The 572,937-nt window shown below is 39.4% G+C and overlaps 18 protein-coding genes and 1 long non-coding RNA gene across 31 annotated transcripts; 7 read left to right on the top strand and 12 right to left on the bottom strand.

Moving 5' to 3' along the window:
• Positions 1-3,216: 3,216 nt before the first annotated feature.
• Positions 3,217-30,301, top strand: tmem255b (transmembrane protein 255B). The gene is made up of 10 exons (XM_088913375.1): positions 3,217-3,281; positions 3,372-3,435; positions 4,894-5,036; positions 7,845-7,907; positions 14,824-14,913; positions 17,457-17,537; positions 20,393-20,478; positions 22,015-22,174; positions 28,293-28,436; positions 29,029-30,301. The coding sequence occupies exons 2-10, from the start codon at positions 3,387-3,389 to the stop codon at positions 29,203-29,205; spliced, it is 993 nt and encodes a 330-aa protein (XP_088769501.1). The 5' UTR covers positions 3,217-3,281; positions 3,372-3,386; the 3' UTR covers positions 29,206-30,301.
• Positions 30,302-31,245: 944 nt separating this feature from the next.
• Positions 31,246-53,300, bottom strand: gas6 (growth arrest-specific 6). 2 transcript variants are annotated; one of them, XM_088912461.1, is made up of 15 exons: positions 53,053-53,300; positions 52,574-52,734; positions 49,660-49,684; positions 48,601-48,663; positions 45,600-45,722; positions 44,963-45,082; positions 44,471-44,596; positions 43,148-43,269; positions 41,212-41,330; positions 40,363-40,552; positions 39,693-39,857; positions 37,819-37,987; positions 36,857-36,999; positions 35,263-35,491; positions 31,246-32,499 (listed from the first exon to the last, which is right to left on the bottom strand). In XM_088912461.1, the coding sequence occupies exons 1-15, from the start codon at positions 53,120-53,122 to the stop codon at positions 32,333-32,335; spliced, it is 1,992 nt and encodes a 663-aa protein (XP_088768587.1). In that variant the 5' UTR covers positions 53,123-53,300; the 3' UTR covers positions 31,246-32,332. The 2 variants fall into 2 exon arrangements, with proteins under 2 accessions (XP_088768587.1, XP_088768588.1); XM_088912462.1 differs by lacking the exon at positions 31,246-32,499 and having other exon boundaries at positions 35,344-35,453.
• Positions 53,301-55,108: 1,808 nt separating this feature from the next.
• On the bottom strand, positions 55,109-73,438 carry pros1 (protein S). The gene is made up of 15 exons (XM_088912460.1): positions 73,212-73,438; positions 71,888-72,045; positions 71,119-71,143; positions 69,990-70,076; positions 69,584-69,706; positions 68,969-69,097; positions 68,091-68,216; positions 66,218-66,339; positions 65,762-65,880; positions 64,729-64,915; positions 63,942-64,106; positions 63,648-63,816; positions 61,748-61,896; positions 60,699-60,930; positions 55,109-57,176 (listed from the first exon to the last, which is right to left on the bottom strand). The coding sequence occupies exons 1-15, from the start codon at positions 73,288-73,290 to the stop codon at positions 57,037-57,039; spliced, it is 2,010 nt and encodes a 669-aa protein (XP_088768586.1). The 5' UTR covers positions 73,291-73,438; the 3' UTR covers positions 55,109-57,036.
• A 3,372-nt stretch (positions 73,439-76,810) lies between these two features.
• On the bottom strand, positions 76,811-156,260 carry rasa3 (RAS p21 protein activator 3). 3 transcript variants are annotated; one of them, XM_088912457.1, is made up of 24 exons: positions 156,072-156,260; positions 126,805-126,922; positions 120,905-121,008; positions 114,047-114,141; positions 110,012-110,088; positions 102,780-102,860; positions 101,395-101,467; positions 97,443-97,519; positions 95,594-95,698; positions 94,606-94,762; positions 93,598-93,746; positions 93,224-93,338; positions 91,989-92,063; positions 91,311-91,434; positions 90,353-90,459; positions 89,304-89,381; positions 89,019-89,096; positions 88,147-88,220; positions 85,385-85,503; positions 82,891-82,973; positions 80,311-80,519; positions 79,710-79,813; positions 78,970-79,153; positions 76,811-78,733 (listed from the first exon to the last, which is right to left on the bottom strand). In XM_088912457.1, exons 1-24 carry the CDS (start codon positions 156,124-156,126, stop codon positions 78,658-78,660), a joined length of 2,517 nt encoding a protein of 838 aa, XP_088768583.1. In that variant the 5' UTR covers positions 156,127-156,260; the 3' UTR covers positions 76,811-78,657. The 3 variants fall into 3 exon arrangements, 2 of the variants coding, with proteins under 2 accessions (XP_088768583.1, XP_088768585.1); XM_088912459.1 differs by having other exon boundaries at positions 85,397-85,503; XR_016090911.1 differs by lacking the exon at positions 79,710-79,813.
• A 14,809-nt stretch (positions 156,261-171,069) lies between these two features.
• Positions 171,070-196,452, top strand: tpp2 (tripeptidyl peptidase 2). Of its 2 annotated transcripts, XM_088912768.1 has the most exons (30): positions 171,070-171,304; positions 172,747-172,875; positions 173,297-173,392; positions 173,887-173,991; positions 175,026-175,150; positions 176,675-176,838; positions 177,417-177,571; positions 178,207-178,283; positions 178,583-178,710; positions 179,186-179,285; positions 179,845-179,993; positions 180,917-181,032; positions 181,658-181,829; positions 182,316-182,473; positions 183,153-183,229; positions 183,639-183,745; positions 184,079-184,233; positions 184,466-184,582; positions 185,325-185,425; positions 185,684-185,780; positions 186,198-186,335; positions 187,159-187,403; positions 187,782-187,860; positions 189,255-189,293; positions 191,196-191,347; positions 191,712-191,808; positions 192,045-192,175; positions 192,516-192,723; positions 193,095-193,214; positions 194,693-196,452. In XM_088912768.1, the coding sequence occupies exons 1-30, from the start codon at positions 171,140-171,142 to the stop codon at positions 194,780-194,782; spliced, it is 3,792 nt and encodes a 1,263-aa protein (XP_088768894.1). In that variant the 5' UTR covers positions 171,070-171,139; the 3' UTR covers positions 194,783-196,452. The 2 variants fall into 2 exon arrangements, with proteins under 2 accessions (XP_088768894.1, XP_088768895.1); XM_088912769.1 differs by lacking the exon at positions 189,255-189,293.
• Positions 196,453-197,255: 803 nt separating this feature from the next.
• mettl21ca (methyltransferase 21C, AARS1 lysine a) lies at positions 197,256-204,261 on the bottom strand. Of its 2 annotated transcripts, none has more exons than XM_088912774.1 (5): positions 204,061-204,261; positions 200,329-200,470; positions 200,065-200,228; positions 199,034-199,151; positions 197,256-198,932 (listed from the first exon to the last, which is right to left on the bottom strand). In XM_088912774.1, exons 2-5 carry the CDS (start codon positions 200,435-200,437, stop codon positions 198,526-198,528), a joined length of 798 nt encoding a protein of 265 aa, XP_088768900.1. In that variant the 5' UTR covers positions 200,438-200,470; positions 204,061-204,261; the 3' UTR covers positions 197,256-198,525. The 2 variants fall into 2 exon arrangements, with proteins under 2 accessions (XP_088768900.1, XP_088768899.1); XM_088912773.1 differs by having other exon boundaries at positions 200,329-200,452.
• A 6-nt stretch (positions 204,262-204,267) lies between these two features.
• On the top strand, positions 204,268-232,592 carry LOC148835691 (uncharacterized). Its single transcript, XR_016090923.1, has 6 exons — positions 204,268-204,602; positions 205,779-205,861; positions 220,380-220,433; positions 228,808-228,862; positions 230,686-230,828; positions 232,455-232,592. It is a non-coding gene; the product is annotated as an uncharacterized LOC148835691 (long non-coding RNA).
• Positions 213,124-215,816, bottom strand: mettl21e (methyltransferase like 21e). Its single transcript, XM_088912775.1, has 5 exons — positions 215,590-215,816; positions 215,349-215,428; positions 214,415-214,572; positions 213,884-214,001; positions 213,124-213,579 (listed from the first exon to the last, which is right to left on the bottom strand). Exons 2-5 carry the CDS (start codon positions 215,425-215,427, stop codon positions 213,176-213,178), a joined length of 759 nt encoding a protein of 252 aa, XP_088768901.1. The 5' UTR covers position 215,428; positions 215,590-215,816; the 3' UTR covers positions 213,124-213,175.
• Positions 216,124-235,013, bottom strand: ercc5 (excision repair cross-complementation group 5). 3 transcript variants are annotated; one of them, XM_088912770.1, is made up of 16 exons: positions 234,603-235,013; positions 234,248-234,356; positions 233,608-233,783; positions 232,629-232,744; positions 232,432-232,524; positions 231,874-231,934; positions 230,117-230,260; positions 228,873-229,080; positions 226,923-227,762; positions 226,541-226,794; positions 224,938-225,057; positions 221,702-221,915; positions 220,778-220,922; positions 220,363-220,563; positions 219,833-219,917; positions 216,124-218,000 (listed from the first exon to the last, which is right to left on the bottom strand). In XM_088912770.1, exons 2-16 carry the CDS (start codon positions 234,333-234,335, stop codon positions 217,470-217,472), a joined length of 3,276 nt encoding a protein of 1,091 aa, XP_088768896.1. In that variant the 5' UTR covers positions 234,336-234,356; positions 234,603-235,013; the 3' UTR covers positions 216,124-217,469. The 3 variants fall into 3 exon arrangements, with proteins under 3 accessions (XP_088768896.1, XP_088768897.1, XP_088768898.1); XM_088912771.1 differs by having other exon boundaries at positions 234,881-234,968; XM_088912772.1 differs by lacking the exons at positions 231,874-231,934; positions 232,432-232,524; positions 232,629-232,744; ... (1 more) ...; positions 234,248-234,356; positions 234,603-235,013 and adding an exon at positions 230,639-230,756.
• A 130-nt stretch (positions 235,014-235,143) lies between these two features.
• On the top strand, positions 235,144-241,769 carry blzf1 (basic leucine zipper nuclear factor 1). Of its 4 annotated transcripts, none has more exons than XM_088913183.1 (7): positions 235,144-235,194; positions 236,374-236,447; positions 236,847-237,289; positions 237,726-237,925; positions 238,968-239,096; positions 239,599-239,818; positions 240,223-241,769. In XM_088913183.1, the coding sequence occupies exons 2-7, from the start codon at positions 236,423-236,425 to the stop codon at positions 240,409-240,411; spliced, it is 1,206 nt and encodes a 401-aa protein (XP_088769309.1). In that variant the 5' UTR covers positions 235,144-235,194; positions 236,374-236,422; the 3' UTR covers positions 240,412-241,769. The 4 variants fall into 4 exon arrangements, with proteins under 4 accessions (XP_088769309.1, XP_088769312.1, XP_088769311.1 ...); XM_088913185.1 differs by having other exon boundaries at positions 235,177-235,198; XM_088913184.1 differs by having other exon boundaries at positions 235,180-235,302.
• An 826-nt stretch (positions 241,770-242,595) lies between these two features.
• ccdc181 (coiled-coil domain containing 181) lies at positions 242,596-251,303 on the bottom strand. Its single transcript, XM_088913182.1, has 6 exons — positions 251,138-251,303; positions 247,183-247,310; positions 245,892-246,803; positions 245,346-245,519; positions 244,040-244,197; positions 242,596-243,330 (listed from the first exon to the last, which is right to left on the bottom strand). Exons 2-6 carry the CDS (start codon positions 247,288-247,290, stop codon positions 243,159-243,161), a joined length of 1,524 nt encoding a protein of 507 aa, XP_088769308.1. The 5' UTR covers positions 247,291-247,310; positions 251,138-251,303; the 3' UTR covers positions 242,596-243,158.
• Positions 251,304-255,221: 3,918 nt separating this feature from the next.
• Positions 255,222-260,862, bottom strand: LOC148835687 (oxygen-dependent coproporphyrinogen-III oxidase, mitochondrial-like). Its single transcript, XM_088914594.1, has 7 exons — positions 260,659-260,862; positions 259,585-259,731; positions 258,733-258,843; positions 257,373-257,514; positions 256,822-257,037; positions 256,465-256,569; positions 255,222-255,667 (listed from the first exon to the last, which is right to left on the bottom strand). Exons 1-7 carry the CDS (start codon positions 260,840-260,842, stop codon positions 255,583-255,585), a joined length of 990 nt encoding a protein of 329 aa, XP_088770720.1. The 5' UTR covers positions 260,843-260,862; the 3' UTR covers positions 255,222-255,582.
• A 5,302-nt stretch (positions 260,863-266,164) lies between these two features.
• Positions 266,165-271,847, bottom strand: LOC148835686 (oxygen-dependent coproporphyrinogen-III oxidase, mitochondrial-like). Its single transcript, XM_088914537.1, has 7 exons — positions 271,634-271,847; positions 270,560-270,706; positions 269,710-269,820; positions 268,351-268,492; positions 267,800-268,015; positions 267,443-267,547; positions 266,165-266,603 (listed from the first exon to the last, which is right to left on the bottom strand). Exons 1-7 carry the CDS (start codon positions 271,836-271,838, stop codon positions 266,519-266,521), a joined length of 1,011 nt encoding a protein of 336 aa, XP_088770663.1. The 5' UTR covers positions 271,839-271,847; the 3' UTR covers positions 266,165-266,518.
• A 2,909-nt stretch (positions 271,848-274,756) lies between these two features.
• Positions 274,757-280,462, bottom strand: LOC148835685 (oxygen-dependent coproporphyrinogen-III oxidase, mitochondrial-like). The gene is made up of 7 exons (XM_088913973.1): positions 280,233-280,462; positions 279,628-279,774; positions 278,713-278,823; positions 276,969-277,110; positions 276,589-276,804; positions 276,216-276,320; positions 274,757-275,216 (listed from the first exon to the last, which is right to left on the bottom strand). Exons 1-7 carry the CDS (start codon positions 280,435-280,437, stop codon positions 275,132-275,134), a joined length of 1,011 nt encoding a protein of 336 aa, XP_088770099.1. The 5' UTR covers positions 280,438-280,462; the 3' UTR covers positions 274,757-275,131.
• A 2,579-nt stretch (positions 280,463-283,041) lies between these two features.
• LOC148835684 (oxygen-dependent coproporphyrinogen-III oxidase, mitochondrial-like) lies at positions 283,042-290,031 on the bottom strand. Of its 2 annotated transcripts, XM_088914959.1 has the most exons (3): positions 289,943-290,031; positions 284,238-284,456; positions 283,042-283,150 (listed from the first exon to the last, which is right to left on the bottom strand). In XM_088914959.1, the coding sequence occupies exons 1-3, from the start codon at positions 290,029-290,031 to the stop codon at positions 283,042-283,044; spliced, it is 417 nt and encodes a 138-aa protein (XP_088771085.1). The 2 variants fall into 2 exon arrangements, 1 of the variants encoding a protein (XP_088771085.1); XR_016091013.1 differs by lacking the exons at positions 284,238-284,456; positions 289,943-290,031 and adding an exon at positions 283,276-283,626 and having other exon boundaries at positions 283,086-283,150.
• Positions 290,032-290,807: 776 nt separating this feature from the next.
• LOC148835683 (oxygen-dependent coproporphyrinogen-III oxidase, mitochondrial-like) lies at positions 290,808-307,481 on the top strand. Its single transcript, XM_088913202.1, has 7 exons — positions 290,808-291,471; positions 293,498-293,641; positions 294,959-295,069; positions 302,152-302,293; positions 304,402-304,620; positions 305,623-305,727; positions 306,577-307,481. Exons 1-7 carry the CDS (start codon positions 290,940-290,942, stop codon positions 306,662-306,664), a joined length of 1,341 nt encoding a protein of 446 aa, XP_088769328.1. The 5' UTR covers positions 290,808-290,939; the 3' UTR covers positions 306,665-307,481.
• A 5,430-nt stretch (positions 307,482-312,911) lies between these two features.
• LOC148835682 (oxygen-dependent coproporphyrinogen-III oxidase, mitochondrial-like) lies at positions 312,912-318,511 on the top strand. Its single transcript, XM_088913896.1, has 7 exons — positions 312,912-313,127; positions 313,662-313,808; positions 314,843-314,953; positions 316,251-316,392; positions 316,555-316,770; positions 316,982-317,086; positions 318,020-318,511. Exons 1-7 carry the CDS (start codon positions 312,944-312,946, stop codon positions 318,102-318,104), a joined length of 990 nt encoding a protein of 329 aa, XP_088770022.1. The 5' UTR covers positions 312,912-312,943; the 3' UTR covers positions 318,105-318,511.
• Positions 318,512-328,103: 9,592 nt separating this feature from the next.
• prrg1 (proline rich Gla (G-carboxyglutamic acid) 1) lies at positions 328,104-340,211 on the bottom strand. 2 transcript variants are annotated; one of them, XM_088913839.1, is made up of 4 exons: positions 340,139-340,211; positions 336,121-336,178; positions 334,008-334,168; positions 328,104-332,337 (listed from the first exon to the last, which is right to left on the bottom strand). In XM_088913839.1, the coding sequence occupies exons 2-4, from the start codon at positions 336,128-336,130 to the stop codon at positions 331,846-331,848; spliced, it is 663 nt and encodes a 220-aa protein (XP_088769965.1). In that variant the 5' UTR covers positions 336,131-336,178; positions 340,139-340,211; the 3' UTR covers positions 328,104-331,845. The 2 variants fall into 2 exon arrangements, with proteins under 2 accessions (XP_088769965.1, XP_088769966.1); XM_088913840.1 differs by lacking the exon at positions 340,139-340,211 and adding an exon at positions 336,888-337,069.
• Positions 340,212-345,482: 5,271 nt separating this feature from the next.
• On the top strand, positions 345,483-564,996 carry LOC148835680 (cilia- and flagella-associated protein 47-like). The gene is made up of 64 exons (XM_088913434.1): positions 345,483-345,638; positions 346,071-346,225; positions 346,377-346,492; positions 348,218-348,356; positions 349,059-349,287; positions 350,232-350,401; positions 352,253-352,383; positions 352,745-352,980; positions 354,403-354,598; positions 354,826-355,048; positions 355,145-355,297; positions 356,773-356,959; positions 357,328-357,424; positions 358,054-358,270; positions 358,846-359,090; positions 360,139-360,269; positions 361,064-361,186; positions 361,385-361,516; positions 362,156-362,233; positions 364,205-364,349; positions 365,480-365,565; positions 366,593-366,761; positions 369,481-369,581; positions 370,529-370,688; positions 374,142-374,340; positions 376,175-376,384; positions 381,486-381,586; positions 382,513-382,656; positions 383,259-383,478; positions 387,352-387,567; positions 389,064-389,145; positions 391,152-391,280; positions 391,733-391,937; positions 398,182-398,279; positions 399,340-399,456; positions 400,703-400,837; positions 401,315-401,427; positions 403,300-403,450; positions 403,723-403,811; positions 407,142-407,219; positions 426,603-426,685; positions 433,765-433,904; positions 434,750-434,855; positions 435,705-435,931; positions 436,927-437,083; positions 454,099-454,292; positions 457,289-457,432; positions 458,786-458,959; positions 472,454-472,565; positions 476,436-476,564; positions 483,527-483,624; positions 489,643-489,818; positions 499,661-499,768; positions 503,266-503,377; positions 504,480-504,584; positions 514,944-515,100; positions 523,930-524,028; positions 530,262-530,421; positions 533,616-533,713; positions 534,358-534,504; positions 549,405-549,576; positions 550,987-551,148; positions 555,720-555,888; positions 564,787-564,996. Exons 1-64 carry the CDS (start codon positions 345,483-345,485, stop codon positions 564,994-564,996), a joined length of 9,501 nt encoding a protein of 3,166 aa, XP_088769560.1.
• Positions 564,997-572,937: the final 7,941 nt, after the last annotated feature.

The raw sequence follows: 572,937 nt of genomic DNA, 5'->3' as shown, positions 1-572,937 counted from the left end.
CACCATCAAGGGTGCTAATGTTACCGTATCATTTTCAGCAGAAAAAAAAAGTCACACAGAATGTTACGATGAATTGCTGAAAGTGTAAAAGTAAGAGGTGTTATGTTTAAAATTGTACTGTACAATGTACTAGTTAGACGTCATCTAGAATACTGTGTGCAATTTAAGTCACCGTGCTACAATAAAAAGCCCCCTGGGATGGACTGGTGTCTCATCCAGGGTGTATCCCACTTTGCACCAAATGCTTCTTGGGATAGGCTCCAGGCCACCGTCACCCTGAATTGGATAAGCAGTTTCCGAAAGTGTGTTGTGCCAAAAAAGATGTTCATAGGAACATCCTCCTTTTTGCTTTTCACTTCACAGTGCCAATTCTTATAGTTTTCATTTTATAATGTGAACTTTCAAATATTTAACTTTAAAACAGTACAGTGGTTCAAAGATAACTTCGCAGAGAAAAGACAATAGGATTAAAAACAGGCCATTGCGGCAGCTGACATCTAACCTATGATGTTATGTTATTGAATCTGATAAGAACATAATTTATTTTTTATTGGGAATGGAAAGTAAAACCATTTAAAGCTTCAGCGCTGAAGGTTGTCTTGCTTTTAAGAAATCCCTAAGGAGATGGCTCTGAATTAACAGATATCTTTACTGCCATCAGTTGGCTCACAAAATACCATCCAGAGTCCAGTGATTGCTTATGAAACAAATGAGACAATATTTTATATAAATAACTGGGCGTAAATATGGAAACATTTAGGCAGACTTGCATGATGCCTTAGTGGGCTTAGGTCATATTTTCTCGTTTATTTTGAGGTATGCATGATCGATGCTGTACTACTTAAAGATCTGAATTTCATTCAGTGCAAAGTCATTGAGAAAGTCGACCCAGTATGCACCCTAGGAATAAACAGTGAAGCTTGAAGCCGGGGACACTAATGGAAACATACAGAAGTGTTTTAAAACCAAGAAAATAAGACACCCTTTTACACAAAGTGTTGCGAGAGTTTAATACAAGATATTCAGCACAGAACTGTATTAGTACTGGTAACATTATGTGTAAGCAGTGAATGGCTGATTTCAGTTTCTAAGTTTCTGAAGCATTATTGACTTCCTGTGTAGAAAACTGAGAAAGAAAACCAAGCTATGCTGTTGAAGGCGATTCCTAGGCTTCTTTCAAGAAAAGACTGGATGAGATCCTTGGATCTTCTTAAAAGGAGTATTGTACTGGATCAATTAGTCACTAAGTACCAACCAAACAGACTAAAAGGGCCATATGAAAGGTTTGTTACCTTTCACAGGTTCTTATGTTATTTGATGATAACTTGGAACTGTTCCAAGGACTGAATGCTTCTGCGTGGTTGGAATACCTGGTGAGAAAGGTTTGGCTCGGCCTGCTTGGTGTATGGGAAGCCTCCTGGCCACAGGACGAGGAGACCCGAGCCCCATTCAGACTGAGTGACCAAGGGGCAGCTGCACGTGCTTACTCTCTCACTACCATATTTACTCAGCATATTTATTTCACGCTAATTATTTTGTGGCTAAACCTTAAAGGTTGCACATTAAAGAGTCAACAGCCCCGTTGAAACATCAGACAACACACACTGCCTAACTCCTGCAACACCTAGTCCATTTCCAATGACAGTGAATGCTCCAGAGTTGAACATTATTTTTTTTCCAGGTTTTTCTGTTTCTGCTTTCTCCACTGGGACTGCCTCACCCTGTTACGAGGCAGAGAAGGAACAGAAAAGCAATGTGGGAGACGTTTAACCTGGAAGGACAATTTTTATCATCACAACACTGTCCATAAAGCTGTGACATTACTCTCACATGCTAGAGTGCTACAGTTCTTCCAGGAGTGTGGACATTGATGATTCAGTTGGTTGTTACAGAATCTCAGGGCACTGTTCGAAAGAGCATTTAGTCACCTCAGTGTCCTGGCTAAATTCACTCCGGGCTAGCCCCTTCTGGTCTCCCTAAATTCTACCGTTAATTCCTTCGGTGAAGCTAGATGATGGTTGTCCGCTGATGACGGTTGTACTTTGTGCAGTTTGGACGATGAGCTGCATGAAGAAACCTGTGCAGGAGAGCTTTTTGAAGTGGGAAAGCTGTTGCCCTAGGGCAGTGCCACTCTCTCGCCCTCAGAAGCCTGGGTCCAGCGGTAAGAGTAGTCGTCACGACTGCAGACTTCGTTCGTTGCAGTGGATGCCCGTTACGCCTCGTCATGCCCTTTAGCTCTCCACGGAGCATTGCAACAGTATAGCATCCCATCAATACTATACTGGGGCATTAGGACCCACACAGACCGCAGGGTGAGCGCCCCCTGCTGGCCCCACTAACACCTCTTCCAACAGCAACCTTAGAGTTTCCCAGGAGTCTCCCATCCAGGTACTGACCAGGCTCACACCTGCTGAGCTGCAGTCACAAAGCTAGATATTCTCTCAGTAATTGACCTCATCATCTCAGACAAGGGGCCGCCTTTGTGTAATGGCTGACACCCAGGGCATGGGTGCTGTATTACAGTGGCAAATGAAGTGGTTCCCCACCTATAACTGTATGTCAAGTGTTAAATCATTTTATTAACTTTTATCAGTAGTTTTAGTAGTATCCAATCCTAACTATAACACTTACTGCAAGCCTTCTCCTCCACAAAAAACAATCCTGAGCATTTACTGTATATCTAAGGAAAAGTTCAGAATTAACCGCTCAGATATAAAATGTTTATTTTAGTAACATTGTGTCTTTACAAATCTCAGATTTAAGGTGACACGGGTTGACTTTTTAAAAACGCAGCATCATGAAAAAGAAGTGTCTTTACAGGTCTCTTTTGTTTTCCGCAAATGTAAATGGTTTAGTTTTAACCGTCTCGGATCCGCACACACAGTACAGTGCCTAGTCATCAGTGAAAGTAATTCTAAAGGCAGGCGTTATCTATCCCGTGGTTCTGGACACAGAAACAGAACTTTACCAGAGAGGTACAATTACGAGCAGAGCACTGAGATGCTAACACGTGGTTTGTGTAACTGTGCTGCGTATGATATTAGGTAAGAAGACACCAGCAGAGGTGTCGAGTGCTCCTCAGTGCTTGGTCTTCGTTCGTAGTCCACGGCCGTGCTGGGTCACATTATCACCACTGAATACTGAGAGGAGAAAATCGTGCTGGAGTAAATCGGTTTCTTGGGACTTAATTGACTACAGTTGACTACATCCCACAAGCGCTGCTCGAAGTTCTGCACTCTTCGTGGTCTTCGACGTTGTAGAGGAAACAGCTACATTTTATGGTCGAGATACAGTATGTGCTAAAACTCTTTCATCATTACATGCCGGTTTTCTGGTGCCTCTTTTACTCTTTTTTTCGTTTTGTTACACAGCTGTGACTATAAAAAATGCAACAACCCTCGGTCACAGGAACCGCTGCTGTCCTGGATACTGCAGGTATTTTGTTTCTCATTTTTTAAGGTGCTTGAAGAATAAGATTATTTTAACCCTAGCTAGAAGGAATTCATTTTAGTTTGACGTATCCGAGGAAAGTATTATAAATGTTATATAATAATAATAATAATAATAATAATAATAATTTCAAATATAATTGTATACGACTAAAAAGGTGTTATTATAAGTCTCAGTAAATTTATACTTTAAGGAACATTTAATAAATAAAAATCGATCCGGATCTTCGGAACACAGAGAAAACAAGCAGTACGTGCTGTATAGTGTAGCTGATAATAACATATTTAAATTTTAAAATTTAAAATGTCTTGTGTTGATGTCTATCACAATTAAGTTTCTAGTTACAAAAAAGGACAATATTAAACTACTCCGGAAAGATTGTACGTATTGTCTCCATTATCTGCTGTGTTTGCCCGGACACAATCTGCAAAGAAACGGTGAGTCCTATTTGGAAAAGGCTGATTACACAGGGACTGCTGCCTGTGTGCTGCAGGTGCCCTTATTGTTCAGATGAGATAACTTGAAGGCGTGAATAGCGCTTAGCTCAGCCTCACAGTACTTAATGGGTAGCGAGTAAATATCGCTTGTTTTTTTTTGTGTTGTTTTGAAAAGTAAAATCATGCAAGTTATGTCTAAAACTTCAGTGGCTTATATTCGTATTAAAGTCAAGTTCGTCCGCTGTGGGCGATTAAAAAAAAAAGATGATTTCCGAAATTATTTACCTGGACCCTTAATTCAATTACTAATCTGATGTCTTTTTCTTGCACATCTTAAACATTTGGGAGCTTTCAGTAAAATCTTCTGTGATTTCATACTACTAACATTTTGATAATTGAGAAAAAAAGGGTGTGATACATTTAGTTCCAGCAGTTTTAATTTCACTGGAATTAATACCAATAGAAAAGGGGAGTACTACTGCTCCACCCCAAATGCAGAAACTCCCCGTTTTAAATAATGCTAATATCAGTACCCTGAAGTGAAGAGTGACTTAATGACATCTCTGCCTTTGAGCTCAGTAAAAGTGTCTACACAGGCAATAATCAGAATTTCGGTGCTCCTGAGCCAGACAACTCGCCAGACAATCCTGTTTGTCAACTTGTCTTAAGTACTGTACTTTTCAGGAATATTGTCTTTGGAGAATCTGCTTGGTCTCTTCAAGAGAGAAAGATACATTCATTCATTCATGAAGGGTGTACAACTTAAGGTTTAGAAAGCCATTATGCCTGTAGGTTTCCATTCCAGCTCTTAGCTGCTTAACCAGCCTTGTAATTGGCTTAAATTGTCCAATTCAACAGCTCTCCCTAGCTGGAGATTTAAGGAGTCATACAGCAGAAAGAGTTTGTGTACTATCATTGGAATACTGTACCATAAACCATCCTAAAGCAGCATCTATTGTATACAGTATCCATGCCTAGTAACTATTTCTCTTTTTTTCTCCTTTAGAACAGTTTGCAAAAAGACGGAGGACAGCTCTATGGTTCACAATCTCTCTTCTGGTCCTCTCCATCATCATCCTGGTGGTTGGACTGCTGTCGGCCACACGGACAGAAAACATTGCGGTTGCAAGCTATTATCCCGGAATCATTGTAAGAGACAATTCCATTCTCTAGTCCAATAGGTGGTGCTCTAAAATCTAAATGTAATGTGTCATTTGAATTCCCCAGCCAGCAGTTTTTATCCTGCTCCCCCCCCCCCCCAAAAAAAAAACAAGCCAGAAAGCAATAAAGCTTTTTAAAAGTTTGGATTTAAAAAAAATCAATTATACACTCTTCCGAGAAAAGACTGAACTGCAAAAAGTCTTTTCCAGAAAGGCCTTCTTGGGCTCGTCTGCTGGAAGAGAGAGTAATTAGGTCAGATGTAAAAGTGAAAAAGAATAGTTTTGGCGACGGGTTGCCCTGCTTGGGCAAGAAGGAGTGATGTCAGGTGTTCTCCTTCTTTCTGTTGAGTCCTCTGGGAAGTGGATTGTTGATTAGCTCAGGGATTCCTGAATCCTGGAGGCCCACGCACCAGCTGGTTTTTAATTGAACTGACAAATTTGATATAAATTGGAATATTGACTTCTGAAATTTGCAATTTTTTCCCCTTCTATTGCATTTTGAAGTACAACAGCCAAAAGGCACCCATCCTCTCACATGTTTAAGAGCTGAAAGCAGCTAAATGATTTTGACTGATATGATTAAGGTTCATCATATTATTAAGTCAACTGAGGGTTCAGTTTCGTAACTACTGTAAGAGGTTGGCTGGAAGAAAAAGCAGTTGTTATGCGTGAAGGGTCAGAGCTCCCAGTCCACAGTTTCCGTAGGGTCTGACAGTATTCTCAGGAGGAGCTCGACCCAGTATGGTAGGCTCTCTCTGCCACCGGCAGGTAAATACTGTAGCAATCAGCCACTCGCCACTGCCTCGGAGCCTTGTGATTTGAGCTACCCTGACTCGAAGGTGGGGCAAAGTGTTTGGAGATGCTTGTGCTGGAGGAGTACACTACATGGTCAAAGCTTCAGTCCCCTGAACACCAATCCTACATGCTTTTCAATAAATGATTAGCAGCCTAATTCCAATAAATTGTCTTAAATAGGCAAATGATTGTTCCAGAGAAGTAATTCGAACAGTAATGTTGACTCCTGATCCTGGTGGGCTGCAGTCTACCTAGTTATTAAGGTAACTTTTCATCTTCAATGAGCATAGACCTGGAAGCAGTGGTGATATAGACCAATTAAATGAACCATTGATTAAAATAAAGCCATTCATGGTCTGGGGTAGGGTGGAAATCAGGGAGTTATTCACCAGGAGTGAATATCAGGGCCATGGAAACTCATCAGGCCCCCTGGCCCTCAAGGAGCAGAGCTATGTCTCCTGATGACAGATTGACATTGAGGCAGGTGGGGATTGTATGATCAGGAGCGTTGGCTCCACTGAGCCCTGCCTGACGCATTTTTGATGCTCAAACTGCTTGTCGCATTTCCACTTGAGTCAGAAATAGGAGCTTGGCCTTTCAGTCCCCGAAGGCTGAGGATAGGAGAAAAATAAATTTACACATCAGTTTCTTTCACCGCCTGCTTGACACTGAAATTGCACCACAACGCAACTAGAATTTCTGAACAGAATCTCTGGACACAGAAGACGCGGGAAGGAATTTTCCTTGAGGTTTTATTACATTGGAACCCATCTTACCTTTGTGCTTGAGTTTACTGGAGCACATTAAATTGTCAAAGCAGCATTACACATCAGTGCAACATAAGAATTTACTTTCATTTTATTATTTCAAAAACTGGGACATATGCAGTAGATTCAGAGGTCAAATCTGAATTTGAAAAAAATGAATATAAATCAGATAGCGTAATTAACGTTTTAGTGTTTGGCATTAACTCACCTGGCTGAGGAAATGACAGCCCTGGCAATGAGGTCAAAACTACCAACCCCCTGCTCAATTGTGAGGAATGAGCCATGGAGGCCGCAGCAGGGGTGAAGATTGGGTCAAGGATGGGGCGTTAGAAAAGCCAAGCACAAACGGGGGCTCACCAGGCGAGTCTTTATGCATAAGCGAGTGGAAGCACGTGATTAAAAATTGATCTCATGGTGAACTTCAGTTTAATAACACCATTTAAAGCGGAATGAAAGGAGAGATTTGAATTGCATTGATTTATTGGCTTAACGTGCTGGGCTGAGGGAATGACAACCTGCCTCTAAGAACAAGGCTGCTGGAACAAGAGATAAGTCAGGGAGCTGCTATAAGGCCAATGACGAGAAGCCGAGAGACAGTGTCCCGGCATGTGCAGTAGATTCATGATGTTTATCAAGACATTTTGGCTAAAACTTAAAAAAAGCTGTTTTATGTCACAACCTTCAAGAATGGCATGCAGAAACTTGCTGCCCTTTGCAGAACTATAAATCTTCTAAAATTATAGGCTGCACATAATTTAAAGAGTTGGTTTTTAAATCATATTAATACTCTGCGTGCTGTAGTCTAAATTTAGCCATGCATGTTCAAATGTTGTTTTTTTTAAATTTGAGACCTTCAAAGTTTTCATAGAGCGGACATTTACTTATTTTTATTATTTTTGGATCCAGTTTTTGAATTGTAAAGTGTCATATGTTTGTCAGAATTAAAAGTATCTGGAAACACGATTCTCATGCTGCTGTTGTAGAATAGCAGAACAAAACTGCTTCACAAAATCGGAGATAGGAAAGGGAGATTATCTACTCCAACAACAGGAGCCAGAAGAAGGGAATTTGGTCTCCTTTGTTTTGTTTTGTATCCTTGCTATATAAGAAACAAGTCTGTGTTCTTATGGATTTCGTAAAAAAAAGTTAAACGTTGTGTGTGGCTGGGATTCATGTCACCACATCTAGCCAAGAAAGAAACCGGATTAATAAAGTTTCCTTCTTCCATTTCACAGCTTAGTTTTGGTGCCTTTCTGGGAATCGTTGGGATAAATCTTGTGGAGAACAGAAGACCAATGGTGAGTCAGCAGATGTCTTGGTTGATGTATTTCACTGTGTTGTTTTTACTGGTCAACAGGAACTATGTTACTAAGGTGGTTTCTTTCTGCAGCTCCATTTTGTGGATGTTTTACAGAATATGATGGTAGATATTCTTCTGGTACTGTATGCAATGACATAATCTGCTTAACTGTTTTACAGTGAGAATAAATAGGACACAGTACCATTTTGCAAGTGGCCAGGCACTGAGATATTGAATTAGCAAATATAGTGAGGAACACGCACTGCATCTAAAGTGAGAAACCTTCCTTGGCATCCCATGTTGGCAGAGATCCCATGTTGGCATACTATGCACATAAGATGGCTTTTTCATTATCAGCTTGTGCATAATCAATTACCAAGAACCAAACCACATTCTCAACATTAATCAGTTACAGTACTAACTCAAAGATTATGTTTAGTTCATTTAGCCTGAGTTTCCTGTCACTCCATCTCGTTTATTTATTTTTTTTTAATTGGAATCAAATCTGACCGGATAAAAATCTCCTTGGGCCCTTGTACTGTAACTCATTCCTTAACCAAAATACAGCCAAAACACATCTCAGTGCTGTATGTCCCTCTGCATTGGACAGCTGGGAACAAATTATAAGGAAAAATGCAAGCACTTGCAAAATGGAGCAGTGCATGTATTTATTTATATTGCGAAGTAAAAAGAAATTTTATTAGGAACATCTGCCTGCTCACATTAATGTGGCCATCAGTCACCGTGGCAGCCAAAACACGAGACAACACAGGCTTTTGCTAATAGAGGTACAGCTAAATATTAGATTATCATGCTTCACTGCTTCCAAAACTTGCTTTGTGTTGGGTTTCTGTGTTGCTATTTGAGGAAAAAATATTTTTCAGAGTACCCAATGATTGCTAAAATGTAATTTCTGCTGTAACATTATATTCTACAAACAGAAGACATTGGCACGTCTTTTTTGAGTACAAAAAAATTAAATTTGCAGGAACAAATCATCCAATTCCACAAGATGAGTATTCCCATGATTCTATTCCTGCACGGATTTTGTATCCCACTCCTGTGACATTGAACTCGGAAACAGTTGAGAGTGTCACTGTGTTCCATGAGAAGGACAGGGGCGATCTATGACTCTGGATAAAAATACAGATCTTTTTACTAGTCATTATTTTCACGGCTCTTTGTAGTGTTTGTGCATGTGCACAAAGCAGTTTATTTTGATAGATTTTAAAAAAAAAAGTATGTAAAGGAACCCATCTTCTTAATATATACAGACTATCACTGATAGTATCAGGTATACAGCAGGCAACAGTGCCACATAGTCTGAACATTGCAGCAGGGAAACGTGTCTAACATGAGATTCAAATGTTTTGCCATGGTTTGATGATTTTTGCTGTGCCGTGAAAAAATGTAGAATCATAAATTCCTCTTAATATGCTGCATATATAGCTGGTCAGCTGTGCAATTCTTACAATTGAATGCTGTATTAGATGAAAACCCTCCCCAGGCAGTAATTCCATTGGATGGAGAGAGCTGAATCAGGAATGCTTCTCTTTTCCGTTGTGCTATAGTCTAAAAAAAACAGGCGTTGCTCTATGGTATCTGAGGAGAACTTAGGCTAATTCTTTGTGGACACCATTCCTCTACCCCATACAGCTCATTCTTTTCTGAAACTGCTGTTACCTCCTGTGCCTTTTATCTCAATATAAACAAAACTGAGTAAACTGTTTCCTTCAGTAAGCATTAACATACTTTTCAAGATTCGATGAGGCACGTCATGTCTCCAGACAGCAGGAACAGAGTTGATTTCTGAAGCATTTATACATAATACATTTATCTGAAGAAGAAAAAAATCAAATACAAAACTGAAACTCAATTGAAAATATTGAAAAAATACAGAAATAAAAGACAGGGGGTCTCCAGAGTAGTTCAACCAGTAAAACAGCCCAGGTTAAGCTCTATGATCATAGATTCCGGCCTGGGCCTTATCTCTAGCCAGCTGCAACTGAGAATCTCCAGCTGTAGCACACAACTGGCTGAGTGTCGGATGAGTCCGGGAGGGCTCTCTCAGCCTAGTGACCCCTGTGTTCGTCTGGACCCCTGCAGGACTGCGGTGCTGTCAGTGGGGGGGTGCCTGTCTCCTTATTCTCCCTACACTTCCTCGTCCTTTCCCGTGTGTGACCATGTGGTTCTTAGCCGAGAGTTGCGACGTGAAGAGCAGTCAGTTATCTATTTCAAATCAATTATAAAAATGAATTGACCATTTTTTTTTAATAAATTGTTTTCCTGCTATAAGGACTTAATGTTCAAATCAGCAATTTCATTTTTTTCAAACAATACATCACATTAATGTTCCTCTTTTTACTGAGATAACAGGTTTCCTTGGGAAATACCCTACTGTGTAAGTTTAATGGTTTTCACCCTGAGATACAACCCTGTTTTGCTGACTGTACTGTGTGTTGTCACAATACAGTACATACTTCTTACACATCTCCCAGGCTACACTAATAGATGATCTGCTTTTTAGAATGTTGTATTAGGATCATTCCATTCTCACCTCCTGCTAATTTTTAATTGATCTCAACTCTTTACTTATTTACAACTCAGGCTTGCTCAAATTGCCCCAGCCCAATTACTTTGTAACTTTATCTCCTGCAGAATCCACCAGAGGTATTTCATTATTTAAGCCCAGGGTTCCCTAAGGCTGTTTTTCTGCTGAACTGACATTGTTGCTTTTCTAAAATTCTTTGCAATTTTTAAGTAAAATGTGTAAATGCCTTATATATTAAAGCCCTTTGACACATTAATTGTCACACCCAATGTGCAAAATCATTTTCATTCTGTAAATGATAGGATGAATTTTTGCAGTATGGGTCAGGTTTTCTTTTTGCAGTCTTCCTTTTTCACCTCCTGAGTTGGAAATTATTCAAATGTATGACAACACAAAAATGCTTAGAGCTGGTTGCTAGTGAGTTAGCACAGATAAAGGGCATAGAGGTTCATTGGTGTAAATCACATTTAAAAAGACGCCATGGGTCGCTGAAAGAGTGTATGTGCTTCTGCAGAGCTGTTGTCACATGGAATTGCTGGTGCATTCAGGTTTCATCCCTCCTCCTGAGACATACTGTAGCAGCACTGAAAGAAGTACCATTATTCTGTACCATTACCAGAATCGTCACTCTTTTCTTTTCCCCACTGAGAGCTGGTGTGTGGTGAGCGTACTGGTGTACTATGGCTGCCGTCGCATCATCCAGGTGGGGCTGCACACTGGTGGGGGTGGAGGGGAGTCCCCATTATCTGTAAAGCCCTTTGAGTGGAGTGTCCAGAAAAGTGCAATATTAGTGTAAATTTTCCAAATCTAGTCAATTGCACGTCATGAGAGGGTGACCAGATCATCAGATTCTGGGAAACAACCAAGGGATCCTTAGAACAGCTGCTGTATAGACACAATTGGGTGGCGAGGAAGACTCGTAAGCCTGCTCACATCCATCAGTTTTTTGGGAGCTACAGACATCCATTCCATGCATTGGCGTTGTCAGGACTTTACGTCACAGTGTGCAGGTCTCTGACGTCCCTGATGTTGGCAAAGGATCTTGTCTTCTGGTTGGTCCACTACCGCTGTCCCTTGTGCAGCTAGGAAAGCATGTGCAAGCTGGAGAATCCAGGAACTATGAGCTGAGGCTTTCGTAAGGGAATGACGGTTTCTTGTTGGCCATTTTATAGCTTAATGTAGGACAGTTAAATTGTACATTAGGAGGTGGCATGTTTTTGATTCTAGTCTTAACAAATATGTCCTCAATTTCATTTTGACAAGATCTGTGAGATCTGTGCTCCTTCTATTGTTACGGCTGGTAAGTGACACACATCAACAGTCACCGCTGCTAAACAACCTTCTTTATTTTGAGAAAAATGTCCTGACATGTGAGTGAAGTTAAAATAAAATGCTTTTTTGTTTAAGTGATGTTTTTACAAGAGTCTCATAAGCTCTGAAATGGATCAGACTGTTATCCAAAAGACATCAACGTTGTTTCCCTGCATAGCTTCAAAGTGCTGTGGTTCTATTGATTAACATGCTTGCAAAGAAGGGCACAATCCAGATGACAAGAAGAGAGAGGTGGAGAATGGCCTTGAGTCCTTTACTGCCTTTCATTTGGAGACATTCTGGTTGTCCTGTTTTCTGTGTTCAGTTTGTGTCAATAAGTTATCGCAAAGAGAAAACCCCATTGCAAGACCATGCACTCAATTACCTCAAAAATCTTGTTACATAAAAAAAAAACCTTCAAAGGAACCAAACTGGCCTCCCGCAAATTATAAGGTCACGGCAATCAGCAGTTTTAGAGACCTGCTGTTAGCAAGGAACATAGACTGTCGCACGTGGTGTCTAGAATGCAGCATTGTAATTGAAATGATGAGAGCCCAGGGTCAGAGGACTTTATAATAATCTACCAAATTAATTAACTGATTTATAAATGAAGTAGTTTTTAATCTGACAGTGTTTCATGACCTTTTCCAGATAGCACCAATGCAAGAAGTAATTCTTTCACTCTATTAGCTCCAAAGGCTATTAATCTGAAACTCTTGAATGGTTCCCATAGCAACAGAAGCAGTGGGTGTCTGTGGTTCGGCCTGATAGCAGAGGTGCCCGAGCTCTGCACACTGTGATTTAAGGCATGCGTTGTTTGCCCATCCCTGAGCTATTTGCTTTAGTTGGCTTTAAAGTTTAATGAACATTTTCCTGGCACATATCATGTCTGCCAATGGTGTCATTAAACGACCTTCAGTTTCTTATAATGCGTTGTAAGGCATCTGTAAAATTTTTGGCCAGGCGGGGATATGCATTGAGCACACACAGGTGTACAGCGGACATCTGCCCAATACTTAGGGTAAGGTTTCTCCAAAGTGGCAAATTTGTGTTGGATAAACTTAGCACCTTTTGACTAACTGAACTAAAAATGACAAAAACAGTCAAAAAACCTCCATCACGTCTTCATTGAACTTCTCACATAACAGTGTACAGTAGACATAGTGTGGTGGCGTGAGAATGTCGGAATCATTACTGTAGGATTCTAGAGAGCACAAAAAACAAACATTTCCAAAACCATATTCTCAATAAGGCCTGACTGGCCAAGAATCCAAGATAGGAGGAAGCTTCTGACTGCAGCCTTCAAGTCATTCCACAGATTTCCAGTTGGAAGGAGGTCAGGGCTCTTGAGGACGTTTTCAGTTTTTGTTCTTAAGCACCTCCCCTGTTGGTTTGGCTCTGAACTTAGGGTCATTGTCATGTCAAAAGGTGGATTTCCTTCCCCATTTCATCTTCCTTGCAAAGGGCAGAATCTGTCTCTGTTTTGCTCCGTCCGGTTTCCATGCAATCCTGACCAGTGCGCCAGTCCCTGCTGTAGAGCAACAATCCCAAAATGGAGTGTTGCCTCCACCATGCTTTACAGCGGGGAGAGAGTTCTGTGGGTGAAATAATTTGTAGGGATTCTGATGTCATGAAACTGGGATGTATGGAAGTGCTGGAACAAAGGGCCAATTAAACTTTTAGGAAGCCAGAGTCAAACTGTTTTGAGTATCCCGGAAGTGATCGTGAAAACACCTTCTGGATGTACATGCTACTGCTCGATAAATAAAATAGTAATAAAAAAATCGTATTCTGCTCAGGAGCTGACAATAAACGCTGTATGCAAAGGTTTCTCACAAAGGTGTCCTCTTCCTGTGGATTTCTTTGTTGATAATGTTCAGTCTCTAGACAAAGTAAAAAAGTAGTGATTGTCCACTTGAGGTGTTTGAGCTGGAAACAACATTTAGACAAAAGCTCTGCTCAGAACCTCAGCTGTTTGTCTGCCTTGATCAGTGAACCCTGTTAGGGTCAATAACATCCGTACATTCTTACAGATACAATTCTGCATTTTTTTTTGCAGGTTAAAGGTTAAACGTAAATAATGTAATTGGAAAAAGTGTTTGTCATAACTTTAATAATGCATTTAGAATTGGACTTACGCTATGGGAGAGGAAAATCAATAATTTGCTCAAGCATGAAATCCAAGCAGAGGATGGAGGTCATTTTTAATAACAACCCCTGGCCAACCATGTGCAAGCACTGTTGCTCTCTGGGAAATGACAAACCCAGTAGAGCAATGTGCTGGATGAGAGAGGAAAATGCTCATTCAGGAGAAGCAGACTCAGGTCACACTCTTCCCTCATTATAAAGTTACATATTGAAAGGAAAAATCGATTACTGTAGTTTCTTAAAAGAAACAGCTATCAAAACTGTGTAGGAGAGAGACCACTGAATTGTGCTTTATTTTTGAGATACAAGCTCTGTTCAACAAGGAACAGGGTCTGGAAGTCAGCCAGGTGAAATGTGCTTGGTTGTAGCTGAATGTTGTGTTGGTTCTTCATTTCTCAACAGTTGTAGAGTAATATTCTTATTTAATTTATTTTACTTGTTTCCTTGATGATGAATGAGATTGATGGCTTTTATTTACTGGTATGCATTTTCTGTATACCTATATCGTGTCTTTCTATGATTATTTATGAGGATGTTAATTAAGGTCCACCATGATGTTTAGTAATTTAAAGGTGATGAAAAACTGTATAGTGGGACTCCAGGTGTTTGTTTGTTTTTTACAGTTATGCTTCTGCATCTTACTTTAAATCATTCTTTGCCAGGATGGAGCACTGTTGAAATTATTTAAGTGAGGTGCCTTTTGATACCGTACCAGTTAATGATGAACCAATGTACTTTTTTACTTCATCACGTCTGAACGTGGCTTGGATCGAGAGGCGTGGTTTCCTTGATGACGGAGAGTTTGCTGTTAACTGAAATGATGTCAAAGACTGTCATGTGAAGCCAGTGAGCTTCTGTGTCTCTGTTAATAGACAGTGTGACATGCTCTGTGTCTGCTCAACAGCTGGTCGCATCCATCGTGTTTGTCAGCATTGGGGTCATCGCCACCTTCTTCTGCGCGATTGTGGATGGGGTCATCGCAGCGGAGTTCATTGTGAGTATCCCTGATGCCCTCTTATTGCAGCCCGAGGTCTGACTGTCCACTCATTACCACTCCATACTGACCTTTTGTATGACTTTTATAAGCAGCAAGACTTGAACAGCACCTCCTGGATGTGTTTTTGAAAATCTCTGAGATATGTATTCCTCAGTTCCGTTCCCATTTGTCATCTCATGTTAATCAGATTGTCTGAGAAATTAACTATACACGCAATCATTCATGGATAGTAGTCTCCATCAGCTACTGTGTGTGTGTCCAGTATGAACATGAAGTATAATAATCCATCATTAACCACAGCACAGGTACAGTACATAGTCATCTCATTGCTATGATTTTTTTGTATCATTAGCTTGCCTCATTAAGGACATTATTCTAAATTTGTGGCGCCACTAAAATAAAAATAAACTAATTAAAGGATCCATTATTGATACACAATAATCCAATGTCTAGGATAGGTTGTGCTGGTGGGTGCTCCCACTATGATCTGTGTCAATCATACAAATACATTTTTTATGGGATATACTGCCATAAACAAAATGGTAATAAAAGCTAACAAAATAACATACCATCATGTCATTGTGTTTAGTGTCACCCTGAAACCTCTAAGCAAGCTATACAAAGCATGGCCTCACAGATCAGTTTAATTGGCACCATCAATAAAATTGATTAGCTTATGTAAGTGAACACTACTGAACTTCTGTATCACATTCTGTTTTCACAGAGAACCTGTCAATAACAGGTCAGATTCCATTGGTGTGACATTATTAAATACCTATGAATGTCAGCATCAACACGTTTTAAACTTGAACCCCTTTGCTGACCATAAGAACTGATTTTGTTTGGAAGAAAATATTTTGTCTGATATTGAGGCAGATCTGTTTTAATTATTATTATAATTCTGAATGTCAACACACATTCTTAAAATATTTTATGCAAGCTGTTCCCTTCTTTTATTTTGTGCTGAAGCTGACAATTCATTATAGAGCAAATTGTGCTTAACGGAGATGGTAGCAATGCAGTGGCCCGGCCTCAGATTAGCGATGATTGTTAAATCCCCTCCACAGTGTCCAGCGTACAGGGGAGGTCAGGCCTGGTGGAGTGATGAATGAGACGCGTTCATTTCACAGTCTGAGCTCTCCTGCACGCTCCGCAGTTCTCCTGATTGCCTTGTTGGATGGTGCCGATTTATAGTGTATGCTTCCATGTCTTGGAGAAATCAGGGATAAAATGAGAGCAGGCGATATTTATGTCACTACTAGGAAAAATAAGGCCATCACAGCTTTAAAAAATAAGTTATTAAGCATTACAGTTTATGTAATCCAGGCATTTAGATACTATACTGATCAGGTACTAATCATAGATACTACACTTCAAGGAAATGGGAACTTAATATCAGGTTATGTTTGCAAAGACACTTCTTATGTGTCCCCACAATGACCTTGAGAGCCAACTGGCTCTTACTTTCAGAAAGAAAAACATTATTGTTGCTCTTAAATGAGCTACTACTGACAGGAGACAATTCCTGACAATTTAGTGAGATAATCCAAGACAAAGGTTTGCCTTTTTGAGCAGTAAAAACAGTACATTTGTACATTTAGTTAATAATTTTGTTACACGTCATGCATTACATTAGATTAGAATTAGATTTATGGAGGGAAAGAAAAGGCATATGATCCATCTGATCAGTACCTAATCTAATCAGTCTGACATATCACTCTTGTTATATCGTTTGGCTGTGTTGTTCGTTGAGTCTGCTTGTTGTTGTAGGATGATGCCCTCTGTGCATATGATCAGATGGATCATATACCTTTTCTTTCCCTTCATAAATCTAATTCTAATCTATAATCACCAGCAGGGGGAGTTGTAAGATTAATCATAAATGTCTGGGCTAGAAACCTCTCCCTCTTTCTGTTCACCGCTCCTGCCCCTATTATTTTTAAACCTGTAAGTGCCGCTACTAATACTAGACATTGTCTCTTGTCTTAGACAGGGACTTTTAAAGAGAGGAATAACTTTGGTTAACAGTATAACTTAATAGAACATTCCATTGACCTCACAATCACAATATTAATAATCTGCATTTTGATGAGGTTCTGTTGAACAGAAGTCTTTTTCTTCTGTTCTTGTTGACCGATCTTCTTCGGCTTCCTAGTAAACACGGTATGCAAGTTCTCTATCATGAGACGTCAGATTCAATTTCATACAACCAGCATATAGCACTTTGAGATAAGAAAGTTTGCAAGCAACAGAAGGCAAGTCATGGTCTACCCATTTGGTCACTTGTATTTTAGAATCTAATTGATTGGAGGACCAGCTGTTTGGAAGAAGCATTTGACAATGTGATTAGTGTTTCATACCTCCATAACACAAGAGTGTCCTCTTCTCTATTTTAAATGTGCTTGTACTTAAAATAATGCCAGGGAAATAACTTAAGCAAGCAGCATTGACACACAATATATTGAATATATTACTGTATATAACAGAATGTATTGAAAGTCACGTCACAGTGTCTTCCAGTTACTATCTTTCTGCCACAGGATAGAAGACCCTTGTCTGAGGGAAGGTGTGAGTTTTACACCAGTGGTTCTGGGTACGCCTATGACAACTACCACACCGAGGTAAGAATCCAGGCCAGCTTGTTCAGGAGCACCACCGCACTGTTAGTCTCACTGGTGACATGATGTTCAGAACTGAACACGGCCTTGAATAAGTATCCTCTGACTGGAATGGATTTGATCAAACTATGGCCTGACTTAACGGCATGACATCAGTGCGATTCCATCGTTCGGTCTTGAAATTGGAGAAAAGAAACAAAAAGCAGGTGAAAGTGGTGGGAAAAAAAGAACTGTCCGATGTTCTTTATGGTCATCCTGTTAATTGGTGAAGGCCCACAGGTATCCGATACTGTGGTACGGTTAGCTTTTCCAAATCTTGCAAATTAATTTCCTAATTTCCAGAGTGTGTTGTCAGATCCTAGTTTCAGTGTCAAATTTGGAAAATCCTGATCAGTTTTGCTGAGACCCGTAATTTCTATAGCTAAAAATAGCACTCCTTTTAAACTATCCACGGGCACACCTGTCAGGCATTACATACTTATTTTGACTAGTCCTTTCTATTTCCAGTACACAACTGCGCTTTCTGAACAAGGTGTAGCCAGCTTGCAGCCTCCCATTTAATGTCTTTATACAGTATATTAGGGAAAACCCAAGCAATGGCTTCCTTGAAAAAAAAGTCATTCCTACATTAAGCCCATTCTGTTGTCATCTGAGCACTTGCCGACCCCCTTGAGTTCAGTATAAAAACAGGTTTGATGGGTCCATTACAATGGAACAGTTGCAGAAGCATCCTACTCAAATGAGCAGTAAAGGGCATTAGGAGCTACAGCAGCCCAAGTAAGCCATCAAAATAGACATGTCGCCTCTTCTGTGGAATTGGAGTGGAATTGAATTCTGGACTTATGTTGTTAGTTGTTAACGGCATGCCTCAGCTCAAATAACCCAGCTCTGCCTTCAGCGCCTTCATCATTTCATGAGACATTAACATATCATTCATCTCTAAGGTGTTTCATAGGAAAATGATTCAAGGGAGAGGCACGTCTCGACATCCTTCTGTACCGTTCAGTTCAGTTTCCAAAAGGATTTTGTGTTACTGTACATAAACAGGGCCTCCTTTTCAAAATCTCCTTTTCAGTCCTCATTGCTTCATTCCTCATATGAGCAACGACAGAATTATAATAAAGACAAGCTGTGATTCCAAATAAAGAATCCAAGGATTTAGGACATTTTAGAAGGAAAAAATGTAATCCTGACTATCTGATGTGCCACCAATGCATATCCCTGCATATTTAAGAAACATTTACTTTAACATTTGCTATATAATTATACTACCAACATTTTTACATGAACTGCAGCAGAATTGTTCTTAGTTCTGTTTTTCTGTGTAAGATGTTCTATATAGGGAATAATTTTAGAAGTATTTTAATTTCAGATTTAAAGACCTAATGTTTAATTAATGTGCAGTTCCACTCCTAACATTGACAGAGGAAGCCGACTATCTTTTAAAAAGTTTGATATGCCTCAGTTCCTTAAGCGGTGGGTAAAGAGAAAATAGGTTCTTTCATTCTTTATATTTACAATGCAAATGTCATGATGCATATCTCACTGTCATATATTTCTTTTCTGATAACATTCCAAAGTATTAACATTCCTTAATTCCAAGAGCTGCCAGAGCATCTTATTTTTAGTTACATTTGCTGTTAGGGCTGTTATATTATTTGTACCAAACAGGAGCTCAAGCCCCTGACTTTTTCATTTTTCTCTGTTGGCATTTGTCAGCTGTATTCATTACCCGCTTCCCTCGTTAAATCTAATATATTCATTGATTTAATTTTTCTGCCAAATTAGTAGATTAAAGAACTGTAATAAAGTGAGTTATGCCCTTTCTGTAACCCTGGGGAAATGGGATTTGATGAATCTGGAAACCAGGATTTAATGTTGGTGTTTAATCTGTCCGTGTTGTTCATGAGATTCTCCCAGTATATTCCATGGGGAGATGCCTGGCCCCCTGCCCTGAATATTAACCACTCTTGGCAACTTGGTGAGATCTCAGCTCAACAGATGGCTCATGCTTATAGGAAAGGAATGAAGAGGAGTTGACAGAAAAACACTGGATAACCTGGCAGGAATAAATCCCACACAACACTCCTGAGAAGTGTAATACTGTACCTCTGAGAAACCCAGGGGTTGTGATTCAGGGGTTCCTTAATTCATTTGACTGAGTAACAAAGTTGTAACGTTATAAAAAGAAAAAATGAAGGCCAGTTCCAGGAAACACACGTTTTGAGAATCTCCATGTCCATCCCACATTTATTCAACTAGAAACTGCAGTTTGTGGCTTCGGTCTAATTGTAAATGGTTTGTCATTCCAAGCATTCTGTTAACTTGTCTTTCACGTACTTAAAAATCTACATACCATGCAGAAGAGGTTTTTTTGTGCTTTTATCCAAACAAAAACACTGATGTAATACAAAGTAATCTGCTGGTGCTTTATCACATCCAATTATAGCTTATCGTGGAGGTCTGAAACATGAACAGTTTGACAATTTGGCAGTTTGCAGCTGTAACATTTCACTTTTCCTCGAAATTGACTCCGCTCTTTTCACTGCTGAGAGCCCATCTTCTGTCAAGTACACCAGCATGGGTGGTGTAACACATTTCCACGAGACAAACATTTAATGTGAAAGACTCTAAAATGTGATGGGTTCTTGGCTGGGGGATACAAATTGAGGTAATATTTTTCAAAGTGAGACTGTTCTGAACTCTAGTGTATTTTTTTGTGGGGGGTGGGAGGGCTTTGTACCAACATGTTAACACATAGAGGTAAATTCCTAGGCTTAAGTTATTTAATATTGCATCGAGAGGCATATTTTACCTGAATAAATTCCTCTATAACATGTATCACTTCCATCTGCCAGGTGTCCTGCTTCACCTTTGGCAGTAAGTGTAAGATGAGGGTGAAAAGCAACACCTGCTACTGCTGTGATCTTTACAACTGCGAGAGGTAAGATGACGCCACCTGTCGCACAGTTGAGCTCCTTTCAGTTCTGTAGGATGCGTTTCTTACACACACAGATTTCAGCACCTCCACAACAGCAGGGCTCCACACTGTAATGGCAAAGCAAGACTGCTTCAAGGCCTTGTTTAACATGTACAGTCATGACATGGTTGTGAATACATTAGCAACTTTTAAACCTCCATGTCATTTATCTGTATTGCCAGTCCTATCTGTTTCTATATTTTGTGTTTTAATACGTAGGGCTTTGACCTAATTTGTAAGTGTTCATTTAGATTTTAAGTATTCAGTATAATTTCTGCATATCTTTCCACAGCCTGTAATACATTGGATTTCATACCGATTAGTCCTAAGCAGCAATAGCAGTTAAGGATTAAATATAGATTTTTTTAAATCTTTTTTTCTGCACTATAAAGAGACAGTTACGGCCTCAAAAATCCATTTACAAAGCTCATGTATAAACTGTTTAACAGCATATAACTCAGCAATCGCAAGATGCATGTCCCAGGCAGGGACAAGTGTTTGTCTAGAAACTAATTACACTGCAGCCCATGCAACATATACTTTATTGAAGTCTTCCAAAGACATTAAGCTTACAATTATGGACAAATCTAAAGAGGTTAATTATTTTTAATTTCATCAATTGGAGCTCATGTTTCTGAATGCAATGAAGATTTTATTACAATTCTAAAACAACTGGAGCAAACCCAAGGATGCAGAAAACTGAAAGCCCAAATAAAATCTGGTCCAACATGGCAGGCCCACAGGTGAGCTAAGTTAGTCGAACAGTTTTATGTGGGTTTTTGTAACCTCGGTTGGCATATTGGAACACTATAGTTTCTCCACTCATAAACAAGTTCATTCTTAGCAAGTGTGTCCCCACAGTAATTCAGATATTAGATTCATATAGATCTATAAGAAACTAATTTACAGAATTAAATTAATAATTTCTCCACACTATCAAAATACTGTACTGGATACAGTGGTTATCTTCTACTTTATTTATGACAGCTCACCTTTGCTCTTACCGTGACAACTGAAGTACTGTGTATGCAAGCCCATATACTGAGAGACATTAAACCCATCAAAAGGGCACTGATATCAATTGGATTGCAGCAGCATATTTAATCCTTCTCAGTTTTCAGTACACAGGCTGCGGTGGTACTTGCTGTAAAAACACAGGACTTGTGTTCTGGAGCATGGTGTGATATGGATAATGAAATGAGAAGTAAGGCAAAACGCTGTGTCTGCGCCTGTATGCGGCTCAGTTTTTCCACAGATCTGATGAGCTGTGTCAGAGATGACGTTTCACCCTTTGCAGTTTGCTCTGCGCATGCACCATCTGCCCTGGAAAGCACAGCACAAGAAAACGTGATCTGTTACACTGTCTGCATGAAGAACTATGAACTATGCCCGGCACACTACAAGCAAGATGTGCGGCTGTGTGACTTTGGGGCAGAGATGTATGTTTTGGGGGTTCATACCTGTTCTCTCTCAGCTGAAGGCCTCCCTGTTCCCTTCCAGCCCAGAGCACTTCTCCCAGTACTACGAGTACACAGGGGTCAGCAGCTGCACGGACGTGGTTCACCTCTACCGCCTGCTCTGGGCCTCCGTGGTCCTCAACATCCTGGGCCTGTTCCTGGGCATCGTCACCGCCGCCATCCTGGGTGCTTTCAAAGACATAGTAAGAAACACACACTGCTCTGATCCGATTTCAGCCTGGAGTTCTCCTAATCCTGTTACAAACCACGGGGAGCAGAGCATTTCTGCCTTTATCCATGCACTGCTCTTGTGTGTATCCAGTATCTATGTGTATCTCTTTATCCTGGAGTGTTCCCTTATGACTTTACACCCGCTGTGCTACACAGTATGTAGAGATGAAGGCAGAGTGATTTACTCTACCTCTGTTACGGAAGCTGCGACTGTTTCCTGACAATGGCCTCTTCAACTTACCCAGCAGAACACAGAAAAAATAGGGTGCTCCAAGAGTAATTGGAAAAATCTCCTTTCTTTCTGCCTGGGTTCAGTCCTGTTGACATTAAAAGGTCTATTTTCATTTAGCCAAGAAGGGCTGTGGCACTAGCACAGTATCCTGTGAGTTGTCTGGTTGCTGTAATCAGGTTTATGGGCCTCTAGTGAAGCCCAGCTATATCAGAAGCCCTGATTTCGGCAGTACCGATGTTCCCGAGATGGTCTTCACTTTCCAATCATAGCTGATTCCAGGGTGTGTAATAAAGCTGGAAGTGTTGTGATGACAGACCAGCAGAGGTCTGAACGCCTTAGTAATGCCCATTAAATTTCTCCCGTCTTCAACTTTCCTGAAGTGCATACCAACACCAAGCTACAGCATGCTGTCAGTATTGATAGTATTGTAGTTTCAGGATGATTAAAATGTGTGGCTGCCGAAAACTGGTTACTTCTGCCATGTCTTTCTAAGGAGGATGTATAGAAAAGGCAAGGCGAGCTTTAATGTTTTCCATAGACATCTACTGTAGCCACCACTGTAGTATATCATGCTTTGTAACATCATACTCAAACCCATCATAAGCTGATGGACAGTTAACAATTTGGTGTGAATGTCCATGTTGCTTTCTGAATTCTTGTTTGAAAATATGCAAGTTGCTTATATATCACTTCATAGACTTTTAGGATATTTCTCGGCAAGCTATTCAAATTATTTACCACACTGTGTAAAAAATGATCTCCTGGTATTTATCCTATATAAGTGTAAACTCTGCTTTTATTATATTCCCAACAAACTCCCCTTGTGTTGCTGGGGTGACCTAATTTCAGAAGCGGCATGAATAATTATTTAGCATGGAAAACCACACCGATTAAAAATAGTAACAGAGAGGCTTTTAAACCGTTCAGCCAGAAGAGGTTTTGTGAGGAGTGCAGATTGTGCCCCATGGTCCTGGCCTTACCAGTCTGAGTGCGGGCCGTGTCTTCATCAGACTGTGACCAGGAACTTGAAGCACGTCAAACGAAACAAAATAGATGAACCACTTTTAGGGATATTTCAAGTCTCTCAAGACAAGGGTAGCACCCATTACTGAGAAGACTGCTAATAAGAACATGAGAAATGTTACAAAGGAGGGAGTCATTCTGCCCATTTAACAACCTTAATACTGATCTGAGGATCTCATGTAATTCCAAAATGGAAAAAAAAACAATTATACACTAATTCGTTTTAGTTCTATCATGTGGAAGTGTATAGAGATGATCATCAAATTTAGCTTTAATCAATATCTGTATGGTAATAGCATTCTATAGGGTAGTAAACATGGATTTACAAAAGTCAGGCCTCACTTAATTAAATTAAGAGCTGTCTGAACAAGAGATAATGATAATGGGTACATACAGAGCATGTCATATTGTATGTAAAGACTTTTATAAAGTTTTCTCATGAAAGCTTATTTATTAAATTGATTACAGTTAAAATTAGGTTAATTAGATGATTTGTACCAGTGACTGAGATTATAGTTTGATAGATTCTAGTATAGTTAGTAAACTGGTCAGGTTTGCATTTAATACCAAACCAGGAAGATCAGGAAACACTTTCAAATTTCCTTTGCTGCTTCTACTAACATTTAGACGTGACTGGGAATTGCAGATGTCTTGCAGACACATCTACATCTTCTAGACAAAAGGTACACAGAATGTTAGGATATATAGTTAAAAGAGTAGATCTAAATAGATACTTTATTGTCCACTGCTATTGAAATATCGAAGTACAAACCACACAAGCAAATCACAAGAGTTACATAAAATCACAACAACAGTATGTGATTTATAAATAAATGGAAAAAATACATAGGTAGTGGGGGGGGACTATATTTACATATATTCATTACCAGTTTTATTGCAAATGGGAAAAAAGACTTCTTATAACGGTTTTTTAATTGAATTTGGTACCCTATACCGTCTTCCTGATGGGAATATCAAGGCATGTTGTATTTAAATTGTTCATGTAGTGATGGCAGCTGTAAGCAACATTCTAAATTAAAAAAAAAATGTTGCTGCTCTGAAGTCAGTCCATGCCAGATGCGCCCCTGGTCTTTCAAAAGACCGTCACACCCCCCTACCGGAAGTTCCGGACGCCGGCGTCTGTCCGGGGATTTAGCACGGTTACAACACCCTCAGACTTAGATTGCATCGTGATAAACAACAGAATTTGTAATTGTTTCACAAACTATTGCATATGCAAGTGATCTCTAATATCCTCTAAATAGAAACATTAAATTTATTTCACAGCAATTAATCTTTTTGTTTAATCTGACATATTAATAACGACCGACCTTAATTAGGCGAATTATGCAATCACAACTACAGCCCTATCTCACGTTTTTAAAAACTTCCAGCAGCAAAATCAAAACACATCACAACCATCTACATATTGTAAGAAACTAGACAACCTCTCTTTCAACACGCTGTATTTCAAATCGCAGTTCAGCAACACATTCAAGACGTAGAATAAAGTGCTACAGTATATTCAAAATCTGCATACTGTTATTTTCCATTTTTACAGAAAAATATAATTGCAAAAGCAAAACCTTGCTAAAATATAAGAAAGCCATCATACTTGGAAGATGCGAAGAAATATCTATTCATCCACTCAAACAAAAGATAACAAACCCAGAAAGACCAGAGAGAAACAGTTCCTCATACTAACTTCAGACTGAGCGCGTTTAACTTTTCGCTTCTCTGATAGGTGAAACTAGCTGTCAATCAGTGAAATCTGGCCAATGAGAGATTTAGGGCAGGGTTCATATATGTTTAGAGCAAAGGGCGGGTTTTAATTGGCTCTCCTTTGTCTGCCTGTGAATCAAGTGACGATCAAAGAAATTCTCTTTATCTTCTTGAATCCTGGAGCCTAGCATCAGTACTCATCTTGTACTGTAATTTGCGGTTAGCACTGCTATTCTTACAGGTACTCGGTTAAGTTACTAGCCCTTTTACTATTAAAGGAGGTGTCTGGTAAGTAAGTGAATGGTCCGCAAAACAATTTGCTTGAATACGAAATATACCTATTTTTAAATGTAGCATATTCTATGCAAACTAGAAATGTATTATGGTAGAATATACAGCATTAATATTTTTCTGTGCAAAGTATAACTTTGAAAAATAATTAAATAAATATATTTAAAATTCTATTTAATATGCCCTGTCTATGATATACTGTACAATACACACCCGAAGAAGGTTCCACAGCCGAAACGTTGTGTTTCCTTTTTTTTCTCTTTTCAGCACGGAATAAACCTTTACTTGTTCCTTTGCAGCCTACGCATGCTGACGCAGCTCCCTCCTTGAAGTGAGATGTACAATGTCAATAGACTGGGATATATACTGCGTCTCTGTAAAGGAACAGGGTGTCTGAATCCAGCTAGCTAGCCATGTGCCCTTCCCTCATGCTCCTGTCACCTCTCAGACAGCAGGACCCAGGGGCCTCTAGCTTGCTCAGGGCTTGTGAATGAGCAGTACGGTCTGTGAGTGTCAGGCCCCCTCTCCTCCGTTCTTCACAAAACTCCGCTTTAGGTGCCATGGAAAGAGGCAGATGGCCGGAGAGGACATGTTTCAGAGGAGCAGAGCCAAGTGTTTGCTTTGCATTCTGGTCCAAGGGGGGCTGAGCCACTGAGCCAGGGTGAGGGACAAACACAGGGGCTGAGCCACAGAGCCAGGGTGAGGGACAAACAGGGGCTGAGCCATTGAGCCAGGGTGAGGGACAAACACAGGGGCTGAGCCACAGAGCCAGGGTGAGGGACAAACAGGGGCTGAGCCATTGAGCCAGGGTGAGGGACAAACACAGGGGCTGAGCCATTGAGCCAGGGTGAGGGACAAACACAGGGGCTGAGCCACTGAGCCAGGGTGAGGGACAAACACAGGGGCTGAGCCACTGAGCCAGGGTGAGGGACAAACACAGGGGCTGAGCCACTGAGCCAGGGTGAGGGACAAACACAGGGGCTGAGCCACAGAGCCAGGGTGAGGGACAAACACAGGGGCTGAGCCACTGAGCCAGGGTGAGGGACAAACACAGGGGCTGAGCCATTGAGCCAGGGTGAGGGACAAACACAGGGGCTGAGCCATTGAGCCAGGGTGAGGGACAAACACAGGGGCTGAGCCATTGAGCCAGGGTGAGGGACAAACACAGGGGCTGAGCCACCGAGCCAGGGTGAGGGACAAACACAGGGGCTGAGCCACTGAGCCAGGGTGAGGGACAAACACAGGGGCTGAGCCACAGAGCCAGGGTGAGGGACAAACACAGGGGCTGAGCCACTGAGCCAGGGTGAGGGACAAACACAGGGGCTGAGTCCAGTTTTGTTTTCAAAAAGAGATGCTCGGAACAACAGAATTAGGGAAAAATCTAAAGAACATAGACAACATATCCCTCGTGAAACTGTTGCAAATTACAGTGGAAGTAAACCCCTCTGACAGTCAGGTCAGATCAAATAGATAAAAACGCGTACAGCAATAACAGCGATGGACTGACTACGAAGCTGACTGCTGTCTCTCCTAATCTTTAATGTAGCTCCTGGGACCTATATGTTTGTAAAATGAAACTGTGTTACATTGCCATTACTTTTTTAATTGTCACGCAAGAAAGTCCTAAGTGGCCCTCAATTGATTAGATGAGATTACTGTGTGCTAAATCACACCACACACTTTGGCACTTTATCGGGAAGTTATGGAATCACAGAGTTGGGGGGGGAGGAGGCATTTCATTTCTTTTCATGTTTCTTCCACAATGTTAAAAAGGAAAACAAAATCCCGAAGCTAATAAGAGACAACAAGTCAGAACACCCACACATTTTTGACTTACAGATAAGTTCGAACCAAGTAAGCAAGTTCTTTTTTTTGGCTCTGAGTGCAGTTCGGTTCCTGTATCAAGATTGCATCAGCTGTTAATCAGAGGTGCTCTAACAGCAGTGCAACATCATGACTGAAATAATATTTTCCAAACTGGCACTGATTAATTTAGAGGAACCCATTGGTGTGCCTCTAAGTTCATCTTATTAATGATAGGCTGAAGATTTATTAGAGTGGACAATAATTACTGTGCAGTTCAGTGGGTTCTCAAATCACCAAATCAACTATTTTACCATGGCAACTGAGCTGTGTCACTTATTTTGTTTCATGCTGTTGGTGAGATTAAAGATATTAAATAAAGATGCTTGATTTGGCTGTTATATCAGCTTCCCTTCACTGATGTTGTAAAAGTGAATGGAGAAATAGCTCAGGGAGGGCTTCTGAACTTCTTTTGTTGACAAAATATTATTTTGTGTGTGCTCATCTAGCAGAAATTGGACATTGTGTTGTAAACTACAGCACCAAAAAGCTTCTGAATGCACACTACAATTTCAATTTTTAATTACTAGACCAGGCAAAACACAAGTAACTAATAATCAGTAAGACCAGAGAAACACAGTTCCTCCTACTGACTTCAGTCACGTGCGTGTTTAACATTAACTTTTTCTGAAAGGCGGAACAAAGTTTAATGAAACATAATGAAACTAAGGTTAATGAAATTAACTTTCATTTACGGTATGCGTAATGCCAGTTGAATCTGCCTTAGCCCTGTAGAGGACCTTTCTCACAGTTTGTTCTATCAGCTACTGTATTTTAACAAACAGTCCCATTCCTGCGACATACTATATGATGTTATTCTGGCTCAGCTTTACAAGCCACATCACTTTTAAAAAGGACCTTGAGATAAAAGGACTCTTGGTTCCCACTAAGCGAATGCTTGGAAGAAAGAAATCCGCTTAGAGAGGGTTAATTGCTTATGCTTCTGGTTCATTTTACAGACCCCAGCTACCCAGGCCTCCCAGAGCTCGGCTCCTCCTCCTCACATCCTGTACAACCCCACCCAGCACGTCCTCACCTACGCTGGATTCTGCCCATCCGGACAGGCGCTGCCTGCCTACCCCAACTACCCACTGCCACTGCAGGTACCGCGCCACCTGCGTCGGCTGCTGGGCACAAACTGCGCCGTGGACCTCCAGGCCTGCCCCAGCCATTCACTTTGTTGTCGTTGTTATGATGGCGGAAGATCTCGTCCCACCTCCTGAAGAGATCGCTGCCAGAAACACTGAAGCGTGTTCGCTTCTCTGGCGATCACTCTGCGATACTGCGAGGCCATGGGAACTCAGTAAAACGGATGGGGGGGGAAGAGGATAATTACCTTCAGCTATAGCCTTATCTCAACTTCAACATGCCGACACGCGTTCCATAAATCTTACACTGCTTGTCTCATGCTTGGATTATTATTCCAGACTTATATTAAAACATGATGCGCATTACTCTTTCAGAAGTAAACTAATTCTGGGTGTCTCCAGGACAGTCCTTGGGGGCCTTGGCTAGACCGACTCATTTGATTTATTTCACACGCCCACACCCTGCTATTTTAGGGGATGACAGACACTTGGGGCCGTTTTGTTTTTCCATGTCCGGTTTTCATTGTATCACAGCCCCTGGAATGTTGGAAGTCTTGGTGACCATCGGCGACGGCCCTCTGATGTCTGTCTTTTCTCCTCCCTGTAGCACCACAGCAACTACCAGCCCCCGGCTTCCTCTGAGGCCTCCCTGCCCGAAGAGAGCCAGGCCCCGTCGCAGGCCCCGTCGCAGGCCTCGTCCGGCTACATGCTGACGCCCAACGCGCCGTCTCTGTACGCGCCCTCCTATAACCCTTTCGAGAAACCGCCTCCTTATGCCTCCTGAGCACCTCCGCCAACGTTTCTGAAGACTGGAGGGTAACTGTGTCCTGAACACACAGGTGGCCTGTGTAGTAACCATTTCACTTCTCATGTGAGCAGCCTAGCCCACTCGAAGCCTTCTCTCTTAGTGGGGGCTCTCAGACTCCTTCCCTGTCCCAGAGCCTGCATGCTGAAGACCCCGCGAGACGTCCCCTAAAGCACAGGGCTCTGTTGGCGCGGTAACCGACACAAGGTAGGCCCCGCTGGCCCACTCAGTTTACACTATACCTCCCATACAGAACGGTCCTAGATAACGTCACGAAAACCAGGATATTTCAGCTCAGTTAAATCTTGAAAATTAGGCTCCATCATGTTCAACACTTGCGGCCTTTCCGGGAATGCAACTGTCCCATAAAGAACAGCAGCAAAAGAAAAGCACCCTTTTCGAAATAGTAAATCTTTTAAAATCATAAACTTGAAACATCTGGTACATCTGGTCTCACTACCAACATTTCTTGAATCTAACCTGTGGTGTTTGGCTTCAAATTTGGTTTTAACTGTGAGATTGTTACATTTAAATCTACATTAAAGTGTATATTGGGACTGGGGGCTGTATTTTCTCATTTTAAGATATGCCACACGATGATTTGCTATGACTTGAATACCGTTAAGTGTAATGAACACACACAAAATAAGTAAATCTTGTGGATTAAACTCAAACTGTAAGTAAACCTCTTAAAATATTGAATGAAAATTTAATTTTTGCAATGTGTATTACAGAGCAAACAGGGAGTTGTTTAGCTAGGCCAAGACTAATTTGGGTGGCACCACATTAAATAAAGCAACTAAGAAAGCAGACTCGTTATGTCATAACTTTAACAGCTGCTTAAAATACCACAACATTGCATTGCAGACTAGGGGACCCATTCTGAGAACAGGCCCCAAGGTGCCCTTTAAAACTTTAACTGATGCAGAAACTGAGAAATCAAACAATAAAGATAAATCTGGAGGTTATTTCTAGAAGGCATCCCAATTCTACATTCCGACTGTTGTTTTTTAAATAAAGCACATTTCGATTTAACTTTTCTGTACTCTTAATGGAAAAATAAAGCAAAGAGATCTTAACCAGTTTCCAGAAAGCAATAATAAATCCTAAACTTCAAGACTCCATCTCTGATCATCATACCGCATGATTGAAATACGTCAGTGGTCACTGTGAACAGCGGTGCCATTTTACGCCCAAAGGAAATTACTGTATTTCACACTTCCAGTGTTTCTATTTAAGCATTGACCGATTTTCAGCTGATGGCTTTCATGACCTCAAGCAGATTTAAATTAAAGGTTTGCAAGACCTGCAATACTGAATCTTTGCCGCTACAGCAGTTCCCAGTGAATTCCTGTTGATCTTCCAGGTTTCAAATGTTGTCCAGAATTCTGACTGCTATAATAAAATTCAAGCTTTTATGTGGATTTCAGTAGTATTTTGCGGACTGTTAGATGTAACAAAGCAAATTATTGTAAACAGAACAAGGAGAATGGCTAAGAGCAGATAATGACTTTTTTCCCCGTAAAGGAAAGAAAGTAGCTACATCCTTTCTTCAGGTAAGTCGTTAATCATCTCCGTTATTAAGCTAGAACACACTGTTGCTACCATACTTTAAAAGTTTTGAAGAATCAAATGCTTGCAATTACCTAAACCTTGACATTTACTGTCAAACAAAGTTATATGCTTTGGGAACAGAAAAATCAGTGTGCCTCATCATGGGTGGGGGCTGACTGGCTGAATTGGCAGCCTTTTAAAAAAAAAAAGCAACTCACATCCTTTCCTGATGTGACAGAAGCCTAAGCCTTTCTCCTACCCAATCAATACTGATTGTGCTTTATTTTAAGTTTTGTGAAATGGTGTAAAAAAAAACCCACAGAAATATACAATCTCCTTAATGGCTCAGTTGTACGCTGGTTAGGGTAACAAGTGTAGAACCAGTTAAACATGAGAAAACTGCAATCAGCATGGAGCACCAAGCTCTCTCCTTGCCCCAGTGTGAACAAATGCACAATCATAACCTTTTGTTTATTTTCAATGCGGTTTCACTTACCAATGCTTTATGTTAAAAAAAAACAACATACAGTATCACTCACCCCGATGACAAAGATCATATCGGGTGTTCTACAGCAAGGAGATATAAAATAAACAATACAGATTTCTCAAAGGGAAATATCCGAGAGCCCACATACAAGGGAATCCCGAAGCAATCTGAATGGTAACAGTATGACTGCAGTAGTGAGTGGGAAGGACAAAACAGTTTCATGAGAGTGCAGGGAGCTACAGGAAACAGGAGAATGGTGAGCGCAGCAAGACCGCTTTCTTATTTCCTCTGGCCAAGGGCATCTCGTCCGCAGAACTCAGCAGGGTGGGAGGTTGTGACCAGCCAGTTCTGCCGTGAAATCCAGAGATATTACATTTGTAAACGCACAGTTAGAAAAGAAACACTCCCACCCACAATGCCGAAAAAGGTCTCCCACCTTTCAGGGCGTTTCGTTGTGGAATTCGGTCGGAGCCGCCCCCCCCCCGCCGGACTTGAAATAGTGAACCACAGAATGTTGAATAACTCTCAGAATACTTGAAAGGATGTGAGGATGTGAGGCCACAGCAGTGTTTGAAGGACCCTAGACTGGCGGCACCGCGGCACTGCTGAGACCCTCAAAATCACAAGATCAGTAAAATTATAGATGGCAGAAAATTATTTTTAAAAACAACCATGGAAAGGCTGAGGTTATACTGAGATAATGTAAACCTTTGTGGATTACCTAGCATTTATTTGAAAAAAACACAGTGCAACCCCCCCCCCCCCCCCGCCATTCTCATGATGCCACTGCAGAACCTCGTCTACAGAAGTCACTACAGCCCAAGCACAGCTGTTGGCTGCCCTGCATTAGGTGTATTAACTTATTAAAAGTAAGACCACGTGCTTAAAACCTTTCGATAAGAAATATTTACACATATATTACAGCAAAAATAGTCTTTCCTGCAGATAACCTTATCAGTAGCTCTTCAGAAATTGGTGCAGTGCTCTAGTAAATATTCTACTATAAATAAAATACATCAGTTTGAAGAATATGAACCACAAACACTGGGGGGAGAGGGGGTCTGGCTAAAGCTGGGAGAAGTGCGGTTCTAGTGCGTAAGGGCAGGAATGCGAACGAATGTCGCTGTGCTTGTAGAGAGCTTCATCCAGATCCACCGCGTGTCCATTGATGAGCATATCCATGCAGCCACTGAAGTAAGCAGAGACTGGGGTAGAGATCACGGGCACATCCACTGGAGAAAAAAAAAAACAAGAGGAAAGCACAGAAATGGACCTCCATTCCTCAAGCAGAACAACCTGCCTTCCCCTCCGTGTCATTCTGAGAACCCATCGTTTCAATGTCAAGCCTGCTTTTCAACTGCAAGTTTGAATTCTCAAAGGACAGAATGAAGACCTTGAGCCCTGCATGAAAATGCACCCAATAAACCAGCTGTTTCAAGCAAAAATGCATGAAAGACTCATACATGTGTGAAGAGCAGCTTTCTAAGTGAAATGGCTGCCTTTCATTTCTTACTTATTTTCATATGGTTTCTGTGTGTACTGGGCACAAGGCCAGTGTAAGTTGATAGCTTTTCAGCAGAAACTCATGGATTTTTTTAACTTGGTTTGTGTAGAGCTAAAAATCTTAAAATGTTCATCCTGCTGCAGTGAAACAGCTGAGATGTTAAAGTGGAATCTAAACATTGAACAGGGATGATTTAAGTTCAGGAGCTTCTCTGGTACACAGAATTTGTGAGTAAATTCTTATTTACTCAAATTCATTCAAATATTTCCTCCAACTACATTTCAGTAATCTCTCAGATAAAACTCATCGAGCAGATCCTCATCAAGTCTGTGAATTATATTTCTTAAAGCTGGCAATACACAGCAATAAACTGTCCTATCATCTGATTACAATTTACTGAGCTTTTGTCTTGTAGGATTAGGACTAGTCTTGATTTACTTACACATTCCCATTTACCAGACTTTGGAAGTTTGTGAAGAGAAATGACTTTGGCTTTTAAAACATAAATACTTCAACAATGCTTCTATGCACATATTTCTGAAAGTGAAAAAGGAGCATGTGGTCTTCCTGCTTTCAGTTTTCTCATGAAATTCAAGTCAATGCATACTTTCTAACCTGTGATTGGACAAAACCTAATCTTTCAAAACAAATGGTACACTTGCAGTTTTATGGTGTAGATTTTTAAAATTTCAGGTTATGTTTAGTCACATTGAAATTTAAAGGGGTAGTTAACTGGGACTTGAATCCTGGTCTCAAGCTCTGAAAACAAGCATGTTGCCTCGTCTCCAAAAGGTCCTATAGCTAGATATACCCCACATAAACATTGCACAACCCTTATCCCATCTGCTGCACGTTCTTGAGCTGTATGTGCAGGAAAATCACCTGGAGGCTACCGATGCACTTCTGAAAGCTCTTTAGTCAGGTCCCAAAAGGGATTCACATCCCAGACAGCAGCACCAAAGGCAAGCAAGCCAGCCTACTGTCACCAAATACTCTGGACCACACTGCCACCAATGGCAAAGAGTAGACTCACAAGCAAGAACTGGAACAGCTTCATTTTTTCCAGTTCCGCTTTACCTCACCTGCGGGTTTATCATTCCAATATTGATCGAGCCCAAGAAAAGCCCGTGTTACTCCGGGCACGAGAACTGGGATACTGGGATTGGAGCATGTGAAGAGATAGCAGCCTGACAGGAGAGGGGTGCATGGAGGATTCTGCTGCCACTGCTGTGGTCACCTTTCAGCGGAAGGACGTTGAGGAGGAGGACAATGATGACAGCTTGGAGCTAGCGTAGACTTCAGGAGTAAATCAGGCCAAACCTGAAAGAAGCCTTGAGCAAGAGCTGTGGAGCCCAGAGCAGCAGCAGCTCCAGGAAGGAGACCTGCCAGTTATAATCCCTTACTAAACCTCTTTACAGACCAGTCTTTCACATCTGGAAGAGTTCGAAGTGGGAGCCCCTGGTGAGTTTCAGCTTTGATCCCTTTTCTGATGTAGACATGTTGAACTACTTCATCAGTAATGAAGCTCCCAAAACTGAACACTTATAAAAGGCCTCTAGAGTTACCACTTGTAATTTAAAATAATCATGGCTGGGATGATGTGCTGGAGGCTTGTGCGATAGCCACGGGCGTGTCCTTCAGGCTAGTGGCTGTCTGGGGCAACCTGCCCAGAAACATCCTTCTCAATGGAGAAAGTACGGTGGAAGACTCTGGTTCTTACATCAGCATTACCAATCCCATCATAATTAAGCCTAACCAAAGGATACCTCTCCTCACGCCAGCAAACAGCAGTTTGTAGATGGTTACAAGGTAATGTACTTCAGTAAAGGAGAGAGGAAATCTGTCCTTTGGAGATGGTCTTTGATTTCCTAGTTGCAGATGCTCTCAGCAAGTGCCTGCTGAGACTGAACTTTCCAAAACCAAGGGGGACATGCTTGATTTTGAACAGACGAGATGCACCACTGAGGGAGCTGAAAGCTACCAAGGACCTGAAGAGTGACACTGCAAACTCAAGGGTGGACTAACAATCGTTTTAATTTCCATGACACCATCCAGGTCACACATGTGACTTCAGCTCAACCAGTCAGGTCCAGCTTACTGCGCCTGTAGTTGCTGGAGGGCTAGAGCGGACAACCCAGAATGTTGGAGGACAGTTCGCATGTTTTTCTGCAGGTCTCCTTAAGTCCTGCAGGGGGAGCCAGTCTGCAACCTGAGCCCAGCTTGACTATGAAAGTGAAGGAAGTGCCTGTTTGCAGTTTCCTTCAACACTTAGAAAACCTGTTGCAGTGCAACAGAAAAAGCTTTATCTCACAACAGTGGGAGCTGTGTAATATACTAAAGGCATTACACAGAGTGCGCAAAGGATGGAACTACACTGTCCTGCTGGGGTGCAGACTTGCTTTCCTTGAAAAGCGAAGAAGCTGCACTTGCTTGAACACCAAGAGGGCAGAATACTCTGTGTGTATACATGTATACAGGCAGTCCAGCTCACCTGGCAGGCCCCCTATGTAGGTGCTGACAGGACCTTGCATATCTCTGTCAAGGAGAGAGAGACGTTCCCCCAGCTGAACCGGGCTGACATCAGTTCGTCCTTTCCTTCTGTCCACCTCCAGGACTGCGACATTGTTTCCGACAGTGACGTTGATCGCGTGCGGCTGAGAGTCACACGTCCTCATCTGAACGCTGGAAACAATAACATCGGCCATCGACAGCAGCACATGCTGAAACATAAGAGGCGAAAAACTATCACGCGGGGAAAATCACCGACATTTCATCTCCTGTCACAATCACTTACAAGGGACAGACACCGAGACGCTACGCACACCATCAATCTGTGTGAAGCACACTGTAGAACTGCAAACGCTCCCAGTAATTGCACTCCTTAGCCAATCTGACCTTGGCCAAGACTCGTCAAAACTTTGCAGTGATTCTTTACTGTACTCAACTTGGCTCCAAAGCACAGATGTATAATAAATTCTAAAACTAAGACCTAAATCTCAAATGAGCAGCGAAAAACTACCCAGATTTTTCAGATATGAGATACCACCCACCTTTTTCAGACATTAAGCAGTCTGACCAAAGATACTATAGGTTGTACTGAAATTCTATACATTTATACTCTACAGCTGTTTGCATTCTTTGGCAGTGTTGTAGAATTCATCTGATCAATTGGTTAAATATTTTTCAATTCAATTTGATCAAATTTGATTTCCAAACTACAAATAAAAGGACTGGCATATTTCCAGCTCATAATAAACTTTCTCTTATGCTATGCCTTATACAAAAGGGTGATATTAAGATTTTTCCTTTGAATAAAAGATTTAGAGCAAAAAGTTTAATTTCGCCTGAATTTCTCCATTTAGGCCACTATCTGCTATCTGTTTTACGAGATGAATCTGTACACTCTATGAGCCAAAATGTCAGAATTCTTGTATTTCTTTTTCCTGCGTACCCAGACCCAAACCATGATTGATAATTACAAAATGTTACCCCAGGAATAACAAGACTTTTTAGTGAAAAACCACAAGGCTATTCAAGGAGGAAAAAGATACAGAAACTTACATTTGACAGTTTCACAACTTCTTTTTCCAAGAACACTTTGTTATAGCTGTAGTGCGGTGCATATCACATATGACATCATTAGTTATGGCCATTTCTGTACATCTCTCTAAATCTGAAATTCCCTAGATCTTACTCAAATAGCCCACTGCTAAGAACAAGTACAAGGGAGCAAATGAGCACATAACTGCTGCTGCTATCCGGCACACTGCAAGCTTCACAGCGTCCTACAGCAGAGCCAGCGCTGGCCTGAGGAGCAAGGTACACCTTGCCGAAAACATGGTGGATCAAAGGAGCCAATCCTGGTCATACAGCGAGACAAAAACATTGATCCGGGGAATCCTGACCACAGCTGGCTAACGAAGGACCCAGGGCTAAAGCCGCAGTAAGGCTCACCTGCACCCCACCATTCTGGCAGCCCCCTCCATGGAGGCTTGTCACCAGACAGGCGTATCTAACACAGCCAAGCACTGGCAGGAAGCCCACGGCACAGACGGGGGAAGGACAGTACCAAGGCCCTTGCTCACCTGCTGCCTGAGACCCGTTCCGGGGTGGTAGTCGGTCAGAGCCACGGACATGAGAACTCGGTCACCGCTGACGATGGCGACCAGCACTCCCGAACTGGAGGAGGGCAGGGCGGCCAACTCCAAACTCACAGACCAGTTTGCACCTAGGAGAGCACGCGACATTCAAAAACCAGTCAGCACTACAGAATGATACATAGGGCACAAAGTATCTCAACATGTAAAAAGTGTGTACAGTTCGCACAGCAATGCAATTTCATAATGCGCTTTGCAGAAAGCCTATTTTATTTCGAACCTGAAGTTTTACAAGTTGTTGGACATTGAACATTGACGACACAGACGAATAAAAACAAATATCTGTCTAGATGTACTACTTGATCCACCAATCCATTTTCAAACCGCTTCCTCCAATTCAGGGTTTGCGGGGGAGCTGAAGCCTATCCCAGCAAGCAACTGGCGCAGGGCAGGGTACACCCTGGACAGGACGCCAGTCCATCACAGGGCACACACAGACACGCTCCCACCTAGGGCCAATTCTCCCAGAAGCCAGTTAACCTAACTGTATGTTTTAGGGCTGTGGAGGGGGGGGGACAAACTATACAGATAGCACCCCATGAACCCTGGGCCCCTGCGCTATGAGGCAGCAATGCCACTCACGTGCCTGATATTCTGTATATAATACTTTCATTTCATATTGGCTTCTGAAGTCCTGCAAACCTAACGTCACTACAGAAATATGTCTTGGACGTTACAAACTCTTGGCAAAAATGGACAGGCCTTACTAATGATATTTATTTATTCAAGAACTTCAAAGTGGGGAGAAATAAAACTGGCAAAGGTTGAAGAATGCGTCATCTTTGCCAAGACTAGGAGGACGGGTCTCGCTGCCAAGTTCTGCACCCAGAGTCGGACAGAGAGAGACGGCCCCACTGTATCGACCACGAATCCACCGCAGAGACGCGTACCATAGCTGACGTTGAACAGTGCAAAGCCACTGCCGGGGAAGTAGGAGCCCCTGCCCTCCTGGGAGAAGCACTGCATTTTCTCGTTCATTCTGATGGTCTCCGCGATGGACGTGTCCTCTCCGGTCAGCCACTTCCAGTCCCTCATGCACCCGTCCAGACGCGGGTTGATCTGTAGCAAGGAGCGCCATTACTGCAGGGAGCAGCCGGACGGACATGCCTGCTCCAAATACTCTCGGACATCAGTTCTCGACCGCAGCACGTACGACAGCAGTAGCAAATTCACTTGAATTTGCAGGACAAATTCGTAAGCAACCTCACTCGCAAGCTGGGAACACGGTTCTATGAAAAAACTGCTTTGACCTTCAGCTCATGGAAGTATTGATGGAGCCACATTACCCTTGAAAGGCAGGCAGGTAACAAGAAGGTTAATATCATAGTTTCACTCACCTATGTTTTCCCCCCATGACTTGTCTGAGGATATAGATAGATAGATACTTTATTGATCCCGTGAGGGAAACTGCAGTGCAACAGCAGCTTAACACAGTCAACACAGCACAGTGTAACAAAATTATACAATAATACAATACATTCAATACAATCAGTGAGAAGTGCACTAAAAAGAGTTGCTCACATTACAGAATATACTAAATAAAACAGTACACAAAACGTTGTATTGCACATTATAAATATAAAAATATATTGCATCTGGAAGCACTAGGTAATCAACAGAGGAATGTGGAGCGTACTCTTGATTTTTGCTAACTAGCCTTTTCAAACGGTGCCGTGTCATATAGCTATTCGTTTAATTTTGAGAAAAGATCTTCAGGAATACACTATCGTTATTGCTTCCTATTATACATTCAGGACAGTAGGGAACATCAGTGTATACAATTATAATTTCCCAATGCCCCTTTTGTTCGTGTGGATAAACTCTTATTGTACGAGTGCCGTGAGGAAGCTCACAGAACCCTGCTGTGACTCAGGTTTCCTGGCACACTGGGGCTGTGGGTAGCTGTAAAGCTCGTTATGTCCGGACAGTACTGCAGGCTGATATCACATCGTTAAATTTATTTCCATTCACTGCTGTAAAACCAAAGGCTGGCAGAGAAACTGGCCCTGGGCTGGCATGAAAGGGTAGCTGCTTTTGCTATTAAGGGATTAAATGGGCTTTTTGTCTATGGAGTAAAATACGCTGTACCAGGGCTCAAACAACTGGTTTGAATCAGGAATGAGTTTTGATGGAGTCAGCAGATACATCATCATCAGTTGTCTTAGTGAATGGAACCAGACACACAATCTTGCTTTCTGCCAAAAGATTCAGACTCCCTGCAACCTATATGGAGGAATATCTTTCTTTACAATATGAATCCTCTCATGAATCCATGGTAGTTTAGAGGTCAGTGCCCATACTCACTTCTTTACAGAGCGCTCTACATTCACTATGTAATAAACAGGGGCTCTAGCCATAACTAGTGTAAAGCTACATTTAACTTGACTGCACAGACAAGGCAGGATCAAGATTTGAACTCCTTAGGCTTTACTCAACTAGGACAAATCAAAAAGTGAATTTCTATAAAGTGTTCACCAAATATAATGCAAATAATTTGATGGAGAGAGATCCAGAATTGCACAGCTCACTGTGCAACATGACTACATGTGCCCACTAACACAGACGGCTGCAATAAGGACCTCGGTTTGGAAAACCACATTCCCAATCCCACTTTAGAGTGAAACGTTGCACTGTAGCATTTACATCTGTCTGGCCAAATGGAAACCCGTAAAATGCATTTGGTGGATCATTCACTAATTCACTTATTGACTTATCCTCATATTACCTGACTAACCGTAGGCCTTGAACAAAAGTCCACACTTACCATCTCTGCAAGTTCTCCCTCTTTAAAAGGAACTCCGCCAACGGTGACATTGAGCTCATGCAAGCCTTTCTTTAGGGTGAAGAGGTTTCCATTCACCGCGATCTTCATCACTGCCTCCCTGTCCACTTTAATAATCAAGTTCTTGCCTTGCTCTTCCACAGAAATCTAGGGAGAAAATTGCAAGAATGTAATTGACAGAAATCAAAAGGCCCAATACACACACAATATTAAGAGTGGAAACAGATAATCATGTGGTTGTGTGCAAAAACACACACAGGAAAATTAACATCAGCACAGGAACAAGTGGTTGTCTACTGCGTTAGCAATGCCTTTGCATTGCATTTTTTGCCTCCTAGAACAGCCAGTCCAGAGTGAAAAAATAATCTGGAATTAGTAGAGTTTTGAATGCATATACAAGAAACCAGAGCTTTCTTCCTAAAGAGCAACTACAAGGACAGCAGGACGGCTGTGCTGCACTGATACGCAGTGGAGGGGATTTGGCATCAGGACAGCAGCAGGTGCTCTACTCCTGACATGTCCCAGACATGCTAAGGCCTGCAGTGGACTGGCTAAAGGGAGATACTTGATTAAAATGGAAAACAAAGCCAGATGGGAACCTCTCCCACACAGCACACTTATCCCACGGGTGGGATCTGAAAACCGTACTCACTTTGTGCCAAAGTCCATCATTCACCTTTGCCCCACTTCTAGTGACACGGCTGACCGGCCCATATTTGAGCTGCAGCTGCAGCTTCCCTTGGTGCAGCTCCAGAACGATCCATGAGCTGTTCAAGTGGCCACCAGCGAAGAAGATGACCCCCTCTGGATCGAACGTCCTCAAGTCAAACTCTGCTGTGAACCTAAAGGTAGGAGGTTTTTCTTGTGAGATCACTGGAGCTCACACCCCGTGATGTCCACAGAAATGCAGGTTACACACACACACACACCACACTAGAAATCTCTTCATTATCATGGACAGTTTTATGCTAAATGTAAATATTCTCAGTAGCACCTTGAAACCAGTGCAATGAGTATACTCCAGACTCCATATATTTCAAATAAAATTTGAATCCAGCTCAAAGTTGTTTTTCTTCCACAAACAATATGTTCCTGCCTTAGCAATTAATACAGTTTCAAAGAATCAATCAAAGAAGAGTCAACATCAAGGCACAAATTAGTCTGAAAGGAGTCTAAGGCCAAAGCCTTGTAAGTTCCTGAAATCAGTGTAAATAAAAATTGTTCAAGAAGTTGAAGTCTCCCCGGGTTTAGTTCACGCGTAACCCATGGATAAGGGGAAATGAACAGTATTAACAAAGATATTGCCTTGAAAACGAAAACTTTTTTGGGGAAAAAACATGCCCAAAATGAGAGGCAAAATTAATTTGCACATAACCTCAACACCACAGCTTTGAGAACCGAACACATTCATGGAGTGCTTTTCAATTCGGAAGGGAATGCAAGCACTCCGAGTGTCAGTGGGTCCAGTCCAGAGAAGAGAAACATTCTCCACATGACTCACCCAATCTTCACTCTCCTCCGGAAACGCAGCCTAATGACGGGGACAGCGCTGAACATCCTGCCTAGGTAGAGGGACTTCGAGTTTCTCTCGTTATTCAGGGGCACACATGGTTCAATGCTCTGAAAACAGACAGAAAAATGGTGACACTACCACGGGCAGAAACTAGTCATCTTTTTTTTTGTTTATTGGGTGCTATATAGATTTATGTTAGTGCTATTTTGAAAAATAAAGATTCCCTTTTCAGCTCAAAGGACCTTGGAATGGCTTAAGCAATAAAAGTTTACTGGTTGTAGTTGCAACATAATAAGCAGTTCAGTCCACAGAATGTGAAGAATGAGACATTAAACCACAGATTCACTTTCAGAAACACAGCTGCTCATCCACAAAACAGCTTTCATTTTGCACCAGCGTGTCATTAGGGACCACACTTTAACAGAGTGAGGTTAGCTCCATTTCTGTGTCCCGTGTCAGTGTAATCCCCCGAAACTGATGCTTTTGTTCTGATGTGAAGGACAATGCCTGGCAGGGCACGCTGCTGCGACAGCGGTTTCCACGCCGGCTGGAGCCGCAGCTTGTGGTCTGCAGAGCAGGGGTGGCTTTGCAGTGGTCAGCCTTCATGCTGCTGTAGTGTGTGACTGTGGGTCTCCAGGTCTGTAATCATCACATTCGTCAAGCTACTGAATGTGTTCCTTGATGTAGTCACGTGCCAGCACTGGGGTTAGAAAAACTCTAAAAAATAAAAACTGTCTGTTCATGCTGAATAGGTTTCGGAGACGCAGCACTCATTATAATACCACTGCAGGGCAGGAGCTTTGCTTGGTGAATTCCTATTGTCCTTCTGCACAATGAACCCTCACTAATGCTGATGATTCAAACTAAGTTAACAAGCACACAGAGACTTATTTTAGCTTTTGGAAGGAGGTATAATGAAAAGGAATATACAGTATGCGAGACATTTAAAAAAAACTTAAACGTGCCAGGTTCATTCATTAATGTAGTATCCAGATTATAATTACAATTCACTCATAATGCACAATGTTAAAATTACATAAACTCCAATGTTTGTTGCATTAAATTGGAAAGTAAACCAGTTTACAATAGTACAGTAGTTTTGACACTGTGCCAGTTACTGTGGTAATTAATTTGACAGGAGCCTTGTACCACCTGGTGGCAATTATCCATCACGCCCCCGTCTCAGGTGGTTCAAGACTACATCAGCCTTGAGCTGGCAGTTTGCTACATCTAAAGCTTCTCCTTGAGTTCCTAAGTTCTCACAGATTTCTTCCTGAATTCTGGGCCCTGCTTTGACCTTAATTTTCTTCACTGGGTTTACTTTCAGTCCTTTGGACTACATCTTTTCGTTTTGAACTTTGCTTGTCCGAGGTTACAGCTCCGGACTGTGTCTGCCCGACACGCTTGCCTCTGTGCCCACCTTGCCTGTACCAGCCCGTCTCTGGTGCTGTTGCTACAATCAGCCTGGTGTTTGCTCATACAGCTGCTCACCTGCCTGCCTCTGTTTATCTGCCTGCTGCTGGGTTTATTTCACAAAAATCTGTCGCTGCTTTATTATCTACTACACCAACAGAGAACACGCACACTTCATGTACTGTATGAACAACATGACTGTGCGTTTCACTGTGCCACTGTGAACGTGAATGGTATGTACCGTTAAATAATGTTTAATATGAGCAGTGAAAGTCGAAAAGGAACTCCATGCACTTTTTTACCATCAGACAAAATGTCAAAGAGGACCATTCTTGGACAGATTTTTAGGAGTAGTCCATGCAGTATACTGTGCCAAAATAGTTTAGTTGACATGGAATATAGAACACAAACTCCATACAACTGAGGAACACAGATGTGCTTTTCTAATACAGTATTTAAATGGAAACAGTACCGTCACTCAAAAAGCAAAAAATGTTTCAGATCAAGGTACCTCACAATTTGACAAATCTTGTGCTAACTTCAATCCCTTTCTTCCATCACAGTAGCACTGATAGGTCCCAGGTGTGTTTACACACATCTCTGAACAGACTCCTGTTGCACACTCGTCCACATCTGGAACAAAACAAGCAAATTTGACGAGGTATCTGAAACGTTAAATAAAACTTGCCACAAATAAGTCGTAGTCTTATGCCAGTGCTGGTACTGTACATACACTGGTGTCCTAAAGGTAAACACATGCAAAAGAAAAGTTTTCAAAATCCCTTAAAAGAATGTTATGACAGTTTACCTCCACTTTCATATTATTGATGGATACATATATAGAAAGAAAAAAATGGCTTTTTCCAGTTAAGAATTGATCATATCCTTTTTTAGGTGTTTTGATAATTAAGTTTACTGCTTGTTTTTAGGATTCTTTAACACGTCATGGTTGTAACTGATTCTTTGCAGTTTGTCTCTATTTTCAAAGGCTGTCCAATCTCCTGCTCCTCGATATTCACAACACTCCTTTAGGCTTTTCTGAGAAATCTGCCTTTTTCTGTTTTTCCTTTATGTTTTGGAGATCGCTGTAATGAATTTCAAAATGTAAGTCACTGAGCAATGTAGCACTTCCAATGATTTCAAACCCGTTTCCACTAAACTCAGAATTTACAGTATAAACAGGATAAAAAGAAACTGTCAATTGATAATTTGCAATTAACCTCTGTAATGCACATCAAGCTATGTGACCAATAAAATAATAATTCCAAATCAAGTATGAACTTTCAAGGGTATCGGTAACACAGAAACCCAACATGACACTAAATGCGAGAAGATTCATCTTTCTGTTCATAAATTTTAATTTCCTCACATGAGTGAAATGACTCCCAGTTGAAAGGACAACTTCTCCCCATTTACAAAAATAAAAAAACAGTGGTGTCAATGTTAAACTACGGTATGTAGCCTATTGAGAAATGCCAAGTCTAGACTGCCGTTTAGAGGAAGACGCAGCATATCCAATATGAAATTCCAGTTTATTCCTCAAACGCCTACATAAAACAAGGAGCTCCTGCTGCAGCTTGCAAAACAGACGCGTAGCTCTGTTTCTGTTACATGTTTATCAACCATCCACTATCACAACAAGGGGTTAGGCAAGAACCATCGTTTCTTTAAAAATAAAAAGCCAGCTCTTCTGAAAATGTAAAGTTCAGCACGACATTGTACAGTACCACAGTACCATCTAATAATCGGAGCGAACGCTCACCTATAAAGCAGTATTTACACTAGTCATTTTCTGCTATTCTTTGTTAGCATCAGATCAGAAGAAAAGGCGCACCTAGACAGGACTTTGTGACGTTGTCGTACGTGTATCCCTCATCGCAAAGGCACTGATAGGAGCCCTGCAGGTTTTTGCACCATGCCGTTCCACAGACACCTGGGATTTCTCTGCATTCATCCACATCTGGGAGAAAAAAAGGTGTTTTTGTTTTTTTAATATACCCACCTTGCAATTTGCTTCTCTTTAATGCAATCTAAAAGCTACCAGGTTAACTGTAAAGATCCTTGTTTATATTCTCAAGGACAGGACACCCCAACATAACATGATACACTAACACACGGTAGATAAATTTCATTGTTGATTGAAACACAGACAGACACATTTATTTATATTTAACTACTAAAAAACTTCAGTACGACTTTCTTCAAAGACAGAGATCTCTGTCATATCATTTGCATAAATGCACAGCATACCTACTTACTGTAGATACAATACCAATGCTATACCTACTCTTTAAATGTTGAGCAAAGATTTTTCAAAGGTTCTTACCAGCACATCTGTGCCTATCTGTAAGGGAATATCCAAGCTTACAGGAGCACTTATAGCTTCCAGGGGTGTTGGAACAAAGGTGCTCACAGTTCCCATTCCTGCGGTCACACTCATTTACATCTATTGAGAAAAGAAACATTCAATGCACAACAAAATAACACACAGACTGACCCTTCCATCTGACCTCGCCTTCGAACTGGACATTAGCAATGCAGTAATTATACCTGCTTATCAGCTTCCCTGAATCAGTTTATAAAAAATACCAGTAAAGTGCTCTTTCGGATTATATCAGCTGCTTCTTGTAATGATAAACGTTGTCCTGCTTAGCAGATGCACTTCACCACCTGCATTTGTCATATATAATATTTTCAAATAATCGTATTTAAGATCAACTCACAGTCACACTGCACTGTTCTTTGCCCAATCCTGTAAAGTAAATTGCACTACGCATATTGCACTGTATGTACCCTGTCAGAAATGTCTATATCTACACTGTCTATAGCATTGTCTTGTCAGTGTCTGTCTGTATTCGCACCGTAGACCTGGAGAACGAGATCTCTCTGCTCTGTATACTTGTATATGGCTGGACTGACAAACTTGAAATGAAATGAAGGTAGCGATTTGAGAGACAGGGTACCTCTCTCACACCGGGCTCCAGCCCAGCCTGTGAAACAGTGGCACAGGAACTCTCCCTTCTTGTCCTCACATCGTACTGTGCCCTTTGGGTTACATGGTGAAGGGGAGCATTGATCTGGAATATCTGGGAAAAAAAGAACAACAGAACAGGAGATGCCGGGACATATTCCCTTCACTTGAAGTACTGATCCAGATTTTCAACCCTGGTAGAGTGTTAATGTGCTCCTTCCATATGTGCATACAGGCTGTCCAGGTGTGGCTCCCTAAATGCCATACAACAAACTAATATAATTGCGGAAGAAGCAAGTAACTAAGCAAAAAAAACTGAAATAAAGTTACAATGTTATTGTTCCTTTACTTTGTGAAACTGGATTTTTAAATCATGCTTGCGTGTTGCTAATTTGGTTGATGCTTCGATCCAAAGCAACTTAGATTTGCGCCAGTGTATACAGCTGGCAACTGTACTAGAACCATTTGGGTCGATCGTCTTGCTCAAGGGTGCGACAGTAGTGTCACACCTGGGATCTGAACCCACACCCTTCCAGTATTGAGTCCAGACGCTTAACCGTTGCCACCCTGTGTTGTAATAGTCGATATCATAATAGTGAAACGAAAAAAATACTTTAAACTACAGTTAAAAAAAAGAGACAACTACTGAAAACACCTGGCATGGAAGTTGATCCCACAAGAGCCGGCCAGGTGTCTTTCAGTGGGACAAATAAAAGTAAAGCAAAGCAAATTTTGAGAAACCCCATTTTAGGGGTTTGTAAAAAACACTAACAAGTGCAGACTTGCATGTCAGAGGGCCAAAGCAACACACTCCTAAAACTCACTGAACAAGAAAGCAACCCAAAGAACTTCCAGATACCATCAGGAGGACAACAGCAGTCAAGTACCTGCTTGCTTGGAATGCTTTCTACTGTTACACACTGATTCAGATCCAAGCTTTAAATTTCGTCTTTGTGGCTTTATACTGTGAATCTGAAAACGAGAGCACCGAGACACTGACTCAAAAGCCCTAGAGATACAATCATTTCAGCTCTAGGATAGGGGTATTCACGGAATTCGGATTTGCATAGTTGACTTGCTTCATTTAGGGAAAGTCATGTGCTACATTTCAGGAAAACGGGCGAAAGTACAGCTTTTCATGAAGCTCCACAGCTGTTGGAGGTATCTAAAAAAAAAAACCAAGCCCACGTGTTTGTGCTGCACTCCTTACTCAATAGCTGAAGTAGATTTCATAACAAACCTTCACCACACTACGTATAGGCAGTAGGAAACCAAGAGCCAGAACAGAATACTGCAGAATAGATCAAATCACGTTTTCCAGGACGACAATAGAAAAAGAGTTAAATAAGGTGTACTGGAGATAAACTCGGACACAGGCTGATGTAAAACTAAATGAATATTCCACTCGGGTGTTTGAGACCAAGAAAATCATCAGGAAAGCAAAGTTCTATATGAAATAATATTAGCATCGAGGGGAGCTCTACATGTCCAGTACTATACAGTATGTTATGCTAATAAACGTACGTAAGTAAATGAGTGACTCATGAGCAATTAACAAAAACCTTCTCACAGCAATTCAAGACAGGAGTAGTACCCATGTACTGGAATACTGCTTGTTAACGTAAGTGATGAAAATACTTATTACTCGTTAAGTCTTTCTAAATAGAAGGTTATGGAACCAATTATTAGAACTAAGCTGGAGGATTATCTGTGCGGCAACAGGATCCTATGGGATAGTTAACATGGATTTAGAACAGGGAGCTTTGCTTTATGGATATCGTTACTTGAAGAGCAACACTAGAAAAAGATACAACCAGAGCACATGAATGAGTACGATAACCAAGTACTGCTGGAGGGGCGAATGCTGTTGTTGGAGTGATGTCATTAGCTACTGTAGTACCACAAGTGACATTCCAGGGCTGAAGGGAAATATTCTACAGTGACAAGCTACAAGAACCAAATCTTTTCAGTCTAAAAAGGAGAAAACTGCAAGGTATCCCATTTAAGTATTCAAACTCCTCGAAGGCACTGATGAAGTTAACTCTTTACACTTCTTTAGAATGAACAACGAACCACACAAGGACACAAATGGTATCTACAGTGAAGCGTATTAATAAAAAGGATAAGGGGAAAAACGTTGTTTTATACACAGGCTTGAAGGAGTCTTTAAGAGCTCCTTCCAGGAAATGACTTGATGAACTCTATTTTTCACCTTGAACTATTGTGTTTACATTTTAAGCTCACTTTCAATTAAATAAGCCCAGTAACTGCAGGACATGTTTAATCCATTTTCCTCCTGGGCTTAAAAGAACCTTCAGACTACAGTAACTGAAGCACAGGAAGAAAGGGATTTTTAATTACTGGATATCCACAGCTGTAACCTAACTTCTTTTTTAACACATAACCATATCTGTGCTCCCCAGTTAGTTCTACTGAATTTATTTTACATTTAGTGTAGTCTACCGCAAAGAATCACATTAATGAAGCAAGCAATATCAGTATACTGTAGTAGACATCTGTTGGCAGAAGGCAGGATTAGTAAAAATGTATAAGCTAAGACTGCTAGCACTGAACCTCAAGGGTTCCAAGTTGGTGTTGTACTATATGCATTGTAAATACAAATGTGGTCTACTGGGTGTTTTTGTCAGTCATTGTATTTTGTAAGACTCCCTGGATAAGGGAATCTGCTAAACAGATTAACAATAGCATTAGGCAGAACATTAGCTTATTTCTCACTCTCACAACAAAACAACTTTCACAAGGACACAGTCATGTCCATGAAGTCAATAACTTCTTCTCAGTGGGACAGTCTGCAGAATATGGATACATATTGAGAGGCATAAAAATGCAACCCGAGTACTGGGAGCAATAGCATTTGACAGGATTATAATGTCTCTCTGCACATATAGGTTTAAATTCAGGCCATCATAATCAATCATAAACACTTCCCATGATGTATTTGCAGAAAAAGGCTTTAATTCCAAGATACTCACTGTGTACACAAGTGATGAAATCCTGTGACTTGCTTTGTGAATTTCCAAACTTGTTAATGCAAGCTGAAGCACAGACAAAAAAAAAAAATCCAAATTCAAATATTAGTAAACTAAGTAGATTTCATTCTTGTTTTTGTAATAATAATTTCCTTCCATTTTTTCTAGCTTGGCAAGCCACCTAGCGAGACAGACATAGCCAAGATACCAGATTGGACAAGATCTTTAAGAATTGTGAATCATTTTAAATCCAGCCACCCAGGCTTTGACATGTGTGGTTTTGCAACAGATTTTTTTAATTTTAAAATTTCTGCATCATCAGTAAAATCACCGATACAGCGGATAAACATTGTGTCCTGCTCAATTGTGGTGCTCCTTCAGAGAATCAATTTCATCTCCATCACAGTTTAAAAAACCTAATGCTGTACAGTATGTATTGGTAACTCATCTTTTGCTTCTCATCTTCAGCCTAAAATCTACAATTCTGATTGTTAGGATTACATTGGCAGATAAAGCAGAAGAATCTCCTGAAGCTTACACCAAACATAATGGAATGCAACAGAATTGCAAAACCTGGTTCAGTTTAGCTACAGTTTAGCCAGACTGCACTGTTATCTAGTATTTACTAAAGCCCACCAGAGACAACAACAGTGACCTGCTAGACAGCACTGCAGGAAATGCCGCTGTGCTCCAAAAAGCTTTTAAGATCCAATCAGTATCATGGAATTGTTCAACTTGATTCAATCAATGAAATATTTTTGTACTTATATACTGTTTGTGAAATGGACAAGATTACAAAACCGAAAGTAGACTCAGACTTCAACAAACATGTCATGAAAAAAATAGGTCTAGTTTTCAAAGCACAGGCCCGCATTGGTCACCAAACAGTACAGCAGGCTAACACACCATGCACTATTTTAAAACTATATTGGTTGCCTCCATACTGAGGTCCAGAATAAAAAAACAGCACAGTGCCATCATTAAACCTAGCCTGCTGTTTCAAAGTGAGCAAGGGGATAAATGTTAAAATTACTAATGCATGACTAAAAGTAAAATACTTACCTAAGTACTTTGGAAAAAAGTATTCCTGTAAGGAAAAAAGGAAAAATTAAAGCAAGACCCAGACTAGTGACCTGTTTATTCTGTAATCATGTGCGAAGGAAATGAGTAATATACTCCTTCTTTAAAAGCCTCGTCAAAGTCCAGAAGTCAACATTTCATTTAGAGCAAACCGAACTCGGCGGGTGGAAACAGCCTGGTGTCTCTCACAAATCAATAAGAACACAAATTTAAACAGTTTTTAGCGCTGCAGACATGCAATTAAAAATGACTCTCACCAGGTTCTTACAAAGAGTGGAATTTATCAAAGCTGACATTCAAACCCATTAGAAATGTCCTGTCATGGGCTCTGATCTCATAATGCGGAAGGTGAAAGTCATATCCATTAACCAGCAAGATATCACGCACTTTTTAGCTTTCATAAATGCCTCATGAATCGTGTCAACTATCCTCCTTCAAAGAAAGGAGTTCAATTGGAACTGGCTGACAGACACATCCTCTTTAACATACTGCAATAACGTTTAGTCAGCTTTTCATTCCAAATAGAACCACTGTTGTCAGTGTCAGCCCTTCCACAAATACTTCCTTAATTTATGCACAGCACTACTATAAGAAAGCCTTGTTCTGTACCCCTGACTCGGTAAATGAAATGTTTAAGCCTAGGTCCATAGTTTAATATTCTAGGGAAAATGTACATATTCGCAGGTAATATAAATATACATATTTGCACTGTTCAAATATTTTTCCATGTTATTCTTAAAAACAACAACAACAACTGTATAACTGAAAATATATTATCCCAGTCCTTTTTGATCTTTACATGAAATCCCATTGGAGCACTGTCTGTTCATGGGGACTGTCTGTCTGTTTTTGTTCTTTAACAGTAAAAGATGACTAGCTATGTGAACTGTACATAAGAACGCTGTATTGCTCAGGAACTGCTGCAGTCTAACTGCATTAATGCCCAGAGGTTATCACCTGGAGATTTTCCAAATATTTCCCAGCAAGATCTCCTTGACCTCAGCAGACACTGAAAGAGAAAATACTGAGGCAAGCAATATCCTGGCTGCAATTTTTTTAAATCTTTATACATTCATTTATAATTTAGACAGTAAAAAAAAAGAAGGTACAGCATTTTAAACAATGCAGTACACATGCACATAGATCTTCTAGTATCTTTCTAAGCGATTCTTGTCAAAGAGAACTAAATATTTAAACATAAATATCAAAGTCCAACAGTAACAAATGTTCACACACCCCCCCCTCCCCCCATTCCTTTTGCTGTTGGCAAAATCCTGATTAGGTAAAGTTCGCCTTTTGGTGGGAAACAAAAATGTGGCGATAAATTATATTCCTCACCTTCTCCTCTGGGGATTAATAGCTCAACAACATTCCATGAGCAAAATCCACGACTCTAGCTCCTGCTCTTCCTTGAAATGACCCAGGAACGTGTGGTCACCCCCTTGGTAAAGCCCCCAGCTCGATGGTACAGTAACTGGAGTCTCCCAGATGCAATGTAATGCCATATATGCAGTTATGACACTCAGTTCATTTTTCTGATATCACAGTTAAAATCTGGAACAGTTCACGTACATCTACTTTGTTGTGATGATGTATTTTTAATTTCTGAACAAGTATATGATTGTTGCACTGACATGGGTAGGATTTTTTGCAATCAAAGTAAATAACGTCACTTCTTCTGACCTGCTTTCCTAGCCCTGGTTCACGTGAAAGTGTACCAGCCTTCGGTGATAAGAAAGCAATAGTCTGAGATAAGAAGTGCGAAGTCACAGAGTTTGCAATGTTAAACCCGGGTCTCTTTTTTATGGCACATGAAAAACAGGAGGCCACAGAGGTTAAGAGAATATTGTGTTTCTCAAGAGGATGCAGTAACCCTGTATAATGTGAGGAGGTCACAGCTTGCTGTAGAATCTGTAGGTCAGAGATGGACAATCCTGGTCCTAGAGAGAGACCATGTCAGTGTCCATGGGTTTGCATTAAAGATCAGCCCTTAAGAAACCCACTCAGCCTACTAGTGTCTTAATGGGACCAATTCAACAGCTTCTCCCCACTCAGCTCGGTGGCTGCTTTGGAGAGGAAAGAAGAACTACAGACACACCAGCCCTCCATGACCAAATGGAATGATTAATAGTACACAAAACATTGTGTATGATTACACAATAGCAATATTGCACTATTACACAGGGAGGGGAGTGCCCATCCTTGCTCTATATAGGCCAGATTAATGCCACTACATTTCTCCATACAGTATAAATGTTCACATCATTTAAACATTTAAACAAGACGGGCCATTAGGAAGCCAGGTGCCAGAAGTACTGTTACAGTTTTTGTGAACTATTAATCATTCCATTTGTCTTGCTGTTGTCAAGATAAAGTAAAATGAGATACAAAAGTGACCGAACAACACTTACAGGCATGTCAATAATTAATTTTGCCTTATAAATTAGTTTTGGAAGAAAAACCATACAAATCCATCTCGCCTTTTCACTCGTCTAAAGTTTGTTTGACGTGCACAAATTCGGCAGGAGCGGTTAGATACCAGCAGACATTAACCCAATCATAAATCACTGGGATCGAAAACTTGCAGGATCGCGGTTTATCCGTGGTGACACCGGCAATCGGGAACGCAGATGAATGAAAATTTACTCGAGCACAAGAAAACCCATCCTACCGCTTGGGCTGATGCTGCAGCGTGCAAATGAGAGCTGTACAAAACACCACCACAGAAATGACAGGTTTAAACCAAGCGGAATGAAAAGTGTTACTGGGTCCCAAACAAATCGCACTGACTGCCACTGATGCAAGATGCAGCTCTGCCAAACGACGTCCCGAGTGACGGGAACCGCAGCAGCACAGGACAGACACGCAGGCAATAACCCGGACTGTCAATACTTGCCGTCTCGGGGTCGTTTTCAAACACCTCTCGGGCTTCCTCCTTACTGCACGTCTCCTCCACGCATTCTCGCTCCAAGTGTCCTTGTTTCGTTTCTTCAAAAACGTGATTCGCTCGCCTGTGTCTGCTCAAGAACTGGTTAGCCTCTTCTGGAGACAACGCAACTGCGGTGGGGGGGGGGGGGGGAGATTGGAATCGGGTGGAAATCCATAAATCCATAAATTTCAATGCATTAATGCCCATACATTTCAAAAGCGCAGCTATTCCACATTTGTGCAACAAATCCAGGCAATCAGTGGCTAAATAACGTTTCGAATCGCTTCTCCTGTTATTATACAGACTGTAAAACTAACGATTTCCTTTAAAAAAAAAGATGCTCTGTACTGTAACGTATTTAATTTCAGCTGTACTGGGTCTGACTTGCGTTACATTAAAAAACGACACCTCGGCTGTTAAAATGCGGGTGCAGCTTGTTTACTTACACTGGGAAGACGCCGGGAAGAGGACGAACAGCAGGCAAACCGATAAAAGCTCAGCGGAGGTCGGCGGCATGTTTGTTTGTGACAGACTGGGAAAGTTTCCCTTTCGGCTGACTGTAGCAGCCAAGTCGCTGGGCAGGCTCAGATACAAACAGTGAGGACATTCACTGCCCCAGCGGGGGTGTCTGCTGCCGAAAATTCAGCGCACAGCCTTTCCCATCCACACGCCACAACAACACTGCATTCACTGCAGCGCACTTCCTATGCAATTGTGTTTTTACTCGTGTATTTCGCCTCAGCAACCCCACGACGGACCGAGGGTGTGAGGCTGGGAGCGAGAAACAGACATTCAGTGCACACACAGTACGTAGAGCTGCAAAGCAGTTTCTCTCACAACCTCCATTTTAGCTTAAATCGAATGCGTTCTGCTGGCTTCTGACTTAAAATACTGCGTGTAGCTCATTGCAAATGTCCCTTGTAAAACTGGTCGAAAGAATAACGCAGCCTGACAATTTGTTTGTTTGCGTCCGTTAACCAGTTCTTTAGTTGAGCTGAAAGGACTTAAGATGTATTTTTTAAAAAAAACAAATGTAATGTTTTGACTTGTCTAACGCCAAACTCATTTGACGCCTGGTTACACCTTTCTTGGTTTACCAATTTATTGATTCCCATTCCTGGTTCTGCGAAAACCCCATGACTGCTGGATTTTGTTTCAGCTGAGTTCTTAATGGCAGGATATATATATTTTAATTGTCATGTTTTAAATATGTTTTCATGACTTAAGTAATTTCTGAGTTTCTGCGTCTTTCCTTATTCCTTATTATTATTTCCTTATTGTGTGTCAATCACAGCTCTGGAGGAAGATCAAAGCCGTCTGATACATTCAAAAATGTTCATCTAATAAGAGCCATTTAGAAAGAAATAAGGGAGCAAACTACATTAAATAAACACGTTTTTGGAGAGATATTCTATGAAGTTCGGTATGCTGATGTCGCTGAAGCATACAGTACATACTGTAAGAGGACTTCGTGTCGCCTTTGTATTTTGTTGTGGGTCTTCCAGATATATATATTATTTAATGATGATTATTATATTAAGTTTTTAATAGGATTAATTAAATGAAATATCAAGAACAAAAGCACTAGAAAATGTCAACACAGAGCAATATTGTTTAAAGAACTGGGTATTTTCTACTAACAGCAAACAAGTGCATTTAGTAACATCTACAGTAAATGCACTTATTTACAGTTCGTTTTAATGGCAACTTTAAAATCCAATTGGATCTTATTGAAGGTACTGCCAAAACAGTCAGCCTTCATGGGTCTCAGACTCATGTGCTGGGGGATCTGGAGGGTCTTCCGATTTGTATTCTATCCGAGATCTCAAGTTACATACTGTAGTTGGTCTAATAATTTAATTGTAATAACTATAATACTTGTTTGCCAGGTCCTACTGGTAATACTGTAATAATTATATACTTAATTAAAATACTTGTTTACCAGGTTCGGAGCTTCTGCAACTTTAACGGAGTGAATGTTCTGAGCATTCAGCTGCAAGAAAAAAGAGCTCAAGTGACATATGTCAGATACTGTATGTCTAGCTCTAAACCAGAAGGCCCTAGACTGTTCAAGGGCTGAATTTGAGCCATTCTAACTTTCCATCCACCTTCTAACTACTTCCAAAGAGCCTTCATAAAGTTACTTGTTATCGTTTAGCAGTGAGCTGTGCAAGGGATAATGACTGATGTCATTTTGTGTGGCAGTGAACAGGCGGTTTAGATGGCAGATCAACCTTTTTTTCTTGTAGTTAAAATTTGAATGTGCTGGCAGTGCAGTAATGACACTCAGTCCAATGTCTGATATCACAGTGAAAATCTGGAACGGTTCACTTACATTGACTTTGTCGTGATGACGTATTTTTAATTTGTGTACAAGTACAGTATATGACTATTGCACTGACGGGGGTAGGATTTTTTGCAATCAAAGTAAATAACCCAGAATAAAGGCAGTATGTACTATGTATAGTTTAACTTCACGGTAAAAGGAACACAACCAACTCAGCGTCTTTGTCACTTTTATATACACAAAGGTATTACAAAACAATACTTGCAGCTTACAAGTACAGTATGCAATGCTAAAACAACAGATGCAAAGAAACAAATTGTGAAAAAAAACATTTTATTGGACTGAATTATGAATTATGAAATATACATTTATACAAACAAAATACCTCTGGAATTGCTCTAGACATGTGCGATATTTTATGTTACAAGTGATCTAGACTATTCATGGTGCAGTAAAGTTGAGCACCCTTAAGGACATAAGCTACAGTACTTTGGACTTATATGAACTCATTGCGTAATATGTCAACATGAATATACTGTATATATTCAGTGTTATGTCAAAGGCAGATTGAACGTCCCAGAAGCTGTACCCTCCTAACAAACTTTTGAAGATTCTTGATTTGATTATCTGGAGACTTCCTATATCAGTATATCATTGCAAGCTGCGAGAGATCCAGGGCACAGCAATCTATAGGCACCCTCTTTCATTAGTTGCAACATCTTTCAAGACTGACATATCCAGTCAAATTCAGAAAGGTGCAGGTAATCGCAACGTTACAGCTAATTTTCTATAAATCAAGGGTAGACCACAGCAATCAAATGACAGATCTTCCACTTGTGATTAAAACCCATGAATAAACAGGCAGAGAGACTCATGCCTGTAATACTGTGATCTTATTTTAACCACACTATGGTATGTACATTTAAAGTCATTTAAAGTTTGAAAATTGCAGATAGAAAATCACAGAATGTATCTTTCACTTATGTTTACCTTCTAGCTTTTTGTAAACATTTTATTCCTTGTTTATATGTCTCAGAATATTGCTTTGCCACTCCACCATGAGATGGGATTTTGGCAGTATTCTACATGAGTTATTTATTTTACAGTGTGATTTATTTCTCAGGTTCAAGCTTCATTTACAGTATTTATTTTCTATTTCTGGCTTTTGCAAAAGTCATGTGTAAGTAGCACAGATACGGATTTGTTATACAAGAGCTTTATATTTGCTCAGCATTGTAATGCGATTACTATTTGTAATGCAGGAGGGGTAAGAAGAGGAATATAAGCATTTTATATTTCCCCAAATCACAGTATGAGAATGTGGTTTAAACAATTCAATAACAAGTATAATTGTACCTATATGGATTTTTAAAAAATGTACAAAGGTTTTTATGCAGATTTGAACAAAGGTGCTAAAAAATACAGTTATAAGCAAAAACAACTTCTAAACATTTTCAAAAGCAGTATGTCTAGTTCACTCTTAAAATGCAGAAACAAATTTCCAAATGTTCTTCTGGCTAATTTTCCTTTAACACTGCTTTTGACCGTGTTTAAATCTTACAAAACTATACAAAATATTTGTGTTTTACAGTTTGATTTGCACATGACCAGCAGTGGGAATGTGAGGTGCTAGCTTCTAAATCATGGGTCTTCTAGTCAGAAATTGTTTTTTTTCCAGATCTATGACTGAAACGTCAATCAGAGCAAAGCCTAGAAAAGACATTTTACCATTAAATTCAGGTCTGCCTTAATTTTTAATACGTTGACTCAATGCGTTTGCTAAACCAAAGTACTGTACACAATACAGTTTTTTAAGCTTGATAAGAGCGTACAGTATGTACTATAGCACTGTGTATGAGAAGATGTATATTAATGTCTTGTATACATACAGTACAATGTAAACACCTACAGCAGGCAGGAGCATCTGTAATCTCTGTTGCATAGAACCTAGCCAAATTTATTAAAGGTATTTAAAAAATGGACCATTTCAGGAAATGTTCATTCTTCTTTTTACAACCACTGTACTTATTTAAACATGGGTATTCGGGGATATACAATATTTTACATCAGAAATCGAACACGGGTGGAATTTAAGAATTGACCTACAACGTAAAATGCAAAAGCAGAATCGCACCAGTATCCTTCAGACTGGAGGGCAGGAGTGGGACGTGATGCCGCTGTGTTTGCTGATGGCTTCATCAAAATCCAACTGTCTGTTGTTGACCGCTATCTCCATGCAGCCGTTATAAAAGGCAGTAACAGGTGTTGCTGAAAGTGGAACACCTGCAAAACAAAAACATACAGACGGTCCATTCACTTCTTTTCTGCTCAGTCTAGTGAATGTTTAGTCATCTGCAGAACTAAAAAAGGCAGAAACGCAATGCAACATATTCACAAGCGTTCGCATCAGAACCTTCCATGTCAAGAAAATAGGAATAAAAAGATACTTAAATTCTCATTTTTTTTAAATAACTAATAAAATTTGGCATACATTCTGCTAAATCTAACCCAGGAGGGGACAGTCAGCATTTTGAATTAAGAAATGTAGGTCTAGTCAGGCAGCAACAAGCAACAACGGTAATAGATACATTACAGTCACTGACAAACACAAAGCATACAATATGTTGTGTTTAGATTTTAAGAAGGCTTTTTGGTAAACTTCCTTATAAGAGATTGATTTAAAATTACAGGCAGTAGGCGTTGGGGGAGAAGTTTGTGTTTGGGTCTAACCATGTTTTGATATTAACCAACTCAGAAACAGGTTAATAAATGAAAAACCATGCACAGATGAAGGGTGAATTCTTAATCTGTAAACTTAACACAGATGATGTTAATTAAACTCAGGCAAGTGGAAAGTGTTATATGCAGTAGCATAAACTGTTAGAGATTGAAGAAAGACTTGCTTATGTTACACATTACTGGCATATTCCTCTGACACAGATTCAGGTGGCTTTAAAGTCTACAGCACAAAAAAATTGGTCCCTTCAAATCTAAATATTTGCCCTAATGAAATGTCCCTCTGTAATTCCCTTTATGTAATCCAATTATTTGAAATGACTCTTTTTGCAGTGTCAAATCTTTTCAAATAGATAAGACTAGGTTGAAAAATTATTTACAGAGTGACTGTTACAATTACCTGTTGACATCCCATGGTTATAAACCTATATGCTAACTGTTGCAGTAAGTGTAGAAACGGTTTTGAACAGCATGAAAAAAACAGTAAAAAGCAAAGAAAAGACCCATTCAGAATCTGAACATCCTGATAAAAAGAGAAAAGTACTATGGTATTTACATGTACAGTATATGTTATAGATATTATGATAGAAACATTTAGTTATCACCCAGCAGCCATGCCGTGCACATCAGTACTTTAAAACTTTCTTTAGCTGTGTTTTCATTCAAATTTTTATACATTCCCAAAATATCTCTTCGGCAGCTTAGTGTAAACACTCGAGACTGGTGGAACTACATAAACCTGGAACAGCAGGGGCAATAAATTCTTCTGAAAAATGTAACCAGTTTATACTTTCTGATGTTCTGTTTAAATTAGGACCAACAACTTTAAGCATGTCTGCATGAAATCATAAACACTTCTAACTTATATAGAATATACTTTCTTGTATTTTAAACTAGGAAGGAAGACCTTGCTGTGTTTTGATTCTTATATGAGACTGAGCTACAAACTAATTCTACGGGTAAATAGACCCCAAATTCCACTTCCAGTTTTACTGCCTTTTATACCAACTGTATCATTCAATTCAGAGCCCTGTGTGTGTTCTGGGAAGACAAATATGCGTCACTTCTAAATACATCCAAGAGGTGGCAGGTTTTCCCCCTTTGTTTTCAACAATTTTGCTTTGAAAAAGTTACTCTAGATATTCAGAAATATTGTGTTTCAGGGAGAGTCAGATCTTTTTCCTTGCCTTAGTCAAAGAGCCGTCAGGAACAAATACCGGGATAATCAATCCGGCAGCGGCTCAGAGGAGTTCGCAGGTTTTGTCAGGGATTCACAGGTCAATATTTTCATCCCCTCAACAAAGATGGAAATATCAAGCAATCTCAAACCACCAATAGCGGCACGCATGTCTTAGTTTTTTTAAATGTGCATTGACAGTAGACCATAGAATGTAAGATGTATTGCAATATTTTATAGACATACTGTATGATAAATAGATACTTTATTGCCATGTGAAAGACAATCGCCTCTAGTTAAACCTTTCGACAAAACAGCTTACTAATGTACCGCGAGCAGCTCTGTCTCTGTGGGAGTTTGATCACAGGCTCTCTAGACGGTAACGAACTCCACTCTGCCACTCTGGCAACGGCACAGAGGTTTACAGGATGTGACTGACCATCAATCGGTGAGATTCACACCGTCCGCTGTCACAGTAAAGCCCAATCCATCATTCAGGATCCCAAAGCCTCCCGGCCACAAACTGTGTGTTCTCCCCCCTGTGCTCTGGCCAGCAGTACCACACTGTTCAAGCACAGACCACTAGACTGAAGAACAGCTTCTACCCCACGGCACTGCGAATCCTTAACAGCTAACTGCAACGTCTCTGACTCTATGCGTACCTGCACTCTGCACCTTTTCTATGCTCTACCACCCTTTTTTTCTCACTACTACATATTTATTGTCCCACAACATATTTATTGTTCCTGGTGTTATTATTTATGATGTTTGTAATGTACTGTCTACATGGTGTGGTGTTGTCTGTTGTGCTGTGTGTGTCCCGAGAGATCAGCGCGGATAAGAATTCCACTGTACGTGTACGTATGGCAATAAACTCTTCTACTCTACTAGTATATGAGACGAATGTGGCTCCACTCTGCCCCTGCCAGGATACAACTGCAGCTGCTTGTGCACTTGGAGCCACAGGGCCTCAGTCCCTCCTCTGAGAATTCGACACCGCGCCTGTGACGACCGCAGCTCTGCTCTGCCCCTGTGGGTGTTTGATCACGGCAGTGCTGATGGCTCAGGGCAGACCCGGTGACACTCTCTAGACAGTAACAACCTCCGCCCTGCCACAAGACCGCGTCAGTCTGCTGCTTCAGAGCTCAACACTGGAGTGCACATTCCGCTTCTGTAACTTGCTCGGCGCACTGTTACACAACCGCTGCAGGCACTGGGATGCCCTCAGAAAGGTCATCTCAGGTGATTCCACAGCATTACTTAGAGAACGTGCAAGAGCTCATTTACAATATCATTTACAATCTTGATCACCACCTCACATAAAGGTTACAGATGCACCGGAATCAATCCAGAGAAAAGCAGCCATAAAGATATGTCCCACACTGGCAGGTTTTATGAGTCGAACCTTTTTTTTCTCACTTGAACAGATAGGACCTGGTTCATGTACGCAACACCCTCAAAGGTGCTGACGTAGAATTCTTCAGAATCGACAGGGAAACACAAATCAGGTGGATTAATTCACTCCTAACTGCTAGAAATGTTAGATAAACATTTCTAACCATTCCTAGGTCCTTAAATGGGGCTTCAAGTGGCTCTCATTTGTAATACAGTAATTCTTACTTTCCTACATTGGTTTAGTTGCAGAAACTCAACATGGAAAACAAAATCACCAACGTTATTTCAACGTTGATACATTTTTATTTTGAAATGATATTATGGATATTATGGGATATTATTCACAACCTGGATTTCTTAACAAAATCCAGCCCTTCAAATGATACACACTGTTAGCCTGGTGGTAAAATGACGGTTTTGAAAGACGTTCAAGATTGAAAGAATCCATTAAATGACACCAGCATAAGGCCCTTTGAGGAGCGCGTAGTTTACTGTACCTTGGACACCCCCGACGTAGGTGTCGACACGCCCCTGCAGGGCTGCGGACAGCACAGACAGCTGCTTCTGCAGGACGGCCTGCTCAGCGTAGTGCTCCGAGACGCTGGAATTCAAGGAGGCCCTCACCCCCCAGCTGGACAGCTCCACCTCCAGCGCCAGGCTGCTCCGGAAGCACAGCATACTGGGCCGCACGCTGGCCACCAGCACGTCCTCAATGAAGACGGATATGTCCTGGAGAGAGGAGCAGGTATGAAGGAAGGAACAAGTGAGAAAGATTTTTCTGACCACGATGTTGGAAGACATCTTTAAAAGTTCCTTAATCCGTGGAACCTTAGCACTTCCAATACGGACAAGACGACCACTCCAGCACAGGAATCAGGTGGGCAGATTTATTGGCTCGGGAAAAGTGGGACCTTAGTGTGTACCTACAGGCCTGCTCCACCCGGCAAAACATTGTTTCCCAACCCCTCCCTTATGAGCGGCTGATAAAGGCGTGCTCTGTTTTGTGACGTGGCCACTTAGAGAGAAGATCACCTGTACGTAAAAGCTGAAATGGGTAGGATGTTACCCGAGGCTGTTACAAGGGGCATTTTAAAATAGAACACTACGACGTTCATAACTTGAGCAAAATTTTTAATGCGACCTATCTAATTACTGAGGTACGCAGGGTGGAAAAATGTATGTAGATTTTTTAAAGGACATGGACTGACATGGAATATTAGTCAAAAAGCAGCGTAATTTCACCCAGCGGTTCTTTTGTCACATTAAACCTTACCCAGTACCTTTAATACAATCAGCAACGTGCATGTGTGTTCTACAGAAACTCATAGAAACGTAAGAATTTAGGGGCCGTGCGCAGTGTGTGATTAAAGATAAACACACTGTTAACTAAACTAGTTTAATAAGGCATTTAACTCACGTGTGGTATTTTGTACTAGAAAGCTTATGGAACACATACAGTCTAGCACACAATTACAGAGTTTGAGTATGAAATGTCGACGAAACGAGGCAATGAGAGGGCGTGGGAGGAAAGAGTGTGTGAGGTTACCTCGTCATCAGGAGAGGTGGACATCACCGCCACAGAGAGAGGCACGGTGTTGTTACTGACCAGGGAAAACAACACACCGGTGCTACTTGAAGGGCGGATGTTCAGACTCAAATTCAGCGTCCAGTTTGTTTTCATGTTCATGCCACTGCCTTAAAAAGAGGAGAATAATGGTTAACAGTTTCATATAGCAGTCAAGCTCAGACAACTGTCCGCTCATTAAAAGTCAATTGGAGCTACGTTGTCAGAGCACACAAATTTCTGACCCCCTGACCTGCCTGAAGTTTCCTTTTAAATAGCGGATTTGGAGTGTTGCTTCTTCATACCATCAATCTTCTATTTGCATTTCATGTTAATGAGATACTTGATCTCCTACTTGATTTATTTGAGTTTATATTGGCATACATGCCTTGCCGAGAGGCTTCCTCAGATGCTAGCTCAAGAATTAAATATGTCCGTTTCCCTGCAATGCAGAATAACAGCAAACCCTTCGCATCTGTTGCTGTGTTGGAAAACGCAATTTGACTCTCGGCCGCTTTCTCAAAACGAAATGATTTGTCATTTCAATATGTCTGTCATGAACACACAATCCATCAAAGAATTTTTGGTAGACAAGCCACTCTTCTTCCACCTTGTGAAACATTTATACCCCAGAACCACTTTTCTTTTGAGTAAACTTGAGAATCTCACGCCCTAACTTTATAGAAGCACGGGAAAACTACTTACAAGGGATTCTAATGACTTCATCGAAGATATATATTATAGAATGCCACAGTAAACACAGCAGACTCAGTGCAAAAAAACAGAAATATATTACACTGTGATCATGGATGTTCAAATCCTCCCAGCAGAACATAACACTAATTGATTCAATTGGAACACGTGTGGAAAATCTTCCATAACTGCCCATCTGCAACAACCTGAGCCAGCCAAAGGTCACACAGCACAACCTACCGTAATGATAATATTTGACTGTTCCCATATGCTTTGGCTACCTTTTACTGCTTGAACCACAACATGGGAAAAGAGTGCCCAGAAGACTGCAGTATGAGCTATTCTAACAACAACAACTGATGTCAAAATTTCTATTAACATTCCAAGGCAGTGCCAGGAACATTCCGAATTCTTCAGGCCGTATTTCTCAGAACCAAGTTTTGTTCTCAGCTTCAGTGTAATCTAGTGTAAAGTGTCCCCAGGGAGCTCCCAACCAAATTCTGCTTGTGGCAGATGGGTCGGCTCAACTCCACCTGTCTGTTCCTTAACTCGGGCTTCATCCAATACAGGAAAACTGATCGAGCAAATAATGGAAACATTTTTAATTTTAAAATGTTTTAAATGCTAGAGGCTGTCACTGCTGCAAACAGACAAAAGATCCATGTTCTACAGACTCACGACGCAGTTAGCAAGTAAACCTGTAAAACCAGTAATAAATGTGCAACTCAAGTATACTGTACCTTCAAGTCTAAGAAGTCCCCTAAAGTGCAAACTCTTGGCAATAACACATCTCATGAAATGTTGGACAGTAGTTAGAATTCTGCAGTCTCCTGAGTGGCTCAACGATTATGGGTGCTTCCTTGAGCTCAACACCTACGTGTTGCAGGGTTTAAAGCCATGAGCCAAGATGTGAAAACACACACAATCGGCCGTTCCCAAACATTTGGATGAGTAAAACAAAAAATAAATCGGTGTTTATCAGCCTTTAAAGAAGATAGAATTATTTTGCTGGTAAGCCAAAAAAGTGAAAAATCCACAATCCCCCAAAAAAAGAGGCTGAATTCTAATGCATGTTTTTCCGACTAACCTTGTGGTTCTCGGTAAGTGTCTGTCATTTACTAGCACTGACTGAAAAAAGATATGACAACATTCTTACGAACAAGTCCTCTTCCAGCTCATAGACACTTACTGTAGTCTATGTCAAGCTGAGCCAGCCCAGAGCCAGGGAAGTAGGAGCCTCTCTCCACCTCCACGAAGCAGTGTTTACTCCCCTTCTCCTGGATCACCTCTCTCACCCCCGATGCCCCCTGGTCCATGAAATTCCAGGCCCGGATACAACCATCCAGTCGAGGGTTAATCTACAACCGTGCAAACACACAAAAGGTCATGAGTGGAGAAGCTTGACGTCAAGGGGGTCTAGATCTTTAGGAAAGGTGACAACATCTGGGTGTGGCAAAAGACAAGAGTTTGGTACTGTACTTACTGGTCTGATGAGGCTGTCAGACTTCGAGGGCAGCCCTGCAATGTAAAATTTGGTCTCCAGAATCCCACTGACTGATGGGAAGAGACTCTGTGGGCTGTTGATGTTCATCACAGCTTCCTTGCTGATCTTCACAGTGATGCTCCTCTCCAGCTCTTCCAAGGAGATCTAAGAAAGAACCGCTCAATGTCATAAAAGTGCTCCGCTTTCTTAAAATAACACTTAACCATGTGATGATTCCCTGCTAATCGCATAAAAGGGACTATTTTGCTGTGTTTTTTATTTGTACAACATTACATTCGTTACTTTGGTTGAACAAGTATAAAGACACCTTCACAAAAAGGCAGTCACGTCAACATCTTCATCAGTGTCACACGTTGGTAGTAGGGGACGTTCCTGTGGCTACTGTCACATAATTCCTTACTACAGCACCATGGGGACACTCATGTTACCCGCAAGGCAACATGAAACTGACCAGTCTGCAGAGACATGTGCTTTTTTGCAGCAAACAAAGTAATGATGAGGCAGCTGTCAGGGACAAACACATTGTGTATTATACTGCAATTGGAATTGGGAAAAATATACATGAATTGTAGTTTAGAAATTTCTATTCCTAATTCTGAGTGTATGTACAGTATGTGTACCTATTGACATTTAACAAGAGAAACAACATAAACTACAGTATATCCAAGCAAAACATACTGGGAGACTTTTATTTTCCTATTACTAATTACTCATTTGTAAAAAGCTGCCATACTAAGGGAACGAGAAGGAGACCGTGCAGACTCACAATGTGCCACTCCCCATCGTTGACAGCCTTGCCTCCACTCGTGACTTTGGTCACATGTTCGTTCTTGAACTGGACCTCGATCTGACCGTTCCGCAGCCCCAGCATGAACCACGAGTTCTTGGATGACTCTGCATACAGGATCACTCCCTCAGGGTCAAAGGTCCTGAAGTCAAACTCTGCAGAAAACCTACGGCATCAGAGCACCAAGGTTTCATTAACACGTGACTCCACACGAGAGCTTTGTGGGAGGATTTTTCCCGTTCAAATAGCGAATGGAAAAACAGAAAAAAGTCACAAATCAAATATCGATGCCTCCTGAGAAATCCCTGAGTTCATGTCCTCACATTGGATGTCTGTGTTGACTGGTTCAGCACATACAAAAGATTAATGTATAATGAATAATTTATGCTAAATGCACCACAATCCCATTTCCTGGGCTAATGTTAAGTCTGAGATCCCCAGAGGTTTCTCTTCTCGCATTGGGAGTTTTTGTTTTTCACTCCTCTGTGCTCACATGGCCAAAGGTTATTATATCGTTAACAACTATAAAAACTTGTAGAGTGCTGTGTGAAAAACCGCTGTGAAAGAACTTATAGGAAATAAACGTTTGTTTGATTGATTGATTGACTGATTGATTGATAAACAGCACATAATCTGTTACTGATCTGAGAAGTAGAAAGGAAAGACCAGGAAACACACCTGTTAAGTTTCATGTAATTATCTAGTGTAAAAAGCAAAGAATGCTGGGACAGGTCAACTAAAAATCTGCATGTGCTGTGATTCCTTCTGAGTGAAAGGGTTCAGAGAGGAATGTGAAAAAGCCACTGGCATGCATTGACACAGCTAAAGCACTCTGGGGAGAAACAGATATAGCAATGTGTAAGGAACCAGATCTTAAAAACAAGCGCCATTCCAGCTAGGAAGAAAAAAACAGTATCAAGCTGCATTAAAGTTTTTCCAGGAATCTCCTCTGTAAAAGTCAAAATGTCCTTTACGAGCATGAAATGATTTTAGTAACCTCCAAACTACTTACTTTGTGTTTTCAGGCAGTCTGAAACGCAGATAAAGTACAGGTGAGCCCACAAACTGCTCCCCTAGATACAGCATCTCTGCGCTCTTGTAGTCATTCAGATTAAAACACCTGGTTATTTTCTAGTGAAAAGAAACAGAGTGACTACTGTGAACACTTTTTTCAACATGAAATTCAAACCTCCCCATTAAATGTGTTGAACGCTTATTTACATCTTCTCAATAAACATAGAAAAATGTAGAAAGACAGACAGGCGGGGTTTTTTTCCCCTGGATGGCTGAATGCAGTAAAAGAGAACAGAATTATCAGGGTGTCAAGGTTTTATAACCTCAGCAGCATTAAGCATTGAATGCTGACTGACAGCAAAAAAACAATACACTATCCTAAGTTTAAGGATTTGACGCAGATCCTGAGATCGGTCGGACCTTCTCCCCAGCACAACTTCGCTGTCTGCAGTACCTTACAGGACTTCTTGTCGGCAGACAGAACCAGCCCTGCTCGCCCATCACAGTAACAGGAGAAACTTCCCACAGTGTTCACACAGAGCCCTTCACACACGTGCTCTGTGCACTCATCCACATCTGAAAAGAGACGCACACAATATGAGAATAGGCATGAAAAAGTGCTAACTAAGAATCTAACTAAAGTGATCAAACAAACATGTCAATCAATGGCAGAAGTGCAGAAAAGCAAGCTTGTGGGTTATGTGTATCCACTGCCACTCTCTTAACATCAAAGCAAAGGTAACACATCCCACAGTGTCGTGCAGAACTACAGGTTTTGTTCAGAAATGTTGCCATTTGGACCATTTGGATCTCTGCAGGTTTTGGGGGGTAGCTTTGATCCCTCTTGGGGCTGGGGCCCTGGGTATAATTGTGGACCTGTGGTGCTGTCTGCTTGGAGTTTGTGTGTTGTCCCCCTGTTCACGTGGGTTTCCAAAGTCCGAAGACATGCTGGTAGGTTAACTGACGTCTGGGAAAAGTGACCCTGGTGTGAGTGTGCGAGTCCATCTGTCCTGCGATGGACTGACGTCCCATCCAGGGTGTACTCTGCTTTGTGCCTGTAAATAGGCTCTGGCTCTCCCAAGACTCTTAATTGGAAGAAGCGGTTAGAAAATGGATGGACGGGATTATTGCAGTTTTTATGCATAGACTACTTCTGACTAGACAATGCGAATCTGAGACAAGCAGTGACTTGCCTTTCTATGTGCAACAAACCTGGTTTGCTAGGTCCTGTCCTTCACAGCCTTCTGTCAGATGACAAGTACATCAACCCAGAAACATCTACATCTGTTGGGATTCTAACCAACACTGACCTCTGCTGTTCATTCAGACACAGTAGTACTTGTAATTTCAGCAATCTCCACCCTAGAATTTCAAGTCTCCTTAAAGCATAACTGCAACTCTATTTTTGTATTCGGAGTTAGAATGAATCAGCATTGATGAGTGCAATAAAAGTCAAATGTACACAGTAACTTGTAAATTGGAGGTTTCACATAATAAAATAGACAAAATGTCCATTTAATAACCGGCCTGAGAAATTGGGACTGCGGTTCCCCTTTAAATGGGAGTCAGATCCATAACTTGTCTTGCTTTATATTTATATCTGTATGATTTACAATTTTTTCATTACATTTTACATAAAGTACTGCCTGTGTCATCTAGGAGCAGACCACTAGATAAAGCAGGTATCATACTCTTCTGAATAAAGACATTATGTACAGTATGCTATGACATTACTGAATCATTAGCTAGAATGCCAGTTTAACAGTCCCACGGTAATATTTTACTGGACAACTGATTGTTTAAAATATTAAAATAAAATATTCACAGATGGTCTTGCATCCCATGTCCTATCAAGGCTACAATTTTCTTAGCTCACGGCTTCAGCAAAAAGAAAATGACAAACCCATTAGCAAAGAAACAAGTATTAGGTTTATTCCGTGCTGAAAAGAGAAGAGAGAAAACACAACGTTTTGGCCGTGGAGCCTTCTTCGGGCGTAAGACGGTGTTCTTCTCTTAAACCCGAAGAAGGCTCCACAGCCACAACGTTGTGTTTTCTCTCTTCCCTTTACAGCACGGAAAAAACCCGTTACCTGTTCCTTGGCAGCCTACACATGCTGACGCAGTTGCCCACCTGAACCCCATTAGCAAAGAGTCAACAAAGCTTTTATATGAGCTACAGGACTGGAGTTTGTGATGTTTATGAGGCCTTCTGGTGTTTTATTTTTGAAATCTGTAGAACACCACACTTCGGATACAAACAAAAGAATCCCCCCACTCACATCACCAACCCCATCCCTACAGTATTACCCCGAGGACTAGAATCTCACCAATGCAGGATTTTGACGAGTAGTTGTACTTGAATCCTTCAGGACATTTGCACTCGTATATTCCTGGTACGTTCACACACTGGGCTGGCCCGCAGATACTGGGGTACAGTATGCACTCGTTAATATCTGGGAGGAGAAGAAAGCTCACTGAAGTGGTTTGCTAGCAATCAAAGTCCCCATAAAACTTTATGACCATTGTGCTCTCAAAAGTTCAGCTGTATAACAAATGCATGCTCCTAGGTGAGTGATTCTTGTGATGGTCTTCCCCCAGAAAAGGTCTCAACAAGCAGATAAGTAAACATACGTCAGAATGCACATTTTGAAAAGGAATACCTCTCACAGCCCATCCGCCAACACTCCAGATTCTTTATCTTTATTCTGCACAGTAAGAGAACCATACTTGTGGACATACTAAGAACATCTTTTTACTTTCTCTATTGCAAAAAAAATGAGGCAAAAAACTGCTAAGATGGCACAGTCCGATAAAGAAAGAAGGTGATCACAGGCAGGGCAGCCTCACGTGGAATCAACACAGACTGTATGGGACACAGGCCACAAGAGGGAGCTATTGTGCAACTCTGTGAGCAAGAGGCTCCAGCTGCGCTCTCGCCAAAAAGCAAAATCCTTCAAATTCCATTAGTAACGCAGTTTTGAAACTGGCTTCTCCAAAAAAAAGTTTGATTATAAATTTAAGTTCTGAAAAAAGTAAACATAGCAATTTCATTAAATACAATAGTTTAGTGCTAACTATGAGATGACACACTGTTCTTGTGGTAAATATTCACCCTCCTGGACCTCAAATGCACTGCCATATAAAACTCTCAAATTAGTAGAAATGTATTCAATTAATGAGTATAATTAATGAGCCTGCCACTTACCCTTGCAAGTGATCTTGTCAGGTAACAGGATGTAGCCATCATCACAGAGGCAGCGGAAACTGCCGGGGAAATTGAAACATTTCTGGTTGCACCCAGCAAGGAAATCCGGGTCCTCACATTCATTGACATCTGATCGCAATACAACACAGCCGTTTTGGTTACAAACAAAATGGACAGGCACAAAACCTTAACGGAATGCTCCAATGCTTACTTGCTAGGTGCCTGAAGCATGTCAACTCATGCCACCAGTGGGCATGTTTAAGGAGTGTGTGTCAGGCAGCTGGTTCAGGGTTAATGATATCAACAGTGGGCATGTTTAAGGAGTGTGTGTCAGGCAGCTGGTTCAGGGTTAATGATATCAACAGTGGGCATGTTTAAGGAGTGTGTGTCAGGCAGCTGGTTCAGAGTTAATGATATCAACAGTGGGCATGTTTAAGGAGTGTGTGTCAGGCAGCTGGTTCAGAGTTAATGATATCAACAGTGGGCATGTTTAAGGAGTGTGTGTCAGGCAGCTGGTTCAGAGTTAATGATATCAACAGCGGGCATGTTTAAGGGTGTGTCAGGTAGGTAAAACAGGAAAATAGCTGGCATTTCCAATTAACAAAATACAAACACCTTCATCGCAGTTCTCTCCCATCCACCCCGGCTTGCAGACACAATGGTAGGAGGCCTTTCCATCAACGCACTTGTCATAGCCCTCCTTGTTACAGGGCAAGGGGCTGCACTGGTCACTGATCTCTGCGAGGAAGTAACAGCACATCAGTGCCAGCAAGAGCAACAGCGCAGCTGCTCTGCTGAACAAATCTGCACAAATGTCTAAAAAACTCCACCTGCAGCGAGAATCAAACAAGCTTTTCTGTTACAAAGAAAACCAGACTCTATAGAACCAGACAATACAGATGAAGGTGATAGATTTGTATCACACACACACACCTACAGCCGTAGGAAACTACAAGCATTCGCTACTTCAAGGCGATTCTCCTGTGTTTTTGTAACACTGGAAGAGCCTCCAAAGGCCTACCTTTCACGCACGTTCGGAGGTTAGACGGCGCCTCCACGCTGCCAGGGTGACTGCTGGGGACTCCTACACGGTACAAGCCCAGGCAGCCTGAAAAATGAGCAGGCACAATCCCGATGAGTTTCAACCACCTGCTGCTCGACAGTATCTGCCTACGGAACCTCCCCCAGCTCACACTGCTTCAGGGACTTGGAGTCTGGGAGACAGCGACTGGATCTTTACTGCTGTTCTGGAAATTCGGAATTTTTTTTAACAGCCGCCCAGTTTTGGAATAGCCACCCATCAGTTCACCTCAGACACTCGCATCAGCATCATACCAATGAAAACATAAAAAACACAAGCTTTCCCTCTGAAATACTGTATACACTATTGAGCATTTCTGTGTTCCACCTAACAAGTCCCCCAAAACCTACAGCATCAGATGAGGGACTGAAGACACCATGATGAAGGTTCAGGTAAGGCAGAAGGCACCTTACAGGCAGGAGACGATGCACTAGCGTTACAGCACCTCTACAGATAGTGTAGTCAATGCAGGTCCAATTAACACTGGTGCTGCTGGGATTCCTGGGCTCGGTTAGTTACAGCAAACTGTACTGTACTTGTCTACACAGTAGGTCTGTAATTAGGTGCTGCTACTTCTGATAGTACACGTAGCATATTACTATACTATTGTAATCTCTCCCTTACTTTTGTGCATTGGGATCATAGAAGTTATAACAATATGGATTATGACATAGCCAGTGAGCTTTCTGTCCCCTTAAACATGTACAAGCCAGTATCAGACCTACTGGGTGACTTCAGTACACCTCCAGAGCTATGCAGGTTGAGGGCTGCAGGTTATTTAGTGTGCTCTCCGAAACTATCCACCAATCACAGCTCTGTCACTGAGGCAGAAATGGTGCATGGGGTGGCCTAGAGGTCAGTTGAATTGGGCTTGGAGCAGAGAATTGATGCCGTAAGAGACCTCTGTGTAAGATGGCCAAACAAAGTAAAAAAAACACACTAGAGTTTTGCACTCAGAGGCGCAATAAGATGGGAAGAGTCTGAAACTTTATTATTGGCATATTTCTATGGCAAAAATGTCAAACATCGGTATTAAGCAATACTTGGACTCCTGGTTGACAGAACTTACCAACATATCGGGGAATAAAGTACTCCTGGAGACAAAAACAGAAAATATAACAGAATTAGGCATTGACAGTTCAATAATGCACGAACACATTCTCTGCATATTTTTTGACACAACACATTGTCACGGCACTATTATACTCCACTGATTCCATGTGTTTAGAGAGATCATTTGAAAGTTTTAGAACTGGTGTTAGAACTGTAGAGCAGGTATCAGCTGAGCCTGGATTGTGTTGCTTTTGCCCTACCATAAAACAGTTTCTTTATACGCATTATACTGGTCACCGTACTTTGTGATGGGTTTTGACGAACAGTTCAGCACTGTCATGAAGAGGGAAAGACGATCGCAGGCCGTGAAACAGAAGGTTTCTGACATACAGTATAACCCGTGCACGTTTATTTTTTAAACGTTTGTGTATCCACCTCTGTGGTGGTTTTGAAGGGAGGTCCAACACCTGCCTTGAACTGCTGTTTCATTTTGGAGCGCTCACAGTTCATCGTCTCTGCACAGGATGAGCTAATCTCCAGGTTCGACTGTCTCCATGAATGTTCATTTCTGTACCCTGCTGGACCTCTGCATCACACCAACGTCCTGAGAGTGGTTAACCCTTGCATAAATACGCAACGGTATTCACGTAATCCACACTCCAGGGTGAGTGACCCTGGAGGGTATGTTAACGAGTAATGATACTGACGCAAATAAATGCAAAACTCCCACCACACACACTGAACATCAGGGCTGTAGGTAAGTTACGACCTGTTCAAACACCTACTGTTTCAGGGTCATTTTCAAAGATTTCCCTGGCCTCTTCCCTGTCGCAGACCTCCTCGATGCACTCCCTCTCCAGATTCCCCTTCTTGCTTTCCTCAAGCATATAGTTGGCCCGCCGTTCTCGCGTCAGGAACTGGGAAGCCCTTCTCTGCGACAAGACTTCAGCGCGCAGACAAAATAAAGGTGAGCTTTAGCCCGGCGCCGAATGTGTGCACAAGCAGAAGAGCAGTGGACGCCCACAGCACCAGGATCAACTTTATTCGCCAACTACATTTCATAAGCACGGGATGTACTCTGTTATACTTCCACTTCGTGCTGCGGAAACATCGTACATATAACTTACATATTAACAAGACAAGCACATCCTAAGGACAGAGCAAATTGAACAACTAGACTCGTACCACTCCGCTTGAGAAGTTCCGAACAGCAGCCCAACAGATATGATCTACATTCATCATTGACATTAAAGTGATTCGGTTTCATCACATTCTCGATAGTGCTGGGCATGGACAGGAGGTGCCTGGGGGGGGAATCAGCTTTATTTTGTCCTCTCTACAGTTCCTTAAATAATAATTACACAATGCTTTAAAAAAAGTAACTTTCCATCTATAAAATGCTAAATTAACGATACAATCTTGCTGGCCAGATCAAAGCTGCCTCTGGAATAGATGAGGACATCATGTACCAAAACTAAACCGCAAGAAAGAAACGACTCTTAGTAAACAAGAAATTATCTAAATTCTCTGGATCACATCTCGCAAAACTTTTAAGACACCAACGAGGACCACCACCACACCATGATAGTAATCCGCTGAAAGCAACTTGCTTAATATCGTCGCTTTTCATTGTATTGGGTTTTTATCGGAAGAGCAAATCACAAAGAACAGTTCAGTGATCAACACTATGCTTACATGTGATCTAAACAGCACAGCAAAAAAATATTTTGACATAAGCAAAGACAATCCTACTGGCTTTTGTAGTCGTGCGTTTCTTATTTTCGAATGAACAGTCCACCCTTTTTGTAGGGGAAAAAAACTTTTCTTTTCCACAGAATTAATCTCCAACTACGAAAATAATGCGGGGGGAAACAAGATGAATGCTTTCATCCGCCTTGTTTCAATTCCTAAACCACTCGCAGCGACTGCCGAGAATAAACGCAGAGCCATAATAATCTTAGAAATTGTGTCCAAATATTTACAAGTAACCGCTACGGAACTAAAGTAAACACAATTAACTTCAAAGAACCCCCTTTAAAAAACGTGATACGTGAGCAAAAAGTGGCCAAACTAATCCGTTTAACTTTTCACATTTCATTATTTACTTACATTCCTGCGCATCGCAAAGCACAACCATGAAGAGAAGACAGCCCACAGACGCACGCCACTGCGTCTTTTTCCTCCCCATCTTAAAGCAAAGAGTAATAGGATTTGCAACTTAGTGTGCCGGTAAAATAGGCCGCAGGCTTACTTCTCTACGCTAAATTGTTGTTTGGCGTTCGCAGCGCCTTTTTTTTCCTCCCCGAAAATGTGTTTTTTCCCCCCTCCTTGGTGTCGGAAGATTGGGAAAGAGCCACGAACTTTATAGCAGAGTCTCAGCAGGGGGGGCGCTGAGCGGCGGACAGTTCGAGAGGGAAGCAGGGCCGCGCAGAGATTGGAAACTGCCCTGTTGCAGCTTTATGAAACGAAATGTGATTTAGTGATCAGCGCTTAGGTGGTATGTAACGGCTTTTGCGATAATCGGGGTGTATTATGTAATACGGCAATGGCAATATACGGATGCACCTGGGTTTCCTGGACCTTTGAGTTCCCAGAGACAGGTTCGTGATACTGAGAATGAAGCGCAGCTTCTATGGGTCATGTTAAAAATACAGTGCGGTTCGACACTTCGCTAATATGCTTATATGCAAACATACTGTAGGGTTGTGTTTTTGTCTTTGAAGGGAGAGTTATTTGCTTTTAGCACCTGCCAGGCAGAGCCTATAACTTTGGGATGCATTACCTGGTTTAGAGAAGGATCACAATTACTTGCAGTTTAGCTTAGTTAGTTATCTTACAGTTCAGCATCAGTTACAGAGTGCAGAGTGTCTTGTGGATAGTATTTTGTTGTGTAGACACCAACATTACTTTCCTAACCCACAGTGTCTCGGTTTCAAGTCGGTCTTCCAGTCTAGAGCTTGACTGTGACTGATGTTTCGGATTCCTCATCATGACTCCCTCGTGTCTCCTAGAGCGGCAGATATTTTTAACCTTTAACAATCGCTGTTTTGTAAGACGGCCGTTATGTCACTGATTTAAGATAGCAACTAGTAATAATAAACCACTTTCACAACAGCAGATGGCAGTGCTGTTTGTAAATCACTGAACCCAAGGTAGAATTGTAATGTGTAGGATTTCTCTCATTTTCCCTCTTAATCTCCAATTCACCATCTAAATGTATCAAGACAGGAAAACAGTCACTGGTGGATAGGACAGATTCCTTTATTCACATCATTTTCATTTAACATGGCTCTGAAGTTCATCCGCTGGGCCTGACTTGCTTTTTAATAATCTACGGTACCGAGATGGAACTCTCACGTCTGCAGGACAGACGTTGCTTTTGTCTTATCGCTGCTGGTTCAGGCCACTCTCATTTAGACCATGCAGTTTGTATCCTGAAGGACAATACTGTTGTAAAATTTACCCGTGTGCTTACATAATGCTACAGGATGCTTAAATATTACATTCAGAGAATTGAGACGGTGTTGGAAAAGAAAGTAAAATGATAATTATGTGATATTGTTTGTGGTCCTTTTTGTTTTTCTTTTGCCTGCAAAAGTCATCCCGGGGTTATAGTGAGAATAATATTTACTGTAGCATTTCACTGTTTAAAGAGGAGTACTGCTGTTTTGGAATTAACTCTTGAAAAAAATTCTTTACTCTTTCATTTTTGGTTTGTTTTTGCTGGTATTCCTGTAATGGTATATCCCAAGTGTTTCCTGAAAATGTAGATAAATATGATAGTAACATTTAATTTCATGTCTTCATATAACTGTCCATAAAGAGTCTATTAACGTGATTAATGTTGATGTTATGGTTATAAAAATATAGCATACCTCTAATCCAAGAATTTTGGACTACTGTCATCTTTTAGGACATTGTCATCAGATAGGACATCTTCTGTAACTTACAAGTAACATACATGGCGGAGTGGGGTTAGAATTCACACACCAGGTTGTCACGCAAGCAAATACTCTTGTATATGACCAAAGCATTATGTGAGCATGTGAATGTGAATTTCTACTCCTCTGTATAGTCAACAAGTCAACACTTCAGAAATTTGACGGGCTTACAAACATGTATACTGTATACTGCATATAAAATCCAGCCTGGGAGAATATTAAAGTTGCAGGGTGGTTGCCCAGTCCCACAGATTAATATTTTTTTCACATTTTGATTCATAGCCACATAATACATTTGAGGCCCTCACTTAAAGACAATAAATTTGGAATTGCCCACAGCTAAGAGATCTTTACACATTAAAGCACACAGATACCATCAAAGGAAAAACAGGAACGATTCTGATTTAATTATAGAGTATGGCGATCTTGGCAGACTTTCTCCTTAGGGTTGAACCACAATGTGTTAAGGGTTATGCATCCTCTCCTGAAGATACAATATGTTAGTTCACAGCTTTGCCAATTCCAGAATTGCTGGTCTGTACACAGAGAGAGAGGCTGATGGATGTGACTGGAGGTGTCAAACCACAAACCTCAGGGGTCTGAGAGCTGCAGACATTTTTTGGCAGCTTTAAATCAATAGACTGGTAATTACAGAATTTTTGTTTGTTTTTTTTCCCATTAGTTCAACGAATTGTGAGAGCAAGAGAACAGAACAGCACATCCAGCACACCCAGTGGGGCTCTCTGTGGTGCAGAATGATTGAGGTAAGCTATTCTCATTAAAACATTGTTCAGATGCATTTCAGCCCAGAGCCAGATCTTCTTTCAAAAAGGCTGGCTACTTTCAAAGATGCTGAGTACAAACAATGAATCTGTAGCAATGGTTAAAAGCCCTCATTGGACTAATGGCCAAAGGGTAAGTAAGCAGCCCCACCTGAATTCAGCCTGATCTTAGCGATCTGTTGGGAACTAATGTGTTTTGGATACTCAATGTCTCCACCCCCCAAGCTTGGGAAGACCTTTAATCACAAGGCCAGTCTCCTTCTTTAAATGTGAACCATGCAATGTTTAGGCAATATGTGCTTTGGTAAATCAGTGTGGTGGCATGAATGGTAAAATTTAGCTCAATTCATCACCAAAACTGACATTTTTTATTCAGGTTTAAGATTGCTGTTGGATGCCCCAGTTTTTAATTAATCCTGCAGAACTTGTGTTCATGTATTAAAGCCTGGAACTATACTGGAATAAGCACTAACAGAAATAACTGAGTTTGACTATAAGGACAGGAGGTGAGGGTGAGGGCTTTGTAACAGGAGGTAAAGTGATGACTGAGAGGACTGAGGTTTGGGTCAATCAACACTTCAGCACACACCTGGCTCGCCTGTACCTTTTATACTTCAGCATTCCAGCAATAACATTACGATCTGCAAATTCCCTAAGTTAAATTAATTAAATGTGAGGGGAGTAATACAAGTAAGATGAAGATTATGGTTTTGATTCTCCAGATTACAATTAGCTTAATTTTAATTAAACAACTTGTTTCCTATTTTAGACACAAACGCAAGGTCTGTAAAATTCGTTTTCTTATCTCCCAGATACAGCAAGAGGGTACTTGTATAACCCAGTCATAATTTAATCTCACTCACTAAAGAGAACTGGACTTCAAAGTATAATTCTTTCCCTTTATGTTATCAAACACAACAGAGCTGTTAACATACTATACTGTAATGCAAAGGAGAGTGCAATAAAACAGAGACCACACATACTGTTAATATAATTGCCTTCATTTGCATTGAAAATAACACATTTTTTCCACAATATTATTTCTGTACAAAATCAGAATTCTTTTAATACTTTTATATTGTATAAAATACAACACAAGAAGCCAGGAGTTGTCTTCCTTTTGGGGAAATAAAGCCATTCTTAACTGCTTTATAACAAGTGGTTAGTAAAGTACTCAAACATAGCCACATCCTTGTAAATGGATAAATAAATCTAATAAACCCCCAAATTAACTCTGCAGTCTTACGGAACTACAGGACTGTAGCATCACAAACCTTAAAGGCTTAGAGATGCTAGTAAAAAGGAATGTGTAAATTCAACAGTAGCAGCAAAGTGCTGCTTTTTGAACCAACTCTGGAAAAAATCAAATAGCAAATTGTAAGCCAAAAAAGAAACTGAATTATAACACATAGCACATGGCTTATTTTACAGTCCTCAAAAGGAAAACAGATCCCGAACAAAGCATTTTCTCTTTCTCAAAGTAAACCAAGATTTGTTAAAAGTCACCTTATGCTCTTCCTAACCATTCTGCTTTACTGTGATACAACAAACTGCTTTAGGGAGACCGACTGCTGTACTGTGTGTGAAACCTTGTGAGACCTTCCGATTTCCATAACTGCCCAGGTTCTTTTCTGGAATATTAAGAAGAGAAACAGTAGCACTATGCCACAATCCTGTTCTAACATGCCACAATTAACACTGATCTGACTTTACATCATGAGAAACACAGGTATGAAAATACCGCCATGATATTATGGCATCTATATAAACATGTTTAAAATTTGAAGCAAAGAAAGACTCAAAAATGAAACATTGTTAAAACCTACAACTCAAGTATAATAGCAGTCATACAAATGAATGCTTCTGGTGTCCTCAACTTTTATTTTAGAAACACTGGATTTGTTTCCTTACAAATTTCTAAAACAAATTGTTTTGTTCCAAACTCCTTGCTGTTGTATTCATCAAAGATATCTGAACGAAATGTGGAAAAACAGGAAGGTTTTTCACCTTGTAGCTTTGATTGATGAATCCTGTAGTTAAATATTTGTGTTAGGGTGAAAAAGGTCTCATGTCAAGACTCACTACCTGACTGCAGGCTAGTTTATGAAAGGAAAGCCCTTGAATGGCATGCTTACTTTGATCTGTGCAGAACCAAGTCTTCTGTATCTTGTGAACACTAACACACACAGCACTCATTATGTCTCATAACGCTCTCTTTAAATACCCAAGTAAGCTATGGCATATGATAATATCTGTACCTTTAATTCGCCATTGGTGTTTTCAGAAATAGGTGTTTCACATTAGAATTGTTTCAGAGAATACTGTGCAATGTTTAAGAACTGAGTCTTGGGGATACAAAATTCAGATAGTCTAAAATCAAAAACAGATCTTAAAAAAAGATGCCCGCTGTAGAAGAGATGCTTTTTTTCCAAACGACAGCTTTCTGTACAATACAGTCCCTTGGCGAACTGGGTATTGGTCCTCGAAAGGTAAGATACAGTGGAAATAACATTAAGAAACTGCAATTAAAAGGACAGTTTTTAGCGATCATTTAACTGATCCACAAACTGTTGCCGATAAAAAACAAATTAAAACATTTAAAAAAAACAATGCCAAAAGGCAGAGTTCCACCATCTGTGAAGCTCAGATGATTAAAGTGCATAGCTACTAAATGAACAGTTTGTGAAAAACAATAGTTTAGTACATCATACAAAAAACAACTTAGCTTGACACACTTGCCTTTTTTAAAAGCTGTACATTTATGCTACATATATTCCCTTTTATAGAGAGATGCTGCAGGTGTTGTTCCAGGCAGCTCCTGCACTCTCTTCTTCAGATGGAGTAAGTGGAGCACTCCGACTGCTGCCTGATGTAACACTGGAAGCTTTTATCCCCGATTGGATGTTCCCTAAAAAACAGGAACAATATACTTTTTTTCAGCTATAAAACATACAGTGTGAAAGTTATATGCAGTATTCTGCTTAATTCTCTTTGTTCCGAAAGTTGTGGAAATGAGTAAATCAGTGATTTGCATTTCATGCCAAAGGCCAAGATTCACTGCGCTGTTTTTTTTTAACCAGGGTAAGACCACAGCACTAAACGAAACGAGGGAAAAGAGAAACGAAGGGCTGGACAGACACTCACTGGCTCCCGTACTTGGTCTTCTTGAACTTGTCCCTCTTGTACTGCGCGTGCTCCTGCTCCAGTGTGTGCACGGCGCTGGTGATCAGCTTAAGAGTTTTGTACGTCTCCTGGGGGTCGTCGATCACGAAGCTGGAATACTCCTCCTGCTCCGGCCCGTCGTACACCGACTTGCTGCCGCACGCCTCTGGGGAGACAGAACGGGGAGAGCTGAGCATGCCTGTCACAGGCACTGTTGTTCCCCACTCGGGGCTGGCGCTGGGGCTCAGACCTGCCCTCGGAGACAGAAGCCACATGGCCTCCTGCACATGCTACAGCCTCAGACTGGTCTCTCGGTATCTCTTCCAGAGGGGCTACGACAGAGGCCTGAGCCACCAAAAGAAAGGAATGAAGTGCCCATGACGTGCCCCAGCAAGGAAGATATCATTGTGAGGGACAGACGCTGGGGGCTGGAGGAGAAGGGTCAGGTGATGTTAGGGATGTTATGTTAGGGATATTCCGAGGGCTTTCAAGAGGCAGGATGCATTGGCCATTGGAATCGGGCATACTGAGCATGCCCCGCGGGCAATGCCACAAGCTTATTGAGAATAAATGAATGAAGTCGCAATAAAATATCCGGTATTGCCAGTGGGACCTGAATCCTGCTTTAAATGGAGTCCAGATGGACATGACGGGCCGACTAACACCCTCTGATTCTCATGCACTGACACGAATGCACGATTAACCTGAATAAGGAACTTTACCTTGCATTTTCTCCACCTTACTCAAGTAAGTGATGAAGAGAGAATAGATGCGCTCTGTCTCTCGGTCCCCGTCTACATCCAGCTCAATGTTGGCCGGTAACCCTCTGCAAAGCCACAGAAGAGACCCACAAAAGCTTAGCATGCCGAAGGAAACATGCGCACAGAAACAGAATACCTTGCTACCATCCACCACACTCCTTCCCAGGCTGCAGAGCTCAGCTTGCCCCAAGGAAAAAAAGACCATCCTTACTCTTCAAGCAGCATGGGGCCTAGTAATGACACCGTGCAAATAAAGCTGATTGAGAATGAATTCTTACTAAATGTACATTTACTTCAGGTAAAAAACAAACATCCCATCAGAAATAACAGCTTCTACATTCAGCCGTGGAACTAGAATAATTATAAAGGGGCAGACATTGTACGTTTTAGACGATGAACAAGCAGGTATGACTCTTCAGACAAATAAACCAGAGGAAAAACCACCAGTGCTGAAGACAGAGAAGGTGGGAAGCCAGAATACTTCGTATTCTTTCTATCTTTTCTATCTAACTGACGAACGAGGAGGCTACCCTCTGCAGCTGTTGCTCGGCGATGGGCTTACCCAGTGCAAGGTGTGCAGCCTGGCGCAGATTCTGAGGACACTTTACAGCACAGCCAGTGCCCGTTGAGGTAAGCAGAGGGGTGATACATGGACAGGCGCGTCTTGTTGCACTGGCTGACTTTGGTGAGGATGTCTATCCAGTCCCGGGCTTCTACACAGTTATTGGCCTGTATATACAAAGCCCTTTCTGGCTGGATTACCTGGAACATCTTCAACAACAAGAACATTGCACAAAAATGTAAAATAAAGATCACTTTATTGGCCATATACAATTTCTTGCATTAGGGAATTTTTCTTTTCGCATACCCCAACTTGCTCTCCATGAGACACACAGACAGGGAGAGAGAAGCCTGGGGTCAGAGCGCTGGGTCAGCCATTTATACAGCACCCCTGGAGCAGCTGGGGCTAAGGGCCTTGCACAGGGGCCCATCGGAGTAGGATTCCTCTGCCCACCACGGGATTTGAACCGGCAACCTTCCAGCCACAGGTGCAGACCCTAAGCCACAGAGCCACCCCACCACCCCGTAAATAGCACGTAATTTGATTTACTAGTAATTTACTACAGTGGTTTCCATGATCTCATAACCACCGGATGTACGTCATTAGATAAGTAATAAGGAGATTAAGGAGATGGTTGCCGAGTTCTGAAAAAGAGTTTTGCCTATAATGGAGAATTAGTTAAAAGTTTTTCGTTCACAGGATGATGTGTGATGCACAGCTACTGTATGTTAAGCGTCACACAGTAAACATTGACTATCCATGCAGTTATGATAACGTTAATTTATAAAAACTCAAGAACAATACCAAGTTAAATCATGATAATAGGAGAACAAATTAAGAAATCTGTAAATGACAAACAAATCAATGTGGAAAAATGAATGGTTCTGTTAACAGGTGTTTCTGCTAAATAATTTAATTGCAATTTTAAAATTTAGGATCTTTTTACCATTATTGGGGCAGACATAAGAAGAAATTGATGGCATTTTTTAAGAAAAGCAATTAAAAATAAAAGCATTAGCCAAAACTTTGAAATAAATGAAATCATTAATAAGTACAAAGTACACAGGCATGTTCTGTTATTTGAAGAAAGAACAGAGCTGTCAGCTTCAGGTACACTGAGTTAGCCTGCTTTCTATAATCCACTCAAGCTGTGTTAATGTGTCCAGACTTTGGCATCGTACTGTAACCCACAGGAAGATCCGATAAAATGCACAAGAGCTGATGAAAAAGCCAGAGCACACAAACAACAGGAGATCAAGCCTCTGTTAGCCCTCAACATCAGGAAAGCATTACTACGAAACACAAGCTTATCTACTGCGTCCAAGCACAGGAGGGGGCTGATATCAGAACATCACATTGAAGGATAACCTGCCAAATAGTTACTCTATTATTTCCACATGAGGGCTGTTATACAGAATGTTATTGGTATGCGGTTAACTTTACGAAAATCACTTATGAAATTGTTACAGGAATGAACGCCTATGCTCCAAACATCAGATTTATGCTGAACCACACAAAAATATTTTTCACATGCGCTTTGAAGAACAATTTTAGAGAACTACTTAAAATGCCACACATTAAGAAGCATTATATTAATCATGAGAAAACACAAGCAGAAGTATAGCTTGGTGTCACATTTGTCTTTAATTCTAGGCCTCTTAGAAGTTAATTTCATCATCTCGTTTTTCACTACACATGCCCTGCCATCGGATTTTGCCAGATACAGTAAGAACAAAGCCAAAGACAAGATGACCAATTGTCTTACAACATTAATACAGAGGCTGTCAAATCATTTCAAACAGGAGATTTCCATTCTCCTGTAAAATCTCGTATCTTCAAACACAAAGAGAGGTGTTAAAAATAAAATGTTAAAAGCTACTTTGTTAATTCTTTACTATTGTCGTCACAGGACTCTACAGGATATTAAACATCTTTTCAGTTCCAAACCCTGAAGCTGGGAATGCTTTGTGAGATATGGTGACCCTCACCAGACTGGGATCTAGGGCCTGTGTGCGCAGATGGGAAGAGGACATGCAAAATAGTAAAAGCCAAGCGCAGAGTTATTTTTGAAAGGTCTTTTCTAGCCAGAAAGCAGCCCGAGCAAGCCCTTTTCATACCGAACCAAGACCAAACTACTCCCATATGTAAACGTGGAATCCCACACCCTTTACCAATTAACTAATGATTTACAAATTAACCCCTACTGCCACTGTCCACAAGCAGTTTGGGGGCTGTGTAGCGGCCTCTGCTGGCAGATCAGCTGCAATTACTGGCCTTTCCACAGCTGGCTAAGCCACACCTGGAATCTGTCTTATGAGACTGAAGAACAGCAACAAAAACTGAAAGCATTATGAGACGCCGTGTTTTGTAAGCCAAGCTATATTTAGCGACAGCAATTAGAAATGATGTGAATTATTTCTCTATTTACGTACATCATCTGACAGCATTTGCTCAAGGCAGCAGAAATGAGCAGTGAATTCCGCATACAGGAAGGACTGGGACAAGACACGGTATATTCACAGTGGGATTTGCTCAGGTGTGGCAGAGGGGTGAGCCATTGTATTAAACACGGTAGCTTACATTTTTCTTTTTGAAGGACTCCTCTTCCAGCCTCTCCACAGCCAGGATGTTGTCGATGGGGATGCTGCACAGCGGATGATCCCCTGCGATACGGTCAGACAACAGCGCCCAGTTAGTCAAACCGATGGCTGCAGGAAACTTTACTGAAAGACACTGACTTCTGCTTCAGTGAGGGCTTCATTTTCTTTTACTGTTGCGTGGAAATAGCCTCCATCTGAAGACGGGAGGGGGAAGCACTGCTGTCTCGTAGCACGGAGGCCCTGGGTGAAAGGGTGCCATCTACAATACGTGGAGTTTGTGTGACTTCCTGTGTTCAAGTGGGTTTCCTCCCGCAGTCTGGAGACCTGCTGCCAGGTTAATGGGCTCCTGGGAAAACTGGCCCTTGCGAGTGTGTGACTGTGTCTGCCCTGTGATCGAGCGGCACGGTGTACCCGTTAAATGTCTCTCCCCCACAACCCTGAATTGGATGGATACAAAAGGGATGGACCGATGAACGAAAATTGAAGAAATCCGCTATATCATATGATTTGCATATTTTAATTGAAATATGAACAGTTATTGGGATAGTTTAGAATTGGCTTCCCTGTTTCAAGCTGCACCCTGGTACAGACCTACCAGGATCTAAGAGACATGTGAGACATGTCTGTCACTATGAGACATTGATTATCAGTTAAATGAGGTTAAATCTCTTTTTTGGTTGCCGAGTTCCAGTAAAAAAGTTCAATTTCTCCTTTACTGGAAAAATACATAGGTTATATAGGGAATAGATCTCCATCCAATCTTACTGATGACAGCAGGAGAAACAATCCTCCATTTATTTTTTAAATTAACAGCTCTACTCTTCAAATACAAACAACCGAAAACCTTGCAAATATTCCACATCTCAGTCCTGCATACTGTATGTCCCCCTCTTTCTAAAAACTTCTGCGTTTATATCCCTTTCCACACTAAGCTGAATGACACAGTGTTGATTTTTTTTAAACAAAAGAAGAGATCTCAGTTCTACAAGTGAAAATGCGGATCAAATGCGTTCCTTATGGAATGCCAGCCTGGGTGAATTCCCAGCCATTGTCTTACGAGTTTTATTTCGCCTCTCGCTCTCAAGCAGAGAACAGCTGCAGACACTGAAAAATAAAGTCAGCAGATTTCCTGGCAGTGTTAATTACAAACATATGTGGAGTAGGTACACTGTGCCCAGATTATCCCTAATCACTCAAAAGTACAAAACAACAGAGGCCCTACATGTAAAACATTTAGGGATCTAAACCTCCAATGCTTCCCATAGAAAAGTAAGTGTTTTGAATATGCTGTAGAGTCCTAGGTTTTCAGCTTTTTGTGCTCTGTGTCTCTGCAGTTAGCTGAACATGTACAGTACACACTCTGATCACGTTAGACAGGAGGACATGGAAGCTTATTTAATTATGTCAGTCAAGCAAAATGCGATTATCCAGCAAAGTATTTTTTTCCAGCCATTTATTTTCATGGATATCATTAGATAACATTTAAGATTTTTTACTACATCAAATGTAAGAAAAATTTATGAGAACTATGTTGTATTGCATTTCTGATCCGTGCTTTCTTAACTTATACTTACACTTCTGTCTTTATATCTGCACGCGAAACGTCTGTCTATCCATTTTTTAATCATTTCTTCCAATTTAGTGTCTTGCAATGCCAGAGCTGATCCCGGCAAGCAATGGGCGCAAGGCAGAGTATACCCTAGATTGGACTCCAGTCCACTGTAGGACACAGACACACACACTAGGGCAAATTCTCCCAGAACACAGTTAACCTCCCAGCGTGTCTTTGGACTGTGGGAGGAAACCGGAGCACCCAGAGGAAACCCACGCACACAGGGAGAACATGCAAACTCCACACAGATAGCAACTCAGGTCACCTTAGAGTTGAACCCAGGGCCCCAGCACTGCAAAACAGCAATGCTGACCACTGTGTGCCACAGTGCTGCCCTGGGACACAAAACAATTAAGGCAAAATCAGCAGGTTTTTCTCTTTGCTTCAGCATTGACTGCTGGTGGAAAAATGCCAAATTGAAAATGAAGAGACGGGAACCCTGTTGCAACTATCATATTTCAAGTAAGTAATAATTTAAGGGGAATATTATGAAAATGGAATGTTGGCACAACCCTAATAATGAGTCAAAATTAGATCTTAAAAGGACGCATAGTCCATTGCTATAAACCTATAAAAGATATTATAGCCTTAATATCTCTAAAGATTTCTAAAGCTTAGCATGTCTTAGAGTGGGCAGTATAGAGTGTAAAATTCTGGAGGAAAGGCTTGTCCTGAAGAATACATTAACCATTCCTCTAGGAGTTTATACTTTCTATTTTTAGCTGATATTGGTCAAAAAGTTTGATTCCAGATTTAAGCTTAACTGCTTTGCAAATAAGATGATTTGTTAACATGTGAAGGAAGGGCACCTACAGTAGGTTTAGGGAAACTGGGGTAAAAGGTGTTAAGAGTCCAAACAAACCTTTTGAGTTACCTTTATTTTTGTGGTAGGTAAACTCCTGGTTGGTGAGACGAAACCACCTATTCTTGAAATTTTTCATGCCAAACCGATTCCTCCCTTGAGCCCTTTTAATCATGAATCTGGAAATAAAAAGACAAGCTGATGAGAAGTACATTCACTGTGCCTTGGTCTAGTAGGTCCAGTGATTTTCTCTAGACTGTCACTGAGGCACTAGTCAATGGGCAAGGAAATGCATGGGAACTGCAGCTGTGTCACAGGGAAGCAAGACGAATGAATGGAGTTAGTCCTTATTTCTGGGTAAAAATCTCACGCCAACCAGTGGATGTGAGAGATTAGACCAACACCATGCTCTTCAGTTCTGCTCCAGCAATCACCTCAAGTTTGCAAATAAACTCGTTCAACAACAAGGCGAAAATGTGAATTCTTCATTAAGTCCTAAATAAAAGGGTTTCTGTACCGCACCGAACCGAAACAGTATAAATCAAGGAACATTCCCTCATCACTAGAAAGCTGCAAGTTCGGCCTGCAAATCGGAGGCGATAAACTCTCTGTGAGTCCTGTTCCTTTCCGAGGACAGGGAGCAGTGGGAGAGGGCCTTTTCTTATTGAAAAGTCCACAAGGAGTCCACTCTCACCCAGCCCAGCGACATTACCGCACGAGGGAGAAGAGGTGAAGGCAGTGTTTCAGCTCTTACTCTACAAAAGCCATTAAAAGGCAATAAGCATCTCAGAATCTTTGGAGAAAAGATCGGGGAGAATGGAGGGGTGGGAGAGTAGGCAAAAGGAGAAAATGCCTCTCTTGAAACTGCGCCAAGCATGACCTTTCTCTCATGATTTCAGCTTGAAGGAAGTTGCCATAATCATAATAGCTGTTATTATTGCCACAAGGAACATGATGATACAACCCCTTTAATCCACAGAGGCTTCAGTAAGTATTAGCATGTGTGATTCTGTACTGTAAGTGGTTTAAAGGGAATTAACCTTAGTAATACATTGTTTCTTCTTTCTTACATTCCATGCATGCAGAAAATAAAAGTAGTATTGTCTAGATATAAATGTTTTTTCATCGTTCACATGACACAGTTTCCTCTGTTAAAGTGCATTCAAAGACATAATGTAATTTTAATAGTTCACATCAGTGTCCTTTCTAAAAGATCTCTCATTATAACTGGGCCTCTTAACAACGGCTGACTCGCCACAGCTGGCTGTACATTCTTCAATGCAGGAGTCTTTTTTTTTGCGGCAGACTAAACCAAGTCCTTGCAAACAAAAGCTCGCACCCCTGTGTTAGCTCTGCCAAATAAAGCAAAACCAAAGCTCCACACAGAAGGTTCTGGAGGATTCAAGGTGGTCATTCATCACTCATCCAACACATATGGGTTGCCTCTCATCCCACGCAATATATTATTACTAATTGATTTGGCCGACGCTTCTGTAAAAAATAAAATTGCATTTGCTTCCATTTAAACAGCTGGGCAATATACTGAGGTCATGTGAGTAAAACACTTTGCTCAAGGGTACAACAGCAGCACTCCAGCTGGGATCTGAACTCACAACTTTCCAGTTCTGAGAGCCCTAACCACTTCGCCACACTTAGGCGATGTGGACAACTCTGGTTTTCTGAACACGGTGCAGTCTGGTGTTCTTGGTAAACTTGTTGCCCTTCCCGCCATCTCACTAATAGATGAAAATCTGACTCAAACCTAGAAACACCTGCCAAATCCCTTACATTAAACCTAATATAGGATTATCTAGGGTATCAATATACTGTACATAAACAAGAATATAGATCTGTGTGTGGTGCATACAATAACCTGTTTCCTAACCTGGGTTTCCTATTGTATTGTCAATGTTAAGATAAGATCACTTTAGTGGCTATATACAATTTCTTGCATTGGGAATTTGTCTTTTCGCATACCCGAGCTTGCTCTCCATGAGACACACAGACAGGGAGAGAAGCTGGGGGTCAGAGCACAGGATCAGCCATTTATATGGCGCCCCTGGAGCAGTTGGGGTTAAGGGCCTTGCTCAGGGGCCCAACAGAGTAGGATTCCTCTGCCGGCTGGGGATACAAACCGGCAACCTTCCAGCCACAGGCGCAGATCCTTAGCCACAGAGCCACGGCACTGCCCCCAACCGAACACCAACTGGTTAACTGAACACCGTCAGCATGCCCAGTGTACAATGGCCGCTGCCCTACAGCTTACCTCCAGGTACCCTTTGAATAAACTCTCGTTACAGTAAGTTAAACAGTCCTTAACAACGCAGCCAGCAGGCCGAGCAAGAGAAGACAAAAGCAAGAGAGAGATATACAAATGCCGAATGCTGAGTTATTTATTATGAACTCTTATACAGCATGGTGATAAAAGAAAAGTTTTGTTTAAAAAAAGGCACTCAAATTGTAATAAACACGCTATACAGTGTACTTCAAAAAAGCCAAATTAATCAAATTCTGATATCAATATAATTTACTGTCACTATATCATTATAACACTTTTCAGTGTAACTGAACTGCACTGCATACACTGTATTTTGCTTATAACCCTGTTACTTATAATGCTGCTATTGCCTCTCACACCTTTCATTTTACTGTCGTCAGTCATGGCCATTGCATGACAGAGAGGCATAGAAATTGTGTTCAGAAACCCGGAATCAGTCCTATGCAATGAAGAGAACACTACGAAAACTACTGAAGATGCGAAAGTCTGATACTCCTGCTCTGGAAACTGTACTGCTGTGAAGTCATGGGTCTCTGAGTCTTACCCTTCCTTCAGCATGATGGGGGTCTCTATGCTCTTGTGGTCCCACCTCCCAGAAGACGAAATCAAGTCCAGAAACTAATGCGGAGACAGGAAGCAAAAAGATGAACGTGAAGTCTCTTTCAACTCACAGATGGAGTTTTTAATACAATTCAGATAAAATAAGGACCAAACTAACAGCTTCTGCATTTTTACAAAACAGATTCTTATGCTGTATATTAATGCTATGTAAATCCTAAAGCTGTAAAAATAATTTAGCCGGTATTCTAAAAGAGACATATTTTTATGACGATTTTTACAAATTTTTCATTGTGCCCATCTAATTTGGAGTCGTCAGTTAAGAGCCCCGAAAACAGGTTTTGAAAGCTTCTTTAAAGCTGCACTAAATCATATTTTATTCCCACAAATTATATTTTATTTTATTTATCAAGTACTGTAAATGTTTATAATTTACTGTATACATTTATAATTTAAAATGTATAATGTACAAATTATATTTTACTTTATTTAGGTGGGTAGCTGCGTCAGCATGCGTAGGCTGCAAAGGAACAAGTAATAGGTTTATTCCATGCTGAAAAAAAGAAGAAAGAGAACACAACGTTTCGGCCGTGGAGCCTTCTTCAGGTGTGGAAGAAGGCTCCACGGCCGAAACGTTGTGTTCTCTTTCTTCTTTTTTTCAGCATGGAATAAACCTATTACTTGTTCTTTTACTTTATTTATATATATTTTTTCTTTCTCATCATAAGTTTATGTCTCTTACTTGTTAATGCGCTCATGTTGTGTTAAATGTATTGTGCATTGTGATATATCGTTACCTGCCTGCAAAGCAACTTTCCCATCTGGGACAATAAAGTCAGTACTTTAGACAACACTCACGTTTTTTACAGCATCGGCATATTTCTGCTCGTTGAAGTAGTCGTAGAACTTGGCCATGTAGGTTTCCTTGAAGCTAGCCTGCAAAGGGACGCAGCGTCGTAAGCATTTATTTCAAAAGAGCCTTTTGTCCACGTCAGGTTTTAAATGCCCATATTTAAAATTGACCATAACCTTTCGCTGCAAAATGCCGCTCATGTTTAAAGGGGACCAGCGCTATATTTAATTAAAACAGAGATTCTAAAGAGTCTTTCAATGTCGGGCAGGGACGGTCTGGGAAAGACGTACGGATTTGGATTTGGACAAGCTTCCCAGTGTCTGGATGGTCTTGGAGATGAGCGTCAGGGTGCGGGATGTCTGTGGATCCTGTGGAGGGAGACAGCCGCTTGTGAGAGTCTCTTCAACACACAGCTCAAGGCTGGCCACAGTGTCTTGGTGCCACCTTGCGCTCATTTATTCACTGTTGGTGAATAACTGGAGGTTAACGGTATCTAGGACCAGCTACCACACTGCCACCACTGTCACTAAGGAGAAATTGGGTCCTCAATCCATACAGATCTGTGTACCTTTGCTACCAGTGCCTCAATTATGACAGCCCTTGGCACTCCTAGGTGCCCACGCTACTGTACACTGAAATCACCCCAAACTTTCAGGCAGATTTCACTCAAAAGCAGATTACGTCTCAAAAAACGCTGAAGCGTTTTAGAAACACAAAATGCATTATTATACAGTATGTTATACAACATGATCATAGCTCTAGAATTGCTTTAAGCCCACTGCTATAGCAGCACCAACATCAATATCCTTCCTTCATCTTTCAACGAGATGGTGCTTGTCTGCAGATGGTGAGGGTCAAGACTGACTGTGTGCTCCGGCCTGCCTTCAGCACTGCTGTGGTCCGCAGTACCACAGGTTGTCAACCCAATCGAGCACCTGTGACACCGACCGGATGACTGGGCACATCGGTGTCAGTCACTGCCAAAACAAGCCCATTGAACAGACGGACCAACGGTATCTGTGCCCGCGCAATGACTGACGGTATATGCAGTGCACTTCTAAGGTGCCGTTTAAGCCAATAGCACACAGACAAAGTAAAGATCACTTACAGTATGTAGTGGTAATGGATCAATTCACAATGTATTTTTCATTCATAATAACATACAGTACAACACACGACTTCAACAAAACTATACGGAGCAAAATCAATTCATTAATAGCATATCTGTATTGTTAATGGGTCTACAGGCATTAAAGTAGACAGAACTGAAAACGTGAAGTGTTCTAGCCTTTAAACGGCTTCTCGCGCGGCTCTGCACCAGCCCCATGGCCGGTCTTACCGGGTGATGTGGCCGGAGGTGGAACAGGTTGGGTGACAAGATGGCTGGAGCGAAGAACCTCAGGAAGATGAAGCTGCTGACAGCTGTGTACCTCACATCTGGATCCACTGAAAGGACAGCCCCCCGTAAAAACAATCACAGTCACCACACCGCTTCGTGTCCAGAGTGATAACTGTGTCAATACTATCTTCTATAACAAAAGCCCTTATTATTATATCTTCTTCTAAAAAGCAAAATGTTCGTTAAAGTGCAGATTGTCGCACTGACAAATGTATTTGCTCTTAAAGCGTGAGACAACTACAACGGAAGTACACAATGTAGAACTTTAGCCTGATGAATGCAATACAGTCTGACAAAAAAAACCCAAGATAAAACCCATTTAGTGCTGCTACATTATTTCTCTGCAAATAATATATAACGGTTGGAGTGGGTTCTTGTGTCTGTGAGTGAGCTGCAGAGGAACAAGTAGAGATTAATTCCACACTGAAACGTATAAAGAAAAAATGTTTGGTGTGTATAGTATTAAGACATGGATTGATAATTTGATGCAGTGCACCACGTACGCCAGCAGATGGCAGTATAAGAACAGCAGAGAGACTGCCAATGACCGCAACATTTTCAAATGCTTTAAGTGCTGCTCTCCAATGTAAACTACAATACTGTAGCTCCAGGTGGACGCTGCACGTTGGTGGTGGTGGAGGGGAGTCCCCATTACCTGTAAAGTGCTTTGAGTGGACTGCCCAGAAAAGCGCTATGTAAGTGTAAGCAATTATTATTATTGTTATCCCTGATTTCAAAAAAATTCTCAGACAGGTTAAAATACTCATTCACCACACAAGTTTCAAACCTCATTTCTATACTGAATAATGTTACACAGGCTTGGGTTTGGAGACACTGCCTTCTGCCTAGACTTTCCAAACGCCCTGTAGACCCAGTGCAGGGGAGAGCGTCTGGGTACCTTGAAAACGCTTGGCTGCTGACTCTCGCAGAGCAAAGAAGATATCGCACATGACCGTGGGGCAGCGGACCCCGGACTTGGTGATCACCGTGAAGATTTGGTCGACATACTGCCGCAGGTTCTCCTGGAGAGAAAACCCAAGAGCGCAAGCATGAAGACAATGCGACAATATGAGAAACCTGCACTGCTGTCTGTGGCAAAGGATTTCTATGCTTTAAGAGCATACGGCACAGGCTACTACAAACTGCTGTTCAGTGCTTTGAATAAATCATTACCCGTCTGCAGAATTAAAAATGCCTGCTCTTGGCGCTTAAATTGTAAAATGATCTTTCTCAGGGAGTTCAGGAAATGTTTTCAGCTGCAAACTGAGAAATGGGCTCAGAGAATGGAGGCCTTCCTTGTGCGCTTAGGGACAGTTTTTACAATAGTGAAATGGGACAGTGAGGAAGGCTCTTGGGCACATGTAACAGATGTGTGGGATATGTGTTCTGAAGTCCACCCACATTTCTTGCACTAAGCTTGCTATTTCAACCCAATGATAATTCTTTGTTCTTCAGCTTTCACAGCTCTGGCATCAACATGTCTGTGTTGCCAGGCCTTTCAGCCTAGGACAGGCTGGACAAGTGTGATACAAATTACAGAACAATTCACTGAGGCTGGAGTCAAAGACCACCGTACTCTGTTGGTGTCCATGTTTTCCGATTCCTTCAGCTTCACAGGGTCAATTTCACAGGGTTTGTGGTCTTCACAAATCTGTAGACAGAGGAGTTCACACACTTTCTGTGAGTTCTGGAGATCCGACAAGTTTATTCACTTCTGTTTTACACTTACTTTTTTTGTGGTGGTGAGAGATATCTTTTAAATCATTCATCCAGAGCAGAAAAAGGAAGAGCTACCTCCACTATTTGCCCGAGAACATCTGGACTCAATTCTTGAGAAAAGCTTATAAAGTTAGACTCAACCATAAACCACCAGGGTTAGAAGGCAAGAAAACCAGGGAACTGCATTACTGTGCTAACCACCTGGGACATTTTAGTATAAAGCTGCGTAAATTATTTGCAGAATTCCTTAAATTACAGTAATAATTCCTATTATGCCGACTAGCTAACAGAGTCCGAAACAGTGGTTAGATATATCTAACATATATAATAATCAAGCTTTTCTTAATCAGCTTAAGAGGTCTGAGAAGAATCAGAATTCCCTTCCCTTGATACTGATTTCGTTTAACTTTCAAAAACATGTTGTAGTTATTGCTTAACTTTCAGTTTTACGATGCCAGAAACGTAAACCACAGTAAAGCTCCTGAATGTTTCTCCCTTCCCTTTTTCACAGAAAGAGAGAGCGAGTGCTGAATTTCTGGCAGTGTGCGTATTCACAGTCTGACTATGTGACTCACAGGGAGTCTCTCGGCCTCTCAGGGAGGGGTGACACTTGAGGAGGAAACCTGTGGTCAAGTCAGTTACTTTGGAGAAAACAATGATATTTTGCTAATGCTAAGGCAAGAAAAGCTTTAAGATGTGAAGCCAGGAGATTCAATAATTGGTGTTGTGCATATTGGAACAAGAAGTAAACAGAAGTAGTGTTTCAGCTTGAAACATAAAAACAGCTTTTCATTTGCTAAAATACTAAAATAAACAACCCCAAAGCTAGAACTGACAGCATTCTTCATTCTGAGTTTAGTTGTCAATATAGTTTTAGCTTCCCAAGCTGCACAGTAATACTCAAGAGAGTGTAGTACTCCAGAAATTGTTCTCTTTAAGAGCAGGCAGAAAAGTATATTGTACTATTTCTCGTATAAATCTATACATCAACGTATTTGTAATTTGCAAAGAACTATTGACTTATTTCCCTGTAAACCCATGTACACAATAAAAAATAAAATCAAGCAAAAGACAGAAAGTGCATGCCCTCACTTCATCTATGATGGGCTTCAGTGTCACTTGGAGGTAATGCTTCCCAGCCAACTTCATTGTCTCATCAATGCACTTGGAAGTCAATGAATTTCCTCGGAAAATGGTGTTGGGATCCCTGCAAGGAAAAGGTTTTGGTTAGAAGGAACAGTGCCGTTTTCAGCCCTTTGATATGAAAGCAGCTTGTCTAGCGGAGGAGTGGAACATCAGTTTGCTCTGTCCTAACCAAGCAAAAAGGCAGACCACCAGCACTCCACTGTTTTTGAAAACTTTTCGATGAGTGGGAATACTGCATGTGATCAGGTAGGTCTGATCAGGTTGCTAACAGGGGAGAAATATGTAGCACTGTAAACAGTGTACGGAAAGCCCATACTCACAGGGTCCTGTTGACCTCAGCATTGGCGATGGCGCTGAGGAAAGGCACGATTTTCCCACAGTGCAGGAACAGCCGGACCAGAGGGATGGCAGCTTCCTGCTTCTCCCGGCAAACCTCTCCCAGCACGTGGGCCGCAGACGCTGACACAGGCTGCGGGGGGGGAGGGGGTTAACAAAGGGTTAACACGTTGCTAGGGTGCAGCATAGCACAGCACACAGAAACGATTTCTGCAAGGTCACCGGAGAACAGGAGTCTGCAAGGCTCAGCGCTTCGAGAAGCCTCCTTCTGAATCGGTGCCGTTTTGCTCAGAGGAAGGCTAGAGAGTCTAGAAGCCCTGAAGTCTGTTTTCTGTCTTAAAACTGCAGAAGCTGCCCATCCGAATACGAACACCCAAGCAGGACAATCAAGCACTCGGACTGGAAGCCTCTGTTATTTACTCAACAGGTCCCTCAGATTTCTTCTTTTTAGAAACCTCAGGGCCAACAATTTCTCACTTCCACACATCTACATTCCTAACCCCCCAAAAAACCTTGACATGTATTTCTGTATAATGTACAGGTACTTTGGTCCATTGCAACCTAAAGGATAGCGGTAGATTTAGTGATTTTCTTGGGGTTAGGCAGAATTTACACAGTAACATTTTTAGTCCTTGATAATATACAGTGCTATATCAGAAATGGAATCTGTAGATTGTGATTCTTCCAGCCCCAAATACCCTCAGACGTCTGGCCCTCTGAGATTTTTTGAGGCCTCAGTGCTGTTTGTTATGTGAATATAGAGTAGGCGAATAGCATGTAGGCAAACAGCAATAGGATGCTGCAGATTCAAGGTGATACTTTTGTCTTTTCTGCAATACAGTCCACACCCAATGTGAGGTTAACCCCATCCCTCCTCCGTTTAGGTGTCGGTTGAGCTGCTGGGACTTAAAAGTTCTGCACTGAGATGATCTGAGCAGATAACATGCCAAGCACATCTAAAATACTCATCAATAGGAAACAGGAAACCCCACCTCAACGTCTGCTGATTTCAGTAACAGGTCTCTGAGTGGACTGTAGTACTCTGATGGAAAGACGTGGTCCTCTGTGTAAACGATGTTCAACCTCAGGGAACCCAACTCATCTGGCTTGACTATCTTACTGCCATTGTCCCTGGGCTGCAAGAAGTACCTTCGAAAGAACCAAAAGGCATGGCTAGGCAGGCACAGTAGCTGATTTGCACCTTTTATCTCTAGGGGCATAGGGTGAAGTCCAGCTCAGGTCATGATTAATTGGTCACAGGGAACCACAAAGTTCAAACACATGACTGATCTGTGCAGCACGTGCACAGTAAGGCCAAGATATACAGGTACAGTATTTGCAGCTTTTGAGTTGGGTAAGTTCCTAACGGTACTTGTATGGCCAAACATGAAATTAATATGATTTCTCTCTCTCACAAAATTGTTTTCTTAAACAACGCCGCTTTTGTGGAGACTGATGAGGTCAAGCAGTAGACAAGCAACGTGTATTCATCAATGTGTATTCATCCTGGTCCTGTTTTCTCTGGGATCGCTTCCCAGTTTACAGAACCAATTCATTCTTTTCAAGTGAAGGTGTTTTTTCCAGCAGCTAATCTTCTGGTTTTTATTCATTGTGCCCTTCACTTTTCGTGCAGCTAGGCCTTGTGTCTTTCCCAGGGGGCTGGGCTGAGGTACCTGAGGTGTCTACACCTGGTCTCCTTTCCCCGCCGGACTTCCTGACTGCAGTAAAGCCCACCCCGATGTGGCTTCTAGCCCACCAACTTCTCAGGTGTGGAGAATGTGGAGCTCAAACGCAACATCACATGCCTCATGTCTGCACTGACAGGCCAACTGAGGCTGCATGTGAGTCTGGCATGACCAATCCTCAAACCAGCCTGTCTCGCACACAACATGTCCATGCTGTGGGATGTGTGCTGTCAGGGATCGACCCAGTGACATTCATTTAGTTCGCCGAGTTAAAACAAAAAGTAAGCTGTCTTACCATGCGTCGTGGAAGCCACACTGCCCGAGCACCTTAAGGGAGATTCGAATCTCCCCCAGAAACTCATCTCCAAACTTCAAGTTGCTGGCATTCCAAAGGTCAACACTGTGAACAACAATAACACAGACGTCACTCAGAGACTAGTTCCAGCCAGGTCATTCTGTTCCTCCCGTCAGCTGGACCACATTCTGAAATTCAGTGACCAAAGGAAACCCCAGAGAGGATTCCCATCCTTTGAACACATAGCCAACAGAAGACATTGCATTCGTGTTATCTCTAATGTTCGTATGCAGCTAAACATGTGCATCCAAAATTAAATAATAGAACTGCATAATATAAAATAATATAAATCACCATTTGCAAGGTTACCAGTGAGAGGAAGCCTGTGTGATTGTAAAAAAAATGTGGAAATGAAAATTGTGTTCCTTTATAAACTGGCTGATCAGCATTTCTTTGAATCTGTTGTCCATGCATGACCTGAACACTGACTCCTCCAGTATAAACACTTGTTTGGCCAATAGACTCCAAACATGGTACAGTAAGTACCATTTGTGCATATACCAAAATGCACAACCAACACTTTGTTCTGACAACTCAGTCACTGTCTTCAGAATAGCTGCAACAAGTTTAGAACAGGCAGCTTTCATGAACAACCGAAGCTGTTTCTGACAAACGCTAACCCTGATTCTGAGCTACAGCAGCGCATCAATGGCTTACACAAACTGCTCCTGTTTAAGTTTTAAGTATATTATTTATCAACGTGAAAATCGTCAGGTGTCATTACACCCAGACCTGCTTCAAACTTGCACAGCAGTTCAAATGCTTTATACGCCCACACTGAGACATCACCTGCTTGAGGAAACGTGCACCTCAAAAGAAGCTCTTTTTTTTTTCAAAAACTGGTTGGCCAGATTAACTCCAAACACCGTAGTTATCATTCTACAGACAATACAATTGCCAGATGGGAAAATTAAGATCCTGGAAATACCAAGATAACTCCTTGTCTGCCGATTTATACTTCTTGTCTTTCTGCATTCTGTGCTGCAAAATGATTGAGAAGTAATTCCAAAGTTGGTAAATATATGATTCCAGTCACAAAACTGTTTACATAGGGTGAAATGGGGTTTCTGTAAAAATCAAGATGACTGCCTAATTGCTATTTTGTTCTTAAGCCTTCAACTGCAGCTTAGCGTACAGTGTTATGAAAAAAGTTAGGTTTCATTTCCTTACTTCAGCTTTATGCTGCTTCAGACTGCAATGATAGCTTAAGCACACACCGCAGTTCATAAGGGCTTGGCGAAACACACCCTGTATCATAACTGCTCTTCTTCAAAAGCTGGTTGGCCAAAGAACCCAAACCTGTTACATCTGAATGTTCTCCTGTGTATACTAAAATGGCCATTTTTCACTCGTGTTGTTTAGCTGCCCTGGCTTTATTTTTGTGACACTTCAAACAAAATATTAGGATCCAAGGTGTTTGTGTGAACCAAAATAGCTTTTCTGAATACCATGGTTTTATTTTTATAATTCACACTGACTGATTTGAAATTCCTCAGACTTCATCAACACTAAAAGCTGGATTCAGATTTGCACCTCAAACATTGCAACAGTGCTTTTTAAAGCACCATATCATCACCTGCTTAGCGAAACACGGATCATAAATCAAACTGGTCCTGTTAACAGGCCAGTTTACATTAAACTGTTAAGACTGGGATTTGCTTTTAAGCCTTCAATCCAGCTTACAGTTCTCTAGCTGTAAAAGCTCGATTTCCTCAATTAACATAAGGATTTTGCACAGGTAAACTACACAGTTACAGGGTGTTCTGTAGTGAGGTGCGTCTTCATTCACCTAATGGCCATCTTGTCTACATCTTCCTCTTCAACATCAAAGTGAGATCTTCTTGTGTAGCTCAGAGGTCTGGTTACCTATTGAAAAAGTTAAATAACACAGTTAACCAAAAAAAGGCATCCTTAACCCACTTCCGCTATACTTCAGATTTGTCTTCATTAAAATAACAAACGTTGTATTGAATTATCTATACTAATCAAAAGCAGTGAGCGCACACAGAGCAAGGTCATTTCTTACTGCTTTCAAGCCAAGAAAAAAAATGAATTTCCAGAAATGGTAGGTATTCTGTGTGTGAATCTTCCAGTACAGATGCTGTTTTTCAGATACATTTACGTATATTTCCATGGATAAACAAGCGTATAAAGGGGATGGACAAAAAAATGGAAACACCAAACAATATTTATTAACTAATAAGGAGTTGGGCCAGCTTTTCTAATCCTACTGGGAATACTGTTACACTAGTTATGAACTGGTAGTAGTGGGATACTGGGCCACTCTTCATGCAGGAAAGCCTCCAGGTCTTGGAGAGATGAAGGAGGTGGAAGTCCACACTCCAGAGCTTCCCACCAAGGTTTAGTGATGTTGAGATCTGGAGACTGGGGAGGCGATGGGACGTGTCTGACTTCATCATGAAACCACTCGTGAAGGAGTTTAACAGTGTGTATGGGGGCGTGATCTTGAGGAAACAATGTTTGCGCCATAGGGAGCACCAGGTCATCTAAAATGGCTTCATATTCCTCGGCCATAATTCTAGCAGCAGAGTAATCAGACCCAATGACTCCCATTATACGGCTGCCCAGAACATTAATGTGCGATTTTCAACACTGTTCCCCTCGACACATTAAATAATTTTGAGGTTTCTGTGACTGACACATCTGCAGTTGGGTCACCAACTATTCAAAATAGTCTTTCAAAATCTGTTAGATCTCTCGTGTTGCATTAGAAACCGACATGTAAAAGTGCTGATTTTAGGACATCTTTGGTAATTAACATTGAAATTAACATAAAACACATGTGTAGAATCTTTTTTAATTGTATTTTAGTCCTTTTTGTTTAGGTGTTTCCATTATTTTGTCCATCCACCGTACTGTACATGCAGAATGTACAGCAGATGTAGATGTACTTTTTGTGAACTTCAGTATCCTAGGCTCTGCTTGCAGAAATGCTGTACAAAATCAACTTACCACCAAGGTAAGTGAGTTATTCAAACCAATGATCCTATTATGATGTAAATTATATATTGGGAATCATCTCCTTTTTATTTTGTATACCAGTAGTACACCTGTATTTGTGAAAAATGGTAACTCACCACTTCCTTCCTTCCTGTTATCTCAATTGCATCTTTTAAGTAGTCTCCAGTTGATTGTAATGTTTCTAATAAGGATGTTTTTTTTTTCAATAGACATCAAGGCATTCAAGTTATCAAGCAAAAATGTGATAAAAAGCTAATTTCATGTTCATACTCTGAGAATTTATTAATGGAATTTGTCAATTTTCTCTTGTGGCTACAAAATGAATCACTTTTCTTGTGAAAACAATTTAAAATATTGTAATGGTGCAAACAAACACATTACACTTTTGAAAATGATAGTAATAAAAAGTATATTAACACTCTCAGTAGTATCAAGCCTTATCTCGGTATTGTTGGTCTGCTCGGCAAAGATGAAGTGTGCGTAAGTGTTGATCATTTTAGATCTAAACCAGCTGGAGAAAAGATTACAATTTCTAAATGAGTGCACCCTTTCAAATGAAATTTCATTTGCATTTAATAAATGAAAAAAAGATTTAACTCTTATTCACCACAAATAGAAACTTACTGAAACATGTATGTAGCTATATTTATCATTCATGCAAGGACTTATCTAGAGAGATCAAAATTTGCATGGGCACAAGACCCTGTAGCTGGAACTGAGACAGGTACCTGGCTACCTGCTGTATGTTCTCTGGAGTGAGTTATCAAGATACACACTGGAATAGGCTCACATGCTTTGAGTGCAGTAGAAAAAAAATACCAATGTTAATGAGTTTCACAGGAAATCTGAGACAAACGTGAACTCCACCCAAAAACTAAACCACAGGATCCGATCAAAACACACTGACAAAAAACGTGCCTTTCTACAGCTGTGTATCTATCTGAACACGAACCACAGTCCAACTAAAAATAATCTGTGGTAAAACTTGTTTGTTTAATCTTCTTTTACTTCAGATCAAGAATGCGTGTGTAAAAGTCAAATAAATATGAAACTTCCTTGTTTCGTGAATTTTGAATAATAGATTTGAAAGACTAAGCCGTCAATAGTTTAAACAAAAAGTAAAGGAGAGTATGAAAGCAACTGTACAGCATTTAAGTTGTGCAATACTAAAAGTGGAAATAGTACTGAGTGAGTGGATCTGTGAACTGTCTTCATGGTCAGTGGAAAGCCAGAGTCTATCCATGAAAACAATGGGTGCAAATCAGGGCACAACCTGGATAGGACACCAGTCCATCACAGGGCACACACAATTAACAATTAACAATCAACCTACCACTGTTTCTGAGCAACCAGAGGAAACCCACAAGAACACAGGGAGAACATCCAAACTCCATGCCTGCAACTTGAAATGCTTACCACTGTACCACCTTCTTCTATAAACTAATAATAATGTAGTAAAAATAATAATGCAGAGGTCTTTCTCATACATTATCTGCATTTCTTAGTTTTGATGTTTTTTTTTCTCTGGAAGTAGGGTGAGCCTTCAAAATCAGAAATGTATGCCTATTCGTAATGTAAAGTTCTCTTCAAGACACTCCCCTGCAATTAAGCAAAGTTAGGAATCATGAAGTTAGGAATAATCATTATGCCAAACCAGGAAGAACTCTCCATTCACGCACCACTGATCACCATTAGAGTCTAAAAAAAATAACTCCCCTAATTTATCTGCTTCAGTAATTGTAAACTACAGATGAAGTGCCCCGAGTCTTTCCTTCTTCAACAAAAATCTGGAAATTTAGTCATTTGCTAAGAGCACAGTGCAATGATGAGTTTGTTCTAAACCTGACTTACAATGAAAATAACTCACTGGCTCTAACAGTAAGAAGCCCTGAGAGCAACAAAGACAAATAGCAAAACAAGGAACTCATTCTGAATAATGCCGACAGGCATGAAATGGTAGTTTAAAGCATGTCAAACTATGTAGCCTCATATAATTGAAAAAAAAACTATTATGAAGATACTGATGAACTGCAGCTCTTTGCAAACAATAAAAAATAATAAAAATATGATAGTAGAAAACAGAAAATTGTTGAAAAGCAATGGTGAAACAGAGCAATCAGAGGCTTGTGTTTCACATCAAATGCTTAGCATAACAATTGAGCAATTCCCAATTACAGTAAATGTTGAGCATGTTTCCCTATGGAACACAGACAGTGTATATAGTATTAGAGGCCTTAGTGCCTTCTGTGTCTTCAGAACAGAAACAAATGATGATGGGTCAGTTGAAAGGCTTGAAAAGACAGTTAAAAGGCTTGACTGTCCAGCTCGCTAATGAATAATGAACTGGGTTATTGTCTTATTTCCATTCTCACATTCAGACCATCTTGCTAGCAGCCTCCACCACTGAACTATTCTGGACTGGGGAAGTGAGCGAAGAAGGGAGGCATGATGACTAGCCTCTTTTATGAGAATATGTTGACTTTATGCAAATAGAATTCATTAGTTTTACTCTCTTTTAAGAGGAACTGAAACAGAACACAAAGGAGCTGCGAAGCTTCACTCCTCGATGAAACTCTCAATCTATCAATGCCACCGTTTATTAAGACTTTCAAAGACGCAGTAACTGAGCGAGAGCTCCAAACGTGAAAAAAAAACAGCCCCCACTTCCAGAGGATTGGTTAAATAAACAAGAAGGGGAAACATTTTTTTTTCCTTTCAATTGAAGCCACAGACTATAATAACCACTTAAAAGCCCAAACCTCAAAATAGAACACTTCATCAAACTGGGGATTGTTGGTTTTTCTTTTCACTTTAGTCTTCTTCGCCTCAGACCTGGTATCGGAGAAAGGGAAGAAGACATTGTCTCAGACTGCTGGAGCTTCAAATCTGAACATACTGTACATCACCACAAATGCTTCCAGAAAACCCAGGAAATGTTGCATTTTATTGTTTTCAGCCTTTTCAGTTTCAAATTGCGCCGGAAAATCACACCGACCTTTTATGAAGTTTGGAACGGGGAAATAATGTGTAATGTTAAGCGTATCTGCATTTACGCCATTACCTGCTGTAAAGGAGGATTAAAAGGGCTTTAAAAAAAATCCCAACTGGTGCTTTTGTTTTTTAAGGCGAGCCAGGTGTCTGACAGATTGCTGTCGCAATCCAAGTCGCGCGCATTTCGTAGTGCTGGCTGGGGACCAATGGGAAATGTCATAAAAACCACGGCAGTCTCAGGAGAACATGAGAAGATCGGCAGAAGAGGAGTGGCCTTGCACTGCCACTGCAGGCAACGCCAAGCAGCTGCCCTGAAATCCCACTGAGCCAAGTCTCTTGGCAGCACCTGCTAGTCAGTCCCACTTTACAGAGCATAACAGGGCGTGAAGTCTCCCGTTACCTTAAAAGCATGAGAAGATTCAAAGCACTAAGCAGCCACAGGAGGCGAAACACCTCTGAAAAACCACCACCCGATGGATTTGAGAAATAACAGCAAACTGAAAAGGCCAAACAGAGACCCAGGAGCGAGCAGGCTGACTCAGCGTTTCTGTTATTAGACTCGGGGAGGGGAAAACACTAACCAGAATGAGAAAGTATGAAAGCATTTGTTCAGTTTTACAGTACATGCTTATTTTGAACATGGAACAAGAACAACAACAACAAAAAAAAGATTTCTTCTAAAGCAATGCACAATCCAAACCACAGAACCAAAACAGCAAGCTCTTCCAAGCAGCACTGGCAGACAAATGTGAAGCAAGCAGTTTCAGGACTACAGGATGAAGATCTCCCAAAAATTACAGGCTGAAGCTGTGTAAGGGGAAGAAAAGAAGCCATGTTTAACAACGGCAAAAAAAAAAGACGCCACTCTGTCATCCACTCTCCCAGGCATGAGGGGGCAAAGAACCGTCTGAATGTCAAATAAGGAAGGAATATATTTTTTTTTAATTTCCTACTAGTCCAAGCTGAACAGCATGAGCAATCAGGCGCAGGCAAAGCAAAAAGCAATCTTCCTGACGGACGCAAATCGCTTTGTTTAACCCATGAATCAGGGCTAGGAAAGTCAAGGTATACTCCAAACCAGTCTGTTGCTGGTTAGGACTAGGCAGGACTGATGCACACATTGGATTAAAGTCTGCATTTCTACTTGTCTTACCTTGATGGCCCCAACAAGGAAACAGTGGCATAAGGGTCACACTGACCATTGACGATGGGCAAGCCTTGGCACTCCAGCACACTGAAGAAGGAAACAAGAAAAGGAGTGAGTTCAATGACAACCAACCAATACGTTCTTGAAGAGTGGCGGGAAGAAAAAGCAGAAAGCAATGACCTTTCTCCAGTTCTGCCCCAGAAATATAATCCTTTCACATCTCTTCTTTTGTGTCTACAAACCTACTCCCATGGCTACATTTCAATTTGTCAACATCTGTCAAGGAGAAATGGACAGTGAATGTCGACATGATACTGTTGTGCAGGACTTGCCGAAGACCTGCGATTTGGCATTTCCTCCTAGACTTATGGTGCATGCTGTGTGCATCTTGGGCGGCAGAGATCCTTGGTGAGGCTATGGGGTGCACTGTGAGGCGGCTGTAGTCTTCCTGACAGCCTGCCCACAGGTCACAAATCCCAGAGGTTTTTTTGGTAACTGGTGATTCTGCATTTGATATACTCCGGCCTTGCTTTGCTGTGCAAGAAACCGCATAGTATTTTTAAAGGAAGTAATTTGCTCTTTTGCTATCCTGTACATACAGTATTACCAACTTTTGCTGATGATCATGACAACGAACTCTGATCTCTTTCACTATATCTGCAGGAAAGACTGGCAGGAAGGAATTCGTCAATCTAACAGTCCTCTTGACTGAAATTATTTGGGTCTCAGCAGACTTCTACATATTTGAAATTATTAAACTAATATCTGCATTCAATTCCAAAGGCAACAATCAGTCGTCATTTACACCTTCTGGAGTTCACACAGGCAATAAAAAGGAGAAATGTAAATTCTTCTACAGGTCACTGTAATCCACTCCACATTATCAGATCACTGTACTCTGCCTCCTACATGCAGACTATCCTAATTAAAATGGCATTTGCCAAACCCTGCGCTTCACTTGAACTCTGAAACTCAGCTTGGTTTCCAGAGACCAATTACGGAGGATATATGCATGTCCAAGGGCTGAAATCCACTCCCCATTTCTGGTTCACTGGCCCTCCTCTGAACAAACTGGGTGGAAAAGGAGAGGGTTTAATACAACTGCTCTTGTTATTTTTTTGTTAGGAAAAGCAGAGTCTCTTTACAGAGGGTAGGAAAACGAGAATGCCATAATGTCAAGTCATCTTTTTTCATTTACAAAACAGTTTGAAAAGCTGTGGGTGTCTTTTATTAACCGAATTATACTGTGCCCGCGAAGCTTTGCTACAACCACAGAATGTGACCACAGGATCTGACACTCTGTAGTACTGACAAACTCCTCTCTCCTCCCAAATCTTATCTGGTTCGTTCAGGCTGCCAGTCTTTCCAGTTTACAGGTAACAGGAGGTATCTTTTACAGTATGTTACAGTATTTTTGTGGTGCAGAACACCATCTGTCTCTGTAATACTGCACTGTCAGCCAGGACAATTATGTTTTACACTATTACCCATTTACATTGCCACAAATAGTGATATATTTTATATATATATAAACTGCAATTATATAAACAGCAATTTAGGCTAACGTTCAAATAATAACATTCAAATAATCTGGTAATGCAGTTAAAGAAACCTTCAGATGTGTCAATGTCAGCATGTACAGTAACATCTGATCAGCCTGTGAAACCTCTTCTCCCAGCAGCCCCGGTACTCTGACCCCGTGCCACTGTGAAGTTCAAGAATACTTGCCCCTCCTGTCCGCCAGCATCTATCCAACGGTTCCAGCCTAACACGTCCTAAAATGGTATTAATGCCCCTGGGGTATTGTAGAACAGCTTTAAGACAATCCAGCTACAGATCCAACCACCAGCGTTCAAGCAGCTGTTGGTTCCAAGGCGGATCTCAGTGGTGAAAGGATGATGAAATGCACAATCTATCTGCCAAAAGCTGATATTTAACAAAGCTGCACTCCTGATCACATTCCTCTCTAGGTTTCAAACTCTCAACTAATAGCACACTGGTAAGATTTCACTGGTTCAGAATGCTCATTCTTGGTTCATCTGTCCCGTGTCAGGCAGAGGCTGCTGTGAACTCATTGAGCTGGCAAGCCTCTCTTGAGTTAAAATGACAAAAAACAACTTATCCATGCCCCATGCTGCCTCAGTCTGATTGTATAACACTAAAAGAGGAAATTAGCACAGAATGTGCAAGTCCAGTATGTGATGTACAATATCAACCTGCCTTTCAGTTTTTTCTTATACAGTTATTTTGTCTAAAACAAATTGCGTCTGCACAAATGACAACAAATTGAAAAGCTTAGCGAAAACCTCAGTAGCTGATCTCTTCCACAGACAGGAAATAGACAACACTCCATTGTTAATTATATAGCTTCCTGACAATGTGCCAGGGATACATTCAAGTGTCCACAAAGTTACTTATGCTGCCATTTAAGAAACACCTCAAAATCCGAGGCTGTATTTCACATCAAAGTGGCCAACACGTAGGCCTATGAAATGTTCCACGCACAAAAGAATTTAAAACATAGCAAACCAGAATTGTATGGATTAATATCTTGTTTCAAGAACACGCCTGAAATGTACATCCAGACTTTCCAAAATTAGTAGGTTAGAGCACCCCAAATTGTTATTTTTAGCCAGCAAAAGACTGACATCTGAAATTAATCTGTGCATCTCAACAGTCTATAATCTTTGGGTATTCCCAAAGTATAATGGTGCCTCTGAGATCATACCAGAGTAAAGTAAAGGGTATGTACTGTCTATTTCAGGTTCTATGGTTTTTATTACATTTCTGTTCCTGCACTAAAGCAAAATAGATTTTCAAAAAGCAAAGCCCAGTTCTTTTTGCTCCTTACAAGGATATCAGGGATATTGTGGGTGATACTATTTCTGCTCGGGCTGCACCAGAGACGGATTGAAAACCATTTGGAGATAATGTGTTAATTTCCTTTGCCTCTGCTCTGACGCAGAACTAAAGTCTCCGAACTTTCTGGTTCAATGTGAACAGCCTCTTGTTCGATTGAACTATTTTGAGATAGACAGCAACTAATCCACTCCTCTCCTTGCCCTCTCCTGAATTGCCCTCTCTCGAGCATTTTAAGACAGTGCTAACGTAAAATGAGTGAGATTATTCCATTGAGGAATCAGCAAAGGCCAATGTGGCCAACTCTCTCCACTGTGAAGGCACGATGACGGGTCATTAGCACTCTGGTGACGAAGGAAACATTCAGACCCCTCTTTACATCCCCATATCAGTGTCCTTTCACAGCACTTACATGTCCCCCCACTCCCACGCCACCCCCATAGACTTTCTTTGATAACAGATGCATGTTGGAGGCCCAGCTAATGTGCCATGCGGAGGTTATATAAAGGTGGATAGTTTAGAAGTGCTTTAATGCCAGGGCTAATCCTTTGGAAGCTTCCTGTCCCTCCAGTCTATTTATATAACTAACTCCAGTTTAGCCTACAAGACCTATCAAATAAATAACATCCTGCAGGCTTCAATGGTCAGTGAGACTTCGTAACAACACCCACATTCAAAATGAACGACTGGATAAATTAATGAACACACTGCTGTCTGGGATCATGGTGTGTTTGCGATATTATATTAATTTTACCTCAGAGTACCACAGAACATGATGCACTGCAGTCCTATGCAGAGGTTATATTGTAACACTGGACTAAGCTGAATGGTGTTAGGGAACCCGTGATGTCAGGAGCAGACCTCTCCGCAGGAGGAAAACGCCCATAAAAACAAGCAACCACATGTGTGTGCTGCTGACCTTGACCAGAGCGCTTCTGCAGAGAAAACTAAAAACCATTACACTGTCAGCAACTTCTACAAAAATCAGAGCCCGGACTGAACACAATCCACATATTGGTAAGCACTGTTACTGCTAAGTCAATCAAAGGGGGTGCTTTCTAAAAAGGGGTAGCTGCTTCTCAAACGGAGCATGCAACAAACCTATTTGATAGTCAGTGATGGGTTTTTTTTTATTTCTCCACTGATAAAAAATAATCTGATTTCATGACAGTCAGTTGGGATTTCAGTAGCCATGCAATAATGTAGCAGCTAGCTGACTGAACAATACCTAAGAGACAATATGTCCCAATGTGGCTGCTGAAAACCACAGAGTAAGAGACGAAGGAACAGTGCGAGCTGAATTTGGTTGGCAAACAGATAATCTTAAGAAAACTTTCACCATCGAAGCCACTCCAGAAAGAAAACTACTGCACATTTTAGGTTATTCATATACACTGTGCACATGTGGTAAAACATTATGTTATTTGTGAATGGTGACCATCTTTTCTCTCCATCTCTCCCTCTCTCACGCCGCAGTCGATAAGCCGATTACCCAGGCTGCCTTTCTGGTATTGCCCGGAAGATGCAGATGAAGTCCCAGCATGCCCTGGGGGGGTGGGGGGGGGGGCTCTGGGCAGGTTACCGTGTGTCTTCATTGAGAGAAAGGCTGAGACTCATATAAACAGGATCAATTATAGCCCAGCAGGAAGCTGGCAGATCCCAGCTCTCGCAGTGTGACTCATCCCCAATCCCCCTGTGCTCCCCTCCCCTCACTCTTAGCTGCTCGTGCAGAGTGCAGAGACGCCACTGTGTTTACGAGACAGAAATTCAAACACAGAACATCTGGTGAGTGCAAAGATGCATTCTTCCTAATGACCACTTAGGCCAGACAATTTGATTCTAAAATAAAATATTCAGGAGTTTTATTTAACCTTTAAGGGTAAATTTCCCTCTATATGTTCTAAAGAATCTCCAGAAGTCTATATAAGAATGTTTGTTGTGAAGTGGAGAAATGTGTGTTGCAGCCTGTACTTCCAAACTCGCCTACATAAAGAAAATAGCTCTGAATTTAGTCTGTAAGAGTTTTACTTTGATAAACTCATTCACTCCCATACCTAGTTTGGGCTCAGGGTTAAGTCTTGACTACACCAAGCAAATCAAAGGGTACTGCAGCTCCCAAAAAACAAAGTGTAGCAAGTTTTCTTACAAGGTGTTCTCTCAAGCTTTGTAGAAGAACAAAATGATAACCTTTGAAGCTTTCTCTAACACACAAAACAACAGCTGAAGCTAATAGAATCTCTAACCATGCATGACAAGGCCGGGTACACAGCACTAACTCTCTAAGTGCTAAACCATACCCAGGGGCAGGTAGTATACCGCTTTAGAAGGAAAGGCAAAAAACACGATCACCCATTTGTTTAAACACAAAACCGATTATAATGCATTCTGTGAAACTTGTGAAACAGCAGGTGATCATGAGGTTATTTAACGCAGGTTTCTAAAATTCTTGCTTCTGCTAATGGTTTCAATACTGCTCGAAAACACCCAACTCCGGAATAGAAGGAATATGACTGACTTTCATTCAAACTGAACACTGTGTTGTTAGTGTTTACAATACAGGTTATGCACTGAATGCCCACTGACACAGAACACATTGCAAAATTTCACACTTAACATTCATTTTAATTCATGCCCAGAAAATTGATAGGTAGGAGATCTCAAGCTCCTTTATCCCAAGGTTTTCTGGATAGCATGAATTATTTTTCTTTCAAGCCTTTTTTTCCAAACCATGTTTTTAATATATACATATGAGTGAACTTCATGTAACCTTGAAAGAGAGTGCTCAGGCAGATTGGCTTTGAGCTGTGTGGCACTATGAGTCATATCAGAAAAACACTGACTCACAGCTCACCCAAGGATATCTGACCATCAGAATGGCTGGGATCATTTCCGATCATTAAAAGGTCTCCCTTCAGGTTAATCAAATCTGTTACTGTTTCCTATGCGATGAAAAGAATACAATATTCCATTTTCAACATTTGTATTTGTATTAAAGCTTGTTACGGGTTTACATTGTAAGTTTTACTGTTTTCTTTTTATAAATATGCATAAACCTTATTACTAAGGACACGCTTGCAAAAAGAAATCTGCATTGGAATTTTTTCCTTCATAATGGAGATTCTCCTGCAGGCAGACACGAAGATAAAGGTAGCAGAACCTCAGGACTGTCTTCAGTGGGAGTGTTATTTTCATTAGTTATACTGTGATGCGTTTTAAGAGTATATGATGGATTGTCTTCTGGTTTGGCAAATTATACATCTGGTTTTCATTTATAGCTCTAAAAACCCAGCCATTTTTTTGCTTGCTTGCTGGAAGGAGGAAAAAATAAACCCATGTTCCAGAATATTAATGAATGAATAAAGTGATTTATATCCCCCTGTGATTTTGCCATTGAAGAAAATTAAAACAATAACAAACTGACACAGAACAAAACTGGGTGACATGATCTACGCTGTGCTACCCTGGTGTGGTTTGTGTCTGTGCCAGACTCTGTACGTTACCTGTTTGTAAAACATGTGCATTCACCGAGGTTCACAACTTGAGTCTTTCTGGGAGTGTACTTCAACCAGCAAAGTGTTGCTCCTGTTTCGCCTTTCTTCCTGCTTATTCCAGTTTGTGTTCTGTGTAATTCTCTCTTGGTTTTTTATGAGTTTGTTAACCACTGCGCTCAATATTTATTAACAGGGATCTGTGGTGAAGCACATTTAGCACCACTCAATGCTCTGAAGTGCTTGGAAAAAGCGTGCATACTAAAGACTGCACCACAACACCTTACACTGTACATACACACTCCGCTTGTTCTCATTCAGTCTTGAATAGTCTCTTCACAAGCAATTCCGCTTAAGAGTTTAAGATCAGAGAATGCACCAGCCCAAAGAAAACAACTTCCCAAACAACAACATTTAGTGAAGTGTTTGTCAGGAAAGTGCTAAATAAAAGCATGCTTGAGTGTTTTCTGGATTTAATGATATCAGTAAATAGCTAAACACAAAAGAAGCACTTGCCCGTTCAGTGCAAAACCAACACGGTCGCAAAGGCACATTTCTGCGTTCATAAACGAAGTTACTTTTCTGCACGTTCAGTATTTTAAACTGCTCACCCCACTGCTCTTTTTTACTGATCCCTGAACAACAAAGCTGAGCATGATAAATTAGTACTAAAGTAATAATAGTGATCGCAAGTAAGAATCTAATAGTGAGTAGGAGTGCTAAAAATTATGTTACTACATGTCACTAGCCTCTCTGAACCTGTCTTGTCTTTGACCACAGTCCAGTTCAGTTCTAGCCCGTTTATGGCCATGATCAGAAAGATACAGGGGCCTGGTGTGACTCCATGACAGGCGACAGGAGCGAGGGAAATTAAAAGCTTCACTGACTCACCGTGTTGCCAGCTTGTGGCATATGGCTCCGCTGTCTGTGATGACTTCGCTAAGACGCAGCTCCAGATGGACTTTTCCCTGCGAAGGAAGGAGACGGAGAGCATTTTTAGACCAAGGCCACAAATCACCTCACCATTAGAGGCATTTCTCAGTGCGTTTGCTTTCATAATCGCTACAAAGCAAAATTCAGAATTCTAAATCCTGAAATACGTATTTAGAACTGAATCTCAACAATGTTTTGAAGGACTGCTTCTTTAAAATATTTAATTTTATGCTTCGGAATTTGTATTTTTTAATACACTAAGTGGCAGCAAAATTAATTTCAGCATGCTGTTACTTCAGAATACTGTAGCTACACAAAGATGTGTCATCATCCAGATTGTGTGTGGTACTGGAGGTCTCAGGTCCATTCTCTCAGGTTCTCTCAGGTTCCCTGAACCGTAATCTCAGGCTGTTCTACCACGCTGCTACAGTCATGAGCAGCTCCTGATTCACAAGACAGGTCTTTAAATAACAGCCAGCTACACATTAAGTACCATATTACTCTTTTACAGACATACAGTACCATTTCTATACTTTTATTTGATTAACAAATTGTCCAATACAGCATTCTTCTATTAAGTCTTGTAGTAGAGTAGGGGCTGAACAGTTTGTATAGCTGCATTGTGTAAAGCTTAAACTGCTCAAACTATGTAGGTTTTATTTGAGCCTGAAGTCTATCTCTAAACTATCTCCGTGACTAACTTTACATTCTGGAATGTGCTGAAAAGAGTAAAGTGTGCACACACAAGGATATGGGAAAAACGTTTCTGTACAGGTATATAATCTGTCTCCTTCATTTACTGATTAAATGAGGATCTCGAGAACAAAATTCCAACAAAAAAGTACTGATTTCATTCTACATAATGCTTTACTGTTCTCAAAAATGAGAACTTGCAATCTTTCAGTTCCTTAGGAGATAATAATCTATATTGATGTCAAAAACCCAAACTGGACATAAAAATGAACTGAATTCTGCCAAGAAAAGGAGAAGTCTGTGACTGTACTGAAGTGTTCCGGAACAGAATAGCAGCTTGGACGTTCCAGTGACTTCATCTCTATACAAAAAGTAAAGTTGTGATGTAAAAATAGTCAGTCGGAGGAATTCACAAACCCTTACAGCGCTCTCTCTCTCAGTGTGGCAATATTCCGCCCTCTCTCGGGGACAGGAAAATGCCCTTTATTGGAAGCTTTTATCACTTGTTTCAATCTTTTGTTTCTTTCACATCCCCCTTTATAAAGAAGCATCTGTATGTTAGTAGTGCCTTCTTCCATTTCTGCTTTTGCTCTTGATATAGTAGATTCCCTCAGATAAGATCAGATGGAGTGTGCTGAGCTTTGGCTCTCTGAAAAGGCTGAAAGGTCTATGAGACAAAATAGAACTAAACAGGGCACTTAAACTGTGTGATGTTATAGGAAAGTCTCTTCGACACTTCACCCCAAGTTGTTGTTAGAGCAGGATAATTAATACCCTTTCCAATTATTTTACAGAGATCTGTTTTAAAATAATGGTATAGCTGTTACCTATCACATTTTAAGAGTTCTTTCTGACAGTGTTTCTCTGGTAGGTGCAAGTCTGTCTGAGTATTTGTGAAATTGTCACAACACAGAACTTGTGGCTTTTTTTTAATTTTCTTCCTTTACTTTAATGGCAGAGGGGATCTCTTGCAAAACAGTCCCTAGTACTCCAGCCACCAGCCCTTCAGCTCTGCATTAACAAGAGCAGATGAGCATTTACATTCATATCTATATGTGAAACTGGTGACACCCATACGTTTCCTATGTGGTGTACAGAAGTAATATCATCCTGGAAACAGAACTTCCTCAGTGTGGGTGGCTTCAAGAACTTCACACTGCCTCCTTTATTTATTGACATCTACTGTGTTTCTTCTAGCATCACCTCCAGCAATTTTAGCATGTATTCTTAAATACAGAGATGATTTTTTCTACAACATTTGAAGATGTTATTTTTTCGTTTAGCGCTTCATTACACTATTGTACTTTGTATTTTGGCCGTCACTACCTTACAGAAAATGCACTGTTTCTTGGAATCTGTCCTGAGAAAAGCAACCAGATGCATTCTTGGACTTCAAGAAATGTCCTACACCAACAGGCTAAAAGCACTCAACCTTTTCAGTCTTGAACAGAGGTGATTATTAGTGTCTATATAATACTTTCACAAGTGCACAGCTGCTTCACGACTCACAGTGGAATAAAGGAGTCCTTCCAGAAAATCAGCCCTTGGTATTATGGCTAAGAATGTCAGGTTTCAGTTCTCCCCTTGTCTTTCCGAAGTATCTTGAAAACACAGTAACTACTACATAATGAACAATAAATGAAACATAATCACATTTAGAAATGCATTCCTTAAGGAATGTTAAAAGGGTTAAAAGCCACTTTTTCCCCCTTTCTGTTCATAAACAGTCTCAAACTGAGAGGTACCAGAGCTGAGCTCCAGTGAAATTGGGGACAAACTAAGCAAACGTTGCAAGTTTTAACCACATCCAGTCAAAGGAGGTCACAACCAAGGCTTGATTCAGCCACACTACTGTTAAGGGCTAACCATGTGGTCCTCAGCACAAAAAAGGATGCAATTTTACAGTCACCTAATACTGTAACTGCATGTTACAGATTAGATAACCTCACGTTTTGCAATTGGTCAACAAATATCCTACTTGTTACTTATTGTTATGCACACATGTATGTATTTTGCTTCCTGTGACTGAGAATTTCCTGTGCTTCCACTGAGCTTATGTGCTTTGCACCTGCAAACAACTGTATTATGTAATATACAATATGTACGGCCACTGATGCTGGGTTAAACAGATCAGTCATATTTTTCTGTTTTTTAGGTTTCGCTTAAAGAAAAAAAAGCAAAGTCATGCTTCCTTAAAAGAGAATATTGCATCACAATAAACTGTCCAAACAGATTGCTCTTCGACATCTGTCGGCCTCCTGTAAGTCCAGAACAGCAGCTTCACCACAGCCTGACAACCATGAGCACCACAAAAGCATCATTTCAACAAAGCACGGGTACAGCAAGACTCTGAAAAACTCTATCAGAGATACGATTACACCAAACACCTAATTTATTATAGTCCTAATTCCGAATGTTATTTACTAATCTATTTGTCTGATGCTTTCATGCAAAGCAACTTACATTTCCATCACTGGGTACAACAGCAGTCTCTCACCTGGGATGTTTACCCACCGTTTGTAACCTTCCAGTTATGAGTAAAGAACCAGTTCACACCTCACCATTATCAAAATCACATCCATTTCCAGTTTACAAGGGTTACAGCACGTAACGGACATTTTTGATGAAATGTTTTAGGCTTTGGCTAATTCAGGCTGAGCCACAGGAGCTGCAAGAGACTCAAGCCAATGAGGATAACTATGCCTGGCTTCAGGGAAAGCTCCCCCACTGCAGATGACTGGGTATGAAACTCCCCAAGGTGTCATAGTAATGCATCACTGGTACTGAGGTGCGTCCAAGCTGTTTTGCGCTGAACCTTTCTTTAAAAAAAAAGTGAAACTGTCAATGTGCATCGTCTACCTTTCAAATCTGTTAAGCACCAGCTCTTAGTCGGCTTGGCTCTCTTCTACATCTCCTGTACTGGCACAGGGCCCCCGAAATGAGCAATGGTTAGAGCTGTTTCACTCCCCCAACGCCAAGGCCAGCTGGTTCACTAAACCCCACTCCACTGACTGACGGACGCCACGACCCAAGCCGAGGCTGAACCCGCCATGTCTCGACCTGGTTCAAGGTCCATCCGGAGAGGCTTGGGCTTAACTTTCCGAACCCAGATCACTGACCTGCTCTCTAGAGGAGCGCCTGAACTACTGGAGTCACTGGGAACCCCCGTCCCCCCAAAAAAGCATTCTTAAGACATGACTGTGTAGGGGCCAAGAACAAGTGGCACTCCGAGGAGGTGCTCGGCATGGCCTTATACATCTCTCATGTATCTCTCACCCGTATACAAACCAGTGGACCCACCTGCACTTCGGAGTCTGCATCGACATGCTGGAGCTGGAACCAGGTGTCCCGTCCATGGTACTTCTGCAGGTCCTCCTTCTTCACTGCCACCTTACCTGCAGGAAAAGTGTGCGGAATGCACAATGAATCATCTTATTCTAGTAGCCATGACTGGGAAAAACGCATAAGAGGAAAAAACAAACAAAGCTAAAGCCCTCTTCGAAGCATAGTTGTACACAGCTGGAGGCCTGAGAACTATCTTAATCACAGCGAAGCAAACAAAACCATAGATGATGACTCAGTGTCACCAGATACTGTACAGGGCAATAAGCAGCACCAATTATGTAGTTCTGAGATGGTCCTATATCATTGGTTTTAGCAGAGACAATGACCCATCAGTTACCCAACAGTGCCTAGTTACAATGAGCAAAGATTTCTACTAATTTAAGAAAAACCCAAGGCTAACAAAAAAAACACTGAATGTACTCGGCCTTCCCAGACCTATAATGAACCACAAAAACTGACTGACAAAAGCCCAAAAATCAAAAATATTTAGCATTGTGCTTAGGATCATTTTTTTAAAAAGGAACAGGCTGACCTATTGGTCTAATGGATTAGATGCAAACCCTGTGCCTCACAACCTTCTTTAATCTCTCCTCCTCATCTCTTTAACACAATCTTTTTGCACACTCCAATTCCCACCCCTCCGAAGATCTCTTCACTTTATTGGCACTCACAACACAGCCTCTAAAATTGCATTAACCTACCACACTACATGGAGCCCAGACCACTTGCTGTAATGTCAGTTAAGACAGAATTATCAGTTGTGACTCTCTTGGGCCATCTCTTCGTCACAGGAGACTCAAAGCTAATTTAATTAGCACTAGGACATTGCACATCAGCCCACACTATCACGATGTTACATTCGTGTCTTCCTCTCCGATCTCCGGGGAAGAGAATGGGGCTGTTCCTGCCTGCGGGACTGTGCTGTGAGCTCAGATTAATTCTTTCAGCATCTGCCTCATACAGAGGCCTGGGTGACAGAGACTTGAGCTTAACTTCCTTGTGATACAACAGTAAGGTCTCTCAGGAGTGGGTTAAAACAACACACATGAGATATACAGATAACCAGAGCAAAACACCTTAGAAAAACAAAACATTTTTTCATGATCAGTTCTAAAGCCTTAATCTGAAAATCTGCATGTTATGAGAGACTATGATATTTTTTGTATTACTCTCCTGGGTTATAAAATGACAAAAGGTGTGACAAGCGATTCGTGATATTCAATACGTGTTTATGAGTTTGCCGAAACAAGGGCAATAATTGCAATTTTAAAAGGGCACAAATGTAACAGTTCTAACCTTACAACAGTGGAATTTGTTAATAAAATTGCTTGACGACCCTGACCAGCACTGGGAGGAATGATGACCAGCGTCAGCCTTACTCTAGCATATCTACCACGTCCTGGCAGAAGGAGTGATGCAGCTCTCGGGGAAAACCCTGCTCAGCACAATGGTCATTGCTCAGCAGCAGGCTGAAGGTGTCCTCACGAACTCAGGACCAACCAAGCCCTATCAGAACCTTTCAGATCTTGTTAGGTTGCAAGAGGAACACTGAAGTGGAGAACCGGGGTGGTTGGTGCTGGGTTAGTGCTTTCACACTGCCCTCATGACACTGCAGAGGAAAACACAAAGCCCTTCAGATGCACAGTACTTGAAATCAAGAGTTCAAGGCGCTACCAAAAATGCTTCCTTTCTATGCATGAAGCCTTACGCTTCTCTAGCAAAACGCTTCCAGGAAGAACTGCTGCTTAAGAAAACGAGGCTCTCATTCTGAATCCTTTTATCATCGATGACAAACGCAACAGCAAGGTATCAAGGAATCTTCCCCCCCACACAAAAAAAAACAATGTTATAAAGGAAGATAACTTGCTTTAAAAGAAAAATTAAATCCACACAGAAGAGAACGTTTAAGCCTACACCGAGGTGCTAGTGAAAATGCAGCCTTGCAGTTTTCAAGACAGAGAAAGCAATCCTAGTCAATTAAGTTATACAGCAGGTACCTGAAGACCTTCAGGGTGTGTTCTTTCCGGTATATTTTCAGATTAAATTAAAGATTAGATTCAAGTGGAGATTAAATTGAACACAGTTTAGGAATGACAAAAATGTTTCACTAAAATAGTGAATTTCTGTTGTGCTACAAGGGTAAAAGTAATCAGTTACATTGGAGACATGTAATCACTTCAGTTCCATCTTTCTGGGGAGTTCGCAAAGGAGATCCTTGAATTCATTTTCTTAAGAGAGGTGGTCAACGCGGTAGCAGATTCAGAAGAGGTGTCTTGAGGTATTCCATAATGAGTCTTCCTCAGGACCACAGTCCCAGCCCCACAAACCACTGTGGTTACGCAGTTAAACTAAGTTCTAACCTCAAAGAGCTCAAAGTGAAACAGAAGGGAGAGCTGGAGGAGGAGGTATGTGTCATGAAAGTGACAAAGCATTGTAATTATGAAACCCAATCACTGCAAGTGTGCCATTCCCAGGCCACCCTCGTATGTGCTTGAGGCTTTTCCACGTTCAAAAGACAGAAGCCTGACGCAGGTCTCCCACGGAACTGGAGATGAGAGCTCAGAAAGACGGGTTCTGAATTCGGACTTGAATAAAGCTACGGAATATTAACCACACCTGGTAGCTTTGCTGCTGGCGCAGTTCACAGGAGCCGTTAAACATCCCGAACTCTACAACCAAAGTCAGAGGTACAGCAATGCCCTATTATCAGGGAGCACCCACCACTCTTTCAACACCTTACAGCGAATTCAGAATGCAGCAGCTATTATTGTTACTAGGAGCAAATAGTACGACCATATAACCCCCATACTTAGCTCTCTTCATTGGCTTCCTGTCAGGTTCAGGACTTCAAAATCCTTCTACTTACTTACAAGGCTCTCAGAGGTCAGGCACCTGTCTATCTAATGGAACTTATTAATGTTTACCATCCAAGTCGCCTGCTTAGATCACAGAATGCAGGTCTTCTTCATATTCCACGAATTAATAAAATAACAGCTGGCGGTAAAGCCTTTAGTTACAGGGCCCCTAGCTTATGGAACAGTCTCCCACCCCATATTCAGGATGCAGAGTCAATCTCTGTATTCAAATCCAGACTGAAAACCTATTACTTCAGCCTAGCCTACTCACACCTTACATTATAGCCTAATGCAACCATGGCTGCGGGTGCTGCTGTACATGCCATTGTGTGTCTCTATGTTGGCCCACCAGGTAGATACATCTGTTCTGACCAAACTATCCTATTCTCCTCCCCACATGTCCAGATGGTGCCCGGGCTGGGCACCATCTGAGTTGGATGCTGCATCACTGCCATGGATCCAAGAGGGACATTGTGTACATAGCTATCGTTTAGGATGAATTTACTGGTCTACAGAGATCTGCATGAAGTACTAACACACAGAAGACGTGATGGATGGATGGATTAATACTCTCATCATTTCCTTTTTTAAATTATAAAATGCTAGCATGCCCAAAGGGGTTGGGCAACCAGTTGACCTTGGATCCCTAGAGGTTTTTTCTCTCCTTACTAAGGAGTTTTTGGTTCCTCTCCTCCATTGTCTTCTGGTCTTCTGTTCTGTATTGACAAAATGTATTGTCAATCGTATTGTTAAGCGCCTTGGGGCAACCTTGTTGTGAAAGGCGCTATATAAAAATAAATCGAATTGAATTGAGAGGTGAGAAAAAAGAAAACTATGCTATGCCATGGTCCTGTTTTCCTCACATTACTTTCAAATGCAATTCAAGGCAAAAAAACAACCCAAGTATAACAGGGAAAAGGAGGTCTACTGTAAGAACATGAGTATGGCAAAGGCATGAAAAAGTACAAACAGAAATGCAATGTATTTTCAAATTTCTAATCCTTTATTTAACCAGTTCTGAGATCATCTGAGAACAACTCATTATTGACAATGACTACCCGAATTCCCATTTCATACTCCAGGACTTAATTTACTAATTGTCAGATTTTCAGTTTTTTTGAGACATGAGAACCCAAAGCTGGGTGATGGGCATCAAAGTCTATATTCCATTTTAAATCCTAAAACAATACCAATCACCCCTTTCTGGATATTTTGTGCAAGTGTGACACAGCCTGCTAACCTGAACTCCAAAACACACAGCACCTACCTCTTTAGACAGCAGTGAATTCTGAACACCAACACTAAAGGCCAGCCTAACACAACATGCAAAAAAACTGGATTTAGAACTTGCACAAACTTTTACTATTGATGCTTTAAATCTGTTCTTCAGAGACGAAAACCATTTTCATCTCTTTTTGCTGTCCTACACCTATACCAATCAGAGCATTGGGGAGCCATGCTGTCACAAGACCTAGCATGTGTTTTCCTGGGAATTTTAGAGCTGGTGAAAGCCAAAAGCCCAACTGCGCAGACATTAGCTCCCGTCACTTTCTGTCAGTAATATCTGAGGACCACCAACAGGCGTGTATGAAGGCTACTTATTTGGCACATTGCTAGTGTACAAGCAAGTATTTCTACTTTTTTTTTAAACAAACACATAGTATTCAAGTAAGTAGCTGCGTCAGCATGTGTAGGCTGCAAAGGAACAAGTACAGGTTTAGTCCATGCTGAAAAGAGAAGAAAAGAAACACAATGTTTCGGCTGTGGAGCCTTCTTCGGGTGAAACATCGTGTTTCTTTCCTTCTCTTTTCAGCATAGACTAAACCTGTACTTGTTCCTGTGCAATGAACAATCACCACCTGAAGAGCAAGAAAGCAAGAGAGCACTGTTTAAGTTTTAATTTCAATGCAGTCACTACGTGGACTTCAAACGACAGATTCTGAAAAAGCAACAGTGGAGGAGTCTGAAAGATTGTCACAATTATAAAAAACTGTAATTAAAATAAAGTGACAGAAAAATTCTTTCATTTAGTGAGAATATAAACACCTGGTGTATGCCTACGTTCTCCAGTTGAATAGTACTACATGCTGCTTACACCTCACTGAATACAATACATTACATTGAACGCGCTCCACTCAAAAAGGGAGAGGGAACTTTAGCTCTTGGTATCCAAATGCTCATGGAGGAAATGCAGCCCTTGATCTCCAACAGAGATGTCAGCCCACACAGCCCCCTTATGACTGTGCACTAATGTCCCATATCACCACAGTCCTCTGTGTTGCTGAATTATGGCAGACCATATTTAATTATCAACTCAGAGCGGCCAGGCAGTACTTATCTCACAGCCCTGCATTTCCTCATTAGCATCCCAGTGAATGACATTTAAACAAGGGGCACTGAGGGAAAGTAAAGTTGTTCTCCGGTCTGTAATGTGGGAAAATAAAAACTTTTATTTCCCCAATGATGCAGAAAGCCTCAACCACAGGTTCCAACTTAAAAGAAACCTGATGGCAGGATTCCATCTGGAAGAATTAAAAAACAAAACACCAAAATGACAAAGTTTCGAATTCACCTATATCAGGTTTAATATTTTTTAAATATAGTGGGTTGAAATTCTAATTCGATCTGTGCCCTTACCTGTCAGAAGACATTTTGACGTTTCTCCTTAGTACCACTCTACTTGAACGTTCCAAAAAAATTAAATTCAGCAGCACTCGTTACACAACACAAATGGATGTGTGAATATCTTTCCAGTTACATGCAGGATTTTTTTTAAACAACTGGAATTAATTGAACAGTTTCGACAAAAAAAAACTTTGCTTGCCTCAGTCCTGATAACCACAATGCCTCACATTGTTACAGACTGACATGTTTTGCCGATAGACGTGCAGCAGGCTGAGCTTGAGCGCCAGTGGAACAGTTTTGCAACCAGTCCCTTGCTTTAATGATGCAATCGTTACACATTACTAATCTGCAAGCACAACGCCATATTCATTTCTTTTTTTCTTGTTTCCATGCCAAATCCCAGACGGAAACATTCTCGCTGCTCAGTTTTGATCTCCCCCCAACAGCAGCAGAGGTTCCACCTCTTCAACAAGACTCTTAAGAGCACAGCTGCGAATATTTTGGAGATGACATGGCCATGTTCTCTGTACTTCTTCACCGCCGCGACAGGGAGCTCCACGCTCCTGCTCAGACTCTCTTTCTTGCAGTGTGATTCAAAACTATTTTTACTTCTTTAACCAAGACCCTGCCCTCTCTTAAAATTCCACTCCAGCTTAAGGAACAACCCCAGTTTTGTTCATTTTTGTTTTAACAAACTGAGTTAAGCTGGGGTGCTTCCAAAGAACTAGAGTGGTGCACATGGACAGCTCAGCAAAGATGAATATATTCTACGATAATTCAAGAGGTGAAAAGAGGTGGATCCTGTCCAGCATAAATGTTCAGCAAAAGCATCTTTCACACCTCTTTTGAATGCAAAATGGAAGTAAACACATCATCCAGCAGAAATCAAGAATTCTGGCTGCAAAATGTACTTAACCAACAGAGCTTTCCAGGGAAACTGGTCACGCTGGGGGAAAATTCATGCAAATCAGAAACGCTCAAAAGAGGAAGAGATCACAATCTACCCCTGAGGACACTTTGTGATGCTGAGATCAATAAGGTCAGGAAACATTTGTTAAGTGAAAAACTGGAACTAGCTGGTAGGTGAAGGTCATAACAAAGAAACACTTTGTTTGAGTTTAGCAAGGGAAAAGCTTTTGAAACAAGAGGCTGTTCTCAAGCTTGCTTATTCAGAAATTTGCTACACAGAAATATGCACTGCACAGTAAGAAAACTCACAGCCTTCCACAGATGAATTAGGTTCACTCTGGTGAATGTGGTTAAATGAATCAAACACAAGACACAGACTTCTAGAGGTATTACTGTAAGTCAAGCAGAGTTGGTCCTAACTTACCGATAATGGATTCCCTTCGGAAGACATCTCTATCGAAGATATAGAAGGACAGGTGGCGGAAACTCCTGGGGATTTCACAGTAAAAGTCTTCTCCATAAAATGGGCTGCAGGAGATGACAGGGAAAGAAAACGTCAGCACGCCTTTCAAGACTTTGGTCTTTGAAACACAGGTTGAAGTGATACACTCTGAGGATCTGGAATAAAAAAGTACTACTTGCTGTGGACATTCAGACACAACTTACTTTTCAGGGCTATGCCTGGGTAAGAAAATAAAGACACTAAAAGACTGAAAGACACTAATGTTGTATTATGTTAGAAATGATGTGTTTAAGCAGCTGCAGCCAACTGTGATATCACCTAGTCTAAGAGTAGTGTAACATGCTCTATGCCATGACTGAAGTGACACATCTTACACCAAATGGCTCCTGAATAGTGAATTCAGTTCATTAGTTCTCCATCTTGTACGCATCAATTGTATTTGTGAGTCTGTAAAGCTGTAAAATCACATGTCACCGTCTTGCACTCATGCCAGCGGCTGATGCTGTAAACACCGTCTCTCATTTCCCTCAAGTGGACGAAAGCGTTTCAGATCTTGGAGCTTTCCAGGCTTTGAAAGCGCTGAACTAATGCTTTGTGTCTATCTACTGCACTTTCACCTCCTCAGTGCAGTCTGGGCCGTTCCCACAGTCTAACGTGACGAGCAGAGTAGTTCAGTTTCCAGTGCTCATAAAAAATAAACCGCCACTGATTAAAGTAATCATTGTAACTATTTGGCATTAAGGAAAACTGTCCCGTAATCACCCCATCAATGCTGCTATATGTTTTAAAATGACAATTCTGTAACCTCTTCTGGAGCGTGTGGTTGTACTTCTGTCTCCTCTTGCTGTCCCCTGGAACACTCCCCACTTGCCATCTCAAAAAAAAAACTTTCCCTGTACAGTCATGCATGGGGTCCATTCCTGGGACTGGGAAAACAAAGGTTTGCCAGTGTTCCCCCTCAGCTGGTATTTGAATCCCAAAAATGTGCTCCTAACCGAGCAGGAGACCGTCCCTGCTCTCCACTTCAGGGACATCATGACACAGGCACGTCATCACCAACATGTCAGCTGACTGCTGCCATCCCTACCCCCACCTCAGTCAACTGCCTCAGTGCAGGTAAGCAAACGGAAGGTGTGATAAATTTAGAAGAGAGGGAAGGTGCACGTTCAGGTGGGCTCTTGTGACGTAGCTGCACCGCATGCAAATCAGAGGTTTAGCCCCGGGCCTGAGCTACCCTAGAGCGCTCCACCGCAGCCAGCCTGTCCTTGTGCACAGACATATTTGGCCAAACGCTATCGTCACAGGCGCACACCCCAGCAGCCAGAGGAGTGGATAAGAGATATCCATCCGTAAACAACAGCTGCGCCGGAGCTCAAAGAATTCCAGGGAAAGAGAAGGCCAGCGCTCTGAGAGAAGCCATCACCCTGACTTCTGTTCTGCAGTGTGCGCCCATTAACATGTTCAATTTCATCCACATAAAACAGCATCCAGGAGACGTACCGGATAACATAAGAGTAGAGTATATACAGTATCATATAAGGATTTGGTGTTTCTTTAAACAGAAGTTATTATCACTACCCCCCTAGATCACTGAATCAGCCCTCAAAACAAACTTCATTTCTGCAGCGGAGTCCAACTCATTCAACCTTTTTACAGTTCTACAATGCACACTCACACTGTTCAGTAGTGGCTCAAAACATCACAGTACTATGCTGAGAAAAATTAAGAAACCCAGCTGCAGACTTCCAAGTACTCCAAAATTAAAACATTTTCACTCACTCGTGACATAAGTCCAATATATCTTCACACGAACAGTGTCGTGTGGACAACAAATTGTGGTTTTCTTATGAATAAATCTGCAGCCTTTTCTCATAATTCAGTTACTCATTTAATTCCATAAAAGCTCTCTTTTTGAAATTACATAAATAAGTAGACACAATATTAATTCCATAAATACTAGCAATTTAAAATGAAAGATTTATTGCACATTGCTCTTGGGGTCATTGTGAATCAAGCACAAAATAAAAAAAAAAACATTCAGTTCATTAATTCTAATGCTAAGATACTAAAAGAAAGACATTTTTTATTAGCAAATATTAATACTGAAGCCAAAGATAGTTGTACCGTGTAATGAAATTAACAGCTCTGCGATAAGCTATATTTTCCCCACACATGACCATTTTTTCCTATTAAAGCCAATGACACTTAATTCCAATTAAATTCCACTAACACTCCCCTCCCCACCTCAGTCCCTGTGAGTTCTGATGCCACTCCACACAGTGAGGGGCAATTAACTCATCTCAGCTCCGTCACTGCCCCCAGCAGCTCAGCAACACGTGGGGCCCACTGTGTGAAATGCTGGGTTTAAAACTGACATCACTGCTGCTGACAATCGGGCAGGGGTCTTGAAACCATCAACTCAATTACAAATGAACTCAATGCGGGAGACAAGAAACTGGATTCTTGCAGAGCTGCATATTGTGTGACCTGTGTCTTGTCCAGCATTGTGTGTCACTGCTTGTGTAACTATAACTGTATACTGTATGACTACAGTCATTAGTCTGCTTTAGGTTTAAACAGCTATGTTAGAGTCTGGAATAATCCTTTGTCCACACAACCATTACTAGCTTTAAAAAGGAGACCTTCAGCCCTTGTCAGTTACTTAATAAGGTTGTTTTGTAAGACAGAGGTACAGTATGTGATTTGTCCTTAAAGGTGATTGTAATGTACACTAAGGAATCTGTTCTACATGCCATTAGGGTCAACCCAAGGACATCAGAGAGTGCCAGGGCTAAGGTAGAAATGTGTTATGACTTGGATTTGTAAGGTAAGCTTTGATATTGCTTAGTTTTTAGTTTGCTTAGTTTTTTTTTCTCATGAATATTTAAGGCTGTTCTATGTCAGAGGTGAGATTTATGGACCACATCCTCCCATGTTTTTGAACATGAGGCTACAGAAATGGGAAAAGTTTTCAAGGATTAGTCCACTATTCTCCAAAGACAGCAGCTTCCAGCTGTTAATTATTAACAAGACGCCCACCTCCACCCCCTGACCTTCCCCTCCCCCCAAAAACCTGCTTGTTACAGTAGCTACAACCTGGGATGGATGAAAAACACAAAAAAAACAAACCCAACTTTCCTTTAAAAGAAGCAGAGCCTGGCTTTAGCAGGGAGAATCTACATTCTACATGAATAATAGAAAGCTTTTAGAAAGCTGCGCAGACTTTTAAAAGGGTAGAAGATAACAACATGTGTAAACCAGCACAGCCCTGTGAAACTAGTAGGAATAATAAGAAGAAGAAATCTATTGCCGTTAGTGGTGTAAAAACAACTGGCATTCTATCCGGACAGTATTTTCTCCGATAGTTTTTCTATCTCCGTTGACCAGTGTAGATGACAGACCAGTGTTAATCACTGTACAGAAGTTGGGAGTCACAGAAAGGGGAAACCACAGTAAACCACTGTAAGGGCTTTTCCCTTAGGCAATATGGAATTTATGAATTTATTAATAAATCTTTTATTTATGAAAATAAAAATCTAGCTCAATTCGGTCCTTTAATTTTGGGAATTTATGATACTCAGCTAAATTGCAATAAATTGCAATGTCCCATAAAAACGTAATTGCTTTTCTTAAATCATGTGTCATCTAGCTCCAAGAGATGTAAAAACAGAACCCTGTGTGTTGTGGGAGAGACGATTAGTGAAGTCTATACGGTGAACAGGTTCAGTGGAAGCAGAGTATCCAAGACACGAGGCAAAAGAGAAGTCCAAAAGTCAAAGCCTCAAAAGAAGAATAGTTTAGGGCGCAGTGGTGAGCAGCTCTTCTTGAGAAGTTCTCCACAGCGAGCAAGGGCAAGATGTGAAGAGAGGGTTTAAGTAGGGTGTGAGAATAATGGGCTACGGATACACGCTGCTTGAATCAAATTCAAATGTGACTGAAACAGTCACATAGCATGGCATTTAAAAAAAATAAATCGGAGGAAAGATAAAGTTTTGAGTTTTGAGCTTTTTGAATAGCAAATCTTAATAGTCCAATCTAGTTTTGTATAGAGGCTGCGGTTATGATATGAAACATACAGCAACAACAAGAAGGTTTTGCATCTAACAGCATAACAGATGGCTGCAGATTTATTAAGTCACTACTAAAATGGTTGTTTACACCCACCGCCATCACATCCTCTACCAGCTCTCTCCCTCTCCTCACTCAGCCAGGTGTTGACCACGGTAATGAGGTGCCCTAACTTCAGTACTTTCGCACACAGAACCTCTTTCTAGCGAGAATGCAGCACAACATCAAAGACTCCGGGATTGTAGGGTGATGAGAGGATCTTAAACAATAATGCATGCGTGACTATAAAACACCCTGGAGCAACCAGCCTGTGGACTGGAGCCATTTTTTACTTGATTCCTGAGTGGGAGCAAAAGCTGTTAATGCTACCATGTGAAAGCACAGAGCGTAAAAATCAAAAGTGTTTCACAGTGAGACTGCAACTGAGAAACAGAAACCGTGCACACATCTGTGTAATCATTTTCTGAAAAGCAGCAATGCTCTGAAACTGCACGGCACAGCACTCCTGCCACATGAAGATGATGCTGACATAAAAGTGCCTGTTCATACTATGAACCTCAGTCTGAAAGGAACAGGCATACAACTCTAAAATCTCACTTTCTCATTTTAAATCAGCATTTTTATTTGTGTCATTCCAACTTGAATTGCCACTTACCATTCTGACTGCCCCTGTAAAAACCTGACTGCAAAAGGTTTGCTTTGTGCTGAATTGAGGAAACAAACTGATGGGGTATATTGGAGTGAGGTGGGATTCTGTGCTAAGATCTTTACCGTGGAATTTCTTTGGAGTTTACTGTGTATTGATGACCAATATCAACCAATCTGGATGAAACAACATCAAATTAATATCAGGGACAGAATCTTCAAGAATAATTGTTTTTTAATGTGAAGCAGAAAGAATTAAGAAATGACTGCAGTACAAAAACTAAATTCAAGTATTAAAGACATGAGACAAGATCTCTTCCTACTTTTGCCACATTTCAAATGCAGTACATACTGTAACAAGCAGACTCCCTTCGCCAAGCCCTCCACAAAACCCCCTTTTTAATCGCCATTGACCTCCTGATTTCCCTTCTTCGTATTGCAGGCAGAAGCTGTCATTCTTGCAAGGATGCCAAGCCGAGCTACACTGGGCAGCCATTAAAAGCCACACATCACAACTCCTTTGTGTCCAGACTTCATTAAGTCAGTTCTCACTGGAAAAGGCCATTTAAGAACCAATGGGGGGGCTGTTTATCTTCTGAGCTGCACATCAGTAAAGAAAAGGACATCATGGGAACTTTCTTCTCGGAGAGGTTTACATAGTGCATACTGTATCCAAGACTGACCCACCTCCCACTAAAAGAATGATCGAAAAAAGCCTGGTTTGCAGGAGCCAATGGCATTAATTGAAATTGTCTAGAAATTGAAATTAGGAAGGTTATGGTCCAGCATGCACAAAGCTTTCAAGGACAGCAGGTACACTTCTCACTCTCTCAACACAATCTGAAATTCTAGCTGTAGATGCAGAAGAACTCCAATCTTTCACCTTTCAGCTACAGTCATGTCATTTCGAATGCACTGCAAAACTAAAGAATGGACAGAACGCTTGTATTTCTGCACAATGTACAGAAAGATCATGTTTTTAAAGTTTCCTTCTCACCTTAGTTTCCTGTTTCTACACTAGTTTTTACATGCGCCTTTCACGTTAGAAGACACGGACTTGATGGGTGTCTGAAGTTATCAGTGACGTACTGCAAAATGTAAGAAGAACACAAAAATAACAAGGAGCAAGAAAATGAACGGTGTCCCACCATAGTGACTTCTCTACGACTTTGGTCCTGAACACCTCCTCTTGGTCCAGGTTGACTGTACAGTAGCAATCCCTCATCTTGTTGGGACCAGGGTATGGAGGTAGGTTTTTGGCTTCACCTATAGAACATGAAAACAGAAAGGTTGTGAGCAACCGCTTGGAACACTCAAAAGACGCCAGGCTCTGACTATCCAAAGGGCAATCTCCGGGAAAACCAGATGAAAAGTTATGGACTGCAAAGCAGGAAGACTGGGAACCAGAGTACTACAGTGCTGTGAAACAGTGAGAGAGCTGAGCTTCAGCCAGGAAGATGAATATGAGAGAGACAGAAGAGAGCATCCTTTCACTCCAGGTCAGGGCTCCAGACAAGCACTTCATTCACATCCTGATCCCAAAACCCCCTTCCAGCCAACACAGTGTCTCGGCCATTGACAGAAAAGGCACTTTGTGAGCTTGTCCAATAAAAAAGGCTGCCACACAATTCTTATTACTTTACATGCTTCTTGAAGCCAGGGAGATTGCTTTTAAAGGAAAACAACGTCTGTTAAAAAGAGTGAATAATAGCTTGATTTTGAAGATATCTTCTAATTATTTGGCTTTGAAGTAGCTTTAAGTCATTTAAATTAGTTCAAGAATAGATGTCATTCATTTGCAATTTCTAAATATTCTTCTGACATCTGAGCTCTGTACAGCATCCTTATTTTAATGAGACTTGTCTTTGGGATTTCTTATCTTACAGTTTGATTAATTCCACTCATTCCACTCACTTAAATTTTGATGAACATCATCTCTTTTTTTCTGACAATTTCTATATTCCTCCACTCTTGCAATAATGTAAAGCAATGTTTTGCTTGCAGGCATGCCTTATATAATGCAACATCAAAGTCTGCACCTAGGGGACAGGGGATACAGAGTGCTCCACCATAGCAGCCAGATTTACTTGTTAATGAAGAGATTTTCATTAGGTTTTATCTCAGCACCATCAACAGCCACATTAACGCAGCAACTTTGAACAACATAAGTGGGAGCCTACCACCATAGAGGCAGCCTTGTCACAGTTTTAAGAAAATTCTGTTTCAATACAGATATCTATCAGACAGTTCATATGGATATGTGACCCAGTAAGATATTGTGATCGACAGTATCAAAATCTGCTCTTATATGCAGACAGTGACCTAGAGTTATCACTTAAAGCCATTAGCAAATATGCCTATAATAAATATCTATAATTGGCAAATTGAGAAACAGGAACAAATCCAACTGTCCAACAATCTTAAATTAGTTGTTTTCAGTCATACAACCATAATAATACATAAAGTCAAATGTTATCAGTTAATTTAACCAGCTCAGCATGAGACATTACAGTTTTCTTAACTGCAGATGAACATGAGGGCTGCACCATGAGTCCCAAACTGTCCCAAAATGGACACAATGACAAACCAGAAAAATTGACATCACAGACTCAATTACAATTAAGAGGCAATTAACATTCCATTTATCTAATGACTCAAATCAATTCAATACATTATCATAGTTCAAGTTTATTACAGTTTCATATACAGTAGTGTGCTAAAGCCTGAGCAGGGGTTAGGATTAAAGTTAGTTTCCCTTTACTATCCAACCATTCAAGTGAATAAAACTGAATGGCCAACAAAAGTGAATTTGTTCTTCTTTTTTTGTGCTTAAGGGCTTAGCAGCATAAATGATAGGAAACCCTATGACTCCTGTGCCCGGTTAACACCAGGCTCTGCTGAACTCAAGGCATGATAAGGGGAAACTAGGGTCATAGTAACCTTTGTTGCTATTAGATGGTCTAACAGGGTTTTGCTGATAGCAATCGAAACTGTCAAGATCAAGGGCACAAGAGGACGTGGGGGGGGGGGGCTGTTGAAAGTAAAAACACACAGAACCACACCCTCCTGTTTCTGTCAATAACCCCTCCGTGCATCTATAAACACTGCTTTTTCAACAGAGGGCAGAAGGAAAGTCCTCCTTGTTTTGGCCATGCTGCATGCATGACGTATTGCAGAAAAGGCGTAAAACCCTGAGCCTGCTCATGAAAATATTTCACCGCTTTTTCTCTAGAGCCACAACACTGAAAGGACAACAACATGGCACAAAAGACAGTTTAAAACTAACACGACAGGTATATTCTGCGAAGCCTTCCATTTCCTCAAATTTGTTTGCGCAGTAGGATTCACATACTGCTGCATCTTTGCGATATTTTCGGGGGGGGGGGGGCAGAAATAAAGCTTTCTTTGAAAGGCAAAAAAAAACAACAACAACAACAACAACAACAACAGAGGTCAGGCTTACAGAATCGGCTCCATGAAATTATTTTCCGGTGCCATGGAAACAGCGCGGACTTTTTGCACTTGCATGATGTCACTACTGCTTATTCAGTGTATAAATAGCACTATTAATATGGATTGTGAGAAAACAGTGACGCAAATGCGGCATTAAAGCCTTGTTTTATTGTAATCCCTCCGTCGCTCTCATCATTCCTTGAGAAGCATTGGGGGGGGGGGGGGCACATTGCCGTGTGCCGCGCTTGCGAGCTGCCAGCTGTTCCGTGTCATCTCCCCGGAGGTCCGGCCATCAGGAAGGAAGTCGGGCTGGAGCCCGCAGGCCGAGGGCAGCCAGGCCGACCAGGGGCCTCTGCGCTCCCCCTTCCACCCATACGGAGGATGGCCCTCGCGGTGATCTGGGCTTCTCCGAATAATCGTATTAATTTGCAAACAGCTCTTGCAAACGAAAAAAAAAAACCCCACCAACAACATAAAGGCCGTTTATGTAAATAAAATCAAACCGGACAACTGTCCTGTTGTTTGAAGTTAGCAGGGGCTGCTCTGGTGGCCGATGAAAGGCATCATGTTTCACCCAGCCTACCCCAAAGTATTTTTTTTTTCCATATCTGGCTACGCGGTTTGTCAAACATGGGACAAGCTGTTACACTGAAAGCAAACAAGTTGAGTTCAGCGAGACGCTGTGTTTTATCGCAGTCTTGCCTGGCTGGTGCGGCGATCACATGAGTAAATAGTATGGGCTGCACACAAGCAGACACCGAGCTGGCCAATGTCTGTCCCCGCCGGTCTCTGCTTCAATCTATAGACCCATTGCTTGCACGAAGGTCCTTTTTTGAAAGTGTGGAGTAAATCGCCCCCATCTTTGCAAAAAGAGCGTTATATCACAGAAATGAATCCCAGCCCCTGCTACTCAACATTTTACACATCTATTGTCACATATACAGCAAAAAAAATGCCTCTTCCTTCGGAGCTTTCTCAATCCCAATCAACGTGAACGCTTAATTCTTGCAACCTGGTGCGCTCGACACGTGTTCCGCAGTTGAAACCCGACCAGACTTGTGTCCTCCGGTTGACTATTTGATCACGCAGCGAGACATCGTCTCCCCACCTGCAGGGCAGCGCAGGACAGCCGGCTGGCCGTTGGCGATTCTTTGTTTTTGTTATTACTCAAGATGAAACCGGAACGCCTTTCCAGTTACCCAACCAGCATTATGTAAACAGCGCAACTAGGTGACCTATGACCAAACAGAAACATAAATGTGGCCGAATTTGATGTGCACAGATTCTGAAAAAAAAAATAGTTGCGCTCTCAGGGGTGTTAACATATGTATATTCAATAATGAATTACCTTTTCAGTCTCTAGGATTTTGATTTATCTTGCCTGATTATGCACTGTGCAAATTAATCCCATTTATCCTCAAACTAATTTCATATGTCGATTAGCAGACATATCTGTGAGCCAAGAAATCTCACCAGTTGCAAAATGTAACGAGTACAGGGTAAAATGTCAGTAATAAATCACCCAAAAGCCCTCAGTAACATGCTGTTACTGACAGAACAAAATCTCCACATCACAGGAGCCAAACATCTGAAGACTCCATTCTCACCAAAACATCAGGGGGCAGACCTGTGAACAGCTGCAATCCTAATGTTGTAACTAATCAGTCTGTCAAAGCCTGTTGTTTAACAGGACAACTAATTACCCAGGAGCACTCAAAGGAAAAGGTTAATAAATAAAGAATAAAAGACAGTGGCTTTTAATCAACTCACCAATAAATAGCAAAAAAGGTCAGGATACAATGTTCGATTTTGGATCAAGGTCAATATTGCACATTTTATTTGGCTACAGAGCCTAATAAATCCCTTCTAGGAGTATTCTGACAGGAAGATCAACAAGTGGGATTCAGGAGTAGCTCTTTAAACATTGACGTGCTGACACTCCTCAGTCTGGTCGGAGGACTTCGGTGCTCGTGAGTACCATCTGAACTGTGGTTGCAGAGAGCTGTCCACGCAGAACAGTGTGACCTGGCACAGTTTCTTCTAAAAACCTGTATTCCAAAACCTATGTTTATTTTAAAATTGTAACTATAGGTTTTAACAGAACAGAACACAAAATGGCTGTGCAATTACTGTAATTGTTTTACGATTTGGTCAGGGCTTTTAATATCACCAGTGCTTTAACTATAACTATATAAATATCAAGCTGTAGCTTGAGAAAAAGACAACAGCACGACAAACCTTAAACCCTATGAGGCAGTTTTGAATCAGACCTTGATAAATGTGTATTGAAACAACAAACAGCTTTTTAATTAATCCTAAAGGAATTCTACTGAACATTTTCCTCCACTGTTTATGTTAGCATTGCATTGTTTTGGTTGCATAGTTGTGCTACACCTAATTTAATGAATTGTGTTTCTATTCTGTAAACGATAGGCCTAATTAACAGAAAGCAAGCAAAGAATGAAAACACCTTTATCACTTTAGCCTCAGGTGCTACACGCACTGCCCTAGGATAAAAACAATCACCATTTCATGTTTTATTGGAATGCAGTTCGTTCATCCTATCATTAACCACAGCCTAGGAACTCACTCAAGAAATAGGATTTACTTCATTACTACAATTATTGCAAAATGATTGATGACTACAAGGCTGGAAGATTAAACAGAAATTGAAGAAATTCAATTCAGAAGACCCATTTTATATATCCAGATCACATATATAAAAGCAAACCAAGAACAACAAAACAGATGTTTCCAAACAAATCGTATACAGTATATTTTCTATTAGATGAGCTAGACTTTAACTGGTAGATGTGAATTTTTCCTGGCTACAAGTTTAAAGATCTCTGCCTTCCAACACAGTTAATTCACAGTGATTTACCACGTGGAGAGCCTGTTCTTCCTCTTCTTCATCCCAATCATAAACCCCACGAGCCCAGTCGGCTGTTTCAACACTCGTGCTGTGAACAAGGCAGTCTGAACAGGCCACCGGCTCTCTCTGCACATAGGGCTGTGTGTGGCTGACCCTCTCATCGTGTTTTACCGCACCAAGTCTGTCTTAACCGCCTGCCTGGCCTCTCTTCCTTGATTTGCATTCTGAAACGTCTAGATTGAATGCAGCAGATAAGAGCAGCACGGACTTCTGACTTTGTGAGCAAACAAGTGTCATTCTCATCTCACTTCTGTTTCTGTTCTACACAGTGCGTGACAGTGTTCACAAAGCTGAAGACAACAAATCCTTGCGAGGCTCCTGACGAGTCGGGAGATTTTTAATTGCCCCCGCTGGGCACTATGTGTCCAAGACATTTCTTCCAACGCGGCTTTGGTAAGATCCTGGCACAGATCGTAGCTGAAAGCGGACAGTCAAGAGATGCTGGTCATTCTTTTTACCCTGACCACCGGGATGATTCCAGTGCCACACAAAGTCTTTGTTCAGCCAATCACTTCCCTGTTGTTTTGACACATACAGCTCCAGTGTGGTCAACTGCTCTCCCAGGATGGCCCACCTCAGTGCTTGACAAATCAATTCAGGCATATCCTGAGACACCTAGGATTTGTGTACATGACACTAAATGATCTATCAGGTTGTTTGAACAAATTCCAGAACGGGGAGGGCTCTCCGTAACATCTGGTGCTTTTCAGCCGCTGCTCTGACACAGGAAGGAGAACCGAATGCAGAGTGGCCCAGGGCGAATCCCTGGTTAGCCTTTGCCCTAGCTCCTGCGGCAGTGGGCTGTCTGACGGCTTCAAAACACACAGAGCTGCTTAAAAAAGAGCCAGACACGGAACAGACGAATAACGCACACCATTCCTGGACTGCTGTTTACCCTCCCTTCTCCACGATAAGACAGAACTGACTCACACTCTGAAAGCATCCTTTTGTTCAGCTCTCAGCTGAGCTTCCCTATCACTTTCAATAGAGTGACGTTCCCACTTATTATCTCTGTGGCTGCGAAGATACAGTAATACCACCATAGCACACATCCTGCACACTCGTTCAGAACACGATGTCAGCTAAAGATAAGGCTTTTCACACACAGCTGTGGATATAGCACTGGTGTAGCAATCCAATGCCACTCAAAGCCTGTTGCTCCGGTATCAAAAGTGGCATCACATTTTCTGGGCATGATTGTTAACTGCAAAAGTTAAGAAAGCTGGAAACTCCTTGAGTATGAGAAGGAGAAGAACGTGTCCTGTTTAATTTCAGAGTCATACACGTGCGAGGCTTGTATCAATCCAGAAGAAAACAAGTCCTACATTTTGCACCGAATAAAAAATATTTGAAAAACATTTTTATAAATGCTCACTGAATGAGTAAGAAAATGCAATATAATTATTTTTAAAAAAACAAGTCTATTCCTCAGATGTTCACCAATTCAAATCCTTATTGTCCCAGTCAAATTGCCTGAGACTTAAAGGTGCAAGGAAATGGAGATTTCAAACAGCTTTCATGTTTCTCCAAATAATAAGTGAGAAAAAAAGTCAGGAGATATTCAAGCCCATCCATTCCTGAAGTGAACGAGGCCCCATCTATTGGCCTCAGGTGAACAGGAAGCTAACTCACCAGTCTTTGATCATGAGAGCCTGGCTAAAACGTTATTTCACAAGGGAACAAGCAGCTGAGTGCTCTGCGACTATACCTTCAAGTTCAATTCTACACCACACACAACTGTGTCAGCTGGGCAGATGTGAAACAGGGCTGTAGCTCTGCCTGGAGATGAAACAACACCGAAGAGCTGGGAGGCTTAGGTGAGGACTAAGGCTAAAGCTGAAAAGAAAACAACCAATTTGTAAGGAGTGTCACAGATCTTCATCTCACATGAGAAATAACCTTACAGGTGACGTATGTGTTGGCCAGTCTTGAGAAACAGCCTAACTTTCTCTGCATTTCCTATTTCAAGAAGGGCTGGTTTCACTCGCTGTAATTTGGGATTCAATATAGACAGGGGCAGAAATCTCAGAAGCAACCCTTAAAATATCTACAGTAAAGAATAGCAGTAGTGTGTTAAAGGCCCTTTAGAATTGATTAACAGAGAATGAAAAGATGGATGACTCAATTCATCAGTGATTGGATCATCTGACTGAAGTATGTTTCATCTCAGTTAATACAATATTAGGATGTCCTTTCATTACATTTAAAGACTTGTACACACTGCTATTATAATATTTTATCTCACTTTAACCAAGACAAACAGGTTTTGAAGTAAACTTCCTGTACATTTTAAGTCTACCTAAATACTAATAGGCTAACAATCTTTGCTGCGCTGCATTAATTTGAATTATATGGAAGATATTTTGATCACCTAAAATAATTCAGAACTAAATCAAGCAGAATGAGTTCCAGTCGAGAACTTAATTTATCCAGGGGGGAAATTAGCATAAAGGCAAGACTATGCGACAATGCAGAGAGACCAGTGTGATAACAGTCACCACAAGGATAATATTCCTGAACACTCTACTACTTTTAACATGCTATAGAATAAAATTATCACTGAAATGGGGAAGTTTTTGCAAATGGCAACATTTTAAAAGTGAGTCGAATAAGAAAAGCAATCAAGTCAGAAGTGTACGTGTTTGTCAACCTTTCCAGTCAGTTTAGCTGTCTGCAGGAGCCACCGAATGCTTCTGGTCAGGCACAGACAAACAACTGCTGAAATACATTTCAGCTTCACAGAAATCTTAACCTCTGTTTTAGAACAGAACTGAGATCCATGGATTGTTCTGGCCTGGGAAGGTACTCATGCTATAAATCGTGGCTATCTCCAAACCATTGAGAACATGTGAGTGTGTCTGAAACATCGGGAAGAGCCATGATCCATGAATATACATTTTCTATCCCCTAATCGATAACATTTAACCCTACCCAGGTAGGATATACAGAACGTGTTCCAATATTTGCCAATGAAATTTAAAAACTTCATCTTCACTCAGCACAAGCTGTTGGGAAAGTTGCAAATGTATATGTTACTTAGAGAACAAGTCTGCTGGAAACCGCAGAGTCAATGAAAACTCTTGTCTGTATTATTAAACAATCGCTTTATCCTCTCAGTCCCGGGGTCCTAAATACAAATTCACAGCACATCGGCTTTCAGGGGAGATGTTCTGCTGAAGCGCCCGTTTTTCCAGCTTCATTAACGCTTCTCTCCCAGACGCACAGTTGCTGGCAGAGTCATTTGTCATGGTCCGTGAATGCCTATCACTGCACAGACTAAAAATAGACCGCTCACTAAAGCTGTCTATTCTGTTAGGCTAAACATCAAAGAAAATAAGGCAAAGAAAGACAGGAAAGGAAATAAAGAGGCGCTAGGCTGCTGGGCAGCGCAGAACCTGCTGACATGAAGTGACCCTCCTGACTACAACCCAGAGCAGGAAGTCAATCGAAGTTTGATCTTGAACCCCTGCTTTCCTGACAGCCGGCAGAGAAAAGAGAACACATGAATAAACACTGATCAGCAGGTTACAATCGTCCATGTTCTTGGATAATCAATTGGGTAAATTGACAAAGTATCGATAGTAAACACGAACGTAGGAGAGTACAGTTGTCTTTTTCGTCACACACTGGACACATACAGCACATGTACAGGTCTCACAGGCTATAGAGATTATTCAAGTGAACCTCTGGCAGACAGCAGGAGGAGCACAATACGTGCCAACAGTGAAATGTACTTAATTTTGTTTGCTTCGTTAACATTCAGACCTGTTGAAGTTGGCAACACTAAACCCTGAGAGAGTCTTCGTTTCTGAATATCGAGGATCAAGCTACCAGACGGTTGTAGTCATGAAACGCAGTGCTGCCGTGAATGGCCATTTCACCAGAAAGAATCCACAGTTCCCGAAGAGAACTGAAGAGGAAAAAAACAACAACCCAGAAACCACACAACGGATGTGAATGTGCTGTGAGGCTGGGCGCTCAAGGCAGGGGTCGGAACGGAACTGCGCTCCCTGCTCCCTGCGGCGCAGACGCGCCGGCGAGGTGTCATGACCACCGGGCCCACACAACGGGCAGCAGCCCCTTTTCTCCTGAACTGCCGTTTCCTCCGACCACAGATGCTGGAGGTGCAGAGTCTGTGCCTGAGCACAAGCAACAAAGAGGGGAGCTGGCACAACACAAGACGAATCGCTGGACAGAGCGCCCAGTTCATGAAACTTAGCATTCAGGCTGTGTCCGCGTCCTAGCGAGCGGTACCGTGTACGGCTTCCTTTGCAAAAACCGCATTAAGGAAAGCGAAGAGACTTTTCAGCCTGCACTCCACACTACGCAGGAAAGCAGAGCACTAAAATTGATAGAATTACCTACCCCGCACCCCACATAATGGTACGCAGAGAGTGTGAGCTCGCTTAGAGAGAGTACAGATAGAGTAATCCCTTTACGTTCATACCCCTCGACTGGGGCAAATCGTAATGCGCCACTGCCGACAAAACCACACCGTCTTTAAGAAAGGACGCAAGGGAGCATGTTTAGACTGGAAGACTGGGCCTTTTTTCAGAATGAAAAATCACCAGGCAAAGCAACCAACACCGTCTCGTCACTCTTCGTCCCTAACCAGCATGGCCTTAAGAAAAGATCAAAAACAAACGTCGCGCTTCTTGGATTCCACCACATGTTGTAGAATGTATATAACGGCAACAAAAAACTATCATTCTTATTTATATTTAACAGCCTATTTATATAAAGCCTTGTCATCTCAAAGACTGAAAGCTCCATACAGGAGTGGATCCACTGAAGTGCAGTTCCCATAGTGAGCTACGCCAGGCCCAGGTCACAGCACAGCAGGGAGAGCTGTGAGAAAATGCTTCATCAAATGGAAGCAGGAATTCAGGAAGGCCAGACCGTGCAGAACTACAATGTGAACACCTCTTCTGGATCCCACAAGCACACCTGCGAACAGTGCCAAAAACATTTTTTCGAGATTAAGTTAAGTCAAGATTCGGCTTAAATCCACCTTTTTATTCTTTCGGAATCATTATCCAGGAAAAAGTACACAATCTGGAAAGTGGTTTGTACATCTTGTCTGAACACACTGGGTCAAAGAAATGACTTCCTGGACTATAGGTACTCAGCTTTTCCCATAAAAGTGTCCTCCCACAGGGCAGGGCTGAGCCGTACAGTCGAGAAATCAGAGTGTGCAATCCCAGCTATACCACAAGCCATGTTTTACCAGCAGCTGCCTCTTGTGGCTGTGTGCCTCATGAAGAACAGACAGGAGAGCCCATCTTCCACCGAGCTCCAATGTGCACCCAGCCTGGTGGGAGCAGTGGGCAACTGGGTACTTCTGAGGTATCCTACAGGTTCACAATGGAAGCACTAAATAAATGCACCAACTAATTTTTCATGATAATCCTATAATGGGTAGCTTTCACATAACAGAACACACCACTACAAACATTTGCATTAGTAATGGATGCCCTAATTTAACGAACTATTAGCCAGCAGCCATCTCACCCTGCAACTCAAAACTGACAACCCACTGAAGCTCAGCAGGTGTGAGCCTGAGCAGTAGCTGGAAGGGAAACTTCCTGGGAAAAGCTAAGATTGGTGCTGGAACAAGGTATGAGAGGGGCTAGTAGGGGGAGCTCACCCTGCGGTCTGTGTGAGTCCTATTAGCCCAGTATAGTGACGGGGACACTATAATGTGAAAAGGCGCTGTCCTTCGGCTGAGACATAAAACTGAAGTCCTGACTCTCTGTGGTCATTAAAAATCCCAGGGTGTTTCACATGGCCTCCTAACAATCTCTGAATTGGCTTCATCACTTTGCTCTCCTCCCCACTAATAGCTGATGTGTGGTGATCATACTGGCGGACTACGCCTTTGGTGGTGGTGGAGGGGAGTCCCCCATTACCTGTAAAGCGTTTTTAGTGGGGTGTCCAGAAAAGCACTTTACTGTATAAGTGTTTATTATTAGTAGTAGTAGTAGTAGTTATTTTCTGCATTTGTAATCTTCATGCACAGGTGATCAAGTTCTATAGCCGTTTTTCCAGGGTTTGTGGAAGTAAATATATGAGGATATCTGACATCTTTAATATTGTGTGCATTTAATGTAATTTAATATCATTGCATGACCCGTCTGAATAAAAATAAGTTCTACTGCAAAGTTCCATCAGCATTGATTTTGGATTACAAAATTCTGTTATTAATGAAGCATAATCTCTCCAGTTGCAGCATGTCCTTTTATCCAACAATCAATAACCTCTGATTCGATTCCCAAGAGAAAAAAGAAGTCAGCAAAGTTGATTAACACTGTCTATTAAACATAATGGAGACTCGAAGTTGCTATGATTCATAACAAGGTAACTATAACAATAACACGTCATCTTTGATGCATTCAAACTGGGGCTTGAGATAATGGATTCTTGCCTCTCAAGGCTAGCCTCACTAGTACAGCATGGTGAGCTCGATGGGCCTTCATGAATCCGGTCTCAGAAAGCGATTCTGCAAGATCCGAACACAAATTTAGTCAAGCCAAGCTTTTGATCGAGCTGATTTCAAAAGAAATCCAAATGATCAGACATAGCATTAAGTGACAAAGAGGTTTGATTTGCATCATCAAGTCTCAACCAGAAATTAGGTTTAAGGCTGAGAAAAAGCCTTGAGAACTTCGGCTATTAAAACATTTTAGGACTCATCAGCAAAATAACATAACTACCTTAAAGTAAGATTATTGTAAAATTACTGTGACTTTGTAATAGTTGAAAAAATTACTCTATAAACAGGTCATTCGGATGTTAGATTTTTTGACATTTTTAATGGAACTAACTCTTCATTTTTTCATACTGGAATAGAACCACGTTTTTGTGCAACAGGCAATAGTACTGAAATTAAAATGAAAGTCAACAGTGTCACAGTGCAGAATGGGCACAAAGCAAGACAAAACCACTTTGTTAAAACGTCCCTACTCTGACAACATTAACACTGGCACGCTGCTTCATTAAAAAAAGTCTACAGTGCTGATGTACGAGATGGAGCAGGAGAAGGCTAGCTGCCCCAGGACTGTCAGGGAGACGTACTGTAGCTTGCCGAGTACTGGGGCAATGTTTGCAGCAACAACAGCAAAATCAGCCAGGTCAGGAGACAGAGGATGTCCACGGGGGGTCCTGCTACTATGCTGTTTTGCTACCTTTGTTATTGGAAATAATAACATCATGAAAAAGCATCCTCAGCTTACATTGCTCTTGAAGAGCAGAGCAGTATGGAGGAGTGGTTAGGGCTCTGCACGCAGAACTGGGAGGTTAGGCGTCCAAATCCCAGTTGAGAAATTGCTGTTATACCCTTGAGCAAACTACTTCAGCTGAATTCTTCCACTGAAATACCCTAAAAACATGTAGTATGTTGCTTCAGATAAAAGTGTCATCTATATGCATAAGGTAAACACAAGAACACAGGAGACGCATTTATTTCTTTGGTTCTCTGGAGACAGGAGCTCTGCACTGACTTCTAAACTATCCCACTACATCCACCAGTTCACAAAATCAAGTAACAGGAAGTCTGACCAAAAGCACCAAAAACAGGAAGTCTGACCCTCGAACTCTAGATTCTGTCCCTCCCCCCACCATCATTTTTTTTTCACAGCACAATAAAAACAAAACAGAATGAAGCAGATAAAGATGGAAGGAACAAGAGCAGGCATTGAGACCAAAACCCTTGAGAGAAGGACTTCCTCTTCTATTGACAGCGGTAGCAAATACAGAGCTGTGTATCAGACGCAAAAAGTGCAAATGGGCTCATCTTTATTGTATTATTGTTGCGTGGCTGGTGCTCAAACAACATGTTTAGTCAATTGTATTTGACTGTAAATGAGTGCACTCAATGTGTTCAAGGACAGCTTCTGACAGTTAACTGTCCTGTGCACAACGACTCAGTCTGAAACTGTCACAATCCATAAACTTCACGGTTTATTCATAATCATCTGTGGTTAACAGTGCATTTTCTCCGCCTAACATCTCCAGCCCACAAATGACAAGCAAACAGAGCCTTGCTCTCTTATTTGCAGAGTCCGTGACACATCAAGCCCCACACTGTTCCCCAGAGAAGACATGAACTAGGACTTCACATTCTCAGAAGAGCCAGAACACTGCACAGACAGAGCCATAAGGAGCATGATGTATGCTTGAATACTCAGAGTGACTAAAGGTCCAGACACAAGGAAAAGCAGTTTCCTGTCAGGGATGATAATACAGTTGTTTGGGCAGGAAATCAGTCCTTTCAGGCCAGCACTGTGTCAGAGTTGCCTGGACCTTCACTAACCCTTCTTCCTCTGCCTACTCCTTCAAAGAGAACTCTGTCAATTCTTACACAATTAACCCTTCTCTTCAGAGCCACAAAGCAGAGCCTTTCCCTTTCCCTGTTGTCCCATAGTAACCTTTTTTGCACAGCAGAAACGTCCTCCACGACAGTTATTGTTATTTAAAACCTCATGCACCCTGCAGCATGCTTACTACACACTGCTCAATAATTAAATTTACTTAAATCATGCCATCTTATTTTAATATCCAAGATATTTTACAGAATCGAAAAAGAATTTATTTTTAAACAGACTCAGTTACACAATGAAAAATGTGACACTCTGGGTTACAGACAAGCATGTTCTAGAAATTGAAGAAAATGTGAAAAGGCAGCCAAGAAAAGGCAGCCAATACTGGAGATTCTCTCTGCTACAAACCTGGACATTCACTGCACTGTCAGCCGTAATCACAGATGTTTCAGCAAAAAAAAAGCTTGTCCTGTCCAAGGAGCGGGAAAAGATATCCAGCGAAGCTTTTGGACACAAAGCCAATCACTAAGTCAGCACAGTATGGCCTGAACTGTCAAAACAGGTTTCAGGCACTGTATTTCTGAAAACCACATTATGCTCTCTTGAGGTGATCTGTAGTAAAGTAGTTTTTCCTCAAAAAGCTTAATCAGTGTAAAATGTTGATTCTCCTGCTGATTCTGCCTGATTTCCCTTTACAGAACAGAAACACCCTGAATAAATATGCTTATGGCCAAACTAATAATAGCCACTCGATATGATTCTGTTTCTCTTTGTCTCGTAAAACCTTTAATGGCATGTACATGTGTGTGAAGTTCCCAGTACTGAACATTTGGCTTGGGAGAGTTTCTGATTGAAGAAATGGAGTGTGGATTGTCAGTCACAAGCGTGACATACTGCGCCGCTAGATGTCTTCACATGATGCCTGCGGGGATCCCTGTGAATTCTTTCAAACACACTGTCTCTTTCTCTCTCTCTCTCACTCCAGGGGGCCAGGCTGAGTCATATTCCCTCCCTCTCTACAGCTGTACACCACAGCACAGAACAAGATCTGTACAGCACCACTGAAACAAAGGCAGTTTTAAAATGCTGTAGAAAGCTGTCTTCTACAAAACACGTTTAGAAAAGAATTGCTGGGCCAAGCTACAACCAAGCAATGATTAGCAATGTAAGAGAGCTCAAATTGATCTCCTTGTTTTTTTTTGTCTTACAAGATGAGACGGTAAAATATGGTATCATTGTGAAAAATACTGCAGTGCTCACATAATATTACATTTCTTAAATCGGGCCTTGTTTGGAAACACTCAGATGGAACAAACTCAGTGTCTTCCAAGCTTTCTGAGAAAGGACAACCCTGTCGAGCACTGACAATCCATCACTATCCAAAAACCCATCTGAACAAGCTGCTGACACCACGTTCCTCTGGAAAACCAACAAGTTCATCCTCTCGGGATAAACGGCCAACTAACACAAGCTGCAAAGCCCTTTCCTTCGGAGAGGCTGCATCTCTGAGGTGAGATTGTTAGAACCGGGGAAATTCACTTTGAATTGAATGTTGCAAGCCGAGCTGTGCCTAGAACAAAAGAAGACGAACAAGGGCCAGAAAGAAAATCAGTTCAAAGCGAAAGCTGTAGCATCAAAATCTGGGGGGTTTCAACACAGGATGTCACCTTGCTTTTGAGGTTTTTGTCAGCTACACCTCGCTAAAAAAAGAAACCCGAATCTCAAAAGATATTTAGCCCTTCGGCACAGCAAACAAAGAGAAGTAACAAGCAGAAACTGCCTCTTTTTCCAGTTTCTCTCGCTCTGTCAGGGCCACCCAGTATAAGAACATCATTTGCTCTTCCCAGTTCTCCTCTGTGTAAAGCAGTGCTCCCTCTTTCATGAAATGCCCTGATTTCCACACCTTCCCGTGTTTCTCCTTTGCTCCCCAGAACCTGCTATCCCAGGGCTTCACCGCCCCTAACAACCTCCTTGGACCCAAAACCTTTCACCAGCCGATCCTGCCGGTGTCAGATTCACCCTGTAACGGCTATAGCTTGTTTCACTGGCTCACTCCATGCTCTACCTTTTCTGCACCCTTCCTTCTTTTGCTTTCCTGTAAAACTGATAGTGTTGCAATCATCGCAAGTATCCTTGAATAAAAGGGTCAGCAAAATAAGTGAACAATACCGACAATATTTCTATACACCGTGTGCTATGTGTGTATTTGTGTGTCCTTGCATATAATGCTGTATGTATTCATAAAACCTGTATCCTTCCTGAATGGAAAGATTGAACAACATACCACAAAAGAAGACCATATTTGGAAGTGGCCCAGGACTAAATGACTGGAGTTTCCCATGTGTAAAGAGAAAGACTGTGGCTGACCGGACTAGGGGAAAAGATTTCACAGCCACTGCTGAGAGTGTCTTTGACTATCACTGACTCTCCTTGCTCTCCCCTTTAACAAGCACTTACTAAATTCATACAATGAAAACACACACTTTCAACTCTCAGCTAACCAGCTCTCTTCTAAAGCAAGACACTAGGCCCGAAGGGCACTCCGATGTACCAATACGTTAACACAGCGTTATGATTCCTGATACAATGAAGCACCTTAGAAACTGTCAACGTAAAGACTTTATACTGCAAAATCACACCATGTGGGTGAAACCGGAGACACGTGGGAAAAAGATGACACAAATTTCAGCCCAAAGCAGAAAAAAACAGGAATTGCAAGCAATTTCATATTACACAGTAAACAACTAAAAAGCTATTTGCGAGCTTAGAAATGGAATTTCATGAAAGCAAAATATCTAATCTTGAGTTTCACAATACGAGCAGCATTGGTTTCAGTAAAATACAAATGATTACTCCATGCTTAGCTGCCATTCCCAGGCCACTTGGGAATGTGCAAAACTGTGTGGTATGTGGTTGCACAGCTGGTAGCATTGTCTCCTGCTCTCTCAGTCAATGTTGCATCCTTTACAGGGAAACTACAGACTCTGAGCATCATTATAAAACATAAGAGATGCAACAATAAGAAACTAAATATCAAGAAAATGCAGATGGTCCTTAAATACCTCTGATACTGCAAGCTCTACATGATCCAAACAGAAATTCAGAAAGCAGAAAGCGGACATTTTAGGATTTCAATTAATTACTGTATTTTTTAGATATACACAACAGTAAAACGTCTCAAAAGCACCTTAAATTGTTCTGTTTTTTACAGGGAAGTAAAAAAGTCCATTTGAAAGATTTTTTTTTTTTTTGCTTTAGAAAAATAGTTTCACACTGACACAGAAGATGTCTAGTACACTACTGAAGGGATCAAGGCTACAGCAAGGGAAATGGCAAGGAGATGGCAGCGGGAACAGCCGGACTCCTGCTCAAGCGCTCCCAGTGGAAAGGAGCAGCTGGTATGGAAGACAGAGAGGGGCCTGCTTCTCCCTCCTTCCCGCCACAGGGCCTGGGAAATCCCAGCCCCTCCACTGCAGCGCAGAGACACGGAGAGGAGAGAGAAGAAGAAGAAAAAAAAAACTGAACAGGAAATGATAAAGAGCAAAAGGAATTTCAGCCACATCCCAGATGGTACGTATAAACCCGTTAGCTACAGCATCACAGAAGCACAGAAGATAAGTGTCAGAAATGAAATGGAGGGTCTCTTCTTGGCTTACTGACAGAATTCTTAGCACTCCGGCATACATATGAACGCTGCCTGCAGGGTTCCTTGTTAATCTACTGCTGCTCCCACCTTTAGTGTCACTGTACTGTAGCACTGCACTGTGCCTGTGAGGTACTATTGAGTTTAAAGTGCACCAGTGAAAAAAAAACCTGAATTAAGAGCCTCAGGACTGCGATTAAGCAAAGCAAACAGGTCTAAGGTTTAAATTTCCAGCTGCAGTGTTCAAGAGCCACAAGGGCCTATGGTATTCGATTAAAATGTGTCGAGACCCTTCCGGCCTTTGCTGTAAAGGTCCACTGCTTTGTCCTCTTTTTGAAGAATCAATGCACCTCCTGCGGTTTTTATTTCTTACAAGCACATGCAGCTGCTGCCTTTGTACTTCCGCCAGACAAATTACAGCAGAAATGGCGATTAAGCTCTTGTGATTGGCATTCCAGCATTAAGAACTAACATGAAGAAGCGATAAAGCATCAGGCGACAAGCGCTTATCATGCCTCCTAAAATTCACCACTCAAATTCCAATATATATTTGCGGCTCTTAGACCCCAACTCCTTTCTAAACTGAAAACAGATGTCTTTTAACTGCAAACAAGGCAGGATCTCGTTAACTTCAGGACCGGTAGCATTGAAGAACACAAGATCGAATTAGTTATGTCATTTTAGAAAAATAAATAAATTAATAGGACCCTCAAAATGATTCATGTGGTTCTTATGCAGCACTTTAAGACAACAACGGCACCAACTGCTAATCGCTCTTTGGCAATATCCTCAGTCTCAAGGTAAGCCCCGTAACTGGGACTGGGACCTCGTGGTCTTGGACAGCTCTGCAGAAGTACGAGGCAGGACAGAACATCTCGACACGTCCCGTCAGTCAGTGGGCTGGTAGTCATTAACCTCATGAGCACAATCCCACTCAGCAGCTCCTGCAAGGGCCCGGCGTCCCAGCGTCCCAGTCATAAGCATCAAGCAAAGATGACACTTCATGAAGGGCATGGCCCTTCTGCTTTTCCTCCGCCGACAGATGAATTCGTTCCTCCTACAGCTGTAGCAGTCCCAAGGCACTGTGGCATCAAGACAGTGGCAAGACAAACAGGTTAGGTCTAACACTTTAAAATGAGGTTCCACGAGGGTGTCCCGTTTCATAACTCTGCTGAAAGCGTCCCTGAACAAGTAAACACTGGACAATCCCATGTTATTACTTCAGAAATCTGTTATTATGGTTATGAAATTCCACCATAATTGACGTATTAATAATGGAAATAATGGGGGAGTGGACTCCCCATTACCTGTAAAGCACCTTTATTGGAGTGCAAAAAAAGATGATATCATTATTATTTTTTTGATGATGATGATGATGATGATGATGATGCCAGGATAACTTTAGGAAGAAAGACATATTCTCGGTAGGCTGAAAATATTCCTTTCTGTGCTTTTTTCCCCATATTGTGGAATGATTATGGTTGGCCTGAGCTCAGAAAAATTGACCGTTGATCGACCACTGAAAACCAAGCCACTCTTTCATGTAAGGTATGATATATTTTAAACAGGCTTAAGTTTATTTTCTAATCCATTATAGCAGCAATGAAAATTGTGTCTTAATAGATCAACATTCCTAACTGGCATCATACAAATGGAAAGCAGAAGCTGTGGTGAAAAAAATCATTTCCGAAACATTAGAAAACATTTATAATAGGTGAATTATTATTTTTATTAGATGGACCTTCCCAACCCTTTTTATTAAAGCTAATTAACTACTGCATTGTTGTCAGACTCTTCTAACGCTTTATGAAAGACTGAATGAAAATAACCACAGTGTCTCTGTTTTCGGAACAAGCCTTTCCTTCCTTCTTAAGGAAACTAAAAATACTGCGTGTGAAAACAATGGGAAACTGAAACCATATGGTGCAAACTGGAGGAAACATTGCCTCACTCAAGTGTATCAAGCACCCTTCAACAGTTACATCAGATTGCCCACAACAACGCAGCAAAGCCTAGGTCTTTCACGATACAGCGAAGGACAAGTTCTATACAGACTGCACCCTCACCCATGCTTCAAAACAGAAGGATCACTTCCCCTCTAAGTTTAAAAAGTACATAAAAACAAAACTTGCTGTTCTATATTTCAGTAAAAACCCTACCTTATCATAAACATAGCTATTAGCACAGGCCACAACATTACCTTTCCCACATTAATAGCCTTGTCTCAGAGGTTTGCTTTGTTGTGCTTCCAACTGGAATTGTAAATGCTTAATATAACAATAAAAAATTATTTCCACAGAAGTTGCATTCAATGACTTTTTCCCAACTTTGCATTATTTTATGATTTATTATACAACATCCCTGAAAGGAAACAAGCTGCATCCAGAATGTGACCTTGTGACCTCTAGTACAAACTCAACCGGTTTCGATATACAGCTGTTTAGAAAATTAGATCTGTTCCATAAAGAAATCGAGCAACAGCAGAAGATCATCGATCTGTAGAGAAAATATTTCTCATGTTTGCTTGCAGTCACAATTCTATGATGTAGTTTGGCCCTTTTTTGGAATAGCATGAGTCCACAGCCTCTGAAATGCTTACATTTAGAAAGTGTTTCAAGTCGCCCTCCAAAAGTCCAGACTTTTGCAAAATGTTTAAACCTCACTAAATGATCAGAAGATCCTGTCAGTAAGTACAGTACGGGCATTAAATATTATAGTATATCAATAAGTTCATGGGAATCTTTTAAGGTGAGAATGTGACAGCAACAACAAAATAAGTGAAAAGTACAGTAACTAATGTATTAGATGTGGTATATTCTTGGCCTCTCTTAACAGACACATGCTAAATCACCCTGTCCCCAGGTCTCTAGAAAGACCACCTACAGGAAACCAAGCTGTTTAGCACAGACCCCTCCCTACACAGCAGCCCAGAAAACCAAGACCTCTTTTTGAACTGAGGTTTCCACATTGCAGAGAGTTAACCAGCACGGGCAGAAGAGATGCAGCACAGATATCACAGAGACGTGATCAAGCCTGGCAGCTGAAACCCAGATGCATGCTGGTTCTGGCTAACAAAGGAAACGTCAACACCTGCACAGCTGTACCTGCTTCTGCTGGAGACTCTGAAAAGACTTTGACAGGCACTGAATCTCGAACATGGGCAGAACGCAGAACAAACCGGCATGATTCTTCTGAGTATTCTTGATAATTGAGTCGACATTCACGCAATCGTAACTTATCATACTGTATTGAACATCTCAGAATTTGAACATTAACATTGTGAGAACATAAACAGTACAAACTGTTTTAACACAAAAGGTGATAAAACAATAATTTTCAAGAAAATAAAAAAGAAGAAATTGTGACATGGGCATCAGTGTTTCATAGTCAACAGTCAAAGACCCATCATAGTCAATATTTTCGCAGGTATCTCAGAGATAAAGGTTATTACAGAAGGTTTTGTTCTCAATTCTAAAGTCAACAAATCTAAAAGCTGCAGCAAATATAATGTGAAGCAACTGTATTGTCTAGTCTTCATAAGGAATGCTTAAACTCTCTTTTCAAGCAGATGTCAAAAATAAAAATAAAAAATACCAGCATCAAAATGCACCAAAAAAAGAACCCCATTTTTGCAGAGATTGAATTCTGCTCTGGAATATAATTCAGTATGAAAACAAAAAAAAAATCTACTTTTGAGTTTTTATATTTAGTGTGAACATCTTGAGAAGAGAAAAGAAACCTTTTAAAGCTATTATGACATGACCTACACCTTGACACAGTCCTGAGGAACTGGCTTAAAGCACTTCAAACTTGCCTCACTTGGTAAAAACAAGTGATATTTGTTTAAAACAACACGTTTAAAATGTACTACATTACTAAGCCAGTATTTACAGTGAGATTTTGTGAGAAGGAGGCACAGGAGATTAAGAGGCTTGTTTACTGTTTAACATGTTTAGCTCTCTGGCGATATGGGCATAACATTGGCCTGCATTCACTGTATTCTGTCTGGAAGTCCAGTATGTGTATCTTGTTCTCTCTTCAGATTCTTCAGATACAAGAGCTTTTGTATCGTTTTGTATATTTCTCCATAAGTGGCTTCACCTCTAGGTCAATTTTTTTTACAGTTATCAAGAATCATCAGACCCATGTCACTGCAAGTGGAGGGCTGGGTAAATTCAGCTTTTTTACAACTGAGTACCAAGCCTCACCGTTGTGAAAATATTTCTTTTTCTTGACACAGTTTCTGTCAAGTCCTTTTAAGAGTTAAGCTATGGTAGAGAATCTTACGTTCATGCCTGAAAGTTTAAGCTGACAAAAATCTTAAATTGCCAACATCATAAAACAAACTTGGCAGATAGGATCATCATACCACACCTCTGCAAGACAGGTGTCCTCATTTTCTTTGGACATACGCCAGGAAGGAAAGAGTTAAAGTGCTTTTTTTTGGGGGGTTCTTCAAGGTTTTTTTTGTAATAACCACAGGACGTTTCTGAAACAGCTCTGGAAAACTGCCAAAGGGGCTGACAATAGTGTCAGTTAACTAAAACTGAAACGTTCCTTTCAGTCCCATACAGAGGCTGAAAGAAACTTTGCTGACAAACTCAAATTTAAGAGAATACAGCCCAATAGACAAAACAGATCACCATTTCCTCTGGAGCCCCTACTCCTCTAGAGTCGTACTAGAGCACTGCATTCTGGCACTTTATTCTCTCCAAACAAAGACAAACTAGGAACCTAAATGAAACACGGCACTTATGAAATGGCAAACCCGAGGACAGCAAGTCCTAAATTTACATAAATCTAACCACAAAATCTGGTTAGAATTAGCCTGTTGCTGAGCAAAACAAGGAACATTTCTTGTAGTCACTCCAGCCAATCAGGATATCGGCTATGGCTGTTTCCTGTATTCCAGACCAAGAGCCCTGACTCATGGAATTGTGGAAGAGAAACCCGGCACACAACTTCCTTCAAGCATGTGCCTTGTCCAGGAAAAATACAGGAAGGTCTTTGCAAGTATATAACAAAGGTGCCCTTTTAGGAAAGCTTTCAAAACATATTGGATAGTTACCAGAAAGAAGAGAAGTAAGCATTGCACTAAAGAAGAGATGAGTGGACAACAGAGACAAGAATGTACATTATGAAGAAAGCATTTCTTAGGGTTAGGGAGAGCGTGTTTTTAACATCCCCAAAGGGCAAGCTCTTATAGACTATATGAAACAGACTGTGTGAAAACCGACTTACATACAGGTACAAGCAAAACATTAGACCTCCAGCAGATTAAATGCCTAATTAATATGGCTGTGGAATACAAAGCCTAAAATGATTGACCCTTGTAAAATGACTATGCAATATAGGACATCACTGCACCATGAGACATTTAAAAATAAGGGCAAAGTAAAACGAGGTTTGATGTCACAATGTTTTGACAACAATGCCCACGAGTGACTAAGAAGGGTAGTTTCCGGCCAGCTAATCTGCGACAGTAAGTTTCTGTTCCTCTTTGACACGTAGAGATTGAACCCACAGACCTGCACCTACAGTAACAACGTGATTGACTCAATTTGGGGGTTCACAGCTCCCCACCAATCTGGAATTAAAGAAAAAAGGAGAAATTGATGGTGTAATTGCAAATAAATGGGGCTTATAAATCCACAGACCACTCTTTACGAGCTGATCTCCTTCTTAAAAGTGATTAGAGGAAAAATAAACTCAAATTTTCAAAACCAAAACTTTATCAGATTATTAGAAACAACCCATGAACTTGTTGGCCTCATGGGAAAAGACCAGTCGTACCAATGTCCAGTAGAAAAAAGTATTTTTTTTTCCTTCACAGTTGTGAGTAGGCAGGCTCATATAGATTCATAGAGCATAAAACACTGACATGCTCACCATCACGTGGTTTGAAGAGACAAGAGAAGTTTACAGCCTAGGGTGAAAAAAAAAACATCCAGTTGTTTGCTGCTATGCTGCTGTTTGTTGTTTTTACTTTTTTTTTTAAAAGCGGGGCTCAAAAGGATAAAGGCTTCAGGGTGATGCCCTGAAGCTTGTGTTGTTCTTGATCGTTAGCCCAGTGTTAAAAGGGTCTGAAGAGATACTATTAATATTAACCACTGTGAACTAAAAATGCAGAAAGTAACTGTAAAGCTAGTCTTGCTTTGCATAGTCAAGATAGTGTTTCCTTTCCGTAGTGAGATAACCAAAAGGGTCAGACGGTTTCTGCATAATGTCCATGTCAGGTTTGACAAGGGTATTGACTTTACTGAAGGCCAATAATTGTTCTCTGAATTGGCCTAGACTAATCTGTAGCTTGTCTAAACTACTGCCTTTGTACAAACAACCTAGATCTTAATGGATTTAAAAAAAACATGTCCTTGCATTCGGTTGATGTATAATTGAGTTATTTTTATTAACTAAGAAAAGAGTAGAGCTGAAGAAGGCTCCACGGCCGAAACGTTGTGTTCTCTTTCTTCTTTTTTTCAGCATGGAATAAACCTATTTCTTGTTCCTTTGTAGCCTACGCACGCTGACACAGCTGCCCACCTGAATTAGTATAGCTATGCCTCTCACACATTAAAAAGCAACAACAGAGAGCTGCGCACTTATACACAGGCAATCATTTCATTAAAAACAATCTGTTTTCTAAACAAATGTAAGTATCACAAAACAAACACCTGAGACGTGCCATACAGTGCTTCGATTTAATAGTCAAGTTCTATATGTTACATCTGTTTGCTTTTTTTAATCAAAAAAGCTTTTATATTATCTTGATATTCATTGTGTGAAGAATGCAGAAGTGGAATCAGACTTAACATTCCATTGAAATGTGACAGATTTTATATGTGATATACTGTACAGTAGCCCTATGTTGAATTTTGCAGCAAACTATGCAGAAACATATTTTAACATTTAAATCAAACTCCTTGCTAGATAGGGTAATTTGACCATAAACCATAAAAATTCCATTTTGAAACTAAATTGATGCTTAAGCTGAGGTCAGGATTTCAGCACACCTATGTTGTACATTCACAGGCAAGGCTCCAGGTCGATCAGTTAAATTACGAGGTAGTTCAGTTTTGAGACCCAGATCTTATTATGAGGTAGTGTCTCCAACCATTACTAAATATACACAGGCTGCAAATCAAACCAGAAAAGTGAACTACAACCACATCCTCTTTATCTTGTGATTATACAATTAGATTTCTGGTATAAAGGTCGGTGCTGTTGTGCTGTTGTGTGTGTGTGTTTCCTGGTCTGGGCCAGGAAACCCAGTAAAAACATCACTGAACGATAGATGATTAATATCCGAGTATCAGATCATTATCAGCGTATCAGATTCCTCTAGTATCAGATGACTCAAAAACTGACAAACATTCTTACTCAAATCCACAAACTCTCTATCCTATTTTTAATCCTGTAGAAAGAATACAGAAATTGCATTGATCATCTTCTTCTGCAAAATAAAAGGCAGATTTCTGTAAATCCCTGCTGTGACATTGAAACTTGGAGCCCAACTGAAAATACATGAATGGTGAGTCAAAAAACTAAGATGGATCCTTCTACCTGGTCATCAGGCAGTGGTTTTCACGGCAGAAGAAAATAGCTGAAATTCTGCAATCAATAGTTAGTTCATCTATTTATTACATGAAAGACAATCATTTCTTTAGTCATAGAAAACTGGAGCTATTACAAAAGCAGAGGAGTTAAGGTCCTACTACCTGGGTGGAAACAGTTAATTGCACAACATGTACACACATACAGAGAGCACACAGAGACACTCATCAACCCAGCAGCAGGCTGGAGCATGGGAGGAAACTGGAGGAACTCCTGAAACCCATGTATTCACAGGGAAGCATGCAAACTCCCCAGAGACATCAATGAAAAAAAAACATGTGGAATCATAGCAGCACACTGAAGCGCTTTTACAACAGCCACTATTAAATACTAACATAGAATTTATTCTTATTCTTGCTCACGGTGAAAAATTCCAGGTCAAGCGGGGACAATATCAATAACTCTTTTAAATCCCAGCTGGCCAGGTGTGATTGCTTAACACTGGCCTTCACTCCAGGCTCACGTTCAGGTCCACACTGCTCGTAATAATAAACCAAATCTGTACTCTAATGCAGATCAGGCAGTACTCCGAGAATCTCTGCACATCTGTACCCTTCACGCAGTTTAGCTAGGTATCCTGTAAATTAACAGCCACTGATCTCTGTACCGCAGTCTGCACTCCCTTCTCTCTCTAAGACTTGCTGCACAGATCTGTCAGTCACTTGAAAGTAAATCTCTTAACTGTGACTAATTACTTGAGTACAGCTGTTACTATAATTTAACAGAAACAAGGATAAAAAAGTCCCCGGGCTTCATTTTCATAGAGTGTCTTGTTGTGGTCCCTGTATGTCGGTTGCACTGATTCGATCGCTTATGATCACTGTGTTTTGCATATACTTCTCAGGAAAAAAATAACTACTAACGCAGAACTGTCAGCTTCATATTCAGTGTTTTTCCTCCCCAGGCATCGTTATCTGGAGAGGGCTGGTCCCCCTGCGTGAAATGATTGAAGTCATTTCCTGTGGTAATGTACAGTATCCAGACTCAACACTTCCTGTGAGAGGACTGCTACCATGAGCTGATGTTGTGCTGGCCAGCTACTGTAACTGTTGATGCGACAGTTTCTCCAGCCCCCCTTATTAAGACATCTTATCTTCCTTATGCAATAAGAGTCTCGGCCCGCAGTGTGATATATCAACTCTTGAGAAATCCAACCCACTAGAACTGCGTCCCCGAGCAATGAAGATGATGACTGTCCACTGTGCTCAGTAATGTCAGCCCACGATGTGTCTCTATCAGTTTGGACTGTGAGTTCTCATGTGGCTGTGAAGTCAGATTTTCCCCACACACAGGTCATCATATGCTTGGTTGACCCAGGGGTAGCAGTCTCCTTGATTTCCTGTGGGCTATCTGGATGAAATTTATTTCCAATTTGCCACGAACTCATTAATCATCTTTAGTCACTCCTCTCTGTCACAAGCGTCGTGCCTCAACATGACAGAGAATTAAGTATGCATTTAATACGCATTTAACACAGTCGTACATAATGGAAATGGGGGTGAGAGAAGGGCCCAGGAGATGTCTGGTCACTGTGTAAGCTGTGTGTACCTAATCCCAGGAGAGCTCCCAGCTGAATGAAAACCAGGACGCTCCACAACTCATTTGGAACACTAAAAACATCAGTGTCGTAATAAACCAAATCTGGACTCAAGGCAGCCCATGATAAAGGTAATTTTGACTTCATTAATGAATTTTCATTTTTGAACTTAACACGCATGAAACTTTAAAATATAATTACAATTACACAACCAGAATGAAATCTGAAGAACATCACCAGGTAGGACAGATAACGATGACCTTTTTTTCCAAACTGATTCTGTTCCTACCAGCAGAGCAACAGTTGTACCCCTGTCCTGACCTCACAATCCACGTTGTATCTTAAAAGGCGCATAAAGAAGCTAAGACACAGACTGACTGCCCCACACAGTTACACTAAGATGGTCATAACAGTCAGGTTCCTCTTCCAGTCAGTGGCCCAGCCTGAGAGGAAGCTGTGGCCTTTACAAAAACAAAAAGGCAACTTTGGTTGGTAGTCAAGTTGGTGTGAATAATATAGTATAGAGTACTGTACAAAAGAGAACCCCTTCTCAGGCACCCTTAAGAGGCGAGAGAGAGAGAGAGAGAGTATTTAATGAAATGCATCTTAACAGGCGAGGCCGCCACTATAATTTACTTGGGAGAGACGACAAAACAGACAGCATGTGGGGGTGGAAACTGAATGTCAAAATCAAGTTGTACATTACACAAAGGTCTCCTTCATAGACAACTGATCTGCAATCACGAACGTTACTCGATATTGGGTTCTCTACATACATCGTGCGATATACTGTGTCTAACGTATATGTATATATTTCCTACACTCTGATGAGGCCATAAAAAAACAGCAAACAAGATTCATAGTTTATAGCGGAGTCGAAAACGCAAATTACTTAGAAGCTAGCAGAGTACAAGGCTCCGGTACAAAGAGGTATGCTTCATTCGATGGAAGTTAAATCGACAATGCATTAACAATTCAACATGAATCAAATTTAAATCAAAGCGCAACAGCTGCTTCCCCTGCATCAGATGAGAGCCGTGCGGGCGTCTGTCACCTCCTCAGTTTCAGACACACGCACAAGAGAAGAAAAGGAGATTATTACCACACCAGCCACCCACCGTTGTCAAACGTCTGTCGCCCGCTCATTGCGTTCGTCGGGGAAAACAGATTTTTTTTCCCCCCATATAGCGATATATTTTTAGAATGTTTTTTTCGATAGCGAACTTAAATCATCCTATTTCATCTGAACACCTCATCGGCATTTCGCTTTCTCTAAACACACACACACACACCGTACAGAGGAAATAAAACATGCGCCACGTGCCGAACAGAGCGCCTTAAAAAGTATGGACGCGTGCTCCGCCAGCAGCAACTCGGACACTCCGGACAGCTGGCAGGATCACCGCGGGCCCCATCGTGCCGCACAGACCAGCTCTGACACCCAGACCCTACCGGGGAGAGTCCCAAGTCCCACATTTTAGTATCTCATGTCTAAAAAACCTCTGAACTGCCGCCTGGATCGCGCGTCTGAAGAAGCCAAGAGACCCAGCCGCTCTCGCATTTACCATACGACAGCAACAGCAAACGAGTTTCTCTGCCTAACAGGAAGGTGTGTGTTTTCCAAAACCAGAAACGCAACCACGGTAGTCAGTCAAATGAATGCACATAGCATAACGCAGAGTACCGTGATGCACAACGGAAATTCAATTTTCTCGCATCTCAAGGGAAAAAGACCCCAGCACACCTGGCACTGACTTGGAAACCTAACCCCACATATCCAGGGCACCGATAAAAAAAAACGACGTTTATATTTTATATCCAGCTACTCAGATTCCCGTCCCTAACAATGCACCGTCAGTCGTTTAAAGCAGCCAAAGTTCACACGGAAGTTTAAACACTTTTTAGGGACAGACGGTCCGAAGAACCGTTGGACATCTGTGGGGGTGGGAAAAAGCACGAAAATAGAAGACGTCAAGGCTACAGTATTGCAGACAACTGGTTCCCTCCGAAAACAAAGCGACACACAAAAAAATAAAAGCACGGAGCAGCTCTTAAATCCAAGCACAGGAGATGTTGGTTACGCTTGGGATACATGGGTACATGCACCAAACTGCCTCTCCGGACTCAATCGCTAGGCACTGTGCGCAGAAAGACACGCGTCACGCTCAAATGTCAGGGTTTCTGTCACTTGATCGGTGTTCCGCAGCGAAGAGCATCCTCATTACACCTCATTTTAAACAAAAGCCAATAATAAGACGCGACCTTCGCCAGGAAAGGATGGACGAAGCAGCAACGCTTCTATTCGTGATCATCCTGACATAACCCCACTTAATTCGTTCAACATCTCGCTTCTTCAAAGACTCCATGTCCGGCACATGAAGGGAAATGTTTCACTACAACGGAATGCCGCATCAATCGCTAAGAAGCTGTGCTGCGACAGCTCAGCCCCGCCGACCAACATCGCCTCACTGACCTAAAGCGAAGGAGAAAGTCGCCGGCCGTCTGCGGCTCCAGCAGCTGTCGTCTCAGAGAACGACAACTTTCCCCGACTTGTCAGATCTGTAACTGCATGCGTTAAACTCCGCACGGTCACAGCGCGGTTTCAGAAACACACGGCTGCCTCGACACGCTACATTCCTCTTCCCTGAAAAGAGCACCGCTGTCGTTCTTCAGTCCTCCAACCCTCTCAGAAATACTTCGCTAGCGCGTATTTTTAACCGAGGACGGACGGATCATAAACAGGACGATGTTCGCTTTTTGAAAACATGTATTTGTAGGAAATCTGTTTTTACTGGGGGGGGGCGGGTGGTGTTACACTACGAAGACAAAGCTCTAGCAAAAGCAGCAGCCGCTTAGACCATACAGCTGTGAATGCAGATGCCCAACTCAATGAGCTGCGCTATTAATGAATTCCGCCTTACCTATTTTGATTTTGACGCTCTGAAACACCCGTAACCCTTCTTCTTCGACCGCCATGCTCGCAGCCCCGACTTTCCCTTTTTGGTGCTGGACAAGAGCGGTGCCTTCGCGGTGCTCGGTTGTCTTGCCAGTGCAGCTGAGCTCAGTGCCAGGGCGGAGAGTTACTTTGTCCCGCACTCCGCGCACACAGCCAGCCTGACTGCTCCAACTCCCCTAACATGTCCCGGGGGGGGGGGGCGGGGCTCGGGGCTCCGGCACGCCCCCCTCCGCATCCGATTGGACACTGACGCGGCCGAGCTCTGCGGTGGGCGGGGTCATGAGAAAAGCTGGCTTTTTTTTTTGTGTGCCATTTTTACAAGTACAGTGTGGTGCTTTTTTTTTTAAAAAAAAAAAGAATTGCATTTCGAGATGTTATGTGGTTTATGAAAAAGAAGTCGCGAACACGTGTTTTTCTTTTTGTCTTTACATGTCCGGGCTTGGAAGCCTTGTTCTAACATCACAACTGGAGGATGAGCGGTTCATGTGTTAAAGCGTCTTACCGCTGATTTCGTTTGTTAAAACAATATATTTAAAATTGCGAAGATATGAACGGACGGTTTACGTTCCTCTTGGTCAAGTCAGAAGTGTCGTTACAAATGTCTAAAATGTCTATAATTAGTCATTCTATTCTAATTATATTATATTAAAAAGAGGAATTGTAATTGTACAATTATAGCAGGACGTAAAACACATAGCTGTTTTGTGGGGAATCTGTAAAGCGAACAGTAATAAGACAAATTGTGCTACGACACTTCAAATTACACTGAAACAGTGTTTTTCTCCACACGGCAGTTTCGTCTGACGTGTTAATTGACATCCACACGACGGTGGCCCCAGTCTTCACACACAGCCCAGCGTGGACTCCAGCACACAGGCACATGCTCTATGAAGGTCAGTTTTTTTATGAGAAATGAAAAACGCCTGAGCATGAGCGCGCTTGGAATAAACACGTTTAGTTTACGTATTTCACATGAAACAAAAGCGAGTCAGCTCGGCACAGGACCCTTCCGTATGATGACTGGTTTTCCGACCTGAAAGATCTCCGCAAGGGGAGCCTCCGTTGGGACCAGTTTCCCATTCTGGGAGATGGGTCCTGAATTTTCCCTCCCCCCTCACGCAGCCAGTCGTATTCCCGTGTTTACCACGTGCTAAATCCCGCCGGGATTGTCGGTTTTCCGTTCCTCAGGCGCCTGGGAGCCCAGAGTCACAGAGCGCTTCAGGCCAGCGGTCCGTGTCGCGGCGCAGAGAGACCGTGCTACAGCCGTGGGATAAACACGTCCACCAAAAACACAAAGGAAAAATTTTTGCCTGCTTTGTCGATTTCAAAAAAGCATTTGACTCGATTTGGCATGAGAGATTGTTTTATAAACTACTCCAAAGCGCCATAGGGGGCAAAGTGTACGACATAATTAAATCAATGTATTCAGAGAGCAAATGTGCAGTGAAAATTGGAAACAAAAGGACTAAATTCTTCACCCAAGGCCGCGGGGTGAGACAGGGCTGCAGCCTGAGCCCAACACTGTTCAATATCTATATCAACGAATTAGCAGGAATGTTGGAGCAGTCTGCAGCTCCTGGTCTCACACTACACGACACAGAAATCAAGTTCCTGCTCTACGCAGATGACCTGGTCCTGCTGTCGCCCACAGAACAGGGGCTGCAGCAGAACCTGGCACTGCTGGAGCAGTACTGTCAGACCTGGGCACTGACAGTCAATCTGGACAAGACCAGAGTTATGGTTTTCCAGAAGAAAGCCAGACCTCAGGGAAACAGGTACAAATTCACACTGAACAACAACACATTGGAGCACACATCCAGCTACACATATCTCGGTCTCACCATCAGCTCTTCCGGGAGTTTTGACCTGGCAGTGAAGGCACTGAGGGAGAAGGCACTCAGGGCTTTCTACGCAATAAGAAAGAGGCTCTTCAACATCAACCCACCAACAAGAATCTGGCTCCAAATACTTGAAAGTGTAATCCAACCCATTGCCCTATACGGCAGTGAAGTGTGGGGTCCCCTCACAGACCAGGATTACACCCAATGGGACAAACACCCCACAGAAACTCTGCACATGGAGATCTGTAGAAACATCCTCCGTGTGCAGAGAAGAACTCCTAACAACGGGTGCAGGGCCGAATTAGGCCAGTACCCACTATTGATAAACATACAGAAAAGAATATTCAAGTATTGGCTACACCTAAAAAACAGTGACCAAAATTCCTACCACCACAAAGCCCTGCTGAGCCAAGAGCTGAGCCCAAAACAGAGCCCCCTGAGCCAGCTGGTCCTGAGGCTCACCGACCTGAGCCACACCGACACTAACCAGCCTCAGGACAGCACTGCTAGAGCACCACAACCCAGACTCAACCACATCACAGCACAGATCAAACAGCAATATCTCACACACTGGGACACACACACACAGACACAACATAAACTGGAATGTTACAGAACCTTAAACAGACAATACACACTAGCTGAATATTTGACCAAAATAAAAAATAACAAACAGAAACAGACCCTGACGAAGTACAGGCTCAGTGACCACAACCTGGCCATAGAAACTGGGCGACACAGGCAGACCTGGCTGTCCAGAGAGGACAGGCTGTGCTCCCACTGCCAGCGGGGAGAAATAGAGACAGAGGTGCACTTCCTACTGCACTGTGACAGATACTCTGGGATTAGAGAAACATTCTTCCCTAAATTCAGAAATCTAATCCCAGAGTTCCCACACCTGCCAGAATCACAACGGGTCCCAATCCTACTGGGAGAGGGAGGAGGGAACTCAGTTGAACTGGCAGCCCAGTATGTGATCTCCTGTCACAGCCTGAGGAACAGTGAGTCTGTCTCCCAATAATGCTCCAGCCGCCTACAGAATATGTCAATATTGTATAATATGTCTTTGTTGTAAATGTCTGTAATATGTCTGTAGATTTTATTTTACTTCTATTTTTGTTTTGTTTCATGTAAATATCATTACTTTCATTTGCTTTGGCAACACTGATTGTACCCATCGGTCATGCTAATAAAGCACCTTGAATTGAATTGAATTGAATTGAATTGAATTAATCAAGGCTAGATTCGGGTTCCCGGGGGAGCACTTTCTCGACGAGCCCCGTGACATTTCTATTTTATGGGATTCTCATGGTGTCGTGTTATTCGGGGTTTTTTTTTGCTAGTTATTTCCCCCCCCCGACTCTCTTTTGAAATGTAGTCCAGGCAGTAGTTAGCATGACTGAATCCTAAGTCCCTATATTGGGTGCCTATAAAGTCACATCTTCAATGTAAGATCGTGTGACTGTCTTATAATGCTCTAGTCACGATCTGGCTCCCTCATACGTCTCGGAAACTCCTCTGTGTTCACTCCGCTCGGCTGAGGCGGGTCACCCCCACTGTCCCCAGGACTAGATCCCGGACTTTCGGTGTTCCCGGGTTATGGAGTGGCCTGCTCCAGACTCTGTAGAGACAACGTCTTTCACTCTCTTCCTTCACACCCGAAACGTCGTGTTCCCTGTCGCCTCTTTTCGGCAAGGAATAAACCTTTACTTGTTTCTTTCGCTCTCTTCACATCCAAACTTTAAACCAACGCCTTTTACCAAGGTCTACGTCTGATTGCCTCCTTCTGTAAAAACCTGTCCGCTCTAGGTTATTTACTGTATATCTTTTTACTTCTTATTGTACTTTTTTAACTTTTACTTTTATTCTCGATGTGCGTCGTTGGGTTGGAAAGGCGCTTATAAATAAGTTATTATTTTATAGTTTATTATATAATATATTTTATAGTATAGTATGTTATATAGTAATAACAGTAATAATAAATTATTATTACATACACGCACAACAGCTAAAACGCACGTCATTACAACGGGCTCCATCGAATCGGCCCAGTGCGCTGGATTGTGCGGCACTGTAGCTGTTTTACGCGTTTCAGTGACCCCACCTGTGCCGACAGAGCCGGGCGAAGTTTTACCCCTGCAGCGGGGTTCAATCACGGCAGATCGCGGGCTCAGAGCATACACAGCACCCGCTCCCCGGACAGCGAGGAAGGCCCGGTCTCCGGCCACAGGAGCGATCACAACAGCCTGGGCTGCAAGGAGGCGACACCATCTTCTGTAGCCGTCTCCTGTGCGCCGAGCCGTGTTCCAACCCCTTCAAATGCAATTAAAGGTACTGTAGGTGTGCCACTGATTGATCCTAATTGAAAAGTACCACTTGAAAATTCTCAAACAAAACTGTGGAAAGCAACTTTTTTAAGAGTGTCACGAATACGCAGGGATCTCGGCCGCCCGGGCTAAAGGTCTTCTTTAGCTTAGCCGGCAAGACCCCTGTTGAGCGACACCGGAGACCCAGGCAGTGGAGAGACGAACTGGTGTGAGAGAAGAGCAGCGAGGACACAAGCCCCGAGAACCTGAATCCGTTACAATATATTCCATACAATAACCACACCTGTCAATATCCATACATCCAGTTATAGAAAAAGACAGCATTTTAGAGGATTACTAAATGCATCAATGCACAAGCTCTTTAATGTCTTCCACATCGCTAGTGCTGTGTTATCTAGAATGACTGAAATGTCAATATTTATATTCAACAAACCCCAACAAGGTTCTCTGCACAGAGGGCGATATTTTGGCCACGTTCCAGTTTCTAGATGCCCATTCAGCGAGAGGTACCGTTAGATGATAGTAATTTCTCGAATTTAACTAGTGCTTCTCATCCTACAGAATCCCAAAGCGCCTTACATATAGAAGCAGGAGACCCGCTGCAATCTACATGGTTTTCATGTAGTTAAATCGGACACGTCAAAACGTTTCCAGAATAGCCACTGGTGAACGAGTTTACTGAATTCGATGCAGATGTTTACAAAGAAAGTGAAATGTGCTATCACCACCAGCTGTATCAATGTATTATATTGATATCCATGAATTAATAGTGTTAATGATGTTCAGCAACTTCATTTTATTTATTTTCAGCTACCAACATTTCCCTACAGTTACATGGTTCCATATTAATATACCAGGTTAAGTGGGTTTAATGAAGTAGCACAACTTTTGAGCGGGGAGCTAATGTTTTCAGTAACATCTAACGCACCACAAGCACTCACTATCGATCGCTGCCTGCCAGGGAATCACACAGCCGAACGACACCGCGGCATCCCACCCTGACCACCAGGCCCGCAGCTGGGGAGCAGGAGCAGGCAGGAGAAGGAGAAGGAGGAAAAGAGAAAGAGGAGGAGAGGAAGGAAAAGAAGAAGGAAGGTTACACCAACAGCAGACAGAAGACCCAGAGACAGAAAGAAAAAGAAAGAACAATCAGTACAAAATAACATCGAGTAAAACATCGACCCAGCAGCAGCGCAGACATCCGTTTTACATCTGAGGAGGGAAATCCAGGCAAAGGAACCAACAAAGGCCCTTCTGTTCCTCCACAGCCCACAAAAGAGTGTGAGCTCTTCAGATGGCCAGTAGAAACTGTGTTGGTACTGTACTGTATGTCCAGAGGCCGAGGCAGCATACTCCTGTTTTACTAACGCACATCCGCCGAGGTGTGAGCTGAGCAGCGGGAGAGCGGCTTTATTGCCTTTATGAATTACAGCCCAGAAAGGCTCGATTTTAAATTTAATTTAAATTTTAAATTTAAATATTCTTTTTTTTTACGTGTATCTTAGCAAAACATTGTGGACTGCCTTTCAGAATCTATTTTTAATTACAGTGTAAAAAAGCAATGGCCTGTTGAATGTTGAGTTACACCTTAAATTAAAAATTGAACTCCGTGATATCCCCACTTCTTTCAAAGAGGTAAGAGAAATGTATACACGTTCACCACCCCATAAGCAGCAGAGAACAGGTATGAATATGTACATGAACTGATTGCAACTTTGTATTGTTTCTGATTCATTTTCTTTTAAAATAAAACATCATTCGTGGTTCCTGAGCACATCTCCTGTTTTACTGGAAAGATTTCTAACAAGGTAGCTTCAGGTTCTTGATCATTAAAAATGACAAGAATAAAACAGTTACATGGCCCTAGCTTCTTATCAGAAATGGGGGCAACTGCAGGGAGATACTTATGTCACAGATGGGTTTAAAACCACTGATGGCCTTCTGTTAATATAAAGTCAGTGGGCAGGTTTTTCAAAATGCTTCAGTACAGTACATGTGAGTAGAAGGGGACATGTTTGTATCAGTTGACCTACATGAAAGTAAAGGCCCAGTCTGTTTCTGTGTGGGGTATTATTCCACACCAAAGCTACCGGCTGTTCATGCACAGTTAATGGGTGCTTTTCCTCATGTGGCTCCAATCACCTCCATGTGGACATGTTTTGTGCAGCTGTTTGGAATGTCTTTTCTTGCCTTGAGGCCACCCAAGGAAGCTAACGACAGACATATCACAGTATTACATAAGTCAGTGGGAGCAGGGACGACAGCACAGATAAGCTCAGTGACAGCTAAGAGATTTGCTCCAAATGCTACCATCGTGTTTTAACCTTGAAAATGTAAGAAAATGAATAGCGACCAGGTGAATAATCACCATAATGTATGAAATACAAGATGACCGTAAACTCAGTAGCAGTCACCAGCATCTAGTATTCAAAGCAGAAAAAACACAGTTTCTTTTTACATTAAGAGCAACATTGTCACGTTAGAAAGCAGAAAGGACTCAGCTGTTCTAGGACTTGCTTAAAGCTACGTGTGGCATAACATAAAAAGTTACAATATGAATAAGATATGAATAGAAACATTTCCAACTTATATGGTGTTGATTATAAAAATACTAAGTTTGAAATTCTTAACCCTATCTCTCCTTGCTACAGCTTACTCCCAATTGCCCATATGCTATAATGCATGTTTCAGACACAGCAAAATAAAGTTATTGTTAATTTTCTGATGTGCAGCTACAATTTCCTTTCTATGTTTCTTTCTTTTATTTCAGTCACAGATGAAGCCTTTCTGAGCATCTGTGACCAGCTGTTATTGAGTGGTGATGTCCCCACTGTACTGCTCAAGCACAGTACTTGATATAAACTATATAAGCAAGGCCCTTCTGACAGCCTGACATTATCACCTGTTCAGGTACAGGTATAGGTCATCACCTGTTAGCAGCAGTTAAACCCATGTTAGTTAGTGTTGACGTGATACAGTATGCGTTTGGATTTTAGCCAGTCTGTTAGCAGTGGACACATGCTGGGAAGCTGACATGAAATCATGACTGCAGCGGAGCAGAACATTTCAAAAGCTCAACTTTCAGCTCACTCCCCATTCAAAGGGATGTTCTGAGGTAACATATAGTTGTTTAAGTTTTACTGTGATACAAATACTGTAATTATTTTTTTTACATCCTGTGATTAAACAGGCATGTTTTGTGTCCCCCCTCTCCTTGTCACAAACATTGTCCTTCAGCATTTCAACATCTTTTTCTTATAGAAACGATAAGTAAAGGTTTCATATAAAAATACTCCTGTTGTTTTTGAATACACCAAAAAATGAGCAGTAACAGCATAAAAAATCTTTATACTAACATCTGTACATTACACTTGTTATCCGTTTTATAAAATAACATTCCTTACGGCCCATCATCTTCTTACTCCCTTAAACAGAATGTTCCTTAAATAAAGAGCAAGACCACCAAAGTGTACATTCAGCCAATGAAATCACATTTCCCACAGAGAAATTGTGTATGGGGCACAAAGCTGTAAGCAGGAGGAGTGCAGTTACAGTATGGAAGTGTAGAAGCTGGGCAGGTGGAGGCTGTGCCTTAGAGAGGCAGTCTGTGCCCTGGGGGCCTGAGCAATGTACAGTAGGTCCTTCAGAAATACTGTGTGCAAACAAAACAGCCTTACAGAACATCCCGGACACGACAGCGGTCATTCAAAGGGGAAACGGCGGCACAGGGATTTTCCACCAGTTCTAATCGCAGTGGTTAAACAGCACTGCAAACAAACAAAACCGCAATGTTGCGTATCTGCATTACAAGAGAGGTCTCAGCTCATCCAGTGCACAAGCTCATTATGGGTAACGAGCATTTTCCTGCTCGATCCATTGCACAATCAATCAGTGCTCTAAAAGGCACTTATTACTGATCGTCTGAATTCTGGCACACCATACATTTTGGCTATGTTTCACTTTATGACTCCTAAACAACTTGCACAATGTGAATGGATTTTTTTTTCAGAATTAAAAGGGCTGAAAACTCCTTAAATGGTGATAGTGTAAGGACGTTTTATTAATTTCTAGTCCGCCATTCCCTGTGAAAATTTTAGCGAAGGCAAGGCTGTCCTTTACAAAATATTCAGGTTTTGATGTTGGTCATGGGACACTATGGAAAATATTTCCTGAGGAATGGTGAATGTGGTTAATTATCTTCCTCAGTTTGTGTGTAATCCATGTGAGTAATTTAATTTTAGCATCATGTACTGAAATGCACAGTTTACAGATTGGTTCCACATTTCTTTTAGCAATCTGATGATTCGTTTTATTTGAATTGTGAAGCATGACAGGGTAACAAAAGATGTGGACTAATATTTTAAGGAATAAATCAAAAAGTACCAGAAGATCTTATGTGACCTCCTGTCCAAATAACATCATTGGCAAACAGAGACAAACAGCTATTCAAAGTTTGTGAATTAAGCAAAGAATTTATTAATCCTGAGTGCACATTGATGCCTTGTAAATTTAGAGCCAACAACCCATCTTACTGTAGTAGTTCAAGTAGGGAGCTGCGTCAGCATGCATAGGCTGCAAATTAACAGGTACAGGTTTATTCCATCCTGAAAAGTGAAAAGAAAAGAAACACAACGTTTTGGCTATGGAGCCTTCTTTGGGTGTCACACAGCCGAAATGTTGTGTTTCTTTTCTTCGCTTTTCAGCATGGAATAGACCTATCTTACTATAGTTAACATAAAGAGAAATGTAGCATGCCACGAAGAATACTTTGTGTATCTCAAGGGTTACTGTTTATCAGATGAAAGGCAAGACTGTTAATTCAGACTCTCGTGGTCTGTTACAGTAAAGGCTCCTAACAAAGAATCTTAACCAATGATCTAGCAGCTAATAAGTACTGGATACTAAAACTTTTCAGTATGTCTTTCATTTAAAAAATATCCATATATCATATGCTGTCTATGATTATGACTGAAAACATGTTTTATTTCCAACACTAATAACACCTGTGAGCGAATCTTGCTTCTTTGCTCCAGTTCATACGGTTAATTAATGTAATGTGTGCTGCTCAAGACAGATATTTTACTTTTCCATTAACCTGTACTGCAACATTTTTGCCAGAGTTCTAGTGAAGTCTACAGTCAGCCCATTCAACATTCCAACTGACAGAAGACACCTTATCTAATACATACTGTATAAGAATGCAGTTGTGACTTGAATTTGAGAGTCAAATTTTTATACACTTGCCAACATGTGACGTAACATGATCAGAACTTGTGTAGCAGCTTCTGTACATACAGTTGTAGAGCGGTTTGGGGAGGGTGGGGGGCAGGCTCCGGCATTTTGTTTTTTAAAGAATCTATACCATGTATACCAAGAGCAGTGCTCACACTGGGTTCGCCTTTTCCTGAATCATTGGTTGGGGAGAAGCAGGATTCAGACAGAGGGCACCACTGTCATGGAGACAGATGACTCACTGGGCGTGAATGTGACTTGTACCGCGCAGCACTCACATTAAGCAGTTGGGTGGAACACTGCAAAGGACATTTTTTGTTTGGGATGGTATGGAGGTGACCGGTGCTGCTGCCACACAGCTCTCAGGCTATCAGTCTCGCCTTGGCCCCACAGCTTAGAATAGGCAGGGTTCTGATGCTGTTGCAAGACCAGCATTTTCTTCTGGGACAGAAAAACAAGGCCACATTGCATTTTTGCATTTTTCATCCTGAAACTAGTTTCACACCTTCCCCCTTCTCTCAATGACCGACTTGTTTTCGTGTAATCTTCTCTATTCTCATGCCGGTCTTGACTTCACACCTTTCTTCACCCCTCTCCACTTCCTGAGTGGCCTCTCTGCCTCTCCCCTCTGCCTCCTCCTCCACTTGTCCAGCTTTTGTTCTCCTGTGCTATTTAATCTTTGCTGTCTGCCCTGTCTTTCACACCCAAAGAAGGCTCCACAGCCGAAACGTTGTGTTTCCTTGCTTTTCTTTTCAGCACGGAATACACCCGTTACCTGTTCCTTTGTGCATTTTAATATATAGTGGTGGAAAAGCTCACAGATTCAGACCAAAGATTCTTGAAATTTCCTCAGATTTCTATGAAGTCATGACAGCTGCTAATAGCAGTGTCACCAGCTTGTAGTTTGATCCTGTCACATATCAGAACGTAAAGAAGTCTGGGCCTGATCGGTACCAGAATCCGAGACATCCAAGGAACACCAAGTTACAACTATAAGTGATGTTAGTGGTGCTCTTCTCTCTAGAGCAGGGACACATCATTGCAGGAGGTGCTGTCTTAAGACAGACTTAGCTCATTAAGAGATCCCATGAGACTGTTCACAGGAGTAGGGCTGTAAACCCTGGTACCCTGGCTAGATTTGATTCTACATATGCACAAGCTGACCTGCATGGAGTTGCTATCAATCTAGGCGCACAGGAATGTTAAGCAATGCATGTTCATTTAGACTCTGAGTGCCAGCAATGTTATTTAAGATGTCTGAGGTCACATGGTACTGATTTACATTAAAATGCTGATCACTCCTGGTTTGCACATACAGCACTTAAGGGGTAACCTCATGTTAACAGCTGTTGTCAGGGGCTTAATGCAGCATTTACGATAGAGTTAGGCCTATTACAGTTATGCTTTGTTTCCTTGTTTTTTTTCAGGCCCGGTCTGTGTGGGTAAGATTCTGTATTGTTTCTTTTTCCTGTGAAGGAAAGAAAGAGCCTGTCTAACTTGGCAGTGACATTACCGCAGAAAACAAACGGAACATGTTTTCCGACAAAAGCGCCTGTTTGACAGATCATTGAAATAGTAGTGAGCTGCCACCTAGTGTCAACAGCTGAGAATGCAAGGGGGGACACTGGTCGTGAATTTTAATGTAGATTAATAGCATGAGACCTTAGACATCTTAAATAACAAACATGCCATTTCTTAACATCCCCCGTGCACCTAGAATAATAGCAAAATTCCAGGACCATGAGGAATTGCAATTAATTGCAGACTCACTACAAAGCAGTTCACCTAGAGAAGTTACGGGTTAAGGAAGAACTTCAGGCAGGTCCGTTTGTGCGTGTCTACAAACTCAAATCGATCATTTACAGCAGACGTAATCCATGTATAGTGGCAGCACCAGAAATCATTTTTAGGGAGGGCTTAGCACGTAAGAGAGTGAAGACACGATGAATATTTTGGTTTAATATGCTCTGGTGTTTGCCTGTGGTAACAGCAACCTCTGAAACCACAAATGCGGCCGATCCTTTATAGTTACCTGGTACTTTACGAGACAGACTTTTAAACAACACAGGTATCGCCAAATGGATTTCATAAAGTGGCGTGACTTAGTCCCCCAGCATAATGACAGACAACTCAACCCTCCCAGTCTAGATCTACATCTAAAGAGATGAGATCTTTAAATTAGCAGTGCTAGTGTGTTTCAGCACAGTAACAGAAAATCCCTTCTTTCAGTGCAAGAGTACAGTACCTTTTGCTCCTTTGATACCCTCCAGTTTCCAGGACAGAAGCCTTCCCCAGGTTGCTACGATTGTTATTTAAATTCTTCATTAGTTTAGTCAGAACTAATTTCAGTCAGAACTGTGTCTGACATGTTTTTAGATACCACTGACCAAGTCATGACCCAAGAAATATAAGGTAAATATAAATGTAATTGTAAAATTTCACTCATGACTCCTTCACACATTTATGACTGCACGGTCCTCTGCACTTGTGAAGCTGAGTTTGGTTTTACTACATCTCAAACTTCCTTGTAGCACAACCCTAATTAACTAGCCTCCAGTTACAACATTAACATGCAATTAGTTTCTGAAAGTTACCAATCCACTTTTGATTACTAATCTTTAGCATTTTGAACAAGATTGGATGAGATTACAAGGACTGAGAACAAACAGAAATGAAAGTTTATAGAGAGTAGCAAATCCAGAGGTCAAGACTGAACCAAAACAGTTTCATTCTTCCATTTTTTCTCATTTGTTTTCCTGTTGAATCATGAAAACAAATCAGATAATTACCCAGAGAGCACCAGGAAGTGCATCTGAAACACTGAATATTAACATTGCAACTATAATTAGTGTATAATTATCAAAAAACAGTAGGAGGGGTAGAAGTATCCATCTAGCAAAATTTCAGTTGTCAGTAAAAATCGGTGCTATGCTTGTCTAGACATGCATTATGTCTAATGCATCTATTTAGAAAACATTCAAAACTGATTTATGGGTATGAATGCTTACGGTTTCTTACAAAACTGACGTGTGGAAGTTCAAGAAGAAGTCTGTATATATATAGTGAAGTGCTTTTAAAACTGCAAACAGGAGGCATCTCTTTGCCCAAAGGGTTGTGGGAGTATGGAACAAACCGCTCAGCCATCTTCTTGAAGCCGATACATTGGCTCCTTCCAAGAAACAGCTAGACGTTATATCCGGAAATAACTGGATCAGTTAGCTACCAAAACAGGAGGGATGTGCTCCTCTCATTTGTAACATATCAGACAGAGAAGCTTAAGTATTTTAAGGTCGATGATTCTTTGTTGGTTTTGTTCTACCAGTCCTTCCTTGAATCTGTTCTCACTTTTACCCTGATCTGCTGGCTTGGTAACCTGAATCTGAGAAGCAAGAACAAACTGGGCAGCCTGGTGAAAATATGTCAGAAGGTCCTTGGTTCTGATCTTCCAGCCCTCTCCTCCATATATCAGTCACGTGTTTTACACAAAGCAAAATCCGTCTGCGACGATCCTTCACACCCCTTGTTTAATAATTTCCATATCCTATCCTTACGCCATATCATTACGTAAGTCTTGACCTTCGATGTAAATATGTATGTATATTGTTGTTCCTGTCTTTTTTTTTCCTGTTTGTCTGTACACCAACACTGCTGCTGTAAAACAACTTGCTTCCCCTGGGGTAATAAAGACACTGTCTCTCTCTCTAAACTCATACCCAGTGCTGACAACCCCTAATCCCTGGTCTCAGGGTGTCTTTTGAGCAAAACTTCTGAACTGAGTGAAAATTCCTTTGGAAATGAAGGGAGTTGGCAGACAATTAATCACCACTTTCTTAAAGTCTTGCTCTCCAGAAAAAGCAAAACGAACTACTTTACAACACAGAGAAACATACTTTTTTTTATCAAAAAAGACCACTGAGGACAAAATGTTTCTCTTTGCATTCATAAACTGTAACTCTTTGGAAGTATTTTGAAACAAATATATTTTTCTCCCAACTGTTATGTTCAGTCACACACAGATGAAAATGAACAGGGCACTTCGGACAGCATGAAGGACAAGACCAATAGTACTAAGGAAGGTAGTCAATTGCATGGAGACGAGAGATAAATGAATTATGATTGGTGTACTTAACCTTCCTGTGACTTTGTTTTTTCCTTTATATTACAAAATAAGTCCATTGACAATAAATTTGCATTATGCATTTTTTGGACCAATCTGAGCATGACCCTTCACTCAAGGGTCCGACAATCGCAGCCCATTTAGGATTTGAACCTGTAGCCCTCTGATCTGGGGGTAAAAGCCGTGATCTATACTCCACACCACTGCCTGTAGTGTAAGACATATCTTGTTTTACATGAAACACCTCATTGGAGACGGGCTAACCTGAACTAATTCTTCTCTCTAAAGAGTATCTTGTCTTGTCAGCTGGAGCAATTCTTAAGACTAGGGCACTTCCGGTTTATCTGTACGGAGATGAGCAGATTGTAAAACAAGACTGTTAGTAATTTATTGCCATGAATTAAGTTTCCAGTTTCACACAAGCCAGGCTTAGCCTATAGGTAAGAATTGTAATTCTTCAATTAAGACCCAACACAGAAAGACGGGTAGGTTGGCTGGTCCCTTTTCAGGCCATTAAGGCCCAGGGTGAATGGGGGGCAAGGGCCACCATTATTCCTCAACCATCCGACACTGGAGGTGACGAGGTCAGCATCATGCTCCAGCCAGCATGTTACCCCCAGAAGGATTAACCCCTAGTACTCATTTGGAAAGCAGGCTGAGTGGACCTGGGAGCCGTCTGGAAGGAATTAGAGCTACATCACTTGCCCCTACCCGGGATTGAACCCAGGACCTTCCGGTCAAGAGCTAGACACCCTTGCCATCTGAGCTACCACGCCTCCACACAGAAAGGACCTTACAGAAAGTGCAGCAGCCTATTACATAGCAACCTACTATGAACACATCGATTTCAACTTCATCAGCTTCCTGCTAGTCTCCTCTATGGAGGAGGAGGGTATTTTCTATACAATAGCTGTGCTGGAAAAATTCATTGTTTTGCTTCATTATGTGTTCGACCCAACACATGGAAACCATGTGTTTGGCTGTACAATATGGTGTGCTGAGGCTGTCCGTTTGCCAATGGACTGAGTTCAAGCAGGTCACCTAGGTGCACTGCATTTCTTAAGACCCTGAATTCTCCTCACTGCTCTCCTTCATAGCTAGCAGCTTGTCTACGCTTGTGAATACTACACTACTCATGGGCATAGCATCATTTATTTAATATTTACTGTACTCTTCTAACGGTTTTCAAAGAAAACCAAAGCTGTGAGTTTAAAGGATGCTGCAGTAATTGGGTGCTCTATTTTTTTTGTTATTACATTCGTTACCTAATTATTCGGTTTGTGCGATCAGATATTAAATTGACTGAAACTTCCAGAAAAAACGGACAAACAGAAGAGTTATCGCAAACTGCCCAAGGAAAACGCCTGAACATTAAACGGGGCACTGGGATGAAAAAGTGGACTCTGTCTCTTTAAAAAGCGTTCCCCCAGTCTCCGGCTCAGGCAGTGTGTGTGTGTACGGTTTCTCATCCCCCGCTCCGGCTCGTTATTGTTTATCATCGTCGTTTTGTCAGGTCATGGCTGCTCATTGTGCTGAAGAACCCTTCCCTTTCCACGGACTGCTTCCCAAAAAAGAGACCGGGGCCGCGTCCTTCCTTTGTCGGTACCCCGAGTACGATGGTCGGGGCGTCCTCATCGCCATCCTCGATACCGGCGTGGACCCAGGGGCCCCGGGTATGCAGGTAACACCAGCAGGGGGAGTGCGGGGAGGTGCAGGCCTCACGTCGGCAGCCCCCGGAGTCACTTGATGGAAGTTACCCGGCAGGAAGCCGGCTGTGCGGCGTGGGACAGTGACTTTATGCATGGTCGCTTCTCCACGGGCCTGCATCGGTGAAGCCAGTTAACAATGGCACAGTGCCGTGTCCAGTCATCTCTTGTGTATCTGGGCGCCCTGAGCGAGTCTTCTTGTTTGTTGACGTTTGTTTTGCTTCGCTAGCTGTTCCCAGCTCTGCTTTGCTTACCATTTTCAATCACAATTTCCTTCAGGGTTTTTCGTTTAGCAGAAACGTTTTTGAACAGCGCCAGCTGCAGCAGGGCAGGGGGTGTTTTATGTTTTTGAATGAAATTTGTCTTTCATCGGAACTGGTGGAGATAAAAAAAAAAACCCACCATCCTTAAGGTGATCGAATGAAATGAGATGGAAAACGCTGGGCATTAAAAAAATCCAGTTATAGGAATTTAATGTATATTATTGCAGCTAAAATCGACAAAAAAAACAATTTAGCTGACATCATTTATATGAGTAGTTATACTGATATATTTGCATTATGAATCTGATAGTGTAATATAAACAAATCTAGCACTGATTTATCATTTATCGTAAGTGAATTTATTTTGCCCATCAAATAAAAATAGATTATGGTCCATTTGAATTTATTCATTACTCTGTAACTGTTTTTATTTTAATCAAATCTGTTGTGAGGTTAGCAGGATTTCATATAACTTGATTCTGAAGTGCTCAGTTTTTTAAATAATGTCAATTCTGTTATCTTCTGAAATATGTCTACATCACAGAACACTTTTTAGACACTTTTAGACTCTAGTTTGGGTGCATTTTTCTCCCCATCTGTATTTTTTGCACACAGGGAGAAAAATAAAATTTAGTTCTGGTTATTTTTTCAGTGTCTGAAAGGGGCTTTAGGCAGCGACACTGCGGTGATCCACCAAGCCCCAAGAAAAGTTGAAAGCCGTCAATAACTGAATCTGACCTATTTACCTCTTGCCATGTATTGATGTGTTTATTTGTACATTAATACATCAATCCAGTCTTTCATACTAGAAGTGCAGCGTGTGTACAATTCACTGGGGGAAACGCTGTTTATTGATTGTTGTTCTGAGCCCCTTTGACCACATCCATTTGCAAAATTGTCCAGAATGGCTAAAAACATCTCTTGCTCTTTTGTACTTCCGTGGGAGAAGCCAAAGACAAATTTCCAACAGCAGCGGGCCATAAAGTATCTACCCCTTCAATTGAAAGGGCTTCCCTCGTAGTTATCTTCTTGATTGCTGCACAGCAGGTATTGACAGAGTGCGGCCGCCAGCCTGGCCTGCCCACCTGGACCAGCGGCTGTACACGCCTCGAGCTCTCGGTCATCTCTTGCGCTCAAAACTTTTCTTTTTTTAGGTGACGTCCGATGGGAAGCCGAAGATCGTGGATATCATCGACACGACGGGCAGCGGAGATGTGAACATGTCCACGGTGGTGGAGCCGAAGGACGGCGTTGTGGTGGGCCTGTCGGGGAGGACGTTGAAGGTCAGGCCCCTCGGTCAGCAGAATCTGTGCTCTCTTCCTTTCCTGCCTTAGTAGCTTGACGGTGACAGCTGTGCTGCATTCAGTGGTGGTGGCCACGCGCTCTGTGTGGTTGCCTGTGTTTTAGCACTTCTGCCGCTCTGATGAGTGCAGAGAAATGTCGAGGGCCTTCTTGGGGTTAAACACACCTGAGGAGCTCACTCCCGCCCGCTGGGATTCACGTCGATGCCGTTTACATGAACTTCTCGACCTTTGAACGAGAGGTTCCCCGTTTACCCGGAACCACGCAGAAATGTTCTTCAGTAGCCGAAAAGTTGATGCCTTTCGAAATCCTTTTTGTGTCGATACTGTTTTTAATTGAAGGCGTTCGGCGCGTCGATGCAAAAGGTGCAGTCTCACGCCATCATGTCTGTTGCTCTCGTAGATTCCTGCAGCATGGATAAACCCATCGGGGAAGTATCACATCGGTGTCAAAAATGGATACGAGTTTTTTCCAAAAGCCCTGAAAGAAAGAGTACAGGTAACAGTGCGTGCATGTTCTACTTTCGACTAAAGTATTTTTTATTGATACTCGGTAACTCAGTGGCTGTTGCAGCCCTCTCAAGCACAAGTTAATAAACCGTGGGAACACTATTGGTTTTGTTGTCCCGTTCAATCCCATTTTCTCCCACTCAATGTAATGTGCAAATTACCCACTGTGTTGTCTCAAGACTTATTTTGTTTTTTTCTTTTCAGCCTTCGTTTGACTTTAGCAAAGTGTAATGGGATCATTTAACTCTTGAGCCCTTTGGCTATTTTTACAAGGTAGTAAGTCAAAAACAGATACATTAAGCAGATCGGTAACAGATAAAGGGTCAGGTACACAGGTTAAAGCAGTTTCCAATTCAAGGATGCATGAGGTGTATAGGATTTGATTTTTAATTAAGGTTGATTTTTAGTTCCTCGTGCCCAGTGCCCTACTGTGGGAGCAGGTGTTAAGGTACCTGTGGTTGTCTTTGGGTTTTCTTTGTGCAGAAGGACCGCAAAGAGAAGCTGTGGGACCCATCCCATCGAGCTGTGCTGGCTGAAGCCTGCCGGAAGCAGGAGGAGTTTGACAGCACGCACACCACTCTGTCCCAGGTCAGCTGGACAACTGCCGAACAGTCACACGCTGAACACAGGGCTGTCAGTGGCTCTGCTGATCCTGATGAACACCTACTACACCATCAGTACACCACAGACTGAGCCCAGCTCTTTGAGTGGCTCTGCTGGTACATATGAGCGCCTGCTATCCCACTGGTACAGCACGCACAGATCTCGGAGCTTTCAAAGGCTGTGTTGCTTCAGATCTCTCAAAAAAACCCCAACAAAACCACATCCTGCTTAAAGGAGAGTGAGACATACACAAAGATGGGGCACATCTGTTGCAGAGTTTTTTGTTTTTGTAAGCTGATGGCATCGATTGGAGACTTTTTCAGCTGTGAAGCTAGTTACAATGCTTCTTATAAAACCTTAATAGAATAAGAAACGAGTAAGGAAGAACATAAGGAAAATTACATGCAAGAGGTTAACATCTCGCTTGTTCGGCGGCTAGATGTTTATTGATCTGTCATTTCTTGAAAGATCACAGGGAATCGACTTTAAAGGCTAGGCACTTTGTTCCAGTTGTCTGCTACCCTCAAAGCAAAAATAAGTCAGGTTAACTTTCCTGAAACTGATGTAAAAGAAATATGTAAAACCCTGTATGTGGAAAAAATAGAATTAAGTACAGCAATAAACTATTATAGAAATGTTGTTAATACTTTATTGCCTCTCTTTTTCTGGACACATTTATAGAGCCATTAAGTCAAATTTTGTGATTATGGAACTTGAATTAATTGTTTAGTACTATGGTGGCCTTTTGACTGGATTTCTAAAGACACACAAGAAAACCCAAATTCTTTTCTTATGGATTTGCATCCACTTTTAAAATTGATGAATATTTGTGAACAAGCCCATCAAAAGTTAGTTCTGCACATCAATAATTTTCATAGGAACAAGTAATAGGTTTATTCCATGCTGAAAAAAAGAAGAAAGAGAACACAACGTTTCGGCCGTGGAGCCTACGCATGCTGACGCAGCTACCCACCTGAATAATTTTCATAGTTTTTTTTGTTACTCTGTTCTCTCTATAGACGGAGAAGCTGGTGAAAGAAGAGCTACAATGTCAAACAGAGCTGCTGAATTCGCTGGAGAAAAAGTACAGTGATCCAGGGCCTGTGTATGACTGCCTATTGTGGCACGATGGAGAGACGTGGAGGTAGACACCTTAACTGCAAGACCGAGGGGAAAAACAAATTGTTCCATTTTTCCTTGTGTTTTATTGTCATTTTCGTGCCCTGCGCTAGGCTAAATAAGTCTTTAAAAGTCAGAAATGCCCTTTTTTATTAAAACATATTACTCGATAACAGGAGTTTTCAGACATTTCTGACTAAAAGACTGCTTGTCAAGGGTTCTGCTTAAGAGCCGATTCGTGCAACTGTTCAGTGCCACGTCATCAAAGCAGACATGAAGGTTAACAGATGAACTGCAAGCTGTTGGAGTGGACCCGCTGTGTCGTGGCTACACTGGGGTTGAAATGTTTTCCTGTTTGGGCTGCTGAGTACTCTTTGGCATGGTATCGGCTCCCAACAGAGAGCGGTTGATCTCTGTGATTCAGGCATCACTGGTTGGAGCCCGGGCCATGACAGTAGCCCCCTGTGAAGCAGGCTTCCCAAACTCCAGATTAGCTGGTCAGGGCTCTGTTGGCTCCAGGGGACGCAGTGACCCCTGTGGGCTCCTGGGTGCTTGCAGTCATGAGGTCCTTTCAGTGAGGGATGCGCCTGTCCTCCAGTCAGCGCCGAGCCTGCCGTACAGGGCTGTGCTGCCGGTGACGTGTTAAAGGATGAAAGGTTTGAAGGTGGGTTGGCGTCCGTCTCCAGTTCCTCATTGTTCCCTGTGTGCGGTTGCAGGCTCACAGCCATGAACGGAGATGAGATTGGCTGTGTCCCATCTGTTTTTGGTGGCCTCCCTAGGCAGTCTGTGGGTGGCCCCCAGAGCCGTAAACCTGTAGAGCAGTAGTTATGAGTTCAGTTGTTACTGTTTGTGTGGCATCTCTGTACTTTAACACTAACACTGGCAGTCTCTTGTTTGCGGTTCTGTGTTTTGCTTTGTTTTTTTTTCTTGGTGTTGGAAAATCTGTGTGCGCTGGCTAAGATAATCTTGCAGTGACAAAGAAATGACAAGACGCAGAAAGCAGCTTTTGTGTCTCTTGAAGTACTTAAGAGGGTTGGGCAGCCTTTTTTTGTCTTGTGCTCCATTTGGCAACCAGAAAAAGTAAAAAATACCTAAGTAAAGAAAGGGATTTAAGTAAAGGTATAAGGTAAATTACCTGATAAAAAAAGAAAATTAGAAACAACAAAAGAGTTGGGGAAAAATGTATAACAACTCAAGATTAAAACAGAATGTGACCTACTGTTCCTATTGTAGTTCCTCAGAGCAGTGCTTGAGCTTGTGGATTGTGTTCGTTTTTATGTACAGTATATATTTTTACATAAGGCAAAAGGAGTAATTCTGCTAAAGTTTAGAACTCCTCATTAAGCTGCACTTTTAGTTTCCATTTTCAGTACTTTTTTTTTCCAATTTGCTCTTTCCCGTTATCTCTGAAGTGACTTTGTGGACTTGGAAATGGATTCCATGGCAAACATTTTTCTTGTTGACTCTGAAAGAAGCTTTTCCTCCAAACATGGGAACTGATAGTGTTTTTTGTTGTAACCAAAAGTCTCATTTCTGTGTCATGTTACAGGGCATGTTTAGACACTTCAGAGAGCGGGGATCTCAGCAGTTGCACGGTTCTCAGGAGTTACAAGGAAAGCCATGAGTACGCATCTCTGGGCAGCTCCGAAATGCTGAACTATTCTGTGAATATTTACGATGAGGGAAATATACTCTGCATAGTGACCAGTGGAGGTGAGAGCAAAATGACATTCCCTCTGAAAACAAGCTGTTAGTGAGAATTTTTGGATATTTAAGAGAGACCGAGCTGTCACATTAATCTTCAACTTCTGTGCATTGCAATTATTTAATTTAAAATGCACTTTAAAATGATATGGCATATGGAATATGCAATGTATGATATAATTGTTTGCATGTGAGTTGACACTACAGTCCGGCAATGTCATACCAGTAGTATTTTCCACTTAGTTTCAATTTCGCAATTTTATTCCTAAAACAAAAGTTTCGCAATTTAATTCATAAAATGGTGCTTGTAAAGCTATTTAATATTTGTTCTTGCAGTAAAGCACCCAGAATGAAAAAAAAAAACAATCTATGAAACCACATTGCCTTTAAATGACTTAATTTCAATTATAGTTAATTCATGCCAGCAAATTCCTGATGAACAGGAATGGTAAGCCTTCTAACTGCTGGTGTTAGAGTGAATAGAGGACACTGATGTGTTCGGAACAAGACGATTGTTGTGGAGGTCCGTCTTCCGGAAGTGTGCCCTGGTGCTGCAGCGGTCTGAACGGTGCGCGTCTTTCCCGCAGGCGCCCACGGGACCCACGTAGCCAGCATCGCAGCCGGATATTTCCCGGACGAGCCGGAGAGGAACGGAGTGGCTCCGGGGGCCCAGGTCCTCGCCATCAAGATCGGGGACACCAGGCTGAGCACCATGGAGACCGGGACAGGCCTCATCCGAGCAGTATGTCCGCCACTCCCAGACGTGTTGCGGGACAGTATTTCGTTCGCTTGTGGCTTGTAAGAGAGGAAAGCCAGGGCGCTGCAAACTGCAGCTCATTAACTAAGAAAAATTCAACATTAGTGCATGTGTCACTGCCTCAGAATGAGTTATGCCAAAGGTCGTTACGTTTCAGAAGAAAGTATCGATAGTAAAGACAACAGAAGTAGTGACCAATGAAAGAATTGACTGACTTGTTCCCCTGGGTGTCTTTCAGAATTTTAATTTCAAATTATTTTTCACATGATGATAAAGTAAAATTAATTGTTTGTGCATGTGCTGGTGGTTCACACGTGTTCTGGATTATTTGTTTCCTAAAGAAAATTGCAGGCTCTCGCCTCAGTGGTGTTTTGGATAAAACGTAGGACATTGGAGTTAAATATTAAACACAAAATAATTCATGCTGTTTAAACACGTAATAATCTTTTCCTTAACTCCTCTAGTGCATCTATTCAGATGCAGAAATAGTCCCCTTCCAACTTAATCTGATCTGCTCTAACAATATGCTTTACCTGTAGGTGAAATTTAAATTGTGCATTGTGAATATTACCCATACTTATTTTGTTAATGGTTGTTTTTTTCTCATTTTCACTTGGTAGATGATAGAAGTTATCAATTACAAGTGTGACCTTGTTAACTATAGCTATGGGGAAGCTACACACTGGCCGAACTCTGGGTAAGACATTTATTCTACAGAACCGATCCTGCGACAAGACAATTGACTGAAATAGTGTGTCTATAACAAAACCCTAATTTAATTACCTTAATACGAGGTGTTCAGCTAAACATACATGAAACATATACTGTAGTTTTAAAATCTGTAATAAAAGGACTTTCTTAAAAAAGTGGTCTAATATAGATTTCCAATTTATGATGTGTAATACAGTAATCTCTTCATATGCTGTGTGTGCGCTTATACATCTTTGGGTAATGTCTGTGGTATTTAATATTATTAACAGTGTTCTTATATTTTAGGAGAATATGTGAAGTGATAAATGAAGCTGTATTGAAACATAACGTAATCTATGTATCGAGTGCTGGCAATAATGGCCCATGCCTATCAACTGTGGGCTGTCCTGGAGGGACAACGTGTAGTGTAATAGGTAAGACAATACAAAAGAATTATAAGTAGCAGTAGCAGGCCTGACAGGAGGAATGAAAAAATAATTTCAGTCTTTAATCTTCTCATAGGTAAAGAGTGTTACTGTACAGATACCTTTAGAGAAGATTGTACATGTATATTGTTTCCTTTCATCTGGTATGTTTGGATGCAGGTTTAATAATTCTTTGCCAGATGTCCACCGTGCTCCTTTTTTCCAAGGGTTCTGAAGCCCTAAAGACTGAAAAATTCAAAACAGTGAGATTCTGTCCTGCTCTTCAGTGTGTGGTCTTTTTTTTCTGGGTCTTTTTACAACGTCCCATTGAATTTTGACAGCATCTTAATTGTTTTCATTTAAACATTTAGTTTAAGCTTAAAATGTTTGTGAGGAACTGTAAGATTTGCATCCTTCTGATCATTAAAATCAGTCTTTTCTACACAGCCTTATGAAACTGCGTGTTGTCGTTCTTTTACTTTAGGTGTGGGTGCCTATGTTACACCTGACATGATGGTCGCCGAGTACTCACTCCGAGAGAAGCTGCCAGCAAACCAGTACACCTGGTCATCTCGGGGGCCCAGGTTAGAGCCGAGTTCTTCTCTCCGCACACACAAACAGGAAAATTAGGTCACTGTTTCATTTTGAAGTATGTGTATGGAGTATGGGCTGTAATTAAAACAGCGGGGAAGATGATCTGGCTTTTTATTCTTCGAGTCTGATGGTTTTTGCAATTTATCCAAGCACAATAAGACACATTAAATACAGTAATGGATTTTGACAATTTAAACCCTAACATCTTTTCAGAGTTAATGCTGGTAGAGTAATTACTCCACTTATATGAGATGAAAGTTGTAATTTGCTTTGTTTTGTTGACTGAAAATTGCTGTTGTCTTGCCCTTAACAGCACTGCCAGCATTTCTCGTTTCAAAGAGGATTACCTGGTAATTTAACAGTGAATGATTTAACAGTGCCTGACTTTAATTCCTTTTTTAGAGCGACAGAGAACCAGCAGCTGATAAAGGGTGGCAGTACTGGGGACTGTTTAATGCTAGAGTGTGCCTCTGGATATTTGGCGGGGGGGGGGGATTTGTGCTGGTGTGACACCAGTGTCCATGTGGGTTGTGTTGTTTGTACCTGCAGCACTGATGGAGCTCTGGGAGTGAGTATCAGTGCACCAGGGGGCGCCATTGCATCGGTCCCCAACTGGACCCTGCGTGGCACACAGCTCATGAACGGGACATCCATGTCTTCCCCTAATGCCTGCGGGGGCATTGCTCTGGTGCTTTCAGGTAAACACACCAGTGACTGAACCAGACTCATGCTGGGAAGTCTCCTGTAGTTCTTTCTTTATTACCTCAAAGAAAGATAGAACTGTTTCAGATACAAAGATCTAAATAACATTAAGGAAACACACTGTGCCAATCAAGGTATACATTTATTTCTGACAAGATTTAAAAGTGTTTTGTGCTGTGGATCATTTGCATTGAACGCAGGAAGTTTTACAAATCTACGTTGTAAGAAATATACCTCCTGTATTTCCAGTTTCACAGACCTTTTTATACAGTACTTAGTGGACGGTGTAGGAAAAAAATTGACCTTTTTTAAATGATTGTCCATAAATTTACAGACAGTTGTCACATCTGCATTGTAAGCATGCATCTATAATATAATAATAATAACATTACTTTATTAACCCTTTACAATTTCTTGCATTAGGAATTATCTTTTCGCATACCCCAGCTTGCTCTCCATAATACGTTTTGACTGTTTTTCCTGTTCTTTCACCTTTTAAATAAAGACCCACAGCCCAAAAGCAAAAGTTCCTGGTTGATGGCAGAACTCACAGTGACATGCTTACGTTAGGCTAGATTGTGATCTGTAGATTTGTGGTCTCTAAAAATTATGTACTAGCTCTGCAAACCATTAAAATCTGTATTTGGCATGTACTGTTAAAAACGTGTCTACCGGTATGGTTTCTTTTGTTGGAGAATGTATAATGTATATAATGACATGAGTTGAATAGTTCAGGTGTGTAAATGACCTCGGCTGGACATTTTCTGTGGCAGTAAAAAATTAGAATAATTTTTTAAAATTATATTACTGAGTTGTAGTTTGATCTCACGGTGACGTTTATGCGCTGTGCTTTTGTAAATGATTTACTTACTGTCCCAGTTTCTTATTAACCTTTTAAACATACATCCGCTTTTTTCAGGAGTGAAATCCAATGGTATCCGACCTACTGCATTTGCTGTGCGAAGAGCTCTGGAGAACACGGCCTTGAAAGTCGATGATATTGAAGTATTTGCACAGGGGCATGGAATCATCCAGGTAATAAAATATTGCAAGGGGCATCAGCTTCGGTAATGTTGTATATTTGATGTAATTCTGGTTTAAGCCTGGTCCGCCGCTTATAAATATGAAACTGATTTTATTTCTGTTATGGGGGGGTTGAGCAAGTTCATACAACAGCATAAAGATTTTACAGTAATAAATATGTGTCATTGTTTTTAGTTGGGATCCCAACAGTCTGGCCTGGCGAGGAGCAAGAATGCATCCCAATTATTTACATGCATTGTCATGGGAAACTCTTTACTCCTTTTTGAATTGCTTAGCAATTTTCAACAATGCTTCTGCTATCTAAGTAGAGAATTGCCTACATCATCTTATAAAAAAAAATTCCTAACCGTGTTTTGAATGCGACTCTTTCAGGTCAGAGACTCTAGGGGATAAAAGTCCAAAGAGTTAACAAGCAGGAGAATCCACAAGCTAGTTTTTGAATTCATTCGTGATTATATTTGTAGACATCAGTCATAATTGTTCACTTTTTGGAAATTCTGGGAAGGGATCTCTTGTCAGGAATAATGGCTGGCTGTCAAGAGAGGCCAGTGCGGGCGTGAAAGTGACCCCGTGCTGAACGTAGCCTCTCTTTTGGTTTGTTTCCTCTTCCTGCAAGGTTGATAAGGCTTACGACTACCTCATCCAGCACGCGTCCCTGCCAACCAGTAACCTGGGCTTCACGGTGACTGTAGGAAACCAGAGAGGCATCTACCTCAGGGACCCAGTCCATATCTCTGCGCCTTCTGACCACGGAGTTGGAGTAGAGCCCGTCTTTCCTGAGAACACAGGTCTGCCACAGTGTCTCTCAACGTTTTAGACCACAGGTTGTTGTCTTAGAAGGAGAAACAAACAGGAACAGAAGAGTTGTTTCATGTGGTAGATAAAGGATTATCAGGATTTACAAGGTTTGAAACGCTAATGATAGGCCTACAGTACAGAAATAAGAAAGCAGTTCAACTCAGCTGTTGAATAATGATGTCATTGTGGTATTCCTGTCTAGGTAATATTTGTTAGAATACCCTTTAGAAAACTGAGATTGCCAGAAAATGCTGTGAAGGGCTGTTACTGCAAAGCCATGCTAGTGCCGATCTCCTCAAATGCAAAGTGTCTTACGAGAAAGTTTTCCAAGAACTCTTGCTACTTCCTTTTGGAAGTGGTGAAACGCTGAAGAATGGGCGCTCACGCCCAGCTGAAGAGCTCCGTGTGAATGCCGACGGCTGTGCGGCCGCTGCTGCTGTTAAACGTGCCGTTCGCGCGTTTGCTTCTTGCTTCAGAGAACCCTGAGAGGATATCGCTCCAGCTCCATTTGGTGTTGACCTGCAGTGTGCCCTGGGTGCAGTGCCCCTCGCACTTGGAGCTGATGAACCAGTGCAGACACGTCAACGTCCGGGTGGACCCCCAGGGGCTGAGGGAGGGGCTTCATTATACTGAGGTACTGGGGGAGGTTATACATTCAACCGTGAATGCGTTTTTGTCGTCTCTCAGCTCTTGGGGCCCGGGTTTAACTCCAGATTTGGTCGGATCAAGCGTGTCGGTCCTTATCGGGCACCTTCTTCTTCGCCTATACGCCTTAACGTAATGTTCGCATTCCAGTAAAACCCGTAGTTAGATATTTATTGATGTTGTGGTTTTCATTGCAAAGTAAAAAAATAAAACAACTTCATTTTCATCCGTCCAGTGCAAAGAACATAAGAACTGTTACAAATGAGCCATCTGGCCCATCTAGCATGTGTGACAGAGAGTAGACAATTGATCCAAGAATCTTGTCCAGGCGTTTTTTTTTAAGGAAACCAGGGAATTGGCTTCAACAACATGGGTGGGTAGCTTATTACAAAGTATCACAACCCCCTGGGTAAAGAATTAGCTTTTGTTCTCGGTTTTAAATGCTCTTCCACATCATTTTCTCTTGTGTCCTTTGGTACCAGTTAGTACAATCCCAGAGGGGTCTGGTTTAAATACTTTTACTCAAGGATACAGCAGCTGTGTCCCCCACCTGGGACTAGTTTAGTCCTACAAAATTAAAAGTGAACACTGTAAGAGGACAAAGTACAATATATAGAAATGTGTTTTGTTTTGCAATTAGATTAAGGCCTGTTGTTTTTTTTTTGCAGATTTGTGGTTATGACACTACAGCACTGAGTGCAGGCCCGTTGTTCAGAGTACCAGTAACAGTTATTATTCCTACCAAGTAAGTCAGCATGACATCTTTCATTCCACAAAGATTCTGTTAAAGCTTACAGTCTACACTGTTTTATTTTCTCGGGAATTCGATATTCACATTTTTTACATCTGTTGGGAGCTGCCTTTTTTTTTAATCAAGACAATTGGGGGAAACTGTAATATGAATATCAGTGCTACTTATGGAAAAACATCAAAAGCTACCATTTCTGCTTCTTAAAGAAGTCCAAACTGTGTTCCTTTTTTATTTTTTTTAGCAACTATACAAAACTAGTCAAATAAAGATGATAACTAAAGTGTTATGCAGTCCTCATGTCATAAAAAAACTCAAAGGTTCTGCCTATGCCTGTTGGCATTTGTGCATGTATTTGCAGTCTTGGGTTTTTGTCAGTCAAGTTTGTGCCTCCTGTTGTTTGCAGGGTAACAGAAGCTTCAGGCTGCGAGGTGTTTTTCAGTGATATGCATTTCAGACCTGGTCAGATCAGACGGCACTTTATCACAGTTCCTCAGGGAGCCTCCTGGGCAGGTGAGAGGAGAAACAAGGTGGTACAAGTCAGGTGACAAAGGGTCACGAGTATAAAGGGCTGCTGGAGTTTTTATAGTAGCTTGTGGCTTGTTATTAATTAAGAGATGCACGGGATCAGAATTACTTCAGGCCTCTTGTACGTACTGTAATTCTGTGGAATTAATTATTCTAAACCCTTGTAATTCACCTTGGATGAGAGCACCAGCCAAAAAAAGTGACATTTTTTTATATTCTCAGAAATGTCGTGAGTATCTTGCAGTACTCACAGCGTACTGCATACTTTTCGTGCTGGATCACAAGTGTCTCATGCTGACATTGGTGTTCTTGTCTCAGAGATCACGTTAACCTCGCACTCATTAGACGTGTCTTCAAAATTCGTCCTCCATGCTGTTCATCTGGTGAAGCAGAAGGCATACCGTGCCAACGAGTTCTACAAGTTTTCATCCCTTCTGGAAAAGGGTTCACTAACGGAGGCTTTCCCCGTGCTGGTGAGTGAGGCCAGTTTAATGTATGATCTGTGCTTATGACTGGATTGACTGCTGCATATTATTAAGCAATTTAGTGGCAGACAGAGCATGGTGACTCATGCTGAATATTCTCTCCCAGTGTTCCATGTTACAGCATCTGTAAATCGCCATTGATTCATTAAAGCACACAGGGGTTTAAAATGAGCTGACCCCAAGTCGTTGTGCCTTTCAATATTTTGTTTTTCTCTTTCAGCAAGGGAGGACAGTAGAGGTGTGCATTGCTCGATGGTGGGCGAGTCTGGGAGATGTTACAATTGATTATTCAGTTTCCTTCCACGGCTTGATCTGTTCTACCTCACAGCTGCATATTGTAAGCGTTTTCTTCTTTACAGATTTGTTGTATTTTTTTTCTCTGGCTTCTAAATGTACGTTGAATGCGTTAAAAAATTGATTTGAAATTACAATGTTTTAGGGGAAAACCACTAAATGGTAGTCATTCAGTAGCAGTTCTTTAATGCTAGCTTGAGAATCGGCATTTATGAGTGCATTCCAAACCACAACGTAAATAAGATGTACACAGTACCTTGTAAAACCTCCAATTTACCTCACAAGAGAGACAAAATTTCCGCAGCGCCATATTCTGCGATTCAGAACAAATGAAGGGAAAGTGGCCCCATGACATTGTAAACAAGCAGGCTTATTTGTTACTTATTTGTTAACTTTGCAAGGAGATCACATTGAAAATGTCTGCCGCACTTATTCGCTCATACATTACATTATATTAGTCATTACAGTGACTAGTGAACAGGAAGGGCTGCTTCACTTCGCAGTTCTCGCAAACTCTCGCTCTCGCCCGTGATGAGACCAGGGGTTTGTAACAACATGGCGACTTACAGTACTTTCACAAAGTTCACGATTTTGTACTTAATTTGAGATTTTTCGATTTTTCTGTGCCATCATCTAGTTTATTTTGTTACTGAGATTTAATAACCGGTCTGAGAAATCGGGACTGCAGTTCCCCTTTAAAAAAGAAATCTGCTCAGTGCAGTATTGTAACTTCATGATTAGATGTGATATTTCAGTTAGGTTCCATAAAACTCTCTTTCTTCCAGCATGCATCAGAAGGTATTTCCAGTTTTGAAGTGTTTTCTACATTGAAGTATGAAGACATCTCGCCAAACATAAACCTTAAAAACTGGGTACAGCCCCTGAGGTAAGATTTCTCCCCTCTCTAGAGGAAAGAAGTATGAGTGTGTGTAAGGCACTTTCCCTTCTGTGCCCTTCATCTGTTCTGTAGGGCTTGTATGCTTTAATTGATCATGAACGGACTATTGAATTGAAATGTTCAGCTCAGAGTCTCTTTAGATTTCATAGCTAGGGAGAATAGGAATAACGTTGTTTTGTTATTCCTCTCATGCTTTTTTTTTAAATCCGTACTAAACCCGAAACGTGTTGTCTCCTTGAATTTTAGGCCTCTTGGTGCTAAGACAAGGCCTCTTGGGTCCCGGGACATTCTGCCAAATAATCGCCAGCTTTATGAGATCATTCTGACATACAGCTTTCACCAGGTGGGTATGCAAGAGCTGGCAAGCGCTTATTTAGTTGGACCACCTAGGCAGGAATATCTTAACTTTCTTAATTAGAATCTCTTAATCAGCAGTTACTCCATTGAGGTTCATCAGCGATTTGTACCCTTTCCTGTACTGCAGATTCTTCTTCTTTTTTATCCTGAAGGCACATGGGAGGTGAAATAGGTTGTGAACATTGAACACTGTGAGAATCGTAGTTATTTTTATAGAGACAAAGATATTGTTGTCTATCTCGGGACGCTTATTTAATCTACGGCCTAGGGGAGAAGGGATGAGGCGCGTTGGGCCCCATGTGTTTTTTCCACACCGCGCCGGCAACTCCAGTCCCCTGCCAGGAGAGCGGTGCACCGCCGCGCGAGTGAGCTTCGCTAACTGCACCTTTCTGTCCTCACCTAGCCGAAAAGTGGCGAGGTGACGCCCAGCTGCCCCTTGTTGTGCGAGCTGCTGTACGAGTCCGAGTTCGACAGCCAGCTGTGGATGCTGTTTGATCAGAATAAGAAGCTGATGGGATCAGGCGACGCTTACCCTCATCAGGTACAGGGCCTCTGCTTTCTCTCAGTTCCTCTTCGCAGCAACAGCAACATCAACAACACACAGCTAATTTGTCTTCTTATTTACATGATTGCTTTGCTGGATTCACAAGCTTATTCCTCACTTGAGGCAGTGGAAAACACATTACATGTTAGTCTTGCTGTGTGTTACAGAATGTCAGGCGTATTGGGAATAACCAATTCAGCCTTTGTCTGCTGTTTAAAACTGTATATTCCTGGGTCATTGTTTTCCAGCCTGCCATTCTAGTTCCTGGGTTATTCAGATATCATGATAAACTGGATTAAAACATGTATGTCAGAGTATCAGGTAGAAATATGGAGCTGGGACTCCTCTTGTGACTGGCAAAGGCACATGCCCAGAGTTCAGGTTCACCTTCATAAACACAGCCGGACATGGCCGGTGCCACTCTGGGCTGTCCTGCTGGCCAGCTGCAGCTGGGATTCTTTGAGCAGCAGCTCTCCCAGTGTCTGGTGGGCTTGTGTTGACCTGGGTGTGTTCTGGCTGTGAGTGTGCAGTGTTGATGCCTGGGGCAGCTGAGTGCTTCCAGGGATGGGCAGGCATGTTTGGGCCAGACTGTCCTTCACATACCCTACAGCAGGGCTCCTGGTGACTTGTTAGGCACCCGTGAGCTGGCAGTGCTGTTGGGAAGATCCCCTTCACTCCTCCCATCAGTGCCAGCTCTACCCTAGGTGCTGTAGGGAGTTGGAGGGGTGAGTAGTGCTGGATGACTTTGTATACAATTAAAAACCTGTAAACACAGAGGCGATCGCTGGTGAAAGGTCAATGTTTTTTTTTCTTCTTCTAGTATTCCTTGAAGCTGGAGAAAGGAGATTATACGGTGCGACTTCAGGTTCGGCACGAGCAGCTCAGCGAGCTGGAGCGCCTTAAGGACCTGCCTTTTATCATTTCACACAGACTGTCTAACACTCTGAGTCTGGATATCTACGAAACTCACAGAAATGCCCTGCTGGGCAAGAAGAAAGCCAACACCATCACCCTGCCACCCCACTGCTCACAGCCTTTCTTTGTCACCTCACTGCCAGATGACAAGTAAGCAAATTCCTCTGTGTTTTTTTTCCCTCTTTGATTTTAATGTTTGCTCTTTGCTTAAGGGAGATAGAACTGTAACAAGATGCTCTGTTTGGGTCCCCAGCTTTTATACACCAATAAGTTTGTTTTTGGAGTGTTGGATGAGGTATTGAAAATACTGGCACATAATTCTAATTGCAGGGTAAACTTACTGAGTAAACACAATGGTGATATTGACATTGTACCGATGCTGTATAGCCAAAGCCTTTCCAGATACATTCTAGAAAACATAGCCAGTGCTCTTGTGGGTCTCGCCATTTGTAAGTGATATACAGAATTGCATGTATTAATGATCAATTTAGATGAACAATTTTAAGAGTTTTCCTCCTCTGCCTTCAGAATACCAAAAGGGGCAGGGCCTGGCTGCTATCTTACTGGATCCCTTTCCTTGCCCAAGAGTGAATACGGGAAGAAAGCAGTGAGTGTCTTCCATTCTGAAAGCATGCCCCTCTCCCTTCCATCTGCCCGAGAGGTTGTGTCGGCTGCTTGTGCTCTTTGCTGCAGATTTGGGAAGCTTTGCTGTTGCTCCTCTCGCTGTCAGCGTTGTACTAATCCGACATGAGCGTGCATGCAGCTTGCCAAACTGTCACGTTGCATACTTTGGCATCAGATGAAAAGTCTGGCTTGCGTAGCGTAGCGGGACGAGTTGTGCACAGCCACAGTTTCAGTCTCCTGCAGTACCAAGTAATGTATTCATTAATCATCAAATTACTTGGTGATGTGGATCATGGCATTACCACACTTTTTTTCATGCAACTTGCAGTGACTATGAGTGGTTTGAATGTACAGTAAGTATCGAAGTGTCGATTACAGTGTACCGTCCAGTTGTGGTGTAGTAAGTCAGCTGCTTTCTCAAATGGGACAGAGCACACCTTTTGGACTTTCCGAAGGTTTATTTGCCTTCGAGTCAGTTGCCAATGTAGAAATGCTAGATGCATATCGGCTGATGTTTGTGCTTTGTTTTCCTACGTTGAATAAAATTCTGGTCTCAGTAATGAATATTTGTTGACACAAGCAAGGTGCACTAAGTGCAATATTAGCATCAACAATGTTAAATTAAAAATAAAAAGCTTGTTGCACACTTCAAAGTGTAGAAAGAGGCTAAATAAGCCTCTTTCTTTTCAAATGTACTCTTACAGCAGTATTGCCACTTGGAGTTAACTGTTCAGTGCTTTGCTTTTGTCGCTAACCTGGAGGAAGCTAAAGGTAACTCAAAAAACATTGCTTTTGCTCAGCAGGACTATTGTCAATACAGAGGAACCTAAGAACATGCTGTGAACTGATATTTCCTTAAACTTGGAAAACTGTGGATGTTGTTTCAGGAATACAGTCATTCTAAAACCAAGGCCAGCTGCTGCTTTAATATAGCGGTGGATGAACTTTATAAGCTTATTTTTCTATGGAACTACAGCAAATTTCGCCAGATTGTGCATCTTGAGCTTTGTGGCGGAGTGAAACAAGGTAAAAAGGGCTTTGTGGGTTCGTTTGAGCCCTTGTTGGACTGGGCTGGCTTCCCTCCAAAAAGCAGAAGGGGGCGCTGTGTCACCGAGTGTTGGTAGGTTTGAAGCAGTACTGCATGAATTATAGCTACACGGAAAGGAAAATGCCTCTTAATAGTCCAGCAGCTATGAAAGGTCTGTGGGGAAATGGCTTTGAGTTCTGAGTGAAATATGCTGCTGCTTTCCAAGAGTCGTCATTGTGCCTGCCACAGGTGTATAGTGGGAAAAGAGTTCACAGAGGGGTGACATGATCCTTCACAGTGTCTGTCCAGTGTATGCCTGTTTTCTTACAGTATGCTATTCTGACCACCAGGGGCAGGCTGCTTCAAAACGGCAAGGAAAATTTAAAAAGGTACTGATCCTGTTAGAAAGATATGCTATACCATTGTACATGGCTGAAATCTATGCAGTGCTGTGTGTGTTTCTGGGGAGGTTTTTATTTTCTTCTGATTTATATTAGCTTTTTGCGACGATATGCACTCCAATAGTGATACTAAGATGCTGTTTTTAGATGTTGCTCAATAATTATTTTAAGCATTATCTTATTTTCATTTTTTGAACGATTCCCCAAACTGCTTTTATTGTCGCATTTTCTGTTCATTATATTCTGCATTTTTAGAAATCTGTGTGAAATATCTGACTAATCCCATTTACGCTGCTGCTGTAATTCCTGTAAATAACCAGAGGCTGGCGGTGGCCCAGTGCTTGCGGAGCTATGCTTTGCTCTACAGCAGGTGCTGGCTTAGGCTTCAGTTCTTGCTATCAGAAGCTTGAATTTTCTTCTTGTTATATTAAATCACTTAGAAAATGCTTATAGATTGGCCCTCTCAGGCGATATTAAGATTTTATATACCCTTCTTTGTGATTCTGTAGGTGAATGAAAGTCACCCCTACTGAGTTCAGTTAAACTGCAGTGTAAAAAGTCATTGCATGCTTTAATTTCCATTTCATTCATTGTAGAAGCTGTTGCTGTATTTATGATCGTTTGAGAGGCAAGATTTTACAGTGACTTTTACGTGTTGCATAACAAGTCCCATTCACATGGAGTGTTTGCATGTAGGACTGAGTCAGACTATGCAAAAATAATCCTCTCTTGAGAGTAAAGGACTGTTCAGGCAGGGACAGTCAAGGTTCCTGTGAGTTGTCGTCCGATTGGCTTACTGGTACTAAGGGAGGGCGAGCTGGCCTGAATACCTTGTCCCGGCACACAGCAGGGGCCTGAGTGACGTACTGGGTGCCTGCGCAGTGCTATCAGTGAGAGACACGGTGTTAGCCCAGTGTGTGACAAAAGGTGGATGGCTCAGGTCTTGCACATTTTGGAGGAAATCGTACGCGTGCCTCATCCTTTTCATCCTACCATGAAACAGTGGGCGAACTTCATGTGCTGCTACTAGTGATTATTTTGACATTTAAGCTAAATATGTAACCCTCTGCAGAGGTTACAGAAGATATGCAAGTTAACAAATTACATTTTGTGGTAGGTATGTTTGCCTGGCCCACAAATTTAAACAAAACACACATGAGCTCTACTTCAGCCCTAAAGAAGCCTATCACTCTGTGCTGGCTATTTCGTAGGTAATATGTTTTGTAGTTCTTTTTAAGAACTTTTAAACTCCAGATTTTGTTAATTTAGCATTGTACTACCTGTTCCGTTAATGGCTTTTTAAAACAGTGTGTATGTATGTCGGCTTTTGGGAAGCTCTCTTGAATATACTGCATTTTGCTATAATCACTAAAGGTTTTCCTGAATGCAGAACACTAGTTTATTGTTCCCTGTGCACACAATCTATTAAATTAACACCACATAAACATATGGTAACTGTCTCTGCTCTCCAATGTTTGAGATGTATCCACCCTCAGGCTATTTTTGTCAGACCTTTTAGCAACATTTATGAGCCAAAAACGTGGTAACTACAGCACATAAATTTCCATCCCCAAGAGGGTTTGTTTGAAGCTGGATGAGAGTTTTTGTTCCGAGACGTCACCACATGCAGTTGGTTTCCCCAAATAGGCAATTAGATTGTGAAATTCCTCTGGATGTAAATTTAGTTACACAAAATCTTTTTTTGTGTGTTTTAGAAAACAATCTTGTGTCTTTACGCCTTTTGTGTGAGATAAATATATTAAGCGTACTTTTTTCCAGTTCTACACTTACATGAAGTTCAGCAGTGTCCTTAGGTCTTATAAAACGTTGCATTTCTGAGAGAGGTGTGTGCCAGTAACAGGGGGACCTCTCTGTGTTATCCCTCTCCAGGATGTGGTGCCAGTCTCTTACCATTTAATACCGGCGCCCAACAAACCCAAGAACGGGGGCAAAGAGAAGGAGAAGGACGGAGAGAAGGAGAAAGCTGTTAGCGAGGAGTTTACCGAGGCCCTGAGAGATCTCAAGATACAGTGGATGACAAAGTAAGCTGTGTGATTACAGGTGCAGATAGAGGGCTTTGGGGAAAACTGCCTCTGGTGTGTGTGTGTGTGTGTGTGTGTGTGTGTGTGTGTGTGCTGTGATACCCTGGATGGGATGGCCAGTGCGTATCCTGCCTTGCAGCTCCCACTGCTTACCAGGATAGGCTCTGCATTGGATAAAGCACTTAGAAAATGGATGGACGCATATAAACGACAGTTTGCATTGTAGACAGGACACGCTGAAATCCAGACAAATACTTCCAGTATCACCCCATAAAAGTCAAACATGGTTTCTACAAACTCTTTTTAGGGTGTTTCGTCATGACATTTACAGTGAGTTGATCTTTTTTTTTTATTCCTCCTGCAGACTGGATACCAGTGCCATTTATGAGGAGTTAAAAGAAACATTTTCCAATCACCTTCCTTTGCATGTCACAAGATTGCATCAGCTGGACTCCGAAAAGGTAAAAAAAAAACACCTCTTTCTTTTCAAATGTACTCCAGGAGCTGCAGAAGAGGAAAAATGATGACTTGGACCTGAAATGACTGTGTTATTAGTATGGATTTTATATTTGGCACATTCGCTGTGGGGAGGGTCACAGTACCACAGCTGTTTTGTACTTATTGCCTCTCATTATTATCCCTGCCCATGACTGTATTTCCTCGGGTCTGATCCGGTTCTGTCGTATGTGTTTCCCAGGAGCGTATGAAGCAGCTGGGAGAAATAGTAGCGGCTGCAGACGTTGTCATCTCTCAGATTGATCAAACTGCCTTGGCTGTCTACTTCACCATGAAGACTGACCCCAGGCCTGATGCAGCGTCTATAAAAAGGTATTCCAGTAGCCCCTCCTGTCTACAACTTTGTAAGTAACGAGCGTTTTAATGTTGCTGGGTCACAGGCTAACTGTGCAGGAAGAATTTCGATATTGCATTGTTAACAAGCTAAAAAATGCTGAGAATATAAGAATGATTAGAAAAGAGCCCGTTACGCCTGTTTGATTGCTAGCAGATACTGATGTCTATGGTTCTTCAGTTTGAAGTAGTCTGCTACGACTAGTACTGTTACTCGTGCTCAACTTCAGATATGCAAAATCTGCTTTGTGCAATCTGTTTCAACTGCAGAATCACCCGGGTGATCGTTTTCTCTTTTCTGTTCCCGCTCTGCTTGCAGCGACATGGAGAAGCAGAAGTCGTCCCTGATTGACGCGCTGTGCAGGAAGGGCTGTGCTCTGGCGGACAAACACCTGCAGCAGCAGCAGCAGGACGGCGCCAGCTCACTGGAGGTGGGCAGCACAGAGGACAGCCCTGAAGGGTCCTTGAAGAACCTCAACGACACGTTCTGGGAGGTCCAGAAGTGGGCCGACCTCACTGACTCCAAGGTAGGAGACCGCAGTGTAAGAACTTAGGCACGGCTGTGGGCCATGGACAGAAATATCCTAAAACCTTGGAATGTCTTCCATTCAGCCCTTGTAAAGTACATTCACTGCTAACTTTACTGGCCGGGATGTGCTACGTGTTTGCCAAATAAAAGAAAGCCTTTCCTTTGTGAGCATGCTTATCAATTCTTCTTGGAAAAGAATACAGAAGAACTGTTATAAAAACAACAGGAAGGTGTTAGCATTTAGAATTAAGTTAGTGTATTTGTAATCAGAACAGGTTTTCACCTCTTGATAGTGCTGTATTTCACTCCTAACAACAGTTTTCTCTCCTTTACTTGTTCATTTGGCTTCTCTGAAATTTTCCATTTCAGGTTTTGATGTTTGCGTATAAACACGCATTAGCAACTAAAATGCATGGGAGAGCCCTGAAATATGCGTCAAAGATTGTTGAAGAGAAACCCAGCAAAGAGAATTGGAAAAATTGCTTTCAGGTAAGAGCCTGTTTATGCCTTTTCTTCTCATTTTCAGTGAGTGAAGATCCCTTTAACCTTTAGTCAGTTTTGGAGAGTTTGGTTAGAAGCAAAAGCAGATGAACAAGAAGCTTGCTAGAAATATGTCTAAACGCCTCTGTCACATGGGATCTAACAAGTTATGTTTTACTGATCCTGTAATACCCTAGTATCTGCATATAAGCCAGCAATGATGGATGAGATGTGCAAACATAGACATATACATTCTGTCAGTGGACTGTGCTGCCTCATTCTCAGGTCTGACTTCATACCCCAGGTTTACAGATTGAGTCACTCAGGAGGCTCCCCGTTTAATGTTGAAACATAAGTTTGAACATGAGAAAACTGTAATGGTTACAGATGAGAGGAGGCCCTTAGGCCCATCTGGCCGGTTTGGTAGTTAGCAGTTAATTGATTCAAGGATCTCATCCATCCCTTTCTTGAAAGAAGCTGGGGTCTTCAACAGCACGACGTGTTGGCTAGGTAGCTTGTTTCCACTCCCAGAACCCAGTGAATGAAGAAGTGTCTCCTGCCTAAACAGTGTGAAATGAAGTTGAGTGTGGTTTCTGCTAGTGCCCTCTGCTTTGTGTTTCCCCTCTTCATTCTGAAGAAGTCCTCTGGGTTGACTTTGTCAGTGCCCATGAGGACTTTGATACTTGAATATCAAGTCCCCTCGTAGTCGTATCTGTTGACGACTCATCATTTCTGATTTTCCAATAAGTGCTGCTTCATATCAGTGACGATTGAAACACGAACATAAATATTATTGCTTTTGTTAATAATGAGGCCTTTAAATGCATTTCTGTCTTAAAATGTTAGTTTTTGTTATTTCACATTCAAGAACATGTTGCCTATTACTCTTTTTTTTAATAAGTCATTTCACTTGTCTACCAAAAACAATTAGTTTATTTACAGTATCATCGATTTATCATTTTCATTTTCAAGAGTCTTCAATATCTGCTGTTATAGCATTGAAAACTTTCAGTTTTTTATTTGGTTTTTGCTTGTGCTTGCAATTCATTATGTTCCTTTAATTGTTTTTTTCTTTTAAAATGCTCTAGGAAGGTTCATTCTTCTACCATTTGGGGTTACAGACTTGGGTTTTCTTGTGATAAATCTGTTAATCATTTGTGTTGAGTAGAATAATCTCTAAGACATCTTCATCCATTCTGATTTATTCTCTGTCTTATTCTGTTTTACTTCTGTTAAACTATATCTTAAAACATTAGGAAACTGATTATAACATAATCTGCTTTCCTGAAATCTTAAATCTTTTGCTGTGGACCTTCACAAATTCAAAATATACCTCAAAGCATACCATGTTGTAATCAGTTTCCTAATGTTTTTTACTTTACCTTCCTTAAACATTCTTAAGCAATTCTTGAGCTGACATAATTGTCGTTGTCTTGGTTACAGAGGTGTTGAAAAAGACCTACTTCAATTTACATTTATTTTTTCAGCTCATGAAGTCCCTTGGATGGAACCATTGTGCATCCTTTGCTGAGAATTGGCTTCCAGTTATGTACCCTGCAGACTTTACACCTTTCTAAATAAATTAATGTACATTGTGGGCAATGTACATTATCCCATCATGGAAGGAAGGTGGATTTGTGTCTGAATTAAAACGCCTTTTATGTACAAACTTGTTTTCCCCCTCCCTTAAATTTGTCTAATTTAAGATTTAGCCACTTTTGACAGATGTCAGATTCTCCAAAATATACAGTATAAGACAATTGTGAGTTTTGGTAAAAAGTGTCTGAAATTAGTAGCTGCACGAATACTATCTCGTAAGAGTCAAGTGCAAACCCCTTTCTGAAAGCATCAGTAAATCTCATTTATACATGAAAACCAATATTTTGACCAAACACGTATTAGCAATGTAGGGTTATTAAGTAACAAATGAAAAAAGCATACCTTTGAGTTACACCAGTAGTTTTAAAATTAGTTAATCTTGACAGATTGCTTCCTAAATTACTGTAAGCAGTAATCTTTGGCACCTCTATAAATTTGGAAAAAAGAAATTTAAGATGTTGATTTTACATTATGTCACTCAATACAGAAGTGCCATATATCCTGTCTGTAATCTATGAACATACAATACAACAAACATCAGGAACAGTACATATTAATCAGCAGACCACCCACCTAGACTCTGAAGTTTTTGTTTTTCTAGACTGAATTTTTAATTTTTATTTTTTATCCAGTATTTAGAAAACTCCCCTACAATATTTTCTTATTTGTTGAAGTCAAACAGTCTTTTACAGTAATTTTTAAGAAGTGTATACATTTTGTATATATATACTGAGGTGCATTAAAAACACAACAAATGAATATTGGACCAAATAGCATTTGTTGTGTTTTAATATTTCTGCATATATACATCTTGGAATGTAGGAAATAAACCATTCTTGTTTGACTTTTATGATTTCTTAATTTATGTGTACACACTTTCATTTTCACTTTTCAGAGACCGAAAATGGGATTAATAGGATTTAACACTTTAATTCTTTTAGAAGATAATATAAAATGAGATCTCAGGCTTCCTATTGTCATAGGAATCAAATACATTATAAATACATTACACTTACTTTCAAGTAGAATTGCCCTGTTTGTTTTCACATTCTTTTATACTGTACTTACAGAAACTGCTTTACAGTTTTTACTTCGTTTTTCCAAAGCATGATTGCATTTAAAATGGAATGGCTTTTTTAAGAATAATGTTTGGTTCGAAGGTCAAAGCTGCAGTCTCATTGCAGAGTAGAAGCCATTGGTTATTTGCATGCCATAATCCACTAGTTTCACAAATGGAGAAGTATCACATAGGTGATTATTTCTTATGTATATAAACTGTTCAACTAAGCTGAAGTTCAGGGTTTTACAGTATATTCTATTAAATGATGTTTTTAACAGCCTTAAAATTCAAATACTGCTGCACTCAAGTTGCTTCTGATGTCCAAACTCTGTAATTAAATATATCATACATTTGTTTAAACATGTTTTAGATTATGTATTTATGGAGTCATTTTATTTATAAAGGACACAGTAGTTAGACACATTGTTTTAAAAACTGCTTTCATTTTACTTGTAAACTGGTATGATTTTCTAAATATTGTTCCCCAGCAGCATAAGCAAACAGCTTCTTTTGTGTTGCAACATCACCTGTATAAAACATGTTGCACTACACACTAAATTAATTCTGAATAAAATAATTTGAAAATTAGAGTTTGTTTTACTTTGTCTTTTGTGAGAAAAATGCTAACATTGAACATGACAGTTCTCAAGAAGCGCATTTGAAACTTCATACTCTTTTCAGTAACACTTCAGTTGTGGTCTTCATTACAACTGTCTTCAAATAATCTATTAACATTATTAATGATGGTATAAACCACTACTGTATAAATGAACTGGGGTTAAAGCTATGGACGGACAGGATTATAGTTTAATCCAAGGAGAGAGTGGTCATCGCATTGTCACTTTATCTTGTGCTGTTTGTCATTTTTATTTAATATCATAACAGTATTCATTTAATAAAAAGTTGTAATTGTTTTTTTAATACTAGTATATACTATTGTTCTATGTATTGGTTTATATATCCATAAATGTGTTTAAATTAATTTATGCAGTTATGTGCACACTATACAGTGTTATATGTATTGTTCATTATGCACAGCCCCAAAAAAGCATGCAGAATTTTCCCAGTTGCTCTTATTGCACAATGAAGTGACTGCATGACAACAGTCACTCAGGGGTCCTGTGAGTGGCGCTCTGCCAGTCTCCTGGGGCTGTCGTCACTGGAATGACAGGACGTCAGGCTTCCCCTGAGGAAGAATCGGTGCTCCAGGACTGGTACCAGCTGTGGTCTCCACTAGCCAGGGGCCTGTTCTGAGATCTGGAGGGAATCGTGTCGACGCTGCAAGGCATGTGTGCAAGCAAATCGAGCCTCCCAAAGGAATTTACTATAGGTCAGAGATATAACAACCCATGGCCTCCGTATGTGACTGAGGAAGAGAGAGGCTCGCTGTGTAGAGTTCCACTTTATTTTTATTGATGATGTGGAATGGCACACAGTCGTGAACACAATGCTCCACACTGGGGCGTAGAAGCTTTGTACTCTCATTCTGTTTCCAGGGTTCTTTGATCATTGTTTCTGTCTGATCAGAGAAAGCCGTTGTTTTACCTGCATTTCTGCTTCTTTCTGGAGGAAGATTAATGCCGTTGTGCTGTACTCTATTACTAACAACATGATGACCAGTTATCTAAACAACATTAACATAGGATGGATATAAAGTAATCATTTACTTTTCATTGAACAACACATTAAAGCAAAAGCTAATTGATTGTCTTATTTTTATCCCGATGGTTAAAAACCCAAAACAGCCCGATTTTTTTAATGCAATTATTTATTTGTCGATTAAACAACAGGGTTCGTATTTCTGGGGAAATCGAGCACTAGGTCATTCCTCCACACATTTGCATTTAAAACTCTCTTCCTAAAGCTAGAAAATGAACGGTTTGCCATTATGTACAGTACCAATATGATATTTAATGGGGCAGTACTGTGGTTAACACTGCTGCCTCACCTCATCTGGGCCCTGGGTTCGATTCTGGGCCAGGTGTGCTTCCTATGAGGAGTCTGCACATGGCTCTCTGTGTCCTTCTAGGCTTTTACTAGATGGGTGCTGCAGTTTCCTCCCGTCTGGCCAGGGTCGCTGTGTGTCTATAAGTGCCTTGCAGTGGGCTGGCAGGGGGACCAGGAGGCCGTCCCTCCTTGCATCATACGCCTCAGGACAGGCTCCTGGGGGCTGCTGCTCTTACCAGGAGTACAATCGCCTGGCTCTCTGATCCAGAAGCCTGGTTATAAGAGCACCAACCCCACAAGACTTTTATAAGTTTATTCCATCAAATGGTACAAAACTAAGCAGCTCACAAATTATAAGACCTGTTATTTAAAGATGCTACATGCTCTAGTAGTGTATAGAGCCATTCCTGCGATAAAGCAAACACTAATGAAACATAGTTCAAAAATTATATGCTGTCTTCTTCCAGTTGTGTAGTTATATACACTTTATGGTAAACACTGTACTAAATTACTTCAAGTTACTGCTAGCATTTATAAAGCAATGTCTGGAAGGAATGTCAAAAACAAGAACTGAATACAAGGTTAGCGTTGAGGACAGCAGGAGGGATTTGCTGAACTGCCTGGCTTTCGGAAAGCTGAGACATGGAGACAATGAGACATTCTGATCAATCTTGAAAATTCCCTAAAGCTGCCTGTTGTGCATTTCCTTTTTAATCAGGAAAGGAAGGCTTTCTCTTTCAATGTTGCCATGAAGATCTTGACTTTCGTGTCTGGAAACTCTCCCAAAAGCGTGGTGCAGAACGTGCTTTGGAATTTTTCAGCGAACTTTATATCTGACTCAAACCTGACCTTGTTTGCCCACAGAAGGGTTGTGCCAGGCTGGCAGAAGTGCTGCATCGTGACGAGCAGATGGTCCAGATAATCGTGGTGGTAGACAACATCGGCCGCCAGGACATAGTCATACCGGTAAATGGATCTTGGGAAGGTTTGCTCCAAGTCCTTACCCCACGACAGCTCGGCCACCTGAGGGTTATACCTGCAGAGTCCTCGGGTATTCTTTGTCAGGTTGGATCTGAGGTTACCCAGGACTTCTGGCAGATCAGTGGCTGTGACCCATGCCCCTGGAGATGAAAACAGACAGACGTGCTCAAAAAGCCTGTCCAGTGGGCTTCAAAAAGTCCTTTGCACGGGACATCTGAGGAGAACCTCTCGGAAGACTTACCGAGCAAGCAAGCCACTATGGAGAGCAGCCCTGTTCCTGCTCCGATCTCAAGGACGGCCTTGTCTCGCAGATTAAATTGATGCTGATTGTTCTCAAGATACTGGCACAAGGCCACTGCCTGAAGGAACAGATTTAAGAAAAAAATCCATAAATCCATAAAGAGCAGGTCTGACACTTCTTTATGGCTGTAAAATAAACTTAAATGTTTTGAAATTCTCCTCATTTTTTTCTTAATAGATTAAAAGACTAAACAAGATTTCATTTTTTTCAACCCAGTTCTGCTGTAATTTCTTGGAACGTGGAAGAGGTATACAATCCAGCTCAGCCCTGGAAGAACCCAGCTGGGCTTCCCATGAGGACAAATATTGTAATGAGCACCACAGAGGAATGAGGAAAGTGCAGACAAAGCTAAAATTTGCACTCTGTGATTTCACACTACTGGGCTCTGTGGCTAAGGATCTGCACCTGTGGCTGGAAGGTTGCCAGTTCAAATCCCGCAGCTGGCAGAGGAATCCTACTCCGTTGGGCCCCTGAGCAAGGCCCTTAACCCCACCTTCTCCAGGGGTGCCGTATAAATGGCTGACCCTGCACTCTGACCCCAAGCTTCTCTCCCTGTCTGTGTGTCTCAGAGCAAACTGGGGTATGTGAAAAGACAAATTCCTAATGCAAGAAATTGTATGTGGCCATTAAGTGATGTGATCTTATCTTGCCACCTTGCTAAGATAAGCACCCATGCTCCGTGCAGCTGGTATGTGATAAAGCCTGGATTGTGAGCTGCAGGTTTGTAGGAAGCCCAACTCATCCGTCACTTGGGAAGAGGATTTCTCTGGAGGAGCCACTGCAGAGCCCTGTGTTCCTATGGGCCATTTTCTGACTGATCCAGTTACTTGGCGGGTTTTTTAGAATAGGACTGATATCTCTTTAATTTTCAGTCCCCTGTGGTGCTCACATGGAGCTGAAGTATGCGGAACTGTGGTTGTATCTGATTACTGCGGCAGCACACCACTACTCTTTCACTGTCGCCTGCTCACCGCTGGCCAAACGATTGCGCCATAGGAGTCAATCGACTCCCGGATACAAATCTCATAGCCCAAAAAATGGTGGCATTCCTTATCGAAGGTGCAGTATATGCTGGGCTGCCAGGGTTTCTTGGGTGCCGGAGGACTGGGCTCATTTTGAGTCTCATCTGATGTTTCTGTAAAGGGGAAACAAACAAATACCAGTCAGCAATCCGCGGGTACAGAAAGGTGAATTGGGAAATGGCTAATCATGCTTTGAAAGGTGAGGAGACACGCCTTCTTCCGCGGTAACAGGTGCAGAAAGGGGCTCCTCTTCTTCCTCATACTCCATCGTTTGGCCAGGACCCCCTATCTCTTCCAAACTGCCTGAACAGATAGTTTCCATAGCAACAAGCAGCAACTAATAGAAAAAGGAAATCTGTTAAACAAAGATGAAAAAAACAGTTTTTTTAAAATTGTTAAAAAAACAATTTCCTTTTAATAGTATTTGTCTTCTTTTGATCTTCCACTGCAATTTGGAAGGCCCAAGAGTACACTTTAAAACTGGAAATCAGCAGGTATTTTAGATTTGCTGGACTCTGGATGTCCTAATCAACTCAAGTTAGTGCTGTTGCCTCTGAGCTCCAGGGCTCTGGGCTTGATTTTGACCTGTGTGTCTGTCTATGTGTACTTTAGCCTTGTGTTTGCATGGGCTTCTGCTGATTGATGCAGTTTCCTCCCATCCCCAAAAAGACAAGTTTGGTTAACTAGCCCTTCCCTGTGGGTCTATCCCTGTGAGGAACAGGGCTGGTCTCCTCACTAGCCATAAGTGAAGAGGCCTTACTGCCTCTCTCTTTTAAGCCAGGTGAACTTGGACAGATAGCATCAGCTTAGCCCTGTGCTGCATTCCCTTGACTAGAACAAGGAAGTACGGCGGGGAGCTACCCTCCACAAACATGCAGATGCAAGAGCTATCTGTCAAGTTCTTTCTACCACATTGACCAGGCCTGTAATGAAGAGTTAGCATTGGCTGGTGAAGTAATGCGGAACTCACTGACAACACCACAGGTTCACACGGGGCCTGCCAAGTCTAAGGGAATAGTTGTAGTGCAGAATTAATTCCTAATGTGCAGCCATTAATATCCTCAAGTCAACTCAAGGCTAGCGGCAAAAGGCCAATTCCCTGACTGCCACTTGGAGAGTTCTGGTCAAAGCTAGCTAACCAGCATTGTCTGGATTTTTTAGACTTATTAAGATAAGATCACTTTATTGGCCATATACAAGTTCTTGCATTAGGAATCTGTCTTTTCACATACCCCAACTTGCTCTCCATGAGACACACAGACAGGGAGAGAGAAGCTTGGGGTCAGAGTGCAGGGTCAACCATTTATACGGCGCCCCTGGAGCAGCTGGGGTGAAGGGCCTTGCTCAGGAGCCCAACAGAGTAGGATTCCTCTGCCGGCCACAGGATACGAACCAGCAACCTTCCAGCCACAGGCGCAGATCCTGAGCCATAGAGCCACTGCACAGTCCCACCCCTAGACTTATCTAACACTCCGAAAGAGCACATTTACAGGTTCAACAACTTGGGAAGAGTCAGCAGACGAAGTCTTTATCTTTGTTTCATTTATTGAATCTTATTAACATATGAGCTGCATAACTGTAGAACTATGAGTCGTAGTTTATAAATTGACAATTGTAATCACATGCAGATGGTTCTGTCAAACTCCATCTTGTGTATTAAAGTGTAAAATTGGACACATTTTAGCACTAATACAAATTGTCATTTGTTTTGTCAGGTTGGCTACCCCTGAAAAACAGAAAGCAACTACTCCCTCGGATGCAAGATTTTCTTCCTGCCAGTACATGTCAAAACAGCAGTCTATTTTGTTATTGCATATTATTTTGCCAGTTTTTCAGGGCTTCAGAACCAGGGTATCACCCACCTTTCAAAGCCAATCAACTCTTTGGCAAACCTCAGTGCCACACAGGAGAGCTAGTGCAGACTGAACTAGGGGTTAAGTACTGCAGGCCTGCAGGCATTCAACAAGTCACAGAAGTTGTAGTTTTGCCAAGAGTCAAGTAGACTCTCATTAGTAAATGCTAAGCATACCCTGCTGGTACTTTGCCAGCTGTGTACAAGCCACTTTGGGAATCCCACTCAGAGTTATTTTAAAATATATTTTAATAAATTAATCTTTTTGATGTCTTTTGGTAATGAAGAGGGTTAAAATTAGCTTTCTATCATAGTTTTCTAAGTCCTGGTGTTCACATACAATTCCACAAAAATGTGATTATTGCTTAGCTGTGGAAATTGGTTAGTGCAGTAGGAGACTGGTTTCACAATTGGTACAGGATATGGTAACTTAGTACATTAGTACTTTTGGAAACTTTGAACAACTGGAAGCTTACAAAAGACAGGCCAGTCAGTATATCTGGGACACTTTTTCAAAAACTGTTTGGAAACCATCAACTTTGAATGAAAAGATAACGGGATAGTAGGTCTAACCAGAATACACTGCCTATTTTTAACGTGATGATAAGACACTCGAAAGATATTTCAAGGAAAATACCTCCCATATGTTTGTTCTTGCCAAAACCCTGTCAGTAATGCCCATGTTGCTCCCTCGGTACAGTAGTCCTATTTCAGTCCTATATTAACTTATCATAATTCACATAAACACCTTCTCTCCCTAGGCTCTACCTCTCTTCAGAAGGGTATGTGTGTAGTCTAATTCGTCTGTTAAAGGAACATCTGTTAGTATGTCTATAAAATGGATGGCATCTTGTCAAAGCATGAATGTTGAATTACAATCAATGAAAGATCATTGGCATTCTAATGTGGACTATAACATATCCTATTGTGTGTTTTTCACACTTTTCAATTCGCAACTCCGAACTCTGTGACTGCACACGGGGAGAATAAAAATGCGCACATGGACTCCTCCAACCCTCCCAACTTTGAGACAATCATCTTTTAGTGCATCACAGGCTGCACAGCCACATGCAAGAGGTTTAGCATCAGACGAAGGAGAGGCACATCTCTCACCTACAGCACCGCATGGCTCCAGTGGTCATTGAGACCTAGGAGAGCCCTGGAAGACTAATCCCACCCTACCCTCAAAAGTGCTCATCTAACTGGACTTTGCTGCTTATGGAATCACAGGCACAGCCAGCCTGTGATGATACCCAAGCTAGGACCCGTGATCATCGGTTTCAAAGTGAACATGCTAGTCATGAGAGGGTGTTTACACCTCTTAAAATCTGAATACTAAATTAACAGACCAAAAGTGGGGGGAGATCTAAACCTACACAGTCACGTTTTAAAGTATAAAACCTGAGGATAACTTGCAAGTTTTAAAATAATTGATGGTTCAATTCAGAATGAATGGTTAGTAATGGTCTTCTTTTGTGCTGATACAATTAGCAATACACAGTAGATAATTGCAACAATCTGTATTATTTCTAAAATGCTTGGTTAGGTCAACAATTTTGACAGCATGAAACCAAGAAATAAAACTTACAGACCATTATAAGATGATCCTGCTACAAATACATTCTGTACTACCCCAGTTACTGCTGTCCCACAAATGAACTGCTCTATATTATGAATATATTTTTAACTGAAACTTTAGCTGCATGGAGTCTCAGGGTTTTCCTGACTATGGTAATTGGAAAGCATCCCATTGTACTGAACACAGAGCCAGCTGCAGGAAAACCCTTTCAAGAACAAGAACATGATTAATCCTAGCAAATTACAAAACAATCCATTGCTTGGTTTGTCCCCAGCATCCATTTTCCAGGTGAATGCTACAGTACTGTTGTACAGGCAAATTCAGTTTTTTTTTTCATTCAGAAAGCAGAAAATAAATTATGACATCATTAAATCCTAGCATGCTAGTAGTCTGAACTAATGCAGAAATGGGTTGCCTAATACCACAGCCTATTTCAGACCCCACACCAGATATTAGCATCATCCATGCAGACAGGGTATTAACAAGTGCAAAGCAGGAGAAGTTGTCTTATTACCTTTTTCCTTTCCTGCAGAGTGGATTTGCTGACTGCATTCCTGATCACTTGCTCCTGGGTTTATAGAAGAAGAGCATCTTCAAGGGCCCCTCCCCTCTGTACTGTTATCACCCCAATATGACCACATCTTTATTTAGAGAAACATTACAAAATTACAACACAATGACAGCCAGAGGGGGACAGAGAGGGAGAAAGAGGAGGGTTGGGGTGCTCTTGTGAAAAGGGCTGTGTCCAGAGAATCCTCTAGCAAACCACCTGACCTGTCCGACACGGCCATGGCTGGGAGGTGAATTCAGCTCTCAGCCCGTTTGTCCCATTTGCTCTTGACTGCCTACGGCAGCTGTGTAATTGCGCCAAAGAGGGGTGTTCGCTCGGCTTGACTGCAGAGTGGGAGAGTCAGTGGCTTCTCTTGAGCAGCAGTCTGTGTTGGAGATGCCCAGCTGACAGGCATCTGGCATCTTGCTCACCGGGGACTGCACTGCTGGGATCGTACAGACGACAGGGAAATCACGGAGCACTGTGACACACTCACACTGCCTCAGGTACACTCAGGAAAATTGCGAACTCCATTCTGACCAAGCACAGACTGTAGGATACAAGGAAAAAGGACATTTTAATTAGACTAAGGATTTATTATTATTATTTTAAATGATGAAGAATACATATTTAGTGGAGAAACTAGGGCCTGAAGATGACACCAGAGAACATACAGTAGATGGCATCACCAGTTCTCACCAATAGAACTTTTTAGAAATAAAAATATACTGGCTTTTTGTGCCAGGAGACATCCTTATTTTGTGTGAGAAAATATGCCATAATTGTCAGCTGGAGGAGAAAGATTTTGTCTTTCATTTTTTTAGGATAAAGTGAATCCAACACAACATTTTAAATTTTAAAACGATCATCACTCTGACGACATGGCGGGAGAGAATCCTAAGAACACATAGTATGTAGCCATGCAAAAGTATTCAGTATGTATGCAAAAGTATGCAAAAGTACCCTTGCTGTTTTCACATTTTGTTGCTTTAAAACTTGCAGTCATAAACATTTTGAAGTAGTAATTAATATTTGTTACATACACAAAATATTTCTCACATTCAAAGCAAGGAAGAATAGTCTAGAAGTCATAATTGCATAAGTAATCCAACACTTTGCTGTTGCAAACCGACTTTAATTTAGTGACACAAAATTACCTTAATGAGCCACACAATTAGTTGAATGGCTTCTGTGTACAATAAAAGTGGGTCACGTGATGAATATGTGAATATTGAATGAACATAATAAAACAATAAAAACATATCTGTGCGGTTCCTTGTTCGGGCACTGAAATATTAATCACAGACAAAGGAGATTTCAAAATATTTTGGGGAAAGAAAAGCACAAATCAGGAGAAGGGTACAAAAAATGGCGTACACAGAAATTTGGGAGGAGGTCAGTTTCTACTCTTACATTTCTAGTACATATAAATGTAATAGTTGCCCCCAACTCTACAAGCGTCTTTTCTTACACTTGGTGTTTTGGTCTCATTAGAGACAGATACAGTACCTCTCTCACTCAGAGCTGATAAAACCTTATCTTTTGTCGCATTCACCTCCAACAAGGCAAGATGTGAGTTGATTCCTGACCATATCTCAAACAAGCAACTATTCAACCCCAAATTCTCCATAGAGTCTAACTAGCTATCTTATTCTGCTGTGCTGTTTGCTCTTTTCTTCCAGTTCTCCCGATGTTGTCAACCCTCCCTGGAACTACAGAACAACTGCAGTCCCTTCTGCTGCCCATCACAAATTCACAATCTCAAGTGAGCTATGGTTTGTTAGATGTACTGCCGTCTGTTCTCTACCTTCAATGTTCTCACATTCAATGTGTCCCTTATCTCCATGATAGTAGCTGTTTTACGCTGTTTTATATCAACCACACAATCAAAACAGCACGAAATCTGTAATCAATTATTCAATAGCTAAAAATAAACATTAGGCTATTTTAATATAAAAATAATGTTGAGTATATAAAGAATTGCTTTGTCCCTTAAACATGTGTAGGAAATATTACACACATCTTAGCAGGAAACACAGACCTGCAGATGATATGAGAACACTCAACAGGTAAGCTAGCAGTCTGAATGAGGGGGTAACTTGCCTTTATTGACTCAATATCTTGAATGCAGTATAGTGTTCATAACTCTTAACATGTAAGTGCGAACTATAGCCTACTATGTCTGTGATGTTACTTAGTACAGGCATTTGTCCAGGATTGAAATGGTGCTCTTGTTCATGACCCATTTACCCAGAGTCACATTTTGCACATGCCACACTGTCACTGTCCCAAAGGAAAGTCCCCTGAAAGTTTTCAGAATAGTAATGGTTATAGGTGGATTGCAATATGAATGGTTACTGGTAACCTTGCTAAATGCATATTATTTATTTTATTCTGTTTGATTAGGTAATGATTATGTTATTTAGGGTAAGCACCGGGTGTGACAATTTACCAAATGAGCTGAATCAATTCAGGCTGATACAAAAATTCACAAAACATGTTTAAATGAACAACAAAAATAAACTTGCCAATGAGTTGAGGAAACCAGGGTAGCATGTGACAACATCTTAAGAGGGATTCACAGGTTTTGTTGATCCTACTATTAAAACATGACTTCAATTCATGAGGTTAGAGAAGTTGTGTGGACCTAGCCATTCTGACAGAATATACATAAATGTGGCCATTAACTGTTTGTATCATGTAATGGGCAGAGTCAGTGTTTCTAATCATAGCAGAGGTAGTACAAATAACAATTAAGAAGAAATGAATACAAGGTATGAATAATACATAACAAAGGTTTGTTAAAGGAACATATTTTAGCTTTTCTCATACCAAAATGTATTTACAGAAATTTCAGTAGTAAAACGTTCCATTAGGATTTATTTCGTAGTTACCTTCTTGTTTCCGAAGAAACCATCCTGGTGCCTTTTAAGAGAGAGTGTGAAAACATAAACACAAGAGCGAGAATATCCACAGCTTGCAACGCTCTCAGTTCTGTTCTGTTCACTGCCCCAGGGAACGACCTATATTCACATTCACAAGTGTCTTGATCCCACATTTTGGGTTTTACTGTCTTTCAAAATACCTTATGCACAACTAGCACTTCTGTTTTTAACTTCATTTTATGCTGAAAGCTAATATGGAGTATGTAATGTCAACAGGGTGGCATAAACCATTTTGCAGGATTTCTGATTTATGTTTTTGGCAGTACGGCAGCTGATTATTTTGTAGAAATTGGATGCCTCACCGTGCACTGCCCATATATTATCGGCAATTTAAAACATCATTTTTGCATATCCAAAATGGTACTGGCAGGTAGTTAAGGGAAGGAGAACCTTTCAAGCTTGATATGGGTGGAGTAGTGTTACTTCTTTTTTCTTTTAACCCAGTGATGCAGCAATTATATCATAATTAGCTTGCTTGGCTTAAATACTATTTATCTTATAATTGACTTAAGTGTTGTCTGCCTTTAACCTTTAACATAATCCTGTTTGATCGCTAGTTTTATCCCCCTCGATAAAACTGACTGGAGTTGCTAGTTTAATAGGAGTATGGTCTCAACAGTCAAGACCAGGCTACGCCCTGCGCAGCTTGTAGCTGTTAAATGCCTTGACTGCTTATCTATGAGGCTACAGCAATAGATAATATGTATAAAAATACATTTTTATACAATCAAATAGATAAGGGTACAAAATGATTGGGTTCCAAATGACCTCTATAAAACTCTTCTTAGCTCACGTAGTTTAACAGTACTATTGATTTTGAAAATTGGTAAATACAGATTCCTTAAGTACCCTAGCTGTGCTATGTGTCTGGATTTTTAATATTTTTGCCATGCAGGTAACTGTATAGCACTTTGGGTACACAGTGAAGGATTTATAAATACCCCTCCTGAATTTTTACACGGGCACCTGACACACTGGCATCTGTGGGCGTCATGTGTCGGCAGAAAGGTCTGGCAGCTGTAAACATTCTAAGGTTTCAGAGCGAGAAACTGCCCCAGGTTCTCTTGCCAGAGAGGCTGGTGGCCGCAGCTCAAGGAGGTGGGGATTCCAGAAGAGCTTGGACTGCCACTGTTGGGCACCAGGGCTGGATTTGGACAGGCATGCTCTAGGCCAGGATCCTCGAGGAGCAGCTCTGCTCTCGGAGGGCGCCTGTCCCACGGCTTTTATAGGCTGTCGTTAAATCAGCAATTTCCAGCAAAAGACCTGGAACAACTTGACTGGGATCAGATAAACAGATAATTTTAGAAAAGAACTAAAGAACTTAACTTGATGCTTGAAAATTTAAAAAGGACTAAAGGAGCAAAGGCCAAAGTTCCCTTAATTAAACATATTTATTGCTTGATCAGTGCTCCTACCCAAAATCAGGTGATTTAGGATGACAGACTGGATTGAGGCTCTCTGGGGCCAGGCCTGGAGACCTCTGTTCCATCATCTAAGGCAGCAGAAATCACAGTCAGTCTTTCTCTCAGAGGCGGCACTGCCTCTTTCCCATAGTCTTAATAGGATATGATAGGATTTTACAGGCTCATCTTCAGCTGCTGGGGGGGGTCCACATGGGGTAAACACTGCAAAGCAACTGAATGGGTAAGGAAAAAAGGTGGAAGCACTGCAACAGCACAGAGACCTTTGGGTCCCTTTTGCCATTGTTTCTGTGCTTAGGTAATGTCTCTCCTTAAAAACACTGTCAGTTGTAGGTAAATTATTTATGGACTTTTCACTATTTAATTGTGACTGCAAGTTAAATAACTGAATAAATACAAGATTTACGTTTTTTTCCTCTAAACCAGGAAAAGAGCCATTTGCTAAGAAAACACTCCTTTTATTGTCTTTTCACATCTTTTATAATCTTTATAATATTATATAAAAATTAGTATTGAAATGGTGGCTGTGAAGATGTCACATCATCATAGGGAGAATCATATCAACGTGCAGGATTCCAGACGTCAGTGACCTCCTGGACCAACGACCAGGTCCTGAGGTGCTCTCCAGTTTAGTCAATACAAATTTAAGAGGGGTTTAGTCCAGTACAGTTCTGTTTTTAAAATCACCAGGTGTTGGCCTTGATTAATTAGGAGCCAACAAAACTGTAATAATTAAAGGGTACATTTCCTTGTTGGCAACCTCTATCCTGGATCAAAACGTTGTAAGTGGCAAAGAATGAAGTTTAATTTGTAAAACAGATCAGAGGTGTCTTCAAATACATTTCCAATGCAAATTTCCACAACATTTAACAAAGTGTACATGAGCACAATCGTAGTTGACCGAGAGTCCTTTCCTTGACCGAGAGAGAAGGAATGGTCTTAAGATTATTGCATGTTACCTTCCAAAAAAGGTACATTGATGGTATGGTACAGTATGTGTAGTTACAATTACATAATTCTCTTCTGTTCCCCAGTAAGGTACTAACTCACCAATGACAAGGACAGACTGCTGAGGAATCCCATGTGCTTAGAGCTTGAGAACCACTGTCAGAAACAAAAGCACTCATTTCTATATTTATACAGGGTTTACTTGAAATGTTGCTGTCTTAGGGTACTCAGAGGTGTATTATTTCACTAGATGCTTATTTGGAGGCCTGAGGTAAATGCAGCTGAAGTCAAGAATTTCTATTTTGTTATGTCTTATTTATCTTCTGGTAGATGCCCCTGTCCAGATTTACCTTCTCCATAACAACAGGTGGTTTGAAACAGTTTTTGAAAAGTAGCCCATAACTCAGCACAAGAGGGCACACTCGAGGCAGACGCAAGATAAGAAGCCCTTTACTGCTGGCTTTGGAGATTGAATGATTAATTTACCATGAAATAGATGGTGTTACTTCAAGGCCAAGAAACTGGAGCACGCTGGTTTGAGGCCAACGGAGTAGAATAAGTAGCCAGCAAAGATCTTATTTCTTCCCTGCAGTGTCTGTAATAATTTTAAGGAGCTCTGAAAACAAGGCAAGGTCTTCAGTTGTGGTATCAAGGAGTTGCGACTTCTCAGTATGGACAGAGAGAAGCAATTCTTCTCATAAACAGCAGAGAGCTCAATACATACTCTGATAACCATGTCTAATCCTCACTTGCGTGTCCCCCAGGAATAAGGCTTCTATTAACGCTGCATCATTATTTATAAACTCAAAAATACAGCTTCTCTCTTTATATTCTTTTACAATCAGATTGTGGAGGATTTATCCTTCTTCACTGAGTGGAGCCATCTGGAGGTTTTACAAATATGTGAAACTGTTGCGAAGAGTTTTATTGCCTAATACCTGAGTGACCTGGCTGGTTGGTCTTACAGTATCTAGTATCAGTATTTCTTTTTTAAAGTCGGGCAAGTGAGACGGGGTCCTTGAAGGTCCTGTGTTGACACTGTGGCAGGACGATTCCCTCAGGAGGCCGTGAAAGTTTTCCTGAAGACAGAATTGTCTTTTATCAATCCGTGTGATTTACCTTCTCCCTGAATACATGTGTATGTTAAACAGAAAAATTTATATTTGAAGGGACCATAAGGACACATAAGGCTGAAAATGATGGGAGACCGTTTGCCCGAGCTACTAGGACACCCATAAGACCTTTCAAGAAATGAGAAAATAAGTATTTTTTTTCAATGGTAGTTGTACAATGGTAGTTCTGTTCAGTACCTCTACAGGGACTCTGGCTAGCTCAGGAGTTCCATGGATAAAGAGCTTTTATTGGCGAGCATTTAATTAACACATCAAGAATTAACACAGTTTCATGTTTTTACACTTCACAAACACCTACAAATTTCTATTTGAAAGGCTGATAGTCCCTTATGTGCTTTGTTTTTGCTCTCAGCCAAGCAAGGCCTGCATGTTATACTGCTACAGGGGGTCAGATAGGAGTTTAAACTTGCTGTATGGCCATCGAAACTATACAACACAGATGATAATCAGTGGATTACAGATTTTCTTACATTTATAAGCCCAAATGTAATAAAAAATAATAAACAAAGATAATGAATTGGAGTACAGGCTTTTAAAGATTGTATGCGAAAGAAATATACAGTGCAATTTTAGGAACTTATCATACCAATGCCATATAAAACTAGAATGTCACAGAACACAAATACACATCTGCTTTGAGCTTTAACATCTGCATCTGAAGCTCAGATCACGATTTTGACTTGTTGAAATATGACTGCAGAGATAGAATTAGCAGCTTTGGTTACTAATCCAACTCTTGCGTACATTACCGATCTCAAAATATAACCTCTCTGTAGGTGTAAGTTTACTCCTGGAAACTTGAGAACTTGATGTAGGTAGTGATTTGGTGTGCACATTAACTGAATAGTAAGGCGGTCTGACTTCTCCTGTAACATCCTTGTGGACTCAGAGAGAGGGACTTGTCCAAGCCATAAGCTGCCAATTACAGAGTGCATCCCAATACTTAAAATGTCCTCTTCAAACTTTTCACTGCCTTTTACAATGCTCAGAAAATAAGTCTCCTTACCTGTGCCAACATTATCCTGCTATTTGCCTATGGGATTGCCAGCAGCAGAAACCAGGTTTGATAGACATGGTTAATGACTGCTTTCCTACCCAGTTTGCTGGAGCACCTAAAAGAAAAAAAATCTTATTAGAGGGTCTGATGGTATTTTACCAATTGTACTCAAGGAATGAAGGGATGGTATTCACTAGCCTTTAACATCACTTTTCCAGTGGTTGCTCAAGACCAGGTAATACCTACGGGCTGGGAAAATGTCAAAGTATTGCCCATCCGCAAGAAGGGTGATGAAGCTGTCCTGTCATTATAGAAGAGCATTCTGGGTTTAAAGGAATGTCCTGTCCTGACATGCTTAACTAATCTAGCCCTGACAGAGAAGACTACAAGTGGACTCAAAACAGCTATTCAAAATGCTCAAAGAAATTGCCGCAGCAATCTTCTTCAGAATGAACTGCCAAACATGAACCAGAGGACACAAGCAGGAACCACATGGAAGCACGTTTAAGACCAAGGACATGAGCACCTCTTAACATAATGGAACAGACAAGGAAAATAACCTGTAAGCATCCAAACATTTGGCTGTGCAAAAATCAGAATTAATTCAGGTGAACAATACTATCTTAATGAGACACACATGGCCTTAATGGCCTCTGTTGGTGTGTAGTACAGTAGGTGTTCATGTGGTTTCAGAATAAATACCTCTTTTATTGCAAGGTTCCTTAGTCGGGCACTGAATTTCAGGCAAATAAGCCACCATGAAAACCAAGGAGTTTTCAAAACAACTCGGAGATAAAGTTGTAGAAGAGTACAAACAGAAAAAACCCACTGAATTCTCTTCAAGCTTTAGACAGGAGAAAATGTCCTATCAGTCAATAATATCCTAGTCACTCCACAAAGCTGACCTGTATGGCCTGAGTGTAAAACACTTAAAATTGCCCTCCTGGGGATGAATAAGGTACTGTATTATGAAGTATGGTGCTGTTAGCATTACATTAAAGTCCTGCTTCTCGTTAGCAGGCACTGGAGAGCTTGTGAGGACTGATGGGGACATAGACGGATTAAACAATCTCCATTGCAATATTCTTTTCTGTCTTGGCCTTTCTAATAGCCTTCTACCTGCAGTGTTCTCTGATCTCTTTTATTTATTTTTTAATGTACTTTCCCTCTCCTCTCAGGAGCCTTCGATTAATCCTAAAATTGACGATGAACTCTAAGTACTAAATTGAATGGCAAACGGAGAGTACTAAAATCAATTATTAAAAAAGCAATTGAAAAGCAAAATGACACTAAAATTCTTTAGCAGCCATTACGTCTGTGCTCTATCTGAAATGTTTAATTCCACCCGCAAGCGAGGATAAAATGGAATAAATAATGTTTTAAAGAGCATTTAAGGCACTTCTTCTGATACACTAAGAAAAAAAAGAAAAAAGCTCTAAAGGGGATCCCAAGAGGAAAGATTAGCACAGCAGGGAGGACTTAGGGGAGGAGAGTGAGATGGAATTCAGAAGTGTGTTGGAACAACATGAATGTGAGTGGTCAAAGGTAGGAAGGAATATTATAAATTGTCCTCGTACAAAACAGTCCGTACAAGATGGAGTTTATTGCAGCTGCTGTACATGTGCCCCTGAGGACTCAAGACATTATCTTTTCCTTCCTCATGGCCCTGTACAGCTTGATTTTCAAACTGGGGAGGTCGAAAATCAGCTTCAGGTCGAAGAGTCTCTGGAACTGGTCCACAAACTTGTTCTCCTTCTCAAGCCGGAAGCGCATGGCCCAGAAGATGACGGTGTCGTGGCGGCACAGGTGATCGAAGGTGGCCAGCAGCTCCCGCAGGAAGGGGTGGCTGTACACCACGTCAGCCGCCATGATGTAATCGTAGTGGCAGGAGGAGCGAGGGAAGTTCTGCTCCAAGTCCTTGCCCCAGGACAGCTCTGTGACCCGCGGCGTGTGTCTGCACCTCCCCTTGGTGTTGCTGCTCACGTTGTACTGCAGGTTTCCCAGGACCTCCGGCAGGTCTGTAGCAGTGACCTTCGCTCCTGCACCCACCCATGGGAGACAAACTCAGTGAGCAAGAAGAATTGCCCTCTGTGGACGAGCGATTAAAACTATGACACATTAGATTTCATTCCAAGCCAAAAGACGCTATCACATTTACACTTTTGTTATTAGAGGTTATGGCAGTAGAAACACATCAAACATTTCTTTCAAACAGTGGGAACTGGGGCACTGGTTGTTACAGGACTGCTAGCATCCATTCACATCAGTATTTCCCTGGAATTTTAAAGATGAGTGCTCAGCGATATCTCACTTAATAGTTTCAAATGATTGGCGCTTGCTTACCAAGTAAACTGGCGACTACTGAGACTAAGCCTGTTCCTGCACCGAGTTCAATCACATTTTTGTCCATTAGGTTGTATTTGTCTTGGTTTGTGTCCAGGAAATGACCAAGCACTAAAGCCTACAAGACAAAAGAAGGAAAATTCCTACATCTTGTTTAAATCAGATGATCTCTTACTTGATGTGTTAGTATCCTGGAGCAGATAAGTGTTCCACTTGCATCTCATCACTTACATTGTTATATACACTGTCTTAGCAATACACCTTTCCAAAGAGCAACCTCCTGATACATAGCTATTCATAGAAAATGAGTTTTTCAGAGAGCTGCTCTGGTAATGATCTATTGTACCTCCTGCTGCTAGATTTTATTATTGAGGACCACGGGATCAAGGCTGTAGTGATGCGTGCATCAGTTTTGGCAGATGAGCAGAGGAAAAGGGCTGAAAATTCAGAGAATGGAAAGCCACTTCAATCAGCAGCCACATGAAAAAGAACAGCTGGAGAAACAGCCACCCTGGGGCGGCAAACACATACCGATGGCCAAGGAACGGCTCCGTAGGAGTCTGTCGATTCCTTGATTTTTATTTCATAGTTGGCAAAACGGTACCCCTCCCAGGGTACCGTGGTGATGACAGAGGGGCAGAAGCGTCGGCTCGTGATCACACTGACCAGGTCGGCGTCGTCAGGGCTCTCTGAAAACACAGCCAGGACACAGGGGGCTCTAACCAGCAGCTCGCAGTGCCCGTGTTTCTTTCAATTCCTTAACTGATAGTAGGAAAATCATCGACTAAAATGCTGTCGTGTAATCTGCAACCAGGAATTTGCTTACAGTGGTTCAAAAACATTTGTGTAAGAGGTTAGTTTTAAACATGAAATATTTTTGCAGTACAACATTTGCACATTGAGAAAATAAGATTATAGGTATGCTTGTTTTACTGTGATGTATGAAAATCTGCACAGCTCTATATTTCTGCTTAATTTCTATGGACACGTTTTACTTCATCTCTCATGACCGACACACACATTTCCAAAGGGAACGAGTAATGATTGTGTCATCTGAAACAGTTTCCTTTTCTCTGCCTACCCTGGTGCAGTTTCAGCTCTGTAACCGTGGGGTCTGTCCCCTAGTTTCTGTCCCTCCTTAAACCTGACAGCTGCTGAATCACTGCAAGACAGCTAGACTGGAAATTTACTGCTGCCGACTTCAAAACAATGAAATTTGTGATCTAAAAAAAGGCTGTATCGAAATACAGTGCTTCAGATTACACATTTCCTTTAACTACCAAAGAGCTATCCACAAGACTTTCATTTTTGGTTCTATAATAATGTAAAACCTATTTTTGTTTTAAAAACTGAAGTCTTGCAATACATTCACACAACATGCAAACACCACATTACAGGGACAAAGGTCATAGAGACAAATGTCGTGTAATAGGCAAATGGGTGTAAAACTACAAGACCTGTTCACCTTCCCTGTTCTCCGACTGTAAAACGCAGCACTCATCACTGTTCCATAGGGAAGAGTCCCCCTCACAGGGCTGTGTCATCCTGGGCAGGAAGAAAGGAAAAAGAGGAACACAGGGCCACAACTCTATTGAGGTTTCTACTGTTGTAAACCAATGACCAGATTCTCTAAAGATGGCAGACTGCAAACAAGGCTCACTGAACATCGGTGGTTCTGAAACACCCAATCCCTGCACCGCACAAACCTTAGTTATTGTTCCTTTTCTTGGTTCTGGTGTTTTCGGGAGATTTTCAGCAGCTGGGTGGGTGTCGACTCGCTCATTTCAGGCCGTGACCGGGGAGCGCGGCCGTCCCTCTACACTGCACGGCTGCAGGAGACAGACGGCAGCAGCTGAGCCCTGGCAGAACCAGGTCACCCCCACTAACCACTGTTATTAGCAGCTTGGGATTAGAACAGTACCGTTGGGAACGACAGCAGGATGGAGCAAGGGTGTAACATCCTAGCACTATTAATAAAAGTGGATTATTGGCTGCCCTACATACACATATACTATTTTGATTAATGGAAACAAAAGAACTTAAAACTGGCTTTGTGGTTTCTTTGCTACGGTACCAGGCAGTTGTTCTCCACTGGATTGTATGACACATTGACAACATCATTTGTTAATTCACCACATGTGCCTTCTACATGGTCACTGGAGTTGCAGGATTTCTGGCACTGTGAGTCATATGCCTTTTTACCTGTTATGGTTATGATCAGGAAGACAAAGACAAATATATTTAATATATTATATATTTAATAGTGAATTGCATTTTCAGAAAATCCACACCTGGTATTTGGTGGTTTTTTTTAACTCACCTGCTTTTTCATCATAGCAGACAAGGAGTTGAAGTTGAACTACCGATCAGGCTGGGTAGAATGAATAATTTAGCACTGCATTATATACAGGGGGCAGAGGGAGAAATATCTGTGAACTTAGTTTAGTATCTGTTTTCTATTCAAGTCATTTTCTGTCAGGTAAAGGTAAAGGTGATGGGGAGGTATGACATAACTTTTTAGCTTTATGTTTCTTAAAATAAGACCAAAGACACTCTGATGAAGAATTGGGAGACTGATTGCTATAGCTTGGATCCTATAGATTAAGAAGTTTAACAGTTGATGACTTAGCCTTGTTATTTAACTGATTATATGATTATATATTCACTGTTTTCAACATGCATCAAGAACAGTACTCTAAACAGGAACACATTTCCAAAGAAATAACTTATGATCCAAATATTTTAGAATTGATCTCAAATTACTTGGGAGGGCTTCCAAGCAGTTATAAATAGTCCAAAAAGCGATTACCTCAGACCCTGATGAGTGTCAAAATATACACGAGCTGGGAAAGAGTGACACTGGATTTATGGGCACATACTAGAAAGAGCAGTGTAATCCCAGGGCTGGATTGAATTCTCTGAAAACTGGCCATGGGTTTTGTAGAACCAGCTGCTACAAGCAAATCAAATCTGTCATAAAGAGCTGAAAATACTTCTTTCTTCACACTTTTTCCCCCATAGCGTTTTATTGCTTGTGACAATATCCAGGCTTCCCCAAAAAATAAACGAATAAGCTAAAAACACACACAAGAAAAAACCCTGTGATCATGAATAATCTCAAAAGCTAAATACATAACACAATAGTCTACAGTACATGATTATATCTTTCCAAGTAAAATGCGATTTTCCATTGACACAAATTACCACAAGCACCACTCTTTTTTTTCTTCTGCCTGCCAGCTTTTGTTTTCAAGTGCGAATGTTTGCACCATTCTTGGGCACGTCCCAGTCTTCTGAAGGGATGAGCTCAAATTCACTCATCTCACAGACGCGCAGGTCTGCTTCAGCTCCTGCCTCGCTTGACGTACTTAAGAGGCAGCCGTCTGCTGAAAATATATTGCAATTTCGAAGTTTATCACCGAAATTCCAAACAGCCAATTTACGTGAATGCATTAAATGTGAATTTAAAAAAAAATTATTCTTTCCTTTAAGTAAAAAATGTGCACCTCCCATCGGGTGTACATAATAATTGTTAGTTCAGATCTCACTCCATGAAATAATAATCCCTGCAGTGCAAAACCGTGATTCAGAGCTTCCGTTTCTTTCTGCCGCGGGGCCCTTTCCTCTGGTGGAGAAACACGGGCCGGGCCGTGACCAGCGAGGCCTGGCTGTCCTCCTCGCTCTCCTCGCTCGAGCTGCTGCTGTGGATGGCTCTTGGGGGGCTGAGACAGGCCGGGGGGACCCCAGGCTTGGCCGCCGCTTCCTGTTCGCCCCCAGCGCGTGCCTGCTCCCCCAGCCTCTCGGGGGGTGGGGACACTTCCACCCAGCCCAGGAACCCTCCTCCTCCTCCTCCTCCGACAACGGGCTCCTTCTGGTCTTCCGAGCCACGCTGCGGTCTCGCAGGCCTGACCCCCCCTGACCCGCCCTTCCCATGCCCCTCTGTGGCAGAGCGGCTGCCCCTCTCCGGGCTCCCGCCTTCGCCCTCGCCCTCCTCTTCCTCTCCCTGCTCCCGCTCCTTCCTCTTGAGGCACGTGACGGCGCGGCGCAGGCGCTGGCTCGTGATGGCCTGGCGCTCCTGCCGCTCCAGTCGGAAGAAGGAGTCAATGCGCAGCTGGGTCTGAAAGGAGGAACGCGAAGACAGCGCATGAACCGGGTACATTTCTCAGGGTGAGGTGACTTGACCTGCGATAAACCTTAATTATCTGCCAGTGATACTCTGATCTACATGTGGTGTTTTACAGCTGGCAACATAGATAGCACTCCGGTTCGGGCAATTCAAGATGTAACAAGGAAAAAAAATTGATTTCTTCCATTTGGACCTTCAGTAATTCAATAAGAACAGGAAATACAGTATGATAACTGATAATAGTATGATTAAAGTTCCCCTGACTTTTAGGAATACTGTAAAGCAAACTTGCTCACCACGTCCGAGAATGTTACCTAATTTACAGTAAATGCAAGCAAGGATGTACAGTATGAGGCTGCTTTAGGACTTCATATCTAAATGCATCACTCAATAATACTAATGGCCCTTCAAGGGCTTAACTAGGAGAATAAAATCAACCTGCTCCAACAGAATACAAAAAGCAATTAACACAAGAAAGTTAATAAATGAGAGGAAGCTTTTTATCCCATCCGGCCCATTTGGTAGATAGTAGCTAATTAATCCAAGAAATGCCATCCAATCATGTCTTGAATGAAACCGTAGTATCAGCTTCAACCATATGACAGGGTAGTGTGTTCCATACTTCTACAACTGCTTGGCTGAGGTAGTTCCTAATGTTCTCTTTTTTTAAAGCACTTCCACTGCACTGCAATGAACTGTGCTTTGGTTTATTATTTAGGGACCTGTATTTCAAAACCTTTACAGAAGCCAAATGAAAGTAAACTGTGAACAGTGAAGCATCTCTTAGGAAAGCTCTAGTAAGCCTAAATATCAGCTTCAAGGTCATACAGGGACTACACAGACAGAGATGGTTTCCCATAAATGGATCGGATTATTGCCCGATATTTTGCGCTTGTCGAAAAGGTCAGGAAATGCTTGACCGTTGCTGCAAATTACTAGATGAGTCAGAGGGGAAAACAAAGATTCCAAAAGAATGGATCTAGTTTCATGTGGCTTACACTGCCTCTAATCCACGCCATGTAAATGCATCACAAAACACCAAGTCAGTCTTCACCAAAGAATGATCTGCATCGTACTTAGACTAGAGAAAACATGAAACCTTTAAGGACAAGCAATAACTTCGGGGGAAAAAAATGCATGCTGAACATTGTCTTTAAATCAGAGTGAACTTTAAGGACATTGCAAATCACACTTAATAAATTTGGCTGGCTAAACAACCTTCGTTGTCATAGAAAAAATAAAGACGGTAATGTCTTCTAAATCCGTGTCCGAGACAGTGGACTCTTCAATATGGGACCTTTTATTTAATGTGAGTGATAGTTTTATCCAGTAGAATAATTTACTTTCCTTCTTAAAGCACCCTATACTGTATAATACAAATTACTCCTTTCATTTTCTTAAGATAGAGATAGATAAGACTTTATTGATCCCGAAAGGAAATTGATGACAGAATTTCCTGTTGAAAACAACAATTCCTTGCATTTATGTAGAGCTTCTTATGCTATACTGCTTTACATACAGTCTGAGACATGCTTCACCACTGAAGCTGCAGCTGCAGCACATACTTACTGTATGTGACACTCAGTAGCTTTTATGTACCAGCAGCTCCACAGCAGTGGAGAAAAGTACCTGCTTCACCAGCTGAACTACAGATGAGTTTTAGGTAGGCCTTATTGTGTAAACCCAGGACGGAATTTATCGAGCCCACTAAGTTAAACCCCTTCACTTGTATGAATAGTGCCACGGGATCTTTAAGGCCAAACACTCGGGATATCAGTTTACCACTGAATCAGGCTAGAAGGTCTGGTGAAATGTCACAGTACCTGCTGGGCATTAAGCTGCTTCATGACGGGCATTAGGGTTTCATCTGTTTTCCCCCCATTCCAGCCAAAGCGACTTCTGCAGAATGTTAGCAACATTAAGGAGGATAAAGACATTTACAATCACCCTTCCTGGCTTCCTAGGCAACAAAAGAGAATCATTTAATTTCTACCAGGTTTGTGGAAATGGAAAAAGGCTCAACAATCAGTTACAGTGTTAGATATCTTACACTGCATGCATTTTGTCTTTCGAAAAACATCACTACTAGGGTATTCACATTTATGTACATGTATGCATAATTTTGCTGTTTCAATCTCCAGCTATTCCCAAGCTTTGCAAGTGAATGAATAGGAGAATTTGAGAAGCAGAAGCCCAGGCAACCTTAAAATAGGATCAACAAATGTATCTCTATATCTGTTTATTTTAGATGCCCTATTGCCTTGCTTTGCTTTTGTTCCCCTAATCAAACGGGCAGAAATGAGCCGTTAGGAGAAACACACAAACTGCGGACCAGAGAGATATTAAAGGATATTCTTTGATCTGCTCCAGGTCAGGACGCCCCCAGGAGAATGCGGCTCGGGAGTCGTCCACCACAGGTTTGAGGTAGGCTTGGGACACAGCAGGGTTTGGGAAGCCCATGTGCAGCTGCAGGTTTCTCAGCTTCTTCTTCACCTTGGTGTCGTTTGGATTTGGCCTCAGCTTCTTATTCTTCTGAGCTTCAGTCCACCACTCACTAACCAACCATGCAACACACACCGACAGTAGGTAAAGTGGGTGAACCCTAATATGACACTAGAACATGGACGTACAGGTGAATTTTGCAAGGATTTAGCCTTTGCAAGAGAATTTGTTTCCGTTTTTTTTTAAATTCATGGACGGACAGTTTTTAAGCTCTTCTCATGTCACTTTTCTAAAGTCATACACCTGAATTAAAAGTCAAAGCTTACTACAGATTAAAGAGAGGCTCCAGCCCTGGTCCAGGGAATTCATTGAGGATCTCCATGCCTGTGACATAGCCCACTCCTGGGATGCCCTCTGTGTAGTCACTGCCCAACAGATAGGCCAGGTTAATCAACTTGCTCCGGTCCAGACCTGCACGGCAGAATGGGCTTTAAGGAGGTCACAGAAAAAGCTTTTCTGGTTAAATGCAGCATGAAAGTTAAGTTTATGTGAGTATATTTAATGTTTGTAGTCAAGATGTATGTGCACAGCACAATGTCCATGCAGCCATTCATTCGTTTTCAGAGATGGGGGTGAGCTGGAGTCTAATCCAGCTGCTGAAGGTTGCAAGGGCTACATCCTGGATACCCATCACTGGGCGCACACACACATATGGGGAGATTTAAAACAGTTAGAGATGCCAGTTAACCTAGACAGCAAGTCTTCAGACTGTGGGAGGAAACAGGAGCAGCCAGAGAAAACTCACGTGAAGCCAGGAAGAACATGCAAATGCCCGTAAAAGCATATGCCCAGTCCAGCACATAACCCAGGACCCAAGAGTTGTAAGGAAGTGGCACTAACCACCAAGCCTCCTTAAAATGTGTAATGATTTTATACATAAATGAGAATTTATGGAGGCTATTGTTGGTCCATCTCTTCATTTAAAGATATACCCTCCTTTTCTAGAAATAGACATACAGATATAAATTTGCTTTATGTTAATCAAATGACATGAAATTAAGGATTAAACGATATAGGACCAAGGGGGCTCACACCCCCTGCATTAGAAGCCTTACCTGCTGCTTTATTAGCAACAATTTCCCATTGGCCTTTACCAATCATGGCATCCTAATAATTCCCATTACTCTGTTCTCCCTCCCACTGATAACGGGGATGGCAAACTGGGTGGCCAATCCACTCCCACCACATACCGAGTTGATTTTGGAGGTCGACGTACTGGTAGTACTCCACGTATTTGTTGTGGCTGAAGAAGTTTTTATAGACATGTCTCGCCCCAAAGAGCCACACGTCGCTGTCATCAGTTATGGTCCCGTGGGTCTGGTCTGAGAGGTCCAGCAGGGCACACTGGGCCTCAGCCTCCATGGGGGCCACGATAAAAGGAATACCAAACAGACGCAGCAGCTCCTGAGGATGAGAGACACAGCCATGGAACTGAGAGCAGCGGGATGCTGGTTCACTGGGCTCTCTTTCCAATCATTGCCCATGTGACGGGCCTCACCTAGATACAGTGCTTCACAAGGCCCGAGCACATTGAAACTCACGACGTACAGTCTTTATTGTAGCAAACGCGCCTCTAGAAGAGATTTCCTCTTCAAAAACCCAAAACTCAACTACCACCTTGAAGGACTTTACACTCCAAACCCACTTATCTTACCCCTGCAAGAATGAGTCTACTACCCTTTCACCAATTATCCAGTTAATTCAGTAATTAATACCCACTGTGGCTATTTACAGGAATTAGAAGCCTACAGAGACCTCTAGTGGCAGGTCAGCAGTAATAGTAGCCTATTGTAAACTCGTCCTACCCCATTTACAAAAAATGGTGAGTCGCGGATTAAACACCTTGCTTGATCTCGCCCAAGGAAGCAGTAAGTATTACTCTCAAAACCAAAGATGAGAAGCATCTGCATTGCTCACACTCACCTTCATTTTCAGCCTGTGGTCCTCAAAAACTCTCATGGCACTCCTTCACTGTTGAAAATACTGCTGCTTGACAATCAAACCTTCAGAGCATGCCATTAGACTACCAGGAGTTAGAGGCCAGTCATGTGGGGAAATCCTGCGCTCTGACCTCTGCTGTTGCTACAACGCTGCTGTGAGTGTTTGTGGATGCCAATGAATAGAAGTACAGAGAGCACAGATAGCTTGCCAGTCCGTGGATGGAAAGGCTTGCATAGTCCTCACCTCTCCCAAGAGGGCACAGGGGACTGCAGCAGCAGTGTGACAATATTTTCTTTTATCCAAATTGGAGAGTACAAGAAGGAAAAACAACTGACTATTCTAAAAATACATAAACCTACAATGAATACATATACAGTACATCTCTAGAAAAGTCATTTTAAATTCCATACATTTAGAAATAAGAAAAATAATTCTTTGCATTTGTACAGTGCTTTTCATCCCAAAGGATCCCAATGCACTTTACACAGAGAGGGACCCACTTCCTCCACTGCTATAGAACAGCACCTTCCGGGAGTGGGTGACAACACCACCCACAACACAACGCAACTGGTGAGGAAATGATAGGAATACCACTGAAAGTTTGGGATTTGAAGCATACTGTAGCGAAAAGAAATCTAAAACAAGGTCATGAAATAAATGTAAAGGTTTAACAGAAAGTATTCAGGTCAATGTGAATGCTGAATGTTGCATCAATTCATTATACTGTCTAGGGAGAGGAACAACAACAAACACTATCTCAAAAAATGCAGGACACTTTTAAATATGTAATACAAACAAAAATCATCCAACAGCGTTCTGCAGTTTGAAGAGAGAAAAGCCCCAAGGTGATATGATACCTCTATAAACAACTCCAGCATAACACCATAACGAGGCATGTCACATTCAAAACGACTGTCTGAACACGCCACCTAAAATTTTCACTGCCAGTCAGGCCAACTTGCCATTCCAGCAGATTAAGAGATCAAAGACAGAAAAGCAGGCCTGAGCCCACCTTTCAACAGCTCCCTCCACCCCGAACAATACAAGACACAATGAGTCATCAATAACGAGCAAGCAAGGTTGCAGTATCACATGAAAATGGTCCAAATATATTTCACCAGGTTTAATTGGTAGGAACTTTAATACCACTTCTAAGGTAGTAAAAGTCTATAAAAGGATTCCCATGTAGAATATGAATGTTTGTTATTGCCACTTAGCAAAACCCCTGAGAATGTCTGTGAGCTGTCAGTCGTGTAATTCAGGTGGAAAATTTCAAACAGACAAAGTGACTTGCAATTTATTGATACATCACAAGAGCACATTGCACCACACAGCATGCACTAATTGTGGTAAAAATGCAGCCAGCTTCTTTAGTTACGCTAAGAGACCATTAAATAATTTAACTTCTACCTACATTTTCCTTCAGAAAACCATTTCTGAAGATCTTGCATCTTTTTTTTGATTGTGCTGAACCAGCAAAGGGGCGATGTATAATAACACCAACAAAACTGCTTATTTTTAACCTATTTTCATAATTTGGATGTCCACCAAAAGAGCACTGAATGCTTTAAAAACTCAACAAAGGTTGTAAAACCCAGTACAAGGAGGATTGAAATCATGTGTATTATTTCTTCACTCTTTCCAGAAATTTGAATTGGAATATACTGACTCATACTTGGACCACAGAGACAAGGGTGCCACTGGAAATAATTCTGTCAGAAGGACAATCTTATTTATGATCCAGGTGTTGCCTGGTACGAAGCACCCGGGACGAGGGGCATGACTGAGTCTGATCTCTGCCACCAAGGCCCTGATCCGTACTCAGCCTAGCAGACTGCACAGGGAAGAACTGTCTGGTGATGTGTCCCTGGGACAGTTATGCTCCATTGGGTTAGTGTCTGATAACCCTAACCCTGATAAAGAAGCACCAGATGACTTTGTCCATTGTCCAGGGAGTATATATTCAAAAAGGTTTTGCATGACAATCTTTCAAATGTTGCCAGGAAACTTTTGTCTACTTAGCAATGTAACACTCGTTTCTCATTCAGTTCTGTACACATTTTCATACAGAAGGATCCCGGGTTCATTTACATATCAACCCATCACTGAAGTGCACCATGCACTTGATTAGGTGGAGAAGTGAGACACAATTTCAATGATTACACCAGAGGGAGAAATTGTTGTTAGGCCAGATTAAGCAATGCTAGACTTGCAATTTAGTTGTGATCCAGGGATTGTCCTGGCTTCGATAGACACAAGTAGTCAGCAGTTCATTTTAATGTTTCTTCTGAAGAAACACACCCTGCTATAATACTGAACTAGAGTATTGCTGCAAAATGTCTGATTTAGACAAAAGGCTGTCACCTGCTATTCCTCCTCACGATGAGGAAACCATTATTCCTTTAGATGTCACATTCAAGTATAGAGCAGTCCCAGTTCAATGAGGCTAAGCAATGGTGTTTTGGGGGACAGGAAACACTCTCACCTGGCTTTCTAGGTACATCTGCCCGGTGACAGTGGCAGCGATGCGCTCTTGCTGCTGTTTCTGAGCCTGCAGACTGCTTTGCTGAGTTGACAGGCTGCTCTCCAGCATCTCCAGCTCCTCCTGAGCAAACACAAGTAAAACCCAACATGATACATCATTCTTCAGATCGTTCTTGCAGGGTACAGTATCAATTCTGAGGTCAAAAGTAACAGTTCATATATTTCTTCAACTTTTAGAATTTGAACAAGAAGACCATGTACAATCAACGAACTGACTTCTCCTGTACCCCTTACAATCAACAACTCCCACATACTGTCAGCTGCATGTCTGAATATGTGTCCTCTCTGTGAAATGTATTAAGATTGTGAAGACAGCTGGATTGTCATGGTCCACTGGCACAATGAATAATGTCAACTACTGCAGGTTCTTTGCTATGAGTGTCTGTATCTACAATGTCTCTGCTTTTTTTATATATCATCGGGTTGGGGGAACTGCAAGCTGTATTCAATTTCATAACCCCTTCCCCAGTAGGACTGGAAGCTGTTCCTAGGTGTGGGAATTCTGGGATTAGATTTGTTATTTTAGGGACGAGTACTGGTCTAATCCCGGGAGCATTTCTTGCAGTGCAGCAGACTGTGCATTGTCTCTGTCTCTGCTCCCGCTGTTGGCAGCCTGTCCTCTCAAGCTTGCCAGCTTCCATGGCCAGCCTGTGGCTCTGAGCGTGTACTTCAGCAGGGTCTGCTTGTGTTTTTGTTTCTCGCCCTGGTCAGATACGCAGCCAGTTTATTGTGTATTGTGTTTTAAGGACATGATCGCTCTTTTCTGGCTCTTGGTTGAGGTCTTGGCTTAGCAGGACTTTGTGGTGGTAGGAATTCTGGTCACTACATTTTAGGTATAGACAATAATTTCTTTGCTCTCTGCTACATATTACTTAGCAGTGAGTATCAACTTAATTCTGCCCTGCACACACTACTTGGGACATATGAAGAATGTTTTTACAGAACTCACTGAGATTTCTATGTGATGTCTCATTTTGTGTAATCCTGATCTGTGATTGGACACTTCACTGACAAAAAGGGCAATATTCAGAGGCACATATTTGTGGTGGGGTTGGTATTACATTGCCTCCTTATTATTGGAGTAGAAAGACCCAGATGTATTTTCGTTCAATGCCCACAATTCCTTGATCTTTCAATTTTCAGACCAAGGTATGTGTAGCTGGTCATATGATCCTATGTGTCATTATTCAGTATGAAGGGGTAAGGTATCAGATATGTCTTTGTCTTGGAAAACCATAACTATGGTCTTGTCCTGACATACTGTCAGTGCCCAAGTGTTACTTTACTCCTGACCTACAATACTAGTATTACATCCTGCAGTCCCAAAGCAAGGCTGCAAAACAGTAATGGGTGCATTGTTGCTTTAAAAAAACAAATATGCCACAAAGCATATTAAAAACTTCTCATAATTAAGGTTTCAGGAAAAGAAATCGACAACTGAACACCTGTCTGAGGATCCTATCTATATGGACAGAACAGGCAAACTATTTATTTGGTTAAGTCTGTCTCCCCCTGCTGGCAACAACAGCAAAACAGCACATTACCAGACTAATGTCTTCCCACTCGTTAACAGTAGCTCCGTTCTCGTCGTCAGGCCGCCTTTCAGCTCTGTGCTGTACTTCCATCTCGATCTCATCAGCACAGTCCTGCTGAGACTCAGAGCGGTCACCAGGCACGTCATGGGGTTCCTCCACCACTCGGACAGATCCCTCCGAGGCACACTCGACGTCTGCCTTCCCAGCAAGGAAAGAGCCCGACTCTTCTCCCTCCTCTTCCTCAGATACCTCAATAAAACTCCCTATTTTCATTGCACAGGTAAACATGGAACGAGAGAAAAATGTCAGCACCCTTACCTTTTCGTAGTTATCACAAGTACGACACAAAAAGGACCAAAAACAGAAGCCCAGAAATAAAGCCTCTCGTTACCTTCTAAATCGCTCTCTTCACTTGTTCGTTCTGGTCCTTCGTTTTCAAGGTCGCCCGCACCTGGACCCCCAGGATTTCCGGGAAGAGTGTCGTCAAGTGGAGGAACAGAGATAACTGGCGACGCTGCCACCTTTAACAACTCCCCCCAGCCAGTCTGATCTGTTTTCTGTGAAAGACCAGGCGCTGCTGATTTGTGACCCAAAGGTTCTTCCATCACATCAAGACTGGAGGTCTGGGGAGGCTCCCCGTCTAGAAGAGTGTCTGCTCGTGTGTCCCATTTTCCATCCGTTTCCTCTGCGACCCCGGTCTCAAAGGGTACGCTTTCCGTGGCAGGTGTGCTTTGCATCGCTAGGAAGGAGCGGAAAGCTTTATTTCTCTCCCCTATGGCCTCCACCATTTCTTCATCAGAGCTGCTGACGTCAATCACTTCTCTGACATCTTGGCGTGAGTTTCCAGAGGGTCCACTGACCCGGTTCTCTTTATCTTTGTCTTCGGTGAGTGCGCTCTGAATGGCCTGCATGGTCCGAGGCGACAGTCCTCCAGCGCCACTTCCAACGGCCTGTCCTGCTCTGCTTCCTGTGGCCTGAACCTCGTCCTCTGAGCTGCTGTCCAACAGCGCTGCCTGAATGGCCTGAAGAGTTCTGGGGGACGGAGGAGCAGGGGCTTCTGCCTGTGGCGCCGTGAGGTGTCTGAGGGCGGAGTGGGGCTCTGCCTTCAGATTCTCCTCAGAACCTGGACGCCACAGGACTTGCTCAGCTCCGACACCTCGAGCCTTGGATGTGCCCGTTGAGTGTAACACCATGGCTTTGTCTTCTGAAACGTCCTCATGTTTCTTTGACCCTGCAAGAGCCATTAGAAGGTAAAACAAATTTTTAGTCAATGTCAATTTCAGATCCATCATAGTATATTTCGGGGCAAAAGCAACTCTCATCATGCAAGACATTAATGGTGAATACATTTTTTAATCCCCCACCCCCACTCAAAACAAACAGATTACAGCACAAAAATATTGCCCCTACTCCACCTCCATATTCCCCCGCCACCTCCATACATTCCAATCAATTACACAATCTCACAAAAGAAACTCAGGTGCAACAGAAGGCCTTGACTGCACCAGTGGCAGTACCCCACGACTTCACTGTACCCCCACAGGCACCATGGATACGAGCAGTGGGGAGCTCCGTCAAGATGACATCAAAACAAAAGTGGGGCTTGCTGCAGCCTCCAGAAGAGCGAATCTCATATGTCCTATATGCTGTCTCAATAAATAAGTCCTGTTTATGCTTCATTAGGAAACCGTTGCTCAGAACTCGTTGCTTCCCCTCATAACCATCTTCAAACTTAATTACCTTGCGGACAGCTTTGTTGACATTACGCAAATCCAGATCAGAAACTAACTGGCTGAAAAATGATCATTCATTCATTATTTATCATTCACGTTCTCAGACAGTGGAGCAGTGCTGGTGATCCTGGCCAGTGCCTCCTTTTTCACCAACTGGGTGCGCTCACTCACTGACAAGTATTGCAACGGCAGCTGTCTTACAGAAATCTGGATAATCGTTTTTCTTCTTTGTTGAAGAAGAAGGGGGAGAAGATCAACTTCTGTGTCTGCTCAATATCTAATAAAAGTGACTTCTGAGGCAAAAAAATAAAGAAAGCGCACCCAGTAACAGGAGCTCCATTCTCCGTTATCATGCTGTTGTACCACTCATGTGATCTGACATTTTTCATAAGTATGAGTTTAAAGTTGACTTTGGTGCTAATGCTGCCATTGTTTTTTTTGTTTCCTTATACTCAGTTCAGCTCAGAAGAATTATATTTTCAACCCTCAGGTCAACTGCACATTTGAATTTATGTCACATATCGAGCATGTATTTTCCCACAGGGATCCACCTTTCCCGAGCTGTGCTATGCGTGTTGGCGGCCGAGCAGGAGCCCCGGTGAGTGTACCTTTGATGAGGATGTAGTGGGAGGTGTCCTCTGACACCAGTCGTCGTGTCTCCACATCCCGGTCCCCGCCTGCCTCCGCGCTGCTCTCTGTGGAAATCAGTCCTGAGCTCTGATGGTTCAACTCCTTCTCCACCTTCTCGATACGGTGGTTGAGGCTGTTCCTCTTAAGCAGCCCAGCCAGTTGGTACTTGGAGAAATCTGTGGATTCCTGGGGAGACAAAATTGCATTTTTATAAGTCATGGGGACTCCCCTCCACCATCACCAGTGTGCAACCTCACCTGGATGATGTGACGGCAGCCACAGTGCGCCAGTACTCTCACCACACACCAGCTCCCAGTGGGGAGGAGAGCAGAGTGATGAAGCCAGTTCATAGATGGGGATTATTAGGAGGCCATGATTGGTAAAGGCCAATGAGAAATTTGGTCAGGACACCCAGGTTAACATCCATACTCTTTTCAAGAAATGCCCTGGATTTCGTAATGACCACGGAGTCAGGACCTCAGTTTTATGTCTCATTTGAAGGACGTTGCCTTTTTTACAGTATAGTGTCCCTGTCACTATACCAGGGCATTAGGACCCACACAGACCACAGGTTGAGCACCCCCTAGGGGCCCCACTAACATTTCTTCTAGTAGCAACCTTGGCCTTCCCAGGAGGTCTCCCATCCAGGTACTGTACTGGCCAGGCTGACATAAGCTTAACTTCATTTAAAAATAAATTCAAAACCAATCAATCCCTGTAAGATTCCTTTTAACACATACTTCTAACAGGTAATAGCACAAGTCAAAGATCCTGCAACCAGTTTTTAAAGAAGCAATGTTATCTCTTTATGCATCAAGTAAAAATGTAATTGTTTTACTTGGAAAAGTGAGGGAAAGTGCCTTACCAGTTGCATGAAGGGGGAACTTTAGCACAAGCCCAGTGTTAGCACCTCTACTCTTTCAAAACCTGCCATGGGATATTTAATGACCTTACTAAAGTATAGGCAGGAGTTTGGTTGAATACCACATCTAAAGGAGGGCACCTTCTATACACCACAGAATCCTCTGGTCACCATTCTCAGTTAATCCTTTAAACATTTAACCTACTACAACAGTAATTTTAGCTCTTTCTCACCTATACACACCTGAAGAAGGCTCCACAGCCTAAACGCTGAGTATTTTATATTCTACTTTTCAGCACAGAATTAGCAACTATATATTCGTTCTCAGAACAATAGAGGACACCAGTTTTTACTTTGTACCTCAGGAGGTGTTTCAAACAATGTTCGTCTCCGCTTGCTGAACTCCTTCATATCCTTTAAGATCTCGTGTTTTATTTCAGCAGGTAAGAGAGCAAATTCTTCAGAATCTATGTCCATGGAGTTGGGATTCTCAAATATTTCTTCCTGTTGACAGAGAGGGAAACATTACTATTTTAGTACATTTCCCTCTTTGGATTTTCAGACACAGCAGGTTAATTTTTTTGAGGACATCTCTGTAGCATATACTTTAACTACCAAAGAAAGGGATTGTATTCACGCAAAGATTGATCGAGAAGATTCAGGTGTGCGTTGGTCTTTCTGCATATCCTGAGAAATAAAAACATTGTACAAGAACTACAAGGAAATGCCCATTGCAAGCAATTATTCTGCAATACAAGGGTACCCATACAGGGGTAGATCAGTCAGTAGGCTAAAGTGAATTTTTTTCAGTTATCCAACAAATACAGTTAACCTGTACATTTGGAAATTTCTACTTCTGCTGCACAACGCTTCTATGGATACCTTTAATACAATACTGATTTATCCCTGTGTCTGTCTTTCATCTCCAGCTCGCTGTCACTACTGAAGGTCCCGTCTCAAAAAGCTTCCATCACACTCTGTCTGCTGCTCAGAGAAAGACCAAGACTCTCGGAGGCAAAAGACATTATTTAACTCCATGATGACACATGCCAACATGTGGCAAGGAAAGAAGGTGCAGTGATACTGAGGAACGTTTTTTGAATTGTTACGATATATGGTACATTCAGATTAGCAAAGTGTTTTGCATTTGGAAATTGCAGGCAGGAGGTATCCAAGGAAATGCATGTACTGGGATTAAGAACTGACTCATGAAGAGGCTCACTGAGGGTGTATGATGTTGCATGCAGCTCAATATAAAGGAGCAAACAATGCTCTTGAAGAAGAATAAGGCTTAGCTGTTAATACTAATACAGTACATCACTTACAGCTTCTAGACAGCACATGGTAATAATAAAAAGACAAGTAATTTTACTTAAGTGTCAAATTTAAACAAAGGAATGCTATGCGGAAATTCTACAATGCACAAGTAAGCCCTCCTTTAGAACACTGTGTACAAGTTTTGTATTTTTTTTGTACATAATATGAAAGAGATATTGGTGCTCTGGGACCAGTCCAAAGAAGTGTAACCAGTTACATTTTGGTGCACAGAGGAATGCCCTGCTCTGAGAAGCTGTCCTTAAACTAAAAAGTGCTGAACAGAGAGTCAGAGGACCCGATTTAAAATTTCAAAATTCTCAAGGACACCGATGACGTTAACTTAGTGAACTTCTTTAGGATCAACAGGGAAACACAGACCAGAGGGCACAAGAGGAGCCTAAGAGGAAGTACAGTACAACTGGGAACAGGGGGCACATTTCTAACAGTAAGGGTTGTGGGAGACTGGAACAAACTAAGCAGTCGTGCTGGTGAAGCTGATACCCTGGCGTCTTCCCAGAAACAGCTGGATGGGATCCTAAAATCAGTGAGCTAGAAGGTCTCCTGTTGTTTGTAAACATTCGCATGTGGTGACATCATGGGCTGAGCAGCAGCACAGGAATAACTCGGGGAGCAGATGACAATGTTTTAATAATAGGGCACTGATAACGATACGAGGCAGCAGAAGAGTGTGGACTGAGCAAGGGGGATTGCTCACTTGCTCTCATATAATGGAGTAGAAATAAAAACACTTTGACACCGTTAAAAGCCCTGTTTTCTTGTGTATACCAACAAAGGCGTACCTGAAACATTCGCCTGTTGTTTGCAGTCTCCTCCCACTCTTTTTCAGCTTCTTCTTCTGAGCTGTGTGAACAATGGCAGGTTGATTTAGAGACGGCAAGCTTTGCTTTTACAATAAAAGGGGGAGGCTGACATTGTTTAAAAGCTGGTACTCAGCTTGAAGATGATGGGAAAAGTGGGGAAAAAAAGGATATCTTGCCCCAGTCGTGCAATGTTTTGAGAGCTAGTTCTCTATACACTTTTGAAGAAGCCAAACACGTTTCTGTAACAGAACACTTATTAGCAAGGGTCTGCCATCTAGAGGTCACAATACGGATGTGCATCACAATTAACACAATGCAGCCCTGCAAGTAATTTGCTGAAAGGGGAACCTGCCGTTGCGTGCAGCTCTTTTCTATGATGAAGCAAAAGAAAACCGGTACTTAAACTTTTGGAGCATGTTCAAAATTTAAACTTTACCTGAAAAAACAATACGAAAATCAGTATAAAACACAGGCAAAATAAGTTGTAAAAAAAAAAGGTCTTGAGAGTTTAACTCTGCTGATTTAAGTACATCTCACCTATTTTTCTCCTTCTCTTCCAGGGCAGGTAAAACATAGATATCGTCCACTTCCTCACGCCGGACACTGGAAATGCTGGGCAACGGCTCCTTACTATGACAGGCAATAAAACAACAAGTCAGACGCGTGGATATATTACCAGCTGTTACCATCTTGTTACCAGCAATGTGTGGGTTAGATCCAACCAGAAGATTCACCTCCTGTCTCCCAGCGCAGCTTTTATGGCCTGTCTTTTGAGGAAGGTTCTTAAGAGTTTCTCTGAGGTCTGCTTCGATTCCTTAGTCACTTCTTCCTTCCTTTGTCTTCTGATGGCCTACAGGAAGAGACAGATGACAGCCCCTCACCATCTGGCCTCTTTGATTCACAGCTTTATAGTAAGAAAGACTTGAAACTTTTCCACTGTCTTTTGTGGATTGGGACTGCCAGATCATTTGTATGGCTTTCTGGTTCCTTCCCAGGTATTTTTGAAGTTCAGTTAAAGAAGTATTTTCTATGATGAGCATTTCACAATCAGCTCTGAACATCTCCCATACCCCTTTCTTGCTGCACAGCTAGGATGTGTTCAACACAGCTGCTGTCAATAATTAATAATAATTCCTTACACTTATAGGGTGCTTTTCTGGACACCCCACTCAATGGGCAGCACTCACTTGAATGATAAGACGACAGTCAGAGGGCACTAGTGCACTCACCACATATCAGCTATCAGTGGAGAGTAGAGCAGAGTGATGAAGCCTGTTCATAGATGGGGATTAATAGGAGCCCATGATTAGTAAAAGCCAGAGGGAATTTTGGCCAGGACTCTGGGGTTAACACCTCTATTAATTTTAAAACACCCTGGGACTTTTAATGACCACAGGGAATCAGGACCTCAGTTTTACATCTCATCCGAAGAATAGCACTCTTTTTGTTTTACAGTATAGTGTCCCCGTCGCTATACTGGGGTATTAGGACCCACACAGACCGCAGGGTGAGCGCCCCCTGCTGGCCCCACTAACACCTCTTCCAGCAGCAGCCTGAGCTTTCCCAGGAGGTCTCCCATCCAGGTACTGACCAGGCTCACACCTGCTGAACTCCATTGGTGCTGCCAGCTGTGAGTTGCAGGGTGAAAGAGCTGCACTCAAAGCACGTTGAGCTCCCCCAGCAGGCAGTTATCGGACTATCCACCTGACGTACCAGTGTCTGCTTTTTGAGCAGGGGTGCTTCGCCATCAAAGACGAATACTGGCCGTATCCGGAAAAACAGGAGCTTGCAGAGCCGGTTGAAGAGGGTGAGGAGGTGGGCGTTCTGCACTGCATTCCCATCGCGGTCCCGCAGCCCCTTCACAGCCTGGTTCAGCCAGATGCTGATGTCTGAGCGCAGTGTTGAGGAACCGTGACCTTCCTGGCTTCCAGCACGTCAAACAGCAGTCAATTCCAAAACAGTACCTTTACACCAGGTCACAGAACGAATCTGTTTGGATTTGAATAAAGTGGATGTTGGACTTGAGGACTATTTTCAAAGTGCTAATATAGAAATAAAAATAAAACAATGCATTGTCTTGTGCTCATTATGGGAATAGGGGCAACAGCACTGGGCAGTGTCCCTGGACTCCATGGATGAAACAATGAAAATGTGTTTTGGAAAACGTGTAACAAGAGGTACAGAACGTATCCTGTAACCCCCCCAAAAATACTTCATATAGTGTAAAGGTGTTTCTTAAAAAATGTTTATGCAGGATGTATAGGGTTAGTTCAGTTCAGTTTATTTGTCATATGCACAAGTGCAATGAAACGCAGGGTTAATGTAAAAAAAAGGGTTTGTGCATAAAGGATACCGACAGCAAGAATTTTCCCCTCCAAAGTCTCAGGATTGATAGGTTTCCCAGTGCACTCCAGCAACTTCCACAAACCCTGTACTCCCATTGTGCTTCACACCTGTTATTCCTGAGAAACAACACAGAAACAACATGATCTAAGTAGAAGAGGAATCTGTACAAGTTTGGAACATAGATCCAGAGCGATTCATAAACGACTTTGATATAGCTTGACAAACATTAAGGTTTAAGAGTCTTACGGTCTCAGTTTCCCTGTTCATTACAACAGATCTCAAATGCTGCCTGTGGTTAAACAGTGAGCTGTTTATTCAAGCTAAGCACGTAAACTGGGCATAAAATGCACATAATATCTTACCTGATCAAATAAGCAATAGCCACCTTGCTATTATTTTCACATCCAGTCCACGTCTATAATATAAAACAATGTAGCCGATGGCCTCATTCGACAATTCCTATTTATTCACATCTCCATGTGTAACGATATATTCGTTCCCACTCTACCTTTTCTTCTCACACAATTGTTCCACCTGGGGTTTGGCACCCATTTCCTGCAAAAGTGGCCTTTTGTAACCTAAGGCCATAATTCGGGCGAGTTACAATTTTGAAAAAATATATAAGCACGCACGCACACACCTTGGCAACCGATCTCTTTACTCAAAAACATAATAAATCTACTTCTGCTTGTTTTTCGTGTGGCACAGCCTTCAATTTTTTTGTGTACGTCTCCCCCGATAGGCTCGACAGTACTACAGCGTCACTCGCCATATTGAATTATTCATCCAATCGAAACTGAGAAACCACCATCGCGTCATGGGTGTTTCCGGTGACATGGCATGTATTGTCGTTTCTGATTGGTCGATCTTGGCCGGGGGATTTCCTTTTCTGGGTGCCAGTGTTTGTGTTCCACGACACGCGAAAAATGGCCGACGTGCGCGAGTGAGAGTTTGGTGGGTACGGCCATTCAGTTTCCATATGGACAGTGTTATTCCTGATTCCTGTGTTGTTGTTTTTTATGCAGTGTTGCGAAGAGACCAGTTAATTTCAAGTAAACAGATGTACGGTATCAGCTTGTTTTATGTCTTCGAAAGAGAGGGGTTGTTTTGTTGTGGTTTTCGCCTTTGTGGGTCTGTCAGTTTGTTAAACAAATATACATATTTCCTTTTTATACATGTGTTTCTGTGAGTCTTATTCCATACTTGTGTTTTCTTTAAAACGTTTATTCTCTCTTATAAGTGGGGATATTTGTAAGTAGCGAAGCGCACATCTCGTAGTTAAGATAAAAAAAACCCTGGTTAGACACAGTTGGGTGTTGAAGATATATTTATTGGTTTGGATTCATTTGGAAAAGCTATATATTTATATATTTTTTGGTTATATAGTTTTTTTTCGTTTATTTTATAGAAATAAACGTTTACGATCAATGATTGATGTCTGATTTTTACATTTTAATGTTTGTTTAAATAAACATTGAGCTGGTGGTTTTTCTCCGTATGTTTGTCTTCGAATTTTAAAAATCCAAACTTGTTCACAGAGGCATTAGATATCTTGATTTGTTTGTGTGATGTCGCAATGCTTTGAGTATATCAGTGGAGTTGTAATCTTAAAGCCCTGCTCATTTTTTCGACTCGTGCAACCTATCTGGAGGTAGGAACTGGAAATAGTTGCAAAGTTACACTGCTACGTTCAGGCCTGAACCTGACCCTATTATTGGCACTATTCACAGCTTTCTGGGCGGTACAATTGACATTAGATTGTCTTTAACAATTTGCCCTTTCCATTCACTTTCTTTAAAATGCTGTACACAAAAATATGTCAAATTTTTTAATCAGAGATCCAGAATTCCTGCCTTACTAATCATTAAAGAAAAATCTAGCCTTTTTTGTGGTATGCTGTAAATGATTAACACGTGATGTTAAATCATCTCCTTTTCTGCTAAACTGAGTTCATTTGAATCAGTATTGGTGTAGTTGACCCTCTCTGTGCTGGAATAAAATGTTATAAAGCAAATGAAGTTGCCGATGGAAATTACTGGGAATCTAGAGAGCGGATGTGGTGTCCTGATGCATTTGATCTTATAGTTTTATATTGTTCTTAGTTAGACTCATCTGCTGTTTTGTACTTTGCAGGATTGAAGGTGAAAGCAGGGTAGCAGCCTCCTATCTTTGAGTACCCAGTATGACGACAGTCATGGTGGTAAAAGGTGGGTAATTTTCTTTAGTCACGTTTCTTGTAAGTCATCCAAACCCCCTCTGTTGGTTTTCATGGGTTACTCTGTGAACTGTTTTTAAAAACCTAAAGGTCTAATAATGAATTGATACTCATAATTTGTTTGATGATATTCCACACTCTGTACTATGGCATGACAGTCCTGCTTGATAGTATAACATACGAACGTATACTGCTTTAGCTGCTTTCTGTGGAATGCATGTTTCTGTGCTGATATCATTTTGTATTGCATGTTATATACACATCACCCACTCGAGTGGTAGAGTTCGCAGTCAGTGGGTTTCATTCCACACCAGCAGCGGACATATTCCGGCTTCCCGTGATGACATAAGCCCTCAACTGAGTTGCCGGATGGCAACCTTGTTCCCTACAGCTCCGGCTGCGGTGCCTGTCCGTGGGCCCGGGGATGGCATGGAAACGGATGAGCCTCCGGCCGCCCCGGAGATCAACACGGAGCTGTCCGCCAAAATCAGCTCTCTGCAGCTCAGCCCGCGCAGCAAGTCCACCCCGCCGCACAGCCCCGGCGTGCTTCACCTCGGCAAGGTTAACCGGGAGTCCTGCGCCGAGCTGGAGGCTGTCCGCATTGTGGTGCCCAGAGCGGCCATCTCCCACTGCGTGCCCGGCAAGGCCTCCAAGCTGGTGGAGTTGGGGGCCGGCAGCCTGAAGGGGGAGCCGCTGCTCCAGCCTGAAGCCTCTGTGGAGCCGCGGAAGGAGGCCCAGGACTGGAGAGCTGCCCTGGACAAGCTGCAGAACTCGGAGAGGAGGCTGCTGCAGGACAAGGAGGGCCTTTCAAACCAGCTGAGGGTTCAGACGGAGGTGAGAGCCCCAGAGAACTAGATTCGGGGAATTGGTGGGTATAGGTAGAGCAGTAGCACTTCTGACGTGAACTACACTTCCCATATACCCTCTGGGCGTCTTCCTGTGGTGCTTCTGTGTCATGAGATGCATGATAGATGCTTGTCTGCAGCAATGTTGTGCAGGTGTTGCCCAGGCCTCATGGTGGTAGTCTAATGCAGTGTCCACACAAGGACACACATGAGTCCTTGCAGGATTAAATGGTTTTTCTGACAAGAAGACAAAAATACAATGAAGGGGCTTCTAGAGGATTCCTCATGGTGGCACACTTCTGCAAGTTGTAACGTCCATCCCACGCGAGGAGGTTAGTGCGTAGGCAGCTCCCAGCTCCTGTGCCACACACCCTCTTGTCATCTGGTCACGCAAGCACGGAGTGAGGAATGGCCGTGTGCTGCAGGTGAACCGGGAGCTGAAGAAGCTGCTGGTGGCCTCGGTGGGAGATGATCTGCAGTATCAGTTTGAGCGTCTGGCCCGGGAGAAGAACCATCTCATCCTGGAGAACGAGGCTCTGGGGCGAAACCTCTCCCAGACCGCGGAGCAGCTGGAGCGGATGACCATACAGTGCGACGTCTGGAGGAGCAAGTTCCTTGCTAGCAGGTTGGTCCTAGTGCTCAATTCCAAGGCCGTGTGTGATGGAGCTCTTTGTGGATATTTTGGATCTTCCCTTTACTCCTTCAGATTGTTTTCTTAAATTAACGTCTCATTATTTTGTGATCAACGTGCTATTTTAAAGGTTAACTTCAGTTGAATAATTCATCTTCCATGTTTAAATGGACAATAGCACATAGATTGACCTTCATCGGAAAAAACAGCAAAGATTTGCTTGATATGCTCTTTTTGCTCGCACTACAGGTAGGGATGAATAAGGAAATCTAAAACCTTTAAACAATGATTGAACATTGTGGAGTTCAGGACCTTGATATAATTGACTTGGATTTTTTTTCTTGCAATTATTTTTATAGGTTGTAAAATGTATAACATAAGAAAGGTTACGAACAAGAGGAGGTCATTTTATGGCTCATTGCTTACTTAGTAGCTAATATTTGCTTAAATAAGTACCTCCTGTTTAAACACTTCCACAGAGTTTTCTTTTGTCTTCTGTGTCTGTCTGCTGGTTCTGATGAAGCTCAGTGGGATCACGTTGTCAGTGCCTAGGTGGATATTGAATAATTAATGAATAATTAGCTTGTCAGTGTAGAACGTACGGTACTTTTAACCCTAGAATTGTATGTGGTTAGTCTTCTCTGGACTTATTCTAGTGGTTACAATGTGGTGACCATAACGTGTGTACATTTTTATTTGTGGATTTTCAGAATATTGTTTGGTTTGCATATTCTAGTATTTTTTTAAACAATTATTTACTTGGATTAAAAGTTTAAGTTATTTGGCTTTTTAACCATTTTAGCATTTCCTATGTAAAAATGCAGTTGCTTAGTTATCTAGTTTTCCCAAACACCTGGAAAAGAGGCTACTGTCACAGTGGGAAATTCTCCTGATAAGTTGTTACCTGAAGCATTTTGCTGTGCAGTAGTGACTTGGAATCTGAAATGGTTACAGGCTTGAGGAAGGGATGTAAGTGAAGGCGGTGATGTTATGACACTGCCTGAGCTGAGCGTGGCCTGTGTGGTTTGTTCTTCAGAGTGATGGCAGACGAGCTGACCAATACCAGGGCAGCTCTACAACGTCAGATCAGGGAAGCGCAGGGTGCCATTCAGGACCTCCTCGGTGAGAGGGAGGAGTTCTCTCGGGACATGCTGCAGACTCACAGGTAACGCCAGCACCTAATACTCAGCATAGCATTGACTAGTATGCCACACCCCCTCTGATTTAGTGGTGGTGGTCACCTGGGCTATACCCTGAGCAGATGGGAGGGTTGTCCTTAAGCAAGGACATTCATGTTTATGGGTGTCTCACACAAGTTCATTGAGATGTTCAAGTCTAAAAAGCTTAAAAAGGAATATTGATGCGTTTTCATTGGCTTTTTGCCACAATCGTGACACATGGAAATAATTAAAAAAAAATTAGGTTGTTATTTTGCCAGTGTAGGTAGAATGTGATCAGTATAAAATCACAGAAATGGTCGTTTTGTCTTATAGCCCTTCCTTGCATGTTTGCTGATCAAATAATTGTCTCAATTAGAAATTTGTCCAAATATTTTTTGGCTTCTAGTCTTTTTCCAGCCCTTAAAAATGTTTTGTACTACAAATTGAAGGGTCCTTTTTTATCTTTCACTGGATGTAGTTATCTAATTGCTGTGCTGAAATTGCCAGGTCCCTGGAGCAGCTCCTGGTTTCCCTGCAGTGGGGCAGACAGCAGACTTATTACCCAAGCGCACAGCCCCTCAGCACCGGAGAGCTGGCAGCAGCTAACCACAAGCTAGCTAAAGCTGTCAACTCCCACCTTCTGGGAAATGTAGGTACCAGCAATATGCAGAAGAGCTCTCAAGCTGCAGACATTTGTCACACTCCAGCTGAAAAAATGGCAGAAAAGGTAGGTTGCTTTTCATGATGTAAACTACATTTTTAATTCCGGTTGAGATTTATTCATGAAATGTAACACAAAAATGCAGCAGTATATGGAAATCACAGAATCCTTAACTGTTAAAGCAGTGTTGCAATATCGGGAAAAAAACTTACTAATACACTGGACTTCTTGGAACAATTTTCATGCTGTGGAATCTGGATTCCTTGTTCATAAGTAATAGGCTTCACACATGGATATATGTTTCTGTTGTGCTCAAAACTGTTTAATGAAAGTAAAAACCCAAGATACTCATTCAGTGGAATCCAGTGACTTGGCATCTTGGTTGTTTTTCTGTAGAATGATTTTTAAGGATTTGATGTGGTATATTTGTGATATATTTTAATGTCCGCAAAACTTTTTTTTCTGTTCAGGTACTGAGACATTTGGATCCCATTTCATGTCCTGAAGATACCTGCTGTAGTAAATCAGTTCCTGAAACTTCACCTACATCTTTCCTCTCTAACAAGAAAAGTATTGGAAGGTTTCATCCGTACACCCGCTATGAGAACATCACCTTCAACTGTTGCAATCGCTGCAGTGGCGAGCTTATAGTGCTCTGAAGTGGAGATTATTTGTGTGCACTTTGACGATACTGATCAGTAATTTTCTAAAGAGGGCGCACAATAGCACAATTGCCAAGATCCAAAATATGTAGTGTAAATGCCTTCACCAGAATCTTCAAGGGTCGAGATCATAAAATTCAAGGTAATAGGAGATGAATAATGCATTAAAGCCGCTGTGTTTTTTTATTCTCTGAAATAATTTTTTTTTAAGCTATTTTCCATCCATCCACTGTCCGTGGATTGCTACTTCTAGACTAGGGTTGTGGGTAACAGAGTGGCATTATGAGTGTGGATACCTCAGTGCTTTTGGGTTCAGGGTTCTGTTCTGGATTAGCGTACCTTCTGTATAGCAATCCAGAGATACACTGCACAGGCTACTTGGCATCTCCTGTACACATGTATGATGGCAGACTGGGGTGTAGTCCCGTCTCGTACCCTTGGCCTGCCAGGTTAGGCTCCTCTTTACCGCTACCCATCAATAATGAATGCAGTTAATGGAAAATGGATGGATATGTAATTATTTCTGAGTTTGGGTTAGAAAGAACCGTGATACATGTCTTGTTGAAAATTGTACAGCAAATTCAGTTTCGTCTTGGTGTGCTTTGAAATTATGGGTAGTTCAGTTACATGAGTATATTTGATGTTTTCAGGCTGTTCCTACAACCATAGCGCCAGTGTAATATTCTTTCAACTGTAATGACTGCAGAAACATTTTCAGCTGTTCGGTCTTTGCCTGTCTTTAGATTGTTTTTATTTTCAGTTTAGAAAAAAGGTGGAGTTTTCTATCTGCATTAGACAATGTTGGCAATATTTCCATTAACTCAAAGGTTTGTAATGGTCTTAATTTCAAAAAGGCTTAAATATGGGTTTGGATAAGTTTCATAATTGGAGGGACTTTGAGTACTTTTTGGGTTAAATTCCAAATTCTGCATAATGTAAGTGAAATAATGAGGTTACAGTCATGCTAGTTGTGGAAACTTGCTTTTCTGTTAAGTTTTGAAAGTGATGTGGACTTTTTGGGGAAAGAAAAGAAAACAAGTAACATCAATTTGACAGATTATCAGAACAATTTTAGGAGTGTGGTATTAAGCACAGGTATACTTTGAAGAGAGGTCTTTTTTTCATCTGTTACAAATAAGTGTTAAGTGCAATAAAATGAGAATTGTTTTACTGTTCCCACCACTATGGCAGCATAGTGTTAACTTATCAGTGTGGTCATCACACTGTGACAGTACTGTAATATCAGTGTGTGAGGAATTGGGGTTTAATGTAATTTATTTTTTTAGAATAAAAAGATTGTGTATACAACTTTTATAACTCTGGGAAGCTACACAATAAACACTTGTCTGATAAAAGATGGCACTTTCTTTTTTACACCACAATCTGTTTTGTTTACATTTTACATGCAGAGCTAATCACAGGTTACATAAACGGCTAACTTTGAGTGTATTGAATGTGAAACTAATATCGTAACGATAACGTATTTTGGCAACAATGTTTACCACCTTCTAGCCTGCTCTCTGATCTTCTAGCCTGATCTCCTTAGATCTTGGAAGCTAAGCAAGACTGGGGCTGATCATTGCTGTGAAGTTCTCCCATCTTCATAAACCTTATTGTTGCAGAAAGAGGTGGTAGTGGAACAACAGGTGGCAGTCTTTCCTCTGGCCCAAAGCCCCAGTATGGTGGCCAGGCACTCTGCTGTACTTTAGAGGACTCATTAAATTGAGCTCCTGCCTACTTGGCCATTTAAAAATTCCAAGGCACTCTTTGCAAAAGCAGTGTTAACAATGGTTTTCCTGCTAGATTTGACTCTGGTCTTGCATGGTGTGTCCTACCTAATGTTTCTCCTTGATTCCGCTGAACAAAAAATTCCAGTTTCTTCATATGATCTAATGTGTAATGTGGCTTCAGCTAATATGGCTGTCATACATCTCCCAGGTAGGTGATTTACTTTAATAGTAGGTGAAATGGGTCCCATCATACTTCCTAAGAGAAGTAGAAGTGTGATTAGAGGATTAATAAAGGATGCGACATGGAAGCATGCCGAAATTTTTTTAGTCTTTAAATGTTAAAGGTCACATTTTTGGTCACACTGCTGCTGCTGTAAGAACAAGTTTGAAATTTAACGTATGCTTGGCTTTAATGCAAACGTTTATTTTATTACTAGGAAAACTCCACTTCTAATGAGTTGGCAATGCCACTTTAATATGAAAAGGTAAATGCCTTTTTTAACATCTAGATGTTTCAGCATCAAAATATTTCAAAATTAAGATAATTACAATACACTGTAGTACACAATGCAATAATTACATAAGTACTACTGCTCATTAATTATTGTACTATAAAAAAGACATTTTGACATGTATCATTTTTTAGCTTCTGTGCAACTTCTGTCCATAGGAATGTCTTGATGGGGTAAAAAAAAAAAACATGAAGGTCAGACTATTTGATAAGTATTGTAAACTTTCCCTTCATTCTTCACCTAATCCACTCTTCTCGATGCTCGAATGATCAGGGTTTGTCCAGTGATCCAAATTGATCATCACAATACCCTCAGCTTTAGTCAGTTTTTTTTTTTCCTAAAATCATGAACATGTTCTGGTATTTCGTTGTCCCGGAAGAAAACAAAATATAGGGGCCAGCGGGAGGGATGTCATGTAGCTCCTCACCTTTGTCCTCCGCCTCCATCGTCCGGCACCAGGTGTGAGCCTTCCGGCTGGGTGCTGGCGGGCAGCAGGAGCAGGTCAGAAGCGATACCCGTAGTTGTCTATGAAGCGGGAGGACTTGGCCTCGCCGATTGTGCACAGCAGGTCCTGCTTGCGCTGAGCTCGCCTGGCCTCCATCACCAGCCGGCGCGAGCGTTCCCTGGCAGCCAGCCTCTCTGTGCGCTTCTCTGCTCTCTTCCTCTTCAGCCACCTGTCCCAAAATTAAAAAGGGAGATAGTCTGGGCCCATGCTAATCCACAAAAAAAAAACAAGCCAGACTGCCAAGTGGCATATTCTGTTTGTGAATGAATTATATCCATTATATTGTAAAGGCAGCGTGTTGTTTGCATATCAATGAAGCAGGTCATGCTCTTAAATAGCAGTCTTTACAAATATCTTAAATGGCAAAGTTCCTGATTCTGTTAAATTAATCCTGGGTTGGATTTTTGGGGAAATAGGTAATGCTTTGAGATCCAATAAAATACATACTGTGAGCACCTATATGATGGGATTCCCTGACAGACTGTTCAAAAGCTCGTGAAAAGAAAAAAATTCTATCCTTACGGTTTCCTCACAGGCTTCATCAGGAAATTCTCCAGAAATTTTAACGGTGCAAATTGCTACTCTGTGAGTGGACTATGCAGCCATTTGTGAGGTGGTGCGCGCATGTATGAGCTTATCGTCCTATGTAAATTGTACGGTTTAATGGTGAAATAGGATGAACCAGGCATATATATCAGACTGCATTCACTGGCAGCATAAACTGGGTTTATGACAGACTGGGTTAATGACGAGGATTAAAATAAAAGCTGAAGCTGAACTAAATAATTCATTAGGAATTAGAATTAAGTGTGACTGGAGGCTCAGTGCCTCATAGCTGCTACAGTACTTGGGGAATCATGTTTCAAAAGAGATCTTACAGTTTAAAGGCTCTTTCACATTCCTCTCTGTCATGTATATAGTAGGTGCTTTCTTCTTCCAGTCTTTTCATTTCTTCCATCTGCCTCTCTCTCAACTGCTGCACATGCTTCCTCTTTAACCACAGCTTGAACGCCTCCTGTGGATCAGGGTGTTCCGGCTGTGGAGTGAAACGAAATACTGTCATTAGAGCTCTGAGCTTCATTTTTATTTTTGTTTCTGGTTGCTGAAATTTCCAGTGGCCAATCAGGTTAGAACTTGATTTGGTTATCCTAGTAATTAAATTGGTAAGGCTTTAAATTACTTGTAGAAAATGCTATTCAAAGGATGTGTACGGCACTTGATAATAATGATTTTTTACGTAACATAAAAGGAAGCTGATGGCTTCTTGGACAGTCCCTCCTTGTGTCACAGACGAGCTCAGGAGTGAAGCTTTCTTTGCCATTCACTGTCTCAGGGCAGTGACCAGATGTGGAAAGTCCTGGGGACTCTATGTTGTGATACCCCACATCTTTCATAGGCATTTCTGACACAACTGATGGAGGCAGCTGCAAAGGGCTCTTCATTCTGCCAGTCCCTTGTATTGAGGATAAGAGCCAAGTAGCCATTTCTAATGAGGGGTAAGATTCAAAGATCAAACAATTCGATCAAATTCTACTCCATTCATGGGACATCATGAGGTATTAATCAGGATATCGGAGTGTTCATCTTTGATGATTAATCTCCATATTATTGTGCTCTCATCATATGTGTCTCCTTCACTTGACAATTTCTCTTTGCTTCTAATAATAATAATAATTAATAATAATACAGTTGGATTTCTGGGTGCTTTTTTGAAAAACTCAAAGAGTTATGCAATTGCATACATAACATACATCCAAAGCAGAATGATCGTTGTACTGGACCTTTAGTTTCTTAACACTTGCTGCTATTAAATTGCAAGGATAGCATGAGAAAGTGAGACTTACACTAGACAACATGCCTCATTTTACAAACTGTAAGTTACACAGGATTAAAATGTTATTTAAAAACAAAACTTGGAATTAGTTTTAAATTGAAAACAAAACTCCACGTCCGGGTGAGATGATTGGATTTATTGTCCAAAAATGAATAAAAGCTCCAGTTGGTAGCTGAATAATTCAGTAGCACTAATACAGCGGCATTCCTCTCCCTTCACTAGTGAATGGAGATGTGCAGGTCTGAGTGGTTGCAGACAGGCCTCAGGAGTCTGACACCTTATACTCAAGACCATGTGCACGGAAAGAACAGAAGCGGTTTTGGGTTTCTTCGGGAGGCGTTTCAGTTTACCCTGTTGTTCATTCTTTCCATCTCTTTAGCCCTGATGATTCGCCTCTGCTCCTGGAGCTGCTCCTTCTTTTGCATCAGCCAGGCCCGGAAGGCCATCTCGTTTTCTTGCCTCTTTTGCGCCTCCTCCTCCCGTTTCTTGGCTTCCTCCTTAAAATAAGATCCAAAAGAAATAACCTCCCCCCCGCACCCGAAATTAGTGCCAATACCTCACAGTAAAAACAGCTCTGGGGGGAAAGCGACATAAACTCTCATTTTCATTGTGGATGCAACAGTGTGGTCGGACTGTAAGAATCAATAGTTCAGCAATCAAGCATGGTGCCACGTTGATTCAAGGGATCCCTATGATTATAGTGAACAATCTTTTGATTTCTCCTAGATATACAGCTACTTCTGAACTTGTTCAGAACAGATTTCCATTGAAAATTAACAGAGGAAGAGAAAACCCAGTGAACACATACAGTGAACAGCTCCACCTGACAATGCACGCAAACATCAGTATAAAGAACCTGACCAAGCGTGAGACAGAAGTGAGTGTAAGAGCCCCACCTCTCTCCTGAGCCTCTCCCTCCGCTGCTCAAGCTTCAGCCGGAGCTCCTTCTGTTCAGGAGAGAGGGTGTAGGTGGTGTGCCCGGGGGGGTTACTGGCGGACTGCGCTCTGCGGGTCGCCGTCCTCTTCCTCGTCCTCCCCTGCGCATGGCCGGCGGAGTTGGGGCGGGCCTTGGGGACGGAGGGGGGCTTGGGGACGCGGCCGGCTTCAGGGGAGGAGCCGCCGGCCCAGCCGTGAACGGGGCAGGGCTCGCCGTGGCCGGAGGGGGGCCGGGGGGACGTCTGCCAGCCCCCGTCGGCCTCTCCGCTCGCACACGGCAACGGGGGCAGCAGGCCCTGGCTCTCGACCTCGCGCAGGCTCACCAGGTCGAACTTCCCGTCCTTTTCCACCAGCACCTTGCCCTCCCTGGGGCTGCCCCGAGCCCCGCCTTTCTTCTCTGAGATCTGCAGCCTGGACATCGGCCCCGAGACGTCTCTCTCCCCGTCTTTGTCTGCCTCGTAATCGGCAGGTGGGACCACGAGGTCCACCAGCTTGTCTTTGAACTTGAGCCTGCGCTCCCGGTTCTCGTCCGCGGGCTCCTCGTCCTCCAGCTGCCGGTTGGCCTGCTGGATCTTCTCCATGATGTACTTCTTGGCCTCTTCGTCCAGCTCATCCTCGTCCACTCCTTCTTCTGGCCTGAGCCGCTGGTAGGAGCCGTCGCTGTCTGTGTCTGACAAGCCTTCTGAGGGCTCCGCCAGAGACGGTGGGCTTCCTCCTCCACCGAGGTCACCGTTTCCATCCGCAGCCCCTCCGGAGGTGGGTTCTGCAGAATTTTCGCTTTTAATTTCCGGCACCTCTCCCCTTGTTTTCTCCTCTTCTTCTTTCAGTTCTTTGTCAATTTGTGCTTCAATGTCATTCTCGCCTTCTGGGTCCTGACAAAAGCAGGAAAAGATGGTTTAGAAATGACTGACAATACATAAAAATGACTTTCTGTTTTCTAACTCCCTTTCATTCTTTTGTGTTGCACACTTAAATACGTCTATTGGAGGATCAATGTAAGGGTGCAGGACAGAAAAAAGAAAACACTACTCATTTACGAAGCAGTGAGGCTTCTGTGGCGGAAAGCTGTATTTCAGTCATGGCTTCTGAAACCTTTGATCTGATTTTATGACAAAAAACACCATATCAACCATCCAGAACTACTGACCGCCTTTGCTTCAATACAGTACATTTCTGGTGACACGAGAAGCAATAAAATAACACACAAAAGCTTTTGTAGCTTTAATATTACTCTGTGAGCAAGTCAGCCACCTCATTTTCACTTTTCCCTTCTTCGTTAATCAGCCAGTCAAGGTCTTTCTCGAAGTCGTCTTCATATTCTTCCTGCGTTCTGTTACCAAATTCGTCCTTTTCATTCATTCTTCTAATCAAGGAAATTTCTTTCAAGTGGAAAGAAGAAGAAAAAATATATTAGGCTCTGGGACTCAGGGATACAGAATTCTGTAGTCGTAGTGCCAGCAGGTCCAAGGAGTATCTAACATGACAGAACTTGTTTCAGATTAGCGCAGATGTTAGAAATATCCCTGTCTTCTGTAGCTGCAAAATCTCTTTTATTCCTTTATGAAATATATGTGCATTATGATTCCCAACGCATACAAACTCTTTAGTACAGATCTACTACATTCCATATCCAAGCATCTTCTTTTAAACAGGATGAAATGTGACTGTGAATATTAATAATCAAGTTTAAGAAATGGGGCCTTAACTGAATATATACAGTATGTTCTTTTCAAAGTGAGCTATAATGATTTTCTATTTTTTAAATAAATTATTAACATCCCAGCACATTTAGAATAAAATAAGTTTAGGTCCACCTACTGCTAAATTATTAATTTAAAAAATATGTACACTTTTATAAGTAAAATAATTAAAATGTAGGAAATTATCTTTTTTGTCATAAACCGTAATTTATACAAATTCAGTATTATTTTTAATAACCTATCTGACAAAATAGTTCTCAAATAGTATATTTTAACATCAGTCATTCAGTATAATCGAAACATCAAATCTTGCATTACTTATTTTTTTATCTGGCTAATATTTAATTATTGTTCAGAAATACAGTTCATTAATACAAAAGAACTCCTGTGAAAGACTCCATATCTAACCTCATGTGATCACTTAATCATCTTACATGTCGGGTTAATCACAGGCAGCACTAAGTATCCCGGTACTTCCTGCCTTGATAGTAAATTTCTAAATGCTAATAGTCACAACCCTTTCAGAAAAGCACACAAGCAACAGTTTAACTAGGATGCACATCTACTATAAGTGAATCAAGCAAAATTGCTTGTTCATTGCAAAAAAACTATAAAAAATAGCCCACTCTTCTTCCATAGTCACAGCAGAAGGAAAACTACAAGGAAATAAAAAAACAAGAAATATTACAAACAAGAAGAGGTCACTTTATCCGTTTAACCTGATTGGTATTTTCATATAATCACCCATTTTCTGATAGAAGCCAGTGTATTGGCTTAGAGGGCATACTGTTGCTGTGTAGCTTGTTCCATATTCTCACAAAGCGTTTTGTAAAAAACTGCTTCTTATTCTCATGTTCTAATGAACATCCACAGAGTCTCATAAAGCTCACGCCTGATGAATAAACTGAGCTAATTCAGCTGTAAGGGGAGATAAAAACAGAAACAGAAATGTTGCCACAACTACCTTCATTAGAGAGCACCCTGTTGGAGGTGCAAGTGTATGCCTGAAGGTCACATGATTAGTGCAAGAATTTCTTCAAGCCACAAAGGACGTCTGATCACCAGAGACGTGGATGTATGTGTATTGTGTGAATATTGTTTTGTTATTCTGAGTAACACTCTTGTGGCCAACATGATGAATCATGCTATCAGCAAACAACACTAGTATCAATGGCAACAAAGTTGCAAAGTTTTCTACATCCATTATCTATTATAGGCTATCTATAGGCTACACAGTACCTTACACCTGGAAATGAAAGACTTAAATTAGAACATAGGCAAACCAGAATATAGAGAACTTGAAGTGTGATCACACTTGACTTGGACTAATACCTTGTTTCCACTAGTCCTGCTGGCTTTACTGTCTCAGCAGCAGGAACTTTAATATTCTCTTGTGTGTCCTTCAATATTACAGCATTTTGTAGCGCCTGTTTATGTGTCATTTAGGGTTAGTAGTTCATGCTGAGTAAGTTACTGTATTCTAAGATTTATGTCAGAATAAATCTGAGATTTTAAAAATATCGCAGGCTAATTACCAAGGCTCCCTTTAAAAGTAAAACCAAGCACTCTACAGCAACAGGCAATTAACATCCAACCTTGGATGTACAGTATTTAAACTTGGATGCTGGATGCATTAAAACTTCAATTTGCTTGCTCACATAATCAGTGTACATGAGATATGCACAGACTCTTCAGACGACCGAGCCTTTGCCACCTGACATTTGACCGGTCTTTACAAACAACCCTGTTGCTGAGGCCTGATGGCAAACACCAAACAATACAGTGGCCTCTGAATGCATGTCTGCACTTGTACTGTTACTTTTCATTTGTGCAGTTCCTAGATACGCCCAGTACTAGGAACTGCTGAAACACATATTGCCTCGAACAGTTTTAATGTTATGTCAACACATTTACAAAATTTATTGGTCACTGGCAGTTTTAAAGACATGACACATTCCTTTATCAAAGGTTAACACTGAGGCTGGATTATTAGGAACTGGAAGAAAATGGATGCACTTTCCCCAAGTGGAATAACAGAAACTTAAAATATGATACCACACTGTAAACTTGATACCTTGGAAGAGACATTACAGAAAGAAAGTTTCTCACAGGTTTTACCAAAGAGCACAGTCACAGACAATACAGTTTCAGTCTCGAGCTTTAAAAGACATGGTGCTGAGAAGTCGTACTACAAACTTAAGCTGTTTTGCATATAATCTGATAAAGCCCAAAGAAACGTGGAGTCAAAAGAGGGTTTGTTGTTACACTGGACTTTTAATGGAGCTTACTGTGCGCAACCAGCTGATATGAAACAGGATGTCATAAGGGATTCTTTTAATCATCCTTCTGATGCTAAAAAGAATGCAGAAAAACCAAAACATCATCACACCTTTGAATTGGGGGAAAAAAAAAAGATATCGAAAAGCTGCTCAATAAAATGTCAGCTAGACACACAGATACGCAAAATAACAGTCACCTCTGGGTGGCAGAAGAGAATTCAAAGGCAAAATAAACACCATTAAAGAATAAAAGAAAAAAATGAAAAGTGAAATTTTGATCCTATATTGTGGCTTAAGTTACAGATATTCCATTTTCAGATTTATAATATCCCTTTCTCTTGTACTCTATGAGGTGAGCAATAATGCTTTCACTGCTTTCCAAATTCGCCCATCCATTATCACTGAGTGGGTTTGCTGGGGAGTGCTGCGGGCCACTACACTCTAATTCTGCACAATTCAATGCTACAGCCACCAAACTAAAGGCTGGGGGATATGACATGTCTCTTGTATGGCAATAGAAACCTAAGTATTTAATCTGTATTCCAGGTCTTTACAAATGCCACTCTGTGTACTGACTTAAGACTGTATAGGTGCCTTTGACATGTGAATTAGTGCCAAAACATTATTGTTGACTGTCTGGCAGACCACGATTAGCCTCACTTCTATTTTCCTGAAAAAAAAAGCATTAGGGATAAGAACTTCCTTAAAAACAATAAATAACTATCTAGCTAATATCAGCGGCCATACTTTATTCTACTTCGCATCAAATGGAAGATGCATTGAATGTTAGAGGGAAAAGACCGACGGCATTTGCTCCAATACCTACACAGATTCATTAACTCCACTCATAAAACATACAACTGCAAGTCGACTAAATATAACGTCTGGACACTGTTATATTAATAAAGTTTCAACCTTATCAGCGCAACGCGTTATCCTAAGTATGCAATCTACGAAGGCATAAAAGGTACGTTCACATCACGTCGCTGACAGGACGCATTAAACCACGAAAAAAACCCCCATAAAACTTAAAAGCTTAAAGGTAAAAGCATTATATATCCGATACAGAGTAATTAACAATTTTGTGTGACCTGGTAAACTATCAAAAGTCTTTGGGCAGTCATAGCTCAGAAGGGGACTAAAATACTAATCTCCATCCATACCCCACAACGACACACAGATCTTTAAATCAACTTGTACAGTATATACAGTACAGTAGAAGCTCACCAGATTTTCTTGTTTTTGTGTTTCAAGTCGGGTTTTTTTTTTCTTCCAGTGAAGTTCAGGGTATAAATGCATCTAGAATTACGTACGGTTTTTTTCCTGTTTCTTCCATCAGTTGGCCTGTGTGTGATCCGATATACTGTCCTGTCTAATCTCTGCTCGCTCGCTCGCTGTGACACCAGGTCTTCCCGGATGGGTTTAGCTGCTGTTGCCATGGTGATTTAAACACGCGGGAGAGCGCACAGGCGCACTAGACGCCTCACAGAGCGGTACCTATCAAAGCGACAAACCTGCCTAACACTGTAGTGCGCTGGTTACTTTTATTTTAAAGCACGAAGAGAAATGTATCTAAGCAGCGTTATTATTGTTTAAGCAAGTTACTGTAACTAGACTATGCTTGACGACAGTTTTATATTGTAATAAGCGTTTATACTGTTGATGCAATCAAATGGGTCTGTTTTATTTCTATTTACAAGGACTGGAAAGGAACGGCTAAGGAATTATATTGTTACACACTGCGCCAACATTAAAATGAATGCCGCAGACAATGTAACACAGGCAACATTAATATTTTGGCACTAATTCACATGTCAAAGGCACCTATACAGTCTTAAATGAGCCCACGGTGTAGTATTTGTAAAGACTGTCTTGGAGACTCTGTGGATGTCCATTACAAATGTGAATAAGAGGCAGTTCTTTACAAAAAGACTTGTGAGAATATGGAACAAGCTACACAGCTACAGTATGTCCTCTAAGCCAAAACACTGGCTTCTATCAGAAAATGGGTCATTGATCATTGAAAGAATTAGCTACTAACTACCGATCAGGTTAAACGGATAAAGTGACCTCTTCTTGTTTGTAATATTTCTCGTTTTTTTTAATTTCCTTGTAGTTTTCCTTCTGCTGTGACTATGGAAGAAGAGTGGGCTATTTTTTATAGTTTTTTTTGCAATGAACAAGCAGTTTTGCTTGATTCACTTATAGTAGATGTGCATCCTAGTTAAACTGTTGCTTGTGTGCTTTTCTGAAAGGGTTGTGACTATTAGCATTTGGAAATTTACTTTCAAGGCAGGAAGTACCGGGATACTTAGTGCTGCCTGTGATTAACCCGACATGTAAGAGGATTGCATCATCACATGAGGCTAAATATGGAGTCTTCCACAGGAGTTCTTTTTTCATTTTAATTTAAATTAATTAACCCTATTTCTGAACAATAAATAAATATGAGCCAGGTAAAAAATAAGTAGTGCCTGTGATGATCAAACTGAAAAACAGATGCTAAAATTTACCATTTGAGAGCTGTTTTGTTAAATATTTTATCAAAAACAATACTGAATTTGTATAAATTAAGTTTTATGACAATAAAGAGAAATTCCTACTTTTTTACTCAGGAATGTTCCTTATTTATTTTAATGGTAGAATTAATAATTTTTTGTGGTGGGTGGACCTTAACTTATTTTATTCTAAATGTGCTAGAAATGTTAATCATTTATTAATAAAATAGAAAATCATTACAGTTCGATTTGAAAAAACCCCACTGTATATATTAACTTAAGGGTCATTTCCTAAGCTTAAATATTAATATTCACAGTCATATTTCATCCTGTTTAAAAGAAGATGCTTGGATATGGAATGTAGTAGTAATGCACATATATTTCATAAAGGAATAAAAGAGATTTTCCAGCTACAGAAGACAGGGATATTTCTAACATCTGCGCTAATCTGAAACAAGTTCTGTCATGTTAGATACTCCTTGGACCTGCTGGCATTACGACTACGGAATTCTGTATCCCTGAGTCCCAGAGCCTAATATATTTTTTCTTCTTCTTTCCACTTGAAAGAAATTTCCTTGATTAGAAGAATGAATGAAAAGGACGAATTTGGTAACAGAACGCAGGAAGAATATGAAGACGACTTCGAGAAAGACCTTGACTGGCTGATTAACGAAGAAGGGAAAAGTGAAAATGAGGTGGCTGACTTGCTCACAGAGTAATATTAAAGCTGACAAAGACTTTCTGTGTTATTCTACAGCACATTCTGCCCTACACATCAGGGAGAGTTTCCAGACACGAAGGCCAGGAGATTCATGGCCACACTGAAAGTGAAAGCATAGTCCGAGGGAAAAGGGAAATGCAGAATAGGCAGCTTTAGTGAATTTTTAAGGGTTTCTCAGATAGTCTCATTGTCCACAGCATCAGAAATTCAGCTTTCAAAAAGCCAGGCAACTCAGCAAAGCCCTCTTGCTCTTCTCAAGACTAACCCTGTATTGAAATATTTTTTGTTTTTGACATTCCTTGAAGATATCACTTTATATATGCGAACACTAATAGTCATTTTATACAGTAACTTTTATCATATGTTATACAGTATATTAATATACAACTGAGAGAAGACAGCATATCATTTTTTAAAATATGTTTCATTTGTGTTTGCTTTATCGCAGGAATGGCTCTATACACTACTAAAGCATGTAGCATCTTTAAATAACAGGTCTTATATTTGTGAGCTGCTTAGTTTTGTACCACTTGATGGAACAAACTTATAAAACTCTTGTGGGGTTGGTGCTCTTATAACCAGGCTTCTGGATCAGAGAGCCAGGCGATTGTACTCCTGGTAAGAGCAGCAGCCCCCAGGAGCCTGTCCTGAGGCGTATGATGCAAGGAGGGACGGCCTCCTGGTCCCCCTGCCAGCCCACTGCAAGGCACTTATAGACACACAGCGACCCTGGCCAGACGGGAGGAAACTGCAGCACCCATCTAGTAAAAGCCTAGAAGGACACAGAGAGCCATGTGCAGACTCCTCATAGGAAGCACGCCTGGCCCAGAATCGAACCCAGGGCCCAGATGAGGTGAGGCAGCAGTGTTAACCACAGTACTGCCCCATTAAACATCATATTGGTACTGTACATACTGGCAAACCGTTCATTTTCTAGCTTTAGGAAGAGAGTTTTAAATGCAAATAAGTGGAGGAATGACCTAGTGCTCGATTTCCCCAGAAATACGAACCCTGTTGTTTAATCTACAAATAAATAATTTCTTGCAGAGCGCCACTCACAGGACCCCTGAGTGACTGTTGTCATTCAAAAGGAATTGCTTAATTGAATTGCATTGTTAACTGTACTAATGAGTTGCACAGCTGGAACTGGATTATGATAAAAAGATATGTACAAGGCTTTATTCCCTTATTATTTTATTCCCAATAATTTATTCTGTTTATATGTTACAGATTGTTTATTTGTTGTACTGTGGTATGATGCTCTAGGGTCATACTGGAACTATATTATCAGCAGTAAAAAATGAAGGAACCATATGTTTTATTTTTCAATAAACCTTTGCATGAAAGCATTCTACTCTTTGAAACAGGTTAACAAACATTGAAACTATTGGATCATACAGTATATGACTAAACAGAATCTTACGGTGTGTACAGGGAACTTAACTTGATAAAATGCTTTATTTTTTTTCTATAACAAAATTCCACATACGGTACAACATTTCTAAATCTTATGAATGTGAGCCTAAACATAGAATTGTCTTTTTGAAACATCTTTCATATGTGAACACCATGATCCAGTTAGTGGAATCTGCATTATGTTTGAAGTATTTCACTTCAAAAGCAGCAGTGACCTCAAGATGGTCATCGATCTATCCCTTGCAGAGTGGGAGTGTCATTCTTCCCTTCCTACAACGATGATACCATAACTTTCTCCCATCCTGGTTCCCATGGAGACTAAAGTAACCTGGTGGCCGAAGAGATTATTGAAGAAGCCATTCGGGGAAGAACCAGTCTGAATAAGGAACAAGGGTTTGATAAGAGTGGGGTCTGGGGGACACAGCACTGCTAACGTGTGAAATGGGTGTGAGAGCTGTGAGACCATTGTCAGATATATTAAGAAATACACCCCTAATCAAATGTGTACTTGATGAAGCATTTTAAAGGAATAGCTTTTAAGAAAGAACAAGGAGAAAAGAGAAATGATATTCATTGTGTTGTAAGGGTGCAAAAGGTCAATCTACAGATTCTCTTCTCTCTCCATCATAGAACTTTACTAAATAATAACGAAAAATATCAGTCTACCACAAGTCAATTGAAAAAGTAAGAACATTTTATTAATATGGTGCATAAGTACCACGTCCCAAAGCACACATTTTAAATCTTGTATTTAGAAGGAAGCAGCAACCAAAATTAAACATTTGCAGGCAAGATGCACTTCCTATCTAGTTAAGGCACACTGGCTACAGCACATCCCCAACATGATAGAGGCTACAAAGTATTTCATAAAACTTCTCCAAATTAAAAACTATTTAATTTGGGGCAGAAAGACTTTCAGTGTAAATGCAACTACAGTAAGTTAACCTATGGTATTGCAGAATTTGATTTCGCAGACCCATTTGGCATTTTCCCACAGTCTGCCTGATTGGTGATGGGTGGGGTGACACAGCAGAGGTCTAGACCCAGTCCCTGGGACGGCGCAGGACATCCACCAGCTCTGCCTCCTTACTGCCCGGCTCAGGCTCCAGCATGTAGCCCCACCTGCACCCACACAGAACACACAGCCCTCAGGTCAATGTGCAGCAAGGACTGCTTTCAGCACAATGCAGACTGCTTACTGCTGGGATTAGAAACAAGCTCCAGGAGGACAGGGCGATTATATTGAAAGACAAAAGAGCAACAGAGGCCTAGTCTTCCCAGGAAATGACCATGCTTAGAGAGGAGCATACTACTAAATAAATAATTTTGTAAAAGAAAATGGTGCTGCATTCTGTCATTCAATAAGTTCCTCTTGCACAAACCAGGCCAGATTGAGCCAGTTGTGGCAAATAATTTCAATTCTATTAGTAGGTAATTGAGATTACAGCATAATGTAATTAGATTTTAATTCTCTTTAGATTAGAGTTTGAGAACTAATAAAATATTTCATACAGTAACGACATGTTTTGCTCTTAAAGAAGATGTACTTCACTTTTGGGGATTATTTGATGAACCATTTATTTACACCACACTGGCTTTTAAAAAGCCTGTTCACTCTCATGACTTTTCCATAATCAAGAGATCTAAGACAGGGGTGGGCAATCCTGGTCCTGCACAGTTTGTTTCTCTCAAGGTGTTCATTCCACCTCAGCTCTAATCCCAGCTCTTCAGGTGCAGCTGATTTTAGGAGACCTAGAGAAACTGCAGCCACACCTACCCTCCATGACCAGGACTGCCCACCCCTGCTCTAAGATGTCTCCAACCTGTTTATCCTATAATCTCAGAAGAGACAGTAGGGACCCAAAACCCGTAACTGTGCAGGAAATGTCTGCTATGTTTTCTACATAGGGCATACTCACTTGGCTGTGATGGGCAATGAGGCAAAGAGAGTGTCAATTCTGAGTCCTGGCATGAAAAGCCCAAACTTTATTCCATTGTTATATATAAGATTAAATTCAACGTATCTAGAAAGAAAATACAACATTACAGAAGTAGATCATTGCTTGTTTGTCAAGCTGCATAAAAACCATATAAAAGCAAAGGACAAAACAAACTTTTCCAAAATAAGGTTCAGTGCATGTTTTAGGGTTTATGTTCAACATTACAATGTAACAGGATGTGTTTCTAGTTAGATAGCATAACCTATACACTAGTAAACAAGTCAGAGTTGGACTCTTCAGCCTCGTGAACGGACTGATCCACAATGTGAGTTTTACCTGCCGTAGCGCAGCAGCTGCCAGGTGTCCTCCTGCTCAGAGTGGGGCTCGTCCAGGTGTGCTTTCACTATGGGCTGGTAGGCAGGCAGGACGGCTCTGGCACACGACTGCACGAAGTCAAAGTGCTTCTTGTCCTGGAAGTCCAGGTTGTCGAAAAAAATTCCCCCAACACCACGAGTCTCCTCTCTGTGCCTGATGAAGAAGTACTCATCACTCCTGTCCAGGGATCAAAGAGCACGGTCTGTGTTTAAATCCATCTAAATCTGAGTTGTTTTAATTATTTCTCAGTAATTAGATGGACAAAATATAGAATAGATTTGCTGGAACATTAAATAAAACCAAAGTATTTTCTTCTCCCAGGCTCTTTTGTGGCACTGACTCAAACAATCCAAGAGTGAAATGGACAAACCTGAACTTGTTGATAAGAAATGGGTACAGTGAGAAGTGCACAAGATCTGTGAATTGAGTTAAGAAAAACCTGAATGCTTCTTTTGGAACAAAAAGACTGCCCAAAGAATCATTCCTTCAGTAGAACATGAGGGAATATTTACCACTTCTTGAAGCGGGGGTAATAACTGAGATCGTGCTCATCACAGGCAGCTTTCAGGGTCTTGTGAAAATTCATCACATCCTCCTTGACCAAGTATGATGGGGACAAATCAATGTGTCCCCCAAACCAGCCCACTTCTGGACCTGAGGGGAAGAACACAGTAAAACATCAATGGAGCCTACAAGTCAGCTGAGTCATTCATGGTTATTCAGGATTCTGAGTTTTCTCTCCCTAGATTTGCATGGATCAGTGATGAGCCCTTGAAGCCATTCTTCAGCCATTCTGAGGTGGAAAGTCATGTCTGCAGCAGCACCAAGCAAATATATTGCTGTGGGAAAGGTACAGATCTGCATGGATTAATGTATCTTATATGGATAAAGGGAATTCAGACAAAATAAAATGTTTTTTGTTCATTTCAGAGAAATCTTTCAGGAGTGGGTGATGACACTGTAATTGTCTGTAGTGCACACATTTGGCAAGATATTAAATTCAATGTGAAAGCTGAATGTAATATACAGTATGAAAGACTACCTGACTTTGTTGCTTTCTGACAGTGACTTTGGCAAGATGAACATACAAGCCAATAAAACTCCTCCAGATGATCAATTTCTTTCATCTTGGTCTTGACAAACTCCTCTCTCACCCCCACTGTCCCCTCAGCTTGTCTGATTGTCCAGGACCTGACAGCTTCCTCCTGTTACAACTAATGTGCTGGTAGGTGAGGTGTTGGGAGCTGGATGGATCACTGGAGAATCATACAAATATATAGTTTTTAACTACTATATTGTTGATTAATTGGTTGAACGGCTTCCATTAGGTGCTGTACCATCGACAGTGGAATTGCCACACTCTTACCTCCAGGGCGTTCTAAAAAAATAGGAGCTGAAAGACAAATCAGTCTTGACAGCAAAAACTAAACCTCATCACTGAATCCTGGTATCACTGTGGGTTTAAAAAAATGTAAATGTAAACATTGCAGGTGATAGAATGAGCACCAAACATCTAAGAAGAAGAGAATATTGGATGATTGGGAAACTACCATATGACTGAATTCCTGGGCTTAATGGAGCTAATAAAAATTACGTAACTTTCAGTGAGATGTAATGTATAACATCTCTACAAAACAGTGACAATGTGGTAATTATTTCTGGCAGTACTAATATAACAGTAGTACTGTACTTATGGCCTAATGCACTTTTCTTGTTTATTTTTATTGGCAGTATATAAGAGTCAATCTTTTCACCCACATGTACAGTATTTCTTGAAGTTAACTCTTCAAGGAACTTTTAGATTTTATATGTGTGTCTCGTATCAGCAAGAGAAAGTGTCCGTAGATGCCCTCTTCAAGGGCTGGATCTTACCATTCCTAAGTTTTATGACAAGGAGTCGCAAGGTGTAGCTGTATGAGGGGACATGAGGATTCCGGGTGTGAATAATAGTGCTTATAGCAATGGCAAGGAACTCAGGACTGTCTGTGGAGAGAAGCACAAAATCAGGTTTAGGCAAGAACAAGTGTTGCCTATTGTAAGAAGTTCACAGTCCCTAATTGGAAAATATTTAAGCTCTTATTTTTAACGACGTATCAGATGTTCTAGCATGGGACAGGAATTTCTCTGGATATAGAGCAGGGGCACACACTTGGACTTCGACTGGGGGATGTTGTCTGTTCCAGAGCTTAGCTGGGAGGACCCAGGGGTGGCCCTGCAGGTTGCCTTGGTAATGAGGACACAGACAAGCTTGAAAGTAGTATAGGATTCCCAAACAACTAAAAAGAACCACTGGGTCTGTTATTTTCCTCAGAGTTTCTCAATTTATATTGGGATTAGCCTTCCTTGTAAAGTAAAAGGCATTAAAAGTTTGTTCTTTTCCCACAGGTATGTTTCAAGTCTCTGCAACTAATAAGCTACAGTATTTTATTTTTTTCTTATCAGTTATGCACTTGAATAATTGCCATATTGTAGTATTTGTAATAAAAAAAATGAAAACATGCACAACTACAAGCACAACTGGAATCCGGATTTCTAACTGAAAGGCTGTGGGTTCAAATCCCGATTTATTTGTGTGTTAGGTTCTTCACTTAGATTGTTACAGAAAAGAAATGTAGTTGATCTGGATAAAGGTATCAGTCAAATGCATTTCTAAAAATGTTATCTGTTATAATAACCAAACCAACTACTGTCTGAGACTGTTTGGGTAAAGATGGAAGTCCTGACCGTTTTTCCAGGCTGTGGACATCCTCCCAGCCTCACGCAGCTGGTCAGCGGCCTGAGAGGGCATGTGTCCACGAATCACACTCACATCCACAGTGGCATTCAGGAACTTGTTGCCCTCATACAGACATGAGGTTATCCCTCCACCTCCTGCATGGAAGGAAAAGACAAAAGAACTAAAATCCGTTAACATGCTAAGACCAGACACGTTCTCTCAACTAAAAGAATGAAGCTCCTGCAGATCCAAGGCTTTTTTAGGGGAGGAAGAGACGTAGAGGATTGTGCCATAATTTTTCACGTGATTTCTTTTTAAAAATAATTGCAAATATTTCACCTGAATTTTAGAACATTGTAAATAAAGAAGAACTGGAAAATCCAGACAATAATTAACATCTCAGTTTATCTTGGTTGTGCTGTATTCTTAAAGCTTTTTGAGTCACATGTATACTGTATTGTAACAGAAAGTTACTGAGAAAACTTGTTTTATCCTAAAAATGTTGTTACGGACAGAGCTGTGCTGCAGAAGCAGCTGGATACTTAGAACAAAGTGTGATAGCACCCACTTGTCAAAGGCACGGGATGTTTTAATAATGTTTATCTCTGCTGCTTGAAGAAGGGAGTATGAGAAACAATTTGAATAACTGCTCATCTTTGCTTAAAGCAAAACCTATAAGGAATGGAAAATTACTGCTTCGCCTGTCCTTGAAGTGTTGCATCAGCTTAAAAAAATAAATAAAACAAGGGCTCTCCCTGCTTGCTTTTGAATCAGCCTTCACTTCTCTGCACAGACGGGTGATGGCTTTTTCCCATATTGCAATATGAATAAAGACCTTACTGAGTGAATGAGAATACCTCTCCTGGCTCTTCTTCACTAAAATTTCACGACAGTATATAATGCCAAATACAAGTGTAATACTATGTGTGCCGGCTGCAGTTTAGCAGTCAGGAGTAATTACAATTCACATGTGTACTTTTCTAAAACTCCTGCCTGAAGGCTACAGCCCACCAGAAACAGAGCAGAAAAGGAGCAAACTTTAGGCGATGAGGCAGTATGAGTGAGATGACAAGAGCACTGACCCTCTGCCCGTTTCCAGCGGTCCACTTGGAACTCTTTGCCATCAATGTCCTGGAGCAGCTTGCAGGTGTCATTCCGGACTCCGAACACCAGCTTCAGGAATCGGCCAGCCAGGATTCTGTTCTTCTGGCTGATGGTGTCAGGAATGAGGTCCTGGAGGTATGAAAGTAATGAATCTTCAGCCATCTCTCTCACTGCTGCTTGCATCTTCCCTGGCAATGAATAACTGGGCAGTTCGGGACGCACTATTTAAACGTTTACAGGAGTTTCATTTTGGCATTGTCAGCAATTTTTTTTTTTTACATGATGTCATGATTCTAAAAAAACCCACCCTGGGAAATTTTTGGTCCACTACAATTTTTATAAAACATGTGGTGACAGATGTAGAAAATATGATTCATGAAGATGTCTTTTTGATGGATTGGCTGAACTTCAAATGTCATGAAAAATTTGTTAAACCCTTCACTCCCTTTTAATTATGTCTGATTTCATTTATTGTTGAATCACAAGTTATGTACCCACATTTTGTTAAGCGGATATTAAAGTTACAGTGACTCGACTTCATACTGAACCCCGAAGTAACACCAGCAGAGGAAAACCACAGGACACATATAGTACAACATGAAGGACAGGACACAGACTATGTGTATCACACTGCCCTGCAAACACCACAGGCAATTGGACATTCACATTGCTCAGCTTAATCTAATTCAATTATGGACAAAGGCTTGATAATAATGGAATTTTGTATACAATTACAGTATATTAAGACTTCTAAACCATTAGTTTAATTAATCTTGGTCTAGATCTTCACCAGCAGTGTTGCTACTTGGCTCTCATTCCTGACATGTAAAGACTGTAATTCTATGGGAATTCTTTGGGAATATCAGGGGACTGTAGTTTTACAAGGGAAGCGGAGGAACCTGGGAGCATTTTCTGTCTCCCTCCAGGTCCTTTCAATCAGTGAGTCAAGTTCTTCATGTGGACTGCAAGACGCCAGCAGAAAACACACAGGTGTGGTTACTTGTTCATGTGGAAAAGGGTTTCAGGGAAATTGTTTTTTTTAAATTTACACTTAAGAGGAAAAAAGTGAGAAGGTGAAGCACTGATTAAAGGACATTTCTTTCCCAAGAAGGACCTATCAGGAGAAGATTTGCATGTTAGACAAGAAAGAGTTGTCAGATGTTGTTATTACTTTCCTATAACTGATAAATTATGCAAAGCACACATGTCAAGTGTAATATTTCAATTATTCCAAATACTGTGAGTACTTCTCTAATTTAAAAAAAAAACATGTAATCTGAAAAGGAATTCCTCACCGTTACACCATTCTTAATTAACCAGCGTAGGGATATTTCTAACATCTGCGCTCAACTGCTCCAAGTTCTGTCGTGTTAGATTTTCCTTGAACTAAGTGGTGGTACAGCTAGAGAATTCTGTATCCCGAGTTCAAGAGCCTAAAATATTTTTTCTTCTTCTTTCTACTTAAAATAAATGTGCTTAATTAGAAGAAAGGATGAAAAAAATACGTCTGGTAACAAAACGCCAGAGTAATTAAAAGACAACTTAGTGATAGACCTTGATTGGCTGATTAAGAAAGAAGGGAAAAGTGAAAATGAGGTGCAAAATTGCTCATGGGGTGATATTATGACTGTAGTGACAAGGCCTACAGTTTCACTTCAAAATTCAGTGTTGTTAAAGATTTCTAATCGTCTTTGTGTGCTTTAACGGTGCAGCCTTCTGCCTGTCTCTAAAAGCACACAAATGTAGCTAAAGAGGCCCATCTTTGTGATCTCAGCCACAGAATGACCTTCTTAGTGGTCTTTGCAGGTGTGCAAGTAAGGGTGGTGTCACGATCGTTACTCCTCCTCTTAAGGGTGCTCCAGCCCTTCCTCGTTCTGTCCCATTCCCCACACCTGTTCCTTATTCCAGCCCCTCTTTAGTTCCACCTTTAAAGCCAGACGCAGGCGATTGCTCGGGGCTTCTCATTGAATCCCGTTTCGTGAGAGCCCGGGGTCCTGCCGCGTCTGGCTCCGTTATGGTGTTAGTTTCCTGTTCCTGATTCCCTGCCCCGCCGGTCCCGACCCGGTTCCGGTTTTAACTACGGATGGATCCCCTGGTCTTGGACTAAAGCTCCCGTCTTGGATTCCCCCTCTGGATTGACCCTTGGATTGTTCGCCCTGGATTCACTCCCCCCGGACACTAGCAGTGCATGGACACGCCCCTCTGTCTCCTGACCGACTTCTGCATGATATTTTTCCCTATTGTTTCTTCACCTTTCGGATCATGTCGTCCGCATAGGGCCCGGAAAGAACTGTTCCTGACAGGCGGTGTTTGTCTCTGGATAACGGTCTTCTCCAGGACAGTGACAATCTAAACTCCCATGATGGATGTCCACTGCTGGCTCCTGGGTGTCTAATGGAGTGCAATGGCACATCTGCACCTGATATTAAAGTCACAGGCCGTGATCAGTCAATCAACCAATCTGTAGGGTGGGTACCAGAATGGGTACCTGATGACATCTCGGCCAATCATCAACTGGTGATTTCTTCTTGTACCCGGTGGAGTGGTGGCACTGGGGCTAAGGATCTGCACCTGTGGCTGGAATGTTGTTGGTTCAAATCCTACAGCTGGCAGAGGAGTCCTACTCAACTGGGCTCCTGAGCAAGGCTCTTAACCCCAGCTGCTTCAGGGGTGTTGTATAAGTGGCTGACCCTGCACTCTGACACCAGGTTTCTCTCTCCCTGTCTGTGTGTCTCATGGAGAGCAAGCTGGGATATGTGAAGAGATGAATTCCTAATGCAAGAAATTGTATATGGCCAATAAAGTGATCTTAATGGGTGATTTTGTCTCATAACCCGGAAAACAGTTCATTGTCACAGGTTAATTACTGGCTATTGTAATGTCTCTCCATCTAACTGGCAATATGACTTTTGAAACAAGGTGACTGTGAGCAGTCCGAGTCAGGACTTTCTCCAAATAGCCAGGCTGAGAGAGTGAGTGAGTAAGGTACAGATTTCTGCTCAAGATATTCTTCCTGAAACACAAGAAATCTTCAAGAACCCACTGTTATTTTCCCCTGACCAACGAAATGAGATAGTTGGACTCTTTCTTTTTGTCAACATCCAGAATAGCTGATCATATTTGGAGTAAAGCTATAGCCAGGACTAACCAAGTTCCCATATTGTTTAACTGGCAGCCGCACCTCAAGAAATCAAACTGTGCACAGACTGTTTTTAAAGACCGAAGCCATCAAGACTCATCAAGAAAGTTGTTAAATATTATTCACAAAATAGATCTCAAGAGCTGATCTATTATTGCAGACTCATGTTTGATGTTTAGTTCCCAATAGTAAATGCATGTTTACTAGTGTCCAGGAACATAAATGTGGTTCACCATTTATAAATTATTATATTTGATTGGTTCCTAAAATTTGTCAAGTACTCTCGCAATGTTCTATTACAATTTGTGACTGTTACAACAAATAGAAAACCCCAATATCTTACAAGGCTAATTTTCTTTTTTTCTGTGTTATTTCTCACCAGGTTCTACACCACCCTACTGGGAATGTTTTCAGACACGAAGCTGATGATTTACATGGTGACGATAAAAAAGAAAGCATAATCGCAAGAAAAAAAGGAAATGCAAAACAGACAGCTTTAGCTTTAGATTTTAAAGGGTTTCTTAGAAAGTCTCATTGTCTATGGCATCAGAAATTCAGCTTTCCGAAAGCCAGGCAGTTCAGAAAAGCCTTCCTGTTGTCCTCAACACTAACGCTGTATTCAATCAGTAATTGGTTTTGACAATCCTTGCATATATTAGTTTATAAATGCTAACAGTAATACTTAGCCATTTTTTACAGTAATGCTTACCATATCTTATACAGTATAATACTACTCAATCAGGAGATTACTGCTCAAGTTAAGGGCAGAAAATTGCTGATAGAAATGAAATACACCATCATCAAGTGGTGAGGACCTGCTCTGATTAAAATACACTAACTTCACATGGATCCTAATATCTTCCTGATGGATAGGTATCTGTAATGTAACATAATGACCATTAGATTTCAGTTCCAGAACTTACGGAAAGCTACTGAATATGCAGTTCATTTTGCAATTCCTTATGTAATATATTTAAACAGAGAAATAGCCAGAACACATGTAGGCAGGACAAAGCTGTAGGGAGGCCTCAGGCTCCTCTGGAAGCTGGCTCAAGCTTATACACGGCACAGAGGCAGGGCACTGCTTAGGTTGCGTAATAACGGGATTTGCACTTGCTACAGCTCTGGCATTAACAGAACAAAGGAGGCAAGACAAACTGTACATTAGGCTGTAACAAATCCTGATGATAAAAAGGAGCATTGCAGTACATGCACTGAATGGTGTTGGATTCTTGAACCCTGTTAATGGGGGATTCACAAACAGTACCTGCTGGTTCTCATTCTAAAAGAGTTCTTTGCCTAATTGAATTCCAAACTGAGCTAACAAGCTGCATCACTGAAACTTTCAGAAATAGACTACGATAAAAAGACATGCATAAGGATTTATCCCCTTATTATTTAATTCCTAGTGTGGCATTTAGGTCAACGCCTCCACACCGAACATGCCCAGCCTAATGTCATTTTAAGAATTTATACTTGTTTATGGGTTAAAGATAGTTGAAGGTTATTTTTTTATTTGTTGTCTTGTGGTATGGTGCTCTAAGGTTGAACTGGAACTGTATTATCTGCAGTAAAAGTAGAAGGAAACATTTGAGAATTTTTAGTTTTATAACATTTTTTAAGATACTTCTGCAAAATGCTGGGTCGTATCTGACTAAACAGGGTTTTAAAGTGTGTACAGGGAAGGTAATATGATAAAATGCTTTATTTTTTTATTCTATAACAAAATTCCACATACAGTACAGTTGCAAATCTTATGAATGTGAGCCAAAAGATAGAATTGTCTTTTTGAAACATCTTTCATATGTGAACACTGTGATCCAGTTAGTGGAATCTGCATTATGTTTGAAGTATTTCACTTCAAAAGCAGCAGTGACCTCAAGATGGTCATTGATCTATCCCTTGCAGAGTGGGAGTGTCATTCTCCCCTTCCTGCAAAGATAATGCCATAACTTTCTCCCATCCTGGTTCCCATGGAGACTAAAGTGACCTGGTGGCCGAAGAGATTATTGAAGAAGCCATTCGGGGAAGAACCAGTCTGAATAAGGAACAAGGGTTTGATAAGAGTGGGGTCTGGGGGACCCTGCACTGCTAACGTGTGAAATGGGTGTGAGAGCTGTGAGACCATTGTCAGATATATTAAGAAATACACCCCTAATCAAATGTGTACTTGATGAAGCATTTTAAAGGAATAGCTTTTAAGAAAGAACAAGGAGAAAAGAGAAATGATATTCATTGTGTTGTAAGGGTGCAAAAGGTCAATCTACAGATTCTCTTCTCTCTCCATCATAGAACTTTACTAAATAATAACGAAAAATATCAGTCTACCACAAGTCAATTGAAAAAGTAAGAACATTTTATTAATATGATGCATAAGTACCACGTCCCAAAGCACACATTTTAAATCTTGTATTTAGAAGGAAGCAGCAACCAAAATTAAACATTTGCAGGCAAGATGCACTTCCTATCTAGTTAAGGCACACTGGCTACAGCACATCCCCAACATGATAGAGGCTACAAAGTATTTCATAAAACTTCTCCAAATTAAAAACTATTTAATTTGGGGCAGAAAGACTTTCAGTGTAAATGCAACTACTGTAAGTTAACCTATGGTACTGCAGAATTTGATTTCGCAGACCCATTTGGCATTTTCCCACAGTCTGCCTGATTGGTGATGGGTGGGGTGACACAGCAGAGGTCTAGACCCAGTCCCTGGGACGGCGCAGGACATCCACCAGCTCTGCCTCCTTACTGCCCGGCTCAGGCTCCAGCATGTAGCCCCACCTGCACCCACACAGAACACACAGCCCTCAGGTCAATGTGCAGCAAGGACTGCTTTCAGCACAATGCAGACTGCTTACTGCTGGGAGTAGAAACAGGCTCCTGGAGGACAGGGCGATTATATTGAAAGACAAAAGAGCAACAGAGGCCTAGTCTTCCCAGGAAATGACCATGCTTAGAGAGGAGCATACTACTAAATAAATAATTTTGTAAAAGAAAATGGTGCTGCATTCTGTCATTCAATAAGTTCCTCTTGCACAAACCAGGCCAGATTGAGCCAGTTGTGGCAAATAATTTCAATTCTATTAGTAGGTAATTGAGATTACAGCATAATGTAATTAGATTTTAATTCTCTTTAGATTAGAGTTTGAGAACTAATAAAATATTTCATACAGTAACGACATGTTTTGCTCTTAAAGAAGATGTACTTCACTTTTGGGGATTATTTGATGAACCATTTATTTACACCACACTGGCTTTTAAAAAGCCTGTTCACTCTCATGACTTTTCCATAATCAAGAGATCTAAGACAGGGGTGGGCAATCCTGGTCCTGCACAGTTTGTTTCTCTCAAGGTGCTCATTCCACCTCAGCTCTTATCAGGGTCAACCAGCTTATTATTGACTTAATTCAACAGCTTCTCCCAGCTCTTCAGGTGCGGCTGATTTTAGGAGACCTAGAGAAACTGCAGCCACACCTACCCTCCATGACCAGGACTGCCCACCCCTGCTCTAAGATGTCTCCAACCTGTTTATCCTATAATCTCAGAAGAGACAGTAGGGACCCAAAACCCGTAACTGTGCAGGAAATGTCTGCTATGTTTTCTACATAGGGCATACTCACTTGGCTGTGATGGGCAATGAGGCAAAGAGAGTGTCAATTCTGAGTCCTGGCATGAGAAGCCCAAACTTTATTCCATTGTTATATATAAGATTAAATTCAACGTATCTAGAAAGAAAATACAACATTACAGAAGTAGATCATTGCTTGTTTGTCAAGCTGCATAAAAACCATATAAAAATAAAGGACAAAACAAACTTTTCCAAAATAAGGTTCAGTGCATGTTTTAGGGTTTATTGTTAACATTACAATGTAACAGGATATGTTTCTAGTTAGATATAATAACCTATACACTAGTAAACAAGTCAGAGTTGGACTCTTTAGCCTCGTGAATGGACTGATCCACAATGTGAGTTTTACCTGCCGTAGCGCAGCAGCTGCCAGGTGTCCTCCTCCTCAGAGTGGGGCTCCTCCAGGTGTGCTTTCACTATGGGCTGGTAGGCAGGCAGGACGGCTCTGGCACACGACTGCACGAAGTCAAAGTGCTTCTTGTCCTGGAAGTTCAGGTTGTCGAAAAAAATTCCCCCAACACCACAAGTCTCCCCTCTGTGCCTGATGAAGAAGTACTCATCACTCCTGTCCAGGGATCAAAGAGCACGGTCTGTGTTTAAATCCATCTAAATCTGAGTTGTTTTAATTATTTCTCAGTAATTAGATGGACAAAATATAGAATAGATTTGCTGGAACATTAAATAAAACCAAAGTATTTTCTTCTCCCAGGCTCTTTTGTGGCACTGACTCAAACAATCCAAGAGTGAAATGGACAAACCTGAACTTGTTGATAAGAAATGGGTACAGTGAGAAGTGCACAAGATCTGTGAATTGAGTTAAGAAAAACCTGAATGCTTCTTTTGGAACAAAAAGACTGCCCAAAGAATCATTCCTTCAGTAGAACATGAGGGAATATTTACCACTTCTTGAAGCGGGGGTAATAACTGAGATCGTGCTCATCACAGGCAGCTTTCAGGGTCTTGTGAAAGTGGATCACATCCTCTTTGACCAAGTATGCTGGGGTTAAATTGGCGACTCCCCCAAACCAGCCCTCTTCTGAACCTGAGGGGAAGAACACAGTAAAACATCAATGGAGCCTACAAGTCAGCTGAGTCATTCATGGTTATTCAGGATTCTGAGTTTTCTCTCCCTAGATTTGCATGGATCAGTGATGAGCCCTTGAAGCCATTCTTCAGCCATTCTGAGGTGGAAAGTCATGTCTGCAGCAGCACCAAGCAAATATATTGCTGTGGGAAAGGTACAGATCTGCATGGATTAATGTATCTTATATGGATAAAGGGAATTCAGACAAAATAAAATGTTTTTTGTTCATTTCAGAGAAATCTTTCAGGAGTGGGTGATGACACTGTAATTGTCTGTAGTGCACACATTTGGCAAGATATTAAATTCAATGTGAAAGCTGAATGTAATATACAGTATGAAAGACTACCTGACTTTGTTGCTTTCTGACAGTGACTTTGGCAAGATGAACATACAAGCCAATAAAACTCCTCCAGATGATCAATTTCTTTCATCTTGGTCTTGACAAACTCCTGTCTCACCCCCACTGTCCCCTCAGCTTGTCTGATTGTCCAGGACCTGACAGCTTCCTCCTGTTACAACTAATGAGCTGGTAGGTGAGGTGTTGGGAGCTGGATGGATCACTGGAGAATCATACAAATATATAGTTTTTAACTACTATATTGTTGATTAATTGGTTGAACGGCTTCCATTAGGTGCTGTACCATCGACAGTGGAATTGCCACACTCTTACCTCCAGGGCGTTCTAAAAAAATAGGAGCTGAAAGACAAATCAGTCTTGACAGCAAAAACTAAACCTCATCACTGAATCCTGGTATCACTGTGGGTTTAAAAAATGTAAATGTAAACATTGCAGGTGATAGAATGAGCACCAAACATCTAAGAAGAAGAGAATATTGGATGATTGGGAAACTACCATATGACTGAATTCCTGGGCTTAATGGAGCTAATAAAAATTACGTAACTTTCAGTGAGATGTCATGTATAACATCTCTACAAAACAGTGACAATGTGGTAATTATTTCTGGCAGTACTAATATAACAGTAGTACTGTACTTATGGCCTAATGCACTTTTCTTGTTTATTTTTATTGGCAGTATATAAGAGTCAATCTTTTCACCCACATGTACAGTATTTCTTGAAGTTAACTCTTCAAGGAACTTTTAGATTTTATATGTGTGTCTCGTATCAGCAAGAGAAAGTGTCCGTAGATGCCCTCTTCAAGAGCTGGATCTTACCATTCCTAAGTTTTATGACAAGGAGTCGCAAGGTGTAGCCGTATGAGGGGACATGAGGATTCCGGGTGTGAATAATAGTGCTTATAACAATGGCAAGGAACTCAGGACTGTCTGTGGAGAGAAGCACAAAATCAGGTTTAGGCAAGAACAAGTGTTGCCTATTGTAAGAAGTTCACAGTCCCTAATTGGAAATATTTAAGCTCTTATTTTTAACGACGTATCAGATGTTCTAGCATGGGACAGGAATTTCTCTGGATATAGAGCAGGGACACACACTTGGACTTTGACTGGGGGATGTTGTCTGTTCCAGAGCTTAGCTGGGAGGACCCAGGGGTGGCCCTGCAGGTTGCCTTGGTAATGAGGACACAGACAAGCTTGAAAGTAGTATAGGATTCCCAAACAACTAAAAAGAACCACTGGGTCTGTTATTTTCCTCAGAGTTTCTCAATTTATATTGGGATTAGCCTTCCTTGTAAAGTAAAAGGCATTAAAAGTTTGTTCTTTTCCCAGAGGTATGTTTCAAGTCTCTGCAACTAATAAGCTACAGTATTTTATTTTTTTCTTATCAGTTATGCACTTGAATAATTGCCATATTGTAGTATTTGTAATAAAAAAATGAAAACATGCACAACTACAAGCACAACTGGAATCCGGATTTCTAACTGAAAGGCTGTGGGTTCAAATCCCGATTTATTTGTGTGTTAGGTTCTTCACTTAGATTGTTACAGAAAAGAAATGTAGTTGATCTGGATAAAGGTATCAGTCAAATGCATTTCTAAAAATGTTATCTGTTATAATAACCAAACCAACTACTGTCTGAGACTGTTTGGGTAAAGATGGAAGTCCTGACCGTTTTTCCAGGCTGTGGACATCCTCCCAGCCTCACGCAGCTGGTCAGCGGCCTGAGAGGGCATGTGTCCACGAATCACACTCACATCCACAGTGGCATTCAGGAACTTGTTGCCCTCATACAGACACGAGGTTATCCCTCCACCTCCTGCATGGAAGGAAAAGACAAAAGAATTAAAATCCGTTAACATGCTAAGACCAGACACGTTCTCTCAACTAAAAGAATGAAGCTCCTGCAGATCCAAGGCTTTTTTAGGGGAGGAAGAGACGTAGAGGATTGTGCCATAATTTTTCACATGATTTATTTTTAAAAATAATTGCAAATATTTCACCTGAATTTTAGAACATTGTAAATAAAGAAGAACTGGAAAATCCAGACAATAATTAACATCTCAGTTTATCTTGGTTGTGCTGTATTCTTAAAGCTTTTTGAGTCACATGTATACTGTATTGTAACAGAAAGTTACTGAGAAAACTTGTTTTATCCTAAAAATGTTGTTACGGACAGAGCTGTGCTGCAGAAGCAGCTGGATACTTAGAACAAAGTGTGATAGCACCCACTTGTCAAGGGCACGGGATGTTTTAATAATGTTTATCTCTGCTGCTTGAAGAAGGGAGTATGAGAAACAATTTGAATAACTGCTCATCTTTGCTTAAAGCAAAACCTATAAGGAATGGAAAATTACTGCTTCGCCTGTCCTTGAAGTGTTGCATCAGCTTAAAAAAATAAATAAAACAAGGGCTCTCCCTGCTTGCTTTTGAATCAGCCTTCACTTCTCTGCACAGACGGGTGATGGCTTTTTCCCATATTGCAATATGAATAAAGACCTTACTGAGTGAATGAGAATACCTCTCCTGGCTCTTCTTCGCTAAAATTTCACGACAGTATATAATGCCAAATACAAGTGTAATACTATGTGTGCCGGCTGCAGTTTAGCAGTCAGGAGTAATTACAATTCACATGTGTACTTTTCTAAAACTCCTGCCTGAAGACTACAACCCACCAGAAACAGAGCAGAAAAGGAGCAAACTGTAGGCGATGAGGCAGTATGAGTGAGATGACAAGAGCACTGACCCTCTGCCCGTTTCCAGCGGTCCACTTGGAACTCTTTGCCATCGATGTCCTGGAGCAGCTTGCAGGTGTCATTCCGGACTCCGAACACCAGCTTCAGGAATCGGCCAGCCAGGATTCTGTTCTTCTGGCTGATGGTGTCAGGAATGAAGTCCTGAAGGTATGAAAGTAATGACTCTTCAGCCATCTCTCTCACTGCTGCTTGCATCTTCCCTGGCAATGAATAACTGGGCAGTTCGGAACACACTATTTAAACGTTTACAGGAGTTTCATTTTGGCATTGTCAGCAATTTTTTTTTTTTACATGATGTCATGATTCTAAAAAAACCCACCCTGGGAAATTTTTGGTCCACTACAATTTTTATAAAACATGTGGTGACAGATGTAGAAAATATGATTCATGAAGATGTCTTTTTGATGGATTGGCTGAACTTCAAATGTCATGAAAAATTTGTTAAACCCTTCACTCCCTTTTAATTATGTCTGATTTCATTTATTGTTGAATCACAAGTTATGTACCCACATTTTGTTAAGCGGATATTAAAGTTACAGTGACTCGACTTCATACTGAACCCCGAAGTAACACCAGCAGAGGAAAACCACAGGACACATATAGTACAACATGAAGGACAGGACACAGACTATGTGTATCACACTGCCCTGCAAACACCACAGGCAATTGGACTTTCACATTGCTCAGCTTAATCTAATTCAATTATGGACAAAGGCTTGATAATAATGGAATTTTGTATACAATTACAGTATATTAAGACTTCTAAACCATTAGTTTAATTAATCTTGGTCTAGATCTTCACCAGCAGTGTTGCTACTTGGCTCTCATTCCTGACATGTAAAGACTGTAATTCTATGGGAATTCTTTGGGAATATCAAGGGACTGTAGTTTTACAAGGGAAGCGGAGGAACCTGGGAGCATTTTCTGTCTCCCTCCAGGTCCTTTCAATCAGTGAGTCAAGTTCTTCATGTGGACTGCAAGACGCCAGCAGAAAACACACAGGTGTGGTTACTTGTTCATGTGGAAAAGGGTTTCAGGGAAATTGTTTTTTTTACACTTTTTTACACTTAAGAGGAAAAAAGTGAGAAGGTGAAGCACTGATTAAAGGACATTTCTTTCCCAAGAAGGACCTATCAGGAGAAGATTTGCATGTTAGACAAGAAAGAGTTGTCAGATGTTGTTATTACTTTCCTATAACTGATAAATTATGCAAAGCACACATGTCAAGTGTAATATTTCAATTATTCCAAATACTGTGAGAACTTCTCTAATTTAAAAAAAACATGTAATCTGAAAAGGAATTCCTCACCGTTACACCATTCTTAATTAACCAGCGTAGGGATATTTCTAACATCTGCTCTCACCTGCTTCAAGTTCTGTCGTGTTAGATTTTCCTTGAACTAAGTGGTGGTACAGCTAGAGAATTCTGTATCCCGAGTTCAAGAGCCTAAAATATTTTTTCTTCTTCTTTCTACTTAAAATAAATGTGCTTAATTAGAAGAAAGGATGAAAAGAATACATCTGGTAACAAAACGTCAGAAGAATTGAAAGACAACTTAGTGAAAGACCTTGATTGGCTGATTAAGAAAGAAGGGAAAAGGGAAAATGAGGTGCAAAATTGCTTATAGAATGATATTATGGCTGTAGCGACATGGCCTACAGTTTCACTTCAAAATTCAGTGTTGTTAAAGATTTCTAATCGTCTTTGTGTGCTTTAACGTTGCAGTCTTCTGCTTGTCTCTAAAAGCACACAAATGTAGCTAAAGAGGCCCATCTTTGTGATCTCACCCACAGAATGACCTAGTGGTCTTTGCAGGTGTGCAAGTAAGGGCGGTGTGTTTGTCTCTGGATAACGGTCTTCTCCAGGACAGTGACAATCTAAACTCCCATGATGGATGTCCACTGCTGGCTCCTGGGTGTCTAATGGAGTGCAATGGCACATCTGCACCTGATATTAAAGTCACAGGCCGTGATCAGTCAATCAACCAATCTGTAGGGTGGGTAGCAGAATGGGTAATTCATGGGGAATTCACAAACAGTACCTGCTGGTTCTCATTCCAAAAGAGTTCTTTTCCTAATTGAATTCCAAACTGAACTAACAAGCTGCATGACTGAAACTTTCAGAAATAGACTACGAGAAAAAGACATGCACAAGTATTTATTCCCTTATTATTTAATTCCTAGTGTGGCATTTAGGTCAACGCCTCCACACCGAACATGCCCAGCCTAATGTCATTTTAAGAATTTATACTTGTTTATGGGTTAAAGATAGTTGAAGGTTATTTTTTTATTTGTTGTCTTGTGGTATGGTGCTCTAAGGTTGAACTGGAACTGTATTATCTGCAGTAAAAGTAGAAGGAAACATTTGAGAATTTTCATAGTTTTATAACATTTAAGATAAATCTGCAAAATGCTGGGTCGTATCTGACTAAACAGGGTTTTAAAGTGTGTACAGGGAAGGTAATATGATAAAATGCTTTATTTTTTTCTCTAACAAAATTCCACATACGGTACAACATTTCTAAATCTTATGAATGTGAGCCAAAAAATAGAATTGTCTTTTTGAAACATCTTTCATATGTGAACACTGTGATCCAGTTAGTGGAATCTGCATTATGTTTTAAGTATTTCACTTCAAAAGCAGCAGTGACCTCAAGATGGTCATTGATCTATCCCTTGCAGAGTGGGAGTGTCATTCTCCCCTTCCTGCAAAGATAATGCCATAACTTTCTCCCATCCTGGTTCCCATGGAGACTAAAGTGACCTGGTGGCCGAAGAGATTATTGAAGAAGCCATTCGGGGAAGAACCAGTCTGAATAAGGAACAAGGGTTTGATAAGAGTGGGGTCTGGGGGACCCAGCACTGCTAACGTGTGAAATGGGTGTGAGAGCTGTGAGACCATTGTCAGATATATTAAGAAATACACCCCTAATCAAATGTGTTCTTGATGAAGCATTTTAAAGGAATAGCTTTTATGAAAGAACAAGGAGAAATCTAAAAAAAGAAATGCTATTCATTGTGTTGTAAGGGTGCAAAAGATCTACAGCTTCTCTTCTCTCTCTTCTTCACTTAATTTTACTAAATAGTAACAGAAAATATCAGTCTACCACAAGTCAATTGAAAAAGTGAGAACATTTTATTTAAATGGTTTATAAGTACCAAGTTCCAAAGTACACATGTAAAATTCTGTATTTAGAAGGAAACAGCGAAAGCCGCAACCAAAAGTAAACATTTGTAGGCAATCGGCACTTCAACAATCTTGAACATTTTTCTTTCCGGTTCAGGAACACTGACTTCAGCACATCCAGACCATGACACAGGTCACACAGTGTTTCATAACACTTCTGCAAAGTAAAAAGTATTTAATTTGGGACGGAAAGACTACAGTAAGTTAACCTATGGTATTGCAGAATTTGATTTCGCAGACTCATTTGGCATTTTCCCACAGTCTGCCTGATTGGTGATGGGTGGGGTGACACAGCAGAGGTCTAGACCCAGTCCCTGGGACGGCGCAGGACATCCACCAGCTCTGCCTCCTTACTGCCCGGCTCAGGCTCCAGCATGTAGCCCCACCTGCACCCACACAGAACACACAGCCCTCAGGTCAATGTGCAGCAAGGACTGCTTTCAGCACAATGCAGACTGCTTACTGCTGGGAGTAGAAACAGGCTCCAGGAGGACAGGGTGATTAAATTGATAGACAAAAGAGCAACAGAGGCCTAGTCTTCCCAGGAAATGACCATGCTTAGAGAGGAGCATACTAATAATAAAATATAATTTTAAAAGGACATTGTGCTATATTCAGTCTTTCACTAAGTTGTTCTTGCTCAAACCTGGCCAGATTTAGTAAGATCTGCCATCTCAAGCGCTTTGAGAAGCCACCTTTAAAGGTGCTATATAAAATAAAGTTTATTATTATTATTATTAAATAATTTCTATAAGATTAGTAGGAAATTTAAATCACAGTAAAACATAATTCAATTTTAATTCTACTTAGATAAGTGTTTGAGAACTAATAAAACATTTCATAATATGTTAACCACTATTTTGGCACCGAAATGTAGTTTTCTTTTACAATTATTTAAGTGTTTATGACCACTTATACGGTTTGTTTATACAATTCTTATGTCATAACACCATCTTGTGTTCCTGAAGAACATGTTCTGCACTTTTGTGAAATATTATTTGATGAACCATTTATTTACACAAAACAGGCCTTTAAAAAGCCTGTTCACTCTTGTGACTTTTCCTTAATCAAGAGATCTAAGACAGGGGTGGTCAATCCTGGTCCTGCACAGTCTGTTTCTCTCAAGGTGTTCATTCCACCTCAGCTCTTAACAAGCTCAATCAGCTCATTATTCACCTACTGGAACCAATTCAACAGCTTCTCCCATCCATCTCTTCAGGTGTGGAGACCTAGAAAAACTGCAGACACACCAGGCCTCTATGACCATCCCTGCTCTGAGATGTCTCCATCCTGTTTAACTTTGATCTCAGAAGAGATAGTAGGGACCAAAAGCCCGTAATCGTACAGGAAATGTCTGTTATGTTTTCTACACAGGGCATACTCACTTGGCTGTGATGGGCAATGAGGCAAAGAGAGTGTCAATTCTGAATCCAGATATGAAAAGCCCAAACTTCGTGCCATTGTCATACATAAGATTAAATTCAATGTATCTAGGAAAAAAATACAACATTACAGAAATAAGTCTTTGCTTGTTTGTCAAGCCCAAGAGAAAAATGGACAAATCCAAAGGACAAAACAAACTTTTGTAAAACAAACTTGTCCAAAATAAGGTTCAGTGCATGTTTTAGGGTTTATGTTCAACATTACAATGTAACAGGATGTGTTTCTAGTTAGATAGCATAACCTATACACTAGTAAACAAGTCAGAGTTGGACTCTTCAGCCTCGTGAACGGACTGATCCACAATGTGAGTTTTACCTGCCGTAGCGCAGCAGCTGCCAGGTGTCCTCCTCCTCAGAGTGGGGCTCGTCCAGGTGTGCTTTCACTATGGGCTGGTAGGCAGGCAGGATGGCTCTGGCACACGACTGCATGAAGTCAAAATGCTTCTCGTCCTGGAAGTTCAAGTTGTCGAAAAAAATTCCCCCTACACCACGAGTCTCCCCTCTGTGCCTGATGAAGAAGTATTCATCACACCTGTCCAAGAGTCAAACAGCATGGCCTGTGTTTAGATCCATCTGAACCTGACTTGTTTTAACTCTTTCTCACTTAGACGGAAAAAATATGTATTAAAATTGCTGGAACATTTAATTAATTACACACAGAATAAATCCTTTAGTAGAACATGAGGGAATATTTACCGCTTCTTGAAGCGGGGGTAATAACTGAGATCGTGCTCATCACAGGCAGCTTTCAGGGTCTTGTGAAAATTCATCACATCCTCCTTGACCAAGTATGATGGGGACAAATCAATGTGTCCCCCAAACCAGCCCTCTTCTGAACCTGAGGGGCAGAACACAGTAAAACATCAAAGGATACAATGGGTTAGCTGGGTCACTCATCGATATTAAAGAGTTTTCTCTCCTGAATCAATGATGAACACTACAAGTGAAGGCTTTCTGAGGTGAAAAGCAATGTCTTACCTGCAGCAGCACCAAGGAAATATATTGCTGTGGAAATGACCCTGATTTGTTCATTTCAGTGAACTCTTTCAAGAGTGGGTCATGATTAATAGAGCACATGTTTGAGAAGCTATTAAAATCCGTGTGAAGGCTACACAGCGGAAAGACCACCTGAAAGACCACCTGATTCTGTTGCTTTCAGACAGTGACTTTGGCAAGATGAGAATCATCTGTGCCAATAAAACTCCTCCAGATGATCACTTTCTATCATCTTGGTCTTGACAAACTCCTGTCTCACCCCCACTGTCCCCTCAGCTTGTCTGATTGTCCAGGACCTGACAGCTTCCTCCTGTTACAGCTAATGAGCTGGTCGGTGAGGTGTTGGGAGCTGGATGGATCACAGGAGAATCGTAGAAATGTATGGTGTTTAATTACTACATCATTGATTAATTGGTTGAACTGCTTCCACTATGGTTCTTTAAGATATAAACATTAGGGAAGACTGAATGAGAGACAAACATCTTAGAACAGCATACTGGATGATTAGGAAACTGCCACATGAGTGAATTCTTTAATGGGCTTAATGGAGTATATAAAAATTACTTCACTTTCAGTACGATTTAGTGAATAACATCTTTCTAAAACAGTGGCTTTGTGGTAATTATTTCTGTTATATGCATGCAGTTCATGTATGCAGGACACAGCATTGTAATGTGTTATGGAGTCATTCCAAAGTCTACTGTAGCTAAGCCTAACATCTTGCAGCAGCTAATTTTCAAAAACATTTTAATAAAGAATGTACTAATGGCAGCAGCCATATCATCCTGCAGCCCACTGAAGCTCAGCAGGTGTGAGCCTGGTCAGTACCTGGATGGGAGACCTCCTGGGAAAAACTAAGGTTGCTGCTGGAAGAGGTGTTAATGGGGACAGCAGGGGGCGCTCACCCTGCGGTCCAGGTGGGTCCTAATGCCCCGGTATAGTGGTGTGGACACTATACTGTAAATAAGCGCCGTCCTTCGGATGAGACGTAAAAACCGAGGTCCTGACTCCCTGTGGTCATTAAAAATCCCGAAAATTCGAGTGTTTCTCGAAAAGAGTAGGGGTATAACCCTGGCGTCCTGGCCAAATTTCCCATGCCTCCTAGTAATCCTCCTCTATGAATTGGCTACATTACTTTGTTCTCCTCCCCCCAATTCCCACTCCAACGGCAGGTGGAGCGACGCGCTGGTTGGAGTATTCTCGGTCGCAGTTAATGGCAACGTCAGCTCAAAGATTTGGTTCAAACCACCAAATGGAGACTGGTGTGCCGACAAGCGGAACCTGCTGATGCGGGATTAACGCTAGGAAAGAGAGAGTATTACTTACTCTTTAAGGAACCTTTAGATGTAAAATGTGTGCATAATGTGAGCATGAGAAAGTACATATTTGTGTCTAAAAACAGCTGTTTCTTCTCTAGATGGTCTCTTCTTAAGCTGCATCTTACCATCACTGACTTTTATGACAAAGAGCCGTTGGTTGAAGTTGTATGAGGGGACATGAGGATTCCGGGTGTGAATAATACAGCTCACGGCAATGACGAGGAACTCAGGATCCTCTGTGGGGAGAAGAGAACAACCAGGTTTAGGAAAGAGCAGGTGTTGGCCTTTGTAAGAAGTTCTCAGTCCCTAAAAATATGGAAAATATTTAAGCTCTCTTTCATAATGACAAACCAAATGTTCTAGCATGGGACAGGAGTTCTCTGGGACAGTAGTTCATAAAATATTGATTTCAAAGCACTGGTGCAGTAGATACATTGATATAGTGTAGTGGCCGCCACTGGATGTTTGGCAGGGAGACACACTCTGACTAAGACTGGGGTTGTTGTCTGATCCAGAGCTGAACTGAGAGAACCCAGGGGTGGCCCTGCAGTTGCCTTGGTAATGGGAGCACAGACAAGCTGGCTAAAAGCTGCAAGCAGTACAGGATTCCCCAACAACTGAAAAGACCCACTGGGTCTGGTATTTTTCGTCATAGTAATAGGCATTAAACGTTTGTTCTTTACACACAGGTGTGTTTCAAGTCTCAACAACTCAAGCTACAATATTTTGAAATTTCAGATCTATACATGCATAAGTTCCACATTATAGAACTGCAATTTTTTTAAAAAGAAGATGTGCACAACCACATGCACAGACTCTGGATTTGTAACTGACAGGTTGTGGGTCAAGTCCCAGCTGGGGCTCTGTTGTTGTTCCTATGTGTAGTAAGTTCACTGAGATTGCATCTGTAAAGAAAGGTAAGTTGATCTGGATACAGGCATCAGTCAAATTCATTTCTAATAATTCCATCAATAAAAATAATAATGAAAACCAAATACTGACAGAGACTGTTTGGGCAATGAGAAAACAGAAGTCCTGACCGTTTTGCCAGGCTGTGGACATCCTCCCAGCCTCACGCAGCTGGTCAACGGCCTGAGAGGGGATGTGTCCGTGCAACACACTCAAATCCACATTCGCATTCAAGAACTTGTTGCCCTCATAAAGACAGGAGGCAATCCCTCCACCTCCTGCATGGAAGAAACAGACAAAAGAATTTAAATCTGTTAAGACTAGATATCTTATACCTCTCAAAGAACAAGACTAGTAGAGATCCAGGGCTTCTCTAGGGGTCTATGAAATGAAGGTGGCTATACGAGCAAGTCCTTTTTCAATCGATTTCTTTTTTCTTAAAACTTGCAAATAAGTAAACTAATGAAGAACTGGCAAATCCAAATAATAATTAACATCTCAACTTTTCAGGGTTGTTCATTATGCTTTTTTAAAGTTAAATGCATACTGTATAATGCCAAATACAAGTGTAATACTATGTGTGCCGGCTGCAGTTTAGCAGTCAGGAGTAATTACAATTCACATGTGTACTTTTCTAAAACTCCTGCCTGAAGACTACAGCCCACCAGAAACAGAGCAGAAAAGGAGCACACTGTAGGCGATGAGGCAGTATGAGTGAGATGACAAGAGCACTGACCCTCTGCCCGTTTCCAGCGGTCCACTTGGAACTCTTTGCCATCGATGTCCTGGAGCAGCTTGCAGGTGTCATTCCGGACTCCAAACACCAGCTTCAGGAATCGGCCAGCCAGGATTCTGTTCTTCTGGCTGATGGTGTCAGGAATGAGGTCCTGGAGGTATGAAAGTAATGAATCTTCAGCCATCTCTCTCACTGCTGCTTGCATCTTCCCTGGCAATGAATAACTGGGCAGTTCGGGACGCAATATTTAAACATTTACATTAGTTTCATTCTGACAGACCATGCCATCAGGAATTTTTTCTTGTACATGATGTCATGCATTCTAAAAAAGCATATTGGGAAATTCGTGGTCCACACGTTTCTCAGTAAAACATGTGATTTCAGATGTAGAAAATATTATGTTTCTTTATGGAGTGCCTCAATTGCAAATTTCATGAAATAATTATTATACTGTGCCCTGCAAAACCATTTACTCTTTTCTAATTATATCCCATTTCAATTAGAATTGAACTGAAAATGACATACACATGTTTTTGTTAAGTGGATATGTTTTCAAACAACTTGAATGTATAAACTGACACTGAGATGAAAAAACTTACTGTACTAGCTCCTGATCTGTCCTTTTCTACAACTGTATTGTTTTGAAATCTCTTGGGTCTTCACTGACTATGAGGCTTTTCGATTAGAATATTTTAGTTTTTTATTATTCCGCAAAAATGCTCCTTTCACCCATAACGGTTTTCAACTCGAGCATTCAAAGTTTTAATATAACAATAGTAACTTTAAAAACTGGATATCTCTTTTGGGAAAAGGGATGAATACTTTTTCTGGATTTCATTTCTTTTGTTGTTATTCCATGTAAATCATGTGTACTGTAAATTGCTCATCCACAGTATACACATTCACATAGTTGTCTGATCATCTTGAATTAAAGTTGCCCAGAATAAATATGTTGAATCATAGGTGTATATTGGTAATAAGTATGATAATTTATTAATCTACTGTATTTTCTGCTTATAACCTTTTCAGCTACATCAAGATTATTCAACAATAAATTATAAAGTAATTTTATTAACTGTACAGTATAAGAACACTGCCATCAGTCAATGGTGCCGTATCTCAAAGTGCCTCACCAGCTTCATAATTGTATTAATCACTATTATAAAAATATGACAGGACAGCTTTGTCAGGAAAGTAACAGAAAATTCAATTCTTTAAAAGAGCCCTTATATTTAAATGGTTATATCTGAATGAATGAAATATATAATCCCCATTACAACTTGAGAAAGAATGTTTTCTAACTTCCATTTCTGGGGAATTAAAAAATCTGGGGATGCATCCTTTGACAATAACCTACAACCTCCATTGGGGGTCCTTCTCATTTATAACTTTGGTAGGCTACATAAAAATATACAAATATGAGGAAGGTCTTATAAATCTCCTGTACGTGCATTTTGACAGTGGACCATATCTTTTGAAAGGGCATCAAATAATGTATCAGAGCACTTCATGATTCCCATGGAATATATTGAGAAAATGTGTGAATTTTGTGAATGTTAAGTGTTCTTTCTGTGCAATGAGACCTGATTCAAGTATTTAAAACCCTCTAAATCACAAAGAGTTCATGCCCATGGCCAACTTCAGATTGAAATTTAAAACAGAAACTAGTGAACACAAATAGAAATTACAGAGAATTGCATGTAAAACACCTCCTAGAATAGGAGACCCTTCCTTTTTCGAAGGGTTGTGAGAACATACTACCCAACAATGTTGTTGAATTCCATACCCGTGCTTCCTTCAGCTGGATAAGGACATTGAATGAATAAGGTAGTGAAAAAAAATCAACATGGGTTGAACGGATACCTGGCATTCCCAGTTTTAACCTACAGTATACAGCACTGCTAAAAAGTTCAAAAACATTACTTGTATGTCTTCAGTGATCAGTTGTTAAAACAATAAAGTTAATGAACTTTCGTGTAACATTCCATATAGTGCATGGTACTGTATCTGTACTGTTTTATACACGTATCTTTCAGGAAATGTACAAAACTGTTTAACATTTTTAACCTTTTGTCTACCTCTACATCAAGTACTAATTTCAAGTGAATTTACAACTGTCTTTCACATTTTTTCTCAAAATGCATGAAATGAAACTGTGTTATGAAACAAAATTTTAAAGCCGCCTATCAGAATTATGATTTTTTTGTAAGCTCAAGTGCTTATTCTTAGTTCCCCATTATACAAAACTCTTATTGTGTAACATACACATCATCAGATCATAACTGAAAACTACTGAATGTGCTTACTTTCACACCAACAGTACAGGTGGCCCCGCTATTTCAGCTCTAGAAAGTCATTACCCATAGTGAACCAATTTTTCACTATAAGAACAACATAAATATAGACGTTTAGGGACCATAAAAGTATAAACCTTTCACATGTGAGACTACAGTCATTGATGTTTTGCTTGTAGAGTGGGTAGTGTGGTTCTCCCAAGGTGAGGCAAATGTCCAAAGCTGGGTGGTCCATCGGGGACGAAGACAAACAGAATTAAAAACCGGATTGGGATCCGGTGGAGGGTGGGGTGGTACGGGAACCAATGTAGAGCCCAGAACAGAGTGAGCGTCTGGCTCTTATAGGGAGGCAGAAACCGGGAGCAGGTGCACAAAATCAACTCAGAAGTGAAAGAGCTGGAGAGCCCTTAATGGGGAGGGACTACAATCGTGACAAAGTCGACCCTGAAGTGACACAGCTGAAGTGACACACTATCAATATGATACACAGGCAAGAGCCTGCATAAAGCTTCTCCTCACCTGGCAGTCAGCGGCAGAGACATGAGGATGCTCTCTATTCTGGAGCCAGGGGTTGCTAGACCAAACTTGACTCCTCTGTCATAGACAAGGTTAAACCCCACATACCTGCAAAAAATAATCCAATTTGGTAATCATTCATTCAGAAGAAAGCTAGAATGACAGATGGGCATTATGCCCATCTAACTCATTTGGTAGTTAACAGCTAATCAGTTCAATTAGTCTCAACCTGCCTTTTCCAGAAGCCCTGGAATGCTGTGTGGTTAAACAAGATGGCTGGATGGGCTTGTTCCACACTCCCAAAACCTTTACATTTGTTTTTTTTTGCCACCTTTGCAGCAGAATGACTTGGGGGCACTTCAGTGCAGTCAGGGCCATGTAGACGTCCAGACGCCAGCAGAAAACACACAGGTGTGGTTACTTGTTCATGTGGGAAAGGGTTTCAGGAAAATAGTTTTTTTTAATTTACACTTAAGAGGAAAAAAGTGAGAAGGTGAAGCACTGATTAAAGGACATTTCTTTCCCAAGAAGGACCTATCAGGAGAAGATTTGCATGTTAGACAAGAAAGAGTTGTCAGATGTTGTTATTACTTTCCTATTACTGATAAATTATGCAAAGCAGACATGTCAAGTGTAATATTTCAATTATTCCAAATACTGAGAAAATACTATGGGTTTTAGTGAGCATGTTGTTTTTAAGTTTACAGTTACTAGGAGAAAATGAAACAACTGAAGTACTGAGAAAAGGGAAGTTTTCCCCCAAAAGGGTCTATCGTGACAAGGCTTAGATGTTAGACCAAACAGCTGTCAGATGTTGCTATTACTGACCTATTACTGTTAAACTATGCAAAGCAGAAACACGAAGGGAACTATTTCAGCTATTCCAAATAATGTAATTACTTCCCTACTTGAAGAATGTGTCATCATAACCTGCCTCACTGCCTCACTACCAGCTGCCTTGCTTGGCGTTATGGGCCCTCAGATGGGACTTTCACAACCAGCCAGGGGAAAGTTACTCCAGATGCAAGAGAACGATGTCACGTGTGCAAATACCAAGCAGAACCAACGGAACAGAGCGTCTTGCGTAATGGGACCCAACAGAAGTGAACACTGCAGGGCTCAGAGCTGCAAAAGCGCGCGAGAGGCTGGAGCAGCTATGTCCTCGGCCTGCTGCTCTCCTCCCCCGGCTCCTCACCTGCCTCGGCGCACCTGCTGCCAGCCCTTCTCCTCCGGGGTGAAGGTATCACCCAGGTGCTTCCGCACAATGGGCAGGTAGCAGGGCACCACGGTCTTCGCACAGCTCCTCACGAAGGCAAACACCTCCTCCTGGGAGGGGGAGTCCAGGTCATCAAAGAAGATCCCCCCGATCCCTCTCGTCTCCCCCCGGTGCTTGATGAAGAAGTATTCGTCACACCTGCAGCACAAGGCAAAGGAATGGCCACAAACCAGCTCTGAAGCCTCATTCGTCATTAAAGCAGTAATATTTGACAGCAGTTTACACAATGAGGCTGGATGAATGTATTCAGAGCAGGTGGAAATAGATCATTGTGAATGTGCGTCCAGGAACGTGTTGTTTTGAGTAAACCCTAGCTTCATCAGAATAATACATTGTGAAAAGGGAGATATAAGATTACTTTTCAGGGAACTTATCACATAATTCATACTTTTACAACCTTCTGCACCTTTTATAACCTGTCACATCAAGACATGCGATTCATTTACTGAAGTTGCAGGACAGCCGACTGTCCTCTATCAAACCATGACAATAGTTATTATGTTGTAGGTAGCCTTCTCCATTTAAAGAGAAAATGTTTTATGATTAATTTTTAAAAAAATGCGTGTAATAAAATGGTTTTGAAAGATTAAGAAAAAAAAGATTTTATCTATTACAAATTTAAGAAAACGATTCATATTTATCTCAAATGAGAAGTCTCAGTTTTCTGTTGATATACCATCAATAAAACTACTAAATGAGATGGAATACAGAACACTTTTACCCTTTATATTCCACTTCAGTGAAGGCAGTTTTGCCATTATGGAAAATTAAGTCCCTCTTGATCTCTGCAGGCTCATGACATAACTGGACACATTTTCACTACAAATGCACTGACCTTCAGTCTGAAAATGATTCTAAGCTAACATGTGAAAAGTTTCTAAGCTAACCACTAGTTGTTATTGGTCGTAACAGATAGTATAACACTCCACACCATCCAAGACAAAATAATTGATCAGCTACTTTCTGGCTGTAGGCTTTCTACCCCAAAAAACTTTACAGACAGAACATAAAGGTTATCTTCAAAAGAACTCTAACTTTCCACTTTATCTGTCAGATACAGGCTTCAGGGTCACACCCAAAGAGCCCAGCCAGCCCACACTGTGCCATCACCTCGTATCAGTCTAACAGTCTGCTGGTGAAAAGCCTCAACAGAATCAAGAGAGCACACTTAACCACCATCGAGATCTAGGAACTGCGCCACAGATGTACGCACCTATATGCTTTAAACAGTTCAGAGTGTACTCAAATTAATTTAAGGTCTACAACACACTGCATATGGGAACTGCTATTTTATTGACTGATAAGGTACAACGAGTGGGGAAGGTTTAACAGTTCTAATATCCAGCTTTGTTCCCCCCAGTGTTCACTGCACTGAGCTCAGGTTTGCAACATCACCATTTCTTTGCAACCTCTGCCTCAATTGAGTATGGGGTTACATGGAATAGTTACTCAATCTTAACATGAAAAGTCACATTTTCCCTACACTGAGACTGAGAAAAGACTGACTAAATCTAACCTTTCAACCTTTTAACCTAGCGTGTTAATTTTCAGAACTGTAGAAATACTGTTTTTTAAAGTCATTTTTTCTGTCCTCTCTTTCCAGCTTATTACTCCTTATTATTGTTAATTTAAAATATTTAAAATGTTATTTTGACTTTTCATGTTACAAAAGAGTGGTGTCTAGTGTTTGCAAATAGTTGAAAGCCTTGCAAAATACTTTTAGTTCCTTTGAAATTACTTCTATTTAATACAGTATACTGTATACAGTACATGTAAAGTTCTTTCTTTGAAAGTCTTTAATACAATAAACCATTAGTTAAAACAAAGAAATGTTAGAAAAAGTTACCAAATATTTCATTTTTCCATCAATGGGCTATATTTTAATCTCACATTTAGGAACACAGAACAATTCAAGACTCCTTCATTTCAATTATAACTAACAAATACAGTACATCTACATTAGTATCTCAATTCCTTCACTAAATAACCTATATGTAGATTATTTTGTTGTGTACTGCATATCTGAAACAAATACGCATACAGGACAGATTCTACATTTGTCTCTTAGTTAACTCAAGATTGAAAGTTCACAAATACAGGCTGCAACAAAACTGAATTGTTTAACTTGATCATTTTGTGCGATTTCAAGGGACCATAAAGGTTTGTGTGCTATAATATCTGGTTTAGGAATACGTATTATGATCTTGCTAACTACTAAAAGCAATAATACAAAAACGTTTAGGTGGCTTTTACTTAGTGACAGTTTTTCCGATTACCACTTGCTTGCTCATTAAAGTTTTTTGCCAACAAAAGATGTTTCTGCCATCGCCGACAGTAAATGACAACTCCCAGTAGTTCTCGGAAATATTTATTTTCATTTTTTGAGGTTTTTGCTTTTCTACTAAATGAGTGTTCGGAAATAGGGAAATCATGTCATTGGACAGACATACTGCCAGGTCATCATGTAACACAATGACAGCGAAAGAAGATACTTTGTTTTTGAGCCTTTTATTTTTTAAACTAGTTTAAATCTCTAGGTGAACTTTACTTTTTACCAAAACTCTATAAATTCAAGTTTGGGCTGATTTGCAATTTAGAATGTAATGAACCTTAAGAGAAAGAAATTTCAGGCACCTGAGTCGCTCTGCCACTAAAGACACTCAGTCACCCACCTGGTCAAATGTTATACTGTAGCTCAGATGTCCCCAGTGTGAGCTCTTGGAAAGACTATATCTGATTAGAACTATAAGAGATTAGAAAATGTAACTGACTGACAATGCCCAAGAGATCCTAAAGGGCTGATTGAGCCCTACTGGGATAGAGATGAGATTATTTGATTTAACTCTCTTGACTTAATCTCATTGTCATTCTGTAAGTATTCTGTAAGTAAGAATTCCATTGTACCAGTACCGGTTACATATGGCAATAAAGTTCAAGTTCAAGTTCAAGTTCAAGTTTGTTTCCTTAAAACATACCTCATACCTCATACTATACCTCAAAGAATGAAGTGCTTCCATTTTTGTCTTATTTCCGAGAACTACTGGGAGTTGGCTTTTCCTGAAGATCTGGGGTAAAGTTGGTGTCATTATTTAAATAGAAATGTGCAGGAGTAATTTTAAGTATGTCACCAGTAAATTTTTAATTAAATATAATGATAATAGGACTAAAGTAGTTACAGTATGTAATGTGAAATACAGAATGGTCAACTGATATTATTGTTATCGACTGACTCAGAAAACCCAGAAACAAGGTACTGTAGATTTATCTGTAAAATATTGCTGACACTTGGAAAACATGAACACACAGTAGTGTTGTTTGACTTCGGTATGTGAGGAAACCAGAAATTTCTACATGATTACTTGTAACGTATCTCTACCTTGAGTAAACATGTTGCTGTGCAGCCAAGTCTTAAAACTGGTGAGTCCACACTGGATGGGCATATATTAAAGAAAAATTAAAGATATTTCACTGTAACTAAAGTACAAAGAAACAGGACCTACAGTAGGGTGTACAGTAGAGAAGGGGTTAGAATGCAAGACAACAGTACAGAAACACTCTAGACTGAGACAGAACAATAAATCAGGGTTCACACATGCCAGAAGAATATTAGAGAAAATGGCTTCAGCTGTCAGTGAGCTAATTTCACCGTAACAGAGGTTATTTCACAAGCAAGGGGGTCTAATCGGAAACCAGGGCTTGAACAGCTATCTCAGATTGTGAAATGTCAAGTGGTGTATCATACATGAGCAGTGTAATCCATCTGCAGGTTCTGAGGCAAAACAAGCAAGTTTCACCATATCATAAAAGTAAGCTAGCTACAGGTCCGGAGGCAAAACTGATAAGTTTAATCAAAGCATGACATTATATTGTTATGTATTGATTGCTGTTGTATCAGGGATAGAAGTACAGCATGTTTTAACCCTGGCCAAACTGGATCAGCTTCTTGGTTAAGGGTAAGTAAAAGAGAAAGCAGAACTGCCCAGCTAAGGGAATTTGCACAGAGTGTGAAGACGTGTTTTTAGAAACGTTGTTTTTTTTTTCCAACTACTGTAAGTCAAGAGTTGAAAAAAACGAGTTGTTCTGTGTGTGAAAGCACCATCTCAAATTATCCTAAAAACTGATGGCACATATACAGTGTTTGTCCTGTGGAGGACGTATTTGAGGCAAAATTTCACATCATGTGACAAAGTGAACTGTCACTAATATTGCTTCCTTTCTTATTAGCAAGTTTTAGATGCCAAGCTTTGTGGTTGTTCTGCTGATTTACACAGTCACCACGTTTTCTCAGGCTTTGGGTGCATACAGAAGTGGGAGAGAGAGGCAGAGTAAGGGTACTGGATTAAGATGAATGAATACCAGAAGGCAGATACAGAGAAAAGGCAGCAACATACCCCCACTTTATTTTGTATTGGTTAGCAAGTTGTTTTATCAGGTTTATGGGTAAGGAAACTATTTTAAAGACTTGCTCCCAACTTCCTACTACAGGATCCAAAAGACGAAAAGGGCCTGCACTTTTAGTGTGTCATACATTCCCACACATTCAGTAAAACGGGACAAGACCGGCAGAGGTGGACACGTCTACTGCTGATGTTGAAGATGACTAGACCTTCTGTAAGTCATACAAAGAATCTTAGAATGACATTGGGTGTTGAATTGTACACAGACATAACACCTGTAGATTGTGCCAATCAGCTGTTATAATGTCTTCAAGGAAGCCTAGATACTGTAGGTACCACAATGTCCATGAATTATCACTTTATTTGACTATATATAAAAAAATTAAAATTTTATTGTTCTATCTCCACAGGACAACTGCATATATTGTATTTCAGGAAAGATGAGATGGTCATGCCCAAATCACGTTGATTTCACACGTATTTTTAGCTAATAAAACTAGTAATTCATCTCAATATTTCACACAAGGGTCTCCAGTAATTGATATCCATGCAGACTCACATTATAAAACTGAATTTTGATATCTTCTAAATAGGAAGAATTATAGGAAAACCTAACAGAAGCATGCACACAATTGCAGTGCAAGCAAAGGGCTGTTTCTTTCAAGCATTTTGCAGATTTTCCCAGAGTTCACAAACCTGTCACCTCAATGACCACGTGCCTGCAGCCAAATCACCCTGCAGCTCACAACTGGCAACCCACTGAAGCTAAGCAGGTGTGAGCCTTCCTGGATGTACTGTAGGAGACCTCCTGGGAAACAGTAAGGTTGCTGCTGGAAATGGTGTTAGTGGGGCCAGCAGGGGGCGCTCACCCTGCAGTCTATGTGGGTCCTAATGCCCCAATATAGTGACGGGGACACTATACTGTTAAAAGGTGCTGTCCCTTGGATGAGTTGTGAAATCGAGGTCCTGACTCTCTGTGGTCATTAAGAATTCCAGTGTGTTTCTTGAGAAGAGTAGGGGAGTAACCCTGGCATCCTGGCCAAATTTCCCATTGGCCCTTACCAATCATAGCCTCCTAATTATCCCCATCTCTTCATTACTCTGTTCCCCATTACCTGTAGTGAGCTTTGGGTGGAGTGTCCAGAAAAGCACTAATTAAGGGTAAGCAATTATTATTATTATTATTATTATTATTATGCCTGACAACGGTGGTGTTACTAACATCACAGAACACTGCTGACTGCGGCGGGACGCTCGTTTCTATGTTGGGGGAAATCACCATCTTTCACTTCGAGAACCTTCCCCCTGCCCCTCATTTGCTTCGGAAATTTCAGTGGTACCAAAAGCCAAGCCGAAGAACAGCGTGGACTGTCCGCTCTTGTGCCGTATCGATTTTCAAGACTCCCCAGATGGGTTTAGCCGCTGTTGTCATGGTGACTTAAACATACCGGAGACATAGGCGCTTCACACAGCTGTATCTGTCAAAGCGAGCAACCTGCTGTATATAACATCGCAGTTGGTGCACTGGTTACTTTTATTTTAGCACGCAGATAAACGTATCTAAGCAGCATAATAGTTTAAGGAGGGAGCTGCGTCAGCATGCGTAGGCTTCAAAGGAAAACGTACAGGTGTATTGCGTGTGTTCACACACGGAAGAAAGCTGCACAGCGGAAACGCTGTGTTACTTTTCTTCTGTTCTCAGCATGGAATAAACCATTACTTGTTCCTAAGCAACATTAATATTGTGTAAGCAAGGAAAATAGTATATGTTTGACGATAGTTTTATACTGTAACAAGTGTTCATACCGTTGTTGCAATCATATGGGTCTATCTTATTTTCTCTCCTACGAAAACTAGAAACGAACACTTAACGAATGACATAATTAAACAGAACACCGTGTCTTCTTTAAAGTAAGACGCCTCAGACGATTTCCCCTTTATCTTTGCATACGGCCACTTCTTATCATCTGCACCCCCTACCGCGGCGCACGGGCTTCTGGGTTTGTAGTTTAATTTCCCCAACAGGACGCCCCAGCAAAGGGGCGAAAGGGCAACACGGACTCCGTTTCCCATGATGCTGTGTGGTTGAACTTATCGCTGGGTCAACGCTGTTGCAACTAGTTTTGAAAAAGAAGTGGTACGCTGCGGGGGGTAGTAGGCAGTTCACGCTGCTCTGCGGTTTGGCTTTTGGTAACCCTGCAATTTAGTGGACGTTAGAGACAGTATGTCTGCCGTGCTTCTATTTGGGGTGAATAAGACGGGCCGCTCCGCAGGAAGGCTTTTCGTGTGTTTATATAAAGGCGAGAGGGCTGCGACCTCGCATGTGAAACCAGCTGTGCCGAATTACCCTCTCGGAACCATAGTTTCGCCGAAGGGTGTGTCGTCTTTCAGACACGGCACGGTGAGATGGTCCTCTAGTGTGGCAGGTAGGGAGGCAGGCAGGGGCTACGGAAAGAACGCGCTGGTGGCCGCCGGCGCCGCGGCGGTGGCCGGGCTCCTGGCCGGCGTGTGTCACTTCCAGCGGGCTGAGATGAAGTCCAAGCCCCGGGACGACGCGGCGGAGGGCGACATTCTGGAGAGGTGCAAGGGTTTCATGTCCGCGCCGGTGACGGACGTCAGGGACCTGCAGAGGAAGAAGGACGACATGACCACGAGGATGGAAATGCTGATCATGGAAACGCAAGCCGAGTTCTGCAAAGCGCTGGCCGAGGTGGACGGCGGCGCCTTCAAGGTGGACAGGTGGCACAGGAAAGAAGGTAAGTCGGGTGTTTTCTCAGGCGGGTGGCACAGGCTGGAGGGGGCTCCCCGGTCGCTGGGTGCTGTCTGCCTGCTCCCCGGTCGCTGGGTGCTGTCTGGGTGCTCTGACGCGGGGCTACGTGCAGTTCCTCATGTCAGTGAACATATGACTTTCATCGCGATGCCATGTCGTAACAGCCTTCCGCTAGCAGTCCTCGCAAGTGCACACCGGTAGGTGGGCGGGTGGGAATCTGAAACCTGAATGTACTGTATTGTAGTGCGCCCAGTTACATTGTACAGATTTACAGCGCGTACTGGTCCGGTCAAAACTTTGTCGCGTTACTTGTTTGTGTATCAGAAACGCCGCAGAACCTTCTTTATATTAATAAGAATAACGAACACTATTCAATTCAAAATGCTTTATTGCCATGACCAATTTGTAAAATCATTGTTGCCAAAGCAAAACAAATAAAATTAACATAAACCAAAAATCTATGGACATTTACAGACATTTACAATACGTTAACATATGGAGCATTATTGGGAGACAGACTCACTGTTCCTCAGGCTGTGACAGGAGATCACATACTGGGCTGCCAGTTCAACTGACTTCCCTCCTCCCTCTCCCGGCAGGATTGGGACCTGTGTGGGAATTCTGGGATAAGATTAGTAAATTTAGGGAAGAATGTTTCTCTAATCCCAAAATATTTGTTACAGTGCAGTAGGAAGTGCACCTCTGTCTCTATTTCTCCCCGCTGGCAGTGGGAGCACAGCCTGTCCTCTCTGGACATCCAGGTCTGCCTGTGTCGCCCAGTTTCTATGGCCAGGCTGTGGTCACTGATGCACTAAGCACTATGCCTGAGTGGAAAGCATTAACCCATCAGTATGCTGTATCGTCTGAACGACATCAACAATCGAAACATCACAGCAGTCCTGTTCTTGTTGCACATTAATAAACATAGAGCTTTTGAGGCTGTTGCCTTGATGTATGTTTTTTTCACGGCTCTAGGTGAATCACCTAAAGAATCAAGTTTTTGGAGAACGCTGTACATCTTTTGTGAAAATAAATAGTTCACTGCTTCCACTTTCCAAAGCTTAAACTGGCTAAAAAGTTCCCAAACTTGGATCGTAGGTGTGATAAGTGCAAGCAGAGGCCTGCTACTCTCCTCCACGTGCTGGTCTTGTCCGGCACTGAAGTCATTTTGGAAATCTATCTCCTTCAAAACTTTTAGATGTGCCCCTCAAGCCCTCTCCTCTTAATAGCTATCTTTGGTGTCCCTCATAATCCCATTTTATCTGATATTCAGTTAGGCACCCTGGCCTTTTCCACTTCGCTAGCGAGACGTTTGATTTTTTTAGTTTGCTTCATTGGAGCAAACCCGTTGTACCCACTTCCACTCGCTGGATAAGGGATGTGATGCACTTTCTCCACCTTGGGGGGGAAAAAAAGGTTTTCACCTCCATGGCTTAATTGCACATTTTTAATTCTGCCTGGCAGACGTTTTTAACTTTCTTTAAGAGCTCGCTGTTTGCTTCGGACATTTGAAAGACCTTGAGAACGGTGCCTTCCCTCTTCTGTCCTTTCACTTTTTTTTCTCTTTTTCTCTATTTCATAGCTCTGGTTTCTCCTCCTCCTCTGGTGCTCTTCACCTTCCTTCCTCTTTTTATATTAATGTTGGATTTTTACAGTTTGTTTAGGTGCCGAGCCTGGCATACCATGATGCGTGTTCACATTTGTTGCATCGTCACGTGTGCCGTGTAATGTTCTTTTTCTTCTCCGAAGATCCAATCAACAGGCCGAGCAGAAAAATAAGAAGATTCTACTCTTACTGTCTAGAATCGTTTTTTAAATGAATTCTGTCATGCTTGAACATAAAGAAATGCACCTCCGTTTATAAAATAAAGGAAATAAGGTTTACAGGTCGAAAATGCATTTACAGCACACATGCAGTACGTGCCGTGTTTACAACGGCAGGTGTTCTGAACGCGTGTCCGCACCGGGACGCGAGAGCGGACGAGTCACGCAACGGTGTTTCCTGTCCTCAGGCGGCGGCGGGGTGAGCTGTGTGCTGCAGGACAGCAGGGTGTTCGAGAAGGCTGGGGTGAATGTGTCCGTGGTGTCCGGACACCTGACGGAGGAGGCAGCCAAGCAGATGAGGAGCAGGGGGAAGGTTCTCAAAGGGAAAGATGGTAATGTCGCAATGTCGGGCACGTGGTCATTGAGGCGACAGGTTTGCAAACTCTGGGAGCTTGAAGGAAACAGCCTTTTGCTTCCACTGCAAGTATGTGCGTGCTTCTGTTAGGCTTTCCTGTAATTCTGCCTGTTTAGAGGAGCTCAAAATTCAGTTTCATAATGAGAGTGCCCATTGCAGGAATTTGTTGTGTAAAGTATGGAGATGTGTTACTAGTTTTACCAGCAAACAAAAAATGAAATCAACATGATGCATGTCCTGTGGAGAAAGAAGAAATCCAAATGCACAGTAAAATAAAGTGATAAAGTGGTAATTCTTGAACATTGTCAGCTTCCTTGAAGACATTATCAAAGCTGATCAAAGCTGAAAGCAGATGTTTTATCTGTACTACAACGCAACACATCCAATCTTTGTATCATTTTAAAGCTTTTTGTATGACTTGTAGAGGGTCAGGTCACATCTTCAACATCAGCAATAGCGGTGTCCGCCTTTGCCAGTCTTATCCTGTTTTACTGCATGTAGAGGTATGTAGGCTTCTCTAATGTAGGGCTTGTGGATTGTAAGGCATTAGGCTAACTTGTCAAATAGTTTTTTCATTAAATATGGACTCATTAATATGAGGTTTTGCCTGAAGTACTTCCTCCACAGGACAAATATGTGCCATCAATTTTCAGAACAATTTGAGATGGTTTTTCACATAAAAAACATTTTTTTTTCCAATTCTTGTATTTTTTTTTTCCTAAAAGCAAGGTTTTCTTCATACTCTTTGCAGATTCCCTTAGTGAGCTTTTGTACTGTTGCGTAACTCCCAATATCTTTCACTGCCACCTAACGTTGGAAAGGGGATACTGCAGCCTCGGTTTCCCACTGATTCACAGAAAATAAACATCACACAGGGCTTTGATACAGGCAGGCAGGCTTCTCTAACCCACCTGTCCATCCAGCCATTCAATTTGTGAAACCCTGTAAGCTCTGGATGCTCAACACCTACTGGAAGAGAGGCAGGTCAGAGGTCACTGTTTCACTGGGAATCGAGAGACACAAGCAGGGCTGCTGTTGTGCACTACCTCTTGGGCCATCCATGTCAGTGCTACCAGGTTGGAGTGAGCACCTTCATAGGTTGACACACTTGGCGGACACCCGTCTTAAATGTTTGATGGTTTAGTTGTCAGCTTATTTCTGGCACCAAGACTGCACTTTTTGTTAAACTTCTCAAAGAATGTGTAATGCTGTTTGCAACCCAAAAACTGCTCATTAATATATGTCATGTTTTTTGCCAAGACCGTGATCAGCTGTATTTAATTTCACATTTCAGGAAAGCTGCCATTCTGCGCCATGGGAGTCAGCTCAGTTATCCATCCTAAAAACCCCCATATTCCTACGGTGCACTTCAACTACAGATACTTTGAAATCGAAGAGGCTGATGGTAAGTGTCCACAGATCTGGTCAGCACGATGCAGTATGGGTATGGTTTCGTTCCACCCTTTGCCAAGTGTCGGAGTGAGCCGTCAGAAACGTTCTGTCTGTGAACTGGCAGTGCCCCAGTGCAATTTACCAGTTTCCAAGTCACTGTTTTCAGTTTAAACGGTGTATTATTTTGATTGGAAGAAGACAATGGATCACGCTGCATGAAAGCCATTGTTTGGCCAAACTGCCTTTCTGATATTCAGCTTCTTTTTTGGTTTTGCTGCTTTCTCTTCTGTGTTTCTAGATTTTCTTTCCATACTGAATAGTTCTTCATGAACGTGTTTTGGTCATTTTTGGCTTTAGAAGAGAATGAGTATTGTACCATGTCATGTACTCATTGAAAAAGCATTATAGTTCAGCAACAATTTACATTGTATGCATTTTCTTTATGATTGGAATAGATCTATTTCACCTGAGTGAGGCCCTCAACAGTTTTACAGCTGCTGTTTGTGTCATACCAGCACATTTTGTGAACTGCATCTGGTCTTGCCTGATGTTCTTATCTGAAAGGAAGGGTAGAACTGTTTATCAGATCTGTTTTGACCAGTGCCAGAAGAGAGCCCTGTTAGGAAATGGGCTCTGGTTTGCGTTTTGTTGACTTGTTGGCAGATCCTCTCAAGGGGGTAGTGTGTTCAAGAGGACAGATATGAACGAAGACCCTATTTTTCTTTCAGGAAAGTAATTAATCAGCTCCGGCTATGTTTCAGGCCTTAAATCTGCATCCTTCAGCAGTTCTACTTTCTCTGTTACTATTACATTGAACTTAACAGCTGGTCCTGTTTGGCCAGAGACAGGTATAAAACCTGCTGTACTTCTGCCCCTGACACGGGAGCAATCAATATCGTGCTTTGATTATACATATTACTTTAGCCTCAGGACCTGTACAGATGCAGCCATTCAAAATGCGCGGGCGATACCGCATTATTTTCCGGTACGCTGTACGCAGTCTACCGCAAGCTACCGGTAAATACCGCGAGTTACCGGTAAATACCGCTAGCAAAATAATAGTATCCGGAATTTCCGCAAGGTGGAGCTAATAAAGCTCAACCTCTCATGTTTGAGCTGTAGCCATCAAAGTCTTTAACGAAGATATTAATAATAGTATTAATAATAAATGACCTTGGACAAGCTGTAAACTCAAAGTATTGCCCTGGTCCACATTCTTTTTTTCATTGACCGTCTTTGTAAAAGTAACGCCACAGCATTTCGCAATCACGCATTTTTTTCCAATCATGCAAAGTACAGTGATTCACCATGCCTTTCACATGCTCATAAAAGAGATTGATTTAGGGACATAAACATATTACCGTATGCAAACTGTACTGTATACAGTATGTATATGTATATTTAATGTCTTAACTGTGCCCGTTTAAGTATTGAATATTCATATCTAATTTTACCACTGAAGGGAAATCTTAGTAGCTGAGCATAAAAACAATAGGAGCATACTGCAACGCGTGTGAAGGCCATAAACGATATTAATTTTGGAACATAAACATACAGTATATGGCTGGTCTCGGTACTTTAAAGAAAACATACACGAAACATGGTTTCATTATGACCAGAATCTTGAGATATTTTTAACTTGATTTACAGTATTTGAGAGGTATGTCTTAACACCGATACTACAGTGCTTAAGTACTACTCACGTATATGTTTCTAGGTTTATATTATGCATTTCATACGGTCAAATTACTTTTGAGCAACTAATAAGAAGCGCGAAACGGTATGCGTTTTACTTTCGTTTCGTGCTGGGACCCGTGGATTGATTAGAGATATCAAGTACATACAAGTCATTTTTTAAATGTTGTAGTTCGTCTTGAAAAAATGTTACGAGTACATCATCTATCAACAATTACACAGGTTCTGTTTCCATATTGCGGATTTTGGTTACGTAATATTATTTTCTAGATTTCACGTTGTGAATATATGATTTGGGCAAACAGAGCCGCAAAGAAGTACATTATGGGTTGTTGTTTTTTTTTGCAGTTTTATCTAGAACAAGCGATGCTTAAACCTTTGTCTGATTCTTGTGAAACTATCCACACGACAGTTACAGTACCTAGGAGTTGACTTCAGTGATGTCACTGATGGGATGTTTCTAAAAATCCATCCTCTGTAAAACGTCTTCTCTAGTTGTCCTGCATATGTATTCGCTAATGAAGCTGTGTGTTCTGAGCCTGGATCTCTACATTTCTGTATGAACCACCTTAGAGGGCTAAAGACAGCTTGTGTTTAAATTGAGTGTAAGGCAATTTATGCTTCTAAAGTCATGGTCAGCATTTTTGTACTGTGCTGTAAACTTGTTCTGTGCCTAGTCACATTATTTTATAGCGTTTTCATAGCGTTATCAAATCTGGTGGCGCTGTGTTAGTTTCCTGACTCCCATGTCACATGGTCTGTGATTGTAACCTGTAATACCGGTTTAATTCGTCACAGCCAGCACTCCGGTTGTAAAGTAGAAGCAGGCGAGATTTCCAGCGAAAAACACCTCCCCCTTCTTCAGGTGTGAGGGTCTTCTGCTCAGAATGAAACGCTAAAATGTAATGTAGGCTCTGAATGGGTTCTGACTTGCTTTAACAAAATATGTTTACAAATCCTTTCACCTGGCATTTTCGTAGTTAGAAATTATGGAACGCTCTGTTAAAAGCAAGGGAGTTTTTATGTCCGTTGCAGTTCTTTTGCAACATGAATATAATTATATCGTTATTAATTTCTTGAGATACGCGATTCCATATTATATTCCCTTTTAATCAAATTCTAAAAGTATGCTTGTTGACTCCGGTATCGCGTTAGTTAAAGACTTCGATGCTTAAAATGTTTAGGAGAAATGGAATACTGGTGTGTATGTTTTCTTTAAAGTACCGAGACCAGCCATATACTGTATGTTTAAGTTCCAAAATTAATATCGTTTATGGACTTCACACGCGTTGCAGTATGCTCCTATTCTTTTTATGCTCAGGCACTAAGTAAAAGGAGATGCTTCATATTGCTTGACTAATTTTAAAAACTAAGTTAGAAATGCAGACGCTCCCTCGGTGCGCTGCTCTGGTGCGCCGGCTCTTACACAGTGCCTGTCTGCCGTAAGCGTTACAATATACATACCCAACACTGCTTGTACCCATCTGTCATGCAAATAAAACACCTTGAATTGAATTGAATTGAGGGGAGAGGGGGGAATACTAAAGGCAATACTGGCTCAATACCCTCGATGGGCTTTGACGTGCTAATGCGTTGGTTTAACAGTCCGGGTGTGGCAGGCTTCCAATGTCAACTCGACTCGATTGGAAGACAATGAACGTATTTTGTGATATTTAGAAATATAAATTTGTTTGGTGCGAGTGAGGTTTTATTTAATCTCTGACCAAGGGAAACGTTTCATTTTTTCAAAGAAATGTTTGTTAAAAAATAAAGTCATAGTTCTATGGGATTCAATCACAGACCATGTGACAAGGGAGTCAGGAAACTACTCTAACACACAGCGCCACCGGATTTAATAACGCAATAAAAACGCTATAAAATAATGTGACTAGGCACAGAAAAAGTTTACAGCACAGTACAATAATAAATGCTGACCATGACTTTAGAAGCATAAATTACCTTACACTCAATTTAAACACAAGCTGTCTTTCTGTATGAACCTCTAAGCTGGTTCATACAGAAAATGTAGAAATGCATTAGCCTGATTATGATTAAAAAACACATAATTAAACACGCGTTTGCGATTTAAATCAGAACACGATTTAAATCAATATAAATGTTTATATTGTAACGCATACTGTCCAGCCTCCATTTCTCTATAAAAATTTACTCTGTTGCACACACACACACAATAGAAGGAGGAACCGCTGTCAGAAGGGAAGATATGTTCAAAATATCGCAAATATCGTTCATGTTGCGATATTTTGAAATATAAAAGTCAATTTATTGTCCATAATATCGCTATTCTATTTTTTCGAAGAAATGTTTGTTAAAAGAAAAGTCCGGCACCAGCTGGATTCGATCACACAACCTCCCAGTTGCTAGTCACGCACCTAGACCAGTCGGCTAGAAGACAGCTCGCATGAACAGGCAGGCGAAAAAGCCCTACACAGCCCTGTCGCAGCACACGAATACCGTTATTAAATTCTTTAGATACGCGATTCCATATTATATTCCCTTTTAATCAAATTCTAAAAGTATGCTTGTTGACTCCGGTATCATGTTAGTTAAAGACTTCAAAGCTTAAAATGTTTAGGGAGAAATGGAATACTGGTGTGTATTTTTTTCTTTAAAGTACCAAGACCAGCTACAGTATATACTGTATGTTTATGTTCCAAAATTAATATCGTTTATGGCCTTCACACGCGTTACAGTATGCTCCTATTCTTTTTATGCTCAGCTACTAAGATTTCCCTTCAGTGGTAAAATTCAATATCTACAACGGGCACAGCAAAGACGTTTTTACTGTAAGTCTTTCTACGACAGACCAACGGACCACGAGTGCCCCTGTCGGTCAACCAATCACGTACTGCGGTGCCACGCGTCATCTTGCGTCATACTGAGCGACGTCACCTGCGGTACGTGTCTGTGACGCGCACTTTGAATGGCTGCATCTGTAGCTAGTTCGTTTTGTACGCTTCTTTGAAAATTGCTAGTTTCGCCTCGGGATCCGTAACAGGTTTTGCTTTTGCACTTTGTTGAATCTTGGTACTGTAGTGTCGCCTCTGAACCAGTAGATGGATTACACTGCTTGTGTATGTTACACCGCCTGAGGTTTCACAATGAGACTTAACTGGTCAAGCCCTGGTTTTGGATTAGACCCCCTTCCTTTTGAGTTTAGCTCTTTTACAGTGAAAGTGGCTCACTGACAGCTGAAGCCATTTTCTCTAATATTCTCCTGATGAGTGTGAACCCTGATTTATTGCTCTGTCTCTAGAGTGTTTCTATACTGCTGTCTAGCATTCTATCCCAGTATCTGCGCCCTAGATCTTGTTTCTTTGTTAAGGTGCTCTATTTAGCCTATTTAATATTCATTCAAACCTTTAGTTATAGTGAAATGTTTTTCTTTATTATATGTCCCTCCAGTCTGGGTTTGCCAGTTTTAAGACTTGGCTGCCCAGCAACATGTCTACTCGAGGTAGAGATAGGTTGCAAGCAATCATGTAGAAATTTCTTATTTCCTCACATACTGAAGTCAAACAGCACTATGTTCATGTTTTCCAACCGTAATGTAAAGAATTGCCAATGATATCTTGCACATAAATCTATAGTGTTTGAGGAAATTATATGTAAGGAAATAATTAACCGAAAACTCAAGAGAGTTAGATGAGATAATCTCCTCTGTAGGGCTCAGTCAGACATTTGGGACCTCCTAGGAATTGTCAGACGATTTTGTTTTTTAATCTCGAACTAACTACTTCTCAGCTGTAGCATTTGAGCAGGTGGGTGACTGAATGTCTTTAGTGGCAGAGCAACTCAGGTACTTGAAATTTCTTTCTTGTAATGTTCAGTAAATTCTAAATCGCAAATCAGCCCAAACATGAATCTATCAATCTTTAAAAAAAAATGTTGATAAAATAAGAGAGGAAGACAAAGATTTTTTTTCGCTGTAGTTGTTACCTAATGACCAGTCGAATTACATGGTTTCCCTTTTTCTGAACACTCATGCAGTAGAAAATAAAAACCTCAAAGAATGAATTGCTTCCGTTTTTTTCCTATTTCCAAGAACTACTAGGGGTTGGCATTTTCTGTAGATCTGTGGTAACGTGGGTGTAACTATTTAAACAGATATGTAATGAAGTAATTTCAAGTATGTCACCAGTAAGATTTATAATTAACTACCTAAGGCAGTCATGTAACCCGAAATACAGAATGGGCAGCTGATATTATTGCGATTGGTTGACCTAGGTACGCAGTACTCTAGATTTATTTATAAAGTTGATACTGGAAAAACATGAACATATTGTTGTTTGTCTTCAGTATGTGAGAAAATCGGAGAACCCACTAGTTTAAAATGCCTCAGTCTCCTGGCCTCCCTCCAGATAATTAGTTTAACCTTATTAAAAAAGGGATAAAATAGAAAGCTAGAATGTCATGAAGCTCTTCGATCATGTGAACAGCATGAGGTAAAAGCCTTGTAATCCAAAGCAGTAGGCTGTCATTGGTTTTTTTTAAGTGAAATAATCAATCTTATTTGTGCAAAATGAAATTTTTGACAGCTTGTTTGCAGGTGAGATAGTGATTAAGACAAAAGATCTTAATTTTCACTGTCTATGAAATTCCTATTATGTAGTAAATAAGATGCTTGATTTTTTCCAGTTTTTCTAGAGGAAGCATTGTTACCATGAGGTGTTTTATGAACATGACCACATTAACAAAACATTCAAAAGTATTTACAATACAGAGTAATTTTAATAACAATTGTATACATTAAAAATGAGTGAAATATTGTGTATTAAGCCTTTGACACACAAAGAATCTGACAAAACGTGGCTGGCAAATTTCTGCTTAAATTGACAATTCAAATAAGAAGAAAACAGTTTATTCTCAAGCAAAGCAGAATAAGATGTGGGAGCAACTGCGTATTTCTCTTTTAAGGTCAAGTTGAAACTGAAAAGAATGTAAAACTGTGTTTTGTGTATAACTACAATCGAAAAATACTTTAAGAGTTAGTGGATGTAAGTGGAATGAAATTAAATTCAATTCTGACTGTTTTGAGTGACTGATATTCAGTTAATTTTAACTTCCAGAAGCCCTAAAGCTTTCAGTCTAGGGTCCCAACTAAATGACAATGAAAGATCCATCATTCCTGTTTAGAAGACTAATCCTGGTGCCCTGGCTAAATTCCACTCTCTGTACTTTGTGATGAAAGCCTTCATAAAAATGCCAGCAATTACAAAAACTAATTGAGGTTTTTGATGATCTTAAGAAGTGAAATGAAGTCAAAATGTGTTACATCAGTATGTATTTCTCGTATTAAAGTATTAAGTTCGGGGGATGCTCCGGATTCACGCTTTCCTGAACAGTTGTTGATTATTGTGCTGCTGCTTTATCTCTCAGGCACGAAGCAGTGGTGGTTTGGAGGTGGCACTGACCTGACGCCTGTGTATCTTGACAAGGAAGATGCAGTACATTTTCACAACACCCTGAAGGAGGCATGTGACAAACACAACTCAAAGCACTATCCAGACTTCAAGAAATGGTATACAAAACTAGATGTGAATATTTTTTTCCTTTGTGTAGTCTTGTCTTCTCATGAGGTCCAAAGAATTTTAGAAATGCTTTAGTTGCCAAAACGTCAATGAGTGAGTGAGCATTTACCAGAAACTGGCACTAAGTAAGACAAACCTAAACTTTTTTTGTGCTATTGCATTAAGTAGTTGGAGATATTTGTATCCTTATTTCTGAAACATATATTAGAGCACATAAAACTTAATGGTCCCTTGAAATTGCATTAAATGATCAAATCAAACAATTCATTTTTGGCACAGACTGTTTGTGACCTGTCAATCTTGAGTAAACTTAAAGACAAATGTGATTTAGTCCTGTATACATAGTATTTCAGATATGCAATACACAAATAAACTACATATAAATATATAAATTAAATAAACTACATATAATTTAGTGAAGGTACTGTGATACAAATGAAGGTGTATTTGTTCATTGTAATGAAAATCAAAAAGGGTTGAATAGTTTTGTGTCCCTATGTGAGAGATTAAAATATAACTTATTGGCTGAAACATTGAATATGTTGCAACCTTTTCTAACATTTCTTTATGTTTTGATTAATGGTTTATTGATGTTTTAGGGAAGGACCTGTCATTTTCTATTTAAAGCAATTACATATAAGCATTTCTTTACAGGAAGGAAAAGTATTTTGAAAGACTGAAACATTAACATACTAACGTGAAAAGTTAGATTTAGTCAGTTAGATTTCAGGGTTGAATATGTATTTCTCAGTCTCAGTGTAGGGAAAATGTGACTTTTCATGTTAAGATTGAGTAACTATTCCATGTAACCCCATACTCAATTGAGGCAGAGGTTGCAAAGAAATGGTGATGTTGCAAACCTGAGCTCAGTGCAGTGAACACTGGGGGGAACAAAGCTGGATATTAGAACTGTTAAACCTTCCCCACTCGTCGTACCTTATCAGTCAATAAAATAGCAGTTCCCATATGCAGTGTGTTGTAGACCTTAAATTAATTTGAGTACACTCTGAACTGTTTAAAGCATATAGGTGTGTACATCTGTGGTGCAGTTCCTAGATCTCGACGGTGGTTAAGTGTGCTCTCTTGATTCTGTTGAGGCTTTTCACCAGCAGACTGTTAGACTGATATGAGGTGATGGCACAGTGTGGGCTGGCTGGGCTCTTTGGGTGTGACCCTGAAGCCTGTATCTGACAGATAAAGTGGAAAGTTAGAGTTCTTTTGAAGATAATCTTTATGTTCTGTCTGTACAGTTTTTTGGGGTAGAAAGCCTACAGCCAGAAAGTAGCTGATCAATTATTTTGTCTTGGATGGTGTGGAGTGTTATACTATCTGTTACGACCAATAACAACTAGTGGTTAGCTTAGAAACTTTTCACATGTTAGCTTAGAATCATTTTCAGACTGAAGGTCAGTGCATTTGTAGTGAAAATGTGTCCAGTTATGTCATGAGCCTGCAGAGATCAAGAGGGACTTAATTTTCCATAATGGCAAAACTGCCTTCACTGAAGTGGAATATAAAGGGTAAAAGTGTTCTGTATTCCATCTCATTTAGTAGTTTTATTGATGGTATATCAACAGAAAACTGAGACTTCTCATTTGAGATAAATATGAATCGTTTTCTTAAATTTGTAATAGATCAATTCTTTTTTTTCTTAATCTTTCAAAGCCATTTTATTACAGGCATTTAAAAAAAAGTCATAAAACTTTCCTCTGTAAATGGAGAAGGCTACCTACAACATAATAACTATTGTCATGGTTTGATAGAGGACAGTCGGTTGTCCTGCAATTTCAGTAAATGAATCGCATGTCTTGATGTGACAGGTTATAAAAGGTGCAGAAGGTTGTAAAAGTATGAATTATGTGATATGTTCCCTGAAAAGTAATCTTATATCTCCCTTTTCACAATGTATTATTCTGATGAAGCTAGGGTTTACTCAAAACAACACGTTCCTGGACGCACATTCACAATGATCTATTTCCACCTGCTCTGAATACATTCATCCAGCCTCATTGTGTAAACCGCTGTCAAATATTACTGCTTTAATGACGAATGAGGCTTCAGAGCTGGTTTGTGGCCATTCCTTTGCCTTGTGCTGCAGGTGTGACGAATACTTCTTCATCAAGCACCGGGGGGAGACGAGAGGGATCGGGGGGATCTTCTTTGATGACCTGGACTCCCCCTCCCAGGAGGAGGTGTTTGCCTTCGTGAGGAGCTGTGCGAAGACCGTGGTGCCCTGCTACCTGCCCATCGTGCGGAAGCACCTGGGCGATACCTTCACCCCGGAGGAGAAGGGCTGGCAGCAGGTGCGCCGAGGCAGGTGAGGAGCCGGGGGAGGAGAGCAGCAGGCCGAGGACACAGCTGCTCCAGCCTCTCGCTCGCTTTTGCAGCTCTGAGCCCTGCAGTGTTCACTTCTGTTGGGTCCCGTTACGCAAGACGCTCTGTTCCGTTGGTTCTGCTTGGTATTTGCACACGTGACATCGTTCTCTTGCATCTGGAGTAACTTTCCCCTGGCTGGTTGTGAAAGTCCCATCCGAGGGCCCATAACACCAAGCAAGGCAGCTGGAAGTGAGGCAGGTTATGATGACACATTCTTCAAGTAGGGAAGTAATTACATTATTTGGAATAGCTGAAATAGTTCCCTTCGTGTTTCTGCTTTGCATAGTTTAACAGTAATAGGTCAGTAATAGCAACATCTGACAGCTGTTTGGTCTAACATCTAAGCCTTGTCCCCTTTTGGGGGAAAACTTCCCTTTTCTCAGTACTTCAGTTGTTTCATTTTCTCCTAGTAACTGTAAACTTAAAAACAACATTCTCACTAAAACCCATAGTATTTTCTCAGTATTTGGAATAATTGAAATATTACACTTGACATGTCTGCTTTGCATAATTTATCAGTAATAGGAAAGTAATAACAACATCTGACAACTCTTTCTTGTCTAACATGCAAATCTTCTCCTGATAGGTCCTTCTTGGGAAAGAAATGTCCTTTAATCAGTGCTTCACCTTCTCACTTTTTTCCTCTTAAGTGTAAATTAAAAAAAAAACAATTTCCCTGAAACCCTTTCCCACATGAACAAGTAACCACACCTGTGTGTTTTCTGCTGGCGTCTGGACGTCTACATGGCCCTGACTGCACTGAAGTGCCCCCCAAGTCATTCTGCTGCAAAGGTGGCAAAAAAAACAAATGTAAAGGTTTTGGGAGTGTGGAACAAGCCCATCCAGCCATCTTGTTTAACCACACAGCATTACAGGGCTTCTGGAAAAGGCATTCTAGCTTTCTTCTGAATGAATGATTACCAAATTGGATTATTTTTTGCAGGTATGTGGAGTTTAACCTTGTCTATGACAGAGGAGTCAAGTTTGGTCTAGCAACCCCTGGCTCCAGAATAGAGAGCATCCTCATGTCTCTGCCGCTGACTGCCAGGTGAGGAGAAGCTATATGCAGGCACCTGCTTATCATATTGATAGTGTGTCAGTTCACCTGTGAATGTAGGGTCGACGTGACCAGAATTGAAATACTGTAGTTGAGATCTTGTGAATGTTATTACTGCAGTTAGTCTTACTACTGTTGTTGTGTGAAAGGCTTTGAAATTAAAATGAAAGAGTAAGGAAGAGACAGGACAATTGTAATATTGTCATCTAGACTTGATTAAGTCTGCACAGCAATGCATCTGCAAAATTAAAGTGCTTAATAATTTCGCTCAATTTTGGTGGCCCAGAAATGTGTTAATCACAACAAAATAAATGCCCGAAGCCTTCTTGTCTGTACAAGAGCATAAGGTTCTAAAGGAGAGGGGGCCATATGGGACATCCAGCTTGTTCCATGGCTGTAGTTGATTGGTCTTACTGGTAAGAGAGAATGCATTCTATTGAGAAAGCGGAGCTTCCCTGTGTCTCTGAGTGGCCTCCTTGTCCGAGAGCAGGTTGAGCTTCGTGATCTCTGTGACCGGGAAGGCCCATGCAGTGGGATATCGCTCAGGGCAGGCTGGCATTAATCAGTCAGGGCTCTTCCAGCTCTCTGCAGCACAGCAGCGCCTGTCTGCTACTTCGCTCTGCCCTGTGCGCTGTCCCATGAAAAGCAAATATTGGCTACACCAAATCAGGCTGGCAGAACAAAAACAATTGCCCGTTTTAGACTAAAACAAAAAGGAAAGGAAGAGATTCATTTATAATATGTACCAGGGTTTGTTGGAATCCTTTAACAATCTCAATGTATTCTGAGGAATATACTCGCCTCTGACTGTCTGCTGAACTCTTCTTGCTTTCCCCGCAGGTGGGAGTACATGCACGAGCCTCGTAAGGGCTCCAGGGAAGCGGAAATGCTGGATGTGCTGCGGAATCCGAAGAACTGGGTCCACTGATCGGAGGGAGACGGAAAATTTCCCAGGCTCCTCTGCTTCCCTTGTCAAACTGCAGTCCGCCCATATTCCCAAAGATCTTTTGGAACAGCAATCTTTTACGTGACAGGAATGAGAGCCAAGCAGCAACACGGCTGGAGAAGACCTAGGCCAAGAAAAACTATACTAATGGCTTAGAACTATTTTTATAATTATGTGTACAAGATTATACTTTTATTAAGCCTTTGATTACAGCAAGCTGTGCAATGTGAAAAACTAACTGCCTGTGCCTGTTTGGAGAGCTGTGTGACGCAATGTTGTTGCCGTGCCTGGCTATAGTCTGTGTCCCGTTCTTCATGTTGTATGTGGTTTTCCTCTGCTGGTGTTAAACTTTAGCACAGCGGAGTATAAAAGCTGATGACAAACTACATGAGTATAAGAGAACAGCAGTATGGAAGTAATTTGCCTAATGTTTTGTACAAAGAAAGGAAATTTAATTTTGATAGCTGTCTGATTATTGCAAAAAATGCCAAATGTGTGAGCAAAATAAAATGCAATCTTTCAGGTTAAATTTATTTTGCTTTTATTTACCAGTCTTTTTCAACCAAGTTTTTCTTTTTTTTTGGCAAGTTTTGGAAAGTACCATGTGATCTCCTTAAATCCCTGTACTGTATGTGTTGTCTTCGGTGTGCCTTAACTAGAATGTAAAACCTTAAACATTTTGTTAATTGCTTATCTCCTAGAAACATTTTCTTTCATTTTCCTCTCCTGTCTTAAAATATCAGATTTTAAACTGTGATTTAGTACATAAACACCATTAAAACATCACTTTTTCAATTAAGTTGGCTGGTAGACTGGTATTTTCATTGTAAGTGGAATATTACTGTATGCGCAGTTACTATTTAGTATAATTCTGAGAAATAGAAGAGAATGTGTAGACCTTAAGCAAACATTTCCTTTTAAATTCCTTTTAAATTGTAAGAATCTTTAAAGATGAATTATTTCATAAGTTTAAAATTATTAAGTGATTTCCACAGTCTCTTGATCTTATAGTTTGTTGCAATAGCTTGTTTAATATAGAGTGTTAAAATTCATGTAACTCTTTCACGGTGCAAAAATAAGGTATTTAATTAAATAAACGTGTATTTTTAGCAAGTGTTAATTAACCAACGCTCACATGATGGAATAGGCACTATGCCTCAGGCTTGTTTTATTTTAAAACCAAGACATTATAGTGGTAGCAATGGTGGTTAACCTGCTGTCTCTCGGCTCTTGGGTCCTTAGTTTGATTCTGACTTGCAGATCCTTCTATGTGGAGTTTCCATGTTCTCTGAGGGTTTCTTGGGTATTCATCATGTGCCCTGGTTTTCTCCCACCTGCCAAACATTCATTAAAAGGTGTTTCTGAATTGTCCCTGTATGTGTCTGTGCCCAGGGGTGCACTGGCATTCTATCCAGAGGGTTCTCCTGCCGTTCCTCAAAACATTCCTGGTTGCCATGATCCTCATCAGGAACACTTTCATCAGGTGTCTTTCTAATTAAGATGGGTGCATGGACACAGAAAGATTCAAATAATTGGAATAGGTGAGGGTGAGGGTTTGTAATTGAGGGTCCCAATTGGTACGTTAGAGATACTAACCATGCTTGCCATCTCCTTAACAGCTTTTAATTTCAGGGACCAGATTGTCCATAATTGTAATAAAACAATACATCTCTATTCACCATGATTTCCCATGACAGCAACCTCTCAGCACTCTAGCCCACAATAACCAAACATAGCATAGGTCTCCATGAGTGCTGTAGTGACAGGGCCTATCATTACACTGAGAATTAAGTGTTATGAAAGATTTCTGATGACCAAGCAGCCTGGTGCTGTTTGTGGATGGCACAGGAATGTGGCTAAAGAGACCCTCCCAATAAGAGACATTGTAAAGCTGTATCAGGCTGAACAATGTAATGAGATACAGTATAGTGCAGATGAGCTCCACCAAGTCTCCAGACTAGTTTTGTCGCAAAACCACAGATGGAAGGTCACTATCCATCACTATACATCCACCAATGAATGATCAGTAGGGTGGGTACCACTGGTGTATCTGATTGCATCTCAACCAGACACCAACTGGTGATAAACTGGAACCTAGTTCATTCTCTCCTGTTAACCGCTGGCTCTCTCAATCTCTCTCCATCTAACTGGCAAACTGACTTTTCAAACCACATGACGGTGAGCAGTCCGAGACAGGACTTAAACTTTACACCAAGAACTAGGCCAAGAGAGTGAGCCAGTAAGGTACAGAATTCTGCCCAAGGTATGCTTCCCAAAACAGAATAAATATTGTGTTGCGAACCCACTGTTATTTTCATCTGATCACAAAATTAGACAGTTGGACTTTTTCTTATTGACATCCAGAATATTCGAAACAAAAGCTATAGCCTGGATAAACCGAGTTGCCATTTTTTCTTACTTGCGGCCAGACCTCAAGAAGACAGACTGTTCACAGACTGTTTTTAAAGACCAAAGTCAGCTAGACAATATTTTGGCAGAGCTGCCTGAGCCCCAAGACAAGCTGCTAGTCAATTCTGGGCAAAGCTCTTTATCCCACTCCTCTGCATGCATAGGGATCAGCACAGAGAAGCTGACAGAGACAATACAATCCAGCACAACAGACTGTTGAGTAAAATTTCATTATTCACATCATAATTCTCGAGAGAATTATTATTTGATGTTTAGTTCACAAAAGTAAATGCGCATTTTACTAGCATCTGAAAATATAAATGTAATTGAACTATATGAGACTGACAGAGACTAGAGCTAGACTGTAACACTTTATAGCTGATGCTTATTTTAACTCTGAATTTATTAATTGTTTGTAATCCCTGAGTGAGTAATAAGCTTTTATATCACAGTAGATTGTTTCACATATACAATATATTCTATTACATTGTTGTTTGTTAAGGATGTTGTTAAGCAATAGATTGTATATTGTACATTTAGAATCTGTGTGTGAGACTGTAAATTATTATGTATGAGTGGTTCCTAAAAGTCATCAAGTGCTCTCGCAGTTTACTGTTACAAATTCTGATTGTTACAGCAAATTAAACACTCCAATCTCCTATAGTACCAAGTTGGGACCAACTAATACCAACATATTTGTTGGGTGGGAAGAAGAACACTACCCACTCTACAAGATAAGATCACTTTATTGGCCATATATGATTTCTTGAATTAGGAATTTGTCTTCTCACATACCCCAACTTGATCTCTATGAGACACAGACCGGGAGAGAAACTTGGGGTCAGAGCACAGGGTCAGCTATTTATACAGCACCCCAGGAGCAGTTGGGGATAAAGGCCTTGCTCAGGGGCCCAACAGAGTAGGATTCTTCTGCCGGCCATGGGATATGAACTAGCAACTTTCCAGCCACAGGCACCGATCCTTAGCCACACGACCACCGCACCGTCCCATGCATCACTATTGTAAACAACATTCTAGTCACTAATCTTGAAATATATCTGAGACCCCTGTGCTGTTGCTGAGGAAATGAGCACATTCAGTAGTTTTGTTACGATCTGATGATGTGTTTGTTACACAATAAGAGTTTTGTATAATGAGGAACTAGGAACAAGCACTTGAGCTTACAAAAAATCATAAGTCTCTCCTCAACATAGAAACAGCACAACTGTTTACCTGTTTTTGTCCAACAGGTGGATTTAAAATTTTGTCTCATAACACATTAACATTTGATGCATTTTGAGAACAATTGTGAATTGTAAAATATATCTAATTTACAGGTAGTTAAAAGGTTAAATATCCAAAAGTTAAATATTGATGTTTCTGTACATTTCCTTAAAGATCAGAGATATAAAAAGTATATATACCGGGTATTATGTGGAATATTAGACAAATGTTCATTAGCTTTATCGTTTTAACAAATGATTACTGAAGACGTACAAGTCATGTTTTTGAACTTTTAAGCAGTATAGGTTAAAATTGGAATAAGAGCTGGAAATGCCAGGCAGCCATTCAAACCATGTTGTTTTTTATAACTAATTATATATTATATTATATAATAATTTGATGTCCTTATCCAGCTGTTTTTGAAGGAAGCACGGGTATCGGATTCAACCACATTGCTGAGTAGCATGTTCTCACAACCCTTTGAAAAAGCAAGGGTCTCCTATTCTCGGAGGTGTTTTACGTGCAATTCTCTGTAATTTTCATTTGTGTTCACTAGTTTCTGTTTCAAATTTGAATCTTGTGTTTTCCACAGGCATCACACTAATTAGAAATACATCCTGTTACATTGAAATATTGAACAGTAGCTCCAAAACATGCTTTGAACCAAGTTTTAAAAAGTTTGAATTTTCTTTTGCTTTTATCTGTTTTCCTGGGCTTGACAAACAAGCAATGACTTATTTCTGTAATGTTGTATTTTTTTTCTAGATATGTTGAATTTAATCTTATATATGACAATGGCACAAAGTTTGTTTTCATGCCAGGATTCAGAATTGACACTCTCTTTGCCTCATTGCCCAGCATAGCCAAGTGAAAATGCCCTATGTAGAAAACATAGCAGACATTTCCTGTACGGTTACGGGTTTTTGGGTCCCTACTGTCTCTTTTGAGATCAGAGGATAAATAGGTTGGAGACATCTTAGAGCGGGGATGGACCTCAGCTGGGCAGGCAACCAGTGCTAGAGGCACCCTCTGGTGGCGAAGAGTTGGAATTGTAACAGTAAGTTCCTTCACCTCTAAGCAGTTCAAACATTCAAGTTATTTAAAAAATACTGACTTAATAAAATGTATATTGAAGGTAAATGGATGATGGTTCCCCTCTTCAGGAGACCAGGAAAACAAGGAGTCCAGGCTACAGAGGTGAAGTGATCATCAGGCCTTTATTTTAGCTAAAGTCAAGGCACAATAGCATGAGAAGAAGAAAAGAGCTTTCTCTTGTTTTCTTTCTCGGTCGGTTTGCCCTGGCTGAGCTCTCTTTACAGCCACATAACAGAAATTACAGTTTGTGTTTTTACACAGCCCCCTCATCACGCAGCTAGATGACTTTCCATTCTCTCTTTTCTCTTACTGTGTAAGATGCTTTAAAAATGGGAGAAAATGTTTTTGCAAGGCACAAGATAACACTGTTCATGACTTTGAAGCTGAGCCAATCCCTCAAAAAGACTTAGTCATGGATCATATTCTGTACATCTGTCTCCACCTATTTTACTGAGAAACATGATGAACTCATCACAGTGCGTCCCCAATCAACACAATCCCTACTATCAACCCAGAGCAGAAAATATATGGGTCCTTTAGCAGGATAATGACTCAATGCACAAGGTGAATGCGATACTGAAGTGAAGTACTAAATTAATAAGAAAAAAGTGAATGTCTTTTGAGTGGCCCATTCAAAGTCCTGACTAGAATAGAAAATCGGTGATAAGCGATGTCAATTGCTGTCCTTTAGCGATTTCACAGAGCTTGAGAAAGTCTACAAAGTCAGATGAGCAAGAATTGTACCATTCCATTGTGCAACAATGGCAGATACAAAAAGACTTACAGTACAGTAATATCTGCAAAAGAGCATTCCAGCAAGTATTGATCCATGAATCTGAATACTTCAATATTTAATAAACATATTTTAGTTTCAGATTCTTCCTTGCAGTTTTTGAAGACATTGACTTTACCACAGTGAAAGAATCAGACTCAATTTGAGCATTTACATTTTGAAATACAGACTTAAAAAAATGTCTAAACATCATTGGCAAACATCATTGGCAATTAAGAAAATGGGACGTTATTGGAAGGGGATAAAAACTTCCAATATATATATTATATATTTGTATAACATGATTACCATGAAATTTGTAGAACTATTGAGAACAGAGGCATTCATGAAATATATTTGTTAATCTGTATTATTATCTGTATTAATATGTATTGTGTTAATCTGCCACATTTATTTTAAATAAAATGTAAATAATGCAGATTCAACTCCCTGTCTCACTGTGTGCAGATCTGGAAGATGACTCCAGAGGATACTTCTATCTGTTAGCTGACTTTCTTGAGTCTTGCAAACATAGCAAGTGAAACTGTGGACCATGAATTTCACAATGTGCTATGCTTTTTTTGGAATGCATGACAATACGTAACATTCCCCAAAAAGGCAAAAGGACATGTCATGAACATTACAGTAAAGTTCGTGCTGACGTGCTCTGTCAGAATGAAACTCCTGTAAATGTTTAAATAGTGCGTCCCGAACTGCCCAGACATGCATTACTAGGGAGGATTCAAGCAGCAGCAAGAGAGATGGCTGAAGAGTCATTACTTTCATACCTCCAGGACTTCATTCCTGACACCATCAGCCAGAAGAACAGAATCCTGGCTGGCCGATTCCTGAAGCTGGTGTTCGGAGTCCGGAATGACACCTGCAAGCTGCTCCAGGACATCGATGGCAAAGAGTTCCAAGTGGACCGCTGGAAACGGGCAGAGGGTCAGTGCTCTTGTCATCTCACTCATACTGCCTCATCGCCTACAGTTTGCTCCTTTTCTGCTCTGTTTCTGGTGGGCTGTAGTCTTCAGGCAGGAGTTTTAGAAAAGTACACATGTGAATTGTAATTACTCCTGACTGCTAAACTGCAGCCGGCACACATAGTATTACACTTGTAATATTACACTTTCACACAGCAAAAATCATTTGCTTATTTTGGCAAATCTCCTTTATTTCCCAGACCCCTAAAAACTGCAGCCAGCACACATAGTATTAAATTGCCGTTTTTCATTATATGCATTTGATTTAAAAAAAGCTTTAGGAATAATGTACAACCCATATAATCTGAGACATTAATTATTAGCTGGATTTGCCAGTTCTTCATTATTTTTCTAAAATAAGTAAAAAATGATTTGCTCATTTAGCCAAACCCCCTACATCTCACAGACCCCTATAAAAGCTCTGGGTCTGCTGTAGTTTCATTATTTGAGATGGTTTTAACTCATTATAATTATTTTCTGTTTTCCTTCCATGCAGGAGGTGGAGGGATAACCTCATGTCTGTACGAGGGCAACAAGTTCCTGAATTTGAATGTGGATGTGAGTGTGATTCATGGACACATGCCCTCTCAGGCCGTTGACCAGCTGCGTGAGGCTGGGAGGATGTCCACAGCCTGGCAAAACGGTCAGGACTTCTGTTTTCTCTTTGCGCAAACAGTCTCTGTCAGTAATTGTTTTTTTTATTATTATTATTATTATTATTATTGATGACATTATTAGAAATGCATTTAACTGATGCCTTTATCCTGATTGTGCATGTTGTGCATGTTTTCATTTCATTTTCAATTAAAATTTTACAACATGGAAATTAGGCATATACAGAACTGATAAGCAAAATTTCAAAATGTTGTAGCTTGAGTTGCAGAGACATGAAACACACCCGTGTGTAAAGAAAAAACTTTTAATGCCTTTAAAATGGTCCCCATTATCAAGGAAAACTGCAGGGCCACCTCTGGGTTCTCTCAGTTCAGCTCTGGATCAGACAACAACCCCAGTCTTAGTCCTAGTGTGTCTCCCTGCCAAACATCCAGTGAGGGCCACTACTAAATTGTTAGACATAGCAGGGTAGTGAAAATGAAAACATCTCAGAAAATGAGCTTAGCAGATAAATCAACAAGTAAAATAAATAATCATAACCCCCAGCTTGTAAAGATTTTACCAAGAATATACCTGAGAGGCTGGTTAGTTAGCCGCACATACTGTAACTTTGTTCTCTGACATTGCTTATATGAAAAGGGGTATATTAACAGTGACAATGCACACATTCAACTTTACACAACATAAAGATACAGCACACAAGTTAAGCTACTAAGAAATTTTAAAAAGATCAAAAGATTTAAAAGGTTAAAAGAGCACTGAATCTGATCCCTACATCTCAGCAAACATCCCCCCTGGCTTTGAAGCTGGAAATGTTGACACAGTCCGGATGTCCTCATTGCTTCTACATTCTTAAAAACCAATATATTATGATATCTACTGCACTAAAGGTTTAAAAACACAATATTACAAACTACGGTGCCAGGGGAATTCCTGTTCCATGTTAATTCGATTTGTCTTTAAAAAATAAGAGCTTAAATATTTCCCATTAGCGAACGTGAACTTCTTCAAAGGGGAAACAGTTCATCTTCCCTAAACCTGTTTGTTCACTTCTCTCCACAGAGAATCCTGAGTTTCTCGCCATTGGCGTGAGCTGTATTATTCACGCCCGGAATCCTCATGTCCCCTCATACCACTTCAACCTGCGGTTCTTCATGATGAAACTCAGTGATGGTAAGATCCAGCTCTTGAAGAGAGAGTCTACAGACTAGACAGCTGTTGTTCAGACACTAGCATATACTTTCTCGTGTTGATGTAATGCAGATATTTCAAAACTAGAGGTTCCCCGAAGAGGTAACTTAAAATATTGAGGATATTGTTGAAAGGATTAGCTATTATATGCTACTATATGATCAGAAAATGCATTAATTAAGCCATTAGTACTAACATTATAAACATTTTTTTCTAATTGGCTGCTGCAAGATTTTAGGTTTTGTTACACTTTAGAATTACTCTGTAACACTTTACAATCCTTCATCACAACTCCAGTGCCAGTTGCTGTGTTCTCCACACATGAACTGCATGCATATAGCAGAAATAATCACCACAATGTCACTGTTTTGTAAAGATGTAATTCACTAAATCTGACTGAAAGTGAAGTAAGTGAAGTAATTGTTATGAGCTCTACAAAGCCCAGGAATTCAGTGATATGGTAGTTTCCTAATCATTCAGTATTCTCTTTCTAGATGTTTGTCTCTCATTTAATCATCCCTAATGTTTATATCTTTAAAAAACACTGTGATATCAGTAATGATGTTTTGCTGTCAAGTCTGATTTGTCTTTCAGCTCCTATTTTTTTACAACGCCCTGGAGGTAAGAGTGTGGGAGTTCCACTGTCAATAGTACAGCATGTCTGAAAGCAGTTCAACCAATTAATCAACGAAGTAGTAATAAAATACCAAACATTTCTATGATTCTCCTGTGATCCATCCAGCTCCCAACACCTTACCTACCAGCACATTAGTTGTAACAGGAGACAGCTGTCAGGTCCTGGACAATCAAACAAGCTGAGGGGACAGTGGGGGTGAGACAGGAGTTTGTCAAGACCAAGATGATAGGCAGAAATTGATCATCTGGAACAATATGCTCATCTTGCCAAAGTCACTGTCTGACTGTCTGAAAGCAGCAGAGTCAGGTGGTCTTTCACACTGTGCACTATGGATTCCATTCAGTCTTCACACTGAATTTGATATCTCACCGAATGTACAACATATCATTTGATGTTGTCTGAATTCCCTTTATCCCTATTAGATAGTTTAATCCATGCAGATCTGTACCTTTCCCACAGCAATATATTTGCTTGGTGCTGCTGCAGATCAGACATGACTTTCCACCTCAGAATGGCTGCACTTGAAGGGCTCATCAGTGATCCATGCAAATCTAAGAGAGAAAACTCAGAATCCTTAATAACGATGAATGACTCATCTGACTTCTTATATCCATTGATGTTTTACTGTGTTCTTCCCCTCAGGTTCAGAAGACGGCTGGTTTGGGGGAGTCATCGATTTAACCCCAGCATACTTGGTCAAAGAGGATGTGATCCACTTTCACAAGACCCTGAAAGCTGCCTGTGATGAGCACAATCTCAGTAATTACCCCCGCTACAAAAAGTGGTAAATATTTCTTCATGTTCTATTGAAGGATTGATTCTGTGAGTAATTAATTAGATGTCCCAGTAAATATGATCCACATTTTTCTAAGTACTGGGAAAGAGTTTAAACAAGTCAGATTTAGATTAATCTAAACACAAACCATTCTGTTTGACTCCTGGACAGGTGTGATGAATACTTCTTAATCAGGCACAGAGAGGAGACTCGTGGTGTTGGGGGAATTTTTTTCGACATCTTGAACTTCCAGGACAAGAAGCACTTTGACTTCATGCAGTCGTGTGCCAGAGCCATCCTGCCTGCCTACCAGCCCATAGTGAAAGCACACCTGGACGAGCCCCACTCTGAGCAGGAGGACACCTGGCAGCTGCTGCGCTACGGCAGGTAAAACTCACATTGTGGATCAGTCCGTTCACGAGGCTGAAGAGTCCAACTCTGACTTGTTTACTAGTGTAAAATATTGAACAGTAGCTCTAAAACATGCGGTGAACCAAGTTTTAAAAAGCTTGTATTGTCCTTTGCTTTTATCTGTTTTTTTCTTGGGCTTGACAAACAAGCAATGACCTACTTTTGTAATGTTGTATTTTCTTTCTAGATACGTTGAATTCAATCTTATATATGACAATGGCACGAAGTTTGGGCTTTTCATGCCAGGATTCAGAATTGACACTCTCTTTGCCTCATTGCCCATCACAGCCAAGTGAGTATGCCCTGTGTAGAAAACATAACAGACATTTCCTGCACAGTTACGGGCTTTGAGTCCCTACTGTCTCTTCTGAGATCAAAGGATAAACAGGTTGGAGACATCTTAGAGCAGGGATGGGCAGTTCTGGTCATGGAGGCCTGGTGTGTCTGCAGTTGCTCTGGGTCTCCACACCTGAAGAGCTGGGAGAAGCTGTTGAATTGGTCCCAGTGAGTAAGTAATGAGCTGGTTGAGCTTGTTAAGAGCTAAGGTGGAATGAACACCTTGAGAGAAACAGACTGTGCAGGACCAGGATTGCTCACCCCTGTCTTAGATCTCTTGATTAAGGAAAAGTCACAAGAGTGAACAGGCTTTTTAAAGGCCTGTTTTGTGTAAATAAATGGTTCATCAAATAATATTTCACAAAAGTGCAGAACATGTTCTTCAGGAACAAAAAATGGTGTTATGACATGAGAATTGTATACACAAAACGGTTTAAGTGGTCATAAACACTTAAATAGCTCTAAAAGAACATTTTAGTGTACAAATGGTAGTTAACACATATGAAATATTTTATTAGTTCTCAAACTCTAACATAAGGAGAATTAAAATCTAATTATGCTATGCTGTAATCTAAATTACCTACTAATATAATTGAAATTATTTGCCACAACTGGCTCAATCTGGCCTGGTTTGTGCAAGAGGAACTTATTGAATGACAGAATGCAGCACCATTTTCTTTTACAAAATTATTTATTTAGTAGTATGCTCCTCTCTAAGCATGGTCATTTCCTGGGAAGACTAGGCCTCTGTTGCTCTTTTGTCTTTCAATATAATCACCCTGTCCTCCTGGAGCCTGTTTCTACTCCCAGCAGTAAGCAGTCTGCATTGTGCTGAAAGCAGTCCTTGCTGCACATTGACCTGAGGGCTGTGTGTTCTGTGTGGGTGCAGGTGGGGCTACATGCTGGAGCCTGAGCCGGGCAGTAAGGAGGCAGAGCTGGTGGATGTCCTGCGCCGTCCCAGGGACTGGGTCTAGACCTCTGCTGTGTCGCCCCACCCATCACCAATCAGGCAGACTGTGGGAAAATGACAAATGGGTGTGAGAAATTTAATTACGCAATAATTATACAACATTAAATCAAATTATAACATGTTTAAGGTTAATTATTGTGCCTTTATTAAACACTTTCCACCAAAATGTGGATTTTTTTTTCATTTGGGGTAGTTTTATGAAATACTATGTAACCTGTATTATGGTCTAGATGTGCTGTTGCCTGTGTGCCTTAACTAAAAAGGAAAATTTTAAAGCTTGCTTAATTGCATATTGCCTGTACATGTTTACTTTTGGGTGCCTCTTCCTTCCAAATTCATCAGGGTTTGGAACTGTGCATCGGACATGGTATTTATACACCATTAAAAATAAAATGGTCTCACTTTTTCGATTTACTTGGTTGATAGACTGATATTTTTTTTACTATTTAGTACGATTCCGTGAAGGAAAAAGAGAAGGGAACCTTTAGGCCCCTAAACCCATTGCGTCCTTACAAAACATTGTATAACATTTCCCTGTTGCCAGCAGCCATATCATTCTGCAATTCATAACTGGCAGCCCACTGAAGCTCAGCAGGTGTGAGCCTGATCAGTACCTGGATGGGAGACCTCCTGGGAAAAACTAAGGTTGCTGCTGGAAGAGGTGTTAGTGGGGGCCAGTAGGGGGCGCTCACCCTGCAGTCCACATGGGTCCTAATGCCCCAGTATAGTGACGGGGACACTATACTGTAAACAGGCGCTGTCCTTCACATGAGACGTAAAACCGAGGTCCTGACTCTCTGTGGTCATTAAAAATCCCAGGGCGTTTCTCAAAAAGAGTAGGGGTGTTACCCCGGCGTCTTGGCCAAATTTCCCATTGGCCCTTAACAATCATGGCCTCCTAATAATCCCCATCTATGAACTGGCTTCATTACTCTGCTCTCCTCCCCACTGAGAGCTGGTGTGTGGTGAGTGTTCTGGCGCACGATGGCTGCTGTTGCATCATCCGGGTGGGGCTGCATGTTGGTGGTGGTGAAGGGGGGTCCCCATTACCTGTAAAGAGCTTTGAGTGGAGTGTCCAGAAAAGCGCTATATAAGTGCAAGCAATTATTAATTATTATTATTATATTTCTCCTTGTTTTTTCTTAATAGCTATTCCTTTAAAATGCTTCATCAAGTACACATTTGGTTAGGGCTCTTCCCCGAATGGCTTCTTCAATAATCTCTTCGGCCACCAGGTCACTTTAGTCTCCATGGGAACCGGGATGGGAGAAAGTTATGGTATCATCGTTGCAGGAAGGGGAGAATGACACTCCCACTCTGCAAGGGATAGATCGATGACCATCTTGGGGTCACTGCTGCTTTTGAAGTGAAATACTTCAAACATAATGCAGATTCCATTAACTGGATCACGGTGTTCACATATGAAAGATGTTTCAAAAAGACAATTCTATGTTAAGGCACACGTTCATAAGATTTGCAAATGTTGTCTGCTTTTTATTGCAATCTCTGTAAGGGCCCCTCAGTAAGTGAATTTCAAGAAAAGAAGTTTTTGAAAACAATGCAGGGATACAGTTGTAGAAAGGCACAGATGAGGAGCGGCTAGGTGTAAAAGACTGCCTAGACAGCTTTTGTGAACAGTACAGTACAAACAGACAGGGATCGGTAAACAATCACTGCATTACTAAATCCACTACCCAAATCCAGGAACAGGCCGAATTCAGGAACCAGGAAGGCAATCCTAGGAGAAAGACCAGAAGCAGGGGAAAGGAATATGAGACTGTGCACTGAAGGGAACGAGAGCACAGTTTGCATAAAGTGATGAAGCGAGGCGTGGAGTCCTACTGTAGGTACACTGGGCAGTCAGGGACTGACTGAGACTTACAGTATTGCAGTTGTCTGTGTGGTCTGTGCCTCAGCTGGGCAGGCAACCAGTGCAATGGCACCCTCTGGTGGCGAGGAGTTGGAATTCTAACAGTAAGTTCTTTCACCTCAGTGCAGTTCAAGCATTCAAGTTATTTAAAAAATACTGACTTAAATAAAGTGTAATAAATAAAATGTGTATTGAAGGTGAATGGATGAGGGTTTCCCTCTTCAGGAGACCAGGAAAACAATCAGAGTCCAGGCTACAGAGGTGAAGTGATCATCAGGCCTTTATTTTAGCTAAAGTCAAGGCACAATAGCATGAGAGGAAGAAAAGGTCTTTCTCTTGTTTTCTTTCTCGGTCGGTTTGCCCTGGCTGAGCTCTCTTTACAGCCACATAACAGAAATTACAATTTGTGTTTTTATACAGCCCCCTCATCACGCAGCTAGATGACTTTCCATTCTCTCTTTTCTCTTATAAAAAAAAACTTACTGTATGTTTCTTTAATCATTTGTAGCTGCCTGACGTCTACACATTATTTATAATTACAAGGTCATAATTACAAGGAAATGTTTTTAACAAAGACGTGTTTTACACGTAAACACCTTTTTACAGTTAGAAGCAAGAGTCAGGTGTTCTTTCACCATGTGCACTGTGTATTACATTCAGTCTTCTCACTGATTGTAATATATTGTCAAATGTGTGCTCTCTGTTAAATTTCAGTGTCCTGACCCACTCCTGAAAGATTTCTCTGAAATCAACAACCAACCATTTGATTTTGTCTGCATTCTCTTTATTCCTATTAGATAGTTTAATCCATGCAGATCTGTACCTTTCCCACAGCAATATATTTGCTTGGTCCTGCTGCAGATCAGACATGACTTTCCACCTCAGAATGGCTGAGGAATGGCTTCAAGGGCTCATCACTGATCCATGCAAATCTAAGGAGAGAAAACTCCGAATCCTTAATAACGATGAATGACTCAGCTGACTTCTTATATCCATTGATGTTTTACTGTGTTCTTCCCCTCAGGTTCAGAAGAGGGCTGGTTTGGGGGAGTCATCGATTTAACCCCAGCATACTTGGTAAAGAAGGATGTGATCCACTTTCACAAGACCCTGAAAGCTGCCTGTGATGAGCACGATCTCAGTAATTACCCCCGCTTCAAGAAGCGGTAAATATTTCTTCATGTTCTATTGGAGGATTGATTCTGTTAGTAATTAATTAAATGTCATGTCAAGTAATGTACCAAGCCGCTTCATATCATATGTTGTCGTGGGAAGTCGGAGCCTACCTGGCAAGCAACGAGCGCAAAGCAGGGTACGCCCTGGACGAGGCGCCAGTCCATCGCAGGGCAAGTGCAAGTCAATCATACATGCGGACAATTTGGAGGCCACAGTAAATGCTGTACAGAGGGGAGACTCGTGGTGTTGGGGGGATGTTTTTCGACAATCTGGCACCGGTATGAGTGTGTGTGCACTGCCTTGCTCCAGTTGCTTGCTGGGATAGGCTCAAGCTCCCCTCATGACCCTGAATTGGATGAGGTGGTTAAAAATGGATGGATGAATACTATATTCACTGCTAGGCTGGTCGCCAGCCCAAAAGGCAAGAGATGGACCCTATGCGGGTAACAAGATCAAAAGAAATCCGAAGTCACGAAAATTGGGGAAATCCAGAGTCGGAATCTATAGGCAAGCGAAAGTCCAAAAAACCAAGATTAAGTATTAAGCACAAAAGACACGATCCAAGAATCAAGGTCAGGAGAGAGGCTTAAATCCAGAATTCCAGCAAGAAGTCCAGGGTGAGTTCAACGAAGGATGAATTGTAGAGCTCAAGAGGTTGAAAGCAATATTGAGCAGGATCTGGAGCCAGAGCAGGCTTGGGGAGGGGAGTGTAGTGATGTAATGACACTAGGCAAACCGGGATTGGCTAATGATGTCTGTTTGATCCACGCCTGTTCTGAGTGGAAGAGGTAGGCACCAGAGGTTGAGATGCCCTCTGGTGGCGGGATGCTGGGACTGTAACAATTCACCTCCACGCATAGTCAGACCATAGGGATATTAGGCTTTACTATAATACTAGCAAATTATTTTGGAATTACGAGACAGGAGATTATCTTGAAATTACAATATAGTAGATTTCCATGATTTACGTGATCATCACATGATAGCCCAATTGTCTTACGATACCTACATTATCAGAAACTGACTTTCAGTTTTAAGCAGTGAAACTGATTGCATGGCACACCCTTTCTTGTGCAAGGATAAGTCTGAGTGTCCTCATAGTTAAAATTGTGTTCACATTAGGTACAAATTGTAACATCTAATTCTGAATTAACCTCAGTGGAAAGTAAGTCTGTGCACAGCGTCGAACATTGTAAAGAACACTAAATCCATAGTTCCAGCTGAGCTATTGGTAGCTTCTAGATGCTGTCATTGCACAATGTAACTGGTTGTTCATACATTCAAGCAATCAATGTTATCCTGTAATAACAAGCTAATCTGCTCTCTTGTAGTAACAAGATAATTCTGTTGGAATTCTGAGATAAATCAGGAATTGTTTTCCTTGATAACACCAATGAGTTTTTTTACACACGCTATGATTATGTCCTACATTTTTCCTACCTAAAAGCAAAATATTAAATGTATTTAACATTTAATTCACCATGTAATCATCCATTTCTTAATAGTCAGAAACCTTTATTGACATAATTCTATTGTCCCTTAGTTTGACATCAGAAAATGTCTTATTTGTTATTAACACCATACTTACAGCACTCCTACCAACAGTCGAAATTTGATGAATTACAAATAATGTAAACACAGTTTTTCAGATCGAATCTTAAAAACTTATTATTTATTTTGTTATTTGGACTTTTGGAATATGCAAAGAATAATGCTTTTAAATGTATCCCAGTTACTCCATATCCCAGTTTGCCAATAGTTGTGCCCAGTCTATGTTCTCAAAAAACCAACTATGATTTGTTAAGACTTAGCCTTTCTGAAACTAAATATGATCTAGTGTTTGATGATGCTGATCTAGACTGACAAAATAGCTCAGATATGAACACATTTTGATTTCTTGATCTCTGTTTCCATAACTCCAGAGCTTTGCTCTGATAAGAAGATGCTGAAAATATAGAAAACACAAATGTTTTGATTGCTGTATTAATGAACTAGAACAATGCAAACTAAAGATAAAAATGTATGAGTTATGCTTCTTGATATGTTTTCCCAGATAATGGGAGAGAAATTGAAATCTCCCATTATCAAAATATCTCCAACACGATATTCTTCAGCATTACATCCTTATGATATTTTTCTCTTTGAAAAGGTGGGTTATTGTATAAAAGAAAGCTGTGGATTTCATTACAAAAGAATGCTATGAGAAACATGATGCTGTCAAAAAAAAGGACAGATCATATTGATCTCCTTTTCTTGACTTGTCAGTTCTATACATGAAAATGAAAAATTGCCAGCTGCAGCACAAACTTTATTTTTCAGATATGACAGTCTTAAAGATTGTTGATAAAGCTTGTATTAGGGTTTAGGACAAACGCAGTGGCATTTTTTTCTTGTTTAGCCTCCCACTGTGAGCTCTTTCATGGCACCATAAAGTCAAATGACTACTGGAGATTACAGACCAGGTAAGCCATAGGAGGCCAGAGAGCCTGAGAGATTGACTGAGACTTGCTTGCCTAAGTTTGAAAGCCCACAGGCAAAAACATAAACAAAGCTATTTTCACAAAACAGATGCTTTTTTTCAATATCCTATGTCAATCTGAAAGAATGCTTTGTATTTGTATTGTTACGCTTAGATTTTAAATGAGGTTTGTGAGACTTGGAAGGGCAAACAGGTCTGAGGGGCCCCTTGAGCAGAAACAATTGTAAAGGTTAGGTGTGGGTTAATGATTGTAAAGGAGCAGGACAGAAACAGACAATATAAGATCACATTAAGAGCACAGAAAAAGGGAAGGAGGAAGGAAGAACAAGGAGAAGAGAGAGGAGTCCAGAGGAGTTGGGACATGAAGTTGTGCCAGGCAAGAGCCCCTACTTCATGATCATCCAAACCAAACCTGACTGCAGCTAAGTATTTGAACCTTGTTAGAGAGAGCATGCTATTTGTTAGGGAACTTGGGTTTCCTGGGTAAAAGATACCTCAGTTAGAAACGTCTTTCCTGCTTGGGGTGCATTTTTACAGACAGGGATATCTGACAGCCAGATTCACTGACAGTCAATCTGGACAATACCAGAGTTATGGTTTTCCAGAAGAAAGCCAGACCTCAGGGAAACAGGTACAAATTCACACTGAACAACAACACATTGGAGCACACATCCAGCTACACATATCTCGGTCTCACCATCAGCTCATCTGGGAGTTTTGACCTGGCAGTGAAGGCACTGAGGGAGAAGGCACTCAGGGCTTTCTACGCAATAAGAAGGAGGCTCTTCAACATCAACCCACCAACAAGAATCTGGCTTCAAATATTTGAAAGTGTAATCCAACCCATTGCCCTATACGGCAGTGAAGTGTGGGGTCCCCTCACAGACCAGGATTACACCTAATGGGACAAACACCCCACAGAAACTCTGCACATGGAGATCTGTAGAAACATCCTCCGTGTGCAGAGAAAAACTCCTAACAACGGGTGCAGGGCCGAATTAGGCCAGTACCCACTATTGATAAACATACAGAAAAGAATATTAAAGTATTGGCTACACCTAAAAAACAGTGACCAAAATTCCTACCACCACAAAGCCCTGCTGAGCCAAGAGCTGAGCCCAAAACAGAGCCCCCTGAGCCAGCTGGTCCTGAGGCTCACCGACCTGAGCCACACCGACACTAACCAGCCTCAGGACAGCACTGCTAGAGCACCACAACCCAGACTCAACCACATCACAGCACAGATCAAACAGCAATATCTCACACACTGGGACACACACACACAAACACAACATAAACTGGAATGTTACAGAACCTTAAACAGACAATACACACTAGCTGAATATTTGACCAAAATAAAAAATAACAAACAGAAACAGACCCTGACGAAGTACAGGCTCAGTGACCACAACCTGGCCATAGAAACTGGGCGACACAGGCAGACCTGGCTGCCCAGAGAGGACAGGCTGTGCTCCCACTGCCAGCAGGGAGAAATAGAGACAGAGGTGCACTTCCTACTGCACTGTAACAGATACTCTGGGATTAGAGAAACATTCTTCCCGAAATTCAGAAATCTAATCCCAGAGTTCCCACACCTGCCAGAATCACAACGGGTCCCAATCCTACTGGGAGAGGGAGGAGGGAACTCAGTTGAACTGGCAGCCCAGTATGTGATCTCCTGTCACAGCCTGAGGAACAGTGAGTCTGTCTCCCAATAATGCTCCAGCCGCCTACAGAATATGTCAATATTTTATAATATGTCTTTGTTGTAAATGTCTGTAATATGTCTGTAGATTTTATTTTACTTCTATTTTTGTTTTGTTTCATGTAAATATCATTACTTTCATTTGCTTTGGCAACACTGATTGTACCCATCGGTCATGCTAATAAAGCACCTTGAATTGAATTGAATTGATATAAGCTCCCATTTATTTTGTGGCATCCGGGGTGCAGAGAGAGATTTAACTGCAGGTTACTTTTTATTTAGATAGAAGGCGGCTCATCTTTTGTGTGGCCTCTGTAGGCAAATCAAGAGGTTAATGCTTGGTAGTTGTCTGGGGTTTTCTGGGTGACCAGAATGGTAGAACTCTGAAACGCCATGTTTGTAAATACTGTACATAAAGTAACTTGTGAGTCATATGTTGTGTGTAGTGTAGTTTGTGTTTTGTCATTGTAATAAATATTTGTTTTAACCAAGTGTGCCTGGATTATTACTCCTCTCAACAAAGCTGTGCCAGAGAATAAAGAATTCATGTGCCTCCAATTATACCAACCACTTGGGTATATTGATAAAATGACTTACAAGTTGGGAGTTATAAATAATTATTGACTAAACCGCTCGGTCAAATCCTGATTTTCACCAGTTTCGTAACACACTATATGTTACGGTATTTGTAGTAATTGCATTTCCCTGAATCTGTACAGTGTTTTTTATGTAGAAAGGTGCCAAGATGTACAAAAGGAATCACTCTACGTACAACACATACATGGATGTAGCCCCCAATACAACACATACAGTACATGTATGTAGCCCCCAATACAACACATACATGGATGTAGCCCCCAATAGGATGACATGTGACAGGAATTCTGCAACAGCTGCTGACTTCACAGCGGATCCGGCAGAGAAGTGAGAAATCACTTCTTATTTAGGTCGGCCAGATTGAGCAAGCCTCATATAGAATTTATACAGGAGACTGGGGTTAGCCCTGTACTCTTTACAATGTACAGTGCTATGTTTTTATTACTTCATTTAGAGAGGATTCAGTTTAACATTTCCCTATGCTTAACATTTCCTCAGGTCAGTGCCACTGGTCACCACACTGGGACATTGGTCTGGATTTTCATTGCCCAGAGCAAAGCGTTCCAATTTCCGGTCTGCCGACACCACTCCCAGATTCTTCCCAATTTTACTCGGAGGTCTCCCAACTCAGTACTTTTGTTCCGAGATCTGACTGGACATTTAGACAGGCAGATATTCAATCCATTTCATGGTGTGGAAAAATCCTCCATTCTATATTGTAGTGTCAGCAAGCAAGACCCCGTGTTCAATCGTAATACTCATACGTTCCCAAGTATGAATTTATCTTTAAAATATTAAGACCAATTAAAAAAAACTCCACAGAAAACATCCGTCTTGGTTAAGGATAAGGATAGTTCTTCAAGTGCATAGTGCTACCGTAAGGTGCTGTAAGGGATAAGGAAAGAGAACGGGGTGCATCAGAATCAAAATAAATGGTAAAATCCTGACTCAGAAATTAGCCTTCCTGTTTCATCTGCTAATCTTGGCTTGTTTCTGTGTATTGCTCCATTTTAGGGCACTCAGAGCTCCTTATTTGCTTGCAACAGCTAGCAGACTGCACCTGGCCTGACATCAGAGGTTCTCCGTGTCTGATCTGTCCACTTACCTCCTATTAGGTTTATTGCATTAAGCTATTATCTGTCTAACCGAGGTGACTGCTGCCTGCACAGATATTATTCCTCTGATAGTTTCTTCATACAGCACATTGGAATTCAATGACATTTTAAGCAATCTCTGCAGTAAGGCAAGCTTTGTTTTACATCACCTTTTTGTGTTCATATTTTCATGTGATGTATGACAATTTGAAACTGTCTCACCCTTGAGCCTCCAACTGGAAACCCGACACTTACAATATCTTCAGGAAGAGGCCCTTGCCTTCAACCCAGATAAAATCGGTCATCAAACAGCTTTTAACTTCAACAACAGTAGGTGTGGTTAATAACAACAATAATAATAATAATAATAATAATAATTGCTTACACTTATATAGCGCTTTTCTGGACACTCCACTCAAAGCGCATTACAGGTAATGGGGACTTCCCTCCACCACCACCAATGTTTATCCCCACCTGTATGATGCGATGGCAGCCATAGTGCACCAGAACACTCACCACACATCAGCGATCAGTGGGGAGGAGAGCAGAGTAATGAAGCCAATTCATAGAAGGGGAGGCCATGATTGATAAAGGCTGATGGGAAATTTGGCCTACTCCTACTCTTTTCGAGAAACGCCCTGGGATTTTTAATGATCACAGAGAGGCAGGACCTCGGTTTTACGTCTCATCCGAAGGACAGCGCCTGTTTACAGTATAGTGTCCCCGTCACTATACTGGGGCATTAGGATCCACATGGACCGCAGGGTGAGCGCCCCCTGCTGGCCCCACTAACACCTCTTCCAGCAGCAACCTTAGTTTTTCCCAGGAGGTCTCCCATCCAGGTACTCACCAGGCTCAAACTTGCTTAGCTTCACTGGGTTGTCAGTTGTGAGTTGCAGGGTGATATGGCTGCTGGTAAAAGAATGTATTTGGCCCACAACTCCACCTGGTGAATGAATACATTTTGGTTTCTTCCTTGTTAGACCTTTGAAATATCTACTGGAGAAATTCTGCATTTTCACCACAGAACGTCCAATGTAAGTGGACCGAAAAAAGGACTCCAGAACAAAAAGCAAACTGTCGCGTTTTGAAAAAGTTTTATTACAAATGGTGTTAAACACTGCACTTTTCTAAAAACATGTGTTTTAACTTCAGTGAATACAATTACTGATTGATTTTAAGAAATAAGGCACTTCACAAACGCTTCGCTAAAAGTATACAAACTCAAAATGAACAGATACTGCTGCTGTGCTCTTTACTTTAAAAAGGTAAACATCATTCATCTGAAAATGAGTTACTGTATGTGAAATTGAGACATAAAGCTTTCATTTTTCCTCCCTTTTTTGGTTTGCTTTTTTTTTATAAAAGGAAAAGCAAAGTGGGGCCCAATGGCAACAGTGTGGACAACTGTGGCTGAACATGCAGCAACACTGATAACTATTGGTTTGAAATCAGGTTCGCGTCTGATAACAGGGGGGTACATTTCGTTTGAGTCAACAAGGGAAGCTGTCAAACTCCAGTCCGTGCAAAATCAATGCCGCTAACAGAATTCAATCACCTCAACTGCAACTTAGAAATACAGGTCTTTGGTTGCACTGCACTGCATCGATCAAATCAGATGTGAGCCCATTTCCCCAAGACCGACAGACCATCCCATGTCTGTTGAGAGCCCTCGGCAACACCCGCGTAAAGGGAGATCAGATTATGTTGAAGATATGTCATCATGTTTTAAAATCCGCTTTTCAAAAAAGCACTAGTTATCACGATGCATAAAGTATTATTTAGAAACTTGCAAACCAGAAAACAGTGGTTCACATCCATAAAAAAGCAATAAGATCCATGTTGATAATTTCATCATCAAACTGACCGTGCAATATAAACAGTTTCGTACAGATGACATAAACAGAGGTATAAAAGGCAAACCTTTTGTGTTAAATTTGAATCAGTAATACACCATTTGTCTCTTTCTTAAAGCAGCAACTGCGATGGAGGTTTTACTGTTGTTCAAAACCATGGCAAATGATTATTTTTTCTACTTTGGTTTAAAACCCATTCCAGTCCATCAGCTGTACAATGTCTACTAATCACCGGGGGCAGTACAGAAGCAATGTCTCGTAAGAGTTCAATTTTGAGAGAATGGATTTTCAGGTATTAACTGCAACTATTAGAATCAAAATTCTCTCAAAAAGCAACATATCTCCGTTTTAAATATGAAGTTAAACTCGGCAACACAAAATTATGTCAGCAGCTTCCTTAAAATAAATGAAGAATCAAAACTCTTTTCTTAAACATTAATTTTTAAAAAACAAAAAAGGTAACAGCTGCAACAGTTCTGATAAGGCAGTAACTAGCTACCACAAAGCTGGGCATTTAGGACAAAATAAAGTGTGTTTTCAAAATAAACAAATGCTGGAACGCGTTTTTGTCTCCTAGCAATACTTTACAGTATACTGTACATGAACAGAAGAAAGCATACGTATTTCAACCAGTTGTTACTTACTGTAAGCCAAGGTGTTAGCTTCAACAACATGGCTGGTTGCTTATTCCATACATCCAGAACTCTTTTTCCGATTAAAGCCATTTTTGTGTTTTTTTCCCCCCCAAAGAACACTGTACTGGCAACTACGGTACCTGCCGTCCAGCCTAGTATAGTTAAGGATTCAATTAGCTTCTCTCCACTAGTCTGCTCTGACTCTGACCACTGTCTCTGCCTCTTGTCCTAGGTAAGAGGAGTCATTAGGATCTACATTTTTTAATTCATTTTGAAAACAAAACAAACACAAAAAGCAAACATACAAACAAGACAGGAGGGATGAATAAACAGGATCTGAAGGAGATAAAACATCCCGTCACAATTTCAGTTTTCGCACCAGCAAAATGTTATTGAGCCATATGTATTCCCAAAAGATCAATTCTAAGCCAATGCGACTGCATGCAATTTAAAGGGATCTCAGTCTCCAACCATACTCAGAAAATAGATTTGCTGGCTGCAGTTAAACGTTTGAACAAAAGACGTTGTGCCTGAAGACTGAGGCTCTATAGTATACTCATCAGGGCTTGGAATTGTCCCAGGTCTCTACTAGGGAGCTCAGCTGTGTCTGCCTCGACCTTCATTACCAATTTGCATTTTTTAAACACCAAACACAGGCTTCATAGCAAAACATCACATACAAAATCCAAAATCAACTGTTGGATCATTCAACAGTTAGGTCCCCCAAGCTAAAAGCAGATGGCTGTTTTCAAAGCTCATTGTTTTTAAACATATCAAAATATAAAAGTAGTTCTTGAAACTTGCTCTTCATTTGTCCGAGGTTAGCTTCATTTAGCCAGCTGAAAGTTACTTAAAACACAAGCCAGGTGTATAAATACTAATGCTGCTTTCATGTCAACTAATACTGTTAATGTACTTTATAATCTAATTTAATGTCTTATTAGAAAATCAGTATAAAATTCTTCCTTATCACACACATTGAAATAAACAATGTAACCTTTAATCATCTTAGACATAAAAGCTATTCTTTCTGTAAAACATGGTTCTATAATTCCCCTCTTATTACAACAAATTGCTGAGGGATGCTAGGAAAGCCTAAGATGTAGTTAAGTAAAGCGTGTTTACATGTTCCATTTGTAAATAAAAGAAAAATGTTCATGGCTCCTGTATATTTCAAGCTTTCCCTTGTTGGCCAGTTTACAGTTAGTGTGAAAGCACTACACTGCAAAGTTAACCACTACACTTGGTAGATATGTCCTTTTCCACTCCTCAGTGATAAAACGATTAAATGTTAGCCTTCAGATTTTTTTTTGTGAGAGCATCACAAAAGTATTCGAGAAGGTTACATTTAAGGATGCCTTGGGGTGTATCACCATAACATCTAAACAAAATATTGACTATAAGATGACAAAGCAATGGGTAAGAATCCCGACATTCTCCCTTGATTTCCATGTGACTGTGTACCAATCCATTTTCTCTGCTTTTTATACACTTTAACTACCTGCTTTTCCAAACTCTTCCTTCTCTGGCTCATATTTTTCCATTTAAACTTCACTGAAAAGCCTGCGTCTGTCTATGAGGAGCTGGGATAAAGATCCCATAGATAAAGTTACACCGAGAGGTTTTGAAGTTCATATGCTACTTTTCACTTCAGGGCAAAATTCCCCAACAGCTTTATCGCAGCTTCGGTCTTGACTTTTGGAATACCATCCCTGCCCCTATCCCCAGGGCTCCAGAAAAACCAGAGCTTCCAAATCAACCAGCGAGACTCTTTTTAGTACTTGTATCAGTATTTTTCTCAATGTAAGAGGCCCTACTGTGCACACAATTGTTCAATTGTGGGGGAAGCAGGTGGGGGTCATCCTGAGCCCACCCCCTTCTGAGTTAGAGTCATAAAACATCCCAGCCTCCTGTGTACAACTGGTAGGCAAAAAGCCGCACTGTTGTTCTTTCGTTCAATCACAATTCTACACTATAAATGCATATCAAACATACAACCCTTTCCAAATTCAGTAACAGGAACCAAAGGCCAGCAAGGTAACCAGCTGTCATGCTCAGGGCGCAGGCAGCTTGTGCTAACAGCTAGTACACGGAGCTTCTCACCAGGTCACCACTCCAGATCGCTTCTAAAATTAAACCTCGGGTAGTGATGAGGTAAAAACAGCGGCTCAGGATTAAGGCGTTGAAAGCCTGTGCAGTTATTCTCGGGGAGGCCTAGACGGCACACACCTGATGTCATTCAACCGAGCGAAATCAGAGCAGAATATTAATTTAAACCAGAAGGGAAAACAAAACAAAAAAAGGTGTTAGAAGTTGCTCCGCTTCTGGGGGCTTCACTTCACGTTGCCTACGAGCACGCTGCTGTTCGGACCGGCGCTCACGATGTCGTCGTACTGGGGGGGCGGGTCTGCGTCCGCGTCTCCGGCTTCAATCCGCACCTCCACGCGCCCCGTGGCTTCCTCGTACGAGGGAGGGGGGTCCCCGCCGGACAGCCGGCCCGGCGTCAGGTCCGAGCCGGCGCGGGCGGAGAGCTCCGACGGCGGGGAGGCGTCCGGGTAGTAGCACCGGGGGCCCAGCCGGTCCATGGGCTCCAGGGACAGGGCGCGCTCCGGCCGGCCCGGCCCCTCCCGCCGCGGGCCGAAGGCGGAGCCCCTCTGGAAGAGCTTGCGGGAGTGGCACCTCCAGACGGCCACCAGCACGATGACGATCAGGGCCAGGGCGGTCAAGAGCGGGACCACCAGGTAGACGGAGTGGAAGCGGCTGCTCCCCAGGTCCAGGCTGCTGCCGGGGCTGCTCTCCCGGACGTACTCATCCCAGAACACCCTCTACGGCGGAGACAGAAGAGACAGGGCGCTCAGTCGCTTGCGGCATCGGCAGCTGGATCGGTGTTCCCGGGGCACAGGGAAAAAAGCCCTGCTGCACAACAGGGTGTGCCAGAACAAACCTTGTTTTAAAGCGTTTTAAATAATAATAATAAATAATTATTTACACTTATATAGCGCTTTTCTAGGCACTCCACTCAAAGCACTTTACAGGTAATGGAGACTCCCCTCCACCAGTGGATGATGTGATGCAGCCATAGTGGACCAGGACGCTCCCCACACACCAGCTCTCAGTGGGGAGGAGAACAGAGTGGTGAAGGCAGTTCAGAGATGGGGATTATTAGGAGGCCATGATTAGTAAAGGCCAGGGGGAAATTTGGCCAGGATGCTGGTGTAACACCCCTACTCTTTTCGAGAAACACCCTGGGGTTTTTAATGACCACATTAATTCCTGAGATTCCTGACCTTGGTTTTACGTCTCATCCGAAGGACGGCACCGTTTAACAGTATAGTATCCCTGTCATGATATTGGGGCATTGGGGCCCACACAGACAGCAGGGTGAGCGTCCCCTGCTGGCCCCTTTAATACCTCTTCCAGCAGCAACCTTTGCTTTTCCCAGGAGTCTCCCATCTAGGTACTGACCGGGCTCACACCTGCTGAGCTTCAGTGGGCTGCACTGCATAAGTGGTGGAGGAATCGCTATCTCTCTCGGAGAAAGATCTGAATCCGCTATTTTTTCACATGCCTTGTAACAAGATACTGAGTTCCATAACAGAGTAGGAGAACATTGCATACCCTGGGCTGAGACACAATTACCACAGTACTTTTTAATATCAACGTGTGTGTGTTTAATTGCAAGCATATGCAGGATATATTTTTAAAAGGTTTGTTTTGAAATCAAATTTATTTTTTTTTGTTCACATTAATAGAAAAAAAAATATTTGCTCAAACATCACGTTTTGATTTATCTAGACATTCACAGCGATTCCTCAAAGCTCTGACTGGCACATGTACAGTAAGCAACACTCATGTGTGGGGATCACCTGCCAAAGATACAGGGGCTCTTCACTTGTACTGAAAAACGGATGTGAAACCTTACAGGCTAGCCTGCACACAGAGCTTAAATTAGCAGAGATAAAAGTAACTGGGCCTGGAGAAGCACACAGCCAACAATACTATCTGTGTGGACTTGGCACATCAACAAATAAGCTTGGATTCCAAACTCCACTTCGTGCCAGGAGCTAAATGCGATAGTGATTGTGTGTGCTGCTGCCAGGAATACTCCACTGGGTCTCGTACGTTTAACCTGAGCTTCACAAAAGTATCACTGGGTCCTCAAAATGAAACTGTATGGGGAAAAAAAAAAAATTGACCATCCTCGGAAAGGTGACTTTGTGGCTTCCAGCGGCACTTTCTGTTGCAAATCTGTTATCTTAAGTGGAAGGTTTGAAAACAAAACAATCCCAGTTTCACACCACAGAATACAACTGATTTTTCTGGTTTCAGATGGGGATGAGACAACATCTAAATGCACGTGCTGTGTGTGAGGGAACCATCACCACTGTCAAGGTGAGCAGGAGCCCTAAATGACCTCAGAAAAGAAGTCATTTTCCAGGTAGAGTCTGAGTCTGAGGCCCCCCCCCTCGAAACACAATCACTCAACATGACTCACTGTCTTCTCATCGTTTTCAAAGGCCTCCCTTGCCTCCTCGTACGAGCAGATCTCTTCCCTGCACTCTCTCTGGATGTTCCCTTGCTTGAACTCCTCCATCAAGCTGTTTGCTCGGGGGAACCTCTTCAGCAAGGAGTTGGCTTGGTTTGGCGACAGGAACACTGAAAAGGTTCAGAGACACACAGCTGTACACAAACGGCAGGAGATTCTAGGCTTGTGGCTACTGGACAAAACAATCAACAGCACAATCAAAATGTTGAAAAGCTGGAGCCATTCCATGCACTGCTGTTTGTCTGGCAAACATGTGGTTTGGACGTTTTGGATTTCCTGCCAAATGTGTGTCCAGCAATGAACTGAACGAGCTCCGATTAACATCTGCAGTGACTGAAACCCCAATGTGATAAAAGGTTAAAAAATGCATGTATTGCAAATAGCAATTTAATATTTTCAGAACTACGGTGTTACTATGAAATAGGAAAAGTGTGCATTACTAGCTGAGTGAGCTCAAAGAAAACTTTTCAGATTTGTAAAACCTCTTAATCTGTGGTGCCTCTCTCATGATCTCCTGTTTTGTTACCCAAGTGGGAGAACGGCAATGACCTGCTGAAGCTCACCTCACCTTAGAATAAACAGTACAAAATCCGGTCCCATACAACACCAGTCTGAAATCTAGGTGCTTGACCAGTGAACAATTTATAAGCACTGACAATTCCCCAGTTCCATTCATTTCCCTCTTAACTTGAGGGATATCTCCGGGGACATTGCACCGATATGTGAAGTCACTACGTAGAGTGAGAGTGAGCAACACTGACATTCCTTAGATCAGGTAAAAATAATCATCTGCTACTGTCGTAAATACCTCATAACCCCCCTGAGACATTGTTCATATTACTGCTCGTGAAATGGAGGACAAGTGTTATTGTATTGGCAAACTCTGCTGCCTTAGAGGCGAAAAATAAAACCTAAAATGATAACAAAGGGGAGGAAATTGCATCATAATTCTTGAAAGGACACAATAATGCTCTTACAATTTAAAAACAATAAACCTGGCTTGTGTACTGTGTACCAAAAAGCAGGTTGTAGTATCAGCTACAGCTATTCCTTCATTTTTAAGTATCACTGGTGGTGAACTAACAAGCACTGAAACTAGGGCAGGCATCTTACCGATGCTACATGTCAGTCCTTACATAAACATTACATGCTCATCTGCGGCTCAAAAACTGTCTAATCTGCCACTTAAACCTGCCTGCTGGAAGCCACACCATCACTTTCTACATTTGTGGTTTCTAAGTGTAGCTTGGGGTAGAAATAAAAGTCCCCAAGGAGTATTTAAGGTTTTGAAATTAATTTGGTGGTTGAATCAATGTCCTGCCTTTGTCATGCACAAAACAGAAATGCTCAGAAAATCGATTCCTCACAACCCTTCATAGTAAATACTATAAATATACTATGACTATTAAACTATGAACTACACTGACCCCATAGGCAGTGGATTCCTCAATAACTTTTAAAAAAAGAAAAAAGTCAAGAAACAAATTTTTTTTTCCACTCCAGAAATGCCTAAAGACCAAAGAACAAATTATTTCAAACAATGCAACTACTTTTCTATCATCTGGCATGTCTTTTAAAAATTCCCCCAACCATACATTTGCATACATAAAAAATATCAGAGAAACACCCTGAGCCTGAGTTTGATGGAGAGTAGAGGCAACAAAGCAGTCTACTGTTATTATATCCTAATCGTATGCAGGAATACCAAGATACACAAACCACAGATACTGTATGCTGCACTGTATACTCTTAGAAGTGCTTGAGATCCAGAGCATGCTATAATTATACAATATGCAGCTGAAAACATTCTGCGAAAGTAAAGCTTAAATTCTCACTGAAGGGCTTTAAGGCATTGTGATGATGATTTTCCGCATATTTCACACAGCTCCGAGTTACAGTGTTTTAGAAAAACACTAGCATAAAGGCAAAAGTGGAACAAATCTGGTATCCTCATCATCTAAAAAAAGCAAAAACAAATTTTAGGCTAAAAGGTTATCAGTACTCAACAGTCGCTCTAAATGGGGAACACTGCATAAATTATTCACAGATGAGCCTTACTTACCACTTCCCATGATGAAGCTCTGTCGCAGCTCTGTTCTGCAGAATCACAAATTCACAACCTAAAAAAGCAATAGTGAAAAACAAAATCAGCAAAAATGTACAGTAATCTTCTCGTGCAGTCAGATTTGTAAAGCAGTTGGGTATGTGTAGGATGGATGGTGCTTTTTAACGAAGCAATAGCATTACTGACTATGCTACAGTACTTATACTAAAATATACCCAAGCAGGTTTGAATTAAAGGAATTCGTTCAGCCTCCAAGAAATGTTGGTAAAACATAGATATGAAGACAATGGGAAATTGCTATACCCAAAGTAGTGTTCTTCTGTGAATCTGACCCAATTAAATGCCACTTCAGGTGCATTTAAAGTAGTCCAGATTCTTGAACTCTGCACATCCCTCATCCCTGCACAGAGAGGAAACTGGGGTCTCTACCTCAATTAAAACCAATAAGTGACAGAATTAAAGTACCATTTTGCTTCTCCTCATTACTGGCTTTAAACACCATTTGTCTAAATAATCAGAAAAGGTTCAAGAAAACTCATTTGGCCTCTGCCTTCTACCAGACAGCACTAATTCAAATGCAGTTTGAGTAATTAAAAAAAAATGCTATTAAGCTGAGAGTGTATTAATGGCGTTTACAAGAGAGGCTTGGGAGGAAGGTTAGATCTAACCTCACATTCTGGTCTCCCCTTCATCTGTCTCGCATTTGACATGTGCGGCAGTCAGAGACAGACAACTCTCTCACGCTTGCAGCTGTGAAAGCTTACCTTAGCCGCTCTTTTCTGCTGCTGCCGGTCGTTTGGCTCAAATTTCATCCTCCTTAGCGCTCGCCACCTTTCCTTGCACAGCTGTATTCAGCGATTCGGCCATTGTTTGCCCTCTCTAAACTGGGGTGGGATTCTGAGCTGCCTCGCCAACTCGAGCAAGCAGCCCTTCAACCTCAGCCTCCCTGAAGAAAACACCACAGCAGGTGCAAGGAGCCGGGTGTTCTCTCTTTCTTTAGGCTCTCCTGACATCGCCTCTCAGCTGAGCTCCGGAACAACCACGGCCACTTCTCCCCTTTCAGTTCCCTCTTTAGAATTTGCTGCTGACCTCTAGCGCCCTTGTCTGAAATCTCTGCCCACTCACCCAGCCCCCACCTTCTGTCCTTCTCTGGTCTAGAGTCCAACCCACCACACCTATGGCCCCAGCCTAGATGCTCTGTCTCGTCTCTCCCCTTTTCCCGAATACTTCATTTTGCTGTCTCCGCCGGAGCCCCCACAGTCATCAATTCTGCCCCGAGGGTGTCAGTGCACATGGCGTTAGCCTGCACTGGGTCCAGGAATCCTTGTTTTAACAGCTCCACTACCCAGGCTGCTATGAGGGAGTTACACCCCCCACACAACTTACCTCTTCCTAAAGCTGGTGTCCAACTGACATGGTCTGGCCCTCAATCCCCCCACCCCCTTATCGGGCAGCCTCTTGCCTAATATTAAACAGAATTAGTGGACAGTCTCTATTTTTTATTGGACACCTTGTACACTAGTTTAAAATTTAAACTTTCATTTTTTTCCCCAAAAGCAACAAGCATATGCAAGGAGGCCATGAAGACATACTCCGTGTGAATCTATTTCTACACCATATTAAACTGTTTTGTAGATAGAAGTTTGCATTACACATTTAAAAGGTTTTGACTATCTCTTTACCATGATAGCCTTAAGCTTATACTTAAGGACCTTTTTTCAAGAATTTCTGTAGAAATTCAGAGGATTTTTCTGTTCAATGAAAAATTTCTTTTAAGAGAAATGGAAACAAGTATTCCACAGATCATGCTTCACACTCCAGTGACTATTTCAAGTGATGCTAATATCGATATATTCATCTTTTTTGTTTGCAAGCACAAGAAACTCCTAGATGCAGACAATTAGCTGCATGTACATATTCCAAAGAGGCTGTGTGTGAAGGAAGCAAGCACCTTGGTTGACAAGCACATTTATATTGGCGATATCCTGGCTCAAAGCAAAGCTTCTGAATGCATCAATAAGCAAAAAGGACTATGGTTTATAAAAGTGACCAACATGGCAGATTCCTGCACAGAAATTAGGAAGGTAAACTAGCTCTTGTACATATTACTGCTAACATTCACATTAAAAAAAGATGCATAATGAAAAAAAAGAGAAAAGGTCAGTTTCTGCTGCGATATTCTGCAACGCAGAATTCGGTCAATAGAAGACTGAAAAATTGTTCATGATCTGCATTTACGAGACAGATCAGCTTGTGACATATTTTAAACGGAATGTTGTTTAAATAGCACAATGCGACTAGGCTTAGTTACATATGAAAGAGAAAGTTTAGCAATAAAACCTTCCATCTACAAGGAAAGTCTAGACGATTCAAGCAATTAAAGACTATCAAGCAGACAATGTTTTGATGCAATATTACTTGCGACATTGCGATTGCATAATGTGATACTTAAATTGCCTGGAAAAGGACACGAGGAGTCTGAAACTGTGGGGGAAGTTTTGAACTTCTGAAATAACCACATATTGGTTTCATTAAGCGGGGCAAATTACCGTAATCTTTGATAAAACCCCAAATAATGGACTGCCTGCATGTTGAGCTGCCCTGTGCTCATTTTCAACAGCAGGACGGAGATCCCTTGCTGTCTTAATGCTTTAAACTTTTAGTGCTGTTGGCCTGTTTTTCCCCCAATCATTTCATTACTCCTGCAAGCAACGTTATCCAGCCATCTCCCCATAACAGTGACATCACTGAAACAACTCCTGACTCCTGTGTGACATCACAATACTGAAGGTGCCACAGACAAATAAAGCTCATTAGAGTGGTCAGGTCAAGAGGTCTTATCTGGGACTTGAGCGCTGAAAGGCCGACAGTACTAATTCTTCTGTTCGAACAAATCTTGTTTAAACAAAACATCTTTATTTTCTCCCCCCCCTACAAAAAAGGTTAACTCAAGTCTGATACGTCTTAAATACATGTCTTCCTTTTGGGGGTCTTCTGTTAGAGATCTAGGAAAACAGTTTCTGCAAAACATATAGTGGTTCAGGGTTTTCCCCATTAGAAACCGCAACTCGATACAGAATACACTGTTTGCATTGTGGACAGTTTAAGACACAAGGAAGCAAATATATATTTTTTGGCAACATAAAAACAGATTAAACAACCTGGGCAAGTGACATTAATGTAAAAGTCCTACTTCTGAAAAAAAGGTCTGTAGAAAATCTTGAGGGAAAAAAAATAAAACTCGTCTCTTGCTAAGAAGATGTTTATGGCAGACCTTTCGAGATCGCAAACATCTATGATTTTTTTTTTGTTTCAAAACCCGTCGCCTTCTCAAGAGACATTTCAGAAGTCCGAATGACCAGCACAACATTTTTTGAACACGATCACTGCAACGTCCCGATGTCACTGCATTTTTTGTTCATTCGTTTCGACAAAATCGTGTGCCGCAGCATTCAGGAATATAATTTTCGAAAACGACGACCAAATTTCATTTGACAAATCCCCCAGCACTGCCCGGCCCGTGCGGAGACGATTACACCTTTAAAGGGCAGAACTTGATGAATTCTGACAGTGCCACTTCGATTATTTCACTGCGGTCAGATGACCGCTGTCAGGAAATGTTTATGACACCGGGCTCAATAGAAGCACCAATTGTTCAACAAAATCACAATGGGTAGCCTTTGCTGGCCGACTGCCCCGCTGCTTCGAGGAAACCAAACACATGATTAAAATAAACGGCACCTAATGATTACTCCTGCCCGCACCGCATCATTTTCAAGCGCTCTATAATACACAAGTATCTGTCTCTAGCTGCTAACAATGTAATAATGATGTTTGACACGATTGTCTGCTTGTCAGACATCAAGAGACCCCTCACAGAATCACTGCTGACCCTCGCCATGAAACCTGAAGCGAGTCCTTCCACTACCGAAGACACAAATACTGATTTTTTTTTCCCACACGTCCATTAGCGTTTCTTCCTAAAGAATTTTTTTGAACGATATCGAAACTTTACCTCTCTCGCTTGGATCCGAATCTTCCCAGTCCCATTCCCAGCCTCTGAAAACCCCACGCATGCTCATATCGCGGTCTTTGAGCTTTTGTGAAGTCCCCACTCCCCCACCCCACCCCATTTAAAGGGACAGGAAGCTGAGAGTTTCTGTCGACATTCATCAACTCGCTGCTAAAAACGATGTGGTGCACGAAAGCTCATTCAGTGGAGGGCTTGGAGCGATGGAGCAAGGGGTTTCATTGTATGTAAAAATACAGACATACCAAAAAACGAAATACAGAAAACAATCTCATGAAATGCACGTACTGTACTGTATTTAGCCGTGAACCCTATCTAACAGCACCCCGATAATCTCATTAGAATGATTATTATGAATCACAAACTAATGTAAACGTGGGAAATCCATGTATCAAACACCACAAGCCATGATATGAACACAGCTGAGTGTTTTCCTGCCATTGTCACTGTCGTTTTGTTTTTGAAGAGTTCGAATTCCATCGACGACGAATAACATTCCATTGTTACTATGAGGATGACGCAAACACCAGAAGACTGTCGAGCGGAAACTAAAAATAACTTTCTCACGTCCTTCAGTTTTGCAGAGGCTGCTTGTTTGTTTGTGGCAAAAAAAAGTTAAATCGACAGGGTCATTTAGATAGAAACGTTAACTCTTTGTAACGCTCACCTGAAACTGCTAAGAGGTAGGTTATTCCCACAATGAAGGATCTTATAGTTGAGGTTAAAGAATCTGGTATCTTATTAAGTAATAATATCTATAACCATGATGTCTGTAGGAACTCTGTATTTTTTCTCTATAGTTCTAACAATGACAAAGTCTACATTGCACTATTGTGTAATGTCACAGTAGCTCATGTCTATCTATAGCCAGCTTTAGCTGAAAGGAGAAAAATGTACTGAGATTCCGTGTTTATTTTTTTCCATAAAAATATTCACATCTGGACCTTACGGTGCATTTTTTATCAACCTTCCTTTGCTGTTTTCTGTGCTGACAACTTGACCTGACTTAAACATGAAACAACATGCCAGTGTCTCAGATGATACTGTACATTGAGCATCAGGAGAAACTCATAACGTAAGGTATCAATTGATCAAAACATCATTTCTGGACACTGATTAAATGATCTTTGCATTTCTTGTCTGACCACGATACACTAGAATAACCTTGATTCTAGCGTAAGGACTAAATTGCCTCATTAGAAAGGCAGCTGCTTGGCTGCAGGTGATGAGGTGACTTATTCTCTTGAAAGGCGCACCTGGTGAAACTCCACATGTCTAGATGGTACCCGTTTCATCAAGAGAACAGTGCCTTTGGTTTATCAGTTTGTTCAAGCCTGGGCCAAGTCACCTCAGGTGGACTTGCCTGCATCAAGGCACCCTGTAAGGCACCCTGATGGATGCCAGCGAATGTGGCACAGAAAATATGCTAAATGCTGAGTACAACAGAGCCATCAATGGGGATATCTCTAGAATTCTAACAACTATAGTTATATAAAAATATAACTCTACAGTACCAAGTGTGGTGTTCTGGGCAGGAGTGTGTAATCTCTCCTGACCTCCACTTCGTGTGGTGATTGATGGGCTTCTGACTGCAAGGTGCTGCACTGATCAAGGGCCGCTGCTGCTGCCCTTTCCTGTGAGCTCATCCTGACATGACAGCATTCCAGTGGGAATCCCCACATCCCCGTGCTGCCTGTGTAGCAAGAACATGGGACAGTTAAGCCATGAATGCCCTACTACAGCAGAACCCGACTGCTATAGACAATGCGCTAAATGTTGAGCACAACAGACCAACATCAGCTCATCCCAACAGATGAACAACAGAATGAACACATTGGACAGAATCCCACAAGACAGCATCTGCATCCTGATGCAAAGCATGCGTCACAGACGTACTGTATAGCTTGTGTTGCTTCTGATGGAGGCCTCTTTCAATGTGCACACCCTGTCGAGCATCTCTCTTGATGACAAATGTTAATCAGCAGGATACTTTTTGCCTGTGCCTATGTAACATTAGTTTAAGTGTCACTGCACCTACTGCAAAAATGTTTTCATTTTCCCGATATTTGCTTTTGTGAATATGGGTGAAAAGTTTCATTTTGTGCTCGGCATATTTCACCTATTGATAGCTCTCTGAATGAAAGTGTTTTTTAGTAATACTGTGTGCTAAGGTTACAGTTATGCTCCTCGGTTTTGTCTGCTGAATATATTTTGAAACAACCTCCAGGATCAACCATACTTATGCCCTTAAAAAAAAAGCTCAAGCAACCCCCTTCTCAGGTGTCATTTACTGAGGATGAAAAGATTAAACTTCTTCAATCTCTTCTCATAACATTCAGTATATGTTTTTTTGCCCCCAGAGAATTAATCCTTTGCTTTTCTGTGTTTTTTTCCTTTTTGTGATGCAGAGAGCAGGACTGAATGCAGGCATGATCTAAATTTAACCATTTAATTTTGTTGTTGTATATGTAACCATATTTAACCTGGTTTATGTGAGTGTGCTCTTCTTTACACTACTTTCTGTGTTCTTTGCTGATGCCAGTTTTCAACAGAACAACATAAGAAAGATTATGAACGAGAAAAGGTGATGTGGTCCATCTAGCTTGCTTGGTTGCTAGCAACTAATTGAGCTGCAGATCTCATCTAGTCATTTCTTGGAAGAAGCCATGATATTGGATACAACTACAGGTACATGGCTGGACAGCTTGCTCCATGCTTCCACAATCCCTTGGCAAAAGAAGTACTCCCTGTTCTCAGTTTTAAATGCAGTTTCACAACAACATAATAACGATTATACATGAGAAGAAGCTATTTGACACACGTGGCCCATTTGTTAAATGTATTTTCCACTTCTGTGCTGTGATTCATGATTCACCGCTTATTCTGAAAAAGTCCATAGGTGAACTGAAGCTGAATCTAGTAACATCTAGGACCATAATTTCTCACAGATCAAATTGTTAGATTTTGTTTCACATAACGATATCTGCTCGAAGGCTTCCTAAAATCATTTTACACAAGACTTTTAACCCTACACAGACTTTGTTTTTCACTAAGCAAGATCTCTGTAGAACCCAGACTAATATTGCCATATCTCTGCATAACTTGAACTTGAACTTTATTGCCATATGTAACCGGTACATGTACTGGTACAATGGAATTCTTACTTACAGAAAGTCTCTCGATTGTTAAAACAAGTGTAAAAACACAAAGCGCAGACAGTGCATCAAGACAATATACAAACAAACAGTAGACCATGTACAAGTAAACAAGTAAACAGTTTGAATGTAAACAATGCAGACGAGTAAACAATGACTGGAGATGTGCAATAAATAAGAAATCATAATGAGGTAGATGGTGATGGTGTAGGTGTGGTCCGAGGGGCCTGGCCAAATGTGTTCGCCAACCGCACTGCTTGTGGATAGAAGCTATTGAAGAATCTGGCGGTCAGTGTCCGTATGCTCTTGTATCTCGTGCCTGAGGGCAGTGGGGTGAAGAGCTCGTGCCCGGGGTGGTGACTGTCCTCTGTCATGGCCAGAATTGTACCACGGCAGCGGTCCGCATAGAGCTGTTTAATCTCTATGAACTCCATAAAGGTATATGGTTGACATGATTGTATAAGACGACTATAATTTCCTCCTTCAGTACAGCTCTCCTTACTTACTGTATATATGCATGTTAAATGACTAGGTTTATGGTGAGGTTCTAAAATTTGGGGATTTTTTTTAGCTGTGAGAAAGGGCTCAGGAATGCAGGCACTCCTCTCATTGGCATGCAGTAATCAGTAACGTTTTTCAGATAACGCAACTGTAAATGTACTGTCCAGTAGTTACTAATGATGCCTCCTGCTTTTCCCAAGTAAACTGTTCAACATTTATGAAAACCGCGTCGAGAAAATCTGAATACAATTTAAGTCGAAATGCATAAGGGTGTTCCTAAGCAAGTACAGTACATAAAAACATTAACAATTACCTATTTTCTAGAAATACTCATGGTTATAACATGTTGATACAGGTTATTATCTTGCCTTCAATATAGGTAGCATATTGCATACTGTAGGTCTTCTGCATGTCATGTCATAAATCTTCTGTGATTGTCGTTTTTTCTTCTTGCATTAAAGTACATGCCACAGAATCCTGCAAAAATATGAAAAAAGACGTACTAGTTACAGCAATAAAAAAGAACCAATCGATGGGCTTTAGAGAATACTGTAGCTGTGCTCTATACCTGAACTCCCCGGGTCAGCACCATTGAGTGATAAAGTGTTACATGGAAGTAGCTGATTAAAAAAAAAGTATTTTATTCCTCACTTTATTAATTATTTCCTTATCCTCCCGAATGCCTAGGGCAGACATTTCGCATTATGCAAAATTCTGTGAAGATTTCCAGTTATGAATTTATGAATTAATGAATTATTAGTTCATGATTTTTTTAAAAGGTTTACCTCAACAAATACAAGTAAAAGAAAAATTAAAGTAAAAGCCCTACTTAGACGGTGGTCTGCACCGACGATCAGAAATGAGAAGTTAGAGAAGTATTTTAAAGTTGTAATGACAACGCCCCTTAACTTTTTAGGCACAGGTTACGTTAATCTGTCTTTGCCATCAGTAAAATTTTCTACTTTTCCTGCAGCCCTACATGCTCAACCCCTCAAGCTGGTCTATTCTAAACCGCATGACTGTGTAATGTCAAGGGAAATTAAATTAATTTTAGGTATCAAAATAAATTAACTTTAACGCCCCGCGCCCCCCCGTTGTAAATTGGCAGTCTGCAGTGGGTAGGGACTGTGAAAATAAATGTGAAATAAAGTTGGTAGAAACGGTCGAGCCTTCGTCTGACGCCAAAAATGAAATTAAACACCTGTACTCACTGTAGTAATATACTGTTATAATGGTCCAATGTACCTGTATATGTTAAGTAAAAGCTTAACTTTGTGTGCGCGGTCTCCACCTCGTGGCAGAATCGGTGCTTCAAAACCTACAAAACTACAAAACTGTTTTCTCGTTAACACTTACGGTCTGTTTGGTATCAGTGCGTTCGTCATTAAAGATAAAAAAAGAAAACAAAGACAACACCAATTGTGCTTACAAATGCTATTAAAATATTAATATCAAAATATATGTACATGTTGTTATTAAGAGGGGAATTTGTTTTTTTTTTTGTCCCGGTGAAGATGACTAGGTGGCGTTGCCTAGTAACCCAGGACGCTGCAAACTTAAAAGCACTTGGAAACGTGCACAGAGAGGACACCGACGTGTACTGTTTGATATAAAAGATATAGTATAGCAGTATAGCACAGCCGCATTCTTGTTTAACCTCGAAATCGAAGAGGATGGAAATGGAGGCTGATGTGTTAGGCGTGAGAATATCTCCTCCGTTTGTGGAGTTTTTGGACGCGAAAGCCGGACATTTGTACAAAGCTTCCGTGACAGTTCAAAACATCAGCAAATCTGGCAAGAGATTACGAATCCACGGACCTCTGTCCAAGGTATAGTTTTTTTTCAACTTGTCAGATCTACCTAATGCCCCATTTATAAGTCAGGACGGTAGAAGCGTTATCACGTAGCACAACAGACATTGTCTTTGACAAGGAAGTTGCATAGGCCTATATATAATTAGCAATAGCAATAAGATAATTTGCATTGTTTAATCATAACCCATAACTACATGTACAGTGTCTTGCATTTTAAAAACGCGTCTCTGTGTTTTCAGCTTCATCGGCTTTATATTTCACTGTTAATTACATGGCATTTATTTACCTTGCGATACTTTACTTTTGTCTGATTCCTAAAGCTTATATTTTGGACATGAAGGTGGATATGGAGCAGTTTTGACTGGATTGTAAAGTGTAATAGTGTTTAACATGTAGGCTAACTTTTAGGCTCCGAGAAGAGACTAAAAGCAAAATCTGTCTCATCAGCTCTTCAGGTTGACGGTGTTGAACCCAGACAAACCTGTTGCTCCCGGACTGTCCTTGACTGCAACAGTGGAGTACTCTCCGGAGACAGATGAAAACAACAGAGACAGATTGATCCTCCTGTCCGAAGAAGATGTCATTGAGATCCCTGTTTTAGCGTATGTGTGTTTGTGAATTTTATTGCCTGTTGTATTATCAGTGAAAGAGAACCAATTTCTCCAGTCGAAACACACTGTAGAAAAGGCTCGCTTCACGGCGTTGCTTCGATTTGATAACTCGTTCTCAGGCAATTTATTTATTTTTCGCTAGATTTTGCCCGACCTGTTTTCTTGAGATGGACTTGGAAGTTGACTTTGGCACCGTGGTGGCAAACAGTGAGGTTATCAGCAAGGAGATTGAAATTATGAACCACGGATCTGCACCAGGTAATAGAAGATGCCGAATACAAATATTTTCAAAATGAGTTTTATTTACAGTACACTCCCGATACTGTGCTCCCGCTTTGATTCCGATCCACAGTTTTTCAGCAAAATATACTTTAAAATATATACATAAAGCTTTTGTAAGTTTATTACAATTTTCGCCCTTACACCCTTCCTGTAAATTGAAAAAAAAAATAACTTATCCCCTGCTTTGCCTTTCCAATAATATGTATCTATTTATATCTATCTATTCCTGTTAATATTTATTATGATAGCCCTTTAGTTCTTCCTAAATTAATTTTCAGAAACACGTCTTACAATTTGGTGGGTACTACTTTACAACAACAAAACTGCTTTAGTCTTCTCTGATAGATAATATCACAGAGACAGTTATGTATATTAATAATTATGGGTCAGCAACTCTGTCAAGTCCCACCTCATTGAGAGTGCCGAGTATCGTTTGGGATTAGCTGTTCCTTGAGAACATTTTCGTAAAGTAATCTCCATCTACTGCGGGATTCTGTAGGACCCTAAACTATTCTTTTAATTATTTAAGAATATAAAATGATGTATGTTTGTTCATTGATCATTCTGTGGTTATGCTCCATACATTATGCTTCTGTCATTTACTTTGACACAAGTGGTTGCAGTGCGAATAGTCTTGTGTACATGTACAGTAAAATCCTCTAAAACACAGGAGACTGATTCTGTGCTGCCTACAGTGAGATGCCCTCCTGTTCGCATTTGCCGGGAAGAATTAGGGAAGCAGCTTCAAATTGTGATCCAAATAACAAAAAAAACCTCCAGTCAAAAATACTTGCTAGGCCCTTGACCGATTCACTTATAGTTTTATTTAGTACAGCGTTAGAAACCACAACTGAACTTTCAATCAAACGATTGTAGCTGTGCTTAACAATTCAAAACGTGCAAAATCACACAATTCTTGAATTCTGTTATTAAGATAATGCAGTGAGGTAAGCAAACTGGGACGTGGAGTAAATGAGAGTTCGGTAGCAATAAAACACTGTAGACATATTGTGCACGTTGGATAGGGTTTGAGAAACATACTGCATTTACCACATGTAACTCATCACTGGGTAACTCATGCCAGGGTGGCCAGACCACTGTGTTTTAAACACTGCCAAAATATAGAGCCAAGGTACAGTAAGTGGTGGTTATCTGTACAGCTGCTGTATCATATTTTATTTAAACGTTCTTTATTGGTTGCAGATTGCTTAAATTGAATAAGAGTACAAATAGCTTATTTTATTCTTTATTGCATTAGAGTTTTCAATTTGTGATTGAACACACATGTCTTCCACTCCCAAATCCTGCGGTGTCTTCTATTTTGGAAGTAGAAAGAATGCTAACCACTATCATGATCACATCATTATGATAATCACATTGTCTTTTTGTAAACCCATCACATTTGTATTCACTACTGACTAATGTTAGTTAAAATCCCCATTTTGCTACCCAGCCCTGCAAAATGTGTCTCTGTTATTTTTGATGCAGGGCATGTTTTTTTTTTTAAATTACTGTAGATTGGGACACAGAAACAGATAAGTTTTCATCGCTTCTCACGAATGATAGATGTGATATGGTTCAGAACACAGGCTCTTCTGGCCTTATTGAAATTTTAAATTGCTTAAAATGATTTTTCATAGTCTTGTCAATGAAGTGTTTTGTCCAGCTTATTTTATCTGATTTGTCTTAATATCACTATAGGCACATTCAAAATCACATACAAAGGGGCATCACCTATCACCATTGTACCCACCAGCGGAACTGTTGAGCCTGAAACAATTCAGAAAATTAGAGTTGAGTTTTGTACACATCAATCAAGGACTGTCAATGAACAAGCAAGGTAGGTGCAAAATGGCAGTTTTCATGTGCTTTTTTGGTATTATTCTTAAAATAGCAATGCACTTTGGAATTATGTGACTTACAGGAAAGTTCTCACATACTAATTAAACCTCAGGAAGATGTCATCAAAATATATGGAGTTACAGTATAGTTGCTGAGTCTGAAGGTGCAGAACCCTAACTTGTGTTGCACTGAATACTGCTAAATATCTATTTTTTATTTGCAAAGAGACAAACTAGAATTAGGGATTACCCAAATGCATATAGGCAATTGTAATAAAGTATCATATGTATAATGTAAAAGATTATAGGTTTTCAAATCTGAAGATATATTAAAGTCATAGTTCAAATGCATCAAATGCTGTAAGGTTTGTCAAAACCAAACTGTATGTTATTTTAAAGCATGTATAAATCATCCACTTCGGAACATATTTGCTATGTAATGAATAAGAACGCACTAACCAGCAAAGAAACTTTCGTTTCTGGGAGATGAAATTATGGATGAAGTGGAGAGATGGTGTGTTTTCATGCTGTGACCAATAGAACCCAAAGATTGTGAAGAGCTGTTGTCTGTATGTGTCTGCATGTTCAGGGAGGTACAGTACATAAAACTACTCGTGTAAAGAAAATCATGCGGATGTACAGCATTGACTTATCCGGGCTTGTCGGTGTGGTATCATTTCATTTTCCTTTTGTTGCGTTAGAGTTCAACTGCAGGGAAGTGAGGACAAAGTCTTACAGATAAAAGCTGATGTGGTGGAGCAGGCTCTAGAGGTGTTAGACCCCACCAGTGAGAAGAGGCTAGAATGCGTGTGGTTCGGGCCGGCCTATTTTGGGACATCCAAGCTGCAGCGAGTGGTCCTCTTCAACAACAGTCCCCAGGCCTGCGACTGGGTGGCCGTGCTGCAAGATGACGCTGTGGGTGCTGAACTGGTAAGAGCTCTTGTTTAGTCATTCTGCCGTGGCTCAGGAAGTGGAGGAATATGTTATGGATCTGTCATGGACAAATAAAAAATACAAGGAAACATTGTCTGTAAAAATGATTAAAAAAAGTACTACAGTAATCTTTTCGTCATAGGATTATTTTTGCTTTATCGTGCCATATAAAATATTTTAAAATTGTCTGTTGTAGTAACATTTTCTTTTTTATTATTTTTGCTTGAAGGCCCATCTTTTCTCTTAGGAAGATGTAGCAACTTTTGGCCTTTGATATGGTACAATTAGTGACTCTTTTCATTGGTTAAATCACTATTCGGTCCCAAGCAATCATAAAAAAAATAAAAGGGTTAATTTATTGAGTATAATGATAAGGGATCATGGCATAAAATGTCCTTCACTCTATTAACTGTTATTTTGTGGAGATGGAATAACCACACCCAAGAAACAACGTTGGTAAGCAACTATACTCTTTGCACTCATTAATAATTCTCTCCAATACTAATGTATAGATTAAAAAGCCACATTTTGTTCTACCAAAGCTTGTTAATTGCATACAGTAATTGGAAAGGATACATGTATATCATTACATGTACTGTATATCAGGTAAGTACATAACTGGAAAAAGATGTCCTGCTAATCACGTGTTAATATAAAAAGCCTACAGTTTTCATTTTCTGTGACCTGTCATCACTTGAGGAAGGTCATTAGATGAAATGTTGACTTTTTAATCAATAAAAGGATTTTTATAATAGTGTGTGTGGGAATGTACTGTATATTTGTTGAAAAAGGTTCATGTCACAGCACATTTGTTAATACTGGTGGCCGATTATCAGGACCTCATTTAGCTTGATACTCCAGTTTACTTTGGAGAAGACTGCGGAGTGCTTGTTTGAAATACAGTTTCTATGGTTTATAACGCCACATTTTTATTTTACTAGGGCACTGATACAGAGCAGAGCACCGATGCCGCGTTGCTGGAAATGGGACTGGGAAACGACATTAAAAATGTGGACGCTTCAGCCGTGATATCTTGTGTTCCCAATGAAGGGAAGCTAGGTCCCTATGAAAAGACAACAATCTCCTTTTGCTTCAGTCCCGTCTACTGCAGGTATAATAATAATAATCGGAAAAATGACCAAAGCCCAAGTAAAGACCAAGCAGTAGAATTTCCACACTGTAAACTGATCAACTCAGATTTCAGAAGGAAGGCAAAGCTGGGCCTGGTTGGTAATGCGATACTAGACCTCTAAGCCAGAGGTCTCCAACCCTGCTCCTGGAGAGCTCCAGTTAGTCTCACAGGTCACAAGATTGGCAACAACAGTCAGCTATTGATCCTAGCCAGGATCAGTATGCTCAATTAAGAGAACTCTGGGACTTGAGTGATGAAAGTTTAGACTGAAATGATTTGACAATTGCCCAATCTAACAAATCATCTGTTTACTTTATTACCGTGGATTAATTCTACATCTCTATAAATGGTGAGTTAATTGTGAACCTGCTGAATTAGGGCTCTCAAGGACCAGGGTTGGTGATCCCCACGCTAATGAAACCCAGGCTGCTGCTGTAAGTGGTGTTTACTTACAGATGGCATTCCTCCTTCTGGATTAGGATTTCCAGACTAGTGCCCTAGTATGATGACATATTGTACTATAAGATAAGATCACTTTATTGACCATTTACAATTTCTTGTATCAGGAATTTGTCTTTTCACATACCCCAGCTTCCTCTCCGTGAGACACACAGAGAGGGAGAGAAGCTGGGGGTCAGAGCGCAGGATCAGCCATTTATACGGTGCCCCTGGAGCAGTTGGGGTGAAGGCCCTTGCTCAGGGGCCCAACGGAGTAGGATTCCTCTGTTGGCCACGGGATACGAACCGGCAACCTTTCAGCCACAGGCGCAGATCCTTACTCTGCTGTAAGGAGGTGCTATCCCTCTTATCCAGCACAACATTAAACCGAGGTCCTGACTTCTCGGTCATTAAACGTCCCATAGCACTAAGGAAGCCTAAGGATATTATTGCTGGTGTCCCAGCTCTCTTCTGCTCTGGGCTTGCACTACTTGTATCTGGCCTGCCTAAACTTAATTCGGCTGGTGAGGTAATTTCTCACTTCTCTGCCTAATCCTCTGTGTAGCTGCTGCATGTCGTCCAGGTGGGTGCTGCGCTATAGCGCGGCTGAAGTTGGTCCCCTCCAACACGCGATGTGCTTTGGAATTCTTTGAGATGAAGAGTGCTATATACAGAAAATTCAGGAACTTAATTATAATTCTAAAATGGAATAGCGCACCATAAACAAAACTCTCTAACTCTCTGGCATACAATATGTACGGTTTTTCCTATAGAACGGGTTTGTCAGGTGTTTCACTTCATGTAATCCTCTTTGTATTTCCTCTGGCGTTCTTCCCGACTGTATCATTACAGTAAAGTAATGTTGGTTAAACAGACTTTGGATTTAGCGGACGGAATCTGCTAGAGGGGAATTTTGTTTGTAAAACAGAAATACTAGACTTTTCCTCAAATAACAGAAGAATGCGCAAATAAAAAACATCAAAGTAAAAATTAATACTAGATAAGTTTAATATTCAAGAATATCAGTGGTACATTTTTTTATATAATAGTAGATTTTTTCAGCTGAAAAAACGTTAACTGTGATTTAATGGTCATTCGAAAAATAATGGACACCCCTTCCCTCATTAGTCCGTTAAACCAAGGGTATACTGTATTTATCGTTTTGTGATGGATAGAAAAGTGAATAATCAGAGTTCTAATAAAAGTTATTATTCAGACAGGAATGAGTGCACTAAAATGGGTTCAATTTTTTATAGTCGGTGTATTACTGTATGTCGACTGCTGTTATCATAAAAACGTCAGAATACTTACTGTATCTCTGTTAGAGTGTTAGAAGTTGCTCATTTACAGCTAGTTCTACTAATTGAATGGTTTCACTTCCCTGTTTTCTAGGGATAATGGCGATGACACTAATTCTGCTGAGCCTGCAAAACAGGACTATGCCCTTTTCATGAAATTTGAGATTGTTGGCAGCAAAGATAGCTTCATTCAGCATGAGGTCAATGGAATACTTCCCAGCAGAGGTAAACAAAAAAGTCTGGGGCTGTTTAGAATAATTTACTTAAGTTGCAAAAAAGCCATATCTCAATTCTACCTTTAATGCATTCTGCTCTTGTGAAGCATATTCGTTTTGCTTTCCTTTTCCTATTCAAATACATTTGGTGGCAAAATACAGACCTTCCTATTATGCCTTATCAATCCTGTAACTCTAGTGCTGCATTTAATCAGGTAAATAGTTGATAAAAATGTACCTACAGTATGTGCACTTTCTACAACAGCAATTTCAGTAGACACATCTGAAATTAAGCAGTTGCTTTTTATCACCGTTTTTATTTACTATTTTCATTAACTATTTATTTACTCTTTTCTCAATGTGTTCTTCAGATCATAAATGGAGCTGCGTTGAATTAGCCATAACAGGGACTGGGCTCTCAGTATCACTGATACCTGCTCCAGGACCGTGCTTCAGTTTTGATGAGTGCCATATGGGGGAACGCGTTGATGTCCTTTGTGTGCTCAATAACAGGTGCCCATTGCTTCCTGTGGCCTTTAAATTCCGTAAAACTGCAAATTTCATCATCTCTCCTTCAAAAGGGAAAATTGACGCTGGACTGCAGCAGGTAATATTTGTCTGTTTTTTTTCTATTGTTATGCATAGTGCTATTGAAAAATATTTGGCCAGGTCAGACATCTATCCTGGCGATAGTATAGTATCAACAGCTAAGTTCTTTATGAAGAAGAGAACCATTTAAATGAGCATAATGTATAGCATCACTTTAATCTTTAATTGTTTTAGTCCTTTTACGTTAGTTAGTTAAACCTGGATCAATACATTTTTCTTTTCTTAGTATTACATTTATCTTCTGGGAAGGTATGATCTTTACAGGTCGGCAATTCTGAATGTTCTCCGATTTGAAATATATAAAAATCATATGGCTGTGTTTGTGGTGGCTGTGGTTAAGCATCATACTGATGGGTACAACATTTTTACAACCTAAAGAAGTATCAGTGCAATATAGGAATGTAAAACAAGTTACAAATGAAAGGGAGCCATTTGGTGCATCTAAGATGCTTGGCTGCCAGTATCTAAAGGCCCTAAGAATGGCAAGAATCCAGATGTTTTCTTGAATGATGTCCTTTTCAACAAGATGGCTGGTGAGGTTGTTCTAGACCTCTACAACCCTTTGTGCCTCTTATTTTCAGTTTTAAATGCACTTGTAGTTTTTACATGTTTCTTCTGGGTAGGTTTTCACTGATAATTCTGTAGAAATCAGTTGAATTGATTTTGATGCCACCTTTGGTCCTTTTTTGAATTTTGAATACATGGACTGAATCCAGTACTGCAATACCAATTGGGGTGTCCAAAACTGTTCACAGCATTTTAGACTAGATCTTGATAATGCATTATTCATTTTTTTAATTAACCAAATATAAAAAATACAGAAATATTACCTGGCAACATGTTTTATTGGGACTTTGGATTAAAGGATATATTGTGAAAGTGTGTCCACTGAAACACACGCTCATGCACTTAAGATTGAGATTTATAATCTGCAATATCAGGATGTGGCCACTAGATGTCCCTCTTTTATAGTCTTCTGGGGTTTGACAATACAATTGCTTCTGTAGGTTAATGATGAAATTGAGTATTGTAAATGCATGCACCGACGTGTAAAAACGTGTTCAAACACAGCTTTTCACATATTGTAAAATGAAAAATAAATACAAATCTAGACTTTAATGACTACTTCTTTTTTTGGGAAGACAAATTGTTGCAAGGGGAGAGAGTTATAAACAAGAGGTGATAAAGAGGTTTGGTTAGTTTATCCATTAAGATTAGTAGTACAGTGATCGCTAAGCTGTGTAGTCAATGAAAGAAAATAATTCTTGTTTAAGTAGTTCAAGTAAGTAGCTGTGTCAGCATGCGTAGGCTGCAAAGGAACAAGTAAATGTTTATTCCCGCTGAAAAGCAAAGAGACACAATGTTTTGGCTGTTGAGCCTTCTTGAGGTGTCAAATTAATTCTTGTTTATTTATTTACAGGATGTAATGTTTTCTTTTGCACCACATCAGATAGGATCTTTTAAAGTGAATCAGCTTATAGATATATTGGGCCAGGTGTCTGTGCTGGACAGCTCATCCGTTCAGATGACCTTCAGGCCTTTTCATCAGATAAGTCTTAGCTTTACTGGTATCTGCAAACCTCTAACCAGAAAGATACAACCCAGGTTTAACAGAGGTAAGTAGTTTGTTTTGTCACACAGTAATGACAATAGGTGTCATTATTTACCAAACAACACAAATACATATATATTGAGAAACAATTGATTTTAATAGTTCAGGTGGGTAGCTGCGTCAGCATGCGTAGGCTGCAAAGGAACAAGTAATAGGTTTATTCCATGCTGAAAAAAAGAAGAAAGAGAACACAAATTGATTTTAATGTTTACTTTTGTATTTTACCTTAAGGCATAACACCTGCAGTCACCAATGAAACAGGGCAGGGTGTGGAAGTAGGCACAGATGAGCTGGCTAAATGTTCTGCCTCAGTTCGGATGGCAGTGCTAAGTGCCACTAAGTCGAATATTCACACCCATAAGAGAAGCAGGAGCTTGGACAGAAACTATCTGATAGCTTTTCCTAATGACCGCTCTGCCAGTATACGGCCTCACTCCAGAAATGAACACTACAGGTACAGTATGTTCTTCAAGTGTATGTGCAGTGCCTGCGTTTTAACTCTTGATGTATTTTTTAAAAATGACTCCTTTCACATTTTTTTAAATTTCAGGTCAATTTTTACAAAAGTGGAAAGGTACAATTATGTGGACCCAGATTTTGCCTATACCGAAGAAGAAGAGAGGCAGAGAAAAGCACATAAAGATTATTACATTCATTTCATCCAGAATCTGAGAGAAACGCGTCTTCAAAAGGCAAAAGAAAGGTACTGTATGGTGTACCATGTGGTGTGGACATTTTCTGTGCAGTAATTAAACTTAATTAAGAGCCGGGCAGTCAGAAACTGCATTAAAATAAGCATGAATAAAAACTAGTTTTGTAAAATCTATATTTCAAAGGCTAGGTTCAGGTTGTTATTCCTTCAAAGTACATGCAGTATGTACTATTTATATAAATTTAGCAAATCTTGAAAGGCTTTCCTCTTGTGAATTACTGTTTTCATTGTATCCCCAGTTAATAAGCTGTGAAGTTTGGATGCAAGCCAAAGTGACTAATAAGTAGATGATGCTCATGCAAATCAAACAATTAAAATGGAGTGTAAGTTGTATAAAGAAACAGAAGATGGATCCTCTAGGGCTCACTTAAAAAAGACTAGGAGCAAGGAGCACTGACATAGTGATGATAATAAAATGATAATAACAGTATCATTCATTAACAACTTACAAATTATTGTAGTTGAAAAATTACTTGAAATCATTGAGAAGTGGGATTTTTTTTTCATTTTAATTATTTTAAGATAATAGTTTATTGACTAATTTGGAATACAATTGTTGTATATTAAGTTTACTGTGTACAGATTAGTGAGTAACTAATGGCATTTTCAGTTTCTCAAGGGTCAATACAGGCTATTTTGTGTAAGGTATAACCACTTAGATTAAACCTTGAATGCCTTTTTTGGACTGACATCTATGTACCACCGTAGGTCTCTTTGATGCAATCATTGTTGCAGCTAAAAAGACCACCCCCCTTAACTGTGCAAATGAGGATGTAGTTTCCTATATTGGGAAATTGATAACCAATATAATCAAAGAGCATTGATCTCTAAATGTTGTGATTGTAAATGAAAGAGACCAACCCTGTTTGGTGTTATCTATGAACAGTAGTGAGAGGACTCTGATTTTCCATTAGCTTCATTTTTAAATATAGGAAATATAACTACAACATTAATGGCCTTTATTGCACAGTACATTAGTCCTCAAGACTCAGAATAAATGACTGTCATATAGTTATTCATCAAAATTTTAGTAATGAGTAAAGCAGAATACTGACAGTGAAATCTTATGTATTAAGAAGCCTGTAGAAGTACAGTATTTGGCTAAGAGTAGCAGGAAGAGCATTTTTCTCTGAGAGTTGATTGTGAGAGAGTCACAACGCAGACCAGTGAAGTTTTGAGGTTATTTTAATTGTAAAGAAAATGGCCACTTCTGTTAAACATTGAAGGAGACATGAGGTGTATTTCCCACAGTGTCCCGAATTGCAAAAATTTTACAGAGGTTTTTATCATCCCGTAACTGCAAAAGGAATGGATGCATTAAGGGCAAATTCCAGATCATGTAATGCAGAAGTGTTAATAACACTAAACACAGAACGAGTTTGATAATAAATGATAAATACAAAAAAAGGGTTTTATTGCTGAATGTGAAAACAGGTTGATTATTAGCAATCTTGTTTGGTCTCTAGAGAGCTGGCGGATGTCAAAGATGAAGTAGACATAGGTATCAAACCAGCGGCAGGACTGCGGCCCAGAAGACTTTCACTTCGTGACATTGAATTAGAACCAAAAGAAGAATGGCCTTCTCTAAGGAGAAGCAGACTCTTAACTACTTGTACCTTGGCTGCAATAGAAACACAATCCACATCCAGATGTGTAAGTCTAATTAAATTTGATGTTATCTCTGCAAAATGAGACAGGGACCCCCCCTCCAAATATGTACTAGTCAGCAACTTATAGGGACTAGAGATGATTTTGTATCAGAAATACAAAAGGATACAAAGGATACAAATTTTATACAGAGCAGATATACAATAGTATACATAGAATACTGTTTGATGTATCCATCAATACATCATAACTGTTATTTGTATGGTTAAGAACCTGGCATGGAGTTGTGTGAAATGTAAAACCGTGCATACATGTTTAAAAATGACATTATTTCAATGATCTTTGTCCATGCTATGTTTTGTTCCGGTTTGAAATTGTGGGTTAAAGACATCTCAATGTACTTGCCTGATCAGGTCACTGAAGGGTATAATGTTATTCCTTCAACCACTCAAGAAATAGAAGATTGCAGCAAAACCTTAACAGCACAGCAACTTCATCAAGTTATCATTGGTAAGATCAGCAACATTTTTATGGGCGTAATTTTGCTTGTAGTTCTGCTTGGGTTGGGATTAGTTGCCTTGGGTTCTTTTGGCTATCAGGCAGACACTGTAATCTCCTGAGAGCATGCAGGCTTGTAGTGTCTGTAGGGAGAGATTCACCATCTCTCCTGTTAGCTGCTGTAGAGGGTGTAGCATGTCTAAAGATTAATGGATTGATGGGTAGGTGAGTTGGATTATTGTATCTGCCCTTTTTGTTTTTCTGTGCATTGCCAACCTGCTAGCTAGAAAAATTAATTGCTGATTTGGAACTGGTGGGTATAAAAAAAACATTGTAGTTCTTTCAGCAAGTTTCTTAGGGATATGTTCACCATCTTAAATCAGTGTATTTGTTCACTGTATAGAGAATTTCAATAACCTTTACAAATTATAAAAGTTTTGAGTTCATTTTGCAAGTTTAGAAGAATTTCACCAATTTACACAATATACTGTGTACTGCATATATTTTTTCAATACTTAATCTTGAATGTTTTTACCGTTCTTCCAAGCAAAAAAAAATATTATATGTTTTTTATATAATATATACATATTATTATATGTTTTTTAATATATATGTTGTTCACAAGTATTGTTTTGTTACAGGACCTTCCACTGTAGACTTTGGTGAAGTCTGTGTGCAGTCAGTCTCTTCAAGACAGCTGAACATTGTCAATAACTTGCCTGTACACGTCTGGGTGCAGGCTGAGATCGATTGCCAGGAGCTGCAACAATCTAGTCCACTGTCCCATGTTGTACCACCTTTTTCCAGAGCTCTTCTGCCCTTTGTGTTTGAGACAAATAAATTGGGCAAGTTCCAGAAGTAAGTTCTGAAATGTATGGATGCTTTTATTTTCAGCGTGAGATATTGCATCACTACTATGTCTGGTACCACTTATTTTGTATACAGTTCTGTAAAGTTGAGTTTTAAATAATGGATCTTGCGATTTATACACAGATTAACTAGGCAGCCATTTCTAGCGCAGTACAGTATATTTTCCTTATAATATTTGTGCTGTAGCTGCCTTGAGTAGTCTCTAGGGATCTTATTTAAGTTATTTATTCTTATTTATAAGAATATATCCCAAGAAGTTCAATAGATGACAAGTGATGACAGCCATTATATTGCAAGGGTCTTGTGTTTTTGTTCCTATTCAGTTCTTACTTTCCCTCATTTTTGCCACCACTTGCTTACAGAGCTGGATGAAAGTCATTTACGAGAGAAATGTATGGACTTCTATATTGGCCAACATCTCGATAGCAGTGGAGTATATAGATGCTTTTGTCTTTGATATACTGTATATATATTACCTGTCTTTGTGGGTGAAAAAATATTGTGTAGTGTGTCATTGAATACATTGAAAACCTCATACTTTGACTTTTTCAAACATTTTGTAGGTCGATTACTTACACAGTTAACAAGAAGCATACGGGCCACGTTCTGGTTCTGGCCACGGTGATCCCCGTTGCTTTGGAGCTGTCTGCCTCGGAGAGAGTTCTGACCCCTACGCACAGCCTCTTGGCCGAGTCTGGATACAGAACCACGGTCACACTACACAACAGAAGAAACCACCTGGCGGAGTTCACCTGGAAGCCTATCATCACTGAACGTGGCATAGCGTTCTCCATTCGACCTGCCACTGGTAAATATCTAATTGGGTCAAGTCATATGATCTGGCTGCCAGGATCAGGAGAAACACTGGAGTGCCAAAGGACTGTGATGTTTTGATATAGAAAAGCATGTTCGCCTGTTTGTATATTTAACATATTACAATTATGGTGGTATCCTGGTAGTCAAATCAATTCTGAAGCTGTTTCATGTTTTGTGCGCTTTCACTGTGCAAATATAAAGTATAGTCAAAGATGTTTTATCTGTGCTTTGGCTGAACCTTTCTCCAACTGACATGTCTCGAACAGAAAAATGGACAAAGGCACTAAAATTAGTACAATAAACTAATCAAGGCCAAGCAGTGAGCTGCGCTGGAATGATTGGGTGAATGCTTAAGGTGCAAGTCAAAAAGACCCACTAATATTATAGATGTAGTCCCCATTTAGACTGGTTATAAATGATTTAGTTATTGCTTTGTGATACTTCAAGCATATACAGAAAAATGCTGGTCAAATGGTCATTTTTTCACCTTGTCAGTTTGATTGGCAGTAATAGAAAACACAGCTTTCTGAAGGCGTGGTACATCTGGTGCCGATGTGAATGAGTGCAGTGCAGATCGCCAGTTGGGGGTGGCCGAATGGGTTAATTGTTGATTTGGTTTGCTGGCTGATTTAAAACCATTCCCTTGTTTGTGCTGAAGTAACTGTGTAGTTAATGGCTAAGCAATGGGTTTGAAATGGTAACTTTCACTCATTTCAACACCATTACTTTTTGAATTTCTTTAAATTGCACAGACTAACTAAAAGCTATGGAAACCCATTTTCCATAAAAAAGCAGTGCATTTTGTTGCTAAACAACTGTAATTGAAAATATGAGAGATAATTAATTATATTTGCTATTTTTGGGGGGGGGTTAGAGACACTCCCTTATTTTTTTTATGGAATAAAATGGACAGATGAATTTAATTCTTTCTATTTCCATTGAATGGTTCTGTATTTTACAAGTGCCTTGATTTGATTGTTCTTATGTGTAACGTGCTGCAGGGTATTGTGAGGTGCTAAGACGGTGTTTTGTATGTTCAGGCACAGTGGAGGCCTACAAGGATTTGGAGTGCGAAGTGGTGTGGCATCCATCATACTTCTCCCCACAGGAGGGCCACTTCGACCTGTGTGTTCACCATGGCAACACCACTAGGCTCAGATGTGTTGCCAAGGTATATCTTCCTGTCTTTTCATATCTTAGCTTTCATCACACTGGCAATGTTTGCTAATGTTTAATGGATAGACAGCTTGCCTGAGTTTTACTTTAATACTCAGGCTGAAAAATGCTGAAGACTGTGAAATACAAGGAAAAAAGACTGCTGTTCACAATCTGAGAGCACTTTTCTCCCAAACTAATATAAACCAGTCATAGATGAAAGTCGTAGCTTTGTCACGTACTGTAAGTCAGGGGCAGGGGATGTAACCATGGCATACAGTATCTACATTCATTGGATTGTTCAGCTAGTGAATGATAAGTCATCTGTTTTGGTGTATAATTAATTAGGGGTGTGTAACTTTTTAATTTCTCTACTATAAAAACCCCTTTAAAAAGATTAGAACATAGTAATTTCTGGAACATATATCAGTATAATAGGTTATGTTCACCTCAACTGTAAGTTTAATAAATTGTAATGATCTCATCCTATGATTTACTAGTAACGCAGTTTGATAAGCCAAAAATGTTTTTCACACTGCTAAAATAACACCAGATACTTATGTGAGAAAAAAGCGTGCTATTTGTCTATAGTATTATGTGTCTGTGATCTCTACAAAACTTTGGGATCATTATGTTTCATTTGTAATTGTAATTTTAACTAAAGATGATATCATTTGGCAAGTTAATCTTTAATCTCAAAAGTACTACAAATTTCTGCAAATGAACGAACAATGGGAAGTGATATCGGAAAAACAAAGCCGTCATTCGTATAATGATGATTTTATTAGATTTCCTGTGTATTTGCCCTAGATTGGTCGAACAAATGTGCAGTTGACTAAGAAGCACTTAGTATTTGATGGCGTTGCGCTCAATTTCACCACCGTCAAAACAGCTGTTCTTCAAAACACAGGTCAAAACCACGCATATTTTCAGGTGGGCTCTTATGCTATTATATTTTTTAACCCATATTCCCTGCATGTTATTAAGTAATGTATTGTACATGTAAAGAAATGTGCTGAATAATACGTGGAATGGATGTTTTTTTTTTAATTTATGACTGAATTCTGAGATGGAGACTTAGAAATATGCACTTGCAAGGGTGGGAGACATTGCATTACCTATTTCCATAAGGTCCTGGATGTGTACCCACTGCCCGGGATGATGGTGACGCCTTCTGAAGGGGTCGTGCCGGTGGGCGGTCAGACCGAACTCCGGGTGCACTTCACCCCTGGCGCAGTCATGAAATTCGACACCAGAGTGGAGGTAAGGGGTAAAATATCTCACTGATACGCATCCATTCATGCTTGTTTATTCAAACTGTAGATACGGTATGTAGATTCTTTTGGGGGGTAGGAAAGCCTATAATCTCTGTGCTATTGTTCTATGTTTTGATCAACATTTAGGGAAAAAAAGGGTAATCTTGCGAAGTTACTGCACCCCCTGGCAATTTAGAAAGGAACAATAGTTTGAAAGTAGTCTTTAACTTAAAACAAGAAAAGAAATGGACTGAACAAATAAGATAATTTGTGTAAATCTTTATAAGGGAGGCCATTAAGCTGCTTTTTTGCCTATGTAAAGGATAATTAATGCATATAAGGGAGGGCTCAGTTGTACGTAGTTTGTGAAGTATTTATTGAGTTGGAAAGCTCCATTTTCCATCCCTTTCACTTTTTAAGATTTGAGAAACAGAAAAATGTTTGAATTAATTCTTGAATCTTGAATTGAGCAATGAGTTGCACAATAGTCCTATGGTAGCTTTTTTATACCGTGTCTTTCAAAAAGTCAGCTTTAACTTCACATAATACATCAGTTCTGAATTACTTTAAAACAAGACTGTTTTTTAAAATTTGTGCCATGATAGCATATATATAGTTTTTAAAAACTAAATTACGTTTCTGTTAGATTGCATTACGAAACATGAAGTCTCTGGAATTGAGAATAGGTGGATCCGTGGAGCCCCCTGAAGTAGACATAAATGTGGTAAGAATGAACTAAAATGACAAAATATTGTTCATGTTAGTAGTCTGAATTCTAAGAATTGTGTACTGATACACAGCTATAGATTTGATGTTGTATTTTGTCAGTAACAGTGCTTGCACAAAACATGAGGAAAACTATTTTATTCTAAGCGAAAAAACAACTAATTAAGAAATTTCAGATAATGAAAAAGCTTTTAATTGAACTATCAAAATGAATGCAATGCAGTGGATTATTTGAAAATATGGGATCTACAGTAGGAGTTTGAAGGGAAGCAACAGTTACGTTGTTTTAGCTGTAGTTCAACAATATTTTCATTTGCTTGCATGCACCAGCTTTTCCGTTTTTTTAACTAACATACTGTACCAGTTGAAGTAGAAGTTCAGTAATCTTTACCTTTAAAAATCTCATGGAAAAAGCTGAGTTCTGTGTTTAAATGGGAAACCCATGATTAGGTGTAACTACAGTATATAATGGAAGCTTAATGTGTTGCCCTTCTAATGTGATAGTTTTCACATAAATCACATATTTAGACTGCATCTTCACCTGATTTCTTTCTTTAAGAGCACACAGTTTGTGGTTACTCTTTTGGGAATATGATCTGGCTCGATTTTTAAAGTGATAGTTGCCTAAAATAAATTTGACATCTTACAGTTCTTAAAATCACCCGTTATGTTTACATCACAGCAAAGTAAGTATTTTTAAAACAAAGATATAGGATCGATATATTTTGGTATTTACATGTATTTCTTCTTTTATTATCATTTGAATGATAATTGCTCTGTCAGAGAAAATACTGAAATTCTACACAATTTTTTTCATATTTAAAAATATTCTGAAATGAATTGAACCAAAAACCTAATTTGTGCATAGATTCTTCTTTGTTTTATGCACCTAAAGTCTAAAGCCTTAAGGTCTTGGAGAAGTCTTTCAAACATATTTTTACTCGTTTTTTAAAAGTTCTTTTCAGTGCATATTTAAGTGCGTATTGAGGTGTTGACGGGATCTGAAATTTGTACCTGCACATCTTCCTTTACAGGCATTGTGTAACTTACAGTTTAGTAGGCTGTTTGTTTTGGGTTCTGAATATTGTGAGAAACAATGTTTGTGAAAAGGCTCCCCACAGGTAGAATAGTTGAAAAGGCTTAGGACAACCCCGCACTGGTTTAAAAAAGAGGTGTCGTGTCTGTTTCTGTAATTCACCCACATGTATACTGTACGCTTCTCTCTTCTATACTGGCCTAAGCTGTACACTTGTCCACTGAACCGCGTCTGCTTTGAGACACACTTCAGTGCACGATTGTTTCTGTGTAGAAGAGCCATTCCTTTGAGACTAGTCAAAAGGCCACGTATTCCCTTAAATCCCTGCCTCATCCAAGCTTATGAAAAGTGTATAAAGCATGTAGTACTACCCATGAAAAAGACACAGCAGGTTGATGAAAGGACATAATGACCAGTGAGATCACTATAACTTTATCTGCCTTGTTCTCAGAAAGATAAGATCCAGAGAACTGCATGGCTGAAGAATGTTTTTAAGAGTGGCACATGCAATGTGAGAGAATAGTCTCTAAATTACCCATAATGACCCATAAAATAAGCAATATCACAGACGCTCTGAACAGGAGAAAACTGAAAACGCAAAGTGCCCAAGCAAGGAAGATGAGTTTCAATTTCAGATACAGTCCCGTAGGTTCCAAAGCATCTTGAGATTGTAGATGACATTGCTTTCTGTCCCACAGCTGTGAGATATGTTCTCAGAAACTCATTTTGCAGGCATTGCAAATAAGAAGTAAAAAACAACTGAGAATCAGTTTCATAGAATACTAACTTCGAAATCAAATGCTGTATCAGAGCAACAAGAACTGGGTTAGACTGTTTTCTTCTCAGCCTCCAATTCTGTAACAAGCCTCTTTTGAAATGGTAGGACTGTTAATTCTGTAGCTTCTAACCGTTTGCTTTTATTGTACTTTGCAGAAGAGTTTCAACTTCCATGGGGTCCATTCCGGCTCTACACACGCAATTCCATTCAGCCTTCAGAACAAATCCTCCAACAGAGCAAGAGTGGAGTTTGATTTCTCAAAGTACAGAGACTTTGCAATAAAGTTCAGCAATTGTCCTGGTAAAGCTGTATATTTGTAGTTCAATTTCTTCACAGAATGTTCTCTGTAGTGTCATGAGAATAATATTTTTTTACAAAAAAAGTAAGATTCCAGAAGTTTGTCTGTCATTCACAGAAGTGTCAAGAGGGAAATAAGGTTGCAGATTCCGTTTTCTGACACCACGGAGAACATGTTTTGTAAAGAATAAATCTCTGTGGCAGAACTGCCTAGCTGAGGGGATACATACATCATTGAATATAGGAATATATATTTATTGTTAGCATAGAATAATAGTAAGATACAGTATGTAAGTGAGGTCTACATTATTTTCATGGTTTGTTTCCTAAGGGTTACATATGCAATTGATTAAGGATAATCTATATCAAACTTAAACTAGAATGTTGTTTATTTATTTATGGTACAAATCAAGCGATTTCTGTGAATGTATTTACAGCTAGTATTGAAAAATACAATGCAAAGTTTTTTTTAGAAAACAGATGTCTTTTAGACTCCAATAACCAACTTGTGATTCCCAACAGTAAGGCACCTTACAGTCTTAAAAATCATTTCATACCCTGAGAATGAAATATAGTATTTGTATATACAGTACTGTATTTACATATATTTAAATTAGTACTTTTACTGAGATAAAGAATTTATATTGGATGTGTCTAGATAGTACACAAATATGGTTTATAGAATATAAAAAATATCATTTAAATTGCTGAACACGGTGAAGCATGATGTCTTTTCTATAGTGATCTACAGTTACAGTAGTTTTCACATTTTGGCTTTTTGGATTTATTTCAGTAAATGGGCATTATTATTATTATTATTATTATTATTATTATTATTATTATTATGCAAAGGAACAGGTAACGGGTTTGTTCCATGCTAAAAAAAAGAAAGGAAAAGCAATGTTTCATCTGTGGAGCCTTCTTCTTCTCCTAATTTTTATTTTTATTATTAAGGAACTGGAACCTGGGAAAGTGATATTGGATCGTGTTGCCTTGAGACAAAAATGAAACAGTGAAAACATTTTCCTTATGTTCTCCAATTTAGAGTTCTTCACTTTTCACCCTACGTGGTTTTGATGGCTGATGTCACGTTTTTGAGACTGAGTAAAACTAACACGCTCTTGTACATACAGGAAGAAATGAACAGCCTCATCTGTATTCAGTAGAGATTGAAGGGAATAAAGTGGTGGATTGCTTTCTGATCTTTTCACCCAAAGAGGTAAGATATGATTTCTGATTTTTTTATTTCTATACGTATTTCTTAGTAATAAGAGGTCCATTTGAAATAAGCTATTTTAAAAACTTACTCGTTTGTACTGGTGCTTTGGCGGGTATGCGAGAGAATAAAATATTAATATGTATTTATTTTTTGGATATGACAGAATAAGTGGGTTACCTTTTCTTGACATTCAGTGGATTGTGCTGTGACATTTCCCATTTAAAATGATTGAGACAGATCTTTTTTTGAAAGAACACACCTTATCTGAAAGAAATACTCTGTACAATCACTGTGCATGTGCAGCACACAAAATAATGATCTTCTGAGTGATGCAAAGATGTCACCAACTTTTCATGTAACTTTTTTAAAATCAGGATAAAAAGTAAAAATGCACTGAAACCTAAGATTAATATTGTTTATGCTGTTGTTGTGCATTTCATATAAGAGTCATATATTTTCTAAAGGTATTCATGTTTCTAGAATTTAGTGGTTTGTAGCAACATATTTGCATTTTCCATATGGGAATGACAAAAATATGAGCTATTGTGGGTGAAATGCACTTATGCCGCAGGCAATAGTTGGCAGGCTGCCTGTTTCAAAATTATTACTTCAGATAGTTGTTATATTTTGCTTCTACAATAAATGATTGAGAATTACAAACTGTATTTTTTTTCTGCATTACATTATTCACTGATGAAAGGTTTCGTTTTTACAAGAGACAAACTTGTAATGCTTAAAATGTTGCTCTCTGAGATAAAAAAAAATCTTTATTGCCTTTATTAAAAACCCTTCTCCCTTCAACAACATGGCAATATACCTTTTCCAAATTCACTGCCCTTAAATACCATCTTCAGTTTTAATGCCCATCTTATGACAAAAATATCTATGTTAATTATTAATGTTAATTACTTATCTCTGACTATTTGTCATAAAAAGATACGAATGTATTAGTATGTTAAAACTACAAATGAAGAGAAGACTAAGAACAGATGCGTTTTGATTTTTTTCTTGATTCCATAACCTGCAGGTGGCAGCATATGACTTCAATCTGCCTGTTACTCTAAACAGCACAAGAGCTCCCTCTCCACCGCCCAGTTCTATTCCAAAAACCCCATCGCTCCTTGAGAAGCACATAGTCACTCCTCGGCCACAGACAGTGAATGTGGCTACTCCTTCTCGCAGAGTGCAGGCAACTGGTGAGCTTCCTAAGAAATTAATAATCCACAGAGATTTCTTCCTGAAGACCTATAATTCTACAATGGGTTTCTCCCTATAGGACTGAAGGTTTCAAAGAAATCGTATAGGATTTGGTAAATCAGCATAGTTAAATATATAAACCATTTAACATACTTCAAATAAAATTAAGGATTACAACCTAGAGATTATTGGTTTTCTCCTCATAGGAATTTAATCTAATTTCAGAGTTACAGGGGGAGTGGGATGGTGTTCTATAGTCAGAGTTATAGTGGGTAAGTCTCTGGACTCATGAGAGGTGGTGGATTGATGTCCCTGCTGCAGACTCTGCTGTTGAACCCTGGCTAAGGTATTATTCCCCATTGGCTCTAGTCTATCTAGCTCTAGGAGTGAGGGTCAGCATTGCTGGAGTGGACCTGAGAGTCATGTGCTCTCCAGTCCACTCAATGGTGACCATCTAGACCACGATAAGACCTGGCCTGATGAGCAACTGTGGCTCCAGTACAGAGATTCACAGCTAATAAAAACGGGGTCAAAATGACTATTCTAACTGTTCTCAATAGAATATGCTGGATTTGCCCGTTCTGAATTCAAAAGAATAGTTTTGAATTGGCACTGTACTGTGTATACTGAGGCAAGGACTGGATCATATTTAAAATGCTTCAAAAGAGTGGCTGGTTATCGGCTGCAGAATTAACCTGGCAATCTTCATGCTCTACATGGAATGAAACCAAAAATTCCTGATTTTTTTTTCAGATGCATTAAAAATTTAAAATAAAATCAGTAAGCCCATTTCTTGTAGTCTTTAATGTGAAGGTGTTCATTTAAAATAGCTATGTAGATTCAGTGTTTTTTTAGTGATATTATCACCAATAGGTAAGGGTTAAAGTCTAAAGAGCTAAATACGAAGCAAGGTTGTTTTCAGAAGAAAAGAAAAAGAAATACAGGAATCGCTGTCAAGGAAAGTATATAAATCTTTACAGAGAAAAAACAATAGCTTGAATAATCCAAGACTGTCTGAGACGTTAATTGATCATTCTAGTCATATGATATGGCCACTAATTACAGTATGTGACTAAGAAAAAGCCAGCTCTGTCTGGAGAAAGCCATAACATAATCAGGTGGGTAATGGCAGTTTGAAACTTGAAATAGGGCCCATAGTGTGATGACAGAAACTTGGTTGATTTAAGCTGAAAACCTCCAGCTGGAACTTTACCCAGTGAACAGCTGACAGTGAATCATCAATTTTAAGAAATGCCAAAATTCAGCAGTTCATGTGCCAAAAGCAAATAGAATTTACACTTTGTGCTGTGACGAGGAGTGAAAATGTGAACTCCCAACAGTTTGTTTGCAGATATTCATACTAACCACCTTCACGGGATGCAGCACTTTTTTGTACTAGCTTGTTTAGCTGGTGCTTTTAAAAACAACTTATATTTGCATGCATTCAGTAGCTACAGTAGCTAGTTATTTTACTAGTGTAATTTGAAGTACAGTACTTTGTACTTGTTCAGGGATGCAACAGCAATATCTCAACAGGGATTTGAACCACCATCATTTCAGTTCATCCCAGAACCCTACAGAAACCCTAACCACTGGCTCACACCGTTGCCACACTGTGTCAGTGTAGCGGAGCTAGTTCGGACACGGTGATGTCATCGCCCTCACTGCGTGTAGCAGGGACCTCAGCCGCCTGGGCTGGGGGAGGTCTCCTTTAGCTCATACAGCTGGCTCCCTGTTGCGTTACGCCAGAGACCCGGGTTCGCGCCCCAGGTGTTGTGGGACGAACGGGCGGGGTGGAGCGGCAGAGGGCATGAGCCCGCGCGGAACCACGAAGGTCACATTAGTAATAGACCGGAAAGTTGCACACCACTCCTTATCCCATGGAGTGACAGAGCGGTGTGTCCACTATGAAGTTTCTTCTTATCTTTGTGTTGCTCAACTAGTCTGGCTTCTTCACTTCCTTAAAAACACTTTAAAAGATAATCTTGGATCCCAGACAGGCATGGGAGTATTTTAAATATTTTGAATGGCAATATTTTAAGGAAAAAATATATGGACCATACTGCAAATTGGTGTTTATCTCTGGCCAGTTTTTGCAAATGCATCCAATAAATACATTTCTCAAAATCTGTCCGCAAACATGGTTTTTGCATAGATCTCTCATGCAAAGAGAAGTCCTATAAATACTTTAAATATATGTGAACGCTACATTGCAGGAAACTAAACAAAACACTAACTAAATATATTTCAGACAGCGTGAGGCTTTGTCTATAAGAAAAACAAGAATATATTGATAAATTAATCATTTTTTGCCAGATTGTTCTGAAAAAATATTAACTCCAGATGTTTGATGGTTTTGTGATACAGTACATCTTGTCAGACAGAGCATATTTTATAAACATCTGTGAAAACAGACTTTAGAACAGACAGTCAATTTGCGTTCTTTGCTATCCATTGTAGAAGTTTGCTATTGCCAGCTCCTTAATTACTTAGCTGATAATCACCAGTTTTAATACAGCAATTTAGAAGGAGTTAGAGCAGATTGGAAGGGCTTCAAATTGAGTAGCCCTGCTGTAGGACTTTTGAGTCCAACATTTTATTATACAAAAGCTTAATACAAATGTGGATCATGCACTTGCTAAATAAAGTGTTCAACACAAAATATTTTACAGGCCATTTGTGTTTTATTTCTTAGTGTGTGATGTGTTTGTGTTGTAGCTTTGAGACGACTTCTGGAAATGTCTAAATCCAGTCTGGAGTTTGAGATCCCTTCAGTGCTAAGCAGCCTTGAAAGTACATCAGCAGACATAAATTCTCAGGTAAGAAGCACTGGAGCAAAAGAAGGAAAAGCTTGCTGTGTTCCCAGTGTTATACAGTATACTGTACTTCAATGCATTATTCCACAGAGCCTTCAGCTGTACTGTATATGTGTATAAATTTGGCTAATTTTAAGGTTTATCTGTATTGCAGAAAAGAAATAAAGGCACACATAAAGATGTCAAACTCCACAAAGATTGTATTTATACAATCTTTCATGAGTCAAAGGAGAAAATAGTTCCATCATCTATCTCAATATAATCTCTTTTCAGTTAAATAATACTTGGCACTTTCTAAATGCTTTAAGCCTGGGTAGTGAAGACAATTTTAGAGCAATTATTTATCATGTTTATGTCTTGCCATTCCTTAAGCGCTGATTAAAAAAAAATAAAAAAATTATGTTTCAAATGTCACTCCTTTGTGAAAGTCGTAGAGGCGGAACATTTTTAAAGAAGCTTTATTTAAATGAACACAGTGATGATTATAGCAGACAAAGCCTTTCTTCCTTTATAACAGTGCCAAGTTCTGCCTGTTTTTAGGTCTCTTCAAATTTTCTATAAATTAATTTCCATATTGGCATTCCAAGAGTATTATAATTGTTCATGAACTACAGTACACCCATTCAGGCTTGACTCAAATATTGTGTACAGTATGTACACAATTACTGAATAATTCTATCACAAGAGGGAGAATATCACAAAAAACAATATACAATATGTAGTACATTAAGATTAGCAGAATTGCTTGTACTAGTCAACCTCTCTAAATGGGTCTTGTGTAATTATGAAATACTGTATATCCGGTGTGAGTACAGTTAATGTTTTATTTTAGCCATTTTACATTATAGCAAAATGAACTGCACAGAGCTAATATTTAAATTATTTTAATTCTGTGTTATGTTTGTTGTATTTGTCTTTTTTTTTTTTACAATTTTGCAATTTGTTTTTAGACATTGGAACTTAAAAACATCTCCCAGGAAGATCTGAAGTGGAAATTTGATATGAGCACAGTGGCTGAAGAAATCAATAAAGGTGTTTTCAACCTCTCTCTGGAAACTGGGACTCTGAAGCCCAACCAGTCTGTGTCCATCACCGTGAGCTTTTCACCAGGTAGAGTAACTCTGTAATTATCCACCTCAGCCTAGCTTGTTTCAGACCACCTATGAAAACTTGTAAGAGCTTGAAGGCAGATGTTTCAGGGTGTTAGACCCTTCTAAGAAAACCACACGACTCTGGTAAATAAGGCTGGACGTTTCTTTTTTGTAATAAAAATATACAGAGGACAGACATAGCTAGCAGCTCTCCTCTCGCTCACTTTTCCAAGAACAGCAACAGGCTTTTATTTTCTGAGCTGAGCAAAAGCTTCAGTACAAAAACATGCATTTTTAGATTTGGTCAGTAGTAGCGTGTTGCTATATAAGTTGCAAACAAGGTCAGAAAGTTAGGCAGTTAGATTAGCCTAGCCCTAGGCAATTAACCCAGACTCCTGATTAGAAAGACTCGTTTTCCCTTTAATGCTTCTAAATCAAGCGTAGAACTGGTGAGTTACACTGCCCCTTGAAAGACCGTGGAGAAATTTTGTTCGGCTGGGAATGTGCAAACCTGTAAAACAGTTGTTGAGGGCCTAATTCTTAATTCATTAAAAGCATAAGTTTCTTGAGGGCTGTCCTGTTAACACTCCAGGAATTGGTATTTAATTTATAAGATATAAGATAAGATCACTTTATTGGCCGTACACAATTTCTTGTATTAGGAATTTGTCTTTTCGCATACCCAAGCTTGCTCTCCATGAGACACACAGACAGGAAGAGAAGCCTGGGGTCAGAGCGCAGGGTCAACCATTTATACAGTACGGTGCCCCTGGAGAAGTTGGGGTTAAGGGCCTTGCTCAGGGGCCCAACGGAGTAGGATTCCTCTGCTGGCCACAGGATACGAACCGGCAACCGATCAACAGATCCTTAGCCACAGAGCCATCGCACTGCCTCTATCATTATATCATTATAAATAAGTATTGGTAACCTGGTCATTGTTTGAAATCTGAGCACCTATTAATAATTAAAAGCCTGCAGCCATATCACCCTGCAACTCACAACTGGCAGCCCACTCAACAGGTGTGAGCCTGGCCAGTACCTGGATGGGAGACCTCCTGGGAAAAACTGCAGGTTGCCGCAGGAAGAGTTAGGGGCCGGTAGGCGGCGCTCACCCTGCGGTCTGTGTGGGTCCTAATGCCCCAGTATAGTGACGGGGACACTATGCTGTGAAAAGGCGCCGTCCTTCGGATGATACATAAATCCGAGCTCCGGATACTCTATGGTCATTAAAAATTCCAGGGCCTTTTCTCGAAAAGGGTAGGGGTGTTACTTTGCCCAGTGTTGTGGCCAAATTTTCACATTGGCCTTTATCAGTCATGGCCTCCCAATAATCCCCTTCATCCCTCTGTTCTCCTCCCCACTGAGAGCTGGTGTGTGGTGAGTGTACTGGTGCACTATGGCTGCCGTCGCATCATCCAGGTGGGGCTGCACACTGGTGGTGGTGGAGGGGATCCCCATTACCTGTAAAAGTGCTTTGAGTGGAGTATCCAGAAAAGCGCTATGTATTGTAAGTGTAAGGAAATATAATTATTAGTAATTTTTTATTAAGTCTTAACAGAAATTTTAAAGAACATTAAGTGCATGTTTGCTGTGTTCATAACTTACCAGAATGAAAATATATGTATATTGTTGTGTATTATTGTGGTTAAAAATTAAAAGATACTAGTCCAGAAATTAAAAAAAAACTATAGGCAAAGCAGTAATGGGCTTCCTGGACTAGCTTTGACCAAAATTAATCTACATTAATCTAAAAATCCTGATTTCACTTGCTAATAGGTTTTTAACAAGTGACAAGATGTGCAAATCTGTGTTAACAACATAATTAAATTTAAGCTTCTTAAGATGTCTATGCTGATTTCAAAAGCAGTAGTTCTCCTTTGAAAAATAATAAAAACATTTGCCATACTGCTAAAAAGTCATAATTATTTTCAATTATTCCTATATAAACATGTATTGTATTTAGCACTTGGTAATAGCTCAAACAATTTAAAACAATCTATTTTGCCTTAATCAGTATTAAGATAATTGCTTTAAATCAAAATGTAGGTTTTCATAGATAATTCTACAGTATGTGGTAATATTATCACTGTCTTTAAATTTTGTTTCTTTCATCTTCATAGCACTTGTTTACATCAGTACCTAGGCCAGTAGTGGGATACCCTTTAGACAGGGGCACATCACCTTTGTGGTGGTGCTTACTGTAAGTCGTTCATTGCATAATGCAAAGACAGAGAAGAACACAATTGTTGTTATAAAGTAGTATAGTACTTTTTCAGCATTCTCATGCCTTTTCTTAACATTTCCACCAAAGTGCAAAAATAGCAAAACAAAATAGCAAATATATCATATCATAATGCTATAGGGTTTGGTCATCATGGTAAAGCGCTGCATTGGGACGGGATGGCTCTTAATGTTGTTCGCACATTCCGTGACTGCAAGCAAACACGCCACTGTATGTACTGTAAATATCTACTGTAAGTTAACACATGATGATAAGCTGTATGGTAGCAGTCTTTTTATATAGAAGTTCAAGTAGGATGTTGACATCCGTAGGCTGCAAAGGAACAAGTAAAGGTTTTATTCCATGCAGAAAAGAAAAGAGGCACATCGTTGCTAGAATACCCGAAGACACTCAAAGAAGGCTCCACAGCCGAAATGTTGTGTTTCTTTTCTTCTCTTTTCTTCTATTTTTTGGTTTGGAATTAAACTTTACTTATCCGTTGATGCACGCTGATGTACAGTAGCTTCCCTCTCAAACCTCTTCTGACATGACAACATTCTAGCAGGATCTTGCAGGTCTTCATACTGCTTGTGTAACTAGCTTTCTTGCAAGATGAGAATGTGACAATGTTGATACCCTGCTTACCAGCTTTGAGTCTCATTGAATGTGTGATGAGTTTGGACAACATGTGGCAACTAGGACTCCAAGGCCAGTGACCACATTCTTATCCAGATTTTATGAGCTGGAGTGGAACTGAAATCTGAAATGTGTCAGCATCCTTGTGTGAATCCGGTGTCTCAGACACACAGTGATACTTCCAGTGCCGGCCACACCTGATACTAGTAATTGACTTGCACAACAGATCCCCTGTTCATCAACCCCATTGATGACAAATGTTAATCAGCATAATTAATTTACAGTACCTGTGAATATTTTCACACATTTTAATGTCTTAACATTTACAATTGAATCATGCAAACTACACTTTTTGGTTCCTTAGTGTCCGGATATGTGTTCTGATATACCCTAAATTTAGCGGTGCATAATGGTAAATATAATCTGTGTAACTACTATATTTACCTGGGTAGCTGCTATTTTTATCTGCTTGTAAATATACTGCAGACCATGCAATGTTTCTTCTCTCATTCCTCTCTATCTGCTGGTTAAAAATAACTCTGTACAAGTAGAATATTGGAAGATTCTGAAATGCACACACAGTGAATTATATTTTATTTGTTCTCTGTAATTTAGCCATACCAGGACAGCACAGAGTAGACGTACCCATCTTTTTGAATGATGATGACATCCATCCCTACACCTTGCTCTCACTCGCTGGTACCGTGAAGAAGCCTAGGATCAACTTTGTGCCTCCATGTCTCAGTTTAACTCCAGTTCCTCTGGACACCGAAGCAACAGCTACTGTCTCCATTATTCCCACAGACTACCACAGGTAATATTCCGATCTTTGAGATTAAAGTGCTAAAACCTATTGAGTGAATCATAGCTTTATGACTTGGCTTGGTAGAACCGTGGGCTGCTAGGCTGTAGATCTGCAGACACAGGTAACATTAGTTGCTCTGGATTTAGAAAAACTGCATGCATTGTACAGCCATGTCCGTTACCACCAGAGATACGACAGCAATTTGCTTCTCAGCACTCTTAGTTGCTTGCTAATTACTACAGCTAAATTGAACACAATACCTTTGGCAAGACTTTATCTATTACCAAGGACTGTACTAGAAGAGAGAGGATTTGACTTGCCACTTACAGTACTTTTAAGTATGACTTTTTTTGGCTTAACTTTTTTTTATGAGGTATAAATAACCTTTTTATGTGCTAAATATTTAAAAAGGCCTTTTTAAAAACTTAAAACAGGAAGATATTTTTTTTTTACTTGAGGCACTGGTAATTCTAATGCAGCCTGGAGGGGAAAGAAATTAATCAATGACATTTTTCTCCATCTAATTTTGTGTTTGTGTGTGATAATGATGGATATGGTTTGAAGTGTAATTTTATTTTTGTAAAGTTAATAAAATGCAAACACATTCATCCTTTTGCCAAGATGCACAATATAGCAAAACACTTTCCACCATGTTGGTATTAATATTAATACTGAATTAATGGATAACAGCTGCTGGCAGACATTTGATGTGGGAACTGGCACAATAATGTTGCAGTCTGTAAGCAAGATTTCTGTTTCTTGCATGACATTTTCTCATCCTGGTGCCCAGAATTTTTAAAAGCCCATCAAGGGAATTATAAGTAATTTGCAAGAGACTTTAGTTTTTCCCTTGTTTATCAGCCATTGAAGGGACAGAGAAATAAACACAATTAGTACTTGATGGACTCCTTGGTAATGGTGCATGTTACAAAGCCAAAAACTTCTGTTTCTCAAGAATTCTGAAACAATTGCTGTTTTATCAAAGCAATTGCCCTTTTGTGAATTAAGTGCTGTTTCTAGTTTTAAGCTAGAGATCATTGGGTTTTTCCTATGGCTAGAATTAAAATTCATGATTAACTTTAAAATGGAAAATAATTATCAAAGCTTCAATTCTTTTCCTTACTAATTGCAGAGATACTGTGCTTTGCAATCTCTCATGGGACTCCTCCTCTGAACATTTAAATTTATCATTGTGAGCAGTTGCTGCAGAGGAGGTATCCTTAATACTATAGAATGTCCCTCTTACAGTTTCGTACATCAATATGCAACAAAAGTTTGTGTTTTCACTGCTTCTTAACATAATCGCTCTGTTCCCTACTCAGGCAGTTATGTTTCCTTCACAGAACAGGGGTGTAAACCATAGTAAAGAACCACTTAAAATTTAAGGAAAATGTGTGCTGTGTAGAACATTATATTTTGTTTTAAAGAGGCTTTACTTAAAAAGGTGAAAAGCTTAGTACCTGAAGATACAAATCTCATTTTGCTATTACTTTACACTGAAGCATGTTCTGATCACATACCTTTCCATTTAGTAGGGAATTACCAAGTTATTAAATGAAAGACTGTTAAAAAACCTAATATGCCATAAAATGCCATAAAGAAAAGTCTTAATGTAATAATTCCATCCAAGTCACACACCAAGGTTCATTATTACCTTAGGTGAATTACCTGTAGTTCCTTTGCTGTTACAGTATGTGATAAATGCAGATTAATATCAGTGTAGGTTATTAAAAGGACACTCATAACTAAGTCTTGACAGACTGAAATGGACAGATTCTAAGAGGGAAAGTGCTGTTGCATCAGATCATACAAATCCCTGATTTACACGTTTACTGCTTTTCAGGAACTTCTCAGTTCAGGTGGATATCGCAGAGATTGAGCAGGAGGATGGCAGCAGGATGAAGCCTTTTTCAGTGCACTTTCCTCAAGGCCAGGACTTCTCCATTTTGCCTGGAAGACGAAATGAAGATCTTACCTGCCGCATCAGCTTCAAGTCCTCCAGACCGGCGGCCTTCATCTCAGACGTCATCTTCATGGATGATGACGGCAATAGGTACTGTTAAGTAGATTCAAACTTTAAAGGTTTTCAGGATAATTTCTAATAGGTAATGACATATATGTAAGTTTGATGCATATTAGGGGACATGTTGTGTATGAGTCCTGTTTCAGCCCACTTAGGTTTAGAGCAGGGGTCGGCAAACTTTTAAGAGCAAGGGCCACTAAAACATTTTTACTAACCTTGCTGGGCCATCTCAGTGAAATCCTCTAGGAACCATCAGGTAGATTTGTGTGCTTGCTTCTCAGCAACTAAACAGCCAAAATATCCGGGCTTAATTTGGACACAGCCATGCGTAAACACGCATGAAGATGATCATCAGAGAGCCTGGATCTGATTCTTGACTTTGTATTCTTTATCCACGAGAATGTCTGTTCACATATGTACAGTATGTGCTACCATACATGGTGATGAAGCCACGTGCCAATGTTTAACTAGCTCTGGTAGCCGCAACATTTTCTTCAAATTTTCTCTTGAACAGATTTTGCTGCCCCTGAAGCAACTTTTCCAACTGTTCTAATTTTTCCCTCCGTCCGTCTCCTGTGTATTCCGAAAACGTAGCCTGATGTTTTGTCTCGTAATGCCTTTTTATGTTGTATTCTTTAATCACAGCAATTGTTTCCTGACAGATAAGACACGTTACTTTTGTGTCCCTTGGAAAGAAAAGGTACTCTTCTGACTATTTGTCGTTGAATTTTTGACCCTCTGCATCGATCTTTCTTTTTTTTGACATGGCAGGAATAACTTACAGTTAGCGTCTTGTTAGTTATAACTTTTAGAACCGTTTGAAATCATTACCTGCTTTCAAACAAGATAGCATACACTAGACATCATTTGCGTGACTGAGCCAATCACAGTAGGCAACAAAAATCCAAATTAATTTACGGTAGGAATCAGCTGTAGCACAGGCATATGTAACCTAGGCTAAAGCTGACGTCTGATAGGCTAAAAGTAAAATGCATCATGCAATAGGTGTTGTTCTGCAATTGACCGTTAGTGCTGAGAGAGAGCAGCGGGCGGAAGGTTTCCAATATCTGATGCAAAAAGTAACCCTCAAACCCTGATTCAAACAGTAGTGAGCTGCTGACCACTCACAAAAGTTCAGCGGGCCGGATTTGGCTGCTGGCCACAGTTTGCTGACCCCTGGTCTTGAGGTGGAGCAGTGGCTCTGTGGCTAAGGATTTGCACCTGTGGCTGGAATTATGAATTCATAATGCAAGAAATTGTATAGGGCTAATAAAGTGATGTTATGTTATGTTAGGAAAACTAAAAATGGACATAAAAGTACCGTTGTAGCATTTAAATTGCATTGCTCGCTGCCCTCTGCCGTCAGGAAAAGTTTCCACCATGTATCCAGTACAGTAGAAGGATGCCTGGGATCTTGTAGAAATGAGTCTCTTCAATAATCCAGTAATCCCACCTCCATGTGCTGCCTTCTCAGTTTTCTGATCTGACTCCTGTTTTAGGACTTTCTGAAAATATACTGAGAAACTGAGAATCCCCATTCAGATAAATTTTCTCGGTTCAAATTCTGAAAATCATGTCACATGTGCCTAGTACTTTAAACCGTAACACTATAACTTATTTATCTGTTGCAGTTATTTCTAATGTTAAGTTATATCTATAGTTTTATCAGTCTATTTTAAACCAATATATATATAGGACATCATTTTTTCATTTATTAATTGAAGACATAATAACTGTCAATGCTGGTATTAGCAATGTTGTCTATCCATTGAGTGGAGGAACTTGTGTTTGTGTAGCCAAGGTCAATGCAGAATTCACTTATTACATTTAATTTGATTATTTAGATGTGTAGTGGAATTTTTCAGTGTCTGCTACTCAGTATTAGAAATGTCTGTTCATGTTTACTTCATTCATGCTGTTGACCAAAATGGCTGAAGTAAATTGAAAGTGAAATATTTATCTTCCCAGTATGTCCTCTCCTTTACTTTAAGTACAGTACTCCTAGAAAAAGGGTATTTAATGGGCAAAGTTCTTTTAAATCAAACAAATCATATTAATTATGTTTATTTAACATAAAATAATTGTATGCCTTAAAAGATTTTTGCAGTGTCACTCTACAGAACACTCTGTGTACAATTTACTTGTACTAACACGCTTTGATGTACAGTATCATGCCCATAGCTGCATCTGAGGAAATAACCAGTTTTAGGCTATGAACAACACAGTGCAAAACCTCCTGAATTTCATCTCCAAATATACTAAGGTGGAATCTTGTTAGATGCCAAATGCATGCATTGTGGCTGATGCTTTTCAATATTAAAATGTACAGTATAACCATTCATAATTTAGTATAGTAATTCATTCAGACACCTAAAGATGACTTGCTGCTCCTATAGGCGTGATCAGATCTGCCTTTTTTTCTTTCCTTCAGTGTATTTTTAAACAGGATTGAGTGATTTCGTACTGACTCCTTACCTTATTCTTGTTGGATTGACAAAAATCACATGATCCCAAAATAGGATCACATGAAATATAAATTATCAGCTCATACTCACATTAAATGATATACTGTATATACCTGAGAGGCTTGCATTCGAAAGAGTCAAAATGCACTAAATATTTTATCTAGAGTTTGAGAGAATCTGATTCAAAAAGGGCTTGGCAAAATATGCTCACGTGCCAACTCTGGTCTTTGAGAAATACTGTATGTTGAAATGGCTATACATTTCTACATTTCAATCTTAATTTCTTTTAACAAAGGTAAGGAAATAACATGGTTTAATTCTGAATTTGAGAGCTTCATTATAATTAAGCCACGTCTGAGTATTTGTATTATTTGTTAAATGCTCATGATGGGTAGGCTGTAATAGGATTTTAATTTTGTCTGCTAAATTTATTTTTGTGCAAGGAAATTAAAAGTCCATGAAATGCACCTTTTGACGCAATATTTACTCCGTGCATCACGATATTTACTCCATGAGATGAGCCCTGAAAAGATACTTTGATTTCGTGAATGAAATGTTGACTTTGTGTTTTACATAAAAATGTAAAAGATTGGATTTTGTATCATGAGTACAGATGTATTTTACTTGGGAACAAGTGAAGGTTAATTCCGCACATGAAAGTGGGAAGAAGCCACAACAGCTGAAACTTTGTATTTCTTCATTCTGCCTTTCAGTGTGCAATTTACCTTTATTTCTTCCTTTGCAGTCAACAAACTGATGCATCTCCACACTCAAATATATTCTACTTAACACATTAACATTCCTCCCACTTCACTGGTGCACAACAGTTGATGTCTTTATTTGATACGGCCTTTTGAAAGAATAATGTTGTTTACTATGGAGAAGGAGCATTTTATTTCTTACCATAGGTGCCAAATATAATTTTTCCAGTGCCTGTAAATTGTGCTCATACAATAGACATACAGTATTTGAGTGAATTATTTCTCTGCATTTTGTTCTCAAATCCATTTTGAGATAAAAAATAAAAATAAAAGTAGTAATCACAATGTGTCTCTGATAGCAGTTTCCTATTTTCTTTAGATTGTTTTTTTATCAGGAAGAAAATATGACATGAATTGAAGGAAACATAACAATATCTGGAATGCTTGGTGTTTTCTATAACCTGCGAATCGCATGGAGCTCTTATTTTTGCTTTACATAATAACGGTATACCCCAAAGCCTCTATAAAAAGTATTGTTTGCTATTTGTATTATCTGAACAGAAGCAAAGTAACTGCACTGAGAGAGAAATTACAGTAACTTTTCATATTAACCATATTGACTATTGTACAGAAAGCTTGGTGAGACTTACAGGCACTTTAAAATTTCAGCAACAGGTGTTTTCAGAAGCAGGTTTACATATTTCAGACAACTATTATTATAATTTATGCATGTTCAGATTTAGATTATTTTTCTGAAGTCCCTGGATAGGGATCCTTCTGCTGCAAATATTATCTTAGTCTGTGCTTTAAATTGAAATGAATTAATTCTGAAATGAAGTATTTAATATTGCATTGCTTTCCTTGGCATGGAAAAGGATCTTCAATAAATTATGTTTAGAAGGAAATGTTAAAGCCGTGAAGCAAAAACAGTCTGTACCGGAAACAGCATTTGAAGTGGCTGAAAAGAGATTAGAAAAAAAAAAGTATTCAAGTGTAAATGCACAATACATTCATTCATTACTGAATTCCCTAGTTACCACTTTCACTGCTGTTTTACCCTTGAGCAAGGAACTTTACCCAAATAGTTTCAGTATAATACGCAGCTGTATAAATGGGCACAAATTTAAGTTGTTTTGCATAAAAAACATCAGACAAATATATAATAAAAAAACATTACAGTTCTAATTATTTAAAAATCTAGCTTGAGGGACTTATCCTGTATTTGAGGATTTTGCACCATTGTGTTTGACCTTGACATACGGTAGTAGACACATACATCACAACCCACGTCACTTTTACAAAATGATTTGCAGAAAATATTTTCTTGTCTCATTTTTCAAGTGAAATTCTGTATATGAGTTGCAGTCGGACAAAGAATTTCCAGCTTCCCATAATGCAGTGTGATATTGCCATATCTGTCCTAACTGAACTTTAGTGTGCAATTTGCCAACATGAGAATCCTGGGATTGAGACATGATGTCAACCTCAATCAGCCAGTAAGTGATAGGGCAGTAACTACCATAAGAGGCTTATGACATTGAATTTCAGTCACAAAAGCAGAGATTTTATTTATTATTTGCTCTCCCTGAGAATGGTAATTGATGAGACAAAATCTACTGTAATTCACACTTCTTGCTGTTCTGACAGGTTTGTACTTCAAGTGTCCACTGGTTACTATTAAGAATCAGGGACCTGTGGGAGGGATAAATTCAGTTTTACATATTTGAAGCGATGAATGTTAAGTAATGTTTAAAAAGCGCAAGTGTGCCCTTCTTATGGTCAGTTTATCTTCTTGAGCACTTTGAACTGTAACTATTTTTTTTTTAAATCCTGTATTTTTAAAACAGAATGACCCCAAACTGCGACATTCCTATCACATTTACATATTATAAAAACACTGATATTTAAGTGGATTGATTCCCTGACGTTTCAGTGAAGAGAAAAACTCTCTGTATTCTTTTTTAGGTTCAGGCTTCCAGTGGCTGCTGCAGCAGACAACTGTCTTCTCACTGCCTATCCGTATCTGGCTCTCCACCGCACAGACCAACATATTGTGCTGAAAAGTGGTGGGTTATGTTAAGTACTAACTCCTGTCTTCTAGTTGGCATATTTGTGTTCTTATCTGCACTGATAGACCTTGAAAGAGAAGTGAAGGAAAGAAAGGTGTCAGTTCAACATCTATCCTGTTGGTTTATGGGATAGGCTCCAGCTGCTCCGCGACCCTGTATTGGATCAAGCGGTTAGAAACTGGATGGGTTGGAATGTTATAAATGAGAGGCGGCAGTTTGGTTCATTAGGCTTGCTTGGTTGCTAGTTTGTAATTGATGTCATGATACCATCTAGCCATTTTCTATACTTTTTTTAAGACAAAGGCTGATAGTTTTTTTTGGACTGGCCACTGGCCACATCTCATTTCAGTACTCCGATCTTTCTTCGGAGTGAGTGAAGTGACCTCCAGCTGTGTACAGTATCGCTTTGCTCAAAATGGACACATTAATCAGATTTAATGGAACGCTAAATAAGGATTTTTGTTTTAATTTGCCAGTGGTTATTCCTTCACTACTGCTTAATTTTCTGATTCATTTCCTGACCAAATTTTTCCAAAAATGTGTGTATACAAATAACCTCCTGAGGTGCAGAAGACCTCATAAATGCTTGAAAAGAGAATTACCTCCTCCAGTTCTGTCATTGGGAAAAAAAAAAACTTCTAAAGGCAAAGGCCTTGTGTTATTATTAGAATTTGTCTCCATTTTCCCTTCACAGCCACTGTTTCAGAAAGGCAATACACAATCACAGGCCTTCAGCCTCTTTCTCTTCCTTTCATGTCTGTTAGTGCCCTGGAAAAAGGAAAAACAAATAACAGGGTTACTCCCCATGAATTCAAAACAAAGCTCTGTTTCCTTCATGCTGGATGTACTTTATATGTATATAAAACAAAGTGAGATTAAACTGAGAACAGAAGCAGCAGCTAATTTGTCAATGCTTATTACAGGGTATTTGCATGATGACAATGGCAGAGTCCAGACCACAGAAGCAGTTCTGCGTCCATGTTACTCCCCCAGCTTGCTTTCACGTAGTACGTCCTCCAGTTCCACGTTCCTTGCCACCAACTCGACCTCTGATGAAACTCTTTCTGGTACGTTGTTTGTTGCTTTTTTGATTCCGAAGTTTGTTTGTATAATATCTCTTTGACTCTGAAGTAGTCTGTTTAGCCCAACTAGTATAGCCAATTGATCCTTGGCTACAATTTAATAACTATTTTGATAGTTTCCATTGCTTTCAGGGTAATTGTACTGTAGCATGTACAGTAGCTCAGTATTAACACAGTGCACGTTTTAAGTAATGTAAACATAACTACATTGGTTGGTCTTTTGCCTTTCTGTACATCATTCTCTTTGGTTAAATAGAAAATCATAGCAAAGAATGTACTATTTGACACAGCCCATGTTAAAAAGTGGGATCAGTCGGTGTTCAAGGCACATTAAGCCCAAGAAACTACATTTATCAGACTTAAGGGTGGGACTCCACTACAAATTCCCTTCAAACAAATTGTTGGATGTCATGACATCAGAAAGCCATTTCAATTCCCATTGGAATCCGTTTCTTACAGTACGTAATATTTCAGGATGTCCCGCTTGAGCAATAGCACCTTATTGGGAACTTATTTTTACGTGTGCCAGAAAAAAAGTGAAATAATGTGATAAATCAATAACGAAACGCGTTATTTTTTTTTTTTAGAATCCGTGGAAGAAAACCCCAGTGCAAATGGACGGAAGAAGAACGAGGAGGCTGATGCCAAAGTGAGGGTGCCCACGCCTGGGTTTCTCACCTTCCCCACGGGAGACTCTGAGGAGGCGTTCTTCTTTCAGGCAGTGCTGAAGGCTGTGCAGAAGTGGTTCAGCTTGTTTGGCTGGCCAAAAGGTCCTCACCCTATAACTATTCCTCAGTCTTTGAGATGGTATGTGCCTTACCTTTCTTTTTTTTTAAGATGTTAGAGGAACCAAAAAGTTTTCATGTGTAGCTTACTGTTTTTTATTCTGATTTTCTTGGGCGCCTCTCACACTCGTCTGACACGCTTGCTAGGTACCAGAATTGAAACAAGGACAAAAGATAAGGGGCATGTCCCAATTCCGTTTTCCCAACCAGCCTCTCTGTAGAATAATGCTGCATATCCAGGCGCTACCAGCAGGGAGATGAAAGTAGTCTGAAATAGTCACAGTTCACCTCCATGAATCACAGAGCAGAAAAATGCATCTTTACTCAGTCATGGAGGCACAAGATTGAAATAAGGTCAGGGGAAATTGCCTTTGCTGGAATAACTGCTCGAGAAAAGTGACAGAATGGAACAGGGGCTTTGTAACTTCTGTTTTCACATTATGGTAATTTTCGTTTGTCTCCATTTTGAAACTTAACCCGAAACCATAGGTACATTTTCAGCTCTGTTCTGTGACAGCCACAAAACCCACATCATGAAAATAAGCTACAGTATGGTTAAGTGCTTGCTAACACTAAACTATAATTGTGTAGTAGACATGTGAGCTGAGTTGTAGATATCAGTCTCAGTGAAAAGCAGAATATACAATTCTGAAATAATTTCTAAGCCCGTCTAATCATTCTATAACATGGCAGCTAGAATTGTGGAAAATTAATGTATGACATCCAGAGACCCCTTACAAGTTTTTTGGAATCAGCAGGCTCCTCAAAACATTTTCAAGGAGACCACAGTATACAGTAGTTTGAAAATTTGTGTGCAGAAGGTGTCCTTCTTTATCTTTTTTTAGTTTCTTTTGAGAGGCCTGGCCCTTTGAGGAGATTTGGCTGAGTGCTAAAGTGATTCATCATACAGTACATCACTGCCATCTTTATTAATATTAATAGGATGTTATTACAATTTTTCATGTGGTAGTCTGATACAGTTTGGAAGAATTGTTGTCTCTGTAGTGGATTATAGGTTTCATCTTTGCAATGAGATCCGAAGGGCTACAGTAATGTATACATATAGTCGCTGTTTATTTTGCTGATCATTGAAAATTGTTTTAATATCTAAGCTAATGGAATTACGATGCATATTGAGTGCTTTCCAAAGAAATGTCTTGTTGTACTTGAAAGCCCTGTGTGTGCAGTTTTGAAAAATTGAAAATATCAGAAAATTGCATCACAGTTTAATTCCAATGCGTAATATTGACCATTTAGGCTACATTTTATTGTTTGAATGTTTTTTTGATAATAACTCTTTAAAATTAACTGCAACGTAAGTGAAAGTAGTACCAGAATGTATTCCTATTATGTAACACTATTGTCTTTGTTTTTTTGATAATAACACTTTAAAATTAACTGCAATGTAAGTGAAAGTAGTGGAATGTATCACTATTATGTAACACTATTGTCTTTGTAAAAAGATAGGAAAAATGAATCATTTAGGAATAGGGACTAGAATAGATTTTCTAACCGCTTTATCAAATACAAGTATGTGGGGGATCTGGAGCCTCTTCCTGCAAGCAATAGTCCCAAAGTGGGATACATCCTGGACAGGAAAACAATCAATCACAGGGCATACACAGACACGGACAGTACGCACTCACACCAGGGCCGATTTTCCTAGAAGCCAGTTAACCTACCAATATGTGTTTGGACCATTGGAGAAAAGCAGAACACCTGGCAAAACCCACATGAACACAGGGAGAATATCCGAACTCCATGTAGGGAATAGAAAGAGTACTTCCTTATTGCAAACACGTTTCCCTGAACTGAAATTAGTGTCCAGGAATTACCTTGAAATGATAAGCATTTTTATGTACTGTACATACTGCTGCAGCCAGCTGCAGCAGTTGAGTGATGTGTTATTTATCCATATCATGTTTTTACCTTTTCAAATTCAATGTATTCTGTTCATTGCTTTTTTTCACCATACAATAACTACGTATTATCTTTCCCTAACATGAGAGACATTGCAATGTAATATAGAACACAAGGTAGTGAAAACTTTCTCCTCCAGCTAATTCGTCTGAATATACTGATCTTGACTAAGACAGTGTGACATAGCACCCACCTTGCTTTCTTGCTCAGAACGAAATAGGCATAGCGTTGCTTGAATTAGAATATCATGACACCTTCATGGCTGAATGTCTTGGTGGTTAAACTCTAAGCTGAGGAGAATGATAATAGAGGCTACAATGTATAAGGAATTGGCAGTAGATCCTCTTAAGAATTATGTCAAAGCAGTGCTTTATACCTGTTGACACCTGAAGAAGGCTCCACAGCCCAAATGCTGTGTTTCTTTTCTTCTCTGTTCAGCATGGAATAAACATTTACATGTTCCTTTATTCCTGTTACTTATTTTGGTAGTTAATTGAATCTAGTGACAGACCAATGTAAATTAACCATAATAGCTTTAAATGAAAAAAAAAAGGATTGTATATATCAAGCAACAGAATTTGGTAACTTATTATGTTTGTAATTTTTACCACTGTAATTACTATAGAATTCTATTATAGAAGAAAAAACATTATCATGTTAATTTCCCTGTGCACACCTTAAACTGCAGTGCAGTCATATAATGTCAAACAGTTTGTAGATTTATCTGCAAGGTTTTCAGTTTTAGACTGTTTCAAAGAGTAGAATGCTTTTGTGCAAAATTTTATTGAATAATAGAACACATGATCAATTCTAATTCCACTTCTGATAATATAGTTCAAGTATAACTTTAGGGCATCTGTAAAATGTAAACAGATTATAAGTTCAGTTGAATTAAATAATAAGGGGATAAAGCTTTGTGCATGTCTTCTTATCATAATGCAGTACATTTCTAAAAGTTCCAGCCAAGCAGCTTGTTAGTTCAGTTGATAATTCAATTAAGCAATGAACTCTGCTGGTATAAGAACCAACAGGTATGTGAATTGGCCAGGGTTCAGAACCCCTTCTTTAAGATCCACTTTAATTCAGCATTTCGTCTCTTGATCCATTAGAATATGTTGCAGTCTGTTGCAATTGCAAATCCCTTTATTGACAAACTCATGCAGTGCCCTGCCTCTGTGCTGTGTACTGTATAAGCTTGAGCCAGCTTCTAGAGGAGCCTGAGGCCTCCCTACAGCTTTGTCCTGCCTACATGTGTTCTGGCTATTTCTCTGTTTAAATATATTACATAAGGAATTGCAAAATGAACTGCATATTCAGTGGCTTTGCGTAAGTTCTAGAACTGAAATCTAATGGTCATTATGTTACATTACAGTCACCTACAGTAAGTGACCATTAACATTATAATAATACAAAGACTGTTCAGATACTAATATTTTTTGGAATTACCTAGGCAATTGAGCACTATTTCTCACTACACTGCTCCTCCATACAATCTATGATGAAAAATAACAGATCTGAAGTGGAGTCCAGGGTGAAACCAGGCATTTCTTCAGATGTATGAAGTTGTATTTATTGGTTAGATGTTGTGTACTAACACGCTCCCATGTGACAGTGACAGTCTATATGGACAGTTTTTCATAAAACAGGAGAGCTAAAAATTCCTGAGGGTTTCTGTTTTTATAAGTGATGCCAACTATGGGATAATGAACAGTAAAAGGATTATACTACAATCAATAAATAAGCATTTAAGAAAGTGTATGTGCAGATTTTGTTAAGCTGTTAAAGAGATATTTTTATGGAATTGCATGGATATCTTTATGGAAAGTTCTTCCACTTTTCCACACCCTTCTGTTTCTTTGGTTTGTTTTTCTGAAGGGTAAATATAGATGGTGTTGGGTTCACAGGGAATTCAGGACCTTCAGATCTTGCTTAATTACCAGAGGCAGTAATAAAAGGTTTGTGCTCTTCCCTGTAGTGCGGTTTACAAAGTTCAAACATCCGGCTCTACAGACAGAAAGACCACCTACCAGGTCAGCCACGAGAAGCATGCCAAGACTATATACGACATGCTTCTCCACCTGAGTGGACAGATGTTGCCAGGAATCAACACAAGCCAGTCATTACCCCATGATCTGAGCAAGAGAGTTTTACAGCTTCACTGGCAACATTCTACACTCCTCACCTTTCTCAAGTAAGTACAGTACATGCTCAAGCATTATAGTGACAATGTGAAACTGATACTCTTGCCTTACATTTACTTTTTTTCATATTGGCTTGGTCAAAATGTATCTGCAACAGTGGCATGAGTAAGAATTTATGGATAATCAAGAAAAGAAGTGAACTATATCTACTGTAGGTGAATCTTTTCTTTATTAAATTACACAGACCTCTGGAAAGGCTTATTGAAGAACAGCATAGAAAAGTATGAATTTTGATGACCATTTCAAAATAAAATGTTGTGATATGTTTGGATGGCAAAATTTGGATTTGCTTCAAAATTGTCTCATAAAAACACGTGTCAAAGCTGCTCCTCAGATTTTCTGGTCAAAGTGCTGTTTGAACATAATCCTCAAAATTTGCGTTGTTTTTAATTACGTTTAGGTGATCTGATCCTTGACCAGATCTCAGCCTATCTCATCTTTTTAAGATGGGGTATAAATTATATGTAATACATGTATATTGAAATCATGATTAAATGCAAATGTGATTAAAATGAGTACTGAAGCTGCAATTTATCAGATTTTTGAGTTTGTGTTCGATAATTGTGTTGGGATTACACAAATGTGCTGAAAATGCATTAAATTGAGTGTTGCAAAAATTATAGTCGATTATTTCTATAACAACATCTTCTTTTCAGGAGTTTTGTCTTTAAAGAGTTTTCAGCCATTCCTTTAAGAAAACGAAGATATTGGCTTCTACCTTAGGTCTAAGTAGCTTGTTCCAGAGCCCTGAAACTCTATCAGCAAATAATAATTTAATAAGAATTATACAGCAGGTTTGCAGTAAAAGAGCATGGCTTAAGTAAAAGTGACATTAAGGATGAACCTATTAAAAAAGCCACAATAAGTGTAATATAGGCAAAAGCAAAGGCATTTTAAAACAGCGGTGGTTGCTTTCTAAGATGAGGCAATTATTGAAAGATATTCACTTGTTATTGCTTTTTTTTCTTACTGCAGCAGCTTCAAATGTCAGGTCCTTCTTTGCCTGGGAGTGGACTAAAATATGTTTCATAGAGACTAAAAATTTGAGTTAGCATTCAGTGTACCACATGTTATATTGATCAATTGTACACTTTAAACAAGTCTTGCAGTCCTTTCCATTTCACATTTAAAAGCTTTTTATAAGTGAAAGAAATATATTTTCTAAAGAACCATTTATTAATTTGTGCTTGCTTGATAAATTTCAATTTAGTTCCATAATAGTGTTCTATTGTACCCAGACTTTCCAGTAAACTGTGTTCAAGGGCTTTTAAAAACTGTTTTAACAAGAAATGAATTTCAAACATTCTGTAACAGTCAGCAGAAATGACTAGTTTTTAATTTGCATTCTGCAAGTTCAATACACCAGATTCAGTGTCATGAAATGTATGCTTTAGTGTTTTGAAATGTTTGAATGTTATGCAATTGAACGTTATACAAAAGTACTGCATAGAAATCCTGATGTTTTATGGTCTTCTCTAACGCTTAGGCTGCAGGGAGCCTGCCTTTCATATGTCAAACCAGAGTTCCTGTTTGAACTGGAGGAGTTTAAATACTGGACAAAATTACAGGTAAATAAAAATGTCATCTTATATAATTGTAGTTACTTTGTTAGGAACAAAATACTCAGCAGTATGCTGACAAAAGTACAAACTGCCTGAAGGGCTCCTTTAGAGTTTCTAAAAATTTAATCAGCTGTACAAGGTATGCTGGGCTTGGATTGCTTTCATTTTGTCACACTGAGAAAATGAAAAGCTCACACACTTATAGGTTCTCCTTTAAGAAAACAAAGGCAAAACCAGTTCAAAAAGAGTGTAAAGTTAAGGTTTTTAGACGTGTTATATAAGAGATCTAAAAGCCAAAGTGATTTTGTAAATCAAAGCTTTCTTATTAAACTTATTTTTTGCCTCAGTAATGCATAATAAAAATGACATATTTTTAATCTGTATTGTATAATATATTCTGCCCTGCTGTTGCTAGGTGGTGGTGCCGGCAGTTATACTACCATTTAGCCTGACTTTATTAGACCTTAGAAACTAAGTAAAGCAGGGTCTGGCACAGCGAGTTTCGGTGACCTCATGGGTTGCTGCCAGAAGTGATATTGATATCCCACTAGGTGGCGTTCTTCCCTCTTGGTCATGAATTAAGCAGTGCTCTAGCATGGTGAAAGGGGACACTGTGCTGGAGTAAATACGGCCTTTCAGTTTAGATGTTAAAACAAGGTCTACCCTATTTAAAGACGCCATTGCACTATTCATAAGAGTAGGGATGCTAACCCTACTGTTTTGTCTAAATTGCACTTCAAGCTTGCTCATTGTACTGTAGCCCCCCTTCAGTAATTTGCTCCCTTGATTCAGTCGGTAAAGTCATTTCTTATCTCTTCACCTGATCTGTTGTGTAGTTGAGCAGTTAGCCTTGACTGACAGCTGCACCTCTCCCTGCTCTTTACACTGCGCTTCAGTGGTCAATGAAGCGTATCACCTTCTATATACTGTATAAAGCACTGTTTTATATACCGGAAGAACATGATGAGAAGAGGGCTTCCAGCCCATCTGTCCTCCTTGGTTTCTAACTAATTAATTGATCTCAGGATCTCTACCATTTCTTGAAAGAAGCTACGATATGGGTTTCAACAAAGTGGCAGGATGGACATGACATGATATTTTTATTTTTCCTTTTTCCAGGCATTCATTGTTCCACGTACGGGTTTAATTTGTGACCCAAGTCCGAGTCTGTCTTTGAATCATTTCATTTTATATTAAAGAGTTTATAGTCATCATCTCTTAATCATCTTGTCTCCATCATTTGTGGCTGTATGGAAGACTTGAAGATAACATACACAAATTATCCAGACATTGCACTGTCAGCCTGTCTGCTTTTTGACTTTGTAGTGCCAGCAGCACCAATAGAAGACCTTAGTCATTAAAGGGATAAATAATATTTGCTAGGTTCCAGTAGTTCCAGGGCTTCTAGCACAGTGTGCCAAGGATACCCTGGCTAATTCAAAACCACTCAGCTGTGGCAGCAGTCAGAAAGCAGTGTCCCACTGTTGCCAGGTCATATCAGGTTGATGGCATACACCACAAATGTATGGCCAGACCCACATCAAAATGAGTTAATTTTCACTGATTAGTCTCATACTGTAAGTGCCAATTTTCACTGGTGTGTTAATCTAATTTTAAAATGTAACACAGGAGGGCTTGGAGTTCATCAACACACTTGTTCTGCATGCATACCAACAATTCATTTGAGCTTTTACTGCTTTTGATTTTGTATGAAGGGTTGATCCCTAAAAAGTTGATTGTGCTGCAGTTTTAAGACAGGTACAGTAACTTATGTGAACTCTTTTTAAAGCAACAGAAATGTGAATTGTTTAAAGTATGTATAAATAGGAACTAGGTGAATGTGATGTGAATTTGGACTCAAGAAGTCAACCTAAATCATAGACACACATTGTATTACTGTAGGCATGGAGCTCAGTTCATTAACAGTTAAATGATAATGGCAAGAGAATCCATCAGAATGGTTTGTATTTATAACTAGGGGTAACATATGCTGTTCTGTGTCACTGGCCCAGGCTCAGACAGACAACGGAGATGAGGAGTTGAAGAGGCAGCAGGCTGAGAGTCTATATGGACTGGATGACATGTCATTTGAAGCCCTTAGCAAGCGTGCATGGACTGACGTACTGCTTCAGATTTACAAGGTAGGTTGGATTAGCCTAGCACACATCAGCTCCTTCTTACAGAGGGAGAAAGCACCCATGGGAGCTTTTATTAAGTCCCAAGATTTTTCCTGCATGTGTCTTTTGAACCCATTTTTTTTTAAAGAGTGACTGATTAAAAAGAAATATTATATGAATCCACAAAAGACAACAGGACAGTTCATTTCAGTTATTTTAAAGATTTTAAGAAAATGCTGACTTTATGGGATGGTGTCATATTTTGCAGCAAAATGCTATCGAATATTATAATGTGATGTTTTGAATATTTCTTCTTCTGCATTTCAGTTTAGGAGCCCTGTCCAGAAAACAGGTATACAAATAACAGAGACTTGAAAAAATATGGAAGATTGCCAGTCATTAAAAAGAAAAAATTTAGCAGCCTTAAATGCTTGAGTATGAGGTTTTTTGCATAACATTTTCTCCCTTTTCTTAAGGTGCTGGTGCTTTCTCGTGTTCCAGCAATTAATACTAGCCACCACTATGAATGGGATAATGTAGAAAACATTCCAAGAATCAATCCTGATCCTTTATCCAGCAACATTTATTCAACATCTGAAAGAAAGCTTCTCACCTGGATGAATTCTCATTATGAAAAAATGAGATCCATAGTGTGGAGTGATGGTTACTCTGGTGATAAAGGTACAGTATTAAGGTGTTTGTCCTGATTACTTGATTAACATTGATATCAGTTTTCTTGCCAGTACGTTTGACGTGTTGGCTCTCAATACAAAAAAAAAGTGAAAATAAATGAGTTACAAGCTACAAGCAATTTCCCTGAGAGTTAGAAGAAAAACATGTATACAGCACATTTTGGTTGCCAGTGGAGCTGCCAGTTTGGTTTGTGGCCATCCTTTAAGAAAACAGCCTATTGTAGAGGTGACCTGTGGACTTCTTTAGGAATGTTACAATTCCTGATTAAGGTATTTGTGTAGAAACCTTTAGCTCATTTTTGTAATGATCTTGATGAGAGGTTCATGGGGTCAAACCCCAGGTGGGCTTACTGCTGCCACTTCACCAGGACTGCTCCAGCACTCCCGCTTCTTTTTGTATCAATAAATACATACGTCTAGATTTGCATCTAAATCGAAATACCTTATTGAAACCTTTGGCTAAAAGTACACCAATAATAGTGCACATATATTTACATGTATTCCCTTACATTTACTGGATTTTCAAAATTTCTAGGATAGGATCGTGTTTTAGTTTAAGGATTAAACCAAAATAGCATTATGAGTTAAATATTCATGTAGGCTTTGTGGAGCTGTATCCAGTTACTAATCCAGATACAGGTAGTGTATCACTAATGGACAGACCAAGATTGAAACTCATCTTTTCTGGAAAGTGCTGCAGCCAGCTATTTTCAGACAAATTCAATAGCCAGCAATACAAATTCACATTATCATGATAACAGAAACCTGAAGAACACAACAAATTCACCTCTTTAATTCATGTCCCGCAGGACTTAGGAGTCATAGAAGTGCTTGTGAAAATAATGATAAGGTTTCCTTGATTTAGCTTGTGTTTAATTTGGTTAGCTGCTTAGTGTGAGATTCTTAACATTTGAAGCAGGGTAAATCTCTTTTTTAACCAGGTGAAATACCTTCTCCAGTAAGAGTGTAGCTTTTACACTCTTGAGCTCTTAAATCTGATATATTATTTCACTTTTAATTTCTAACCAATAGGATTTGACATAAAAGGTATTTGTTTGCATTTAATACTTTTTAACAACCTCATTAAGGGTTTTATTCTGAGAAGGACTTTTTAGCACAGTACTTGGAAACACATAATACATAATTTAATTCTAACTTTAATATGAGAACACCAACCAAATGTAAATAATCATTTCCCTCTAGATTAACAAAATGCTTTTACTGTGGAACTCAACTCAAGCTATGCTTGTAAAGTTTCAGTTAGGAGCTATAATTGACCAGTCTTATCAAGTAAATCAGATCTTAGTGATTGTAATATTATCTTTAAGGATTCTAAGTAGTGGAAGTGTATAGTATTTTTTAAAACTTATTAAAACTGCCCAACTTCAAAGACTGGGGAGCCTAGGAACCGCACACTAACCATACATTCTGTGACACATCGGACCCTTAAAACACATTGGGTGGCTATCAAACACAGTGGCAATCAAAAATATTCAGCCATTTCCCTTTTAATTGTTTAAAAGTTGCTGTCCTGGACATGTTTACTTCATTATTAATGTTTATTTTGCTGTTCTAATCCTGACAAAATATTTTATTATAATTGCAATATTCCTTTCCATCTCTGCCTTGGCCTTTCTCATCTCCTTTTTAAACTGTGCAAATACACCTAAACTGTATATATGGCAGTTATGCATCTAACCTGTGCAAATACAGCTACACTGACGTGAAAATGAAAGTACACTTTCTTAAGATTTTATGGTTTTACATATTAAGAGTTATCTGACCTAGTTCTCACCAAGTCCTGACAGTAGACTTTCTAAGTCTAACATGAGGTAAATCTAATTTTGTGGCAAATAGCACACACACATTTTACTTTGTCATCATTTATTAAACAAAAAAATCAGCCAACATTCAGAAGCTTGCGTGGAAAAGAAAGTGCACCCTCACTGCTTCCTTATTTGTTAAAAAGGTTAGAATCAGATTAGAATCAGATGCTAAACAAATACACATGATTAGTTGATCAGGAACGATGACTTCTGGAACGATGTCTTCTGGGCAGATGAAACCAAAATGGAGTTCGCAACGACACATTTGGTGAAAATCAAGCACTGTGTATCACCACAAGACCCTCATACCAACCATCAAGCTTGTGATGGAGGGGTGATGTTTTAGACCTGCTTTGCAGCTGCAGGACCTGGACTCCTCAAAGTCATTGAGTCCACCTCAATCCCTCTCTATACCAGTGCATTCTAAAGGGAAACGTGAGACCATCTGTCCAATAGCTTAAAGTATAGCCAAAAGTGGATCATGCAACAGGACAATGATCCAAAACACACCAGTAAATCTATGACTGAGTTGGTGAAAAAGAAAATAATCAGTATTTCATAATGGCCAAGTCAAAGTCCAGACCTTAACCCGGTTGAAATGTTGTGCAAAAAGAATTGTGCATAAATAAATGCTCTCAAATATCACCGAGCTGAAACAGTTTTTTAAGGAGCTGTGGGTCAGAATTCCTCCCAGGCGGTGTGAGAGACTGATAAACTCTTACAGGAAACGTTTACATCAAGTTATTGCTGGGGGAAAGGGGGTTCCACATGTTACTGAATTACGTTTTCACAGATGGCTACTGGATGTTGGCTGATTTTTCGATTAATAAATAATGACAATGTAAAGTTTGTGAGTTTTATCTGTCACACAAGGTAAGATTTATCTACTGTTAGGACTCGGCGAGGACTAGATGAAGGATAGCTAAAACATAGAATCGTAAGGGGGTGTACTGTCCTTTCACTGTATATATAGGGTAGTTATACATTTAATATGTGAAAGTGTCACAGCGACACTTTTTATAGTGGGGCATCACTTGCTTGACAAAAGCTGCCCCACATCACGAGCTGCTCCAGTTCAAGAACTGTTTGGCAAATGAACTCCACACTTGTTGGGTATCACTCATTCACTTTGTGTTACTGTATATTTAAAATTGTGCATCACAAATAGGACACTTTTTACCGCTGTTCTCTGAAAAGTAATGCAACAGTGTTAATCCTCCGTTGTGAGGATAGACTATTTGTCCCGTCCAAGAGGCATTACTTAGATCTAATTTCTTTTTCCGTGGTAACCGTCTGCACGAGAAGCCCTGATTGACTCCATCGATTGTGTTCACAAAACACTCTACAGCCCCGATATCAGACGGCACAGTGGTGTGGGCTGGCCAAGGTGCAATCACTCTTTTAATTCATACCTCACAGAGTCGGGAAATTCTGTGATTGCAGGGAGGTTTGAGACCCATAAGATAAATGAAGTAAACCTTGACTGTGTCATCTAAAATCTCATTTTATTGTAGTTGACTCTGACTTAATCAGTTTTTTGGTAATTGAGTAGCTGTTGAAAGCTTCAATACCTAGCTTGTGTCAACCTCAAAAGTAATTACTTTTGATTTCTTTTTCCTACCAGGTGGAGCCTGAATCAAATGACACATAATAGTTGAATTGTTCTTGAAAACTATACAGTAGAAATTCAGTTAAGCTCATTTGAGTTCTATAATTTCTATTAAAATAAAAAGCTAAAAATAGAATTTCACTTTACATATGCCACTTTTCTACCAAAACTTTGCACCAAAACGAAAGTCCATGTACCTTTCGATTAAAAAGATTAATCACTGCAGAAATAAGGTATGGTTGTTTTTGCGTGCAGACATGTGTTGTGTAATTGACTTTGATACATGGTGCTGAGTAGAAGAGACCATTGTCACACCTGAGTGGAGTGGTGTGCATTTATTTTTTTCTGAGTAACCCATAGGGGTTACTTAAAAAAGCACCTGTTTTAGAATGCAGCTGAGCAGTGCTGCCATAATGGGGCTGTGAATAAAGCAAATGATTACAAACGTGGAGCAACTTTTACTAAAACAAACATCCGAAGCTTTAAGTAAAAGCTTATATGTAAATCATGTAAAAGTAAACTCTTTGCAAACTGTAAAACTAGTATAATAGAACTGTGTTGGTGGACTGTGCGGTGCACTGTAGTGCAGCAATACTAATATAATTCAGAGCTGTTCCATCTAATGTGAATCGCATTGTCGGTAGCCAGGCAAAACTGTTGCTTTTGAGTGTTTTCAGGTGAATGTACACATACTGCCGCTTTTGTGTTTTTAATATTTGTGTCTTGATAACCAGGGGTTGTCATGGCAGGGATGCCTTGCCTTTCCTTAAGATGAGTTTAAAGATTTTCTTTGCACTTATCATCATCAGTGAGACACCACCCAGAGGACATGAGCAGAGGCTAAGTGGGAGTGTGCTTGAAACTGAGAACAGGAGGCACTTCTTAACACCTAGGGTTTAGGGTATATGTAACAAGCTGTCCAGCCATGTTTTGAAGCCCATAACTAGGCTTCTTTCAAGAACTGACTGAAGGAGATATTTGCCTCGAATAACTAAATGGCCTGAGTGGCTTTCTCATGTTTTGTCACCTTTCTTATGTTCGAATAATAAAATACACGTTTTTGCATTTCAAAGATCTGCATTAAAGAACACACCAGTGAGCACTAAATTAGTTACACAATTTAAGAGAAATACTGTAATGTATATGTATTAATTAAAATGTGGGATTTGATAAATATGAATGAGTCTGTCTAATCAACCTAGTTAATTAGAAATGGGGAAAAAAATGCTCATTCTACTCCTTATTTATTGATTTCTGGAATAAGAAAGATAAAAAAGCTGATCTCCAATGAAAATGAAAAATATGTTAGCATTGGAAAAAAGGAGAAAATGTCTTGCTTTCCTTTCAAATTGGTTGTAGTCAGGGTTGAGGTCAATTTTTGTTTTTCAGTCTCAATTTTCATTTGATCAATTCTAATTGCTTTTACATCTGAGGCTTTCTTTGCAAATATGGATATATATTTATACAACATGTTAAACATACTGTACATTAAATACTGTGACGTACAGGACTTATAAAAGTCATATTAATTAGTTTGATTTGCACACAAATTGTATTTACATTTGACATGCTTTATATATTTTAATTTAATAAAGTTCATGTTTTTCAAGGAACAGAAAATGATTAAAGGATTGTAAGAATTAGTAAACTATTTTACATTAAAACAAAAAATTGAACACCATGTTGTTGTATTCGTAAAGTGGAACAGAGAAAGATGGGCCTACACAGACTGACATACTGACTGAGTGACTGGCCTTCTCTCGTTTATAAACAAAATAATTCACTTACAGTAATTAGAGTATTTCAGTAACTAGCCTTTATATGCATTGAAAAAATGCACATTTGTCTAAAAGATAAAATTATGTATTCTATAATATACAGTACGTTTCGGTTAAATGCAAAAGTTCAACTTCATGCTTCATCCTTAACTAAGCTTGGTTGTCAGTTGTTTCATGTCCTCTCCCACATTATCAAAGGCTCTGGATTTCTTGGAAGTTTGGGCGGAAAAAAAGTTTTTAAAAAGGGACACGGATTTCTTCATGGCTGTCACACGGATAAAGCCTAATTTCAAATCTTAAAGCGAGTTTCAGATGGGATCAGAAAGCAACATGCGTCAGAGTTAATGCTCTTGAAAGAACCTGTCAAACGGGGAAGTAAGAGATGATGTGCCTCACATCTTCGAAATCAATTATGAATCCAGCTGTTAACGAAGGACAAGGCCAACCGCTTCTATACACTTCAAAACTCCATTTTTGCCATAACTTTAAAATGTATCATATTTTTGGCATATTATACTGGCTTCTCATTAACTTGGGCCATGCCACCTCCATTTAAGATTGATAACTTCGATATAGCTACATTTATTAAATCTATTGCATACAGTACCTGATTTGAGAGACTTTAATCATTTTTTTCCAACAGTCTTTTATTCATCTTTATAAGATGTATTTTATTAAGTGCAGTTTTACTTCAGTACCGTATTAATGGATACAATATTCACTTAATTTGTTTTCAAAGTATTTTCTTTAATTTGAGTTCTTGATTTATTCCTTATGTTATTTACACATTAAGTACAGTACATGTACTGTACATGTTGAAGTTTTGTTTCTTTCAGCCAGCAGAGAAATAGATAATTTAATATTATTCATACTGTAGGTTGCTTTTTAGATGGTATAAGTGGTTAAGCAGGTGTGTGAACTGACAGTAAACTGGAACGGTGTTAAATAGTGTCAGTGTAAAGAGGAAAAAGTTATGATCATTAATCAAATCTATCTAAAGCACCCTTTTTCATTCTACAGGCGATGGACCCCCTTCAAGATGGATAGTGAACTTTGACCTTGATCTTGCAGATGGTCTGGTATTGGCAGCTGTGCTAGCAGCATACTGCCCATTCCTGGTTTGTAGTTTTCTTTGCTTCTCTTATCTGCAGATCACAGCTGTTTTGAAGTATTTTTACATAGTGAAAATATTTGGTACATATGTGAAATATGACTCTTGGAATGCTGATGAGTCACCAAACCTCTCAGAAGTACAAATACTATGTAAAACCTGTTTTTCTTTCAAAACCTCTAGTTTTTATAACTTCACATATTGTGATTTTAAGATTTTTTTCACATCATTATATTTTAACTTGCGTGCGTCTTACTAGCTTTAACATGGGTGGGTGGTATGAATTTCTGTTTACATAGCTCACGTCTTGCAGTAAAAAGAATAGAAAGTGTTATTAAACATCACTTGTTCAGTGACACATTTTTCAAAGGAAATTATTTAAGCGTGAGAAGATATCTTTTACATAGTGGGCATATTATATGAGGATTATGGAATTGGTTAGCTCTAATTAATAAACAAACATACTAGTGTTTAAACTATAGTATTGTATGATAGTTATCACTAATACTTACACTGTAACACTTTCAGCTGCAATACAATTTCACAAAATTTGGAAAAGCATGTAACAGGTGCACTGATTTGTTGAATAGATTCTGGCCATTCCACTGGAGCCAAAGTGCTCCAGTAAACTCACCACACAAATCAGATCTCATTGAGGAGAACAGAGTAATGAAGGCAGTTCATAGATAGGAAATATCAGGAGGCCATGATTGCTAAATCCCAGGGGGGAATTTGGCCACAACACTGGGGTTAACACCCCTACTCTTTTCAAGAAATACCTCTGGGATTTTTAATGACTACTGAGAGCCATGACCTTGATTTTAGGTCTCATCCGAAGGACGACGCCCCTTTTTACAGCATAGTGTCCCCATCACTATACTGAGGCATTAGCACCCAAACAGGCTATTTAGGCATAGAAATAACATTAAAGGAAGCAAACCTTTTACTTAAACACTATTATAGTATGTACTATAATGATATAATGCTGAGTTTAACTAAACATGATTTATCTACAATATTTTATGTTATTTGTTGCAATAAACATAATTACATTTATTTTCTTCCAGATTTCAACTCACTTTAAGAAAATGTACACTAATTCTGTGAGTCCAGAACAGTGCCTACACAACAGCCTGGTCTTGGTCAGTGCTTTCCAGGGCATCAGTCTTGATATAGATATCCAGGTAATCCATAGACTGGAACCAGAAGTGCTGAACGTACTGTATAGCAGTTCATTCTGGAAGACTATTCTCCACATTCATAATGCTGCAAAGCTGTATTTCTTTTTGAGAGTTTCTATGTACAGTATGTTGTTTTTATTATCAATGTGTTTACTGTACCTGACATCTTAATCCAAGGTGATTTAACTAAAAAAATAAATTAACTATAAAATATGGAGAAACAATACATAACACAGTGTTGTAAAGCAAAATACTTTGATAAAATAAGCATAGTAACTAAAAATCACAATACATTATAAGTAAAACATTACCATTTTTAAATGAGTCATAGGCTCTAAAAGTACAGATTCTACCAAATAAAAATGGAGACAAATACAGTACAAGACACAGAAAGATGGAACAAGACACAGGCTCCCATGGGACTGTGCTTATAGTACTGAGCATTATTTTGTGAACCTCTTGCTAAATTTTGGAAGAAACAAATTAATTAGAAAATCAAAAATGTCCACTTCAAACATTGTAAATGAGATTTGAAATGGCTTCTCAAGTAGTATCTGATTTTCTTCCACATCCCTTATCATAATAACATTAAAAAATGTTTATTGTTGATGCTAATTTCTAGTGGCCTGTTTTTAAGCCTAGCAGGCACTACTGTTGCATTTTATAATACATTCTGTCAAATACTGAGATTGAAGTTAATTAATATTACGTTAACGCCATAGGTGGCCTCATTTCTGTGATTCAATATTTATACCTGCTGTTTAATGTACTGGCTTCACCAAGATCTGTCAGTTCATAACGTGATTCACTGCTAAGACTTTGTAAACAGTCCATTTATTGTTGGATTTTCACAGCTGTTTTGTGCCTGCACTGCACTTTGGTACCGGTATCACACAGAGATCCCCATAGAAAGACAATTCTTGTAGAGATGGCAGACTTTCAAAAAATTATGTCGGTAGAAAGCCTTCCAAACCATTATTTCAGAAGATTATGTTTTTTAAAAATAAAAAAATAATATATACGGTTAAGATAATTTCCCCTATTTTTTTCTTTGACATTATTTTTAAAGGATACAGTAGCTACACAATTTACAATTCACAATTAAATCATAAATAATATTCTAGCCTGAATTACAATCGTCTATCAAAATCTTTTCCCCCACTCTTTGAAATTTGTTACTGCATTGTATTGATTTGTTCTGAGCTTTGTGCTTTGAAATGCCTTGCTTTATATATCTGTTTGCCCACAGGCTACTGAAATCTCTGATCCCAATCCTGTCCTCATGTTGATGGCTTGTGTTTACCTGTATGAGAAACTGCCACAGTATATTCCCAAGGAGACAGTTTATTTTGTTGGAAGCCTGCATGATACAATAGTCAGACAGGTGGGTGGGATAAAAACAATACACCTTTAAACAAGCTGCCCTTGTTTCCCAAGATTTAGTTGACAAAACATGACTAGAAATGGTACCTTGCTTAGATGTAATACATAAAAGACTCACTTTTGATTTTTTTTAATTTAATGGAGCATTTTGAAAGTTTCTCACTTCCCTCTGTCTTGTTTCAATTGCAATTTCAGTATTATGAATCTCATATTATTGCTTCCTATGAAATGTACAGGTAGTACTAATATTAACCCCAAAATTCTTTAAGTATTTAAGATATACATGTACTCCATTTTGTGATTTTTATTATTAAGGATAATTTGGATTTAACATTTTTCAATGAGCACAGGTTTAAGCAGTTACTAAGTGACAGTTTTATAAAGTCCTTGGACTTTATACGAAGATTGATTTCATGTTTATAGTGATACAAAAAATATTTTATGGAATTAAGTGTGAACCTGTCAAATCTTTTAATAGGTACGACTGAAAAATCCAAGCTTAAAGCCATTGGTGTACAATGCCACAATTGTGGGGCAAGACTCTGACAACTTCTCTATGCATAAGGGAAGCACAGTAATTGTCCCTTCAAAGTAAGTAATTTCAACACTGTCAAGTTTGTATTTCCTGGAAAACCCTTTTAGAATTATATCTGAACTTAAAGACATTAATTAAATAATGCAAGTTCTTTGGTTTTGTCTTACCTTTAGAAATGCAGCAATTTAGAATATTATCTTGTCGTTTTACTTTGTCTTGATTAGTGAAATTGAAGGTTGAATTTTGACATATGTTCAGAAAAACCTTTTTTATATTAATATAAAATATTTATATTATATTATCTTGGACTTGTCATCATTTATGTCTTCTATTTAACCCATGATTTATAACGTCCATTTTCAAAACCTTCAAAAAACTAACCAGAAAAAATGTCAAGTACTGACAACACCTTAACTCTACAGATATATACATTACAGTACTACAGCTGAAATACATAGGGCTAATCAGACCTTTACTGCTCAGGCAGCATTTACTTTGATAACCTTTCCTCTTAAAATAAAAACTAATTAAAAATTGTCCACAAATTAAATAAAAAATCTTATTGCAAGTTGTACGTTTTTTTAACTACTTTCAGAACTGAGGTGGTGGAGAAATGTTCATTTTATGTAGAAAAGTCCTTCATGTAATTAAATTATACATCAGGCAGCTGATGGTGAGTGGTACTGTACTGTATATGTAAATTTGACCCTGCTGCGATAGTAGTCTGAACTACCAGAATTCACCTTTCATCTATGGTCTTTTAATTCCTGAAAACATACAGATATATTACTTTGATATTTTACTTTACATTTCTTTTATTTCAGGAGAGTGTGGATGTACATTTTGTAGGTTGTGAGGCTCCTGTACATCCATAGCATGCCCACAGTATTTATCTGAAATAACACTTGATTTAGATAGCAGGAAAGCAAAGATCCCCTAAACTTTCAATTTACTTTAAACTGTGCTTGTTATTTAGCATGGCTTGTTGGTTTCTCATGCTTATTGTGTTAATTACTGAAATCCATGTCAGTTGACAGTATTTGTTAAAAATACAACTGAAAAAGACCCCTTTAAAATTTGTAGATATACAGGTACTAAATTTACACTGAGCTGTGAACTGTTAAGTTTACTTTGTTTAGAATACTGTATTCTGTACAGGTGTCAGTACTGGGAACACTGCCTTACTGCATTACTGGTCATTACTTATTTCAGTTCTTATTGTTACAAACATCTTTGTGTTTTTTAGAACCTGCCCTCCTATCACAGCTGTTATAAAAGGAGAAAGTACTATTGAGTACTTTAAGTACAGTAAACATACAGTATGCTATCCCTTTATAGTATTTTATTTAAGAAACTTAAAAAACAATTAAAAAGACCAGCAACAATTAAAAAACACTAAATACATAACACCGAAAGAAACAAAAAGAGAAACACACAGCCAGACAAAGAACAAACAGCTAAAGTTAGCTTACAGTATGTCTTTTTACAGTTGTTGATATAAGAACAGAGTCAAAATCTACTGTATAATAAAAGTAACCACAGAATGACTGGGTGTGTAAAAGAATACTGAGTACAGTAGTGCTTATCATTATGTGCCGTTTTGTTGGTGGACAACTAGGTGATACACGTCTGCTGGGACAGAGTTTCCAAATTCATGTCTCTGAGTGGTGACAGGGGACACTGTGTTGTATTGTAGATGTGACACTTAACCAAGGTGCAGACTGACCATGCTGTCGTTAAAGAGCTGTGGAACCGTTCGTGACAGATGGGGTGTTAATTCCTGTTTTCTGGCTCCACTCTGGGCTAAATTCCACAGTGTGGCCCCCATCAATTTCTTCCCTTATTCATTTGGTGGTAATTTTAAAAAGCAGTCACTCTTGTTTGAGTATGTCATGGTGTCAACTTTGTGTGAAATCATCGCCTTGCAGGGGACAGATGGATGTGTCCGTGCAGCTCACAAGCTATTTTCTACGGCCCATGGAGGCCATGCTGCTGTTCACCCCCAGAGCAACTTCCGGGACTTTAGGAGGAACCCTGGCATTTTCCCTTAGGTCGCAGATCAATAACATCGTACCAAGAGTGAGTAGGAAACCAGACGCTTTATGCTTTGTGTGCTGTCCACATAAGCAGAACCGATAGGCTCCGGGAATACAAGTAGATAGATTCATACTTTGTGGGTGTGATGAATAGATTTGGACACAGCAACGAGAGGCAGATATAAAGGATTAATAGATAACAGCTGTTTTGTAGTGTGACCTTTAATGTAGCTGTGGACAAACCTTTCGGAGATGTTGCTTATTTGATTTTTTTTTCACTCTATTTTTCATTGTGTTATACATTTTTTTTCCCAGAGTACTTTGAAGTGCAAATCTCCATGTTATGAGGTGAAGAAAATCCTTTTGAAAGTGACGAATCCTTTCAGTAAAGATGCCAAGTTCAGGTGGGTTCCTCTGAAGCCCAGAGAATGTAAAGAAATGACTGAGAGCTCTTATCATTGGAACTCCTTGGGCGTCCTCTGTAGCTTCTACATGATTCCACATGGAATGAATCAGCTTTGATGTTACTGGCCGGGATGTTCTGTCATAATATCCGAACCCTGGTTCAGAGTGTTATATTGCTGGATGGATTGAAAACATTAAAAAAAAAGAAAAAAAAAAGGGCGGAGCGGTGGCTCTGTGGCTAAGGATCTGTGCCTGTGGCCAGAAGGTTGCCAGTTCAAATCCCGTGGCCGGCAGAGGAATCCTGAGCAAGGCCCTTCACCCCAACTGCTCCAGGGGCGCCGTATAAATGGCTGACCCTGCGCTCTGACCCCAAGCTTCTCTCCCTGTCTGTGTGTCTCATGGAGAGCAAGCTGGGGTACGCGAAAAGACAAATTCCTAATGCAAGAAATTGTATACAATAAAGTGATCTTATCTTATCTTACATACGTATACCAATTGTTTAATAGTTACAATAATTCCATTTTAGGACTTGTAGAATGTATAGGAATATATTCATTTTGTTATAGGCAGGCTTATACTATTACTGATCATTATGAAAAAAGGAATTGGGCAGCAGTAATTTCCTTATCAGAGGTGTCATTTAATGCCACTTGGTACACTACTACTACCATCACTATTACTCTTCATTACCCTGTGTTACCAGATCACTGTTTTCTTTCCTCTTTATGTCTCGATTCTATGAAAATGTATTGCCAAATATTTTCAGCTAAAGACCCAGAAGAATCTCTTGTTATGTCTGAGTTAATTTACTGGAACAGACCGTTTGCATGACAAAACATTTGGCATCGTAAGAATTTTATATTCACGTTACTATTTAATGTATATGAATGAATAAGTAAAGATGTGCAATTCCCTGGTTATTTGTGTATCAGCAAATTGACACTTATCTTCTTTATTAATCATCCATGATAGAAGGGTAGTAAAATACAGTGTAATATACTGTAACATTTTCAACTGACTGACAATGTCTTTGGATAGGTATATATATTGATATATATGATAGATATGTATTGTTGTACATTAGATTTGCATGTATAGATATCAATCAATGGACAGCCTTGTCAAGTCCCATCATACTGTATATGTTTTCCATTCTTTTCAGCTTTATGAACTGGAATGAGTTTCAAACTGCATTAAAAAAGAGGAAGCTATTGCTAGTGTCATCCAGGCAGCTGGATAAAAAAATATAGAAACTTTAGGTAATCTTATCAATAAATAGAGGCAATGGGGTGTTTGTTATCACTATCGGCTTACATTCAGTTGTCGTGTATGTAGTGGTGTAGGGGTACGGCCATTGTGGGTGTGAGGGGAGATCATAGTATGATGGGCTGCTGGCTGTGTTATATGGGGTCTCTGAACGTCTGTGTTTCAGTGTGCCCTGCGGTGGACTGGTGCCTGCGGTGCGGTCTTGTCTTGCTACCCGCGTTTCCGGGGCACGTTTCGGAATAAGCAACTTGCCGATAAAGGATGGAAGGATTTATCCTAGATAAAACTCTCTGTCAGTCAGATGAAACAGTGTGATGCAGGTTTGAACAGACGTGCATCACTTCTAACAGGATTTCATTATTCTTTTAGGGTAGACATTTTTGTTTGGCTGCACTTTTCTAAGGTGTTTTGCTGGCTGCTTGTTTTTTGTTTATGGTCGAGTTTGAATATAAAGGATATCAAAGTCTATCAAACTATGATTTATAGTGTTCTGCAATACCTTGGGGGCATTCCAGAATTGATGGTGTGCTGCGTGTGCTTGTCAAGCAATCAATATTGTTACCTGGAAGTGAAATCTCCTTCACACTACCTGAACATCATTACTTCTTCAACACATCATTTCTTCAAGGGTACGAGCTCCTGCCTCTTGATGAGAAATCTTTCATATGCTGCGATATGGCCCAGCATGCTGATGATTTCCATTAATCTAGAACTGACTTGACGGGGAATTTAATGAAAAAATGTATTTTTGAGATGCAGAGCACACAAACGTATTAAGTGCTTATGTTAAAATATGCTGCATCCCATGAAAATTAATTTAAATTTTACAAATTTGTTTTGTGAGTGAGAGCATTCTGCTTAATTCGTTCTGTACTTAATTGTTCAGACTATTTGAGTTACAGCTTTTGAATGATGGATAAATATATACTACATGTGGTTATCATAGGTAAGAGTTATGGAGAAAATCTAAAATTTGAACAATATTATTGTATATTATTAACTTGAACATATATAAATTATATGGGATTACCCCCAACAATGCTGATCCCCATTTATAGAACTGGTTGGTCTGAAGAAACTAGAGTACAGTACCTTGCTCATTGTACAACTGTTATGTCTTTACCGGAGGCCCAAAAGTTATGAGACCATAGCTTTTCCCACTATGCTATGCTGCACTATGTAAAGACAGGGGGGAAATTAAATTATAGGCCACCTGTTGGCCAGTCCCAAAATCAGAAATGTGTTTGCTGTGCAACACGTAGCTAAACTCTTTATGCATGGAAGTCCAACTTTATTTATCAATTTACAATAGTTACAGTATATACAGTCTTTTGAGTCAGATCGTTTTTGTTTTCTCTGTAGGTAAGTAAGGTCTTGTAATCCATTAAAGGTATTTCAAGGTCAGAAACTTTACAGTGCATTGTATGAGTGCTCTTATGTAAGCACACATGGAAAAAGTGTGGAAGCAGCCCCTTTCACAAGTCAGTCCTGAGCATTTCTGAGGCATCAAACTCTCTGTACAGTACCTGCTTCTCAGTGCCCATGGTTCCTACTGTGTGACCACAGTATGCTAAGCTCTCATTTGTAGATCTACACCACCTGTGGGTTTTACTTGTGGGTGACGAGGATCCTAACAGTTCCTGTGCTCACTTTAAACCCTCTGACCTTTGACCTAATAATAACTTTTAATTATAAGTGGAAACTCAGGATTCGGTGATGTAAAGACAGTTTTCCTAGCTTACCTCTGTACAGTATATTGATACCAGATGTGTAAAAAGATACTATGATACAAAAAGGTTTTCTGCAAGCTGTTGGCTTGGCAAATATTGTCTTCCCTTGTAAGGTAGTACTACTGTATATAGCTATTCTTTTCTCTCTCAGCGTGCATTTTTATTTTCCTCTTTTCTATAAAAGTTTTTATATTCTTTATCATTATCAATAAGTAGTAACATTTTCATGTCCCCAAGCGATTTCATGATTAAATGTTGCTGTGTACTTTTGAGAAGGTACTGTAGGGCATAGTGCTTCAGCTGTGACAATTGCCAATGCTGTTCTGATTTCAGAGTCGTTTTGGTGGAGTCCAGACAGAATCTGATCAAGGGCAGAACAGAAACTGGACACAATCAAGACTCCAAGCACAGGTGACAATATTTCTTTTTGTTTGAATTTGATTTGGTTTGTAATACTGAGTAAATGACTACAGTGCCATGCAAACATTGGAAAGGGATTTTAAATGTTTCGTCTAAAATATTGAAAAAGGCTTAAAGAAATGGTAACTGTTTATGAATAGAATAATTAAGGAAGACATTATTTATTTTACACGATTCTCTTTTAATCAGTGTGAATTCCAAAACCACCACCATGTGTGTTTCTGTGTCTCTCTGTGCCCTGTGATGGACTGGCATCCATGTTGTTGTTGTTATTAGTTTAGTGCTTTCAAGTTAGTAAAAAAGTACAATTTAGATATTACAGTATCTGTAAATTGAGAAAAATCTAAAAGTGCATGTCTGTGCATACTGAATAGACGTGGCAGGAGGGGGCACCTATCACTTGGACCCCTGGAGTTTTTGCGCGTACGTCCTGTGTGCACAGTATGTGTGTTCTGCTTCTGACCACAGCTCAGGCAGACACACTGATTCTGCAGAGGAAATAGAAGTGCTAAAGTGGCACTGTGAGCTTTGGATATAACACTCCACCATTTAGCGGGAGAAAAGTGACATTTGATTCAGTCTAAATCTCTTTGGATGCTTTCAATTTAAAGAGAAAAGTGGTTATAGAACACCCTGGTTCTCAGAATAGGCCACTTTAATTTATTGTTAAATTGCCATCTGAAAGCCGCAATGGTGCTGTAATCTAATATATGCTAACTGGTCTTTCATTTGTTCTGACAGATCTGCAGCAACCATAAATTTACTGGAGAAAATTATGTATAGAAGATGCTATACAATGTGTCAATTTGTACGTAATCTTATGGAGAGTTATTCTATCCTGCTCTTTAAAAGATTTCAGGGTTTACTTTGGATGCTTTTTCTGTGACAGGCTCTTGTACAGTATGTGAGCACAGACATTGAGTTGCCATTTACTAGATTTTTACTTTTTAGCATTACTTTTGCCAGCCTGCACTGTTTTGAGATAAGTGGAGTTCAGCTTGCACGAGTGTCCCACAAACAGAATGTACTGTATTTTCAATGTTAAAGCTTAAAATGAAACACGTTAAAATAACAATACAGTATTTGTGAGAAATTCTTTTGATACTACTGTACATCCCCACACGTTTCTAGTCACAAACTACTTAATTGCTCACATCCTGCTTAACAGAAATTAAGGCATTTTTATCTTATTGATTATAAAACTTTGTGCGTATTGAGTAATAGTAATATTTCTATTGTTATATTCATACAATCCATGTGGTACTAAATTCATAGACTCCACACCTTTTCATACATTTAAAAATAATCAGTAAATACTGTATGCAGATATACATTTAGGTTTATGGGCCAAGGTCATTTATATGAAACCTTTTGAATAAATCAAATCAATTATAATCAATATTGTTTTCTGAAGATTTCCAGACTCACTCTAATTTTGGAGCTTCCAAAAATATCTACCAATATTAATCATTATTTTGATTGACCTGTTTTCTTGATTTCTATTCTAGATAATACAGACTCCTGTGTGGTTTCTACCCCAATATGTAAAAAATAAAGAACTATAGTTATTAAATAAATGGATACCCAAATGGTGATATAAAACATTCTAAAGAAGCAGCATAGTTGAATAAAAATGAATCTTTAATTTACCACACATGTCTTTAAAGTAATATAGCACCTTGAGCACCAGTATTGTACTCTGTATCTCTATTCATTTACAACAATAATCCCAATGCATCTGGAAAGCAAAGCTGTCATTCAGTGGCTAACTCATTGTCAGGTTCAGACTTTAGTGCTGTCATTTCCAAGTAAAACCAGTGGCAGCAAGGCTATGAATAAGTCTCCTAGATGTGTGAACTTTTGCTATAATGCTTTATTTTCCTATCGAACGGCAGCATGCAAGGCTTGGCTCGCTCATATACAGTACTTTGACAATATGTCACTAATTTGATTTGAAATCACTGGGCTGATAACAGGTGTCATAATCTTTGAGAAGAAAACAATGTTTATCCCTAAAGCAAACTCCAGCTCACAATTTTCTTCTGAAAAGGATTATTATGTATCTAGAATGGCTGGGAGAGCCAGCTCCCACAGTCCCCCTCCCCCTGCTGACAGTAAACAAGGGGTAAAAGCCTTCTGTGGAGTATAAAACATGGTGGGCTCTGTAACCCTTTGCTGTGCCTGGGCTGGATATACCAGGATAGCCAGACGGAGCCTGGAGAAAAGACTGCAGGAAATCTGTGCTCACCATCAGGGGCTACTGACGGTGAGGAATCACAGGGTACCAGTCTGGCTCGAGGCGGAGGACAGGAAGCACCTTCACTTAAGCTCAGGTAGTGCCAGGGCCCATGAGCGACTCCAGATAGCAATCTTAGTCCTTTTCTTGACCCGCCAAACAACTACATCAGCTGTGATGAGGAAAGCTGGGCCCTTGGTTCACTGGATATGGAGACCACTCTGCGTAGGGTTTCCTCTCCCCTCCCAGCCCGGGCTCCCTGAAATTCAACCAAGCTCTTTGTCTCCTCACTGACATTCGATTCAATTCACCGTGTGCTTCTTTCAGTACTTTTGTTTGGAGGTGTAGTGTACCTTTGTGAGTGAGGCTTGGAGCAGGCTCTCTTCTTCAGTCAAACGTCATTGAGCCTTCTCTCCTGTTGCTCCCTCTCCTTTCTCTGTGTTGGACTTTTCATAAGGAGCAACCTTTGTTGATAGTGGTCTCCTTTGATAGTGGTCTCCTTGGGAGCAGTTTGCCGACCATGTGGGCATGCCGTGCTCCAGTATTGGGTAGACTATTGCCGGTGTTCTTAGAACTTGTTTGAGGCTTTTCAGCTCTTGGCGGTAATCTAGTCCTTAATATGATCTTTTCACACATGTTCACAAGGTGGGGGCTGTAGGCTGGGCTTTGGTTGAGGATGTGAGTGTGTGAAGGGATCATTATTCTTAGGTTTTCCACTGAAGGATATATCAGTCATGTCACCTGATCTCACAGAATAAGATTTCCTGCTGGAATCCAGTTAAGTGTCTTTGTTATAATTTTGTTGGCCATTATTTTCATGTCATTAACTTTTGGTGTCTCAGTTTAATGTAGGTTCCGTAAATCTGTTCAAATATATCATCAGGAATGCTAATTTAATTAAATTCAGAAGTAAATCAATCATCAGTTGTCTCTCTACTTTGATTCAGTTCAGTTTCCCCTTCAGCACAGTAGAAAACATAATTTGATAGATATGTGTAAGGATTTTCACTGATTTTGTATACCCATTAACACTCCCATGACCATTGTGTTAATTATAATTCAATGAGAGTCAAGTCGACATTACAGAATGAATTCAGGATCTCTCTGAAGTGCTATTTATGATACGTCTCTTCAGTTTTCCGAAACCAGCTGAATGTCTGCTGTGAGCACATTATGCAGGATTAGATTTATAAAGTAATGAATGAAATAAAATGAGGAAAGTTATATTGGATCTCCCAGGATGGTGGTCCCCTGAGGCTGTGCATACCTGGGGTGCCGTAACCAGATCTTGAAATATGTGGGTCTCAGAATTGCAGCCCAATGGAAAACTAAAAAATGTTCCTTTATTAACAGTGTGAGAAATAGATCCAAACCACGAAGCTCCCCCCTTGTTAATTTAATGATACTTCTTTCAAAGTCCCTCTCTATAAAACTGGGGAGCTAAGCAGTTTGCCAGCATCAAGATAACAAGAATCTCTATCTCTTGCTCCAAAAAACCCTTGATCCAAAGAATCGGGCTCTGAAAAATTCAGCTTTGCTTTTAAAAAAAAACTCACGCTGCACGAACCCGCCCTGCTGCCTGCCTCCCACCTGTCATTTGTTAGTTCGTTCATTCTTTGACATCCCCTGTGCCATTTACAATGCACACTGCAGTGGATCTGCCCTCTGTCTCCTCATGGCAGGTGCGCAACAGTGGAAGCCTTCACGTCTTGGTTTGCAATGTCTCCTGACCAATGGTTTTGCTTCAACTGGTCAGGTGACAGAGGATGCCAGGTCATTCCCCACTGTTTCCAGCTGTAGGGCGCCGGCATCTTTTACAAGACTTCTGGACTCTTAATTGAAGATGTTGACTGTAAATCAGATAATGTCAGTAATAGACTGTAGGAGTAAAGTTGCAATTTATTAGACATCTGTGGAAATTACCTGTTTATGTACCTGTTCATGTAATACTTCTTTTAAAGCAAGCAAGCAACATGAAAACAGAAAAAAACCCACCATCTATCTGGTGAGAAGCCTTCTTTAGGTGTGTTCACAGATCATAGCCTTCACTGCTGAAATGTTGTTTGTCTGCTTTATTTTTACTTATCAGTGTGTAATGAACCTGTCTTTGCTCATTTGCTCCCTGCCTGCTGACACAGCTCCCCACTATAATCAAATAAGCAATGTGCAAATTATGGAATACAACTCTAAGAAGCAGTTTTAAATTTGAAGAGAAGTTTCCTGTTGGCTAAATATATAACTCGCCGCCACTCACAATTTAAAATAGAACTAGATTGCTGTTGTGTATTTATTGATATTAGACCATTCATGCAGCAGTTAAATTTAAATTCTGATATATCGCTGTACTTCTGTTGTGTTTTGTTGTAAGAGGCTGTTATGTGTTGTTGGAATAAAATGTTAGTTAGTTAGTTGCAGGGTGAAAAGAACAGCAATGTAATTTGATATTGACCTGTGGAATCCTGGGCAGCCAAGCAGCCAGCTTGTTGACTTGTACTGTGAGAGGCACACTGCTGCCCAGGCACAATCAAGGCCAGCATTTGAGACGCTAGCCAGTAATCCTACCTCGAATAAACATGTATCCAAAGGCTTTTGGATCCCCTGTGACATTTTCATTGTTATGAGTATAAGCTAAATCAGACTGCAATGTGATTTAGCTTACATTGAGAAGTCTGTCCGTTGAATATGATACACTCTGGAGCATTCTTTGTTGGGGATGATCTTCGGAAGTGCTGCAGTTAGAATTCCCTGCAGAACGCCTGTCTTTGTTGCAGAAGCTATCCCTTGCCTAATTTACTGTGTCATTGTACAGAATAAATACAGTATGTATAGAACAAAAACTAATTAGAGTTGTGTCCAACTGCACAGCCTGCCTTTTGAAAACAAGTTATTATATATTACAAGGGAAATCCATTTAAATTAGGTCCTCTTTACCCTTGACAAATGAAAAGAGGGGATTAAATTGTCTTTGCTTTGCATATCCACAGGGGAAAGTATACATTTTCTTGTTTTGTTTATTTCTTAATTATGCCTCTCTCCTTTTTATGTATTCATTGGAAACTCCTTAGCCAGCATGCTATCTCTACATAAACACCAAACAGGGTAGTCCCTTTATTTTCAGTGTTGCTCTTTTGGATTTTATTGGCTTCAAATATAAACCCAGATGAACTCTGTTACTTGGCTTTTAGGCTTTTAAATATATTCATTACAGGCCATATTAACTCCCAAAAGGCTTAGAATTAAAAGTAAATGAATCAATGTGTATGTGTCACATTTACTGCAGTTTCTGCTGACATTTAACTTTTTTAGCTGCAAAAATGTTCAGTTTGAACATTTAAGTTTTGATTAAAATATTCACTTTAAAATGTGCACATATCATTGGTAATTCTACAAAATGGGACATCAGTGGGAGTGAATATATTTCCAAGGCTCTGTACAGTGCATTAAAAAATGTTTAGTAATTTTTTTTGAAGATGTGCACCATTTCTTGCAAGAAGTATAAATGACTCTGGACCATACTTTACCATTGAAATATATCATGTACTGTACCAATTCAAGCCACGTGTTCAACCAGTTTGGTGTGTGATAAATTTCCAGTTTTATTTAATGTATTGTCAAAAAACCAAGATGCTTTGCTGAATTGAAGTTGTGAAGTACGGAACAGAACAAGAGATAAGAACAGAATGAAAATGAGAATTAATGGTACAGTACTACTATGAGAATACAATACTATGACCTTGGCTACAATCTAAATAAGAATATTCGACAGAAGTCAGAATGTTTTTTTTTTGTGTGTGTTCCTTATTTGGCTTTGATGGCAAATGATATTGTTCACAAGATATCAATAATTCCACGGTGCCAGGAATTTTCTTGTAACAGAGGAGGCACAAGTCATGTTTGGAAGTATAGTGCTTCCATAGATGTTGTACAGATGTTGTACAGATGTCTCTGTTCATGGAACATGGTCTGCCTGGAGAGACAATAAATTATTTCAGCCAAGAATATTGGCCATTGAGCTGTTAGAGACTCCTATGGAGTGGTGGCTCTGTTACTAAGAATCTGCACCTGTGGCTGGAAGGATGCCGGTTCAAATCCTGCGGCCGGCAGAGAAATCCTACTCCTGGGCAAGGCCCTTCACCCCAGCTGCTCCAGGGGTGCTGTGTAAAGTAAATGGCTGACCCTGCGCTCTGATCCCAAGCTTCTCTCTGTCTGTGTGTCTGTGTGTCTCATGGAGAGCAAGCTGGGGTATGCGAAAAGACAGATTCCTAATGCAAGAAATTGTATATGGCTAATAAAGTGATCTTATCTTATCTTACAAGTTGATCAATTTTAATTAAGGCAATCTGCAGTCCACAAGGAATGTTTTCACATCCTTGGCTCTTCAGAGAAGGTCCTGTTGTTGACTTTTTGTATTATACAATAATTCTCGGGATTTTTCACCAGGCTCTGTTGTTTCAGTGTGCTGACATGCCTGTGTGGGAAGCACGCACTTAGCTGCTCTTAACTTAAGTGACAGGTCATTTTTTTCTCTGTTTTCCAGAGTTTGCCTATTTGGTAGTGCTAATGATTTACCTAATGGATAGTAGTCACTGCTGTTACTGTGGCCCTGTCTGCCAATTTTATGGTTATTACTGGGAATTGCATGAAAATCAAACAATTGAAACATATTGCTATACACTAAATGGTCACTTTATTACTGTAGGTACATTCTCCCTCTGAATTGTACCTACACAAAATCTGTAGGTACCTGCCTGCCTGTTTTAAATAGCATTGTGTGCACATACTGTATGAAGCTGTCACTGATTGAACATTCATTTACATGGGAAGGGCAGGTATACAGTGCCTAATAAACTCAGTGTAAAGGCTTCTGTAAAGAAAATAGCTGTTGGCAATTGCTGTAGATCCCTTTAAGGAATTACAGCAGTACCACGTCAAAACGTATTACTCAGTATTCCTGGTGCATATCTGTTGTTTTTTCAGATTTGTAAACATGTTTGTAGCAGTATTTTACTTCAATTCATGTCTAATTTTCTGAACTGAGAGCATGTCAGTTTAGACAATAGAAAAAGACATTGCCGTGCCCTTTCAGAGGTTATTAGCTTGTTTGCTTCTTCCAGCCTTCGAATCCCAAATGTAACAAAAATATTGACCTTCTTTTTCTCAACTGATTTTATTTCAGCCCGCTGTTATCATTGATCTTCAAGTCATGAAAAATAGTCTCATTGAACATCCTGCTGGTCATTTGAGCCGAAAAGTGGTCAATTGTTGGTTCTTTAACTCTGTTCAAACACAAGCATTTACAAAATAGCACTAAACTGTCAATAAATTACCTGTAGGGAAAAGTGTATTTTTTACAGGATTGTCTATTTGATGTTTGGCTTATTTTGTTAACTTTCTTACAACCTTCAAAGAATAGTATACTGCTTCCTGTTGGTTCAGGAAGGGCTAATAGATTGCTGAAGAATGCGTGCACATGTTGTAATGAATTGAAGATAAAGAACAAATCACTCTTTTAACACTTTGTCTAATGTCTTCATGTCTTTAATGTCTACTTGTGTCTGCTACCAAAAGTAGACATACATCCCTTCTTCTTCCTTGGAGGGATCCTTTCTGATGGCTCCATTCATTCATTATGTTTTAGTCTAATGCATGTTGCTTTTTAAAAAAAAAACATGTAAATGAAGATGAAAAAACAACAAAAGCTAATGGAAGTTTTGAGATTAAGTGATGTTGGTGTTTTAATGGACTTGGTGTTTTACAAACACATTAAACTCCAAATTGGATGATTAAAATACATGAACAGAAAATACATCAACGTACAAGACATCCCTATTTTAGAATAGCATTCATGAGACCGGTAAGAAAATGACAGATTAAAAGACTTCTCTAGGAATACAGTATCTAGAGCTCAAACAACTAGTCTAAAACCGTATGAATCATACTGTATGTGCTGGCTGGATATTTTGTTTCGTTTTAAAAATACCTCTTTTTACAGTACATGTCAGGAATTAAATGTAGTTTCCTCTACTTCTGTTTAACTCAAATACAGTATGCAGCATGTGTTGCTAATTCTTGTTGATATTATTCCAGTATTGTTGATAGTATTTTTATATGCACAACTTAATCCAATACATTCAATGCAAGACACAGAAAGTTAGAAGTAAATGGAACTGAAATAATATTGTGCACAAAATTATCTTAATGAGCCACACAATTAGTTGAGTGGTCTCTGACTGTAATAGTGCAATAGTATCTCACATGATTTCAGAATAAATACATGGTAAAGCTGATCATTAAGAAGTGGAAAGCACTGAAATACTGCCTAGATTAGGCCATCACTCCAAACAGAGCACTAGGTCCAGGAGGATGCTACTGTGACTTCAATGGTGACTTTAAAAGAACTACAGAGTTCAATGGCAGAGATGGCAGAAAATGTGCATAAACAGTATCCAAGTTACTTCGCAAAGCTGGTCTGTATGGCCAAGATTGGGACTTTTTGTCTACTATAAAGCATTAAATCTGATGGGAACCAATCATAGTGCATGACTCAGTCAATACCAACTCTACTGTCAAGCATGGTGGTTGCTGCTTTATCTTATACAGTATCTCTGCTTAATCACTAGCAGGGACTAAGAAACTTGTCAAGCCTGGAAACATGGATGGAGCGAAATACTGTCTAATCTTAAAGGAAAACCTGTTTCAGACATAAAAATGGTTCAAAAATTCACTTTTCAGAAGGACAGTGGTTAGAAGCAAAAGGCCAAAACTATAATGCAGTGGCGTAAGAATGAGAAAGTGAGTGTCCTTGAATGGCACAGTCAAAGTCCTGACTTGAATCCCACTGAGAATCAGTGGAAAGACTTGAAAACTGCTGTCCATGAGTCATTTCCATCCAACTTGAGAGAGCTTGAGCAAATCTGCCAAGAATAATGGGCAAAAAATGTTCCTCAAGCCTGTATATGGGTCTGAATACTTATGGCGTCGACATATTTAATTTTTTTCTTTATTTTTTCTGACATTTTAGGCAATTTATCTTACCCTTCAGTTTGAGCATTCAGATTTTGAATAAAATATTGAGTTTGCGTAGGCATCATTTTGAAATTTCACAAAATAGGGCACCATATATAGATGTAGATTATATCTCTAACTGGTATAATAGAAACTGGACAGCTGCTGGTTAAACTACCCATTCTTCAAATCTTCAGATTGATGGGAACTAATTAACATTCTTCCAATACATCTTATGCAATTTGTTATTGTACTAAATAACTAACTAGAATGGTGTTGGTAGATTTGTATTGCTAATCGTGGTAAAGGTGTGGATGGACAATATGCCTTGTTTTGGGAAATTAAGGTAACAAGGGGGTAGAGCATTCGTATAATAGACTCAAACATTGTTATGACAGTTTCCTCCACTGGGCTCAAAGAAGATGGATACTTTATTTTTCTCCTTGCAAACCCTGGAGTTTTTCTTTCTGAGGTGTTCACTTAATTGCAGTTCAGGTAGACCAGGTGTTTATTAGTCAGTGGGCTCCAAGCTTACTGTGCAGCAAAGGGAGCTCCATGACAGATACAGAGGTGGATAGCTTCAGCTTTCTCTGCAAGATGGTCCTGTCACTCGCGGCAGCAAATGGAAATGACGTCTGCCTAAAGTCTGCTGTTTCTCTTGGGGGGTTCAATCCGATAAAAATATTGCTTTTTAAATTGTGAGCTGGCACAGAGACCTGCACTAAATTATGAAGGAGTTGTTTCCCAGTCATAGACCTGTACATTAACTTATACCAGAGAGGAATTTGGTATACAGAGAGGGCTAAGCAATCAAAGAGTCTTAATGATGAGTGTGATAGGGAATGCCAGTTATAGATCTTATGGCAGGATGATATCAGACATCAAATATTCCAAGAGCAGCCTTAGGGCATCTGTTAAGATCACATCACAGTCCATAATAGAGGAATATGGACTTTGAATGAGTCAATATCTATATCAATTTCCATGTCAGGTAATATCAATTCTATGTATTTATAAACTGTGATTTGTCTCAGATCTTAAAAAATAGAAATTGTTATTAAGTATAAAATTGGCTCTAGTGTGAGTGTTTCTGTGTGTGCCCTGTGATGAACTGGTGTCCTGTCCGGGGTGTAGTCTACCTTGCACCTGTTGCTCCCAGGGTTAGGTTATGGCTACTACCCTGAATTGGCTATTTTGGTTAGAAAATAGAGAGTTAGAAAGTACTGTATACAGTACGTTTAATTTGATAAGAGTTTAGCAAATGGAGCAGTGCACAGAAAGCTGGATGAATTTCAGATTCAGCTGAATATACAGTAAGATGGTGTTGCCAGCATGGAGGTGGATATGAGAATTGCCTGTTGCCTGAGCAATATCATTACTATAGATGGAGAAACAAATAGGACTAAGAAAGAACTGGACTCCCTTATTAACCTTATAAACCTGTTATATTTATTAGATTATAGTATGGAGTAAGTTTGGAACCACACGAGAGAGTTTACAGTATATCATGATTGATACTGTGCTTTCCAACTTTTTCCAGATAATTTGCACACAGTATCAAAAGTGATAGATAAATTTGTAAATATAGAAATACGTAGCCTATACATAGACAAGTAAGGCCTGAGTTGTTACCCTCTTTGAAAAGAGGCAGAACAATTGCAGAATTTGACTCATCTGCAATTTCAACTGTTTTAAAAAGGAGATTAATTGTTGTAGCAGAGCAGGTATTAAATGAGTAGGAGGTTTTATAAAAAATGGTTCAATACCATTGAGAGGAATGGACTTATTACTGTCAATTATGCAAAGTTCAGCTAGCACTTCTGAATCAGTAATGGGCTATATTGCAGACCTGAAGGGGCTGTGAATCTTGATTGCATCAAATCTAGCTGAATCAGCAATATTGTTAAATACCAACCAATTAAATACACAACTACCATCATTGGAAAAAGTACCTGTTTTATTTTTTATGTTTTGATAGTAATTGAAACCAGTAAATCAGAAGGTAATGAATTTTTCTCCATAAATTTTACTGACTTCCAGTATTTTTTAAGGTTTTTTTTGGCTTTAGATAAGTTAATAATAATTTAGAGATTGTAATAGCTCATTTTTGAGCTTGTGTGCATTTATTTCTAATACTGTATATCAATGAAAGCAAATCTGTGGGATTGTTAGAGGCTCTAGCATTTCACCATAGAAGATTATAAAAGCAATAGAAACCAAGTATTACTGGAATTTTAACTCTAAAGCTTAAAATGTGTGCACGTTTAAAGTTTTGTATAGCTAAGACAAAGCTTAAACGTTTTTAAAAAATCTTGTCCATTAAAATTCCTTATTTTAGATAACTAAGGTGCTTACAAATATAATCAGCTGATAGAGTGTTTGCAAGTTATTCGAGCAAGGTTTATTAAATTGGCCGGTTCTAGGGTTTTCAAAGACAAGTACCACAACATGCAAGAAGAACAATGGAAGAGTGTTTATTCTTCCTGTTATTAACAATGAAATAATACCATTATCCTATCGGTTACCAATCTTTAACAGCTTTAAATTCATAAGATGTGAACCTTGACAAGACAGTCTGTTTTCTGGTGTTACAAACATGTTTGACATCCGAAGCTACTGTAGTTTATGTTACGCCCAGAACACCTAGAGGGCGCTCTACTTCTCTCCTGTTCCTAGTTCCCTGTGATTATTCATGTCTTTCTGGTGTGTCTTGTTGTGTAGCCTATTTACTTCCTGCTTCTGATCTGCTCCTCGCTCAGCATTGACATCCGAATGTCCTGAGACCCGCCTAGCACCAGGTCACTCCTGTCCTTGGCCTGAGGGCACAGGTTTTTATATGGTCTATTTTCGCTCTTCTGCCATTCCACAGTTCGTTTGTTCCAAGCAGACTTGGAACAGGTTCAGTAGGAGACATGGAGACAAACCAAATCTGTCATTCTAATCAACTGATCAACTGTCAAAAATAAAGTAAGAATCAGCATCACCTGAAATTTGAGATGACTTAGATAGACTTAAAGGAAATGATAACAGTGGCACTAGTAGTACTTCATTTACAGAGTGGGCCTGTAATGTCACCAAGACGTGCCTGGGAGACATGTCAGAAATAGAAGAAACATTGTAACAAAAAGGTTATCGTAAATAAAGAAAAAGAACAGTTGTCCAGACAATCTTGTAGAAGACATTGCAGCACTTCTCAGGAATAGGTTGAAAGCTCATAAGATTATTGTAAGAGACAGTAAAATGGAGATCACAGGACAGATAGAACAGTACAGTGACCTGAAATTCTGTAGTGTCATACTGTATAGTTCTGAATTTCAGATCATTTTTTTATTCAAAATGTTTTATCTTTTTAACTTTTGGTATATTTATTTAAAATAAAAATTAGCAGTGTAACGAAAAAGGAGCATCCTTTATTGAAACAAAAGTCCAAAAAGACTTAAAGCAATATTCATTTCCTATGTACTTTTATTGCTAGGGCAGAGTTCCAAATTATATTAACTTGCTAAATTAAATATAGATGTTTATATATATTTTTAAAGTTAATTTTTATGGCATATATTTAAGTTTTTTATGGCATATCATTGTGCTGTCAGATGCTTCTGATTACATTACAGTTTGCAGCACCGTATTTTGCCAATCTGTCTGTACTTCAGTTTTTTTCGCTGTTAATCCCTAATCAGTAGACGGAAAGGACGTTTACACACTTGTAACTTTATCACCTACAGTACATGACCATGCATTGTTAAAAGGGTGTATTGTGCTCCTTGGGATCTCTTCTTTTGAGTTGTGAAGGTTTCAATGCATATAACATTCAGTAAATATATCATTCTGTGCATAGTACTAAAAGACTTGTGCAAAATATGTGGTATGATATGCTGCAGGCGATGAAATAATTACAAACTTCATATGACACATGCTATACTGCTCTTCATTTCAAGTTCAGTACATACCACAGAAGTCACAACCTGTCAAATTCTGCTTCATCGGTGATGTTATGTGTGGTAAAACAGGCTGCATCAGCTGTTGAAATCTTTTCTGTTTTTGGTTTCAGAATAAATAATTATAAAATGAGACTGCGATGAGCCCAGGTTAAAATAGAAACCCAGATAAGTCCCTCTATTGTACCCTCTCTGTGGGAAAGAGGTGACATTTATGAGACCAGATTTCAGTTCTTTTGAGTTTTTTTTGTTTCACTTTGTTGTCTCGCTCACATGTGAGAAATCTTTTTAGTTTTCAATGAAATATCTTAGAAAAAAAAGAAAACTGCTCCATAGGTTCCCTGTGACATAGGATATGATGTAAATATTGAGTGGCAGATATTCTCTTTAGTTGTCATGACAGGTGGAAAATGTGTAGATAATGATCATGATAGATACTGTATTCTATTTTAGGAAGTGTTACTCTAATTTTTCATCTGATCTTTTCTTTGCTCTTTAAGCAGGTACAGTATTTATTGAGACACAAGCAGAGTTTTCTCTGAAAGATACAGCAATATAAAAATGTGTACCTCCATTAGCATTCCAAGTCTGAGTAAGATGGAGTGCCTCAGTCTTGACCTTCAATCATTCTAATGAGCAGATTGTCAGATACATAAATGCACCATTAATAGCACAGGAAGAAATTTAAATGTCAGTGCTATCAGGTACAAACTCTTAATGCCATTTTTAAATAGAGCTCTAAAGAGACTTGAAAATCTTGTTCTGTTGTTCAGGCTTTAAATCTTTTCAAGCTGAAGTGTAGCATTCTTTCATTTTAAAAAAAAAAAGTATTAATTTTGTTACAGAATACCACTTTTAAAATTTTTTGCTACATTATTAAAAGGTCAAATTATTTTTTATCTTTATCCCCCTTTGCCCTCTGCTTGTTATTGATACTGCTACTGGAAATATGGAGTCATCAGGTCTTTGCTAGTTTGCACATTCTGGCTTATGTTGCTCATTTTTCGTGAAGTGTTGACTTGTTTTCAGTAAGTTTTATCTGGGATTTTGATTAGCAAGTATTATGCTAGGTTGACATACAGTATTATACACATTTCTGGACACACTACATGTAGCTAAATAGATGTGTAGCCTTGTATAAAGGTGTTTCCCTTTGCAAATAATATATGTTAATAACACAGAAATGCTTGCCGTTATTTGTCCTACATATATTTATGTAATCACTTTGTGAAAAGTGTAAACACATTGATTTTGATTCACAGTCAAATATTCGATGAGTGACTGACACACACAGTGCATTACTTCTAAAAATATTATTGCCTTGAGCTGAAGCTGATTCACAAACCCTTCTAAAACCTCTGATATCCTGAAGTTAAAGCTGTGTAAAGCAAAGCAAAACGCAGCAAAGGGCTGATTAAATTCTGATACAGCATGGGGGGAGTCAGTATGGTAAAACAGGATGCAAACGATTGTAAAACCCAGGGAAAGTTAGCGAATTTACTGCTAAAAATGTTCATGTGGAATCTGACCTGTGAAAAGAGATTATTTATTTTCAAAAAGAGATGTTTTATTATATATTTTTGAGTTTGCCTTATGTTGCACTTATTGTCCAGGTAAGAGAATCCATGTCAATTAAAGGTGGAATAATTTATAAATATAATTCTATTAGAATGCTCAGGCCTGTTTCTTCATGGAAACCAACATACCATAAGTTATATTTATAGACAGCAAGGAGCAGTGGATAGGATTCTGGAGGGTCAAATCCCAGATGGGAACTGGAGTACCCATGAGCAAGGTTCTTCACTCAAATTGTTCCAGTAAATACCCTGCTAAAATAAACTTGTATTGTCCAGGTAATTTGTTGTAAATGAAATGTGTTCTTATTATTGTATATTATCTTATCTGGTAAACTAAAATTATCAGGAACCTAGACAGAACTTTGACTATAGCTGTAGATACAACCATGCTATTTATTCAAAAAAAGGAAATAGAATTTGTCAAATAGCCATTATGCTTATGGTCAGCATCTATAGCTTTTTTGTACAAGGAAATGGTCAATTAATCAGTCAAAATAAAGCAGTGGCTTAGCTAACAGGATAACTGACAACTTGATAAAAACAACAAAATACCCATCACAAATCTTTCTGGTTACCATTTTTCATCCTTCAAATTTTTGAGCGTGCATTTTTATATATTTTTATAGTGTATCACATATACACTTTGTTTTCAGACTTAACTCTTTATTTTTAGTGTACATTTTTAATGCAACTTTGAGTTTCTTTAAACTTTCAAAGCACCTGCTCTGTCAAGCTGATCTACTGTTACCTGAGTGCCTAATAGCACTGCCTGTCATTGAAAATCCCATCATGGCATTATCTCAGAGATGTCTGTCAGAGATTTTTCCTTTGAAGCAGTGATGCCTGTCACTTGAAAAAGAAAGCTTGTTCAAGGAGCATTTATGGTAAGAGACTAGAAAGTATAAAATACAATTACAGCAGTTCCATTTAGATAAAATTCAAATGCCTACCATTAAGGCTCCAAAATGTTCCTAACCATGTTTGGATCATTTTGTAGAAACAAAATGTTCTCTCTCCTGATGAGGCTTTTATCTTTTTATGCTACCATGTCTCTGCTCCATTAAAGAGTTTATTTATGTCTTTTGCACGCTTTCAGCAGACTATGGAAAATAAAGAAGAGGAAAATAGATTTTAGCTTGTGGAATATTTTTTCTTTTTTAATTATCGTGTTCTACCCACACCTTGCTTCTGAATAGTACTCCTAGAATAGGCAGGCAACACTGCACTTGAGCCAGTTTATTCTTGGTATTGTCTGTTCTGTTTATGTTTTGTATGTGTGCTGTATCTCTGTGTCACATGTTTGGATGGTTGTTCGCTCCCATGGAAGTCTTGCATAATTTAGGTCAAAGCATGTGAAACTAAAGCTACTGTACAAAAATTAAAAGTGGTATATTAATGCCCATTCTTTACATCCCCAGTCATTGTGTATTGTAAGTTGAGGGATGCAAAATAATGTGAAAAGAACAGTATTTACATTGCTAGGATCTGAAGGATACAGTATGAACAGGATTATCATGGGAGTAATTGGGGTTACATATCCAAGGCATTTCTTGTGTCTTTCCTGTCTTCTGTGTTGCAACTCTGCTGGGATTATCCAACAATTTATATTGCTAAAGAAATGGTTAAGTGTATGAAGTCTCAATCCCTTAATTTAAATACAAGCTATAAACCATACAACAGCAACTTCTATATTGTACTTGTGTTTTACATAACATGTGTGACCACTTACTGTGATGTGAAATACTACTGTATGTGGATAAAATAATTTTTATACTCTTATATTATATATATCTTGTATTTAGCTGAGATTTCTTTTTAATTATATTTTGCCTGTCTGAAACTGCATCTCTTTATCGACACTTTTTATCTGATCAAGGAAAGAATTAAAAATAACAGGAATGAAGGAAATATAACCTAAAAGGGGGACTTTTTTACTGCGTGAAATCCTTCAGATAGAAGAACTCTTGGAGAATCTGAATAATTCAGTAAAGGAACACATCCCAGTACTGAGAGCATTACCTGTGTGAGCTTTTATTGAAGGCCTAATGGGAAAAACTTTAAATAGCAGGCACATGTTTAATAAAACAGTGCATCTTTAAAAACACACTGTGAACACAGCAGCTAAAAGACCTACTGTATGTATCCCCTAAGTGAAAAGTAATGTAGACCATCAATTTTTCATTATGCACTACTCTTTCCAATGAAATCAGGAATTCTGAGCCTTTATCTTTTTTCAAATTTCATCTTAAAAAAATGCTTGCATAAACTAACCCTACACATTGTATGTTCTTTATCTCAGGCTTTTTCTCAGTTTTATTGTATAGGGTTTTGAGACGGGAAAGGTGCCTTATACAATAAGTGATGATGCAGCTCCCTAATCTTAAAGTCTTTATAAAATAATATTTTCTCCTTCTTATTGTTCATTTGTTTGTTCAGTTTTTTGTAGTTCTTTGTTGACAAGCTGGTGTGTAGATGTGATGAACATTTTCAAATGCATAGAACTTACTGTACTGTTATTCAAAATTTGTGTGAAGGCTTGGCTTTACCTTTTGTTTTTTACCTTATTTTCATAATGCAAACTCAACAAAAATATGAAAGTGTAGTAAACAGACAAGTACTAGGATTAGACAGAGAAGGACAGGATAAGACAGGATAGGAGGAAAGAGTAAGGGTTTAAAGGGAAACTTTGTTGTTACAATAGATTACAGTTAATTCAGTATACTGTAATTTGCTTATTACATAAACAAGAGGGAAAATACTAATTGCAACAACAATTATAATCTAACGTAACAGGAAAACAGGAATGATAATGGCAAAAAAAAGGGGGATATGGTGGTGATGATGCATGGTTTGTGTCCAGAAGTCGGTCTTGGGACTGATTAATAAATCTTTCCCCCACTTTGTAATTTGTAGGGTGTAACAGCCTAGACTACAATCAGACTACACTGATGTACCGTAATTTACCCTTCCCTCCCCAGTGCTAGTTCCAAAGAAGTCTCGCCTACAGTAGGTCCCCTTTTTAACCCGATAGTAACAGAGGAAATCCACTTCTGGTCAAACGCATTTGGCCAGTCCACCATACTGTATACCTTCTTTGTTTTAGCAGCAGCTGACACAGCTAAAACTGAGGATTCTCAACTCCATAGCAGAAAAACAACAGAAACGAAACTCATCCTGGATCTAGGTCCACACTATCCCCCTTCTCTCAATGACCGACTTGTTTTCGTGTAATCTTCTCTATTCTCATAGAGAATTCTCATTCTCTGACTTCATACCTTTCTTCACCTCTCTGCACTTCGCACTTCCTGAGTGGCCTCTCTGCCTCCTCCCCCCTCCCAGCTTTTGTTCTTCTGTGCTATTTAATCTTTGCTGTCTGCCCTGTCTTTCTCACACCTGAAGAAGACTTCACGGCTGAAACGTTGTGTTTTCTCTCTTCTCTTTTCAGCATGGAATAAACCTATTGCTCGTTCCTTTGTTCTCTATTACTCTGTTCTGTTCTGGTTTGCTCTTTGTGTGTTCTGGACAGTGAGTAACTCTTCTTAGTGCACTTCTTACTGTACTGATTGTATTGTATGTATTGTATTATTATTATTGTATCATTCGTTACACTGTGGCTGTGTTGTCTGTGTTAAGCTGCTGTTACACTGCAATTTCCCTCACAGGATCAATAAAGTATCTATCTATCTTTGCAGACTATGCATGCTGATGCAGCTACCCACCTGAACTACTAAAACTGAGGATGTTACCCTAAATCTTTAGTTTTCCATCAAGCTATCAGGGGTGTTGAGATTACAGTCCTGATGTTTTATAGTAGTGTTAATAAATGGCAAGATGGAAAGTGAAATTTCTTTGCATTCTAACTGGTCCATTTCTGTCCAAAGGTTTTTGTGCTGGTAAGGATGGAGCTATTTAGTAAGTTGGTTTGCCAACTTATTATTGTAATTTTAAAAATTGGGTACCTCTTATCCTCATTGAGTTTTACGTTTCTGTAAGGCGGTTGAGCTTAAGCTTGATCCTAGTTTTTTTCTTTCCAGTAAAATGTAGTTGTTATGGAATCAAGTGAATGAAACCAATTAGTGGAGGGTTGGGGTTACAATCTTTGTGAAGAGATAATTGATATTAGGTAAGATTGTAATATTAACAGTTGCTATTCTGACAGTAATAGAAAGAAGTAATTTGATCCAGTGCAGTAGATCATCTGCAGTTAGTAGTGGGTCAAAACTTAATTGAAACACATCTGACAGCTTGGGGGAAATCTTTATGCCTAAATACTTGCTGCCAATGAAGAATGGAGAAGGCAAAGGGTGGTTTTTGAGCTGCAGTATTACAATGATCAACACATACAGTACTGTAGTAGTAGAAAAGTGGATTTAGTCCAGGTTATAGAGTAATTCTATATTTCAGAGAATGCATTTATGAGCTTGATGTCTTCTTTTTACTAACAGTAGGTAAAGCACCACATATTTATTGTGAATATATTATTTCTATTGTTGTTGTTGTTGTTAGGCCTTTGTTATCTAGTACTGCAGCTTTCCTAGTACAGACCGTATACTATACTTAGTCTGACTGTAGAAATTATTCCTTACTTAACTTGTTTAACCTTTTTGTTTTCTATTAGCAAGCTGAGATCAACATCTGAATCTGGAAAAGGCCTTATCAGTGAGGATGAAATGAATGGCAAAGGCCTATATTTGGATAGTGGTAAGTGCTTTCATTTCATTGGAAGGAGCAGTATTAATTGTACATGTAAAAAATGGATACATGTTTATTGACACATAGATACATCCAACCAAAGTATGGGTGACCTTGCCCATATTGTCAGATTGCCGGTCCTCAAGCCAAGTGGATCAATGCCAAAGTATGCTCTAAGCATCCTTAATCCTTTATTTTGTTAGTCTTGCTTATATTTTTAAATTAAAATAGTTATATATAACTTAGATGATTGTGTTTATAATAAAATAGCACAATATTACAGAATATACAAAAGTAACCCAAATACCATGTCTGAATATGTCTTCATCTTAAGTACAACTTTTATTTGGTGGTTTGAAACCAGTTCCGGGCATCGTCCTGGAAATATGTTTCCTTATTCTTCAACACACATAGCATTGAGCTCTGTATTTGACTTTGATTTCCTTTTTGCAACTACTACAGTACTTCAGGTCACTAAGCAACATTTCAGTGGCATTAAAGTGTAAGGATTGAAATGACTAATCTATAAATGCAGTTTTCCTTTGGGGGAATATGCAGAATTTTAAGGAATAATTTTCTGCAGCTTAAATTATTCTTCCATATTTTGCAGAAGTCTTGCTTGGTCTTCTCAGTTCTCCAGTATTTGCCAATATAGCCCATAAAGACCTTTTCAATAATCCAAGATATTCTCTTTTTTTAATTGGATATTTCTCCTTCTTCGTTTAGTTGTACTACGGCCTTTTTAATCTTCTTGTTGTATTATTTACTTTTCAACCTCTTGTGTTTTTGAATCACAAATGTCCATTTGACTTTTTTTAGCATTTGCTGATTACATTTATCCTATGTATCCTACCATAATGATCGAATGATAATTTTCAGTCATTTTCAGTAATTATCCAGAAATGAATTTCATAGTAATGTGTCTATTCCCCAAATACAGTTGCTGAGGTATGAAATTATATTTTCCAAGTCATTTTAATGTTGTACTTATTATATAATGTTTTTGAACTAAATCTGTTAGAAAATCTGTTCACATCTTCAAATAGAGCAATATGATATTGTAGAAATCACTTTCAATTTTTTTCTGTTTCTTTTAACTTGACAGAAACTATTTGAAATGTTTTTCGGTATGGCCCATCTATAATGAAGTTTGTTTTTTGGACAATATGTTACTTCTATTTTTCTTTTGATTTGACAGTAAGATTATTTAACTGAAGATCATATCATTGATCATACAATTGTATCTTGGACATCCTGGGTGAAACTGGACTTGGAAAAAAAGGACCTGCTGATGTTTATTTTGCAAGATTGTATTTAATTTAAATTTGTTCTTGGTTTTTTTTAAGGAGGGTATATAAAGGAGAAAGAGACAAAAACAGCTTTAGTAAAAAGTAGGCCATTTTGGTCCATTCACAAGGATTTCCTTTTCAGAAGGCTTATTTCAGCTCAGTGTTGTTGGCTAATAATGACCTTCTTGTGTTTTAGATAGTGTCATGAGGCTGCCAATAGAGAACAATTGTGAGAACAGTCAATTGGAAAGCAATCCAAGCTCAGCAAAAAGGCTATTGTTCTGATATTGATTATGGTCCAGAAGCTAACCTTTTGTAACACTGAGACTAAATCCCACACCAGCTCAAAGTCTTCTCTGAGCTTTCTTGTTCTTCCAATGTTTTGTCCCTACTTCTCTTCTGGGAGTTTGTAAGGTTACCTTTAAATATAATGATCCTTAAGTCAATGCGTTTGTAACAGACAGAGTATTGTCCATATTTTGTAACAAACACTTGTTACAAACTTTAGTTTAACAAACTTGAGAAACTTGAGAATAAGAACAATGACAAAAAATAAGACAAATAATATTCATGAGCTCTTTTGGCAGTAATCCATATACAACAAGCAGTACTTCCAGATTGTTTTGTTTTGTTGGTGGTGTTTAAATTTACAAGTGCTCATTTACGAAGTCACATGGTGTTATTGAACAGAGGTTCAAGTGGAGGTCGAATTCTAAACTCGCACTTCATATTCCCTGTGCATAAAAGCTCCCTGTCTTTCCTAGCACTCTACATTTAGCAGAAGGACATGTTTTGAATGCAGCATTGCTGGGATGTTATCTTCATCACATTCATCCAGATGTTTCTTTCTCACCTTTTCATCCTTAAACCTCCACTGAAAACAAGTGGCTCTCTGCTCACCATACCATCTTCTTTCAGTTCTCCAGATGTCAGCAAGTCTTCTAGAAACTCTGAGCAGCTACAGCAGTTTTTTCCCCTTCCCTCTATCTCTTCCTAGTCTCACCCAAGCCATTCGATTTCTTTTTCCCTTTTGCTCTCTGTCTCTGGACAAGTGTCCAGCTATGACCCCAGCCTATACGTACTGGTTAATCTCTTCCCCTCTCCCTTATCTTTCTTTTCGCTGTCCACCACAGGAGCCTCTGGTCACTAACTCCCACTCTGCCCCATGGGTATGAGTGCACAGTATCACTCTGCTATGAAGCAACTGTATGCTTCTTCATTCACCTTCTATGCTGTCCCTAGTTTCCTACACACTTGACTCCCCTTTTTGGTTGTCGTCCAACTGTTTAGTGTTGGCCCTCTTCCCTCTCCCAAAGCTTCCAGCTGTATATGTAGTTGACATTCCTTCTCTTTCCAGGGTTCAGCTTGGAATACATTCTTAAACATCTAGCAGACTTCAGCAAGCTGTACCTCTCCTCCCTTTTCCATGTCAGGCCACTCTTTTAATCCATCATAGCATTTTCTGCTGCCTGCCACAGAGTTCCAATCCATACTTATCCTGTGTAGCACCTGCTAACTGGTAGTTTTGTTCCTGTTTCCATGCCTAACTACTCTTTCAGTAGATGCAGTGTCTACTGCTGCCCACCACAGAGTTCCAATCTCAAGCTAGTTAGTCCCGCTCTTCCTACTAGCTGCTAATGTTGTCACTTGTTTGCTGACTCACATTTTGTCACCTGCAGCAAACATGATTCTCATGCACTGCATATCCAAACCTACTCATTCAAACAAGCTGAAGCCTGCTTCATACAGTATGCACTTTTCCAGTGAAACCGCAGCCGATCCTTATCTCTATTAGCTCAGTGTTTGAAATCTGCATTGGTGTTTTGGGGATTCTTCTGAGGGTATATGACAGCACTGATCTCGGACCAGCACTGTCCTTTCCCCAGCCAGGCTAGTTAAAGCCAAAGTACTAATCACACAGTCTTTTTACATGTGTTGGCTCATTTAATCTTTATTAGAATCTGACAAAACAACTGTAACTGTTACTGAACAGATGTCTAGGTGGAAGATTCTAATCTTGCTCTTCTGTTTCCCTGTGCATGAAAGCGCTCAACATCTCTGTTGCAGCAGCTCTCCAATGCCCATACCTCATAACTGAGGGAGGATATGTCAGTTTGTTTTTAGAATTCGACCAAATAACTAAGTAATTTGCTAGTGATATCTTTTAAAGTTATATTTGAAAGTTCCTTCTTTATAAAAGTCAAAAAGGTTCCTTATCATACTAGTTGTTGGTACTATTATGATGTGTCTTAGTTGTATAGTTTCAGTGCAAGACAATACAATTGCTCTCACTAGATGGTAAAACACTCCTTTCTTATGAGATACAGTGCAAGAAGAATAAAATTGTTTTTTACTACTTAAAAAGGATTATGAATATTTTTTTTAAAAAGTCCCGTTAGTTCACAAAATCTGTATATTAGGTTGCATGCAAAAGTTTGGGCACCCCTGGTAAAATTGCATGTTTCACTGAATCTATAAGTTAAAAGAAATTAGCACAACCTCTGCAGGGTTCAAACTTAAACATGACATATTTCTGCACATTTTAATGTGCAATTACTATTTATTTTCTGAATTTAACAGTGAATGTGGTATGTACAAAAGTTTGGGCACCCTGTCAGTCAGTACTCTGTGTTTAACCCTTGTCGAATGGGTTATAAAAGTCTCTTCCCTGAGTGCTGGCTGACACTGAAAAAAAGGCTACAGGAGCTCCATAAAGACTTACTGTATGCGTGTGCTACCCAAGAACGGTCTCTTGGTTACTGTCGCACGAACCCCACATTCAGTGCATAGTGGAGCGAAACAGACTGACAAATTCGCCAACAGTTTGATAAGTTTGATTGCCTATTTGATAGCTGCAGTGTTTGAGCGAAAATGATGAAGCAAAGAGACCGAAAACTTACCATTACCACAAGGAATGGGAGCATGATTATTTTTTAGTACTTTCGCATTCAAATCTGCAATGCCAGTGTCTACGTGAAAAAGGGAAATCTAGAACAACATTTTAAAACTGCACACCAAACGTATGATGTGGACTTTCCCCGCTAAAAGTGAGTTATGGAAAAGAAAAGTGGAAAAATTAAATTCTCAACTACTGTAGCAGCAGTCGGTTTTCACAAGGCCCATTACAAGAGCAAAAGCGACAAACATCACATCGTTCCATGTGAGCCACATCCTGGCTAAACACAAAAATCATTCAGGGATCGAGAAGTAACAAAAGCATTTGCTGAGGCTGCTGACTTGCTGTTTGGAGATTTCAAAAACAAAAAGTTTTGGCAAGGTTCAGACAGCTGTTGCCTGAAATCAGAGTTTCTCAAGTCGTCTAAACATGGTGAATATGAACAATTAGATGATGACCAGTGCCTTCTGGATTTAGCATTGCTCACAGACTTGACTGAACTGCTGAATGAGCTGAATGTCGAGCTGCAGGGACAAAATTAAAATGTCATTGACGTGATCAGCAGTGTCAAAACACGTTAAAAAAAACCTACAGGTGTTCTCAAGTAAGCTTCTCAGTGCCAATGCTCACATTAATGTAGGATATTCTTTTTTCTAAAATGGGGGAACATTACTTGTTTGCTGTAGCATGAGTCACTTGCTTTTATTTGCTGTCATTTTAGTGATGGGTATAGTTATTGTACTGATGTGCCCACAATCTGTTTTTCCTATATCAGAGCTCCAGATTCACACTGGTAGATCGAGCTGGACTGGCAAATGAAAAAGTTGATCTTGGTTGGGCACCCCTGTTCTATTTGTTCTAAAAATGTTATGACTTAAAAAATGATTTAGTTTTGTTGAAAGCCTTTCATGAATCCATCAAGAAGTGTTTTAGTACTATCAAAGTGTTTGTTTCTCATATACAATTTTGTTTGGTTTTTGTTGTACACAACAGATGGCATGAAAGCATGACAGACATAATAAGCAGTTTATGTAGATTTGTTTTCAGATGATGTAGAAATTTATTGGAGCTCAGTATTCAGAATGGATTAATGATTAACCTGTGATTCCAAAAAGCATTATTGAAGTGGAAAATGCTAATTTTAATAAAGGAAAACCATTTGAAGGAAGGTAAATTAATATTTTAAAAAATGTACCGCTCAGTAGACACTTTGTAAATGAAAAGTGAATAATGGACCATTTGCTGTTTAAAAACTTTTTTTTCTTTTAAAATGGCTTTAATGAATCAAATCCTCCAAGCAGATGAAGAACTTGGCACTCTTCCTGTCAATAAACGCTCCATTAGAACTAATCTCACAGAAAGAACACCAAGGGAAAACCTCTGCTGGGTTTTAAGTGGAGGCTAAACAAAACAACACATCTCTTGCACTTTGTTTCTGAACCTTCAATTTTTTTCAGTGTCTTTCAGTGGCTGAAACCACGTGTTCAGAAGTGGTTATTCACAATGCAATTGATTAGTCACTTCTAAAATTGCCACAACACACTGAGAGCTTTTCCTTCTTTTCTTTATTGTTCCTCCACTTTTATAACATACTGCTGGGTTATTGACTCATCTATTTGCACAGACTGTGTATATAAATATTTGTGTCAGTGCTGGGACTGATTCTGCCCTCTTATGAATGTTGACAGAATGAGGTATTGTTAAGCAAGGCTTTGATAAAGTTCTAGGAATGCTAATGGTTATCATGGTTATAATGATTATAACCATCTTTAGTTCATATTGTAACGACAGCAGAGTTCAGTATGATGGAGCAGGCGTAGGACTCAGGAAAAGGGCTTGAACAACACATTTATTAAGTCAAACCGGGGAAGGTACAGTACACACTCAGGGACAGGGATTACAGCGCTGCACCTACACTAATAAAGACACGGAAGGGAACAGACTGTCTCCCAGCCTCCGTCCCACTATGTACAGTCCCATAGTCCTGCCCCCAGGCGCTGTTCTCAGCCCGCCTTGGTGCGCATAGCTAAAACGTGCCGCGTGGCGCTACAATATCCTTTATGTTGTATGCTTAAGGAATTTCTGAAGTCATAATTGGATCTGTAACGGTCCTTGGTGTTTCCGCCCCTGCCGCTCCTGCCCTGCTAGTTCATCCCTCACTGCCTGGGTCCCCGGCATCACGCAACAGGGAACTTGCCAGCTGAGCTAAAGGAAAACTCCCCCAGCCTGGGGCGGCTGAGATCCTTGTGATACGCAGGGGCGCATTTGTTACAGATATCTCAATTATAACATTTTATTCACTTTAGCATATTCAAGATTTTATTGAATGTTATATTAAAAGTATTTTTACTGGCATCTTGAGAATGTTACTATGTTTAGAGAATTGTATTTGTTAATAACAAGAATAAAGCCTTTTGTATATATTAGGCTTAGTCAGTTCTCCATTGAGAAATATAAAGTTTTAGTGCAGCTTTGGTGCTCTATGCATCCATTAAAACTATGAATTTCCTTTTGGGCTTTGTCAATCTGAATTCAATAGCAATGGGGGGATTTGGTTTATCTGTTTTATGATAGTGAAGAACACAAGAAAAATGAGAAATGTTTAGTTTTTACAGTCTTTTATCATTGTGATAACTAATTATTTTGTCTAATCACAAATGCCGATGGTCTTGTTTTTCAGTTGCTTTTTTAGTGCATGTACTTTGAAAAATATTTATAGAGTTTAAAAAGAAAATAGTTATATTTGCCCTAGTTTGCATCCAACAACAAGAATACTTAATATATCTTACCAATTCGTCATACAGTACTTACACAGTGATTTTTTCAGCAGCTGTATTTGACATGTATCCAGCTAACCTAAGACTTTTAATCTAATGTATTCTTTCTTATACATTTTTAAACAGATGAAGGCAACATAAATGAATTTTATTGTCCTGCGAAATCTGTGTTCCTGAAAGCTGGAGGATCTGATCATCTAGAAATTCTTTACCTTCCATTTCACCTAGGAAAACAGTACTGTACCATTATTTTAGCTAATGAGCAGGTAAATGTCTTTTTTAATGTTTAAATACTGTAATATAAAAATCTTAAAGCAAATTATTCAACACAGTCAAGCGTGAGCACACTTTGTGTATTGGCAGACCCTTTTCTTTAATTTATGACTTTTTTAATCTGTAAGAAATATACATTGTTGTTTTCACATTAGGTTTAAACGTTTTATTAAAACTTCTTTAGAAGGTTGCTAAATGAGAGAATCAATTTAGGCTTGGCAAATTATCACATTGTTGTTAATTTTAGAATTGCAAATTGCTTGGGTGACAACTTAAAAACGAGGCACTGCGGGTTGCCAGGATTTTACATCTGCAGCACATGGCAGCAGTGAATCTGCGTTCTTGCACCGTGCGGCAGATGTGAAATCCTGGCAGCCTCTATGTCCTGGTTTTTAAATCATCACCCGACCAATCGCCTTCTTCCAGCTGGTCACATGACTGACCGCGGCATGTCATTCAGCTTTCTGGGGAATCTATTTCAGACAAGAGTTGCCACCATCACAAGTATGCGTCCTGTGACAATGCACATATTTATTAAGCAGTATCCACATATGAGCACTGTTTATCCAGAGATCCTGATACATAAAAATAATGTTTTATATAAATTCTGAAAACAATATAGTAGCTGCTAAATTGTAAGTCAGTAATGGGTTTTGAGCTACTTACTGTAATTAACTACTCCACTTTACAATACGTTTCAATATTTAGTTGAGACATTCATGCATATACTATGTTTGCCCTTTCCATCCTGTTTGAATAATACAGCACAACTGGCTTCAGGCTGTCACCAGATACAATCTGAAAGCTTGATCCAAAATGATTTCCCTTGTATTTTCAGGTGGGAGAGTTAGTATATTCTGTGATTGGGACCGGAGACCTGCCTTTGCCTTCCCCACTAGAGGCAGCGCCCAGCCCCAATGTAGTGCGCATCAGCAGTGCCGTGAGTAAGTACACCAGGACAACATGGCATTTGTGTAGCACCTGTGCAGCACCTGTGAACAACTCGTGTATCTGGAAGTCAACTTAATACTCCGTCAAACTGACAAAAAATAAAATATAAAAACAACGTTTCCTCCTATTTTAGGTAAAACCTTTCATACACAGAATTTATATAATCCAACAGTAACAAAACCACATGATTTAACGTAACAGGTTAGTGTTAGAATAACATTGTAAATGCTATTTCTAAATGTTTCATTAAAGGAATAAATTAATAAAGTAAGAAGTATGTTACTACTGTAAATGTGATGATTAGTGACCTTAGAACCTTCATTCTTACCATAGCCTGAACCATACCTCTAACGCTAACCCTAGAGTTTTGGAGTATCAAATGTTTTCTGATTGTTCATAACATCATTCACAACATGTTAGTAGATTATTTATAGATGGGGGTTAATGCTTGTGCCTGTTCGTATCTTTCACTCTATTGAGATCATAATAAATCAGCGTTATCAGGAAAGGATACTTACAGTACCTACAGTAGGTGAAGAAAACAATGTTCCCAAAAATATTCACTTTGTTGTGGTGATAATTTGCAACTCGTAAGCGACATTTAATTACTCTTTTATGTTTTCCAGTGTATATGCATATTGCATACATCACTAGCAGTTATTTGAACCCATATAACCCCAACATAACAGTTGCTTAAGTGTTGCCATGTACCCTATGCTTTCTTAGGAACTACTCCACATCTTTTTACTGCAAAAGAATTTGGAGAACCAAAGCAATAAACAAACCGGAAAAAAAAAATAAAGCTGGCAGAGCTTATAAGATCATTGTTCTTTATGTTGCAGGAAAGGTTTCTGTAAAACCTGTGTTGTGCTTTAAGTGCTCGGCTGATTGCTGTCTGGAAGAAGCACTGAGAGTCCCCCTGGTGAATGTAGCCTGGGAGAGAGCTCTGGCCACAGCGGCACAGCAGTGCATGTCCTCTGTCGAGTTTGAGCGCAGGAAAATCACAGCAACACTGCAAAGCAGTTCTGTTAGAGCTACAGTGGCAGCTCGAGGCTGTGCCACCTCACAGGTAGGCCAGATAAGGCTGTATATCTGTGCATCCTGTGTGTGGGATAATCTAGTGCACAAGTTATGGATTCACAGTAAAGTCACAGTTCTGCAAGTTACTGTTACAGTAAATATAATCTAAAATTTTAAATAAAATAAGGGTAGTTATTAGAGGTGGGTGTTGAAGGGTGTGAAAAATGCATGAATAATTTGCCCATTGGTGCATCTGAATTTGCATAACTGTTGGTGACCCTTTAAAATGCCATTATTTTAAAGTATTAACGTTTCAAAGCAGTTTTTCTTGAAGCTGATCTAGGACTTGTGAGATGGCTGGAAGAATACTGAGAAAACCATTACATAGCTGGTGTGTCACTAAAGAGGTGCTATTCATTCTGGCTCATACTGTACCTGAGTGTGTACAACTTAACACTCCATAAAGTTGCCTGATACTTGTCCAAACTTGTTAAAGTTAGAATAGCAGTTTCCAAAATTAAGAAGTAATGTATAAATTAGATTCACATTAAATCAAAAACAAATTAAAAGTGTGTTCATTTAGAAATATACATTTATAGTATATTACTAATAGGAAATGAATACACAGAAAGGTAACATAAATTTATATGATCTTGAATGGACATACAGTATAATACTTTATTTTTCAAAAATGCATTAAAAAAGCTATAGGGACAGAACACCAGCTGTTTTTAAAGAGGCTTTAAAGGAGAGTCTGTCCTGCAGATTCAGTTGGACAAATTACATTTCATTAAAGTATAACTACATATTTAAATCTCTTTAGTGGATACCCACTTGGTTTGGTACCAATAGGAATAGACTTTTTCACAGTATAGTACATGAACCTTTCTGTTGGTTTTGAAAAGACAAGTTTGGACATTTGTTAAAATGACACTTTGTGGGTGTTTTGCTCTAGATGTAATATTGTCACGATTGACACTTTAACTGTAATATGCACAGATATTTGCCTTTCCTGTAGAATTCCTGTGTGTACTGTATATACAGGTCCAGCCCCTGCAGCCTACTAAGCCAAATAAAACAGTTGAGTACAGTGTTGAAGTTTCTATGCCTGAGCACTTCGACATCCCGGAGAAAATATGGCTTCCCATTTCTGGAGAGAGCAGAGTTAACCTACACCTTAAGACACCACAAACTCTGGCAGGTAAATGTCGTATGAGATTTTTGCTAATGTTTTTTTTCCAGACTTCCAGAAGCAAAGGGAAGGTTTTATGCGTCTTTAAACGAACTTCCTAATGTTTCTTATGTAAACAACCTTTATGGATTTCGATCTGTGGTTTTTATTAGTGTTGCCTTCATTAAAGTAGATAGATGCCTTTTGCACAGTGCATTTTCTCTTGCTCGCAAGTATAATCTATAACTGATTATCTATCTAGTAACTATAACTATAACTATCTAGTACAGTGTGGTAATACAGAGTATACAGAAGAAGCTAATAAAGTACACACATAATAAATGTTGAATTGTAGAATTTAGTGGGGGTTTTTTAACAGTAGATGACATGTTATCAAGTGATTAAGCAGTAGCGGGAATGTGTTCCAAAGGCTCAGATCAGTATACAGAATTTTAATCCATACAAAGGTTTTCCCATATAGGGTTCTAAAGGAATTGAGAAGTTTATAATTCATTCTCTATTTTGACCTCAAATTAACTTTGGATTTATGCCACTATTTCCCTGTAAAGATCTTGTGGTAAATTATTTTTTATGTGTAATATTTTTATGCTTAATATGAATAATACATTTGCAGTACGCAGGCAAATATAAATACACAGAGATTTGTGTTATAATGGTTTGTTTAATGACTACTCATCATTTTTTCAATTGCCTTGAAAGACAAGAAAATGTGGTATTCACACACTTTCGGCATAATAATAATACATACTCTGCGTATAACCTTCTGCTGAAGAATTACTGTACGTTTAACTTGTGGAAAGTTTGTTGTTTTTCGACTTCTAGTCTCTGGAGAATTTGAGATGCTCCGTGTTGAAAGCAGTCTAGACTGCTTACTGTAGGTGAGTCTAGACAAGGCTTGGATTTTTTATGATTGGCTTGAATATTGTTGAAGTTCTCCAAATGTCATACAAATTCTAAAATTATTCCTATAAAAACATAGGTGAAGAATTCAGATTAAAGATAGTCTGCAGAAAGTCGTTCCAATAATTTGATACATTGAAAATTTGCATTGTTTAATTCTGAAACATCTTTATGCTTGGTAAGGAATTTACAAGCAAATACTGATAGATTTCTATTAATTCCTATCTACCGTTGAGCAGTGCATGGTTTCCATTAGCATTCTTGGATTAACATTATAAATTCAGGAAGCAGTCCTTGAGTTGGACCACTGAATCACATTGATCTCCTCCCATTTAGTCTAATCTGAATATTCAATTTACATAGCACTTCATAGTGAAATACCATTTATCACGACAGTGCTAACATGGAATACACAAAAAAAAACCAGGCATTGCTTCTGAAGCTGTGCTTTACAAGTGTCACAGGTATTTATTTTCCTGAAATTACGACAAACTGCTGCAAAGAAATCTCTCCATGTTGGAATTTGTTAGAGAAAAAAAAACATCAGCTGTTCATATATTTTCATCCCAAGCTTTAGAGATATACAGGATATCCGTCAGATTTTTCTTCAACCACTGCCATCAAAACCAGAGCAGAACCAGACTTCAGTCAGTCTGTGGTATGAATTAACAAAAGCAGTTAACAAGGAAAAGCTGCGTAACCTGACGGAGCAGGAGTACAGTGTAGGGTAATGAAACGTACAAGAAATGATTCATAAATTCATTAAAAGGTATCTCTCTCCAATATTTAATTTACTGTACTGCAAATGTATAGAGTGTATGCAGTATTTGGCATTGTTTGTTCTTTATGTGTTTGCATACAGTAGGTTTCTTCTGGGTGCTTAAGTTTCCCCCTGCGTTCCAAAAACATGCTGGAACAGTAGGTTAACTGAGTGTGTCTTGTCTGCCTGCCCTGTCTTGCACCTGTTGCTTTGCTGGGATAGGCTCCAACTCCTCTGCTGCCCTGTGTGGTGGATGGTAAATATAAAGCTTTCTGATTACTTTAGTAAAGACCAGCAATAGTATCATGCTTAGAGGTGTCATCCCCATAATTATATTGGGGGTTCACGAATATTTCTTGGTGCTTTAAGAAAATCATTAGAACATAAGAAACGTGGCATAGAAGAGGAGGTCATTCAGTCGAAATTGGTCATTTGATATTACATTAGCTACGTATGTCTAAGATGTTGTCTAGTTGCTTCTATAAAAGAGCCCACAGTTATGGACTCAACCACCTGTCTGGGCAGTATGCTACTGAAGACACAAACACATGGTTGAAATAAATGTTTCCTAAATAAATGCCTGTCCTAACTAAATTCTCCTTCAATTTCCATTTGTAACTCTGTGTCCTTGTTTCACCACTCAGTGTGAAATACTCCCTAGGTTTGACCCTAACGTTTCTTATGACCCTATCTCCTGTCAATCTTCTTTGATGCAGACAAAAGAAAATTAGTTCCCTTAACCTGGTAATATACAAAAATCTCCTGAGACCAAGACTCATTCTCATAGTTCTTCTTTGAACTTCTTCTAAGACTACAATGTATTTTTTGTGATGTGTTGACCAAAACTAGGCATAGTACTTTAAATGAGGTCGTACTACTGCATTGTAAAGCTTAATTCCACACTTTTACTGTATAATCAAGCATTTAGTTTGCATTTTTTATTGCTTCCATTCTTTGCCCTAATGAGGATAAAAGAATAGACAGTACAAAAACACCAAGATCCCTGGGTAATGTAGCTTCCTGCATCTCAGAATCACCCATGTGATATGTATAACATGTTCTTACATATATAAGTGTGGATTACTTATCACCTATTAATGTTGAATTTAATTTATCATACAGTAGATCTGTCCACTCCAGAGTCTTTATGCACTTTCCTTTCCACTATTTCTGTGTTTGCTACTCACTCTGTTTTTTTTGTAATGTGTATATTTAACTAGTTTGCTCTGTTTATAACTTATTGAGTATATATACAGTATACAGTATATACAGTATCAGGGAGAGTAAAGGGCCCAAAAAGATCAATCTGGCATACCATTGCTTACATCTGCCCAACTGGCATTTCTGCTTCTTAAAATGATACACTGTTTTTGGCATGTTAACCAATTCTTGATTAATATCCATTCTTTACTTGAGTTTAAATTTTGATAATGAGTCTTTTATGAAGAACTTTAACAAAGCTCTCTGTGATGCTATGATGATGTATATCATCATATCAAATGCTCCAGTGTTATCTCATGTTCTTACTGTTTGCATGAAGAGTTCCATAAAGTTAAAATATTCCCTTTCTAGACCCATTATTACTGACAGAACCCTTTTTCTCTAGTTGTTATAGGAAATATTAGTTTTTTGGTAATGTTATATTGAAATATTACCGATAGCTTAAGTACAAGAGATTTGTCTTTCCTGCTGTGTCCCCTGTTTTGTGGATTAGTGATAGTAATTCGTTATTTTGCTATTTTTAAGCCATTCTAAGTGCTTGTTGAAATATCCTAGCTAGAGGTTTATCAATAATATCTTATGTATAATTGGGAAAATACCATCAGAGACTGGCTATTTATTGCTTATTAGCCAATAACCCTGTAGTACCTAATTGTCAGTTACAATGAAATGACCTATTACTATCAGAGCTCGTTCAATAACATGGGACATGCTATTGATATTTTCTGTTGTAAAACCTGTGTGAGACATTCATTATAACATGCTTACTATATCATTATCATCTTCTTCTATTATCAATCTCCATCTTTTAGACTACTCTGTTTTTACAGTTCTTGCAATCCTGGCAATTCTAATGTCTTTTATCAGGTGCTCCTGTAGCTTTGTGTACTGTTTCTCTCTTGGGGTCTCTCTTCTGAATCTTGGGGTCTTTTTTTCACAGTCTGTAAATTGCTGCATTCCTTCTTTTCCTTAGATCTCCATTGAACTATTCAAGCAATATTTTCACAGGCTTAGAATTCATTGTTTAAGGATGTATTTGTTTTAGGGTTTTAACATTACTTATGAAGTGTGGTCATACTTATTCTATTGACTCTGTTCACATCTATCTGTGCTTAATGTGGGCCAGTGCTTGCCAGAGCTGAGCTCCAGCACCTCCTAATTTGAGGCATTCCGCATTCTGGTTCACATCTCCATGTGACGTTAGAAATTGAATATGTACTGTATGATGAGTGCAGCTCTCCACTGCCCCTGCTGGGATTTAATCCCAGTCGCTCTGAGCTCCTACAGTGTCTCCCTAGCCAGAGTACAACTCCACCATACCAGACCTGGTCCTCTGCTGCAGCACACGTCTGGATTTCAGAGTGCGGTGACTTGTACAGTTACTCGCTCAGCACTGTCACACATCCACTTTTACAGTTTAAGAATAATTGTAAAGATGGTCACTGTTTTACTTCTTCTATTACATTTGAGTGAAATAATCTTTATTTAAAATTTAAAACACTTTAAAATTAGACTCAAAGTGTAAAAAAACCCAGAACAGGACACAGAATCTTGTGTTTTGCTGCACTGCTGTCACGCTATGCATGCTGTCAGTGAATTAGCAAGGTTTGAATGGCATTGATATGCGATGGATTTTGCATTCTAGTGTTGCATACTCAGACATTCACAACACAGTCCCTCATAAATGAGGATAAAATTCTTTGAAAATACGATACAGTGCTCTCCTTAAAGTATGGCAAATCCTTCTAGGCTCTGAGTTTGAGAAAATGTCTAGTTTGTTTGCCTGGTTCGCTTTTCTAAAATGAAAAAATAAGTATTTAATGGTTTCATGAAGATAATGAAAATATTTAATTTTCTGTTATTATCCCAAATATACTGTATGTTACTCCATCCTTAAAGGTTCTTTTGCTGTTCCAGTACTGAAATAATTTTTATGATTAATTTTAGCCTTCATTGTCATATTAATTTCCATTTCCTACATGGCCTTTCTGACGTCCTTTTTAACTTGTGCTTGCAATTCATGTACTGGATCTTTGACTGGATCTTGTAGGCTTTTAAACATTTTGTAAAGCATTTTCATTGGCATTATAATTTTCATAATTGATTCGTTGAACCATCTGGGATACTTTTTCAGCTTTTGATTTATAATACTGAGAGGACGTTAGACGTAAAAGTTCAGTGTACAGTAGATACCGAACACATTGGATTTTGAGCAGACAGTCCTCATTAAGATGAGAAAATTAAAGAGCTCTTTCATTTAAAGTCACTGAGAGGCTGATTTTGTTTTTTTAAACTATTTTAAGAAGAGGTTTTTGTGTTCAACATATCATCTAGTCATTAATTGGTAATCACCTCTAATTGTTACAAACCCATCGGAAGTAGAAGAACAATAAATATGATCCCTTTCAAATTATATACAGTACAATATCGCATGAAACAAAATAGAATTAACGTGGTATGCTTACCGTTATTTTTAAAACTATGTAGAGCTGTTCAGCGTTTGATCTAAATTGTCTACAAAATTTGGGAAATGTACTTCTTCAGACTTTCTCAGAAGACTTGTAAAAGAATGCAGTGGTGAATCCAGTGTTTTCTCTTAATAACTAAATGAAACCTCACTGAATTGGACCTTGGATGTCTACCATTTTTTTTAGCTTAATGAGCCGTGCAATGTCTGGCAAAGAGACGAAGGACTTTAATTGACTTTAGAGTGCTTCTTCCATGTGGAAGTAAGCCTTTTCTGCTTGGATGCTTTGCTCTAAAATAGTGAGAGATAACAGAAATAAAACTAAGAAGAGGTGCTTTTTATCAAACTGCAATATAACTTGAAACAGTTTGTGAGAAGCCTAGAAATATTAAATATTAACACCGACCTGACAGTTAAAACTAAACCTTTGAAAGCATATTTGTCAAGCACATACAGGTAAGCAAACATAACATGGTCGCCAAAATATTATAGAATGCGATGTTGAAGGAAATGTAGGACGTGCTGCAAGCTGGGGTTTAAGATTACGAGGTACCATAACATGAATCACCTTTTTATTTTGTCATTTAAAAATATTTCACTGGCTCAACCTACAAAGAATTGCAAGTATCAAGTTAGAAATGTGACAGGGTGACTGTTATTATACAGTATATCACTCCAAAATGTAGTTGTAATTTAACAATCTATTTTTTTTTTCTGAATATGAATCATAAAACTTAATCTTTAATTCTACAATGTACCAAACCATCATGAGCATAAAGAGTCCATTTTCAATAGTCTAGTTTTGAATATACAGTGCATGACTCTTCTGATTTCACTAGTCTGTACTAGCATTGTATTGATGCACTTTTTCGATTTGAAATTGATTTCAGATTGCTATTTTTGATTGATCTTTGCTATTTATTTTGCAGGAGCTGTACTCTCAATTTAAATATTTGCTATTGAAATCACTTAATTTAATACATTTTGACAGATTAGAAAATAATCTTTTCTTGTGAGGCAATTAAAAACACGTTAGGACTACTTTTAATAAAAATTGACATGACTCTGGATAATGCTACAGTATTTCTACAGCTTCATTTTACTGTATCTTTTCATGTATTCATTTTCTTCCTATAATGGGGTAAATGTTGTCACTAGCTGGTCTTATACTGAGGGGAATAAGCTTAAAATTCTCTACAGAAAAAAAAAACAAAAATAAAAATTGAATTTTAAATATTTACTACTGTGAACTATACATTTTATATTAAAATATCTTGTTCTATGAAATGGTAACAAGTGCAATTTATCAGGAGTTTAGCTCAAGTGTTTACATGATTTAAAGAGTTGTTCATTTTTGGTTTCATACAGTATCTGACAACTATTTTCTTTACATGTCTTCTAAGTGGCTATCTAAATAAGCTCAAGGGAAAGGCGCCAACTGAGATATACACACTTGTTTTTGATATGTTACTTGATCCTGACTATTTTCTAAAGAGAAAATCTATGATCACAGAAGGAAGTGCCAGCATCTTGAATTTCTTTACTGGGTGAAGGTCCAGCACAGTAGTTTAACTCAGACTTGCACACGTCCAGCAAAATAAAAATAACAGGCTGGTGGTACGAGGAAAACCCCAAGCAGGACCTGCGCTAGCTAACCCTGCTGGTGCTTGACCTATTGTTTTTCATAGCTTATCAGATCTTGGTGTACCTTATGACTTGGATCTCATAACACAGGAAAGTTTGCAAAGGTCATTTGGCCCATCTAGTTTGTTTGTTTTGTGCTAGCAAAGTGGTACAAGGATCTCATCCAGCCATTTCTTGAAAGAGGAGAAAGCTGTGACAGCATGACTGGATATCTTGTTCCAGAGTCCCACAAACCTTTAGGTGCCCCTCTTTCTCATTTTTAATTTGCACTACCTTGTAGTTTGCTTTTGCATCTCTAATTCAAATTTTACCGCTGATTGTGAAGTTCATTGGGGTCACATTATCAATGCCTATGGAGATTTTGAATTCTTAAACTACTTCCCTTCCTTGTTTGAAATTAAAATGTAGTTATTCAAGTCTGTCAGATTAGGGCATTTCTTTGAACCTGGTTACTCTTCTCCAGATTATATCCAGAGCAGCAATATATATTTTACCCAGCACCCAGTGCTCTTATAAAGTCTTACTAGTGCCTTGTACAATAAAAGTCTTCTTGTTTGACCTGGGTATCTCAAATACAGTAAGTGAAAAGACTTTTTAATTTTTTATACGCCTCACTTGGGATTTGCAACTGAATCCTTCCAGTAAAAAAATTCAGAGCCCTGACCACTAGTTCACATGCTTGCCTAGGTATACCACTTCATCTTTTTAGACAGGCTTGGCATTTGAAGTATCAAATGTTACATTTGTGTTGACTTGTGTATTTGTTTTTGTTTTCAGAAATATTGGTACTCTAGGTGTAGTATGACATCAATCAAACTGTAGTTTGACAGGTACTGTAGCACAGAAGAATCTGCTATGTTTAGAATTCGTCTAAGCTCTTTTTAGTCACTTCTGAGAATACATTTTTCATGGATTGATGCATAATTGCACAGAAAACAGAAATTGGATACTTCTTCACTGAAAGTATTCTTAATCAGTATATGAAATTCCTCAGTATGCGTACTGTAGATACTTATATTGAAACATGAATGCGTTACTCTCAAGGTTCAAAGTAGCAATGTGAAAGACTATACCACAGTACACATTAGAGCTACACCAAAAGCAGGTAACCTCCAGCTACTTAATAAAAATTGAAACTCAGGGAATGAATTAGAAAAGAATTTCTTGTGTACTGTATCTAAACAGTGCCAAGCCTTAAGCTTCATTGAAAGATAAATGTTCAGAAACTAACTATTAATAATAAATACATCCTTGTCTGAGAGATTTATAGGTGACCTTTATATCTGGGTTAGCGAGGTACAGTATTCCAGTGCTTATGCCTTCATTATGCACCTGAAGCTGAAAGACTACCAAAATGACAACAGTCTCCTGCATTAGTAAGAGGGCAGTGCTAGGTCATTCCACCAACGTAAGAATTTACAGATGATGGGCTCAGAAAAAGTAGGTTAAACAAAACTAGCAAAAAAAGAAGAACCAGGTAAAATATTTCTTACTGACTTCATTTAAGCACTGATGCTGTTATACAGTATCTATTCATTCTAGGTCTGCCAAGAAATTGAGTAAGAATAATTAGATTCTCTTGGTTATACTGTATAAGGGTGTTTCAATAAACAAAGTAACAAGTCCTCTCAACAACCTCTCAACAACCTCTCAAGTTTAAAAAAACAGCAAACATTGGCAGATTGAAATCCACTATCACAGTTCAGTTTAACTACTGTGTGCATTATTGTAATTTCATAACACTGCTACACTTGTCCTTGGTAATACTAGTATCATTTGAAGATGCTTGGCTTGTACAAACGTAGTCAGACACTAGGGAATGCAGGTTTGGAGAAGAGTTTGTCTGTTGTGCAATGCTTTTGTTAGGGGCTAGTCTTCAAGCCAGGGTAGGTTAAGCAACACTAAGGGCATCCAAACTCTTCCTCCACAGAGGGGCATATGTGTTGCTGAATGGACCAGATGTTCTGGAAACTACAGATGTAAAACTTGGTGTAATTTCCCTTAACCTTAACTTAACCTTTAAGTTAATCTTATCTTAACCTTTCCCTGTACATTGAACGTGGGCAGCTGGGTACTGCAAAATGTGTGCCAGCTGAAGCAACTCCCTCAAAAGGACATACAGTACGAATACAATATTATGTTTGCAAATGAAATGCTGTTCAGTCCATATAACTTGACTGGTTTTAGTTGCCAAGTAATTTTAACATAAGGATTTTATCCTGCTATTTCAAAAGTTATTTTAACTTTCTGTTTTGCAAATCTATCTAGAGTGCTTGAATGTGAGTAAGAGAATGGTGATAACTACTTAGATTAGTGTCCTATATATGAACATATAGGAACAAGTTAAAGGTTTATTCCATAATGAAAAGAAAAGAAAGGAAACGATGTTTTGGCTGTGGAGCCTTCTTTGGGTGGTCGCTCACACCCGAGGAAGGCTCCACAGCCAAAATGTTGTGTGATGCAGTAGGAGGGTCTTTAAAATACAGTAGGTGGTGCTTGGACCACAGTCATGTCATGGTGAGATATACTGTGTGCCTAAAGAGGTTTGGAAACTTGAAAATTAATATATATATATAATGATCCTATTATTGGTCAGATTTGTACTTACTTGCAAACTTGCAATATTATGGAAACTCTTGTGACCTTACTCGTTGAGAGACACTTTTAAATTTGGCAGCCAGAATGTAATGATCAGAATCCTATGGTGTTTGGCATGAGGTAGACCTCCATCAGCTTCCTTGATGGGAACAATCTTCAGATCTTAATTCCATTGAGAACTGGTGGCACCAGTGCTATTCAATCCCCCACACTATCACTCTCATCACTGAAGGCTTCTAGAAAACAGATTCTTGTAGACAAACGGAAAAAGAAATGGTCTGCAGATGTTTCAAAACACCGTGGACTGCATGGCTCATCGTGATCAAGATGTTCTTACTGCACACTGAGACCCAACACATTATTCAGTTGGGATTCTTAGTATCTTGGCCAAGGAGTCTAGCTTAAGTAGTATGTAACATAATGGGAAATGTGTGTAGGGAACAGGGAATGTAGAGTGGAGATGACTTTTTTTATGACAGCCTTTGTTTGTCAGATATATCGAAACACAAAACTTGTTTGAATTGTTTGATCTGAAAAGGAGCTCATTTTCAATTTGCTGTAGTGCTGATACTGTATATCATAATTAAAAATGAGCCTTTGAAGGCACTGCAGCTTTAATTAAAGTGGAAGTCTTATTACACTATGAGAACGAAGCTCCTCCATCAAATCTTGCTCTAGCCTCATGAGGAATAATGTTCTGCAAACAGAGAACACTTTGTTAGACATAGCTGTAGCTGTGATGCAAGTTTTTAAACCTTGTCTTCATAGGTTTTATTTATTCTTATGTCATTTGAATAAACCACTTGTAAATTCATGAATCCATACATCCCTACGAAACAGATTCTTTAGTGCCAAACATTCATTCAAAAAATTATTTTTCTTGCTAAAGGGAAAGATGTAAGATAACTACAATCTATTCATGATTTTCAATTATATCATCATTTAAATTTGTGACTGAATGTGTATAACCCTGTGCTCCACCAGTAATATATTATCTTGGCGTTCAATGAAAAATATAAAGTGAATTTTCTGAGGTGATCACCTGCTAAATGTACACTTAATGGAATAGAGATGACTTTGCTTTGCAATTATCTGCAGCTTCTGGAGCAGTCATGCTGCTCCTTAGCTCTGAGTTAAAAACCTATTTCATTTGTACGGCAGGAATTCCTTTCAAGTATGCCTCAAATTGTAAGTTTAATATTTGCATAATTCTACCCTACTTGTTCTTACCCAGTCTAGTTCATTGACTTTAAAGGTAACAATGAATTGCTGGTCTTTAAATATTTTCTAAAACCTTAATGTCTGAAAAACATACAATTGTTCAGCATGGTTAGCATGTTTATGTACAGTAGTTCACTTTACAGCCTTTAGACCTAGCTAAGAGGACAAACATCATGTATTTTGTTATCATGAACACTTATTTTCCACTGTCTTTTTTATGAATGAACATGCTGAAATGATAATGCCAGGTCAAAACACCTTTTTTTTTATCTAATACGGATAGTGATCCTTTGTCATGTATAATTGTTCACCTGTTTTTTTCTCTGCTTTTTATTTTTTAAATCTAAGTAGGAGAAGTAATCTGTGACTGCACTTGGAGCATGCATTGAGCTTAATGGCCCAGGCTAATTCAAGACAAGGTCACCTCAGCAGGTGACTGTGACTGCAGTTCCCCAGGTGCCACCGCATGCTTGGCAGAGTGTCTCTATGAAAGTATGGGCGGGTGGCCAGTGTCCCCTAGCTGTAGGCAAAATCAAGGCACTGCTCATCTCGTTAGTACTAACTCGCCTGTAAGATTTTGTGGAGCTTACAGCTTGTCAAAAAGCGAATGGCTCTAACAGCTGGGTGTGCTGGTGGAGCACGTGTACAGATCCTCACCCGCCACCAGGATTACAGAAGTCAGTGCTGAAAAGCTAAAGTCTTGAGTAAATGGTGATTCCTATATCCATGCTGAGTGGATACATAAAAAAAAGTTAATGAAATAATCTGCTATTCCGAAGAAAAAAAAAGTCTGATCTCAAATGCTGTTTTCTTTAAGTCCCTTTAGCACCTTTGCAAAAATGATGTTTAAAGCATCCAACATGAAGCCATTTAAAAACAAGTGAGTGCAGTGGTTACATAGGGTTTATCTATATAAGCAGGTTAGGTACAAAGTAACTAGTGAGGAGTATAAGCACATGATATGGAAAAATAATGTAAAGAACAAAAAATGTTAAATTGTAAATACATTTGTTTATTGGCATCATCACTATTTTGGCTTTTAATTGTAAGAGACTACAGTGATGGAACTGCGTTTGAGAAATGTATTTAAACTTTGATACAACTATTCACTAAATATATTCATTCTGCACACGTTCATAGTGGTAGAAATGGATGCATATGGATATATATAAACCAAGTAGTGTTAACAAATTATAAAGTTTGGGTTATCTTTTAGTTCCATCTACAGTCAGTAGAGATTCCCAACTGCTTCAGTCTGAGTTTCACATTCATAGAAATATCTTTTTGTAAAGGGAATTTTACATGTGGTTTGTGTTTTTTTCATGTCCTCTTTGAAGGAATGACTTTGACCTAAAATGGAGGTTGTTTTATACTGCATGCATTTTTAATGTCTAGTAAGGTGTCAGGTTTCTTTTGCTAAATGGATTTGTATTTGTAGGGCAAATATTTCTTTTGGCAAACAGTTTTAAAACCTTTTACAGTCATCTGTAGAAGAAATAGTTTTTATTCTAAAAATAAAGCAGAATTTGGACTGCAGAGCAATTGAATAAGCCTGTGACAAGATACAAATGTTTAAAGAAGACATAAAGCCTTTTTAATTACATTCTTGGGGGCAAGGGAATTAGAATCTACCAGTTCAATAAGCTGGCCTGAATATTCAAGAGTCAGCCTAATCGGATCCTCTGTGTTACTGAGGCTTTGAAATTGCTTTCTCCTTTGACCCTTCAGTTGTTGAGAGTGATATTCTGTAAGAGACTATGATAGTGTTACAGACTGTGGACTGCTGAGATATTTTACTGCAACAAACCTTTGTCAAGCATCACCTTCTGTGCTGCTGGATATGCTTTTCCTAGTTGTAAATTCTGTCCTTATGCTTCAAACTAGGTGCTTTAAAGCTTCAAAGCACTGTATTCCCATATAGATTAGCAACGTAATTGTTGGCCAATGTTATTATTTATGTTATACTGTATTTACAACTACATGTAAATTACAAATTTTAGATTTTAATGTAGTAAATTTGAAGGGTAATGGAATATCTCGTATTCTCTGTTGAATATATTCAGTCAGACAAGTTATGCTGTTCTAACATCTTATATTCCATGTTGATGATTTCATTTGGATAAGTTACTGTTACTCACTGAGTGGCATAAAAAATGCAACAATCTTGTTTCAAATCTCATATGATACTGTTTAATGCCTTATACAGTAGATATCTAGGGTTAGTCTTACCTATACAACAAAATGTATGCTGAAAAACTAACATAAAAAGTCAACCATTGATTAAATTCTTGATTCTAGAAAACAATAAACTTATTCTGTCCACATCCGCAGCAGTCTCTTGCATTTAAACATACTGTTAAAGATTTTCAACTGCTGTAAAACAAATCTTTTAAAAACACTCAATGCATTGACAAAGCAAATGCTTAGAATGAAATATTTTGCAGGACATTATAAAACTGCATTTTTATGGGATAATATTACAGACTTATTAATATACTGTAGATCACTGTTTTACACCTTGGTCCTGAGAGACCTCTGGGTCTGTCGATGTCCATTCCAGCTGAGCTGGTAATCATTGCTACTAATTGATTCCTTTAGTTGACCCTGCTTGTTTCAACTTTCAATTACTGCTTTCTTGGTCTTGGTTTAAAAAATATTTTTATTTCAATTGCATTGTTCCAAAAATGTCATGCAATTTCTCCTCAACTTGCTTATGAAGAGCTTGCACTGTTATTTCTGGTTAAGCAGCTCTTAATGGGTAATTGGTTTTGATGAGGAAACACAGGTGGGAATTACATTGTATCAAGCACTCCCACAAAGAACTTTCTCCTGGGGCCCCTTTGGGTACATTTCAGCTAACACGCTTGAATAAAGGAAAGTTCAAGGCAAGGCTGAAACCAATTATAAATCCCATTCAACTGTTAGAGCTGCGAGCAAATTTAAACACATGCCTTAAATAGAATACTGAAATAAACTAGCCTGTGATTAAGAACTCAACTGGAACAAAAATTATAAGACAGGACCATGATCGGAATCCATTGATACAGATAACATAGAATACAATGTAGAAAATTAGAATGCAGTCTGTGCTATCAGAAGATGCTTTAATGATTCTTCAAGAAACTGCACTTACAAACCTCTGAGAAAAAAAGCATCCTGCTATTATTTAAATTCCCTTATTTTAATACAGAATTATTCAACAAAATATTGAACAAATATCTCCATGACACAACATATCTGTAGTATGAAGCAGTGGTTAAATACAAGTGGCTTATACTGTAAACGTCACAAAATTGTTTAACTTGAAAAAAAAAATAAAAACCTTGGATTGTCTGCTAATGAAATTCCCTTTACAGGTGGGTTTCAAATGTAGGTCAAGAGAAGTAGTATCTGAGGCGTTTAATAGACTTTGTTTATTAATGAACAGATAACAGGTTTATTCCATGCTGAAAAGGAAAGAAAGGAAACAATGTTTTGGCTGTGTAGCCTTCTTCAGATGTGAGAAAGACAGGGCAGACAGCAAAGATTAAATAGCACCGAAGAACAAAAGCTGGGAGAGGGGAGAGGCAGAGAGGCCACTCAGGTGCAAGTGCAGAGAGGTGAAGAAAGGTGTGAAGTCAAAACCGGCATGAGAATAGAGAAGATTACACGAAAACAAGTCGGTCATTGAGAGAAGAGGGAAGGTGTGAAACTAGTTCCAGGATGAGTTTCGTTTCTGTTGTCTTTCTATGGGCATTGAGAAACCCTTCTTTGAGAACAGAGACAGAGAGAGCAGTGTGATCATGACTGTCTGAGGTGAAATGAGAAACTATGGGCTTGGAGAAATCTTTCATCTTCACAGCTCTAACGTTCTCTGAAGCGGTATCCTAGTCTCCTTTCGGCTTCCCCAAACTAGATAGCTGGGCATTTATTATTATAAATTATGTTTATTTGTGTATTAATGTCAAAAGTTTCCTGTCAATGCTTGCTTTCTTTCTCAGTTCCTCTGGGATGGTTCGCATTGTATTAAGATGCAGGGTGGAACACAAAAATGATCTGCAGTGTCAAAAAAAGCCATATATACAGTAGTAGTGCGCCATCTTAATGAGAAAACATCATATATTCAGTTTTAAAATGTAATAAGTTGAAACTTTCCTCAGCATTTCTTTCCCTGTTTCAAATAATAACCTGATTCGAATATTCAAAGTCCTCAAACACATTGGCAGTGAATCAACCAATTAACCACGTGAATCAACAGTGACTCATGAACCAGAAGACACAGGTGGAAACTCTGAGAAAATACATTCCAACCTGAAAACAAGGGGTGGTTCTTTAAAAATAAGAAGGTAGGGAACAAGCTGACCATCCCTGTTGTTAAAGCTGATACACTCGATTCTTTTAAAAAAGCATCTGGATAAGATCATTGAGTCACTTACTGAAAAACCAAATGAGCTAGATATCCCAGCTGAGGGTTGAATGGCCTCATCTTGGTTATATCCATTCTTAAGTTCTTTTTGTTTGTTTCATTGTTTCCTAATTACCGTATAAGAATAAGATCAGATTCTTTGTTCTTGGTTCTGCTTGGATAGACACATTTTGTGCTATTTCACGTAAGTAATTAAAAGCAGTTGTGTTGGGGAAAATGCTAGGCAAGATAATTGACTGCAGAAATTGACTGAAACTGCATTGCTGCCTGTTTACATTCACCTTATTTTCTTAAAATCTCGCTTGAGTAGAGCTTGTTTATGAATATGAATTTTAAATATACATAGAAAATAATTATAAATTAAAAGAATGGTTGATAACTGACAACATTACACAAAACAATATATACTAAAATTAAAGTAAAACTGATTAGATAACATTTTTAAGGTATTTATTTTTTAGTCTTTTTTCTCACAATGAAAGTTATAATGGAAACATAGTATTTTTTTTCCTGGACTGAGATTTAATGTTTATAAATCACAGAAAATAAGTGAAAAGGGAGGAAAAATCTTAGCACATTTTTTTTCAAAATATTGAAAATTAATTGAAATGTTATATATTGTACATACTGTAGCAAATTGCTCTAACAGTGGTAATATCACTGTGAATTTGACCATTTCTGCATTGCAAACAATGGTGTCTAAGAATATTGTCCAAGGCTGTAGGAAATATATTTAAAAAAATATTTTGTGAGAAGTGTACTGTCCTGAGATTAGTTTCCCTTGCGCTGTTGTTACAATATATAATTAAATTAGAAACCTGTCTTAAAGGTTAAATGCACAAAGGTGCATTTAATAATAAGAATTAAATGTCAAGTGATAATGCTGCTTTCTACTATACTGTATTTAAATATTAGTCACATTAATTTTCAGATGCAATCTTGTCCATGCCTAAATTCACTAACAGGCTCTACTGGTAAACAACATTTTTTAATGAAAAGCCATTATTTATTTTCTGACAAAACTGTTCCGGTCAAGCTTTCTTTTATTAAGATGCTGTTATTTATCAAGTGTATTTTCAGATTTATTTAAAATAAACTATAACCCACAATGCCAGTAGACTAGACTCCAAGCGTCCATTTTTCAAGTGCATCTCTGATGTTCTTGCTTGTAGAATTAATTGTCACAGCAGGAGGTAGAACCTGCATTCCAAACAAGCACAAATACATACTGTACATGTTTCCTATTCTGTAAAAAGTGTCATATGATGGCAAAAGAAATCTTAAATCAATGCAATGCTTAAAGCATTGAATAACGTTAACTTTGCTAAAAAATACCAGTCTTGTATGTCTTGCTACTTTTGGCGAGAGGACTGAATGTATATCTGCTCTGTTCGTTCACTGTTACTGTACCTAATACAAGGATAGGTGACTCTAGTTCTCAAGGACTGCAGAGCTGGCTCGTTTTCATTTCTCACTTACTTAATTACTTAATTGATCAAATCATGTGCTTAGTTGGTCACATTCACCTGCCCAGGGTGCTAAATCTTCTTGATTCTGTCCTCTAGCGTGGGACATTCACACAAGCCAGTGCAGAGTGTTATTTTTACATGTTTTTAAAGAAACTGTTAAATTGCCTGTTTAACACAAATATACACGTGTAGAGACTGAAAATCTTTCAGAAGGAAGTGGTAGCACCGGTATGGCGCTCAGCAACCCACGATTCTTCAAACAGGTAAATGGGTGAGCCAGTGAAGCCCTGTGGAGAAGTTCAAAATGATACATCTTGTTGTTTTCTGTTTTTTTTTTAGACTGTGATGTAGTTTCCCTCCCCCTGAAATTTCAGGCAAAGTTACCGGGGAGGTACCTGTGTCAGATTGTTCTCCGGTCTTTGCGTGATGTCCGTGTGCATCTTGTGGAATGCATGGTCCATGGCGTGGGCACGGATGGAGAGCTGGAGATGGTAACTCCTGCCCTCCAGTCCGTCACTCAGGATATCCCACTGGTAAGTCTTTTTCAGTGAAAATAGACTGAGATAGTTTCACACAGGGAGTGTAGTTCAGTCACACTGAATGAGCTTAGCCTTTTTATGTACAGTATTTTAGCTGTATTTTGATTGCTTTGGAAACATGAAAATCTGAGATTTATTTGTCCCCGATGAAGCAGCCTGATCAGATCCTTAAATGTAAACTGTTAGCAACAATATGTACAAGAGAGCTAAGTGGATTCCTCCTGTTTGTAAACATTCTTATTTTCTTATGAATAACAACATTTTAACTGGCATTTCTACCCTTCTAATATCTCCTGTGAAATCCATTTGCTGTTTGCTTTTTTAATCCTGTGTCTTTGTGAAAGAAGATGAACAATTTACATGATGAGGTAGGGCCTGGATTGTGCAAGGAGGAGTCTTGATTAACAAATCAAATTGCAGTGAATTGATATGCTGCAAGCCCTTTTAAGGTTCATTTTATGGTTCTCATTAAGCTCAGTTACATTTTCAATAAATTATTGCTATGTGGGCAAGGAAGGATGAGATCAATACAATGGTAAATAAACAGCCAGTTACTGGATTTCCTGTGTCTGCTTGTAATGTGAATAATTTGTTTAAAAAACCTTTTTAAACTAACATTAATGTGTGCTTTTATTTTCTCATATGCCAATTGGAAATAGCAGTGTAATTTGTGATAGAGGTGTTTTCAATGTGAGTCTTTTGAATAAATAGATACAGTAATCTTCAAGTCTGAGTAGTAATGCAATGTTTCATGGCTATTCCAAAATTTTATATTGAGTTAAAATCTACTGTATAAGGAATTTGACATTCTTTGAGTGGAACAGATGAATAATCATTACTTAAGATCATATTATATTTCCACCTGCCACCATAAAAATGTATATTGCTGATCAAAACAAGGAGAGTCAAGTCCTTGAGCCTCCCTGTTCATTCTGTACATGATACTTGATAACAAGAGGATGTCCCTAGTGTGAATAATGACAGTCCATGTGTTCAACAAAAAGGAGGTGTATTTTGTTGTACTTGTAATCTCTGTCAACTAAGGCTACACAGTTCTTCTTCTCACCGTGTTATCAATTTTGGTCCCAATTTAGAGCAACTCATGCACTGCGTCTAATCCAGGCGGGATGTGATTTGAAAACAGTACCCCTGGCAGGAGTTACTGTAGTTTAATGTAACAGGGATTACTTGACATATGAGCCCATTGCAGTGACTTAACCCCCTGGAGCTTGGAAGGAGTTTCAAACCCAGCAATTCACCAGACTAATCTTTTTCCTCAGTGGATCTGAGGCTTGTTGTGGGCTGGAGGATCACAGGAGAGCTGAGGATACGGGTCAAATGAGGGCATCGGATTTGGGCTCTTACCATATGCCACGCATATCTAAGGAAATTATTCCATTTTATTGATAACACTTTATCTACATTGTATTTAGCAGCTCAGTTTCTGTATTTCCCTCTTATTTCATTTCTGCTGTCTCACTGTTTTACTACTGCATAATGGATTAGCAAACCCTCCTGGGAGTGTATAGGACACTTTTTATGTCAACACTTCCTTCCTGAAAACAAGTGTCTTATAAATAAGTGTATTTTTCATTATTCTTCACAATTTGCATTTAATGTCTTTATAACATTTGTTCTTGTAATGTCAACTATAGGCGGAAAGGCGTTTTTGGAAAGTTGGTCTTACTGAAATATTTCCTGCAACAAAGAACAAATATGTTCTTTAACACAAATCCACAGCCTGTTACCAAACACTTTGAATATGAAGGTTAACTGCTGTTGTTTCTGCCAGATAAAAACACATTAGTATTGCTTTGTCATCAATATTTTTTTCAGAAATTCAACTGAAAATGCTTCAGAGGGTACAGATTCCAAACAGAAATCATAACAATAATGTGCAGTATGAGCATAAGATATTGTAGAACATACTTTTTATTGAACGACTTGATTTATGCTGAAGAATATTTTAAATGAAGTTTTTGTTTGCTTTTTGTATCACCTATAAATAGAATTGTACAAAACCACTAATAAAAAATATTCAAAAAGGACACTAAACAATGTAATTGCTGGACTGTAAGATTTTCAGTGAATTTTGCCTATGGGAATTTCCTGTTGGGCTGTATGTAATGTCACTCAGTTCATATGAAGCCTGCTACAGCTTTGAGCGATTATTCAGTCATGTCAGAAACAGATGTGAGGGCTACAACCCTCCAGAAAATAATATAGTTGGCTCTTGAATTTTGACTTCCTAGGGCAGGACTCAGTGAACTTTGATCTCCTATTTCTGTTAAATCCGGTTGGTGGCTTCTTTGACAGTATCTTAAAGTCATTTTTATATATTGGTGACTCATGAAGCACTTTATATTCCCTGGATATCTTCACTTAACAGAGTGCTAATTGGAAGATTCACTGTAATAACTTATTAATAAAGTAACAACAGTAACAACAATCATTATCGATACATTAAATATTTTAAGAATCTGTATTACTAAAGTGGTTATTAATAGGGGAAGCATTTTTTATTTTTTATATTGTCTGTTATTGTCAATGAGTCGTTTGTTTTGCATATTTGTATAGATTGTTTTCTCTGCTAGCATTACTAAAAACTAATGTGAAGCTTTTTTGGAAAACCAATATCCTGTGTGTTTTACTCATGAGAAATTTTGTTTGTTCAGATTCAGTTTTTCAAAAATTGCTGTAACATCACAACTTAAAATGGGGAGTTTACAGATGTCTGAAATATTTGAAAAATACATTTTTATATAATACTTAAGTTCTACAAGTTTTGTTTTTGAGGTGTCAAAATATAAAACTGTAATTCAATAAACGTTAACTGTCTGCTGACCTTACATAATGCAAACATTTTTATTTGTAATAAAGACAAATCAATTACTTAGTGATGCTAAGGTGTTAAAATGTATCTAAGAATCCTTAACAACAGATGGAAAAATGTAGTGAATAAAAACCTCTGGACTTATATTTTTCTCTAGATTAACCAGACACTTCAGGACTGGAAACTCCATGGTGTTATTGAAGGAAAAGACTTTCACGGTCCATCAGTGATTTATGTGCGGGCTGGAGAAAGAGTGGGGTATCCCTTGATGTTCAGACCCATTTCCCAATGTACTACCTTGGTAAGATTCTCCCTATGCTGTACTTTATAACATAGGGCCAAACACAAAAGGTGGAGGAATTTTTCACCACATTTCTTTTTGGAGGTTCTAAAAATAAAGCAAGAAAAATACATTAGTGATGATGTGGGGGACTTTTTGGGAAGATGTACTGTATGAAAATCGAAGTGAAATCAGTAAGTTGTTTTTTTTACGGTAACGATGTAAATTTGAAACACTATCAGACACTTCAGAGTCATCAAGCCATTTAGCCCAAATGTCAATTGTAATTCACCAAAAAAGTGTCCCCTTAAGAACCTTGAGGAATTGTGCCATCATAATAGCCTGATTATTCACAATTGTATTATACACCCCTCCCCCAAACTTCACATTGTACTCCAGCAATTAAGGGCTATCAATCTATTTGATCTAAATCAAAGACCTACGTAGCACATGTGTTCACACCCTGGATTTAACGCATTGTCTGAGACACACCCCCTAGTACAGAAGATGCAGAACTCGAATTAGCACTGAATGTGCCAGAAAACTGTTTCCGTTAGGATTTTAATTCTTTTGAAAGTCCAAAGAAGTGGCACCATGGGTTTGTCATAAAGCTAGTTAAATCAATCTTCAAACTTTGTACATTTATCTCTTATATTTAATTCCTAGATTATATTCTTAAAATCTATATTTTTGTATAGAAAAGCCCATTTCTCTCTATTGACCACTTTTTTTTAATCTGTGACAATAAAGTCACATACTGTGACTTAAGAATACATAAGTATTCTTTATACTTTACCCACTTGATTCCAGAATCCCACGTCAGTCTCAGTGGCAAAACAGAAGTAACTTCAGCTCTTATTCAACACTGTGTGTGTCATTTCTTTGTTAGTGTTGTGTACTCTCTCTGTGTTGTCTGCTTTACTTCTGCATCCATATTACAGAATCTCTACCATATAGGATCTATGTATCGTGTTGACCTTTCTGATATTGGCCTGTATTTAATTGAATGGGTTCAGTTTTTAAAAGCTTAGGTGGTTGTGTGCAGTGAAGCTGGTTGGTTGAGAGTAAGAGTTGAGAGAACATGGAGAATCGTTTTGAGTGAGCTACAAAGTGCTTTGTTTAATTATTGGCATACGCATCTAGTTAGCTTTTGGATTTGAGAAAAGAGTGAATTGTGTTTTGTTTTTGTCTCCTTGTTTACCTTTGTACATATTCAGTTTGTTTTTTTATTATTTTGCACTGTAAATAAAGCCTCAAGTTTTTTTTAAGCCCTGGAGACTGGCCTGTTTTTGATTTTCATTACCACCACATTATCAGAACACTTGCCACTGACTTTCTCCCTGAAACTTTTTCTTTTTTCTTTTTGTTTCACAGGGTAGACTTATTCTGCAGAATGAAACAGATGGCACAGAGCACATATTTGGACTCAAAGGAATTGGAACAAAGCCACTGGCACTGGATCATGTTGTGATTGACTGTCAAGTGAGACAAATTACGCAGAAGGTCCTAATGGTCCCCAATTATACACAAACCAGGTTAAGGTGCAAGGTAGGACAACCTTTACCATCATACTGAACATGTAAAAACTGCATCAAGGATAAACAAAGGCAGGCACAACAATAGGTTGGGGTTGGGGTTTAACACATTCCAAAAGACTAAGAGACTAAGTTTTGAAAAGCTTTTGTAAAAATATTTGATAAAAGTGGGCTACAGCCTCATGTCCTTCATGACTGCGAATAAATTCATGATGACAATAAAACGTCAAGAATTAGGCTTTCATAGTGTTTTAAGATATGTTGAATTTGATGTTCTCAAATTTGATAAACGTACAATGTTTTTTTCAGCTTTCATTGTAGTATACTTGCAAAGGTCAAAAATAAATAAGGAACAGAATAATTGAGAATATTGTACATTTGTTTTAATATTCTCAGCATATTCTGGAATTTTCATTTCTATAACTGTAACTCGTCAATAGTGTGTCTCCCACTGTAAACCAGTGGTATTCCCACTGAACATTACGACTTGATTTATGGATAGGCCTAACTGTTATTGAATTAACTTTGCAAATAATACCTCTTTTGTCTTCATAAATAAAGAAGTTACTTCTTTAATTTAGAACATAAAAACTAAGGAAGGGCTACAAATGAGTCATTTGACCCCAGTTTCTTCCAGACAAATCTTATTTTTCCCTATTAGTTTACTCAGCTGCAGTTGGAGCAGTTGCAGAACATTTCTTAATGTGTTTGGGAGATTAGGGTCAGGTTCAGCCATAAAGACAGACAAGCCAATCTCACCCAGCTGTTTTAAATCATATTACTCTTGTACATACCTCTTCTCGCATTTTTCCACAATCAATACATGGATCGTACTTCACACAACAGGCAAGAAGGAGAAATCAAGACAAAATGAAAGAGAAAATACGCTTCTAGTTGTGCATTTCCCTCACATTGTGAGCAGATTAATTGTATATGTGGACCGTGCTCGAAACAACAAGCAAGAAAGTGACAAAAAGACAGAATGAGAAAATGTGCTACTTGTCGCGATTCTCGTATTATACTTGTATACATGGACCACGTTCCTCAGAATTTCGAGCCACACGGCTTATTCCTGCCTTCGTGTTCTTTAATTTACTGTTGACTCATTTTTCTGCTCTCGTCTGCTTCTGGTCCTTGGTGTCCAACTCGGCTCTGGGTCTGTCTGGTGTCCTGTTTCTGGATCTGTCTGGTGTCCTGTCTCTGGGTCTGTCTAAAGCCCTATCTCTGGGTCGGTCATCAGGCACTCCTGGAGTCCAATTCAACCCGGGGCCCCCCTCCCCTGCCGGGTGGTGCAGTGAATCCTTAAAGTACCACAGTTGCATGTGGTTGTCAGATAAATCACTACAGTCTTAAATATTTATTAACCTATTAGAGCTTTCCTGCGCTTATCATCATGTATACACACTAGTGACAAACAATTTCATTGAACTTTGTTGAGACAGGATGTTGTTGTTGTTACCATAAAGACAGCTGCAAATGATATGTCACAATACTGTATAATAATTATAGAACATTTTTTAATTACACATAGTATGTAGAACTACTATATTACTAATTGTGTATAAATAGTAATTAGAAAATATGTACTTTTATTTTAGATTTAATTATAAAAAAAGATTTATTATACATAATAGCTCTAAAATATATGTAAGAACAAATAAGCAGGCCAGATTAAAAAGTTTTGAATAATGATTTGCATGACTTTGTTGTATACTAATGTAAAGAAATGCAACTGATATTACTGCTACAACTATATTTAGATCAACATGTTTGAATTATAAATATTGAATTTGCCATTATATTGTTGAGATATGCACTGCTTGAAACATTTTCATATTATTTTAATGATTGCTTTCACAATAGCAGTGTACATAATTGCATCTAAATGAAGGTAGTTTGCAAAAACAATGATAGTAATTGGTGGATAGATGTGGATATTACTTCATGGAATTCTTTAACTTGGTAACTTTCCTCTTACTTGTTCTGACATTACTTTGGTCAATCTGATACTATACATTATCAGTATTGGGTAGTGCATACCTAACATAATGGAAATTGCAATATTAACAGTTTCTGTTGTTTTGATTCATTTATAGTCCCTCAATAAATTAGTTGTTTTCTGAGAATTTCCAGGAAAAGAAAAATAAAAGATTGTAGGTCCCATCTGTTCTCCATTCATTGCATGTCACTCTCTTTTAATACATAAAAAACTTTACAGCCACATTACATTTTAAAATGGTATCTAGGCTATGTACTGTGTATGATGTGTTTATATAGCATGTGTTATATTTTCAATAAATATGATTATGAGACTAAGAAAACATCAGATTAAATGAAGCTACCATTTCAGTAACATCTAACACAACATAAATTCCACCTGGCAATCTGTGAAGGGCGGAAAGTGGACTGCTGGACAGAACTGAAGACAGACTGCAAACCTTATCAGTAGTTTAAACTCACAGCTGATTGAATTCAGGGAAGCTAGATGACTGTTGTTCTCTGACACTCATGGCAGCATGGTATTCCTGGAGTGCAGAGCTCATTCCTGCATCAAGGTAGATAGCTGGGAAGTGAATGCTCAGCCAGTACATACTGAGTGGAAGTGACACCAAGGAACCCCACTGCAAGGATGTGTGCTCATATTTCTTTTGTACTGCTCCCACCTCAAAGACTGCATTCAGATTCTAATAATTTTCAAATAAAACATGTTGACATCATTCCCTTAATTAACTGATCTAAAACAGAGCTATCTAGCCCTGCTAAAATATCCGGAAGCACTATTAAATTCAAGGGATTTGAAATAACTATGTTTTGAAAAGGTTTTCTTTTCTAAATATTGCAACTTCAAATTTTTTAAATTGCACTCTGACTGGAAAAAACACAATTTTCAAATCATTTACACTTAGGGTGGCTGTGGAAAGTAGATGATAGTAGTAGCTGCAGGGTGTGGACCTGATAGGTTGCCTGCATTTGGTTTTGTGACTGATTTATATATAACAGTTAAATAGTTAAATATATGAATATATAAATGTTAAATATAACAGTTACTGCCTAATCTGTTTGTTCAAATAGATCTTTGGTTTAGCTCAACATACTGTACAGTTTATGCAGTTGACATTTGATAGACTTTGGTATGACAGTAACAAAGCAAAGTGATACAAATAAGGGTTACAGTATGAACTAACAGAACTAATTAAGTATAAGGGTCATAATCGGAACGCAATGTACAATGATTGAACATCTTTCTATTTTCAATAAAAGTCATATAACTGCATAGCTGTACAGTATCCTCAAATTATTCAATATGCAGTAGAATATAAGAGAGCTTGTTACTAAGTTTAATTTAATATTTCTGATGTCCCATCCAGAGTGTTGTTTGCTGGGATAGGCTCTAGCTCCCCTGTGATTCTGTACTGGATCAAGTGGTTAGAAAATGGATGGGTGGAACATAATCATATGTCTAGTGACATTTAAGGTACACTGTATTGCCAAAGCCTATTAAATTAGTTATTTAACAACACAAATCCAACCTCATAGATTATTGAAGATGTTACCGTTCCACTAACTTCATTTTCTACTTTTTAATCTTTTTGTGTCCTTTGTGAACAAATTCACTTGACACAGATCCACGTTTACCTTGGTAATGTAGTAAACAATTCCAGTCATGAAATGTGGCGGTATCATAGTAAAAGCGGACACGCTATCCGTGATGCTTTATGCCAAATAGGACATTTATAAAGAACTTACTGAAGAATTACAAATTTTAGGTTAGATTTGCAGGTTATGAAAATGTAGCACATCTAGGGGGACATCTTATACAGTGTACAGTAGATATCATATCACATGGTACTGAGTAAGCACTGGAAAGAATTATTCTCTGTATAATGTTCTGTACAGATAAAAGGTAAAAAGGATATTGTGACAGACCTAAAGAGAATTAGATTGAAACAAGTTATTGTTAGACAACAGAAGTTAGGAAAGCAAAGCTCTCACACATGAATCCCGAGGAAATAGCTTTTAGCAAATAATTCACCTTTTTGACAGAAAAAAAAGTTTTCGTGATTAAAGATGACTGCACTACTGTTGTTTGTCACACAACTGGGTTCTGTTGTAGTGCGTGTTTGTCAAAATTAGAAAAGCTTACTCAGTAGACATCTTTGGCTAATGTGAAGGGAGTAGTCTTTTCAGAGACTTGAAAGATACTATGCTTACAGATGTTTGCTTTTATTTCATATGCAAAATACTGTAGCTTTGTTTCCACAGAGATTGTTTGAGGAAGCAAATATACATTGCATATATCATACTAGTTTAGAAGAGAGATGTAGCCTTAATTCACAGTATGTTACATCTGTAAGATAATTTCTTTAGACAGGATTAAGATTTCCCTGCTGGTCTCAGAGCCAATTTTGAGCCAATTTGGCAGATAGCAGATGGACATACTGTACAGTAGCATTGTTGCTTTATGAAGTGTAACTTTTAAAAATGTATTGGCCTGGGGATGAACAGACAATGAATATTTATACCGTAGTGCTTCAGAAGAGACTCTCAAATAAAGTTTAAGATTTCTCCTTCTGCGCAAGCATGATATTCAGTACCCTCCTTGGGGAACTTGCACCAGTTAGTCCTGTGAAGAAGACCGAAAACAAAAAAATAGTGAAAACTGAAAATCCAGATTATCAGAATATAGTGACATACTGTAAGGTTCTAAATGAGCACTAGAACTAGAGCCCACCTAGTCCATTTGATAATTGGTAGATAATTGATTTAAGGAACCCGTCCAACTGTTTCTTGAAAGATGTCAGGTATTGGCTTCTACAGCATGGCAACGTGGTGTATTCCATACTCCTAACACTTTGGGTAAAGAAATGCCCTGGATGTTGGTTGTAAATACAGTTCCACATATACTGTACATATGATTGATTTATAGTGGGCATTGTGATGAACCACAGGAGCCTGTAGTGATAAGATTACATCAGAGTGCTGGAACCAGAGATTGGTTTTGTTACAATACCTTTTGCATTCCACACGGGGAAGACAAAGAAAGTTTACCCAGTAACATTGTGGGAGCAACAAAATCTAAAAATTCTGTTAAGGGTGAGAAAAAGCGTCTTATAAGATAGTAGGTTATTGAAGGTGATGGTTATCACGCCAGATCGTCTGGGGATAGTGTTTATATTTCCAGCCTCTGGTTCAGTTGTACAGCATGCGCCAGTAAATACCACAGGTAAATACAAGGTAAAAAAAAAAAGAAGCAAATGTTTAGGATCAAGCAAGGGAGGGCAGGGTAAAATCACTGGGTCAATCCATCCTGAGCTAGACAAATACCTCCACAAAACAACTTAAGTACAGGTTTATGTGTACAGATCCTTCTAGTCATGCTGCCCCAGAAAAGGATTTGTTACTATTAGATATCTGTGACTCTCCTAAAGAGAGCACATTTTCTCCTCAGCTTTTCATTTTTCGGCTGTGAAATTTTCATCCATTGTGCCTTTGCCCAACATTTTCTGTTGTTTTCTGGATTTTATTCACAGTGAGCAAGATTTACTTTTATAAAGACTATACCAAAAATAACAAATGACACTTCTTGTGAGACTTTCCAGGGAAACAGTGTGTGGCTAGTTTTTTTTTAGGTATTTTCCAAATGAACAAATGTAAATGTAAAAAATAATGTTTCAATGGGGTGCACAGAGTTTTGTTAGGTTACAAAGACAGAAATTAAGTTTCCACTAAATGTGATTTTCATTTATTTTAAATCATCAAAAACAATAAGCAACTATCCCACCCAAACTATGTGAGTTCTGCCGATTCATTAGCTCTATTGACTCTAGATCTAATCCAAAGCTGTACTGTTATCTATTATTATCTAATATTCCAAATCAGAATTTCATTTAATCTATCATTAAGGATACTGAGACTGTGGGTGAGATTGCTAAACTGTATGGGTTCACGTGGGTATGTGCCCTCGCCTCTGCCGCCTCAGGTCAGCCCCCCACCATCAGGGACTCGAACCCGGGCCTCCGGCATGACTCAACAGGGACCCAGCCACTTAAGCCAAAGGGAAATCTCCCATCAGCCCGGCGGCTGCGGTCCCTGCTGTTCACAGGGAAGGGCGGTGACGTCACTGCTCTGGTAAGCCGGCTCTAACAACCCACAATGGTGGCCGTATGCATTACAGTATATTGACAGCAGGCATCTATACAGTATGTGTGTGTCAGAATACGTTGAAGAGCTGAAAGCTAGATTGGAGAAGTGTCTGAATTTGGTGAATCATGGACTTGGCTGAAGTCAAATTCCTCAAAAACAGGGTCTCCTTTCTTAGGATTGATAGGAGTGCTTGATAAACCAGGTAAGAATCTCTTTGTGCCCCTAAGTTTTTAAAGCAGAGAAAATTGTTTATTTTAGATCATCTGTAGTTTAAAAAATGTTTTTTTTATATTAATCAGGTGGTGAGTTCCACCTGTGACGACCTTTGTAATTTTAAAATGATTGAGCCATTCCAATCTCACTCCCCTTTTCAGACAATAGTTATTGTCAGACGGCAGACTCAATGGGACTGCTGTAACATTCTTGGTCAATCTAGAAGCCTTGTATAGGTCAATCTTGTGTCTCCTATACTACGTGTCCTAGTTCTGACAGAGCATCATTGACTACTGGTTATAGATACAGTAGTAAGAATTAATAGCCAGAACTTATGCTCTGTTGTGTCTTTTTGTATTCCCCCCATTTTGTCTTGTATACGATCAGGAGGCTGCACATCTAAGGTTAGAAAGGTTCACTTTTTGATAGTGAAATTTAGAACAATGCCTTCTTCAATTGTAAATGACTTGAAAGTCTGCTAAGATCTAACTAATAAATATTTAAGACATATTGTGACTTTATTTTGTCTATTCTGTTTTATTTTATATACACGTGCCTACAGTTTTTGTGATCAATTTGTAATAAGTTTCTCAGAATGAAACAGGTGCAACACTTCTATACCAGAATAACCTTCCAAATTGATGTGATGGGCAGTTTTGATTCAAATTTTAAAAAAAAATTGACAAATTCACTGTGCCACTATACTTCTCGAATGCTTTTACTTATTTATATGCTGGAAAGAATAATTTTGCCAGCTAAGATGATAGAAAATGTAATTAGTCATAGTGTCTGGTCACTGTTTGTGTTGAAGAGTCTTCATTATAATTGAGTTTTCTCCTAAAATTAAGGAAATAACATTACTTTCTTTTTATCTAAAACTACACATTTAACAAAGCGGCTCTCTGAGTACAGTACATCTTTGCATTCCACCATCACGTAAGAACAGCCAACTGAGACAAACCCATGTCTTGCTCTCCCAGGTTCAGATTTACACAGTAGATCTGCAGAAAGACAAATGTGAGCAATCAGGTCTATAAACCTTATGCCCCAGGTTGGAGCTCAGGCACTCTATCAGAAGAAATTATAGAGGGAACCAATTTATCAACTGCACTGGGGAAATAAACTTCGAGTTAAATGCTGACCTTAAACAGTCCTGTGGAGGTCACACGCTCACTTTCCTTTAGTTTATGATGTTGCGAAAGAATGTTGTCTGTCCACACTTTTCCATCTAGTGTGTATATAATAAAACAGAAAGAATAGTGGAAGCTAACTACACCATGCAACCTTATGATGGTATTATACGTTTGTCCTGAAAGAATGGTTATGTTCTCTTGTAGTTTATTGATCAGACTAGCACTGAATTGGTCACAATGCCACAAAGGTTCAGTAATGAAAATGAAATTGATATAAGTTTCAGCAAAGCTCTAAAGTGAGCAGAGCTACAGTTATTACATTTAACATTTTAATGATGGCACTCGTGACAATCTAGTATCCTGTCTCCTGTCTCCTCCTCTCCAAGAGGCAAGTCAGAGTGCTTTCCTGAGACATGGAGGCAAACTGTCTTTGTCTTTGGCAGGCTTTCCCCAGTTCTGTCTCCTAAGCACAGGTCACACTTGGAAAAAGATCTTTTTCATATCGCCCTATTCCTAAAACCAGTTGTTGGTCATCTTACCAGCTTTCTTTGGCTCTTTTATCTCCTGGATTTACTGTAGCTGTATTCAACACTTGCCATTCCACCTGCAGAAGCTTGCTTAGTCTTGTGAAAACACCCATGTTATCTTGTCCAGAGAAATGTTCTGCCTTATATCTCAGTTCTTTTTCCCATCTTACTTTCTGTTTTGTCACACAATCATGAAAGTACAGTATATGGAAGATGTAATATAACACCTTAGACTTTCATGGCTTTCATGTCATATTGCAGATTTTGTCAATATGTGAGTAGATAATCTGTTCCTGTAGCTCTGTTTTTATACTGCTGATTAATTTTCTGAACGGTCATGGTAGGTGACAAGCAATACAGATTGTGTGAAATCTGCAGATTCACAACCCGGGGAAAAAAAAAAGATCTTTTTCATTGTTCTGTCCAGTAATGCTAAAAAGAAGATCATCTGATGCATTTGGTGATACTGTATTTATCTAGTTACTCTTTTTAGGATAGATGCGATCATAGTGGGGTCAACAGTAACAAAAGTTGCTATCTAACAAAAGCATTCGTGCTGTCATGAGCAGAAATGTTGTTTAAACATGCACAAATTATGATAGTTTATACCCCCATTTATTTATCCCTCACAGGCTCCCCCTTAAGGAAGGCTTGGGATGAAAATGTTTATCAAATAGTGACTTAATCCATTCACCAGGAAAGCAGTGAAGTAAGGAAAAACAACATGAGAATGACCCTTTTACTTAGGATATATTACTCAATAAAAAATGTAATAAAGCTGAAAAATGTAGAATAAATAAAGTGTAAGATCTATTTTTTAAACTATATTTCATGTTCTTCCTCTGCACTCCCTTAGAGACATATCGTTTCAAGAAGATAGATATTCTGTATAGTTCAAAACAGGTTTCCAATCCTCTGTCCCAGTGTGGTTGCCTCTTGCAGCTTTCAGAGTTCGCTGAGTGATGCATGTTGTGGAGATGAGTTGGAGAGAGTTCATTGTCATAGGAGGCTTCCAGCCTACTTTAATAAAGTGCTTTTTATGCTATTACTGTTAGTTACCCATCCCATAGGGAAGCTCAATGTTACAGGGGCTGGATGATAAAGTACTCATATTTTGAAGTAACTCAAATGCAATTAAAAAGAATTCTACACTTTTCCTATTAATGTCAATACTAATTACCAATATGTTCCCACTATGAAAGATGTCTTAAATGTCTAAAGACGTTGGTGTCTGAATTGCAGTGTCAGTCACAGAAACTGCAAAATTATTTAATGTATTAAAGGGAATAGTGTCAAAAATCATATATCAAACAAAGGAAACGGCATCAAGAGAGAAGATCAGTGGTTACAAGTCGAAGGGATAGGCGGACACTTAACAAGATTGTGTTAAAAAACACAAAACGATGGCCTCTAAAATGATCACAGAACTAAACCTTCACCTATGTGACCCAGTCTCAACAAAAACATGTCATGAGTTTCCCAAAGCTGATGTTTATGATAGGACTGTCATTCAGAAGCCGCATGTAACCAACAGCTGTGCACAGCAACACATAATTTCTCAAATCAGCCAATTTTGTAAATACCATGTAATAAACACCTTTGTTTTGTACAAAGAAGTAACTTTGCTTTCTCAGACTTTTTGGGACAGTGACTCAGACAGTATTATGTGAAAATCACTCTCTTAGTATGATCTGCTGGTTTTGGGAGAAAGGTGGCATTGTGTTCACATGCAGGTTGGACCAGCATGATTTTGTTCTCGAACAGGAAACAACTTCTATGGAAAAAAATGATAAATTCCTTTTAGAAGTGGAGGAGAAAAAAATCTGTGAGACCTATGTAAATATGAGCCTCTAGACACGATTTGTTAATGTGCCACCTTCAAGGAGAAAGAAAAATAGAGGTGAAAATCTATACAACCATGTTCTGTTACTGCTCAGTTTATTACAGGGTCACAATAGAAGGATTATTCCGTTGAAGAAATGTGGTATGACATTATTTCGTCTCCATGTTATGTATGATAGAAAATGTTTGTTTTCAGTAGGAATAGTGATTATTACAATAATGCTATCTGATTTGGTTACAGATTTCATTTTTTGGGTCATTAATTCCCACTAGACAACTCAATTTATAGAAAACTATATTAAACAGTGTCGATTCCTCAATTATGCTTAGTCCACAGGCCACTCATTTCAAATTCGGTGATGAAATTATGATTCCAACATTAATTACGTATTCCAAACACATTATAAAGATATCAAATGAATATCTTATTGAAAAATACTATACTCATAAGGTAGGTTCTTACAGAAAGCAAAACCTTAATCAAACAGCAAAGAATAGGGCCTGCTTTGGATTAAACAAAGCATTGTCATACATAGATTAGTATCTACCACAAAACATAATCTTAATTTGTCTAAAACTGAGAAAACACGACCATGATCTTGCATAGTACTGTAGCTGTAGTTTGTCTAAAATATTAATAAAACATTAGAATACAATTTTATCCTTTTTTAAATGTGCTTTATATCTTTTTCCCCCTCACATTTAGGAATAATGAGTAGGTCATTCATTATAACACATAAATAAGAATTCATACAACACGAATAATCATTGCGCTCTAGGGATAAATGAGCAAAGGAAGTAAAAAGGTTCAGGCAATGATAAGGTTTAAAAACCTGTTTAAGGGAAGTTTCTCAGTATCTGTGCGAAACTATCCCTAGCACCAAAGGAGAACAGAAAATGGGCATAACGAGGGCTGATGATACAGTGCGAATTCCATATAAAAGCATGTGTGGGGGTATGAGGAGTGTAAATACAAGGTTTGCCACATGAGAGAGTAGAATTGTGACGAGTACAGTAAGTGCAACTCTATTTTCAATTGCAATTCTAGACAGTGATAGGAGGCTATACATATACCATAGCTGCATTCATGTACAGCATTACCTGCTTACCTAAAAGGCATGTCCTACAGAGGGCAGCCATGGCCAGCTGAGTGTGCTTTTTTTGCTAAGACAATAATGTGACATACCAGCACATGAGCACCTTTTAAAACTTCTTCACACTGCCTGGACATTGAAGGGGATAAGGGCAATTTCACTTCAGCCTGACATGATAAGGATGTTTTTATCACTGTTGAAAATACAGGGAGAGCAGACACTACTAAGCAAAAACTAATAGCATGCTAGAATAACAAAACACAAAAAGCTATTGATTTTTTAGCGGCACGACCGGCTCCATGATATGTAATCAGGTGGAATATTGTTCTGATTTCTGAAGACAAAAAAAGTTAAATTCCCTGTACTGTATCTAATATATAAAACAGTATAAAATATATTTTATATAGGACAGCAAATAAAATATATAAAGTGTATAAAAAGCAGATATAGTGGTTTAATTGTGATAAACACTTAAAGATATAGTTGCATTCTCTTGAAATGTATTGCTGTGTCGATAATTTTAGTAAAGTTTTTACATTTGTGCAGAATGTATACAGTACATCGATCGCAAATAAAATGATTTTATGCATTACAAAGTCTATCTTGAATTCTGACCTCTGTTGTAATGTTAGAAATGTAAAAAACTCTATATACTGGGGGTTATGAATTGTGCCCTAACTATTATTCATCATCTTTGTTGTTTAATATATTGGTGATGATTTCATACCATTAATGTCAGACTATTTTAAAGATATTAAAGTCAAAATGACAGACCGTTGTCTGTCAATACAAAGCAATGCAAATTTGACCCGTTGGTATGGGTACTTCAACCACCAACTTCCTGAGCCATGCAAAGGAACAGTACAAGTTCCCTTCTTATACTGCCAGGGAATTTCCAATGACCAAAGTGAACACGTACTGTGCTTACTTTAGACAAGCGTTCTACAACATGCGCTCTCCCTAGAGGCGTACATGGTAGTAGGAGTATGTTTTCACCTTGCCACTTTGTTGATTGCTAATTGGTGTTCTTTAGTGATTGGTAATTGTTAGGAATCCCTTCTACAGAACTCACACTGTTGTAAATAAGATGATGACAGTCAACTTATCACTTGTGCTGTGAAATGGCAGTTTTTATTTGTTAATTTGTTTTATTAGTTTTTATATTGTTCTGATGTATCTTTTAAGGGATTGTCTTGTCAGGACATTGCCCATCAGTCATATGTTAACTGCTTTATTCTTGTATGTTGCTCAGACCTTTTGTTATAAGGGCATTAGAGGTTAGGCAAGGAATGGGGTTCTTTTTCTAACTGCTAATGTGCCGAGAGTTTGCTATTTCATAGAGTCTTTTTCATTCCTGTGGGATTTTTTTATGGGAATCCATGTGCTATATTCTTTTCCCAGTGTCATTATTACAGTTTGTGTTCCACTTCAGCGGGTCAGTGCCTTCCAAGGTATTACTGTAGAGTATAATGCTCCAGTTGTTAGGGTCAGACTCTTATACTGTAATATTACTTTATGGTTTGAGGAGGAAAGCAAGAGTAAATGGTGTTACAAGGCATAGGTAAATTAATTAAGCAAGCTGTTGTCTTTCCTCATGGTTGGTGCAAGTTCTATATTCAGTGCAATGGTGGCATTTGTAGTGTTTGTATTGTTATTCTATTAATTCAATTTCACTGCTCATCTGACCACGTAATATAGGTGTGGCATGTTTTGGTTTGGATGGTCTGTCCTTTTATCATGCTTACAGTACCATTCTCTTACTTGAAAATTGTCTTGGTAAATTAAGATCCTTGGATATTTAACTTTACTGCATACAGTTTGAAAGGGGTAAGGATTTCCTGGTTGGTTGTTCTTAAAAATGTTGTCTGAGACAATAACTAATTATAGGATTCTAAGTTATTCATTATGAAGGAAAATATGCTCCTGCATTTTTGTCTTTCTTTAGGAATTAGCAAATTAAATAAGAATTCTGTTTCATGATTTATATAAACATCCAATAATAAAAAAATATTTTTGTTCTGATGTCCACATGCTAATTAATGCAAATCAAAACTTCAATACAGTAGTGGAACATCAGGCTGAGGAAAAATAGATATATGTTTGTCAAATCTCTGAATGCCCTGTCAGTTCAGAAGAGAATTTTGAATAGGTTAATAATAATCATAATAGGTTAGGGATAAAAAACGTACATGCTTTACTGTATATACAATGAAATTGTTGTGTTCTTTTTATATTGCACTTTCTTCCTCTGAAGTTTAAGTTTCTCCTACTCTCATATAGAGTAGTTAATGGTGTTGATTAAGACTCCTCTGAGTCTGAGATACTATTTTAGGTCTTCCTGCTTATGTGCAGCATCATATCTGTGGAAGCCACTGGGAAAATCCATTTAGAGATTCTGAAACTGTCACCGTTTACTTGCTTATAGGCCGATCTTTTCACTGAAGATTTCTTTTGTATAATAAAGTTCTATGCTTTGTTTCACTAAGTCATTTTTCTCTCTTTTATTTTGTTGTTATGTACATTGTGAGTGAGATGCACTTGAATGTCTTCTTAGGTTGTCTCAGACATGTCAATGATCAGTGGGCCACCAGCACTGGACATCAAACCAGGGCACACGGTTCCTTACCCCATCAGCATACTTCCATGGAAACAAGGGACACACACAGGTAATAAATCAAAAGAATTTATTGTATTGAAGCTTACAGTGCAGAATTGTTTTCTGTCTTATTGTACTGAGGTATGTTATATAAGTCTTATTTAGTAACAACAAAAACACATTTGACAGGTAAAAAACAGAACCTCACATTACCTTAGTGGAAATAATGATTTGTAGGATTATTATTAAGAATAGGAAAATGTGGGTGAGGAGTATGAACATGCTTTTTCTCTTGAGAAACTAAATTAAATTTTATGCATGCAGACCATGTAGTACGCACCTACAGCTGCAGCTTTTTTGCCACCCACAGATAGGAAAAGCATAGAAACAGCAAAAGGGAGGCATGACATTTGTGCCCATCATAGGGAGAACATCCATGTCTACACTAGCAGTCGTGAGGGGCGGGTAGCCAGCTGTCTAGTTGTGTACCTGTCTGGATCAGGGGATATTCAAGAAGGAGGACTGAGTAACTGGGTAGCTCTGAGAAAGCCTGGAAGGGCATGAGCATAAGATAACTCTCCTCTAGAGTCTGGTAATGAGTGCAGTTATAAGGTTTCTCTCCTCTAGAGTCTAGACTATAAGGTTTCTCTCCTCTAGAGTCTGGGGATGAGTATAGGGTTTCTCTCCTCTAGAGTCTGGGGATAAGTATAAGGTCTCTCTCCTCTAGAGTCTGGGGATGATTATAAGGTTTCTCTCCTCTAGAATCTGGGATTGAGTATAAGGTTTCTCTTCTCTAGAGTCTGGGGATGAGTATAAGGTTTCTCTCCTCTAGAGTCTGGGAATGAGTATAAGGTTTCTCTCCTCTAGAGTCTGGGGATGAGTATAAGGTTTCTCTCCTCTAGAGTCTGGGGATGAGTATAAGATTTCTCTCCTCATGAGTATGAGGATGAGTTAAATGGGTTGTTCTCCTCAGGCTCAGTGCCAAGGTTGGAGTCCCATGTCTATCCAAAGGATAATAGAGCATCAGCTCTGGTAAGGTATCATCCTTGTGCCATCGGGTGAGGCACTAGGAACTCCGTCATAATACAGAGACATGTCCAGGTGGACAAAACAGGTTTCAGTGTGGAAGAAGCTGAGATTGATATCTCTGTCACAATCAGAAATCAGGATATAGTTTTCGGTAAACTGTTTGAGACTGGGTAAGATCTTAAGAGACTAGGAAAGGGAAAAGATACACCTTAGTCCCACTGTAAGCCAGGTGGTGGCCATCAGCATTCTGATACTCCAATCTGTGAGCAGGGAAGTAGGGATGCTGCAGTGTAATAAACCTTCATTAGTGAGAGGTGGTTGCATTGGAACTAGTCCCTAAATGGAAATAAAGACCTGATTCCTCAATGGGTAGCTGATAGGACTCAATAGGTTGCTGAGAGTTTTCCCCTAGGAGGATATCTGAAACACCAGTACCCTTGGAAGAGAAAAGTTAGTATAGTCTCTCCAGATGGGTAGCTGCGTCAGCATGCGTAGGGTGCAAAGGAACAAGTAATAGGTGAACAAGTAATAGGTGACACCCGCAGAAGGCTCCACAGCCGAAACATGTTTTCTTTCTTCTCTTTTCAACATGGAATAAACCTATTAATTGTTTCTTTGAAGTCTCCCCAGAGCCAGTCAGTGGCAAATCCTCTGGCAGATGGCACAAAAAACCGGGGTGTATATTAGGGTCTGTATGAAGCTGTGTTAGGTGTGTTGTACAGCATATAGAGTTTATATTGGTGTCTGAAGTAATCTGTTTTACGCTTATTTGCATTTTGTTAATAATTTCATGGTTCTGCTTTTCAGACGTCATTTTAAAATAGTTTGTGCAACCTAATTATGAAAAAGATGGTTCTACAAACTCAAGGACAAGATATGGCTGAAATATCAAATATGCCTAATAGAAATAAAGAGTTGGAAATATTCCTTAGAGAATTGAATGTTTTTTAAAATCACCACCTCTCATGACTGATTAAGGGAGAACTTGATGTTTTACTAAATCCACATCCGGTATAACTGAGGCAGCTTACTCTGATATCTTAGGGTTGTTTGTAGTAAAAAAAGCTGTTTTATAGCAAAAATACCAAATCTTGGTAACTGCTGTATAAATGACTATACGATACATGACTTCAAAGCTTCTATATTTCAAATAGTAATTTAAAAAATAAATGTTGCAAGTTTCACTGTGATACCAAGTCTATGATACATCAGATCGTATTCATGTCAGAGCCATCCTGACAGATTTCTCATTAGGTTTCAGGCAATTCCCTAGAACTGCTCACGGAGACCATAAAACTCACAGAAAAGGGGGTGGGTTATGTGCTCCCAGACTGTTCATTTCATTGTAAGATTTTGTTACCACAACTGCTACATACAATAACAGTCTCCCATGTTCTTTAATGTTGGTTGCAGAAGCTTCCAATTAGGCAGTCTGTGTTTTGCTCTATCTTTTCTAAATAGCACTAGAATGGTTCCCTATATTCTATATAAAGTCTGATACAACCTTTAAAATATACTTTGCTAAAGGTGCAGTAGCGTGTATCACATTATGTAATCTGGGTTATTTTGTCAGTTCCGTTGACTGTATTGACTGGTGTCCTCTGGTCACCTGGTAAAGTTTGTATCTGAATTAAAAAAAGGTGGTCACTCTTCACAACAGGAAACAATAAATTTGAAACTCTATTTAATTAAAAAAAGAAAACACATTTCTGTCTAGAAATGTGGAAAAAAATTGTAATTGTAGTTACACCTCTGTTTCTGAACAAAGTATTATAGTGCCATTATATACTGTTCATTCTGTCCCTTTATTCCATTATGTTCCATTCCACTACATAGAAGACGGCTCAGCTTTTCTGCAGTGGGTTATTTATCCAATACCTTCTCAGTGTAAATATGTATTACTCTCCCAGTTTGTGAACTTCTAACATGTATTACTGGAACCGGTGAGTTAATTCAAATTAAAAGACAGGAAGAGAAAGCTTAATGTTAGAGAGACACAGAAAATGATACTGCAATGATCTATGTTAGAGAAATTGAAAAGCAAAGCAAATGAACTTGCCGAAAAGGGCATATTTTAACCTAGATCTCATTAATGTCTAGAAATGTCTACAAAGATATATTTTTTGTATACTGGAATATGTAGGTTTTGATAATAGTATTTTCCATCCAAACTGGTTTTCCTGGAGTGACCCTACATTACAAAGGTATTATTCCACTGATAATTGACAATATTAACAAACAGACATTAAAATACAAATTAAACACAGTACGTTCTGTATCCTGACTTGAAAAAGTAAAATTCAAAAACATATGCTAGAGTGTTAGTGTTTAGTGATCTTGTATTTGTTGTGGTCCCAACATCCAATTAGAAAAATAATTTCAACAATGATGGCTCAAACTTGTTGATTAAAACTTGAGAGACTAACAAAGAAATGCTTTGTAAGATGAACAAATGTTATTAGCATATTAGGCAGTGATTGCTAGCCGAGATTGTTGTGGTCAATGAAACCCCATTACAAAAACAGTGACATAATCAGCATGTCACTGGCTAAACCATACATGAAAAATTACTTTGGAAGGAAAGTAAATAAGAACTGTCATCCACTGCCGATAAGCCTTCTAAAGGCTAATTTGTCTGTGGGCTCACTCGAGTTTTGTAATTATTTCATGTAAGCCTGTGAAGGAATCATCCTCGTGTAGCAAGAAATACAACGGGTTTCATTTCCTGAAATGCGCTGAAAAGCTTTCCGTGCTACAATCAATTTTAATTGGTTAGCTGACAGCTGGAATTTAGATGGTGTCTCATATTTATTAGTGCAGAGTGGAGGCGCCTATAATGTATGAGGCTGGCTGTCCGTCTTATAAACCTAATGCTCCAGCTAATACAACATCTGGTACCTATTTGTTTTAGGTGTAATTTCATTTGTTGGTGAAGATGGAAAGCAACAGCAGCCCCAGAACGACAACACAGGGGAGAAGGCAGATGGTGAACAGGTCCTACAATTGTCAAGGGAAGCATCCTGTACACTCAGTGATTCAAGTGAGTTTATTTCAGTCACATTTGGATGGTGTTCTCAGATATTCTTAAATTCTTAAATCCGAAATCATATCTGTGCTAAAATTATCATTTCACTTGGACCGTAGATTTCTAGGAATGTCAAGTCCTGCTTTGTGATTTTCTTTTAGAATGATACTACATTTTACAAACTGTCTGTAAGGACATGGATTTAGGAATTTCTTGGGAATATGAGAGAATCTTGAAGTCCAGATGTAACCCATGTAAATTACTTAGGTGTATGTCTATTTTAAGGGAAAATGACTGATTCCTCTTGTCAGAACTGCAGGTGTACAACTGTCTCATGCACATGAAAGCTAAAAGTCAGTCTTGGAGGTTTATGCAATCTTACAGTGTGACAGATACGGTATCTACACAATATGTGGCAGGTAATTTCTGCTCATAACCTCTAGGGATTTTGAATGACAAAAAAAATTGAGTTATTTATCGATTTACTGTCTTTTGTGACTTTTTTAAATAGGGCATTAGAAAATCATACTTTTGCTGAAACAGTTTTCTTTATCACAAGATATCTGTTATTGCCTAATAATACTTTTTTGTCATAATGATTCATAAATGCCTCAATTCTTCATGTTTCAGATTTTGATTGTAGTTTTTCAGTTCAAAGTATAATATCAGCTTTTGACTGTGAAAGACTGTAAAACAAGTTGCAAATTGCTGTTGCTTGACTTTGAAAACAGAATAATACTTTAAATACCTGTACTTATCCCATACCATAAAACATTTTCTCTATAGACTCCAGAAGGTGATTATTAGTTCATTTATCTAATCTTTTCACTTCAGTAAGATTACAAACACAATAAAACTTTGACATCAATCAAGCTGATGGTTGCATTCCTCATGGCTTACCTAAGACAGTGTGATGTAAGATTTGAACATATTGTAAAAGTTTAATAGAAAAGAGATGTAGACCTTTGCCTGAGTGAAAACTATTTCTCCAACTGACACCTGCCCCAGCATTTGTACCTTAGCACAAAGCACCACTCATACTACATTTCGTATTCCCATTATAATGCATATACTGTACAACATTATCATGAGCCTAAGTTTAAGGGGAACTGTAACCCTAATCCTAACTTCATTTTTAACCTACTGTACCAAATGTGCTGAGCGTAGTACAATGCTAAAATACATATGAAAAAGGACTTTCCTGAGTACTGTATGGGCTTTAGAAGGCAGTTTAAATACATGCTTTTTGCATACTAACCTTATATAAAACTTTTAACTTCTTTCAGAGTTATGTCAAAGCTAAAGTTAGTCAGTTACGTTAGTCAAGGCTTCACTGAGGTAGTGTGACAAGCATATCTTATTAGTTTTACTGTAGCTGGTTGTAGACTTTTGTGTGTGGGCAAACTATGTTGTGGGAGACATGAAATCAACAGTTACTGCATGTTTGTTTAAGATATACATTTGTTTCACATTCTAACACTCCAACACGGACTGTACACCGCTGGTATTTACTTGAAGACACAGTAAGTGGCCTCCTCCAGGGTGTAAATATTAAAATGAGCTCCTCTGAGATCCTTATCTGACAATGACAATTTTTCTGCATATTCATGTAATCCATTGAAGAGGTGTGGAGGCATGGAGAAGTATATCTTCATACTACAAATTGTAGATTTACAGTAAGTGCACTGAGTGGGCTAAAAGGTTTTGCCTTTTAATTAACAAACAATTACAGTTCTGGGATTGCAAAATAATTTAACACGTTGATCTGCAGTTTCATTGATTGTTTTTTCTAGCTGCTGAATTTTAAAGCAACAAAGTTAATGCTGAAAAACACTTGTTAATTGGTGCTAAAAGAGATTAATTACAGAGAAAATTAAGTTGCCAATCTTCAGTGTCAATTTTCCTCACTAAGTGGAAATATTATTATTATTATTATTATTATTATTATTATTTATATGTAGCCTTGGCCATTTTAAAGGTATATTTAAAACCTTTTATTTTCTATTGAATGCCTGCCTTCCCTTAACACCATGCACATGAAGGTAAATGGCAGAAGGATAATCTTTAAGTTAACCATTGTTGTACTATTGATCAGAGGAAGTCCCCAAAACAATGTTAACTCTTACTACAGAGAACTGTTTCCTGATATTCCAGGAGTCATCGGGTTTGCCAAAAATGATGAGCTTTCATAATTTCAGCTTTGCTGAAGGTGTTCATTTTGGTGTCTTGGATAAATTCCATTTTGGGTTTGTAAAACCTGACCTCCATAAAAACAAAACTCTCCTTCATTCGATTGGTGGTGTAATTTCTCACCTTGCTTCTGATCCTGATGGAACATCTGGTGCTTAATTCCTGCAGCATGTCATCCAGGTGTGTGCTATACTTAAATTGGTGGATCAAGTGGCTCACCACATACTGTATTTTTGAGGACCTTTTGGATCTTTTGGGATGAAAAATGCTAAATAAATACAAGCATTTATTATCATTAAAAGCATAATGAGCCAAGTTGTGAGTTTCAACAACATGGATGGGTAGCTTGTTCCAGTCTTGTTCCAGTGTCCTGTGGGTCATTTTCCACTGTTGGCTCTAAAGAAGTCAAATACAGTAGGTTTTTTTTGTCAGCCCCCCTCGTAGCCTCTTCTGTCCAAGACATGACAACTTAATTTCCTTTTGCCTGTCATTCTTTTAAGCCTGAGAGTGTATTTGAACCGATTCCAGAGTGGAAGCATCCTGTTTAGCTCTCTAGTTTGACATTATCTTTCTTTTGTAGATCAGCAGTGGGTGGAATTGTTCAGGTAGCCCAAAGAATATTATTTCCATTGTGTTGCCAACTGTACCAGTCTGATACAAAACCAGAGTGCAATGTTTCTTCATCGGTGGTGGCTTTGGGAATGAAAGCAGCCCGTTGCCACCATGAATGCCGAACGATGTTGGTATAAAGAGTCACATTTCGACCCTAGAAACCCAATGAGTGGCATAGACTGGGATTTTCCTTCTCCAAAGCTTTCACAATGAATGCCAATTAATTAAGCAAATAATAAAAATTAATGTCCCTCTTTTAAATTAGTTTGTTCTGGTACTCAATAAAAATGTCATTCTGTATTAACTTTTACATTGTTGAATGACTGATCTCATAAATTTGTCGGCCAACTCTTTTTCACAAAGCTCATGCATACAGGGAAACACTTTACAAAGTCTGGGGTTTTTCTCATAGAGTTTTCAGATATGTTTCTGAGATGTCTATATACAAATACCTGTGTGAATGTCACAAAATGTGCACCACAGAAGGTTTTTTTATTTTTTGATTGGCTTGCAAAGACTTTTCCCATCAGGAAATAAAAAATAGACTATGGGCATCATATAAGGTTCCGGGATGTTTTTAAATATTTCCTTATTTTCCCAGGAAAATAAAACTTTCTAGCACAAGAGCCTCTGAAGGTATACAGGTATAAATCTTTTTAAACACAGCAGGGTATGCAACCTTGTGAAGGTCATGCTGTATTTCCTGTGTGGGATACTGAAATGACATTTCATTTAAGCATCATATCTGTGATGCAATTGAAAAAAACAGATCCTTAGATAGAGTGCTATCTACGTGGAATTTGTACATTCTCCCTGTGTTCACGTGGGCTTCCTCCTATGGTCTAAAAACACTGGTGGGTTAATTGGCTTTTGGGAATATAGGTGTGAGTGGAGTACAGTATGTGTGTATTTGTGTCTGTGTGTGCCCTGTGATGAACTGGCATCCTGTCCAGGGTGTGTCCTGCCTTGCACTCCACGTGTGTCAGAACTGGCTCCGGCCACCCCACAACCCTGTACTGCATAGAGCCATTAGAAGACGGGTGAAATAACATTGCTGTGCTGAGGCTTATTAACTTTGTGCATGGCTTAGCAGAAGACGTGATTGGATATTTTAAGAGTGGGTTTTAGTTTAAAGCCAGAAACTAAGTTAGATTCCAGAACTCAATTTAATTGGAGCTCACAATTTTATTTTGAGGTCGTTAAATTCATAGGGACTTAATAGCAGCAGATACTAAATGACTGCATACAGATGCAGCCATTCAAAGTGCGCGGCACAGACACGTCACGGAGGTAATTGGCTACGGCCTCGCGCATCGTGACGCGCGATGATGCAAAACGTGATTGGTTGACCGACAGGGGCACTCGTGGTCCGTTGGTCGGTCGTAGAAAGATTTAAATGTCTTTACTGTGCCCATTTTAGTATTGAATATTTATATGGAATTTTACCACTGAAGGGAAATCTTAGTAGCTGAGCATAAAAAGAATAGGAGCATACTGTAACGCGTGTGAAGGCCATAAACTATATTAATTTTGGAACATAAACATACAGTATATGGCTGGTCTCGGTACTTTAAAGAAAAAATACACACCAGTATTCCATTTCTCCCTAAACATTTTAAGCATCGAAGTCTTTAACTAACGTGAAACCGGAGTCAACAAGCATACTTTTAGAATTATTGATTAAAAGGGAATATAATATGGAATCGCGTATCTAAAGAAATTAATAACGATATAATTATATTCATGTACCGCAACACAAGAATTGTACATGCTGTACATTGTCTGTTGATAATGTTTCTGTAGGGCTTTCTCAACACTCCTCATGTGACCTTGCCAGTGGCGCTGTGGGTTAGGTTCCTGACTCACACATCTCACTTTGGGTGTTCGAATCCAGCCGGAGCCATGACTTTTTTTTAACAGCAGTCCTGGCTGTGCTCTCTCGCTCGCCCCCCTCTCTCTCTCAATTCAATTCAAGGTGCTTTATTAGCATGACAGATGGGTACAATCAGTGTTGGGTATTTACTTTAACTGTTTTTACATCTACTGTATTGCTTTGAGATGCCACTTTTAAAGGTGATATATAAAATCAAGGCTTTCACTTAATTCAACTCCGCAAGTCTGAGTTCTTGTGTCCGTCCTATCCAAACCCGAAAGTATTACAATATTTATCTATATAGCAGGTGGTGTACAGCTTTTTAGTATAGATTACACTTTTCTAAAACATATTTAAAAAATAAAAATGATTACAATCTAATCTTGGGATTAGATCTCCCAAGATCCCAAGAAAAATAAATCTAAACGGGGAGAAAGCTATGCTGAAAGTTTATTAAGATACTTAGAAGACAAAGATACTGTATCAATTTATGTTGCATTTGTCTGATTATGATTCAAAAAACACATATAATTAAACACGCGTTTGCGATTTAAATCAAAACACGATTTAAATCAATATAAATGTTTATGTTGTAACGCATACTGTACAGCCTCCATTTCTCTATAAAAATTTAAAAGATCGTGTGCGCAGCCTAAGAGGGGGGGTCTACTGTCAGTGACAGCTGACAATCCTCCATACACCCATGTGGAAAATCAATAATGCCAATGTAAACGTCGTATTTACAATTTGTTGATAATAGAAATGTTAAGTTCTCTAAAGCTTTGTGATAGTTGACCCAGGCAGCAAAAGATCAGCTGCACTGGTAAGATGCGACACCGAAGATATGATTAATAACCTTTTAAATCTGAAGGGAGATCTAAAGGGATCCCCCCCCCCCCACACACACACACAATAGAAGCGGGAAGCAGAAGCAGGGACCGTTGTCAGAAGGGAAGAAGGTGACTATTCATTGTTATCAAAAATGACTTAAATTCGATCATGTTGTGATATTTAGAAATATAAAAGTCAATTAATTGTCCATAATATTGCTATTCTATTTTTTCAAAGAAATGTTTGTTAAAAGAAAAGTCACGGCGCCGGCTGGGGAAGTCACATGAAGAGAGAGGCAAAACAGCTCTACACAGCCCTGTCGCAGTACACGAATATAATCATATCGTTATTAATTTCTCTAGATACGCGATTCCATATTATATTAGCAGAAAAGCTTAAAACTTACATTTTTTTACACGCTATTTCACATGTTAGTTAAAGACTTCGATGCTTAAAATGTTTAGGGAGAAATGGAATACCGGTGTGTATTTTTTCTTTAAAGTACCGATTCCTGGAATCTGACTGGCTGACACCCTTCTGAAGTGGTACCATAATATCTGGTATGTGGAAAAGAAAGCGTTGATAAAAAAGCCTGGATTCTCATGTATCTGATACAAGTATCTTTTAATACAGTCCTACAGTTTAATACAGGATCCTTGTGATATTTTGAGTTCTGGTTGAATGATAAGTGTCGCAGTTTAAATAATTTTCGTAGTTAGAAATTATGAAACGCTCTGTTAAAAGCAAGGGAGTTTTTATGTCCGTTGCAGTAAAAGAAAATGCCTGACAAAGTAGGGCTTGGACAGATTCCAAGTGCTTGTACAAATGTGCTAAAGAAATTAGCAAAAAAAGTCATTCCTTTATCGTATTGGCTAGCTAATGTCCTGTCCTCGTTAGTTAGATCAACGAAATGCTGTGGTGTTTGTCAAAGAAAAAACTAAAAGTATTTTCGTTTAAAATGACGGTTATAAAGAATGTGGACCAGTGTAATACTTTGAGTTTACAGCTTGTCCAAAGTCATTCATTATTAATACTATTAGTAATATCTTCGGTAAAGGCTTTGATGCATAAATATTTCTGATAAAGGTAGGTTGTGTACTTTTGTCCAACTGAGCAATCTTGCTTTCATAAAATATACCAACTTTTTAATGACTGATGATTAACATGCTGTAATACACAGTTTAAATTTATTTATTAAATTTATTTTAATAAATTGGCTCCTTTATTGGCTTTATTGGCTCCTCCTGGCGGTTTTACAAGGTGATTCCGGATACTTTCCGGCATGACGTCAAATGACGCGATATACCGCGTGATACTGCGTGATACTGCGTTTTGATGCGACACGCCCACCGGGGTATACCGCGAAATACCCCACCCATTTTGAATGGCTGCATCTGTAGGTTGAAAAGTGTGTTCCAATGAGAAGCTTATGTTGGTGAATACTCATGTCTTTAATGTGTTCTTTCAACAGGAGAAACCACCCAGGCTTATGAAGTGTGGTTTTCGTTGGAAGTAAACTGCTCTCCTGCACCACCTGTGAGTGTGATTTCTGTTGAATGCTCTGTCCAGGTAAGAGAATACTTCCTGTGAAACTAGAGTTCTTCATGGCCCAGCTGTGTATTTCAGCTGTTCATCCACATACATCCAATTTCAACTGTGCGTCGCTGATTGGTTTAATTTTCAAAATCCAGCTTGCTGCAGATATTCGAAGATGTTTTACAGAAGAGTATGTTTTAGAGATGAATGGCTAAAATGTAATTCTTTTGTATACACTAGGGGTGTATTGATCACAGCCTGTGTTTTTAAAAGCATTCCTTCCTGCTGCTTTAATATTGAACCACAGTTATCAAAAGTCTTGGGAACCATGTTGACATAATGCCTCAAGGTTTTGTGCATTTATTGAAATCTGTTTGAAAAAATATATTTTTATCTTGTTTTTTTCATGTCACATGGCTATCACTATACACTTTCTCATCAAAAGAACTAGGTTGTTTAAGAGGATGGGATACAATTAGAACAGATATGGTTGCTTTACAATATGTTGCAGATGCAGTATTTCGCAGAAGTGTGCCTTAGTGGTTAGGGGCTTTGGACTCATTGCTAGAAGGCTAGGTGTTCAAATCCTAGCTAGCGTGCAGCTGTTGTATATATGTATGGTGTATAATATAATGTATACTGCATATGGATGGGTATGTAATTGGCGGTGTTATACAGAAGTAATAAGTTCATTTCCCACAACTGTGGTAAAAGATCAATCAATATGCAAATGTATGCATTTTCCCAGAGAGATTTAAGTAATTGATTTTGCACAGTTTCACACTTGTTTCATTTATGCCCTTTCATGTGCATTGAAAAAATGTATTTCAAAGTACAGAAATTGGTTAGTTAAATTTCGAAAGAAAGTATTTGGGGGCTTCAAGAGCTACTGATTGTATTGCTGTTAACTGAATGCAGGGTGATAGCTGTAGTTGTAGTTGTACTGTATCTCACCTAATGTTCCCATACAAAAAGTAAATAAGTCCATGTCAGAGCTACAGTAAGCAGCCTTGAAATTATCCTGGTTTACATAGAGTTAAGTGGACAAAAGAGCACATGACTCCCTACTGATTGGGACACTGGTCCATCACAGGTTTGTATGATTGTATGATTGGAGCCAGTGGACAACGGTACCTTATTCAACAGCAGGTGTAACAGCAGTGTCTGCAGCAGAGACTTGAATCCAGAAACTGACACACTATACTGCACTGTCCTTTTAAACTCCCCATAAATAAATTTCAATGTTAACTTAAAATCAGTTGTGGTATGGAATTTATGTTAAGGCCTAAAGTGATAAGGTTTACAAAACTTATTAACAAACTTTCTCGCAATGTAAATTTGAGTGGACGTGTTTAAGCTATGGTGGAAGTCATGTACCACCTAATTCCTGGTTAACACTTGAGATCATTTGTTACTGGTACAGTAGATGTTGATAAAATAATTTAAGACCAACTCCAATCTAAAGGATTCTAGATATTTTCAAAGGCTACTATGGACACTGAATCTACGATAGAGAAAGGCTTCTGGTCACTTGCACAATAATATTTTCTCTGTGCTAATGCCCTCTGTCTGGTTAGATATCCCTCATTCATGAAACAGGAAAGTATTATATAGCTGTCATCTGCAGTAATCCACTGTGTTTATCACAATTTCCCAGCCGAGCACTGCCTTAGACACAGATGAATATCTATATGATGACATCCCTCAACAGAAGAAAATTATGTCTGATGAATAGTTAAATTTTAACTTTGCATTCTAGTGTCTTTGGTTTTACTCAGAAAACAGGTGAACTATTCCTGTTCCTGTGGACTACAGTATTTGTGTTCCTGGATATTGAAGTTTATAATGTAAATGGATTGCAATGTCTCATGTCATTGAATAGTCTCATCTGAGATTTACATGATCTATGACAGTGGTTACAAGTGTATATGACATGCTTAGGAAGCTTCTTGCTTCCTGCAGATTATTTTCTCTTGTAGCTGTTGCAGCCAATTTCTGTCACAGACTTTGATTGCTTGGTGCAGACAATGATACCATTTGTTCTGATTACTTGCCAAAGTTTCTCGCTTGTCAGGTTCAATTCCAAATATCTTCTTATTTCGCTTGGATATGTCTTTATTACAAAGCTTGGGACATCCCAATCTTGTTCCTTCTGATATTTTCCTATACTGTACACTGTAGCAATTTTATAGCCCTTGGCTATTTATTAGAACTGTCAGTGCTTGGTAACTTTTGCCTATGGTTGATCTTGTAGCCTTGAGTGGGCAAATTCAAGGTAGACACAGCTTGCTGGCTTTAGTAGGTGGATTAAGAAAAACGTACCTTTAGTAACAAGATACTGTACCTGTATTTTAGTTGCAATCACGCTCGTCTTAAACAAAGAAAAACTGCACGTACTGTACTGTATGTCTTGTGGTTACCTGACCCACATTCAACCATTTATGCACATAAAGCTTTGATACAACCTGTAGAGTTGATATATAAACTGATGATTCGCAGGTTTCACATGGCTATAGAAACTACAGTATTTGCCTTTCCTTGTACAGTGAGCTCAGTTTCACAAACGTGTAAGTTATAAGATCCATGTATCTGAACATATAGAAGTCGTAGACAGGTAAAGAGTGGACCATGCGTGGCCTGGAAGTGTGTTACTGTGCAACAGAGCTCTTTTTATTCTTGTCACAGAACTTTACTGTTTTAAATAGCACAACATTACGGCCAGCGGCACAGCATGACTTTGGATTTAGGGCCATTCACATCTGGTATTCAGTCTCCTCTCTCTCACTCTCACAGTTCATCTCTTTAAGAGGTGGACTCTCTCACCGGACCCTGGTGTACAGTCTTTCACTGGCCTCTCTGGCTTATAATAGTATAAATAGGGAAGAGAACAGATGTCATGTATCATGATCTTAAGGACCAAAACCTGTCTCCACTCAGGTGGTGATTAGGCTGACTGCCTGTTACAAGGTGTTAATGGTATAGCAGCATATACTGTGCTTATAATTTTATGTCCTGTTAGAGAACACACACCCTGCATTTTGTTGCTTATACTGTAGTAACCTTAAAACTTAATGTATGTTAATATGTTCTGGAACCCTGTATCTTGAGAGTAATACATCACAGGACTGCTTTTGAAATATAGGAGATGCATTAATTTTTGCTTTAATGGAGTTAAATGCTTGTTGATATTCCTAGAGTGGCTCAAAACAGGAAACATCACTCTGTTTTCAAATCTCTAATTACCACTTGGGTGATAATGCGGATCGTAATGCCAAAAATATGTAATATTTCAGTATTCCGATACTTAATAACATTTTACAGGATACAAACTACATTAATAATAGCAATCATCATTTTAATGTGGAATACATTTATTCATAAACATTGTTGCCAGAGAATTATGAGTGGGTGTGCCAATATTTCCTAGTGGCTTCCATAGGATTGATGTACTATGTTCCAGTGTGGAATTAAGCAGACTGATTTCCCCTGTTCTCCTTCTGTAGCATAAGCTGTAACAAATCTGTTGACTAGTAATATCTATGTATAGTGTTCAAGTGATTATTTCTCTGGAGCTGGCTTTTAGAAATTTTCAAAGCTGTATGTTTGTTTCGCTTATACTGTAGATAAGCAAGGGCAGAAGATTAACAGTATGTTTGTGCTTCTGTTACCCTTAGCTTGTTTCAAAACATTTCTATCATGCGTTGTTGCATTCCATGTAAACAGTTTGTTCTCTAAAGCACTACCATGAGTTTGAACACATTTAAAAATCATATCAAATGAGCTGTTTGGTCATGAATGTCAGTTTGACAAATAAGAAAGCAATTCAACATTTACGTTGTATTTAAGATCTACTTTATGTTTGCTTTCTTCTGAATATCTGCACATTTTCTTACAGATTAAATGGATGAACAGTTCTTTTGTTATTAATTAAATTTAAATACATCTATCCAATTATCTTTTCTATAATTTTGTCAACATAATATAAAGCTGGAGGTACTGTATGTTATATTCCACAGTATACTGGGAAAACTCTTGAAAAGAAAATTAATAGTATAAGAGAGAAAGAGAATACATACAAACTGGGATGTCCTGGTGAACCTAAATCATTTTTACCTTTAATTTCTTTTTATCTCAGGTAATTGTGAAATTTACTTTGTGTCCTTTATAGTTGACATGTTTATGGTTTTGTTTGTGCAATGTATGTAAAAAAGGGAAAGATCAAACTGTGATGAAGATTTTGTAGGAAGGGAATGGTATTAAATTATTTTGTATTGTCAAGATTTGAGTATTGGATTCAATAGTATTTGTAATGCCGCTTGGTACTGTATATAAATCCACTCTTTTTCTGAGCAGATTTCTGTTCCACGTATTAGATGGAATGAGATAAGAAAGGACACATATCGTGAAAGATCCCTTTTTCCGGGAATATGCCTTGGAGATCTTTGCACATTAAAACACATTACTTCAACATGGATGTAAAACAGCACCAGGATTTAATGAAGAATAACACAAAATAAAGGAAACACAAACAACTAAACAAGAAAATAAAAGCCTAGTTATGTCTGAACACAAGACTTAATTTTCTTAACACTCGAGCAACTAAGCTGTTAACTGGTTCAAATGTAAAATTCACGGATCTCATGTCCGTGGGGATGTCAGTCACTGCAGAGCAGAGCACTTCTCTGCTCCCTTGTCCCCTTGCAGTCTTGTAGCAGAGCTCAGCAGCCTATCTTGGAAAGCTCAGCAAGTCTACCAATTGGTCATGTGACTGACAGCAGCAGGCTGCTTGCCTTCAGGGGAATGGAGTTCAGAGTCTTCACCTTGTCTGAAGCCATCATCCTCTCACAATGTATACTACCAAATGAATGAATACAAATGAATGAATCTCATTTTTGACCTACAGATGCAGCTACTCCGAATGTGCAGTATGTCTTCCACATATTTATATGTTAAAAGTAACGCAGTGCATTGCGTTATGTAATTTACAGGCCGAAGATATTGATAGGTGGCACTTGTGGTGCATTAGATCTTAGTGAAACAATTGCTTCATTTAATCTGTTTCTCTACTGTGCATGTTTAAATCCACTTAAAATGGAATATTACTACTAAAGGGAAATTGTGATAGCCCAGCATAAAAATGACAGAAGCATAATGTCTCTGAATGTCATAAACAATATTAATTTAGGCATATAAATATACTATACAAACCGTATATGGCTGATAGTGGTAGCTAAAAATAAAAAAAATACACCAGCATATTCCACATTCTTCATAAACATTATCCGGAAAATCTCGGTCACTTTCTGTGGTTATTTTGGAAAAGTTTTTTTGGGCTCATTCTACCTATTTTAAGTTTGTATACTTTATAAAAAGCTTTAATGTTTATTACCTTTTCTATGAATACTTGCTATCGTTGTACTTTTTAGAATACACTTAATAGGGAATATTAACGGAATCACGTAACTAAAGAAATTAGTTATGTGATTCTATATTAATATGTAAAACAGCAATGTAACATTTAATAGTTAACATACTGCAATACACAATTTAAAATTAATAAAAGTGTAAACAGTATACAACTTCAATCCTATAACTGGAAACAGATTGTCTCAAGGGGCTCAACACTAACTGGAATTCGAAACCAGGTGTTTTCTGGCGACATGCTTCCGTTTGTGAGGAGGGTTCCGATTAGCGGCGGATGTGACACCATGGTCAGCTTTCACTGCTCCACCTGGTGGTTTTACACAGTAGTGCAGTCCAACAACGGAATATTTTTAAAGATGTGTATTTCTGCGGTTCCTTGAGGTTTGCACGGCACAGTGTACTGCGTTATCCGGCCTGCATTCTGAAGGCTGGATCTGTGGGAGAGATTTAAGGAAGACTTAAAGACATTTTTTCCATTTTTTAAAAAATCAAACAATGTTTTAATCTCTTTGCTATATTTCCAATGTCAAATAAATTGATAACGTTTTGACTAATCATAAAGTACAGTATATAGTCTTAAGAAGGATCACAGATATTCATTATGATGTGTTATATGTGTATTTTTAGAACAGTGTGACTGTGGAGATCCCTGTCACCAATCCGACGAAGGAAACCCTGCGTCTGGATGTGTGCCTCTTGGGTGATGACCTTTCTGGAGAAAGACATTTAGTTGTAAGCCCAGAGGAAAGCATATTATACCAGGCTAAGTTTGCCCCTGCTGTAACTGGCAGGAAAACAGCAAGGTAAGTCTTTCAGTTTTTGTCAAGTTTTGCCTTTAGTGGTGGTGTTACCTACATCATACTCTTATTCAGCATGATTTTGAAAATATACAGTACCATAGGTTTCATTGTTAACTGCATTGTTCTTTCTTTTAAAAAATGTTTTCATTTGAGTGAATAGACCTCACAGATGTGGTTTGCAGGCTACATTAATTTCAGAATATCTGTGCAGGGAAGAAAGGTCATGTAAACCCTGAAATATTGAAACAAATACCTTTTCTTAAGCTAGAAAGTCAAAAAGCTTGCAGTGCTGCATAGTTGGTTAGTGACACTGACAATGACATCACTGCAGGAGACGGATTTTCTGTTTTCTGTGTTTTTTACATTTTCATTTTTAAATGTAAATATTTGTTTGTGATACTTACAAATAATATCTTAAAGAGTTCCAACAGACAGAAAAAACAAATCCCAGAAACGTACAGATATATACAGTTCTAATGTTACTTTTTTTTCCACTGTGTATCCAGGACAAAGGGAAATGAGTTTTATGATAAAAATACCCATGGAAATGGCCACTTTTCCAACTGGCACCCTATTGCTATGCCAGTGACTATGTGAGCAAAAAGTTATCCTTAAGTGTTCCACTAAGATTAAATACATCTTGAACACCGAGACCCTGCTGAGTGGACTTCAGCTTGCAGCCTACGCTATTGATGACTGTGCTGCATTACAGACGCCAGTGTTCAAACCCGCTGACTTTTAGCCTAAAAATACAAAAAAAAACAAAAAAAAACTTTATAATCAGCAGGCTCCCCATGTTGCTGTAATTTCTGCATTGTGTGAATTTGGGAATAACAGCAATAATAAGAAAAGCTGTATGCCCATTTATTGCATGCTCATCATAGAATAACATTCTTATGTATTATTTACCATACATGCTGTGAAAATATAATTCTAAGAATAATGGTACGTACATCTTTTGAATGTTTGGCTTTTTATACTAAACGGTCTTAGCCTCTACTGCTAGTTCTGGTTAATTGTTCCCCTAAACCTTCTACTTAGTTTGTCTGAGATTTCAGAGCTACTAATCCTACTTTGTCTGCTAATATTCTATTTCTTATGGATTATATTACCTGCTGTTTTACTGCTGATGATGCAGCCTACTGTATGTAACTGAGAAGGTAAATGAGACCTGCTCCCTGTGTATTATGCCATATTGCTTTGCCCCTACTCAAAGTAGCTTCTCAGCTGTTTGTCCGTCATTTGCTGACTTCCTCAGTATGCACCTGAAATCTCTGCTTGTTCCTGTAGGCTTACAAATCTGCTGCTATCTCACCTGTGCTAAAACAATGGCAAGGAACGCTAAGTAATTAACAAGTATTGTACCATTTTTAATTTGTCTTGCACAAATTCTGATACTGGTAGTGACAACTCATTAACAGTGTCTCGTCTTGCATCTACACTGTATTTAATAAACTCTTTGAACATTTTAGTCAGGATTTACAGTACTCAGAGACTTGTTAACGTATTTAAAGATGTGCTGATGATTCACTATGATTCTACAGAACCCTCTTAAATTAAACAGTGGCAAGAATAAAGTTATTCTCAGTCTCCCAATATAAACTTTGCAAAATTGGTGACATCAGTGCTGTTGATGATAGTGCTGAAATCAAATCTTAGATTAAAGTTTGAAGCTGAAAGATTGATACACACCTTTATAAAATCAAAACTTGTGCCTTGCAAAATTATTCACCCCCTTCCAAGTTGTTGATGTTTCTTTGCAGTTAGTATAGTATTTGTATAGTATAGTATTATAGTATATGCACTTAGTATAGTATTTTCAGTATCTGTAACTTTGGAGCTAAGATATTGAAAAGAAACTTATGGTTTTAGCCCTGACTTATTATCTGATTATCAAGTGCATGTAATTGCTTGGATTGCTAATTTTGTAAATACATTATTTATCCATATGCAGTCTAATTTTGTAACATCCTTTTGTTACTTTTTATATAAATGAGAATTTTTAAGGAATTTTCTTTTCCCGCTTTGTACATTGTTTATGAAGTCATATTTTGCTTTTATTTTTCAACGTTCGTCAAAGCTAAGAAAACATATTCCCAAATGTTTTTATACACATTATTTTTCTGCCACGACATCTGTTTGGGTTGTTTAACAGTAGTGTGTTTGTATCAGGACTGCTTCCCATCATTTGCTCTGTTGGCACTGGAAAAGGTTTTGCCGTATTAACCTAAATTACACACGTACACACATAATAAAGCTTTTGTGTCAAATGTGCAATGAGAATTTCAGTTAATTAGTGGGTTTTCTGCAAAATAATTTGGTGTTACCAAACTTCTGAACATGCATGGCATGGCCCAGAAAAATACATTTCAAACAGTATTACAAAACAATATGATTAAATGATCAAAAAGGGGAAAAAAATACTGGAAACCTTTGAACATTCGGTTTTCCTGTTGGTTGTTCTGTGCTCTGTTCAGTTCAGATAAGAAAGAATAATACCGCTTAATCTGTCTTTTGTGTTTTTCCTGTCTTATTGTAGTTTGTCATTTTACTGATTTTGAAATTTGCATCACACTCTACTTTGAAGTCAGTCTTTTAATATAATCTATATATTTATTAGCAATCTTAGTTCTAGAGAAATAAAAAAAACATGTATTCAGTAACCTTTGATCCAGGACCACAGAACCCGTCCATCTAGATCCCTGTATTAAAAAAAAGAATTCTGCAAACCCAGCCAGCTCCCTTACTGTGCTTTTGCCTTGTTGAGCTTCTCTGTGCCTGCCTGTTCAAGGGTGTATTACAGTCAAACAGTACGTTTGAAGAGTGAGCCATTTTACTTTGTGCCATAGCTACTGCAGTTTCGAGCTACAGTACTTTTAATTCTGTTCCGTGTTTGGAATTATTAGTAATCCATGCGCACTGGTTCTTTTTCTTTTTTTTTTCATTTTGTCTTAATTATTGGAGGTTAAAATAAGCCATACTTCCAATTAATTTGGGGTGGAGAGGGGACACAGTTTAATTTAATATGAGAATGTTGTAATTGGAAAATGTGTAACAAAATTTTATCGCCTAGTTATTTGTTCTTTGAAAAAACATATAAAGGTTTTTCACCAACATTTTGCTTTGCTTATACAGTATATCTGTTTTTTTAGACAGTGATCTTTTTTCCATTCACCTTTATATCTAGATAGTGAAGTTTACTGTTATCATTGTGGGAGTTCTTTTGACACTAGACTATAACACTAGAAAATGTGTTTATTTTCTAGTTAGCCCTGTAAATTTCAGATTAATTCATCTTAATGTTACTCTTGTCCAGCCTTTATTATTCAGTCTCATTGCTTGTAGAACTAAGGATTTCAGTTATTAACTTTAATATCCTTTCATACTGTATGTTACTTAAAAAAAACGTTAAATAAATCCTTGACAGAATCCCTTATAAGCAAATGACTTGTAACTAGATCTCACTCAGGTATATTTAAAAAAAGACATGTTAACCCTTGTTGTCTTCTTCAATGTCTAACTTGAATATTCCAATGCTGAAATTTTACTGATGATATTTTGATTTACTGGTCAGCTTGGAACAGAATCCAAATCCTTTTTAAAAAACTTTCACTTTTAATATTAACAGTACAGTACAGTATGTTAGTTTTAAAAGGGTTTCCGTTTAAAAAGTGCAGGCTAGTCTTTTCAGCTGCTTTACTGTATATTCTTAAGGTATGAAAGGTTTTTGTTTCTCAGAGGAAATGTAATAGATTCTAAATCAGTGAGATCGCCCTTCTAAATGTATGACTGTCTTGATAAACTACTTTCATTTTAGAGGAAACTAAAGTTTAAGATCAATTTTAAAATAATAATTCCTAAAGTTTTCAGATCATACTTAACCAAATGGCATTAATGAGAAGTTATTAAATTCTAGGATTCTTAGAGAATCTAATAAATTATATGCACCCCTTTAATTCCTCAAGTACGGTAGCTGTTTCATAATATTTAAATATGTATATACAGTGAAATTTAAAGAAAATAGTAACAAGACGTAAGAAAAAATAACAGAAAATTGCTCATGGGAATATGGGGGTTGATCTAATTAGGCACTCCTTAAATTCAGGGTTTAGCACTCCCGATTAGTTGTGCGATAATACAGATGACCTTTCATGAAGTCCTGATTTTGGCAGAGGTCTGGTTGGAGCTGCCGTGAAAGAATGCTGATCGCAGCAGAAAGACATGCCGTTAATTAAGAATGAATCTCAGCTCACGAGCTAGGTTGTTAATTTCCCAGCATTGTCGATGGTATGGCAAGCTACTGTACAAGCAATACCAGGAAAGTGTTAGGCTGCTCTGTCCTCGAAACATTGTATTATTCGGAGTTGTAAATGATGTTAGGTGCAATAAAATAAATGAATTAAGAACAGTTCCAAAATTATTTGCATACCTGCAAAACAACAGTATAGATATTCTTTAAACCATTAACTTTGAGGGAAAATTTACAACATCTTTGGGATATACATTCTGTATTTTATCCTCTTAAAATCAGATAAATGCCAAAAACACAAGGCTATGAATTCATCCATTTTTCATGCAAGACAAAAATAAATGGATTCTGCAAGATTTAACCCTTTCCTCCTGTCTCACCCAAAAAAGTCATTGAAAGACTCTCCAATAAATTATGTTAAATAATAATACTGGTATTAGTACCATGTCTCCAGCAATATAGTTCACTAATTTATTAGGTCTAATAGATGTTGTTTGCTAAAGTATACCAGACAGTGATGTTCCTTTCTACGTTTATTGTTAAATATGAGTGAATTGATACAGTATACAGTATAAGCACCTTAAAGAAAAGTACAAAATAAAGGAGGTAATTTGACCCATCTTTCTTGTCTGCTTGCTAGCTGGTTAATGATTCAAGAATTCCAACAGGTTATTTCTTAAAGGTTCCCACAGAGTTGACTTCAACCTTTCGAATACACTTGTATCCAGACGTCCCCAATCCTGTGCAAACAACTGTCACCTATTTTCTATCTTAAATGCTCCTAAATTATTTTTTTTCTTGTGTTGCTTATCTTAAACGAATGCCTAAAGTTGACTTGCCAGTGACTTTCAGGACTTTGCATACTTGAATGAAGTCCTCAGATAAACGTCTGTGATCACTGTGGTTACCAAACCTGGACATAATATCCAAAGTCAATAGCTAATGTATAGCCCTGTATTAACATCTTCCCCACAAAAATTTATCTAAGCATTTCAGTAGCCTATTTTATTGATTTGCCTGGCCTCTCTAGATGGAAAATGTAGAATCAACATCTGCTAGATGGTATAGTATGTGAGATTCCTCCTATTTTCATATCACATAATTGATAGAATTATAAAAAAAACATCAGTCCTAAAACTGTTGGTGTGGCCATGACTGGGGCACTTTAACCTGCTTCTTTATCCCAGTGACTATTGAACATTATTTTCTGTAGCTTTTACTGAGAAGTAGTCTTTATCAGAAGTGTCCTGGAATTCCAAATAAAAGCCCTATAGGTATCTGCAAACAAGCATTGAATACTTATTTCTGCTACTCTATATATTCTGTCACAGTTAACTCTCACCCTTTGTCTAACTATCATCCTTGGTCTTAAATATTATCATACAATTAATCAGGATATACAGTATTTCTACAGTACAAGCGGGACATTGGTCAAACGTTTTGGTGGCTTTAGGATTTTCATTAAGGTTTATGGTTGAAAAAAAAATCTTAATAAAGAAGAATATAGTCTGAACTGTGTATTTATGCCTTAAGTGAGAAACAAAAACATATGGAGAGCCCTAAAATTAACACAAAAAAGAAACACGAAGCAACAAGATGCCGCCCGATTTTTTCTTGCATAGTGCAAGCTAAGTCATACCACTAAGCACGGAGATCTATTTGTAAAATACAGGCTTTCATCCATTTTCGTCAAAGCCCAGAATGTGCCATGTGCGTAGAGGGTTTAGGAATGCCTCCCCTTGCTGTTACGCAGAAGACTTTATAATCATTGCTAAAGCTGCAGTACTTAAAGTCACTGTTGTGTCACAGCATTTTTTTTTCTTGCACACTTTTTAATCATTCCTTCTCGTTTCTCTAATCACAAGCACACCTCTCTTAACCTGAATACCTGTTGTCAATCACTTTAGTGATTGTAGTAGTCTCATTCAATTTCTCAGTCTGCCTACAGGGAGATGTTTTTTGAGAGAGATCTATCTTAAAACAAAAGAAAAATGATTGTGCACCCAAATCATATTTCTTTAGATCTGCATAGATCTAAAGCAGAGGTGGAAGACTGCGTTGAAATGCAGGTAAATTAACCTCTGGAGACTTGTAGCTGCTAGCCAGTCCAGGTGTTTACTCGTAGTATTCACTACACTAATGAGCAGTGAATAAAGATGTACTAGATAAATAGACACTTGGACACAAAAGTGGATGTGAAAAGTCATAATTCATATAACCCTTCAATCAAGGCAATTTTAGTTCACTTAGAATCAATACTGTACATTAATCAAGTGGAAAAATTGGAACTACTACTCCAGCCTGCAGTAGGTAAAATAAATTTTGTGACACTAACTGACATATAAAATCATTAATTTGTTACATCACAGATAAAGGAAAGGAGAAAAACCAGGACACTCAATATCCCTAAGGGAACATCTTGAGTTGATGGCAAAACAAGATTTAGCTTCATATTCATCTGGTGGAGCAATGGCAAATGACAATCATGGTGCTGGATTTGTCACTACTTAAACAGTACATGTAGTTTATGGCTCCAGTAAAAATTGTCCAATTCCCTTGCAAAGTATCTTGTATTACACAACACCTAAACATTCGAGACACCCTGTATCTGTATTAAGCTATTTCCCATAATGATCTCTACACTTTAATGGGAAAGTTGCTATTTTAGGGTTTTAGAGGTCTCAGTGCAGCTGTTTTACATCTTCTTCCAAAACACTTGAAAAAGGCAAGCGTGCTTCCGTATCCTATATACATTTCTGTTGACATCTGTTATATTACAAAGTCATTAAAAGGGGTATTGAATGGATAGATCTCTATGGGGTATGATAAAGGTTTGATTTGAAGTTTGCGGTTCCGTGTGCATGTTATTTTGTAGTAATTCACAGTCAGGGTACGACGCATCAAACTTCGACAGAAATTGAGTTCAAAAGACTCAATAGCACTCCCACAGCTTTTTATTCCCCCATTTGTCCTTTGATTATAGAGGCCAAACTGAAGAAAATAAAAAACATTCAAAATGTGGAACTGAAACTTATTAAAAATAGTTTATCAAACAAAAATCCCAAAAATATGAGATGCTTGATTTTCAGAATTTGCTGCTTAAGTATTTAATGACTGCAGCTAGCGTCTTGCTTTCCTATGGGCAACAACATACTGTAAGAAGGTTACAAATAAAAAGAGCTATTCAGCTCTTCTAGTTAGTTTGGTTTGAAAACCGTTTTTCTATTGAGGTTTCACTTTGGATATTCTTTTAAGCGTGTGTGAAAGGTAGTATTTATATTGAAAAATGAAAATAAATACAAAGCAACATCTAAAAATAGACATACTGTATTAATACAGTACTTCAGCAAAAAGCGCTGTGATTTAATTCATCTAACTTTTTATGCCTCTGATTTTTTACATGAAGGACAGCTAATAGACAAAAATAGTAATATCAAACTTATCTAAATGTAATGAAGTGTCATCTCTTAACATTCCTTTACAACAAAAGAGCTGTAGATGTCTTAAGTGCAATAGTTCCATCCATTAAAGACCAGAAACAATAATTTAACAATTAAAAACCAACATTTCCCATCATATTTGAGCTGTTTGAAAACACTGCGGGAGCGGATATATTTTAGTTCTTTGGTTTTTGTTAATATGCATGTTTGAACTCAAAGTATTTTGTAGAAAGTAATAATTTGTGGATTTGGAAAAGTTGTGCATGAAATGCAAGCTGCAATAATAAGATGGATAATCTGTAAAAAACAGCTATGTATCTTCTTTGGGCACTTCTGACAGATTTCCAGCAACTGGTACATAAGTAAATTTTTAATGCATCGCTGTAGAGCATAGAACATGATTTACAGTACTTTTGTTTGATGTATGAGTCTTTTCTTGACCTTTGATCAGTAATAAAACACTCCTTCTAGCAATTATGTCAGCAAAGACAACAGTCTAATTATTTATAACTTTATAACTGAGGTGGAATTCTTAATATGGGAGAAATAATAAGATATAAGAATAAAGAAAATTAGAACAATGTTTATGAAAATGTATTGTTGATACTTTCTTAACCACTGAAACTGTGAAACTACAGACCTCCAGATCTAACAAATGATGCACGCAAAAATATGTTTGGCTCCTTTGACATACAGTAGAGACCCAGAAGGAGAAAACAAGGTCAAGAGCATTAATATTGTAGTGTGTAACGTGGGGCACTGTAGCCATGTGCACGCAAGGCAGGCTGGGAACGGCAGCTGAGGGGCGGGACTACCCCCCTGTATATAGTGGGACGAGGGCTGGAGACGCCCTCTTCCCTCTTGTGTCTGTGTAGGCGTGGTGCAGTGCTGTATCTCCCCTGTCCCTCTGTGTGTGTAACCCTCCTCAGCGTCTGTAATAAATGTTCTGCCAACCCGTGCCAGAGCCTCCGGCTGTCACGGACACGGACTGAGATCCGTGTCAGGTCTTTTAGTAGACCCTATGCGATGCGGTAAGAGCTGGAGAAAACAGGAGGCGTGGTAAAAGGGAACACACAGGGGTTTAATAGTGCACAAAATAATAGTGACAATCCGTGAGACAGTGAACGGGGAAGACAGAACGGCATCGAAATCCAAACGGGTCCAAACGCAGGTCAGGGCACAGTCCGAGAGTCCATCAACAAGGAATCCATCCTGGGATGTGACAAGGTTAAAATCCCCGGGTAAGGGGAACACACGGACAGGCAAAACATGGATGTCCAAGGGTGACGGGGCGAGATCCCCCAGACCCCGGGCTCAGGAAGCGGGAGGTGTCGGGGATGAGGCCTATGCCCTCAGGAGATGGACGTAGGGTTTCCTGGTGCCAGGCGGGCCTCTCGACATCTTTACCCTAATGATGAGCCCCGAGGACTGGAGGAGCTAGTCTTTAAATAATAAAGATAAGAGGGTACACCTGGGGAGCTTAACAATCACAAGGACAATAATGGGAGCAGTGGAGCGCCCTCTAGGGGGGGATGTCGGGCGTGACACCGGCCTGTTCCTTTCCGTCGCCGAACCCTGGGAGCGCTACAATATTTAGTCAGATTATTAATGAGAGACATCACCTTACCAATGTGACATGTTGTATTGTGCCGTTATCTGTAAAGGAGAGATCCCTGAAGAAGGCGAAACAAAAGACCTTCCATTGCAGTGCAAACCTACAGTGTCAAGATCCTTCCAGATCACTTTCTGTGATACCCTGCTTGATATTGCTTATTCTTTTAGCTTTAAACTGGAAAGAAAAGTTACGTGTTTTGTTTATATGTTCAGATTTAGTTTCTGTTCTGCATTTCTAATCAACAGTATGCAGATTCTCCGTTGCCCGATAGTCGCAAAATCACGAAACCTTCTATCTTCCATCTACAAGCTAGAGACGTTTAGTTTATTGGCAGGCTGTTTAGTTTATTAGCAGATGTTTATTTCACTTTCCTACAACAATGTTTATATGGCAATGCAAACTGTTTTGCCTTTTCTGAAATGTATAATTTTCTAGAATTCACCATACATTTACCATATTGTGTACTTCCCTTAGTGCTGTTCATTAAAAACCCCATTTAAAATATGAGTAATTTCCTTTTTTGACTCCTTCTTTTGTGCAGTGTCATATTCCAGTCTGATGCAGTAGGAGAGTTCTGGTATGAATTGGAACTAATAGCTGACCGACCTTTGCCAACAACTCTTCCAGAGTGCAGATGTGAGCTCGGAAAGTAAGTACATATTTTGCTGTAATTGAAATTGCTGTACTGTAATCACTGTGTAACTGTTTTCCAAAAAGCAGTCAATGAATCAGAACCATTTTTTAAAATGCCTGTAATGAAGTTTTTGAACCACTGTGGCAGAGAAGGGACTAAGCCTGAGTTACTTTGTTCATTTCTGACTTAAGCCGCCCAGTTTTACTGTATAGTTGTCAGAAAACATTTCCACAAGGTTCTTCCTTCTAAGCTGACAGTGAACTTGCCATAACAATTTAACATTCATGGTTTAAACATCAAAGCAATGCCACTTGTACTTGTGAGAGCTTCCTCTGTATATGTTATAACAGATCTGCTTCTAAACCACAAAGATCTGATGTACTGCTTTCATGAAAGATATGGTTTTGAAGATTCTACAAGTTACATTTGATACTTTTGAAGAAGAATCCTTTCATGGCAAATTCTGATCTTAGGTTGTTGTACTTCCCCACCTTTCAAAGAAAAGGAATGAAATGATTTGTAAAATATATGAAAGGGGGTGGTATTGTGCATTACAATGCACAGGGATAAAGCCTTGTTGATTTGTTTTATATTTAGAAAAGAAACAATTCTGTCAAATCATTCTAGTTTTTTTATGAACATGATTTTATTCCCTTTCATAAAATCACATTTAATTCATCATCATAAATAAAGAAAGTACAAAGTACAATCAAAGAGTTAAAATCATTCTAGTTTTTTTTAAACGTCATTTAACATGGCAATTTGGTGTCTGTATTAACATATTTAAGTCAAACGTACATAATGCTTTTGTTCTTTTAGAAGTTGCTAGTACTTCATACCTACTCTGAATAGGCACAGCTTTTCCAATTCTGCAGTAGTCAGAGTGTTGGTCTGAGACATTAAAAAATGGCTGTTGTGACAAGGTTTTGGTATCCAAGTAAACATTCATCTAATCCTTTATAACACAACCCCACTTATACTATACCATAAAATTAAATTACAACTGAATATTAACATAAACCAGCTGGTACTTTTGCTGTACACAATTATTCATTTGCAAATAAAGTAGAACACTAAACATGGTGTTATTTTTAACATGGAAGGGTGGTATTTTGTATATTACTGGGTTCTGCTGAGGCAATATCCATGTTTGAGCCATTGCCCTCCCAAACTTTGAGCCGTGAATCAGATTCTGACTTCCTTCCTCAGTCTTATGTGCAAAATAATACCTGAGGGAGGATACCATAGAACTGTGCAGATGGTGTTTGTGCCACAATGCGTACTTCCTTTTTCGATGCTGAATTCAGCTCTAAGGATTGGAATTATTCTTGCATTACATTATCCTCACACCTACAATAATTCAGAAATGCATTCATAGACTGTACCATGGGTGGGCACCTGTACTTCACAGTTATCATCAGGGCACATTGAATGTATGAGTAATGATTAACTTTGACTGGAGACTTGAAAGTCTTTTTTCAGATTCTAAATAATGTGCACACAGAACTTGCTCGTAGAGAGAACAAGAGAGAGATCTGCAGCTACAGTATATGGTTATTTATATCTTAATAAAGCCTGTTACACATTACTGATTAATGTCAAGTGCCTACCTTCTGGGGCAGCACAGTGGCACAGAGGGTAGTATCCCTGCCTTGCTCCATTCCAGACCTGGAGTACTATCTGAGTGGAGTCTGTATGTTGACTTTCCTTTGGGTGCTCCTCTTTCCTCCCACAGTCCAAAAATTACGGGTAGGTTAACTGGCTTAGGGGAAACCTGGGTGTACCCTTCCTTATGCCCAGTGCTTGCCGGGAGAGGCTCTGGCTCCTCAGCAACCCTGAATTGAAATAAGTGGTTAGAGAAAACAGTAGATGGATGGATGCTTTCTGTTTAGAATACAGTAACTTACAGTATTGCCCACATTTCTTTCTTATAAAATGCCAGTTGAAGTGAATGTTTCTACATTTGTACATTGACTGATCATTGTTTGTGTATATTCATTAAATAATACATAGGCTTTAAGATATATAATACATACGATCTTTTTATACATTGCATTTTTCACTTTTGATTAATATATGTTTAGGAAATGGGAAATGTAAACTGTGTTTACTTGAGTATCAAATGTATCTAGTTTATTAAAAGAACACAACAATAATGGCTGTGGGGGCACCTTCCTTTCTCTCTCCCTTTATGCCATGTGAAATTATATTGTGTATCTGTAGTTCAAAACACTGTAGCAATAGTGTCTTCAATCTAACCTATTGCCAGCAAACCCCAAACCTCAATTTTGGATTGATGCTAGCTTTACACCTCTGGGCACTGAATTGGCAAAGTGTGTCTTTATTACGTATCAAGAAAGCTGCTGGTATCCTACTGTATCTGTTTGGATGTTTTTTTTCTGCCAGAATTTTCAACTTCGTATGGAAACTAAAACGTCTGGATTAAAACTCATGAAATCTGGAGTGATTATAAAGGCCCACGGGGTGTTGAGTCAGTTTGAAAGTTACCCCAGAAGGTTTTTCACAAAATGCTTCTTTACACAAGGTGTTGCGGGTATCTGGAACAGGCTGGTTGAGGCCAAATTCCCAGCCAGTTGGTGGAGGGCCAGATTCCTAGCTCCTTAAGAACATCTCTGAAAGAAACACTAGATTTACGTAGCTATGAAATTATCAGATGAGCATAAGGAAAATAGGTTGAATGACTATAATTTGTGTTAGTGTATAATTCACTGTAATTTGCACTCTTTCTAATGTTCTGAACGAGATTTCGTTAGTGTGCATGTATTGTATCCATATTTACAAAATCGAACATAAGGATTCCTCCTTACAATTAAGCAACACATGGGCGTGCATAAGCAGACACATTTTGTAATGTGATATAGAGGCAGAGGTTTTGGTGGTTTTACTTTGACAACTATGATTGACATCTTTTGTAGTGACATACCCGTAGCGTGAAAAGAGATGATTTGTTTAAGGGTCTTGGGACAACCTTGTTGTGAAAGGTGCTACAGTATATAAAAATAAATTGAATTGAATTGAATTGAATTGAATTGAATTGAATTGAAAGTTGAAGGCACTCTTACAGTTGTAGCATCGATCATTGGTTTACAGTCAATACTAGTTTGTGAAGGAAGCTGATTGTATGTTTGATATTTTTTGTTAATCTGGCTCATGATTTATTAGACCCCTTAGAAAGTACCGAATAGATAATAATGTATATACGATACTTTATATAGACAGATAAAATAACTAAATAGACAGTAAGTAAATCTTTAAAGATAGCAGGCTGGTGTTACTTTGTGCCGTAACAGTTCTTGATAGTTCTGAGAAACAGTGAATTTACTTCACCTATTTCTATGATGCAAAATATATTAATGGAATTTTTTTTTAATGAAAAACAGTACCATAATTACAGAATTTTAAATACTTCTGCCTAATATTATTTAAAAGGTTAATTTTTCTTGGATTTAAATCAAAATCCTTGAATTTTCTGCATATTATATTTTCCACAGATGGACTCGTGAGTTTATCTCTTTAGTTAATCCTACAGATGAAACCTTGGAATTGGAAACTTTCAACAGTAACACAAGAAATTTTTCTGTGGAGATAGATCCTAAGAGACCAGTAAGTAAAAAAAAATGCAATCTTTCTTATTATACTGAGGATTACGTCTGGAAAGTGTCAGAGAGAGAGATTTCATTGAGTGGCACTAACATTGTTGATATCTTAAAATTAGAAAAAGGAGCATGTTCACAAAACAAAGACCCATCATTACAGTTACCCTGGCTTTAGATAAGTCTCCTATTTTTCTTTGTAAAAGCCTGCAGCAGTGATCTTTCTTGTTTAAGCTCTTGTTAGTTCCTTTCAGACACAAGCTTCAGCTGACCTTTACTGCTGTAAACAGTTTTATTCTGCTTATTATTTAATGAGATTCTCTGCATACTAAAACTGGATAATAATAGTTAAGAGTTAACTGTTAGGCACAACTGTGTTTTTTCCTTCTCCTAAATCATTTATTTTCTTTTTAAGTATAACCATAATTAAGCAATGCAATATTTATTGTAAGACTTTAAAAGAAAGTTGCCATTTCATCCAGTTCAGATTTGATTTTTTAGCAAAATAATGGATGTAAACATATCTTTATTAATATAGAATGTTAGATTTCCATTTGAAAGAACTGAGTGAGTAAAAACAGTGAGAGAGAATATTAAATAATCCAGGTTAAATGAAAAGGAAACAACTGCAGACATTTGCAGTTTCTATTTTATTTTTTTCATCCAGATACCCATCTGTGTACATCAATTCTTCAAGGATGTAAATAACTGAATATATTCACTTTTAAATTTAAAACGAATATAAATCATCACAAATCATTCTAAATTTAATGCTATAAAACTAATTAAAGTTATTTATGTTTTGCATGGTTTATAGATTCCGTACAGACATAAAATATGCTTACTAATCTTAGTCTACTCTTGATACAACATTATTTGTTAAAGACTTTTTCATTAAACCTGGGTTGCTCATACACATTTAAAGTGCTCAGACAAGCAGTCAAAGCCTCATATACAAATGGGCTTTAATAAATTCAAACAGGCAAGGCAGACTCCAGAGGGTGAAAACATTGCACATCAATCACATCAAAATTTCCCTGTCATTGTGAAGCATAAAGAGGATCTCACTCAAAATAACAAGTATTGATCCTCCCCAACTTTTCCCCTTTCAGCTGATTGTGGCGCCACGCTCGACGACCAGAGTCCCTGTTCAGTTCCATCCCTCTGCCCTTGGCAAGGCTAATCACACGGCATGCATCACTTTCAAGTGTCCACAGGTAAGCCTACTATCAGATCTGGGGCAATACCGTACAGTGCCCTCGAGGCGCCCTTACAGTCACGCAATGAGTATCTGTAACCATGGCCGCTTCTGGGGCAGGCTCGCTCATCTTCACTGATCATGTAACTAAATGCCACTGCACTATGGCATTCGTTAAACCTGGCAGAGCTCAGAACACACATCACCTGTGTGCAAACAGGCTGTTTCTTACTGAGCATGTGTGGCCATACCAGAGAATTCATACACATGAATTAACAGTGCGACAAAAAGATTTCAGCTTTATAAGTGCATACTGTAACGCAACGGGGGCTCAGGCGGGCGCCCTTGCCGCATCTGGTCAGCCCCACACCGTCCGGGGCTCGAACCCGGGACTTCCGCGTCTCTCTGCAGCGACCTAGCCCCGTGAGCTAAAGAGAGATCTCTCTCAGCCCAGTAGCTGTAGTCCTGCTATCACAGGGAAGGGTGGTGACGTCACCTGCTCTGGTACGCCGGCTCTTACACAGTACCTGTCGGCCGTAAGCGTTACAATACTTACAAAAATATGATTTATAATTTGCACAGTTGCATTGCATCCTCTTCCAGTCTTCAGCAGTTGAACTGGTCAGTGATTAAGGGCAAAAGCATGTGTTGGTTTTATAAATTGTTCAAATATTTGTTTGCTAATTTATTTGGACGTGAAAAAATTTGAATATGATAAAATAATATGACAGTGCACTGTAATTTAAAGCACTGCTTTCGTTCACACGAATTACATGGAATTCCGAAACATTGGCGAAATTTTAAATATATATATATACTGTATATATTTTACATGTGTTCTCTTATAGTTTTCAAGTGGACAAGTAAAATACTGAAAAATCTGTAAAAGCTTTATAACATTGTACGCTGTCTTTAGTATCCTACAGGTTTTTATTCCCCTCAGATGTATTTGACTTTTTTTCTTACACCAATCAATCGCCCCCAGTTTAGATGTTAAGCCTCAGCACGTCAGCTCTGCGGTGCACTGCTTTAATATCTCTGACTCCATCTGCCCTTTTCAGCTGCTTGATTTTGATCTCCTCCCCTCCCCACTCTCCTCTCTTTTGACACATTAAATTGCATCTGCATGCTAAAATAGTATTTCTTGAGTGTTTTATCGCTCTACATGATTCCCAGCTTTTCCTAGTTGCGTGAAGGCAATATGCCCTTCGATTTGCATAAACTATTAAAAAAATACATAGGAAAAGCATGAAAATGCATTGTTTAAACTTGGGGAATTTCACTCTTTATGAAAGTATATTGCTTTAAAATCGTCTAAAAAAAATGTTTCCTTTGCGATTCTCCTCAGTGACAATCACGTAAGAAGTGTGAAACATGACTGGACTCAACAGGCCTAGCGCACTGCAGTTCTGATTAATCACATTGACTTATCCACAGGGTTTTAAGTGGGAAAGTCACAGCTCTCCTCAAAGGATGTGCATCTCAGGACGGTGCTCAGCATTGCTAGATTAAGCAACTTTTCCACTTCAATCAACCCCAGACTGCACTGATGTTCCTGCCTATCTATGAAATTACCTCAGCTGATTATTTCTTGATTATGCTTTTTACTGAGGAAAACCTAAATTCAGGAAGGAAAATCACCCACTTATACATCTAAGATTTATAGCTTGTTTTCATATAATTTTAATCAAGTGTTGTACCCCACCCTTCCTCAGAAAACTCTGTCCCGACATGACAAGCAGTTCAAAACTTAACTATTTCATTATTTATCAACCCTTCACCACAATTCCCTTTCAACAAAATGCAATTTGAATCTGTTTTCTGTTTGAAATTGTGTTCTGGGTATTACTTTCAAGTCTTAATATATTTTTCATATCACTACCTTGAAACAGTGATTTTCACAATATTCCATATAATATTAACCATTTTTTAAAGGTGAGAAAAATTGGTTTACATGATTGTGTATATGGAGTTCTTAGACGTTAAGACAAAAGAATACAGTGATGCCTTCTATAGAATGAAAATAAGTCTATAGGTTTTGCTTTCTTTACTCATTTTAATTGAAAAAGATTTGTAATAACCTACGGGTTTGAGATGTTTAGTTGCTGGAGGCAAGATGCTGATACCAGCAGTTTCAAACTAATACCTACTGACACAAGATGATTTGAAACTAATGATGGGTATCTGTGAGATTATTGCCCAGGGAAATAGTTTTTAGCTACATCCCTGGAAGCAAGAGATCACTTTGCATCATCTCATCTATAAATCTCACCTATATGCCGTATTCATGCAGTGTTTGAGGACATAAATGAATCGCAAACTTTTTCATTTAATTCATTTGATATGGCAATATTAATGTGCTTTAAAACATTACCCAGCCCAATGAATTTTCTGTCCACTTAGCAGTATTTAAGAGTTTCTCTAAACTGTTTTCAAACAATCTGTTAGGATTCTCAGATAAATTACACTCTTCCGCCACTGCCGAGTGCACATATGAATTTATTAGTTTTTTTCTCACATTGTCCTTTATGGCGTTTTTGTTAGTGGCGCACTTTCAAACACTAGGTAGAAGAAATATCTTTTATTCCAACATTATGTCAGCTAGTTGTTATAATAATCTTCATTGTGCTGTTTTATGTCTGAAGAACAGTTGACAAAAATAAGGGTAAATTTTTTAAAACAGTATTGCAATTACTGTACATCATGTAACGCAACGGGGGCTCAGGCGGGCGCCCTTGCCGCATTAGGTCGGCCCCATCCCGACTGAGGCTCGAACCCGGGACTTCCGCGTCTCTCTGCAGCGACCTAGCCCCGTGAGCTAAAGAGAGATCTCTCCGCAGCCCAGTAGCTGTAGTCCTGCTATCACAGGGAAGGGCGGTGACGTCACCTGCTCTGGTACGCCGGCTCTTACACAGTGCCTGTCGGCCGTAAGCGTTACAATCAACACTAGATTGTAGCAGTCATTAGCACACTATGATAACTATTCAAATTTTATAAAACCTTGTAATGACTGAGTAATACATTTATAATTTGATTAAAACCTACAGGTATTTGCAGCTGTAAATTAGTAGGAAATTTGAGATAGCATTACATATGCCATAAATTAACGGATTTAAGGAGGAACCCTTAGTAAAGGAAGAAAGCACGTACTGTAGATTCACTTCAATACAAATTGTTTATATGCAAAGGTAATCGAGACAGCAGTCTCTCAGCTCCCTATATCAGTCTGTGCTGTGGGCCTGCGACAGAGGCCAGTCAAAGAGAGCAACTGCAGGCATTCTTAAAAGGCAAGGAGAGTAAGATCGGCTGCAACTGTGTTCAGTCATTTTCCCTGTACAAAAAGGCCCAGAACACAGGAATAATGCCTAACTGGCTAGTCGTGAAGTCAGACTAGTTTTGGGCCTTCAGTTAGACCAGTGAGGTTATGGTTCTCATAGAGTTAAAGGGATAAGGTTGGTTCACATTCCCATATACAACAGGCCAGGTTAAATGGGATAAAGCAGCGTGCTGATCTCCTGTCAATTAATATTAGGTGTACAGGAGAATCTGGTGAGGAAAAAGTTACAGACCAAATTAGGGTGGGAAGGATTTATTTTTTCCCAGGGTTATTCCAGCCTCAGTCACAGTTTTGCAAGTCCCCAGATTTATATTGTTCAAGTGGAAATGAATAGCGTGCTGGTCTTCTCTTAACAGGGGTTTTATGTGCACAACTCCTCTGAAGCCATGCTACACAGTTAGTGGGACCTTCCACACATATTGTAATGAATGTGTGGTCTGCATATTATACAGTATATAGAATTGATCTATTTTCACAAAGCAGGATCTTTATCAGAGTGGCAGTTGTTGACAGTGTTGGTACGAAAAGCATTTTCATTAATATGAAATGCAAAGTATTTAAAAGAGAAAATAAGTGAATATTTCATTTGTTCTGCATGTTTTACATATAATAGGCGACATACTTCATCTAACATGTGAGAGACATGTGGCAGTTATTATGTGCCAGGCAGCATTTCTATGCAACAGATCAGGTTTGGAAGTGAGAAACTGCTTCTACAATTTTCCCCCCTTAAGCTGAATTAAGGAGGAAATTTAGGTTGTGCATACTGTCCAAGCCAAAAACGGGATTTAGCCAGGCCTCCAGGGCTAAGACCTTTACTGTTTAAAGCAGTGTCATTGGATCTTAATTGATCAAACAGTCAATTTCCAAAAGACAGTACCTTCTACAGCACGGTGTGCCCAAATTGGGGTTTGAAACCAGGCAGTAGTTTGGAATTTACAGAAGGAGGACCATGTACTGATCCACCAGCACCACTGAAACAGCAAATCACTTTTCTTTGTAAGTCTCCCAACTCAGAACTGCCCAGGTCCACCCTTCCTTAGATTTAGAGACCAGACTAGAAGATGGTAGCGCTGCAAAAACACCCTTTAAATCATTTTCTTCTTCTAGATTTTGTGTTGACCTTGCATTGCCCACTTACATATTTGAACAGTGTCTGCATTTTCCGTCTCATTATTCATCAAACAGATCCTGAGAATTTTTTTTTGCTCAATGGGGGCTAGCAGATGGGTTATTTATTTAGCTGCTAAGAGAATTGTGTCTTCCATGGTAGAGTGTTTATCTTTTCACAGCAAACACAGCTGGCTCAGTGAGGCACAAAGCCTTTCCTTTCTTGTGAAAATCTTTTATGTACAACATACCCACAAACAGTATACAACCAGAATGCTGTTTTTTTCTACCTAATATTGAACATTGCTAGATTTACCATTATTAAGCAGTATTATTTCATTTTGTCTGCATTTGCACAGAATGTCTATGATTTTGCCCTTTGTTTTCTTTGTTTGCTTCCCATAATGTTGTTGGTAGAAAATGACAATACATCATCATGTGAAAAAGTCCTGTTTCATCAATATTTTAAACATCCCAAAGATAATACTGTGCAATGGTTCCTTAAGCTTTGCTCCCATGTGAGATTGTGGTTTGACTGACGCCAGCATTTTCACTATATAATGACATGCTGTATGATCCCAAGGCAGTATAGCCAGCCATTTGAGTAAGAAATTCCATCAATTCCAAGTCCATTGATGGACTCACTGGCTTCTTCTTTAAAAATCCTATCAGTGACCGAGATTACTTTTTAGTGACAAAACTGACTAAATCACAGTACTTCCTAAGGCACTGTTTTTTTTGGTGGTCCAATGGAGATAAAATATTTGTTTTTTTATCGTTTTTGTAATGTCTTTTATACAACTGATTTGCTGAGAAAATGTTTTGCTAACTATTTTCATATGTTTCAATGTTTTTGCTATGATGTGAAATGTACTGTAAATGGGACCAAGTTGTTTTTAGTTGCAGCTTTTCCTAATCCTGTATATACAGTAAACAAATGCACCTACTCAGTTAAAGGTATATATGAAAGAGTCTAAGATTAATTATAATATTCCAATTTAAACACAACTTTTTTCACAGTAACTTGAAAAAGATAGTAAGGGGATTATTTATAAAAATACAGAATATATCCAGAACACCCCATTAAAACAGAGTGGTGGCCATGATTTATCCAGTTCATAAAAATTACCTTCAAATAAATAACATGATAGTCATCTCACACTGGCATTTTAAAAATACAGGCTAGTGTTGATCAACATACAGATGCAGCCATTCAAAAACGCGAAGTCTTTAACTAACGTGAAATAGCGTGTAAAAAAGTGGATAAGATAATCGCTTATCTAAAGAAATTAATAACAATATAATTACAGTACACTAATATAATTATATAGTTATTAATTTCTTTAGATACGCGATTCCATATTATATTAGCAGAAAAGCTTAAAACTACCACTTTTTTACATGCTATTTCACATGTTAGTTAAAGACTTCGATGCTTAAAATGTTTTTGGAGAAATGGAATACTCGTGTGTATTTTTTCTTTAAAGTACCGAGACCAGCCATATACTGTATGTTTATGTTCCAAAATTAATATCGTTTATGGCCTTCACACGCGTTACAGTATGCTCCTATTCTTTTTGTGCTCAGCTACTAAGATTTCCATTCAGTGGTAAAATTCCATATAAATATTCAATACTAAAATGGGCACAGTAAAGACATTTAAATCTTTCTACGACCGACCAACGGACCACGAGTGCCCCTGTCGGTCAACCAATTACGTACCGCGGTATTTTGCGTCACGATGCACGAGGCCGTAGACAATTACCCGCGGTACGTGTCTGTGCCGCATACTTTGAATGGCTGCATCTGTATAAAGGTCTGTCTTCTGAACTGACAGTAAATTATGCTGTAGTAACAGCTTGTAGAATTCAAATTGATGAGAGGAAAAGGAAAAGAAACATAAAATTCTACTGAACGTGGTATTCAAAGAGAGGAATTTGAGGAAATGACAGATAAAACATCTCTAAAAGAGAGAAGACACATACAGCTCAATCAGTGCTGAGATGGTCACAACTGGCCATCTTTACCTTACTTCCAAAATAAGTGAATTGTAGTTAATGTAGAGGATACATAATTATACTTGTGCAGTGCAGGGGCTTCAGAGAAATTATGGAAATCTTCACACTGTTTATGTCAGAGAGGTATAAACAAGACATGTGAAAAACTCACAAGGGTTAAGCCCGACATTACAGCAATGCTGAGCATGACCATTACATAATACAGAAGTAGATATAATTTCCATTCCATCTCATTCTTGTCCCCCCAAAAAAGGAATCTTTTGAGCTATAGTTTTGTAAAACAATAGGATTTCCCCCCGAATATTCAGTATCATTTAGAACATAAGAACCTACAGTAAAAAAAAGCTGCAAAAAGAGGCCATTCAACACATCTCGTTTTATTTCTAGTAGATAGTTAAACATAAAAAAAACATAAAAGTAGCCAAAAAAACATATCAGAACAGAAATGAAAAATTAAAAAATACCATAGATGACTATGAGAAATTCTTACAGGTTACATAAATGTACAGGTATTTTGCATCAGAAAGTGTTCAAAAGCACCATAGAGATGAACAAAGGGGAGTGTGTACCATTCACCCATATAACTGGGGGATTCCCTTTTCAACTGAAACAGGAGCTATAGTCTTAATTTAGATACAAACCAGATATTGTTTTACAAAAATAAGCAGTGTACTTTTGAAAAACATAACACTGGAGACTTGCTATCAAAGAAAAAAAAGGTGGTATTCTCAGGTTTCAATTGGAGGCAAAATTACAGAGTTGATCAATAATATGGAAAAAGGGCAAAATGTAATAGCCAAATCAATAACAGATGGATAGACTGCAGAGGCAAATGCCGTCACTGAAAGCAACTGAAACATTCAATTATCCATAAACATTGACAATGGGCTCATTGCAGAATGCATTCTCAGACATTCAGTAGCAAAAAGAAACACAAGGCAATTTTGCAAGCACAGGAACTAAGCGATTTTCACATCTATATCCAGCTCCTGATAAAGATTTGAGGTTGTTTTGTCTGTTGAGGAGAGCTCTTTATCTTGCGTCATGATTGGAAACAAAAGTTTAGGTTTACGGCATGGACCGCCAAATTTATTTAGAAGGATTTGATAAATCCACGACTTCCTGAGAAGAACCTAAACTCTGATAATTTTTTATTTGTAACTAGAGTACATTAGTGTAAGCGATGGAAATTGCTTTCACTTTTAACTACAAAACATTCCTGACACAACAACACATATATACTTTTAAATTAACATTGATTAGCAAACTTATCATATCATTCACTGACACTTCAGCAGCTATATCATCTTGCAACTCACAACTGACAACCTACTGAAGCTAAGCAGGTACAGTATGAGCCTGGTCAGTACCTGGATGAGAGACCTTCTGGGAAAAACTAAGGTTGCTGTTGGAAGAGGTGTTGGTGGGGCCAGTATAGGGCGCTCACCCTGCGGTCTGTGTGGGTCCTAATGCCCCAGTATAGTGACGGGGACACTATACTATAAAAAGGAACCATCCTTCGGATGAGAAGTAAAACTGAGATCCTGACTCTTTGTGGTCATAAAAAATCCCAGGGCCTTTCTCGAAAAGAGTAGGGGTGTTACCCCAGCATCCTTGCCAAATTTTCCATTGGCCCTTATGGCCTCCTAATAGATACTGTAGATAGATACTTTATTGATCCTGTCAGGAAAATTGCAATGCAACAGCAGCCTGGCACAGTCAACACAGCACAGTGTAACAAAATGATACAATAATATACAATACAGTAAGTACAGTCAGTGAGAAGTGCAGTAAAAAGTGAAAAAGTAAAAAATGGAGTATACAGAATTGTTCACATTACAGAAAATACAAAACAAACCAGAATGTACAGTACACAAAAAATGTATTGCACATTATAAATGTATTGCACAAATCCCTAGCATATATTGCACAAAAATCAGCTGTAAACAGGGAAATTCATGTTTAGTCCAAAAACAGGTCAATGTTGCCCCTGCCCAGACACACAGTGGATGAGTCTTATGGCAGAATGACCTTCTGTAGTGCTCCCTGTCGCACTGTGGTTGGATCAGCTATTGCTGAACGTGCTCTTCATTCTCACAAGCATGTCATAGAGGGGATAATAATCACCATCTATGAACTGGCTTCATTGCGCTGTTCTCCTCCCCACTAATAGCTTTTGTGTTTTTTGAGTTGACTGGCGCACTACGGCTGCCATCACATCATCCAGGTGGGGCTACACACTGGTGGTGGTGGAGGGGAGTCCCCATTACCTGTAAAGCGCTTTGAGTGCAGTGTCCAGAAAAGCACTATATAAGTTGAAGCAATTTTTATTATTATTATTATTATTATTACTTCAGTCATGCAACAATAGAACAAAACAACATTAAAATTTGTTCTGCCACCAAACCAAATGTGGCAATTTCGATGCTGCTTAAAGCTATTTATTGTTATTAATAATTTTATGAATCCTTTTCACTGTGTGAAATTGAGGTGGGGTGTTTTAACGTTATCACTTTCTGGAGAATAATGCAACAATGCAAAACAGAATGAAACTGCAAACAGTCTTATCTCCATGGTAAAACAATAGATGGGTTTTAGGATGAACCCCACTGCTTTCCATAACAATGCAAAACACAGAAACTGAAGAAAACCTGACCAAAACAAAACACAAGTCTAGCTGCCAGGTCCTTCTCTATATGAAAGACAGCTAAGCTGCTTACAAAGAACAAACACAAATCCAGTTCACAATCACAATTAGGACCAGGAGGGGGAGCTCACCCTGCGGTCTGTGTGGGTCCTAATTCCTCAGTATAAAAGGCGCAGTTCTTCAGATGAGACATAAAACCGAGGTCCTGCCCTTTGTCATCAGAAAATTGAGGAGAAAGAAAGGATCTGCAGATGCTCCAAAAAATACAATGTCATCTGTGAAGCATGGTGTAGGGCATGCATTGTCTCCTCATATGACTTATTTTATTAATAATGTAATTAATGATAATTACACAAGAATTAATTATTAAGTTTAAAGTCATATTTTGTCGTTTTATGTAGTAAACAATGTTTCCATACCTATTGGAAGGCACTTCACCATGCAGCACGGCCTAAAAATGTAATGTAATAATGATAATGTTTCTTTATTACCCCTGTACAATTTCTTGCATTAGGAATTCGTCTTTTCACATACCCCAGCTTTTCTCCATGAGACACAGACACACAGACAGGGAGAGAAGCCTGGGGTCAGGGTAAAAACATAGGGTAAAACACACAGGGAGTCCATCATGTGAAAAATCTTGGATTGGTCCACTGAATCTCCCAATTTAAATACATTTTAAGTACAGATTTTTACATTTTCAAGAAGAAAAGGCAGGACATCCTGGGAAAAGATAGTAATAAGTAGCTACAGAAAGGCATCTCAGATGATTGCACAAAACGTTTAGTGAGCTACTGTAATAGACATAGGTCATAGACATCTTGCAGTTATTGCCTCAAATGGATATGAAAGCAAATGCCAACCTTTGCACTCTGATATTTGCTAAAGATAAAGGTGCCCCAATACGTATAGCCACTTGAAATCACCAGATTGAACACGCGTGTTCTAATACAATCAAAAGTATGCATGGGATTTCTCAAATTTAAACCTACCATTCATAATACTGTAATATCACCATCACAAATACACATTGCTTGACTAGAAAGCAAAAATACAAATTTTGAATTTGCTGTCCCAGTACTTTTAGAGGGTATCGTACAGTATATTTAATCATATTATGAATTATTATAAAATAATTCTGGTTATTTACATAAACTGTGCCAAAACATGCTGTTTACATAAAAGCCTTAGCATAAAATTGCAAGTCTATCATGTGGCAAAAGCATTTTTATTTTTGTCTGTGTTCTGATTTTTCTCTGGTTTCAGTTGCAAGAGTGGAACTTCTACATGTCTGGAATAGGATTGTTCCCTGGGCTAATGGAGCCACTAAGCATCAGCACATGTGTTGGCTCTCATTCCTCAGTCATTGTGCCCTTCAGGAATCCTACTGATGACAGCGTGCTGGTAGATGTGCTGCTAACAGGTAATGGGCCCATTACAATTTATAGATCCATTAAAACTGTCAGTGGGATAGCACTTCCATTGAGTGAGACAGAATGCGTATGAAAATCCAGGAGGGTAAAATGCTCTTTCTGTGAAATTGATATTAATGTGTTTTTCCCAGAGTAGTTCTATATTCTTTCCATCTTTTATAACAGAAACAGTGGAGCCTTACAGAAGGAACTGTGTGAAAGTATGAAATACAGATGCAAAGAATAACTAAAAGCCTTCACCATTTTCTCATAGAGAGAGAGTGGGCATTATACAGAATCTGCAGTAGCAATTTGACACGACGTGTTTTGCATGACAGTCATAAACAAACATACTGTAGAAAGAAGCCTATTCTTATCACAGTATCACTTTAGAAAAGACATCTACAATATAAGTGTAGTACAAGTTGTAAACCAATTCAGAACTTTTGATTTTTAACCATTTCGTTTCTGTGTGCCTGTGTGTCATTTCTCGTATTATTTTGCTCTTCACTAACTAAGCAGTTACTTAGATGGTATTACAGTATGTCCATGATAAGTAGCATTGTAGAAGTGAGCTGCCGATCTTATCGTCTTCCATTGGCCAGGACACATCAAATGGGGATGAATCCATGATTTTGACATTGATAAATCTGCACCTCTATTCAGACTATATACAAATTAAGTGTGGCAGATGCAGTTCACCGTCTCTTAATTGATGTCACTGTCCAGCATATATTACCAAGTCTGTTATTTCATAAAACAACCCAATACTTCACTAAAGGCCTAGACCAAACGTTACAGTAACCCTGTTTGCCCCGTTTGTATGCCAAGTAAATTTCATATTAGAGTTGTTAAAATTGATGATAGTTAAAATCATAGAATATGGTAATGGTAGTTTTCTGCAATAACTTTAAGAAGGGAAAAAGACAGCAATGGATGCCTAAAGCTCAAAACACAAGATGTACTGTAGTATCACAGTATGTATTTCAGGGATTCGGGCATTGTTTGTTGCAGTTCACTACTTTCTGAGAGCTATAAGACCTTCCTAAACACAACTAACACAACCAGCAATAAACATAATAGCAATCATGAAAATAACAATTCGGGTGGGTAGCTATGTCAGCATGCATAGACATGCTAAGGAACAGGTAATAGGTTTATTCCATGCTGAAAAGAGAAGAAAGAAAACACGTTTTGGCAGTGGAGCCTATGAAAATAATAGGTTTTGTAAATCCTGCTTCTAATGTAGGATCCATAGTCTTCCATAGCTTAGTGAAGTTAAAATCCAGAATAAGAGTATGTTGTTGAGCTGAGGATATTCTAAATTCAGTTGTCGAGCAAAGGTGCTTGTGATGTTGTGCGCTACTGCCTGAGGAATCCCTGGCTCAGATAGCAATCTTTGATCTAACACAATCTCTGACTGAACTTTGAATGATTTTACTACTGTAGTTGGGCAACTCAGGAGCCTCTTCTCCCTCCTTTTATCTACAAGAAGTCAAACAACTTTGATGTACTGAATTTTTTAAACTGGCAGGTGTAGAGAGGTACCCACCCCCCTTGGGCTTCTTCGCATTTTGCGGTGTTACAATATGGAATCATCGTTTACAGTAATTGAGATTTTTTTGCCGTTGAAGATCGGCACAAAACACCAAACATCATGGTAAACGTTGTGTCCAAATAGGTTGGGTCTCATCAGACCATAGAATCTTCTTTCACTTGGTGTTAGAGTCTCCCACATGCCTTCTAGAAAACTGTAGTTGAGACTTAATGCAAGATTTTTCATAAAAGCATAGTTTCTCCCTTTTCAACCATCAAAGACTTATTGCTTGAGAGTTGTCACAGGTCTCTTGGAGGCCTCCCTGACTAGTGCTCTGACTTGGATAGGCATTTTTTTAAAATGTACTGTGCACAGATTCGTAGTTGTGGTATATTTTCTCCTTTTTTGTACTGTGTCTTGGAGGATATACCATGCCATGGGAAATTTTTTTTAATTTCCTTCCCCTGATTGATGCTTTTCAATAACCCAATCCTAAGATTGCTTTGAATGTTCGTCTTATTGATTTCTTGGGAACTTTACTAATCAACTGTGGCATCTCACAGAGATACAGTAGGTGTATTTTACCTGAACTCTCACCTTAACTGCACACAGGTGGTGTGACTGGGATTCCATTTCCAAATCACCGAGCACTTGTGAGGTATCCACATGTACACATACGCAAATCGTTCACTGTCTAAACAAAGGCAATAAAACTGGTTTCAAATACAAACAAACTTTTAACTAGTCTGGGTGCACACACAGAGCATCAAGTCGAATCAAAATTAAATATGCACTCAAACCATACTGCACACTTGTATCCTATCCTTTGTTTTTAAAAGTGAAATAAAAACACCAATTTAGTTAACTCACGTGATTCTAACGAACGGCTTGTTTTGATCCTCACTGGCAAAATGGTTCCTCCAGTAACCTGCAGGCCCCAAACCATAGCATGGGAAGGGGAACAGACTTAATAGCGCCTGTCCCAGAGCTGCACATGCATGGTTTGGTATGTGAGAAGACAACATTATGTGAGGACAGAATTCTACACTTAAAAGGATTGATGTTATTTTATTTATATCGGTAATATGTTAATTATTACTTGAATTTTTACTGGGGAATGGTTTTTATCAGAATTCTGATAATAATTTTGAATAATCCCATTGCTTTATAGTGGAACCTTCCAGGGGGAGGAGTTTTAGCTACAAAAGGAGTTCCTCTGGAAAGGAAAAGAAGATAGGGGAAGCTTGTGAAGTAGTGCTGAGTAGGAGCAATTTATTTTTTAAAGCAATCAACGTACAGTACATATTCTTGTAACTTTACTTTTGTGTTTTTTTTCTTTTGGTTAATTTTTCACAGTGTTTTTTTTGTGTGAACTTTGGGAGCACAACTCCTCACACACACCTTTGCACTTCTATGCAATTGAGGCTGTGCCATCATAATTGCTTCATCCCATCTGCTCTTCTAAAATATTGAAGGATGAGACTGTGACAGGTGTACTCCATTCAACTAATTATGTGATTTCTAGAGACATTTGGTTAAACCAGAGCCTATTTATGTGTGTCATAGCAAAGAGGGTGAATACTTATGTAGAATCTGTATCTGTAGAATTTTCTCTTTGACATTATAGAGTGTTACTGTATGTGTTGATCAATGGCAAAAAATCCCAATTAAATAAATTATGATTCTATGTTATAACAATAAAATGTGAAAATGTCTAAGAGGCATGACTACTATGGTAGCCACTGTAATCTTAAAAACAGCAGATTAGATTTTTACCAAAATCATTGATATGGACGAAAATTCTGCATTTCCTTATGATTCAGACGCCTCAAAAAAAGCAGGGTGAATTCTGTCAACAAATAACAGGAAGGAGACAATTGATTCTGACCTGAATAAATTGAATTTCTGGATGTTTTTTCCCCAAAGAATTACAACTGCCAATGCCATCCTTTCAACATCCCCTGCAGGGGATAATCTGAGCACAGAGGAACTTGCATCAGATTTAGAGTACATTAAATGTGACATAGCCATTAATTTAAAAACGCCTAAGACACTCCTCCATTACCTAAAGATGTGTTTTTTTATTATGCTTTTTAAAGATGCGCTTGACTTGACCTTGATTAGGTTTAATAAAATGCATGATTTGTGTTATGGATGGATCCCACCCACATACAATATCCCCGGCGTGTCAAAAAAGTTTGGTACTCTAAAGCATTCAGTATGGCCAAAAGGGAGCACAGAGTTTACTGAAGTAATAAAAATGTTCAGATATGAAAAAAATAGATTTAAATAAAACAGAAGAGTAAAGTTAACTTACTGCCAACAATGGCAGAAATGTGTTCTCATAGTTCCAACAAAAGTTAAGATGGGTACAGGTAAACATTGGGAAACATGGTAAAAGTATTATTGGTCCAGCACCTCCTACCCGTAATATTGCCAGTGCTCATGAGTGCAGTCTGGTGTGGTCTAGTGTTATTGTGCAGCAAGATTAGGTTCAGATGTACTGCAGTAACTCTGGCTTTCAAGAAATGGAGTCATGACTGTGTGACAGTAGCACTCTATTTGGCCACTGGGCCATCCCAGTCAGGTGTGCTTCCATGATCTCATAACAAAACCGTGAAGAGTGCTGTACATGTTCAAACGTGCTGGGGAAACCTGTCTTCAGCTGGATATTACCATATTGTTGAAACATCCATGTAGGTTCCAGTTTGCAAATTTGCATGTTGTGTTACAGCTACATTACGTATTGACATTGCCTACAATATATGGTTTTCTAAGAAATAATGTTTAGGTCCCTTTGTTGTCAACATTTTCACGTTTAATTTTACAGTAAGCAAAATAATTAAAAAAAAGGTTATATGCCTTCTTTGGTCAGGAAAAACTTGATTCATATGTACTTAATCTTTTTCCAGGATCACAGAATCTAGATTATTTCAAAGCATTATCTGCAGTGAGCTGTAGAACTTTCAGGTGCTTTGCTGCTCACTTGTTGATATCCTTCCTAGTTAAACAGGTTTAGAATCTTAGAACTGACAAGGTATTTTTATCACTGCTTTCTGTAACTGATTTTTGGTTATGAGATTTTTTTTATAACCTTATAAAGTGCTCTGTGACTTTTACAGTGCTCTTGGCACTTTGAAAATTAAAATTATACTGTAAAACGTGGCTCCGTTTGGTAGACAGACTGCAGTGATCAGCAAGAGTTGTGCCATGTCACTGACCTTTGCTGAGATGGTAAGCCAAATTAGCTCAATGGTACCCAACATACTGTACCACTCTGGCCTACCCTACTTTGCTTAATGCCTGGGTTTTTGTGATTTAATCTATAAACTTTTTTATCCTCACTACTAATTTCACAACTTGTTCACTGAGCTCACATTGGATTGTCCCAGGTTAGATTGCATTCATTTAGCTTAGTCTGGTTTTGATTTCATCTTTGGATTTCCATTTGACTCTGATTTTCTTGACCCTGTCCTTCACATGAGTGCTGGATTCCTCCCTCGCTGCAGGTTGTAAATCATCCTATTATGCAGCCCTTACAGCCATATCCAACCCAAGATATAAATCTACGTTTAACAGCTTACTTTTAATAACCATAAACCAGTGAAAATCCTGAAAATATGACCATCAAGTTTGTTTTAACAGCAGTGAAACTGTTTTCTAACCAAACAAGAAATTGGGTGTAGCTCTGACTGGTTTACTTCATACATGCACAGCAGAACCGGTGAATTCCATCAGTTTTTTATCATCAAAATCAAAACAACACCACAAACTATATAACACAAGCTTTACAACAATGTATTTTGTATGAAGATACAACCAAATAATGCAATGCAGTTTCTTTTTCTGGAGCACATTTATCTGGAGTATCAGTTCTGGGAAGCTCCAAAGTTTAGCAATTCTCCAGCAAAACAATGGCAAGAACAAATATTCACCAAAATACATAAAGCCTGTTGACCCTACCTTGATAAACAGTGAATATTCTTTTTATACAGTATTTCTTTCCATGTGAATACACAGCAGTCTCAAAATAGCTGACCAAACAATCATCATATCTTCAAACCTGATCTAGTAGTTAGACATAGCTGTCATTCAGCGAATTCTGACCATTCAGAAACTTAGGGGAGGTTCTTAGGTGTCGTTTGTATTTGCCTTGATATTTTTTGCTTTTTTTATTTGTGCCCATCAATCGAGTGAAGCTCACAAACCTTCTTGTTAATTTTGTCATAACTACAGTACATATCAGAAGTGTGCAAAAACACACTTTTCTATCACCTATACACCATAAATAACTTTTCTATCACTACCAGTAAGAAAATGCAAGAGTGGAAATAACAGATTTATTAATCCCTTCTTTATTTTTTATTTACTTTTTTATTTTTGGCAGGAGAAGATAAGCATTCCAGGTCCTGTCTTTATATTTGTTCAATCACTCAGATTTTTTTGTCCAATGTAGTAGACAGTAGTAGTAGTAGTAGAAGCCCTGGAAAGAGAAATGTACATCATACAGTAGGTGTGTTACAACTTCAGAATGTGACTTTTTAAAGAAAGATAATAATGTTTGTTTCTAGTTTTTTCCTTTTTATTTTCTTTCTAATGTGTGTTCTGTGCAAGACATAAAAAACTAAAGGTTCAGACTTCATGTCCAAGGGTTCTCTTGAATTCAAGACCCTAACCAGGCTTGTACTATGTACAGTATGCTTTCCAAGATAATTCAAGATTATTAAAGGGCACATCCCTTCCAGGAGGACACTGACCTTGATTTCCCTTTAGGGGTGGGGTCTAATAAAGCTGATCCTTAGCCTCTCAGGCACAGCTGTGCTTAGTAGCATCGATCACTACAATGTTTTCATACTGAGATGTCTAATAATGATACCTGGTGTGGCTCCTCACACAGGACCATTCATAAATGTGAGCAGTCTAAGCCCAAGCTGCCTGTGCCATTGGCCACACCATGTGCTTGAAATGATTGTGAGGAGGGCGGAGCTTGGTGGCGAGGATGGCAGCTCTTCCTACATGGTGTTTTAAAGGAGTTCACCTGCACGATCAGATCAGGCACAGCGGTGGGATTCCGCTGGGGCACCACGCCCGCTTGTATCTGAGGAATGTGAGGCTCGACACAGCAACAGAAACAAGAAGGAACTTTTACTGGGGAAACTGCTACTTGCTCTTCAGTGTTCTAGTGCTCATGAGCCCGTAATCTTATACCATTCCTTCCAATAGAAATGTCAATTACCGTCTGCATGACAACCCTGTGATCAATATCAGCCAGCATTTTTGTGTGGGTTTTCCCTTTTACTGAGGGTCAGCACACATTCAGGTTCGATTTTGACCTCCTGCATTACTGAATACTGTTATATTGATGCACCAGATCTTTATTAGTAGGGCTTCTAAAAGTATACAGAAAAGCAATTTGAGTATAAAACGCATTGTACAACTGTGAATTCAGCGTTGTATGCTCTGTGTGATTTTTTTCTTTTCAATAATTGCTTTTGTCAAAGCAGTTCTTTGTGTCTCTGCCACACTCAGCCCTGAGTAATCTGATTAATTGGAGTAGAAAAAGAATGGAATTGGTGGTCTTGTTTCAAGGCCTTTTAAATGATTAAGAGCATATTTTAAGCCAATTAAACTGCGACATTCATAGGCATCAAATTATACTGTTTATCAGTGACTCTTCATTGGTTTTCCTAAGGGAAAATGTTAAAAAAAACACTTAATGATCAAACAGACAGATTATAGGACCAGCTATAACTACAATAAGATTAAAAATTCTGTAGATGGTATACCTATTCTCTAAATAGTAGCTCTTAACCCTTCCTGTGCTCAGATCTGTCAACCAATTCCTTTGCTTATTTCTTCTCTCTACAGCAAGGGTCTCCAATCTTGGAGCTGATATATCTGCAGGTTTTCAAGGTCTCTTTAAAACAGGGGCAGCTGAAGAGCCTGGGGACACTTAATTAAATTGAGCCAATTAAACCAGTCACCAGTGGAAATGAAAAACCCACAGACACGTTGGCCATCAATCCCTCTCCCTCACTGCCTTCATCTTACCCTAAACCCCACCTTGTCTTTATTACACCATCTTCCATTCAATTCATCCATCGCACACTCCTGTCATCATTTTCTAAACAGCAGCTCCAGGATCCGTCCTTTCCCAACAACTTAACTCCACTAAGCTCCTGGTCCCCAGGCTGCTGTCACTTCCTACTTGCTGGTCTCTTATGAATCTGGCCTTTCTGACTACTTAAAAACTCTGCAGTCCAAGTCTTTCTGATTTGCTTATTCCACGTGATCTTTCATCTGCATGCTTTTCACCAGTTACATATTATTACTGTGTTGAAGACTTTCTTTTTTCCTATATCACTCCCCTAATCCCTCATTTCTCTTTATATCCCCTTTTGTTCTCTCCTCTCTTCTTCTTCTGGTCATATACTGTGGCTGTTCTTTCTTTTCTCTGCCCTGTGTCTTCTGAGGCTCGTTTTCATCCCTTGCAACCATTTGGTTGCTCTGCTGCTCTTCCAGTCCACCCTGAAGACCCTGTCTGGACTGTGCCTTCAGGTTGCACGATGTATCGTTGGAATTTATCATTTAACATTTTAAGTTCTGTGTTTTATATTGCATTCTTATTGTTTCAGTTTCTGCAAGCCATACTTGTAGAGTCTCACAAAACATGAGTACAGGTGTGAATAAATGTGATCCTTGTGTTTTCTAGAATTATTAATTAAATATGACATTGCTCTGTGCAATACTATTAAGATTGCTATTTAACATTTATATATTTTATAAGCAAGACTGTGTTTCCAAGCTAAATCTTTCTATTACATTATGTTTTTGCTCAAGTTACTTGTATGAATACTGTATGTCTGAGATTTGAGGAGATTGAGCTACAGCGTACAAGGTGAAAGTCTGAAGACGAGACATCACAAGAGCTTTCCTCTCTTGTTCATATATAAATATGATTTCTTAAAAAAATATTCAATTTATTTAAACAGTATAGGATCATAGAACTATAGAATACATTATTGAGCATGACGTGTACATGACTTTAATTTAAAAAAAACATTTTTGTCATACTGTATATTGTACTGTATATACTGTATAGTGTATTCCATTTCTAAGACAGTCTTCACATGCTGAGGTTGAAAGGGGCAATAAATAAAATAAAAATGTGGCTTTGAAAGAACATTCATTTTCTAATCAACTTTGCCAAAAGATTTTAAAACCTCAGGTGACTTTTTCTTTTATGTTTCTTTGCTGCTGACAATGGCATTAAGTGATGAATTGATTTTTATTCTTGCATCAGATCACGAGGAAACCCTGCACCACTCGATCCCTTCTGTTCCTAGACAGTCCAGTGGCCATGAAGTCCCTGCCTTCTCTCTCCCACTCAGACAAACACAAGGTACAGCACTCAAGTTACAAGCTTCTTCCTCCTGTTCAAAACTAAATGATTATCAATGACTCTGGCATTTATTTTATATCTTTTACAATCCCAGTCATATGAGTGAAGTATGTAAAAACATCTACAGCAACCAGAAAAGTCATCTGGGTCAATGTTGTAGAGAATGGTGATCTCTTTAGTAGTTTAGGGGGCTTAGGTATGGGCTGGTTAAATCACAGGTCTTTAAATATGATTGTAGACAGTATATGATTTATTCTGATATATTCATGATGTTTTAAAAAAATGTGATTTTTTAAAGAGACGTTGAAAGTGCCAACATGCCATTTACTGCATGTTGCTATTTTGCTATTATTTCCTGAATGGAAATAACAGCAAAACACAGACATGAGTAAATCTGCTGATCTGCTGTGTAAGTTAAAAAAAAGGAAAAACAAAGAACTGCTGAGAATAAAATCTGATAAAGGAAGATAAGATATATTGAGAATGACATGTAAGAACAAAGAGCTCTCCTGGTTTTGTTACCTGCAGACTGTATGTCACCATCTTTAGATGACATAACACTCAGAGCTTCAGCTGGAAGTCACAGCCTGTTTGGAATCCCCTGAACCCTTTGTTATCACGCTACCTTGATCCTCACTCCCGATTTTTCTTGACAAGCCTCTCTTATCCTCTTCAATCACGTCTTTGAGCCTGTCAGCCCCGCTGTCTTCAGCAGGCAGCGCACCAGCAGATCCAAATTGGAACAGACTGCACGAGCACAGAGTGCTTCTGTGACTCTCATTCCTGGTCATCTATCATCCTCATTAGAACACAACCTGTTCCTTCCATCCAAAGTCACAGTCTGGGTACGCTTACTCTTGAATGAGCCACTAAGATACATTTTTAAATTAACAGCACAAATTGAAATTACAGTCAATTACAGTTTACATTCCTTTTGGTATTCGCGGCATAGAACATATTGTACGTACGGAGGTGCAAGGAAAAAACATTACTGTACAGTACATCGCATAATTTCATGATGATTTTTTACATGAAACTTACAATATCATTATGATAGTACTTTATCACATCATTATGTGATAAAAATTATTTCATTGAATGAATAACCTATTACATTATGCCCTCACAGCACCTAGAACCTAGAGTACCAAATGCTCAACTGGACCATTTACTTTTGTGTTTGTGATGTCCAATGCTGCAGAAGAAAGCCATAATGCAATCTTGCAATTTTTAATTCATGTGAACAATATCATACTGTATAAGGACCCTCAGACGTACTCCTAAACAAGAAAGACTGTACCGAAGTTGATTCACTAGATGTGGTACTTTCATACACCCAAACAATATTTTGAGTGTATGAACATTATGATTTTCAAAAATAATAATTCTGTGATAATGTACTATCAGGTAATTATGGGATAATTCTCTATTATTTATTTCTATCTACATATTTTAGTTCTTAATACAACAAATTATTCAAAGTTGTTTTTAACCATTGAAAATGAACATAAAATTCTGAATTCATTATTGTTAATAATTACAATATTAAAAAATCTGTAAGTTATCAAATTGTAAATGTTGAGAAAGCACTGCAGTTGAGACTGACTCTGAAAGCTGGTCTTGTTCACGAATATTAATTATGACTTAATTTGGAATATGTTCATCTTTCCTCTGTATACAATTCATTTTGTCTCCTACAGTTTTTTCTCTTCCCCTCCTTCAATTTATATCTTCCAAATGCATATAAATATTTGTTCTTTGAAAATCCCTTTATTTTCCTAACCATTGTATTTTTACTGTACATAAGAATCTTTTAAATGTATCAGTAAAAACCTCAAAGTTCCACGCTCTATAGTGTAGGATCTAAGCTAACAAATTCATAAGGAGAAATGAGTTCTGTACAGTGAATTTCCACCCGTTTTCTAACTGCTTCTTCCAATTCAAGGTCACAGGGAGACGTAGCCTATCCCAGCAAACAACTGGCGCAGGGCAGAGTTCACCTTAGACAGGCCACCAGTCCATTACAGGGTACACACGGACACTTGACACGCACACGCCCACACCAGGGCCAGTTTTCCCAGAAGCCAATGAACCTACCAGCATTCTCCTCTGGACTGTGAGAGGAAACTGGTGTGGCCAGTGAAGACCCATGCAAACATGGGGAGAACATCCAAGCTCCACACAGACAGCACTCCAGGTCCATAACTGAACCCAGGGCCTGAGCACTGTGAGGCAGCAATGTTGACCACTGCACACCATGCCTCCCACAGTGAAATGCGTTACATTGAAATATATTTCTCAGTGAATAATAACTGTTTAAGGTACTATACATAATAAAGAAGAAATCGCTAGCAGTCTAAATGCATGCTTGAAAAGACTAATAACATTACCATTTACAATTAATTCTAAAATGTAATTTTTTTCAAACACAAATTCTGCAGAATTCTCCATTTAAATGTGAAAACCCTGTTATAAATAATAGAAAAAGAGATGCTGACCTAATATGTCCTTGGCTTCTTTGTATTTACATAAGCGGTTTTCTGATAAGTACTTCACAATAGATTTGAAAGCAGGCTGTACTTTAGGAAAATAAATGCCTTTGCACTATAGTGCACTTTACATTTACAGATAGATTAAAAAAATAAAGCAGTAAATCACTTGAATGCAATTTCTGTTTTCTATCTGTAGAAAATTAAAATTGAGTTCCTGGATTTGTTTTGTACTAATACAAAGCAAGAAAGCAAGTTTTGTTGTCTAGGAAATACAGTATTATAAGTCTCAGAAGAATTTTAATCTGAAGATGTCCATTCACTCTCTTTGGCAGCAATATATTGCTAAAAAGATGCTGCACACCTCAAAAAAGCATAATTTAAAAAACTACTTTTGTAAGTAGGGGGAATAATTTTTGGTTCACTCCCAAACACAGTGTTGAACTCCCAAATAAAAACTGTTACACATATTTACTCATGTAATATATTTATGAAGTTGTATTTGTAATCTAAATGTTTGTTGATATCATGTAAAACATTAAAGAAAGATTGGTGAAGAAAGGTTGTTAGTGGTGAACAGTGAGGAAAACACATACCAATAGATGCATTTGAAATGTGCATTAATTTTCTTACTCTCGTTAAGCCTTTTATATCAAAGTTTCAAAAGTAACATTATAAATCATTTTTCCTTGTTTAGGTTTTTTTACCTGTTTTAGCAGATAATCTGTTTTAGCAGATTATGAATAATAAAATGTACAACTGTTTTATTAAATGTTAAGTTTGACAATGTTATACATTTTTTAATTACTTTAACAATATTTTTGCATTGAAGACATCTCCACGCTTTTGTGGTTTGGAGTATTCTAGCTTTAATCCGATACAAACATGGGCGAAATGGGTGGTGAGCATTGCTGCCTGGGCTCAATTCCTGGGGCGACGTTTGTAGGTTCTCCCCATGTTCCCTCGGGTTTTCCCTGGTGCTCTGGTTTCCTCCCACAGTCCAAAGACAAACTGGCAGTTTAATTGGCATCAGTGAAAACTGGCCCTGGTGCGAGTACTGTATGTCTGTGTGTGCCCTCCGATGGATAAGATCAGATAAGATCACTTTATTGGTCATATACAATTTCTTGAATTAGGAATTAGTCTTTTCGCAGACCCCAGCTTGCTCTCCATGAGACACACAGACAGGGAGAGAGAAGCTTGGGGTCAGAGCGCAGGGTCAGCCATTTATACGGCCCCCCTGGAGCAACTGGGGTTAAGGGCCTTGCTCAGGGGCCCAACGGAGTAGGATTCCTCTGCCGGCTGTGGGATTTGAACCGGCAACCCTCCGGCCACAGGCGCGGATCCTGAGCCACAAAGCCACCACTCAGCCACTGGCGTACTGTCCAGAGTGTATCCCGCTGGGATAGGCTCTGGCTCCCCTGTGACCCTGAATTGGATGAAGCGGTAACTAAATGGATGGATGGACAATATAAGCACAAGTTCCAGAATATATTGCTGTACAGTATAGATTTATTTAGTAAACGTGTGACGGTGCAAAACGGAAGAACACTCTGTCGGGTGAAACATCGATGTGCTCGTGGGAGAACACGAATGCTTTGAGGATCAAAATGAAAAGCCACTTTTGCAATAGTGCAACGTGATGTCTACTAAAGATTTTCCTGAAGCGTCGCATAAAATTACTGTAACATCAATAAGGTAACACCAAGAAATGATTGACCTAAAAGCTTTGTCTTTACATTATTTTCTTCTGATGTACAGTATATCTCTGTAGCCTCCCTATTGTAACAAAAGTTACAGGATTGTGAGGATCTGGTATAGAGTATCCAAAAGGGGCTAATTCAGTAATTTAATTAAAACATGATCACAGGTGTGAAGTTTAAGTCATCTCCAAATTTACTTAAATTTTTCACTGTATCACCCTAGCAGTGTTCAGAGCCTTCACACGTTGTTACTGTGGGTCATAAATTCACAGTTTCAGTCTTCATTTATTTAAATTGGAATGTAACTGTCCACAGTTTAACACAGCATGCCTCTCATTACACATAGAAAATGTGATTAACAGTTTCCAGGTGCCAAATCTATTTACTCATCTTTTAATAAAAATGATTGCCACAGTGCCACATCATTTTACTATGCAGCCTCACTGGATAAATTGCATCATGGGTGTTTCACACAAAAATGAAATTGTTATCCAAGATGTGTTGTGAAATAGACATGAGAATTGCCATGCTGTCCTCTCCAACAAACTGTTTAAAACCAGGCTTTTTTCACAGTGTTAATATAAACAGCAGAAAAAAGAACTCAAGGATGTGCAATAGTCACGGAACTAAAATTTTAGATGATTTGCATTAAATTAGAGAATCTGTTATCTATTATTTCACCTTTCTATTCTATTTTTTATAAATCTCTGATGAAGCTTAGGATATCCGGTGATATTGTGCGCCTTGAGCTGTTTGAGATTAAATTAATTCTCAATTAATGTCATTTGATATATTTTCACTTATTTTTTTATAATCATTAAAAAAACATTTTACACCTCGGTAAGATTTATTGGCATTCAACGGAAATTTACTAAAGCTTTATTCATTAAAACTAATACTAGAAAGGTAGGCAAAACTGGGAGACCAATTCAGATTGGTATGGTTGGTCAATCCCTGCATTTATTGCTAAATGTCTGTCCTGTCAGTCTCCATAATGCAGATTTTTCTAAGTATTCTTTTAAGCCGCAGAGTAAGTGCTTGATTAAAATTGAGGAGATGAATAAATAGGACTGGAGCGCATCACTGTATGACAGAACTGTATTCACTGTTTGTTAATTAAAGCCCCTTCGAAATATGCAGAAAAAAAACTGTATTGCCAGAGATAAGCAGAGTGTCATTCAACAGGCACCGGGCTCCTAATAAAAATAAAAATAGATCCGTCAAATGCAATAAACCTTCTATTTGACACACATCAAAATTTCAATTACTTGCCATCAGAACTCCTTATACTGTTTTCTCTCTCTCAGCCAGAATTCCAGTTAGTGGTAGAAGCAGGAGAATAGATTAACCTGATGAGACATAGTGCATTGGTACTGTATATTCCAATCTCTTCAGTGCAGGTAAAAAGAGCAAAAAAAAACAAAAAAAAACAAGATTAGATTCATAAGGTTTTCATTAAAAAAAACGTGGGCCAAAACACGCATTCATTTTTCTCATTGAATAAAAATATCTTTGTATTTATTTCTCTAATGTTGCTATAGTAATACCAATTAATATTTTTCCTTTGTTTATGTGTTTTTTTTATTTTATATAATCCCCACTTTTCTCTTTTTAATTTGGTTATCTATTTTTTTTCAGCATGTGAGCTTGTGTCCCTCTGTGTTGGCAATGAAAATCGCTTATTACTGTGCTGTTTCCATGCCTAAGCTGCAGCAGCATTTATAGTTAGCCGTTCAATTCATGTTCTGTACCTATCAATAATGTAGCAATATTGCAAAATTGCTCAGATCTCAAAATAGTATTTGCCCAAGTGAAAATGGGAGGTAAGTGTTTGGCTTGTCTTTAGTTAAGAAATACATATCGCAAAACACGATAGAACTGGAAGACAAAACACAACATGGCTGGTGTTCGTTGTGCAGCTGTAGTTTTACAAACAGCCTTCCCCAGTAAAATAACTCAAATTGCAACTTGGTTATTTTATTTAACATGGCTGTGTACTTGTTCCAGATGAAACATTTTTCTTTACTGTCTGTGATTTCAGGTATCTTGCTGACCCCGAAGGCAAAGCTGGACGTCCCAGTGATATTTGCACCAGACTCCATGAAGCTGTGTAAAGCCTGGGTTATAGTTCACTTGGTGAAGCAAAATGGCCAAAGCTGGAAATACAATCCGCATGATCACCTGGCTGCGGATTTAAGAAGGTAATTCTAAGCAATTCTTAGTGTTTAATGGGACATCAGTATCGAGGTAATACAACTACAGTATAAAGCAATAAAATGAGTCCGTTTGCAGACTGTTGTAGAAATTTGGGGACTATTTTCTTATATTTCTTATTTTCTTCTGCCATGTAGTTGATGTATATCTCTGTAGCCAATCTATTAAAAAAAGTTGCAGGATGGTCAGGCTCCTGTGTATAGAGTATTCAGAAGGGTTTAATTCAGTCATGTTATGAACACACATGATCAGTCATCATCTCTAAATTTATTTACCAGCATTCAGAGCCTTCATACTGTACTGTACATTGTTACTGTGGGTCATAAATTATTAATACAATTTTTCAGTTGTTGGATTGTTGTAAAATTTTGGAAAACATTTCTGATTATCAAAAATTACTTTATATTGAGATTTTCATTCTAAAAGGGGAACTCATGCATGAAAATCCCCATCAGTTTGTATTTTGAATTGTAACCTCCCTTCACCAAAGGAGGGCTGTGAGGGCATGAAAAAATTTGTAGAATAACTCATGATGGTCTGAAAGCTTACCAATTAAATATCATTGTTTCTGCACTGCTACAATTACAGTATTTTTAGAGGTCATGCTTTTAAAGGCTTCATTGTAATAGATAAACATCTTTAAACTAAGCCGTACCAATTTAAAAAACATCAAATCTAAAAACTGAACTGCAACTAAGTGGAACAGCCAATATGTTTTTGAGTGTTATGCTCACAGATCTACAACAAACAGAAACCAGTTCCAGAAGTTATGAGATATAACACTTTGTAAGAATTTTGTAATTTTTGCCATTTCCCATGTAAAAAAAACTAAGTATCCCAAAACTTCCTGTACACTACTGTTCTCCTCTGCAACTAAATTCATGAGTTGTTGTACAGCTACAGTAGTTAACTTTTCAGAAATTAGCTTTTGAATTATGAGCAAAAGAGGTATCTGAAAACACATAGATGAAACAATTATTTGATTATCTAAATATTAGTCATTTATTTTCAAAAACAGAAACTATTAGGTTTAACACAAAGTGTAGTCTTGTTCATGAAAGTTAGTATAGGTGAAATTTGATTAAATATTGAACACATCATGTTCATTTGTAAACTATAAATATAATATATATAATATATAAATATAAATAAAATGCATTTGACTTTGATACAATATAATTTATATTACAAGTAGCTAGCTGCATCAGCATGCGTAGGCTGCAAAGGAACAAGTGAAAGGTTTATTCCAGCTGAAAGAGAAGAAAGGAAACACAACGTTTTGGCTGTGGAGCGTTACGTTTATCTACATCACTGTTGTTTTGAAAATCAAAACCTTGAAGATAAATACCATCATGTGAATGAAATAACATGAATGTGTAATACTGTATATGACATCATAAGACACAATATGACACAGTAACTGAACCAACAGCAACCATGCCATTGAAATCACTATATTTTCTGTGCTATTATTTACAAATGCAACTTCAATTTTACAAGTATTTTTCCATGACCATTGTATGACAGAATTGTTCGATTTCATAATGTAGCCATAAAAGTGAAAGAATAAAGTGAAAGTTTTCATAAAATGAAAGAACATCTTTTGACTAGTAAGAGATTAAATTTATACTGTATTTTTTATTTTTGTCTTACTGGACTTATACTGTAAGACAAAAATTTCAAAGCTTTATGCTACAGTGCAGACTTTTATCTACTTTTTGTCTCTGAAGGTACTGTAATATGAAATCTTGAATCCCACATTTATGTTTAAACTAAAAGCATATTAATTTAATTTTTGTTTCAGTGAACATGTTAATTTAAGTTGTGAACGTCAGTTCCCACTACTGTTTTTGTCTCTAGCTCAGCTAGCCTTTTCATACTTTTATAATTACATTCAGCAAATTAAGAGCTTCTTCTTCGGATCAAAAAGCTTTGAAAATCCCCTTGACAATAGTTACAGTGTTGACTTATGAAGCAAATACAATCCATACAGTTTTTCAGTGGTATAAATAGTTAGTAAGATGCAAGAGTCACTAACTGAAAGTTCTTCAGGCATATAAAATCATTGAAATATCAAGGGATTCACGAGGCAGCAAACATTAAGTGTTAATGAGTCAAACTATACATATGTATTTTGTTGGGACCATTTCAGAAAGTAGAGATGAATCTCAGTAATATAGATGCATTAATGCATGGTAAAGAAAGGGTAACTGATTTCCAGTCTAATTACTGGTCTAATTCCAGACTAGGGTTTATCTGGTTTCCTTGGAATTAAGTGGAAGAGACTCTTCCTCATCCACTCCTCTATGCGATGTCAGTCCATCACAGGGATTACTTCCAGTAATGCTGGTCCCTTTTACAAAACTGGGTGGACAGGAGCAACTGGGGTAAACGAACTCCCTCAATCTACAAGAGCAGGTCTGCAGTGGGTCTACACAATACCCCACCCCTGCAAATAACAAGTTAGTTTACCCCAGTTGCTCCAGATAGATTAATTGATAGATTTTTGTTCTGCCAGGTTTGTGGGGTGACAGCCTGATCACACAGAGTCATAACCTCCCTTATAATAAACCAAGCAGGACAAATCTGGGACAGAGGAGTCTAGAGGCACACATTTGTACACTAGTGATCTAGGATTGACAGAAATCGGGACATGTCTTCTTACCTGACCTTTGCTTTTGAGCAAACGTGACAAAAGTAGAAAAATTGTATTGACTGTCTTTGCTTTATTGTATATATATACCATTATATATAATTACCCCTTTGAAATCCCGGCCATTGGCTCCTATAAGTAAAATTATAAAGCATATCAAGATTTTTTAAAGTTATTTTTTTTATCACACGTACTATATACAGTATAGTGTACTGTACAGTATATAGTCTTTTTAAATAGAAGTTCAGGAGGAGGACAAGATCACCCGTGTCCGCTTTACTGTGCCTCAATATCTTGCTGCTGCTTGCTGCTTGCACCCACTTTGTGCTTCTCTCTCACACACTCTCCCACCATCTTCATTCTTACTGCAGCTCCCTGGCTCATTCCTCCTTCCCTGAGTCTGGCAAGTTTAACCAAATAAACTTGTAATATGCTTCCTCTGTATGTGTCATGGATTAGACCTACTGATACTGATAATATACTGTATACTGTCTCTATATATCTGTATTTATTGTTTTCAATTCCTAGTGTCTGCACAGTAGCTGATGATGGAAATCTTCAGAGCATTCGATGGGTGTATCCCATTAACGGTATCCCAGAGGCAGCCTTCTCAAGTTCGTCCCCAGGTATAGTCACAAAAATTCATTTTTACAATCCTCATTCCCAATTGCTAAAATTAAGTATGAATTTCAAGTTTCTTTTTTACTTCTGCACTTTTGTATCAATGTATAATTCTGAAATGAATGTAGACAAGTGTTACAAGTGCTCGGAATCTTAACTATCACAAGTAATATCTGTGACTGTGATTAAGTGATCAATTAATTTTGGTTTCCATACTGTATGTGGAATATTTTTCCATTTAAGTACATTTACAGTGTTAAACTTAACTGTTTTTTTGTGTTAACTGACATATAGTTTCTTAAAAATATGACCACTAAAAGCAGTAAAAAAGGAGGTGTCACTGAGCAACTGGACCCTCATGATTTTGTAAAGAGTGTTTTTTCTCACCTCTTCTCATAGCCTTAAGGCCATCGCCAGTTCTTAAACATGTTAGGAGATCCACACTTCACGTTTGTAAACAATTTTTATTAGAATTAAAAACATAGATTAATCACACATTTAAATTGTTTTTTGTATCCTTAATGCATTTTCTAATACAGATCAAGACAAAGGCATTACATTAGAGTGGAACATGGGTGTGCAAGCTGTGTATTTTGTGTTATTTAATCAATAAATGTGCACTCAGCCTTCACACCGGGTGTCTTCCCAGCTGTAATTAGGTGTCAGGCCAGAAGCAGAATAGAAGAGAGGGTCGAGGTGCTGTTGACTGGATGTGTCCCTGGGTTGTCATCTTTAGCTGTAACAAGAGATCAGACAGAGGGCAGTGGACTGCGGAGCGAAGTGCATGTCACTGAAGGTAAACCATTTCAAATCAGCTTGTTTTTTTTCTTTTTGTAGGGGTCTGTGGGGGACAGCTTTCAAACACCTTAGAAACAGCATTTTCCATCTGTGTTCCTAATACAACTCCATTGTTTTATAAATCATCACCCATACACATCAAAGATTCTTACTCTCTTTTTTTAATCTTTTATACATGTCTAAATAAGAAATGTCTGATTAAGCAATTTATTATTTGAAATAAGGTATCAGTTATATAACGGAGTGCTCAGCAAGAAAGAGAAACACAAGACAAGAGGTCAGGAGGACCGGGAATGAGCTCTAACTTAAAAGCATTAACCACTAGCTTGTGTCTAAAACATATGCCTGGCATGTAGCCTGGCTTCCTCAGCACACCTTACCTCCACTCCATCTTATTCAAGAAAGATTCCTGCAATCACACCACACACTGAACTATTGGCCTCAATGACCTGATTCAAACAATAGAAAGGTCAAATGTGAACCTGTGCAAAAAACATGTTCTGCAACTTCCCTGAGTTGAGACTTCACTACTGCATATAACTACATTCAACTAAATTTCCTAACATTTTGCTTGCTTTTTCTAGTGCTCCCTTTCCCTGTCTGTAAGATATTATATATATACATTAATAATATTATATATTATTATATAAACACCTTAATCTGTTCCATAAGTAATTTCTACACGCTCAACATTTCCCATTTTGTATCTATAGTTTAGAAATACACTGCACTTGTCTTCATTTAATATCATCACCCAGTGTTTGCACAGTCTTGAATTTTATCTGCTGTCCATTTGTTCTTCTAGCGTGTCTGCCAGCCCTCTGTTTCCTGTATTGTCTAAAAGACCTGACTGGTTTACTAACTATACCAGCAACTAAATCATTTATATAAATTAATTAGTGCAGGGATCCTCTAATGTACCGCTTTGGTACTCCAGTAATTATACCAGCTCAATTTGATCCCTCACCCGTTAGCTCTATTTTCTATTAACCGATTCTCTGTCCATATAGCATGCATTTCCCCACATTTCTACCAAATTGCCAAGTACATTATGAGAGTTTATGCAGTTGTTTATGTTACTTTTTGGTTTCAGATATAAACCATATAACTTAAGCTGGAGAGCTTTCAAATGTAGGCCATCAAATGCACAAAACATATACATAATATATATATATAAACAGTTACTGTAAGTGTCTGTAAAGAAAAATCCTGTTTTTCAGTTTTCATTTCCTCCTGCGGAGAGCTGCAGAATGAATCATACAGGTTGTGGCTTTACATCCCGCCTACAGCTTTATAATGAACTGTAAAATAGCTCATATTTTCTACCATAAGGAATCTAGAGCTGTGAAATGGAAAGTCAAATTTCATTCCATCTATGACCTAATTTCCCTGCTACTGTGGAGTCCTGGAATCTCATGTTCATTATAGTTAGTTGGGACATCTTGTTCTAGTTTTCCTGGAAGCAAACGAGTTCATTTTGAAAATTGTCTCCACATTCCACGTAGGATTTCCGTGATAACACAATTCATCTGATTTTCTTTGCTGATGCCTCATTTTCTCCTTTAGACATTATACAATATCTTGAGCAGGTTTATTACTTTGCTGCTCCGAAGTTCATGAAATGCAGATGGCACCTTAGAGCAAAAGGCACAAGTCACAGCCCTGATATAAATTATTCAAAGGAGATGGCAGTGCTACCATACAGATCAAAACAAGACAACCACCTGAGCATAGACCTATAGTATTCTGCTCCTTCTCAGCCACAAATTCCTGTAGTGCTTAGTCCTTCTTTCCACAAGCCATGGAATAATTGCCCCCTTATACATTATTTGCATAATACTTAAGGACATTCTGAACCAGAAATGGTTCCCACAGGTTTCTTAAACTGTTAAAAAAAATGAAAGAAAATATTTGTACTCTATGTTTTGGCAAAGTCAGTGTGATGAGTAAAATATTTCTCATATCCATATTTATTTGCTTTCTTTAAACTCCTTACTGAATACACATTTGATTATTTAAGATCAAACCTAATAGCTTTGGTCCTCCAAATACATCAATGAAAATTGCATTTATCATTTTTTTCCAGGAGTTTCACATACAGGCTGAATATTTTACAAACTGAATCTTTTTGAAACTGAAAACTGAATTCTTAATCACTGGTCTGAATTATTCATGCGGTGATGCAGAGATTTGTGAAGAGAAGGCTTTGAAGGCCTTCCAGTATAATCAGGATACAAAAGATTGACTTTATGCCCTGTGTTATCTAAATTGTATTCCTATACAATTGTATAACTTGAACTCCACATGTGTTGGGTCTGTCACCCTTCAGGAGTAGTTTGGGCATATTCAAAGGATTTTCCTTAGTTCACTTTTCCTCTAGAAACAAGAAAGTACAGCAAAAGAGGGATACATTGGAACTTTGGGTTTAGTCAGTGTTTGTGACAATATCCAATGCTGCAAAATGTGCATGAACTTATTTTCCACTGGGGTTTAGTCATAATGAGATATTGCAATTCGAATCTAATGAAAACACAACTGTTATAACCACGAGGACACGCAGACTTATCATAATACAAGAAAGAGCGTGTCATGCAGTTGATTCCATTGCTTAAAACTGAAAGTCAATCAATGATGATGTAGGCTGCAAAGGAACAATTTAAGGTTTATCCCATGCTAGAAAAAAAAGAGACACAAAGTGAAACATTTGAAAGAAATTGTACACAATATTCTAGAGTACTGTAGGTGTTACAAATTCCTTGTTCAATTTTAAGTCATTTCTTCATTTAAATCACACATTAGTTATCTTAACATTCTGTTGGCCTTTGCATTGCTTTGCCGTATTGTATAGAAGAATATGAAAATTGTGTGTTAACATCTAAGCATCTAAGTAATTTTCATAGGTAGCTTTGTTTGCGATATCTGCATGTAACACTCAACTAATGAATTATTGATTAATACTTATAAATTCCACTATTTTTTTGTAAGCACATGTTATTATCCTGTTGTGAGTTCTCATTATACGCTAGAATGGAATTTAACACTAGTCCTTTTTCTTTAAAAAAAATCATATGGGTTAGGTATCCTTTGCGTCTTCTAAAATATATACAACCTGGTTTAAAAAAAAGCAAAGTTTTAGTCTCCATTGATTAGGGATGTAAATATTTCAGGTTCTTTATCGTAGACTGTTTATTCAGCATCTTTGCTACAATATATTTACCATATCAATTCATCTACATTATGACTTTCCATGAACTCCAGCACTGCAGCTCTTGATTTGCATCTCATCTATAAATCTGCTTCACTTATTAGCACTTAAATGGACTTAAGATTTTAAACTTTGTACATTATTAATCAAATAAGAAGGGCTGACAGAACAGAATTCTGTGTCAAGTACACTGTGGTAATACTGTAGTAACAAAGAAGATATCCTTGTAGTCTAGAGGTAAACCAGTGCATCAATTATAGATGAAAAAGTCACATTTTGGCTGTGGAGCTGAAAGAAGAAGGCTCCACACCTGAAGAAGACTCCATATCCGAAACGTTGTGTTTCCTTTCTTCTCTTCTCAGCAGTTAATAAACCTTTACTTGTTCCTTTGCAGCCACCGCCTGCTGACGCAGCTCCCCACCTGAACTACTTCAATTATAAATGCCCCCCTTTGTTTTGAGGACTAATTTATAGTTAGCTAGTTAGTGTTTGGTATGTTTCTAAATTTAATTTATGTAATTTTAAGGTAGGCTTTTATGTTTTACTAAGTCTGAGTTAGGTGGTTCAGTTTAATTTCACCAAATCCACATGGCATCCCCCAATATGCTATTCACAACTGACCACAACTCTGGACCCCCCAGAAGGGGCAGTGCCATGAGGTTACCAGGGAAACAAGCAGTTCTGACCCCAGCACCCCTCGTCTTCCCCCTGGAAATGACAGGGGCTTCCAGATCTGGGGTCAAGGGTCAACACTGCTGCATACTGTAACTGAAACTGCAGTTACTACCACTACCACATCAAAGATATAGCCTATCGGCACTATACACTATAGGAAAACCTCCTTAAAATATTCTGAGTTAAAAAAATAGGTGGGCTGCAGTTGCACAAATTATTTTTGTATAAAATGTTTGTGGCACTGGAGTTAATGAACCACACAGGGACAAGCTGGCTCTCAAAACATTGATTTTCTATTTACATTTGTAGTAAATGCTTTATTTTTTTTCTACATAATTCCTATGAACTAAGGAAACATGCTTAATCAGCAACCAACGTTTAATACTGCCTGTAAACTAGTATCAATTTGCATAATGTGAAACAATGATGCAATTCAAGATCCAGAAAAATGAAGCCGGTGATAAATGGAATCTGTGTTAGTGGTTACTGTCATAAGATACAAAAAAAGCCTCATTAAAAAAGTGGCTTGCTGCTAGGAATTATCATCATGGGTTACATTGTTTTCTATGGATATTGAAATATGAGCCAACCTTCTAAGCTATAGTAAAGTTATTACCCTCTTGTTCCTGAATTATTATTATTTAAACCCCTTAATATATTCCTTAATTTGCATTTTTATGTTAAACAAAATCTTGTCTACTCTTCTGGTCACTTTACAGTGAATCTTTTTTACGTTCCACTTTTAATTATTCTGAAATATCAGTTGCAGCAACTAAGGTGAATCAAATGAAGCTAAATGAGATCACTGCAAGTATCAGAACACTACAGCATAATTGTGAGCAATCTGTACGGACTGAAGAAAGACCATTATGATTTAAAAGTATACTGTATACTGAGCCAGGGCCAAGCTTGCGATAAAAAGGTGGTGGTGGTGGTGGAGGGGATCCCCATTACCTGTAAAGCGCTTTGAATGGAGTGTCCAGAAAAGCGCTATATAAGTGTAAGCAATTATTATTATTATTATTATTATTAAAAAGGTGACTGTGCTGCACTTGCGTGACTGTTGTACAGTATATGCACTGAATTACCTCATTAGTAACATATTGATGGGCACAGGTAATGAGGTAATTTAACATGTTAAATGTCAAGTCTGTGAAAAATCAAGAAAGAAAAACACAGAAAAGGCCCAATACAATCTGCTTATCAAAACAACTTAAACTTAGTTCCATCAGTGTGTTGGAGAAACACCTCAGGAGGTCTCGTCACTTTTAGCAATGAATCAATGTTTGGTTTAGGCTACCCTGAAGCATGTCAGCAACTGGGGCACAGCTGTGCTGGGTGATACACGCATTCATAGTGCAAAAGGCGGTTCAATGGTGAGGTTCAAGTGTGATGGTCTGAGCAGGAGCGTTTGCTTCACACAAGTCTCCACTTGTAGTGACTGATTACCGCCTGGCTGCACAGCTCTACTCTGATCAAGTAGAGCCTCACTTGCAGTCCTTCTTGCGGGTTCATCTTGAAATGACAGCCTTGCATGGCAATGTGTGTAACAAAGTGTGTAACTGCTGCTTGCATAATAAAGGCTCTTTTTTGAAAGACGAGAATGTGAAGGGTATGTTGTGGATGCCAGCCTTGAGCTCTGTAGAGCATTTGTGGGATGAACTGGGGTGATGTGTGCCACCTAGTGCTTGGACAACCTGAACAGGCACAGGCTTGTCTAGGCCTCATGAGAGGAATGAAAAAAAAACAGTATTTTCAGACTTGTATAGAGCATGTTCCACAGTTCTATAGTAGAACTTGTAATGCTTGGTACGATACAATGCTAGTCACACATACTATTACACCATGACTTCTTCAATAGACCCCTCTCCTGAGCAGCCCTGTAGGTGAAAATGCTAATCATAGGTCTATTCAATAAAATGTCAGTGCACTTGACATTTTTCCCGATAATGCCTTGTGAATCTGTTGCAGTTGTAAATCTTACATTTCTTTTGGTGATCAGTATATTTACAGAAATCACATATTCATCATTACAAATCAACCTCCTTTTAGAATTTAACAAATTGTTTTCAGACTGAACTGAAATTATCCAAGAAATGATTTAAAGTTACAGTTAATTTTTTTAACTATCAAATAGTGATAGACATAAAGAAAAGTTTACAAATGAGGAAACCATTCAACCCTTCTTTCTCTTCAGGCTGCTTCTCAAGTCAAGGATCTCATCTATCTGTTTCTTGATGGATCTTGGGGAATCAGCTTCAACAACATAGACGCATTGCTTGTTCCAAATCCCTATATCTCTTTGTGTCATGACATGCCCCCTTTTCATTTACTTTATATCTTTACAGAGCAAGATGGACGGTGGTCCTGGATACAATGTGAGTTTTTAAATTGTGTTTTTTTTAATTAAATGTGCACAAGACTGTACTGTATATGGCTGTAGATGAGGATTGCCTTAGAGTCCCAACCCTCTCTGTCACACACGCAGTCAAAGTGTGTGAGCGCTGACCTGAGCATGCTTTGGGAGACTCCTGTGATGACACCACAGTGCTGCTGAGTATCCCATCTCAATGATGAAACTGCCATTAATCTTCACATTTCTGTTCAGTGCCGTGGGTTGACTCTGACATTTACTTTTCTGGATTTTGAATCTGTCAAGTCATGAGACAAAGTGCTCTGTTGAAGAGTAACGAGATTAGGTGTCTTTAACCTGTGTGTGTCTGCAGGGATGGCTCTCGCTTCTTGGGGCCCTAAGCAAGGCCATGGAAAGGGGCCCCACCAGATCACGATTTACACAGAAACTACTATCAGCTCCCTACACAACATTATTTTATATTTAGTATATATCTATTATATTTATTTATTATATCTATTTAGAACAATAAAATAAATTATGTAACTAGAAAACCTTTAACCAGCTTTGAAGAACACATAATAAATAATGTATAAACAAGAACATGAGGCACACATTTTTTAACATTTTAACATTGAATGAAATAAAAAGGAGTTTTAATAACAATAAATAATGATGAACAGGATCTCTGTTACTTTAAAACTATAAACCATTTGCCTATATATTTGACCTGAGGTATGTTTTAATCAACTTGAGCTTCGAAAAGCTCCTCTCTGCTCCTGCTGCTGTCACTGGGAGAGAGATTGCAATCCGAAGGGCTACAGGTTGAGTACACAATACCCCCATTTAATGAAATACAGATGAAACTACAAGGAAAACAAAACATTTTAATGCCGATTATATATAATCACTGAACAGTCTTTTGTACTGTACATTCGCTTTCATGTTTTTGATTGGCCATGCAGTGCTGATTTTTAGCTGGGAGGCTCACACGGCATGCATAAAATTGCAGGAAACGTGAATTGGTTTACATCAGTAAAACACATCAAGTAGTCTACGTGTCTAGCTTGAAAATGTCTGTCTACCGTTTGCTAGTTACATGGATCTGAGAGAATCAAAACTGAATGAAAAACAAAATGTTACATTATTATGCATATTCTGCATTATTACATTGACTTGATTGGGATTACCTGCATTCTAAGATCTCTTATCCCTCTCTTCTTTTCTGCGCTTCAGGAACATTAAGTTTTCTATTATGATTGGTGAATTTTTTGATTGGGCTTCCACTGGGATAATTCACAGCAGCAGCAGAAGGAGCAACTATAGGGAATTTGTCACTCACATTTTCACATGCCAAATATACAGTGTGTTGTGATGCACATTGAGGCGTCCCCTGGCAGCCTGGGAGCCCTAGGCAGTCACCTGCCCAGGGTGTATGTATGCCCAGCGCCAGCCCTGTGTGTACGCCATTCATGTATGGCCAGGGATTAACCTTGTTAACTTCACCTGAACGGATAACAAAACAGCAACTTTCTTGGTAACACATGGTGACCCAAACAGTGAAAAATATTGTAAGTGAGATCTTACCAAGACATTGCATAGAACGATAATATTATTGCAATGGTAGATGCTACAGTATATAACATTGCATATAACATCCTTGGATTTTATACCTTTCTTCTGACATACACTGTATTCTATGTGGGAGTATATGACTCATATTGCTTAACTCATATACAGTACTATAGGTTAATGATATAATCATAATTATTATTATTATTATTATTTGAGTGGACACTCCACTCAAAGCACTTTACAGGTAATGGGAACTCCCCTCCCTGACCACCAATGTGCAGCCCCACCTGGATGATGTGATGGCAGTCATAGTGCACCAGTACACTCCCCACACCTCAGCTCTCAGTGGGGAGGAGAACAGAGCAATGAAGAGATGGGGATTATTAGGAGGCCGTGATTAGTAAGGGCCAATGGGAAATTTGGCCAGGACGCCGGGGTTACACACTTACTCTTTTTGAGAAACACCCTGGGATTTTTAATGACCACAGAGAGTCAGGACCTCGGTTTTATGTCTCATCTGAAGGACGGTGACTTTTTACAGTATAGTGTCCCCGTCACCCACATAGGGGGCACATTAGGACCCACATAGACCACAGCGTGAGCACCTCCTACTGGCCCCACTAACACCTCTTCCAGCAGCAACCTTAGTTTTACAGCCGAAACGTTGTGTTTTCTCTCTTCTCTTTTCAGCATGGCATAAACCTATTGCTTGTTCCTTTGCATAACGTACAGATGTTGAGTTTTTTTACTCTTGCATAAAACAATACAAGGGGAATCATTTGTGAGAGGCACAGAAACCGGTCTGTATCTCCATGGGCAGAATACAAAGTGCTACAAAACTAAATCATTACAACTGTGCCCCTCATAGAAATGTAAATTAATTTGTGTGTTGTTCAGGATCTTTCTGGCATGTTCAGTACACTTTGAGAACTTGAGAACATATAAAATAAGAATAACAGTCTTCTACTAAAAGTAGACTCTTGCGCAGAAAATGAAAATGAATCCTTTAACAGTCACATTTGATCTTTGCACATGAGCATTTAACGTGCCTTGTTAATTATATACAGATTTATGATATAGAGTTGTTTTTCAATTATGCTTGAACTGCTCATGTAATTTTCTAAATGTAATATGTTCACATCAAGCAGGCTATCTGTATTTTATTTTACAAAATAAAAGGTAGAAGCATTTATAAATATATGACGTTATGTGTTATACAGTAGCATTGGATTAAGCTATAATTATGACTAGACTAGTAAAATCACAATATGATTTTACACTTTTGAAGCCGTTTTGATTTGTTTGTTTGATTTTGCACATGCACGGCAGCTTCTGCACTAAAACACCTTACATGAGCTTATTAGCAGATGAGTAGATGCTGTTTTTTGTGTGTGTGGGTGGCAGTATAAGAACAATGGGTACAAGCTTATCGAGAAAAAGAAGTGAAGCTGAACTGCGGGTGAGCTGCATATAAGTCCTTAGTTAGAAATGCAAATTAGAGAAGTGAAGCAGTTGTTTTTTGGTACTAGATAAAAAGATCGGGGTTGACACTGTGGCACAGCGGTTAACATTGCTTCCTTGCATCATTCAGTCCCTGGGTGCAATTTTTGGGGTGCTACCTGCGGGCTGTTTGTGTGTGTTGTGTGTTTTTTCTCCCCATATTTGTGTGCGTTTCCTCAGAAGACTCTGGTTTTCAGTCGAACTACAAAAGCATACTGGTAGGTTAGTTGGCATCTGGGGAAATTGGCCCTGGTGTGACTGTGTGTGTCTTGCAATGGACTGCCGTCCCGCCCAGGGTGTACCCTGCCTTGTACCCATTGCTTGCTGGGATAGGTTCTGGCTCTCCCGCAACCCTGACTTTCAAGAAGCGGCTAGAAAACGGATGAATTGATTACAAATTGAAATAATTTTTGTTCAGTTATTTGTATCAGTTATTATTTTTTTACAAATAATAGCAGTTGTTTATTTTACTAAGTAGAGTAATGCATTTATGTTGTTCATCTAAAATTGTTTTTCCCTGCACAGGCTATTACATCTTGTAATATTTTCAATATTTGTGTCATTTGATAATGATTTGTCATACCTTTATCTAACTATTTTCTTCTGGGGCCCTTATACTAGAGACACAAGGTGAGCAAGGCAGTGTTTTTCTGGGAATGCAGGTACTTTGGTCCTATTGTTTTAACCCCTTAATATGCAATAACATCCCTTTTTGACACAATACATTTAGTACTGTATGTTCCTGATACCTCTGTTCCCACAAATCTTTTTTCTGTCTAAAAGAACTTGTGTTATGATGTTCAAGGTTGGGGGAGGATGTTGACACACGAAGCACACAAGTAGTTTTTCGAACATCAGTTGAGTGACGATCCCACTGGGCTTTTTTATTCAATCTGTGGTCCTGGAGGCAGCACATACAGTTCATTCCAGGGTTTAAATGAATGTGCTACACTGGCACACTGAACAGGCTGGATGTTTTTAGTCTTGAACAGAGAGAACTATGAGGGGATCTGGAACAAGTATTCAAAATTCTCAAAGGCACTAACAAAATCAAAACAGTGGCTACTATGTGGAAGTGTATTTACTGTAAAACCAAGACCAAGAGGCACATGTTTACCCAACGAGCTGAAATTAGAACAAGTTACCCAACCACGTTTTTGAAGCTGATACTGAATCTTTCTTCAAGAAACAACTGGATAAGACCTTCGGTTCAATTTACCTACTCACTACCAAACAGAGCAGGCGAGCTAAATGGGCCCCTCTCATTGGTTGCTTTTATTATGTTCTTGTGGAAAGGCTACCATACATAAGATGCAGACTGAAGTGCAAAATTAAATTTGATTGTTTTTGGTCCACACTGCATGTTTAAGAGATCCCCTTTGGTGTAATTTAGTATTACAGATCATAGTATGTTGCATATGATTTCTGGTAGCTTGTTAATTATTACAGAATTTCCGTTGCAACTACAGTACAATACAGTACACATAATAGTTTTACAGTACCTCACATTTTCTTCACTCATCTGGTGTTTTGCTGTTACTGGATTATGGCTTACTCGGTTCTCAGCTTCAGTAAGCATCTGTTATGTATTCCTCTTTTGAAAATGACTCAGTAATTTAAAATATTCAGGTTTTAATTACTCCATTGAATCTGATCTGAGATTTGAGTGAATGTGATCTACATTTAAGTATTCCTGTATGCAGAACTAGAGAGCGATGTGTTGATCTGAAGAGTCATACCCTTTCAATGGACTGTTCAAAATGACTGATTGCTGCTATTAGGCCACATCATTAAAGGAGCACTGACACTCCCACACTCTCACATCTCCTTTCCTCTGCAACTTTTCATGCAGAGGAAAAGAAAAAAGCACCTGAAATGCCTTTGCCACAAGCTATTTAACAGCCTGAACATAAGACAGTAATAGTAAATGATGAGTCTTGGCACACATTCAGCACAAACCCAGGGTATTTACATATTTGCTTTTGTGTTACAAGAAAGGGTTGCATTTGAGGTAGTTTGTACTTTGGTTTTGAAATTCTTGCATTCTTTTTCTTTGGTTAATGGATATAATGTGGATAATTTATTCATTTGATTATTGGTATGTGTTAGGATAGTATGTGAAATGGTGGTGTAGTTATTATTGGTTTTATGTTGTATATTGTACTGTTGTGTTTTAATTATATGAGCTCGCCAAACCAATTTCCATGAAACTGGTTGGTGTGACAAAAAATGTGGAACTTGGAATGTGAAATTAGTTCACCTGGGATCATATTTGGGGGAAAATAAAGGAATAGAAAACTATAGAATACTATGAAATTTAAATAGTACAATAGTTCAATAAGCATAGTGATTAACCCCTGAAACCAAGTTCCAAGTTAATCAGTTAAAAATCTATAAATGAGAGCAATGTCTCTTATAAGTTATAAGTAATTACAAGTTATGTTTAATGTACATGCATTACTGTAGTGGTCTAGCATTCAAAAGTGGTATTGTAACCATTTCTCTCTGCAGTACCTACAAGAGGCATTGAAATATGAAAATAACGTTTGGCAAGCTACGATATACAGCAAGCATGCTGGAAGCAATAACTGGAAATTGGTTAAAACAAAAGTTAAGTCAATGCCCTTTGATTACAAAGAATTGTCAGATGAACTGCTGACTATGGTTAATGTAGTATTGAAGGCAGTGACTGAGTGGAGCTTCAATCCATTTTCCCTTTTTATACTGTACGTCCTCTTCTGTACTGGAATCTCACTGTCTTCACTCTCTGCCTTGTGGTAGTTGTAAATGAGTTCCCTTTTTTCTTACAGCCCCCCGTTTTTTTGTTTTTTGCATTTAGAAGGTGATCCAATTTTTAAAAAGAAATTTGAGTTTTTCAAACTAAAATATTTCCGCTTCCACTGTTATTCGTATGTTTCTGGCAAGCTTCACATGAACAGAGAGCACTTACAGTTACTGGTAATCCTCCTAGAACTCTGCTATTGATGGACAGTCTGATAGCACAAACCGTGAAAATGAGTTTTATTGAACCGAAAAACTATTAAAGGTCAAAAATAGGACTCATCAATATTGATGATGCTCAGTATTATTTATCAAATGCTAGATTAGTTTAACAGGCAGATTTGATTCTTATTGCTGATACTGATAGTAAGGTGAAGCCAACAGTAGAAAAGTGAATAGGAATGTCAATATACAGTATAGTGCAAAAGTATTACTTTCGTTTCAATTATATCCTATTTTATTCAATTTTTGAATAATGTAGACATTTCCTAAGAGTATTTTAATTTAATATTTTTAATATTTAACTTTTCATGTGGACAAAAATGTTATTTCTGAGGTGAAAGCAGTTACTTTTAACTTACCTGACAGAATGTATTGAGTCTGAAATGTTGTGGCCTTAAATAATAGAGTTTGCATAATGCATGTAAATATCACCATTAATTTTAATTAATGTAATTAGCAAATGTATGGGGTTTTACCATTATATGACAAGTTTAAGATTTGAACATTATAAATAAAATCAAAATATACTAGACTTTTAGTGGAAATATTACATTTCCAGTTATTTTACTCCATTTGTTCACTCTCACGTTCTGACCCGGAGAAAAGAAATCAGATCTGTTGTTCAGCACCAAGTTAGCAAGCCGGCTGCCTATTTCTTCACCATTCCAGGTGATAGAAACACATACAGGGGCGACAGCTGGGAGCCCTTTAAAATGGAAACAGAAGGAATATTGAATCTGGTAAATGTAATGGACTTCTTGCCACCTGACTGTACCTGATTTTGTTTAACATAAAAAAAAAACATTAATCAAAGAAATATCAATTTCAGATTGTACTTTGCACATTACCTTGAATTTCTTAATTCCAGTAAATTTCCACAAGCCACTGACATAAACCTGCTTTCCTTTTTGATGCTTATTGTACAGTATGTAGCAAATCTGTCATTTGTGAGGTATACTAATGAGAAATTTGTCACTTATTTCTTTACAAAAAGTACCTGCAAAACGTACACTACATGTAACCTTTGGTTTGGTCATCTACCACACCATCCAGCTTCTTTAAAAACTCCTGCATTGACCTGCTGTGTTTCTACTCTTCTTTCCTCTTCTCAAGGTAACGGAAGTCTATGATAGATCCCTTAAACTCCTCTGTTGTATACACAAGCAAACAAAGCAGTACACAGAAGCAAATCCACTTGAGACAGCAGTGCTCAGGAAATATATTTATTGCTTCCTGAAAGGATTTCTGTATTGCTGATGACTCAGCCTTCAATTAAGTTTTGAAGGCTATTCATAAAAGGGTGACTGCTTGGTGGACCTCTTTGGCACAGTTTTATTTTCTAAATGTTAAATGCCTAGGCCTGTAAACAAAATGTCAGTGATTCACATGCAGCAAGTTTGGAAAACGTATGATTACAAATTTTCCAGCTAGTGGTTCTAACTTCTTGTAGTGTGACCCTATTATGTGATCCATGCTTGACCACTGAACTTTAAACATGTGGAAAAATATTTGTGATTCTTCCATCTCAGAAGTATTGCCAGACTATGTCCTGTGTTGTTTCTCAATGTAGCAGAAAGGGTGATCAACATGTTTCTTTTTAAGAATTGATTACTGTAATGCCCTACTCGCTGAGGTATCTACACTAAACAAACTTCAGTATGTCTTAAATTCAGCAGCCAAAATTCTGACCAAGCCATGTGCAAGTGTCCTGGAGTCCTTGCATTGGCTTCCTATCAGGTTTCGTGTCAACTTCAAATTCCCTGTGCTCACCTGTACATCTCTACATGGCATGTACATCAGTACCTAATTTCACTTGTTTTCCTACTCCCCACCTCTTGCATCTGATTCTGGTCTCCTGTTTGTCCCCAAAGCTTACTCTCACTCTGAGGGTGACAGGGTCTTCTCCTGCTGCACCCCAAAGCTCTGGAACTCTGTCCCCAAGGATATCATACAGGGGCGACAGCTGAACTGGGCACATTCAAATCCAGATTCAAAACTCGTTTCTTCTTAAAAGGTTTTCTTTTAATTTATGTCTTTGTCAGCTCCTTGCATCTTCTACTACATTTACTGTATAATCACTATTGTTTGTACTGATTCTGTCACTGCTATCTTTGCTACTGTTTTCTTTTGTTTTAATTTTGTTTTGGGGTTTTCATGTAAAGTGCTTTGAGGAGATATTTTTAAAGGCCCTACAGAAAATAAAATTTTGTATTATAAGCTCTCAGGATCTGGTCAGTAGATTGATAAGGTCAGTACAGTGAAAGGTTAGAAAGGTAGGCATTTGTGATCTCTAGAGGTGCCATAATACAGCGTTTACAGACAGTGTGATGTACAATGTTGGTTATTCAAATGCTGTGTTAAAAACAAGTCTAAACTAAACACAGAGAGTGTGGCAGTGGTGTTTTGTGGTTATACTGTATGTTACATTCAAACCAATTTCTTTGCTTTTGTTATTTTTGTATGAACCATTTTATTGGGACAAATTTGTATCACATCAAGCTGCAAAGCCCTTTGCTGTTGAAGATTGACAAGGGCATCAGAGGCTGTAAAACGGTGTTTTTTTACTTGATATCTTTGTCTGTCTCAGGGCCTGCAACAGCTGACGAGTTCCTGTACGAGATCCAGTTTGAGTCTGATGATGCCAGGGCTCAGCTGGAGCCCTCTGTAGCACTGTCTCTCCTGGGGAAAGAGCGAGATGCACAGACTGGAATTGTGACATTGATCTTCAATATCATATTTGCTCCCTATAAGCCACTCAGGTAATTACATGTCCCAGCATGCACTGTTAATGATGGGTGCTAGCATGTCACAGCCTTGATGTTATCATCATATGTTCTCAGTACATCCATTGGAAAAGTGGATTTCTGAAATATACTGTAGATAATAAATAATATAACAGATGATGAATACATATTTCAGTCCTGATGCGACTTGATATTGGGATTGGAATTTCTTTGTTATCCAGAGCTATAAAAACACAAATTTCTAAGACACAAAAACAACACACAGACTGAAATAAGGCATTTTTGAACAACATTGATGTAAATATCTTGATTAGGTTATGACATACAGTACAGTGAAAGTCATACTCTAGATCTTTGCCATTAACACTTAACAACTCATGGAAATATAAATATTAATGCCCTCTCACCATTTTCACCATAGTGCTAGAAAGCATAAGTCACCAGATAGACTCAGTTCTACTTTGTGAACGTAAAGTTAAATTTGAATTTGAATGGCAGTTGTTATGATGCATCATCAGCAGAGTGTACCTAACTTTGACGAGGTAATCAGGTATGTATTTGTCTTACAAAACCATAACTTGTTTAACAGTTATGGAAAATGTATCAAGAAAGCAATCAAAAATAACTCTATGAATATGGATATGAATTAGCTCTAACCATGGCATAACTCTAGAAAGCAGAACCATGTGAACATATCTAATCCATAATGTCAAAGCTAGCAGCATGGATAGATGAAGGCAGAATTCATAGTGATTGCTTTATCTTAAAATACACCATGAACCGTGGAGGCTGCTTCTTATAAGAGATAAACATATGCCATTTCACTTTTCAAAATAAGATATGATCTGCTGATGAGCTATGCGAGACAGGTGTCTACTTGCTTTGACCTTATAAGTGACATGGAATCAAAACTATATTGTGAGATTGTTCTGCTTTTTATCATCAGGAATAGCAGAAATGCTAATTTTAAGAATAATTTCTCACAAATGAATATTCTACATGTATAATCATACTTATACAGGGGGCTGCTAAATAGCCGCCCTCCGGGAAGAATAAAGTATTTTGAATTGAATTGAAAACTTAAAGAATTATAAGAGCACTAAAAATGAGTATAAACTGCACCTAACATGTTGTATTATTAAAACACTGCGTAAAAAGTTGCATTATTTGTTGTTTTTTTTCCAATCTCGCTATGTTGTATATACTGTACGATAGTTTGTACAAAATAACAGGATTATTCTCTAAATGTTTCCAACAACAGTATGTATAAAATGACATACAGTAACTTACTAGTTAATCTAGGGAAGGAAGTATGCATTAATTCTCTGTAACACCCTTTGTGTTATACTGTATGATACTGTTTACTGCTTCATTCCCTGCAGCTTCATCACCTTGTTTTAAATGTGATCTCTGTGTTAATGCCAGGTGTTCAGCGGTTCTTGCAGTGCAGTGTGCCACAGGAGGAGTATGGAAATTTCCAATACTGCTGAGCTCCACAGAGCCCAAGGTAGATGATGTCATCAACATCGAAGCCGCAGGGTTAAACAAGGCGTCAATGGTGGGATTTAGACTCACAAGCCAAACAAGGTAAGGTTCATGAAACAAAATTAATCACCTCACTAACAGGGAAGTAATAAGTCTGTATCTACAGTATGTGTTCAGAGTACTGTATGCTAGTGACGCCCAAGGAAATTGAGACTTTAACCATTTTTATTTTACAAAATACTGCTAAAACTGAGTGACTATAACCACTTAGGAGTTGCCCAGATTTCATCAAAACTACTTGACCTAGTGTACTTCATAATAAATTGTATATTTTAGAATTCAACCTCCCTTTCATTTGTGTGAATTAAATTGCAAATTCCTATTTATTGTAGAATTCTGCAAGGGAAAGCAGAAAGGCCAAAGAACAAATTATTGATGTTTGTTGGCTTTCATTTTTGGGTAGTTGTTGAGTATTCTAGCGTAGTGTGCGGTGATTTATATTCAGTGAAGTGGCTGAGCCACATTCTATCCATGCATAGATTTTAACAATGTGGTCATGCAATGTGTAAGTATTCTTCTGTTTTCTTCTCTTTCTGTATCTAGTTTGCCAGTTTTGATGGTTTCATTTTTTCCTCTAAACAGGTTGAAGCTTTCTTATTGGTGCTCAAGGAAAAAAAACAATTACATTTCATAGTGAAAGGGAGCGGATCAAAGCTTTTACTGACTGCTCTGCATTTCTTAACGTTCAGTACTTTTCTATTTAAGCAGCTATATATTCTGTCCTTCTATGATTTCTTGTAAGAAATATATTACCCTCAAAAGCTGTCGTTAATTTTTAACAACTCTCATAAAATAATTATTATTAATAACTTTTTAATATGTTGTATGGCCGATGGTGATTTTGCTGCTTATGTTGAGAGTTTCATAATGTCCGTTTTTTGATGCTGAAATGGCAATAAGAAAGGCAGAAGTAATATTGCCTTTATAGTTTCACGATGGACGTCTCTTAGAAATCAGGGACACGTACTTGTGGAACTGCATTTTTGTTGTTTTTGTTGTTTGATTTCTTAGTCAACACCATTTGATATCTTCTCTAATAATGTCTCATTATATGTTAATTAATTTCCATATATGCCTAGTGAAAAAATAAGGTTGCTCATAGTCTTATAAATGATAAATGAATATAATTTTTGGCACCACAGGCAAGGAGCAGCATCCTGTGTGGAATGATTTTTTTTTACAAACTTGAATTTGATTAAAGTAATATCATTATGCATTGCTAACTTAATAATAGAAAAGTTAATTTCCTCAAAATGTAGAAAAATATAGTTAATCTGAGAAAATAGGAAAGACTGTGTACTGTTGGCATTTCAATTGATAAAACACTTGATCTTTATTCTCCTTCAAGAATTACAGAAAATAGACTGACTTTTACCAATAGGGAGTCAGTCTATGAAACTGAAACAAAATCAGCGTTATACATTAACAATGTTAAAAAGGGATTGAAAAACAGTAAACTTATTTTGTACCACTAGAGGCTGCCAAAAGGACCTTTAATTCCTGTAAATAGACTAACTGGGAGTCAATTATTTATTTATTATTTATTCTAATTTATTATTATATTATTGGTGATGGGATGGAATGGTGCACATTTTCACAAGGGGTTAAATGAGCATCTCTTTGGCGTATTAAGGGTTTGCACAGTGGGGGCTGAGTACCATACTGCTGAAAAAGTATATAGAACATTTTTAAATGCATTTTAAGATAAGACCATGTGCATTTGGGATGGAAATCATAAGTCATTCCTCTGGTTGCTCGGGTTTCCCCCCATAGTCCAAAGATAAATTGGTTAATTGGCTTCTAAGAAAATTGTCCCTAGTGTGAATGTGTGTGTCTTCTCTGTGATGGACTGGCGTCCTGTCCAGGGACCCCTACGCCTGCTGCTTGTGGGGATAGGCTCTGGCTCCACTGTGACAATGGACTCGTTAGAAAACGGACGGATGAATGAATGAACAGTGTTTTTATTATAACTGTGTTTAGGACACACCCTAATCCAGGGCACCTTACATTACAAAAAGGAACAATCAGACAGATATGATATATGGTAAAAACTAATAAAATGAGAGGTGATTGTAAACAGGTTCAAAAGAATTCAATTATAAGAACTAAAACAGTAAAACTGATGATGCGGAAATACATTTAAACACACTGCTGGCTTGTGCTTGATATTTACGGTGAATAAGTGGAATTGGCATGCTACAGTACATTACTGATCTGACAATTAGAAACGTTAATGCAGAACAGTGTTGATACATCAGTTATTGAAGGATGTCATTAAGACCTGAGAGATCACAGGTGTTGTCTAAATAGATGAGTCTTGAGTAGGTGCTAAAAAGGAGGTCAGGGACTGAAGCTCTAAGCAGATTAAATTTCATGTAAATGAAAAATCTGAAAGAGATATGAAGTTAATTTAGCCTTTTTGCATATTTTTTGCCCATTCAATAGACAAAAGTGTAATAAATGTGCTATCTTCTGCATAAAGATTTTGATGTTTTCATTCATAGAGTGCTTTTGATCCCAAAGGGGCTTCAGAAGTGCTTCAGATATAGGCAGGAACCCACTTCATCCAACACTGAAGTGCAGCGCCCACCTGTGTGACAGGTGGTAGCCTTTCTGTGCCAGCAGCCCTGCTGCACAGCAGATCAGGTGAAGAAGGGAGAAATTAATTCAACTGAATTAAGAGGGAAATTTGAAGGGGCCAGATTGAGCAAATCCGAAGTGGCAAAGTGGAATTCAGCCAAGGCACAAGCTTGAATGCCCATATGCTGAGAAACATCATACTCTTTAACGGCCATACAGTCAGGGTCTCCAAGTTAAAGTGTCAGCCTGGGGATGATGTCTCCTTAAAGCACAGTGAACTCTGTCGACATATTGGGATCCTGCTTAGCTTCCAAGATCCGATTTTCAGGATAAATTGATTGCAGAAACTCTATAATATATGTGAAGACAAAAATTAAAGAAATTTTAAAATATTTCCTGAACCCAAAATGATACAACTGTCATTGTTACTTTTTAACAAGCAGTATGTGTGTTAAGAGCAGTGATGGATCTGAACTTCAGCTATTGATTAATATTTAAGTTAATGAACTCTTTGAAAGGGGGAAACACGTCAGGTTGGTCATTTTAGTTTCAGTACATAACTCTTGACTTTTAAATTGATAGAAAGTGAATCTATGGTCATGGCAAGTGATATACTGTAAGATGCATGCACTGTAGATAAAAAGCAATGATCAATTTTTATTTTAATTAAGATGGTTTACTGAAGGAACCCCAGCAAAATGCATTATTCCCATCACCTTGTGATGAATGGGTGCATCAAATATATAGTATTACGTATTATTTTGTTGAACTATTTTAAACTTTCGTGCACTTACTGTACTGTACCTTGTGGCATGGTTGGGTATCCTTTGCCTGCACACCTAAGTTTAATGCGCACTCAAATTTATCTGTTACTAAAGCTGCTGCCTGTACCATATTGTGAGGTAAGAGGTGCTAATTACAGCTCAGGTCATTTATGTTGGACATCGGAGCTCCCAGTCTGTGTACAGTACTTCTACATGAGATCATTCATTGTCATCTGGTGTGCAATCAAAGCAGATGTCCTGTATATATTTGGAAAAGAAAATGCTGGGATCCACAGCTCTCCCCAATGTGGGACACGTAGGCATAACCCACTAGGGGGATCAGGGTATTTAAGCCCTTGTGTTTGTTCCTAGGGATGAGGGGGCTTTTATTTATTTTTATTTATTCAGGTACAGTTATGTCAGAGTAACCCCATAAAACACCTCGGCAGATATGAGCCCAAGGTTAAGCCTAAGGAGTCCTTTCTTGGCCTGTCTGAATTAATATTCTTTTTCATTCTTTTGTTTAAAACCAGACATGTTCTTTTTTTTTGCTGAAATTTATAGTTTTATGTTCACTACATGAAATGTTTTCCATTGATGGTGGAGAAGATATATATTATCTGTTGAGTTAATATGCTCTTGTCTTAGTACTCTCAGTGCCAACAAAAGTGTGCTTTGTAATATTTTTGTACCCTCTTCTGTTTTATCAGGAGAAAATTCACCTCCCATTGGGTGCTTGGGCATTGGGTTTGAACAACTTTGGCACAACAAGGTTAAGCAATGTCCAATGGGAAGGCTCACACATTCTGGCCATGCTTCACTCTGCTGAAGAACCTCAAACCTGGAAATTTATACACCCAGAATCAGAATTATGCACCTTAAAATCACCAGACAAATTACACTAACTCTTTCATGTAGTACCTGTTACATTTCATTGATCTGAACCATACACCCCATGAACCTAAAATACAACAGCAGCTCGCTGTCTTCAGTCTTCCCTTCTGTCCCCCATAATAATGTATAACTTAGGATTGCACCTTAAATGTGCTTTTTAAACGGTCACTTAAAAAGAGCCTTGAAACATCTTGAACATATCCAATGAGTGAATTAATTGGATTAATTAATGAAGGATACCAGAAGATTTGTATGGTCTTTATCTTCATTCTTTGCTTTAATTGAATGAATTGGTAAAATGTTATTTATAGTTATTATTATTACTTTTATTATTATAAACTAACTTTTAGAGTTTTTGTGCCTTATTTCCTTCAGGTACCCTGAGTCATTCACTGCATATTTTGTGCCAGGCAGTGGCCAGGAATTTGAAGTATTGCCTCGTTCAGGAGAACTGCTACCCACTGGCTCTGCTGGAACACTTATTACCATTAGCTTCACTCCAACCATGTACAGCAAGAGGCACAGAGCCACGCTGGTAATACAGGTGAGCAAAGACAAGGCAAAAAATGAAACCCTTCCTTTTGGAGGCTTAACATTAGGTTTAACTGCCGTTTCAGTCCTGGTGAGCCTTCAGCAGAAGGATATCACTCAACAGGCAATTACAACTCTCACAAATTGTTTGGTAAATGGAAATATAAAAGAAGAATGAATACATTTGATGTACATGAAAGAGTAGCAGACAGTACAAAGGTGGCCTATAACTATTCCAGCTACAAATGTTTATTTATTTTGACATCTACCACTGCAGCAGATGATGGTGATATTATTATTCCTATTGACAATAACTTATGCATAGTGTAGTATTAGACAAAAGACAATTTCCGTTTGGTTTAGTGCTGTTGAATTGGATAGACTGCAAGCACTCTTGACACAACTACTTATTCAGAAAAACTGCAACATTTTTGCAATGCATGTTTGCAAATGGTCCATCACCACTCAAATCCTGTAGGTGTTGTTAAGACAGCTGACCCTGTTCTTGAATAAAGACAGCATGAAGCTTCTCCAGAATTGCATGGGGAAGGCTGCCATCCCCTCGATGGCATATTCCAAGCATGCACACTAGGGTTTATCTCAGATTGTTTTCTGGGCTCTTTAGTTTAATCATTATCAGCCTATCAATATACAGTATATAATTAGGAAAATTTCAACATGTCTAACAAATTATTACAGAAGCATTTGTACAGTAGATGCTCTGCATTTAAGCACTAAATGAATTCCAGTTCTTACAGTGCTTTAAAGCATTTAATTTATTTTATTTTTACAAAGTGTGTAACAAAAGTAAATAGATTGTGTATTTGGAAGTTAGCTTTGAATTTCAAGGTAGCCTGACCGGGTAAGAATCCAGAAAAAAGTAGACTATTTTGGTAGGTTAGAATACAGCAATTAAAAATCTACAGGTGGTCTAAAATAAAGTAATACTTCCTTGATTCAAGAAGCTTCCTAAGTGGCAAAATGCTGCAGGATGACGTTTTTGGTATAATGTTTTTGATGAAGAACACACAGAATCCAAAAGATGCAATAAGGTTTCTCATACTGCTCAGACCATTCTATCCACTGAAAAATTTAAGAAATGTCCTTTTTGTAAAAAAAACAGGACAATTTACAAGTGGAAACAAATATTCTCAATTACGTACCGTATTAGATTTCCAATGTTGTGTGACCACATTTTTCAGCATGTTGATATACTGTAACTGTGTACACTTTGAGAATTCACTGTGAGCCACTTCTTTTTTGCCACGTCCTCACATTGATCAAACCTGTTGTTCTGACAAACTTTGTTTGTTCCTTAAGATTGTGTTCTGACTTCAACAAAATCACAAACGGCTCCTATTGACAGCAAACAAATGGTTTGGTATTACAGCTGAACCAATGACTACTAGGTTTATTCATAGCAAATGTTCAGTCACATCCTGTAAGAAAAATACAAATATATGTTTTCATTACACCTTTTCTGTGATTTTGGGAGTAATCGCATGTTTGAGTTAGAGGAGTTTTTTTATACAGGATCATTTCAATTTTCTATCGTCATGCAAGTAATTTATACGTCTATTCCAGTTTCATTTGCTTACAGCATAAAAGACTCTTGCTTGGCATATGTAACAAGATAAGATCCCAGTTTTGCCTGAGAGAGAGAACTGATCTGTGGAGGGAAATTGTGTTTACAGGGTGGTTATTTTTATCTCTTTCGCATTGCAGTACAAAGCAATCATGTTTTAATTAGTGTCACAAGATTAGTGTTGCATGGAAATAAGAAGAATTAATAAAATTGATGGTATAATATTTATACACTATTGTGAAATATTTGGGGTATAAGAATTTGCTATGTTGGGGCACTGTAACTCAGTACAGTACAAGTAGCATGCAATTTATGAAAATAAAGTATCACTTTCAAGTATTAGGAATTTCTACCTTGTTAATTAGAAAGTGAAGGTAACTGCTTCCTTCTTCAAGAAAAAAAAACATAGTACAGTAGTCTTTGCCTGCAGCTAATTAAAATACCTAGCCTATACAGTATGTGACCCATGTTTCTTTTGTGGAGATACACTAGCCCTACTTAATATTTTTAAAAGATATGTTATACAAAACAGCTATCTGAGAATATTAAGAAGCAGCCTATTGTAAAATCAAGACTAAATTAAGGAGAACAATAATTAAAAAATCCCCACACTGCTTTTTTTCAGATGATACTTCATACTTGATCTCAGTGCTGTATTAATCCAGTTGTGTTGATCAAACAGCAGCATTATCGAATGACTGCACCTTCTGAGGAAGAAGGTCCGTTATATATTTACAAAGGGAGAAAAACAGGGAGACTAAAAGTGCCAGTGGCTGCTGAAAAAGTCAACATTCCCAAGCACCTGCAGCGAAGGTGAAAACTGCAATTAGACTGGCTTTAAAAGGAGGATTTGAGCGAAGGAGAACAAGTCCTTCGGTTGTTCCAGCTAATCTGTTTGCATTGATGTCTGAATTACCTTGAGCTCAGTCTAATTAGATTTGAGTGATGATATTTACTGAAGCACCAAATGTCAAGGGCTGGGCCTAAATTGTGAGCAGCTGGCAACAAGGTTGCTATTTTTTTTTAACAGATTCATAACACGTGACAGGAAAATGCAACTAATTTTGCCAATAAATAGGATTATCTGGATACTTTTGTGAGGATTTCATTTTGAATACTGGATATATAATGTAATAACATAGGTTGCTAGTTTTTTATTACGATGTAATGTTTAAAAAGAGACTGTGTGTGCTACAGAAAGATACATAATTACTAACAATTAAAAAAATCATTAACCCAAAGTAAACCTTTCATTTAATTTAATTCATATTTAGTTTTCCTACTATGCTACCACACTTCTATTTTTAAATAATTGTGAGTTTTTTGCAACTTCATGTTGCAATTGTGTTTTTATAGTAATTAATATTTATGAGTTGATGTTGAATCACAAAAGGTAATTCTTGCTAATGGGGAAAAAGTAGTTTATAAATGTTTCATTAATGCTAGGGGGATGTGTCTAATGGGTTGTTGTAAAACACAATCTCAATGGACAAAAGGTTTATAATTAAGTTTCCTTGAGTTTCTACCTTAAGGTCAAATCTTAGATTTAAACTAAGAAAGATAATTAGATGTTTAAAGGCAAACAGGTTTTGATGTGTTTACAAAGATAAATCATCTCCTTCTGATTTCTGAAAAAATAATTTTCTTGTTAATTATGTGCATGCAATGGTTACAAATAGAGTTCTTGAAAAAAGTTGTTGCAAGTTAGAAAGTTAATTGTGTTTGAAAGCTTTAGCACTAGTAAACAAAAACTTTTTCTTCAAACAGGTAAGGAGGAGAGAGGAGAAATCCTGTCTATAGGCAATAGTACAGTATCTAATATGATATAAAATATACAGTATAATATATAATACAAGGAATGATATATACTGTAAAAGTAATTATTATATATTATAAGTTATATCTTATGTGATGTCAATTTAAAACAAATTAAATGCAAGTTCATATCATGAAGTTGTTAATAGGTTAAAATAAAATTTTCATTCTAATTCTAGTGGGGAACGTACAGTATGTCCTCTCACATTCCAGCTGTAAGTGTCTTTGTGTTTTCTTTTTCTTATGTGTGCAATAAACAAGTGCTTGATTCTGCTTTGAGATGTTTAAATTGTAGGCTCTGGCTCTGTATTGATGAGATTATTATTGACAGTGTTAATGACAGAAATCTTTGATGTTTACACTTTTGAAATAATCGTTGTGGAATCCTCATGAGAAAGCTTAGGTACAGTAGTTGCAAACTGATGGAAATTGTAAAAATGTATAGAACATCACAGAGTATAGTGAATCATTACTTAGTGTTTTGGCTCTGTGAATGCAGTACTGTATATACAAATATATATGTAATTGAAATTAAAAGTTTGATTCTTCTGAATTTACCAAGACAGCTTCTATGCTAATGTTCTCCACAGAGCAGCAGGCACTGCTGGTCAAAACTGAGGTGGTGACTGTAGTGACAGGTGACCTACCCACTCAGTTGTCAACCATACTGCAAGTGGTCTCTAAACAGAGTGTTGTCTCAGACAAACAAGAGGTATAGTACAAAAACGGTACTAGATATTCACGCAGAAAAGCTGGAAATTCTGATACTTAAGGTGATAGAGCTGCAAAATAAACTACATTGAAATAATGTTCACACAGTAGTCTTACCAGGGAGAGCTGAATGTGATGTTCCTGTTGGGTTCTTGATCCTTAATCTGCTTGACACTGCAAGACTTTTTGGAAAGAGCACAAATCATATAGGGAAACCACTCTTCTGGAAGCCATGACAAGCCCCAAAATATTTTTCATCAGACTTCTCCAGTGGACAAACAATTTTTTTGAAAAAAATGCATTCCAGCTTTGTTTGCTTGTCTGGGGGATCAGTGCTGTCCAGCAACTACTTAATGGAGATATGCCTTTGCAGTTGTGAGGAGTTCATGGAGAGATCTGTTGTATCCCGTGGCCGGTAGAGGAATCCTATTCCGTTGGGCCCCTGAGCAAGGCCCTTAACCCCAACTGCTCCAGGGGCGCCATATAAATGGCTGACCCTGCGCTCTGACCCCAAGTTTCTCTCCCTGTCTGTGTGTCTCATGGAGAGCAAAGTTAGGGTATGCGAAAAAAGACAAATTCCTAATACAAGAAATTGTATGTGGCCAATAAAGTGATCTTATCTTATCTAATTTCTACCTGTGTTATGCTGTCATACTATTTTTGGTTAACAGCTGTTGTAAATTCTTTATTAATTAAAAAAATATATAATTCTGGAACCTAACAGCTTCCTTTTTCTAAGGCCATACTGGAAATCAGCCTCATAAGAAAATTAAAAGCAGTGCTAGGACATCACCCTTCATGTCTTATTTATTTTCTTCCTCACTTTGTGTTAACGATCATCCTTTGTGTTAGCTTCTTTGCTGGCTTTCGGTTTATTTAACCAGATTATCTCACCACAGTCAAACAGGCTTCATGAAAGTGTGTCTGGCCTCTTATAACATTTGCAGTCTTCATCACATTATAAACACGACTACAGACCCCCCCCCCCCCGCCTTTCCTGTTCTGTCAATAAAGGTCAAGGCTTTTGATTTTCAGAATATCTAATGGCAATCCTGAAATATATTGGCTTGGGATCAGGTTTTTTAATAAGGTTAAAATGTTATATCCCAAACCCTCAGCAATGGTGTTGTCAGGCAACACGTGTTCTCCCCCATTTGCTATTTCTATGCCCACTCATCAGGGGTGATCACTTTCACCTTTGTTGTTTGCTTAAATCTACATGCTGCGATGTATATGGCCTCCTTTAGGGACTGAGTCTGTCTACACAAAGCAAAATTTGTTTGACTTCATGGGAAACTAAAGGGATTGTCCTCCTCTTTTTTTGTTTTTTTTTGCAGGGTTCATATAAACCCTTAGCAACGTTTACAATTCACGTAGGGACTTGAATTTCACAGATTAAACTTCCTGGGACAATATTTGGGATAATTCTAATAATGATTGGCTTTATTGGCTTTATTATCATTGAATCCTAGCTCAGGTTCATAGCTCTTACACAAAACTCTCTGCTGCTTGGATCAAAGAGGCCTGGGAGTGAGAGATGATGGAGGCTTGAATTGTTACCACTGATGCAAGCAAACCCTTATTGCTTGGTGCTTCTAATGCAGGTGTGTACTGTACATGTTCACGGGGAATCCTTTTGCTAGTAAAGTTAACTACGACGGCTGTAGATCTGATGCCTGATATTGCTCCTCTTACACACATTATATCACGTGAAGTTAGAACAAAAAAAACTTCTCTCCTTTTGGTGGCATGTCTCAAGGGACATTTGCACATGAGACACTGTGAAGACAGTTACTGTAGTTGTATTTTAAAGTCTAGGCGGCTTCCCGTCTTTGGTTTTAAAAAGAAAATAAACTTAAGGCTTCTGAAAAATAACATGAAAGGGCTTATTCAAAATAATAGACAGAAACTGCTTTAAAGGGGCTGGCTTCCCCAGAGCTGCAAATGTTACTACATACTAACTTCACCCAACTCTCCTCAGTCTCCTGCCCAGCACTCATATGTTCTCAGCGTGTTCGCGTGGCTTTCCTCCAGGCACTGTATGTTGCTTGCCGGGATAGACTTTGCCTCCCCCGTGACTCTGAATTGGATGAAGAGGTTAGAAAATGGGTTGTTGGATGAACACCAAAAACAATTATACAACATCTACTTTATTACCATGCTGTATACCTTATTTTGTCAGAAATAATATTTCATGCACAAATAGAATTAGTTTCTTCTGATCCTGAATATCCATCTGTCCAATGGTTCCTGGCTTCTTTCATGAAAAGCCAACCAAGTGATCTAGATGGGCCAGTTGGCCTCCTCTTGTTCATAACATTTCTTATATAATATATAAGCTTCTGATTATCCATTTTAAATTCTCCATTTTACTATACAGCATCCTTGAGTTTGGCAAGGTGCTTTATAAACAGAAGTTTCTTTTTATTATTAAACTACAGTATGAAGCATACCTTTTTGTGACATCAGTAGCCATTGTTGTTTAATCGGAAACATTTCACATTATTTAGATTTAATTTTTGAATGACTTTCTACCTAAAATGATTAACACCGTAAAATGGTGATTTTAAACCTTTATGCAGGAGCACCCACTCACTTATTTTTATTTTATATTGTTTCTGTGTTTTAAAAGTACAACAAGCCAGTTGAGTTCCCATACGCTTTATTTGAACAGGCTTTATGTGAGAGTATGTTCCCATGGGCCTGTATTTAGCTTTTATTACTGATCATGTTCCCCCTTGCCTGGTCCTGCTCTGTGTTGAGTTTGTGGCCAGTTCCCATGGGCCTGATGATAATTAATTACATTATTGTTCTTAGGGGCTACACGCCATTGTGTTATAGAACAGTACTGTTTTCACTCACTAGTGACAAACAGAAACAAACAGAAACACAAACAGAAAAATCCTGTCTTTGGAAAGAAAAATTAGACAGCTTGATACATAAAAAATACTGCTGTCAAAGACAATATGCTTTTGATCTACAGTACAACATTATTTAACAGATGTGAAGTGGGTGCAGACAAACGTTGAACTAAAACAAAATAAAGCAGTTGTGTCTCTGGATTTTATCGCAGTTGCATGTCTACCTCACACCATTTTGACTCTTTAGAAATCCAACTTATTGTCCTTGCCTTCATGAAAAATGTACTAAAGACAAGAGAGCTTCATGGGTGATTGTATACATATTTATGTTACAACATCCAGCAGTTTATATATTGTATGCAATTGCTGATACAGTACTGTATATACTGTAGCTTCTGATCAATATTTTTGTACCTGACTGGAAAGGTTAGCCCTGATGCTAAGAAAAAAAAAACATGGACTTGTGAAACACATAATGTACTGTATGAGGTTTTGTATTGTTTTTATGTACAGTATAGTTTGTATGAGGGAAGGGAGTCTGATTCAAGTGTTCAAAATCCTCAGAGGTTTTCAAAAATCAGATGTATGGGGATTTTTTCAAGACTTTTGCTGATTCCTGGAAATGAGCATTGAAACAGCAAAGGAAACAAATGGAAACTTAAGTGCATTTAAAACTGATTACAAGTGATATTTCTTTACACACGGGGCAGGAAGAGTCGAGAACAACTTACCAAGCCATCTTGCTGCCCCAGTTTCTATCATGAGATTCTTAGATTAATTATCTAATCAAACTGGAACCAGCTAAATGGGCTTAATGTCCTCCTGTCCTTTGGAAAACTTCATCGCCCTAAAATCCCCCAATATCATAGTTTGTCCTTGGGAACCGTTACACATAGACCTGGGAGTCAATGACTGTCTTGAGTGTCCTGATATTCTGTTTCTTGTTCTTGGTCTAGCCTGCAGTCAACCCTAGCCTGTTTGTAATAGCTCCCAGCCTGAGACTCTGCTCTTCCAAACACTTAGTATGACGTACTGTACTGTAGAACTTCTAAGGTGTGACTGATGATGTGCCGCTCATCACAGGTGTCATTTTGCAAGATGACAGTGCTCCCTGCAAGGCCAGGACTGCAGTGTATGGAGAAATTTGTTCTTTCCTCCTATGAAATGGATTTGGTGGATAATTCACAAATTCACTTTACTTCCATAGTCTAGTTTGGTCTTACTCACATATTCTACTCCTGGCAGAATTCTGCATGCTTCTTACAACCTGGCACCAGACAGAGAAGGACCTGGTGCTTAAAGCTGGCTTTGAATCTGAAAATCACAAGCAATAGTAATAAGTTAGTAAAATCAATATGTTTCTTTAATTCCCACAGCTTGGAAAGCAACTCTTCTCAAAATTACAGGTAGTACACATTCAAGGAAATGCACGCATTTGGATTAAGACCTGGTTAATATTTAGAAAACCAGCAGTACATACTGTATCAGGGGTGAATGATCACATTGGTACCCCAGGATGTTAGGATGTGCAGAATGTTACTGTACATGCAGGGAGAATATACATAAGCTATGAATATAAAATAAAAAAATGAGATTGAAGAATCTACGATATCTATGAAAAAGACTTTAGTGTTTATTTTGGCACCCTTCTTATCTTCTAGGCAATTATGGGAAGCAATAAAAAGTCAACCGGAGTGATAGGATAACTAAAAGTGTAGAATTTAAAATAAATGTAATATTAAAATTGTACAATGAACAGAAACCAACAGGTGTGTGGGTCACCAGGACCAGGATTGGGAACCACTGCAGTCAAGGATGCCGGCAGTGGTGGCAATGGAAACTCTTCTGCCCAGTCCAGAGTCAAATGCTCAGTGGCTTTTGTCTGTCTGTTTCTCATGTGAGAGATGTAGAGGTCTAATCATCAGTGTCCCTCTTCCAGACAGCTGATATGCAGTGGACCTATGAGGTGAACGGGGTGCCGCCGCGCTACACGCCCCCCTCTCCCGGGACGTCCGCAGCTGTGTCCTCTGGGCCGATGAGGACCGTTTCAGTTCAGCAGCGCAACTTTGTCCGTGAGAACCTGCAGCTGAGAACCACAGCGGCGTCCTCTCCCATTAAGGGCCAGCCCCTCACCATCCGGAGCAAATGAAAGAAGAGTGCGCGCTCTCCGCGGGACCACTGTGTATCTCATGTTTAAGCACAGCTGTCTCCTTGGTTATGTGTTTGACAACAGCACCGTAACTCTCTCATCCTCTGATCTCTTTCTTACAGATGTACAGTATAAACGAGCCCCAGCCAGGATCACGTGTGATCCTTACAAAAAATGCAAGAAACACTTCTTAAGTTTATCTTTCTGATCATCTTTGCTTCACAACTTTGCTTCACAAGCGAGTGGCAAACTTATGTAAGGTTGGGTGGTCCAAAGACAAGTTAAAAAAAAGAAAGACTTGTTAATCAAAGTGTTAAGAGAGGTAATGATGGACTTTTTATTCAATATTTTTTTTAATAACATTTAAGCGTTCATTAACTATATTTGAATTTTTTTTGGAGTGTTATAAACCATTATGTCTCTTGGCAGGTGGTGTAGCTGATATGCTGACAGGTGAAATTATATCCAGATGGCTTCATAGATTCAAAGATAATTTTTGCTTTCTTAAAATAAGAAACAAATTGAGCAAATAGGCAAATAAGGAAAAAAGAAGTTTATTTGAAGCATGACTGACAATGAAATTACATTAACAGTCACTTTTCTAGCTTATCTTTATAACATTATCTACTTCGGCCCCTCTGCTCTTTCTAATAAGCATTTAGAACTCATTTTGCTATTTAATGTACTGTATGTGTGAAATACTGTATGCCAATTGTCACTTTAAACACAAATCAGCATTCTTTCTCTTTTAGAATGTGAGATAACAAAACACTGTGCTTTGTAAAGAACCGCAATGAAGAAAGCATGTAGACGTTCATAGGTTAAAGAGATGCTAAAGTTTTTTTTTCCACCTTAAAGTTTTTAACCAGAGATGGGTGAAAAACCAGTGTTCTGGGAATTGTCTCAATAGAAAGACTCTAATATACCAAGGAGTAAAGCTACTTCTGCCTGTCAAGCAAGCCTGTTATAAATCCATTTAACAGAACATTGCTGAAGCAAATTGCCTTGTTTGAAGAGGAAAGACAAGTAGGTATCCACTTGTCTACAAAAAGGTCACTGTGATTGTTAAAAGTACTGTAGTTCATTTAAAAAAAGAAGAAATAAAATAACTTGAAAAAAATGTCTGATACCATATAGGTTTGTAGAGTTTATCTTTCAGAAGCCATCATGGCTGGAAGTTGATGAACTCACAGTAAAGGAGACTGATATTTGTAAGACATTCTAAATTTAATTTTACAATCATAAAATAGCTCATCTCTCCACCTGCGCTGTGAATTTTTTTGTATGGGTTTCCAATTTTCCATTTGGGGAAATGGCAGTGACATTAAAATGTCTGACATGTAAAAATACGGAGGATATATTTCATGCAAATGAAGGCAATAAAGTATGGATATGGATTTGATTCACTCCAGTTGACTCTTTTATGGATCATCAGATATATTCTGAAGTTATTTAAAAAGCAGTTAACATTCCATTAGCAACAAGCTATAATCCGTGTCAGCGGGGAGATACTTGCTCTGTCATTTATTTCAGCATGAAAACTCACTACAGGGAGGATTACAATTAGAACATATCTATGAGGCAGATGAATTCAAAGACCAAGGCTGTGCATCTATCATTCAGCTCTCAAATCTGATGATTTACAAATAGATGTGTAGAGTATCATAGCTGTGTATCTTCCTTTCTTATAAAGAGTAAAATTATGCAATCACATTTTCTTGATTCTTGATTTATGATATCGTTGATTCAATTTTGGTGCAAATGAATCTTGATGCCTTCCTACAAAATATTAAAAAAGAGATGTCTAAGTGAAATAAATAAAAATACACGAAATACACTGTAAACTGCTGCTACAAAAGTTTATATATATATATTCTATATACTGTATCAAGAGGAAAGCATTCTTACAGAGTTTTACTAAAAGAGAAAGTAAATTAAACAGCTTTTATTTCTCAGTGCTAGTAACTATATTCCAGTTTTGTTATGCTTGCTGTATGATAGCTTTAATCAATGTAAAAAGCACAAAACAAAAGGTACATCATTGCTTTAATTACAGAGAAATCCAGTTTATACATGGGCAGCTCTTGATCCTTGTACTTAACTAGTATATTTTACTTATGTATTTCTGACAAGTTTTTCATTACAATATACTCCATTATATTGTTCATTCAAATTCTCATCTGTCAACCCTGGATTTAACCTGGAGGAAACTATGTGGAAGTGCATTTAAATCTGAGCACTGCTTTAAGGATGGTGAAGGTACTGAACAAATAAGCCAATACTTGTATTGAAGCGGATACTGTAGCTTGATGAGATCCTTGGATTAAGTTACTAAATAGAAGTTATTAAGTGAAGTTCAGGATGGATAACAGCAACAAATCAAACTCACACAGCTGTACCTACAAGTAGCTACCTGAACTGAACTGAACCTCCTCCCTTCTCATCTCAAGCACCCCACCTCACCCCATCTCCAGCTTGCAGCTGCCCCTGGGTTCAATCAGACTGACTGGGGTTCAAGCCTCCTCATCCTCTGGCCAGGACAGCTGCCCCTGGGTTCACTCAGTCTGACTGGGGTTCGAGCCTCCTCATCCTCTGGCCAGGACAGCTGCCCCTGGGTTCACTCAGTCTGACTGGGGTTCGAGCCTCCTCATCCTCTGGCCAGGACAGCTGCCCCTGGGTTCACTCAGTCTGACTGGGGTTCGAGCCTCCTCATCCTCTGACCAGGACAGCTGCCCCTGGGTTCACTCAGTCTGACTGGGGTTCGAGCCTCCTCATCCTCTGGCCAGGACAGCTGCCCCTGGGTTCACTCAGTCTGACTGGGGTTCAAGCCTCCTCATCCTCTGGCCAGGACAGCTGCCCCTGGGTTCACTGAGTCTGACTGGGGTTCGACCCTACTCATCCTCTGGCCAGGACCGCTGCCCCTGGGTTCACTCAGTCTGACTGGGGTTCGAGCCTCCTCATCCTCTGGCCAGGACAGCTGCCCCTGGGTTCACTCAGTCTGACTGGGGTTCGAGCCTCCGCATCCTCTGGCCATGACCGCTGCCCCTGGGTTCACTCAGTCTGACTGGGGTTCGAGCCTCCTCATCCTCTGGCCAGGACAGCTGCCCCTGGGTTCACTCAGTCTGACTGGGGTTCGAGCCTCTTCATCCTCTGGCCAGGACCGCTGCCCCTGGGTTCACTCAGTCTGACTGGGGTTCGAGCCTCCTCATCCTCTGGCCAGGACAGCTGCCCCTGGGTTCACTCAGACTGACTGGGGTTCGAGCCTCCTCATCCTCTGGCCAGGACCGCTGCCCCTGGGTTCACTCAGTCTGACTGGGGTTCGAGCCTCCTCATCCTCTGACCAGGACAGCTGCCCCTGGGTTCACTCAGTCTGACTGGGGTTCGAGCCTCCGCATCCTCTGGCCATGACCGCTGCCCCTGGGTTCACTCAGTCTGACTGGGGTTCGAGCCTCCTCATCCTCTGGCCAGGACAGCTGCCCCTGGGTTCACTCAGTCTGACTGGGGTTCGAGCCTCCTCATCCTCTGGCCAGGACCGCTGCCCCTGGGTTCACTCAGTCTGACTGGGGTTTGAGCCTCGTCATCCTCTGGCCAGGACAGCTCCCCCTTGAGCAAAAATAAGATGTCGTTGTTCCTAGAGAACTCCCAAGTGGACTAGATGGGCCAAACAGCCTCCTCTCATTTGCCTCTGTTCTTATGTTAATTTCCCTTTGGGAGCCAGTTTTGAGAACAGTACTGGTCCCACTCACCCCCCCCCGTTCATTCTGCTTATTAACTTCATTGAATGACTCAACAGGTTGCTTGAGTGGAACCTGTACAAGGTTTGTTTTTGTTTTTTTTCTCAAAATGTGAAAATCATAAGTTACTTCTGTAACACAGTAGTAAAAAGGCTACTATTAACGCTATTACTGTATTAGGTCAATTAGGGTCTCAATTCAATTAAATGGGAGCTCAGATGAAATGAAAACCAGCAGGTTTGTGGGTCCCCAGGACCAGTTTGGCACCTCTTTAGAGGTGCCAGGACACCAGTACTTTGAGCAGATCTAATTAAACATTTCATTTAATAACTACAGCTGGATACCATGAGCTTCTTAGTGCCTTTTTTCTTTGCAGTACTAATGGAAAGTGATCTACATCTGGGAGATAATCACCTAGATGAAAAAAATAATTGTATTGGCTGCACAGCATAACACCTTAAGTAAAATATAGATGGCAAAATACAGTACTTGCAATTTTTGTGTGTTGTGTAATCTCCCAATATACTTAATATACTGTATATATGTACTGCATATACAGTACAGTGCATACTGTATATAAGTGTAGATAGGTGATGGGGAAAAAAGGAAGATCTGTGTTCTCAGTATTCATTTATTAATATTCCACCTTGGTCTGTGTGTGGAGATATGGGCGACTGAACAAGAACATAACATTCCAATATGAAATTGTCACCCCAATCCCACATTTATAAAAGTCATTTGTGACTTACAAAATAAATCACACTTTTTTTAATCTGCATCACCATTTTTTTCTAAATAAATGCCCTCGTTGGACCCGCACTGCACATTTTAAAGAAAAAAAAAGCCAAAGCACAAACGAAATAAAGCTAAAACATGGGTCGTTTTGTGCCAGCTGTGGTTTGCTGAACTCTGAAAATCATCAGTCTTCTGAATGTTGACCTCACAGCGAGGCTGTTGATCATGCTGTTATCCGAGGTTGCCATGGAAACCAAGACAAATGAGTCACCCCCCCCCAACTCCGTACTCAGAAGTGCAGCCACTATGTCCCACGAGTGGCCTACAAGAATCTTCCCATTTCCCTTGCTGTTACTAACATAAGCATTGGCAGAATTGCAGAGAAATTGCTTGGAGTAATGGAGGATAATTATGTAAAGTTTCAAACTAAATTCCTGGCTTTATGCAAGATCAATTTGATCAATTTATTTATTTGATCATTGTATGAGGTTTTATGTTGTTGTTTCATATGTAGTTTTCATGGTGTGCCTCTGCTGGCTTTACCCTTTATTCTCACATGAGAGAAAAAGATGACCCCAATCTTTGACCTCTTTTATCCTCTGGTTGGCATTTCCTTAGATCTACCTGTGCAGGACACTCTTTTAGGTCCACTCTAGCTCTTAAATGGCCTATTGTAAGGAGTGCCATAGTACTGTAAGTACAGTTTTCTGGAAGATGTGTGTGAGGGCTCTATAGAGACAAATTGCAGCAGCAACAGCTTTCCATTACCTAGAGCTGTGAAACTATTAACCATCTGTGTGGAAGGGGAGGCACAGGTATTTATCAGAGGCCACAGACCTCTGATCTACAGGTTTGATGAGAAGCTCCAGAAGATTGCTTGCACTTTTCTCACTGGCTGAGGGCTCATCCAACAGTACTTACAAAATATACTGTACATAAATGAAGGGAGCCCATAATTATGAGCACTAATTGTACATGGGTCACAGCCCGCAGCAGGAGCACGACATACAATAATAATTTTTCATATCTCTTTTCAACCGCAAGGATGCAGGCTTATATTCTCTCCACACATTATAGTTAAGGAATGAAAAAATGACTCTTAAGAATTTCTTTTATTAGTTGTACTGTATGTGAAATTAGAATTTGATATTGAGAGGCATACAGGATAATAAATGACCTGGAGTAAATAAAGAGTTTTATAATGTTGTGTTTTTTGGAATACGTAGTAGAAAAGTCACAGTAAATAATATAAATTAAAAGAAAAATGTTGTTCCTGTTAAATGTTAATTATTGTGAAAAGAGAAAATGTTGCATCCTGTCCGCAGTTTCAAGAATACGGGACATTTTTAATTGGAAACTGTAAGTCTATTGAGTCCTTTATTAAGCAAATTAGTATTATTTTGGGGTTTATTGCACCATATTCTGTATTATTTTGCATTTCACATTTTTGTTGTAATCAACATGTATACCAAGGGCTTTCACAGTAAATGTCTGTGGGTTCAGGGTAGAGTAGAACCTCTGTGTACAGGCCTTACAGGGACTTTTAATACAGTATTAATAGCTGTACATATTACAGAGGATTTACAAAGCAAGCCTGGATGCTCGTAGACACTTGCGTCCTTCCAGAGTCTATTCAAAGTTGATCTCCTATTGTTTTCATGTTCAGATTTTGTGAATTTCACTCCAAATAAGAAAGGTGCATTTGTGCTGACCTGGGGTTAATTGATCTTGGTAATAATGCTGTTCCTGAGCAAGAATGCACAAAGCCCTGAAGAATAACGTTTCAGTGCTGCATCTGTCCATGTTCCTTTGCGCTGTTCTGGTAACTGATAACCTGTATTGAAATGTCTTCTTTTCATTAATGCTTGTTGCTATGACAGAACAACCTTCAGAATGAGCTGAGGCACTAAAAGATAGAAAGAAAATTAGAAACGGCATTTCAGTTCTTTATCTTCACAAGGCGCTTTTTTGCTTTAATCAGGGTCACTGCTATTCAATTAATTTCCTTACTTTATTGAGCAAAATAACAGAAATAGTTGTTCCACTATGATAAATCCATGCAAATTAACACAGTGCAAAATATATTACATTTAGCCATAAAGGCCTATTTAAATATAAATAACAGCCTGTTGATTTTCGGATTATGTTCAGTTTACTCTTCTCTTGTTGTCGTGCTTTATAAAAACACTGTACATCTTAGCCTCAAATTCTGAGGTCTTGAAGCAATGTTAGTAAGTCACCCTAACTGTGGTACATCTGTTGCTGCAAACAGGAGGAGGAGTACAGGGTGAACGCAGAGATCAGGAGCTTTACTGAGGCTGTGTGCTGCACACAGCTGTGGAGGGTTGGTGGCCGAAACCCAAGTGCATGAGTTTGTGGGTGTTTGGGTGGTTTTGGAGAATTAAAGGGGAAGCTCAGCCAGAGCCCGGCAAAGGCTGCTGAAGGTGTATCAGAGCTTGAAAAAAGTCTGCTTCTAAGGCCAGTGGAAAAAGCCACCGAGAGTGTAGAAGTGCTCCAAGATACGGAAAACGAAGTCTTCATTAGGACCTCGGTGAGAAACTGGCTCTTGTAGACAAAATGTCAGGATCACAGCCTGTGGTCAGATGGACGAGCAGCAAGCTGATCTTCTAAGAGGGCTCAATGTCAGAGCGCTTCCACAGGGGTATTGTGGGACTGGGCATGGAGAGACTGAGAGGTGCCCAGCCTGGATCCCCAGCTCCCGGGATGCACTGAGTTTAAGAAAGCTGTAACCTGTTATGGGTAGGTCACGGTTTCTCAGAGCAAGTAAGGGCCATGAGCCGCCACATGCCCGGGAGTAACAAACTGTTGCATAGTTAGGTCACTGATGATGGCAGTGCATAGCATGCAATCCTGTTAAATGAATTTGAAGAAGTTGTTGAAAATACATCCTATGTTATTTGTATTTAATATTAACTATGTTTCAAACAACATCATCAATCACTTGATACTTATTTTGTTTGATTAAATAAAGCCCTGACTGTAAGAAATCTCTTTCATTGAATGAACAGTAAGGGATACAGGTTATGTAGCTTAGCCTACAGTTGACAGAACTGCATATTTCAAAATCTGTGGAATGTAAAGAACATCTCAGAAATCATGTCCTCAACATTATTTTCATATCTGAGTTTTTATCTGATTCATCAACGCTACAAGATAATTACCTTGATTGTCAGGACAATGGGTATTTCATAACATGAGACTTAATTTAGACAGAACTGCTAAAATCATTTCCAAGATGTTTCATCTTTATATTCCATATGAGAGAAAAAATAAGTTTGATTGATATCTGCTTTATATCTCCACGAGTAGCTGAGAATCCAGTATATTTAACCTTTACAGCACTATTTTTTATTTATATATTTCGCAAGAACCTGTTTTCCTGGCATATACTGTTTTTGATAGGACACACCTAATGAATACATACTGTATTTACAGACACTTGCTCCGCAAA

This window comes from Atractosteus spatula, chromosome 4 (assembly GCF_055471065.1).
Source record: "Atractosteus spatula isolate fAtrSpa1 chromosome 4, fAtrSpa1.hap1, whole genome shotgun sequence".
Lineage (NCBI taxonomy): Eukaryota > Metazoa > Chordata > Actinopteri > Semionotiformes > Lepisosteidae > Atractosteus > Atractosteus spatula.
The sequence above is the reverse complement of the archived record's forward strand: the minus strand, read 5'-3'. Positions and strand labels throughout refer to the sequence as shown.

Coding starts and splice junctions, on each gene's coding strand:
- tmem255b (XM_088913375.1), top strand. CDS start 3,387: ATGCAACAACCCTCGGTCACAGGAACCGCTGCTGTCCTGGATACTGCA. Junction 17,538..20,392: donor ATGACAACTACCACACCGAG/GTAAGAATCCAG, acceptor TCCATCTGCCAG/GTGTCCTGCTTCACCTTTGG. Junction 20,479..22,014: donor GATCTTTACAACTGCGAGAG/GTAAGATGACGC, acceptor GTTCCCTTCCAG/CCCAGAGCACTTCTCCCAGT.
- gas6 (XM_088912461.1), bottom strand. CDS start 53,122: ATGCCGCCGACCTCCGCTGAGCTTTTATCGGTTTGCCTGCTGTTCGTC. Junction 43,270..44,470: donor CGTCACAAAGTCCTGTCTAG/GTGCGCCTTTTC, acceptor GTTTTGTTCCAG/ATGTGGACGAGTGTGCAACA. Junction 37,988..39,692: donor AGGGAGAACTTGCAGAGATG/GTAAGTGTGGAC, acceptor TCCTTGCTACAG/ATCAACCCGCGTCTGGACGG.
- pros1 (XM_088912460.1), bottom strand. CDS start 73,290: ATGGGGAGGAAAAAGACGCAGTGGCGTGCGTCTGTGGGCTGTCTTCTC. Junction 72,046..73,211: donor GCTTTGCGATGCGCAGGAAT/GTAAGTAAATAA, acceptor TGCGCGCTGAAG/TCTTGTCGCAGAGAAGGGCT. Junction 69,707..69,989: donor CCTCCGAACGTGCGTGAAAG/GTAGGCCTTTGG, acceptor ACTTCCTCGCAG/AGATCAGTGACCAGTGCAGC.
- rasa3 (XM_088912457.1), bottom strand. CDS start 156,126: ATGGCGGTCGAAGAAGAAGGGTTACGGGTGTTTCAGAGCGTCAAAATC. Junction 110,089..114,046: donor ATGCAGACTCCGAAGTGCAG/GTGGGTCCACTG, acceptor CTTCCTTCGCAG/GGAAAAGTCCATCTGGAGCT. Junction 90,460..91,310: donor AGCAGCCAAGCGTTTTCAAG/GTACCCAGACGC, acceptor CTGTCCTTTCAG/TGGATCCAGATGTGAGGTAC.
- tpp2 (XM_088912768.1), top strand. CDS start 171,140: ATGGCTGCTCATTGTGCTGAAGAACCCTTCCCTTTCCACGGACTGCTT. Junction 175,151..176,674: donor CACGATGGAGAGACGTGGAG/GTAGACACCTTA, acceptor GTCATGTTACAG/GGCATGTTTAGACACTTCAG. Junction 193,215..194,692: donor ATTGGAAAAATTGCTTTCAG/GTAAGAGCCTGT, acceptor TTATTTTTTCAG/CTCATGAAGTCCCTTGGATG.
- mettl21ca (XM_088912774.1), bottom strand. CDS start 200,437: ATGGAAACTATCTGTTCAGGCAGTTTGGAAGAGATAGGGGGTCCTGGC. Junction 200,229..200,328: donor ACCTGTTACCGCGGAAGAAG/GCGTGTCTCCTC, acceptor TCCCCTTTACAG/AAACATCAGATGAGACTCAA. Junction 198,933..199,033: donor CATAGTGGCTTGCTTGCTCG/GTAAGTCTTCCG, acceptor TTTCATCTCCAG/GGGCATGGGTCACAGCCACT.
- mettl21e (XM_088912775.1), bottom strand. CDS start 215,427: ATGACACAGCCCTGTGAGGGGGACTCTTCCCTATGGAACAGTGATGAG. Junction 214,573..215,348: donor ACAGTCGGAGAACAGGGAAG/GTGAACAGGTCT, acceptor CTGTGTTTTCAG/AGAGCCCTGACGACGCCGAC. Junction 214,002..214,414: donor GAGCCGTTCCTTGGCCATCG/GTATGTGTTTGC, acceptor TTTGTCTTGTAG/GCTTTAGTGCTTGGTCATTT.
- ercc5 (XM_088912770.1), bottom strand. CDS start 234,335: ATGGGAGTACAGGGTTTGTGGAAGTTGCTGGAGTGCACTGGGAAACCT. Junction 232,525..232,628: donor GCTGCGCTGGGAGACAGGAG/GTGAATCTTCTG, acceptor TGCCTGTCATAG/TAAGGAGCCGTTGCCCAGCA. Junction 225,058..226,540: donor AGTGGGAAGACATTAGTCTG/GTAATGTGCTGT, acceptor GTGTTTGCTCAG/GAGGAGCTGGAGATGCTGGA.
- blzf1 (XM_088913183.1), top strand. CDS start 236,423: ATGACGACAGTCATGGTGGTAAAAG. Junction 237,290..237,725: donor AGCTGAGGGTTCAGACGGAG/GTGAGAGCCCCA, acceptor CGTGTGCTGCAG/GTGAACCGGGAGCTGAAGAA. Junction 239,097..239,598: donor GACATGCTGCAGACTCACAG/GTAACGCCAGCA, acceptor TGAAATTGCCAG/GTCCCTGGAGCAGCTCCTGG.
- ccdc181 (XM_088913182.1), bottom strand. CDS start 247,290: ATGAATGAAAAGGACGAATTTGGTAACAGAACGCAGGAAGAATATGAA. Junction 246,804..247,182: donor AAGGGAAAAGTGAAAATGAG/GTGGCTGACTTG, acceptor TGCTTTTGTCAG/GACCCAGAAGGCGAGAATGA. Junction 243,331..244,039: donor TGTGAAAGAGCCTTTAAACT/GTAAGATCTCTT, acceptor ATTTTGGGACAG/GTGGCTGAAGAGGAAGAGAG.
- LOC148835687 (XM_088914594.1), bottom strand. CDS start 260,842: ATGGCTGAAGATTCATTACTTTCATACCTCCAGGACCTCATTCCTGAC. Junction 257,515..258,732: donor TGTCATAAAACTTAGGAATG/GTAAGATCCAGC, acceptor TCTTCCCCTCAG/GTCCAGAAGTGGGCTGGTTT. Junction 256,570..256,821: donor CAGCTGCTGCGCTACGGCAG/GTAAAACTCACA, acceptor TTTTCTTTCTAG/ATACGTTGAATTTAATCTTA.
- LOC148835686 (XM_088914537.1), bottom strand. CDS start 271,838: ATGCAAGCAGCAGTGAGAGAGATGGCTGAAGAGTCATTACTTTCATAC. Junction 267,548..267,799: donor CAGCTGCTGCGCTACGGCAG/GTAAAACTCACA, acceptor TTTTCTTTCTAG/ATACGTTGAATTTAATCTTA. Junction 266,604..267,442: donor TCATTGCCCATCACAGCCAA/GTGAGTATGCCC, acceptor GTGTGGGTGCAG/GTGGGGCTACATGCTGGAGC.
- LOC148835685 (XM_088913973.1), bottom strand. CDS start 280,437: ATGCAAGCAGCAGTGAGAGAGATGGCTGAAGATTCATTACTTTCATAC. Junction 279,775..280,232: donor CCGCTGGAAACGGGCAGAGG/GTCAGTGCTCTT, acceptor TCTTCCATGCAG/GAGGTGGAGGGATTGCCTCC. Junction 277,111..278,712: donor TGTCATAAAAGTCAGTGATG/GTAAGATGCAGC, acceptor TCTGCCCCTCAG/GTTCAGAAGAGGGCTGGTTT.
- LOC148835684 (XM_088914959.1), bottom strand. CDS start 290,031: ATGAGGGGCAGGGGGAAGGTTCTCGAAGTGAAAGATGGTGATTTCCCC. Junction 284,457..289,942: donor GCCGCAGTCAGCAGTGTTCT/GTGATGTTAGTA, acceptor CTTGTGCTGCAG/GTGTGACGAATACTTCTTCA. Junction 283,151..284,237: donor CAGCAGGTGCGCCGAGGCAG/GTGAGGAGCCGG, acceptor TATTTTTTGCAG/GTATGTGGGGTTTAACCTTG.
- LOC148835683 (XM_088913202.1), top strand. CDS start 290,940: ATGTCTGCCGTGCTTCTATTTGGGGTGAATAAGACGGGCCGCTCCGCA. Junction 295,070..302,151: donor TGAAATCGAAGAGGCTGATG/GTAAGTGTCCAC, acceptor TTTATCTCTCAG/GCACGAAGCAGTGGTGGTTT. Junction 305,728..306,576: donor TCTCTGCCGCTGACTGCCAG/GTGAGGAGAAGC, acceptor CTTTCCCCGCAG/GTGGGAGTACATGCACGAGC.
- LOC148835682 (XM_088913896.1), top strand. CDS start 312,944: ATGGCTGAAGAGTCATTACTTTCATACCTCCAGGACTTCATTCCTGAC. Junction 313,128..313,661: donor CCGCTGGAAACGGGCAGAGG/GTCAGTGCTCTT, acceptor CCTTCCATGCAG/GAGGTGGAGGGATAACCTCA. Junction 313,809..314,842: donor GTCCACAGCCTGGCAAAACG/GTCAGGACTTCT, acceptor TTCTCTCCACAG/AGAATCCTGAGTTTCTCGCC.
- prrg1 (XM_088913839.1), bottom strand. Junction 332,338..334,007: donor TTGAAAACGATGAGAAGACA/GTGAGTCATGTT, acceptor TCTCCGCCGTAG/AGGGTGTTCTGGGATGAGTA.
- LOC148835680 (XM_088913434.1), top strand. CDS start 345,483: ATGGAAATGGAGGCTGATGTGTTAGGCGTGAGAATATCTCCTCCGTTT. Junction 355,298..356,772: donor CTTCAAAAGGCAAAAGAAAG/GTACTGTATGGT, acceptor TTTGGTCTCTAG/AGAGCTGGCGGATGTCAAAG. Junction 361,517..362,155: donor AATTCGACACCAGAGTGGAG/GTAAGGGGTAAA, acceptor CGTTTCTGTTAG/ATTGCATTACGAAACATGAA.